Source organism: Tachypleus tridentatus, chromosome 13 (genome assembly GCF_004210375.1).
Source record: "Tachypleus tridentatus isolate NWPU-2018 chromosome 13, ASM421037v1, whole genome shotgun sequence".
NCBI lineage: Eukaryota > Metazoa > Arthropoda > Merostomata > Xiphosura > Limulidae > Tachypleus > Tachypleus tridentatus.
The window spans coordinates 98,300,527-98,877,242 of NC_134837.1; the positions used below are offsets into that span (position 1 = coordinate 98,300,527).

A 576,716-nucleotide genomic window follows, 5' to 3' on the forward strand; every position below is an offset into this window, starting at 1 on the left:
ATTCCTAGTTCTCCACCTTTTATGTTACACTTATAGCACAGAGGTCGAGTACTTTAAATTGAAATTATTTTGGAACTTCGCCACGTCATTGAAGACGTTCAGTCATGTTACAACTGACGTGTATGGGTACTGATAATAGCCCTGCAGCGTATTTTCCATCACAAATAGCCCTGTCGTAAGGCTTTCAGGTCCAGCACACATCTTTTCTACCTGTTAGATTCCATAATCCACCTAACGTACAAGGACAACGATTTCACGGTACACGTTTTAACAGTCCAATGGCGTATAAATTTTAGTCGCTGCGTACGACAGCTTAAAATAACATGCATACTTTCTCCATACCTACTTTAGGTATACGATAGGTTAACATATATGTCGTGAAAGTGACTTGTGTCACTTTAAAAGAAGGGGATACTTGTCTATACTGCTTGGACCCGTGAAATGATTTTGACGTTGACCTTTGTGTTCATAAATTCTCATCTGCTATAAGACGTCGCGGCCAGGCATGACCAGGTGGTTAAGGCACTCGACTCGCAATCTGAAGGTCGCGGGTTCGAATCCCCTTCACACCAAACATGCTTGCCCTTTCATCCGTAGGGCCGTTATAATGTGACTGTTACTCCCACTATTCGTGGGTGGTGATGAGTAGCTGCCTTCCCTCTAGTGTTATACTGCCAAATTAGGGATGGCTAGCACAGATAACTCTCGTGTAGCGAAAGTCAAAAAAACAATAAAATGTCTCACTTTGCTTACCAAAGGCCGTAGTGTTATTTATTATACATTTCTTTCTGAACAGTTATGGTGCCCTAGGTTGTACAGTTTTCCTTTGTTTTCCAATTTTTATTAAGAACAATGGATATTTTTGTCTTAGAAACCTAAATTTTCTGTCTAAACACATATTTATTGTATGAGTGTATAAATACTTTGCATGTAAAAGTGCTGTTGTCATATAGTTTTAAACACTAAACATAGGAATAGAAAAGTGTACACCAAATACATTATTAACTGAGAGACTTTGAAAGCTTTTATGGAGAATAATCGATTTTTTTTTTTTTTTTGCTTATAAAGTAAAATGTTTGTTGTACATAAACTACAATATAAATTCTCCAGTTTTATTCCATTACTTCCTCGTAAGAGTAAAGGTCATCGCTGTATATTTCCCAAAATAACAGCTTTTTTTATTAAAGAAAAGCAATTTCTCACAAATTGTAAACATAGGCCAAAAATCGTCTTAAAAATCAGACTTTTTCTTGAAAAACATTCAAAACCTTCTATTTCAATAACTAAGGCTACTAAAATATTGATAAAAGCAAAAACAATTCATTTTTCGATTTTTAGCTAAAATTCAAAGTTCATCCATTCACACAAGATCACAGAAAAAAATGGCTATGAATATTGTTTTCAAACCTGGACAGACTTGCTAAAATAATTCTGTGCAGATCATAAGACTATCTTTTGTATTGATTCTTGAACAAAAAGAAGATATTTTATCAGTTTTTCATCGCCACTGGTCAAGTATCTTTTCTAAGTCATTCTAAACACCGAACTCTAGAGCAAAATCGGCTAGGTATAGTGTGCCAAAATCTATGCACAACAAATTATGCAAAGGTTGTAAAGATATTTCTTTTTTCTGCCACTATAAGCTCTTCGATATCATTTAAGCAATGCAGCAATGTAGGAGTTATACTAGTCAGAAATGCTACGTTTTATATTAGTTCGAAATGCTTCGTTTTATTATAGTGAATAATGCCTATACCTATAACAGTAACTCCAGCCTCATTATCATTGATTATAGTTTTGCAAGCTGCTACATAGAAAACGGCTACGAATATTTTACTAAACACTGGTCAATGTTAACGAATGCAGAATTGAGTATGTCATAAGATAATTTTGTAATTAATTTTAGTGCCTTCGTTTTCTCAACCTGAATAATTTCTGTAAATCTCTCACTTTCTGCCATTAAAATAATCCAGAGTTTTCATAATGGGCATTATAATTTGTGCAACTTATAGTTCATTAGTTGAAACTGCGCGACTGAGGATTCATCATATTTGAGTCCTTCTACTGTACATTGTCATGGTTTTCTGTGGCTATTTCAGTGAATTTTCTAACAGTAGACGATGGTCATGGTAGATTCTATAGTCTTGTGGGTAGTGATTTATTCTATTGATTTTTATACTTCGCTAAAGTTGGGACAGCATATTTTAATATTATTCTTATTTTGTTTCACAAGCCTATAAAAAATTAGATGGGTATTTTACACCAAAACCTAGACAGATATATTATATACAACCTTACAAATGTTTAAAACCAATTTAAAATTTCTTTTTCATTTAAAGTTGATTTATCGGCTATAAATACATAATATATATATAATGTTGTTGAGAGCAGCTTCTTTTGTACTTGTTACATGTTAAACACATATTTACATGAAACCTCAGGCACAAAACCAACCGGCTCAATAAATAATAGTTGGGTGGGAATAAAGCCAATGCAGCAATAAACTGTTCAAAAACATGTAACATTCAATTTAATGCATGTGCATGTACGTAGGTTAAAATTTATTTTTCACAAATGGAAAAAGTAATTAAACATTGTTAATTTAAAAAAGAAGTAGGGATCGTCCAACAAGTACGGAAGCAAATTGAATCAAAAGCAAATATTATACTTTCAAGCTTACAACTGAGGGCTCTATTAAGTAAGCTAACTAGATTGGAAGTTGTTTGTACATTATTTTCTGAAGACAACAAATTCCCATATTGACTCCATATTTACAGTACTAACTTCATAGAGTCCCTAGATGTAGGCTTGAAAGTATAACATTTTTTACGATCCCCTTTTTAAGTTAAGAATTTTAATTTCATTGTAATAAAATAAAGTACAGAACCTAAAACATCTTCCCTTTATAGTTTGTTATAAACACTTACGCTATTAGTTAAACTGGGTTTAACTTTAGGTTTTCTAAAGAATTAAATTTTAGCAACATAAATACAAGAAAGTAGAGAAACTGTTGGTTTTAAATACATCTAATCCAATATTTTACATTACTGTTACTTGAAATACAAGTTTGAAAAACCATATTCAAAGGTTATTTTATTTTGTTGAAATATCCTGCTCCATCAATAAAGTAAGGCGTTCGACTCGTAATCCGAGGGTCGCGAGTTCGAATACCGCTCGCACCAAACATGCTTGCCCTTTCAGCCGTGGGGACGTTATAATGTGATGATCAATCCCACTATTCGTTGGTAAAAGAGTAGCCCAAGAGTTGGCGGTGGGTGGTGATGACTAGCTGCCTTCTCTCTAGTTTTACACTGCTAAATTAGGGACGGCTAGCGCAGATAGCCCTCGAGTAGCTTTGCGCGAAAATTCAAAACAAACACCCATCAATAAAGTGGAACTAGTTGTTTTATATATTTAGATTTTGCCAGCAGCTAATCCAGTTTTAGTTACCAAACTTTAAACCAATGTTTTATTGAGTTTAAAGCTTTAATATTAAAAACAAGAGTGTGCGAAAACTTTAAAGAATATTAACTGTTTAATATCACATAAGAAAGATCGAAACGTAAGAATTTTAAACATACAAACGTTCGTAGTCCTGGATGTATGTTCATGGCTCAAGTTAAGTCGATTACGTTTTCTTTTCTGCGAGATAATGATAAGTTTATCAGAAAAAAATCAATTTTATATATAGATGGGAAGGCGTATCAAATTAATTTATTAATACCATAAAATATAGGATTTTACAGATTATTTTAACTGTTACACTAGGGTTCAACTTTTTCAATGAAACCTTTTGTTTCTTCAGCCTAATTAGAAAACACTTTCATTACATGTATAAAAACTGTAGTAATTAAACACTTCACTCTCTTTAGTGACAACGTAAGAAAAGTAAATCCAATCTTATAATCTTATTAAAAATTAATGAAAATTATTCTGAGGAACTCCTTCCGACATGTGATACCTCGATGAAGATTATGCAATTAATATTTCACTACATTTCTTTTTTAGAATAAATTTAGCTATAAGCATTATTATGATTACAACATTAATATCTTTTTGTTATTAGATGAACAGTCAATTCTTTTGAAACGATTTTTAACGTATTAAGATCACAGAACATTTTTCTTGAAGGTTATTAAGCTCGCCTGTTTCTATGTAACGTAAAGAGTTTTACAATGCTTAAATCATTGGTTTTGACTATTAAGACCGTTAAAAAAATTTAAGGTGATCGAAAAACTTATTTATGGTGTGATTACTTTATACTATTAATTCAATTATATTTTAGTCTTTCTTCACGTTATTGTTACTTTTTCTGAATTATATTCTTAATCAAGAAAATGACTTAATTGTGCTTTAAGTTGAAAATTACATATATCGAGTGTTTTCATTTCGCAATAAAATCTGTAGCTAGTTAACAATAATATTTAGTTTTAAGAGGTGTTTCACTGTTCCAATATTTGTTAAAATGTCTTAATTTATCATCAAAATCACGTAAAAAATGCTCAAAAAGGAGTCTGATACCAATGTGTCTGAAACAAAGAAGTAAATACATTCACTGCTTATAAAATAGCTCCTTGTAACTTATAAGCTGATTTCATGGCATATACTACGTTCTGTACGACACTGCTAATCTTCTCTCATTTATTTTTTATCATAAAGTTCATTCTATTTTTAAATGAGAAAACTAAGACTGAGGTTCCATTTATCCTTTAACTTCCCGTCTAAGCCCATTAACAGATTGTCAGTAGAAATTTTCTGTCATCTCTAATGGTCAGACAAGACTGAACAGAAGATTTTGTTTTCTTCTTCACGCATCTTATGAACTCAGGCAGACTTAGAAGTATATAATGATTTTTTTTAAAGACAGACTTCAAAGAAACAGATAGACTGGATATAAAGTACAAAGATTATTTGCGATTAATTTGCTTCTTCATGCTTTTGTTGAAAAGTTACTTTTGTTTATATGTTCCTTACAACTGAATTCATATTTTGTTTTTGGTTACAACTAAATATTTTACAAAATGTGTGACACTTTAAAATTTATTTCTTGCCAGACAAAGCATTTGCATTACAATACCATGAAGAGTACATAATTACAGGCCCACAGTGGCATAACGGTATATCTGGAGACTCACACTCCAGAAACCCAGATAACGTATTGTGTAGCTTTCTGCTTAATTTCAAACAAACGTAACTACAGTTACACAATTTCACTTATATTCAACCAGACTAATGTCTTACTTGTTTCCTACAAAATTTGTAGCATTATGCAAGTTTCTGTTCAGAGGTAAAATTACGATTTATTGGTGACTTGTTAGCTAAAGATTAAATTTAAAAAATCAAGTCTTGGTCAAAACAAATTGGCTTCAATCAACTTGCAATCAAATTTTAATTCAAAACCAAAAACTCTTGCTAATTTCTCGTAAACTTGTAATTACACGACCCGTGATTTGAGCAGCAACTTAATTCGCAATGGAAACTATTTTCAAAAATTAGAAAGTATCCATTCTTAGTATATTATCCACTGCAATAAAAGAAATGAATATTTAAAACAATATAAATAACTAAATTAATAATAATTAATAAAGTAAAAAAAAATTAAACGTCTATATTTTGTTTTGTTTTTATACAATCCAAAAGTCTTTTTTATCATTATTGTTTGTTTGTTATTAAGCACAAAGCTACACAATGAGCTTTCTGTTCTCTGCCCACCACGGGTATCGAAATCCGGTTTCTCGTGTTGTAAGTCCATAGGCGTGCCACAGGGGGTTTATCAATGTAAATTGTTTGAATTTCGCGCAAAGCTACTCGAGGGCTATCTGCGCTAGCCGTCCCTAATTTAGCAGTGTAAGATTAGAGGGAAGGCAGCTAGTTATCACCACCCACCGCCAACTCTTGAGCTACTCTTTTACCAACCAATAGTGTGATTGAACAGCACATTATAACGTCCCCACGACTGAAAGGGCGAGCATGTTTGGTGCGAGGGGGATTCGAACCCGCAACCCTCAGATTATGAGTCGTACGCCTTAACCAAACTGGCCATGCCGGGCCATCAATGTTCATTACATACACTACTACTTGAGTTTGAAGTGTTCGAGCGAGCCTAAATAGTCTGATATAATATGTTTTTCTAAAAACATGAAAATCTTCATATGTATCGTCCAAAACAATGTTTTATAAAACATCAAATATTTCATATATAAATATATATTTTAACAATAATTTTTGTAAAATCATGAAAAATTTTGCATACGTACAGTTTAACACATTCTTCTTTTGTAAAACATGAAACTGATATATGAATAAATGTGTGTGTGTGTGTGTGAAATAACATTGAGTAAAACTACAGTAATTATTTAATATGGAATTATTCCGTTAGTAAATCTCTTTCGATCTAAATAAGCTCATATGGGAAAATTATTTAAAATTATTTGGATTACTTTATCTGCATTGAATTTCATTAATACTTCTTTTTTTATGTTAGATATGTCCGACTTTCGACAAGTATGGAATATATACTATTCTCTCATGTTGGCGAAATTTAAAACTTAAATTGGAAACCTCTATTCTAAGAGTTAATATAAGGTAATACATATGTTTTATTTTACGTTTTATAGAGTGCCTTGTCTTTGGAGAAAAATATCATCACATCGTAACTCAACTGCAAAAAGGCGAGTATTTGTAACCGTATATATTCATACAAGTTTATTTTTAAAGAAAAAGATAGTTTATGTTTAAGCAAAGAGATACGCTAGCCACATTTAAAAATATGCTTACATACAAAAGGTAATTGAGTGTATGTTGTAACGGATTTACTATTATGTATTTATTTTAATATTAAAGTTTGTTTTAGATAACAAATATTCAGAAATGCATGTAATTTATAGTGTTAAATGTGTGTTGCGAAATTTCCACCTGTTCTCTTAATTTGAAGAAGATTGTCGAATGTAAGAATCAAAAACATATGTTTTATATTGTTACCAACTGAAATTTCTAAAACATCGCCTTATCTTTTGTAAATCGACACGCGGAGAGACAGTTTTATATTGGTGGTTTACTACAGTCAGTGTACTATAAACCTCAGAAGCTATATTGATAATTAACGCTTCTCAATCGGAAAACTACAGATACGAACATTTATAGACTTCGCACGTTAGTATTTCTACGAAGACATTATACAACTTCAGCGGAAAAAATAAAAATCAGCTTACGCTTTAAGTGAACTGTATGTACAACTATTGTCCCCTGCTGGGACAGCGGAAAGTCTACGGATCTACAACAGGAATTCTATTCCCCTCGGTGGACACAGCAAATAACCCGATATGGCTTTGCTAAAAGAAAACACACATACACGTATACTGCTATCAACTTGAAATTAATTTACTCATCGATAACCTTTGTTAAAATATTCAGTACCAGATAGAAGACTCAACATTGTAAAGTCTGTACAACTTTTGTATATAAATCATTATTTGTAATACACGTTATCATAAACTGTATTGTTGTTTGTATACTAAAATATAATTGTGTTAAGAAAGAAAACTGTGTATATTAATCTTATTTGCAAATATCATAAATTTGATACATACCAACATTCAGTTAACTTCTAAATTAAAATTAAAATTTTAGACTATTTCAAATCATAATAAGTAACAATGTGAATTAAATTCTATATATTATTTTGAAGAAAAAAATAAGGGAATAATTTCGATTTACACCCAGAATGTAAAATCCTAGTTTTATTGCTTATTCGTATTAGCTAAAATATGGAGTTGAATTAAAATTATTATAATATTGTTTAAATCTTACTGTGAATCATGTACATTGAAAGTTAGGAGAATGTCTTTAACATGAGAAGAAAATAATAAGATCAAAATAAGTTAAAGCTTATCAATTCCTCTACTTTTATAAATTGTTTTTGTACTAAAAAATATTTTTGACTGTTCGTGATAAGAAACCTGAAAGATAACAGCAACGATCATCAAATTCGCGTCTCAAAAGTTTGGACCTGCAAAGCAGCTTATCAGTTTTCTTATCTGTCAGCAGATAATCCATTTCATTTTTAACTTTATTTGTTCTCCGCAAGTACAGCAGTAAGTCCACGGACTTACAACACGAAAATTAGGCGTTCGATTCCCCTCGGTAGACTCAACAGATAGCCTGATGTGGCTTTGCTATAAGAAAATACAAACACTTAACTTTGTAATATATTCAAGAAAATTAGATAAAAAAAAGAGAAACGCATTTACCAATAAAAAAACAGAACCCTAACGCTGTGGTATTATAAGGTATAAGATGTTCTAGTCTGTAATAGGCAAGTCGATTGTTAAGTTGTTGCATATTGTAATGTGCCTTTAAATATTTCATTCTCCATGATTCACGAATCTGTAAAGATCGTATCCGTAGTATGTAATTATAGTGTTCAACCAATTAGACAAAACGAGATATTATTTGAACGTTTTATAACCAATGTAAACATAAAGGAAAACGAAACTCGAGTCAATATGTTACACTAATAAACAAAAGTGTGTTTAACAAGTGAAAAAAAAGTACTAGGGTTTGAGTTCGACTAATATATATTTGTGTTGAATGAATGCGGTTAAAACTCAAAAGTTAGTCCAGCAAGTAAATAAATATAAAACATATAAAATGAGCTCTACCACTACAGAAAAAATTTAAAGTTAATTGGTCTAAATTAAGTTAGTACTACATTATGATTTTAGATAGTAAAATAATAACAATAAGTGGCTTCGGTACATTCAAATCTAATATAAATGTGAATACTATAATATGGCAGTAAATACTGATTGATATTTCTTCTGAAAATTAAACTTAAATAAATGTTTCATGAACATGTTTTCTTAAAATCGATTATGTTATAGTAACAATGCGTTTGTATAAAGAACGTATATCCTTTTTTTTTAGTATTTCATCAAAATAACAAACATTTTATATATATGTATTCAGCCTTCTCCAATAAGTTGTCCTCGATTAGACTTTTGACTGATGTATATTTAATGTTCTGTTCAAATATCCTTTATAAAGCCTTGTAGATTTAACCATGCGAAAGAACTAGTTATCGAGAAATATTCCTACATGGTTAAACATGTCACCCTGAGATTTGTTAACTGTGATGGTAAATGTAAAAAATTTCAGAGTGAAGGGAAAATACATGAAAGAATAATTTTTCACCGAAAATCCTTATGAAAGTTTTGACAAAATTTTTAAAACTCTCTTAAATGAATTATAGAACACCAACAGTATTGTACCGCAGAGACATCTACTGGGTTGAAAAGATGTTTAAATTGTATTTGACACAGACAGAAACTTTTGTTGTGTGAAATATTATGAGATCTCTGATTTAATATACAACGGTATTTGAATTTTTTACGAATATTCAAAGAGCTTGTTGTAAATATGGCAATAAATATTTAAAACAAATGAACATAAAAAACAACGTAAAATTCCAACTCAACTGTGATTTAAATGCGAAATATGCACATAATACTCGAGTGCTATAACTACTATAACACCCAGTTTTTATAATTTTAATATCAACAAATAATTCAAGTCCCTAATTTAAACTATGATGTTATTCTTATATGTTGGTTGTTGTTTTTCTAATATTGTATGATATTACTCTGAACATGATGAGTTGTTTTTGTTTTCAGTTATAAGGCTTCTTACTCGTCTGGGATTTGAACGTTACAAACGAAGTCAGTGTTATTTACAGAAGGTAAAGCATTTCCAACATATGTAGCGTTACGGACAGAGGGTGAAACATTACGAACAAAAGTAATGTTGTGAACAGAGAGCGGCTTTAAAATATACATAGTAAAATACTATTTACAAAAATACAACTGAAGAATATCTATAGTTGATATCTCGTGTCTTCTTGATTTCATATTGCTGAAATTGTTTTCATTGTTAGCCAGGTTCTTTTGGATCTGGCCCGGCATGGCCAGGTGGTTAGGGCGTTCGACTTGTAATCCCAGAGTCGCGGGCTCGTACCCTCATCACACCAAACATGCTCCTCCTTCAACCGTTGGGGCGTTATATGTTACGGTCAATCCCACTATTCGTTGGTAAAAGAGTAGTCCAAGAGTTGGCAGTAGGTGGTGATAACTAGCTGCCTTCCCTCTAGTCTTACACTTAAAGGTTTTTAAAAATAACTAAGTTTGACCCTTGTTGTATATAACTATCTAAATTATAAATCACGCATTAAGCTTAAACGGAGACACTCGTATATATCTAAGAAATAGCTAGCTCTTGAATTAAGTCATCACTTGGATGTATTAAAGAAAATTAGTCTAAAATAGTTTAAAATTACAAAATACAAAATTATTTTCAAACTAAAATAACAACAGTGGATAAGTTATGACTTTAATACAACGTTTCGACCCACAGTATCGACTCAACATCAAGTAAAACTTACATTCAAAATTGTGTACATTGCAGAGAAATTTTATGGATCGAAATAACTACTTTGGAAAAAATATTGACAAGTAACTCACAACGTTTTTTAAATGTACTGCTAAACGATGTTTAAACCTATTTCAGGTGTTTCTTGTTTTAGGGAAACGATAAGATCTTCTGTGTGACAACTTTATCTGTCTCATCACCTACGATTGGTTGAGTCAAATAGCTAATGACGTAGAGGTTTCTTTAAACGTAACTATGTTTACTAAAGTGCACATTCTGTAAGTAATTTGAACACTATTGATTCAAATAATTTCAGAAAATAGAGGTTTTAAATTACTATGTTACACATATTATCATGTACCACTCTTCCACACATATATAAATAACTATTTATTACAAAGTTACAATAATATGAGAATATGAAATGAGTTCGAAAGTAAAGAGTTATTTGTATACATATTCGACATGTAGTTTTCAGGAAAACTTCAAACAAACAATCGAATCTTATGTCATCCGTGTTGTAAGAACATGCAGCACATGTGTTGGTGACTAAAGTGTGCAAGTGATACATTTTATATAAGATTGCATTTTGCACACTAAATTCTAGTTCCATATTTCTTATATTGCGCACTTTAGTAGATAGCTAGGTAGACAGATGCTAGATCAGTCACAAAATAGACACAATATAGATATTTTAATACGTATATAATAAAATTCATATTTTTTTTATTGAACATGATGTACGCTTTATCAAAACTAGATTCTGCTACCATTTGAGAAGAAGGAAAGTACTTTATAAGAAGCAGTTTCTAATATCGTAGTCAAGATAAGCCGCCATAAAATGTTGTCTTTTGTGGCTTTTCTTATTCGTGTTTGTTTTTGTTGTTCATTCATCACCAAAAGAAAAAAACTGCGAAATTTAAAAATAAACACAAAATCAGAAACAGCCAGAAAGCGTTAGATCTCATTGTAGTTTTGAAAAAAAATTCTGATCATACAACAACCATTGGCCCAAACATACAATGTCACTTCTTACGTCACAAACACTTACTTGTAATATCAAAGTTAATACACCAGAAGTGCATGAAGAAAATGTCTGTTCTGGTGTGTGTTTATTCAATAACTGTTTCTACTTTCACTCAGTTAGTAAATCTAAAAGGAATCTCGAACAGTGTGTAATATTTCATTTTAATGAGTTGATGATAACCGTGATTTTGTTGTTTTTTTGTAATAAATTGAAATTCGCTAACCATTACAATCTTGACATCAGACCGGATTCTATATTTGCTCAAAATTTTACACAGCAGATGTATAATTATGGAAGACACTAACAATGACATATTCAGAACATGACGAATACAGCTGTCTATTAGAGTGTGTATAAAATGTTAATATAAATTTGAACCAAATGTAATCGTACCTAATTATACGAGGTTAGATTTTGCAAGGAGTATGATTCAAATCTATATATTGTCATCTTGTTGAAATTTACCAAGATTATTGGTTTTAGCAAAACATAAAATTGCAGAGCCGTATTATACGGTTAGTACTCAAAATCAGTGAAGAGATGAAACATTACACTTCAATGTTTCAAGATTAAATAAATAAGTTACTGGACTCAAATTACTATATTCTACCTAATGAATAAATTATTAGCCTGAAATACTGCATATTTTACACGTTAAATGATTTAAAGATGTTAATGTACTGAAAAGCATAACTTATTTTTGTAAATACTACAATAGAATAGTTGTTATTCAATAATGTGAAACGTTGAATTGTGTAAAGATAAAATGAGAAAATTGAACTTTTTGTAACGCACTCTGAATAACGCTAGAGTATCATATGTCACATTAAACAATAAACCCTGAATAATCTAAAATGTGTTTTTCTATTCTACTCCTATAAATTGATTCACGTCAGAAAAATGGGCTGAAATAGAAGATAGTTCAAACATTTCAACGACTGATTTTTCAGATGTTGGTAAATAGAACATGAAATCAAACTATAATACATAAATTAGCATTAGAAAGCTGCGGCAGAATGATAGAGCAACCCTATGAGCAAAATACCAACCACTCACAGCCTTTCTCTGTATGATGATAGTATATTATATGTTGTTTACTGAGTAAAAGTGGATAATGTGACTTATATTTTGAAACCATTTTGATAGAGAGACTTATAAAAAGGGGAATATAAGAAAATAGCAAAATAGTTTTGCTGACCATGAGGAGTAAATATATATTATAATACTTACAGCAACAAACCTGTGAAAATATATTTTACTCTATAGCCCAAATTCATAAATCATACTGTTTGCTGAATAAATTAATTAATTTAATTATGAATAATTTTATTGCTGATTATTATAACGGCGATATTTCAATCCTTCAGTACTTGGAAAGTAAGTTCTACATCTTATATACCATAGACTGCGTGTTATAAAAATACAAACTTGTTTTAAAAACTTATTGTTTAAAATGAATTTAATTTTAATATTAAGCTAAGTTTCAAGAACTTGATCAGCCACTTTTATTTTTTTAACTTAAACAAATGTGCAACAAACCTGTTTTAAAATTAAAATTAAAAAATTTTAAAATTAAGGCCAAAGCTTATTATGAAATTTTTATACCTCAATAAATATGATATAATTAGCTCATATCGTACGTACGTTTCAGGATACTGCATTAGGTCAGGGTTAACTTTGACTATAATCTACCTTTCAAAATTTAACACCAAATATTTCCCTTTCATCAATTTGAAACATTATTTTCCTATTAAATAATTATTTATTCACATGGCACCAAGAACAGTCATCTCCACAATAAATTGTTTTCATATTTATATTCAAAGACCTCGATATTGCATAGATTACAAATTATTTGGGCCCGGCATGGCCAGGTGGGTTAAGGCGTTCGGCTTGTAACCTGAGGGTCGTGGGTTCGAATCCCGGTCACACCAAACATGCCGTGGGGGCGTTATAATATGACGTTCAATCCCACTATTCGTCGGTAAAAGAGTAGCCAAAGAGTTGGCGGTGGGTGATGATGACTAGCTGCCTTCCCTTTAGTCTTACACTACTAAATTAGGAACAGCTAGCGCAGAACAGAACAGCTTGAGTAGCTTTGCGCGAAATTCGAAACAAACAAATAAACAAATTATTTGTATTCTTGGCAAATAAGTATTCTTCGCAGGAACTCACAGGATCAGTTGTGCTTCAGATGCATTTTTAATCAGTGCAGGAATAAGACGTAGTTTACTTTAGTATATCAATTGCATAGACGTTTCAATCGGTATACGTGAAAACTTTGTTTGGATGAAATTCGATTCGCCTCTGTTTGTTGAACAGATGCGTCTATCGTATGGCAGAAGTCTCAGTGTTCACTTCATTAGTAATAAAAAACAGGAGTTTAGTAGTGTTTATGACATATATAGATTGACTTTTAAAGTTAATATTACTTTATCGCTCACTGTTGTTGGTTGTACCGATTTTTAGCACTTTAACAATATACATGATAAGGTAGCACACCGCTCTATGAAAATAGAAATTTACCCAGCTAAAAAAATAAAAAAACCTTTAATTTTGCAAGATAGGATTTTAAAACAAATTATACATCAAATACATATATTCAATTTGTGTGAATTCCTTCAAATAAAATTCGTTTACGTATACATATATATATATATATATATAAAATATATATATGGTAAGTATAGTAAATGTGTTTTCATCATTTTCCATTATTTATCAGATCTAATAATTGTAAAGACTATAGTTGGAAAATATAATAAACGTATACATTGAAATGTAAAATCTAATTCTTGATATCTGGCACGAATGTTCGTTCTTTCTTTTAGATAAAGAAGTCTGGTGGCTATAACACTAAACACAATCTGTGGCTCGCACCAAACATTCTCGTCCTTTTAGGCGTTGGGCCTGGCATGGCCTAGCGCGTTAAGGCGTGCGCTTCGTAATGTGAGGGTCGCGAGTTCGCGCCCGAGTCGCGCTAAACATGCTCACCCTCCCAGCCGTGGGGGCGTTATAATGTGACGGTCAATCCCACTTTTCGTTAGTGAAAGAGTAGCCCAAGAGTTGGCGGTGGAAGGTGATGACTAGCTGCCTTCCCTCTAATCTTACAGTGCTAAATTAGGGACGGCTAGCACAGATAGCCCTCGAGTAGCTTTGTGCGAAATTCCAAAACAAACAAACAAACAAACCTTTTAGGTGTTAAAATATGACAGTCAATCTAACTGTTACGGTGGTAAAAAGTAGCCGAAGGAGTGACGGTAAGTGGTATTGACGAAGAGCCTTCCGTCTAGTCTATCTCTACTAAGTTAGAGAGAGCTAGCGCTGGTAGATCTTCTGTGCCTTTGCGCGTAATTCCAAAGAAACCAAACCTTTTGGATATGGAATGAACATTTTCAGGTGTGACGAAAAGGCTGAAACATTTGCGTTCAAACAATAAGGAAAACTGAAAATTTCGAGAATCCTAAAATTCATTTCAAGAAAACTGAGGGTCGCGGGTTCGAATCTTCGACACACCAAACATGCTCGCCCTTTCACCCGTGGAGGCGTTATAATATGACGGCACCCCAAGAATTAGCGGTTGGTGGTGATGACTAGCTGCCTTTCCTCTTGTCTTAAACTGCTAAATTAGGGACGGCTAGCACAGATAGCCCTCGTGTAGCTTTGTGCGAAATTCAAAACAAACAAGAAAACTACATTACCCATGTAAAATGTTTCATGAAATGTCATGTACATTACTACATAATTCACTTGACCTCATTTCTTTCACATGAAGCATTGGAAGCTATAATTGTAAATTAACTTTTGAGCTCAAACCAGAAAGCTCGACCATAAATCGTCTTTCAACGATTACGTTGTAAGGAACTTCATCTATCTTTACGTGAACATTTAAGTTGTTCTTTAAAAAAATCAATCAAAAACAACAAACTCTGAATTATTCTATTCGTTTTTCAGCTATTTTCTTCTCTTTTTTTCTTGTTTGATCTTTCAGATATTATACATTTAATCAGGATTTGTTTCTCGTGGGTAGTACTTACTTTCTTAATAGATTACCTTCCAATTTTCTATCTTACAAAGCATAAGGATTTCAGAAACTCCATGTAAGTTCCCCTGCTACACTCTTATTGTTAACTTTGACATTTCTGTTAAAATTAAACGTATCCATACTTGAAAAACAAACTCGAAACGAGAAGAATAAGATAAAATACAATTACTGACTTAATAAGATAAAATACAATTACTGACTTAATAAGATAAAATACAATTACTGACTTAATAAAATAAAATACAATTACTGACTTAATAAGATAAAATACAATTACTGACTTAATTACTTATATATTCCTTTTTTTGTGATCTCCATCCTAGTCTAAACTCAGCTTTCGTTACTTACAAAGAGTATGATGCACGAATCATGGCTTCAATTTTCGTAGTATAAATACAAATGTTACTTGAACTGTAAGGAAAAGATTGAATATTTTTCCGTCATCTATGAACGACACATGAACTTAAGCATGTAGATAACCTAATGTACATAAATATATTGTAATCTGTTTACTTGTTTCACTTTTTATGGCATAAAATCGATTCTGATATTCAGAATCTCGTCCATGTCGTTTTGTTAATCATTTTTGAAAGCGATGCTTTTTTATAAATACTGTTATTCGCCTTTAATTGACCTGAATCTCCATAATTACACAAGAGAACGCATATAATATCTAATGTAAGTGATACAGTACCAACTCTAAACCACGAATCGGAGACGACCCAGAGGATCCCGAGTCACTTTTGGATTTTTTTTGTTGCTACTGTTTTAGGTTTTAGAATGTATGTGGTTTATATCATATATATGTATATATACAAATAATAAAACTATCATATAAAACAAGTGTTAAATAAAAACTGCCCAATCAGGACACAGATTATAATGTAGGATATGAGATATGTCGTAGATTTTGTAGATGGCTACGAAGTAGGACCCACATTACGATGTAGATGCACTGTCTATCAGTCTCAACCTTTGTGGCGCAAACAACCTAGCTGTTTTGCGCCATAAAACGCCAAATAACAACAATAACTCGTTTAGTTCGCAAAGTATTGTACGTAAAGATAAAAGAACAAGATGTGAATGCTTAAGTCCACATTGTCCCACATCAATATCGCTCCTCACTGATGCTTAAGCCCACAATGTCCCACATCAATATCGCTCCTCACTGGCTGCAAAAAAGTGGGAATATAACTACTCTCGGAAGAAAAGAAGTGAAATAAAAAGAAAAATTAATGAGAAAGAAAAGGTCCTACCATTCAGGAAATCTCATCTCCTGCAGTTGACACTCTAGCCCCAGTTATAGGAGTAAAATCTTAAATTAATAAGGTATTTTTTAGCACAGCAGACTTTATGGATGAATAGGAATAGGTGTTATATTAATTAACATAACTAACATAACACCCATTCTTTACCCTTAGTGTCTGCTGTTTTGCAAACATTACATTTTAATATAAAATATCTACTGACTTATGTGAGTTGTTAGCCAATGTAACACCCATCCTTCTTCACCTGCCTTTTCTTTCTCATTTATTTTTTTATTTCATTTGTTTCTTCTGAGAGCAGTTATGTACCCATAGCTGTTTGCAGTTAGTGAATGGTGATATAGATGTGGAACGTTGCCATCTTGAGCACCCACATCTTTCTCACTTATTCTATTTCATTTCTCCCTATTTTGTTCCATCACTTCATTTTTCTTCTTTACATGTGAAACATTTTTAACGGAAGTTAAAACTGATAAGTTGTCTATCCCCAACCCTGGTGTCTTTGTTTAGTTATACAGTGTTTAAATTGTCTTATAAATATTATATTTTTCCTAAATCTGGCCTTACTGTTTATAACGTACTCCTTCCTTTTAATGCAAATATTAAAGTAACTGTTTAGATAATGCTTATGTTTAAATTATATATATATATGTGTGTGTGTGATCTAGCTCTTTCTTTTGAAATGTTTTAGATCAAAGCATCGCTGTTAAATGTTTCTGTAATGGAATAATTGTTCTTTAGTATTATCAGACGAGTTTCATTCCTGCTATGTCATTGACTTGTTTTCATGTATTTGAATTGATGTTGATGTCACAAATGCTACATAGAGAAATCTGTACTTAATTTTTGTTATTACTTTTCCTAATTTCACGATTGCTCTAGATTCAACTTCAGAGTATCTTTGACATAATGTCATTAGTGTTCTAATGGAAATCTGTTGTACAAGATTTTTATCATCACGAATCAGTATCAAAACAAGTTCAACACTTTACATGTGACTACTCTTTCATTCTGCATTCTCTCAGACACTTCATCTGTACGTTCACGTTTCCAATACCCTAGAAAATCTCCCCTAGGCAACACCTTCCACTACCCTTTTTATCTAAAGCTTCAAGATTGTTTTATACAGATTGTTTTATTTTATACGCCTTTTATTGCTAAGAAGAACTTTCTTTGTAATGGAATTCTCTCCATCCTTTGATAATTTGTATTTTGTTGAAGACGAGTTTTCATTGTATCGAACATATTACGATACAGGTCTCTCCAATGAAAGTACTTGACTGTTTCTGTTAGTTTCATGTTACTTGCAACAGTAGAACTCTAATAAGAAACGTATTAAATCACATTAGGGAAAAATGTCACAACTGTCTAAAGACAGAAGTTTTGAACTATACTAATTCTCATAGAACCAGCAACACTAAATGTAAAAAAGTGTTTTATATATTTGGCTGTAGAAGTATACCAGTTTCAAGTTGATACTTGTTGTGAAAGTTTTATTTATATACTTCTAAGATTTAAACTCAAGACGTTTGTGGGGTATGGAGTTTTATAGTAGATACGGACAGCACATTCTTGTGGATGGCGGCATAAAAAAGACAATCTGTCGAGCCATATTTTTTAACAAAGAGTTTTGCCTTTTTTTGATCTTGTAATTGATACTGTCGACTTAAAATCTCACATTAACTGCATGTTAAAACAAACAAATAAGTAAAGCACTAGGATATTTGTTTGATTGTTTCTACTTAATCACATAGCTACACAATGGGCTGGCTACCTGTGCTCTGCCCACCATAGATATCAAAACCTGGTTTATAGTATTGTAAGTCTGCAGATATTCCGCTATGCCACTGGGAGGCAGAATATTTGTTATTATCTTACTAGTGTATGGCCGCGGAAAGAGCTTGGGTGAAACACCAAGGATAAGGTTCACACGGCGTGTGTATTTTTCATTTTGCGTGCAACACTTGTTGCTGCTTTGATTAAAAGATAAAACCGTATATCTAACTGTTTACTTGTAATAATACTAATTAAGTACTGACTAAAAACTATGACATCAAAATAAACTGATAATTGCTACACAGGTAATAACGTCTAATATTACAGGCCTGCGAATTTAAACTTCATAAAAGTTCTTATGGTTTTAATAACGGATTTTCCATAACTCAGCTATGAAGATTTCGAAAACAATATTCTATCACGTAAGACGTTTTTACAAATCGGGCAAAAATTTGCTTAAATAAAATTATTGATTCGTTTACCACAATGAACATTTTTTTATTGTTATGTTTGTTAACACAAATATAAAGAAACTGAAAAAAATATAGAACTATATACTACAACACTGTTGCAAGTTTTGCATGTCGTCAATTCATGTCAAATATTGATCAGTAATATCGAAGTATGGAACTTTGTATTGTCATGGACCGTTGGTAGTTTGCATAATTTTCACTGAACTGAACTATCTAGTTATTTAAAATGATATGTGCTTGAGGAATAGTGTATCTACATTGGAATCAAATTGCGTCTATCTGTACTTTATACACCATGGGTATCTAGAACAGGGTTATAAGTCTTTAAACTTACCCCTGAGCCACCAAGGAGAACAAACTGAGAAATAACGAAGTGTGTTAAAATAATGTGAGGTCAATTTCGACCAACTAACACTTTCTACAGGCTTCCATGGTAAACGCAAAAGATACTATTATTAGTCTATTATTCCAAACAGGTTAATTTGAGGAAGATGTTATTGCAGATCGTTGTTATAACACCTGGTGTTAATATATTGACCTTCCTATAAAGTCCCTCGCTGGGACAGCAGTAAGTCTACGGATCTACAACTCTGAAATCAGGGGTTTGATTCCCTTTGATGAACACAGCAGATAGCCCGATGTGGCTTTGCTATAAAAAAAAACACAAAAACACAACCCTTCCTATAAAAAGGTACAGAAGCGCTCGTCCTTTAGTAACCTGAAATTTCCTTTAATCCTGACAAGAATGGTGGTCCTCCAATAATAAATATATATATATTCATAACAAAACTATAAAAACAATAGCTGATGTTTTAAAATAATCATATCATAGCTACAGTGTTGGTACTAAATAGAAGGGCTGAGTGCTGTCCAGTGATTATCAAATGGAACTGTTACCACATTGATAGTCAAATCTACTATTCTACTAGAGTATCCCAAGAGTTGGCTGTGGGTGGTGTTGACTTGCTACCTTCCCACTGCTGACTTCGTGTATTAAGCATCGATGTTCAAGTTTCCATTAAAGTAGAATTTAAAAGACAATATAAAACCAGTAAAAATGAAAATATATTTAAGGATACGTTTGAAAACACTTTAGGATTTGAAATTTTTAACCTGAACGGCGTGTGGCTGTCCTATAAGGAAAAACACACGCTCAGTATCTGCTGAGCCCAGCGAGAGGAATTGATCCCCTGATTTTAGTGTTGTAAATCCGTAGACTTACCGCTGTACTAGCGGGGAGCGCCTAAACGGCACTTTGAGCGCAGTGAAAATAATTAAGGTTCGGGCATATCTGTTTGTAATCTTAAAATTGCTACTTGTATAGCTCGTTCAAGTATGAAGTATGTTAAGCGGCTGCTCTTACGTCTCAGTTCCATACCTTCGATTCATAGTCTGACGTATAACCTTGTCCAGACCAAAATAATTTTATAATAATAGTTACCTCTAAACAAAACATCGTACTGTTCGAAAAATAAATGTTTTAAAAAGTATCTAACTGGGCAATGGATTAATGTTAGCGTGCTGTTGCTGAAAAAATTCGCATTTCGTTCTTCATGTCATGTTTACAATAGAAGAGTAACATTAAAATGTACCAGAAATGTGAACACTTCTACTTGAGCACCGTTTTCTAGTTTACATTTTTTGATTGTTTTTATCAATTCACCAAAGCACATATAAAACGAAATTTAAATAAATTCCTTTATATTGCTTCATAAATACTAAAGACTTATATGCACTCTTAGAATAATCGTATAGTATAATAGTTGCTACACTTTATGCTGAATTCAACGCCCCCCTTTATTTTAATTTTATATCAATCGGTTTTTTTAATTATCGGTCTCTCTTGTGATTCAAAATACAAACCTTTACCACTTAGCTTAAACTGTTTAATGGCTTTTCATACTTACATTTTATAATATTTCACTTTAATATGGATTGTGGGCACAACATACAGTAGGGAGCGCCTAGCACTGATATCATATAGTTAAAATCAGTTTCTTGTCGTGTATCGTTACAACTTGCACTCACGTGTCTCCCAACAGCAACTTTTCCATGTTTCATGGGATTAAACTGCAGTTCACCCTTGAAGTTCCAAGTGAAAGAGTGTGGTTTTCGTGCCTGACCGTGCCTCTATCCTCAGCAGGTCTCCATGGTGAACAGCCTCTAGTCGATACAACAATGTAGATAATTAGACAGTCAGATAGTCAAGGTACTTGTTGACCAGTTTAATACAGACGTTATCATCCATTAAGCCAAAGTCAAAGCCTACTACACTATCGTATGGCAGCACAGAGTGTAATTTTAGTGATAATTTTGTCTAACATATATCTCTAAGTACATCATTGTTTATTTTTGTCCACAGTATACCTCCACATTCATTACGATTGTGTATAAAAATGTAGATTGATCCTGTCCCAAATTCTCTCAAAATAAGAGCATATGGCAGTTATCAAACTGCCCAATGGAGCGCGACTCATAGGCAAAAATAAAATATTCCAGATATAACTCTTCCACTGAAATGATTACCTGTTCACGCTAGTGACAAGAAGATGCATCGGAGGTCCCTAGGTGAGTGAAAATCAAAGCATTTAGGCGTAGTTTTGAAATTATGCCAATACATGAGGGCTTCGTAATTGTCACGTAGTAGAACCAGAGGGCGTATTTCTAGGAGGCATAGTTCGATAAAGTGGCACCAGAGAGCGCATTGGAATGATCAGAGCTTAGATAGTTCAGGAACAAACTATCAGATGGCGGGTTGGTATTATGAGCGCGCAAAAACTTTACGAGCAAATTATCAGAGGGTGATATGGTTTGGTTTGAATTTCACGCAAAGTTACACGGTGGCTATTTGCGTTAGCCGTTTCTAATTTAGCAGTGTAAGACTAGAAGGAAGGCAGCTAGTCATCATCACCCACCGCCAGCTCTTGGGCTACTCTTTTACCAACAAATAGTGGAATTGACCTTAACATTATAACGCCCCCACGGCTGAAAGGGAGAGCATGTTTGGTGTGACGGTGATTCAAACCCGCGACCCTCGGGGGTGATAAGGATAAACATGTCTCAACTTAACAGTAATATTCAAAGTTTTAAAAATTAATATTTTATTTTACTTACAAAATGTTATTACAATCATGAGTACTGAAAAGTTTTTACCACGATTACAGTTTCTCTTTATAAGTACAACGTTAAATCTGCTATTTAAATCTTTAGTTCTTAACAACTTCATAGTTCTTGCTTAAATATTGTGTGTGTTTTACAAAGGAGTTGATATTTCGATAGACGGGTAGTGTTACTGTAATCTCATAGCATTGCAGACAGATTTAAACTCATTTCGACTTATTTTGATAGTTTTCCTTTATATACTTAACGATATTACATGTGTTTTACAAAGGCGGATTGTGTTACTAAGTTCTATAGGCAGGTGGTATTGCTTGCATATTTTATTTTTAAGGTTAGTGCTGCTAGAGTGGATGGTTCAATAGAAAGGTAACTCATCATAGGGTTCTCAACATGTTATTATGTCATCAATATTGTAGTCTAGATTTAAGTATATGTCTTGAAAAGTTACAAGTAAAACCAATGTTTTAACGATACAACTTTTATAACACTGTAACTTATGTTAGTTGATACACATACTATCTTAATTTATCCATTATTTGAACAAAGGAACTGTTATCGCGTAACCAACGATTTACTTAACATATTCTTACAATTATCTGTACTGAAAGGATATTATTATGCATTATGTATCGTTTATATACATATTGAACTGTACACATCTTGTAATGCACGCAGTAGCCGACGAAGCCTTTTTTTTCAGTACCAGAGCTTATTGGGTTACTTGGAAATACAACACTTAAAGTTAAATGATGTAGATAGTGTTTTAGCCAAGACTATGTTACATTTCCAACCCGACACAACGAGCTCTGCTAATGGGCAATAGGTATCATCAGTAGCAGGGTGTGACGCAAGATGTGTACAATCTAGATGCTATTACATTTCTCTTCGTTGAAAACACGTAGTAAAGGATCACTAAAGAAAGACTAGTAAAGAAATACAAGCAGCGTAATTTCCACGCATTTAGATGTTTCTGTAACCCAAGAAAATCTTCGTATGTTTAGTGCAGATTGAGTAAGATATTTGTAAGTCTACAACTTAAAGAGCTGTGTGCTTGACTACCTTACTGTACGATAGAAACTCCAATTATTGCTGTTGTACTCATCTACATTTTAAGAACCCTGTGTACACTAACAGACTCGGTATTCGACTACAAGGCTACCGTCAGACACGAGTCCCTGATTTTTTTCTCTTCACTGACGAAAATAGACACTGCAGCAGCAAGTTATACACCTATTTACGATCAAAAGGGCGTGATTGAAAAACAACTTCAAAAGTGGATAACATTCTCTCATCCCTACCAGACACCATAGGTTCATTTATTTAAAGATGTAACCAATGTAACAGCCTTTCATTTGTCCTATGACTCTACACTTGAGTGAAATATCCACGTGACTGCTTTGAAGTGTTCAAGTGGATTATATGCAACTTGGAGCAGTTTTATCTCTACTGTTCAGTTCAAAGTTACAAATGAGTAACCTATATTTTTAATTTCAGAATAAATGCCTAATTACGTAGGAATGAATCAATAGCGATTATTAACAATGTTATGTTACTGTTGTTTTTATTTATTATTCTTACAGATAAAACATTACAAGTTCCTAGTGTTATTCACTTCTTTTACACTTTGTATTTACGTTTCATGAAAAATATGGTCAGTCATAAATAGTAAATGTCTATTTTCCATTATTACAAAACCTCCAGACTTCTTAGGGTTCAGATCAAAATAACAAAATTAAAAGACATAAATATTGTGATTCTATACGAACATTGTATACAACATTTTAGAAATTGTTTTTTAAAGTGACAAGTATATAATTTGGTTCGAAAAGTTTCCAAAATATTTCACAATGCATTAGCAACAATATGAGTATTTCATATTGTAATATTTCTTTATAGATCACTGATTTGAAGAAATTTCCTAGTATTCATTAGTTTTCTTTGCATTACTTTCAAACTCTACTGTATTTATTTATCAATTTCTTTATGTTCTTTATGGACAAAAACTTTATTTCAGTTTCGAGGGTTTCATTATGTTTAGTAATGTATTGTTTCTAGAAACAGCTTAATGGTTTTTCCTAAACTATTTATATTTCCCGTAACGAACAATAAGCTAAAAATATAATTTTATTTTTGTTAGCGGTGTATCTATCATCCTTAACTTCATGTTAGAAATGTTTCCAAACTAAACCTAGAATTTTTAGCAAATTATTTTTAAGTCGTTTTTGTATTCCTTTTATTTAAATAACCTATGAATGACCAGGTGTTTGGAATTTGTTGTTGCTTCTTGAATGTTTTATTAATTATCAACCACAGATTACCTCATATTACGATTAAAGACCCAGTAACTGAAAAAATACTAACTTGTACCACAAAAAAAATACATACATTGGAAGAAACTCCCTAACTACCACATATCTGAATTATTTTCTCTGTCTTGTGTAATGAACATACCATTTTAATATTTGTTGAGCCCACAGTATATTTAGTTGATGAGCCATCGTCGATTGATTTTCACAAAACTTAAATCACGAACGATATCTCGTCACATTATAAATTCAGCGTGTGAAAAATGTATGAAGTTGTATAAATATTTTAAACGTTGTATAGTGTTTTCTATTGCTCTGTAACTTAAATGTGAAATATTATTATTGAATCGTTAAATCTATATCAAAGAATTAAAAAAAATAAACTGATCATCAAGGCGTTAATGAGACATGAGTAATTTGAAAAAGTACGTTTGTATGTTTACTCCAACAAACAGCTATTTTTGTGCATTTTCATCCATAAATTCGTGTTTACACTTCATAACTAAGTAAGAGTACACGACAACCTGTCTCTTTGAATTAAATCCGTAAAAAAATTCTTGGCATTCTTTTTACACTTGATTTTCTCAAAATTAAGAATAACTTGTTGGGTTAAAAGACACGACAATAAGATTAATCAAAAACAAAACTTTGTACTCCTAGGTAAAAAGAAAACTTTAAAAAGACTAAGTTATTAGTGCATTTAAATGTGAATTGTTTAAAAATAAACATTCTCCTGTATGTGTTAAAATCATTGTAAGAGTAAATTTTATAAACTAAGTCTCAATGCATTTTATGTGGACATTTTTTTTAGTTTATCGTTCTTAAAAAAATGTATTATTTAAAGAGATTCATCATTTTAAGAGTAAATCATAAATATAATTGGAATGGATAACCTTTTACGATTTATTTTATTTTATATCTTAAAATTACGATAAAACTGCATGTTTATATTTAAGAAAGTTGAAAATATTATATTGTAAATCCATAATAAAAAAAATATTAACCACTCAGAGTTGATGGTGAGTAACTATGTAAAAAAATTGAACACTTTAACTGCACAATTTTTATGCAGTAACTGAATTTCATGTTAAGAAAGTATCTTTTTACAAGTTCATTTAATAAAATTCGTTACATAAGTGACCTAATTTATAATTTCAAGATGTAACTAAACCTTTAATCCTTGACTTCTCCAAGGACTTGTTATTTATAGAACATTTCCCATAACATTCTCAAAAAAACTTCATTGAAACATCCTCTCAGTACCCGTATAATAAAAAAATAAAACTTTAAATGTTTAGGAAAAATAAACAGACCGTGGGACAAAATAAATACCTACTCTGCTATTGAGTAAAGATTAAACAAAAATAAAAGTCATTTTTGTGTTTTCTGTTAAACAAAAAGTTTCATAGTAGGCTAAGATCTGTGCTGTAAAATTGATATGTACTGAACTCTGACTTTTAGCGTCTTAAGTTCTCAAACTTACCATTGAAACATCGTTTCAAACAGCAGTTGGAACAACATAGAAAGTAGATGAAATTCACTTGAGGAATAAAATATATGACCGTATAAACACAGACAAATGTTGTTGTTTTTTATTTTGGTCTAAGTAGGTAGGTTCTTCAAATTGGAAGTTAATATTAGTGCAATTCTGCAAACGAGCAAGCTCAAAAATACGTCTTCTGTAATTTAATTTAGGTACCTCAGAACGTACAAAGTATTTGGATGTCAGTCGTAAATGAATCAAAATTATCTTATAACAATCAGCAAAAACACTTTAAAATATTATTCAACAGTCTCACACAATACATAAAAAGTTACTAACGGCGTAAAATTTAGAAGTTCCCAAAGGCAGGTAGTCTTCTCTCATTTCGATTTGGCCAGGTGGTTAAGGCACTCGACTCGTAATCGGAGAGTCGCGGGTTCGAATCCCCGTCACAACAAATATGCTCACTTTTTCAGCCGTGAGGGTGTTATAATGGTAGGTTAATCCCACTATTCGCTGGGAAAAGAGTAGCCCAAGAGTTGGCGGTGGGTGGTGATGACTTGCTACCTTCCCTCTACTCTTACATTGCTAAATTAGGGACAGCTAGCGCAGATAGCCCTCGAGTAGCTTTGCGCAAAATTCAAAACAAACTAACTAATAGTGTGTTTGTTGCTTTTATTATGTTGACTCACGATGCAGTGTCGCTGTTGATGTTACAGCACTAGCGTTGTTCTATTATTCAGTTGTATCCATTTGATTCTACTAGATTAAAAAAATGAATTATTTATAGTTAAACAGAAAGCTACGCAATGGACCATCTACGTTGTACCCGTTATGTATGTCGAAACTTGGTTTTAGACTTGCCGTTATGCCTCTGTGAGAAAGGTAGTGGTGTTTTTTAACTAAAATTAAAAATAACTTTTGAAAAGGTTGTTATATATTTTATCTGTAAACAATAATGTTTACGTTACAAGTTCTTCCATTAATTTAAATTGGCTTTACTCTTGGAGTTTTCGGAAGATTTATACCAACTAATTCAACTTACATCTAAACATCTACCTTTTTTCATAGTTAAACAAAATTTTAGCTTCTTTACTTTTGTTATACTAGTATATAATTCTCGGAGTATATAATTGGCACTTTAAGTCTGAAGATCAAGTTTTATTTTTTAAAATTTCAAAAAATCAATTTTTGTTCAAAAAACAAGCATAGACACGCTTTTGTTCAAAGATGCCGCAAGACAATAACTCAGGCCTAAATTTTTTTCCGTGAATTATCTGAGTTTAATTAACACTTTCCGAAGATTGTAAACTCCTCAGAGAGTTCATGCCCGAAGAGTACACAATTAATTGTCGATGTAAGAGCACGATCACTTGTTTAAATAATTACCTAAAAGCCTCTTTAAACCTATCCCTCTAGCCGATAATTATCTGCAAGTGAAACTAATTTTGAGTTAATGTTTCGACTTTGTGATTACTTCCGAGTAATTTCACAAAATAAAAATAAAATCAAGACTCGAATATTTGACTATAACATTTGAAAAGTAATCAAGACAATAGTTTATATGACAGTAACTCTCAAAATAAATCTCTTCCGAACGATTTTAAGTTATCGAAAGTGATTTTCCCTCACCTCCAAAATAATCTTCCTACCTAAAAAATATTCTAGAGTTTCTCCCAAAAAGTCACTGAACTTATTTATTGATCATGTGTGTTAATACCTAATTTAAAATCGGAAAAATTAAAAGTCGTACGATCTCTAAAAATATATAAAGGCATTGTTTTATTAAAATCAGATAAAGACATTTTTATAGTTGTCAGAGATCACTAGAAGCATCTCGAACTATTCAGCTCGTTTTGTGAAATCAGAATATAGAATTAATATCCAACCTAAAACGCAAATTAAATTCCTACCTACTACAGTTGGACAAATCTGACAAAGTTTCCCGTGGTTTTTGTTCATTTGCCTACCACTAATACGTAGCCTGTCAAAAATCGATAAACTGAATGCTTCTTCACCTCCTATAGTTTCTGTTTTAAAATCTTATGGCTAAAAGATCGAAAAATTCCTAGCTTGGGTGGTTGCCCTTTATATCAATAGAATATATTATTTTGTCAAAAGCTCTGAATCTTTCGCCTCAAAACTAAAAAGTTCCCACCAGAAACCTTGATGTTCAGCTTTGACGTAAAAAAAAGTGTGTTGAAAAACAATTCACTATGCTCTGATTTGTTGTTGTTTTTTTATTCCAATCCCAGGTATTTCTTATATTTTTCGTTTCAGTTTTACGTTTCTCTTACAAATTTTCTATTTTAGAATTTTCATTATGACAAGTTCGACGTTCTAAGCATGAAAGTCCTATTTCACCTGTTTTAAATAATTTATTCATAGTCAGTTTAGTTTAGTTTTTGAATTTTGCACAAAGCTACTCGAGGGCTATCTGTGCTAGCCGCCCCTAATTTAGCAGTGTAAGACTAGAGGAAAGGCAGCTAGTTATCACCACCAACCGCCAACTCTTGGGCTACTGTTTTATCAACGAATAGTGGGATTGGCCGTCACATTATAACACCCCCACGGCTGAAAGGGCGAGCACGCTTATGTGATTGATTGGATTTAATGACGTAAGGTAGCAGAGCTATCTCCGCTTATATGGTTAGTTGGGTTTAATAACGCAAAGCACCAGCGCTATCTGCGCTTATATTCATTGGAATTCTTTTCATGAACCTATGTCCCCTGTTAGTACAGCGGTAATTCTACTGATTTATAACCCTAAAATTAGGGGTTTCATTCTCCTCGGGGGGACTCAGCAGATAGCGCGATTTGACTTTGCTATAAGAAAACACACACCCATGAACCTATAGAAAAAGGAAAAAGAAGGGTCATCAAGATTTAAAAGAGTTAAAATATTTACTCGTCTTCTCGGGTTTTTTTTTGTAGAGACAAACGAGTTAAAATTACAGTTTAATCCTTTAACTGCTGCTGCTTTAAACACACTTGCGGAATGTTTCCGAACTAAACACTATATACAGTAAACTCCCATTTAATAGCAGGAGCCCGACAGCACCCTATAAGGCGAGCCAGCAGTCAGTTGGTTAAAGTTCAAAATAGGTATCCTCTCACAGTCATAAATAAATCTTCACCCTCAAAAAACAAGTGCCACGACCTGAAAATATAACCAACGATTTGAAAAGAAACGGTAACCTTTTTGTTATGCTGTTCAAAAAAATTGTTTTAAAACAGCTAAAGAACACAAAATGAATTTCGATATGAAATTTGTTGATAATGACAATTCAAGATTCTTGTACCAAAAACTGTAGTAATTCTTAAATTGCAAAAAACTGATGGGCAAATGTCTATAAGATCAAAGGAACATGTAAAGTACCTTTATTTGAGTTTAAGAGTATGGTTCAAAATAAACACTTTTTTATCGTTGTTTTTTTCTATGTTGAATTCATTGGCATAAAATATATATTTTTATATATAAACAGAAGAAACAACAAAGAGGTTTATTTTAATGCAAACAAAATCCTAGCATTAACAAGTGCTCATGTGTAAAATTATATCTATTTTATGAGTGATGACGAGAAACCCACTTCAAGTAAAAATGTATCTCAGGACGGCTGGTATTGATATTAACACTTCTACTAATAAAGCAGAGAACGTTTCGACCTTCTTAGGTAATCTTCATGTTAACCTGAAAGCGTAACTATTGTATAGGTAAAATTAAAATAGATATAAATTTATATCAGGACAGCTGGTATGGGTATTAATGTTGTTCTCTACTTTATTAGTAAAAGTGTTAACACTCATATCAGCCGTCTTGATATAGATTTACCCGAATGTCTGTTTTAATTTTACCTATACAACAGTTGCGTTTGGTTTGTTTTGAATTTCGCGCAAAACTACTCGAGGTCTATTTGCGCCAGCTGTCCCTAATTTAGTAGTGTAAGATAGAGGGAAGGCAGCTAGTCATCACCACCCACCGTCAACTCTTGGGCTACTCTTTTACCTGGGCCCGGCATGGCCTAGCGCGTAAGGCGTGCGACTCGTAATCCGAGGGTCGCGGGTTCGCGCCCGTGTCGCGCTAAACATGCTCGCCCTCCCAGCCGTGGGGTGTATAATGTTACGGTCAATCCCACTATTCGTTGGTAAAGAGTAGCCCAAGAGTTGGCGGTGGGTGGTAATGTCTTACACCTAAATTAGGGACGGCTAGCACAGATAGCCCTCGAGTAGCTTTGTGCGAAATTTCCAAACAAACAAACAAACAAATACTCTTTTACCAATGAATAGTGTGATTCACCATCAAATTATAATGCCCCAGGAAAGATATTTAATGTCCTCATAGAAATAATAACTTGCGAAATATTTCACTGAAATTGAATAGCTTTCATTGTTCGAAATCTATATAGTTGCTGGTCAAATACTGTCGTTTTCCTATTAATTGGCGTTAATCACAATTGTAGCTTCCTAGGCTTATAGCACAATAACTGAAGCTGACGAATAATAATAAAATTCCTTTGTCCCTGGGCCTGGCATGGCCTAGCGCGTTAAGGCGTGCGCTTCGTAATCTGAGGGTCGCGGGTTCGCGCCCGAGTCGCGCCAAACATGCTCGCCCTCCGAGCCGTCGGGACGTTATAATGTACGATCAATCCCACTATTCGTTGGTAAAAGAGTAGCCCAAGAGTTGGCGGTGGGTGGTGAGGACTAGCTGCCTTCCCTCTAGTCTTACACTGCTAAATTAGGGACGGCTAGCACAGATAGCCCTCGAGTAGCTTTGTGCGAAATTCTAAAAAAAACAACAACAAAAAACCTTTGTCCCTCGGCGCGTCGATTTTTATATATCAATCGCGCGAGACTATAAAACATTCACCAAAGTTCTACAAATTTCGAGAATAGGTGGGACTTGTGCAATACCCAATAAAGAATATACGTCAAATGCAAAAGAGAAAAAATGCAGAAACAAGTGTAGGTACTAAAGTAAACGTACAGCAGTAAATCCATTAGATATTCCTAAACATAATATAATTTTATTTGTAAATTTTCATGCTTGTACAAATTACTTATTGTAATATCATAATATTACAAGGATAATTAAGGTAAATTATCATTTTTCTAACTTCTGGTGTTATCAGCTCAAATTCAAACTAATGTTTTTCTATTTCAAGCAGCCAATGTGTTGCAAGTTAGAGAATTATGAGGAAGCGTAACGGTTACCTTTAGTTCGTAGATATAAGAAACAATAATCTAGCATTGATTGAATTTGTTTTATTGAGATGTTAGCTTCATGTGTAACACGTAGTTTTCTTCGCTACTAATTTTTGTTGTTCAACAGAGTGTTATAACATCATACTTAAGGTTTTTACATATTATGATTAAAAGTGAACTATAATGTAAAGTATATATTATTCTATTTTAAACTGTTGAATACGAACCGTGATCTGTGTCTGAAACGTTTTACTATTGATTTAATAGCCTCAATTTATTATTATATTTTACAAACGTAAGAATTCTGTAAGCTTTCTCCTTTGTTTTTATTTAGTATAAGCTATAAATAGAAATTTAAATTTTATTTTCACACTAAATGCTGTGAAATAACTATTATTAATGATACAGACTGACTTACAAATCTTGTGTTTATTTTCTATACATCTATAGCCAACATAACTTTTTTATTCATTGTTGTTGTTTTGTTGTTTTGAATTAAGCACAAAGCTACACAATGGGCTATCTGTGCTCTGCCCACCACGGGTATCGATTGATTCTTACGCTCGAGAATATTCTACAAATTTAGAGAACACGTGGTACTTTCGCAATACACATTTAATAAGTTGCATACATTTCTAAACATATATCAAACTGAAATAAGCATAGATATTAAAATAAATAAACAATAATAAATCCTTTATAAAAGTAATGACATTAGTTATCCTAAATATTATAACCAGTAAAACACAATTTGTAATGATATTAATGAGTCCCGGTGTAACGATTTCAAACTAACCCCTGTAAATGTTACCTCCTGGTAATTTGAATTCATTTTCATATTACCGGGAGGGTAAGACAAAATCGATTTCAGTTTACCCCCGGGGGTAGTCTGAAACTGATTTCATTTTACCCCCCTTGATTCCAAACTACCCCCTTCCCGATAGACTCGTTTAAACGGTTTGTTAAGATACTAGACGTTTTTATCGCACTCACTGTGTATAAATGAAATTAAGACATTAATAATAATGTAAAAATTCGAATATTTATCATATTTTATATCTCATACTGTCAATCACTCATTTTTATTTCAGTGCGTATAAAGAAATATAAAAAAATTAATATGTATAAATTACAATATGCTGAATGAAGACAATGTGTAGACCTTGTGCCTGGCAAGGACGGTCCCTTAAAATACCTTTTATTTTATATAAATCATCAATTTTAATAAAAGAAATAATAGGACTTTTGCCTATTATCATATACTTACATACGTACTCCACACGCACTACAAATTAAAAGCAATCATTATGTCTGTCATTTTGGCGTTAAAAGAGGGGGTAATTTGAAATCAAGAGAGATAATTTAAAATCGATTTCATGTTACTCCCTCGGTACTCTGAAAACGATTTCATATTACCAGAGGTAACTTGAAAACCGGAATAATTTGAAATTCTTACACCGGAATGCCTCAAAAATCTTACAAAGTACTCTGCATTCAGACGTTTATTTATTTGTTTGCTTTATTACATTCATATTTTACTAATAAAAATAAATATTTCTTTGTAATATAACTTTCTTACAATTTTTCCCCCTCTGGAATATATATTTTCTCAAGACAAGTCGTTATTGTTTCTTTAGTTTACTCGTCCAGTGTTCTGAATAACGATTTTAGTATTTCAGCAGCTATCATTAAGCCTTTTTCTTTAACGCAATAACTTGCTCCTTAGTGGATTTTATATGCTAGTCGTAAAATGATTTTCTTCGCCACCGGGAAACCCTTAGGTAGAAAAAAGTTTTAACAAGGTTCATATAAAGATTCTTCATTAAAATAGAAGTCTATAAATCGACCAGTCTTTCAATACGAATTACGATTTTCTATTATATTAAAAATAGCTAAAAAGAAAAACCTGCTCTGTATTCTATTCAAAGTTAGTAAAGTCAGCCAAGTAATAACCTTAGAACTTAATATAATAAGGCAACATCTGTAACTACACTACATCGTATAATCACACATGGTCAGAAGAAAAAAATATCATAAGATTATGTTACTAAAAGTTTCTATCAGTTGTATTTATACTTGCGCTCCTGGTTCCGAAGTCTCTAGTGCTCTTCAGTTTTGAAGTTTTCCTCTTAGTTTTCAACCACATTTTAATCAAAAATAAAATGTACGTTTCTCAAGTTGCCGAACGAAAAATATAAGTAATTGTATTCAACTTCGGACAATATTATTACTGCTAATGGTAATGAACAGCTTATAAGTAATTATACACACTGCATTTTTATCAAAAGGACTTACAGTGATAAATTCATTATAATTTTTTTCTTCACCTGAACGATACCTTAGGCACACAATGGTGTACTTTTGGAATTTGATATGTTTCCTTCAACTGGCTAAAGAACAATTAAACTTGTAGAATTAGAAGATGGAAGTGTGCACATTGCTTCCAGAACCTTCAAAATCAAACTTTTTACAAACTAAAAATGTACTTGTCATATGGGGTCAGATCATACCTTAACTACTTTCTAATTCACTAAAATACTAGAGGGACAGTAGCTAACTAACTACATCGTGAATTTGAATATAAAATCAAAATAAACTAAAGAATTAAAAATTCTATTATGTTATCATCGTTGGTCGAAGATTCATCAGGTTCTGTTGGTTGAAATTACACGAAAGTTTTGTTTTTTTTAATATTTTTAGACCGTGTAATATTTAAACATAATGTAGAAAAAATCGCTTTTAATTTGTTTTGCTTTTTCTCAAGTACGTCCTTGTTATTTATTGTTTGTGTCAATTTGGTAGTCTTCCTTTTCGTAGTATCTGCGGGTTTTTTCCTAATAAAACTACACAAATGGTAATGTGCACATACGTATGCCTAATTCACTAAAATACTAGAGGGACAGTAGCTAATTAACTACATCCACCACCAACTGTTTGATTACTTCTATTCAATCAAGTAATGATATTTTACAGTTGCTTGTGTAATCCACCAACTGCTCCAGAGTGCGAAATACGTTTTTTCAGCAACGATACGCAAACCACGAACCCTCGAATTTCCAGTCTAAGCTCGATTGTCACTAGATCACGCCCAACTCTAATAGCTGTAGAGAATATATACCTAAAATTAGAACACACTTATCTTGTTACAATGAATGTTGAAACAAAAGCGATCTATGATTGCTTATAAAAAGACGCCACCCGTAGCTCAGTGGCAAGTCTCCTAACTTATGAAGATATAAATTTGGGTTCGGTATTTGTGGGAGCGCATCACGAATCTCACATAAAGAAATTTTGCTTGGTTTAAAAAACTTCTTAACTATTACAGTCTTCACTATACCAGTCAAAATTGTTAGTTTAGTTAAGCCTCGACATAGCCAGGTGGTTAGGACGTTAGATTTATAATCTGAGGGTGGCGGGTTTGAACCCCCGTTACACCAAACATGTTCGCCTTTCAGCCGTGGAGGCGTGATAATAATTCGGTCAATCACACTATTCGTTGGTAAAAGAGTAACCAAAGAGTTGGCGGTGGGTGGTGGTGAGTAGCTGCCTTTCTTCTAGTTTTACACTACTAAATTAGGGGCGAAGTATCTCTAGATGGTAACAAATCTAAAGGGGCACGACCTTATAGTACGATGACTATCGAGACATAGATTCGTGTGATGTAAAACGTAAATAAATAATTTCAAAGGACAAATGATAATGTGAAATAGAATAAAACTATACAAATGAACCAGTATGTTTAAATTCTAAAAACTATGACACAACATTCAACTGACTAAAATACGTCTTGATTTAATTATAAAATCCGCTGTCAACCGATTCTTTATATTATTAATCGTCTAAAATGTCCCCCACTAGTACAGCGGTAAGTCTACGTATTTACAACGCTAAAATCAGCGGTTCGATTCCCCTCGGTGGACTCAGCAGGGGGCCTGGCATGGCCAAGCGCGTAAGGCGTGCGACTCGTAATCCGAGGGTCGCGGGTTCGCGCCCGCGTCGCGCTAAACATGCTCGCCCTCCCAGCCGTGGGGGCGTATAATGTGACGGTCAATCCCACTATTCGTTGGTAAAAGAGTAGCCCAAGAGTTGGCGGTGGGTGGTGATGACTAGCTGCCTTCCCTCTAGTCTTACACTGCTAAATTAGGGACGGCTAGCACAGATAGCCCTCGAGTAGCTTTGTGCAAAAAACAAACAAACAAACAAAGGACTCAGCAGATAGCCCGATGTAGCTTTGCTATAAGGAAACACACACTCGTTTAAAATTACGTAAAATCAAAACGATGTAGTTTGTATTTCTTAAATTAATGCGTAAAAAATAAAACTAAATATTGTATCTTTCATCGTTGTCTGTTCCAGTGAGACGTTTGAAATAAGTTACTCAACATCGTTTTTCGCTTAAACATACTGTAATATTTTCGTAATATCCTGTTATCTGTGTTCTCATGCAAGAAATATGACTTGCAATCTAGTTGAGAAACGGTTGTTTTTCTCGTTGGCAGATCGAATGATAGCTACGGGCGGCCACGCCCTTTCAAGCCATGCGCTACAAACTCACGAACCGTTCTCGCTCGGAGCAAATTTAGCTTCACATGGATTAAGTGTTTTCCTATATACAAGACCAGATCTGCCGCGAGAGCTTTAGATGTCTGCAGACTTCCAAGTTTTAAATATTAACAAACTTCTCATTTTAAACTTAAGCACGTTAGACTTTGCGTGTAACTAAACATAAGTAAGTTTTGACAGAATTTTTTTTTATTGCAGACAATGGAAAAATCGTATTAACATTCACCTTTAATGGACTACTCTAATGTAAATTTGTATTTTAATACAGACCTTGACCTCCGGAGTAGTAGGAATTCTTTGAACTCATGGTTTAAATACTGGTCTTATTTAACATGGAATTTTTATTAACATTCAAACTTAACTCGAATTTTTGCTGTCACTTTAACACTAGGATATATTTTAAAGTAACGTTAAAACATATACGTATTTTCACACCACGGCAGCAAAATAAAATACGATATAAAACTTCTTTGCCTCACGCTCAAGCATTTGATTTACAACTACTAAACTCATTAGTCATTAATCTGTTAATTTAAAGTACATAGAAGTTAAAAGCGTTAGTATAAACTAATCTGGAGCAAATTACTTTTGGTTCATCTTCTGCATATATGGTTTATTAATTAAGTTATAATTACAAGTTTAAATGCATTTGTATTTTCCTTTTAAAATAAAGATACTAAAGCTATCTACCAACTTCCATAATTCTGAATTACTGAAAAGAAGGAAAGTATCCAGCCAACAGTAACCTACCGACCAATATACGCACTAAGAAATTGACTGACTCTAATAACGTACTCACAGATTAAATTGCAGGGAGTATTTTGTGGTATCATAAACACAAGTTTCGCTTCAAAAGTATGACTTTTGATGGGAAAACGTCGCTATAAAACTGACATCTTTAGTAGCTTATGTGATAATAATTTTAGAACACTAGTAAGTTAACACGAAATTAATTCATTAGATTTTAAATTCTACGTAATATAAAAATATGCAGGTTTGTTGAATCGCATGTGTATTATGAGTGACTTATAAAGCTTGTGGAACTCTTACAAAATATAAATAATACTATACTATTGTATACACATGTGTGTTTCTCTTTCGTTCTTCTTTTCCTGCATAAAAATCGCATCGAAGACTAGTTAATAGATGTACTTCTTGAATCTCTCCTCGGTAGTATAGTGGTGAGTATCCACGCGGGAGACCGGGGTTTGATTCCGCGCCGGGGAGTATGTGTATTTTCTAGGCCCGGCATGGCCAAGCGTCCTCGTCGCCTGAACATGCTCGCCCTTTCAGCCGTGGGGGCGTTATAATGTGACGATCAATCCCACTATTCGTTGGTAAAGGAATAGCCCGAGAGTTGGCGGTGGGTGGTGATGACTAGATGCCTTCCCTCTAGTCTTACACTACTAAATTAGGGACGGCTAGCGCAGATAGCCCTCGAGTAGCTTTGCGCGAAATTCAAAAACAAACCTTGAATTTAGTATCATGTTTTAATATTTAAAATAAAACTAAAATATTTAAAGTCAATTCTTGCTATTTAAAAAATATATTGGAAAACTTCAAAACAGGCAACACTATATCGTGTGTTCAACTTTTATAGCTATCATCACATATATGTACCAGAGGATACAAGTCATCGAACGAAGAGTTGCCTGGTACGGTGTTTCTGTAAACGTAGTAGAAACTCACAGACTTTTACTCTGATAGGTATTCAAAGTCTTTTGGTATTAATATATGAATAGTAGGTTAATTCTCGGAAATGTTCGGTAATATCCTAAATTACTGTAAACAAAATAGGAACCGTTCCGTTCTGCATTGTTCTCAATCGACGTAGTAATACAAATGTAGCTTAGTAAGACGAGAGCACTCAAAGCTAATCGATTTTACTTACTCTTTTGTTTGGTCGTTTCAAATATTTGTGAAAATGTCCCCATAGGGACTACCTGTGTTAACTTCTTACTCAATTCTTAATTTCGAACTCGTGGACTAGAGAGAAGGGAAAACAACTAGTTTAACAGCATCCACTAGCAACGTTTTTTAGTTCCTAAGAACGTATAAAATGTCAGGGCCCGGCATGGCCAGGTGGGTTAAGGCGTTCGACTCGTAATCTGAGGGTCGCGTGTTCAAATCTCGGTCGCACCAAACATGCTCGCCTTTTCAGCGGTGGGGGCGTTATAATGTTACGATCAATCCCACTATTCGTTGGTAAAAGAGTACCCCAAGAGTTGGCGGTAGGTGGTGATGACTAGCTGCCTTCTCTCTAGTCTTATACTGGTAAATTAGGGATGGCTAGCGTAGATAGCCCTTGAGAAGCTTTGCACGAAATTTAAAAAAAAAAATGTCAGATTCTCCTCATTCTGACCAGCACTAGTTCAGGGTCGACATTCAGACTCTGCTGACATGGATTACGTTATAATCTAACGAACATCTGTGAAGACGTGTAAAAAATGTTTTCTTCAAATTACCTACACTATCTGCATTAGAAATGTGAAATATTATCTCCAAATTAATAAAGACGATATTTACCTTTTAAAGAATAATTGTGTGAAAAATTAAAACTTTTTTTATATCATACACTGTATATAGTTTTGTACTTTATTGTGACGAAACGTCTTTAGAGCCTTGTAAATAACTGTACATAATTTAAAGTAATTTTCTGAAATATTATGTTTGCAACTTAATAAAAATGTTTAGCTCGAAGTTCACTGAAACAAATAGTGCACTGAATGTATCATACAACTTTTCCTAGTTATTTTTTTTTACCATGCGTACTTCTTTATTGTAAAGGAAATTTTCGTTTCGACAATTGTCATGTGTGAAAATGAACACAGTTATTACTACTCCACGTGAAAGAAAAGAATGCTATTCTAAAAGCCATATAGGCTGGTAGTAAAGGATAATATATTCACTTAATTGTCCAAAGAACATGTCAAACGTCACGTTTTTCATTTACAGGCAAGATTTATCACACCAAAGAGTTGACATCTTTGACATATTAAAGAAGCTTCGTAACGACATCCCTTATAAATCGCGTGCTACTTGAGAAGATGGATGACATTGATCACGTACTGCCTTAGTATTGTAAAAGAACAGTGATCCATAAAAGATTAAATAAAAATCACACCACGAGAATTCCTAGACTCTTGAAACCTTCCTCGAAACCAATGGTAAAAAAACATTTTTGTAAATCAAGGCCGAGCTAAATACAAAACAAATAATTTTGTATAAACACATGCCCACATATAGAGCTAATATGAAATATTGCTTTTATACCTGGAAACACAAAAACGTGTGCCCAGAGGAAAATACAAGCCATTAATAGTTATTCTATTTCTATTCTAAGACACCCGTGTGTGGCTTAAAGATCTGTTCACAACAACTGTCCTAAACTGAAATATAACTTGTTATTTATCCATGATTATACACTGGTATTTACCTGATAATATCTTGCAAGTCATAGGGTAAAGAAACTGCAAATGACACTTTCTCTATATCTTTAATCTTTTCTGAAATATTTCTTTTTTTTATCTTTTTTGTCCCATCTAATCCTTTTATTAATAATACACATTGATAACCTGTATTGATGACCTTTATTTAATAGACATAAATGTATGTTGGATTTAACTTTTCACCCTGTTGAAGTGTCACCTTTATCACACTCTAAACTTCAGCCTGTTTAGAGGTATGTTGGATTTAATTTTCACCCTGTTGAAGTGTCACATTTATTACACTCTAAACTTCAGCCTGTTTAGAGGTATGTTGGATTTAACTTCTCGCCCTGTTGAAGTGTCACATTTATTACACTCTACACTTCAGCCTGTTTACAAGTATGTTGGATTTAACTTTTCACCCTGTTGAAGTGTCACTTTTATTACCCTGTACACTTCAGCCTGTTTAAAGGTATGTTGGATTTAACATTTCACCCTGTCGAAGTGTTACCTTGATTAAACTATGCACTTTAGCCTATTTACAGGTATGTTTGATTTGCGCTTACCGCGTATTCTGATAATCGGAGTCTTTTGAACTTAATTACTCTCTCTTTTTTCTTCACATAAATGTTTCGCTTAATTTTCTGAATGTTGGCATATCAGCAGTGACGTAATTATTTTCATACCAATATCTTTCAGTTTAATTTTCTATGAATGTGAATATTTAAACGGAAAAGAAAAAAACGAGTTCATTAACTTATAAGTTTCTTTATTTCTTGGCCCGGCATTGCCAGGTAGTTAAGAAATTCGACTCATGTTCTGAGGGTCGTGGGTTCGACAAACTTGCTCTCTCTTTCAGCCGTGGGGCGTTATAATGTGACAGTCAATCCTAATTCGTTGGTGAAAGAGTACCCCAAGAGTTGGCGATGGGTAGTGACGACTAGCTGTATTCCTTCTAGTCTTACACTGCTAAATTAAGGATGACTAGCGCAAATAGCCCTCGTGTAGATTTGCGCGAAACTCAAAACAAACAAACAAACTTAAAAATGGCAAGCATCATTTTAAAAGTTAGAGACACTAACATTCTCAACTAGAAATGAGTTGACAACAAAAGTATAAGTTCAAGACAGTCTCCGGATAAGTTTAAATTATACTGTGTGTTAAAACTCTATAATATGTATATTATAATTCCAAGAACTTAGAATTGAAAGTAAAGAAGAATGTATAACAATATGTCATCCATACAAATGCTGCTATAATTAGTACCAACGAGGCCTTTACCTTCTTATGAAGTTATGAAAAACATTTATTGAAGTTTAAAAAGAAGAAAGAGTAGCCAACGTTTGGTAAGTCCCTAATGAGTCGGGAAATTACAGTACTATAAGTCATTAGAAAATTATTGAAGCGAGAAGAACGGACACCTTTTTTTTATCTAACTCTCACTGAGACAACAAGACTCCAATGGTTACGATATGTTATGATCCAATACAGAAAACAGCTGCAACATTAAGAAGAAAGGGACCAGTTTATCGTGCGTTGGAGAAAATAATATGTAAATCAGAACTTTACGAAAAAAAAATACCAGAAGGTGTAATAGAGAACGAATGAACCGAGAGAGGCATAGGAACAGAATAATAGGCTTCCACAAAGAAACAAAACCTAGTTTTAAATCTATATGCTACTCACTGTAGTAATAAACAGCCATTTTTTTTCCTTACGTAAGAGCGAGTCAATTCCTGATGAGAGAGAAAGTACGACCTAAATAAAGCGTATAGATATAAGAAGAGAAAGCGAAGTGCTAACATAATACCATCGTAACAAAATGGTGTGAAAACAATTGCAATTTTGCCTGTTACTAAGGCACGTCAGACCGGCTTAGATACAATAAATATGGTTGAGGTTTAGAAGCTGTTTCTATCATCAAACTACATTAACACTAACCGTTGTAATATCTTTCACAATTTATCCCTAATGAAGAAAGTTCACCTTTCGAAAACACTTATTTATGTTTATCAGTGCTTGGATTGTTTCTGTAAATTGTGAATCGGGTGCCATGGAAGAAGTGCTTGAAAGCTAAAAAAAGAACTACTAGTGAAACCATATACGAAAGATTGTACCTGAATAATTGATTCTATGACTGTGCGAATGTAAACTGAGGGGAAGAAATATTCAGCACAGACTATCCGAGGTAGTTTTCTTCTAACATGTAAATAATGTATGAATGGGCACTTTTAGTCCTTTGGAGACTTCCATAAATTCATTATTTATGGATGACAATATAGGCGAGAAGGCAGATTTTCAATAAAAGCCTTAAATTACGAGTTAGTTGCACTCCCAGTACTGAGAAGCTTTGGTGTATTTTGTGTGTTTATTCATTTTTGATTAACTATAATAGCCTCTTGTAGATTACAAATATGTTATAAAAACCAAGATTGGAGTTCACATTTACGTATTTTTAGACATTTGTGCATGCCATTTGGCACACTTATTTCATATAGTTAGTTAGTTAGTTATCACAATTAGATTCCATCTAGGAACATAGGGCCGCAATCGCTTGCGGATTCTTCAACAAGTATTTAAGTGAGTAGGTTGTTAGCCCACTGCACCGAGCCGTGCCTAATTTAGTAGTGTAAGACTAGAGGGAAGGCACCCACCGCCAACTCTTCTTGGGCTACTCTTTTACCAACGAATAGTGGGATTGAGCGTCACATTATAACGCCCCCACGGCTGTGAGGGCAAGCATGTTTGGCGCGACGTGGGCGCGAATCTGCGACCCTCGGATTACGAGTCGCACGCCTTACGCGCTTGGCCATGCCAGGCCATACTTATTTCATATATACCACACAAAATATTTGGTGTGGGTTCATTCCGTGCATTTTACAGTTTTGTATTTCTTGTCAATGTGGACTGGCTGATTATATTATATTTTATCTATAAATTAATGTATACGCGTATACAATTAGACCATTAGATGTGACCTTAAATATAGTTTAACAAAAACCATTCATGTGTTCTCTGCTATTTTTTATTTTATAAAAAAGAAATTTAATATTAAGTGTCTTTCATAAATACAGGTTTGAGTTAGTTGATAATGATTATTATCTGTTTATGTCGCAAATTAAAATTATATTAAATGTGTATTCTTGTTTCTTACAGGCGTATAACATTTACAGATGATAAACCACCAGTTGTTGGCACAGTATGTTGAACATTGTTCCAAATGCTTAAATATTATTTCAGACTAAGATGGTCTGACTGATCCCAGAATAGTATCTAGTTAGATAGATTGTCCTATATGCTTGTAGAACTCATTAACAATGGACGAATTTGGTGATAGTATTAGTTCCCTCAAAGTTCTAAAGTCTAAAAAAGTTAAACTGGTGACAAACTGGACTCTAAGCCTCATTTAGCAAGTTAAAAGATCTGTAAATTGTCAAATGTAAGTCATCAAAGCATCTCTTCTATACTTTCGACGGCCCAAGCAAGACAAGATACGATTACTTATAGTCGCATACGTCATGGTGTGGTGTACCATTGATGAATGTCATCTAGATGCCAGCTATTTGAATGACTTGGAATCCACTATCCAGTGTAGATCAGAAAAAAATTACGTCTGCTATAATGATGCGATTGGGAAGAAATTGCTACAAACTAATCGAAAAAATTACAGATATTTGACCAGAAACGTTTATAAATTTCGAACAATATAAACCGTTAAAGTTCAGATAATTAACTTCGGAGGTTAGTATTTCTACCATGAAAAGTTAGCTTATAAACTGAGAGAGGCCAACAAAGAATAGAGATAGCTAGCTTTTCCGAACAAGGGAAGTGAACCTGTGTAGCAACATAAAATTAATTCGCTCTCCGTGAACCGTCAATAAAATATTCATTTCCAGATCAGACTCAGTATTGTTTGTAAGTTTGTAAAACTTTTATTTATAAATTATTACTTGTAATAACTGTTATTATAAATTGTATGTTGTTTGTATATTAAATAATAATTGTGTTAAGAAAGAAAATTGTGTGTATTGATCTTTTTATGAAATATCGTAAATTTAATACATATTGACATTCAATTAACTACTAAATTAAAATTAAAATTTCAGGCTATTTCAAATTGTAATATGTAACGTAATAAATCGGCGACTAGTCCAGGATAAATTATAATACGTAACACAAAGAAGATAAAAGTAACCAAAAACAGTCAAAAACTACTAGGCACACTTGAAACAATTTTTATTTCCCTAACATGAGTAAGGCCATTCTTGATGTCATGAAAACAGATGGAGCATCCCAGGAAGGATGGTACTCTCGAAACTTCCCATGACAACGAAAAATAATTTTGGTTTGGACAGTGACTGGTGATATTTTACCAGGCACTGGATTTTCAGAAAGTATTGACAAGATGCCACATAAAAAGCTTGTGAAAAAGTTTATTTCTAAAAGTAGAATAACTAATTGAATAGAAGAATGGTTGGGTGGGGGAAATGAAAGGATTGTTATAAAAGGAGTTCAGTCAAACTTGATTAATGTCACAAATTGGATGCTGCAGGGCACATTCTTAGGACCGTTGCTCTTTTTGATTTACATTAACGTAGGTGAAGGAATAGTCAACACGTTATCGAAATTTTCAACTAATATTAAGGTTTTGGGTGTTTCTGGGTGTGAAGACGAAAGATTTAGATTATTTACTGAGTTGGGAATTTGAATGGCATATGGGCTTTAATTATGATAAATCCAGATAATGCATGTGGGTTATCATAATTTAATTTATAAATACAGTCATAAATTTTGTGGAAATAACATTAACAATGCTATGAAGGAAAAAGAACTTTGCATAGTGGTTGATCAGTCTCTTACGCCATTCAGGCAGGATGCTGTTGGTAATAGTAGCACAAATACGATTTTAGTTTTATCTACAGAAATATTAAACGTGAGTCTAAATAAATTGTAGTTTCATTGCATAGGTTACTGGTTAGGCTACATCTGGAGTATTATGCTCAGTCTTGGGCTCTTTACCTAAGGAATAACATTGAAATGTTAAAAAGAGTTCAGATGAGGGTGACTGAAATGGTGCCTGGGAGGGAGGAATTGCCATACAAGGAGAAGATGAAATCTCTTGAATTATTTCTATTGAAATGAGAAGAAATAAAAGGGATCTAACTGAGGTGCTTAAGACTGAAAAGAAAATTGATAGTGTTAATATATCGTCTTTTTTCATACTTAATAGTGAATTATGGTAGGACTAAAGGACACAAATATAAATTTTGGCAGAGTAGGAGTCATCTTCAGCTAAGATAATTTTACTTTTCTAACAGTGTGGCTGGCTTTTGGAATAGGTTGCCTTCAGATGTTGTGGAAACAATAAACTGAAGTGAGTTTAAGAGAAAGTCTGATAGCTATAAGCATAATAAGGGCAGACTTTGAGGTTCTTATTAAATAGTCTTAGTTTAGAGGATGTTTTGTTTGTTTGTTTTGAATTTCGCACAAAGCTACTCGAGGGCTATCTGTGCTAGCCGTCCCTAATTTAGTAGTGTAAGACTAGAGAGAAGGCAGCTAGTCATCACCACCCACTGCCAACTCTTGAGCTACTCTTTTACCAATGAATAGTGAGATTGACTGTCACATTATAACACCCCAACAACTGAAAGGGTGAGCATGTTTGGCGCGACAGGGATGCGAACCCGCAACCCTCAGATTATGAGTCTCACGTCTTAACACACTTGGCCATACCAGGCCTTTAGAGGATGTAATAGACTTGTTGTTCCTAAACATTGTTATATAAAATTGCCAATTTTTTAGGCCTCTCACAAAATGCAAGATAAAATTGCAAACAATATTTCTCAGTAGTAAAGTTTCAGTTAAGTTGGATTGGCAAGAAAGGATTGGTGAGACATTATTCATCAACTAAGGATTTATTTCTGGAGGAAAAGTAGAATTAACTAATATTTGTACTAGCTTTATTTCAATTTGATTTATTCCTTTATAATATAAATTTCATAATGGTTTGGACTATTAATCAAAATCTGTATTTTTTTACCATATTTCAACAAATAGACCAGAAGAGTACAAATACTGTTTGTAATATTTTTAGATTGTCTTATTCAGCTTCAGAATTTTCATCAGATATTTTGCATTATACTATTATTTGGTACTATAAGTTGTGCTAGTAGTGTTTAAAATTATAGATAGTCTATATGAATGTTGCATCTATTTGTAATAAGATAGCATTCTAATTAAAGTTACTTAAGTTATGCTATTTATGTGTCACTTATCTACTTACATGAAGCATAAATTAATATCTTAAGTACTACTAACCATCTTTTGTTCTTTCTATAACATGAAATCATTTTGCTACTCAAACAGAGGAATAATCAGTATTTTTTATGATTTAATTTTGATTTGTTAGTTAATCATCATTTTATCTAGGAAGATGAAGAACCTTTAGAAGAAGATGAGTTACCAGAGCACTTGCGACCATCACCAAAAATTGACTTAAGCAACCTGGATACCTCAAACCCTGAAAATCTTTTTAAAATGTCCAAAAAGGGTCAGACTCTAATGATATTTGATTCTGTTTTAGGTAGGTTTTAATAAACAAAGCTTCCAATTTTTTACCATATTACTTTTTTATTCACAATGTCAACAGTTCTCATCTAACAGAAAAATTTTTGACAAATAATCCAAACACTCCATACATTTATTTGCTTTTGACAAATTAATGTGCTTACCATTAATTATATTTTACTTATTTATGTAACATAATGTATTACTAGATATGTGTGACATATTATAGACATACTTTATGTTAAACAGTAAAATAGGTAAATTAACTACATTACATGAACCTCAAACTGAAAACATTATGTAGGTGAAAATGTTTCACACACTCCCCTCTTTTGACATTGTTATTCTGTTTTATTTTCAAGTCAATATCAAGTATTGAACACCTTTCACAGATCAATATATATATATATAAGATAAAAGAATGGGAGAGTGCCCTAACACTCATGTTGAGATGGCATGGACACCAGTATTAAGGTGATACAACAGTCACCTGGATTTTCTTCTCTACTGGACATCAGAATCTATATATGAAGAACTACCTGGCATAGTTGCTTTATCTCTTAATTATATGCAACTTTTCAGCTATCCAGAGCATCCTAAGGTTAAATTTATGTTGTAGCTATTTGTCAATTTTCATTTTTATTCTTCATCTTTCATCAACTGACCTAGCATTTGATAGAGCAAAATGGTATTCAGGTCTTAGACTAACTAACTTTATTCTGTGCAAAAGTTATGAAGTAATAAATACACTTAGTATTCATAAAATGGTTTAATCTCAAAGTATAAGTTCAAGGGAGGTCTGGTCCAGTCTACACTTTGATTACCATTTGTTATTGGATTATACTACTCATCAGTAACCCTGAACACAACCAAAAAGATAAAAGCTGGACATATATCGTCATGAAAAGTAAGCAACATATTTATGAAATCTGCTGTGGGTGGTTATATAATTTGAAGAACTGACTAGTGACCAGTGGCATGTTTTCTTTATCTGTCAATTATATAGGTTTTCCTCATAGTGAATACAAAGCATATTTATACTAACAGCATGTTTAAAAGTTTATGAAGCTTTAAAATACATACTATATTGTGGTAATCCACATAGACTATCTTATTTAAAAAAAACTAATTAATTTAAGTATCAGGAGAAACATTTATTGATAGATTAAAAAAAAACAACTATGTAAGGCTTGCTACTGAACTTGATAAAAAGGAGCCACACATGACAGGGATGAAAGTGGACATATCACTTGATCAGCTAATGATCACATAGAAGATGCTTATTGCAACTTTACAATGAAAATCAAATCCCTACATTACTGACTTTGTATTTGCATGATGTTCCAATTGATTTAAATTGCATTTTTTGTTTTTTTGCATATTTTAAAACTAGATCCTACAATTATATTTGTAGTAGTTTTTATACATCTGTAGCATAAGGTACTTAATATAGTAATGTTTTTTTATATTATATAAATATCATAAGCAAACATAAAAATATGAAATAATGCCATTTAAAAAATTCTTTTTAATTAAGCCATTTAGTTATAAATGTAACAAACAAATCATTGACTGATATATTTACTTGTAGTTAGTGACACACAGATACATGCATTATTCAGTAGTATGTGTGTATAACATTAAAATGTTTGTCTTTTCTTTTTCTTTTTTAACAGCTACCACCATTTATTAACGTTTTTTTGTATGATATGTTACTTGCTATTTTTATTAGATTTGTTTTTCTTTTTGTCTGGTTATTGTAATTTATCTAATAACTTGGTTTAAGACTTTTAGTGCTGAAGTCATACTATTCTTATTATGTCAGTTTTAATTTAATAATGTTTATATGGAACACTGAGGGTTGAGACATTAATTTGGAATTTTGAATATGCAAATCAGCAAGTCATGTGATAGCTACAGCCAATATAAAATCATAGTGGAATGGCATACAGTGGAACTACATTTTGACTTATTTCCATTTCATAGGTTGTTTATGCAACCAAACATTGATCAATTTTGAGAATGTTATATAATGGCTCTTTTTGATACAATATATTCAGATCATTAAGATTTGTTGAAATTGGAGATTTATAATTTCCAAGAATGGGATATCTCTTGTATTCAATGGCTTTGGAGAACAAAGAAATATGAATTTACTTGGTGAACCAAGACCATCCAGAAATAAATTTGCAATAAGTCATACCTCAGCTACGGAAAAGTGCAGTATCTTATAACAGCTAACAATCCAGAAAGGAAAAATCAGTAGCAAAATCCATCCACATGTTCAAGGTAGCAGTATGCAGTATGATTATATAAGTTTGTCAACATTGTAAATTTATAATAGTTTTCTTTCTTACTCATTCAAGCCTTTGCCAAATGTTTAAAAAGAATCTCAACAAATGCAACACAAGTCATATGTATGTGATATTATCTGTTCATCATTGCCAACAAAGGTATACCTCTCAAGTTGCTGGGTCCATTTATGGTCCTTATAAATTAGATTATAGAAAGGTGCAGGAAAGAGTGGTATGTTTTGAACATGACTGCATTATGATGGAGCTTTTGCAATGGAAACTGCACTACAGTCATGATGCATGGTCATCAATTGCATCAGTAATGGAAACAGTGAGGCTTCAAAATTTGTTTTAAGATAATGTGCTTAACCTCTGTGTATTGTTCCATTATTTCAATATTGGATTTTTATATTAGTTTTTAGCACTTAATATGTTATACAACATTAAATATTCCAATGTAAATTTTGTATATTTCAATTTTATGTTGTTTGACAGAACTTGTTAGCATTAATGGTTGTTTTACATTTGTCATACTGTATTCAAAATATTTTCTTAGGTCATGTGGACATTTTGAATGGTGTCATAATTTAATATGTATTGGTTAGCTCTCAAAAAATAGAGAGAATGTGTGTTCCTGCATTAAATCTGCAATAAATAATTTTCTGTGTGGTTTACAATCCAATACTTGGTTAAATGTATTTCATTCATGAGTTGTAACTTCTGATGATATGTTTTGCTGTTGCCTTTTGCAAAAGTTTTCTTTGCACAATGCTATTTTTTCTTTTTTTAATGTCTTTCATTTAAAAATCCATCTAAAGAACATACCAGTTTTCTTCCAACTTTACATGTAATCAACAGTAACAGTCAGGCTATGACACAAAGAGATAATTTCATTTGTTACACTAAATAGCATGATCAGTGTGAAATATTTTTATTTCATATAAGTTATTCTATTTTTATATCTAAATGCATTTTTCAACAGGTTTTGCAAGACATCACAAATCAGAGAGACTGGAAATAAATTTCAGTAAGTTTTTTTTTTCTTTCTTTCAGAGCATAATGGAATTTAACATGTCTTTCTAGTCTTTGTGTAGTTAGTATTTCCAAACAATTCAAAAAAGATTTGACTACAGTGTTAAGTACTAACATTTTAGGTGGCAATACAATTTTATTCAGCTATTTTCCAACTTTTGTTCATTAATGTCAGTTGGGAGATAAGTTGGTTCATTTCATAGAAAGTGTTTGGATTGTTGGAGGAGCTGTTAAAAATGGAGTCCAGGCAAACTGTATTTATCACAGATGGGGTACCTCAGGCCTCAAGGTAGGATCTTTCTCTTTTGGATTTACATCATTGCCATAGATGAAGGAATAATCAATAAAACACTAACCTTTGCTGACAGTTTTACAGAGGAAGAAACTGCTGCTTTACAAGTGGATTTAGATTATTTGGAGAGTTGAGCAAACAAATAGCAGATGGATTTGAACTCTAATAAATGCAAGGTAAAGCATATGGATTATCATAATTTTAATTAAAAGTTTAATTTTGATAGAAATAACCCTGTTACGAAAGAAGGGGACTTTTTTCTGGTTGATCATATTTTATAAGCCATCCAAATGATATGCTGTTGCTAGTAGCAGAACAAATAAGGCTTTATCAACAGAACTATTGAATACAAGTCTAAAGAGCTTATAATTTCATTTGATAAAGCCAATGGTTAATCCACATTTAAAACACTGCCTTCAATCTTGAGGTTCTTACCTTAGGAAAGACATTGAATTCTCATAAAGAAGTTAGAGGAGAGGTAATGAAAAAACATCTAGAAAAGTTGTATGAGTACAGGAAAAGATTCCTGAAACTGTTTTCTCTTGACCAAAGAAGAGTTAATGGAACCTGATTGAAGTTTTTAAAGATTTGTAAATGAGTTGGTTGTATAAATGCATCTCTTTTATATTTAATAGCAAAAATAGTAGGAATATGGGATACATAAATTTTATAATGGAAGAAGTAATCTTCAGCTAAAACATTTATTTCTCTACCAGGGTAGTTGTCCTTTAGAATAGTTATCTTCAGATGTGGTGGATGCAATAAGTTTAAGAGAAAGCTAGATAAATATTTTAATGATAGAGTCTGACTTTGAGCATGTAAAGTTTAGTGAATAGGACAGCTTATATAAACCAATATGTCCATTGCTGTCCTTACATTTTATGGTATATGCATGTCTCTCAAAGTTCTTCCTGCAAGTAGCCTTTAGTATTTTTCTGGCTGCTTTCAGTCTTTCCTGTGTAGCCTGAGATATGTTATTGATCTAGAGGTCCTTTGACCATTAATTTTGGATGAATTGTAGGTCTAAGATGCTGTTTATCTGTTGCAATACAATTAAAATTGTTTTGATGTCTAACTTGATGGATATAAAGATGGCAAAACTTTTATGCATTTATATTAAGAGCTACAAGAGATATAAAAAAGCTGCAATCAGAAGTTATGAAGCATACTGTAAACTTATATTTTATTCATAATGGTGTAGTATTGCCTGCAAATAATACTTCAAGTAGGGTTTGGGATACTTTAAGTATTATTTAAGTGATAAAATCGGTTATTGAGCAAAACACTTTCTTGATAAAAATGTAAAATATTAACCTGAAGTTCTATAAATTGTTTTCAAGAGTTTGTAATGGCATGTAACTAATCAGAAATTAAGCATTTGTATCATTAAGTTACTGTTTCTACATACACAAGTTAGTTGCTGTAAGCACAGTATCAAAAGAACTTATTTAGCTTTGATCAACTTTTGAAGCACATGGCAGAGCCAACATAAGACAAAGTAGTATCTTGACGGCTATTATGCAATAGCTAACTGCAACAAAAAAAGAAATTGGACAAGAATCTGCACATGCAGGAATGAATAAGATTTACTTTAACATTTTTGTATTTTGTATTTTTTCTTTAATTGGATATTACTGTTTTGCTGTGAATGATACATTCACTTCCAAGGTAGACTGAAATATGTAGCTCATCATATAAATGCATAAAGTTATCTCCATCATCATACCCATCAAGTTAGATATTAAAGTAATTTTTAATTTTAGGAAATTTTCATACTGCAAAAAAATCTAACTTTAATAAGACTTAAGTTTCTATCATATATTATCACACTTTTTAAAAAGAAATGTATATAAATGTAATCAAAGAAATGTATTTATTTTATAATGAACCCAATTTTTTTATTACATAGTCCATTATTAACCAGGAAATAATGTATAAGTTGTGAACTGATCCCTGGATCTTCTCCATGTTTTATCTTTGACAGTTGTTTTAGTTTTTCCACCACTCATATTAAATAAATGCAGCACTGAATGAAAATTGATCACTTGGTAACTTAAAAGAACCTAAAAAGTCCTTTTACTGCATAAATGAAGAAATCAATACTTGTTTAACAGGATATTCTAGGCCTCAGGATCTTAACATTATCAGATTCATGAAGTATTAACCCTAAAGAAAATATTATTTCTCTGAGGTTTCTAACATTGCAATCAATAATAATAAATCTTAAATATGTTGTGTTAATTTTTAAAATGCCTATAGTATCTTATGCTTTCATTTTAACACACAAATAAATACAGAATAGTATAATGTTGTATTTACATAATTAATTACATAGTTAAAAAACACAAAGTATATATGACTGTTTATATTATTACTTGTAATATTTGTAATTGTAGGCAGTTTTGCCTCAGTTACCTGAGGTTTTAATCTCATATAGATGGTATTTTAGTTAAACAAAGCATTCTGATGACTAGACATCATTGATGTTTTACTTAAGAATGGCATAGTTATACACCTAAGCATTGTAAACAGTCATGGCTATATATTGTCCTAACTCATTGTACATCTATATTTCAAGTACTGTCACATCTTCCAACTTCAAGAATTAACATACCCATAGCACTGACTCTCATAATTGTTTTGTTCATGTTACCATCCACCATGGGTGTAGTGCTCACAAAGCCCTAGAGTTGCTGTAATGCCCTTGTTTGGTATTATAGTGTCCTCTCTTGGGGCTATAGTAAGTGTGTTCAGAGGGCATTGGATCAATATCTTTTTATTATGGATCTCTCTATACAAAACATAAAATAGTAAAAATTCAGCTTATTTGTAAATGACCAAGTCTTGAAGACTGATCAGCATTCTTTATCTCATCTTGATTCTGTAACTTGTTTCTTGGTTTTGCATTCCAGGTTAGAAAAACCTTTAGGACAGATATCTCCTTTTTTTATTCAGAAGAGATTCGAAGGGCTTGCTGGCTCTCCAAAGTTGGTGAAAATGCTATAGTCTGGGGATATCTTGGTGGATACATGTACATCAAAACACATTGAACTTCTCCCTTATTCAAAGGCCATGGGGGATATATCTATTGAGGTTATTCCTCATTCTACTTTAAATTGCTCATGAGAATTGTTGAGAGGGTTTTGTAAAACATACCTCAGTTAGAGATTCTTGTTAGTTTCACCTGTCAAGGAGTTTCTGCAATGCAGTGTATCTTCACTCATAAAGATGGGATTATGTTGGTTAACAAGGTTCTCATTTTGTTGTTTACATCTGCAGATTATCTTCATTGTAAGGTATTGCCATTTATTGCTAACCCTGATGGTTTCAGTGTCAGCAATTCAGTCATTCAAAAGCATCTTGTCTTGGTTCTGTGACATGTGCTCAATGTGGTGGCAAAGACCATGACTCCTAGAAATGTCAACTGAACCCACATTGTGTTAACTGTAATGTTTCCCATCCCTCTTTCTTTGTTTTTGTTATAAGTGAGTAGAAGAGAAAGAGATAAAACACTTAAACTGTCAATAATATTTTGTACCCCAAGGCTTAGAAGTTACTGTTCCCTGCTGTATCTCAGACACATGCTGTTGCACTATGTTCCACTGCTACAGTAGGTGTGCAGGTGGATCTTTTCATGCCTCCATCAGAGTCTTTTTTTCATACCACATGAAGAATATTTTTCTCTCTGTAGATAACTGTCCCAACTGTAACTTCCATTCATGGCCCAAGTCCATCTTCTTCAGCTGCAAGATGCAGAATGATTATTTGTTCACATCAACACTCACTAGAATCTACTTCAACTGATGGATGTCCGCCCACTAAGCTCAGGACAAAATCCATAGAGGTCAACAGACCTTCTAGTAAAGAAAGCTGGTATAGTCATAAACAGAAGAGTTCTTCACCTGTTCTCCACCTAACTAAATAGGCCTTTTTGATACAGTGATACTGTGTTCATTCATATTTAGATAACATTAAGGCCTTGGTTGATTCCTATTATCTCACGTGCTTTTCCTTACAGGAAATTTGCTGGTACTGTCTCCTTTCAGCTGTTTTCTTTATTTCAGAATGACAGGTCGTGTGATGGATAAATTCATTTTAAAGTTGCAATACAGTTTTTAATAGCTCATTTATTTGGCTTTTAAGAGTTTCAATGACCTGATTAGTAATGTTAGTGATATTCACAGTTTAGTTTTTATCTAAGTTTTGAAGTAGTGGATGTATATCAACATTAACAATATGAAACTTGTATACACATTTTTTAAGTATTTTATAACTTTCTGAAACTAATTACACAGTTTTACTTGTTTTTCTTACATATTCTGTTGTACTCACTACAATGTAGCTTTTTATATTTATTTTGATGTTTAGATATTTCTAAATTACATTACTTTTAGACTTATACCAACAATAATTGTTGTATTCTTGGTATAATCTAAATCTCCACTTGTATGTTTCATTATACTTTCTTTGCCACAGTATTCCAAAAAATGTATTATGTAATATTTCTACGAAAGTGTGTAAATGGTTATCAGCTTTGTTTTTGTGGTTTATGATAAATGTTTTAGTATAAATTTCGATAAAAAATAATAATTCTAAGTCCCCTTGTTCTTGTAATAGACATGTTTCTGTTTAAATATGTTTTACAAAACCTAACACACACAATTATTTGGTTTTACCACTATTAAAATAGAAGTTAAAATACAAGCTCAGTCCTTACTCACACCTTTAGAATGTTTAACAACAAAAACAAATTAATTTTTTACAGGTCAGTTGAATTTGTTAGTATTTGTTTCTCTGTGAAAAAAATTATAACATGATATAGAAGAATTTAAAATTTTCTGCTAGTTTTCAGTTTATAAATTTGTCTGATAATCATTTACAAGAAAGACAACTTAGTTCCCTATTACTCATATATTTTTTCTTTTATATATAAGGCAAAAGAAGAAACCAATAACAACTCGTCTGATGCTTCAAAATCATCAAAAGAATCCAACTTGCAAAAAAAGAGCAGCTCTATCAATGTAAAAAGTAATAAACCACATAGTAATGAACTTTGAATTTGCACGTGTTTGTTTACACTAAATATGTAAAGAAGAAGAACAAATTTCACTGCGTTTCTTTAAGATCATGAGCTAGTATGTACAGATTTACAAAGTACAGATACATGTACCTTCATTTTTCACTGTATTTAAAAATTTACATTTTGACCAGGAAATATAAAATTATTAGCAAACTTTCAGTTTACTGTTTTTATTTTTTAGTGGTCAAAAACAGATCTACAAGGAAAATTATTTTTAAAATATATTTTAAGTTACCATCATAGGTGTCTTTTTTTACCATAAATTTCTTCTGTAAACATTTAATAAACAAGTAAAAAATTGACTATATTTTAAATCAGCTTTAAGTATTTTATTAAAGCTATATTTGCATATAATTTCTTAATTTCCCAACATTTTATTGATCATATATTACACTATGTAACAAAATGTTTACTTTTTCTTTTTCCTGGGTGGAAAGTGTAATTTCCCAATTGCTTATGCCTAAAGTAAATGGAAAAGACCTATTTTTCTCTTCAAACTTTGCTTTTGTGACCTGGGTAATGAAATTTTCAAATTTACCCATTTTCCAAAACATTCTAGGTAGATTCAAATTTTTAGTGCTGAATAGCTGATAGGAAGTTTCTCGAACTTACAAGAATTTTCTAGAATGTTGTAGAACTTACGAAAATTCTATAGAACTTTCCACAATAGTATATATATATATATATATATATACAGGGGCTCACCACTTCAGTTCAGTTCTAGCTGCCTAAGTGAACACATAGACCTATCTGATTTTATCAGAGATGGCATCAAAAACTGCAAACATTCTGCTCTGGGTGTGGCCAATTTATCAAAACAAGAGCAAAAAAGTACTCTGTGACAGCATCTGCTAAAATGTGTGAAGCCTACAAGACATATTTTGGCATGCCTGTCAGGGATTAAGACAAATCCTGGGCACTTCATTTTACCTGCGAGCACTGCAAAAAAACTCTAGAGGGTAAGATGAACAATTTTTGCTTGCTTGAATAGTAAGATTTTATATTATACAAATTTTAGATCCTTTAAAATTTAAATATTTTTAATTATCAATAGTATTGAAAAATATCACCTATAAAATATTTTGCATAAACCTCTTACACATTAGCTATAGATGAAATAAATTTATTCTTCATAATAACAATTTTATTTTGCTCTTTTGCAGGATGGTACAGAGGGGAAAAGAGAGCCATGAAGTTTGCTATTCCAAGAAGATCCAGATTACAATTTCAGAGGTGCAGCTGGTGAGAGAAACCCATACTAGCCCAACAACAGAGACATCAATGACTTGATCAGAGTTCTTGGTCTAACAAAGTTGAATGCCAAACTTTTCACATCTAGGCTCAAAAAGTGTGATTTGTTAGATGAAAGTGTGCAAGTCGCAAGTTAGAGAAAGTGTCACTGACATTTTTTAAGCTTCTTTACTCATCAAGATGGGCTCTGCTCCTTCACAATGTATCTGGTCTGTGCGAGGTAATTGGAATTGCCTATAACCTGAAAGAGTGGCCCCTCTTCATTGATATCTCATCCAGAAGCTTCAAAGCTATGCTGCTCCATAATGGGAATAAGTATCCATCTCTTCCCCTGACTCATTCAATGGTGGCATTCCTGATTGGTCTCCAAGGAGGCTTCACCAAATTTTTCTATATTTGCCTTTGGGATAGCAGGAACACTGCAGTGCACTACAACAGGAAACACTAGCCACAACAGACTGAGTTCTTTGTGAGGATGCACAATGTCAAGTGTGAACCACTAGTGAACCTCCAGAAGGTGTTGTTCCCACCATTGCACATAAAATTGGGTCTTATGAAATAATTTATCACAACTCTTGACATAGAGTCTGCAACCTTCAAAGTACCTTCAAGACTTCTCACCTAAGCTGTCTGAGGCAAAGGTCAAAGCTGGTGTCTTCACTGGACCACAAATAAAGAAGATCCTGGAGTGCACAGAATTTCCCAAAAAGCTCAGTAAGAAGGAAAGAAAAGTTTGGGGCAGCTTTATCACAGTGGTTCAGGGCTTCTTGAGCAATCACAAGGCTGAAAATTATGTTGAACTAGTTGAGGCTCTGGTGAAGATCTATGGCAAAATGGGATGCAGGATGTCCCTGAAAATCTATATCATAGACACTTATCTTGATAAATTCAAGGATAACATGGGAGCATACTCAGAGGAGCAATGCGAGTGTTTCCACCAAGATATACTGGACTTTGAATACTGCTACCAGGGAGCATAAAACTAAAACATGATGGGAGACTATATTTGGGAGCTGATACGTGAAAGTGATTTACATTACAGTCACAAATCTCAAACAACTACTCATTTCTAAACATTTTTGTTCATTTTTGTATAACTTTAGTATAAATACATGTAAATCTTGATTCATATGTTTTATTCAGACCTTATAAAAATGAAAATGTGTAAATTTGCCTGTTTTTACATAGAAAAGAGGTTAATTTATAAATTTCCTTATCCAGGTCACAAAAGCAAAGGTAAAGTTTGAAGGGAATAATGACCATTTTCTATACTTTTACAACATAAGCAATTAAGAAATAACACATACTATCCAGGAACAAAATTTGTGTTACATAGTGTTATCTGTCAATGTCAAAGTTAATATTGGTAAAGCGAATGTATCTTTATGAATAAAGCAGTAGTTAAGCATATAGTATTTGTGGTTCTACAACTGCAAAATAATTTGATCAAAATTAGAAATTACAACTTTAAGTATAATTATGATAACTAAGAGAGCTTAAATGGAACTCATTTGATGAGTAAATTAACTTTTGTTAATGAAAATACAAAACTAAATAATATATGGTTAATATACGTGATACTTTTTTTTTCCTAAATAGCATAATTAGTGGCTAATCCAGGATTTTGAAAATCATGGATAGGAGCATTCAGGTGATTTTAAGGGCAAACTTTATATTTTAAACAGTTGAGGGGAGAGTCATGGAAGATAAAATATAATTATTTTTACTGCAGATTTTTCTCTGAATTTTATTATAGTAAACTCAAAATTAGAGATGTCTCATAATAATTAGGTGTCAAATCCTCTTGCTTCTTCTTCTAATTGGCTGCAGAGGTAACAGGCCTAACCAAAGATAAACTGATAATTTGTTGATTGGTGGTTTTTCTTATCTGCAGTTATCTGATGGTTAAATTTATGGTTAAATAAATAAATAAATAATTATTTATTGAGATTCATGCTTTTCTCTGATGTCACCAATAAGCACAATGTTGTCATTTGAAGCTCTCACCTTCAACAGAGTGTTAATGCCCTTTATTTGAATACGTTTTATGTGCGGGTGGTTTTCACATCATATCCAGTCTGTGCTGTTGTACATGACAGGTTTGAGGACTTGCATATTTCAAAATTTCACATTATTCAACATTGCAGTGCTGTCATTATTAGACTTTTAGCTTGGGAAAATATAAGCCTTTGTGAAGAAAAAGTCCTAACAGTTGATTAAATGAGGTAAAGTCAAAATGAAACCTTTCAAACAAGATAGCTATCAATGATTCTACCAAAGTGAAAGAAATTTTGAAGCAGAGAATTTAGGACAGAAATGGATTCCAAAACCACAACCCCTATTTCAATCCAGAGCAATGCTTTCATTAAGAAATATATAAGGTTGTGGTTAGAGAGGAGAAATCTTGAACTCAGTCATAATCATTTTTAAAGCTGGAAATTTTTATTTTATTTTATTTACTAAGTAACAAATTTGAATTTAATGAAGGCTTTCAAACTTTTATAGTCACAACTCGAAATCGACAGTTATTTCCATGAGAAAGATGACTGCAAAAACTAATTATGATCTCATTCGATCACATACCTTTTAAATATTCTTATACAGTACCAATATATTCTTGTCTTTGGTCTTCTTAAATGTTGCCTTGAAAGCAATTATTGGCACACTGTGGAAGAGTCTATGAAAATGTTTGAATTTGGCACCAGCACATAAAGAATTGCCTATAGTAAAAAGCAATTTGATGTTTATGCTATACATGATTAATTTAGAGGAGAAAAATTGTATTTTTACATAATTTTTACATATGTGTATCTAGTTTTAGGGCAATGTACATAAGTAGGTTTCATTTTACCATTCAGGTTACCTTACTTTCTACAGGGAGTATTGAACTTTACATAAGCCATGAACATTATAGAAATCCAGAACAAGTTGTAAAGGAATTTGGTTAAGATCCTTTGTTATATTCATATTTGTTGATCAGAGTTTAATGTTGTAAACATTTAACAAATCAAAATGTAAATATTGCACCAAATTTACAAATATTGTTAAATACATTTTAACAATAGGATATGAAAATTAGATAGAGATAGTATATTATCTGTGAGCTCCAAAGTCTGGAACAATTTCATGACACGAAATATGTTAAATATTTAGAACTTTTTCAATAAATTAGTTTTCAAACATAAAAGAGTTGATATTTTAGGAATGTTTCGTATTTCCGACATATGAATGTTCATAAAATGAAATTTAGAAAAGCAAGTAATAAAAATTTCAGTAAGACTAAAATTAGATTCTAAAACGTAATTTTCATTTGACCCACTCCCAAGTGGAACAGGGGTACATTTGAGGACGTATACCATATTTGTGCATGATAAGAAAAACATTTGATCTAGTTATGAATATGTGAGACTTCAGTTTAAGTTATTCTTTATTTAGTGATTAAATGATTTAGTTTTCATAAGTGTTAAAAGTTGATTATTTTAATAAAGCGATTGTTATGACAAATTTCATTACATAACTCTGAGTAGAATGTTGTGGATTCAGTTTAATTGTTATAGTAGGTTTTTGTAATACTGTTGACGCCATTTTACTCGAAGCTTGCAAGTTTTTCTTTACATGTTATTGCTAGAGGGTTGACTATTTCTATATTTTTGTCATGTGCTACAAATACGTACAAATACAAAGAAGAAGTAAGTAAATTAAAATGAAGTTAAACTGCATGATTTTCAATTTAACCTGAAAGGGATGATTTCTGAAATGAAGTAACGGAGATATAGAAGATTAATTTCTTATCAATTGAGTTCTAAGGTGGGTAATTGAACCATACTGTGTGAACTTTTGAGGTAAAAGATGATTATTTAAAGCTCTGGATAGAATTGTGGTGATCCACGGGGTAAAGTAAGTGAATTTATCACTGATTGTATTGTGATAAAAGAAGAGAGAAGAAATAATTTGTCTTGTTAGTCGGGTCCTGAAGTAACTGAACCAGTCTGTATGGACATCTGACGAAAAAGTGATATTTTTTAAAATTCTAGATTCAACTGTGTTAACCTATAGTGTTAATATGTTTTTAACATACATTTGATTTGTTTTGAATATATTATTTTTAAACAAGTGAATTTTGTGCTTCCTTATTGTTGAAATTTGTCGCCTACAAGTCACAGACGCCTACTGTAAAGACTTCAGCCTCTCTAGAATTGACATCCAAGATTGGCAGAAAGAAAACACATTTGTAACACAACTACATTATACTGCTATAACAGAATCTTTTCATCCGAAAGCAGAACTTATCTTAATTAACTGTCCCTTCCCAGTGGCACAGCAATATGTTTGCGGAGTTACAACGCTAGAAACTGGGTTTTGATATCCGTGGTGGAAAGAGCACGGATAGCTCATTGTGTAACTTGGCACTTAATTACAAACAACTTAATTAACTGATCATAATAAATAGGTTTCCAGTAAATTATTTTGTTTTGTCAAAAACAGCGTGGAAATATAAGCCAAAGATAACGGACAATAAACTAATTAATTAATGAAAGAACGGGAAAACTCGAAATGATCAAACCCTTAAATAAAATGTAGCTCTTAAATGTTTGTTCTGTTGAATTATCATAGAGAAATATGACTGTTCACATTCTTGAAACTTTTGAAAAAAAATATTCTTAACATTGAAGTAAAATAGTTTGTAAACTAAAACCTAGGATTAGTTGAGGCACAGGTTGGGTATAAAAATAATTTTATATATTATAAATGAGATTGAATATTTTTCTGTTTTAAAAACTAGAAATGACGTACCAATTGTTGCCAGCTTGAATTTAGAAATCAAATTTTTCCGTTTATTTTCATCGCAAATTTGGTAATCGGCAATTGCACTGCCTCACGTCATCGCTAATATCGAGTGCCCATTTCAATGTTTGTTATCGAGTGTGCGTTGTTTTGCATGCGCTTGCAAACATTTTTATTGTGCAACTTTCAAGAGTTTAAAATATATTCTAGCTCAAAAACAGAAATTTTCTGACGCTGAACTAGTGAAAGAAATATTGGTTGTGGATATTGAAACTCTGTTGGAGAATTATGATTCAACAGTAAAAGATGATATTCTTCAAAAGATAAATAATTTACAATTAAGTCGTAGAACAATTGTCTGCAGAATGCTAGAATTAACGAAAGACCTGGACTTTGCATTTTTCTTTAGCGCTAGATGAGTCAATGACACTGAACAGTTGATATTTTGAGTTCGATATATAACTTCAGATCTTCAAGTGAGGGAAGAAATGTTTGTTCTTTATGCATTACGAAATCGTACATGTGGAAAAACATCTTTGAAAAAATTTTTAAAATGTCAAAACAATTCAATCTGGATCTTAAAAATTGGTTTCTGTCACAACAGACAGTACAACCACCATAACTGGGAGGAAATTAGGATTTGTTTCTCTTTTGAAGCAGCATTTAATTGAAAATAATGCGAAGGCCACGCTATCATCTTTCCATTGCATTTTGCATCAGGAAAATTTATGTACTCAGATGTCTAAAAGTGATGAATTGAAAAGTTGATGTACATTATTCTATCAGGGAGATGTGGCTCACTATTCTGATAAATGACAGTCTTCCAAGTTTAAAGATAGTAATTTCAAAATTATTTTTCATGTTTGGATCCATATGGGTGTGTGAGTCAACATTTTCTACGCTAGATTTTCTAAAGTCTAGATACAGATCTCGGCTTACTAACATAAATTTAAGGGCAGAGTTAAGATGCTCATTGAGCACAGATATTAAGCCAAATTTCACGAAACTTGCTGATGAAACCCCCACCAATTTTCACATTGAAGGTTATTTGAAATGCAGTTATTTTGATTAAACTAACATATTTCTTTTTTGTTGTTTTTAATAGCATGGCCTATGTTGTTTTCATTAGCCACCGTTGTGGCCATTATGAAAAATAAGTGACCCATCCCTAGTTTAAACAAAGGTAGTAATACTACTGGTTGCCTTGGTTTTATCGTTACTACAGACATTAAGTTGGTTGATCTACCTTATCACGGCCCGGCATGACCAGGTGGTTAAGCCTTTCGACTCGTAATCTGAGGGTCGCGGGCACACCAAACATGCTTGCACTTCCAGCCGTGGGGGCATTATAATGTTATGGTCAATCCCACTATTTGTTGGTAAAAGAGTAGCCCAAGAGCTGGCGGTGGGTGATGATGACTAGCTGCCTTTCCTCTAGTGTAAACTGCTAAATTAGGGACGGCTAGCACAGATAGCCCTCGAGTAGCTTTGTGCGAAATTCAAAAACAAACTATAAAGCTGAAGAGATCTTTAGCGTTAGGCACTATTTTAATTAGACATTTATATGTGGATATAGACGCTTTATAATTTTCTTAACTTTACTTTTAATTGTGTATAGAATAATGCCTAAACAGAATATGACTAGAGTATCAGTTTTGTTTTTCTCGGAACGTAACACCCGATGGAGTATTTATATTTCGGATTTTTTTAGTTTATTTATTCTGTTAGAAACGAGAACTAAAAACAATTTGAGTACACTAGAATGAGCGGCAACTTCCTATTGTAGAAAAAATACAGGTGTAGAGGATGACGTTTCGAAAGACGTAGGACTTTCAAACGTCGACTTTACGCTTCTATAATTTATACAACAGGCAGTTGCAGACTATTCCAATATACCCATCATGGATATTCTGCCTAAACAATCTGACAAAAAATAAAACTAATTTCTTCTAATCATTAATTGTTTAATGTTTTTAGTTTGTGTTTCAAAAAGGTTTTAACAACACTTTTAAAAACTGAAAAATGGAACTTTCCAAGTGTAAATAAAGTCCAGTAAAAGTGCGTTCATGACAGACTTTAGTGGTAACTTTAGCTTTCAAATTTAAAATATGAACATCTAAAAACGAGAGTTTGTCATTTTGTTAAGTTTTCGACAGTTTATCATTTAAAAACTGGAGGTATTCGTCAACTCACTCAACGGTATTCCTTACAAACGTGTCATCAGTATATCTTGATGAATAAACAGGCTTTAAATGATCTAAATATGACTGTACCACACTTTTGCGTGGAAGCCGTAGATACAGATTAGCAAGGCCAGGAGCTGGAGCCCATGGCGAAAACACTGTCTGTTCATAGATTTTGTTACTAATAAAATGTGATTCTTTTTTCATGATTATTAAAAATACTTAGAAAATGTATTTAGTTTTGCCTTGTATGATTTAATTGCCTGCAAATAGAAGTGAGAATAAAAATCAATAGTTTCTTCCAGAGTTGTATTTGCAAACAATGACTCGATATCATAACTAGCACAATGAACACCAGCTAACAAATTCAAAAGTATTTTTAACAAGTGTCCATTCTGTAAAAAAAAAACTGCGTCAAAAATCTTGCTAAACATTTATTGTTTTCTGAATTTCGCACAAAGCTACATTAGAACTATTTGTGCTAGCCGTCCCTAATTTAGTAGCATAATTGTAGAGGATAGGAAACTAGTGATCATCACCCACCGCCAACTTTTGGGCTACTCTTTCACTAACAAAGAGTGGGATTGACTGTCATATTATAACACCTGCAGGGTTGAAAGGGCGAGCATGTTTGGTATGACGGGGATTTTAATCCGCGACCCTCAGATTACGAGTCGAGCGCCCTAACCACTTGGCCATGCTGCGCAATGTACTGATATTCAAAATAAAATTAAAATAAATGTGTTGTATGTGGACTGAAGTTGCCACCCATCGGCATGACCCGTGTCTGATATTTGAGCCAAATCGTTCAAATGTGTTGTTAAGTAAAATAATGGCTTGTATAAATGCATTGAGTGTAAAACAGTAGTAAATTTTATAATGAATCTTATTAAAAAAGCATTTAGTGAAACCTATGTAAATAATTAATTTAGCTGCGTTGTGAAATTATCTATCAACTGCAGAATCCAGTTCTTCACTGATTTCATGCAAGATTAGAATGATAAAGAAGTTGCTGAATTAAAACCAAATAATTCTTTAACTCCACAATCACGTTTTAAATAGTTTCGTAGCTGGAGCCACAGCAAAAGATTTATCTATTTTAATAAGTTAGTGTTTTAATAATCCAGAATATCTTGACAGTTCCATTATTGTTAATATTTGTATCTACACTAAATTCTTTTAAAATTTGATTAAGTTGTTTGGTAACGTTGCTTGCATTGGCTTTCACCTAAGTATAAGGAGAATTATAGGTTTCAATGTTGAAACCCAGTTCCTCGAAAAGTAATAATAATAATAATATAGATATTTTAGCTACTGCATAGCGACTCAAAGAATGCCTCTAAATATCTTTATTTAGTACAAATTTTTAGTTTACAGCTCCAATTCTTAAACAATTTTAGATCTAATTACAGTCGCAGCAAACGAGGATTTTCTCTTGTTTGCAAATAAAAATAAAAGTTATTAACTAAATGAAAGCTCGTGTGACCATCACCAAGTAACTTTCTCTATTTCATGAAATACTACACGAGCATTTTGTTCCAATTTAGAAAATATATAAGTTGACATTTGCGTTTTGGTTTAAATTATGTTTTAGTTTACAATTAATTAATGCTTAGTTTATTTTTATTTTGTCGATGTTGTTTTCATTGCAAAATATTTTAAAGTTATTAAAGTTACCTGAATGTTGATTTGTTATGCTGAGTTTGTAAATGTGTACTGGAAATTGTTATATTATTTTATCCCAATATTTTTCTTGCGTCCTATTTCGCCTACGTAACTACTATCGCATCAACCACATTCATACTTGTAAATGATGATTGTCATCGAAGATATCAGAAGAAACCTTTTTTTAAATGACCTCTGACTTTAATGCTTTGTTTTTTAATACAATAATTTTACTGTTTATCTTGTGTGTGTGTTCGTATTCAAAAGTTTAAGATGCTTTTGGTCACAAAGCCATGGTATGATAAAACAACTATTAGTGTGTCTGAATCTGTGCATTTTCTTTCTTCCATGAAGTTAACATTGTTTTTTCTTCCATTTTTTTATTTCTGTTACTGAGTTTGTTTTTATACCCGGCTCAGGTTTTAATGTCAGTGTGTTTAAGACAATAACATTTGTTTATAAATTTGTCAGATACTGATTCTAGTTCATGCTGCATGTTACTGTTACTACTTATGTTAAATGCTGTGTTGTAACTGCATGATAACGTGTCAGTTATTTTGTTGAGTTAGATGAGTCCTACTTTACATAGTAGTTATTATTACCAGGTTTTTGGATAATATCTGTGTTAAAACTGTTGAAGTTTCTTTCTACTAAGTTATTAGCTGCTTTATCTGGTGGTAGAGACGTGACATATTTTTAACGTAGTGATTTGGAAGATTTTTATTAGTTTATGGCAGGGTGTTATAAATATCTTTTGCTTTAATGTTTAGTGAGATTTACCTGATGATGATCCGATACTATGGGTTAAAACGTTGTAAACATTAAAATCAGAATTTGCCTACTCTAAAAACTGCTGTTGTTGTGGTTTGAATTTATTATTATTTTGTTTGTTTGTTTGTTTTAATGCAACACTACATATTGGTCTACCTGTCTTCTATTCCATGAGAAGTCTCCCCCCTGTGACACAGCGGAATGTGTACAGACTTACAACTCTAGAAACCGGATTTCGATCCCCTTGAAGAACAGAGCACAGATAGCCCATTGTGTAGCTATGTGCTAAACTTCACACATACAAATAAACATCCACGGAGAATCGAACTTCGGATTTCACATTGTAACTCATATAAACTTTTTCCTGATTAACTTAGGGGACATCCCCTCGAGATGGATTCCTATACGTAGTGAGAAGATATCTCAGAAAAGGCTCTGTACTTTCAGTTTACCTGATCTAAACGTCCACCCACGTATTTGCCATGCGCGGCGACCCTGGAAGGTGAGAAGAAGATCTGATGGCTGAGGGGTCAAACTACAACACACCACTTTGGCCTTACATTCCTGTAGACGGGCGGCCTTGGGGTGCCTCCCCACCATGATCAGTCGGCTGGTCCGCTTTGGTTAGGGTCAACCGAGTACCAGTGTTGGACATTCTCAACGGTAGTTGTGGACATTGTGTCTGATACTGGTGTTCGGGTATAATACTCAAGAAACCATGGCGTTACTGTAGTGTCCTTGTTTGGCATTGTTGTGCGTCCCCTTGTAGGGTTTTTTGGTGGGTGAGGTCAGTGTGCACCGAAATGTAGTATCTATATTTATGAGAAAATAAATAAAAATGAAAAAAATTGAAAAAACAAATTATAGGAAAATGACCCCGCATGGACAACTCTCCTGTACAGTCAACAACACAGTCAGATTTTGTACCTCGATTTCTAATTATCCATTTGTTATATGAGAAATCCTTAGGGCAGATATTCCCCTTTTTCTTTTTTATTCAAAAGGGATTAGAGGGGCTTGCTGGCTTGCAGTAAAGAGATTGTGCTCTGGAGACATTTTGATAGACATATCTTCACCACAACACATCAAACTCTTCTTGATATTGAAGGCCATTGGGGATATACCCATCGAGGTTACTCCACAAGCGTCTTTGAATTCTTCCAGATGAGTTATAGTTGAGAAGGATTTAAAAACACACTCCTAAGTCGGAGATCCTTGCTGGTTTCTTCAGCCAAGGTATTTCTGCGGTGCGCCGAATCTCCACTTGCAAAGACGGAATTATGTGTCTACAAATGTTCTGATACTGACGTTTATATCACCACATCTTCCTGCACAATCAAAGCAAGTCATCTGAGCTGTAAGGTACGGCCATACATTTCCAACCCTCTCAGATGTTTCCAGTGTCAACAGTGAGGTCACTCAAACACATTATGTCGTGGTTCTTTAACATGTGCTCGTTGTGGTGGCAAAGACCACGATACATACGAGCGCAAACTAGAACCATGCTGTATTAACCGTAGTAGTTCACACCCCTCTTACTCTATTTCTTGTCTTAAATAGGTGGAGAAGATTACAGGGGCGTAGATTTTTTACACCCGATGGGGAAGATGATTTTTGCAATCACTTATGTGGACTGTTCAATTTGCAAATTGGTAATCTTTGATTACGTGAACTTGAAAGCTGTAAACATGCAGTCACAGAGTAATCTTGTTGCCACGATACTTCAAGGTTTCCATGTAGGTTTGTATAAGTGAAATGCTGTGAACAGTTTTCAAAATGTTAATAGAATAAAGACAAATGTTTCACAAATTAACTGCCACATGAATTTATTCCTGCATACTACACAGTATAAAAGATGGCCATTATACTTGACAAGGTTACTAATAACTTTCATTGCATGAATTACGTTTTCAAATATTAATAAAATTAGTAATTACCCCTGATAAATTTATATATACTGAAAAACTGTTCATGTTTTTTGATAAAAATAATTAAAATGTCTTTGCGAACTCTTGAAAATCACACATCAATACAATGTAGCACATAATTATTCATACTTTTCATTGAAATAAGATTCATTTAGTCCTCTAGTCTACATGTTCCCAAACGTAGACCTCCTTTGTGATTATTCGTTTATGAATTCTTTCATAAGCTCTTCTATATTTATCTTGTTGACCTCTTCTTTGTGAGCGTGACAAACTGGCACATGGTTGAGGCGACACTAAGACATAGTTGACCTTAACCACGTCTTCAACCGTCTTAATGCAGAAAAGCTGCGTTCACATTTGCAGTTGGATAATGGACATACAAGCAAAAATTTCATGAGAAAAAAACACTTCACTAAACATCTGCTGGCTTGCTTCATGCATTTTACAGTAAGCAACCTTTGGATCTTTCAGAGATACTGCTTTTGTTGTTCCTTTGAACATGGGCAACTGAACCTCGAGCCGTTGTGCAGAAATTTCTAGATAGAAGGTTATAACCGAGTTGTCAATCTTGCCAGATGTGATCATGTTCTCAAGTGCCAAATATTGCCTCAAATCATTGTTGTCTGCATTGAATCTAGCGATCAGATGTTCTATGACTGTGTCCACAAATTGAAAATATTGGCTTCTGTAGTATTCTATAACTGTTGCAGAATGGTGTGCTGAGCCATCACCTGTGATCCTTCTGGGGGGTCTGCAAATGCATGGTAGTTCAATAGACACCAGATATAGGGAAGTTACCTCTTTCTCAGCTTCATCAAATATCTTGTACTTTTCCTCTGTTCGCAATACCCGCAATTGCTCAATTGTCATTGCAGATGCTTCAATCATGCCAGATACTGTCGCTGATTTTGCTTGGAATGCACGGTTTAGTTCCTCTAATGCAGCTAATGGATGCTGAGCCATCAACAATCCTAAAACTGTCTTTCCTTTGTCAAATCTGTCTAGCAGACCTCGTGCTTTCACTGCTACATCTGATTTTTCATTTGCTAATTCAGACAAAGAATCAACAATGTCACTGTAGTGATCATTAGCACATGTAATTGCAGATAGCCGACACAACCAGTGTGTTGGACATAGTGGGCAGATGTATTTAACTGGACCATTGTGGCTGTCTGACGATACAATATTTTCAAAGACTGTCTTGTATTTTCCTGACCTCTGAAGCAAGACACCAAGTTCATGTACCCACTGGATAGAATCTCGAACATATTCACAAGCTTCAACTGCATGTTGCGTTATTAAATTAGCCTTGTGTGCTCCGCAGTGAAAAAACAAAGCTAACGGTTGCTTCTCTTTTATTTTTACCTGGCATCCACTGTACGCACCACTCATGTTAGCGGCTCCATCATAAGTTTGTGCTCTTAATCCTGACAGTGGTAAATTGAGTCTAGTCAGTACATCAAGTATAGTCGAGGATATTGTTTCACCAGTTGTATTGGAAACACTGTACAAACCAAGAAATGTCTCATTGACGTCAAGGTTCTCATCTACGTATCGTACACATATTGCTTCCTCTTGGCACCTATAACATCTGACTTGTCCTAATGTCTTAGCCTGTTAATGCAAAGATTTTACTTTGCTGCACTTCTTGTGCTACGTTCTTCAGTATTTGATGGCTGAACATTTCCATTATTTCATTCTGAGCCTGGGGTGATGTGAATGTGGTTTTCTTTACCAAGTAGGCCGTCAACTCAGGATCTTCCTTTTCCAGGAGCTTCATTAACTGCAGAAAGTTCCCCTCCGTATCAGTATGTCCACGTAATGCTAAACCTTGACAAAGTAAGAAACGTAAGCTTCTGAATATTTTGGCTAGACTTCTTTTGCATTCTTCCTGCTGTTTCTTTTTTCCATCCTGTAGCTGGACAGTCACTGGAGTTACATCAAGTGAACCTTCTGAAGATATAGCGAATCTGTGCTGAGAGGAGGATTGGTGTTTGTTGAATTTCTGTTTTGCCTTTTTCCAGTTGCAAAAACTGGTGGATATGAAGCTATACTCCACTGGCCTCTCCAATTTCCCTGTAAAAAGGCCTCTATTTTCCGCCTTGGCACAATGAAAGCATATGTCTTTTTGAGTCTGATTGTCGAAGTGTAGCCATGGGAACTCATCAAACCACTTGCCCTGGAAGTTAATATTTTGAGATTTTGCTTTCTGTCGTGGAATTAATTGTGTCTGAATGAGTTGGCTTTCTACACTGTATCTGTGGAGTGTCAGATTTTTCATTACTGCACAAACGTGTTTCACAACTATCTGGTGGTTCATGATGTGCAATAGTTGCACAAGCATTTTCAGACTCGTCCTCTGATGAACATGGTATTTCCTCTGTATGGCAGTTTCTATTCCTTTACTTGAGGTTGTTGAATTATCTGCATCTGCATTGCCACTTGTAGTACTAATAACTGGCTTGCAGAACTATCTAACATCGGAAAGTTTCAGACGCTTGCCTGTCATAATTGAAATCTGTTTCCAAGATGACTCAACAGACTAAAATACAGTCTTTGTTGAAAAACTCTAACGTACAACGAAGGAAGATAGAACAGAATGGAAGTAGGACTGAACTGTATAATGTATTTAAGTTGAATGCGCGAACCTCACAGTGACTACCGAGCCGACTGACCGCCTGGGCATCGCTGAGACAATAATGTGTGCTAGTTAAAACACAAGTAATTGCAAGTTTCTCGAAAAATACTTAAACAATCACAAATATATTATATTCCTGTTAAAGCTCATCAAAAGGCAAACACGTTGTGATATAATGTATATTAGCACGTCTATTAAATAAAAACACCTAAACAAAAACTAGCAATACAATTCGAGTAGAGGCTTCAGGCCGTCGAAATCGCTCCTTTTTTGTTCTAATTATACAAGAAAATACAATAATTTTACTATCTATGATAAGAGAATATATTGTTCCTTTACCATAAAGCACCAGCACTTTATTAGAGGGCGGTGATAATCTGAAATTTCATGGATCAATGAGGGCTACAAACACAGGTCTAATGAGCCCTGTTGTAAAATCGAGGCTCAGACTAAAGGGAGAGGATGAGGGTGATGTAGGGCGAGTCTGGATCCGAGTAGCCCGAACCTGTCGTTAACTGTACACTAAATGTCACTATGGTCAATGGCTTCGGCAGCTAAGGAGAGTAAGGCGTTCGACAATAAAACTGGCTAGACATGCATAAGAACAAATGGCGTAGGAAAATCGCACAATATATACATAAGATTGATGCAGTTACAAGATACAAATGGCCTGCCAGATCTAGATCACAGGAGTTTACGCTTTGGAGTAATATTTTTGAATTTCATGCTGTGTTCAATCTGTTGTGATGAAAATTTTACTTAATCTTACACTACGTACAAGACGTAGGTAGATTCTGTAATGGTGCTTGCAAGCCTTGCATGTATACTTAGGCCTAATGACTGATACTTACGAACTATCACTTAGATCGAAAAGCTTAGAAGCACGCCTATATTAAAGATGTACATTTCGGCTATTGAAAAAGCCTATATCTAGGCCTAATCATGTAATTTGATTGGTAAGAACACAAGAATCACAAGAACAAACACACAATTTGTAGGCCTGTGATGCAATAAAACAATTTAACAGACCCAACTTAAGGGGGAGATGACTGTATGCACCATACCCCCACCTAAAATGAATGGGGGATGTATCCCCCATCCCCCCAGGATCTACGCCTCTGGAGGAGAACGAGGCGCAAAGCTTCAGGACTATAAATAATATATTCTACCCAGAGGCTCGGAAATTATTGTCTCTAACTCCATCTCGGATATATGTTGCTGCACCCCATTCCACTGCCACAGTAGGAGTGGAGACAGATCTCTCTGTGCCTTTAACAGAGTCATTTGCAAAACATCTGAAGAATCTTTTGCCATCCACGATTAAAAGATTTGACGAATCTACGTCTACTTCTATCTCTATATCTGCCACTCCTTCCAGTAACTGCCTTGTTCCACTTCCTTTGGCTTCGAATGTTTTCTTGGGTCCATCCTCTTCTGCACCCTCAAGAGGTAAAACGACCATTCGTTCACGCCCTCAATCGCTGGAATCTTTGTCTACAGACAGAGAGACCTGTCTACTTGACACAGGGCAGGATTCATGAAGGTTGCTAGACCTTTGTCCAATAATAAAAATGTGGTCGAAAATAGAAGGGCTCCCCGTCACGTTCTCCTCCATGTAAATAAAAATGGCCACTCGGATTCAGTGAAATTATCGGGGTTTTTGTTCAAATATAGATGGCATTAAGGATTTGATTGATTCTTACCATGCCATTACAGGAAATGTTTCTGAAATCTGTCAATACAGTCACCCCTTGGCAGTTTTCTTTGTACAGCAATGACAGGTTATGTGATGGACGAGTGCATGGTGGAATGACAGTGCTGACTGACCAACATATGCCCACCCTCTCTTTCCCACTTGATATACCTTTGGAGGCTGTAGCCATCAGTGCATCATTGGGTCATACCATCATTATTTGTTCTCTCTGCCTGGCTCCTGAAAAGACCTATGATCAGTCAGACCTTGATGCTTTCATTAAGCAGTTACTGTTTCCCTTTTTACTCCTGGGGGATTTTAATGAACATAATCCCCTCTGTTGATATTGATGGAAGGGGTCTTTCCATATAGTATATGCTCTTGGGTCACAACCTATCTCTCTTCAATACTAATTCTTATACTTATTTTCATTTGCTTTTGTATTTTACTGCTATTGATCCTTCTATCTACTCTCCTTCACTTTTCTCTTACTTTTCTTAAAAGGTTAAAAGTAACCCACAGGGCAGTGATCATTTTACTATCATTTTAAGAGAGACTGGCCATGGTCGAGGCCACCTGACCCGCATGTCTCGATGAAAGTAGGACCAGGACAACTGGCCCTCTTTCATTGTTCTCTCAGAACTTTATCCTGCTATCGTCTGTAAACCATCGATAAACGATTGCATGGTAACAGTGAGTGACTGTATTGACCATGCAGCTGCTCAGTGTATTCTTAAAACCTCGATACGTTTCCCACAGTATCCTCGGCCTTGGTAGAATCCTGCCTGCCACATTGCAAGGAAAGCTCACAAACAGACTTAAGATATCTTTCATAGGTTTCCCACACTTTTAAATTGCATTTCAGCAGACCCGTGCACATGCTCGGCAAGTCAGACGTCAAAGCCAGAAGGAATCTTGGATTAAATACATCTCTTTTATCAACAGTTCCAAAGTCATATGGGACAAGATTTAAAAAGTTAGTGAACAGTATACTTCTGCTCCTTTCAATCTTACTCTCTGATAGCCAGGACGTTGCTGATGCTCAGAGCATTGTCAATACTCTTGGCAAAAGCTTTCCTCGTACATCTAGCGCAACGCTTCTGCTTCGTTCCCCACCTTCCTCCATCAAGAAATGGGCAGAGTGATCACCTCTCTCCTTTGGGGCTGATCGTCTATATGATCATAATCGCTTCTTTACACTGATGGAATTCATTGATTTGGCATTATATATGTTGGACCCAATGATATTCCTTAAGAGATACTGTGCCATCTTTCTCCTGTCTCTCTTGCTATTATTCTGGTTGTATTTAACCATATCTGGCAGGAAAATGTTTTCCTGATGTTTGATGCCATGCTATTATACTCCCTTTTCCTAAGCTTGGGAAGAATCCCAAGATTTCTACAAACTACCGTCCAATTGCTTTGACGAGCTGTTTCTGTAAGATCTTAGAGAGGGTAGTTAATGCTCGTCTTGTTTTGTTCTTCAAATCAGTCTCTTCTCACCCACTCAGTGTGGGTTCCAATGACAGTGCTTCACCATGGACCACCTGATTCGACATGAAACGTCAATCAAGAACGCCTTTCTCAAGCAACAACATCTTCTTTCTGTATTTTTTACCTTGAGAAAGCTTATGATACATTAAACATTTTAATGAGCTGCCGATTCCAAGTCCGTGTGGGTTCGACAGTTTCCTGTTCTTTTCCAGAGGAACTTGGAGTCCCTCAGGGCTGTGTCTTAAGTGTTATACTTTTTATCATAAAGATTAATACCATCAGTAGACAACTCCCCATACAGTTGCAAACAGACTCTATATCGATGACTTCCACGTTTTCTGTAAGTCATGAGATTTATTGAAAGGTAGCTATATACTACGTTCAATCGCTTACTGAAGTAGACCACAGCAAATGGTTTTACCTTTTCTCAATCCAAAACTGTATCGGAGAAGTTGTTCTTCCCGTGGTTCCTGAGGCAAAGTTCTTGTGACTTATCTTTGACCATAAGCTGACCTTTATTCCACATATCAAGCAGCTACATGTCAAATATACAAGGACACTGAACATCCTCCGCGTCCTCTCTTCCACATCTTTGGGAGCAGATTGATGTTCTATGCTAAAAATCTATCGTGCTCTTATTTGATCAAAACTGGACTATGTGTCTCTGGTTTATGGCTCTGCCCAGGACCTCGACCTTGAAGATGTTGGAACCTATTCACCATCAGGGGCTGTTGACTCTGCAGAGGGGGCTTCTGCACTTATCCAGTCCAGAGTTGGTACAATGAGTCTCATGAATGTCCTATATACCTTCAGAATTTAAAACTGTCTTTACTGTAAGCTTCAAAATTTTTATCTTTATCAAAGCATTCCACCTGGGGTTGCGTTTTTCTTCTTCAGTATGCCAAGCTTTTTCAGAATAGATGGTCTCCCATTGTTCCTTTTCGCCTTCATGTCCAGTTTCAGTTGGATGAATGAGGTCTATCCTTGGATAACATAGCTATATCCATTGATCAGCCCATCCCACCATTGCTAATTACAATCGCCAAATGTAACCTTTCTTTAAGTCATCTGGAAAAGGTGGATACTCCCGATTGAAAGTATCGCCTTCTGATTGCCAAACATCTTTCAAAACATCCTTTAATTTCCATTTGTATGGATGGTTCGAAATCAGGTGACTTTGTGAGCTCTGCTATGGTTTGTTGTGATTCAGTTGTTGCACACAAAATTTCCTCTACAGTCTCTGTGTTCACTGCCGATATGTATGCCATTTCTCTTACCCTGGATTACATAGAAGCTATGCAGTACACGAACTGTACTATTTATACTGACTTGCTTAGCTCTCTCTTGGCCCTGGAATCGCTTCACCTTAGTTCTCACACCATTCTCATCGATATTCAAAACCGACTGGCCCATTTCTCTATCATCTACTGCTATCCTGTTTTTCTGAATACCAGGCGATATCGGTTTTCGCGGGAACGAACTTACTGACATCACAGCTAAGTCTGTCTCCTCTGGTACTATCACCGCTGTGCCTGTCTCATACACAGACTACGGTCTTGTATTCAAGGCCCAGTTCCGTGTCAGTCGGCAGTTGACTTGAAGTGAGCAACGTGATAACAAGCTTTTCCAGGCCAAATCTTCTATTGCATTTTGCCCGTCTTGCTTCCGTAAGAATCGGAAGGAGGAAGTTGTTCTGGCTAGGCTACACACTAGTCACAGTTTTTAACTCATTGCTTTCTTTTATCTGGTGCTGATGCACAAATAAGTCGTCTGTGTGACACTGAAGTCTCAATAACACACATTTTACTGTTCTGATAGATAGCGACAGAACCATTTTAAACATATTTTTACCATGGGTTCATCACTTCACGTTTGCCAGTGTCATTGGCGATAGTGACACTGTTCACCTCAGTTGTGTATTAAAATTTTTAAGGGCTATTACTATTTTAAACTCTATCTAAGATTTTAATTTGAAAATTGGATTATGTTTCGTTTTAGCATGATTCCTTTTTACATATTTTAGCGATTTTACTTGCTTACCTTTTTACCGATTGTCTGGCACCGTAGCCCAGCTGTTTTGTGCCAATAAACGTTAAACAACCAAGAGAGGGGACATATCTTTTTGATAGGATTTTAATAGAATAGTTATTGACACGAACTTTGTTCTGTCAATAACTAGTATTGTGAAAAAGAAATGTCAGGTGACAATGTGAGTTAATGTGTAAGTAAAGTTTACAGAAATTAGCTTAACCTATCTGAAATTAATGTTCGTGCAACATTATTAGATTTTCTTGCATTTGTTGAAACTAAAATAAACTTCTTAAGTTTGAATTATTAGTTTGTCAGTAACCCGTGTAATAAATAAAAAGAAAAATATACGCCTACGTGAATAGCACAACGTAACAGGTTGTACCTTAAGCTTAATCAGTTAGTGTGTTTCGTTATTGGCCAATAATAATAGAAACATTTCAGTTGTTTGGTGTTTATCTATCAGTGATATAGTTTGTAAGAATATTAGTCTTAGAATTGCATAACAACTAACAAGAAAAAAAATGTTAATCATAATTAATAATAATATGGTCTTATTAATAGTAATATTAAACTACACTATAAACGTTAGTGTTCTTTACTTTTATTCTCAAGTTCTTGTACTTTTAGTAGCAGGTTTCGCTGAATATTAAATAGCGAAAATGATTAGAAAAATTACATTTAGATTCAACAGTAAAAAATTAGTAGACTTACATTGCAATTTGAATTATTTAGTTAATAATAAACCAAAAAACAGTTAATAAATGTACCTGTAAAAATGACCTCTCACACCACATGAACTGCTTAATAGAGCTATGCAAATAAAGTTACTTTTCTGACAACCTAGGAGTAAGTTATTGCATGATTCTTATGACAAGATGAAATGTAACCCTAGAAAAATACTTCAGCTTAAAACCTATATGCATGGATTTATATTATATTAGTAACCCAAATTAAAATGGTCGTAACCAAATGTTAAAAATGAAGTATTAACTAGTATATTTACCTATTAAAGTAGGCCCAGCATAGCTAAGCATGTTAAGGCAAGCGACTCGTTATCTGAGGGTCACGGGTTTGCATCCCCGTCCCGCCAAACATGCTCGCCCTTTCAGCCATAGGGGCATTATAATGTGACGGCCAATCCCACTATTTGTTGGTAAAAGAGTAGCCCAAGAGTTGGCATTGGGTGGTGATGACTAGCTGCCTTCCCTCTAGTCTTACACTGCTAAATTAGGGATGGCTAGCACAGATAGCCCTCGAGTAGCTTTGTGCAAAATTCAAAAACAACAACAACAACCTATTAAAGTAAAAGAGATATTTTGTATTCACATTGATTTCATGACTGGCAGATGTGAGTCTGACAGCATGAAGAAAACTGTTGTTAAAGCAGTGTATCATCTGTGATGATGCATACCTCACTTGAAGTAAAAATGTATTCTAAAGATTGCTGGTATGGGTATTAGCAATTTAGTTAAAGTACAGAACATTGTTTCCATAACAAGAAAGCCACGAGTCAACATTTCAGAGTGAGCTAACAACAAACTCACACAACAGTTGAAAGGGGTCTTTCACAGTACAGGAGATGATCAACAGAATGCACTGTCAAGTGAAAGTTAATGGAACAGTCATGGTCTACCATGCCAGTCTGTTGAAAAGATATTTTGAGAAAAAAGAAGACCATATGGGTGCAGCTACTAACGTACAGATGGACATTGTAGGTGTGGTTGTCATGGAAACATACATTGGACAGAAGGTTTTAGTTGTTCTATTCACAGCCAACAATAAACTCACCAGCAGTGGAAAGGACATTTTACAGTACAGGAAGTGGTCCACAGAATGCACTGTAAAATGAAAGTTAATGGAACAATCATGGTTTACTGCAGCAGTTTGTTGAGAGATACTTTGAGATAGAAGAAGACCTTATAAGTGCAGCTGTTGATTTACAGATGGGCATTTCATATATGGTTGTCACAGAGCTTAATCTGAAGACAATGACTTTGTTATAGAAGATAAGAACCTACTAGGCCTAAGATTAGGAAGTACAGACCCCAGGCAACATGAGAACAAGATAAAGACAAAGTATCCTGTCGAGGTGAATCTCTGTTGAATGCCGTATGTGAGAAGATATTTACAAAGGAACTACAGATGTTTGTATAGACTGCATGAGAAGACTTAGTGTGTGAGCTAAAAACAGTCTGTGTATAGTGAACAAAATATTGCAAGTATTTCTCTTGAAGAGGGGCTTATTGTTATACAAATGGCTATTTAGTGTGGATAATATTATTAATTTATTTTGTGTTTGTAATTTATTGATGTCGAGGCTATTGAACATTGTATTTGCAACTTATTGACACCTACGTCAGAAGAATCTTTAGCTCAACACACCCATGTATTTACATTACTTTGTGTACTACTGAAGTGTAGTTTCTGACATACATAAAAACATAAATACCAGTTTTGTAACTTTCAGATCTCTTCAGTTTCTAAAGTAACACTCTTTCTTTCCAGACCTAGTCTACAATGTAAAATTTCACAAATTTTTTTACATTAAATATTTATGTGTTTTAAACCCTATGTTTACAAGACAAAAATAAAGATTTCTTAACAAACTTGAAAAACCTGCTAACTAATTTCCTATAAGAATTAAATGATCCATTATAAACTCTGAATAGAGGTAGAAAAGAAAATGAGCCGTGTTTCTAAAAGTACAATAAACTATAAGAAATGTTAAGCAACATAATGAAAATTATGAAAAATAATGTATATGTATATGGAAAGAGTATTGAAAATATATTTCAAGAAAACAGACAATACCTAAAGAAAAAGTTAAATAAAACTAATGTATTCAAGAAAACAGTAAGCAAATAAATTAAACAGACTCTTGATTGAAGGCCTCCAAGAAGAACCGAACCACCTATCATATCACATAAATTTAGCCATTGTATAAATATTTCTGTGTCTAAGTATAAGCAATATATTCCTCATTGTCTAGAAATAGAAACTACCAGAATTGAAAGAGAAATTCTGTAAGGATTAGCAGAGGACCAGTTAGATGCTTCAGATGCTCTCATCAGATTTGATTTTATTTGACATTTGGTGAGATAAGCTGATATACCTCATGGTGTCACAAAACCTTTTCCTTATAGTGTACAATTTGGGATACTCATACATACTTGAGTTTCTCACATTAATACGGTGTGTCCACACATCACCAAGCAAAAGTACAACTGTTGGGTACTAAAAAGGGTCAAATTCTAATTTTCATTTGTTACTTTTTAATTGACACTATTTTTGAGAACCCATCTATAATTTAATGACACAATCAAAGGATTAAACTTACAAAAATTAATTCTCCAGCAATAGTAATTTTTAAGACATTTAATAAACAACAACAATCTCTCTCTAATAAAATACTGAAGTGATTTTGTATCAAAGAAAAAACTTAGTGAGTAGATTTGGAAGAAAACAAAAGTTTGGTTTTATAAACAAATGGATTTGGGTCGACTATATCCAGAAAGAAGAAAAGTGTATAAATTCAAACAATCAGAAAAATCAAAGGAATTTGAAGAAGAAAACAAGGAATGAAATCAGTAAAAATGTAGAAGTATGAGAAAAAAATGTATTTTAACGATAAGAAAATATGAAAATAAAGAAGCTGGAAACTTAATATGAAAAAGGACATTAGATATAGAAATAAAAAGACAGATAAACAATGGAAACTTGAAGAATGAATAGAAAAATAATAGATAAACCAAAAAAAAAAAATCTATTTCCAAAACATACTTCTGCTGATGCTTGTATCTTTTGCTTGATTTCCAGGATTTCTTCAGTGATTTTATCACTTTTCCTCAACAAAATGTTACAGCTTGGATTTTTTTCAAGAAGTGCTGAGATAGTCAGAGTTCTCATTTGTGATTTTCACACCACCTAGTTAATTTTCATAGTTATATTTTAATTCTAAAAAATAAAAAAAATCCATTTTATTGTATGACAAACTGTTTTCAAGCTTGCATTTTCAGATTATTGTTTCCAGCATGGAGGCTAACCAAACTTCCCCATATTCTATCTGTTATCATCCATGATCTGATACATTGTGAGATTAAAATATATATTCTGCTAGGGAGGGATTTTGAGGCTTCTTTTGTCAATGATCCAGGACCCTGGAGAGAATTTGGACTTGTTTTTTCAAGTGCCTTCATTTGCTCAGTCAACTTTTCACAAGGCCAGTCTGGATCAGCTGACTCGCTTCAGGCTATGGAACAGGATGTTAGGCTCTTGCATCTCTTACTACACAGATGGTTTTCTCTCTCTCATTTGGGAATGTGAGCATCCCTTAAATCTCTAATTCCTTTGGGATGAGCATACATGCAACCCCTTAATGGTTGCTGAGTGATTAATTGATCATTAACTACAATCCACCAAATTATCCACTCTCCTTACTCAGGACCAATATATTGGATCTCAAGTGGTGGTTCAATTAGACCAATACTACCATCAGTGTTTCTATACTGCCCCCTTGTCCTAAAATTCATCTCTTCACAGGTGCTTCACTTTAGGGATGGAGTGCATTATCAAAACTCAGGAATTCCAGGATCTATGGATGGATGATGAAACTTCCTTCCACATCAATATTTTAGAACATCCTGTTGTCCAACAGGCAATAGTTTAAGGCCTAACTCTATTGAAGAGGAAATTCATCATACTTCATACCTAGACTTCCATGATGGTATCTTATGTTTTCTGACAAGGGAGCATGCATTCTCAGGATATTTGTTTTTGAATTTTTGATATTCTCTATTGGGCTTGGTCCCATCGTATCAGCTTCCTTGATTGCCATGATTTGTGGGGTGAAAAATTTAACAGATCATCTGTCTTGGCCCAACCAAATTCTTCTGACCAAATGGATATTTGGTTTTCTGGTGGATTTGGTCTCAGTTTGGGACTGATGATTGATGTATTTGCCACTAATTAGAATTCTCAACTACAAGTGAATTGGTTTCTAGTACTTCATCATTGAGCTTAGGTGATAGATACATTCAGTCAAGATTGATAGGATTGCACCTCTTTGCCTCTCCTCCTCCAGTTTATTTGTTATCCAGATTTCTGGCTATGATACAATTGACTCTTTTCTGTGTGCTGTTAGTAGCCCTGGATTGGCCAGTTAACCCATGATCTCCTCTATTACAGTATCTACAGTTGTGCCAATCTAGATCTGACGTTCTCGTCCCAGGCATTCTGAATCTCAAATTTTGTGCACAGAAGTCACACTGTCCTTTGCATAACATTGGGATTTAACTTTTGCAGTTGGCTCTTTATATGTTTCAGTCTCTCCATTGACAAACAATGGCCCTTAATTATTGCATATGCACAGGACTCTTTTATCACTCCACTTATGTCTTGCTATACCCTGATAGGTCATTCCTTCCTGAGACTCTGGCAGTCAGGGAAAAGGATAAATCCTTCATATCAATTCATGCCAGCTTTTTCTCACCTCTACAACTGGTTTGTCCCTGATATTTTTGTATGTTCTGTCGGGGCCCTGAAGTGCTATGTGACTTGTACTGACTCTTTTCGAGATGATAGAAATCCCCAATTGTCCTTACAAGGTGGCTTTGCAAATTGATTTGTATTGCTTATTTTAGACTATCTTTATAGGGAGGACACATTTGCAAATCACATCTTGCCACAGTTCTATGTTTTTAGCTGTCTGATTGAATTGCCTATATTAGAAATGTGTGAACTAGTATATGGACATCTCTCACTGCTTTTTGCTTACATTACTTATATAGTCTGAAGGTTTTTCACCTACTCTTGTACCTACTAGATTATAAAAAAGATGAATATGTTTTTAATTTGGTTCACGATCTTTGTTAACCCTTTCGTGTTGGATGAAAGGTCAAAGGCCATATCTCATTTGTCGAGTTACATTCAATATTTTATTGAACCACTATTTTATGAATTTATGTCAATAAATTTGAAATCAAATTGTAAATTTTAATTCAAACTTTAATATTATGTATGAGTTAATTTCTTAACTTAAAAGTAAATATTAAACACATCGAAATACAGATTTTAGTGAGTCGTGATATGTTGAATGCAGCACTGTTTAAAATTAGACGTTTATAATATCAAAATACTGACTCTGTAGTGTCATTTAAATTAGGAACTCAGACTACTAATATTATCAAGATAAAATCTAAAATAAGAACCTTGTATCTTTTTATTTTGTTGGAATATGGCTTATGTACTAAATCAAATGCAGTGGCCCTGTTCATCTCTACATTTTTTGAAATGGTTTTTTATATACATTTACTTCAATATATGATATGTGAATAACCAATCAACAGCTTAGAATGTCCACAGGGAGGTTTTCCATGCCATTTTAATCTTTGAAAAAGCTACAACATTCTTTTGATCCAAGATATCAGTGAGGTAAGTATAGTATTTAATCTGCTCAAAGTTTCATACTTTTTAAAATCTAAATAGATGCTAGTTACTAAGCTTAATAAATTATAGTGAAATTGTATGGTAGCAGTATAGTTATTTAGGATTTTTTGGTTATTCAACTTTATATATATAACCTAAAAAAATTGTTTTATATCCTCCACATGCAAAATTTTAAAAGAGTTAGCGACCAGATACAAAGGTCATAGCAAGAATAGATGATTGTTTGCTTTACTTCTTGATTTATTGTTCTATATTTAAAGAAATAATAAGTTTAATAATTTATTTCTAAACAGTAATCTATATACATATATACAGGGTGTTCAGAAAGTCACTGTGCACTTGGATATTTATTAACAGACATGTTTCAATATAGAATACAGGAGGTAAATATGAATGACAATTATAAACAATGTTGAAAGTGACCCCCATTAGCATCAATACAGGCCTGGACCCTTCTTATTTTGTTTCTAAACACTGCTATCAGTTGCTGGCTTGAAATAGACTGAATAAAATATGATTACAAAACTACACAGTGACTGCATGTTATAAAATACTCGTTTACTAAAACACAGTTGAGACAGGGAAGACTAGAGGTCAGTTTTATATTAGTAGATACATAACATTAGTACACTTGCACCACCTTAATGCAAGCTATATGATGTCAGCTAGGTACGACTGGAAGGTCAGTATAAGAAGTAATAAGTATATATGTAAATATATAGTGTTATGAAACTTAAGTTACTTAGACTGAACATTTGTGTTTAAATATGTAGTCATCCTAGCATGATAAAAGCATAATTTATATTTATTTCCTAATGTTTTTATAATATTTATGAGGTTGTTCAAATGACAAAGCCTACATAGTTTGAGTGTAGAAAATACATAAAATATAATGTCTTACTAGAAACAAACATTTGAAATGTATCTTGGAGGTTTTTAAGATTATCCAAATAATATTTGAGACTTTTGGGACAAAATATTTTTTTAATCACAATGTGAAATCACTTTGCACTCAGACCAGCAATGAAACAGACTGTTTTAACAAACATACCTTTCATTTAAATATTTCAATAAGAAATCAGATATTTGGTATACATTTTGTGAAGATACACGTGCTGTATAGTTATAGTGCAAATACTTAACGTGTGCAAGAGTGTAGATGAACTTGTGTATATTAAACCAATCCCATTGCAAAAAGTTTGAGAGAGGAAATTAAATTTCTTAACAGGGAATTTACCTTTGCTCTGGTTATCAAGCCAAAAGAATTTTAAATTAAAGATGTGCATGAACTGATTAGGGAATTAAGAGTAACAGAATTTCTAAAGAATTATAGCAGTAATGATGGATCTATGAAACAAAAAGTAATGTTGTACCTTAGAAACAAAAGAATCCAGGATCTGATATGATTTGTTTAGAAAGTGAGGTGCCTGTAGATGTGTAGTGTATATTTGATGTGCTATAAATTTGTTAGCAAAAAATTGAATTTGTTATAGGTGTTTCATTAGATACCAAAATTTCTGTTACATATGTGATTAAAGTTGCACAGTACTTTTAAAAAGGAATATATAATAATTTATATTCATGCCTTAAATAAGAAGTATGTTTTTTGTACAAAAGCTTGGATACTTGATAGAAAATTATCTTATTTTTACAATTTATGTTTCATTTTATTAATTAATAAATGATTTGTCATAGGTACCCAAAAAATTAAAATTAATTTTTTATTGTAATTATTTTTAAATTTTTCTTTCATAAGAATGTATTTCATATGTTGATAGAGTAAAGTAATATGTTATAATATCATCCAAAAAATAACCTGGTTATGGTGAAGTGTTTTTTTTTCATTTTTCAAGTACTGTAACTTTTGGTAAAGTCACTTGCAAAAATAATTTTTAGTGTGAGGTGAAACATAAATATATTATTCATTATTAAAATTGTTTATATTTTTATATCTTCCGAAGTATTTTCTGTTTCTGTTAAAAGGAACCAGGACAAGTAAAAACAAATGCCGTCCTAGGAACAAAGAATGATGTCTAAGATAAAAGCTTCCTTTTTACAAAGTTTGGGTGGCCATACAAGTGATGTCACTTGGTGTGATTTCTTTGGGCGCACTTTGGTAACAGGCTCAAATGACAAGACTGTAAGACTTTATGAACAAGATGGTCAGGGAAAATTTGTGGAGTGTTTACACTCTCCTTTAGTCAGTCATACATATGGTGTAAATTGTGTACGCTTTTCCCCTTCTGGAACATTGCTTGCATCCTGTTCTATAGATGGTACTGTTATACTGTGGAATGCACAGGTATGAAACAGATTTATGCTGGTATTCAGAATGTATATATATCTGATCTGGACGTCACAAGTAGTAATTTCACAGAATCTTCATTTTGGAATGTCAAATGTTTATTCTCTGTAACATAAAACTTTTACCTTATTAAAAAATAATACATGTAAAATCACAACTCTTATATATGCTAGTATTATTTTACCTGTTTGTATTTATGCATTTTCTTTGAGGTTTGGAATCAGTAACTTATAAAGTAATAATTTGCTATTTACTACTAAGTCATTAAAGAAAAACACACACTTAATGACCCAGAAAAATACAGCCACACTAAAGTTGATACCAAGAAGAATTTTTAATGTACCTTTAAAATGTGCAGTGAGTGTACAATGGATAAATTTACATTTTGAAATTAATAGCTCCTAATGGAACTATTGTAGCTAATAAGGTTACTTTCTAGAGATATAAGTTGTTATTTGATTGAAATTCATAAAAACAAATAAATGGAAAATAGATGCTGCTAAGAAACAAAAATTCAAAGTTGCAAAGGATACGAAGTTTACCAACAACATTAAAAAGAAATTGTAGAGCTGAGTGATAAACCAGAGTACACAAGTGTTAAACTGAAAGTAACAGTGTCAAGTGTACTGGTATGGATGCTTTGTTTTCCAAATGGTGGCTTAGTTATATGTACCACCCATTTTCTCAGTCCATGTTTGGATTTTGTTTTTGTTAACGAGTATAGATTGCATATATTTTCTCTCTTTAAAATCTTTGTTTTTCCTTTGTTTTCATTAATTAACATATTGTAATTTTCATTATTTTTATAATTCATATAAGTAATAATTATAAGTAATATATTTTTCCTTTATAGCTGTATAGTTATTATTGTAAGTATACTGTAATATCAGAACAATAATGAAACAATTATAATTTTATATATTGTCAGTTGCATGTTACATCATACTCAAGAAGTAAAACATTGGAAATAGTTTAAATTTAACAGATATTCTAATATCAAATGATTGTATCTACTAACTCTGATGAAGCTGAATAGGTAGAACATTTGTTAAAATAAATATTTTTGGAATATAAAGGTCGTTTTTTTCTAACCTTTTTATCAAAATGAGTTAGTGTATCTTTTTTAAGGATATGATATAGTAAAATATGTACCTGCTATTTTTCACCTTTTTTTCTTAAAGACAGGGGAACAAATAGCTCAGTTAAAGCACCCAGGAGGTAATGCAGCCATCCGAGTGTGCTGTTTCTCTCCGTCCTCTACCCTGCTAGCTAGTGGAGGTGACGATGATGTGGTTTTTTTGTGGGATATTGGCACTGGTTCCATTATCAGGTAAATGTGAATCTGTATGTACTCATTTTATACTTTCATAAGTATAATAAAACTAATTGAATGTGTTCTTGAAATTGTAACAAGGTTCTGTTTTTTGTATTCTTATTTTTTAATACATTTTATTAAATTTATCAAGTAGCCTAAGGAACTGTTACATGCTCTAAGCCTAATATAATGTTATATTACATGTTACACTACTATAATCTAAACTGAAAGCTTACATCTACTGTTTTAGTCCCCATTCTTGCCAATTCTTTGTGGTTGTATACTAACCAGTTTTATACAACTTGACTGAGTTTTAATTTTTTTAAATTGTATGACTTTGCAAACAAGTACAATGTAGCTGTCACAACATACATTTAATGGGAAATAATTATTGTTTCCGGTGATTTGAAGTTTTATAAACAATTAGCATATAAAATTTAAAAGATGTACCTAGTGTTAATTAATGTACGTAAGATGTTAAATGATACAAGAGATGATTGCTTATGTCTACTGGATAGCAGCAATAATTTAAATATTTGTTCATAATGAACATTGATAAAAAATAATAGATACATGATTTACATTTGCTGTTTTTTTTTTTATTTTCTAACATTAATCTTGTAATCTATACAGACAATTGGTGGGACATGAAGCCATGATCACTGCATGTGCCTTTACACCTGATAGTTCCTTTTTAATTTCTGGGTCAAGTGCTGGAGACCTGAAACTTTGGGATGCTTGCTTTGGCCATGGAAAATGCTTGAAAACTAGGCCTGAAGCACATGATCTAGGTGTTCTTGGATGTGATATTAGTCCAAACTACAAAACCAATGGTGTGTTGTTTTATAGGGTATACATAACACACAATTATGAGTCATTCAATTTATAGATAAAATATTTACATCTGGTGTTTTGACATATCTTTTGATTTAAAAAAAATGCTATGAAGTTTAGGAGATAAGCAATAAATATCTGTTAATTGGTGAAAATAATTTATGTTGAATCCTTAAACATGTTATATGCACAATAAATGTACAATACGGATTTTTGAGAAAAAATCTATTTGAATCAGTTATATATTTTTAAAAAGGTGAAATCTTCAAGTTCTATTATTGTGTAGCTTAACAACAAACAAACTGAAAGTTTGTTAATGTTACAAAAACATTTTTTCTTCTTTTGATTGTAATTTTTACTGATAATTGTTTTGTAACATTTTAGTAAATGTATACAACAAAACGTTTACTATGACTGAAAATTGTCATGTATTACTTGTGTTAAGCCGACTTAGTCAAAGTTTGTAAGCACAATTTTAAGGAAAATGATGAATTTTGTTTTTCTTTTATACTGATAGCTTGAAATATACAACATTAAATTTTAAAAAAGTATAGGCTTTATTTTTATTTATATTATTCTTGTAGAACTTCAGGTGTGTGTGTGTGTGTTTATATATATGTATATATATATGTAATATTAGCATGTATAGACTGTAAATAGTTTTTTGCACATAGGTTTTCATGTGTACTTACTTTGGACGTAAAACCTTCATGTATATATGTAAAAAACAAAAATTCTCAGTCCTTTTATATGTCATAGTTTATGAAAAACAACTAGAGGACTGATGTGAATTTTACAAGTTTAGTTGACTCACAATCCTTATTAATCCTTTCCTTGTTTAAAGATATTATACTTAAATTTATTGTAAAACTGTGTACATTGTCACATTTATAAATAATAGATTTTCAATAATATGAAAGCTGGCAATAAATAAAAGTACTTCCTTTTCTTAAACACAAAAAAGTATACATTAGTTACAATAGCAGAGACTACATGTAGCTACAACTTTTCCATTCATTCATGAGGATAATTTTAAATTAGATAATCTAAAAAGTACAATTTAAAAACTTCTAACTTGTATAAATATTTTTATTTTCTTCTGTGTTTGGCCATAACATGCAACTTAATGCAGCCCTTCTTTAAAACTGAACATTCTTGCAGTTGGCATTTTGTTTTACATGTTCAAAATAAAATGAATAATCTGAAGATAATAATTATTTTGTTGTTACTACTTGATTTTTATTAACTCTTAACTTTATTATAAGACCTTTCAATCACTTGTGCTGCCTGTAATCAATATTCATGTTTTAACAGTAACATTTGTGAAGCTTCATTTTATTTGAAATGTCTATGAAGAAAGTACGACATTGTAGGTCATAATTTGTTATTCTATATAAATTATGGAACATATGAATGTTCTATTGAAACAGGATATGTGTAGTTATAGTTGTTTTGCATGTGTATATTGAGACTGGGTAACAAAATATTAATATTAATTAAATCTGTGAAGTTTAAGCTTCAAAAGTGTATGTTTTCTTTTTTGACATAGCTGGAAGTGATTCTCTATGTAACATCTATGTTGTGGCAACATGTGGAAATGATGACCTAGTGAAGTTGTGGCATGTGAGAACAGGGATGCATTGTTCCATCACTCACTCTATGAAGCTGGAAGGGCATTCAGCTAATGTTATGTGTTGCCAGTTTTCAGTAGATGGAAACCTTCTGGCATCTGCGTAAGATCACCTAGTAGCATTTGCAAAAATATTACTATGAATTTGTATTAATCAATAATGAATAGAATTCCACATTTCTTTACATTTCGGAAAATGTAACACTTTCTAATAGTATTACTTTTATGAGCAGCTCTATCTGTGAAAGTGCCTCTGGAGATAAAGGAACTGTTTGTTCTAAATATTATCATCATAGCAATCCAAAAATTGACAGAGTTACCATAATCTTGGTTGGGCTTAAGCATTTATCAAAAATATTCCTTTCTTATATTAATACTAAAGAATATTTTAACAGGTTGTGTTATTAGTTATTAGTACAGGGAATCATTTGAATTTTTTGAAAGTGGTTAAGCTTAACGTACTAGTAGTTAAGGCAGTAATTTCTCTGTTGATCATGCATTGTATGCTTCTCAGTGTTTCTATGAGATCAGAAAACAACTGTGTTAGTGTTGACCTACTGTTCTTGTGTGACATCCTTAAACTGGTTAATGTCTTTGGCCTGTAACATAAAAATGTAGGCTTAGGAGTACAAAGACAGAAATTTTTATTGATTTATTGCTGCATGTTTGACATTGTCTTCCTCTCAAAGTGGGTTATTTTAAACTTCATTTGATTTGTTTAACCAGATTCTTTTTGTATTTATCAGTTATTTCATGTCACTCTATTTCAGAACTCAAGTTTAGTAAAATTTTTCTGTACATTGACTTCTTAAGTTAACCTTACCACTTTGGGGGTTACAACAGAGACAAGTATTTTTTGTGGCCCTAAGGTGTAGGTGACCCAATAATGAGTTTATCTTCTGTCGTGTTGGGAAGTTAAATGTTATCGAGTCCATCCTTTCTTCCTGGATTTTGCCATGACTCTTACAGAAACTTCTGAGCCATTGCTGGTTGACAAGGACTTTGTTTGTCTTTTTTGGACTCAAGAGATTGCCAGTTATTCCTGTTCCCAACCTGGAGATTCTCCTAGGCCTAATTGAGTCTCCTTGGATTTTCTGCTTCAGGTTTGTGTTGTTTTATTCCTGTCACTTATTTCTTTTTCACTTCATCCTCCATTACTACAAATGCTATTCTCCCACCGTTTGACTTCATCTCTCCCCTTATAATTATGTTATTGATGTTCCATTAACCTCACAATTTATTGAGGAGATTAGCTGGTCACATCTAAAGGAATTCTGATCACTTCACCCTTTCTTATCACAGGGGAGACTATACATTTTTTGATCAGCAGTTGTTTGGTTTCATTTAACCTCTTTTTGGGAGATGAATTTTGAATTAGCTGTTATTCTTAAACATACTATTCTCTGGTATCTTTCTTCCTTATCTCAACTCTCAGGGGATCTCCACAGTTATCCTGAAGGATTTATTCTTACACCCTTGACTTTCTCTCTTTTACTTTAGCCTGTAATTTGTCCTCAGCTCAGGCCTTATATGCATAGTTTCTTTGATGATAGGACTTTCTGTGTAGGGACTCAGTTTCGGCTTGAGTCATTTTATCCTCCCTATATCTCAAGGTCTTACATCTTGCTCATTTTCAGAATTTTTAGTTCTTTGATCCAGTCCTTGACAATACTGAGCCATTTTGTAGCCCATTTATCTAGCTGGAGCCTCATATACCACCTATTCTTCCCCAAACTTCCCCATTACTTCATTTCTGGGTACTTAGTTTTGTTGTTTTCCTCAATGGAATACCACATGTCATCACCAGTTCCAGTGTCTACCCTGACTGTTCAGATCCTGTGGGAGCAGAATGTTTCACTATCCAGTTTACTTCCCCTTCTCTCATTACCCATTTCCTTTCCTCCTCCTTGAGAACCCATGATACACCTGTGTTTGTCAGAGGTGGTTCAGGATTTACTTTGCTTTGAGCATTTGAACAAGTTAACCATCCCTCTTGGGGATTATCTTCCTGTCATTTGTTGTCCCCAAGACAACTAGGAATGGATGGTCAGTCATTGAGTTCTTGCCTCAACCACTTCATCACACACCACAAGTTCACCATGGTGTCTTTTTTCACCCTAAGATGAGCATTTTCACCTCTGTGGTAAGTGATGGTATAGATATTTCTATTACCTACGTCCATATCCCACTAACACTTCTATATCAGTCTCTTCAGTTTGTCCATCTTGGGGTGATTTACCTTCAGACTTATTGTGGCTTCGTAGGTGTTTTGTTTCATTGTATGAGCATTTGCTCATTGTTTTCAGGCTCTGGGGTTACATTTTCATTATTATATGGATGTATGGCTCCTTTTAGCTCCTTCCAGGCAGGAATTGACCACTCAAACTTGCCACCACCTTTCTATAGCAGCTCTAATTGGCTGTTTGGTTAAAGTAAAGGGGTCTTTCCTTTGACCCATGCTTTGCCTTTGAGGGTCTTCTTTTACACAAAATAAGTCACACTCCTTTGTATCTACATTCCATAGACATTTCAGTTTATTGTGCCCTCTCAACTTGGTCATTTATTACTCACAAGGTACTGTCACTTTTGGGGATGTAGTCTTTTTAGACCATTTTAGTCTGTCTCAGTCATGCCCATGTGATATCTCTACAGTGGACATTGCATACTATGGAACCTTGCATGGGATTCCCTTTTATCACCATTTACCTTTATCCTTCCCTGAGAGACAGTCTACAGTAGTGGCTGGATTAAGCTCATATATTACCAAGTGTGAAACTTCCTTCACTGGGCCTAATTAGACATCTACTCACTGATGCTACACTTCAGGATCTGAGGGTTTGGGACAGTCACCTTAATACTTTAAGCAGTTGGACTGCAGATATGACTGCCTTATGTATTTCTTTTCCTGACCTTCTCACAGTTCATCGGGCATTGCATTATTTTCTTTCTTTTGTCCATCACAGTGTGGTGGTAGCTCATTTACACAGCTGTATGATGGTGGCTCTTATCAACCACAAATGTGGGTACCCAGCCCAGAGATCTCTGTTTTTAGACCTTGGACTTTCTATACTGGGTCCATGCTCATTACATGTCGTGTGCCAGGTGTTTTTAATCCAGTCACAAGTTGTCTTTCACACCTGGCCAAATCTGTCTAATGAAGTAGTCATTCGATTCACTCATTTTCAGAGACCTTTTCCTTTGATGAAGTTTTAACCAATTTGATGCATTTACCATGGGCCTTGATACATGGTTGCCCCTCTTTTGGTTATTTCTGTCACATCCTCAGGCTTTGGCTGCTGATGCATTAAACAAGGATTGGTTTCACACATACCTTTATGTGTACCCTTCTATCTGATTGCTTCATCATGTGATTTCTCTGGTACACATTTCTCCTTGTTGGGTTTTTCTGACTGCTCCCCATTGGCTAGCACAACCTTGGTTTTTTTTTAGCTCCATTGTCCACTCCTTTCACCACCTATCTATCTTCTACTGTTTCTCTCCCTTCTTCATCAACCTCAGTTCCCTGCTTTATATCCCAAACTTCAGTCCTGTTTCTTCACACCTGGTTTTTTGCAGTCATTGGCAAGTAGATCTGGGTTCACATTTAAAGTCACCTCCCTGTTATCTTCTTGCTTTCATCTATCTTACATGGAAATGCACCAGTGCAGATGGAAGGTTTTTTGCTGTTGTTCAACTGATAGAAAATGTCCTGCTGACAAGCTTTCTGTGGCGTGAACCATGTGGTGCATCAATTTTGAGCTTTTGAAATAACTAGGGCATATTAATCATTATTAACACCTTTTGTTATACAGTAAGATGGGAGGCAAAATTAATCACATAACCAGTGTTATATTGATACAAGTGAAATTCTTTGGTGTCAAATTTTTAAAATTTATTATTATTATCAGTTGTCCTGCAGTGAGGCTGAAGTAAGTTTATGGATTTACAATGCTAAAAGCTGGGGTTCGATTCCCCATGATGGACACAGTGGACAGCACAGTGTGTCTTTGCTTTAAAACAAACAATAATTGTTATCAGTTTTCATTTTTTTTCACAAGTTTGTAACCATACAGCATCTCAAGTCAATGCAAAAGTTCAAGAGCTTTGGATTACTTTTTAGTATTTTTCAAATAACCCCCTCTGTGGATAAAACCCTTGAGCCTTACTTTTAAGAAAGCTGCGTGTAATTAGTTGCTGATAGAATACAAAATTACCTTGTTTGGTTAACACAATGTTTTATTGTTTGCATGTATTGGACACCATTATAAATATGTGTAAAACTGCATTCAATATTTATTCATATAACATCAGCTTGATTTTCAAGTCATACAGTTTTATTGTTAGTGTGAAAAACACTGTTCTCTAACTGAGGTTTACTTACTTTGAGCTCCTGAAGACATTTCCATTGCATGCACAGTTTCATCTCAATTTGTCAATTTGTTATATCTCTATGCAATAGGAAATTATACAAGTATTATATCCAGAATGCAGTTCCAGTTAAAAGTGATTAAATTATTATTTTTGATATTAAATGCTTTATATCTTAAACTCGACAGTTGATTGTTTTCCTTTTATTTAAACATATATATATATATACATATATATATTGATAACTGTAATTTTGTGTGTCTTTTCTTAGCTGTCAGGCTTGTATTCAGTTTAGTTGTAATATCTATTTGTTAAATGCATAACTTAGTATTAATTGTATTTTCTAAAAATGTGAGGATATGATGAAAAATGATTCTCACTACCTACCAGTAGTGTCATGTAACAAAAGCAGAACTTATACAGCAAAAGAACCTCTAACTAGTTTCTTAATATTTGATTTGAACATGTTTAACATTTAATAGATTAAGCAAAATTCAAAATGTTTGACACTTGAATAACCTTTAAACTCTGCTAACACTCCTGTTTTCTGATTTTATTTATTCAGCCAGTAATCAATAACTAAAAATTTCATTGTTGTCACACACTGTTCATGAGAAAAATAGACATCAGAATGTTGGGAAGTTCAGTAACTAATTTTAATTATGGTAAACAGGTTATCCATTATCTCAATATTAATTACTCAGTTCATCTGTTTATCACCAACAGCAATTCATTATTTTGATAACTTATAAATATTAAACTTGTGAGTTATATGATCTTGGTAAGTGTAAGGCCAAACAATTACATCATGAAGTAAAAAACAGAACAAACAACAAGGAATATGCTTGTATTAATTGAATAATATACTTTGCATTATGCAGTTTGTATTATTTTATATCTGGTTAGTGTTTGTACTATCTACATTTTTACTATTGATCATGATAGTGGCTTGTGTGAAATTAAATTGGGCTACATGCGAGCCAAAAAAGTGTTATTGGCACTTCTAGTATTATGTACTTGAAACCTGAATGCTGGTCTTTTGGTCTGTTTAAATGCTATGGAAAAGCCCTTTAATTTTTTGTCTTAATAAATGTATGAAGTCTAATTCCTCAGTTACAAAGTAATGATTTGTAAACATTTATTTTGATATGGTAGTTATCTCACAAGATTAGACATTCTCATCCTGTACTGTCCTCCATATGCAAATTTTTTTTTTACACATGCCACAAGCCTTCTGCTCCCCCTATTGGGATCAGATGATTCCAACATGTCTCTCATGCATCATTTCTCCACTAATAGGAGTATGACATAAGTGACACGTTCTACTAAACTATTACTTCTCATTTGGCAGTGTTTGTGTTTGGATGTGTTCCTTTGTTTCAAGTTTCATGTTCAGCTTTAGTGTACTTTTGTATCTCATCTTGCAGATTGTTCTGTTCTAGACAAATTGTTAGATTCTGCTTTACTTGTCTGGGGGTAGTCCTCAAATCTCCTGTAACTCTGACCCATGCCTAATTTTCATGTCTTTTTTCTTACTTTCATAACTTTTTATGGTATCTCTCTACCATCTGTTTCCTCTCTGAGGCTCTCCACCAAAATCCTGAAAGGTTTTCTGGTGGTATCCTCTCTTTTCTTTCCTCCATGTTGGTTTGTTTTTTATCCTCATCTGTGACCTTGAATATATTGTTGGGACATTAACTTGCATCCATTAACCAACATCTTATCTTCAGGATTTATGTATGGCCCCATTTTTGTGGCATTATGTATTTGACACCATCCCTTAATCTTCAGATTCTCGAATTGCATATGTACAACAAGAGTCTATCCTTTTCAATCTTATTGCCCATTTGTCAATGTCAGAGTCCGTTGTAGCACTTGTCCCAGTTTATTGTTCTTCCCCTTCCTAACCCTTATCTGTTTCTCCTTTTCAGGGCATCTTATATTGCTCTTTTCTTTAATAATGCATGTCATGCTGCCAACAGTATTGGTGACTCTCAGGTGGGAGCTCAACTTGCCAAATTTTTTAATCAATGTCATCCTTTCATTAAGGGTCATGAGAGTCTTTATGATCACATTTTTTTTCCCTACCTCTCATAACTACTATACCCATTTCCTTCCACCTTGGGATCCAAAGTCCAGCCAATTTTTGTCAAAGGTAATCCAGAATCTACTATTTCAGCAGGTTATCAGATCTGTTCTACATACTTCATCAGGTTTCTGTTTCACTCTCTTTGTTGTTCCCAAGAAAACCTGAGACTGAAGGTCTGTCATCATTTTCTCCCATCTCTATCAGTTCATTCAACTGCCCTGTTTTGCCATGAGTCATTTCCAACTCTTAGGTGGACACTTTCTCCAGGCTTATAGATGACCAAGATAGGTATTACTAATGCTTATCTACACATACCTATCTCCAGGAAGTCCCATCCCTCTCTTCAGTTCTTCCATCACAAGGTGGTTTAATAATTTTGTTCCCTACTTTTCAGACTTGTTTCTTCTTCCCCTTGTGCTTTTATGTTAGATGGTCAGAGCTTTTGTTTGCCATCTTCATGCTCTGAGGTTGTGATTTTTGCCATTACATTAGCAACTGGCTTCTTTTGACTCATTCCAAACTGGAGGTGGCCAGTTATGCTCACCAGCTCTTTTAAGTGGCTGCTTAGATGGGCTGGTTAATGAAAATGGAGAAGTTTTTTTTCTGTCTAACCCAGTATCTTGTCTGTTTAGACGTCTTCTTTGACACTTATCTCAGTTGTACCTAACCTTCTGCTCTACAACTTTGTTCCATGGAAGTATCAATTTGCCATGCCCTTACTTTCTGCTCACAAGGTTCTATCATTTTTGGAGATGTCTTCAATAACACCACTTGTCACCCTCGTCGTGCACCTCTGTGATTCCTGCAGTAAGCTCTTCATGATCAATGGAACCTTACTGGGGATCTGTTAGCAGCTCCCATGATCCTTCCTCATACCCTGATGGACAATTTGCTCTAGTGGTTGGAAAAGGCCTATATGTTGGCAGGTACCCCACTTTCTCCTTCTTATCCAAATTTACACCTGTTCACAGAAACATCCTTTCAGGACTCGATTACATTGGTCCTCTGGACTTCATAATGTGTTCTCACCTCCCTTTCCTTCAAGAGGAGTACAGAAGTCCTTACTACTTTCAAGTTCTAAACCACTGGAGTTGTTGACCATGGAGACATTGTCCAGAATGGGTTTTGCACAGAAATGGCTATAACCATTTGGTGCAGAGTGAGGCAGTGGTGTTCTCTGGGTGTAGATGATGTGATGCACTCCAATATGCATTATACAATCACAAAGAAGTGAGACATCAAATTGTAGTTCACCCTTCAATTGGGAGTCCTCATTCTACCCCCACATGGATGTCATTATCCTGCAACTGGGTTGGATCTAGAGTAGAACCGATTTACATAAGTCTTCACACATTTTTATGGTTGTCTGTATTCCTCCCTCAGTTATACTCGATCTGTGTTGTGGGTCACAGTGTAGTTAAGGGGAATTGTTCCAATTTTATCCCTTTCCTAAGATATCTTTATCTTATGTCAAGGATGTTATTACTTTTTTGGATGGTTCTGGTGAGTTTCACTGTTGGAGGAGTTGATTTTTCTTGCTCAGGCATCCTTTCAATACTGGATGTCAGGACCCTGGATCAATAGATCTAAGACATTGTATGTCATGCTCAGGAGTTGGAATGATTCTAGCTTCCCTCTGATCCCTGGAACTTGAGGTGAAGACTGTCTAATCTTCATCCTACCCCTGCATTGGTCCCCAATGATATTGGTTTTGAATACAGTTGACTTATTGAGTGCAATCACATAAGCCATTCTACATCTAGAGGAACATCCATTAATGTACCCACTTTTATACTATGTGGGATTGAGTTTTATGTCCATTTCTTGGTTGGGATCACTATCCTGCCATAGTTCTCTCCTGCATGAATGTGCTTCTGTCATTTTCCTCCCTTATCTTCTATACATTTCATGGATGGGTGAAGAGTATACCTAGTTCAGAAGTGGTGCTGTTCTCCTCATCAGATCTGTGGATCTTACTCTTTCTCATTGCTAGAGGTATTCTTTGGACACTTTCGTAGGTTATTTCTGTCATTTCATTACACCAGTCCTACCTCCTATTCAATGTGTGATTCTTGCTAATCTTGTGAGAGAAAGTGGGTACTGTATCAGAAATAATAATTTTCCTATACTGAAAATGCACGTCGACAGGGACTTAGCTTCACTCACACCACCCATCCTTCTTCCCCACTTTTCTCTGGTGCTTACATCTTCTGTCAAAATTCAAAATTTGGCAGAGGCATATAGAGTGAGTTACCTGCATCACATGTGTCACATTCTAATTAGTGGAGAAGTGGTACATGATGGTTTGTATGAGAAACATCTTAGAATTATTTGATTCTAATAGGAGAGAACAGAAGGCTTGTAGCATACGTAAAGAAAAAGATTTGCATACAGAGGGTAGCACTAGACACAAATAGCTAAATTTGTGAAAAGATAAATAACTGTGGGAAATACATTTTCAGTATAGGAAAATTATAATTTTACTGAAAGTTCAAAATTCAAATAGAAATATTATTATTTATGCCTTCTTGCAAACTTTGTACACTATTTTAGAGCTGTAAAATTAAATATTTTTATTTATATCAGCATAGTAATCTCAGTTTTGTTTTGCCAGTAAACGTATTATTCAGGTATTCATCTTAAATATGTTGTATTATGTGTAATATTTGAAATATATAGAATGTTAGTGTGTGTTGATAGTTGAATTTTTTAATTTTCTTCTAGATCAGGGGACAAAACAGTAATGTTATGGGAACCGGTAAGTTCTGCTATTTATTACTCTGTATTTGTAAAATAATTTGTTAATGGTCTTTACAATCCATTATAAAAATATTTACAATACACGGTACAATAATTGAATATGTTTCAGTTGAAAGTTATGTGGTATAGGTTGGCTGTAAAACAGATATTTATATAAAACTGCAAAGCAGAAAGAAAATACAGAATATAAACATGAATGGCATTATACACATTAACCTAGTCCAGATTAACCTGTCAGGTTAGTTAGTTAATTTCTTTAGGTTTCATTAACCCTTTCAGTGCTGAATAAAAAATTTTAATGTTTGGCATGGTGCTGAATATATATATTTTTGATACTTCAACTAATTACGGTATCAGTACTAAAAGCATAATATCTCGGCAATAATTCAACAAAAGTCCCTGAAATGTTCAGTGATTGTACCAAATACTATATATGTTAAATTCAATACATAAGAATAACAGGAATAAAGGAAGACACCCTGATACACAACGAAGAAGTGCCATGTAAAACACAATAATTTATTATAAATTGTATACAGTTTGTGCAGCAACCTGTCGATAGTCTTTGTGGTTGTGATATATCTCATGGCATGGTAAAAAGCACATGGAAAGATTGCACTGTTTGCAGAAATAATTAGTCTGCTTTCTTTTCCAACCAGCTGTGTATCTATCGCTGCAAACAGTACAGTCAGGTTAGTGTTTTTTGTCCTCATATTGTCCAATACTGTCTTTCCACCAAGTGCTGACCTTTATCAGTACTTGGTCCCCCTTTTCGTTTGGCTTTGCTGACATATCCCTTCAGCAAATTTTGAATAATCTGCTCTCTGAATAGCCTTGGAGATACCAGGTTTTCACCATTGCTTTTGCAGTCTGCACAATATATTATATATCTGTTAACAAGAACTAGCCTTGGTCAGCCAGTTTATGCAATAAGTTATATGACCTTAACTACACCATGTGCTTACCAAAGCGGTGGCAGATTCTAGGCCACAAATGTCTTCATTATCACTCTTGTCCATTACAAGTAAGCTTTCATTATCATCTGGCTCAAACTCTTAGTAACTCTCTTCATTGTTAAAAATAATATTGATTACTTCTTTAATTGTATAAGCTTTTCCTTTCGGCATTGTAACAAAGGCGCGAGTATCGACAGAATATGCAAGGAAGGCGTCTTCTAAAACAATGAACAATATGATCTACGCATGCTAGAAAACAAAGAAATCGCATGACCTCCAGTTTAAATACCTGTTGGGAATCCCAAGTAAACAATGAATACACGTGGTTCTAGCCTCAAGTGGGTCTACAGGCCTGTATGATTATGATAATTAGCCATGAGGGTATGTTGTTTACATCTTGTCGACGAAGATCGCCTGCCTCGCTAAGCCTTCAAGTCGACTGCAGTCGCCAACCACGCCGAAAGTGTTAAGATGTGGTCATATATAAAAAACATTTGATTGCTAATACAACTAAGAAGTATTTAAAAGCTAAAATAAATGTACTACAACCTAAAAGATAGTTTATTGTATTTTACCATATGCAGAAAACATGATTTTGAATTGAAGAAGAGGATTAAAATTGTTTTAAAATGCAAGATTTATCCTTAAATTTAACTTAGTATTATTTTTAAAGCCATTATTTTTTAAAGTAACTACTTTAAAGACAATGTTCTGAAAACAGAGTTCTTATACCTATAAATTTATATGTTCAGGGTATAACTGTTGTTATATGGCTCTCAGTTTTGTTATGTAAGATAAAAGGTGAAAGAGCATTCACTAAATACTTCATATAATCATTCAACTATTCTTCAACATAGTTTACAAGACTGACTTTTCTCCTATTGTCCAAAGTTTCAGCATTCTGAGAAGTACATCAAATTAAACAAATGATAAGTACGAAAGAAATGTTGTTGACATAGTTTCAAATTGCATCCAGAATTAAATATCAGTCATTCTGCTTCATCTTTACTACTGAATTTGTTGGAATTTTCTCTGTGCTGAGGGTGGTTAATGAATAACCAAAAGCTTGCTTAGATTATTATGAAAATTGCATGGATCACAAATGATGAAAATAGTTATTGACTTACATCATTTTGATGTTTATAGGAATGGGTTTTAAGTCTAGAAATGTTTTAATTGTATGTATATATACATAATATGTTGAAAGAGTTCTGGTGATAGTGTAATAATTTAACTACCAGGTGTTATCATGTATACTGAGGTTACAGTTTCATTGTATCATTAGCTCAAATTATTCAGAAAATACATAATGATGATGTGAAAATAAACTTAAAACTTTTGAAAGGCTATTCTTAAAACAACAGGAAATCAGCATGTTATTTGTTTAACTGAACTTGTACAATATAATTTGGTTCTTATTCTTTTCAAACCCTTAAATTTGTTAACTGTATGTCAAGATCAAATAAATACTGTAGGTCTTTGTAAAACAAGTTTTTAATATTAGAATTAAAATAAGAACTGAAAGTACAAAAAAGAAGATTTTTGGCCATAACACATCTCAGTTCTTTATTTAGTTTGTGTGAAAATTTAATACTTCAAAGATAAACATCACAACTGTAATTCATTAATGGGGAATTTCATTCTTAGTTTTTCTATATTTATAGATTTGATATTTTAAATATAAGAAGGGTGAGATCTGTTTACTGTGTCATGTTACATTATATGAACACTTAAGAACAAAAATTATAAATTATAAAAATGGTGGGAATATAACGCTACAAATACATTCAGCAAGTGCTGTAGAAGTAAAAATGGTTAAAATGTTATTATTAACTACTTGTGTTGTAATTTGTATGCATTTATAATACTGTGTAAAAGTTTTAGGACAAAGTCAACAGTTAGATTTCAGGCTACTTTCAAAGAATTGTGGAAGATAAATCACAGGTAAAACACCATAATTTTATTAATATTTATATTTAGTACAATAGAAACTCAATGGAAATGATTGAGCTCAGCAAACAGTTAATATTTTGTGTGTCTGCATTTTGCTTTAATATACCTCTAAAGTTAGTACAGTTTCACCTGAATATACTATAGAAAGCCCAGACTCAACAAAAGTGATATTAAATAACTCAGGGTATGCTGTTTATGTGATGCACAAAAATCATATTGAACAGTGACTTGGTGAGCATGTTACTTCCAGAAGATTGATATACATTAGCAAGAGTTTTCCTCCTTTGATATATGTTACTACTCAAAAAGCTGAAATGAGTATCAAACTTTCAAGCAGAATGAGCAGAGCTAGAGGATGTTTTTACAGATGGATCCAAACTCAATTTATATGACAACAGTCAGTGATAATTTGATTGATATGAGACTGAAGAATAATTACACGGTCAGTGTCCATTACCTTAAGTGAAGAATGGTTAAGGACCAGTGTAGGTGGGGGAGCATTCCATCCAGTGATGTTGAGCATCTGGACAAAATTGATGCCATGCTGTATGTTGATAGGTACAAACAGATTATTATCTATCTATCATCCTTTAGGATAAGATCTCTTGAGAACGAATTAATTTTCTCTCAAAACAGTGATACCAAGCATGCAGTAAATGTGATGAGATGATATGTGGAAAGAAAAAATAAGCAGCTGGAAACTTGTAGCATGGTTTGTAAAAATCCCATTATAAAATTATTGAGGCTGGATGGACTTACACAGAACCAAATGGAAAACCAACAACTTAGCAGAATTACTGGGAAGTAGTACACAACATTTGAATAACATTTTATAATCATATAAAACCTGTGGTAACATATAAACTGGTGAAAGCATTGTAGAACTTTATACTTTGGTGTTTTCTGCAGTATTTATTATACTAATTATGAATTGACCAGTTAATTGCAGCTACTCATTGTTTGTAATTTCTGTATACATATCACTTTGTGCATTTCTGTAATTTTTTCTGATGCTATATGTAGATACATATATAGATATATATGTTGTACACATATCACTTTGTGCATTTCTGTAATTTTTTCTGATGCTATATGTAGATATGTATATAGATATATATATGTTGAAATATTCTTTTGTACTAAACGTATGTAAATTATAGATTTTGAGTTTAATTCGCCTTTCATAATTCATCCATATCTGTGATGCAGCAAATATTTCTATTTCACAGTGTTAGTTTATACTCAATATTTTAACGTACTTTATATATACATGTTGTTATGAATGTATTTATGTATATTTATCTAACCTGCTTTTTTTTATTTTGTATATCTTCTCACTAAACTTTGTTGAAAATAATAAGTATGGTATTAAGTGTTCTTGTTGTTGACACAGTTTGCTGCAGTGATAATTGTTGTGAACAGTGTGGTTTTAATAGAGTAACATTGATGATATAATTTGTTAGTGATAACAAAATAAAAATAGTGTTTCTTTATAAGTCTAATACAAAACTGTGGTGCTTTCTGAGTTGTACCACTATTATTATATTTCATTACAGGTTTCTGGAAACTTGATACAGAAATTAGAAAAACATAGTAGGTACGTTTGCACTTTTATTTGAATCTTTAACTGTTCTGAGTCATGTTGGAAAATTTATATCTTCAATACCATCTGCATGTGTTTTCCCCTTATACCTTGTTAACTGCTGAATAAATTGTTACTGAACCTAGCACATACTTTGAAATCCCTTGTGTCTTCCCCATGTGCTGAATGAATATTCCAGTTATTATTTTATACTTTAACATTACTGTAAAGCATGTTTTCAGGTACAGTTGCTGTTTTTCAAGAATTTATTGAAAACAAATAGCCTTAAAACTGGCATAAATTAAGTTAAAAATCACTACAACTGTTATTATTATTAAATTGTCATTTTTACTGGAAAGTATATTACTTAAGTATTTTATACTAATATGATATTGGAGTCTCACCATATTCTTATATTCCATGTTGTCACATCTGTTCATGCTGTATTTGACAGCAGTACACCTTGAAAATACCCTTGTATGCTAGTTCTGTTACAAAAGGCTGCATTGTAAGGTTATCATATCTAAACCATACCTCCTCCATAAGCCATCTAATGTACAACAATGAAATTTTCCTAGTGCTTCGTTCAACAGCATGATCGCATGGAAATCTTTAAGATCTGTATCTGGGGATTTTACCACTATGTTTTAGCATGAATATCCATTTCATTCTCTGTCTGCTTGGTATATATGATGGTTGAACAACTATGTTGTGGAAGTAACTTGTGGACATGTGACTTGTAACACCTTTTCAAACAGATGATCCTTTTTTATTATGTTGCATACTGTTATCTGGCATACATGAAAGGATGGAAGACTTTTGCTACAGACCTTTATGTTTTTAGATCCTCATCTGTTACAAGAAGCTGCATTTTGTTTATCTTTCTAGATGGTTTTAGTTTCCCAAATTGATTCACATTCCTTTGTAAATAGCTAGAAATAAGTAGAAAGAAAATATGAGATCTTTATAATTTATTCATAATCTATTGTAAACAAAACAGGCATAATATTAATTCAAACAAGATATTGTGAAATTGTACTTGTGTGCTTACAACTAATTATTAGCTTTCTGTCTTATTACTTTTGTTTCATACAATGTAATGATGATAAGCATTTGGGTGTGTTAAGCTGTTTTCAAGTACTGGATACCAGTTTTCAAGACATCAGTAGTTCTTTTTCCAGTGAATAATTAGTTTCAGCTGTTAATATTTCATTTATGTAACTTATATTAATAATAAGGCATGGGCATCATTTTCAAAGAACCCAAATCAAAAATGGGGATCTTCCTTTGGAAAAATGCTAAAAATAAATGTAGAGTGAAATAATGAATTTCCAAGTATCTGGGCACAGTGTGCACAGAACAAAATAGTTTCTTTAATAAGACTTTCTTCTGAAACAGTTGGTGTTAAAATCAACTACAGTGTTTCCATTGGAGTCTGATAGGGGGAGTATACAAACCAATTTAAATTGTACATTTGTCCATTTAAAGTCAATACAAATGATTAACAGTTCCTCTTTATTATTTTAAAATAGCAGAAATAGTTTATCATTTCCTGCAGTTTGCATTTTACTCCAGGTTTCTTTTAAGCAGTGATTGATAACCTTTAACCTTCTGGTTTGAACTGAGACTGCATGTACTGTATTAAATCCCCAAACAAAGCAGTTATGTCAGTATTTAATCTGAAAATTAAATCTCAAAGAAATTTACTTAATGCTGTTTTCAGTAGTTTCAAGTCAAAAGTGTGCATCAATAACCAGAAAAGGTCTGGGTATAAAGAATTATTTCTCCAAGCTAATGGAATGTCCACCAGAATAGTCAGGTTATGGAACATTCCAATGTTTGGGGCATTAGATTATACCTGTATACCAATAAATAGAGCATAAAAACATAGTTAACAATCCATATTTTGAGAGTATATACATTTTATGTTCTTACTTTTATGTAACAGTTGTTAATACATTCATAGCATAATGTACTACAGCTTCAATAAGATACAAGTTCACCTCATATCTCCAAAGTCCTATACAAAAACATTTATTTTCTATGGACATCTATAATAAAGCCATATCTTCTGTCATGTACCACTGGTAGAGCTTGGATACTTTTTAATTTAAAGTAATATTTAGAGTCTAGCATTTAATTTACCATTGTGGATAACTGAAGCAAAAAACAAATGAATTGAGACTTCTTCCACAAATAAAAAACTTTCACCATTATTTAAATCATAGTGTGCACTGCCAGTGACACATAAGTTTAAATGAGTAAAGACAGGATGTTACGTACTACCAGTGGTGAATTCAAGAGAAAGCTGTCAGAGTAGTCATTCTGTCATAAAACAAAACTTAAAGCCATAAAATTAGCAGTAACAAAGACAGTTCACAATGAGGCCTTATTTTCCTTTGCATAATCAGAATAATCACTTGCAATGTAAACGTATAAAAAAAAATTCAATTTTTCCCTCGTGTGATAGTTGTGACATTTGCTTTTAGGGCATTCTCTCTTCTCTAATTTATTTACTATCTATACAAGAAGTACAAAATTGAACATAAATGCTTATTATAATATTGTCATTGCTCTGGTAAAGCATAATTTTTCCTAGCCTTTAATGTTATTTGGTTGCAAAGACATGAAATGTATAATCAGGTCCCTCTTGTCACATCCCTCTTTCAAAAGTTGCCAAAAGTTTTCTCTGATATTCAATACTATATTGTTTATAACAGAGAAAGCCAAGACTTTATCCTATCACATGACATCGTTGTTTCCTGGAAAGAGAAGTGTTAATTTTGCTTTCTGTTCAGACTTAATTCCCACAGGACATACTGATGAGATTGGATGAAATTTTTAACAGCTCTTGTTACATAACAAGAAAGCAAGAAAAATTGAGTTATAGGACATTGCACATTATTATTCTGTTCTCTGGTGCATTATTTGATTAAATAAAAATATGTTTATTACAGTATTACCATTAGTATAAAAAATAGGGTTAAGTGTCATCAACAGTCAGCAATAAAAAAAGAAAAGAAAACTGCCAAGTATGTTATTTCATGTTTTTCACATGTATTCACTATTTATTATAAAAGTAAATAAAGTGTGAAAATAGGAAACTTTTATATGAAGGTTAGAATAGAGGAAATTATTAAAGATAATATTAGTTTTTATGTGGTACACTCACAAGCAGCTAGCGAGCATATCTGAAAAATCATGTTATATGATAATGTAATGTGAGCTGCAACTTTGGCACGAGAATTACAACTTATAATGGTACAAATACTAGTTAGGGTTCAAAGGGCAATAACACAATAAAATTGAAGTATAAATGTACACTGCTATGAGTTTCAAGCTATTTCAGATAAACAAATGCAGTTTCATATTAAATTTGAAGTCATTCTAAAAAGAAGAAAAGGGTAATTTAGATTTATGTTGATTTTGTTTTTGTTTTTTTCATGATTATAAGGTTAGTCAAATTGTTTAACCTTGTATAAAGTTAGGGTTGAGAAAATAACATGAAAATATAAAGTGTTACTGAAAAAACATTTGAAACATATTTAGGAGGTTTTAGAGATTATGCAAATAAAATTAGATATATTCAGTGTGTATTCAGACTAAGGTACAGAAATACTACATGTATTCATGGACAGATATTTAGTAAAAAATACTTAATTAAAAATTCTGATTATTTCTATACAGAGATATAATACAGATATGACAAGATCTATGTAAGTTAACCCTGATTCATCTAAATTTTGTTACAGGTATGTGACATGCTGTGCCTTTTCACTGGACACCACCCTATTAGCTACAGGGTCCAATGATAAAACTGTGATCCTTTGGTCTATAGGAGAACAAGAACCAGAATCAGAATCAAAAACAGTGGCACTCAAGACACAAACAAAACCTTCGTGTTCAATACCTGACCAAAGTGTTAGGTCTGTGGTTCGTTGGTCAGTCAGTGAAGTCAGTAGCTGGCTAGAGCGTTTAGATTTGAAAGAGTATGTAGAGATATTTAAGAATAATAATATTGATGGCCAAGAGTTGCTTCATCTGACTCATGAAAGTCTTCAGATCTTCTTGAAAATAGGTAAGTTTATGTGTTATTTCTAAGAATTGAAAACTAGAGTACAGTTTTGTTTCATTATAATTGGGAGCCATGTGCACCTGAAAGCAATATAAAGGGAGGAACATTATAACAAACTAGTTAAGCCATTTAATAACATCATTTATAACCAGATAAATTGAATCCCTGCTTCTTCTAATGACAGGCAGTAGTTTCCTATGGCACCATGAATGCATTTGGCTAGAAAACTAACCATGTGACTTTACAAATACTATAATGAAGACACTTTATTGCTATTGACATTTGAGTCATATTTCCAAATTCTTTTCTTACCTTAATTCCCAATATCAAGTTCATATCTGCTTGAGACAGGTGTCACTTGGGCAAGATCACTTTACATGGCTACCATTGCATGTTACAATTTAGTACAACAAATTACTTGTTGCAGTGTGTGAATAATAGAAGTAATTCACAAATGGAGAATTTTTTTTCAATAACATTGGATGTATAAAATATCTTTTGTCTTGATGGCTCAGCAATAAGTATGAGGGCTCATAACACTAAAAAAAAGTCAGGCTTTGATACAGTGGGTACAGTACATATAGCCTGTTGTGCAAATCTTTGTTTAACAATAAACATAACTTTGTGAACGTTTTTATGATAAAAAAATTCACCCAACAAGCATTTGTTAAACATATAGAAACAGGCTTGTAGTTAATATTGGTGATGGCTGTAACCAAGTTGTGGTTTAATATCACTGGAACAGCAGATTACAAAGAAAGAAAGATTAATGACATTTCAGGTTTCTATGTTCTTTGTCACCCTTATATGTTTAGCAGTCCTTGAACTGGTTTTTCTTGTGTAAATTCATAACATTTTGCATTCATCATGAATAATACATATCTTGGAAATAACTAGAGAAGGACCAATATCTATTCTAAATATAAATTAATAATAAGGTAGAAACTAAATCTCGAATTTGCTTAAAATAAATATGGATTAAATCAAACTTGTCTAGCAGAATTCTTGAGACCTGCAATACATGTCTCTAATAGTGATGGTGTTATATTATGGTCATAGACTAATTATTATTAACTGTAATTTTGATTTAAGACTTTCAGCTTAAAATAAAATTTATATTATACAGAATTTTGCTTTCAAATCTGCCATTACCACTTGAAATTTATCAAAATTAGTGAAGAAATTTCAAACATCATGTATACTCATATAGCATATAATTGTTATTTTATTTGTGTGTGTGTGTGTCTATAGATATCTAAGAATACATTTTAAAATAAGCTTAACATCCAAAAACTACAGGTAATTCTACTTAAAGTAGAAGGCAATATTATTCTCTTTTACATCTCCACCTTTTAGTGTGTTGGAGTAAATCTATTGGTGCAGAGATTTTTAACATTTTGTAAACTGGCTTAAGTTATAATGTAATTTAACTGCTAGAGTTTTAGTTATTATAAATGGCAAATATATTTTTCATAGATTTTATTGTGATTAATGAAATAATGGCAGGGGTAGAAATATTCTAATTTTCAGCAGGACACATGTCCAGCTGGACAGTGAAACTTGCCGGACATTTGAAATTTTAGCAGGACACCTCAAAATTGTCACCGGACATTACCGAAAACAAGAAATCAAGTAGAGACAATTATTATATAAAACAGAATCATTTTATTTATGGCACTGAAACATTATTTCAAAGCAAGTGGCAACAAACCTTGTATCCATTAAAAATGACACATCAATCAAACTGGTAGATTTAGTCATCCAGCACTAAGACATCAGCTGATGTAGACTCAGTATCTCTATTGTCTCTACATGTGTGAGTTCCATGTGAACTTGCACAGTAATTCTGTACTTGCAAGATCACAGGTCTTATTCTTAGCTAATTTTATTGTCATCAAATCATTAAGAGAATCATTTATTAGTTTGGACTGCCAGTCATCCTTAATAACTGCCATCTGGGAAAATCCATCTTCTGGTTCAGCAGATGACACGGAAATTACCTGCATGAGGCATACCAAGGCTAACACTGTTAATCCAGGGAAAGGTTTACTGTCCTCAACAGTAATTTGACTTAACATGTGGGCCCACAATCCACTTGCACTACTAGCCAGGGACTCATCTGATATGGCAAATCTTGTGGCTTTGAGCAGTGTCTCATGTAAGTCAGCTTGGCAAATATCAGCTGCAATATTGAAACCATTAGCTTCTAGCAGAGCACCAAAGGGGTCCAATAGTGTCTGGAGTTCATTATGGCCATAAGATGACAATGCTTCCTTGCTTTTAGGCCAGTTGCTTGGTTCAAAAATTTGAAAAGCACCAATAAAATCCTTATCAAATTCTTCAAATCTCTCATTCAGATATGTGACAGTTTTACCTATGAAGATGGCAGTTTCTTCAGCCACGGATTGAACAACTGTCTCTTTTTGTGGCACCTTTTGAGCCTCTGGCCCTTGTCTGACCACTAATAGCAATCACCTTTCCTCTAAGTAACCACTTGCCAGTTTGTTCACATGTTGTGAGCTTCTTAACAATTTTCTGGGATCTCTCAACATGATTCAGATTGCCCAGCTTCTCTTTGCAAACAGCAAGTTTGTCAGAAACAATGTTCAAAGTAGCAGAATTGTCTTGCATTTTGAGACTAGGAGATGTCAAAACAGGCAGAACTTCTAAGAGTATGTCCATGTACAGGATGAATTTAAGGCTTATCAAAGTACTGTATAATCCTGCAGCTTTCTCTCCATGTTTCCCTTTGTCATGCAGCTTTACTTGATACAAATTCTCTGCTAAAGCTGGCCAGTTATGAGAAACTGACTCCAGAGCGTGCTCTTTGTAGGCCACCCACCAGGTTCCTGTCCCTTTTGTTGGCTTTCTAACAACAGTGTTGTTGGTTTACCAGTTTCTTTGAGGCTAGCCCAGTTCTGTGGCAAATTGTCATAAAACTTCCATAGGTTTTCTAAAAAGGTTTGGATACTATTAAAGTAAGGGATGTCCTTGATGGTCTTCTTAATTGCAAGTTCCAATCTGTGACTAACACAGTGGATCTCTATCAAATATAATTTTTGCACCTTCAGTGTGTTGACAAGTCCTTTATTCAGGCATACAATTGATTCAAGCCAGTCGGGAAACTTGTCATATATGGACAATGCTGCAAGTACAAACAATTAGTACCCAATATTAGTAACTTTCTGTAATAATAATAACAAAAGTAAATTTGTACTTTGGAAAATTCAATTGCTCTGTTATCTATTACGCTAGTTGTGCCAGGTTAAGCTCCAATTCTGTCAGTGGTAAATACATGGTTCTTCTTGGTTTAAATCAATTGAAAAATGCTTGAGTTTTCACTGATGTATATTAATAATGGAATGACTATGTAAACCTGATTTAAAACATAAATGTACATGAATATTGTCCATATTAATTTTTCTTAATCAGGAATTCAGGATAAATCCAGAAAATTCTCATCCCAGGTAATTAAGAAACCTTTACCTGAACTAAATGCCTGTAGTAAGTGTTCAGAATCAGCCTTCTCAACTGCCTGCAGACACAGGAAGTGGGATACTAGGTAACAATCACTGTCCAAGTATCTTACATAGATTATCCCCTGCTCAATGTTGGCAGTGTCTGTTGAGCCGTCAGTCATAATGCCAAAGAATAATGAGGTGTGCAGACGAGATCTGACATTAATTCTAATTGTTTCTGCAATATACTTCATCATTTGTTTGTCATTGGCATAATGTTCTGTTAAGTTCATACCAAAGTTGTGCTCCTGCAGCAACAGAAGCTCTTGAAAATTGCTGAATGGTTTGGCATTCAAAGCCATATATAAAGGGCAGTCCTGAACAGCACAAGCAAACGATCTTTCTCAGTCTGGTTAAGTTTGCTCAATTCTTTCATCATGGGAGTTAAATCAGATGTTTCTTTTGCTGTCTTAGCTTTACAACTTAGACTGTGGGTGCAACTGTTTTCATGCTCCTTAACAGCACTTGCTCTCAGGTTGGAAGGTCCTGTTATGAAGGTGTTATTCTGCCTTCCACAACTTTGGTCATATTCCTGACAAATTGAGCAAAACATCAGTCCGGTAGCATTATTATACTCCAGCCATGGTCGGTCTCTATTCCATTCATCCTGGAAACAACGAGTAGGCTTAGCGCCAGTACTAGCAGGAACAGTTTTTGCTTTAACACTTGGGCTTGGGTCAACAAGCTTGGGTTTTTTCACTCGGGATCCATAGTATTGTCTTCTGATTCATAAGTCTTGCCCGTGAAGCCAAACTGAAATAGATCGTGAGACTTTCCCATTTTTTACTATCAGACACCATGGTCAAGTTGTTGTGAATGTTTAGCAGTCACATGACTATCCAGGACAGCAGGGATAAGGCGACCCAAAAAGCGTATTTTGTAAGCATTTATGACCGTTTTTTAAAATTTGCTTTTTTTGTTTGTGGTAAATTAAATCTAAATTTTGCAAGTTATTTTTCATTCATTATAGAATATACGTTTAAGCAAAATCTTTGGGCTGTGCATACACAGCTTTTGCCTTGCTTATTTTTGAGGGAACAATGTATTTATGTCTGATATGTTAGGAATATGACCACCGGTCACGATGTCCAGTGATATATGGGAAAGTGCCGGTCAAACTTTAACGGACATGTCTGGCTTTAAGTAGAAAATTTCGATCCCTGAATGGTGTTTAAATAACTTGTAAAACGTATATAATTAAATGTTTAATACATGCATAGCACATTAAATATTCTCTTCTCTATGCTTGTAAATTAACTTACTTGATCTAGTGCTGCTCTTTTGAAAAATGCTTGAGTTTTCACTGATGCATATTAATAATGGAATGACTATGTAAACCTAGGCTTACATATATGTCAGATATGTGACAGTTTTACCTATGAAGATGGCAGTTTCTTCATAAACAGTTTTTTTTTAGCATTTTGTACGCTAGTCTTTCAAGCATAACTAGATGTAAAAACTTTTATATGTTTTCCTTTATTAAGTAAATTTTATTATTATTTACAGAATCCTTTGGCCACCGTCAAAAAATCTTGCGTGCCATAAGGGCTCTAAGAAACCCTCTTTGGCAGCATCAGCTTTCATGGCAAGAAAATGGTGATCTACCACAAGAATTCTTTTGTCCAATAACTCATGAACTGATGAGAGACCCTGTAGTTGTTGCAGGTGTGTTTTGGTAAATTGTCATTTAAACTAATATTTCTAAAGTAAAATTCCTGTAGCAAAAAAAATGTACACATTTGTGAATAATACATAATGCATACGTTTTATTTTTTTTTTATTTTAAGGCACATCAGTATAGTATATTCTTGTGTTTATTATCTAACAAAATAAAGCTACATGGAAAGTTTAAGTTAAGTGGGCACACCTCTTAGTACATCTCTCCAACCTTGTATTTGACAGAGGATGTGGAGAATGATTTCTTTATAGGCCTATATTGCTGTAAACATACACTGTATATTTTCTGCATAAATCTATGTTACTAGTATGTAGTTCAAATGCTTGAACATTCTCTGTAGAAGAGAACAAACACTTTCAACCTTTTATTTCTCATATTTTTTATAATGTTAAGTGTAATATTTTTTGTGATGTGCAACTCAGTACTTTGTTTGTTAGTTAAAAAAAAGCAAAAATAGAGTGATATGAGTAATAACAGAAGTGTTATTTAGGAATTTGTCTATTTAGATAGTCCCACAGATTTCAAGCCTACCACAAAAAAAAGTGGGCTTGTAATGTATACAATTTGTAAATTTGTTACAGACTATTATTGAGAAACTTTGCAGTAAAATTAAGACTCCAGCTCTTAATGAAGTCGTAATTATGGATGATTTTAATTTTCAGCGCATAGATCGGGAAATGCTAGTCTAACTCTAAGGAAGAAAGTTTTTTGGAAACTGTAAGATGGGTTTATTTACCAATTAGTCAAGGAATATAAAAAAACAGTACTATTTTAGAGTTAATGTTAACTTCAACCATGGAAATGATCAAGGGAGTAGAAATTTAGTAACATCTGGGTGCAAGTTATTGTTGTATTTGGTTCAATGTTTTACTCCACACAGGGATAAGGAATAATGATGTTTTTGTTACAAATTTAAAAAAAAAATAAAGTTTGAATGGATGCAACAAGAATTATTTGTTGTGAAGTGGGTAGCTGAGTTATTTGGAGACACTAATCAAAGGTGGGAAATATTTAAAGATAGGTTTGAAATATTCAAGGTATATATAAATATATTCCTTATAGAAAGAAAAGAGTGGATGTAAGTAAAAAAACAGATCCATTACTAATTTACTAATAGTATAAGATAAAATTAAAGAAAAGCATCATGAATTTAAGTTGATTAGTAGTGATGGGAAAGCTAGAAAGTTATAGAAAATCAAAGAAAGTTGGTGAAACAGGAAAGTAGAGCATCAAGAAGGTTATATGAGAAAAGATAAGCTGAAAATGTAAAAATAACATTAAGGATTTCTTTAAAAACATTAAGGGCAAACAATACATTAGAATGGGAGTAAGACCCTTGAGGGATAATATAGAAAGGCTCGTATCCAATGATTATGAGATGGCTGGGCTATTAAACTTAATAATTTAGTATAGTAATATCTGTTGAATTCTTTTTTTTTCTTGTCTATTGACAAAAATGTGCCAAATGGTCTGTAAAAATCGAATCTGTATGTCACCTCTTCACCTTAGTTTTGCTTCACTACACACAGCAAATTCAGCTGCCCAGTGTTTTTCTCTACTTTTAAATGCAGAAAAATAAAGTTCTTTGTGAGAGGAAACAGAGGCAAAACAGAAGAATCATGACCCTTATTGCAAATCTAAAAGGGCCCAGCATGGCCCAGGTAGGTTAAGGCGTTTGACTCGTAATCTGAGGGTCGTGGATTCGAATCCCCGTCACACCAAACATGCTTGCCCTTTCAGCCGTGGGGGCGTTATAATGTGGCGGTCAATCCCACTATTCATTGGTAAAAGTCTTACCTCTAGTCTTACACTGCTAAATTAGGGACAGCTAGTGCAGATAGCCCTCGAGTAGCTTTGTGCGAAATTCAAAAAAACAAAACAAACAAAGCAAGTCTAAAAGGATAAAAGTTTTGCAACGTTGGAGGTATCACATTGTGTACTAAAAAGTTTTTCCAATATCATACGTATAAGCAAGAGCTTCATTATTGTATGATTCCACATCTTGAGTCAATAAATCACATAAATTTGATGATGATATCAAGGTCTTGTGTGTTACTGGCAATGAAGATGATACTGTTACTTTACCAAAGGATTTAGATAATTTAATGAGTTGGACAAATAAAGGGCAGATGGGGTCTAATTCTAATAAATTCAAGATAAATGTATGTTTGTTTTCATAATTTGAATTATAAGTATAATTCTGATGGGAATAACCTAAATGGTGTTAAGAAAAAAAAGGATCTTGGTGTTCTGGTTGGTCAGTCTCTTAGGTCATCCAAATATTAAGGGAAATATGATTTCAGGTTGTATGTAAAGAATTATTGAATTTAAGCCTAAAATAGTTATCATTTTGGGTTCCTTATTGTAAGTAGGACATTGAATTGTTGGAAAGGGTTTAGAGGAGGGTTGCTAGAATGGTGTCTGGAATGGAGGAGTTGTCATACAAGGAGAATGTGAAATCTCTCAAATTGTTTTCTCTTGAAACAAAAATTAAAAGGGATCTGATTGAGCTGCTGAAGACTGTAAAGGAAATTAATAGTGTTGATGTATTGTATTTTTTCACACTTAATGGTGAATTATCGTAGGACTAGGGAACATGAATATAAATATTGACAGGATAAGAGTCATTTTCAGCTAAGACAGTTTTATTTTTCTACATAGTGGTTGCCTTTTGAATGAGTTGCCTTGGATGTTGTGAAGACAGTAAGAGTTTAAAGAAAAGCTTGATAAGCATCTGAGTAATAAAGACTGGTCTTAAGATTTTTTAAAAACTTATTAAAAGTTTATTTTAGAGGGTGGGACAGCTAAAATAGACCGTTAGGTATCATATTGTCCCAAAATGTTATGTTATAACATGAAAGCATAACAAACTTTCAAGATTAAACTTTGTAGAAAATATACCTTAAATACAGTGGAGTAAAATACATGCACTACTTTTATTAATCCCTTCTCTATAGATGTTGAATGTAGTCTAATGTTATTTTGTATAGCCGAAATGTAACTTGACTGTAGTAGTTTTTCACTAAACCAAGTAGACTGTTGAAAGAGTTCAAACTATTAAATTCCTGTACCTCATTTATATACATAGGTTTTAATTGACTAAAATTTTTCACTTGTTCACAGTAACAACATGTAACATATTAAATATCTATGCAAGTTTAATGATTAGTTTTAAAATATATTTTTTGTTAACATTACTTGTATATTTAAAATATTTTACCCCTGCCATTATTTTATTAATCACAGTAAAATATATTTCTGTTAAAAACTTTGCAAGAAAAAGTGATCATTATATGAAAGTTAACCTGTGATGATATTAACAGCTTCTAAATTACTGTTCACTGACATTTACTTGTAAACATATTTCAGATGGATATAGTTATGAAAGAGCAGCAATTATTGAGTGGCTGAATAGTGGAAAAGACACAAGTCCTATGTCCAACAAAAGATTAAGTCATACTCACTTAACACCCAACAGAGCATTGCGTCTTCTTATCCAGAAGCATTTAGTTTAAAATGCTATTTACATGGGTATCACTGCTTCAAATTTCAGCACTGAACATTACCAAAAAAAGATTTCTTATACACTTAAGTATAATATATAAAGCTGTGAAACTTTGTATTTCTCTATCTAAAAACATTTTCCATCTTTCTCAGACGTGAATAGTCATTAAAATTACTTACAAAATATGGAAGAAAAAACGATATTAGTTTCAAAATAAGTTTAAATAATATGCTGTTCAAGTAGTATATTCAGGTGGTGTATAAATATATATACTGGACATGTTCTTCACAATATCTTTGTGTGTAAACCTCAGTAACAGTGAGAACGTGCTTACTGAGTGAAAGTGAAGGAATTTTTGTTTCTTATTGGTAACAAAGTAAAACTATAGAATATAAAATTCAGTCATAATTAGACTTTTCACTAAAAGATCCATTCCATATGTTTGAAGTAATCTAATTAAATCAGTGTTTCAGTTTACAAGTTTGCTAAATTTCCAGTAATTTATTAACTAATGTAAATTAGAACATTACCTTTAGCCAATCTTTGTTGTGTTAGACCATAACGTTTGGAGATCTTGTAAATAAGTCATACTTGTGAAGCTAATTACAAATTACAAAGAAAAAAAATTTGTAGCACATTATCAGATTTCTAAACAAGTTACATAGACCTGAATATTTACTGGATTGCATGTATCATTTTTTTTCACTTTATTCTTAGAGTTTTACATTTATTATTAAGAAGCTTTAATATCTCATTTGGTGTCTCCATAAAGTGTATTGTATGTGCTTTCAGGGTTTTTTTTAATGGTCAAAGTTGATTACATACCCTTGTTTGAGATGCGAGCAAGAATGGGCATAGTGATTTATATAACTAGAACTAAGTATATAATGTTTTTAACATTAATACCAAAACAACATTAAACTAACATCTTGTTGTGCAATTAGGATTGAGGTGTAAATATACTGTTATAGTTTTTATACTAATGATACCTCTGTTTCTTTATGATGAGAACGTGTTGTGTTTTATAAATTACACAATATTGTGTGTGAAGAAATAAAATGATCTGTAAGCTTTCAAAGTTATGAAATTTTTTTATACTTGATTATACTTAAAAATGATTGAATATTATATGTAATATTAGGTACAATAACATTATAACATTGCTTAGATTACTTTACTGTTAATGTTCTCTTTTATATTGAAGGAAGCACAATGGTGCTGGTAGTATGTTCATTGAAACATGCTAGATTATCTTTATCTCATATTCTGGGCCTAACATAGCTAATAAATGGTCTACCTATTATGGACTTTTAGGATTAATCACTTATTTTAAAAAATATGGAATATTAAACAGTGCTGTAGGTGCTAATAAGAGGTGCTATTTAAAAAAAAACTTGAATCAGATCTTAAGAGTATATATATGTGTATTGTTAAGAGCTGCTACAAGTTCTGAGAGAACAATTAATAAAGTTTTGAGTACCTTTTGACTTTGTTATTCAAACTAAGAAAGAAAGTATATCAGCATTCCAGACACCAATCATTATTACAGTTTCTTGGAAGGATAAGAAAATATATAAATCATTAATCTTCTGCTTGTTTGTACCTGATTATCAAAACCTTTGAAAACTTAAAAGTTGAGTTTTTTTTTTTTTTTTTTAAGTCTCTTGGAAGGCATCAGAAGGGCTAGTTTTGAACATATGCAGACACCTTTATCTCCCTGTTGTTTTATGTATAGAGAAATACAAAGTTATAGAAGTATACATCATGTGATAAAATGTTTATAATACTTATATGGCAGCATTCACAACTAGTGTTTCCATGTATTGTGCTGGACTTTAATTAGTAGACAATTTTTAAATCTAGATATACTCATCAGAATAAAATATGCTAGAGATATGTGTACATTCATAAATTACATCGAAAGATGGTTTCTTACATACAATCTATAAATGAAAGTATCCCTTCTATATACCCATTTTTTGATTGGCCTGGTATGTTGTCATGTGTTTTCATATCAATTTCAGCTGCTCTGTTAAACAGAAAATTTAGATTTTTTATACATTTTATCTGTTGGGTTGTTCAACACTGCCACTGGAGAAAAGTTCAATAGCTTGCACATATACATGTTCTCATTAAATGTATGAATTAAGTATTGTAATGTTACAACAGTTATTAGAATTGCAGAATAATTTTTTCTGTTTAGTAATGGCAGAAAGGAACACTGTGTGATTTTTTTTTTTTTTGTGAACTTCAGTATTATACAATGAATTTATGTTAGTTGGGAAACAAAATTGATTTTGTTGAAGTTCAAGTCACTTAAAACTTTTTTGCAGTTGCAAACTTCAAAATAGGTGTGTAATTACAGATATTTAATGTGAAATGAAAATATACTTTATTAAATTGTATACAGTGTGACACATTCCAAAAAATAAACGTTCATATCATGTAAATTTTATAATTTTTCTACAATATGTTTTGTGTAGTTTTGGGCAGATAATTTTACATTTTGTTACTTTAACATCAAAACCATAACTATTTATCTGATCTTGAAGTGTAAGTTGGTACAGTAACTTAAACTGAAACATCAGGGTTTGAACTTTAAACCAGTTATATTTTACACTGTACTAGAAAGAAGATTTTAAATATTTAGCATTAACTGGAACTTTGTATATACCTGAAAATTTGTTTTCTAATAATGTTCAAATTCCTTAATACTTTTTACACAACATTTAAAAGAACAAAGATTTTTTTTGCTTTGAAATGTCAAGTTATTTTTTCTACAGAGTGACAGCTAAAATCAAATCTATATTAGTAATTGCTACACATTTATAATGTCCCCCAATATTCATTGTGAATATCCTAATGAATAGATACATAGATCAGCAATAATAACAATAAGTTATTTCAGTGTCACTTACATGAACTCCCTTTATACTGTTAAAAAACAAAATTAACTTGTCTTTTCTTAACAAACCAGATAATGTTTTGTATTTTAAATACTGAAGTTTTGTGTCATTGTTGAAATAACACATCAAATTTTTATGCAATTGACTTTATACATATATATAATTTTATGGCATAGTTTTTCTGTATTATCATCTTACATTGCTCAGAATAATGACTTTGGATGTACCTTGGCTGTAAGTGTACATTATTAAATAAAAAATAATTAAACTGAGGCATAACAATAAATCATTTGTATAAATCATTAGCCTTACTGCACTAAACAAAGTCTTTTGATTGTTATGCATTATATATTTTTGAAATGTCATGAATATTTTCTGTCCACCTTCAATATATTTTTAACTTTTATATCTGTTACACCTGATATATAAGAAAACATCAAGTGCACAATGTATGATTAAAATTGGCTGAATGAAACTTTAATTTACAAAGTGAGAACTTAACAGCTTTCTGAACTGCATAATTCTGCATATTAAGTTTCTTTTGATGATACACAGTCCAGTTGAGTGCCAGAAATTTCTATATTGATATTTTGATAAGTTACTTGTGATAAAAGAATTACTTTTAGTCATGTACTGATGTTTAACAGCCATATTATCTTTCAAATACAGTATCATTTTGATCTTTATCATTTCTTAACTTGTACTTTGTAATGTCAGCTCCCAATGAAAATGTCCTTCAGAAGCTCAGCATTAGGTCTGCAGGCTTACTATACTACAATTCAAGTTATGATATCTATGGTGAACAGAGCATAGAGATACACTATTGTGTAGCTTTGTGCTGAACAACCAAATACAATTAAAACCATTATATCTCAAAGCATAGGTTTTATGTATTAAAATACTCTTGGTTGAAGTAAATAGTAAACAACTCTAACAAAACATTGCCAATATTCAGTTGTTTTTCTAAATAGTATATTTAAGTGTATATTAATAACTGTTTAATTAACACTAGCATGCTATTTATATGCTGGGCTAGGCCTAACCTAGTAGTTCATGAATCCATATGTCCTGTTGCTGTAAGAGCATGTTTTGCTCCTTACATGCATTCTAAAAATCAGGCACTACTACCTTATTACAACAGTCAAATAATTTACAGCAAAAGTTGACTATTTTTATTAGCTGAAACTTTTGGACAGTTTATGCTAATATCAGAAACAAATGCAGAGTACAGAACTAAGTGACTTTTCTGTTAATTTTATATTATAGTTTCATAAAATGGTGTAATAGTACATGGAAAATATTCAAAATTAATAGTATTTCATTTCAGTGTGTAACAGATCTGAGTGTTGTTTTTAACCTTCAAAGTGATAAATTTCAAGTATCCTTCATGAAAGGATGAAGAGGGAATGATTTTCTCACAGATTTCCACCTCATTGGGTATATTATTGAAGACAAATGACATTGTTTTAATTTAATATTTTAGTTTTTAACAAGGTATAAGGAAACAATATAAGGTAGCACAGAAAAATATTCCTAAATAATGAATTGCCAAATAAGACAAACACCAAACTATTTGATTAGAATGTTTTCAAATTCTTAGTATTAAGACAGCAGTTGAGCTACATCATGTTTATTTGAAACAAAATGTTAAGACTTGAAATAATAGTAGGTTATTGCAATATATATATAGGTGTTACAGATTTCTTTTTCACCAAAGTATATCTGTGACACAGAGGCCTAATGTATTCCTTGATTGGCTGTACCTTTTGCTATGGACTGTAGTTTCTCTTATCTAAAGTTTATCAGCATAGCTTGGATCAGCAAACCAAAGAAATAAAGTTAGACTCCATAAACCCCATAGATATTATTTACACATTACCATTGTAAGATGCCTTGGATAAGTGAAACTGCAGTGCACAGCAGAGAATAAAATATATGATCTAATTCATAATGTAACTATAGACTATGTGCTAATCTCAGTAAATTTATCTCTGTTGTATCATGAAGTTAATTGGTTGAAATCGTGTATCTCGGTTTAAAACGGTCTATAAAAGACACATTTATGATGCTTATCATATTCAGAGAACAAGGCTATGTAAAAACTTTAAGATCATTTAAATTCTCAGCATAGAAATATACGTTCACTGTTAAGAAAAAAAAAAAATCTTTTATTTTTGGATCTAGATGTCATTCATTACGATGAATCTGCCTTTACAGTCTACTGTTATATTTACTGCCACAAATAAAATATAATCAGTATTTTAATTCATAATGCATATATAACTACTTTAAACAACCAATTTCATAAAGTAATAAACATTAACAAAAGTATTTAATTAAAAATGCCTTTCCATTGGCTTCTTTGAATAGAAGTACTTTTGAAAATCTTAAAGTTCATGCTCTTAAAATTCAAGAATTCAGTGTTTCTAAATTTCCTGCCCATTTGGTTTCATCTTTTACTGATTTTCCAAGCATTAAATTTAATAGTGGAAAAATCACTTTCAGAATGTTTAACATATATCTGTGTAACTTTCTATTCAAAGATAAACTGTCTCTAAAGAAGTCATTTTGTGACATACTAGCAAATTACCATTGTCCGCAGTTCACTTCTTTGCTGGTATTTTAACTGTGTGGGTGAGGTTGCTGCCCTTTTCCATCCTTCCTGATTATGTTTTATTGTATAGCTGGCAGTTGTTAATTTATTGAACTTTGATTTTGGGTGTTTCTTGTGACGCAACTCACTTTGCCCCTCTTCAGACATAAGCATACACATATTTTGCAGATTTTTCTGTCGTGTTGAATTTTGTACAAAGCTACTTGAGGGCTACCTGCAGTGGCTGTCTATTTTTGAAGTGACAGACTAAGAAAGAAGACAGTTGGCCAGTAGCACCCACCAATTCCTGAGATCACATACATTTTGAGCTGTATTACATGATAGTTTTGAAATCTGAAGTACTTTGGTTTTGGAATAAAATTGAATCTGTGGTATATTTTCCTATCATAGTATCAGGTTCTTGTTATTTGACTCATTTTTACCCAGTTTTTTTATTCCCCTTCCTTCTATATCATGCTGAATTTTCAGCTTAAATTTCCATCAGTTCTAGACAAAAATTATATAATATTAACATTATAAAATGCTACAATTCATCCTTTTGTTTGTTTTTGCTTACTTAACCCTAAAATATGGAATTGGTTATTCAAGTGGCTGTCTTGGTCATCACAACAATATACAAATGATAAACATGAAAGTTGCCTTTGAAGAATAACTTAAAGCTTTTGAACTGCAACTTCTGTACTTATTGATTTATTCTGCAGAGAAACCTCTATTTAAAAATGAGTCCTTCCTCAGGTTATGTCAAGATTTTGGTGAAAAGTCGTGTTTGTCTAAAATGTGAAAGTTGTGTATGTAGTCACAATGGAATTCCTGAAGTTAAAGTAATTCAAAAGAGAAGCCATCGAATAATATTTGAATTTAATCATGAAAGGACAAAAAAACTGCAAGGCAGAGTAGACAGAGCAAGATACTTTGTTCTTCACAAAATATATCAACTTTCATTTTATTTGATCTTTTAGTGATTGACAAAGACTCAGATGTGACTGTTCATACCTCAACCAGTGAAAGTTATCAGGAACTGTTGAAGAAGATTTGTTGATGGTAGTTTTACTTGATATGTGCACAGTATTCTATATGTCATGAGAACATGTTGAAAACTGTTCTTACATTGCAAATCCAGAACAAAATTGAATTCCTCTGACCAAAAGTAACCTTGCTTTGTGAAGACATTTCATCAACAAAACATTTTAGGAGATTCAGTGCATTTTTCAAAGCAAAAGGTCAAATCCTTAACTTACATGATAGGGTTAATAATCGTCATGAATCAGTGGCCATTTGTATATGATTGATTCATGATTTTAGGTTAAAAATGTGTAATTGCATATCTTATACTTCTAAAGAGAATTAAAATAATAACTGTAATTTATACATGCTATGGGCAAAACCATTAGTAATAAAATAATGTCAGTTACCCCTCATGGTTTACTGTTATGTAAGTGAAGTTCTGAGGATCAGCCATGTAATCAGAAATATATGACTTGTCATTCACTCTGTGTGCATGTTTTTCTTGTTATCTTCTCTCAGTTGTCATTTTGAAATGGCCCACATGTTCATTAACCTTAGCTAGACTTCTAAAGAATGCATCTGAATGCTATGATCAATGAAGTGCCATAGACAGATGAAAATCAGCAGAACTTGAATGCCTCACAAACCAATGGAGCAACTGCTTGAATATCTGTTAAGCAGGTCATCATTCAAAACAAGGAAACCAATGCTAAGTGTTGATTCCAGTTTAAGGTGCCTTTGCTAGAACTGAATCTGTGGATGCTGTCTCAATATAAAAATGACTAAAAACAGACTTCACCAGGCTGGCCAATATACCAGGTGCCTGTTAAGTTGCATTCTGCTCAAAGCAAGCACAAGAGAGCTCATTAGCAATGGTGTCAATAATATAAGCAACAGACCAGCATTCTTTTTGCAGATGAATTACCTTTACCCTGCAACTAGCTGAAAGGTTCATAAATGACTTTCAGAGGAGAGACCAAAGATACCTTAGGATCTCATCAACACTGTGATCTTACACATACTACATTAGTATCATGTTCTACTTTCTCCTGATGATTGCATTCCACACTGAAGTGATACATCACAAACTGCAAAAAATACAAAATAACCACTATTAAATACTTAGTTACAAGCATTAGTAACTAATGTCAGTAGTCATTTAGAGTTCACATCAACATCATATACTGCATAAGCAATAAACAATAATTTTGCAAAGATTAAGTATTATGTATGGATGGCAGTGTTAAAAAATACAGAAACAATATATGAATGAATACACACAAAATTATACAAATATCCCTTCATAAGTAGCCAGTAAGAACTGAGTCAATCTTACAAGCCAAAGGTTATTAGCCACTGTAAGACTGTATGGCAATGTTAAGTTTAAATGCTTTTATTCAAACATTTAGTTGAAGATAAAAAGTTATTCTTGGAAAGATCTGGCTACTTTTGTAATGATTTATGTATGGTTTGTGTATTCATCTCTACCCTTTTTCTGTACTTTTTGGTGCTGCCATCCCACCACGATACTTAATTTTTGCAACTTTATTTCTTTTCTTTTTTTAAAACAATTTAATTTGAGTAGGTTGATAAGTAAACATTTATTTTTATAAATCATTGGTAATATCTTATCAGTTTTGTCAGTTTCTGCACTTTACCTAGAAGAGATGTTAGCCTTGAGTGATACACTATAAAAGATTCTGGGTCGTGTGTTAACTGGAAATATTTCCCCCATTGTCTTTTTGTGCCAAATCTGATGGCCATGAACATGCATTATTACTATCCAATACTGCAGTTTTCACAATAACCAACTTCTACAAGGAATGGTAATTTCTATCTTAGATCCTACATCTTGACAAACTTTCAACAATCCTGCCTCCTCCCTACTGTAGACAACTATCAGTTTTAAAAACCACATGAAATGAGACTAAGAGTGTAAAAATATTACTGCTGTCACTGCAATACTTAACAGGTATGTACTGCTGTGTTTTGTTGAATTTTGTGCAAAACTGCTCAAAGATTATATGCACCAGTCATCCCTAATTCTGAAGTGATAGACTAGAAGGAAAATAAATCAATACCACCTTCCGCCAACTTTTGGGCTACTTTTTACCATTGAATAGTGGGATTGACTGAAACATTAAACATTCTCAGCCATGAGAGTGTTATAACAGAATTCAATCCCACAACATGCAGGTCTCAAATTAAGTGTCTTGACTGTTAGACCTAAAATTGTTAATCTAGTTTCCATTTGTAATTAAGCACAAGGATCTATCTATCTGTGTTCTGCCCACCACTCGTGTCCAAACCAAATTTCTAGCATTAAGTCTGCAAACATATCACTGTGCTATTGGGGGGGGGGATAACTATTGATTTAGTTATCTAAATCAATAACTCTTTAGCACTAGCTAATTCAAAAATAATTGATTAATCCAGTTATTAATCAAGCATAATACTGGAGTATGACAAAATCCAGCTTCTTTGGTCATCTTTCCCATGAAGAAAAGAAAGTGATTATCAATTTCTGATCTACTATTCAAATTCAATAAATATGTCTACTTTCACTGTGAAAATAAAACAGCAAAAGATTATTCACCAAAAAATATGAGATTGTACCAAGATGATATTTCAAGATCTACTTGAGTATAGTTGTGTACAAAAGTCATTTAAATATCCAATTGGAGAAAAAAAATCAACAAAATTACATTTTCATATATTAAGCAATACCTTTTATTTTTATGAGTGCATACCTACATAAGAAAATCTATAAAACACACCTCAGCCACAACTAAGTTCTAGAGCTCAATATTTATTACTGTACCAAAGAAAATACTAATTGTTTACAGTTAGAAGGCACTGGGAATATCACCTTATGATGTTGCAAAAACATACAATCAGAAGCAAAGTGTTTTAACAAAAAAGAAATTATAAAATAACATCTAGAAATTTCACTTTACAAAATGAACAAAAATGCAATTTTGAAACGTAAACGTCAGAGAACTCGACAGAAATAACTAACAAACTAGACTACATACAGAAAAATATGATCAGCATTCTACCAACAACAAAAAAATTGTTTATATTCTTTTAGGATTATAATATAATATCTAAAGAGTTCTACAAAGAAAACAACCTGTAGAAAGATATATGTACTTAATTCACATAAACATCAGGTATGAATGTTTTGTTAATCTATAAACTAACAAGCAAAAACATATTGGTAACAAAAAATAGCTAAATAATCTTCCACTTATCAGTGGAGAAAATACTTCTAACAGATTCAAACTTTCTACATCTGATTTTCATATCAGCACTTCATATAAAAATATGGAAACTGTGGTCACAATACAGGGCAATAAAACAGACAGTAACACAAAATACTGTTTAATGCTGAGGGCAGAAGGCTAATGATAGAAATGAACAGTTATGAGCTTTTATCTTCTTCCACCTAACCTATGTAAGAGTAGTTCCAAAAAGACACATGAAACTACATTAACATTTTCCTTAATGCTTTAAATGAAGAATGTTTTCTTCAGTCAAGCACCCAGTTTTTAGTTTCATTAACCAGTAGAAATTTGGTAAATTATGGACTTTCAGGTTTTTGGAAAACACAATCAAAAACAGAAAACTTATTAAATGGTACATCATATGGTTTATCAAATGCAAAACTATCCCAAGAAGCTTTACATTGCATGGTTACCTACCATGCTTTAAAACCTTTAAAATTCTACCACAGTGCAAAACTGTTTAGACAAAATTTTGTACTGGATTGTTATTTATCATTGTATTGTTTTTACTTCAACCTATTATAGCTCAAATTTTATCAAAAATGTTTCTTGTTACTTGATATTGAGAATTTTGAAAATTCAACTAGAATCAGGTAACAAGCTTTAACTTTTAAGGAATATTTAGTTCAATGAAGGTTTAATGTTTTTTATCATTATTATTAACTAAGGTTTCTTTTACAAAGACATTCTGTTCATTGTTGAAGCTTCATAGTATAATGAAATTATTTTCATCAATAACAATCAGTGTTCTTTTATATATTTGTAGATGTTTTAAGAATCATCAACACTAAGCTTAAGTTGGTAAAATCTAGTTTACAACCCTCAACTCTCCCAACTGTAAAGTTGTCTTGATGCCACTGAATTTCATACTCTTACTGTATGTTTCAGAAACTAACCACTTTGATACCTACAAATACTAAACTTCAAAAGGTGAATAAGAACAGTATTATACTGAAAAATAATAAATATACAATAAGACTTTCCTAAGTAAGAAACAAAGAAGCAAAAACCAGTTATTTTGCAAAAAGATTGCTACTTGTTTAAAATGTTTCCATACTGCTGAAAATGGCAACAGTTTATTCCATATCAAATTTGAAGTTTATTAAAGTTATAAGTGCACAATGGATTCAGTACATATAAACTGTTATTGAGATTCAGTTACTTGGATTAAATATCTTAAGTTATTTAATATTTGCTAAATTTGAATTTGCCCAATAATACAAATATAGGTGGAAACAAAAAATTACTCAAAACAGTAACTACAGTTAATAATTTTTTAATGTAAACAGGTAAAGACATGCTATTAAAAGATGAAGTTTAAAGCAGTTTTTTGTCTTTAGAAATCCATAAATTTGACAAATTGCATCTTTAAAAATTATCTCCAACTTCAGTACAATAACAAAAACAAGACAGTTATAACTGGTTTTATAAAACATTACCAAGTATCTAAAATTAATTAGTTTATAAATTTGAGTATAGTATGTGCTACATATGACAAAATCAAATTTCAACCATTTTAATACTTGCCATAAGAAACTGTAAATCATAATGGATTTTAATTAATAGTAAATGTATACAGACATCATTTATTAAGATTCATAATTTTTTACATAAAAGAATATGCAAAAATTATTTACAATTTCATTACAAGTGCATTGGAAAATCCTAAATTCATTTATTTTCAACATAATTTAAAATTCATAAAATCAAATTTCACATTATATTCACTAAAACTACCATAAAATAATTGTTATCTCAGAAATCCCTGATTAAATGATTTTTTTTTCTCTTGACCAAACACAAAGCTACATAATGGGCTACCCCTTGCATGCCCACCATGGATAACAAAACCAGATTTTTAAGCAATGATAAGCTCTCAGGCTAACTGCTGAGTCACTGGGGATGCTTACCAACTGATTCACTAAAACATGTAGATTTCACAACATATATTTTGTGATGTCAGCACAAAACGTTTAACTCTTACTGTACTACCAGATGAAACTAAAAATACAATTTTGTTTGTTAGAGAACTATTTACTGTATTTGTTATTGTACAACAAACATATTTAAAGTAATACTCAGATGATTACATAGGTAGAATCACATAAACATGAAATTTTATGTTCTCTTCTAAAAGCAGCACAAGTAAATCCTAAAAAAGGTTTATCTTATACCCCTTGTCTGATTCAAGAAAATAAGAGTTACTTGTTAATTCACATTAGAATATTAAATTATTTTTCTTTCATGGTCACATCTTATGTACATAAGATTGTGTGGTTTATTTTGAATTTCACATAAAGCTACTTGAGGGCTATCTGCACTAGCTGTCCCGAATTTAACAGTGTAAGACTAGAGGGAAGGCAGCTGGTTATCACCACCCACTGCCAACTTTTGGGCTACTCTTTTACCAATGAATAGTTGGATCGACTGTCACATTATAACATCCCCACGGCTGAAAGGGTAAGCATGTTTGGTGTGACAGGGATTCGAACCTGTGAACCTCAGGTTAACTCGAGTGCCTTAACCACCTGGCCATGGCAAGCCTACATACAAGAAAACTTGTTTACTAACCAGTTTTTGGTACCATTAGAAATATTTAAAAAATTTTAGCACCTTTTAATTAAATTCCCTAAAAAAATATTTAGATATATGATAATAAATATAATGCATTAATTAATTAAAGAATTTGAATATAATGTCAGGGGAGAAGGGGATAACAGATTCTTTATCATCCATTTCCCTTCTAATGCTCAATTTTCTCATCTGTATACCTTTCTTATTACCTTTCTATGGTACCTCTTCACATGTCAACAACAAATAAACTAGGTGAGAAGAGATGACCTCCTATCTCAAGTCAGTTTCCCTTCCACCTTTACCTAAGGCCTTGATTCTGCACTGTCTTAGTCCAGAAATATTTGGTGGGAGTCCCTAATTCCATGAAATCACAAACTGAAGCTTCCCACAACCACTTTTTCCTAACTTCTTCTAACACATATCTGACTTCTTTGCATTTCCCATCCTCCTATACATGCACGAAATAAGTTTTTCATGGGTGTACCCCTGCAGAGCTCCTACCATTTAATATCGCACTCCACAGTCTTTCTTTAGATGACTTCTGAATGGGACTCATCTAGGTAATCTTTTCAATGGTCCCTTCACCATCTCAATGTGAGATCCTACTTATACGTGTGAGAATGTGAGTATTTATTTCAGAAGTTAATATTTTCCTCAACTGAAAATGTATTTCTGACAGATACCTCTTCACATAGTTCCTCTCATCCTCCCCACTTTCCGATGCACATTTTCTTCATTACCTTTTCAAAGAATAAGAATTCATGAATGGGGAGTCACTGTGCATGGAGATTCATTGCACTCCTACTAGTGAAGAATTCTGCTGCAAAGACATTATCATGCAGTGGCACATTCACACACAAAATTAGTTGGAAGTTTTCACAAGGGGAATCTTTATGGCAATATGTATGAACACACGAAGAAATAAACAAATCTGTGTAATGAGGTATCATTGGAAATTCATTTTTGGATAAGGAAAATGTTAACTTTCACAATCAATGAAATTATATTATCATTTACACAATTAATGGATTACAGAACTTTGAGAAAACAATCTAAAATATTAAACAACATTGTTAGAACATCCATCTCAATAAATACATTATGCATCTATGAATTTTGTTACCCAAGATATTCACAAAATGAAAGCTAAAATTTTGGTATAAAATATAAATTCTCAGTTTAGTTTACTCAGTTTACTCTTTTAATAAACCCAATTATGTGAATCAACAGCACTAAAGTTTCTGAAGGCATATTAATTACTACAATCTACAGTTCTCTTTACTTCTGAAGGGTCCATTCTTCAAGAACTAACCTTTTGGCTAATTGGCATTTTGTTTCTAAGCAAAATTCTTTTGCTTAACTTTTAAAAAATTGGAATTAAAGACATCTAAAAAAGATGCATTAATTATCCAATGTAAAAGTTTCAATTTTTGAAATAAAACATATATAGTCCCACAGACTATTTTCTCCCAATCTGTTTAACCTTGTGTTTACTAACCTTAAAATCTTATGAAATGTTTATATAAAATAAAATAATTGGTAACTGTACTTCCCTAATGTATAGTCATTCATTCATTCCTGGTTTCCTATCAAATCTGCAGAAACAGGGTGTGATTAAAATTCAAATATTAAATTTTTGTAACATCAGGCTGTCTATAAATGACATAGTACACTTACAATACCAGGGTATGTCTGTAACTCAAAACCATATGTTACTATTATGCAATGCGTGGATAAAATTCAAATCAAATAATTCTGTAATAGAATAAAATAGTAGGTTACTATACTACAATAACACAACAGAAGAATAGCTAGATATATCCACATACAACTATGTTTAATATTGAAAACTAAACAAAAATGTTAATATAAAACCTTAAAATTGATTGTTTTCTCCCAACATAATTTAGAAAAACTGTCAGCGACAAAAATGTAAAAATTTACAATACTTTGTCACTTATGTGGTTAATTTTTAATGAATTTCTTTTTTGCACATAATTCATTATAAATTAACCACATAGGTGATGCTACCAATTAGTGCCTCTCTACCATAATGGGGCTGGAACACTAACTTCAAAAGTTTATCTAATTTATTTACCACAAATGGTAATACCATATTTTTATTTTCAATTAATTTTTACTTTTTCTTCTTTACTTTGGGTAATATAGATGTTGGACATTGTGGGCTAGAGCACCCACATTTTACTCTCCTAATTTCTATTATTTTAATTTATATTGCTATTGCTTTATTTTGTTATGCAAGACTGGTCAATGGAGGTTACGACTGACAGACTGTATATCCCCACTGCAATGTGGGTCCTACTTCCACAGTCACCTCTAAAACCTAGGGTACATTTTATATCTCACATTATAGCTTGTACCCAAGAATCCTTTCAATCAGTGCATTTTTATTTTTGTTTCTGCTTGGTTTTGGTTATAATATACATACATACATATATATCATACACAATTCTTTTTATATGGAATTTAAATTTTAACACAAAAGTATAATTACCTTTTATGTATATAAATTCATTGAACTTAACTGATATAAAATACTATGTTGAGGGTTTACATTTAAGAATTGATCAGCTTACTTGTTTGATTACAATCAGATTGTCTTGTAATCATTCTGAATCCTTTACTTATGATTATCTAAGATGTCTTTTTACATTAGTTTTTTTCATAGACCTTCTGCAAAACCAAGTTTTATCACATGCTTTGATATTTTGAAGAAAACTCTTAAAATATATAAATTTAGTTTTCTCTTGAATTGAAGAGAGATTGTTTTTGCTTTTCTTATAAATTAACCCTTTCTAGCCTAAGCATGAAGGGTATTACTACAAAAACATGTGCAACATCAAATTTCAGAAAATTATTTGACATATCTCCACAAATGTCCTCCATAACAAAATTACCTCTTAAATGTTAAAATTTAACACTCTTAATCTAAGTCTTACTAATTAATATTTGTTTTGGATGAAATAATTATAAAACATCAAAACTTTAGCCATTACTTTATTATTGGCCTCCTTTTCAGATAGTGAAAATAAATAGATTTCCCAAATACAAAGAACAATGATGCTCATTTGTAGCTAAAGAGAGTTTAAAGATAATGAATTTTTAAACCTGGTTATGTCAAGAACTGAAATTCAACTGTCCACATGTTTTTTTTGTTATAATTTCATTGTCTCTAAATGTCATCTGAAACCTGGAATTATTTTACTTCTTTTCATCATTTACTATAGAACTTTATTCCTTCCTAGGTCTACCAGAAATTAAAATTTGTTATAGCACTTCAAGTTGCTTGATCCCATGTCAGACGTTTTGTTGTTATTTAGTTACAGTATTCCATTACTTGTATAACATGGAAAGGTGAGTTATCTTCATGAGTTTTCTCTACATGTTTATTAATTTTACTAAAGTAACTGTCTTGTCAGTTCACTTTTTTAAACATAACTTTTGTTTTGTAACTCAAGCCTGAGGAAAGACCAACAAAGAATGCCAGGATCATACTTTACTGTCACTCAAAGGATAAGTATTGTTACATTTTTTGAATAGGTTAGATACATTATTATAAGTAGACTATAGATAATTTTTATGTACAAAATAAGATGAGATAAATAGTAATTACTTATATTAATTTTAACACTTCAAACTATTTATTGCACCATTTCGTTTAACAAAGTAGCCCACTTACAATATAAATATCAAGCTGTCGGTTTATCTATTATGCATGTATTGCATAATAGCTCCAGAAATTGCTATGTGACTCACTTTGTATTATAAGTCATAAGTTGACAAAAAAATAAAAATCAAATGTACGTTGGATAAAAAAGATTTTGTGTATTTGAAATATGTCTGTGTTTCAGATTGACAACATTTGTAAGTTAATAGTATTTACTAATTAAAAATTTAAACCCAGTGTAACATCATATCCCAGCAAGGAAAGATTTAAAAACAACATTATTCAGATATCTTATTTCTTCTTTATTTCCTGTTAAGGTTCCAAAACTGCGTTTAATGGTCTTCATATCCTGGTAATGGATACTGAGAAGCAAATTTCTCCACATCATTTTTTAATGCAGCAATATGTGCCTTTATACCTTCATCAGAAGCAATGAACTCTTTGAAATCTTTAACAGTTTTACCTGAAATAAAAAATTATTTCAATTTCTTGAAATTTCAACTTTAAAACTTAAAACTTCATTTTTTTACAGAAAAATATTTATTTCAATCACTAGGAAAATATATTATTGTCTGAATATTAAATTACTATTATACGTTTTCTACTCCTTATACAATAATTCATGAACAAGATAGATCCTCTTTAGAAGTACTTAAAACTTATGTTTTCCATTGGTTTGAAAAAAAAAAAATGAAAATGTTGTGAAAACTGATGACAAAAATGTTTTCACTGTTCACTTATGTGTATCATATTTGAGGGTAATAAAAACGAATCCCATATTCCTATTACACATACATAATAGACATACCTGATTTTCCTTTGGCTTCTAAAGCTATTTGAACTGCACGATCTATGAACTCAACAACTTTTTCAAACTCTTTCTCTTTGAACTGTCTAGATGTGAGAGCAGGTGCTCCTGAATACACAGAAGTGAAGTCAGAGTTTCACATACATTTTACACCTTATTATAGAGAAATAATTTTTAACTACTTCCTTACAACTACACAAGGGCTATCAGCACTAGCCATCCATAATTTAGCAGTGCAAGCTGGAGGGAAGGCAACTAGTCATTACCACCCACCACCAACTCTTGAGCTACTCTTTTACCAATGAATAGTAGGATTGACCGTCATATTATAATGCCCCACAGCTGAAAGGGCCAGCATCTTTGGTGTGATGGAGATTGAAACCATAAACCCTCAATTTATGAGTCAAGTGCCCTAACCACCTGACCATGCCAGGCCTAGAATTCAAAGTCTGCCAGCTTATGTACTTTACACATTATTGGTAAACAGGCTTTAGATGTAAATGCCAAACATATTTTTAAATATCTTTTCTTTAATGCACATAATGTACAATATATTCAACTACAAAACTGTTTTTAAAAATATATGCATTCTCAAAGTTCATGTATTTCTTGATCGGATCACAACTAAAAGTACAATTAGAAGTTATTTTTTTCCCTTTAATATTTATTGCAACACTTTATTGCTATAACTAATTTCACTTGCTGCTAAACTGGTAACAAGCATGTCCAAGAGTGTGCATTGTAAAGTACTTATAAATAAATTACCTTTTCAATAACAGAATTATTTTGATTGTTCTGTTACAAATAAGCAATGCAAGCACAGAAGGTAATTTCCTACATGTTTTTTCTTCACACCTTTATGAATATTATTTTTCATTTTAGGTTGAGAATAATAAAAAACATTCAGGTTTGTTTTTCCATTACAAATTTAATCCACACTAATATGGAGTCGGCCATTATTTTTGTAAGTTGAAAATCATTACATTCATGTGGCTAGCCTAGTTATTAATGATACAGGACCAGCATATTTAGTGATGGTGATTCAAATTCACAACCCTCAGGTTGTGAGACAAGCACCTTAACCACCAGGTTGTGCTGGACCTTAGTGATAAACAGTATTTTCCTATAAGAAAATGTAAAATACATAAGCTAAAATACCTTAAAAGCTCGTTATAAGTAAATGCAGTATTTTCGTATAATAATGAATAAAATGTTATCTGACAGAATTTATAAGCGTGGTACGAAGGTATATAAAATGTTATGATACAGATTTTTGGTTTTCAACATTCCATTAAATTTATTTGTTATGAACTCTCATTTTATACGTCTGTATAATGAAATTACAAAAATCATCTACTTTATAATGTGATATTGTAAGCGATTTGGTAAGTCCAAGATTTCTTCCGATACTGTTAAGTCAATAAACTGCCCCAATAAGTCATTTTTTCAAATGTTATTTCAACCAGTTGCATCTTAATTATGATATATCTGTATATACCCAACTAGTTTTCTCTGAATCTTTTCTTTTAAATTCTATCTGCACAGTTAGCAATATCATCTGATCAAAACAAGCTACCTACAATGACAAGAAATGGCATTAACTTATTAAATCGTGTAGCTTGGTTAATACTAGGTCTGCTTATCTCACAGTAGTTGATATGATACAAACCAAGATACTGATGCCATGATACAATATATATCTAGCAATGGAAATTTTTCCAACAGTTTGTTACAAAGAGTGAAGTCTTGTCTGTAGTTTATTATCTATATTACTAACACTGTCTTATTTGAATACTTCACACACTTCAGTTCTTTTTAAAATTCTCCAGTTTGTTCAACTGAATGGCAGCTGGCAAGAGAAGTAAAATAAAAAAGTTGATATCTGTATGGATTTTGTTTTATTAAGTTGTGATGCTACTATAATGTTTTTGGCAAAATAAATGAAGACAATGTGTAGTACTGAATATAATTTTCCTGTATTTTTGCTAAAAAATGATTCAATACATCATTAAAAATTCTGATTTTTTTTTTCTATACAAATTATAATGTTTACTGAAAGTTAACAATTTCGTGAAGATGCATAAATCGTATTATATCAGATGATGTATCAATACAGTCATATCATGGCTTCATAATATGATACTTATATTATATCATTGTATCACCAACCTTTATTTAATGGATCATTCTAACTATATGTACATTCTCTTACACACCTTGAGCTTATTAATATATTAAGCTAGCAGTACAAAACAGTCCTCTTAAGTGTAAAGAATAAATAATAGGTATAATAAATAAAATATGAATGTAGAATACATTGCAGTTTATTTTTTAATGAGAAATTGGTTGGCAAAAAAATGCTAAGAACAAAATTCAGTTAACAAGGATAAATTGTATTGATACAATCACTATATTGTACTAAATATTACTGTTTTCAGATTGTATCAATAACTTTTTACAAATGAAATCAACCAAATTTTAAGTCATGGTGTTCCTATAATAAGCACTTAAGTTTTATTTCAATTAACAAAAAAATAAGATTTATTTAGTTCATTAATTATATGAGTTTTTAACAACACTCAATCAATTCAAAATATTAGTCAAGTAGCATTACTTTTTATTTTTCCTTCTTAGTTCAAATCAAAATATGCAAGTTAATTAAAGCTAATAAAATAACTGAAAACTCCATTAACTCTGTCAATATGACTGACCACACAACCTCTTCGTACTTTAGTCTTTATAGATTTAATACTTCTAAACTTTCAATATAATGTGTACATCTTCACAAAATTTGGCAGTGTTTCAGTTAATATTACAAGTCTTTCGCATAAAAAAAAAAATAGAATAATTTTAAGCAAAATATTTTTAATAAAATAAAGATTTGTCCATGAATATAGAGTATTTATTTTGAATAGTCCATTTTAAGTGCAAATATATTTATTAGTAGAATTATAAATAATTCTCTCAAATTTCTTTTGTGTAATCTCTAAGACCCAAGAGCATTTCAAACAATCTTTTTCTCATTAAACATTTTAGAGTTTGTTATTTTCTCTACCCTATCTTAAAATGCAATTAATCAACTTGACCAACCTCATAACCACCAAAAAATCAAAATAAATCTAAAACTACCCTTTGTTTTCTTTCTATAAAGACGTTGTAATATGAAACTATGTTCATTTATCCTAGGAAACTACATTTATTACAGGATACATCTATTTATGATTAAATATTGCTTTATTACCTTTTAAACTGTACCTAACTACCATCTGTGCCATTATAAGTTGTAAATCACTCATGGCACATGCAGCTTACATTATGCTATTGAATTACATTACCCACATGCCACTAGAAGCTGGTTTTGCGTGTGTGTCATGAAACATTTTTATTATATTATAATTATTATTGATTTTACTTAATCTAATATTATCTACACTACAAAGATACCTATTTTTACATTATAGTTACTTTCATAAATACACAAAGACTAAACAAGAAAATATTTAACCAATTTTCCTGACTTGCTCTCAATTGTCAAAGAGAGTTAATCCTAATTTTTTTAAATTACTCATTGTATTGCACTTAATTTTTATTTAATTAAATAATGCAGCAAACAACATAGACTAGTAACATGCAAAAAAACAGACAAATTCCCTTACCTCTCAACATTTTTCTGGCTTTCTAATTGTGTGATAAAAGTCCTTAGAAATCCATTTAAGCTAGTTATTAACTTTCTCATGGAAATAATGTTGGTATTCTGAGTGAAACTAACATTTGATGAATGAAAACCTTGAGTTTCTATTGGTTATAAGTAATACATAATTAAACGTAAGAGAACTATTAAATTATAAAAGAGAGGATGTGATAAAAGGGGTCTCAATTTCTAGTTGATAGTACTGTAATGAAACAAAATTGAAGACCATAATAGATGTTTATCTGAGCAATGACAATTTTGTAGAGATTAATTTACTTTTAATTTCATACTTTAAGGGATTGTGGATAAAACAGAAATGATGATATGCTAAGAAAAAATGTGTCCTGTGTTACACTAGAAGAAATTCAGGATGTTTTGAAATATTGTCTTATAGAATTAATAACTTAAAGCCTATATGCTATTGAAATGTGGATTATTAGCTGAGATTTTATGCTATTCTAATTGCTCTAACAGAAACAAAAAGTAAAGAATACCTGAAGTGAGGGTTAATGTAAACAAATATAAATTACTAAAAACAATCCCCAGAAAACCATTTTTTCAATTTGAAAATCAAAACTATTAATACCAAAAGATATACATGATTTGGATTTTTAACAATTAAAATAATTCAGTTTACATACCCAATCTTAGCCCACCAGGCACAAGAGCTGATTTATCTCCAGGACAAGTGTTTTTATTAGCCGTGATATTTGATACATTCATAACGCTCTCAACCCGAGCTCCATCTAAGCCCTTTGGCCGCAGATCAACAAGTAACAGATGATTATCAGTGCCACCTATTAAAACAAAACAAGTTCTTGTCTGAAGAAATTTTGTATTTTATAGATTTAAAGTTATGTTTTTAATAAGTTTTGAATTATTCATACATTTAAAACACACTTTGATTACAATTCATTTAAACGAGATGACAAGACAAAAACTACTTATTTTCATTATAATTTCACACATGGGAGTTTTCTTGTTTTGTTTTGTTAGTATACAATTTGTAGAACCTGTTAAACACACGGAAATAAATTCTACAATTTGAAAATGCCTTGGGAGAAAAAATCACAAATAGATATAATAACCTACAGTTAGCTGAAAAGAACAGATTATGACATATGCTTCTCAAATTTGTTTAACTTTTTCAGTGCTGTAGATGAGATAACTCGACCAAGCCGATCAGTAACACATGTCACGGACGAGTTAATTCGTTCTCAATAATACATAACTTCAACGCTAGATGACAGCACTATACACGCATTTGACCTACATACAAATTGTTTTACTTTTAATCCAAAATGGCGTCACGAAAAAAGTCAAAAAACGAAGAAGCATAAGAGTTGTATTGTAGCAGCTGAAATACTTGGCAGTCAACAGCATTTCTAGGAAAAAAAAACCTTTCCTAAGATCTGAATTGTTTGTGTTAAGCTATCCATGCTACTTATCCCTAATTTAGTGATGTAAGACTAGAGGAAAGGCAGCTGGTCATCACCATCCACCTTCAACTCTTGTACTACTCTTTTCAACAAATAGTAGAACTGACTAACATAAAAATCCCCCTCCCATGGTTGAAAGGATGAGCATGTTTGGTGTGGCAGGAATTCAAATCCATGGCCCTCAAATTACAGGTTAAGTGTCCTAACCACCTGGCCATAACAGGCCCTTAAGTTCTGAATCAAGGTAACCTTACAAACTTTAAGACATAATGACAAATCAAGTTTTAAAAAGCTTGTAATGCAGTAATTTTCTGAACTCTATAATGCAATGTTTCTTTACATTTAAAATTAAGCATAAATACAGAATAAAACTAAGTGTTTACCTGAAACTAAAGTATAGCCACGATCAATTAGAGCCTTGGCCATAGTTTTGGCATTCTTCAGAACTTGTTGCTGGTACTCTTTAAAAGCTGGAGTAGTAGCCTGTTGGGTATATGTATGTATAAATGATTTGAACATAACAATATTGTAAGTTGTGAGTGTTATATACATGTAACCAAAAATCAATTTAAATATAGATTTCTTCTATCTATATTGCCTGAAAGTAAGTTGCACTTTCATAGTTTTCATACTGAACAATTAAACTATTCATTAGCATATCTTCTGCTACAAATTATACTAGGTAAAGCAAATACTTTTAGCAAAAAAAACAAAATAATGATGTTTCTCATGTGCCATTAAATGCCTTAAAACATATAAATTGGCATATACAGTTTGTAAATGTGATAATTTATAGTTCAATATTTTAAATACAGTCTGAAGTTACCAAAAAAATTGTAAGTAATTTGAATCCAACTTAATATTCTGTACCCAGTTAATCTGATTTCATCAATTAATGGGTTGTAAAAGAGAAACAATATAAAAACTGGTGTAAACTTGAAAAACAATTGAAAACTGTAAATCTTACAACTAACAGAAGCTTGTATTAATTCTTCCATTGTAATATTAATTGTACATTTAAAAAATTTATAACAATTACATTTAACCCTTGAGTTCTGTTGTACACTGAATCTTGTTTAGCACATTTAAAATTTTGTAGGTAACTTCAAACTGTTATGTATATTTTCTGTTTTTTAAATGTTTATTATAATACTTTTCAAAACTTTAAAACTTGTATATAAAGTCACTTTTAGAAGTATAACTCAGAAACAGAAAAGGATTTACCTTTCAACTAATAAATTTCTACCTTAAAAATGTAATTACCACAGAAGTAAGGTTTTGAAGTGTATCTTAGTACCACAAAAATAAACTTTATGTAACCATATATAACATGGTATTTTCAAAGCAAGCATTCATTTAGGATAAATTCACAAAAGCTAAGTAATACAAAAATAATGATGTTCAACATGACAAAAACTACATTGCTTATCTTTGTTACAAACTTAATACAGTTATAAACATTTTTCAAACATGATGTTAGTCACACATATTGATATAAACTGATGTTGTAAAGTCAACTATTAATCAAACTGAGAAACTTGATGCAAAAGTTGTTAACAGATATGTTTTGTTTTTTTTCAGAAAAGAAATTATATTTAACAATGTGTTAAAACAAAGAATTTGTTATGAACCAGTATGAAGTAGAGTTTCAGACAAACTTTTAACCTGTGAAAAATAGAAATGCAATTGTAGGTATCCACCATTTCTGCTACAAATTAGTAAGAAAACCTTTGTAGTAAGTTGCAGTAACAAAAATCACCTCTCTTCTGTAGATTATAATCTAGGATATCCCAGTGAACAAAAACAAAGAAAAATAGAGAAAAAAAAAGTAAATACTGTACCATCTCTACTGAAATAGCACACTCTGACAAACACATAACAGTAGCCAGTTTTATAATACTTTTAATGTTTGCAATATAAAATGCCCCACAATGTACAAATATTTATATTAAAATATACGGAAGAATAAATTCCCTTTTTAGTATAAACCTTATTTACGAGAAACATCTATTAATTATTTAATTATTATAAAATTTTCCTCTGTCATATTTCCATTATTCACCTGCTTCAATGCTACTGCCACAGCAGCAATAGCATGATTGTGGGGTCCTCCTTGTAAACTTGGGAATACTGCAAAATCAATTGGGTTTTCATAGTCATACATAATGTCTCTGCCTTTCTTGTCTTTACCTTTCACTCCTCGTCGATAGAAGATCAGACCTGACCTAAGATACAAAACAGACTGCATCATTAAATAAGCCACAAAGACGTAACGCAAAAAAAATTAACATTAAGTTCATTTTCCTGTAAACTTCATGTATAATAAAAATCTCAATAATACATAAAAAATTAACATTTTTATCAACATTCATCTCACTGTACAATAGCTAAATTAAGTAACACTTGAATATTTTCAGTATAGTATAAAATATATGCATCATAGCAATGTTTTCTGTTTAATTTCACACAGACCTATTCTACAGCTACCTGCACTAGCTATTTCTAATTTTGAAGTGATAGATTAAATGCAAAGCAGCTACTCAATACCACTCACCACCAGCTATAGGGTTATACTCAGACTGAGAAGTAGGATTTAATCATCATTCTTATAAAGCACTCATAGCCTTAAAACTAGAGTGCTTTTTTATTGTCATTAACATTGCAGGAATCAAGGAACCCAAGATCCACAGTCACATTTTTCATGTATTACAAGTAATTAGGTTATTTTTGTCTGAATTAGAGATGTAGAAGAAAATAAATACATAAAGGATTGAGCCTTTTTTCTTCTTTACCTAATTTGTTTCAAATCTAATAATTATAAGCTAACTTTCCAAAATATAGACTATTCCCCCCACCACCACTTCAACACCTACTCTCCAGCAATATATATATATATACAGCATTATTTCATGTCAGTAATGTTGTGTTCTTAGTCTGATACAGAATAACTGTCCTAACTAGGTCTACAATCTTAATCTTACACGTGTAATTTTGGATCAGCTGATTGACAAAAACTACTTTCCTTACAGGAAACTGTCAGACAAAAAAAAAAAAAAAAGTTCTCAGTTATGGAGTATTTATGGTTTGTCCTTTACAATCTACTTTACAAACTTTGATGAACACAAACGTCTAAATTTATTAGTGGTGTATTACTAACAGTAACTGTATAATTCAGTGAACAGTTCAGAATGATCTTGGCAATGATTATAAAGAACTAGCTGGAATATCACCCTTTGAGCGAGTGAAATAAAAACTCATTTGTAAAAACCATTGGTTTGTTTTATATTTTGCACAAAGCTACACAAGGGCTATCTGCACTAGCCACCTCTAATTTTGCAGTCATCACCACCCAATGCAAACTCTTGGGCTACTCTTTTACTAATGAATAGTGGGACTGCCCATCACATTACAATGCCCCTGCTGCTGAAAGGGTGAGCTTGTTTGGTGTGACAGGGATTCGAACCCGCAACCCTCAGATTACAAGCTGAATGCCTTAACCACCTGACCATACTGAACAATGCAACAAATAAGAAATTACATTTCTTTTTTTCTTTCTTAACATAATAAACATGAAGACACAAGTACTTAAAAGAAAGAGTGTTTAATAATTTTATCAACATGAAGTTGGATGGGGATGTCCCACCTCATGTCAGCTTGTGTTATTGTGTCAAGTTATGCTGATTTAGTGTTTGTTTTTCCCCCAAATTAGATAAGGTATGTCCAAAAAAGGCACAACAGTGTCACTCAAATGCAAAGACAATGTTGATCATGTTTTCTGATGTTCGAGGTACTGTTCATCATGAAATCGTACTTCATGGCCAGGCAATTAACAAGGTCTTTTAAAAAGAGGTCTTAATTCACGTGAGGGAGAAAGTTAGAAGAAACCACCACAAGCTGTGGGAGAACAGTTACTGGTTTCTTTATCATGACAATGCACCTTCACACACTGCTATATCTGTTCAAGAACTTCTGGCAAAAAACAAATTCCTGTGATACCACACACCCTTGTGTTCTCCCAATCTTGCACCATGTGATTATTTTTGTTCCAAAAAGTCACATTTAATTTGAAAGGAAAGAGATTTGATGACATTTCAACCATACATAATAATATGAAAGCAGAACGGTTGGACTTCCAGAATTGCTTCAGAAAATGGCAGGAACATTGGAACAAGTGTGTATCAGCTAGAAGAGATTACTTCGAAGGGGATAGCATATAATACTAATGTGTGTACATTATTTTCAAAATAAAAGTGAAGTCTTAGAACCTTTTGATCACACAAAAACGTACACCTAATACCAATTGGTTGTCACTAAGATTATGTAAGGCACAAGTAAAGAGCAATTACATAAAAATCTTACAGATCCAAAATGCATACTCCTAATAGAATCAAATTAGGCAGATCAAACAAATTTCAGTTACCAGAATTACCTGATAACTTAGTAAACAAAACTCTAGAATGTATTGGGTGTAAAACTGAAATTAGAAGAACCAAACCAAAATTGTTACACGAGTTTGGTTTAAAGAAGGTTGATTGATTGATTTAGTGTTTTATGGCACAAAGCAGTGAGGCTATCTGCACCAGATATTCGGTAAAAATGTAAAAAAAATAAATAAATGTAGTAATAGACATAAATGGAAATGAAGGTAAAACAAAAAAGTATAAAACCAATGTTGACACCTAGTCTACAATGTTAAGATAGAAAGCAGAGTATAAGAAGTTGTAAGGTATTTACTCTAGCAAAAAGGTAATGATCATAACCCACCAGGAAGACTAACAGGTAAGTTCAAGAACCACCGTCAGTCACCTGAAGTTGGTCTTTCCAGTCCTGGTTCCGGGTTATGTGTCATAGCAACCAGTATCAAAATGTAAAAGAATAGAAGTTTTAAAAGATACATAGCAAAATTGTAACAATGAGTAGCCAAATGTCCAGTAAAAAGATAAAGTCAAGTAAATGGAGTAGAATTTGTAAAAGTAAATGAAGGTAAAAACAAAATGGCAATTAAAACAGAAAATGGTGTAAAAACCAATGGTGACATCCAGTCTTCAAAGTTGTAAAATATTTACTCTAGCAAACTGGTAATGATCATAACCCGCCAGGAAGACTAACAGGTAAGTTCAAGAACCACCGTCAATCACCTGAAGTTGGCCTTTCCAGTACTGGTTCCGGATTATGTGTCGTAGCAGCTATTATCAAAATGTAAAAGAATAAAAGTTTTAAAAGACACTCTGCAAAATCATAATAATGAGTAGCCAAATGTCCAGTAAAAAGATAAAAGTCAAGTAAATGGAGTAAAATTTGTAAAAGTAATTGAAGATAAAAGCAAAATGGCAATTAAAACAGAAAATGGCGTAAAAACCAATGTTGACATCCAGTCAACAAAGTTGTAAAGGACTACCTGTAGCAGAATGGTAATGATCATAACCCACCAGGAAGGCAAACAGGTAAGTATAAAAACCACCGCCAGTCACCTGAAGTTGGTCTTTCCAGTCCTGGTTCGGGTTATGAGTCAATATGGCCAGTACTAAAAGTAAAGTAGTAAAAGTGTGAAATGATATGCAGTAAAAGTATAATAACAACTCGCCAGGACGACTAACGAGTAGTTCAAACGGATAGTTCAAACAGTAGCGTTAGTCACCTGAAGTTGGCCTTCCCAGTCCTGGTGTCAAGTTATTTAATGTTCTGGCCATTGTCCAATGTCAAATTGAATGAGAGAGATTAAAACTGTAAAAAAGGAACCACAATTAAAAAGGTGTAATGAATAAATATGCAACACTTAAATGAGATTAAAAGATTAATGGCCATTAAAAATTAAAACATTATCAAGGTGGACAGTCACCATCACCAATAACTCTGTCCAATGTTACAGATTGACCCTGGGAAAAAATATGTTTAAAATATTGCCGTCGTTGAGAATTGTAACGATGGCAAGAAAGTAAAACATGGCTGATAGTGATTTGAGTGTTACACAAACTACACATTGGTGCATCAGTTCCAGATAAAAGAAAATGATGAGTTAAAAAACTGTGACCAATGCGTAGCCTAGTGAGAACAACTTCCTCCTTCCGAACTTTACGGAAGCTAGATGGCCAAAGTCCAATTTTGGGTTTGATTTGAAAAGTTTGTTGTCGGTTGCTCACTCCAAGTGGACTGCCAGCTGGCACGGAGCCGAGCCTTGAAGACAACACCATAGTCCATGTATGGAATAGGCATAGGAGTGATGGTGCTGAAGCAGACATATTTAGCTGCCATGTCTGCAAGCTCGTTCCTCGCGAATACCAACATGGCCTGGTATCCAGAAAACTGGATTGAAGTAGCTGCTAATGAGAAATGGGCCAGTCGGTTTGAATATCAGCGAGAATAGGATGTGAGCTAACGTGTAGCGATTCCAAGGCAAGTATAGAACTAAGCGAATCAGTATAAATAGTGCAGTTGGAGTACTGCTCAGCTGCAATATGATCCAGGGCAAGAGATATGGCATACAGTTCAGCAGTGAACACAGAAGCTGTAGAAGGGATTCTGCTGCAACTACTGACCCATAGCAAACCATAGCAGAGCCCACTGAATTACCTGATTTTGAACCATCTGTATAAATGGGAACTGAATGATTGTTTGAAAGATATTCATTGAATAAAAGACTGTACTTACAATCTGGAGTATCTGCCTTTTTTAGGTGACTGAAAGAAAAGTCACATTTGGGGGATGTAATAAGCCATGGTGGGATGGGCCGACCTGTGGAATCTGCAATGTTATCCAAGGACAGACCCAATTCATCCAATTGCGCCCGCATGTGAAGGCCAAACGGAGCAATGACAGATTGTCTGTTCTGAAAAAGTACTGCCCACCGAGGAAGGAAAACACATTTCCAGGTGGGATGCTTTGGTAAGGAATGAAGTTTCGAAGTATATTGTAAAGATAGTTGCAAACGGCGAAGGTGTAGAGAAGGTTCATGAGATTCAATGTATATACTTTGAACTGGAGAGGTACGGAAAGCCCCAGTGCAGAGTCGAAGTCCTTGGTGATGAATGTGGTCCAGCATCTTTAAGGCCGAGGGTCTGGCAGAGCCATAGACCATTGATCCATAATCGAGTTTCGATCTAATAAGAGCACGATATACCTTTAACATTGAACAGCGATCTGCCCCCCAACTGGTAGAAGAGAGAACATGGAGGATGTTCAGTGCTCTTGTGCATTTGACCCGAAGCTGCTTTAAGTGTGGTAAAAGGTCAGTTTACGATCAAAGATAAGCCCCAAGAACTTGGTCTCCGGGACCACTGGCAGCAAAACTTCACCGATATGAAGTTCAGGATCAGGGTGAATACCCGTCGACAGCAAAGTGCATGCATACAGTTTTGGAGAGAGAGAAAATAAAGCCGTTCGCCAGAGTCCACTTCCATACACAATTGAGGGCGGTTTGTAGTTGCCGCTCAATATATCTCATGTTTGACGACTGACATGAGATGTGAAAGTCGTCGACATACAGCCCATTCGCAACAGTGAGAGGGAGTTGTTCAGTGATGGCATTTATCTATATACTGAAGAGTGTAACACTCAATACACAGCCTTGAGGGACTCCAAGTTCCTGTACAAAAGAACGGGAAAGTGTCGAACCTACATGAACTTGGAATCTCCTGTCCATTAAAAAATTTTTAATAAACATGGGTAGATGGCCATGTAACCCATATGTATGGAGGTCTCACAAAACGCCATACCTCCATGTTGTGTCGTAAGCCTTCTCTATGTCAAAGAATATTGATACAAGATGTTGGCAGTTGAGAAAGGCTTCTCTGATAGATGTTTCAAGACAAATTAGGTGGTCTGTGGTGGAGTGCTGTCAACGGAACCCACACTGGGTGGGCGAGAGGAGGTTGTTTGATTCAAGGAACCAAACAAGACGAGCATTAACCATCCTTTCTAATGTCTTACAGAGACAGCTTGTCAAAGCAATTGGACGGTAGTTTGAAGGAATCTTGGGATCTTTCCCTGGCTTAGAGAAAGGTAAAATAATAGCCTGGTGCCAGGCATCAGGAAAAACATTCTCCTGCCAGATCTGGTTGAAAACAATCAGAAGGACATCAAGAGAAGCAGGAGATAGATGGTGCAGCATATCATAATGAATATCATCAGGTCCAACAGACGTACTGGCAGACCGATGAAGGGCCATTTTTAGTTCCACCAGGGTAAAGGGACAATTATAGTCAAAGAAACAGTCAGTTCGAAAGGAAAGAGGTGATCGCTCTGCCCGAGTCTTGATGGCCAGGATGGTGGAGGAACAAGCAGAAGTGCTAGATACCCGGCAAAAGCTTTCACCTAGAGTGTTAGCGATGTTCCGAACATCAGTCACCTCCTGACCATCAGAAAGTAAGATCGAGAGGGGGACAGAATTGTAGTGCCCATTAACCTTTCAAATCCTGTCCCATGTGATCTTGGAACTGGTGGTACAAGATATGCTGGTTGTGAACTTAATCCAAGATTCCTTCTGGCTTTGACGTCTTACCCACCTAGCATGTGCACGGGCTCGTTGGAAAGCAACCCGGTTTGAAAGTGTGGGATATCTACAAAATGTATCCCAGGCCCGCTTTTGAGCCTTCCGTGCTAAGTGGCAAGCAGGATTCCACCACAGACGAGGATATCGTGGAAAACGTGTCAAGGTTTTAGGAATACACTGAGCAGCTGCATGTGTAATACAGTCAGTTACCGCTGCTACACAGTCGTCTATTGATGGCTGATTTACGATGGCAGGATCAAGTTCTGTGAGAGCAGTGAAAGTGGACCGGTCTGCCTGATCCAGCTTCCACCTGGGCACGCGGGTAGGGCGGCATCGACCACGGCCAGTCTCTCTCAAAAGGATCGGAAAATGATCACTGCCTAGTGGATTACTGTCAACCCTCCATGAAAAATGGGAGAATAATGAAGGGGAGCAAACTGAGAGATCAATAGCGGTAAAGGACTGACTAGGTGCATGAAAGTAAGTGGAAGAACCAGTACTGAAAATAGAAAGATTGTGATCAGAGAGCATCCGCTCTACAGATCGGGCCCCTCCCATCAATAATAGCACTTCCCCAGAGGGGATGATGTCCATTAAAATCCCCTAGGATTAGAAATGGAGATGGCAACTGTTCAACGAGAGCATCAAGATCTGATTGATCATATGTCTCTCCAGGGGCAGGTACAGAGAACAAACAGTGATGGTATGACCCAAGGAAACACGGATGGCTACAGCCTCCAAGGGTGTGTTGAGTGACAAAGACATGGTGGGCACGTGTTGATCAACCAACAGTGCCACCCCTCCATGTACTCGACCATCACACAACCTGTCATTTCTGTACAGAGAAAACTGCCAAATGGAGACAGTATCACCAGTTTTGAGAAATGTTTCTTGTAAAGAAAGACAAACAGGATGGTAGGAAGCAATCAGCATTTTGATATCAACCAGATTAGAACATAAACCTCGACAGTTCCATTGTATCAAGGTGGCCATTTTTAAGAATGGGTAGGTGAAGTGGCTGGAGAACACTTCGGTTTACGACCACGTCTTTTTTCTTTACTGTCTTTAGTCGGAGGAGGTCTATCAACCCCCATGGATCCTGCTCTGGGTCGGGTGGGCAGGTTTTTCTTATTGGAAGGGGAATCCAGTGACTGAGGACACGAACGAATAATTGTTTTGTCTCTTGTGGTGGGAGAAAAAGATGTATCAGAAGAAATGCCTGTATTTAAAACTGGAGGACGTGGATCTTGAGGTTTGTTGGAAGGTATGGGAGGAACAGAGATGGGTGTGGAAGTCGATTCATCAACCTTTTTTAACCACGGAGGTCAAAAGGCTTTTCATTTGTTTTGAAAACGATTCTCTTGGAGGCACAGAGAGATCTGTCTGCACTCCCACTGTAGTTATGGAATGAAGTGCAGCAGCATATGTCCGAGATTGAGTTGTGGACAGCAATTTCCAAGCGTCAGGATAACTAATGTTATGTGTCGTTTTCAAACGCTGCACCTCTTTTTCCTCCAACCATTTTGGGCAAGAATGAAAGTAAGAGGGGTGAGAACCATTGCAGTTTACGCAATGTGGGTTCATGTCACAGTCATAGGCATCGTGGTCCTTCCCTCCACAATGAGCACATGTCAGGGAACCACAACAAGATGTCTTTGAGTGGCCGAATCTCTGACATTGGAAACATCGAATGGAAATGAGATAACCTGCCTTGATGGTGGCAGGTGCACGTGGTGAAGTAAATGTTAAAATGAGGGTATTTGTTGGCAGTGTAACTCCATCTTTGCGAGTGGAGATGTACCTCACTGCAGAAACTCCTTGAGTGGAGAGACCAGCGAGAATCTCTGACTGGGAACGTTCTTCAAATCCCTTTCAACAATAACTCCTCGTGAAGAATTCAAGGTAGCATGGGGTGTAACCTCAATAGGTATATCCCCAATTGCCTTTGAATTCAAGAGGAGTTCACTGTGTTTGGATGTGGATGTTTCAACCAATATGTCACCAGATCGAAATTTCTTTACTGACTTTGGAGAGCCAGCAAGTCCCTCTAGTCCCTTTTAAATAAAAAAAAGGGGACATTTGCCCTAAAGGTCTTTCGAAGAGAATGTAATATAAGAAAATGAGGTACGTGTGTTACTGATGTTGAAGATTGCTGTTCTGAGTATTCAAGACGTGTTCGCTTACCCGTTGACTGTTTTTTTACAATTTTATTTAAATTTCTTGGAGGATCCATAGGAATAAGAAAAAATTTCGGTACCCACTGACCCCTACAAGGGGATGCACTACAAAGTCATGCAAGGACAATGCAGCAACCCCAGGGTTTCGTGAGCACTCTACCCAAACACCAGCATCAGGCACAATGTCCACAACACCCGTTGAGAACTTCCAACACTGGTACTTGGTTGACTCTAGCCCAAGTGGACCAGCCGATTGACACAAGGGGGGCCACCCAAAGGCCGCCCGTCTATGGGAATTCGAGGCCAAAGTGGTGTGTTAGGGTTGGACCCCTCAACCACCAGGATCCTCTCCTCCCCTTCACGGGTCGCCACGCACGGCAAACACGTGGGTGGATGTTTAGATCCCAGAGAAGGTAACCAGATAGAACAGAACCTTCCTTGGGAGGTCCCCTCACCACGTACAGGAATCCACACCGAGGGGTTTAAAGAAGGAGGAAATCCTTCCAACCAGGGGTTAGAAACCTTCTGTTCCCCTTCAACCCTGCTCATGAGTTTCTTTGGTCAATGTGGGTGAAGTGCAATGATTGATATTAGGAAGTCTTGCAATCCATTTTCTGTGGGAGCTGCAGAGATGGCTGAAGAAGAAGCAGAGAAGACCAAGGCTGTGGTGAAGCACTGAGTTCTTGACTTTACTTATGGCATGACCTATGGTTGATTGAATGAACAGTATATTGGATTCCAGGTACTGTAATTTTTAAATTGGAATGAAGTTTTAGATAATTATAATCATGGGTGGATTGCAGAGCCTTTTTAAGGGGACAAGAACCATAATTCTATGTGCCCAGAATCTGGAGTGGTGAGGGAAAAAAAAAAAAAAGAGTGCTGTTGAAAACCAGTTTTTGCAATCAGAGTGTCAAATGAAATACCGAGTGTGTTCAGAAGTTGCTGGAAGGAAAAATAAAGTTAGTAAAATACAAAATGAATTGTAAATGTCAAGAGAAGTATCCTAGTATAAAAGCAAGTTGAAAAGTTCACAAACAGGTGAATCAAAAATAGGTTTGAATGAATTATTTGTTCAGAAAAGGAGTGTCGTTGTCAGCTATGAAGTCATATTCGAACATTCTCCATGACAAACTTGGAGAAAGATGGCTGGGATTTTAGTTGCTCGTGAGATGACTGCAGGTATCAGCAATGGACATTATTTTGTTCTACTGTTGTCTGGAGTTTTTTGTTCTTTTTTTTCTATATGAGTTTGAGTCTGCTCGTAAATTGTTGGTTGATTGTCAATTGATGTCAATATTTGGGTAGTTGAGATCCGTGTGGTTTGTGTTCGGGTTGAAGTTAAAGTTGGCTTGAAGGTTGGTGGAGTCTGGATAAATTTGTATCAGAAGAGGGGTTCATTTTTTCATGATAACACCGTGTTGACATTAATACTACAATACAAAAATAAAATCTGCAGCATTCTATTAAAAATTTTAAAATCAAATCAGATCACATATTGAAGGTTAGGATATCATTTAGTGTATGTAAAAAATATGACTGGACTGAAAGAGTTGCAAAGAGAGTTCTCAGTCCATTTCTAAATCACTCCTTATGGGAATAGTATGCTTGTTCAATCCTCCTCTTGTACAAATCATATGCACCATAATACCTTTATACATGTATATCACTTACTCAGTAAGTGTCACTAAAGTCTGATTTCAGTAACACTGATGAAAAATGATATATAACTATATTCATACATCTAATAAATTTTATTCTTTTAACACTACTTTCAGACACTGAGAACCTGAATTCAGTTAGTCTCTTACTCTTTGAATTAACTGTTTTAAATCAAAAGAAGTTTGGAATAGCCAATAATCAAGCTACATTTGAACTTTTAGTCATTCCTTTAATAGGAATGTACACATCATCAACTTCTACTAAAAAATAACAAAAACATGCTTTACAATTATGTTAACCTCACTTATTTTGTTTACAGTGTAAATCATAAAATTAAACTGTGGCAATGTTGTTTTTTTCATGAAAAAACATCTGTTTGTAGAGCATGTTTAATTAAATCTGAATACCAAAATATTTTGATGAATTTCACAATAAAGTAGCAGCATCAAATCTAAAACTTATGATGAATAATAAACTTTCTCATTGTAAGGGGGGATTTTGACTCTTAAATACATTAAGCAACTTGAAATACATATTGTTTATTTTACTTAAAACACTAATGTCAAATTCTTTTCCCTTTCTGCTGCTAAAACATCTACTTCTTACCATTGTCAACAATAACCCTTCACTCTTTCACCAATCAAAACAGCAATTTTAAATTCTCACTGATCCTTGAACTATAGAAATATAGTTCAACATCTTTCTACACTTTTAGTGACGTAAATATGAAAGTAGTCCATAACCATGTACATTGCATTTCAACATGTATCTGGTGAAAATTTTGTTTGCTAAACAAATATAAAACTTGTGCTTATTTTTCATGCACAATAGCAGCAAGAGTATGGAACTAATGCTTACATAGAAATATAGTCTGGTACATCCTTCTATATTGTTATCAAAAGTTTCCTGACACACAACCCATCTTTTACCCGAAGATTGTAATTGTCATAACTTACATCCTTTTTAAAATTCTCATCAACAACAAATTATTGTTTCTGATTCTCTTAATTGTCTAAACAGACAGACATGTTCCTTTCCAACTCACCTGGCCCCACGGAGGGTTTTATGAGTCGTTGTTGTCACAACATCAGCATATTCAAAGGGTGAAGGTATGACTTGAGCTGCAACAAGTCCACTAATGTGTGACATATCAGCTAGTAATACAGCTTTAACATCATCACAAATCTACAATAAGAAATATATATACATAAAGTAAAATATACCTTATTTTAACCATATCATGTGTTGTTTATGGCTTCATATTTTGTCAATGCACAATAAAAACTGGGCATAACTTATCATAAAGGTTGTTTAATCAAGAGGTTCTACCAAACTCTTACAACGTTTTTCAGAGTAAAGTCAATTCATTAAACTGATATTGTCTTTGTATCCAAATAAATATCTAACTACTAAAATTCAATCAAGGCTTCACAAAAAATACATGTAACTACAGTTTTCGTGCTTGTTAAATATTTCATTTTAAAGAAGTTTTTTTGATTTCCTTTTTTACTTTATATTATGACTTTTATACATAACCATTACTCAAATTTACCATATACTTCAAAGGGTGTACTTATTGCACACAATATCATAAAGATGCAGTGGCGGCACCAGGATATTTTTGTTGGGGGAGGGGGGGGGCACTAAGGTAAACTGTGGATGGGCTTCCCAAAATGCCATCAATATAAAGTATAGATGGTAAGTTATAATAATGTAGATACCAAGGTACATTTCAGAAAGGTGTGCTATTTTGAACTGCATTTTCAATGCAGTTTTCATTGGGAAACTCATACTCTGATTAATAATTCATTATTACAAATTAGAAATAATCTGTTTATGAAAATATGTGTACATGTAAAAGAGAAAGCTCACCTAAATTCCACCCAAGGTAATACATAATAATAAAGAAAATCAAGATTAGCTTAGATTGAACATTTAATATACTATCAAGAGTAAAGCTACAAATCAAAAGAAATATAACATAAAGACATAGTTTACCTAGCAGAAACGAATTATCCCATGTGAAGTTAATACACTCTGAGGAAAAGTAAAGTCATCATCAGGCTATCTTTCATCACATGTTTATAGTCAGTATTACTTTAAAACAATGTGTCTGTTCTGGTGATTGGCAGCAAATGTGTCTATAACAGTATCAATATCGAGTTGTTTTGCCCTCCTGGAGTTTACTGATATGACAGCAAGGTTGCTGGTGCAGTTGTTACCACTGCTGTTGTGCAAGTATGTCTTGAGAAGCTTCTCTCATAGACAGCTGAAGTGACAGGCAGGGTCACAGCAATGCATTCGAGTTTGTGGAGATCCATGAAAGCATTCTTGAATGGCTCCAGCATGGTTGCAAGCTCCAATGGTGTGGATACTTCCTGCCCCTTGTCTTTCTCCCTGGCAATTGGCCAGTTCAACTGGTGGACCTCCACTGTGAGGTCATCCTCTGCTACACCATAGTTTGCTGCCATTCCTAAGAGTGCTTGTTTGGCCAAAAATGTGGAGTACTTGGGGTTCAATGCAGTTGCACCCATCTGAACATCCTGTCTATAATGACATATAAGGTGCATCTCCTGGCATCTGGTGTTGGTTTATCTCTTTGACTAGTACTAAATGTGATTATGAATTCGTCCAGGTGTCTGGGGACAGATCGTTGTCCACCTTGATGCACTGTCTCAGTGCATATTCCCACTTTCTTACATATATCCTCAGCAGACTCTTCCATGTCTTTTCATGCTTCAGTTCTCATTTCTGAGACCAGAGATAACAGATAGTATTAGGTCCTCTGCAGGGGCCAGCTGCAGGCCAGGTGACTGGAGGTGGTCTGATAGCTGTTTTGTCATCAGCAGTAGTTTTTCTATGGCCACTAGACTGGTTGCAAACTGCTGATCCAGGAGAATGCACAGGCCCTTTGATTCCGTGGCTCTGTGGACATTGTCCCCCTCCACAAGATGCTCTAGGGTTGTCACAATGGCAGGGAGGGTTCTTTTCACAGCCAGACAAGCAGCATGTTGGCAGGCCCATTTTGTGTCTGACAGTCACTTCAACTCTGTATGCTGGTTCATGGGTTCAAGCTCCTTCTGTAGCTTCAGAAATTCTTCATGCACAACCAATGTAGAGTAGAATTTGTACAGTTTCTGAATTTTCACAAAGAACTCTGCTGCAGCCTGAACGTTGTGCACACAATCAACTAGCACAACATCAGTGGCATACAGGAGAGGTTCAGGAGAGATGTCTCAGATTGTGTATGTCCACTGCTATGCACACAGGCATGACTGCAGCTCCGTCATAGCACTGGCCATTGCAGGCATTATGGTCAATACCACATTCAGCCAGTCTCCATGATTTTCTTGAGCAATGAATCTGTATCCAGACCCTCAGCAGCTGTGAAGTCCAGAAACTCCTCGTGAAGGCTCTGTTAGTGGAGATACCTTACCACAATGGACAGCTGTTCTTGTTTGCTTAGCAAAATGCTCAGCTTCCATGACCTCTTTGCTGATATCCTTCCTGATCATTCCAGCTATAATGTCAAGCAGTTCATTTTGGATATCATGGTGCACGTACTTGGCACTGCCAGGACCACTCAACTTCTTCATGGTTTCATCACACCTGGAAATCATGTCAAGAAGTTCCAGGAAATTGCCCCTGTTATCTGACTGATTACCTTTCCCTGTGACCTCTCTGGGCTTCATTCTAGCAGGATGTGTAGAGCAGTGCATCTATCACAGTTCTTATGTAATGTCAGTTTTCCTCCACAGTTTTAGCATGGCTTGCATTGAGAGCATATTGGATCCTTGCACCATTTGTTTTCTGCAATTTAAACTCTGCCCAAGCTTGCATGGCAAACTTGAGTCCTGCAGAGTTATCATGGGACTTCAGCGATGTGGTCGCCTTCTTCCAGTTGCGGAAGCCTTCATGGGTGAAGGACTTCTCAGAGTGTCTGACTGAAAAGACGACATGTGAAGCAGAATGCAGCATCTTGGGTCACAGAGTACTCCAACCACAAGTGCTGATCACGCCAATTCTTGTTGAAGGACCTTGACTGGCCACTGTATCCTGTGGCCAAATATCTCTTCAAGTCTGGACAGGTAGAACCACTCTCTGGAAGGGTAGTTTTTCAGCCTGGCTGTGAGTGGTGCCCTCTTGCTGCTAGGGTCCTGCACTAATCGTGTCTGCATTTTCACCATCATGATCACCACTGTCCTCCTCACTTGCACCATATGTGTTTGTAGGACCACCTACTCACTGCCTCTTCTTGGATAGCAGGTAGTGTTGCATAATCAATCCTATGTGTAGTATGACCGGTTTATGTTTTGGTGGGTGATGTCCGACTCTTGTCTTGTGTGTTGGTGTCCTTGTTTGAAAATAAGTCGCTGACTTTGATTTCCTTTTATTAATCCAAACTGAGTGTGTGTTCCAGTGTGAGGCTGAGTACCAGAGAGAGCGAGAGCTTCGTAAACAAACATAACTCCCTTTTATACAGAGCGTGCAAACATCAAAATGACCCCTGAGCCGGCTGACTGCTAGTACCACTTCTTACTTCCAAGTTGTGTTAGTTTATATGAAACAAATGGGAATATTTCTCCTTATCTTGCCATTAGGGCTTACAAAGGATATTCATTTGAAACATCGAAATCTAAGGAAAAAGATATAACATACATACTATTGGGTCATTTCATGAATAAGGAACAAATAACAACTAAACATAGTTCAACATTACGAACAACTGTTCTGAATTGAAATCACCAAATTATATTAATAGCACATGAAAATCCAGAACATATCCGTGAAATACTGTTAGAGAAAGTGTTTATTTCTAACCATATACCACAAGTACTTAATTAGAAGGTAGTGATAATGTAAAATTACACGGCTAATTAGGGAACACAAACACAGCTTTGATAGGGCATGTTGTAAAACTGTGGGCAGCTGGCATCTGGATCTTGATTGGGCTGAGCCGATTGTCAGCCGTATACAGAGTGTACACCATGGTCAGCAGCTTGGATCATACGCTTAAGTCGTTTCAGGTAGGAATCGCGAGCTCGAACAAAGCAAACCCATGGCCTGGATACTGAATGGTCATAGTAGCACCAAAACAAAATGTCTAAATTGCAGATGACCTTCATAAGTTCACATTATTCAAACAGACCAAACTGTGATTGTGATATTGTTCTTATTATCATAAGTGTGACAAGAACCTGTTACAATAACGTAACTACTACATTACATTATATTAGGCACTTCTAAATAGCCCAATGACAATTTCAAAATTCATTCTAGAATTGTTTAAAAATATTATTTGGTCAGTTAACATGTAAGGTTATTATCTAATCATAAGTATAACATTAATTGGATTGCAAGTCACAATTTTAAGTATATGCCACAATCATCAGTACAATTTTGGATGGCTGATACACATTGCAAAATGATCTCACAGAGGACACAACACTGGCTAAATGCTTCATAGTTTTGACCTATACACAATACACTTATAGATGCATGCTATGTTTTACTTTTCAATAAAAGATAAATGAACTTTATGGGTAAATACCTGTGAAACCTTTGGTTTATCAAGTAAAATCCCTGATGATCTGTTGTAACTTGAAATCAACATGGTCTAATCTTCATCAAAGCTCAAGATAGAATGGCATTACACAGGGAGCGGCAATACAGCGCATGGGTTTCAGTGCATTCAGTACGTTGCTATGGGACACATACTTCCGTCTAAATGAAGACGTTGAGTTCTACAGATCTGTCTCTTTGATGTTAATTGTTAAGCAACAACAACGAATGTGTTCCCCACCCCCCTGATGCCGCCACTGTAGAGATGTACTGTCCTACAGATGTATTTTTCTGTATGTATTAACACAAGAAACATACGAATATCAAGTTGTCAGACAGACCTTTGCTTTATGGTTTTATTCATTCAGAAACAGAAAATATTTTTGTTCTGTAAGGAATGAATACTGATTTGGAATGGCATTAACATTACATCAACTTAAGAAGAAAAAGGAATGATAACAGTTGTTGGTAAGAGATCACAAGGAGATGAATAAAACCAACTGATACAAACATTATTCATATTTTTCTGGTTAGCCTTTTACCAACCAGCACACTAACCGATGTAATAAGTAAACAATATGTTCAATTATTACACTAACAAAATGTAAATTAAATGAATTGACAGAAGTTTTCTTTTTTAACAAGTATACAAAAATATTTTTAATGTACCACAAAAACCTGAACATTAACCTCATCACTCCTTTAATTATTATCCAAAACAATCCAATTTTAATATACATACTGTATTCTTTACACTCTTTTTGCTTTCACTCCATTGTATTCCTTACACTGCTCTTCTGAAGTATGTGCTTTCAAGTTTACCTTCTTCAAATACCTTTCTAATTCTTAAAAAATCCTTAGTTTACAATAGGCCATTGAAAATACAACCCATTGAACTCTGTCAGCTGAGTTATTCAAGTGTAACAATGAAAAATATTTAAATAAAGATTATTGAATTTATCTTCCTTTAGTGTTTTAGCTAATTAATTAGAACCCTATCAAAATACAGTAGCTTTTGTTTGTCACATTTATTTCGAGAAGTTCTGCCTGAAAGAAACTGAAATATGTTTCAAACGTATTTGCCAAATTACAAAGGAATATATTTGAAATAGTTAATATAAAATTATACTCTTAATGTATTAAATATTTCATGCTGCTTTTAATGGTGATACCATATGTTTAAATATTACTACTAATACTCCAACTTTAGCCTATAAGTACATTAGACCCTCATAATCCTAGTCAGGTTTAAGTATACATTCATAAAAAACAGTCACAAAAACAAATCCTCAAAAGTATATATATTATAGACCCTGTTGTTTATATAAGATGCTTACAGCTACAAACTAAACAATAACAAACCTGTTACACTACATTTTGTTCTGGACTGCTAAATAAAATAAATGACTTACAGATCAGATCTTCCAGGTATCTTAGACCTCGGATCAAACAAGTCTCTGATCCAGACTCATACAAATGCAAATACAAAGTTTTTTTTTTACTTTGATGAAATTTTACTTAAAGGAATGAGAAATACTTCTAGGTCATAGTACTCATAAGTTTAAACATACCTGATGTAAGATTTAATTATAAAATATTAAATAACATTTGAATTTAACTTTTATATTATTTCTGATAATAAGCTGATGCTTATTACCAATACATTAGCTAAGTTGGTGAGATCTCATTACGTTTCAAACTGGTCTTGATACGGGTTGTGATATCCAATGAGCTTAATTGCTTCACATTACAAATCAATCAATTATCTGAGGAGTTAACATTAATATAGTTTTATTTATTTACTTTAAATAACTGATGCTTTAAATCTAAGTCTGTTGAATATACATTATGTTCTATCATTAGTACAGCATTATGAATATTTTCTGATAAAAATTAAAAATGCAATATATTGTAAATATATACAAATAAACTGAAAACCCACCAAAAAATTCAACATGAAATAGAAACAAACATGTTTTTTACCTCACGAAATCTTTTATAATCCAACAGACGAGAATAAGCAGTAGTTCCTGCTATAATTAATTTTGGACGAACAAGACGAGCTAGTTGACTTAACTTTTCATAGTCTATAAGTCCAGTTTCTGGCTAGAAAAAAAAGCAACACTTAATTTGATATTTTGAGAAATAAGTGAAAAATTCAATTTTTCAGGTACTGAAAAAGATATTTTATCATTACAGTAATTGCTTTACCATATGAAAATAGACCAAGACTTTATACATAAAAAAACGTTCTATGCAACCACCATACATCCATACAGCTCATTCAAAACTTTTATTGTTAAACAGTTACAAAAATAATAATAATGATGAAACCTATGATATTATTTTAAAAAAAAGTTTAAAAATATTCTGAAAAACAGTTAAGTAGTTTTTGTATTAATACATGTTAAGAGTTAAGAAATTTGGGATTAGAACATTCTCAAATTCTACTAGCTAGTCAGTCATATGAATAGTTATATCCATTTCAAATATATATCTGTCAGTTTACACATAAAATTATGACTTTAATATTAGTCTAAATGTTTTTCATATGAAAGAGAATAATTATATTCAAAATACAGTTACAATGATGTGTGCACTAGGTGTGCTCTAATTATTTAGATTTTAATATTTAAGCTGATTAATCATACTGCTCGTCTCCTTGAGAGATTTTTTTTCACAACAGAGAATGAAAATTACAAAAACTTACAACTCTGAACATTGCTTTTTCATATTAACAGTAGCTGTGCACTAAATTTTTTATTTAATAAAATAATGCAACAAAGAACACAAAATAACAACATGTAAAAAAGTAGACAATGTCCCAAAACTATCATAATTTTAGTGACCAATATAAATCATTGAAAACCTCGTCCATCTACACAATATTGTTCACGCAAGAAAAAAAAAAGTTTTCTTCAGAAGTGATCCATAAAATCTCGGTACAAAAGACAATATAATACATCATTTGATAGATAAATAAACCTTGCCTGTCTATTGGGTATAACTAACAGTCGTAAATGTTAGAGAACTACACACCAACAAATGCTGAAAGAGAATGTGACAGGTGAGCATGGAAGGAAGAAGCTGGCTTTTTCACCATACAAGATTGAAAGATAATGAAAATTTGATTTTTCCCAATGATGATGTTACAGTGAGTAGTTTAAACTTAGCAGTACCTAATTAAAGTACTTGTACATCATTCCCATGTAAGAAACAATGCCTTCAGTTACATATCTCCATATGTTAAAATGACAGTGTTTAGATCTGATTCACTTAGAGGTATGTTCTCAGTAATCCTTCCTGAGTACTAAACAGGATATTACTGTACAGTGAAATCTAGTGGGTGTATAAATAAAACTTCCCAAACACTGTAGTAAATGGAAATACAAAGCTCTCGATAACTTAATGTCTATTAATATGCACTACCTCATCTGCTGATTGTTATAGTCCTAACATAATAAATGCAACTTAACGTAAGAAACATAAAAGCTGTGTACGTGTCAAGGTTTTTCAAATACTTTCAGTAATTTTACTACAGTTGAAATTACTGCTTCATACTACATAAATATTCACTACCTTTCATTATATATGAAATGTTTCACTAAATTAGCTTATGATCAGCAGTACTTTCATGAAATGTTGTGAGCTAATCAAATAAACTGGTAAGTGTTCTTAAAATTTCCATTTCTTATTGTTGAAACTTTTTATAAGTCTATTATACTTACATTCAGTTTATATCCTATTGACTCAAAAAAAATAGATGTTGCTGAAACTCTCTTTTGATCACTCATATAGCCATGTGTAAGGCTGTGGAGGTAAACATAAATAAACTTCAAAAATACTTAAGGAATTTAATGGTTATATAAAAATAATGTAATTTGAATGAAACACTTAAAAATTACTGCATGTGGCTTTACTGATTAGGAGTACTGAAATCACATAAGAAAAATTTAATAAAATATTCGAAGGTTAGCTTAAATATTATTATTGTCAATAATTACTTTAATAATACTGAGTTACACACACAGATAAAGAAAAAATATACTTTGGTGACCACAATAGTTCTAAGCCACTAAAACTAAACCTTAACTTTTATTGTCTCTTTTTATAAGTACAACCTGGTAAAGATTTGTCTTTATAAGATTAAGTATTATATGTACAGCAGTCAAAAAAAAAATATTCAGCAAACCCTAGAAAAGTATTTTTTTTATTTCAAATATTACAAAAAACTGCAGTTTCATGTATCTTTTTCAGATCACTGACCAATTTAAAAGTAACTTGTGTGCTAGAGAACATGTGGGAGTATTGAACAAACTCTCAACTTGTTCAACCACTTTGACAGGCTCGTGACTGAAGTTTTAACTCAACAACTGATCAATAAAAAATTATATGATTATGCAAATACACTATCAATTGTTATTGATAATAATATATATATACAAAAACTGTAAGAACATGTTAACTGCTTCTTAATTACAAGACAATGCATTTAGATATTTGAATATCTATATAGAATATATACCTTTTATTCTCATTAAATTTCAATACTTACTGTCCTCCATCTGGTAGATCTAAACCCATGAGTCTGTCATGAGGCTTTAGAAGTCCAGTATATGCAGCAAAGTTAGCAGGAGAGCCTGAATATGGTTGGACATTAACACCCCACTTTTCTGGATCCAGATCAAATGCTTCTAGTGCTCTCTTCTGGCACAGTAACTCAATCTTGTCTATAACTTCAGTTCCACCATAGTACCTTGATCAAAAGCAATTTGATAATGTATTACCTCAGAAGCGCAACTACATTTTTATCATAATTATATCAGAATACATCATTAACTAACAATCCATATCTGCAATGGAAGAGTACTTTTATGTTTGACTGAGAATGGCTCAAACAAGACCAATTCTGAATAATCACTAGAAGAACTCGCTTTATGGAGGAAAGTACACAATGATGTTAAAAATGTCCATTTCATTTGGTAAAAAACATTTACAATTTATATGATACATAAAAGATGATAAAGTATGAACCTTATTTAGTAAATTAAGTAATATGTAAATCACAAAGTTTTTCTGTTGAGTTGAAATACTTTAAGAATTGTTTCTTTGTGAAAATTAAACAAGTTCCTTTTCTTACTTCAAACTACTCAGCAAAATCTAAAATAGACCTATGGTTTCTACTAGTTACCTTGAACAGTTGATGGCACCTTACACTGCTTGAAGTAATGCATTTTAATTTTTGATTTCTTAAATATTGTAAATCTTAGGTATTTATAGATGTATAAAAAGTTATGCTTAGACTGACTTTTGTTCTTAAACTGAAGAAAATATTAATTTTTAATAAATTACAATTAAGCTTTGTCTATTAATAGTTGTCTCTGTCAAATTTGTTTTAAGCCTAAATTAATAAATATTACAGAAATAAGTATAAAATCAAGGTATCAAAACAGAAGCAAGCCAGTGTTACAGATTAAAACTTTTATATACTATATAAAACAATTAAAAGGTAGTTAAAATCTAATACTATACCTATTACTAAGCAAAATCCAATGTCATAAAATAATATCAGTTGTGATCTTAAATGGTATATACAGTGTTCTAACACAGTCATCATTTTAAAATAAATCACCGAGTTTAAAATGACTCAAATTGTTCATGATTCAAAGATATCATTCAATGACAACATGAAAGTTTCATTCAACTGGAGAGTCAACAAATAACAGCTTATCATTACAGGCTATTGTTAACTGGCTACAGATATATGGAAGTATCATTACCAAAATGAGAAACAACTTTAAAGCCAATGGTGCAGTTACTTCAACAACTATAAAAGGTAGAATATCATTAACAAAATAACACAACTGTTATATATCACTTGCGATATGTTACGGCTGTAGGAACTTGCTTTAAGACTGATTTTAGATGTTCAAAGTCACAACTAGTCAACAAGACAAGTGTGTATTCCAGATGCACAATGAAGTACATTCTTCTCACAGTAAGATACACAACAGCTCATTCGTAACTTTACTATGTCCAGTGGACACAAGTCTCACTTTACCCTGCAGCCAGATAACAAGTGTACACTTGTTTGAAGAGCACATGAAACCAAACCCAACCCCTTTTGGCTATAAGAATGTGGTACATATAGCATAGGTAGAAGTAAAATGTTAAATGATGTATTAACCCCTATATATAGATAAAAGAGGGTCATTAATTCCACATTACTGTAACCAAATTCTATTGCAATAGGTCTTAACTTCAGCCTAATGGATGATATCATCAACCAACACTATACTAAACTGGTCAAAACATTTCTTAGGAGATAAAAAAATAGGAGAGGACAGAAGACACTAACAAAATGAAATTGCCTGCATGTTACCAGACTTTCATTTTATTATACACATACAGAATACTTTTGTCATGTGACACCAGCCAGTAATGATGACCCTTAAAACAGTTCTTTCAGAGAAATATGTCTCATGACCTTATCAACACTCTTGATTTTTATATACACAACATTAGTTCAAGGATGCTCTTACTACAAGTGGAGACCAAATTAAATTTTGAAATGAAATATTATCAACAATATAAGATATAAACCTAACCACCACCACCAATGTTCATTTATAAACACTCAAATAAACAATCAGTTGCATTTAAAAGTAATGCAAGTGTCATCAGGTGCCTGATTTGTATATAAAATGAACTGAGGAAAGATTTTTAATAATGTTTTTCCCTTCTAATCCCAAACATAAAGTATATATAATTTTCTTTAAATTGCAATTGTTTTCTACAGTATAAAACACACTGCACATGTTCTTTTAATAATTTCTCAGTCATTTAGAGTTCAAATTCTAAGAAAACAGCATTATCAGGTAAGTTTGTTCAAAATTATTTCATATAGTTACTACAACTGACAGCCCATACAAATTATTAATTAATTACTAGTTGATAACTAATGTATGCTATCCGATTGCTACAACATTATTATAAGCACTTTATTTTATAAATCAGTATATTCTACTTGCTAATATATACCTACAAAATATTAAGTTTAGTTCATTATATCGAGCTTGCTATAAATAATTATGTTTAGAAAAAAATAAAAGGTTACAGTAGGCAGCATTGATTTTATTTGCAACCCTTTAAGAAAACAAAATGATTAAAATTTGAATAACTTTTTTTCCCCCCATTACCTCTGTCCTGGGTACCCTTCCGAGTATTTGTTGTTAAGACAAGATCCTAATGCTTCTAGGCAGGCTCGGCTGGCAAAGTTCTTACAAAGAGAGAAGTCTCATCATTAATTCAGTAACTACTCCATGAATAGTTTATAAGACTGTATTTACTTACACACACACACATATTAACTACTTATTTACTACAAAATAATTAAATATGTAGGCACAGATTGTGATAAATAAAAGTACAAAAGAACTTGTCATAACATGAATGTACAGTCCATCAATATGTACATGATAGAGAAGGAAAAGTACTTTCCACAAAACTTTCATTTATTTTAATTGAGTTATAAAAGTAAAGTGAACAACTAGAAATTTCTATCAAGCGTTTTCTAACTGGTACATTATGTAGATAACAACTAACTTTTCCAACTGGGATAAGCAACAGAACAAACCTCAGAAGCTATTAATTCCAATCCATTTTTCTGTCGTCTCTTTTCTTCTTGTACAAGCTCCCATATTTCGGGGTCATCTTTTGACAGTAACTCATTACCAGACCACTCTTTATGCTGACACCATTTAGAAGAAGTGGCAAAACTGACAACAGGATATACTACTCTTGGTAATAATTTCTCTATAGTTTTGAATGTTGCCACCTATTGAATTTAATAATATGAAATCAATAGATGAAAAGTAATTTTATTAAAGCTAGAAAAAAAAATTATAAATTATATTGAACCTAGACATGATTCTCGGTAAGGATATCAGCAAAATATGAAATATTTTGTAAACAAACTAAAAATTACTGAAACCAATCAGATATCACAAATGTATTCTTTAGTCATGCAACACCAACCCCTAGTGATAGTTCTTAAAATGAGCTATTTCAGAGGAATGTCTCTACCTTATTAACACTCTTAATTTTAACATACAATATTAGTTCACGTATGTTCTTCACAAAGCCCAAAATTTAAATAACTCTGGGCAGCTTTTATAAATTATTACATGTACATCATTACCTTTGAGCTGTCAGTGTTGTAGTAGAGATCTCAGTAGCCAAGACAGTAAAAAATAAGGCAAGAATAAAAATCATGTGTGGCAAACAAACTTTATTGATAACTTAACCACAAGTCTTTTACAAGTTAACTACAACTTGGTCAAATCTCCTGTAATTTTGAGGATATATCTTATCACTTTTAAGAAAATCAATTTGACCTAAAACACTGCAAATTGACATCTTTAACCAACATGGCTGTATGTACAAACAGACAGACACACACACACACACGCACGCACAACACACGCGCACCACACACGCACGCACACACACATACACACACACACTCGCACCACACACGCACGCGCACACACATACACACACGCACGCACGCACACGCACACATAACACATACATACACGCACGCACGCACACATAACACACACACACACGCGCACGCACACACACGCGCGCACACACACATAACACACACACACATACACGCACGCACGCACACATAACACACACACACGCGCACACACACACACGCGCGCACACACACATACACACAACACATACACACACATACATACATACACACACACACACATACACACACACACACACACACACACATACATACACATACACATACATACACACACACATACACACACACATACATACACATACACACACATACATACACACACATAATAATAATACATACATACATACATATACATACACACACATATACACACATACATACATACACACATATATACATACACACACACATACACACATACATACATATACACACATACATACACACACACATAACACATACATACATATATATACACACACACACATACATACATAACACATACATATACACATATACACACACACAATACATACATACATATACATACATACATACACATACATACATACACATACATATATATACATATACACACACACACATAAACACATACATACATATACACACACACACACACTACACATACATACATATACACACACACACAACACATACATACATATACACACACACACACAACACATACATACATATACACACACACACAACACATACATACATATACACAATAATACACACACATACATACACACACACACACATACATACATACATACATACATATACACATACATACACACACACACATACACATACATACATACACACACACACACACACACACATAACACATACATACATATACACACACACACACACACACACATAACACATACATACATATACACACACACACACACACACATATAACACATACATACATATACACACACAATCCACATAGATAAGTGTAAAATAGAACAAAAACATTAAACTTAATTACTCTCGAAACAAACAAAATAAACACCATTAAATTACTGTTTAAATTTTAAAATGTTAAATTTAATGTAGATGAACATTTTTTAAAACACATATAGGTTTTGTTTTTTTATATAACATCATGGGTGAATTTTTGTATAAAAATTAAAACATTCAGTTTATTGTTTATTATACTGGTGTATTTACAAAAAGTGAAAAATCTTGATTTTTTTAGGATAAAAATTTATTTTACCTTAAAAAATAAGTCTAACATGAGAAAGGTAAGAGACAATTTCAGAATATTGTTTTATAAAACACACAATAAGTCACTGTTTTACACCCAGCAAAGCAGTATGTACTTAAATTTAAGTCATTCAGACATTTTGTATATAAATGTGCATGTATTCAAGTACACAGAAAGGTAATTTATCATGCATACCTGTATTTATGGAAAAATTAACACACATGTAAATGTAAATTTACAAATGCACACTCAAGTCTCAAGGTTATTCAGTTAAGGGACTACAAGTTTTTGTTAAAGTAATTTCCTATAACAGAACAAGTTCTATCCTCCATTATTTGTCTACCCTGATCTAGTTACTTTGTAATTGTAGGTCATTGTCCTGTTGCAAACTAAAGAAAACTGGTTTAGTCACATGCAAACAGTTTAACAAAGGAATTTGTATCTGTTTAATAGTATTTTATTGTTCTTTACCTAGACTTAGGCTTACTAAGCTTGTGTATATGTTGTTGATGTGGCACTTACATTGTTGAGTTGTTTACTTTACAAAAGTATATACATATACAATAATATGGTTTTTATTTAAGTATTGTGTATTTTCATAACTTACTGAAGGCAGTTACACAGTACAACAAGTAAAATAGAAATGAAAAAATTCATAAAAGTCAAAAACTGAATGAAAATTTAATGTTATATTTATCAAAAATTCTTAGACATTTCTGAAACAAACTTACAATTTCAAAGTGAAAATTAAAATATTTTTTCTCAACTTGCTAATAAATGTACTACATTATAATTAAGAACTTTCACTAAACTCAGCAAAAATTATACTAATTATGAACATATTTTGCATACCTGCATACATGTTAAAGTAACACTAGATTTTCTAAAAAAAAAGATTAATACAAAAACATACAAATTACCAACACTCAAAACTTTTTAGGTTTACTTTATCTCAACTCATATACTTTGTAATCTTATTTATATAATATTATGTGTGTGTGTGTGTGTGTGTGTGTGTGTGTAAGTAAGTAAGTCTATTGTTTAGCCAGTTCCACTAATCACTGAAAGGTTACAAATTATCAAAAATACACAGGAACAAATACTCTTGGCCATAACTGTATAGTAATTTTATTTGCATCATTACAGTGATGATTCAACTGTTTTATCAATTTTTTTTGTTAAGTTGCTGGCTAATATTTCATGTTATGCAATAACTATATGTTAATTTCCATTTCCATTCTTGGATATGTACATAAAGTTACAAACATTGATGAAATTATCTTTTCTTATTCTAATTCTAAAAAGTGTTTATACTGTAAATTACTTCACTGCAAGGTAATAAATTGTATTTCGTCAGATTATATACGTTTGTATATTATTTATATAATGTTTATTTTACAATTATTTTATGGCAGTTACTAGAACGGTATTGAACTATACATATCAGATATAAACTGAGGAATACCTAGCAGAACAAATTAATTTGAAATAACAGTATCATACATCAAGAGAACAGAAAACCAAAATCTATAATGTTTACCTTAAACTTAATTATTATTTGGATATCTCACTGTTATTAATGTTACTTGCTGTAATACCAATATTTCACCAACGTAGTCCTAAAACCATAAACTATGCCGCTCATGTTGCATACATTTAGATAATCTTCATTCAAAACATTATTTCAAACGTTGTAACTAATACAATTTTAGGAAAACAATGGTACCAAGTACGGTTTTTTTTCAAATAACTTTAAATTGAATAAAGACATTAGTTATTCAGATACATAAGCATTACGATATCATAAACTTTACCAATAAGCAATACACGAAATAATAAGTCATAAACATCCACAAATGGGTAATCGTGCACATACATAAAAAAACAAATGTAAAATACTATAGACAACTCTCCAAAGTATGTTCTAACCTCTATCACTAAATTAATGTTACACTTAAGATTTCTGTGAACTGTAAGCGTAAATCAGTAATGATAAAGAACGTAAAAAAAAACCAGTAATTTTTATCTACTATCTTCATACATTAATAATAAAAACATGAATATGAAGTCGATATGGTGTTGTTAATTTAATATTTACTCAATACATATTCCTTAACTTTTTCAGCTGCTAAACTGTCATAATTATAATATACAAAATATACTAACCTTTTTACTTAAAATCATATGAATTTGATGATGAATTACGTTAGAAAGTGCCATGTTTCAATTACCACCTGTCGTTTGAAGTTCGAAACGTTTCTCACTCGATATTATAGAGATAAGATTACTTTACGATCAACCGCCTGCCACACGATCTACGTATGAAAAGACCAAGAATACGAGATGTTAATATTTAAAGTTCACACAAACTTCATACAGAACTAGTTTGTTTTCGTCTATTAGTTCCACGATCACATGCTCTAAACTAAGGGACCGTTTTGTAATTGTGTTTATTTTTTGTGTGTGTGTAACAGCCTAAAATTTATATTTAAAAAACAATAATGACTATTAAACTAATTGAAACTTACAGCTTTAAGAAAGTACTTTTATTCTTATGGAAGACATCGAAATGGCATACTGGTACCTTTCAATGAATGAACAGCAAAAATAAATAAAACATTTCACAAAAATCGCTTCTTCTGTTAAGATCAAATGGTTTTATTTATGCAATTTAGGGTACAATTAGTACTCGTATCATAAAATGTGCTGCTGCCAACTGAGTTCTATTAAATAAATTAAACAATTTTCATTGCTATTTTATCGTTCGTTTTTTTACATCCAAATTTTTAAGTATCACAAGAGGGACTCTTTTCTCTTTTTGGATTGGAATGGTCATGGTGTGAGATGAAGTAATAGCGGGAAAATATTGTAGAAAATAAAGGATAGCTCTGGAACCTTTCCTCCATGAAGCAAAAAGCATTGCTTGAAAGTAATATAATTCCAACATTAAAAGCTGTAATGTATGAGTATCTGATATATCAGGTCATCCCATAAGTAATGTTAGAAAATTTAATACAGAAAGTGCAAACATCATTTCTATCTTTGTATATGTTTTAATGACTAAAATATGTAGTAGGACGTGTATGCAAATGTTCAGACAAATAAAAGAAACAAACCTCACTCCACTTTTTCAGATCATTAATAAAATAAACCCTTATGAAAATGGATTTGTCTGAGGAGCACATTAGGCATATAATGATTTATGAGTTTAAAAAACGCAATATTGCAGCAGAAACTACATGAAACATTCAAGGTGTTTATGGAGCGGAGTTTCCTCAATGAAAGAAAATGTTTTAGAAGTTCAGATCAGGTGACTGCAGCTTAAGTGATGCGCCACGTTCAGGTCGTCCTATTGAGTTAGATAATGACTTACTGCTGGCTGAACTTGATTAAGATTGTGCTGTAACTGTTGAAGAATAGACACAGAAGCTCAATTCAACCCATTCCAAAGTCCACTATTATCTGCAACAGTTTAGAAATGTATCAAAATTTGGAAAATGGGTCTCCCATGATTTGCCAGAAGTCAACCTTAGAGCAAGAGTAGACATTTGCACTTCTCTGCATTCTCGTAACTCACCTTTTTTAGACAGGTTAGCGACTAGAGATGAAAAATGGATATGTTATAAAAATGTTAAGCACTACAGACAATAGCTCAGTGCAGGTAAACTGGCTTAAACACAACCGAAAATGGACCCTCACCCCATGAAAGTCATGTTAAGCGTTTGGTGGGATATTGTTGATGTGATCCAATTTGAGTTGCTGTCACTTAATATAACGATTCATCATACTTCTATTATCAACAGTTACAGCGCTTAAATGTTGCACTAAAAGAAAAGAGACCTGATTTGATCAATCGCAAAGGTGTTGTGTTACACCAGAATAATGCACGGCTCATACAGCAAGGATCACATCTGCAAAGATTGAAGAGCTAGACTGGGAAAAACTTCCAGATCCTCTTTATTCTCAAGACCTTAATCCATCTGATTATCATCTATTCCAAAGCTTGCAGAACTGTTTTGATGGAAAATATCTTGGAACACGTGAAGATGTAAAAACTACTCTCTCTACATTCTTTTTGTCCAAACCCCAATAATTTTATAGAAGTGGCGTTCAGAAGCTTGTGAATCGTTGCCAGAAAGTAATTAATAATAATAAAACATACATTATTGATTAAATAACATTAAAAATGTTTGAAATTTTTTATGAACCTAAAATCTGACATTTCATGAGGGATAAATTGATAATTGTGTTCATTTTGATTTTCTAACTCATCTGTGTCTGGATTTGGAAGTTGTAAAATTCTATTCGTTTCTTCTATTCTTCGGTCTTTTCGTAGTGTTTAGAGAATACAGATGAAGTTCAGTAAACCAATATTTTATGTCAAATAAATAGTTTGTTTTTCTAATCAAAATTTAACACAAAACTGTACGATATGTTATATGCGCTTTGTTTTCTGCGCCAAATTGGTTCTAAGTTGTAAACGCCGTAGCGAAAATAAATGAGAAAGTAGAGTAACAACAAACTGTCTCCAAAAATAAAGCTCTAAATGGGGATTATTATATTTTACTGATGCAAAATTATAACATGATTACAAAAGAAAGAGTAGTTGGTCCCTAAATTTAATCTAAATAACTTTCTTTAAAACAGCAAAGAAAGCAACCATGATGGAAATGAATAGCAAGAAGGTAAGGGGACAGCCAATGGTCAGAAAATGGAAGCAAAGAGTAGTACAATAGCCCAGGTGCAGTTGAGAGGTAGTCTCAACAAGGAGATGTAGGAAACTGATTATATAAAAATAAATAATAAACGTATAAAACAAGAAAATACGGAACCTGGTCAAATAGAATATTATGACATATCCTGAATCACTTTGCACACACTGAGATTTTACTGACACACATTCTGAAAAAAAAATTATTGAAGAAGTATAAAAATAAAAATTAACGTTTTTTAAGCTTGTATTCTGTAATGTTTAATAGTTTTTATTCCACAGATTGTTTCTTTTGTTTTTTGAATTTCGCACAAAGCTACTCGAGGGCTATCTGTGCTAGCCGTCCCTAATTTAGCAGTGTAAGACTAGAGGGAAGGCAGCTAGTCATCACCACCCACTGCCAACACTTGGGCTACTCTTTTACCAACGAATAGTGGGATTGACACTAACATTATAATGCCCCCACGGCTGAAAGGGCGAATATGTTTGGCGTGACGTGGATGCGAACCCGCGACCCTCAGATTCGCATGCCTTAACACGCTTGGCCATGCTGGGGCTATTCCATAGCTATTCTATCAACTCGCGATTATAGGGATCTGTAATATCTTTATATAGTTTAATAAATTTTACATAAACATTAAAACGTTTTACGTTTATGTCTGAATAAAATTTTGTAAGATGATATGTAAGAAATATTTAGGAAAATCTGAATGAAGATTATTTTATCGCATCGGATATTAATGTTTTATAACTAAATAGTTAGTCTTGGTTTTTCTATTGTCTTCAACAAATATAAACTAAAATATACTTATAAACCTGATTTTATGTTTTCAACTAACATTTTATTTCATTATTTACTATCCTTTATCAGCAGGAATGATCCAGATGCTCAATATTTGCAAATAAACAGGCGCTATTATTGTTTATGTATTGATAGTCCAGATTGCTCATCGAACTGGTATTTTAAATATATCCTTAACAGGTCATCAGATCTTTATAGTACTATATAGTTTCACTTTTATAACAGGTCTGGTATGACCAGGTGATTAAGGTACTCCGAGAGTTGCTGGTTCGAATCCCCGACGCACCAAACAAGTTTGTCTTTTTACTCGTAGGGGCGTTATAATGTGGCGGTCAATCACATTATTCGTTAGTTTGTTTGTTTGTTTTGAATTTCGCGCAAAGCTACTCGAGGGCTATCTGCGCTAGCTGTCCCTAATTTAGCAGTGTAAGACTAGAGGGAAACCAGCTAGTCATCACCACCAACCGCCAGCTCTTGGGCTACTCATTTACCAACGAATAGTGGGATTGACCGTCACATTATAACGCCCCAAGGCTAAAAGGGCGAGCATGTTTGGCGCGACGGGGATGCAAGCCCGCGAACTTCGGATAACGAGTCGCACGCCTTAACCCACCTGGCCATGCTGGGCCCTATTCGTTAGTAAAAGAACAGCCCAAAAGTTGGCGACGGGTGGTGATGACTAGCGGCCTTCCTTTTAGTCTTATACCGCTAAATTAGGAACGGCTAGCGTAGATAACCCTCGAGTAACTTTAGGCGAAATTCAAACTCAACCTTTTATAATCTATATAATAAACGAGTTAAATTTTCTGGGAATGTCACAGCCAAACAGTGTGAATATCGTGTTTTTCATTCTACTGCTTCTTTTTTATTTTATTTCTTTGCACATGATAACTCAAAAACCAAAACAATGATATCAACTATTTTCACTAAGGTGACATTATTTCAAACGGAGTATCTGCGTTGATAAGTAGTATCTTGTACACAAATAAAATAGATGATGTGCTGTTTTGGCCTTATTATTAGTTTTGAGAGTAGAGAATAGTAAAATCGAATCGGAGATACGTGCGCCCCATGCTCGATAATGCAGGTGCACAAGAATATAGTAGAAGATCTTTTCTAAAAACGAAGTAAATATAGGTATGGTATTTGCAACAATCATACACAGCAGCACAGACAATAATTAACATACAGCACTTGTAAATAGAATGACAAACAGCTGTGACTCGTCTTATGAACCAGATAATCATCACAATAATTTGTTGTTGTTTTATAAAGACACTGTTAGAAAATAACCTATTAAACAGCATCGTTTCATATTGGTCTAAACATATAATTATGAATGTGTACAAAATTATATGAAAATACAAACTACTATATTATTTTTTATCCCTGTAATGATACCAGATAGAAGTGCAGAACACTGTGTACGTGAAAAGGTTCAAACACCATTATTGTAATTGACAGGCCCCGGCATGGCAAGGTAGCTTAAGACGTGCGACTCGTAATCCGAGGGTCGCGGGTTCGATTCCCCGTCGCATCAAATATGTTCTTCTTTTCAGACATGGGGGCGTTATAATGTTACGGTCAATCCTACTATTCGTTGGTAAAATGGTAGCTCAAGAGTTGACGGTGGGTGGTGATGACTAGCTGTCTTCTCTCTAGTCTTACACTGATGAATTATGGACAGCTAGCGTAGATATTCCTCGTGTAATTTTGTGCGAAATTCAAAAAACAAACAAACAAACATTTATACTTAGAAAGTCATCCAACTGCATAGAAGAGGACTAAGTGACAAATTGTCATCACAAAATATTGGGAAGATCAGTATTTCTTGGGCCCCAATTTAACTACTGGTGGGGCACAGGGCTCTTTCTCCAACCATTTGTTCCGACATTTATAGCTGGAAGAAAAGTAATACAATGAAAACATTGACCTGTGAGATCCCAGCTGTAGGGTATACAAAAGGGCATCGAGATATCGAGATCTTCAAAATAGTGAAACTCTGGTGCGAAAGGCAGAATAGAAATTACAAAAAGTCAGCTGAAGAGACAGTCCAGGATTGTGACCAAGAAGAAGAAAGCTGTCTATTCAGTAGGACGAGACAAGAACAAATGAATATATTAAAATGAAATCAACAAAATAAAAATGAGAAATAAATACGAGCAAAGGCGAAGGAAATCGATTCTTGAAGTTATGAGAGAAATCTAGAATACCTCTGCCCTTAAAAACATCAATTTGTTGAGCAGGTAATTAATTCGAGTATCCAAAAGACATGAGAATTAATTTTATGTTCCATCACTTTTTACAACATAAAAAAAACACAAAATTGTGTTCAAGAAGGAAGCACATATACATGGTTTGAAAATCGGAATTAAAATGAAACGTTACAAACTGCTTCAACAGATTCCTGTCTTCCAAATGTCATTAACACCATCAAATAAATTTAATATAAATTGCTCAGTCATAAGGTGAAAGTTCAAATGGCTAAAAGTGGAAAAACCCGAATATCCGAAGTTTTAGTAGGTCATGAAAATCCAAGAAAAGAACAAAACTCTGACATTATTCAAAGACATTACTAAGAATACAAGTTTCATGTTTCCTACTCATATTGATAACGTATATTCTATTTCTTGATATTTTTTTATATTCATAACGTCGTTGAACTAATTATGGCACACATATATATATATATACATTTGTTTGTTTGTTTGTTTGTTTTAAGCGAAAAATTACGCAATGAGTTGTCTGTTCTTTGCTCGCGGGTATAAAAACCAATTTTTTATACATTATAAACTGAGTCATACGAGTGAACACACACACACATATATATAACTGGTTTGTTAGTAATTAGGCACAAAGTTTGTTTGTTTGTTTTTTTAATTTAGCGCAAAGCTACACGAGGGCTATCTGCGCTAGCCATCTCCAATTTAGCAATATAAGATTAGAAGGAAGGCAACTAGTTATCACCAACCACCGCCAACTTTTGGGCTACTCTTTTGCTAACGAATAGTGATATTGACCGTCACATTATAACGCCTCCACGGCTGAAAGGGCGACTATGTTTGGGGCGACGTGGATTCGAACCCACGACCCTCAGATTACGAGTCGAACGCCTTAACTCACCTGGCCACACAATGGGAAATCTGTGGTATGCCCACTACGGGTATTAAAACCCGGTTTCTAGCGTTATAAGTCCGTAGATATACCACTGAAAACATCTATAACTAGACAAAGTGATATTCCTTGTCCTGTCCCTCTTACCTTCATTGTGGTTGGCGTACCCTTTTTTATTAAATAACTCTGTTTTCGGTGTAGTGTACCACAGAACTGTTGAATATAGTATGTTTATATTTTTATTTCTTCCATATAGATCCTTTTGCATGTATTTTTTATTTCACCAGTATTTTATATAAATAAGTACATTATATAATTGTTTTCACGAACATATTTTTATTATTATTTAAAAGTTGTGTTACTGTACTTTACAGAACAAACAAATACAATTTTCTTTTACAACGTAAAAATCCGAGGTTTTGTTTCCTGCGGTAAACACAACAGAGAGCCAAAAGTGGTTTTGCTCTTAAAATTTTTTACTATTAAAACTCTTTCGCTACATGGTCGGTCTAAAATTGAGACATACGTTGAGTGAAGCGAAGAATGTGAGCTAGTACTCTGATTTCCAAAACTTATTTTAATTGAGGCTCCAATACTGACGGATTTACGACAAGGCAGTGAGTTTCTATTGGACACTGAGCCAATTTTAATGGAATTGGGGCAGTGTTATCACAATCACGGAACTGAGCAGAATATTTAATTACATATGATAGTCATAAACTCATAGTTCCTGAATACAGATGCTTTATGACTAAAAACAATTTGTTTGGAGCTGTAGTCTTCATAAAGCACTATTTACACTACTTCTATGACAAGAGACTCACCATCTGGATAGACTATGCTTCACTGAAATATTTTATAAAATTTAGGAGAGATGACAAAACATGGTATAACAGCCTTGCAGGAATATGTCTTTGCTACAATATATCGTCCAGGCCTACAACACTGAAACTTGAACTGACTGCCACATTGTGAGATCCTATATGTTCATGGTTTGTTCTGATCCTGGAAGTTTTCTGCCAAAACAATGTTAGAAATTCCAACAGTGGATTAACACTTTGGGAGCTCTTGGAAGAGCAACTGAAGAACCCAGATCTAGCATGAACATTTCTATTTCTTAGTAAGACAAAACTCAACGAATACAAAGAGAGGAACTTAGCATAGATATACATAATTCAAGACATTTGTACAGTCAGTTATGAGTAGTGTGTAGTGCCGTTGTTGTCAGCCACCGAGCCATAGTTTTCAGATGTGATGCAGTCAATGTTCTCAAAGGTCTAAGGCTAAACATTATTCAGAATTTTATAACACCTTTGTAATAATATTTGTATTATTTTTCGGTGATGGTTAAATAGTTGCATTCGAGTGAGATAATCAGTGCTGATGTAAAAATTGCAGAGTTTGTGTCACTAAGAGAAAGAGTAAACTCCAACAGAGATCTGTTGGATTTCTTCTGCAGACAATAGCACTGTATATCACTATCCCACCCCTGAAGATTGAATGAAATCATCAGTACATACTCTTCACCATCAGTTACTTCATGAAGAAGGCTGAGGCTCTTGACACTATTACTGTTGTTGTGAAAGTGGAGTAAACGTCTGTGAAGAAGTGTCATGGACCTACTCCTGGAGTGTCCTGTTAGAGAGAGCAATGTTACAATACATAATTTGAGCTAGATGTGCACACACTTGTCATGGGAAAGTTATACCTCTAATGGAAAGAAAAACCTTTCCCTGGCTTGGGTACTCTCAAGAGTTGACCAGCTACAGGAGAGTTGAAGCAGGGTAGGTCTGGAAATGATACTTACTGAATTTGGAGTAGCGAATACTTTGATGGACTTCACCACTACCTTGACAACAAATGCCAAAATGATTCAGACGGGCTAGCAAGCTCAAGCTGTACTACTACCAAGGACATAATTCATCATTAATAAAGGTCTGTCGACACTCATGGTTGAAATGGCTTCCATCCATTCCAAAGAGACAATGTAAGTACCTCTACCTTAACATATTCTAATTCTTACACAAATAATTTAATTACGTACCGTGCGCTAAAACCAACTACTATTGATATATATATATATATACATATACCAGGTAACGACTGCCAATTGTTAATATAATAAAGAAAAGTACTGTGTTTCTAAACAATATGACGAGTTTTTATTTCTTTTTCATGTAATTAATAGGTATCAAGCTAAATTTTAAACATGCATACAGCTTGTGTAGTGATAGTACGCAATGGATATACATAAAAAATTTACACATTAGGTGACATTAAAATGGTAACACACTGTTATTATTTTCTTATTTTGAACCACAGTTAGATCTTTTACCAGAAAAATATGTATGAATAAAAAATATATCGAAGCTTGTTATAATTGACTTTGCACATTGAAAGCTAGTGATAGATAGGTACCCAGTAACTCTGTAGAGTCTTCGGTGATGTATTGTGAGTCCTATGCCATAAGTTTAAAGATCTTAAAAGCAAATGGACCGAATGCTCACCAAAGATAAATAATTATTAACGTGAGAAAAATCTAAGGTTTTTCATCTATAGATTTAAATAACAACAGGAACCTAAATGTATATTTCATTTTAAACAGTTTTAACAAGTTGGCTATTAATGAAAACGTCTTACAGTTAATGACAGAGATATTCCATTTGGCGAGAAAGATACATGTCAGAGATTTTTTCATGGAAAATATGGTTTAAATGAAAAACATATTTAATACTTAATATTGTTATTACTTTTCTCAAACTGATTGTGGCATTTGAATCATTCAAGTGTATTTTTCATTCATATATTTCCATTCAATTTCCTTTATCATTTAACACAATGGTATTCTCAGATAAAACTGAAATGTAATAACAGAAAGATTGAAATGACGTATTTTGCAAAGAATAAAATGAATACAGACAGCAAAGGGAATACTCAGATACAAGTGTCCGGACAATGAACTATCAATTTTTATTTCTCACACAAAATTGAATTAGCAAGGCGAGCTATTTTTATTGTAATAATGTGTGTCTTTTAAACTTCAAAGTAACTTATCTTGCTCTGGGGAAAACAAGTAGCTTTTATGAACTTCCTTTGGAGAATTACACGTGCTTTACACACCATTTGAATTCAACTAAATGTTCTGATGCTTTTCTCAATAATATATTCATGTAATCTATGTTTGGATAAGAAGTGGTTTGGGTTGTTTTGAATTTCGCGAAAAGCTACTCGAGGGCTATCTGCGCTAGCCGTCCTTGATTTAGCAGTGTAAGACAAGGGGGAAGGCAGCTAGTCACTACCACTCACCGCCAAATCTTGGGCTACTCTTTTACCAACGAATAGTGGAATTGACCGTCACATTATAACGCTCCCACAGCTGAAAAGGCGAGCATGTTTGGTGTGACGGGGGTTCGAACCTGCAACCCTCGGATTACCAGTGGAACACCTTAACTCACCAGACCATGCCTAGCCGATAAGAACTGTATTCCACCACTAGTAACCGTTACAAGCTATGTTCTTCCGAAACTTTATTCACCTGGTAAGTGCATGAATAACCGTGAGATGGCGATACTAAACTGACTATCGATTGCAAACAGTGTACGCAAAACCTCGGAAAACCTGTCATCCATATTTCACAATATGTGAGCCAATGATATTAATTGGAGCGAATTTATATATAATCGAATAAAAATATTACAAATACCAGAAACTCTAATGAAGACAAAGTTTCAAAGAATAAAAAAACAAGAAAATTAAAGTATTTCTTGGCATTTAGCATCAAAGTAATGATAAAAGAAACACATTTATTTCGGTAGATTCTGCGAACTATAAACATTTAGTTCTTGAGCATTGAATCAAATATTTACAATGTCATAATTGTGCAAAAACAAAAGAAACTATCATAATATATAAATATCTACATTTTGCTAAACATTTGTAATATTTTTATCTTTTACCCTCTCTAAACAATTCAGAAATATGAATAAATATTAGAAAATTGAAAATAAAAACAAGAATATATACGGTTGCACCGTTCTCTGTACACTTCAGGAAGACCTGTTACAAGCGGTAGAACAAAAATGGCATAATTACTTAGTAATATTCTGTAAACATTTCTAAAATTGTCAATTTTAATATTCAAATACAAAGTAATATTTTATAATGTATTCTTTACTGTTTAAGTACTGAGAAAAAATGTGTTATTTTTATATATGTTTACTAAGTTCATGACTATAGTTTAAAAACTATCAACATACACTGAAATCATTTTCCAGACTAACTATACCAAGACTTAACAGAATAAAATATTTCATGGCTTATTTCTTTTTTTCTATTAATAGTGTATTTTTTTATATATTTGAAGATAATATTTTAAATACATTTCAGGGACGGTAAGAGATACTAAAATTATCCTAAATCTCGTCATTTTGATCACACTCCTTGAAATAAATAAATGATATTCTTCCCAAATATTTTGAATAAACTATATTAAGTACTTGGAAACAAAATTGGGGTAAATATTGATAAGTGTTTTTTTTCTAAATATATAAATATTTTTTATTCAAACGCATTTCTAGAAATATTGCTCAAATATGCATATTTCTTTCAAAATGAATAACAAGTCTGAAAGTTTCGTTAAATTAGTTATTATTGGGAAAATTAGACGATGGCTTGAACTAGAAATCTTATAATTCTCCATAACAAAAGTAAAGGAATATTTTCTTCCGTCTTCAAGCACAGAATATATACTGAATCGCTTTTTAGTGTAAAAATGTAAAACTTTACTCTCTGGAAAACTAACACAACAGTTCTATCACGTTCTTTGTTCAATTTTGGCCATGATGATTTGTTTGCTTTTGAATTTCGCGCAAAGCTACACCAGAGCTATCTGCGCTAGCTATCCCTAATTTAGCAGTGTAAGACAAGAGAGAAGGCAGCTAGTCGTCACCACCTACCGCCAACTCTTGGGTTACTCTTTTACCAACGAATAGTGGGATTGACCGTAACATTATAACGCCCCCACGGCTAAAAGGGCGAGCATGTTTGGCGCGACGGGGATGCAAGCCCGCGACCCTCGGATTACGAGTCGAACGCCTTAACCCACCTGGCCATGCCAGGCCGCCTTGATGGTTGATAAAACAAAATACGGGGCCTGGATAACTAATAAATGAACGTTTGCTGTAAAATTATTATCAATGGTATAAGTGTAGCTATCATGTAGGTCACCGGTTTTATTTCATTCCTTTAAGTCACATGCTGAATTATTTATTTGCCGCACCTTTTTTCACACGTAAGGTGTTTTTGATCAGGTATCATAATTTTTGTCAATACACACCAACAAACCAAGCCAAATAAGAAAGTGACACTCGATAGTAACCAACATTAGCTTTAGGGTCATAACCAGTGGCGTATTTAGGGAGGGGTTAGAAGGGGCTCATCCCCAGGGCCCATGGTGTTGATGGGGACTCGTTAATAATTTTATTCTATGTAAAATTACATAGGATGTAGGGCCCACAAAAATTATTAGCCCTTGAGTCCACACAACCTTAAATCCGCCACTGGTCATAACAATATTATTCGGAATAGACGTGTATTGTACAAAACCAACCAGATTCTTTAAAATATGCGGTAGTTTTTCCTCTTTAAAACAGTGTTAATAGCTTCCTTTCCACGAAATTTAGATTAACAGTTTCTTGTCATCACGCCCATTCTATCGGTACAGCCGTATCAAAGTATCATTATTTATGCTAATTGCCTAAGCTAATATTACGTAGCGGTAAACGCTTTTTAATTAGGATAATTTCGCAACGTTCAGTAAATTTGTACTGAACATTTGGCAATGAATGCTAACCGTCTACCCATATGTTTATTTTGAAAACTTGAGCTACAAACTGCTATTCGAGTTTTCTTAGCCTAACCAATACTTGTGTATCTGGAAATCCTTTCACTCTATAGTTTGTTCCCCTGAATCAGCCGTCTTTCATCCGAACGACAAAAACTAAAAACGGTCCATTTTTAATCTTGTATGAAGCTGTAGTAAAAATATTAGACTATCGGTAACTCACGCGACCTTTTTTACATAGGCGAGAGCAAAAATATTTGTTACGTTTGAACGGTTTATGTTGAATGACTTTGCACATGAGGCTCATATTTACACCAAATTAAACTTCTAATTTCAGGTTATTAAGTTATCTACCAGTGTACCAAATTTGAAAAAAAAATCCATAAAAGTTAAGTTTGTTTTTCTATGAAATAAACGTCGATACTTTTGGTGGAAAGGGAAAAAAGAAGAACAAGAATCAGAATTATAAATCTTATTTCTTAATGAATTGCCTTGAAATTTGATATCTGAAGTAAGAAACCAGCAAAGTACATCCACTGAATGTATGCAATAGTTTGGATCACGAAAGTCCGACAAAGAAGGTGGAAAGCCCGGCATAGTCAGTTGGTTAAGGCACTCGACTCGCAATTTTAGGATTGCGGATTCGAATCCCCGTCACACCAAACATGCTATCCTTTTCAGCTGTTAGGGGTTTTAGTCAACCCTACTATTCATTGGTAAAAGAGTTGGCAGTGGGTGGTGATGACTAGCTGCCTTCTCTCTAGTCTTATACTGCTAAATTAGGGACGGCTAGCGCATATATATCTCTCGTATAGCTTTGCAAGAAATTGAAAAAATATATATACAGAAGGTAAAAAATTGCTAAACTATCCTTCCTGTTAATAATAACACACAGTGCAGGTTGTTTTCTCAGCAGCAAAACACACTACCGTTTTATGTATCACTAAAGTAGTAATTAACTTATTACCACGCCATCAAAGATTAATAAGCAATACACTGGCGATATGATCATCTTCCCTAAATTTCTAATAAATACACATCAATATGTAGTAGTGTTAATGATATTTAGGCGCCTTATTATTGAAGTATACAAAATGAAATTACCTTAGATCTCATGGAACATTAAACTACCTTTCATGATGTGTTAATTTGTTGATGCAATGGTTGTTCAGCGAGAGAAAAGTATCTTGGAATCAAAGTCTTGAGAATATGTTGACAAAACACACGTTAAGGGAGTTGGTTCATTACTATGTCAATCTTCAACTGAATTTGCTTAAAGTATCTAACTAATAAGTGGCTTTCTTTGTCACATCTTAGATTAAAACTTAAGTAAAAGAATGAACTCCTCAACATTAAGAACATAACTTCATATACGAATCATTATATCCAGAAACTCACTTCACATAAACTGTTTTACATAATAACAATACATAACGAAATGATGGAATAATTAAAGTAGCTCTTTCATACTCGTAAAATATGTTAAATATATATACATATTATGTATACACACCTTCTTGTGCACAAATCGACAAATGTATTTTTGTGTTCACTATGTTTCATTTAAAATATTTTAGTAAATGGCTTTCCAAGCTCATCCAGCTATAAGTTAAATATAACAGGTCTTTTTCAATTGGTTTATACAGAAATATGACGTAACTTGCAATTACTTGACGCTCTGATAGGGTTTGATTGTGGCGCCACGTTATAGGGAAGTTGGATAGCATGATTACTCTGCTAATGTCTTCTCAACAAGTACAATACCCAGCGAAACAGAAACAAATGAAGTGAAACAGTAGAATAAATAATGTAGAAGGCGTTTCTCAGAAAAACTTTACTGAGAATAAATGATTCATATTTGCCTTTAAAACAATATTCAAAGAGTTAAAAAGGCACGAGTGTGATTGGGAATAATATTCCGGTTTTAAATCACCCAGACATTTACAATTGTATAATATCCTCAACATCAGCTTACTTTTCAAAGACAGTAAATGCCTGTAAATACTTTATATCATATTTTGTGAACGATCCCAGTTAGCGTAGATTTGATACTCAAGGTGAAAGATATGTCATCATAAAATACAGACAAATCAAATCTTGCTGTAATATTCGTATAAGCTAGTGTATTTTAGTTTAAAACTTACCATCGCACACTATTGATATTTATTAGTATCAAAAACAGCAGCCAGCAAAAACTCTCATCACATGACACTTATTACAGAAAATATTCGTATTGTGTTTTGAATTTCGCGCAAAGCTACACGAGAGCTATTTGCGCCACCCGTCCATAATTTAGCAGTATAAGACTAGAGGGAAGGCAGCGGGTCATCACCACCCAACACCAACTATTGAGGTACTCTATTACCAAGGAATAGTAGGATTGACTGTAACATTATAACGCCCCCACGGCTGAAAGAGCGAGCATGTTTGATGTGACGGGGATTCGAACCCGCGGATTACGAGTCGAGTGCCTTAACCACCTGGCCATACCAGGCCTAATTGTATTGTGAATGTGTAATGTATTATACTCTCTCTGAGGAAAAGGAATTAATGAAAGTTAAATACATAGTTTCACAAAAGTAAAATAAAAATGTAAATTTTGTGATGTCTAACATTGATATTATTTGATAGTTTTATTCTGCAGTTTTAGCACTTTTACGACATGCGACACAATGTTTTCATGAAATCAGCTGCTTTTTTATATTTCATTCTTTCAGCTTGAATTTCTGAAGGATGTTTTACATGAAATATTTTATAACTATGACGCACATTTCTCGCAACTTTATACATTTTTCAAACAATGAATGAAAAGAATGTCACATGGAGAAAGTAAAGTTCGAAATAATTTTCTGAAGTACCTGTTATAGGAAAAATTAAACATGCTATAAATATATACAGTAATTTATTTTAAAGCTGGTGAATTAAGAGTAATATATAGTAAGTTTTCTTAAAGAATAAAAATAAATTCGTTATTATTTATAAAAATATATATCAGTTTGAAAATTTTCTTTACCTATTTAAAAAAGAAAACGATATATTTGCTTTACTGATTTGATGGATTATAACATGGAGAAGTACTCTGTGTGTAATAAAATGAATATAATATAAATGATAACTCAATGTTTAATTGTCTAACACAGAGATACAGCTGATATGCAAACGTTATGTGCTGATGAACAAACTTATAATTATTTTGATCTATAACTGCGACCCATTTATTACGTACCTGGGTGAACTGAGACTAAATCTGTTCTCTAACATGATAGATCAGGAGGTCCATCATCTATATTGTGGCATTTAAATGTACACTAGGAATTTACCATACTTTATTTAGGTTGCAAGTATTCTATGCAAGAACACCTCTAGTGATCCATCATCATGATTGTGGCAGTTATTCGCACAATTTTTTTTGTATTACTTTTATTCACGCTGTGAATGTCCTACAAAAAGACAGACCTAACGATCCTTCATCAATACTGTATCAGATAAATGCCCGATGAAAAATTTACTATCTTTTTTTTATCTTTCGAAAGAAGTCGATAATTGTTAATATCCTTTGCATGTGTTGGTTTTTTCTCTTTATCCAATATAGTATCACATTACCTTAAACGAATGTTTGACGTCGGGTGTGTAAGGCCAATAGTTGTAACGATTTCTATAGTCCTAATATTTGATATTACGAAATATACTGTAACATCTCTTCAATGTCGTTGCTTTCAAACATTGAGTTATTGTCTAATGCATTTCATCAAGAAAATTCTGTATAATTATGGTTCGTTGCATCGACAGTATCATATATTATTTTGCAGTATTTTTTCTGCAGTGTTTGTGCTGTTTTCTTTTATATCGCCCTAGAATTATAGGAATTTTAGTCATTTTCTTCAGTTATCTTGAGTTTATTGGCTTGAAATATTTTAATATTTCCCATCCCTCTCTTTGAGTAATGCCTGATTATTTGTGTTATTCTTAAAACATCAATTAAATATTTTAAATTTTGACAGGAATTCTCCTCTTGTAGCCATCAAAATGGTCAATCTCCTGACACTAAATAATATCTGAGCTTTCACCGAGTCATTTGATATTGACAGATTAATCAAATTACGTTCGAAACTATAAAACTAATTTGATGAACTACTTTTTTCTCTTCTGAAACGGTTACAATTCTGAGTACAGCTAAGCCTATTTTTGGGAGGGGAGTAGAAATATAGATTAAACCTCTTCCGCATAACTCACTGATATTAGAAGAGTCCGGCACCGCCAAGTAAGCTAAGGCGTTCGATTCATAATATGAGGGTCGCGGATTCGAATTCCCGTCGCACCAAACAGTTATCGAAACGTCGATAACTGAATGAGTTAACATGACAAGACTAGTAAGCTTGAACAAATGTAACAAAAGAAAACACCAAAAATTCGTTCAAATTATCGAGCTAGTTAAGAACTAGAAAATATCCCTTGAAACAGTTCAACAGTGATTTTCTTAATAACAGGTGACGAATAAATATGAAATGTATGATCAACTTAATTCCTTGAATCAGAGTGTATATATAATACCAATGTCTAGTGGCAAGTTAAATACAGTGTTTTGTCATTCCACGTGCTACTTTTATTTGTTTTTAAGCTAAGGAGAATGGTTACAATATGTTGTTGGCAGAAATGTTTGGATTACAATGCAACTGGTGCATCCAGTCAATAAAGCGCTCGCTTAGATTTGTTAAATAACCGCGGAGATGCCATTATTCCTTGACATTTCACTGAGCGAAAGAAAAGACAGCCACCGAAGTGAGCGCTTTTTCACAATCGTCTTTCCATAAGGTGTGCGAAAGAGAATATATTCAATTCAATTCAAATCAATTTATTCGACACGATAAAACAAAATCATACATATTCATAATATCGACATGAAAAAAATACATAAACCAAACAACAACAAATATATACTCAAACACGAACCTCTCCTTATTCGTTTTTCCGTCTATACTCCTATCTGTGAAATATTTATTTCAATCAGTCAATGGAGGAAGTTCCTTTTTTTTTTTTTTCTTGAGAAATTCCGTTACAGAAATAACCATATTTTTTCTTAGAAATTTTTTTTCTCAGACTAACCGTTGGCGGATTGTGTTGATATCGATATGAAATTTTACGAATTACAAATGGAAAGACTTTCCTGTAATATACTATTGAGAAGAAGCAATTTTATATAGATGTATATTTCTACGATTAACCGTTCAGAAGTACAGAACGTGACAGACAAACAGACATTTTGCTACATAGGTCCTCTGGATGTAGAGTGCAAATGTATCACAACAGAATACTACATATTTATTAAAATTGTCGAATTAGTAATGAATCCTCAAATATGCACGTTCAACTGTTACATTTGTTCATTTACTCTCGGTTCACCTGGAAATAATAACAACAACGAGTTGTAAGTACCGTATCAAAGGTATTTATTTCATTAATTTCATGTGAATGTCGGGACGGTGTGCGTGTTCATCATTTGCTGGCACTAAAGCAATAAGCAAGTGGGGAAACTGGATTGCTTTCAAACTTATAAAATTAGAAAATTAATAAAGTAAATTGTTTTAGAATACTCCTGCAACATACCCTAGAACCCCCTAAAGTTTCATGGTTATCAAATGTTTAGAAGTTGGAAAATTTTCGTCACAAAGAAATTGTCCCGTAAGCTACTTTATAGTACAGATATGAAATGCAACTATATTTACAAAAGTTACTAATTAAGGTTATTTTTTTAAACACTACCTAACTAAAGAAGAAAGTGAAACGTTTGTGTCTGTTTATTTGAAATACTAAACTGTGTACCTTGCACTGACACGAACTTCAACTGATACGTACCAGGAGAGGAGTGTCATTTGCTAATATAGTTAGGAAACAGGTAAATATTCCAACACGATGGCATGTTTTCATAAGGTTTCCGTGGGAGGGCATCTATTAATCATCTAGGAAAAGGAAAATAATTTGCAAATTAATTTCAAACCAATGTCACTTGTGTCGTAAAAGTACAGAAAGGATGCACATGGAGTATAACAGACTTTTGGATGCGCATTAGGAGATATTGTCACACTGTGTTAGTTGTATATGTACTGTTTTTCATAAACTACTTTACAAAACAAACTTAATAAGATAGGCCCCTTTGGTAAGTTAACAAAGTGTTCCTCACCTTTTTATTTAGCAATGTAGATAGTGAAAGAGAAAAATCTAAGAGAAAATTAATTTAGCTAAATGGTACCTTCATCCTTTTAAAATGTACCCTAAAACTCGTTTTTCTTGTGTATATAGTGGGATTAGATTAAATACCTGTAACAAGGAAAACTTGTATGTATAGATACATAGAGAAAAATACTTTGTTCTTTGGTAAAGTATTATACTGACAGGTCAGAAATCATATATAATATATTGATGTTACACTTTATGTTTTGGATCTCGTATTGTGTTGTCATTCAAAATGTGTGAATCGTATTAAAGACAAATTCAAATATTCTCACGTTTTATTAGGTATAAACATAACAAATAAAGTGATTGGTTCTCTTCACTTGACAATAGTTTCGTTATTTATTTTAAGCATCCTGATTGGTTCTTGGAAAAGCTTACCGAATATTCAACAGGGCTCTGCCATATTCTTCAGACGCCTGTTAGACTAGCACAGCTGTCTGTTGACAAAGCTAAGCCTACTTTTTAGCACTGCTATTCACTCGGCTGTCAGCGTGGAGTAGATGGTTACAAACAGGCGACAATGTCGTCAAAATCTCCGTTTTAAAAACTGTGATTCGGGAATAAGCACGCATTGATTATTTATTAGTAAATTACTGTCTACTTATGACTGTTTTGACTTTGAAAATGTTGAGATTATTTATGAAACATATACTTCGTCAACCTATCACTCTTTTACACAGAAAACAACGAAGAACGCGGTGGGAAACCCTAGCGAGTGGCCTGATTTTTACCGTACTCTCCACTGCAGTAGTAGGTAAGTTTCTTCGTTGCTTTGTACGAGACTTACTTGCCAAAGTTCTTGTTCGTGGGGTTAAAACTCAATATATATATATATATATATGTGTGTGTGTGTGTGTGTTATTATTTCATACTATACCAAATGAAAACTGAAGTATCCGCGGGACTATCATTAAAGCGTGTGTACGTTGAATATCGATTGAAAGATTTTCAGTGTTACTATTACATGAAATACGCTTGAGTTTATTTGCCACAGCCACAGTTTTACGTGTCTTAATAAGTTTAGGAATAACAACTAGCCAGTGGATAGTTTAAAATAATGTTAATTATTTAGCCTACAAATAAAGTATTCCTATTTAAACAAGGAAGGTTTCAGTCGAACTCAGAAATCAGTCCCGTTTGAAACAGTGACTTGAAGCTATTTTCCGCAAATGAAACCAGTTTCTCAAAAAAACAAAAAGCTATTCCGTATACATACGATTCTGATGTATTTCAAAAGAGCAGGAGAAGGTGAACTGAAAAATAATTATATATCACACACTGTGTACGTAAACAAAGAAGTGTTAACATTTTAGCTTTTTCTCGCGTTCGCCGAAGTTTAGTATTTATTATATTTTGTTTCTATTATTTCCAAAAAAAAAGTTCCTTATAAGTTATATTTTTCGCAAGGGATTTTTATTCTCTGCATTGCGCTATTTGATTAATAGCGAAGCTAAATCGAATCGTGGGTGATAAAATCTAACCATTAGGAATTATCTTCTCACATCATAGAGCAAGATAAACAAAGTATTAATGAGGACAATGTTATTTTAATTATTATATTAGACATAGAACGTAAACAAAATAGACGGACAAATGAGCATGTAAACTGCAGAAGCACTTTATGACTAGTGGTAATTGCATGACTGGTTTATTCAAGATTTTTCTTACACTTCCAGTATTTATGCGCCCACTTATTGTTCATTCAAGTATCATCTTGAAGTATCAAAAAAGTCATATCGACAGAGAAAGATTGTGTAATTTTACGGATTTGTAAGGCGTTTGACCTGAGAAAAATCGATAATTAAGTATTCTGAAGATACTTAATTTCAGTTTGTAGAGAAACATGAAATGTATATGAAAGTATAGAGAAAGCATGTTCTTGGATTTCAGAAAGATAGAACTGGGTATAACGTTAATGTGTACTCCAGAATGTCATTACGGTGCATAAGAGTGCTAAAAAAACACGCCTTGAGTAAATGTAGTCAGATTTGTTTATATTAAAACAATGCTGGATCATCTGAAAATTTATAAAGTAAATAGTCGTAATTCGTATATGACTGATTAACTTTTGAAATGTTGTATGTAGTTACGTTGTACACGTAAGACAAAAAAGATGCCAGTTGCTAGAGCGACTACAATCACCTTAACACATCCCCAAATTTGCGTAAACAACACAACTAAGTAAGGACTGTAATCACGCTAGGCGTGTGCTTACTCATACTGGTTATTAATAATAGGTAATTATTGGATTAGTTCGATATTGTGGCTGTCCACCAATCCCTCATTTTCGTTTTGTAATGTACATTTGAGTGATACATCTGTCTGTATGATCTATACATGCATTAAACCTTTTCTCTCCAAGTAAGATATACCTTATGTTTGTTGATTTAACCCTAATAAAATGTGTTTGTTTCTTTTGTTTACCATCACAAGAAAGAGGGTTACACCCACCAAGTGAGTCATCAACATTATACAGAAGGACAAAACTCTATACTTTTCACAATAGTATGTGTACTATGTGAGTTACACAAAAAAATAGTACTTTGCGTGCCAGTGAAAAGTTATATTCAGAAACATCATGGCTATGAAGTATTATGTTTTATTGATGAAATATTCCGAAAAACTCGTATTTATGTGACAACCAGTAGAGAGATATGTTAGGAGATTTTGGTGAACGAACTTTGAAATAATTTAATCAGTAATTCGTGTTAATAAGGAAGGTTTATAGAGGATTTCAACTTACAATAAAGATATAACTAGTAATTAAATATTTCAGCATGACTTTCTGATTTATATTTTCAGCTCTAAATGAAAATAGTTTTTTTATACTTTGCTATAAACTGAGAAAACAAAGAACATCACCACATTGATGTCTGTCTTCTTTTTATCTGTCACTTTTTCAATAAAGTGCGAAGCAAACTTACAACATTAAACGCCCCCCAGTGGCTCAGCACTATGTCTATGGACTTACAACGCTAGAAACCGGCTTTCGATACCCGTGGTGGGCAGAACACAGATAGTCCATTGTGCAGCTTTGTGCTTAATTCAAAAACAGAACAATTACAACGTTAAAAACATATGACAGCTGAAATACACCATGCATACATACATACATTATATATGTAAAGTATGAACAGTTATATATATATATATATATAGAGAGAGAGAGAGAGAGAGAGTTAACTAAACGTGAATATATCTGGGCTTAAAATTAATAGTACACCAATAATTAAATAGTTATTCTATATCATATTAGATTTTCCTATAGGTTCTAAATTCTTGAACATATTACAGATATATATATTACTTGGCTATCCAAGAGTACAGCGTGTCGCAAGCAACTATCCAACTTAGAATGTCTATTGGTGAAAACTGAGATGTTACACTGTTAGTGTTGGCTCTGTTGAGCTTGTTCAAAAGTACACGCAAGATCAAGTTAAAAACTTATTGTTTATGTTAAATTTGACGATAATGCGACACAAGCACAATGTGAATATAGCTTCCACTATCATATGATTACTTCGGCCGTATCTTTCACTGGTACAGAGCTGTCAGTAAACGTAAGTAGATCAGTTTAACCTCAACGACTGGATGGGGTATTAGAATTTGTGGAACATTTGGTTCATAAATCTTAATACTATTTGTGTATGTACACAGTTTAACTCACTATCATAGAGCTCTGCCAGATATTTAAAATTATCAAGCCTTGTAAAAGGTTGTGTAAATCTAAGTATGATAAGTTTCTATACTATTCGTAAAGTGTATCCTTCTATTTGATACACATTCGGTATAAAATAAATTGTCTGTGTGTCAGATTGTCTCGCTGTCAGTTTTTGATCGATTTCAGTTAAACTTAGCATGGGTACAAAAGGTTCCGTTGGGAATGGCATATGGGGTCGGTGTTCGGATCTGATCCCTATGTATTCCCACGTTATTATATTAGATTATTTCCAAACTGCGAAAGAGATCGCCGCACAGATTTGGCCCCTGTACATCACGATGTCTTCCTCGTGTATTGAAGGTACACCAGCTGATTATAAAATATAGTTGTTTAATAACAACTAAGTACCGATTTCATTTTTTAAACGTTAAATATCTTTTTAAAGTTTTATTAAAAAGAGGTAATATTGAGACTTTCGTGATATTAGGAGAGATTTCTTCGTTTTTGTAAATCTTTGGAATTCTAGCCCACCACGCCCAAAAAAAATTATAATTTTGGAGACATGCAGAAGTATACCTGCCTCTTTCATAAACGGATATAGCATGTATTTATATTTCAGTAATGAAGATATTTTTTGTATTTTTATGTCTTAAAATAGCTTTCTGCAAACTAATCCTGTTGAGTTTATCGTTACGTTTACCCCCTCCCAGCTGCATCATTATTATTTTAAAGCGATATTGAATTTTGCATTTTATTAGTTGTTTATTGTGCACAACAGAACGAATTTTTGAGACAAAATAGGTCTCGAGAGCAAGTTGTTTGACCCACACTAGCCTTCATTCTGATTTGCCCACCAATATGCAGTGTTAACTGTACACGAACTGTTCGTGGAAAATTGACCGAACGGAACATGGCAGTCACACTAACTGGCTATTAACTAAACTTCAGCGAACGTATATGGTCATTATCAGGGAAGTTTACGATCAGTATCTGACTTGGCTCAGGAGCGTATTATTAAGTATATATATATATATTTTTTTTTTACTAATACATCAGAAATAGTTACGGCTATATAATTAAAACAACACTGAGTTTTCAAGAAATATGTTTATATACGAAAACTGATAATGAAGTCATTAATTATCAGTGTATTAAGTTAACTGCCACATAGTGTTCACGGTTATTAAAAGGTTTGACTGTGTTATTTATGCTAACTTTGAAACGTCTGGTGAAAGAAGCTGAGGTACATTGCAGAAAACGTATCTACAGAAAAAGTAACTTACATAAATACTATATATATTTTGCAATTGTAATAAAGTTTTCTGTCTTTAACTGTGTATTAGTGTTATAATATATTGCCGGGTAATATTTAACGGAAACAGTTGCAGTCAGATAAATATATCTCATTGAACGTTAGCTTTTCAAAGTGAGATATCTGTCATATTCTGTGATAACTAAATTCACGCAGTGTGAGTTTACAGTTTAAAATATCTTTGTCAGAACCTTTTATCTTCGTATGTATGCCAGCATACTCACTGTCGTCGATAAGAACTATGTAAGGTATGCATGGCTATCTTATTTCCCTGTCGTCAAAAAGAACTGTGTAGTTACACATAACTGTTGTGATAAGAACTGTGTAGTTTTACATGACTGTCTAGTTTCAATTTATTAAATTTTGATTCATTGTCACGCACTACTGTCCGAACCAAATCACATGTCGGAAACATCTGGAGTGAGATGAATAATATTAGTGAAGAAGGTCCGTTACCATAGCGTATTCAGCGAATAAGAGTTGAAGTTCTTGAGCTATAGAAGATGTTTAGCAGCTATGTACCGTGAAGTTGTCCGTCGTGTCGTAGAGGGGTAAGTTATTTCATTATTTGAACATGCAAAGCTGCGACAGATTTAGATAAGTTGTAGTTTCTGAAAGTAATTCATTGAAACCTATCAGATTGTCCCATTAAGGAAAAGAAACCATCTCGATGGCAAATATTAGGGAAAACAACACACTTGGCTATCATCCTTACTTTGTATTTATCAGACCAAATGGTTTCTCATATTTAAATGGCATATAAGTAAATTAACTTAAGGAGTATCAGTATTATTGTACACATCTCGAGTTGACTCCAAGTCGCTTATGTAGTCTTTTAACGCACTGAACTTCGTACACGTGGTGTGTATTTTTCAGCAAAACGTTGTTTATTTGCTTTTTCATAAGACGTTTTGTAGCATGACCTCTTCAGCTTCTAAATGAAGTTTGGTTTTTATAAAAGCAAAGTTTGTTGCTTTCCTAGTAAAAGCTATGGGGAAAGAGGGAGGAGTAGACACTATTACAAGAGGTAGAGGTACTTTGGTATAAGGGTGGGGGCCAGATATATGTGGTGTTGCTGCCTTTTCGTGGCTTTGTTTGCCTGTGGCTCAGCCAAATAACTGACCAGCTGACTAGACAAGAGAAGCGAGGTCAGAATAAGGGGAGGTTACATGCTGTTTCCTTCTTGTTTAGACATAATCACGTGCTCTTCAAGGAGGTGCAGGCGGGAGCAGGCTAGAATGATATAAAGATGTGGAAGACACCACTGTTAAAGAGAAGGGTAGACAAATATAGGTAGCTGTGCGAATTTTTCTATACTTTAAAAGAGAAACCCTAATCACACATGTAACCTACATCTTAATGTTATTAGATAAGTAAAAACAGCTTAAAAGTAATGTTTGGATAAACTGAGAAACTGATTTATAGAAAACTTGGAATTTGTACAGTGGTTATGAGTCATCTTATTTTCTCTTATTATTTTTGCATTGTTATTGTTGTTACATATTACGACTTATTCCAGACGAGCCCTTAGTTTATTACGTTACGTACTATAATTTGTCTTGAACGAGCTTCGATTTACCATGTTACATGTTACGAATTCAAGCGGACTGAAATTTGAATTTGAATTTAGAAGTTAATTGAATGTCGATATGTATCAAATTTATGATATTTGCCAACAAGATTAATAATACACACGATCTTGTTTCTTAACACAGACATATTTTAATATACAAACAATGATATAATTTATAGTAACGATTATTAGAAATAGTTCCTGGTCAGATATCTGTAGTTTTATTATTAATAAGCGTTTATCATAATTATAGCTTCCGAGATTTATAGTAACTGTGGCAAACCAACAATATATATCTGTCTCTTCTCGTGTTGCGATTTATAAACTTTAAGGCGAGGTTCTTGAAAATTCAGTTGGCAACAATACTGGAAAACTCTAGTGTTTTACATACACACATAGTAAGTGGTTGATTCTTACGCTCGAGAATATTCTACAAATTTAGAGAATAGGCGGGAATTTCACAATACAAATTTAGCAATATAAGTTAGACACATTTCTAAATATATATTTAACTCACATAAACGTCGATTTTGAAATAAGTATATAATAATAAATCCGTTACACTGCTTATATATACTTGGTCATCATTAAATGCATGATCATTGATGTAATAATATCAATACTATATTGATATTAATACGATACATATTGTATACGTAAATAATGAAAAATAAATAACAGTCATAAATGTTATAAACAACACTGTTACCAAGTGTTTAACTTGTCAACGTAAACACTACACACATCCTAACAAAACGAAATGAAAAACTGAATATATTTTTGAAAAACTTTTAAATTTCGCTCTGATCTCTTTGCAGTCGACTGTTACTATTAAAGTAAGCGTTAGGAAATAATAGAACTAAAGTTGCTAATATTAGATCTGTATTAATGATCACGTTCCACATTTTTCTGCTTGGGTGTGTGTATGTTAACTTGGTTAATTATTTCTTTGTGTGTAAGTCTACATGTCACCTGGCAGAACATATTTGTTACCGCCCTTTTTTTCTTTTTGGTTTACACTCGATATTATAAATGAGTGCGTCAATTAATTGTCTAAGTTCAATTGTTCTTCTGACATTTGAATAAATACGTTCTCTGTTTGAACTAAACTAATACGTTAATGTTAAACGTTACGTAAGATGTATTGTATTTCAAAATGTGCCTGTTTCTAAACCATTCTATACGATTGTTTCAAACGCTGGTAACGTAAAACTTGCATGTCTTGAAGAAAAAAAACGTTTTGCAGTAAATGTGCTTTCAATGCAACATGGTGTTAAGTATTCTTTATCAAAACCAAGGATAAAAGTTTAAATGCTGTTATGTTTAAAAAATGTTTCTTAATAATATTCAGTAATTTATTTCGACGATGAGCACGTTATTTTATTTATGAATATGCAAGTTTTTGACTAAATTTATCTTAGCCTTGTGTATTAAAAACAACGACAAAAAACAACTAAAATAACTCGGTAATAATATAAATATATTACTTAATATAGCCATGAGTACTCATGTTATAAGTCTGAAAGAATAACGTAATCCATTAGGCACTTTCGAAAAGCACGCAAAAGAGAAGAAAAAAAAACACGTAAGAAGCAAATCTCGAACCCGCACCTGTATGTTTGATGAGTCTAAAAGTATCATCTACTAGGCCAATACTGCTTTTCTTGAAAATATGATGCATAACGATTACCGTTATGTCGTAGTTCAATAACATGTCAGTAGAACAACGATCATTGTCAGTTATTAGTAATACGTTTCTTGAAATGCGATTTATGTAATATTTATGTACCATATTTTTAAGAAATATCTTGCTCTTGGTGCGTCATTATATAATATGTGTGTGTGTTAGATATACACGACTGTTTTTTTAAAGTTAATATTAGGCGAGTTTTAAATTTAATATTTTAGGAGAAATATTAATCGCAGGTTTTATTACGTAACTGTTTACGAATCATTTGTTCCGTAGTACAGTTACTGTGAATTGGCGTCATGTTACCCAAACCTTTGGAATTTTCTGTTGCTTTAAGTGAATATTGTTACACCATAACCTGTTGTAGTTAATAGAAATATGAATATGGGCGAGTAGGCTAGTGCAAGAAAGTAAGTTAGTGAATGCCGAGTAAAAGTTGGACTCTAGACTGAGTATCAGTTCAGCCATTGCAGGCGATTTCTAAAGTGAGTATCACATCTTGTATGGTAATAACAGAGATGGAGGAGAATACATTGTCTTGTCAAAAAATCTTAAAAAAAATGAATCCGTTTGTGTGGTCTTTAACGAAAAAGAGACAATTATTTAAAGCTCAAGATACAACTATAGTACTTTTGTACATATGGTTACTTGTTTTAAATATATTATTTACAAACAAATGAATTGTGGTTGATCAAAAACAGGATTCCACCAAAGGTTGCAAAGAATCAATGGACAAAAGGAGAAGAGATGATATATTTAGTATAAAACAGGACAAATTGCAACTGAGTGCAAGTCTGTCATCAGCAAACAACAGCTGACATTTCAACATAAAGCAGCTGGAGCAAACTACAAACATTGTGTTAGCAAGAAACAAAAGAAGATTGACTGTCACCATGGATGATATTTTCAGTAGAGACAGAATATAAACAATACGTCAGATTTACCACGAAAGGAAGTGCTATCTTCATGATTAGGAAGTGTATGACTGAAAGTCAGCTCAAGTTAGCAAATAGATCATCATTGCCAGTAGTGATTTGAGCATGTAACAAACCTTGGTAGGTGTCAACAAATCGTAACATCCAAGTAGATTAAGGCTCTGATAGAGACAAGAAAGTGAAGGTCCTACAAAACACTGGGTGCAGTAGTAAGGACGTGTCAAGTATCTGATGACGAAATGACAGAGAAGGTACATCTTTGTATACTGATTGATAAGACAGTGAGAGTTTCCCATAGTGAGAATAAAGGCTGACACTTCGTACTTGATGCAATGTGTATGACGTCACCCATCTATGACTTGGTGATTGGAAATATACCAGGCAGTAGGAGTTTGGAGGAACCAGACAGAAAGAAAACTGATCAGCCATCTGCAGTCATCACAAGAACTCAAGAAAAGAAATACAACAAGACATGAAACACTGCAAGTTTCGAAAGACAACATCCCAAATGTACCTATGGAAACTGAAGGAAGTACATAAGAAAGATCCTTCACTTTAAAAACATTGGAACAGTGCCCAGGAGAAAGTCGAGAACAAGACAAAGGGGGAAAGGACTTACACAACAGATAACCATAAATACCAGACTCAAGTAATGAAGCTGGCTCATACGAGAATTATGGGAGGACACCTTGGAGTTAAGAAGATAACAGACAGAATGACCAGCAGCTTACATTGACCAGGGATCATTGGAAGTGTGACAAGCTTCTGTAGGTCATGTGACACTGTCAAAGGACAATAACTAGAGGGAAAGTAGCCAAGGCACCACTGGGTGAAATGCCTCTCATAGAAGAGTCATTCAGTAGAGTAGCTGTGGATTTGATCATACCACTATCATTATATTCTGACAAAGGCAACTGGTATTTGTTAACAGTAATCAACTATGCGACACATTATCCATAAGCCATACCATTGCCAAAGAGAGAGGGAGAGAGAGTGACAGAAGCCCTCCTGGAAGTGTTCCACAGAGTAAACTTTCCGAAAAAACAGTCTTGAGTTGCAGCAGCATCAGTACTAGGCACCTCTTTACCCCCTCATAAAAACCTAGATGTAATGGGCTTTTGAGACCGTCAGTGGAGTTTTAAAGAGCATGCTTAAGAAGATGTGACAAGAGAGACAACATTACAGATTTCTAAAGAGAGTTTCACAGCTTGTATTGTAAAAACAGAGATAGAAGAAATAATTTGTCTTGTCAAAGGGTGTTCTAAAGTGACTGAATTTCTCTGCATACGAAGTTTTGTACGTACATTTGTCTTTATTTTGAAAATATTTTAAAACAAATGAAGTGTGTGCTGTCTGTTTAATGTTCAAATTTATCGACAATGAATCACAGAGACCTATTGTAAAGTGTCCAACCCTTTACAAGACTAGATAATGTGTGTTTAGACATAAATGTTTTTAATGTATATACCCAGCTTCTTGTATCAATTTCGTAACTTAATGTCACCCAATGGCACAGAGCATTTCTCCGGACTTATACCCGTAGAAATCGGGTTTGGATACTTGTGGTGAGCAAAGCACAGATTGTCCTATGTATTGCTTTGTGTTTAACAATGAACAACAACAACAATCGTGACTTAATTATAACTCTTCATCAATTTGCAATTCCTGAGTAAAATTCACACTAGAAAGCGTTATTACAATAAAAATCCGATAAAGTAATATTATTTCCAACAAGTAAGTCGTAAAATATATTTAGCATATAAAAATTACAAAAGTTAATTTAAAAAATGCCCTAGTAGCATGAAATATTCAATATTTATTCATATACTCTCCAAAGCACAAGACAGTCATATCCCATTGAAGAATAAAGAGCTCTCTATATTCGAAATACGCTTATTCATACACACTGATAAAAAGTAATTAAAACAGATTATTAAAAATATTCTTTTAGAAATCCAAAGTACCCAGTTAGACATTTTGCTATTTTATGGCTAAGCCCAAAGCTATGCAATGGATTATCTATCTTGTGCCTACTACAGGTACTAAACCCTACTTTTAGTGATATGAACTCTATTACCTACCGCTGATTATTCAAGGCTCCAAGTCCCAAAAATGGAAGTTCATGTGAAATTACTAATTTTACATCAGGGGCTTCTGACGCAATGTTTGGATAAGCTCATCATCAAGTGAAATTTATTTGTCTCTTCAATCTAAATCTCATTACAACTAGTGAAAGGGAAATTTTGCGTTTTATTTTTTTATCATGGCATATCTGATTACTTTCAAGACTTCTTTATTAGGCCCTGGATGGTCAGATGGTTAAAGGCGCTTGACTCGCAATTTGAGAGTGGCGGACTCGAATCTACGTCCCACCAAACATGCTCACTATGGGATGGTTATATGTCACGATCAATCCCACTATTCGTTTGTAAAGGAGTAACCCAAGAGTTGACAGTTAGTAGTGATGACTAGCTGCTTTCTTTTGAGCCTTTCACTGTTAAATTACGGACGACTAGCGTAGATAGCTCTCGTGTAGTTTTATGAGAAATTCAAAACAAATAAATAAATTAATTAAAACGTTTGTACATTGAATGTATCATATTTTCCGTGGTTACCTTACGTGTCGTGTAATATATATATATATATTTAAATTTAACTTATTTGGTAACTTTTCGTCCGATTTATTTTCATACACTGAACTAGAAATAGCAGTCGATAAGCAAGCGATTTGGAATAATGGCCATCCTTATAAAAAAAGGATGCCGTATTATTCGTGAGATCGATATTTTAATCGTATTTTTATTTCAGTATGCTGCTTTAGTCCTAAACTTCACACAGTATTTTAACGAAATTTCGCCCTAGCCTTAACCACATTAATAGAAAGCACTTCCTTTTTTATTTTGAGTTCGTCAGCTGTTTTTACCAAGTAATTAGTCAATACATTGAACTAATCCGTTGTTAAAGACGTTCTAATCCTAATGATTTTAAAAATAGAGTTAACTGGCAAAAGCATGTAATTATTAAGAATGGATTCTCACAGTCTCATATCCAAATATCTCCACCCTATGAATAATAGTTAAATAACCACACTCAAGAATTATAAGTAAAGTATACATTAAAAGATTTAATGAGTTATCGATTTTTTCTGCTTTGTCAAGTTTAGAGTTTACTATTGTTGTTTTGTAAGGCAAAACTACATTATAGGCTTTCTGCACTCTCTCCACTACGGCGAGGCCAGGCATGGCCAGGTGATTAAGGCACTCGACTCGTAATCTGAGGATCGCGGGTTTGAATCCCAGTCACACTAAACATGCTCGCCTTTTCAGCCCTGGGGACGTTTTAATTTAATGGTCATTTCCACTATTCGTTGGTAAAAGAGTAGCCCAAGAGTTGGCGTTTGGTGGTGAGGTGATGATTAGCTGCCTTTACTCTAGTCTTACACTGCTAAATTAGGGACGGCTAGCGCAGATAGCTCTCGTGTAGCTTTACGCTACAACTACGGTGAATTAAATCCCGGATTTTAGCGTTATAAATCCGTAAACTTATTGCTGACCAACCGGGGAAATTACAATTTATTCATTCAATGAAATAAAACTAATTTGTATTAATATAAGAATACAAAACTGTTTTAAGCATTATTTTCTCATTTTCTTGTACGATGACTCCCAGCGGCTCAGCGGTAGGTTTGAGAGCTTATAACATTAACATTCATGGTTTGATACCTACAATGAATGCAGTGTATGTTGTTCTTTTTGTAGTTTCGCACTTAAACACAAGCGAATACATATTGTACAATTTGTATATTTCGAGCCAGTGAGCAATAAATAGTCTCCGATAACTAACATGGCTAATTCACTAAATGAAAGACTGACAAAATATTTGATGCTCACGTAAATAATAATTGGGATGATATTAGATGGTTTTTACATTGCTAGAATGTGGTCAATTACATATTTCCTAATATACCAATATTAATAATGTTTGTAGCATAGATATTAATGGTTTAAAACTTTCATCCTACTTATTTTAAACTATGCACCTGCTAGAGTGAGTGATTTATGGAAACTTATTGGTACTGCGGATAATGCCAAGTTCAGTTTTAGTACTCAAGTAATTTTACATGCACAGGCATGGGTCTAAGCGACAAGTCACAAACCAGTGAAGCAAGGATTAGAGGCGAGTCAAGTCAATATGATTCAATTGTTTAAGATGAAATGTTATTGTAGTGAATAACAAATGTCTTCGAGATATTCTTGATACTGTTCAAAGTCGTGTTTTTTATTTTCTCATCTGAAGAGAACTGACAGAAACAACTCCTAAAACATGAGTGATAAAGAACGTGAATATTATTTAACGTGAAACTTCGTGAAATTTTTGTTCTCCGTCTCCATTCATTCATTATTCTATTCATTGGATTACAAGGACATAAAATATCTACTAAAAACTTTAAATAGTATAAGTAACTAGACAAAATTCCAAAAATCCTTCTCTTTTCACACATCTTTCTTTTTGTTAGATCCCGTGGACAAATAACATCTTTTAAAAACTTTAAATAGTATAAGTAACTAGACAAACACCCCAAAAGGCTGTCGTAGAAAGGTTTTTACATTCATTTTATTTCCTTGCAGCTACAGAAACAAAGGTTTGTACAAGTTTTTAGTGATTCCTTACTGTTTGTTTAGAATAAAAAAATAATTATTAGCTTCTTGGAGTTTCTTGTAGCATCAGAACTTCGCGATCTGCTGAGACGAGATTCGAAACTACAATATTAGTTTACCTAACTTATTAGTTTACTTTTGTAATAGACAAGAACTTGTTATCCATGTGAGATATCAATATCAATAAATATATACACCTTGAAACTGATTTCTATAGAAGTTGTATTCTAATAAGCTTATTGCATACCGTGCCTTTAAACTGTGACTTGTTTATTAATTATAAAACACAGTTCTTCACAGTCCTTTGCAAGTCCATTATGTTTTTGCTCTATTAATACATGCACGCTGGTTACAGATGGGAACAGCTTGATAGAATGTAATAACTGGGCAACAGAATGATTGAAATGTTAAGAATAAACTGCTTAACTTAAAAGTAACTTACTCATGATTCTTCGATACGCTGTTGATTGGCTCTATTTAATTGGGCTCGAATTGTGAATTCGATAATTTTTTTATTCAAGACCCTTTCTCGTTAAAACGCGTCCCATACTTGGAAATGCGTTATAAGGAAAAGAGAATCAAATCCCATTATTTGTTAAGATTAAGAGTAGCCCAAGTGTTGGTAGTGGCTTTAGTTAACTACGTTTCTTCCTTATAGCAGCAAAACACCAGACCAAGACAGGAACAATAGGGCTTTTAAGAACAGGAACAATAAAAAATCGTGGACTGCTAACTTTATAGTGATTCATCGAAACTCTTCTGATTGTTCATATAAACTGTAGGTCTACAATATATTTTTAAATATCCTTCTGTGTAGTTTTAATTGCACATATTTCATAACTATACTGCACCCACTCACTACCTATGCTTACTGATTGTACTTATATGTTATTTGAATAAAACATTCTTCGTGTATTGAAATGAAAATAAAACTTTTAATTAATATATTATGAACTATAAAGAATTAGATTCCTTAGCACATCTCTCTCCGAGGTATATTTTCTTTGCATAAGAATTAAAATCAGTGAGAATTCCTGTAAAACCGTTTGTGTTTTTTTTCAATTTTTGTACTTCAAGAGCACTTTCTCTGAGGTGAAATGACATTTGAATATAGATTGATTGAAACCCTGTAGTTTTGAAAAGTTGATGAAATTACTTATCAGAGAGGACATCAACTTTCTTCACATTTCGAATTTGAATGTAAGTAAAAGAAAAATTGCTATGTGACATTGACGTTCAGAATATTCGTCTGTATTTTAGAAGATTAATCACGTCACTTTGATATTGTGTAATCGTTTATTTTCTTATTCGCGAGGCCCCTGTTTCACTTTTAAAAAAGACTCTGTGTTACTGTCAACCAGTACACCTAAAAATGGCAGTTTGTTTTTTAATTGATGTCCTATTTTAAATATTATAATTTATGTGTACTAGTTACTTAAATGATCAAAACGTTTTATACAAATTCTTTCTGTTTAAAAACAATAAATGTTTCGTCTACATATGGTTTATAATAAGCAGGTTTAATTTCTTCTAACACTCGCTCATGTATCCAACGTTTTTCCTAATAACTCGGGAACAGATTGGCCAGCACTGGTACTGACCTAGATTCCAAAACCACTGAACGTAAACTTATAGATAAAGTTATAAAGGATTATTTGAAAAAGCAAAATATGTCCTCGCATATAAAGTCAACAAAGAGAAGATGTTTCCGTAACCAACCTCATTATGGTATGTTGTATGTTTTTCTCTAGGTGCACTAATCATCACTGAATAGTTTTTGTTTTGTTAATGGTGTGAGCTCTAACTACTTTGAATTAGGCCTGCGTCTATGTAAGCTAAGAATTTTTACAATTGGTTGGCTAACCTAATCAGCAACCATATAGGAAGGACATGTTCGGTGAGAAAAATTCAAATTCGCGATCCTCAGATTACGAATGAAGCGCTTCTACCATCAAGACCTCTTAAGCTGAAGTTTCAAGTAATTGTGAACATCTCTCTAGGTTAGACTATAGTTTTTGTTTTACATGTTTAATTAACTTCATATGTACGTTAGCCTGAAAATTTTCCGATGTACATACATATATAAACAGTCATTTGTCTAGCTGCCGCAAGAGGTGTGGATAATCGTAACAAAGGAGACAAATGATTCTAGTGGTATTCGAAAATAATTATCGCAAGAGTTCGTTGGTAAATATATGATTGAATAAGCCTTTTTGGTTTTCTAAAGACAATGCAATCTTCTTTATTTTTGAATTCTAGAACATTTAAAATATCTGTATCTTACTAACTTCGATATGTTATTTCATTCTGTTTGCATAGTATCTCCGTTAAGCAACCAAATTTGTACGTTTTACAAAACACGGAACATATTTGGTTGTATTGAAGGTCGCTATTTCTTACATTGTCGTTTTTGTTTTTTCAATTTCGCTCAAAGGTATACGAGGGCTATCTGCACTAGCTGTCCCAAATTTAGCAGCGTAAGACTAAAGGGAAGGCAGCTAGTCATCACCACCCACCGCCAAAACGACGAAATAAAGAAACCTATGGTATGGACCAAAGTTGAAAATATTTTTGAAACACTTCGCTATACATGTCTGTAAACCAAGTTTGAAAAATAATTCAGGTAAATGGTAAAGAATTTACAAGCTAACATCTGGGATGCGAATCTCTGTGGTAGACAGGATGCAGATGTAACTTTGCTCTAAGAAAACAAGAATAATTTCAGAAAAGTTTTAGAAAAAAACCGCGTTATGCTCTAATTACCCTCTACCCTAATAGTGTGTGTGGGGGGCGAAGGCTTTATAGGAAAGTTCGTGTATCTGTTTCTCCGCCTGCGTACCTAGAAAATTAATAGACTGGCGTATAGGTTAGGTTTGGTTTGTTTGTTTTTGAATTTCGTGCAAAGCTACACGAGGGCTATCTGCGCTAGCCGTCCCTAATTTTGCAGTGTAAGACTGGAGGGAGGGCAGCTATTCATCACCACCCACCGCCAACTCTTGAGCTATTCTTTTACCAACGAAAAGTGGGATTAACTGTCACATGTTTGGTGTGACGGGGATTCGAACCCGCAACCCTCGAAATACGAGTCGAGTGCCTTAACCACCTGGCCATGCCGGGCGTGGTGTATAGGAAAAAGTTTATACAAGATGGAAGATCAGTATGGGACAGACGACCCTAAATGTGGCCCGGATCCTGATTCTGATATTGAATCGCTTTGAAGCATTTATATATATATGTATATATATATAATGGGGAGAGAGCATTTTGGTTGTTTGGAGTCGGGCCTGGCATGGCCTAGCGCGTTAAGGCGTGCGCTTCGTAATCTGAGGGTCGCGGGTTCGCGCCCGAGTCGCGCCAAAACATGCTCGCCCTCCCAGCCGTGTGGGCGTTATAATGGGACGGTCAATCCCACTATTCGTTGGTAAAAGAGTAGCCCAAGAGTTGGCGGTGGGTGGTGATGACTAGCTGCCTTCCCTCTAGTCTTACACTGCTAAATTAGGGACGGCTAGCACAGATAGCCCTCGAGTTGCTTTGTGCGAAATTCCAAAACAAAATTGTTTGGAGTTAATAACTCAGTAAAGTGTGGCCGGATTTGTACCAAATTTCAGGGTTGAGACTCCTTATTACACTAAAGAAAAATCTGGATCGTTGATCATTCTGGATCTGACAAGGATTTCCTGAATTTTCTCGAAAGTTAACTTTTACATTATGCAGTTATTATAAAGGCAGGAAATATCGAAAAGGAGCGGCGTGGCGAATGTATGCAATTTTTCTTATTGTTTTCGTTCGTTCAGTTTGTATCCAAACGTATCTGATGCCTTGTTATAACGTGAATGATATTTTTTGTCTTTAGACCACAATAGCAAGAAAAATGTAAGTGTCATGAAGTAAACATGATTCACAGATTCATATAATTTGAACTTATGTTTTTGGCGCCTTCCGGAAATACTTACTGACTGCAGTTTGTGTATGATGTAGGTTGACTCGTATAGTAGTTTCGAAAGTGTGCTAGCTACCTTGAATACTAGTACATAATAGCTTCCTCCATTCGGACGTTTCTTTTGTGAGCAAGGATCTAAAAGTTATTGTAGCAGTGGTGCATTCTGTGAATCTCTTAATGTTATTGCATTCTGGGAGTCAATTTATTCAAGTGTATTAAGTACTGCGAGTCAACTTATTAAAGGATATTACCTGCTGAGAGTCAGCTTATTAATATTTTGGTGCTATGTTGGTTCATATAAACAATGATGTTATCAACATTGTTAATTATATTACGGAAATAAAAATAAAATTACAAAAGGCTAAATGTTCAAATACAACTGTTTAATTAAGCATACATTGTGATCAACATCTAAACTGATCGAGATATTTCCTGCGACGCACACTTGTCAGGTTAGAGAAGTCTTTATGGAAGATAAATGAACGTCTATCAGAAGAAAGACAGCTGTGACAGTCACAAAATAATTAACTAATTCTTAACGTCAAGCTACGGGGCTGTCTGTCATTGAAGTATTCAATTAATCATGTAGTTTGAAACCGCTTATCATGTAGTTAGCGATAATTCCGACATGGTCGTAGTCATTTTAAAATACTTTACTCCTTTTAAACGTGTTAGGCTATTAATACAAAATTTTATCTTCGAGGGTAAATTTTCAGTTATTTAAGCATTGAGCTTATTTTTCTAAAGAGTTTATCAGGGAATAACTTAAACACCCATGGTGGAAATATTGCTAGTTAATAGACGGTTAGTTTTATATATATATATAACCTTACAGTGTAACATTTTAACAACTTACAATTATTTAGTTATTTATTAATGTTTTGTTATCACAATCAGGAAATATCATAACACATTTATTTGTTCGTTTCGGATATTTATGTAAAGTTAATTAATGGCTATATTCGCTCGCCATTGCTGATAACAGATAGACTAAAGGAAAGACAGTCAATAGTACCCACCGTCAACTCTTAGGCTACTCTGATCGTTTGTTTGTTTGTTTGTTTGGAAATTTCGCACAAAGCTACTCGAGGGCTATCTGTGCTAGCCGTCCCTAATTTAGCAGTGTAAGACTAGAGGGAAGGCAGCTAGTCATCACCACCCACCGCCAACTCTTGGGCTACTCTTTTACCAACGAATAGTGGGATTGACCGTCACATTATACACCCCCCACGGCTGGGAGGGCGAGCATGTTTAGCGCGATGCGGGCGCGAACCCGCGACCCTCGGATTACGAGTCGCACGCCTTACGCGCTAGGCCATGCCGGGCCATTTAAAAAAGTCATCATCACCCGGTATTCCCAGGTGGTCACCCTCCCAAGTACTACTCTGATCGAATAGTACAATTTGACCATCACTGTTGCAGCGCAATTACGGCCCCAAAGTGTGGCAAACCATCTACTCTCGGATTCACAAGCCTGCATACAATCCACTTGGCCACGCCAGCCCCCTTAAAGTATTATATTATGCTCTTAGCTTATTTTTATCTCCGGGCTAGTAATATATGTATTGCACTTATAATCATTTATGTTTATTAATTTTTGAACATCTCCCGTAAATCTAGATAAAATGACTTTAAGTTTTGCATGTAGGTTTTTCACTTTCACAAACTTACTTCTAAAGAAATGGAAAGTGTTCACAAAAGTGTTCATAGTGTTCTTACGTTCAACCAAACCGAGTTTCTAAAAAACTGAATTTAACGTGCAAGGAACTATTCAAAATAATCTGAATTAACGTTTTGAAGATTTTCAAACTTGTACATCTTTACGAAGACTAAATGAGTATAAGGGCTTACGTTTTTGTTACAAGAAAATCATACTTCACAACTGTTATTAACTTTATGTTGCTTACTGTTACAAGGAAGTAATTCACAGTTGTTATCAGCTTTACCTAGCCTGCTGTTACAAGAAAATCATACCTTATAGCTCTTCACTTCAGCGAGTTGGTCGTTACAAGGACACCATAGTTTGCAACTTCCAGTAATTTCATTTTGCTGGCTTTTATAGGAAATGTGTTCTTTACAGCCTCCACTAATGTTCCTTAACTTACTGTTACACGACAATCGTACTTCACATCTCCCATGTAAAAAATTTAGCTTGCTGTTAAAAGACAATCGAATTTCGCATCTACCATGTAACAGATTTAGCTTGCTGTTACAATAAAAGCATATTTTCCCAATGCGACCAGAAAACTTCGGTTGAGCTTCGTCCAAGCAAACATACTCTATGAATTATCCTTCGTCAATCCTTCGTTTTATGGGCAAAGCCCCTTGTTGCTGTTTCTTTTTTAAATGTACATTTTAATTGCTGATACATGGAGATAGTAATATACTTTTTTTTTCTGTGCAAATGTCTGTAAGTGAACACTTAGTGTCTAAGGGTTGTAGAATAAACCTTAAAGGTAAGCACTTCAAAGTGTTAGGAGGAGATGTACTGAAATTTAATTGAAATTACAGCAAACTATGTCATAAATATGTAAATTACCAATAAACATGTAAATGAAAAGAAACAAAATCACTGTTGATAAAAGATGCTTCACTACACGACGCTATAACCCTTGAATTTGCTTTTATATATTGACATGCAACAGCAAATGTAGAAAAGTAGTGATTATAAGAAATGATATAAAAATAATCCTCACTATTAGCTTTAAATATGTAATATGTCAGTCATACGTGGTAAAGCAATATATACCTTTAACCATATACATTTATTTTGTGTAGGATGTAAGTAGTTGACCATAAAATTACAGCAGATAAAAATTTCTATTTTACTTAATTAAATATAACGTTAGTTCAGCATTAAGTTAGATTTAGAAACCCGTGTATTGTAGAATCATTACTCCTTAAAAACGAGTTAAATTGAAACTAACATAATATCCAGCACGTGCACTAAATGTGAAAGGTATGTACCTAGAACCACCAGACTCTTTAAGTTCCCAAGCTTCAGTTTTCGTTTACTTATCTCAGTTTGGTCATACCAATTCGTCTTTACTAGTACAAACCTCATCCTACATAAGAATATAACTTTTATTGCCTAGAAAGAAGATAATGAGGTCTTTAGTTCCCTATTTCAAGCGGAAAATCGTTTTCCGATAAATGTATCCAAGAAGCCACTCGACTATCTCTTCTAAATCAAATAAAATCCTTATATCATGTCGTTGTGTAAGAGTCTTTTCAGCTATGTTCTTCTCAAACCCCTTGTAATAAGCTCTTAATTTCAATTCTGTCATAAAGCGTGAACATAATTCAGCAATCGAGCGATTTGATATTTGTTGTTCTGTCGTCCAAGGGTATCTTATTTGAAGTAACTTTCAAGGGATATTCGTTTTGAAATCATTATCTTCACAATCTTCAATGTAATAATATAAGATTATCTGAGATAAGAAGAAAGCTAGACCTCCTTAATATTCAGTCAAAGCCGATTCACATGTTATAAAGTAAATTCTTCGTTATCGATTAAACGAAAAATATTATTCACATGCGTCTGTCATACATTTGGATTTTAAACATAAAACACCACAGAGCGTGTGGTATATTCCACGAGATGCTTTTACGTATTACAATAATATTTCAACCTTATAACAAACCTTTTGACCTTTCAAAAATTTGGTACAGAGCTACTCGGGGATTATCTGCACTTAGCTGTCTGTAATTTAACAGTGATAGACTGGGGCAGTGGTTTCCAAACTTTTAACATTACCCCGAACCCTTTTCACGAAAATGCTGAATAAATATTTTCCAGGGATTTTCTCTGTTACCCGAGCATGAATAACAAAAATAGTGATCCTGGAAACATAATTAGTTTTCTTAAGTGTTTTATTAGATACTGTTATTACGTTATTATTTATTATCACACTATTAATTTTATTACATTATGAAAACAGCAACAGTAAGTTGTATCGCTTGGACTAACCCTAAACTTGTTCTTCACTTTAATTTTAAGTAAAAGCTCGACATGGCCAAGTGGTTAGGGTCTCGACTCGTAATCTGAGGATCGTCTGTTCGAATTGCAGTCACGCCAAACATGCTTGCCCTTTCAGCCGTGGGGGCTTTATAAGTTGACTATCAATCTCACTATCAGTTGGTAACAAAGTAGCTCAAGAGTTGGCGGTCGGTGGTGCTGACTAGCTGTCTTCGCTGTAGTTTTACACTGTTAAATTAGGGACCTCTAGCGTAGATAATTCTCGTGTAACTTTGCGCGAAATTCGAAACAAACAAACATGTTGTTTAACAATATATGTTTATTTAATAACCCCACAAAAACACTTATGCTTTTAACGTTACGGAATTTTTCTGAGACCCCTTCCCGCCAAAACATTTCGCGAACTCCCAAAAAGTTCGGGAAACACAGTTTGTGAAGCACTGAAATAGAGGGAGATTAACCGAACATTATAACGCCCTCACGGCTGAAAAAGTGAGCATGATAGGTGGTGGGGACATAAACTCACGATCCACAGATCGCTGACTGAGTGCCCTAATTATCAGGTCATGGCTAGCTGAACTGGTCTAGAAAAGTCTAACAAATCTAGAGATATATATTTTTGTTTGCTTTCTCAGAAGATAACAAAAGAATATTATTTGGGTATCATTTTAACCACCATCCTAATATAAATTTCAAGTACTTTTGGTACCAATTAATCAATAAAAATTAGTTCCACATTTTGCACCTTGCTACACCACACTAGCAAATGAAGGCACACCACGTAACCAACTGATTCCAGTCTACACCGTAACAGTTATCGACAAGCGATTTTCTGGTATGTATATATATATAGTTTATCAACCACTACCATGTCTGTGCTATCGCAGTCGATCAGGTCCGCATGGCCACGTGATCAGGGCGCTCGACTCGTAATCTATGGGGTGTGTGTTTGAATTCCCGTCACATCAACAATTCTCGCCCTTTCAGCTGTTGGGGCGTTATAAGTTACGGTCAGTCCCATTATTTTTTGGTAAAAGAGTAGCCCAAGAGGTTATGATGACTAGCTGCCTTTTCTCTAGTCTTACACTGTTAAATTAAGGACAGCTAGCGCAGATAACCCTTTTGTGTCTTTGCGCGAAATTAAAAAAACAAACAATCGCAGAGGATCTGGTATTGACGAAATGTTTGATTGGTATATTGCTATATACTTTTCTGTTGTTTCACTTACAATTTCTTATTAAAATTTTATTCAATTTGTTGAACACAACCTACAGTTATTGAGAGAGAGAAAAAGTGACTATAAAAAACTTTTGTGGACGATAAAAAATAAACTAAAATTTCTTTTAGAAAAATTGTCGTAGGGCAGCATTTCTTACCGACAGACGATGACTAATCAGCTTTGAGTGAATTGTGACAAAGTTATAAAGTATAGAAGGAGTAACTGCTGTCGTAATCTGTAATTTGTTCTTGTATAAAAAATATACATGGCTGTTTCCTATTTGCTAATTTTCGCTCTGTTTACAGATCTAGGATTTATTGACGGCGACGGGAACAGATAAGATCCAATATTTTGTGTAATGCGAGATCAAATGTATTAAAATAAAATATATAAGTTCATTAATTATGTTATCAGAATATCTGTGTTCGAAATAAAGTAGAAAACATTAATGTGTTTGTGTTTTCTTATAGCAAAGCGACATCGGTCTATCTGCTGAGCCCACCGAGGGGAATTGATCCCCTGATTTTAGCGTTGTAAATCTGTAGACTTACCGCTGTACTAGCCGAGGGCAGAAAACATTAATATAAATACCATTTTGAGATTGGAATTTTTAACCTGAACTGCATCTTATGGACAAAGTGACTAGGTCAGTGACTCATATAATTAGAATATAGCCCTTAATAATTTCGAACTGCTAACCATATAGTAGGCAGCCATCTAACAACGCCCGCCGCCACAAGGACTTTGCTTGGCTCATAAACTAAATAATAGGATAAACTGACGCTTTTATGACACAACACTCCTACAGAGAAAAGTGTGAGTGTGTTTAGCAGCACTTCCTTTTTACCTTCGTTCTGCAGCCTGACATGTTTAAACCTGACCCATTTTAATTATAAGACATATATTATTAAATTGTATACAACAAAACGCTGAATTCACTGATGTTGTACCAATAGTGTACACATGTAGTTGAACTTTCAGCTGAACAACTAATCTCATTCTGTTAAAATAGTTAACGTCAAAGTAAATAATGTGTGAAACTCTGCTTTATGTAGTACCAAATAATATATATTTATGTTATATGAAGTTAATCTCACCTGTAAATATAGCGTGGTCTGTTACACATCGGTTTATTTGTACACCTCGTAAAAGTCACGTGCCTTACTAATTTATTAATTACGTATTATACACATAAGTTTTACTCCTCGTATAATACATTTTCAAAATATTGTCATTTTTCTTACGAGAAACATTTTGCCGATTTTAAGGTTTCTGATTAAGATTTATTGTTTAGGTTGAAGTACATTTACGTTGAACTAAGTTAATGAATCTCAGATGTTCGCTAACTTGTGTACTGCTACTACATAAATATTGTTAACTGTTTTTTTCAGTAATGCAAGTAGAGACGGGTTTTATTAAAATAATATTTTCATCTTTTAGATGTCACAAGTTTATGCGCCTGTAATCGTATTTGTGTATAGGGGAATATATCAGTTTCTTTCATTTTTAGCTTAAGTTAAAACACTTAGTGATGTTTTTTAGTTGTTTGTACTGTTTTTATACAAAAGTTTTCTAAATCATGGTCTTAAGAGTTCTAATGCTTTAACGTTATCGCTTTCTGTTAGACCCGGCATGGCCACGTGGTTAAGGAACTCGACTCGTAATCTAAGGGTCGTGGGTTCGAATCCCTGTTACACTAAACATGTTCGTCCTTTCAGCCGTGGAAACATTACAATGTGACGGTTAATACCGCCATTTCTTGGTAAAAGAGTAACCGCCAACTCGGCGGTGGGTGGTAATGACTAGCTGTCTTACACTGCAAAATTAGGGACAGCTAGCGCAGATAGCCCTCGTGTAGCTTTGCGCGAAATTAAAATCAAACCAGTTTTCTTCTTTGAGTTCCTGATTGCATAACCCTCAAGAGGGTTGCATATTTGTATCTATGATGACCCGTAGGCTTAAGTCGACTCATTATTGCTAGTTTGGTAAACTATGATTTTATTTAAAGCTTTTCCTTAGGTTCTTATTTTCTCCCTTTTAGTATCCGTGGACGGACGAAAAGTAAAAACTTGTCATTGGTTTTTTTTTAATATCGCGCAAAGCTGCACGAGGGCTCTGTGCGATAGCCGTCCCTAATTTAGTAAAGACATTATAACGCCCCCCACAGCTTAAAGAGCGAGCATGTTTGGTGCAACGGGGATTTGAACACGCAATCCTCAGATTGTGAGTCGAGCGCCCTATCCACCCGGGATGTTAAATATGTCTTCATTTATTTTATGTGTGGACAGAAATAGCAATATAGTTACAGTTCATTCTGTACTTAATCAGAGATGCTTTAAATAGTTTAAATTCACGAAAATAAACTAGAATTTTATGAAAAAATAAACTATTTTTACCGAGGGTTTGTTAAATAAATCAAGTTGAATTCTACCGATGACAGAGGGTGATACTCGAGAAAACCAATAAACATCTGAAAATGAAAATAAAGTCTAGAAGGACGTGTTGTTTTTTCCTTTTCTTTTTTTTTAACTGTATAAGTTTACTTTGTTGTGGCACTTTTTAACCAGTATAGGATGTTGTAGAAAACTATAGAATTAGACCATACAGAAAACACACTAAATTACTATGTATTTTAGTAATCTTGTGATGCTTTAACTAATTTTGCAAGCTACGTTAAAATAACCATTTGTACTTCAAAAACCGAAACATATTGGAAGATACAATAGAATTAAATCGACAAAAATATAAACGTACGAACTTTATACTAGTATGATTTTTTTCACACTGAAACATAACTTTGCCTTCGATATCTAAGACTTATGTGCTTGAATACCATATTATAGCGTTGTAAGTCAGTAAGCTTGCCGTAATCTCACCGGTGGACGTTGTAGTATTTTGTATTGTTAAGTAAACCTCTCTTGAAGACTGTCTATAAAACCACAGTATGATCCAGCAATGATATAAACTATTGTGGTTTGATCTAAATTAGAATCACTAGAACACCTTGGGAAGTTAGACATTTTCTTTCTCCCTCTTTTTGTTTTCTTTTTTTACAAATTCCAGGCTATACTTCCACCACAACCAGACGTTTGCGCTTCATATTTATTCTTTTGTAAACTTGTTATGAAATTCTGATTCAGAGCTTTTGGTACTGACTTTGCTGGATTATGAAGAAATTCACTGAAAATAACATTTTATATATCGATTTGATAATGTTTTTAAAGCGTGTAAAATAAATGTATATCAACGTGTAATGTTTGAGTCGTTACATCCTACCCTGGTAGCTTTGTACGAAACTATAAAATCAGCGGTTTCAAACTTTATTGTTTACGGACCATTTGCGCATTTTTTTGTCTTATCTCGGTGTACCACAATGGCGTCTATACACTACCATGTCCCCTAGTTTCAATAATTGTACAACCTTTCGACCTGAAAAGATCCTGCACAACAAATATTGAGAACCTTTAATTTAGGATGCGTTATGATGCTTATACTTAATGTTTCTTAACTGTTTTTCATAATAAAATATTATTGATGAGAAAAAATAATGCTAAAGCTATTTTAATCAAAACAAAACCGAATACATTTCTCTATTTTTTGCGTGAGTTTTGCATGACATTTTAAGTTTCCAAAACAAAATTCCCTACATTTTGAAGTATTGATTTCTGATGTGTGGTCAAGCGTCATTTGCAACAGATTCTGATTCTACTTATTATCTTCTCGTTGCAACAAAACGTAAATAAAAATTGCCGACACCAAACGTTTTTGTAAAGTCGTCGTATAATTGATTCTTGCGAGTATGCGCAATCAAAACAAAAGATATGGCTGAATCAAGTGTATTTAGTTAAAGAAATGTGCGTGAGTGTTCTAGAGAAAGCACAATCCTTATTCAATTAAGGAGAATTAGAGAGTAGGTATATATGTGTAAAATAAAAAGAAACGGAGGGGAAGAGCACAGGTGAAAGCTACATGAAATTTTAAAATTGTTTTAATAAATAATTGATAATGGATAGAATGATTATGAGAAGTCCTCACACAGAAAAAATACTTAAATAAAAGCACTTTTGATCGCGCATTACGAAAAAAATTGGGCCTTTAAATATGTTTGCCAAAAATTGCCATATTAATTACTTTGGCCTCAACTTGCTGCATCAAAACGTCCTCTGAAGCCAGGATCACGTAGCCCATGTTACCTCCTGCACAAAGTTGTATGTGTAGCTCCAATTTGGAGTTTGTAGCTTTAAAGCTGTGGCTTTGAGTAAGTAACAGAATCACAGAGAAAGAGAGAAATTTGCGCTTATATATATATATACACACATATATAGATTTATCTGCTCAAAGTTTCACATAAGTATCGAACATAAAAAATGATAAACAGATGTCAGTTAGTCAAAGAGAAAAACTTTAAATTTTTTCATATTCAAAAAGAAAATATATATAAGTATAATGTGTAACACGTGTACAATAAGATAAAGGAGCCCATCTTGGAAATTTAAGAATTAAAAAGTGTGTTATTACATTGTTGTAACTTTCTTTCCAATTTTACGGCCCTCTGATAAATTATTTTTAATTGGTTGTTTAATTAACTTTGAGTTGATGCTACAGACGAACTGCTTGGTGCTCAAATCTTGATATTTATTTATATCATGATGCTGCAGTTGAAAATAAAAAAAATATTTGTTTGTACTTTGACCCCAAAGCTACACAATGGGCCATCTATGCTCTGCCAACCACGGGTATCGAAACCTGGTGTCTAGCGTTATAAGTCCATAGACATACGGCTATACTGAGGGGCGAAAACAGAAAGAGATTGTATAAACGAAAGCTGGTCTAAGCATTCTAAAAGTTAAGAAAGTTAGCCTTAAGTTTGACTCTTTCAATCAGAACGAAGCTGTAGTGAAGAGGTAGTTTTATGTCTTTAAAACGTCAGTAATTAATTGATAAAACTTAAACTTAATGGTAGTCAAAGGGTTGAACTATAAACAGTTACTGGAAAATTGATTACTGTCGAATATATAATATTATTAGATTAATTTTTTATTTTAGCTATACTATAAAAAGTAACCGTAATATTTAGAATGAGTAATAAGTGAAGTGTTAATATATAGTGATATTGTATTTAATAGAAGATGTATATTTTTTTACAAAAATTAACAATGCACAATACATACAAAAATAGTTTTAATCAATACTTCTTAACGCGCTCTATACTTCAGTAGTTAGTTGTGCTATCAGTCTGGTCTGGTTTTTACTCTTTTGAACTGTATACCTTGTGCATATTAAAGGTACAGAAGGTACTGTAATGATTTATAGGCCTTATAAGAAGAGAAAGCTTTAGAAAATTCATTACAAATTTAATGCTGATGACGTCACAATAAAATATGGTCGTTCCTTTCAAACTTCTTTAGTCTCGGTTTTGTTATCTGAAGCATATAGGTTGAGGGTTTCTCACAGACCAAGATGTTGGCCAGGAAATGCAAAATTTCCCGAGGTAAAAAAACCGGTCTGGTAGCCATAGTTGTGAAGATTGCTTTTATAAGCCACAATGGTTTGCGAGTGATGATAGGGAGTATACATTCTAGGTCTCTTGTCACCTTTCAACAAGATTTAAAAAAAAAGAAATTCTGGTAATGCCTGAGGCATACATTTTGAGGTTTGCAGTTAGCTGCATAACACACAGATATCATGACTGTTTAGTTATTAAGTAATGCCTAAAATATGTAATAAATAAAATATGCTTAATTTCTTGTTTTTTATGTAAAGTTGAGGAGCAGCTAAGGTTCAGATTTCGATTTACACACTTAAAATGTGATTCATCGTGTTCAATATGATAACATAGACAACACTGCTCTTCAAAACAGTTTGCATATCATCTTACCAATGCAATTTCCCAACTGATATTCTAGGTCAGTGCTTTCAACATTTTCCAATATCATTCACCTCTATAACCTTTTTACCTCAGTTAAAAAAACAACAACAAAAAGTACTAGATTAAAACTCAGAATTCTTTATTATGACTTAAATATACATCAAAATACAGGTAGGATAAATACAACATAAAATCGCCAAAAATAAATGTATTTATCAAACTACAACTAGAATAAATAATAACAACTAATGACTTTTTTGTTCTTGATTTTTTTATATAATTAATAATATCATTCGTTCTGCCATTCACTTTGATTCAGGTCTCGGTAACTCCTGAGTGAACCATTCACCCAAGGGAGAAGCACTGTTCTAGGTGATAAAACTCGAACGTCACTTTGTTTTTGGTGGTTCTAGAAACACGTATGGGATCTCATGAATAGAATAAAAAACGTTTCAGAAGATTAGATAAGTTCCATCTTCACTCTGTGTTTCCTGTTGTCACGATTATCTTTGACGTGTGTTTTGTTTAATGCTACAAATGCTGTTGTTTTGAAATAACTACAGCTGATTTTAGAAGTTATATTTATTAATGGTGCAAAACATCAAAGTCGGAAATAGAAAATAAAAACAAACAAGCCGTACAATACATACATATATTGTATATAACGATTTCGCTTTACACAGAACATTTTCATACTGCCATACAGTTCATCAACGTATTGTTCTGGATTTTGTTCTACATATCTTGGATTACTTTCCACAACTCAGCCAACTTCTGTGGTCACCTTTTAACTTCTTAATTTTGATATAAATTTATACAGTCTCAACACTGATTTTATCGTGACTGGGTGTATACCAAGCCACAGTTATAAGCAGAAGTGGCCCTAGTTACTGAATAGTTTCGCAGTTTGGATCCAAGAAGCAGTTACTATTCAAACCAATTAAAGCGTAATTGCAATATATTAAATCATAGTTAATGTGAAGTAAAATAAAGTGTGATTCTGGAATTATTTCTTATTTGAGTAATTATGTGTAAAAAAAAAAGAGACAATTATCTGAAACTTAGCACTCTGACGCTTGCGTACAAAATCAACGACGTTGTTAGTAGTTACGCGCAAGAGTTAACAAACTTGTCAAACCTTTAAAAAAACGAAGTACCTTAACGCGTGCCGCTGTCACGCTTACTGACAGGGATTTGGGGTTGCACTGAAAAAAAAAGTGAAATACTGTAATACTTTTAGGCTGAAAATAAGATTTCAATGGTTGCTCCAATCAACTATGCACTGTCTTTACAGTTTGTGTAATCCAAATGGTTATTTAAAATATATATGAAATAAAATAAATTTATTTTGTAAAATATTTTTATTAGCGTTCATTCTTCAAGACAATTGTTATAAGACACGGGAAATGGATCGGAAGTGAAGAGATGGAGCAGTTGAGAAACTTGATAGAAATGGCAAAGCAGTTGCTTCACTTCATGTTAAAAGCAACCTATTTCACAGTAGAGCTGTTGTCAAGATTTTTATGCTCTGAACTTGTTACATTTAATGCTATAAATTGAAAAATAATCTCGAACTTTGTTTCTGAGGGCAAATATATTCTACATAGAGAAGTAAGAAATATTCTTAAAAATATTTCAATTTTGAATTAATTTTCTCCAATTCAGGCTTAAACGCTTATTCTGTCCCTAGTATAAGCCGGTGGTCAAATAGTGTAAATCAGATCAGCAATGGTAAACTTAAACATCAGCAATATCTCTATTCTCCGCATTGTAAAACAATATTAAGGAACTGGTAACTAATGGTATCAGGTTCCGGTACCGGAAGTTTGAAATCAAAGAAACAAAAACGCCGGCCACGGTTAATATATAATATTATAATTTCCATGCAAGTAGCTACCATGTTATGTTGGATGTTAAGGTACCCACCTCATAAGTAACTGTACAAAGGAAAATCGTACATGTACATCTTTGAATTGTAATTGTAACCAACACCACATGGTGAACTATAAAGGTTTCCTAAAAATTTCAACAGATATGATAACACTACACAACAAACCACACAAAGAACACAGCCACAACAACAAACTAAAAACACCACTTCTTACATCAGTCATACAAAAAATCAACCACTACGCTAATGTAGTTAAACAACAATCACAACAGAAAGCCACAAGTAACACAAAACAAGTTAACACACAACAAACAGAACAACAACAAGTAATAATAAATAAAAGTCAATGAAACAACAATACAAGAGTATAAAATATCAAACAACCATAAGATCAAAAGATAATAGCCCAATAATAGAGGTTATTAAAAACATTTTAAAATATTTCATTGCACAATACCAAAACCTAGAAAATAAACAAGACTGTATCACTATCATTATAAACATAGTACAAATTCACGTTACTTTAATAATACCCTTTATTGTACAACAATTCATGGGCGCATTCTTAACATAAACATTTGTTTGTTTTGTTTGTTTTTGAATTTCGCACAAAGCTACTCGAGAGCTATCTGTGCTAGCCGTCCCTGATTTAGCAGTGTAAGACAAAGAGGAAAGCAGCTAGTCACCACCGCTCACCGCCAACTCTTGGGCTACTCTTTTACCAACGAATAGTGGGATTGATCGTCACATTATTACGCCCCACGGCTGAAAGGGCGAGCATGTTTGGTGTGACGGGGATGCGAACCCGCGACCCTCAGATTACGAGTCGCACGCCTTAACACGCTTGGCCATGCCGGGCCTGTAAACATTTGTAATCGAACACATTAACATCCAAGGTGATCTTGCTTCCAACACTCCCGAGATCGAATATCTTATAATACAAATTAATCCAGATATCCTGCAGAAATTATTCGTTATAAACAAAATTTACTTAAATTTTCAGGACATATTACCTTAACAATAGATAGAATAAGTAAAAAATGACGCACAGTACTATTGTATTAATCTACTCTTTCTATTACTCAAATAGACATTTACAATACTAACGAAAATGTTACCATAGCTGTTAATCTAACAGATAACAATATAAGAACAATAGCTAGAATTTACTGCTCTTCATCCAAAAATATTGGATACCTATTTTCTTTATAAATTAACAGAACACAATAAACAATCAGTAATAATATGTGATCTAAATAGTAAACACAAATCTTTTGGTTGTAATACAATAGCACCGAATGGAAATAAGGATCCTGAACATTTTAAACGATTCTGGTTGTGTTGTTTGACAACATTCCTACCCATATTAGTGACGGATACGACACAAGTAACATACTGGATATATATGTTAGTACAATAGACTAACAAACAAATATTCAAATTTCTATGTTTAAAATGGCGTAGCAAATGATCACCTACCAATAACCCGTGTCTTCAATTTCGCAACTCATCATAATCAACCAATAATAAAACTTTAAGTTTATTATCAGAAAGCTAACTGGTTTAAATATGTAAATGAATTAGATAAATTACAACCACATTTAATAGCTGAAATTGCATAAGAACCATCAGATACTGTTGCACACTGTCAAACAATCTCTGAGAGTCTGATAAGTACTACTAAAAGAAACAATACCAAAACAATAATCATACAATTCTTACGCAAAATGGAAACCACACGCATATACAATATACATGATCAAAATATTACTCAGAAGACAATACTTAGATACAGAAGATCCAAATATTAAAAACATATTAATTTCATAAGAAATGAAATTAAACAAGTTAAATATTGCTGTTCCAAGCTAAATGAATGTACTGACTCTAAGAAATTTTGAACACGTTTAAAAGGATTCACAATCAATCAAAAGATTCGCAAGTATCGGACACTACACTACAATAACAAAATAATCTACACAAATAAACAGAAAGCAAAACGTTTTAAAAACAAATTAAACATAACTTTTAAAACACATCAAGAATTAGACATGAATAACCATTTCTACAATAAAGTAAATGAAAATGTTCACAGAAATCAAGACATATAACATGTCTGACCATTGTAACAATCTACCAAAATAATAATCACGATCCAGCGCAAGAAAATCATAAACCCAGTAACTAAACCTAAAGTTATACTATCCATGAAACAAACAGAACTAAAGCACCACGAAAAGATCATACACGAACAATACTGTTAAAGAAAGTTACTCAGGGATTATTTGATCACTTAACAGCTTTATTTAATCTAACCCTAAAAATTTACATTCCTACCTCTTGGAAGTCAGCAAATGTATTTATGTTCTTGAAGGAAGGGAAAGCAGCGAATAAGCCGGAAAATTACAGACCGATCAGTTTAACTATTTCTTTAGGCAAAGTTTTAGAAAGAATAACCAGCAACAGGATTTCATATTTTCTAGAGATTACATCAAAATTACCTGAAGTTCAAAATGATTTCAGAAAATTTCGACAAACAACTGATCATTTAGTTAGACTCACCGAAACCATAATAGATAGCTTTAATCAAAAGAAATCCACTGTCGCTTGCTTTCTCAATATCGAGAAAGCATCTGACACTATGGCATAATGGTTTAAGATTAAAATTAAAAGAAATGGAATTACTAACTGAAGTTATTCGCTGGTTATCCAACTTCCTTGGCGATACAAAATGTAGAGTCAATATTGAAGGCGTACTTTACTCCAGGGGTAGTTAGTCCTATTCTGTACAACACGTACGTAAGTGACATGCCATTAAATGACATTTTGCTGATGATGTGGCTATTTGGAAAAATTAAAAAACATCCTCAATAGCATCAAATATATTAAACAGTTTTAAAACAAAGTGTTGAGGCCCCGGTATAGCCAGCTGGTTAATGCGCTCGACTTCTAACCTGAGGTTCGAATCGTCGTCGCACCAACCATGCTCACCCGTTTCAGTTGTGGGGGCGTTATAATGTTACGGTCAATCCCACTAGTCGTTGGTAAAAGAGTAGCCCGAGAGTTGGCGGTGGGTGGTGATGACTGGCTGCCTTCCCTCTAGTCTTACTACTACTAAATTAGGGACGGTAAGCGCAGAGAGCCCTCGTGTAACTTTGCGCGAAATTAAAAAAACAAACAAACAAATTGTTGAGTACTGTCAGCTTTTATTAGAATACTAAAAACTACCGACACAACATTTGTACATTATTACGCAAGCTCCTTTCCACTAAAAGATAGATTGATATATTACAATATCTTAATAAAAATAATCTGTTGGTAGAAATAGATTGCTATTCATACATGATGTTGATAGGACTGAATGCCTAGAATAAGACCATCTACACTAGAGATTAAAATTAATTTATCAATAGTTATATATCATCATGGAATTTTAAAATGAATATTTTATGTACAAATACGCGCTGGTCAGTTTATCTCTTGTGAACAAGCGTAATTTGATTTTGGAACTATTTGTGATTTTACACAACCAAACAAAGTGAAATACTACAATACGAACTGTTTGTTAGTATTTGTGACCAAATAAAGAGAGGAATTTGAAATCACACTAACTGCAACTACGATTATATTTAAGGACTCGGCCCTGAAAGGGCGAACAAGTTAGATTAGTGTTTTGTATTTAAACACTATGAGCAGCATTTGACAGTTCTTGAATCATTAGTACAGGAGATCGAATGCACCTGATCCTTCCAGGTCTTTAACGACCTAAAAACTCGGTACCGAACGCGAAGAGAAAGCAGGTCCACACTGTTTGGATTGTTTTGAATTTCGCGCAAAGCTACACGAGGGCAATCTGCGCTAGCCATCCTTAATTTATCAGTGTAAGACTAGAGGGAAGGTAACTAGTCATCACCACCCACCGCCAATTCTTGGGCTATTCTTTTACCAACGAATAGTGGGATTGACCGTCACATTATAACGCCCCCACAGCTGAAAGAGCAAGCATGTTTGGTGTGACGGGGATTCGAACTCGCGACCCTTAGATTACGAGTCGAGTGCCTTGATCGACAATGTACCTAAATATTTTGTTACTGTGTATTTTGGTTATGATTGGAAACAAACCAGAATGATTACCGTTATACTTACAATCCATGACTTTTAGATTTTTTGTTGTGGTGTGACTTTTGTTCTAACTCAACTATTGACAACAGCCACCGCAGTAACGATATAGTGGTTGTTATATAAAATATTTTTTATTTTTAATATCTAGAAATGTTTAATAACAGTTCGTTTGCTTTTGAACTACTAAGTTAGCATGCCAAATTTTGTCTGGATTGGTCACATTAGGAAGAGAGGCGTCGACAGACAAACAGACGTAACTACACAGTTTCAAGCAGACGTTATGTCTGTTTGTCTGTCGACGCCTCTCTTCCTAATGTGACCAATGTTCATACTCTTATATGTGAAGAGCGTTTGTATCCTAAGTTTCATACTCGGCTCTGCCTCGCTAAGCACCTTCGGGCTGAATTATTACACAAAGAATAGGATAATGTTGACGTCTTCAGTAGTTCGCATCATCAACTTCATAACTTTCAGCTTCAGGACAACAAAACATACCTGATCTCTGTTAAAATAACTGCTGAAATGCTCTTTCCCTGCTAACCTCAGCACGCCTTCTTATAACACAAGTAAATCATTAAAAATAAGTTATTACAACCATTGATTTAGTGATTAGTAATTCAGTGGGAAAAGTCTTTCCCTACCTCCGTGGTATGAATTGTCTTCGATATTCGATTAAAATAGGGAATGAAATAGTACCATACTCACTTAACTATGTTGAATTATAGTTTTAGTTTGTTGTTTGTTTTTTTTGTGATCCTTAAATCAGATTTGGGGCACTGTAATATACATTCGGGTCACGAATCCTTTGGGCAAGCGCCATTCAACGCTTCTGGTTGTGAGTATCCCATCGCTCTATATTTGCTTTCATTATATCATTCTACCAAATTTGCTGTGTTCCGGATAAATATCTTGCTGGAAAATGAATCACTACTCGTTTCTTCATGAGAGAATGGCAAAATGGATCAAAATTTGCTTATACTTGTAAACAGTCCGGGTGTCATCACTATCTTGTAGGTCACTGACACCGTTAGATGCAGCCTTAAATTTGTGCTGATTCTAAACTTTTAGGCTTACCTATAGATGTTACCAATGAAACCTTTCTGCTGTCTTCTGTGAAACAAACTAATTGTTCATACACAATTCAAACTTGCATTCATCTGTAATAGCACACGTCTCCAGCTGTTTGTGGTCAAGTGTTCCTTTCAATCTTTTTGTCTAGTTACCTCTTCTCAACAGCAGTATCTGAATAGCTACATGTTCGGTGACATCACGTGCACGCTTACAACGTATACCTTACTGTTCTTGAGATAACGTTTGCAGCTACACTTACAGCAAGGTCGTTGCCAAGATATATTCACGACCGTTATCTATCTGTAAAAACATAAGATTCTTAACATCACTTTTTCAGAGTTTTGGGTTTCTATCTCGTTCACTTGTATTATTAACAGATCTAGTTTCACGTATCCATTTCAGAATCTTGCGTATAGCTCCTATTTAAACATGGAATGTTACTACATATGTTCCCATGAAGTATCCTTGATGAGCCAAAATTTTAATTTATAAAACTTGTCATGCGGTATTTGAGTCCTGGAAACTATGATTGTATGCATACAACTACTACTACTGCTACGTGGCATAGTATGACTGCTTATACTTTTATAGAATTTATACCAATATAACACATTTTGATTGGATGGAAAACAACCAATCGCAATGTATACTATCAGTATATAATTGTACTCTGATGCACCTCGTTTTCCCACGTTCAAGGGGGCAGCATTCATTTGTTTTTACCCTTTGTGTAATTGTTTCTGATACTGGATACTTGTACATATATATTACTAAAAGCTTTGGAAGAGCACTTTTCTAGTTAATAATGAAGCCGAATACAACAAATCTTTGGTTGAGTACTATGGTGAACTAATTGTCTTGTAGAATGTTTCAAAGTAAAAACACACATATAACTCGACATATAACTGAATATATAAAATTGGCTCTCACGGTGCTTTACGAATCATAATTCGGTTGAAGAACAACGGAAAACTTTAAGGTCGAGTAACGGATCATATTAAATATTTGTGCCAGATTGACGTGTCTGGATGTGGTAACAGAAATGTTGCAGCGTAAGAGAAGTATTTATCTATTTTATTGAGCGTTTACCAACACGTGTGTAACTAGCTCAGTCCAGGTTGTGACTCATTCCTCATAAAACTGGAGTTCTATTCTTAATATGTACTGTTTTATTATGATTGAATTATTACATTGGGGAACACTCATTTTGTTGCATTTAAAAAAAGACCTTTCTATAGTCAATTTAAGTGTGTTGATTTCAAATCTGAAATCGGTTTTTGTCTGCAAGCTACAGATTTTATGCAATTTGACATTTTTATTTGAAAGACCTAAATCCCGCACTAAATCATTCAGTTCAGCCTGGGGAAGAGGCTTGGGGACGGGGAAAGGTTCAGTGTCTGAAGAACAGTTCTCCGATTGTGTACACTTTTCTGACAATTCACTGTCACAACTGTCTTGTTCGTTTGTATCATGTCCAATGTCTTTATCGTCCAATGAAGGCAAGCCTTTGAAAACTGGAACAGGAACTTCTTCAGAGTGCGGAGCAGGCCGAATAGCTGAGGGAATGTTCGGATACGTAACCTTATGTCGGTTTTTCTTCCCAACACCCGTTGTGTTTACCATGCAGAAATAACAGTCAGTTACATGGTTGGTGGGTTCGGGCCAAATCATTGGAACACCAAAAGGCAGACCATTGCGTTTTCCTTTGGTCCAGTCTCGAAGCATTTCCTCACAATTGTGGCACACAACATGAGGAGCCCATTGCTTGTCTTGATCACCAAGATGAACTTCAAAATATGCCTTGTAGGCACGCTTGACGAACGAGGATATGTTACGTCTCTGACGATTGAGTGTGTAGCATCCACATATGTAGCAGAAGGCATCAGGCTTGTTTCTGCAATTATATCTATTTTTGGAAGCCATGTTTGATCTGAAACAAAAGAAGAATGATCAAAATATTAGAAGCTATCTATATATATGGACGTGAAAATGCTTATACATGGTTTACGCAAGTTCACATTTGTACAATTTCATTAACCTCAAATTGCATACAAACAAGAGCTTGTAGAGAAAAACTAATTTCAGATTTGAAATCAGCGCCTAAAACTCCTTCAGAATCAGTTACAATATCCAATGCAACTCAAAGTTACTGACAAAGTGTTCCCCAGTGTTATATTGTAACGTGTAAACTAAAGAATATAAAGTTTCGATTAATTATAGTTTGTTTCTTTGTTTGTCGAATTTCGCGCAAAGCTACTCGAAATCTGTCTGCGATAGCGATCCCTACTTTTGGAATGATAGACTAGAAGGAAAACAGCAAGTCAGCACTAGACACCGCCAACTCTTGGGCTACTTTTTATCTCCCTCTTTGACTGATGATAGAACGAGCATATGCTCTGACGAAATTCGATCCCGTGTCTCGCAACTTGCTGGGAGTCAAGTTCCTTACCCACCAGGACATGCCATGTCAGTAACTATAGAAACAAAGTAAACTGTTTCGTTTACTTAGTTTTACGAAATTCTTATCGCTGAGTTATATCCATATTTTTGGGTTTTAAACAGTCAACTACATTGTGCTGGCGCGTTGACATACGTGCGATATGCAGATTTAAATCAAACCATCTTGTAATGTATAATATACGAATATATCCTCATTCATACAGTTTTCTAAAATTGTTTTTTTAAAGGTTTCTAAACTTAATTACCAATTCAAGACAAACAATATGTTTGTAGGAACAAATATACACATTTGTATACGTGGTTTCTTACTGAATAATTCGTTAACTTGTTCTTAACAAAATTAACGATAATATGAATGATGTTCTAGGAAGTCATATGGGTTTATAAATGTAATGTAATTCTAAGCAAAGTTAATTCTATCTCAGCTTTTGCCCTTCATAACCTTCGTTGAGTAAATCTGTCAGCTCATTGTCCGATAGTCATGTACACATAAAAATCAACTTCAGGACGTAAGTATTGAACTTGACGTATTTCACGTGTCTGTTTTATCTGCTTAATAAAATATTTTTGCCGGTTTTTTTTTTCATTTTAAGTTATGTTAAACTTATTTACACCTCGCATTTCAAATCTTTGAATGAACTGATTAATGTTTTTAATAACTTACTTAATGGGTCCATTTCATTAGAAAATACAACAGGTATATATTTGTAAATAAGCAGTAACAAACTTCTGAATATCGTTTGTTTAAATTTCGAAAACAAATAAAAATATATTAAAAAATAGGCCTAATAATACCATATATCATGTGAATGTAATCTCAAGAAAACAGAAGACAAAACTTATCGTACACGGTACAAGAATCCAGGAAAAAATTCACAATACACACTCGAACACCATATTATTCAAACAAACCATTATTTATTATTAAAAATACGTTTTTTAATGTTCCATCTTTTTGCACACTGGTGTATGTGTAATGCCATCACACATAATTTGTGCTGTTAATATGAAGAAGTCATGTATTGTCAGTTAATAGCTGATTTCAGTTTTTTTTTGTTTCATTATTTTAATTATTTATGGTATTTTCCCAGTCAAAATTGTGACTTTATTTCGTTTCACCCGGTACACAACTATGATCTATATATCGTAAACTATTTTTCTTGATAAAAGGTACATATATAATTATGTCTATGTGGTAATGTTTCTCGAGGCATTCACTGAAATACATTCTTACACATTACCTCAGAAGTTATCATAACTTTGAGACAATATATTATGAAGTTACCTAAAATGGGATACATTCATTGTTCCATTCTTACATTAAACAACTTTCAACAGTGAGTGGAAAGCGGGTTTTAAACTAGCCAACCATTTCGAGCTTCACATTGTTCTGTCATATTTTAACACGTGTTTATATACTAATTTCCTTTCCCACCACCTGAACTTACATGGCGATACTTCCAAGATATTTTATTAAACATGAATTAGGAAGAGATAGTTGTGTGGTAGAAAATCAAATACAACGACCCCTCGTGTATAAATTGTACGTGGTGAACACAAGCCTTTACCTTGTTGATTTGTCTGCGGTTGCGATGGCTGGAAAACGATATAAGTCGAAAGATTTCTCATGGTTGCTAGAAAGTTTCACTTTAGTAGTTTACCAATTGCAAAGCTGGAGGCGTTTAGTGTCACTGCAATTTGAGATAAATTATCACTTCTGCCGAAACATCGTATATATATTTGTTTTCCACTTCAGCTTCCTATGTTAGCAAAAAGAATAAGACTGACAAATTTTAGTGAAATACAAACCGTATTTCCGTGTAAGTTAAGTTGTCAAAAACTGCAACGTATAAGCACCCAAACAATCCTTACACGATCAACGGATAAGTATAATTTTCGTTTTGCATTTTTATATGTGTGATTATGTTTATTAAAGTACAATTTAATATAACGTTTCTTCAGTTCTACGGAAGTTTTTAGAGAAACTGAGCAAACGTTTAACAGGTGTGTCATAAAATTATTCAAAGAGCTCTCAATTATTCCAGGTGAAAAATAAACACTACAAACGTAAGACACGTCTTTGTTTGTCTATAATTTCTAGGAGCGATATATCTGAAAGTTGTAAATAATTGTTGGAAAACAATATCACGCACGTACGCAGGAGGGGGGGGGTCGCTCAAACTCCTGTTTTTGTGAGGCAAAACATTATGATTGTAAAATTATAAAGCACCCGCTTGTGGTATTTAACGTTTTTGTATAGTCTACATTCTTCTGATGAAGCATAAGCGTTTTTTGGCTTGAAACAGTAGCGTGCAATGGCTTATGTTGACACTTTGTAATTGGAAGTCCGAAACCGTGTTGCCACTGTCAAATTTTGTAGTCCATATTCTCTACAGTAGTGACTTGTTAGTGATAATTTTTAACAAAAAACAAACAGAGTTGTTGCAGTTAGTAGTATAATTTAACATTTAATAACTACTCTGCATGTGAATAGTAGAGTACCTTACTGTAATAAGACATACATATTTATGTTAAGTCTAGCTCCATGTGCAGTGTTAAAACAGAATGATGACTTGTTAACTCTTCTTTACATATTTGTGGATTTTATTTGAACGGCCATGCAAAATTGTTTCCAGATTTAAACATCTGATTTTTCATATTTTCTGGATGACACCCACTAGAATTAACATGTTTTTTGTTTTTTTTTTGCTGATTGTGCTTTTCACAATGTGTGTTGGCCTTTGGTCCCTCCCACAAATTAGAACCCCCTTTCAAACATTCTACCTATTGGCTGAATACAAAGCAGTATAACTTGGAACTGCAAAAATATATTCAAATCCGCTGAGAATTATATGATTACAAGGAGAGAGAATCTATAAAAATCAAACAACATAAATAGGAATAAAATAGTAACTGGCTGTTGTTTTACACTGCAAAATTACTCTGATATTATGGGTTTTTTATTATCTTTGTTTCACATGATTTTTGTAGTTTTTGTACGTGTTTGTAGATATTATTTTGAAATAATATTCTTTCTTCTGCAGTTCCCACAAATGAATTATTTTATTTTCAAATATATTTCATTATTTTTAGAAGGGTTACCAAATGATATAGCGATTGACGAAAAGCTATTAAGTACAACTACAGCAACAAGCTGATATATATGTATGTATAAGAGCGACACACTTCAGTCGACACTGCAAATTTAGAAGTTGTAACACTAAATCATGGAGTTCAAATTTCTTCCTGTTTGCGTGTGTGTCGGCGATAAAACGTGTAGGATTACTTAAACTGTATATAGTCTCGTTTCAACGTGTCTGCTGTCAACGAGAAATGAAATTGACATTTAAACACGCACTGGGAAACTTTTTAACGTGTCAGCACGACAGAAAGTTTATGCTAGGTGCCAGGTTTCAATTCAAGTTCAGTTTTCAGTCAACGTCAACTTTTTTATATTAATGTTTTATTAATGTTGTCGCTGTTTCACATTGACTAATAATTTCTGTTTTTCAATGCTTTATATGGTATATGGCTATTCTGACAAAGTTTACAAGTGTTGTTCTTTCACGTATGCCTTCCGGTGGGACAGAGGTAACTCTACGGAATACAACGCTAAAATCTAGGGGTTCGATTCCCTACGGAGGATACAGCAGATAACCAAATGCGCTTTGCTCTTAAAACAAACACACTTTCATGTATATTAAGCCTCAGATACTTGAATGTGCTGACAGTTGCTACAGATTCCGCTTTGGACACAACAGGTAATCTAATGTGGCTCTGCTCTAAAAACAAATCAAACGTTTTTCTTACTTTTACTTTTTAACTGTGGAGCTCAACCTCTTGTTGTGGAAACTATGAACCCATCATTGTTTATTTTAAATTGTATTAAAATAAAATAGTGTGCAGTATAATAAATCACCTTATTGTGGGCACAATGAACCTACCATTGTTTGTTTTAAATATGATGAAAATAAAATAGTGTGCAGTATAATAAATCACCTTATTGTGGGCACAATGAACCTACCATTGTTTGTTTTAAATATGATGAAAATAAAATACTGTGAAGTATAATACATCGTCTTCTTGTGGAAACAATGAACCTACCATTGTTTGTTTTAAATATGATGAAAATAAAATACTGTGAAGCATAATACATCGTCTTCTTGTGGAAACAATGAACCTACCATTAGTTGGTAGCTACTCTTTCACCAACAAATAGTCGGAATGACCGTCACATTATAACGCCCCCACACCTGAAATGGCGAGCATGTTTGGTGTGACGGGGCTTCGAACCTGCGACCTTTAGATTACGAGTCAAGCGCCTTAACCACCTGGCCATGCTGGGCCTGTTGTGGTGTTGAAATTGGTTTATAGTCTTATAGAGTTAATGTTACTACAATGCTTCCCTTGCTTAAAGTAGTGTCCTTTCTGACGTCATTGTAAACACCAACATTTTCAAAGTGTTTTTTTATTCTTCATACTTTTAAATACTTTTTATAATATTTGTTTGAACACCAGCTAACTGGTATCGAAAGTTAACAAACAGAAATGGAAAACACTTACAGCAAAAGTGGTTTCCTCCAAGACGCTTCATTGTAGTTTTTAACCCAAACACTTGCGTAGCCGTTTAAACTAACTGCACGAAGTCTCCAACCTTCTTGTAAAAAACTAAGCGTGTGGTGTAATATTTAATCTTGAAGCTTTGTGAAAACACATAAAGCTAAGACACAATGATGAATGATTACTTGATTTATTTAGCAAAGAAACCAAATTCTTAAACAAACTTTTTCAGGACTGAGGTAATGTTGAACGACTAGTGGCAATAAATCAACAAATTCGGAGACAAACTCACATTCCTATCTTATCTCTAGTGAGCCGCAGTGAAAAAACAATCAAAAGGACTATAATCACACTCCAATGTGAGATACCTTAGAGCAATTATCTTGCTATTATCTTTTTAACTTGCGTATTGCATATACTATTGAAACAAAATGAGTTACTTTTTCTCGGTGCTTGTTGCAAAAATGCTTCCTCTGAGACTGTTTGGAGGATTTGTACAAGAAATGAAAGTGTTTTAAAGACATAATAGAGACATTGCTAAAATATGAATATTTACTGATGAAGCGATAACGTGTATAGTTAGATTCACCAGTAGTAGTCCTTGTGTAAAGAAACATGGGTTGTGATGATTAATTGCCGAAGTATTTTCTTGATTAATGTATTAATAAAAGGACTTAATAGCACTGAATGTATGTATGAAACACTTCCTTCACAGATTAACTCAAATTTTCATTAGGTATTGTTATTGAGCTTGTGTCAGGTATGTAAACAACAACACAGGCCTTTTAAAAATTTAATAAAAATTGTTTTGGTGTTAATAACGGATTTTCCATAATTCAGCTACGCAGATTTCTAAAATGATATTCAATTTTTATCGCATAAGAATTTGTTACAAATCGGCAAGAAAAACTGTTACTTAGATCAAATTATTATTATGTTTATGTTTGCGTTTCAGAACGATCGATTGGAATCTCACATCGCGATTGGTCTAGAGAAATAAATCTATAGCCAGTGGTTATCAACATTTTAAGCATAACAAAATGTGACTCGGTTTCAATGAAAACGATACATTTATGTCAAAGTACAAATGACGTTTTATGAGAAATCTGTAAGTGATGGAGGAAAATATATATCATTTTCGCATTCACCATACAGGAATTACTGTAGAACATGTAAAAATTTCAAGACGATAAACCATTACAGGTCTATGTAATCAGATATCTGACAGTAAAGAGAACAAATTTTATTGACATAACTAGGCGACTTCATAACTATATTTTATACATACATAGAGAGTATAAAGGTCGTTTTTCTAAAAGTTTTATCACAATGTGTAAATCCCTCCAATACGCACTACAAATTTTGAATCATATCTGTTTGTAACGTTTTTCTGTGTCAGTAACTGGTTACAATTGTAATCATATACCACAGTTTATCTCCACAGACACTTGAAGCAATTACTGTTAAATCATTTTGGCGAAATAATGTAGAAATATGGCACTTACACCACTGTTTTTAAAAGTAACACAAATAGCGAATACACTGGTTTACAAAAAAATATTTTTTGTCTGAGGCAAGAATGTGAATAGGTGTTTTTTACTAATTTGGGTGTGCTGAATTCAAATTTATAAACAGTTTTGCTCTATCACCTCTAGTTTTCTGGCTTTTAAATAGTCTCATTTTAATATATACAGAGTATATACGTGCTTATTTCAACAGTTGCAGCAGCTTATTACAGATAAAACAGGATAGATAAAGAACATTGACGGAATAAATATACTTGGATGACACAATGTACACAATTCATAGTACCGCAGACAGTTAGAAGTGTGTTTTCTTAGATGATCTGGTGTATTTTGCCTCCGGGATGTCACGCAAGAGCATCCAGCAGAAGTCTCCCATCATGCTGGGGTTCCACTTGCCTTGGTAGTTGCTCTCCATCTTCGTAATGTCTTGGTGGAATCTTTCTCCGTGCTCATCACTCACTGCTCCAAGGTTTGGAGGGAAGAAGTTGAGGTGGGAATGGAGAAAATGAATTTTGAGTGACATTCGGCATCCCATATCCTCATAAGTCTTTAGCAACTTCTCAATACAGGCTTGGTAATTTGGTACGCGTGTGTTACCAAGGAAGCCACTACAGACTGACTTAAATGCTTCCCATGCTCTCAGTTCCTTTAAGGTAAGAAGCTCTTCAAAATCAGTATCCTTCAGCACTTCTCGGATTTGAGGTCCGACAAAGATGCCCTCTTTAAGCTTAGCAGCACTGAGACCTGGAAACACAGTAGACAAGTGTTGGAAGGCAGCACCATTTTTGTCCATGGCCTTCACGAAATTCTTCATCAAACCAAGCTTGATGTGAAGAGGAGGAAGAAGCACCTTCTTCATGTCAACCAGAGGATTCTCCTTGACGCTGTGTTCGCCAGGAACAAAAGTGCTTCTAGACCCCAGTCTTTCTGCTTGTAATGCTGGGATACAGCTCGACTATCCCAGAGACAGAAAAAGCAACAGTACTTTGTGAAGCCCGCTTGCATACCCATAAGAAGACCAATGACCTTGAGGTCCCCACACAGACTCCACTGGTACTGGTTGTACTTAACAGCTTCTAAAAGAAGCTCTATATTGTCATAGGACTCCTTTAGATGGACAGAGTGTGCAGTGGGAATGCTGGGATATTTATTCCCGTTGTGCAGAAGCACAGCCTTGAGACTTCGCTTGGAAGAGTCTATGAAAAGACGCCAGTCTGAAGGATTATGTGGCAAACCAAGGAAAGTGAACAAGCCAGGTACATTTGTGCAGTAGCACAACTTGTTTTCCATGTCGAAAAATGAAGCAAGGTCTTTGTTCCGATTCCTGAAACTGGTGATCCTTACATCTTCCTGGACTAGGTTCCACTGTTTAAGCCGAGAAGCCAAGAGCTCTGACTGCTGTTTTGACAGATACAAATTACGAGCAAGGTCATTCAGGCCTTCTTGCGTGATCCAGTGTGGCTCGTTGCCACTTGTTCCTGAATAAGAAGAGTCAATATCTTCGGAAGAGATTGACTTGGCAGAATCTTTCCTTGGAGGCATTTCTTCATCTGATGAGGTAAGAAGATCCTTATTTACTGGAGGTGTTGGGACAGGAAGATCATCTGAATGGGGAACGGGTCTCATAGCAGATGGAAGGTTGGGATATTTGATCTTTTTTCTAGAAGATGCATTAAAACCAGTTATATTTGTTAGACAAAAATAACAATCATCTGCATGGCTTCGTGGCTCTCTCCAAACCATCGGAACTGCAAAGTTGAAAGCCGCTTTCTTGCCATTAAACCAAGCAGTTAGTCCATTGTAGCAGGGTTTACAACAGATGTGTGGAGCCCAAGATTTGTCCTGATCACCAATTTTACAGTCAAAATAATGAAAGTAGGCAGTTCTGAGGAGGGAAGTGATGGTTCGACGCTGTGCAACTGTCGTGAAGTCCCCACACACGTAGCAGAAAGAATTGGCCTTGTTGAGGCATCCTCGGTGTTTTGACGAGCTTGAAGCCATTGGAGAATCTGAAAAAAAACAAAGTAAAATTAAATCATATGTAAGGCAATAATAATTATGTGCGTCGTTGGAAATTGTAATACAAATATATACCCAAAAGATTGTGTAACACAATTGTCGAGGGACACCAACCTCCTGCGCTGACTGCCAGTGCACTACTGGCTGTTGATTGAGACGTGTTGGCTACGCTAAACTGCCAAAATCCGTCTTGATATATAGCTATATATATATATATATATAATGTAATGCTATCACTTACATTTATTGCATAATAACTAAAAAAGAAGACATAAGTCACACAATATTAGAAATTAACCCTGAATGCATATACGCCTTTATGTACAGTATGTGTGCAAAATGTACAGTATGCATATCTAAAAAACTAGAGGTGATGAGTAAAAACGGATTTCAAATTTGAATTCAGCACCCCCAAATTAGGTTAAAACAGCTATTTTTGTGCTTGCCTCAATTTCTTTGTAAACCAGTGATATTAGCCAGTTAGTTCATTCGATAAAAAACAACAATAATCTTAACTGATAATGTACGAATGTGCTGATTCAGGTGCTTTTTTTTTCTGTATGGACTAACTCTGACCTAATCTTACTGTAAAAACTTGGTTGTAAAAACTTGTAATTTTTGGTTCTAGGAATTCGAACCAATTATTTCACAATATGTTCCCTTCTGTGTTTCTTAAGCTGTAGCAGCACAGTTGTAAAATATTTATGGAAACGCCCAGTTAATACACATACAGGGTTCCATGCATTGCTATTGACTGATCAGTGTGTCATTGGTGCAATGCCATGTTAGAGAAGGTACCAAAGAAGAACTAATAAGAAATTGTACAATAAACTAGTATTTTATGTTTACTTTAAACGGAGCACTAAGCCTTGTTTTTATATTATTATAACTTTACCAAAGTGTAATTATATAATATTGAACCAAAAGTCATGTATTATCCTCTAAAATTCCGGCATCTGGTTGTGGTTATGTTTGAGCTTCTCAGCTATCAGATCTTTGTGTAGACCAAGCCATGGTTTCAAATATTTAGTCCACCTTTTTTTAGTTTTTTTCGCTCCGGTCTCGTTTTACTGTAATTTCTACATTCGTAGGACCGCAGTCTTGCTGTTCGTGAGAAAATGACGTGATGGATTAAAATCTACTTGTACCTTTCAGTGAAAGAGTCATCAATTTTCAATAGACTTCTAATATCACAGGCTGAGATGCAGCATACTTGTATTTGGTATCTAATATATCTTGTTGTAGATGTATGTTAACAGTGGTATCGCTTTCTTCTTTTTATCGAATAAACTATCGTTTATGATGCCATGTTTAAGTTCATCTGTGAAGAGAATCATCCTCCACCTTTTCTAATTCCCAAATTTTGGTATATAATTCCAGTTTTAACTTTTCTGTTTGGTTATCTCTCCTAAGCAATGGTTTTTGAGCAGCTACATATCATTTGGAACCACTTCGTGTTGATATATATCTTACTGATCTGGAGGTAACATTAAAACATGCTTACCGTTACATCATTGACAAGATATTTACTAGACTGATTGTCGTGTATCACATAAAAACATGCCCTGAGTTACTTAATATCACTGTGGAAACGTTCGATGTCTTCTTCCTGCACCGTTTTTTATTATCAACAACACTAGTTTAAAGTATACTCTTCAGAATTTCCATACAATTATTACCGAAAGGTGATATTTCGCATCAGATTTTAATTTCTAGACTTTTATGTTTTGGGAGCCGTGAATTGAATCAACGTACTACTGCTAGGAAGAGTGTGACTACTTATATTTTTGTAAATGTTATGCTGGTGTGGAACTATTTGATTAGATGAATGGTTGCCAATCACAATGTAAACTATCAATACTTAAAGTCCGGTGTTTTTGATTTTCATAAAGTAGAAGGGAGAGCAAGCCAATAATTTTTTGTATTTCATACCCATTGTATTTATTATTTCTTCAATTATTTAAAATCCTATATACTTAAAGAATTTTTACGAAAAATTACAATATGTTTTTTGTTTTTTTTGGAATTTCGCACAAAGCTACTCGAGGGCTATCTGTGCTAGCCATCCCTAATTTAGCAGTGTAAGACTAGAGGGAAGGCAGCTAGTCATCACCACCCACCGCCAACTCTTGGGCTACTCTTTTACCAACGAAAAGTGGTATTGACCGTCACATTATAACGCCCCCACGGCTGGGAGGGCGAGCATGTTTGGCGCGACTCGGACGCGAACCCGATACCCTCAGATTACGAAGCGCACGCCTTAACGCGCTAGGTCATGCCATACAATATGGAATGCATGTCTAGTTTTCAATAAAATACTTTCACTGTAGTTACATATTGTTCACAAATTTCTAAGATGACAAAGTCAGATACCGCAACGTTCTTCAGTGATTATTCGATTTTGTCCCTCAGTAAAATATACATATTAGTCAAGTAAAATATTCTGGTTCATGCATTTGGTAAGACTATGTGTCTCGAACGTTCAAAATACTGACATGTGGGGTGCTCCAAACCTTAGTAAGTTTAATAATACTTACATGTAGACCAATCTAATCTACAAGTTGTGAAGGTAATCTTATCACGTGTGATAATAACTCCTTTTATCAAACACTTAGAGAGTTTTCCAAGATAATTTTGTTTTCCATTTCTACAGGTTGTTTACTTCCAATGTTAGCAAACATTCGATTCATATACATTACATCATACTGATATTCGAGATCGTTTCTGAACCCTTTCTCTGCAATGGACACATTTATACTTCTTCTGAGTTTTAACATGGACACATGTATGTCTCCTTTTAAGAATTACCATGGACACATGAATGTCTCCTTTTAAGAATTACCATGGACACATGTATGTCTCCTCTTAACACTCCTACGAAAAGACGTTTCTAGTCCTGATTTCTCCAAGCCCGTTCCCCTGGCTGTGGTTTCGCTAGATAGTAGATAGGGACAGTGGGAATCTCGTTAATCCATTCATTAATGGATTTAAATGGCAATTTCATTTAAATACAAAATTATTAGCCTAATATTAATAACCTTTCAAGTTGCTCTGGGGCCTATTAGGCCCCACTTTTCGTAGGAGTGTTAAGAATTACCATGTACACGTATGTCTCCTCTCATTGTGTATAAACAAACCTGGGACACGCTATATGTACGAATTTTGTTCAAATAAGTAACGAAATGTTACAATATATGTATTTAGTTATCTGTTACGCATCTAAAGACAAACCTGGTATTGGGAGATTTGTTTATCGATAAACGTGACTGTAAAACATCACATGAAAAATACAGCTGTGTACACGTTTATGTAAAAATAATAATATGGATGAGCAGCTGGAGAAAGTTAGAAATAATGTGTAGGAAAACGTTACATTATAAACGTTAGACATTTTTAGTGATTATTTTTTACTTTATCACGTAAGCCTAAACATTTATATGTAAGGTGTTCATTAAGAGTTTTCAGCTGTAATAAAACTAGTTTGATATATTTATGTTACGTTTTTGTTATTATTCTTTGTTCGCTGTTTGTCAGTTGCACATGTATTTAACCAAGAAAGAGAATAAAGCGATCACATGATGATAACTGCAAATAACATAATATGTTTTCCAGATAGAGCTATAAATCATTTATTAAAGGAAACTTTCTGTCACGTGTTTGACACGCATAACATTATCACTTGCTCACAAATAAAAGATAAGAAACGGTTGGTTAATAGATCGTTTACAACGAAGTGAATCATGTTGTAAGTTCATGTTGAAAATAACAACTGTCATGTTCATTTCTGAAAAAAAAATCAAGGCTTAACTTCATTGTTATGATCTACATAAACATTATCATGATACACAAAAACACTGTTTTTGTATGAACGCCTTTTCTAAGCTGGGAAAGTATGGTTACAATTAATTACATTTTTCTATAAGATATTACTGTTATGTTTATTTTGTTATATAACAGCACATTATTTATTCCGTCTCTTAGAGTTTTTCAAGAAGAAAAGTTTATAGTGGTATTTCAACCACATCATAACAACTGCTGTTTAAAAGTTCACATAAATGTTGTTCACTGATGTGTTTATTGTGTCCCAGACGGCCAGCTCTGTATTAAGCGAAAAGCATCGTAAGCAGTAGATATGATGGACATAGTGCGATTGAAATACTATTATACATTTTTCGTTTTTTTCAAACCCCTAAAACTGACTAAAGAATGCAGTATTAAAAATAGGCCTAATAGTTCTGTTTGTGATGCATGTAATTAATTATTGTTATGGTACATAAAAAACATTATAATGACTTACATTGCTCAATGATTTCTCTTTTTGTATACATTTATGATCGCTAGAACTGCAAGTACAGAAAGAACTAGTGTTATTTATTAGTTTTTGATCGAATTTCGGCCTGCCATGGCCAGGTGGTTAGCGTGTTCTACTCGTAAACCGAAGGTCGCGGGTTCGAATCCCCGTCACACCAAACATGCTCGCCCTTTCAGCCGTGGCGGCTTTATAATGTTACGGTGAATCCCACTATTCGTTGATAAAAAAGTAACCCAATAGTTGGCTGTGGGTGGTAATGACTAGCTGCCTTCCTTCTAGTCTTACACTGCCAAATTAGGGACGGCTATCGCATATAGCCCTCGTGTAGCTTTGCGCGAAATTCAAAACAAACAAACAAACAAACAATCATTGAATGTGCGTTCATACGGTAACGCCGCACAATCAGCGTTGATCGACTTCGTTCAGAATGTCGAAAGCTGAAATAAATAAACTTAGTTTGTATAATAACGTATTCTGTGACACGGAGTTTGTCTCTTATCTGTGTTTAATTTTCCAAACCAAAGTTAACCGTTTCTATTAGAGTCTAGAAACCTTTTCTTACAACAGCATGAAAATGTAAACAGTGTTTTTTTAATTTATTTGAATAAGAAAGTCAAGGGTATACACACACACACCGTACCAACAAACATAGTCGTCCTTTCAACGTTATGAAGTTATGATCAATCCCACTGTTCGTTGGTAAAAGAGTAGGCCAAGAGTTGGCGTTGGGTGGTGATGACAAGCTGCCTTTTTACGAGTCTGTCACTAGCGTAAATAACCCTTGTATAGATTTTTGCGAAATTTAAAAAACATTTCATGTTAAGACATTCTTACAATTACAACTAAACCTATGTTAAAAACAAAACAATTTCTGAGACAGACCTAGAGAATTGACTCTTTGATAAATAAATCAAACTAAATTTCTTTCAAACTTGTAATTATTTTGATACATATCAAGACGTACGATAAATAAATATTGCTACAGAATGACGGACAATGGAAATAGAAATGTTAAAATCGTTGTAAAGATAGAAACTATGTTCAAAATACCTTCACCGGTTACGTGCTGACATACCAGCTACACAGTACGATGAACGTTTTTTTTTCGTTGTTACTGATGTAGCTACTTTCTGTCGAAGGACAAACTGACTCTATCCTAGACTTATATAGTTTTATACATCGACGATTAGTTTCCTGGATTGACATTCTCATATGTAAACTAATAGTTTGAAATAATCAAGATTGTTTCTTCCGTCTCTCCAAGTTTATTTATTTATTTTTTAACTTAAACAGTGCTATTGCTCAGTGCGAATATAATTCCACACACACGCACACATATATATCAATTTTTCAAATTGACAGTGTTGTTACTTTAATGTATTTTAATAGCGACTGAGTAGAAGCTGTAGTATTAAGTGCATTTTCATGGTTGTAACTTAATAAAGTGTTCGTTCTAAGATTGATTTATTTACCTTCTATTTAAGCATAGAGTTACACAAAAGACTATCTGTATGTTGCCCACTACTAGTATCGAAACTCGGTTTCTAGCAGTATAAGTTCGCAGACATGTCACTGGGAGGTGAGATTGATTTGAACCTATAGTGTGTGTGTGTATATATATATATGTATACTTTACACCAGCCTCGGTATTTGTGTTAATAAAGTTGATAGAACATCCAGACTGCTCTCTTTTTTACCGTAAAACACAAACAAGGAAATATGTATCGAGACCGTCCACACATAATAGATAGATTTTCAGTCAAGTATATTTCGCTATATGAGTTGAACTGTTAATTCAACAAAGATCATACGATACCATAGATGTCATCCATATTCTTTCCTGGGTTTCTGGAGTTTACATCGTACTAGAAGGAATCTATATGCAAATAAAAAAAGCTTACGAAAAGAAACAGACAAGTTATAAAAACGACCTGCAATACTAACTGTTATTGCTCAGAATTTGATAAACTTCAATATAATCCAGTAAACAAGTTGTTGCCTGTCTACCTTAAGTTAACTGTCTTAGAGAATACTTGTGTACCACAACAGTAATTATAAAAACATTAAAACTTAAAGACGTTGATCAAGAAAGCGTCTCATTGGTATTTAATCTAATTTAATTACGAGTATAGTCCTCTTATTTTGTAGACGTGTGTCCTTGTTGTAGCTCTGTGTTAGAATTTCAACGTAACTTAACGGGAAGCGTCTAGTGAGCATTTCAAATTAAAATGATACAGTTTTATCTTGTCACTCAAAACTCTCCATCTGCTGCTGTGGTTTCCTTCTACTAACAGTCATGTGATGCTACTAGCTTCTGCTCATTGGATTACAGTGTTGAATCTCCTACAACACTATTTCGATGGATGATTGTAGGAATGCAGGCTACTGTTGGTTGTTAGAGTACAAGAAATAGTTGGGTGACGTAATTACTTTAGGAAGTCAACTATCAGTGTCAAGTATCCATTAAGCGGCAGCTAACCTTTGATCCTCCAGGAAGTGAACCGTTAACACCGCTTCCTTAAGTGGACGCTTTTTATGTGTTTCACTGCACCGTGTACAAAGCACCCTGTGGTGCTTCCCTTTATAAAGAATCTTTTTGCGTCATGCACACTGTTATATAGGTATCGAGAACCTACATTTTCCTCTAGGTTATATGTTCGTGGTACAGTTATCTTTCCTAAACATATATATATATATAAACGTGATCTTGAGTCTTCAAACAACTAAATCGTACATTTGAACATAATCCGCAAACTTTGAATCTATACACGTTTGTTGTTGTTACAGATGTTTCTTATATGTTTCAATGAATAAAAAGAACCGTTCTGTAATAAAATTAACACGTTTGTAAAATACTGCACTCGCCGTTTTAACAGAAGTGTTTAAAATGATCAGACCAGAATACACCAGTGGTAGAGTAGCATGTCTGCGGACTTATACCACTAGAAACTGGGTTTCGATACCGATAGCAAATCACAGATAGCTCTTCATGATTGATAACAAACAAGAACATTTGCTGTAAGGTTGAATTATACGAATATTTTGATCAAATGAACTTTCAGAGTGCGAAACGTTTTTTTCTGAATGATTGGTTTCGTTTGTTTTGAATTTCACGGAAAGCTACACGAGGGCTATCTGCACTAGCCGTACCTAATTTAGCAGTGTTGGACTAGAGCAGTGGTTCCCAACCTTTTTTATGCCCCGCACTCCAAAAAAGATTTAATATGTTCACGCACCCTTTACAGTAATTATATATTTAAGAATAAAGCTGAAGGTGGCCAAAACAAATTTTTATAATTAGTTTTTAATGATATATAAACAAAAACGAAACATTTGGAAAAGAACAAATATTACAACAAACTAAAAGTTGCATAAACCCTACATGGCCTAAAAAAAATAAATTTTCATCCATGCATGAAATGAACTTTCTTTGAATTTGAAATGTTCAAATGTTCATAAGCCAACTTTATATTTAATGACTCTTTTGTTCCTGTTTATTTCTTACGAGTTTTTCAAAGCGTGGCACTTTGTTGTTGATAGCAATCCGCAAGTCTGCTGTGCAATCAAACGATTTCTAGATTTTGTCTTGATTAACAAAAGGGCACTAAATCCAAACTCGCATAAGTATGTCGTCGCGAATGGGATGAGCACATTTAGTGCTTTTTCACAAAGTCTTGGAAACATGTTCCATTGCCGAAAACCAATGTTGTTCCAATGTTTTGCTTTCAAACTGCATTTCAAGAACTCGATTTGTGCGCAGTTCAATAAGATCTTCCTTCAGTTCTTCATCATCCGACATATTATCCAAATTGAAGGAGTATGGATTCATAATCCATTCTTCAGAAGTTTCCAGTTCTCCTCCAAAATATCCATTAAATGACTTTGATAGTATTTCCAAATGATCCACAATTTCTTCACACACACATGGAATTAGGTAAAAAGCTACGTCTGTAACAAGAAAAATAAGAAATAAAAATCGAACATAATTTTTGAATATATAGGACAGTGACCTTAATATAAAGAAAAAAAACTGAAATGTTATTTCGCACCCCCAAGGGGTGTGAGCACCCCTGGTTGGAAACCACTGGAATAGAGGGAAGGCATCTAGTCAACACCACCCATCACCAACTCTTGGGCTCATTTATCAACGAATAGTTGGATTGAACGTCACATTATAACACCTCCAGGGCTGAAAGGGCGAGCATGTTTCGGTGTGACGGGGTTTTCTGATTGAAATCTGTAAAATATTTCTGGAAGCAGTTGTTTATATACAGTATTTAAAATCAGTTGGATTCGAAATCGTAATTGACGAAAGGCTCGGTATCACTGAAACTTAACACTACATATAAAACCTATTCTTCGGAAAGTGTTTAAGATTTGGTCATGTGTGCCAGTACTTCCAAAACTAAACTGCTGTTGAACAGGTATACGTTCCTTTTAGTCACAAGTTTAGTCTAATGACATAAACAAAGCACTTTTGAGTATTCTCTGATATTCTCAGGCGAAACTGATAACTCATACAAAGGGCGCTGATGATGATACTTCTGAACTGGTTGTGACTGTATCCTGTATAGACACAAATTCTCTGATTTGCTTCTAAATGAAAACAGTTGCTCCACAATAAAACATTAATTTAAATGTCATCAAATAAACTTTTGTTAATACAGTATGAGTCATTCAGTGTGACTGACGTTTTAGTAAATGGCGTTAAATAACAGTTCGTAACGTGAATAATCTGAGATTGTATAAAAGACTTCAGGTTTGGTGACAAAATGGGACATTTTAACCTGTTCCACACAATAAGATACTCACGGATAAAAATTAAGTTTAGATTACACACTTAACTGTTATGAAATTATATCCAGCCTGATTATACAAAAACGTGTTTTAAATAGTTAATCTTCATAACAGAGAGATCGATTGATCATACAAATTCTTACAACGTTTCACCATATCTCATACGTTAAGAATGATTGACAATTAAATCTCTTTCCAGTGATATCATTATCATATGACATGATTATGAAATTTTAAAAATCATTCTTATTTAATCAGTCTTTATGGCGGGTATAGCTTAGTAGTTAGTGTGTTGGACTACAGATCGATAGGTCTAAATTTGAAATCACAAAATGTCGCAAAGTACTTTTAGCTGTCTGCATGCTATAAAAGTGACAGTCAGTCCAGCTATTCGGTTGAGAGTAGCCATATGGATGATTGGTACCACTGACAAATTGTACTCTTTCTATCAGAATTCCTAATAATGACGGCTATGCCTAAACCATAGAGGTCTCTCTCGTAACCGTCAACTCTAACCCATTTGTCACATAAGGTGTCGTTCAGGTTGAAAAATACCAAATGCCATACAAATCAAATATATTTATTAGACCTGAAGAAATGTTTTAGTGACTAAGTACAAATTTAAAATCTACAGTTACGGAAAGTTCCCTTTTCCTTAAGGTCAAATCACGCATTGCTTGCTTCAATGCCAATTTCTTCGCAGATTTAAGTTCGATCGAAATTACTTTCAGTCTATTTTGTGTTATGTTTGTTTTCGAAGAGACTTTCATAATGGGCAAAACTAGTATATATTCATATTCTGAGAAAAGTGTATTTAATACACCTCTCAGAGTCATTTTAGTCACATTCGTGTTGCAGTAACATCAGCTACTTTGTTATCTTGCAAACTAATTTGATGACTCATGACATGTGTCAATAACTCCCTTTGGCTCATTTTCGACAACCTTCCAAGTCAGTTCATGACATTGGATAATGAGATCTGTTTCTGCAGTTGCTGAAACATCTGTTTTTAAAGAAGTTGATCTTAATGTTTTGATGTGGGTGTAGAAGTTTTCACAATTTAAGTATGAAAAATGTTTTTTTTTTCATAGGATAATCTTCTGTTCTTGCTTCTTTGCACCTAATAATTTCTTTTCAAGGCTTTTATCAATCCTCTGCTGATGAAAATGTTGCTTTTTGCGGTTGCATAATAGTTGGAGGCATGATGAGTTAATTATTTTGCAACTGCTTGCTGGCAAAGTTCATCTCACACACAAAATCGTGCCATGTCACAAAGCTCACGCTTAACAGTTTGGTAATTATTGTTTTTGCTTCAGAATACGTGTTTGTTACAGTAGCTGCTTTGAGGGTGTTGCCCTTTATAATAAAGAACACAGTGTTGAATACCTCTCCCAGTAGATATAATGGAATATCTACATCGCCAAAGTGTGCCATTCAGTGACTTAACAATCAACTTGAAAACCTGTTGCAGCACTATTCCACAAGGATGAATTGAAATAAAAATGTAGGCGTATACATCTTTAATTAATCAAGTCAAAGAATAGCAACAATTAATCTGAGCGTCGCGGGTTCGAATCACCATCACACCAGACATGCTCATCTTTTCGGCCATATGAATGTTATAACGCCACGGTAAATCCCACTATTCATTGGTAAAAGAGTAGCCCAAGAGTTAGCAGTGGGTGGTGATGACTAGCTACCTTCCCTCTAGTCTTATACTGCTAAATTAGGGACGGCTAGCGCAGATAGCCCTCGTGTAGCTTTACGCCAAATTCATAAAAACAAACAAACAGATTAGTGATCTGTTATAAATGTAAAAATAGTGTTTTTCAGTGCTCTGTCTCTAGTCTAGGTGCACATTCTCCATATCGATTGTTTAGCTCATTTACAGTCAATATTTTAATTTTTATCACATGAAATACCTTCAGATGATCTGCTGAATTTTCTTCGGCTTAAAACTGCTGACAAAATATTCCAAACCTTTGTTCCATTTGATGACAGTAGAAAATGAGCCGTATCAAAGAACTTACAGCAAACATAAACCACTTAGCTTCGTGTGATTAAATACTGAAACAATCGTCTCAATAATTCTCCTCCATTGACACGCTGTTGAATGTATCAGTTTGACGAGGATTTCCTTCCTTTGTTGTCTTTGAGAGAGTTGCATGTCTGCACGGTTACTAAAACCATTTTTACCGACAACTTTCAGTTGATTTGAACATTCAGCTGAACCACCCAAATCAAACACACGTGTACTTTTATTTGTCTTTCTCGTAAAAAGTTGCAGTTTCTTCAGTTTCTGAAACAGCTCAGGAGGAACTTTGATCTTTCCACTACTTTTAGCAGCAATAGTTTCTTGACTGTTTGTAATGACATTCTTTTTCACTTTCTTTTAATTAACGTCGCTCGTTGCAAGAACTTGAAACGTGCTTTTTTTTTCCTTTTACGTTTCTACTTCTTTTCTTTTACCACCAAAAAGATAGCATCTTTCACCAGCTACGTTTTTGTTACGTTCACTGTTTAGCCATTTTTGAGTCATCACTTTTTGATTGTCACTTTTTAAGTTATCTAGCACTTTTTTATTTTTCAAACTTAAAATAACTTACAAGAACATCTTATTTTTCACTTTGAGGACTTCCTGAAGAGTAAAAAAAGTAGTTTGTCGACTTTACTCATCACATTGCTGACGTACACCAGTTTCCGGAAATTTTGAAAAATTTGTAATTAGAATATTTTCATTTTGTACATTTCTAAAGAAAATAGGATATTTCTTCTGTATGTTTGTGTGTGTGTGTGTGTGTGTGTACATAAATAAAAATTAAACACGCTGTCCAAGCTTTGTCCTCAGTGCACGTTACAGACCAGAGTTAATACAACAAGACTTAGCAACTGAATTTATCAGCAAACAATTTTATTTTGGAAGCATGTTTTAGTCTATTTGACAATGCTGCACTCCAATAAACAACATAAACCTAGTAAATCTTTATTATTCCTAACTTCCGCATTGATAAACTGAGACTATTATTATCCTTCAAAATTCACAGTGATGGTCTTTGAGCTAAATAAGATAAACTTGTTTATAAAAATACACATTTTGTTTTAAAATGTTTGTATAGAAATAATTATTACAGAACCTGACGAGCATAATGTCGTTCTAAGGATCTTTATAATTGTTTCATATCTTGCATTCACGCTTCTTTAAAAAAATTTATTTAGTTTTTCGTACTATTCACCACATTTCATAAAATATTACTAATTTTATTAATACTAAGGAGGAAAGGAAGTTGAAGATCTATCAAATTAGTACTAACGTGGGTAGGAAGTTGTAGATATATCAAATTAGTACTAACGCGGATAGGTAGTTGTAGATCTATCAAATTAGTAATAACGAGAATAGGAAGTTGTAGATATATAAAATTAGTAATAAAGTGGATAGGAAGTTGTAGATATATCAAATTAGTACTAACGTGGATAGCTAGTTGTAGCTATATCAAATCAGTACTAAAGTGGATAGGAAGTTGTAGATCTATCAAATTAGTACTAACGTGGATAAGTAGTTGTAGATCTATCAAATTAGTACTAACGAGAATAGGAAGTTGTAGATATATCAAATTAGTACTAACGTAGATAGGAAGTTGTAGATATATCAAATTAGTACTAACGAGAATAGGAAGTTGTAGATATATCAAGTTAGTATTAACGTGGATAGGTATTTGTCGATCTATCAAATTAGTGCTAACGAGAATAGGTAGTTGTAGATCTATCAAATTGGTACTAACGTGGATTGGAAGTTGTTGACCTATCAACTCAGTACTAACTAGGAAAGGAAGTTTCAGATGTATTATTCTTTGGTGGAACCTTTAGAGCACCTTTGTGGAATCACGGGACGAACAATATCATATTGGTTGGTCTTAAAAAAACGTTAACTTCCAAGATAAAGATACTTGGTGGTTCAACAGTAAGCTTGTGAGCTCGCAAAGCTAAAATTCCAAGTTCAATATTTGCACAGATAGCCTATTATTAAATTTTGTGTTTAATAGTAAAATAAACAAACCCTAAACAAATATCTTGTCGTACTTACTATGTAATGCTGAAAAAATAATTCTTAGAAGTTTATGTGCTGTGTGTAATAAAGGCTAGCGGTTAGGGCGCTCGCTTCGAAATGTGTTAGTCACGAGATCGGAACCTGTTGTAGAATGTGCTCATCCCTTTCAGTCGTGAAAGTGTTATGATGCGATAGTAAATTTCACTATTCGTTAATAAAGGAGTAGCCCAAGAGCTGGCAGTAGGTAGTGTTCACTATCTGCTTTCACACAAGCCTATCACTTCAAAAATACTACTCGTGGGCTGGAACAGTTTGTGTAAAATTTAACAAACAGATAGTTGCTATGTTATGTACTGTGTGTGTGTTTGTGTGTATTGTTTATCCGTTACACAAAAAAATTGTCGTTTAACAAACAGAATTTAAATTCATATGAATATTCTATTCAAACAGAAATGAAGTGAGTTGAAACTGAATTTTTGATGAAGGTAAACAGGTTAGAACTGTCGGATATTGGCGCCATGCTATCTAACTGGCTTGATTAAAAAATAATTAGACATTTCACTTCAGTCATGAGCTGCACGTATAGACGTTTCAAGTGTAACTTTTTTCTGAACAGAAAAAACAAACACTATTAAGTTTTATCTGAACACATACAAATATTCATAAAAACGCAATGAAAAACAGTGTACATTAACTAGATTGATAAAATATTTTGTGACACAAATTATATATGTGAATCACTGTAAAAAATTTGATTTTATATAGTCTTTTAATGTGTTGTGAGTAATTTATCAGTGATCTCTGTATCTGAAAGAATTTTTTTATAATTAACAACAAGAAAGAGGGAATAACGTTATAAACTACTTTTTCATGCCTGAGGTTAATTTGTTCTTTTCTACTTGACAAAATATTTTATACTGCTGCAGGTGTTTTTAAAGAAAGAATTAAGAGGAATAATACAATAGATTGTATAAAAAATATTTTAGGAATAGTTTAAATGCATTACTTATAAACCATTTTCTCCTCGAGCTTTGTATCTGGACCACCCATCGCGTTCATGGCAGAGAGAGAGAAAGAATTACGAATTCGATTTATGCTCTGGTTTACGTCAAGACATTTTTTTTACATTTGAAAGAAAAAGCATTGGGGTAGTCCTGACGTCTTTTTTATGTTGTCTTTCTCGGAAAACTGACTTTGTCTTAATTATATTTTTATTAGAGGAACATTATTCTTTCTACCTACATCCATCACCCAGATGTCGCTACTTGTACGTGCTTTAGACAGATGATGGTTGGGTGAAACTACAAAAATGTTTTCAAGAATGTCTATATCAACTCGACCTCATTAAGATTTTAAATGTATATAGTTTATGTTTATTACATTACTTGTTAGACATAATAAATATTTCACACTGATTATGAAAGTTTATAAAAATATGTTGACCAAAAAGTGTTGTAACTGTCACATCCACTCTACAATACACACACAAGTATTTACAACTTCTTATTGTAAATGAAACTCAGATCCTGCCGTACTAACACTTACAATGCACTTGCTTAAACATATTCATACCATAAGAGTTTTTATTCAAGAAAACTGTTAACATGTATAGCGTTTAGATCACTATTATCTGTTGTATCCCAACTGGGCTATTTGACGAAAGGCCTCCTGGTCATTGCAAAGGTTAGCACCTTTAGTGTGGTTGACATATTTATAATATTTTTACTCAGTGGTTCTTAAACGTACTCACGTAAGCTTCATGATCTGTCAGGTGAACTATAAAGCTAATTAAAAATCACATAAGGATGAAGACAGATAAATAATTACGATGAACTAAATAATGTTTGTTATGATTTCTTAACCTAGAAATCTGATTCGTAAATGACATAAATACAATTGATAAAAATTCCCTTGCTTAAGCTGTTTCACTCCATAAGTGTTTGTTCATAAAAACTGCTTATGTGTATACATGCACACACACACACATCTATATATATACATAGCGCCTACATGACCACAACTGTGTCTGTGATATCCAGCCGGCCTCGTGAGCCGTTATTGTATTTGTAACTTTACACTAATCAGGCAGTAACAACGGATCGAATAAATGTTAATTTTAATGAAACCAAACTAATCTTAAAATTTGCTAAATTATAGTTTAATATATTTTTTTCTATAGATGAATACGTACATGGTAGCATTTAGGTGAAGTAAGGTATAATAGGATGTTATATACATGTATATGGTACATACAGGGGATACAGCCCAAAGGCATAAATATTTCATAACCGTATGCGCACTGTTACTCGTTAAGGCCGAAGATACTCTCGTGACATATCATGAAACAATATGCAGCATAGTTTTAATGTTTACTTTTGGAAGGGCTTATGTGCAGGTGGGTCAAGCATGCTGTCTGCCTATCTTCTGAACTATTCATGCAAAAAGCGAAACATAAGGTACATAAATAATAAAGAGGACTGTTTCCGTTAAAAACATGTTATTTTACCATTTTAATAAATAAAAGCTTTTAGACTGATTTCACCATTTTCCACAGTCCTTATTCAACTTAAAATTGAAAGACAATTATTGGAAAACATCTTTGAATAAAAACAAGTCACAGACTCAAGGTACGTTCTTATGAAATATATAAATAGTATATTCAGACAAGATCATAAGCATTCTTTACGAGATTAGCGAACTGTAAGATTCTGTGTTTATATTTTTCAGTGCATGTAATTGAAACCGAAACTAAAGTTTGTCAACAAGTAATAAACCCAAATTATTTTGGCTTATAAAAAACAACGAAAAACGCACGTGTACGTTCGTTATTCTTGCAAAGACATATAAGCTTGCCTGGTTTAGGCTGCCAACTTTTGTGAGTGATGATTGTAATTAAAGTTAACCCCCTTTCTTTCCTCTTGTTGTCGGCGCTTAAGAATAGCTTTTACGTAATTGGATTAAATTCTAATTACAAGCGTGCATGTGAAGATGGAGAGAAATGTATTGTTAATTCGTTCCTTCTGGATCATAATGCTTTTGTTTTTTTATTAACGTCAGTGTAGCTTCGCACGGGGTAGAAATCGCGTGAAAGGCTATATTGAACTTATATAATATTCTAACTAACCCCTCAAGAATTGTATCTACACACACATATAGTAGCGTGATACTCATTCATCTAACTTAAACTGGTATTTTGAAATTTTCGTTTAGCAAAGTATTCTATAGTCTATACGTCAGTGTAGACAGTTCTAAAGAACTTTCTAAACATACAATATCTGAGCCATGTATTTTTAATTATACAACACACTCACTTCTTTCAGCGTAAACAATTCTTCATATATAAGCCGGGTTTTGTAATTATACAACACACTTCCTTCAGTGTAGACAGTTCTTAACATATAAGCCATGTTTTTGTTTTTTTAATTATACAAAACCCTTTCAAGGTAGACAATTCTTAACATCTGAGCCAGAATATTTAATGATAGCATACTTCCTTCCGCGTAGCCAATTCTTAATGTCTGAGTCAAGTTACTGTGTAAACAATTCCTAATATATGATTCGGGTTGATTAATGATATAACACAGTTCCAATCGTATTAGTATACGAAGCACTAACACACTTAAAAAAACGCCTTAATTAAAATTTAGCACACGTTTTAAATGCTTCTAAATAATACAGGTAGTTATGTAAGAAGTGAGTAATCAAAATAGTCTGTGCATGGTCGAGGTAAATTTATGTTCAAATTAAACCAGGTTTATATACACACAGTTTCCAACTTTACAGATATATGAAATATCCATAAAATTTAAAATATGCTCTTTTATTTTACTCATTAATTAAATATAATTACAATCAAGCAAGTTCAAGTGATACGACTCTTACCGGATAAAACTAAATATTTAAGTTACAGATATTTTATCTTTAAAACTTATGATTCTCAATGCTCCAAGATAACATTATTTGTTTTTTTTTAATTTTGCACAAAGTTTTTTGAGGGCTGTTCGCGTTAGACGTTCCTAATTTTGAAGTAATAGACAAGAGAGAAGGCAGCTAGGCAACAGTAACACTCAGTCTTTAGCTATTCTTTACGAAAGGATTTACTAGTAAGAAACCGTCACATTATAATGCTCCAACGGTTGAAAGGGCGCGCATGTTCTGAGATGGAATTCGAACTCACGACTTACAGAGTTTAAATGCAGTTCTCTAACCACCAGACCTTCCACTATAGTTCAGGAACAAATTCGGTTGTGGAAAACTGTAAATATGAATTAAAATGTTCCAAAGGAGACCAATAAATGTTAGATGTCGGGATCTATAAACATTAGCAGAGTGTCACATACTTTCAAGAAAACGAAACCAGTGAAGTGCTGTAAATATCAGTCAAAGTGTTCCATGGTAGCTTAAGGAAAGCACAGGAAATTTAATCATGAATCAGTGTTTAAAAGTAGTTGAAGGAACTGTTAGACATGAAGGACTGAAACTGCTTCTAATTCTTTTGTCTTTGAGGTGGTGACTTAATTAGTAAGTGTTTGTAGTCAAAGTTGTGACAATATCAACTGTAAGTGAATGGGCACCATTACCATTAGTATGTGTGTGTGTTTTCGTATAGTAAAGACACATGGGGTTATCTGCTGATCCCATCGAGGGGAATCGAACCCCTTTATTTAGCGTTGTGAATCCGTAGACTTACCGCTGTAACAGCGAGGGCATCTTTAGTAAGTGTTTGTAGTCAGAGTTGTGACAATATGAACTGTAAGTGAATGGGCACTATCGTCATTAGTTTGTTTGTTTGTTTTTTGAATTTCGCGCAAAGCTACTCAAGGGCTATCTGCGTTAGCCGTTCCTAATTTAACAGTGTAAGACTAGAGTGAAAGCAGCTAGTCATCACCACCCACCGCCAAGTCTTGGGCTACTCTTTTACCAACGAATAATGGGATTCACCGACACATTATAACGTCCTCATGGCTGAAGGGGCGAGCATATTTGGTGCAACGGGGATTCGAACCCGCAACCCTCAGATTACGAGTCGAACGCCTTAACCCACCTGGCCATGCCGGATCTTGTCATTAGTAAGTGTTTGTAGTCAGAGTTGTGACAATATGAACTGTAAGTGAATGGGCACTGTCATCATTTTATTATTAACTGAAATGTAAAATAGCCTTTTCATCAAAGTATTAGATAACCGTTAAAAGAAGAAAGGAAAACAAATCTTGTTGAGCATTTAAATCAAGTTGTCTCAGAATTTGTGTCCCGATTCCCGCTTCACATACAACGCTACTACACCATTGTGTAGCTTTGTCCTGAAAAGTGAACTTCATAAAGTCCTAATGAGTTTTTCACAGTGTTTTATTATTTTGTTAAGCTGTTTTTTATTTTAGTTTTAATAACACTTTAGTTGTCTTATAGTGATTGTTCGTTTAAAAACAAACTCATTACATTTTTAAGTACACAAAACACCTATAGTACGGAAAATTTAAATTTTTTAAAATGATTATTTTAAAAGATTTGACTTCAAAATCCTGTTTGTAAAATGTAACATCATTATGTAGCTTATATCTTTAGAATGCCCTAGTAATACATTTTTCTATAAAGTTTTATCAATAACTTAGTGTTATGTTATTTTTAAAATGGACTTGAAATATAAATAATAAGTTTGAATGGACGAAAATCTCAATAATCGATTTATTTATTTGCGGTTAGTATCAAAATTTCCAAAAGATTGGAAGCGTTATTTAATTACAGTACAACAGTACAATGTGAATTATTTTTTTAGGGTCATTCTATCCCAACAACTTAAGTATTTTAAGGAATATTAGTATCGGTATACATCTAATCGAGCTTGCGAAAAATCTTAGTCTCACGTGTAGCATTTAATTTGTTCTAAACGTAAGTATGAAAAAGGTATTTCAGTTTAGTACACGTGACTGTTTTTCCTTTTCTTCCGCGTTATGTTTCATGGAATGTGTTTCAATAATATATTCACTGATTCAAGGAAATAACTTTTGTTATGTTTCTGGCTTGCGTGTTTAAAACAAGAAAGCGGAAGCTGTGACTATTGTTGACGCCTTCACGTTGCTTTACCTGCAATACTGTGTTGTTGAAAAGAAAAACCTCGTCTATAGATACATGAAATCTAAGTCAACAACCTCGAAGAAAGAAGAATGTAATTTACCTATGTCTATTTTTTTTCAATAATTTGAAGTGCCTTATGGATTTATGAGTGTAAAATATACATACGGAGAGAACTGTATTTTATTTTGATTTTTATGTCACTTTTATCTGTTCTGTAATTTTTCAAACATTAAAAAATTCTATGAGAATACTTTTATAATTCTTGTAAAATATTCTTGAAAATTTGTAAAATACTTCTTTAATTCTTCAGAATACTTTTAAATATCTGGTAAAATAGTCCTGTAACTCATGTACAGTACGTCCACGATGTTTTAAATTACTTTTATATTTTTTGTAAGATACTTCTATAACTCATGTAGAATACATAAATCTGTTAATGACTTTATATTTACATCAAAATAGTATACTGTAGCTTCGCGGTAAGTTAGCCAGTATAAAACCCGTAGACATTTTAATCATTTTATGAAGATATTGTAATAGAATTTCTGCCTTTTATCCTTCTTTTACTTCTAGTAGATATGTTATATGATACAGCATATATACTTGTGATGTTTGTACTGAGTGTCTTATTCACGGGCTTACTAGCAGACTAAAGTATCACAGTAAGAACTATTATAGACAAATTCTAAGATTAAGAATTAACGTTGATGTAAACGCTAAGCATTGAAATTGTGAAATCACTTTTCTAAGAATAAGTAACAAAACATTGCTATAATTCTCCATATAGGGTGCTAGTGTTTGTTATTTTTAACCTGATCGGTTCGTAATGTTTAATCTAGACTATTTCAAGTACATGGACGATTATAGCTGTATTTAGTTTTGCGTCGATCAAAAGTTATTCACCCTTAGAATTACAAATAGAATCCGTACACAGTGGACTTTTTATATACTTTTTCATAAACTAATTCTGCACCAAATTACTTTTGGGTCCGTGACTTTATTGATTGCAGGGCCTTTAATAACACGTGACACCCCCAAAAAATAGCAGAAATACTATCAGTATTGCAGTTCATTCGACTAATTACCGAGGGGTCAGCGGTAAGTTTACGGATTTACAACGCTAAAATCTAAGGTTCGATTTCCTGCGTTAGACACAGTAGATAGCCGAATGTGGCTTTTATCTAAAACAAACATATAAACAATCAAATGTATTCTACATACAAAACACGTAATTACCCCTACTATTTAATACACAATTCTAGAATAGTTTCCAGTCTCAAAAGTACAATCAAATATCTTAACTTACTATACAGTATTAAAATCAATAAAACCCAGAGACTGTAAAACATTCACTTTACATGTTTCAACGTATATCACTGCGTCATCTTCAGGAGTGCAATGTTGTTCCCAATATAACCCAATATTTATACAATTACCAGAGGATAAATTTGGATATTAAAGTATTTCATGCCATATACTAACAATATTTCCATCCGGTCCATCACCATTATTTAAATAATAAGTTAAGTTTGTTTTTTATATTTAATTATCTCAATAGATTCTCGTATATTCATTCATACAATTTCCATATTGTATTAATATAAGTTTTTTTTTTCCCCATTGAATTGTATGTTTATTTCCACTGATGTGTTCTGCTAATGGTGAAATAGTAATATTATTGTTTTAGTATTGCTTTTGTGTTCCTGAATTCTGAATTTTAAATTTCTTCTAGTTTGTCCTGTGTAAGCTTGTTTACATTCATATGATATTCTATATATACCAAATTTTTCCATTAAGTCGATTTTATCTTTAACTGTAATAAGAACTTGGCTAACTTTGTTTATCGGTTTATATATCGGAAAAGTATTCATTTGTTTTTCTTTAATTTTTTTATTACTTGACAGGATAAGCCTGATATAAATGATAGTACCAAACATTCTTTTCTACTTTTTCAGCAGATGGTTTTATCTTAATATTTTTATCCCTGATTCTTAGTTTTAACAGCTCTGTCAACAACAGCAGAATTAAAACCACTTTCTACAGCTATATGCTTAATTAATAATATAACTCATTGTTAATACCGTTCTGTTTACAACGTAATTTTTAAAACATTGAATATTAACACAAGTGCTAAGGAATTTTTTTTTAATTACCCCCTACTCACGGTCTGAAAACGAATTGTTTATTTCGTTATTAACAATTTGATTTTTGTTTTGTTTGTAGTTTTGAGGCACATTAACTGAGTTCTTTTCTTTAATTGTGTTGAATAATACACCTTTATTGTTTGATGTAAAAAATACATAAAACGTAAGTAAATGAAGCCAGTTAGTATCTCATACAAATAATATTTGGATTTGTATGCATTACCAATACATAAAAATAAAAAACAAATTTAAATCCGTTATAGCTTAATTTATTAATATTTAGAGTGGATCATATGCCGAAAATGTATCAAACATAGTCAAAACGAATGTGGCGTTACTTCAGAACAGTTGGTCTGCATGTGTATCTCAATACATGCAGAAAGAAACCTATATTTGTGAATGCATGCGCATATATAATAGATACACATGTCATAAAACTTAATATGAGCTGGAATAGCCTAATGAAACTTCATGAAATTGACGTGCTTATATATATATATAATTTGAGGAACGTTTATACACTTAAGTCTAATAAAGTAATAAAACGGGTGTCGATACACCAAGGAAGACGCTCAAATGCCTATATAGTTCAGAATATGTTAGTTAACACTTTAGAAGTTGTTGGATCTGTTTAGTGTTGCTAGGTTCATGACGATGTTATAACGTTTTAGGCTCAGTTAATTTTCAAATATGATTAGTAAGTTTGAAAATTAGTATGAAGGGTCGTTTTGATGGATTAGTTATCACTTAACTAATTATTTTTCTCTCGGTATGAGTATATGTCTGCATAAACGTTACGTTTAAAATTCCTGTAGCACATTAACTTCAAATCACACAATCTACGTATTCAATAATATTAGTTGTTTGTTTTTTAAATACATATCTTTCAAACATTGTACACGTCTGATTTGTTCTTCACTTTAACCCCTATATTTTTCTCAATCTTTTGCATATTTGAACATAAGAAATACTCGAAAAGAATCAAATTACGCCTTGAAATATGAAATCGTTGTATTTTATTTATTAATGGTTTGTAATAAATATAGATAAATGTGCAGAACTCCAGAAATAAGTGAAATGAGTTTTTACTTTTAAAAATGTATTTAACTTCACGGTACTATGTGTGTGTGTAAACTTTTAAAAGTATTGTTTTAACAAATCGGTACAAAGTAATGTGTCTTGTGAAGATGAGACACACTCATTAACCACTATACGTCTTACTATATGGTAAAATCGTCTTTACTTGTTAACATCCAGTTACACGAGTTTTTTTCAAACCATATTCCAAATATTTTTAAAAGCTGTAACAACAAACATTCCTAAATATTCGTTGTTTTAAGTTTGAGTTTGAGTGATTTGTTTTTCAAGTTTAACGTTTAGTTTACATGGAATAATCTGTTTTTTCCAGTTTAAGATTTAGTTTACAACGAATGACCTATTTATTACGTTCAGTTTTTGTTTTGCATGAAATATTTATTTTTTTAAGTTCAAGGTTTATTTTAATATAGCGATCTATTTCTTGTGTTAAAGGTTTAGTTTACATGAAGTAATAATTTCTGAAGTTCAAGATTTAGTTTTCATAAATTAATTGTTTCTCTAATTTAATGGTTTAATTTGCATGGAGTGTTTTTTTTAATATACTTACAACTTCACATCATTTTGCTTCCATAAGCCTATGCTTTATAATATTCGCATTGCCCAGGAAAGAGAATTAGCTGGTACTCGCCCTTATTGTATTCAATTCGTTAACGCATTAACTTACCATATTACCGCACAAGTATGCACATTGGCTCGGAAACCCAGCAGATGGTCATCGGATTGACAAAAGGGAACAGTGAACAGCTGTCTAGTCTGAGTAATCGATGACATTTAGAATCCCATAAGCAACGGCGTGAATCATCAGTCATTCAGTAACACTTTAAAAAAGAATTACAAAATCCTGATCCTATTGTATGGAACAGGACTTAAGCCTGACCTGAATGTCATCACACAACTGCTGAACAATTTTTGCATGTTTTTTTTTTTTTTTTTTTCACGTACACAGACTCACTACTATAAAATGCACCGTCAAGACGAATATCTTAGTCACCTTTTAAAATATCTGTCATTTGATCGGTTTCCGATCCAACAAAACAATGGAAATTTTTCTTTCAACTGAACGATATTAATACACTCTGTTTCTTGTTTTTTTACTTCTTTTATGAATGTAAATAATTCTAAGCCTAAAGCTCGACTTTCTTTTGTTACATAATGCACTTTGCACTTAAACTGCTGGCTTCATTATGATTATCATTACAAGTTCTCGTTTTAAACACATTTTTATGATCAAAATCTATGAATATTTTTCATTGAAAAGGATTATTACGTACCTTTCCTAAATTTTTGGTGACATCACACTACTTACGAACACTAAAAAACTCAAAATTTAGTTCATATACATTCCATTTCACCGCGACTTTTTGTCAGCTGTAGTTATCACGTGATTTGCTGATTTGATCATTAATAATGATTTAAATTTAACATACCCAACCGTCTGTTCTTGTGACTGATTTATGGAAACGTAACGAAATTAAAAACAGAATCATTTGCCTACGTAGTATGAAAGACGAGGAGAGTCAGTGTTTGTTTGTTTGTTTGTTTTAATTTCGCACAAAGCTACTCGAGGGCTATCTGTGCTAACCGTCCCTAATTTAGCAGTGTAAGACTAGAGGGAAGGCAGCTAGTCATCACCACCCACCGCCAACTCTTGGGTTACTCTTTTACCAACGAATAGTGAGATTGACCGTCACATTATAACGCCCCCACAGCTGAAAGGGCGAGCATGTTTGGCGCGACAGGGATGCGAACCCGCGACCCTCAGATTACGAGTCGCACGCCTTAACACGCTTGGCCATGCCGAGCCAGGAGGGTCAGTGAATAACATTATTCTGTTTTAGTCGTTCTGTATATTAATAGTCTATATGATAATTATTAATTAGTTCCTAATTTATAATAGCAATTAAAATTATTGATTAGCAATTACACTTTGCTGATCGTATAGGCTTGTAACCATAACAATGATTGATACTTAACCGGCACAACTTTATTGTTACTACATATTTAAATTGCATTAAGATATATTACAGTTATGTGGTATATCAATGTCATTGAATTCAGCTCTGTTCAAAGAAATCATATGCAATCGTACAAGTTTCCGAATTATAGACATTTTACCATTTTGTTCTCTCTCCTGTAATCAACTGATTAATATTAAAATTAAGTTTAATGACAGTGTTTTTGTCGTATTTAGTGTAAAGTAACTATATATACACATAATGGACTCTAATTACACAAACTAGCCATTTCTGGAGTGATATTTCTGGATTTTAGTGCATTTTAACAAATATCGACACACAATATACAGATTGGAAATAATTATGGAAACGATGAGTAAAAAGGGTATTAAAAGCAAATGGTGCAGGAGTGTTACCCCTTTATCATATGAAAGTAACTGAAGCATAGAACAATCGTATGCTGATCTGATAGTTAACACTGATTGGTTATTATCAAATCAGTCAGAAAGAGCCGCACCACTTTGATTCTTTGTTATCAAATAGGTCACAAAGTCACACACTTACGAGATATAATATTAATTGATGTTTTTGTTTTGTTGTTTGTTTGTTTTTTTCGGGTGGCATGAATAAAAAATCTCATATGCGGGGTGAATACTATCCCCGGTTATATCTGTTCCTAAGCACTGGGAACAGAGATATTTAAACCGAAATACCAGTCAGGTTTTTCTTCTTCATTAGTAGTAGTAGATGTAGTACCCTGCATAGGTCATGGATATCGCAACAAATTTCAGCAATTCCCTATGTTTCAGAAGGTCTTGTATCCAAAAACTGAGGAGTATACATAGAATTAGCATTGTTAATAATAGAAGGTCAAGGTAGAAAATCAAATATCTCAAAAAGTGATATTGAGTATCACAAGGTACAAGACTGACGAATGTTTGGTCAAATTTTACCAACAGCCTCAGTCTCACCTATATAACAATAAAAAATACATTATCTCCAGCTTGTCTCAGTGGACTTAACTATCTGCTCGAAAACTTGTGGTGAGAAGAGAAGTTACCACAAAAGATTCATAAGGAACAAAGCGAAATGAACAAGTCGGAAAGTGTGCTCTTTACAAGTGAATACAAGTTTGGATTTTTCGGCAACAGCCCATGATGTTTCGTTCGATGGCGTGGAAGAGAATAGTATAGAATATTATCATCTGTGGTGTGACATGTTAGGGATCAGTAAAAATTTGAATCTGCTTTTCGGGTAACGGTGTCAGTAATGTACACAAAACTAATGCTACTCTGACTGTTAACAACTAGACTTATCCACCATGTCATTCCATTAAGAACATAGCTCATTGGATGGTACACAATGATCCCAAGCAGGTTACAAATGTGGTGAGACGAAACCTTGACTGAAAAGAGCCAATGGAATACTCACAATCATAGCATGGCCTGCACAAAGTTAACATTCCAGAGGCAAAATGTATTGTGGAGAATAATAAGGCACTTTTGGAACGATTTTACACAATCACAATGTGTCATTATCTGTTTAAGTTAAATGGTTCGCATACATCTAGTGCACTATACAACTTATTCGATTTTATTTTGCATTTTCCTGTGAGAATATAATGTATCTTTAATAAATTCACTATATAGTCGTTATTACTTGTTTACTGTAACTCCTGTATGTATAGTGTTTGTGTGTTTTTATGTTATTTCCATTACTATGTGTCATTATCTGTTTAAGTTAAATGGTTCGCATACATCTAGTGCACTATACAACTTATTCGATTTTATTTTGCATTTTCCTGTGATAATATAATGTATCTTTAATAAATTCACTATATAGTCGTTATTACTTGTTTACTGTAACTCCTGTATGTATAGTGTTTGTGTGTTTTTATGTTATTTCCATTACTTTTCGTATATATCTTTATTTACCATTCTCAACACTTACTGTGGCTGACACAAATATTTGAAAAGCAAAATAGCAAATTACAGTGAATAGAAATAACTTACAGTTGCAAGAGTAACTTAATAAACATATTGCAATCAGCAATTCTTGTTAAAATTTGATACGTACATGAATCATAACTAAAACTTGATATCTCCATGGAAATACGAGCATAATGAAGTCGTTTTTCATTCGATAAAAAGTGTTTAACACTCCTACGAAAAGTGGGGCCTAATAGGCCCCAGAGCAACTTGAAAGGTTATTAATATTAGGCTAATAATTTTGTATTTAAATGAAATTGCCATTTAAATCCATTAATGAATGGATTAACGAGATTCCCACTGTCCCGATCTACTATCTTGCGAAACCACAGCCAGGGGAACGGGCTTGGAGAAATCAGGACTAGAAACGTCTTTTCGTAGGAGTGTTAAATATTAGCAAGATGATTAATGAATTTACAAGGTATAATAAAATTGTCTTTTGTAAATACAAATAAAAATATCATTGAAATGAAAAAGGTAAATTTTAAAAACACAGTCAAGCCTATTTATTACACTGGAACCTTGTGATGCTGAAATGATTGTTCAACATTTATACGTTAGGCACTTTTATTCTACTGTCACAAAATATTCTTAAATAACAGTAATTCTAAATGCACTATCAAGCGTGGGGCTTATAATATTACATAGTTCGAACTGATAAGGAATGGACATCCGTGGTTTAAAAGTCATCAAAAACTAGAAAACATGTGACATATGATATAATAACTAGAGTTTCCTCAAACCCAGTCCTATTGAAGATGTAATTACAGATATGAAATCTGACCTCTGCTCGACAGCGCACAGGAACTTTTCTTTTTTGGAAGAGGATTTTTTTACAGCTGTTATCTACAGCAATGTTCTTTTCTCGTAGAGAAACCACACCATTTATTGTTACTAAATAAGGGTTTTAGAAGAATATGTTGTTATTTGTTACGTTTTCGTAATGAAACATTTTTATATTGCATAAAATAACATATTTGTTGAAATTTAAAAGATGTATTTAGATTTTGTATATATTTAAAACTGAAATAACAACAACCATGATCTTTACGTTAGATGAAGAGATTAATAAAATGTTTTATCAAAATGCATGTTTACTACTTTCATGTTTGATTAGTAACAATGAAGGGATATATCAAGTGAATTGTGCTAATAGAATGATAATTAATACCAAATAGAAAACAAATGTTTGCTTTGTTTGTTTTTTGAATTTCGCACAAAGCTACTCGAGGGCTATCTGTGTTAACCGTCCCTAATTTAGCAGTGTAAGACTAGAGGGAAGGCAGCTAATCATTACCACCCACCGCCAACTCTTGGGTTACTCTTTTACCAACGAATAGTGAGATTGACCGTCACATTATAAAGCCCCCCCGGCTGAAAGGACGAGCATGTTTATGCGACCGGGATTTGAACCCGCGAAGAAAGCAAATGGTAACATTAGAAAGAAGTGTAAATAATTTGTGTGTTAAATTAATAAAACTTCGATGTTGAAATATTATACATTTGGCAAAGGACTGGTGAGAATAGCAAACTTTCTGTAGCTTATTTCACATAAGTAAAAATAGACATAAAATTATATACAATAATACAAGATTTACGTTTCTAAACACTGGTTAACTGCATTTTTTTTTCTTTTGTTAGGGACCCTCGGTGAACTAATAGTATATTTATGGACTTACATTGCTAAGATCCGGGTTGGATTCCTTGTGGTACAGAGCGTATATCGTGCACTTTTGCGCTAAAACAACATTAACAGCATCCTGTTGTTAGGATTTTAGAATATATCATCTGTCGATTAATTTGGAATTTCATGAATATAGTTTTACCGTTCTTCTTTTGATACCAATACAGTGAAGTAAGTACTACAAAGTCATCCTGCTAGAATCTGATGCATGTGTGTATGTTTTTTTAGGAGTTTAATTTTTGGAAAAAAATATAAATATTTTTTATTTGGGTTGTGTTCACTGCAAAATAATTTTTTGTTTGTTTGAATTTCGCCCAAAGTTACACGAAGGCTATCTGCGCTGCCGTCCCTAATTTAGCTGTATAAGACTAGAAGGAAGGCAACTAGTCACCACTACCCACCGCCAACTCCTGGGCTACTCTTTTACCAACAAATAGTGAGATAGACCGTCACTTTATAACGTTCCCTCGACTGAAAGGGTGAGCATATTTGGTGTGAAGAGGAATCGAAACCCACAACCTTCAAATGACGAGTCGAGTGCCCTAACTGCCTGCTCATGCTGGACCATACAAAATATAAATTCAGACTGTTTATTTTTATTTTTTCATTCCGCAACGCATATGAAAAAAATTGCTGAGAAAAACTTTTTTTTTTCATTCACACTCTCTTTGTTTACTTACATCTGATAAATATAATCGAATATTTAGCATAAAAGGACTGTAAATCCGAGAATTCGTGGCTCGCCACCAATTGTGGCAGAAATGCGCTCCACACTTTGAAGCTGTGGGTGCGCTGTAAGAATGGCGATCATATCCCACTATTCGATCAGACAGCAGTGGGTGATCTTGATAACAGTATTTGCTATAGTATGTCAGAATGACTCTACATAGATAATCCCTGAGTATCTGTACCGAAATTCTGAAACAACCAAGGAAAAATCACTTGTAAACTAACAGTTACGACGAACAGTAAACTGTTTGAGCTTCTCACTAATTAAAAAAATTCTCAATATACTAAATATATAACGTTTGAATCATAATTCATGATAATATTTCGTCAGCATTTGTGGTTAGTGTAATATGTAGTCCAGAAACGTAACATCTTTATATACTAACATGTAACTTTATTACTGAAAGCATAAGAACGTATAAATGTATTACACAATAATTTTTAATCTGAAGCCATCTTGTCAAAATATTGCTGTGATATTCTCTTACATCAAACAGTCCCTCAAGCGAAACAGCGGTATGTCTGCGAACTTACAAAGCTGGAATCTAGGTTTCGATACCCGTGGTGTAACTTTGTGCACTTTTAAAACAACATCAAACATAATGTTTGGTAAACAAACAACCTATACCATTTATTAGGAAAATAAATATGTTATTTTTCAGCTCGTAAACTTATTTGTTTCTTTCGTTTTAACAAAAACAAAATCATACACGTATTCATTATGAGATATGTTTTTATATAATTTCGATTCCCCTCGGTGGACTCAGCAGATAGCCCAATGTGGCTTTGCTATAAGAAAAACTCACGCACATAGTAATAGTCCTTCTAGGAGTTTTCAATATAAATAATAATTACACAAGCCTGTAATGGTTTTATTGTCTTGCTATTTTTACATGTTCTACAGTAATTCCTGTACGCTGAATCTGAAATGATATCTATTTTTCTCTATTTCGTACAGATTTTTCACAAAACAGCATATGTACTTTTACATGAGTCAATCATTTTCATTGAAGGCTGGTAACATTTTGTTATGTGTAAAATGTTGGCAACCACTGGCTATAGATGTCTGTAAACCAATTGTCATGTGAAATTTTTATCCATCGTTCTTGAACCCACGAGTAACACACCACTAGTATATGAACAGTTAACAAGCCGTGTGACTTGTTATTACTGGATACCATTTGTTTGTGCTTGCACTTTGATATTTGTTTTTCTTTTCAACATTAGTTATTCGTGTCTATGGTAACAAGAGGGTGTGTAAATGACCCAAACATGTTCTGTTATACTTGTAGTAAATTTGTTATCAAGAAATAAAGGCAAAACATTACAGAATTTGTCAAAAACAAAAGCGTATTGCGCGTATTTCGGAATATAACATGGGTGCCAAAACAAATCATGGACTCCACACCAACTTTGCACTGTTTATGTTAAAGAATTGAGACAATAGAATAAAAGTAGAAAAAGTCATTGCCCTTTGGAATTCCATTAGTGTGGCGTGAGTCTAGAAACCACGGAGATTACAGCTAATTTTGCACAAGTAACGTGCAAGGCTGCAACACTTAAAATAAAAAGGAAATTCTTAACTGAACCTTCAATCTTCTATAAGACCTGTTGCTTATAGACCTGATGTACCTGTACCTACTCCACTGGAGACTTTTGATGTAGCTTCATCTGATTATGAATCTCATGTCAATAGAAATGATGATAGAGATTGTTTTCAACCTGAAATGTCCGGTGAGCCACAATTTTTCACAAAAGGTGACCATAATGATTTGATAAGAAATTTGGCCCTTTCAAAGGATTCCTCAGAGATTTGGGGGTCCACTTAATTTGCCAGGGACATAATTTTACATGTACAGAAATCGTGAGAAGGTTCACTGGTTTGTTGCAACAATATTGGTAAAAGGTAGGAGCTGCAGTCTGTAAACCAAGTGTGTGGCTATTTTTCTCTTTTTTTTTTCAAAAGAAGTCTAAAAATGGTACAATAGAAACATATATACATCTATTCCTATTCCTCATTCATTTCACTTGAAACAAACGTACGAAAATCTTGAACTCTCCTTAATAAGGTAAAATACAAAGTATATGGTTGGCTACTAGATGGAGACTTAAATGTTCTTTATGTATTGTTAGGCAACAGTTCAGTTTCCTTGTTTTTATGTGAATGGGACAGCAGAGCACGAAATTGCATAAAGAAGCAATGGTCATGCAGAGTCAGCTAAATACCAGGATCGAAAATCATTGAACGTGAAAGTTTGGTTGACACAAAGAATGTCCTGTTACCTTCACTTCACATATAACTAGGCATGATGAAGCAGCTTGAAAGGCCTTAGATAAAGACAGCAGCTGTTTCAAGTATTAATGTGGTCAATTCCCAGCACTTCCAGAAGTGAAACTTAAAGAAGGGATTTTTGTTGGACCTTAGATTAGGAAATTGACTTCGGATGAACAGTTCGAAAAGACACCGTGAAATGTTGAAAAATAACCGTAAATTACCATAAAGATACTATTTATAAATTTGTAGGGAACAACAAGAACCCAACTTAAGAAAATCTTATTAATAACATGATTGATAAATTCAAAGAATTAGTTTGTAGTATGAACTTGAAAGTTAATTTCTTACACTCACATATTGACTATTTCCCTAAAAATCTCGGAGCTGTCAACGAAGAACAAGGGGAAAGGTTTCATTAAGATATCAGTGAAATGGAAAGGAGGTATCACGAAAGGTCAAACGTACACATGATGGCTAATTACTGCTGGTTGTTGAAACAACATTCTCTAGATACAACACATAGAGCAAAGACCATAACACGTAGTTTTGAAACTAAAGAATATATATTTCACACACAGAAATCAGGATGAATGAGGATGCATATTAGTTTGATATCAATGTTCTTCTCTTTTCTTCAGTTTGTTTATATTTTTGTTCACAATAATAAAACATATTAATTGTGGTTAACAAAATAATAATTTGACCCAATTAAGAGTTTATTTTTTCTTCCAGGCTTATAAAATCTTTACATTTTGTTAACTTTAAATTTTCATGATTGTGCTTTCAATTCGAAAGCGAGCTAATTTTCATATCGCAAGCATATAAGTAAGTTATTCAAAGGCTGTAATGAAGTCAAAAGCGATTACATCAAATATATAAAATATTTTAATTTTATTCAGTATAAACTATTACCTATTATCTTTCATTTTAAAAATAAGCTTGAAGCAATATATATAAAACGAAAATCAATAAACATTTAATGCTGTGAAAACTGAAAAAATACTTCTATATTTATAATTTGAGAGAATACATGCTTAACACAATTAATATATTTGTATACATACCAGTATAAAAATCTCTAAATTTGACAAAGTGTGCTGAGTTGCAGTATTTGTTTGTTTTCTTTAATTTCGCTCAAAGCTACTCAAGCGCTATCTGCGCTAGCCGTCCCTAATTTACCAGTCTAAGACAAGAGGGAAAGCAGTTAGTCATCACCACCCACCGCCAACTCATGGGCTACTCTTTTACCAACGAAAAGTGGGATTGACCGTCACATTATAAAGCCCTCACGGTGAAAGGGCGAGCATGTTTGGTGTGATGGGGTTTCGAACCCGCGCCCCTCAGATTACGAGTCGAACGCCTCAACGCCTTGGAATATTTCACTCAATTTGAATACTTGTCTAGCCATACCAAATCGAATATTTGACTAATAAGATATTATCTGGGCCCGGCATGGCCTAGCGCGTTAAGGCGTGCGCTTCGTAATCTGAGGGTCGCGGGTTCGCGCCCGAGTCGCGCCAAACATGCTCGCCCTCCCAGCCGTGGGGGCGTTATAATGTTACGATCAATCCAACTATTCGTTGGTAAAAGAGTAGCTCTGAGAATTCTGTTAACACGCACGAAAACACAAATGATTAATTCAAACTTTTGAAGTATAGGTGTTGTGAAGTTGTTCTGTTGTTAGCAGGTGCTTAAAAATGTTGACTACTTAAAAACCTTCAAAGGTAAGGCGGATACTTAAGCAAAAACATCGCCAAAACGTGTCTTTAGTTTTTAATTGCACTTTTATATAGATAATATCTTGTTTGTTTGTTTGTTTTGGAATTTCGCACAAAGCTACTCAAGCGCTATCTGCGCTAGCCGTCCCTAATTTACCAGTCTAAGACAAGAGGGAAAGCAGTTAGTCATCACCACCCACCGCCAACTCATGGGCTACTCTTTTACCAACGAAAAGTGGGATTGACCGTCACATTATAAAGCCCTCACGGTGAAAGGGCGAGCATGTTTGGTGTGATGGGGTTTCGAACCCGCGCCCCTCAGATTACGAGTCGAACGCCTCAACGCCTTGGAATATTTCACTCAATTTGAATACTTGTCTAGCCATACCAAATCGAATATTTGACTAATAAGATATTATCTGGGCCCGGCATGGCCTAGCGCGTTAAGGCGTGCGCTTCGTAATCTGAGGGTCGCGGGTTCGCGCCCGAGTCGCGCCAAACATGCTCGCCCTCCCAGACGTGGGGGCGTTATAATGTTACGATCAATCCAACTATTCGTTGGTAAAAGAGTAGCTCTGAGAATTCTGTTAACACGCACGAAAACACAAATGATTAATTCAAACTTTTGAAGTATAGGTGTTGTGAAGTTGTTCTGTTGTTAGCAGGTGCTTAAAAATGTTGACTACTTAAAAACCTTCAAAGGTAAGGCGGATACTTAAGCAAAAACATCGCCAAAACGTGTCTTTAGTTTTTAATTGCACTTTTATATAGATAATATCTTGTTTGTTTGTTTGTTTTGGAATTTCGCACAAAGCTACTCGAGGGCTATCTGTGTTAGCCGTCCCTAATTTAGCAGTGTAAGACTAGAGGGAAGGCAGCTAGTCATCACAACCCACCGCCAACTCTTGGACTACTCTTTTACTAACGAATAGTGGGATTGACTGCACATTATAACGCCCCAAGGGTTGAAAGGGCGAGCATGTTTAGCGCCACGGGGATGCGAACCCGTGACCCTCACATTACGAGTCGCACACCTTAACCCACCTGGCCATGCTGGGCCACACTGGTATGGGTTTTGGTTTAGTTTGTTTTGAATTTCGCGCAAAGCTACACGAGGGGTATCTGCGCTAGCCGCCCCTAATTTAGCAGTGTAAGCTATTCATCACCACCCATCGCCAACTCTTGGGCTACTCTTTTACCACAGAACAGTGGGATTGACAATCACATTATAACACCCCCACGGCTGAAAGGGTGAGCATATACGAAGTGACGTGGATTCGAACTCGTGACCCTCGGAGGCTGGTATGAGTGTTGACGCTTTTACTAATAAAACAATGTTTCAACCTTCTTAGATCGTCTTCAGGTTAACAAAAGGTAATACCCATACTACCTCTCCTGAAATACATTTTTACTTCAAGTGAATTTCTCATTAACACGAAAAATTCAACATAATAAGAAACCAAATAAACGCAGCCACAAAACTATGATTATCCAATAAATTTTATGATGAAATCAACAAAAGAAGACGACACTTCATCAAGATCAACAAATTTCCTTCACAAAGCGTTGAAAAAAAATGTACACACACAGCTACACCAATAACATAGTCAACAACAAATAAAGTTTTAGTTTTTAATTTCGTACAAAGCTACACGAGGGTTAACTGCGCTAGCCGTCCCTAAGTTAGCAGTGTAAGACTAGAGAGAAGGCAGCTAGTCATCACCACCCACGGCCAACTCTTGAGCTACTCTTTTACCAACGAATAGTGGGATTGACCGTCACATTATAATGCCCCCAAGGCTGAAAGGCCGAACATGTTTGGTGTGACGGGGATTCGCACCCGCGATCCTCAGATTACAAATCGAGTGCCTTAACCACCTGGCAAAGAAATAAAGAATAATAAATTTAAAAAAACAACAAACTATAAAACATTACACTGCTGCATACCATATATTTCCGATATTAGCGACAAAATTTGGAAAAAATTTACAAAAAACATTCCAGTAAGTATTAAATTTATTCAGAAACCGGTACAAAACTGAAGTCTATACTATGTAAAAACTGCAATGACAAACACAACACCACACCAACATAATTTATAAAATCCATTGCAACAACTGTCACAACTTCCGTATTGGAGAAACAAGCAGAAAAATGGAAACTTGATTCAAAGAACACAAAAAACACCTTCACACGTTTTTGCACACTGCAAATCAAATAAACATAAGATAACCACAGAAAATACCCCGATACTAAGTAGGGAAACAAACATAAATGAACCCAAAATCAGAGAAGCCCTACTTATACAACACCAAAAACAAAATTAAACAAATATAAAGGAACACCTTTATACCTATACTAATTGGTAATCTACATCTACAATGACCTGTGCAGTCTTGTATCCGGTCACACACTCGTCACAAAGACATGCGCCCAGCAACGGTCATTTGCAAACTCTCTTTTTTAACCTGAAGATGACCTAACAAGGTCGAAACGTTGATATATACTTTGTTTTAATTAAATTTTTAATACCCATACTCGCCGTCTAGGATGCATTTTTACTTCAGTTGGGTTTCTCGTTATCATGAGAGTGATATATATATCTTTATTAATAACGTGTAACACTGAAATGACAGTAAAATTTAACAGAGAGAATGAAAACAATAATTACAGGAAATTAGTATTTACCGTTATAAATGAATCAGATTATTACAATATCACCTTGTAAAATATGTGACATGAACAGATGTATCTTATATAAGTATAATAGCAATAATATTAGATATAAATATAAACAACTCATCAAAATGTTTTATGGTAAAATATTTTTTTATGTCTTGCGAAAACAAAAACCGATATCATGTCAGACATCATGCTAAACTGAAAACTATGTACGTTTACATGAAAGCATTTTTGAGTATGCTAATAGTACAAAAGTAGACAATAATAGAAACCAATTCATTCTTTAATATGTAGTTTACATTCAAGCGTTTATTAGAGTGCTAATAGTAGAAAAATATACACGTTTAGGAAGTAAAACATTTTTTTTTAATTGTATGTGCTCCAGTTGGTCAGCTGTAAGTTTACGGACTCACAGAGCTGAAATTCGAGATTCCAGTCCCGTTAGTAAACAGCGCAGGTAACCACTGTGTAGCTTTGCACTAAAACAGAACATACAAAATGATGCTTAACTTATGATTGAATGTATGTGTAGTTTCATATGTTAATAACAGTGTTTTCACAATTTTCGTTCACTGCAACTGTCGAGAAATCGACTTGAGCGAGTTACCAGGTGAGACAGTGGTAAATTACGATCTTACTGGGTTCCGATTCTCCGTGATGGACATAGCAGATAAACCAACGTTACTTTACAAACAAACTTTAGCGGTGAACGGAACGTACCGCTGACTGGAAGCCTACGATGTCGTGCCAGCATTGTGAAACTCTATTGTTTATAGCTTAACATACTTGTTCAAAGTATCACCAAAATATGACTGACCACGAGATAAGTCACTGACTGAATGTTTATTCGTTCTTTTTTTATTGATAAACCTGAAAAAACGTGTTTTTTACATGTTTGTAGGCCAGAATTAATCCTCCAAATATCTATTTCTACCATTATGTTTGATATATGTAATTGATCTCTGTATATGATGTTACAAATAGAACTTAATGCAAGATTGAAGACCAGTTTGCATTTAATAATCGTAGTAATACCATATACACTCAGCCTTTCACTTCTTCCATGATTACTTTGTACGACGGGTGCACAGTTTGTGAGAAGAAAATACTACCTTCTAGAAAATCTCGAGTTTCTCGTTTTTGATTTATCAGTATCCTATTTTATTTTGAAATTAGTAATGTGAAGTTATTTTTTGTAGTAAGTCTTAAGAACACTTCAATAAATGTTTTTTTTTTGTTGTTTTGGGATTTTACGAGTTAAAGGAGCACCATATTTCTCATCAACAAGTCAGCTTAATATCGACCTACGAATCAAGGCTTCAAAGATTACAGGTTATCCGTCAGTTACAACACTCTGTCCTGCAACCGCTTGTTATTGATTTGGTTTTTTTACGCAGTACACGGGAATGTTTTACGAGAAAGCGATAACGAGCACCCTGCGTCCGATACTGTATACTACATGTTGTTAGCAATATGTCTTCCTCGGTTTCATTCCAGCTGTCAGTTAGTTTCTAGAAAATACACCAGGCTGGCTGCTGTTAAGAGAGTGGGAAGGTAACTTATAACGCTTGTTTATAACCAACCCACTTGTTCTTAACTTACAAGCGCAAAGAGACATGACCTTCCATAATGTCCAGTCAAAAACACTTAATGCAGGTGTTTGTTTTCAGGGCATGCGCATCATGTTAATAAATTACATCACACAGCCTCTGAGCCCTCGGCATTTAATGCCTTCACAATGAAAACCTGTTTTCCTTTTAAGTTTTTCTGTTTGTTTGTTTTCTGTTGTTGTTTGTTTTTTTCGCATTTCAAATGAACTATATAAACATTTAACCCTGTAAGTTTCTGTCAAATGCATTTATAGACCGTATAATCATATTTTGTTTTTGTTGGGTTTTTTTATTTCAGCTTTTGCCCCTTTCATAAGCTATTTATACATTTGGCCCAGCATGGCCAGGTGGGTTAAGGCGTTCGTTAAGGGTCACGGGTTCGAATTCCCGTCGTACCAAACATGCTCGCCCTTTGAGCCGTGGGGGCGTTATTATGTGATAGTCAATCCCACTATTCGTTGGTAGAAGAGTAGCCCACGATTTGGCGGCGATGGGTGGTGATGACTAGCTTCCTTCCCTCTAGTCGTACACTGCTAAATTAGGGACGGCTTGCGTAGGTAACTCTTGAGTAGCTTTGCGCGAAATTCGAAACCGACAAACGAATTTATACATTTAAATTTAAATGAATGTATTGAGTATTATGCAAATAGACTAAGCTTAGTATAGTTAAATACATAAATTTGAGATCGAAGAAAACTACGTTACAGGATTAAACCCACACGGCTGACTGTTGTTGTGCATCTCAGACTTGAGGATACTCTCTGTAGATGTCCATAAACAAAATAGCCCAATCACACTTATTAAACTCATAAATTTGAGACCAAAGAAAACTACGTTACAGAACTGAACCTATACAGATGATTGTTTGTTGTTTGTACAAACCAACTGTGGATACTCTTTGTACGAATACGTAAATAAGATAACTAAAACGCTTGAAAAAGTGGTCCTTTGTTTATCAGGAGCTTATTCATAGCTGTTATCTTGTTTGTTACATAGATGTCACTTCTGTCTTTTCTCATATGTGGTGGGTAGCGGTGATTGTTTGCTTAGAATTTCGCGCAAAGATACACGAGGGCTATCTGCGCTATCCGTCCCTAATTTACCAGCGTAAGACTAGAGGAAAGCTAGTCATTACCACATACTGCCAACTCTTGGGATATGTATTAGCTTTAACACCTATATAAATCTTAGAAAACTGTCGTTGTGTGTCAGCTTGATTGTTGTTGTTGTTTTGATCACACTTGTATGTATATATTTTCATGACTACACTCAACATTCAATTTCCGTTAAAATTCAACAAATTTTAACTTGGTACTCTTAACAGTTATCATTTTAACTCCTCAATTATTTGATCACTCTATTTTTAAATATATATTTATTTATTATTGTCTATAGATATTGAATCAAAGGTAAACATCAATTCCAACTGGGAAGTATAACAAATAGCGTTAAATTGTATAATTTTAAATAAACATCGTCGTTTGCTAACCAGAATTATAAGAACAAAGTTGAGTATTTGCCCTACTTTTGTTTAGGTTTCAGTAAATGTAGGTGTACGTGTTACCGTTTTCTAATAAATCGTCATTATGCTGAAAATTAGCCCCAACATTGTATATGAATAGGAAGTACATGCTTTAGAAATATGAGATGTTTCGAACTATCCTGCAATTTGAACATTTGAACACCACGAGTTTTTAGGTACATCGTTTAACATTAACTTCTAACTAGAAAGGAAGAACACAATTTTTACCTCAATTCCTCGTTTTGTGTCACGTAGATCAGTGGTTCCCAACCCTTTTTATGCCCCGCGCCCCTAAAATATTTTAATATGTTCTCGCACCCCTCACAGTAATTATTTATTTAAGAATAAAGGTGAAGGTGGCCAAAACAAATGTTATCTCGCATTCCCTGGAACGCAATCTCGCACCCTCAAGGGGTGCGAGCAACCCTGGTTGGGAACCACTGACGTAGATGAATCACGTGAAACAGTGGTATTCTGGGTAGACGTTTTACTTCATACACCTGAGACAAACCAAATATATACGCAGAACACGCAAGCGAATAAAAAGGCACGAAGCAAATAATCGTACTTATAGCGCTTATAGCATTGCCTGTATAGAATTGTACAGAATATACAAATGCGTGCATTACTGGGTATTGCACTGGATACATAAGAGTGTGCGCCTTGATGGCAATTACAGAAGAGCTTTTTACTTCAGTATAATAAGTACGATGCGGCCTGGCATGGCCAAGCGCGTAAGGCGCGCGACTCGTAATCCGAGGGTCGCGCTAAACATGCTCGCCCTCCCAGCCGTGGGGGTGTATAATGTGACGCTCAATCCCACTATTCGTTGGTAAAAGAGTAGCCCAAGAGTTGGCGGTGGGTGATGATGACTAGCTGCCTTCCCTCTAGTCTTACACTGCTAAATTAGGGACGGCTAGCACAGATAGGCCTCGAGTAGCTTTGTGCGAAATTCCAAACCAAACAAACAATAAGTACAGTTAATAATATACTAACAGTTCTTTGCTTCACTCGTTGTTTTATCTATCAACTTCCATAAGGCACGTTTACACTTTATATACCATTAATAATAAATATAGGCATCTTATTTTTTACGTTTTGTTATGTTGAATTACACATGTAGAATATTTTACTGCTAATGAATGAAAAAGTAAAAACAAAAAATAAATTATACTTAATTACAAATGGTCATTACTCTTTCAATTCATGTTATTAAACTTGGAATGAATGATTATTAAAAATACATATGTGGAAACCTCATTTATGAATAACTAGAAATTAAAGTAAAATTATCATATATAATAACCGTTCCTCGCATAATTTGAATATTCTATTATTTTATATTGCTACATAAGAATTTTTTTTCTCCCGTTTATGAATTGGCAATTACATTTGTCTTTGTTCACCGATGAAATAAATTATTGTATCACGTTCTTCACTTTGCTTTATTTCTTATGTAAAATCTAGTTGTTATAAATATTACATCCAGCTAATTAACATTCGGTTATCTAGAACTGGATGAAATATGAAAAGATCGGCTAGTCTTTCACACCAGTTCACAGATCTATAGATAAAGTATCATAATTACTGTGTGGGCAATACCTAATTTCTGACAATGAATAATTGTGTTATTTTAAAGTTGGCGCCCGAAAATTTTAATATAACATTTTATCTTTCATAATACCAAAACCGTCATTTTTGTTTTTTAATACACACAACTTTTCCTTTCTTAAATAAATATTTGCATACTGAAAACGTTCATCGATTACAGACCGAAAATCTAATAATTCCTGATAATGCAACAGACGTGCTAGAATTTTCGATACGTAGACAATGAATAAGCTATTCTCTTGGTATTTCTCATTATTTTCAAGAAATATCAAGCTGACACGTTTTGTAGTTGCGTGTAAATAATTGAAGACTGTGGTTTCTTTATTTTTTAGCACATCTGGAGACAAAGATTCTTGTCTTAAACTTCTGAATCGCGATTTCTTAAAGCCGTACATTTGTTTTCTTGAGTGAATTTGAAAGGTTAAAGTTCAAATTTTACAAACTTATACCTTACATTATTCATTAAATAATTTATCCCGTTAGACCAAAATACTTACACATTCTGTTATGTCTACTTCTGATGTGGAAGAAATAGTTGTGTTATTTAAAGTGGATCGAACATCTTTTGTCCCAGCTAGACGAGTTGTAAATATATTAAATAAAATACATGCGTATATACTTTCCCCATTAAGATGAAAAGTAAAAACACGCTATAGTACACAGTTTTGACATAATGGAATGGATTATTGTTGTGTTTCTTTTAAACGAAAGAATTCTGCGCTGAAAACATCACCAAAAGCTAATGACTTTCTGAATCAGCGGTGTCAGAACCAGGAGTGCTACAGCACCCCCACTTTTACATATTTGACTCATATAACAACTGTAAATTATGATATTATATTAAGTTTCTTGGGGTCGCGACCCAAACAGCTCTAGAATAAGCTGTCTTTTGCAGTGCGGGAGCTACTAAAAGCAACTTATACTTTCAATCTGTCATTGTAAAATCTGGATATCTGGCCGAGCGCCTCCGCTTTGTAACTCCTTCCTACACCATTGCTCTGAATACTGTACAACTTTATTTCAGACTATCTACCTTCTTGCATATTGAACCTATAAAATTGTAAGGATGAATTATGAATAATTATTCTCTTCAAATCGTTTATAAATGTGCTTCTTTTCCTTTCATGTTTCTTCTTTCCCACCCCTCTTTCCAAACATATTTTAAACATTCTTTTTGCTTATAGAGAAAGGAATGTTTACAAGTCTTTTCACCTGAGTTTTATTATGTTAACGTTTCACTGCATGACCGCTGTGAATACTTAGATATTTTGGTACACCAAACACGAGAACTTAAAACTATCCATATATTATGAACCCTCTACACATCTATAAAATACTGATCTTATTGCATAAAAAGTGGCCCCCCAGTGGCTCAGCGGTATGTCTGCGGACTTACAACGCTAAAAACCGGGTTTTGATACCCGTGGTGGGCAGAGCACAGATAGCCCATTGAGTAGCTTTGTGCTTAATTCTAACAACAACAACAAAAACAACAGCATAAAAAGTGATCTTACAGTTTTTTAAGATACCTGTATATAGGAACAACATGTACTTTCTTTTGTTAATTCTCCCGGTGGGTTACTGGTCGTTTCACTTACTTACAGCGAATATAGCTTATTCTACAGCTTTGTGTTAAAAAAGAAAAATCTTTAGTGAATGTGGTTTTACTTTCTACCCTAAATTATGGATGTGAATGGCTTATAATACTTGAGTGACAATGGCTTGAAAATGATTTTTAGAATCTGTCAAATACTTCATTTCAATACGATATATATTTAGATGAATTTTAGGGTAGTATAAAAAGATAAAGGAGATATATGTAAAAGCAAAAAAATAAATAAAGGTTATTCTTGTTTTTCTTAAGGTGAATTCATAATATATATATATATCATAATCATTTGGATTGTTGTCAACTGTTAGTATTTGAGGTCAAAATTATTTTTCGAGAACATTTCAGACGAATCCTGTTATTTCTTAACATAGTTTCCACAGCGGTATGTCCGCGGACTTATGACGCTAGAATCCAGGTTTTGATACCCGTCGTGGGCAGAGAACAGATAGCCCATTGTGTAGTTTTGTGCATGATTACAAACAAACGAAACCAAAACTTTTATGAGGGTATAACCTTCAATGTTACATGTTTAGGAAAGTATGGTGAATTGAACGGTACATTTCAGAGAGGGGCTTGGCCTAGTGATTGTCATGCGAAAACTGTGAATCCAAGGATTTATGGTTCACCACTCGTTGTTGCACAAACGTATTCTGTAGATTGCTATATGAATTATGCTATATGCTATAAGAATTACGGTAAAATACATTATTGCAGCAGTAAAGAGTAGCCAAAGAGTTGGCGGTGGGTGCTGTTGACTGGCTACTTTTCTTTTAATTTACCAGTTCAAAAAATATGGATGGTTGTGCACGGTAACTTTTATGTTCCTTTATTCAAATCTCTGAAACAAAACAAAAAATACCTGATTTATAAGTTTTTTGTGTAAGTATATACCATTTTCTTATTAATGAAACCGAAAATAGAATATAAATTTGCATTGTATTTCATCTTTTTTCATATATATATATATTACTAACAAATTAGTCTATTTATTTTGTTAGTAAGCGAAGTTGCTCAATGAGCTATCTGAACTGTGCTTACCGCAAGGATCGAATTCCGAATTTTAGCATCATAAGTCGTCCAGTACAGCTGAATAAATGGTAATATTTCATAGTACGAAATAACGAAGTTTCAACTTGTACTATATATCTTAAAACTGCTTTAAAGGTAACAACGAAATTAATGCTTTACCATCAACTTCTTACCTCTGGATTCATACCAAAACTCTATTCCATACAAACCAAGGTATTTCAAAATATTTGGTAAAGCGTTAGTAATCTGTTTCTATTGTCAAGTTACGTTTAGCGTCGCCTGATGTGCTACTTCGATTGGTCTACAACTTGTCCTGTGATTATTGGCCTGGCATGGCCAGGTGGTTAGGGTGTTCTACTCGTAATCTGAGGGTCGCGGGCTCGAATGCCCGTCACACCAAACATGTTTGCCCTTTCAACCCTGGGGGCGTTATAATGTTACAGCCAATCACACTAATCATCAGTGTAAGAGTAGCCAAATAGTTGGCGGTGGGTTGTGATGACTAGCTACCTTCCCTCTAGTCTTGCACTGCCAAATTAGGGACAGCTAACACAGATAGCCCTCATGTATCTTTGCACAAAATTCAAAAACAAATCAAAATAGTTCTATCGCCGATCACGTAGCCGTATGCAGTGGTAATTTAAGGATTTGTCATCACGTTATTGAACCTTTAAACACCTCGTGCAAGGCATACACTGTGTTGCTTGTAAAGCAGGGTAAGTTTGAGAAAATGTGGTGTGACTATGTAGGCATGTTATCTTGTAAATACTATAGCATACCAGTACTCCAGTGGCAAGGTCCGGAAGTCACACTTAATCTTCAAGAGGACGTCGGGGTTCTGAGACGTTCCAACGAGATCCATTATCTCACTACTCCATCAGAGTTGTGGTGGAAAAAACAGTGGGGAACGGAAATGTGGTTCTAAAAGCAAACTTTCATATATTCAGTGTACTACGCTTCCAATACATTGAGATAAATCTTAAAGTATTGATACATGCATCATAATCTGCATTCATATGTCATATATTGACATTATGAGTGTGCGTGAAATTGTTTTTTGCAATACAGTTCTATCATATATATATATACAGATACATACACACAAACAATGTAAACATAAAGGTTATCTAAGAAATGACTGCATTACAAAAAAACAACAGTACCAAAACCCATGATGAAACAAAACATATTTATAATTAAAAGTAAGCCTTAACCAAAACGCTGCACAACAAAACAGTGTAACAGACCACATATACGTGTGGTTAGTGTCATTGTTTCTGGATGTAATTACGGAAGTAGGACCTACATAACGGTGGAAATACACAGCCTATCGGTAATAAACACCGTTCGTAAGTCCTCACGGGTAAATGAGAAAAGTTAAATAAATAATAAATCTATGGAAAAAAAAAGATAAGTAATCATATCTTCTCACAGCTGTATGAAGATATCTACTCTCAGAAACGTGTCAGGATAACATATGTACATAACAACATCGCATTTTCTCACTTCACGGTTTTTTCAAGAAACATGCCTTACATGAGGTTTCAAGATTCAGAGATTACCATTGCATATGGACATTATTTGTATATATTTTTTCTTATTTCACTCTCTTGTTATTTTTCTTTATAAATGAGCCTTTTTTCGAACTGAAGTTAAGACTGATAGACTGTGTAACCTCATCGCTATTTCTGTCCTACTTCTGCAGTCGACTTCAAACTCTCCTCATTATTTATAGCTTGTGTCCTGATGACTTGTTGTTGTGCAGCGTTTTTATTAATGCTTATTTTGTATTATATATATTTAAAGAAAACATATAGATAATTATCAACTGTATATTATTCATTTCATAAAGTTATTGCATGAATGTACTACATAGAAAATAAATGTCTGACAATTCGATTCTTCGATAAATTGGTCTAGCGGTAGGGGCCCTCGACTCGCATTTCGTGGATCATGGGATCGTAACCTAGCATCGGAACATGCTCGCCCTTCTAACTATAGCGGCGTTATAATGAGACATTCAGTCCCACTATTCATCGGTAAAGACCAGCTCAAGAGTTGGCGGTGGATGCCGCCAGTCGGCTGCCTTCCCTTGTGGTTGGCAGCTCAAAAATTACAGATGGCGGTAGATACGGCCGTAGTAGATTTGACATAAAACGAACAAAAGTCGTTAAGAAGATGTAAAAAAAAAATCGTAAATTTTTTCTAAAACGAGTAATGTTCCCTAAGAACCCAGTTTCGAAGGTCGGTCACTGCATTTGATAATAACTACGTTTTTTTCCTCATGCGAGAGTAAGAGTTAAATGAATTAATGGTGATTTATGATCGAAGAAAGGGGGCGTCCGGTAATTATCGTTTGGAGCTTTCTCCCTCATAACTCAGCGCAAGTTTCAGAAGGGAAAACTGTGAAATACTGAAAAGGGAAACCATTTGTAGATATAACTGACTTTTTAAAAGAAAGAAATAACAATTAAAATATTTCTCGAATGGGAAGACAAGTGTGCCCATAAATAGTCCAGAAAGCTGGCAGTTTGTATATTATACAAAAGAACCCATTTTGTTTTCACCATTATCATTTTCAGTGTTTCCATGTGCAGCAACTGAAATCTCTAGCTCTCGAAGTGAACGCTCATTTATTATTTATTAAATTCAGAAGAAAAATATATTAATTATATCAAAATAATAAAATTTCAATTAGTTCATTGAAATCTTTCTTGGTATTCCTTCGAAAAATAGTGAAACCGTCAAGATATTTTTTTCTGTGACAGAAAAAAAAAAGTAATAATACTTCATAAATTCAGTATCTCAATTAAAAGATTTAAAACAAGTACAAGTTCGTAAAATTTAATATTAGGCTAATTATCGGGGTCTAATTTAAGGACATTTTACCAGACCATCAAATGAACTAGAGATCTGCTAAGCCAGATTTTTAGTGGTGTTATAAACAACCATTAATTACTAAATTCTAAAAACAAGCCCACTTACCGAATTCACAGCATCAATCTAACTTCGGAAAATGCTGAATGAACTAAACAATTTCGGTAAATTTAGTGGAGTTTAGTTGAACCATTAAATACGTTGCGAAAAATACTGATATCTTACTTAACCTATGAATCCCACGGTAGCTCAGCGGTACGTTAGAAAGCTCATAACGCTAAAAGTCGGATTCTATACTCGCAGTGGCACAGCATAGATAACCCATTGTGTAAGTCGTTTTATGCAAAACAAACAAAATATCCTGTTTCACTATTTTAGCATCATGAACCGTTCATAATCGATTTGTGTTTCTGTTTCAGTGAATAATATAACTTGTTTTAGTCTATAAAAGTGTAAATCATATTTACAGCACATATTTTTTCCAAAAGTACCATTTACTAGAATTAATAGAACTATTGTAAAGATTTCTATCTATATTGATTTTCATACACTATTTCAAAAACAATGTTTATGTACGATTTAATTGTATAGTTCTAATCGTTAATATTACAAAAAATATCTAAATTACGATTCTCATCTCAACGGTAACTCAACGACAAGTTTGAGGGCTTATAACACTCAAAACTGGAATTTACGCGCAGAGCACAGATACGCGCATTGTGTCGTTTCGTGTTTTAAAACAAATAAAATACAACTTTCAAGTATAGTTCGTATACCACTGGTAAGACTAGAGGGAGGGCAGCTGGTCATCATCATTCACCACCACCTCTTTTACCAACGAATAGCGGGATTGAGCGTAACATTATCACGCCCCACGGCTGAAAGGGCGAGCATGTTTGGTGTAATGGAGATTCGAACCCGCGACTCTCAGATTACGAGTTGAGCACCCTAACCACCTAGCCATTCCGAACAATTATATGAAAATGTAGTGGATTTCAATAGATGCATATTTAGCTAATATCCTTATATATTTTTTGAAAACTCGTCCAAAACCATATATGTTTTCTCCATTTAATCAACCCACACCCCAGTGACTCATGGCAATAACGCTAAAAAAAATTGGCTTTCGATATCCGCACTGGGAGTAACATAGATAGACCATTGTGTGACCTTTTGTTTAACAACAAACAATCATTTGAGCATTTTTATGTGTATAATTTTGTTATTAAGAAAGTGATCAGTATGTTAAGACGATAAAGTATTCATTACTGTAGCTAAAAACAGTGTTTTGTTTTGTTTTCAAAGTAAGATTCAATTGGCCAAACTAAAAGTAACATATTTATTATGTAATATCGTGAAAAAACAACAACCTCATTTCATTCGTTAAGACAAAATAAATTTACTAAATCTCTGAAGAGGTACAACTATTGTACCTGTTTCTAAAAAATGTTTTGACAGCAGTGGCTATAAAAGATTAATTTGTGTCCAACTTCTATTTCTTAGAGAACAGGCACTTCGTTGTCATGCAAAATAAGTAAAGATAATTACTTATATAGCGGTAACAGAATTTTTTCAAATGAAAAAAAAAAAAAGTTGAGGACAAAATTTATCATACAGATAAGATTCAAGGTTTGAGAAAATTGATTTTTCTCTTCCCTTCCAGAAGCATATATATATATATATATATATATATATATATATATATATATATATATATATATATACATACATGGTACTAATACATTAGAATATTTAAAATTCATGATACGCCCCTAGTTTAAGAAAATTGTTCTTCTGTTCTTTTATCTTTAGAATATATTATAACCACTCCTTCAAGATGCCTATTTTAATTAAATCTCTAACGTTCAACATCACAAGCCCATTAGCTCATGTACCATAGTTCCTAATTAGGTGAATTTGATTAATGCAGACAGAAAATACTGGTACTTTCGGTAAACGACTTCGTTAATAGTATAGTCTACGTTTTAAATCGTCATTACGTATAAACCTGCACAAATACAATGATCTTTTTTTCTTCCAAAATTCCATTTCTTTTCTTCGAATTGGTGTGGAATTATAGTTTCAATGACAGCCGTCAGGAGGTTTTTATCCCATTCAGAATCATTGTGACGTAGATGAGATGATCATACTTAACGAGTGTAACATCTGTTCAGTTCTGGTGATGTCACACCAAGTTATTTATGAACTGCAATACCTCCAGCTGTACCACTCAGCTCCACCCAATCATTTTTGTTTTACTATTTTTTCCTTTTTTTTTTTTTCAAACATAAAACTACTGCAAATATCAATAACAATATGTGTTATATGTTAAAAAAGCAGTGTAGTTTAGATAAAAGGGTGAATCGATATAATCTACTGAATCGATTTACCCACTCCTAAGTTATCCATATATCTTCACAGCATTTGAATCTATTGATTAATACTTAATATTACAGACTTGTTAGGAACTTTCTGCAACACTAATACAACGCAAAGGCTAAGAAAACTGAATTATTTGTAAGCTTGAATTTCAGTGACTACTTCGCCTGCTTTAGATTATTAAAATATAAGGGAGAATAAATGTATGTTTGTGTGTATCGTACAGAATTTAAACTGACTTCCATGTGTATTTATATGTTTACATGTTATTGTCCATAATAAACGAACGAGCATTGACAATATCGAATAAAAAGGTATATTTTTCTTTTCGGTATAAAACACGAGCATAGTAGTTTATAATGCTCTAAAAATCTGTTTGCGCAGATAACCCTCGAGCAGCTTTGCGCGAAATTCAAAAAAAAAAATAAATTTGTTGTACTTACGAAGTGTAACATCGAATCTAACCATTATGCAATTTTTTTCTCCCAGGTTCAGTAAAAGAACGGTGAAATTATTCAAGTGTATAAGTCTAACTATCCAATCATCCTTCACCGTGAACGACTACAAAAATAAATTATCTTTGTTTTACTTCATTTACAAATGGTGTTAGAAGAGGAAATATTTTTAAAACTTACATTTCTTCATAATTAAAAAAACACGTTTTACGAATATTTCAAAAACAGCTACACCATTACAAACATGTAAAATGCGTAGAAATGCATGTATCAAATAATAGGTATTAAACTTACTATTATCTAAGGAACTCCTTAAACTGTTAGGGAAATTAAGAACGTTTAGATTTTTACAGTAACTGTAAAGAATTTAGAAAGCATATAGAAGTTACTTTATGTCGTTAAATTAACAAAGGCACAGCGTATACATTTATTTTTTTGCAACACACATTGTGAAAAAAGAAAACAATTAATAATAGTATTATGGAAACTTTAAAAGAATGGGCTGCCTTAGTGGTAAATTACATTATTTATTCTACAGCAGTAACTGTGTTATCTAATGCTGTATTTAATGTATATAAACACACTTTTCCCCTGAAACTGTGATGTTGAATCTGTGAACGCATAATTGAAGGATGTACTTCATTATTTGTAGAAGTACTGAAGATATATTTTTGAATGAAATATTTATATATGTGTTACTGAGTGAGTGGGAGCTACTAGATTTCGGCCACTTTTTGAGTTTAATAACAATGGTAGGAAATTATTTGTTGTCGTTGGTTTATTTGTTAAGCACAAAGCTATGTAACATACATCTGTGCAGTGTTCATTACGGGTATCGAACCCCTTTATTTGCCTAACTAATAGCCTTCAAACTTACCGCTGAGTCACTGGAGGGCTGTGGTTACTAAAATAATTGGGGGGGGGGCGTTTGAACCGGTCAGATTGGAAAAAGAAACTCCACATCAAATCCAGATGGTAGTCAGATTGTGTTAGATTTTATCGAAGATTCCAAAACATATCAGAGTGCACACAGTTTGTTGAAGATAAAAAGTAACTTATTTAATTCTTATCTTTAACAAATTTTCAGTTTTAAAATATTTTTCACAAGTAGCCAAATGTAGAATCTTAAGTGTGCAGATATACTTTAATAGTTGCCATAACAGGATTTAGACAATAAAAACTTTAAACAAACAGATTAATTATTTTACTTCCTTCAAAAACCACTTTTATCTCATTTATGGGAAAAGTCCTTTTTAAAGAGGATCATGTGGTCCATGTTTTGTTTAACTGTCTTAGGTGTTAATTCAGAATACAAATATCCTGGTAAATTGTTAAACGTGGAAATGATTCCGAATCCTAAGTCTGTGCCATCTTGATGTAAATTCTATAGTTCATATAAATTAAAACTCTTGAATCTAGAAATTTAAATGTATTATTGTTTATAATTAGTCATAGTCAATGATTCTGATAAACTGGAAAGCGAAGTGCTTAATTTTGATACCACGCAGACTCGTAACACAGGTTGTGAAGTTAAACTTAATAAAACTTGTTTTGGTTTTAATAACGGATTTTCCACAAGTCAGCTGCGCAGATTTCACAAATATTATTTATTTTATCTATCACGTGAGGAGTTTCTGTTGTTGTTTTTTTACAAATCAGGAAGAAAACGAAACTCTTACTTAGATCAAATTATTGATTCGTTTACCACAATGAGCATTTTTTATTTAAAAACTCAATGACAAATTTACTCATTTGATCAGAACTGGAAAATCCATAGAATAACAATATATTTGTTAAGAGTGGGTTAACTTATCAAATTAAAGTATTTATTAAGTGAATTGATTTTCACTAAGTATTTTTAGATTCTCTGAACTGTAGATATCATAATTTGATTCTTCTCTCTCTGTCTTCACGTTTATTACAAAAGAACAAGATAAAATATTTTGAAATTGATCTGGTGTGATTGATACTTTATCACGTTCAGTACTCGATAGTTTTAGTGTTTGTTTGAACCTCGCGCAAAGCTACACGAGAGCTATCTGCGTTAGCTGTCCCTAATTTAATAATGTAAGATTAGAGGGAAGGCAGCAAGTCATAACTACCCACCGCCAACTCTTGAGCTACTATTTTATCAACAAATAGTTGGATTGAACGTAACACTATAACGCCCGCACGGCTGAAAGGGCGAACATATTTGGTGTGACGGGAAGTCGAACCTGCGACTCTCAGATTACGAGTCGAGCGCCCTAACCAGATGGCCATGTTGGGCTAGTTTTAGTAACATCGAACCTATACCTTTACCAAAGAAAATGTTTTTAGTGCACATTTTACACGCAGTAAAAATAATTGTTACGATATTTCTATGTTTTTTTATACTTAAAGTATCACCGTTGGTTTGCTTTTTATTCTAATTAAAAAATAAGTTTTGTTTGTACGAGTAGCGTATAAAGTAACGATGTTATCTGTCGGGGAGCCAGGCGTAGCTTGTGTACGTGAAGGTTCGTATAAAGTAACGATGTTATCTGTCGGGGAGCCAAGCGTAGCTTGTGTACGTGAAGGTTCGTGTAAAGTAACGATGTTATCTGTCGGGGAGCCAAGCGTAGCCTGTGTACGTGAAGGTTCGTATAAAGTAACGATGTTATCTGTCGGGGAGCCAAGCGTAGCTTGTGTACGTGAAGGTTCGTGTAAAGTAACGATGTTATCTGTCGGGGAGCCAAGCGTAGCCTGTGTACGTGAAGGTTCGTATAAAGTAACGATGTTATCTGTCGGGGAGCCAAGCGTAGCCTGTGTACGTGAAGGTTCGTATAAAGTAACGATGTTATCTGTCGGGGAGCCAAGCGTAGCTTGTGTACGTGAAGGTTCGTGTAAAGTAACGATGTTATCTGTCGGGGAGCCAGGCGTAGCCTGTGTACGTGAAGGTTCGTATAAAGTAACGATGTTATCTGTCGGGGAGCCAAGCGTAGCTTGTGTACGTGAAGGTTCGTATAAAGTAACGATGTTATCTGTCGGGGAGCCAGGCGTAGCTTGTGTACGTGAAGGTTCGTATAAAGTAACGATGTTATCTGTCGGGGAGCCAAGCGTAGCTTGTGTACGTGAAGGTTCGTGTAAAGTAACGATGTTATCTGTCGGGGAGCCAAGCGTAGCCTGTGTACGTGAAGGTTCGTATAAAGTAACGATGTTATCTGTCGGGGAGCCAAGCGTAGCTTGTGTACGTGAAGGTTCGTATAAAGTAACGATGTTATCTGTCGGGGAGCCAGGCGTAGCTTGTGTACGTGAAGGTTCGTATAAAGTAACGATGTTATCTGTCGGGGAGCCAGGCGTAGCTTGTGTACGTGAAGGTTCGTATAAAGTAACGATGTTATCTGTCGGGGAGCCAGGCGTAGCCTGTGTACGTGAAGGTTCGTATAAAGTAACGATGTTATCTGTCGGGGAGCCAAGCGTAGCTTGTGTACGTGAAGGTTCGTGTAAAGTAACGATGTTATCTGTCGGGGAGCCAAGCGTAGCCTGTGTACGTGAAGGTTCGTATAAAGTAACGATGTTATCTGTCGGGGAGCCAAGCGTAGCTTGTGTACGTGAAGGTTCGTATAAAGTAACGATGTTATCTGTCGGGGAGCCAGGCGTAGCTTGTGTACGTGAAGGTTCGTATAAAGTAACGATGTTATCTGTCGGGGAGCCAGGCGTAGCTTGTGTACGTGAAGGTTCGTATAAAGTAACGATGTTATCTGTCGGGGAGCCAGGCGTAGCCTGTGTACGTGAAGGTTCGTGTAAAGTAACGATGTTATCTGTCGGGGAGCCAGGCGTAGCCTGTGTACGTGAAGGTTCGTGTAAAGTAACGATGTTATCTGTCGGGGAGCCAGGCGTAGCCTGTGTACGTGAAGGTTCGTGTAAAGTAACGATGTTATCTGTCGGGGAGCCAGGCGTAGCCTGTGTACGTGAAGGTTCGTGTAAAGTAACGATGTTATCTGTCGGGGAGCCAGGCGTAGCCTGTGTACGTGAAGGTTCGTGTAAAGTAACGATGTTATCTGTCGGGGAGCCAGGCGTAGCCTGTGTACGTGAAGGTTCGTATAAAGTAACGATGTTATCTGTCGGGGAGCCAGGCGTAGCTTGTGTACGTGAAGGTTCGTATAAAGTAACGATGTTATCTGTCGGGGAGCCAAGCGTAGCTTGTGTACGTGAAGGTTCGTATAAAGTAACGATGTTATCTGTCGGGGAGCCAGGCGTAGCCTGTGTACGTGAAGGTTCGTGTAAAGTAACGATGTTATCTGTCGGGGAGCCAGGCGTAGCCTGTGTACGTGAAGGTTCGTGTTTTGCGTCCTGTTGCGGGAAAAACGAATTCGGCACTTGGGGCCGTTGGTGAGCTGTAATAGTAACAATCAAATTCCCCCTATCCGGTGGCCCAGCATGGCCAGGTGGTTAAGGCGTTCGACTCGTAATCCGAGGGTCGCGGGTTCGAATCCCCATCATACTAAACATGCTCGCCCTTTCAGGCGTGGGGGCGTCATTATGTGACAGCCAATCTCATTGTTCCTTGGTAAAAATAGTAGCCCAAGAGTTGGCGGTGGTTGGTTATGACTAGCTGCCTTCCCTCTAGTCTTACACTGGTAAATTAAAAATGTGTAGCGTTGCTCAAAATCCAAAAACCAAACTAAATCCACTATTCGGTGAGAAAAGAATAGCTCAAGAGTTAGCTGTAAGTACTGTTACTGCCTTCTTTCTAATGTATCATTTCGAAATTAAGGACAGATAGCCGTTTGAAATAGACAAACTATTTGATGTCGATGTCAAGATCTTCTCACCAGGAGGATCCTATTCACTATTTCTTTAGTATGAGGATTCACAAACACCCTCTCAAATAGTACTTCGTCTCTTTCGTAAAGTTGAAATTTGTATTTTTAACATCCATTGAGCCTAACTTACAAGGAAACATTTAATAATTCGATATGCATTTTACAATTTCCAAAATAGGTTTTGGTAAATTGCTTGCGCAATGATTATAAAATTTCAGATTTTACACGTGATTGATGAAGAACAAACGTGTTTGCGTTTTGATTTTGATATTGATATTATATATAGTACTGTGCAAAGGAGTTAGGACCAAATGTTTGGCATTCTTTTCATTTTATGGGGCTACTTCTTCCATGCCATTACAGAATGTAAACTTCAGCACTATAGTAATGTGTCACTAATTCCTGTTGACAGTTGAATGAGCCAGGGTGAGAATACCGATATTCTTTAGTATATCCGTATACTTGTACCAAGAACGTGTCATAAAAGTTCTGCTTGAATGTAAATACTGATAAAATTTAGGGTCTGAGAAAACTGTCATACTACCTGTGCAGTGTATTAACTATATAGAAAGAAACTAACATATGGTACCGGTATATTCTAGAATAATTAATTTAATAGCACTCCAAAAATAATTTTATTAAAATCAGTGTTTAATACTATATATAATAAGTTTTACTGGCATGCTACGGCCTAAAAAAGCATGAAGAATTGACATTACAGCAGAGAATTCGCATGAAAATATACGTGATGCTGCTTGGACGAAATGCTGTGTACTTAAAATGAGGCCGAGAGAGACAAATTTTACAACAGGTAAATTCAGCCACACTATTTAACTGTATATAGTGAGGTCTCAGGCTTGATCCTTTAGGATATCGTTGAACACACTTCCTACTTTCAGCTGTAACCGCACTATAAAAGTGACAGCCAATCCTGCATGTCTTGCATAAAGTACTGTTGAGGTTGAAGAGAAATATCAAATATTTATCACACTATACAAGACACCCTTATACATAAATATTAACGTTTTTTGCTGTTTTGTTTTCGGTTATCATTGAGATAATCTCAGGGCAATAATAATCGAATTTTCTGCAACTTTTTTTTTTTAATTTCGCGCAAAGCTTCACAAGGGCTATCTGCCTCTAATTTAGCAGTGTAAGACTAGAGGGAAGGCAGCTAGTCATCACCACCTACCGCCAACTTTAGGGCTACTCTTTTACCAACGAATAGTAAGATTGACCGTCACATTATAACACCCCACGGCTAAAAGGGAGAGCATGTTTGGTGTAACGGGGATTCGAACCAGCGACCCTTAGATTTGGAGTCAAGCACCCTAACCACCTTGCCATGCCTTTCTTCAAACTAGTAGTATTGCTTTCTGTAGACATAATTTTATTTGATGTATTTTGTTTAATATATGGTTTTGAATGTTTAATTATTTATGCTTATCTTGGATGTTTAATAAAACATTTCTGACGCATTCTAAAATGTAAAGGTTCATTGTATCTCAGAACGGTTGATATGGGTATTAACACTTTTACTGATAAGGAAATAACAACGTTTCGACCTTCCTAGGTCATCTTCAGGTTAAGAAAGAGAGCGTGTTTACAACTGACTGTTACTGGACACGTCTTAGGAACAAGAGTAAAAACGGGCACAGGATTGTAGGGGGCGTTGCAGTTTTATGTGAGATTATTAATTAGTATAGGTATAAAGGTGTTCCTTTATATTAGTTTAATTTTGGTTTTATTTATTTTATAATAATACTACAAGTGAAAAAAACAACAACACAATCTCAGAAAACCTTTATTTTTCCTACGAAGGACCGACTCGCGCACGCCACGACTATAAGGCACCCCCAAACCTCACAAACCCAATTGTCCACTATGACTCATAATGTTGACCTATGGATCATTCAACTACAACATTGGTAAACACATAGCGTGGACATTTTCTAAATATGTAACATCAGCTGGCTTCTCTTTCAAAGACTCTTTTAACTTTAAATGTATTCTTGATCAATTAAACCATAAAACCAGTTTTGATGTAATCTCCCTCTTCACAGAAGTTTTAACTACCAAAGCCTACAAGATAGCTTTAGAACTTTATATCAAAGACCCAAACCCATTAATACACATCCTCAGGAACAATTAGCAACCCTTACAGAATTCACTAGCACTAAATCAACTTTATGTTCATTAGCCAAAACTGCCTACAAATAAATGGCCTAAGTATGGAGAATCCCATGTCACCAGTTCTAGCCAACATTTTTATGACACACATTGAATCTCAAGTGATTAATTCAACCTTACACCCACCACTGTACTGGTAGAGATATATTAATTATACAATTGCTGGATTCACATCTACAGAACACACACTTAGTTTTTTCAACCACGTTAACTCTGTACACCCTAACATTAAGTTCACCTGTGAACAAGAAAAACTAACTAAATAGCATTTCTGAACTTCAAGATCACAAGAATCAATACACAATTGAAAACAGAAATCCACAGAAAAATCACCCCTACTGGACTGTACATTCCCTAGGACTCAGCACATGAAACAAAATAAAAACTGAACATATTAAGAAACCAAATAAAACACAGCCACAAAACTATGCTCATCAGATAAAATAAATAATGATATCAACAAAATAAAACCACTTCATCAACATCAACAAATTTCTTCCAAAAACAGTTGAAAAAAATTATATGCACACACCTAAATCAACAAAACACAAACGATAATAAATCCTAAGATAAAACAAACTACAAAACCTTACACTGTTGCTTAAGATATGTTCCCAAAATCAATAAAAAAATAACAAAAAATTTGGAAAAGACTTATAACAAAACACAACATTTCAGGAAACACCAAATTTATTCAAAAACCAGGTACAAAACTAAAGTCCATACAATATAAAACTGCAATGACAAACACAACACCACACCAACATAATTTATAAAATCCATTGCAACAACTGTCACAACTTCTGTATTGGAGAAACAAGCAGAAAAATGGAAACTCGATTCAAAGAACACAAAAAACACCTTCACACGTTTTTGAACACTGCAAATCATATAAACACAACATAACCATAGAAAACACTTAGATATTAAATAAGGAAACATATATAAATAAACGCAAAATCAAAGAAGCCCTACTTATACAGCAACTCAAATCAACGTTAAACCAATACAAAGGAACACCTTTATACATATACTAATTAATAATTTAACGTATACTGAAACGCCCCCTACAATCCGGTAACCGTTTATACTCTTATCCCTAAAGCATGTGTTCATCACATTCAAACACTCCCTCTTTCTTAATTTGGAGATGACCTAGAAAGGTCAAGACGTTGTTCTCTCCTTATCAGTAAAAGTGTTAATACTCATACCAGCCGTTCTGAGATACATTTTTATTTCAAATAAGTTTCTCGTCATCAAGAAGTAAAGGATCATTGTTTAAATTCTAAAAAAAAGCATATATTTATGAAGTATTAACAAGTAGGTAGCAATGTTTGTCTTCACCCATAAATGTTTTTGAAATCAACTGAAAATTCAGGTTCGCGCTTCTCATTTTATCATTTTCATCTACAGTGATACACTTTATAGATTAATGATGATTGATGGTGATATCGCTTATGTAAATAAAGCTTTTTTACATATATAACTGAAATAACATATAATAGATTATGGAACTTTGACAAAGTGACATCTATGATATATTACTGTAACGATGTTGATTACCATAAAATTCGCATAAACGACAAATCATTGCATTCAGAGAAGAAGCGCACGTCATTTCATAAAATTCTGAACATGTTGGAATTGAAAATGTTCATCAAAAATAAAAATGAAATAAAATTATCATTTCAACATGAGAGGCAGAGCTTAAGTATGAATCAATATTTCAGCACGTCCTGTGTTTTAGTACGAGTGAGTTATGGGCTTTAAGCATACAATTTTAAACATTTAAAATACAGTCTGTAACAATCAAATTTACTTCTCAATCATCATATTTTGTTAAGTTGGGCCCAGTTTTTGTACTTGACATATATTCGCTTTACGTTATATCATTTATTAATTTAATTACATCGAAAATACATACGGTACTTTAAATTCCTCCCCCCAAAAAACCATTAAATTTTAAAAATGCCTTGAAAAATTACTTTCAATAATTGTGAAAAAAAACCTTTTGACGTCGCTAAAGAATTTTAAAGATTGTACTATACATTCTATAAAAAGTTTAGAAATACTAAGTTATTTAAAGTTGAGGGAAATAGTATTGCTTATATTTATATTTAAACGCTTCGATGAAAACGATGTACTGTTTTAATTACATGAATCGTCGAATGATAATTTTTGTTCCGTTCTGGAGCCTTGTTAATGGACAAAACAATTCTTTGTTTAATTTGGCACAAAAATATTTGAAGACTATCTGCTCTTGCTGCAGCTAATTTAAAAGTGAGAGACTAGAAAGAAGTCAGCTAATCAACACCACCTGCCAACAACTCCTGGGTTACTCTGTTACTAATGGATAGTAATATGGAACAGCAAGCATGTTTAGTGACAGGTTTTGATCCCGCGACCTGGAAATTGCGCCATCGAACGCCTTAACCACCAGGTTACGTAAGACCTGAACAAGAACGATTTTTAGGAATTTAACCTTTGGTGTTAATTTTGTCTAAATATATACCAAATTGTTTTCTTTGTGTAAAGACGTTTGGATATTTACGTATCTGCAGCATCGATCTCTAATGGCTAGTTAAAGTTTTTAAAGATTGAAACTGTACTTCTTGTTTGCTTGTTTTGCATTTTACGCAATGCTACACAAGGGCTATCTGCGCTAGCCGTCCCTAATTTAGTACTGTAAGTCTAGAGGGAATACAGCTAGTCATCACCACCCACCACCAACTCTTGGGCTACTATTTTATCAACGAATAGTGGGATTGACCGTTACTTTATAACGCCCTTACGGCTAAAAGGGCGAGAATACCTGGTTTGACGGAGATTCAAACCCGCTACCCTCAGATTACGGCTCAAGCGTCCTAACCACCTGGCTATTTCGGGGCGTCACAATGCATCTTTGAACGTGGTTGAGTATGTTTCGCCTTTCAATTCACACATATTTTAATTTTTGAAAAGTCGTTTTATAGCCTGGATTATCTTGCAGTTGTATTTTTACTCATAGCTTTCAAATAAATAGATAATCAAGTATTTTTACCTAATTTTAAATGTTTTATGCTGTGTAAATATACAATGCTAACACTTATCCACTTCCGTTCTTTTTTTTACTATACCACAAATTAAACTTTTTTTTTTCCCAGGAAGAGATTATTAATGTTTGTGTTTAGTTAAGCGCTAATTTTTATTATAAGCTATCTTCCGTTCTTTTTTTTACTATACCACAAATTAAACTTTTTTTTTCCCAGGAAGAGATTATTAATGTTTGTGTTTAGTTAAGCGCTAATTTTTATTATAAGCTATCTTCACAATGATCGCCACAAGGAAACTTCAAATTTTAACGTTAAAAGCCAATTGTTGGGGGAAGCGAAATTATTAAGAAGTTTTTGTGGTTTCTTTTTTTTTTTTAGCGTAGTTTAAAATAAATATCCCATTTCGTACACCGATATAAAATGAACAGTAGAATGGATACACTGTTTTTCTATAAAAAATATTTCTCGTCTGGCTTCAAGTTATAAGAAGCGGTGCATTAAAATATGCTTTAGGGTTAAAGCCTTGTTGTTCAACAGGTTTTCGATCGCGCAATGCAATTCATATCCTTATTATTTAAATTTTAAAGTATCTAATTATCTATTAATAACCGATTTCCCAATTTTTAAATTAAAATTGGCGGTGCATTAAAATATGCTTTAGGGTTAAAGCCTTGTTGTTCAACAGGTTTTCGATCGCGCAATGCAATTCATATCCTTATTATTTAAATTTTAAAGTATCTAATTATCTATTAATAACCGATTTCCCAATTTTTCCATTCGTCCATCCGCACTATTCTTTTGTCATTTTAGCTATGTAACGAGCATCAGCTCTCTCACATCTAAAACTTTCACTCTGTGCGTATTGGTGACAAAAAAAAATGGTGTTCCTTTGTTACTGGTTGATTAGCTCACATTTATAAATCCGTTCTCAAGCACAGATTTTCATTTCTTGCATACTTCCATTCAACTTCATTCTCGTTTATATTCAATTGATTTCTAGTAACTTTACACATAAAAATTGATTTTTTTTGTTATTTTATTAACGCAAAGTTACACAATGGGCTTCCTGCTTTCTGTCCACCGTGATAAATCGAATTCCAAATTGTAGCATTGTAAATTACTGTTCTGTCCAACTTTCTTCATTTTACGATTTTAAGTCGTGAACATAATGTTTTGTAAGTTGTCCACAAACTCGGAGAAAATAAAATTTATATCCAAATAAAAGGTCGATTTGTAGGTACTCACATATATAGATTAAAGATATGATAATAACTTGTGTTACCGTTTCATAAATTGTTTTGTTTTGCTGTTCCTTTCATTCTGTGAGAATTTTAGTCAGCAAAAGTTAATTCTTCTCTAGAGGCTGAATCATAGGATTATCTATTGTTTAATCATGATTAGTGAATAATCATAAAATACCCAACTCTTCCTTTCTGATAGGCTACTTGAGTAACGAAACAATGGGCAATGGAGTCCTCTTTCCACAAGAAACCTCCCGGTAGTCATTGAACTGGCTGTTATCGAGGAATGCTTTCAATCTTTTGTATCATCATCTGTTTAAGCTCTTATTATTCGTCCACGAAAATGCTGTATCAGCTGGGTAAAGTTTTGCTCCATGCATCGATACGCTATGAGGGATGAACTTTCTAGGTTAAATTTTACCTCTTTCTGCGAAACCCTATAAAAGGCATATACTTACTCGGTTGTATTCTGCTTCACGCTTCAAAATGCTATTAGGAATGTACTTTCTCAGTCATATTTATTTCACGTTACACATCCACGAGTCCCTCGTTGGCACAGTGGTAAGTCTACGGATTTACAACACTAAAATCAGGGAGTTCGATTCCCCTCGCTAGACTCAGCAGATAACCTAATGTGGCTTTGCTATAAAAAAACGCACACACATTTACGGTACGTTATGAAGTTTGTATTACCTACAATTATACATTTTTTTCTTGTATGATAATTCTTTAAAAAATCATTGTATCCCTAACTACTGTTTTAGAAATTAATTAAATTTCAACATACAACTAGGAAGTTGCTTTTAAAGGGATTTTAAACCACACACAAAAAAGACGCCACTTTCCGTTTTGAAGTGTTTGACCTAATATATGTTTTCTTGTATAAACGGCTGTAGCTTAATTGATTTTTGTATATAAGAACTTTATCAGTAAACTTCGAAACAAATTTAAAATTTACCGTATTTTATTTATTTATTTAGCACACCATGAAATATTATGACAATTGTGTAAATCCGAGTCAATCACTGCAAATAATTGAATTTCTCCTGTCATATACACGAGAAATGTGTATATGAGTAACACCATATACACTGGTTGCCCAGTTCATTCATAAGAAGACTAAAAGTAATCCATAAATGTGTGTGTGAAATTAGAAAGTGGACTTACAATAAACCAAACTTATCTTTTTACCTGAAACTGTCAACTTGTCTTTTGAATTTATAAGTTCGGTTCTATCAGTCATCATTTGAAAGCCAAAAATACTGATTTTAATCTTCCTGTGGATAATAATACTTCCTATTTTGCACTTGTCAGCCAGATGTTCTTGTAATGCATTTTAAAGAATCTAATTTTCTGTAAGGGAATTACTTTTGGATGCCATAATCCCAAATTTAGCGCTCGGAAATCGCATTTAAAATTTATACTTTCGTACAAACTTAGTAGTCTTTGGAATACGTTCATATCTCCTTATGATAATACTAAACAATAACGATTGTTGTTGTTTTGAATTAACCACAAAGCTACACAATGAGCTATCTGTACTCTGCCCATCACGGGTATCGAAACCCGGTTTTTAGCGTTGTAAGTCTGCAGACAGACCGCTGAGCTACTGGGGGGCAACCAATAAAGATCTATCAGAAAGAATATACAAATCCTCTAAGCTGGACTGCATTTTTTTTAATGTATATGTTATGTTAATACACTAAAAATAATTGTCTTTTGGTATTTTACAAGATGAATGCTCTCTATTTATTTTACAAAAATGTAGAAAAATATATAACTTGTTTTAAACTTTGAACAAAACTATATGCATTGAAAGGTTGGTTTGAATTTCGCGTGAAGATACACGGGGGATATCTGCGCTAGCTGTCTCTAATTTAGCAGTGTAAGACTAGAGAGAAAACAACTAGTCATCACCACCCACCGCCAACTCTTAGGCTACACTTTTACCAACGAATAGTGGGATTGACCATAATATTATAACGCTCTCACAAGTATGGTTGGTGTGGCGAGGATTCGAATCCGCGACCCTCAAATTACGACTCGAGTGCCTTAACCACCTGCCCATGCCGACATTTAAAGAAAATAAACATTAAAAAATCAAAACATATTTTCTATATATGTGTGCATAAAATACGCCAAACTGTTGTCAGAACATTTTAAAATTGGTTTAGACTTCAGGATTCGTCAATACATTAACTGTTTAGATGTTTAAATTACAGAACCTACGTTTCTCAAACCAGAACATTAGCGAATTAATCAGTTCATTTATTTTTCGATAATATGGTTTTTAAAAAATAGGAATAGTAATAAATATACATGTATTTTTTTCTTCTCACTTTCTTTTAGAATACTATGGTTTATGATATTTTTTCTCCCTTTTTGGAGATTCAAAACTAAGATATGTTTTAATATTTCATCACGCCTCTCGTATGAAATTTTCATCATTGACACTGTTTCAAACGTAATGCTTATAATAATAATATCATTAACTGTCTACCCATAGAATATTAGTGTATCTGACTTTAATTCTCAGTTTCTGAACATTATAGAAACTGATGAAAAGAGAAATTGTGTTTTACAGTTTATATGTTGTTTGCTTATCACACTGGGCCACAATAATTTGAGTAATGGCTGTTATGAAGGCTCTCACATTTACCAAGACACAACTTGATCAACGTCACTGTTCATATCAATTGTTTCAACTTGGATCAATAATGCTTTTCCAGATTCAGCGGGTGAGTCATCGCTTTCCTTCCTCGTATGCTCTCCTCGTGCACACCAATTATGAGATAAGCAATTAGGGGGTATTCTTAGAACTGCGGACAGAAAATAAGGAACATAAGTAAATCTTGGAACAGAGGGTTCATTGTACAGGAAATAGAACAAAATAACCAGCTTTCTTGAAATTAACATCTAGAAATTGTTGTTCCCTGTATTTGGGTTGCTCTGCTACTTTGTTGGTTCATACACTCTATCATTTTTATCTTCAATAGCATCACATTTTACAACATATATTAACAAACTGAAACCAGTTGCTGATATTTTGATCAAACAAGAATGAGATATTCGCAACAACTGGATAGATCTCTTTAAGCTTCTTTAAAAAATGCAAAATACGTTAAATTTATTATGTAAGAAAAAAGAATAGAATTAGATTTATTTTACCATTTTAACTTTTTTCTTAAAAACTAATTTCACAGTGATATAAAAAAACGAAAAAAAAAGAAAGTTTCCACTTTAATAAGGTTTGAAATTACTTCCGAGAGAAGAAATATTAGTAAGTCTATAACAATGGTTCTCAACCAGGGGTACGAAATAACATTTGTTTTGGCCACCTTCACCTTTATTCTTAAATAAATAATTACTGTGAGGGGTGCGATAACATATTACAATTTTTTAGGGGTGCGGGGCATATGAAAGGTTTGGAACCACTGGTTTATAATATGTAGGTTAATACAGTTAAAAAGGACCTCAGTTCCTCGGCAGATCGCCTGTAAGTTTCAAACCTTACAATAATAAATTTCAACCCAATTATCAGTGCGTCGATATCCTCTTGTGAAACTTTGCGTTAAACTAAAAAATGTTTAAAGTATTTTAGCTGTTTACGTTTGCTGTAAAAACAACAACAACACAGATATTTACTACACTAATCTTTTACAGATGTGGAAGGATAGATTACACCAGTAAAACTTTGTTGACAATTATGCATTTTATTAAAGAACCTACTTTTTAGAAATAAGTCTAATTTTTGTTCGGGTATTTTGAATATTTAATACATTGTTGGGTATATCTGATATTAACTGTTTTGACTTTTAAAGACGCTCTTGGTTTAAATTTATAAAAAGTTGTAAGAGACAAATTATATTAAAACACTAAATGTATGTTTCTGCTACTTTTAAGTTCGCCATGGCCAGGTGGTTTGTTTGTTTTTTGAATTTCGCGCAAAGATACTCGAGGGCTATCTGCGCTAGCCGTCCCTAATTTAGCAGTATAAGACTAGAGGGAATGCAACTAGTCATCACCACCCACCTCCAATTCTTGGGATACTCTTTTACCAATGAATAATGGGATTGACCGTCACATTATAACGCCCCCACACCTGAAAGGGCAAGCATGTTTGGTGTGACCGGGATTCGAACCCGCGACCCTCGGATTACGAGTCGAACGCTTTAATCCACATGGCCATGACGAGCCCTGCTAGGTAGTTAGAGCGCTCGACTCGTAATCTGAAGGTCACAGGTTCGAATCCTCGTCATACCAAAGATGCTCGCCCTTTCAACCGTGAGGGCGTTATGAATGTGATGGTCAATCCCACTATTCGTTGATAAAAGAGTAGCCCAAGAGTGGCGGCGGGTGGTGATGACTAGTTGCCTTCCCTCTAGTCTTATACTGCTAAATTAGGGATGGCTAGCATAAGTAGCCCTCTTGTAGCTTTCCGCGAAATTCGAACCAACCCAAGTACCAAGCTACACAATGGACTATCTGCAATGTGGGCGTTTTCTTATAGCAAAGCCACATCAAGCTATCTGCTTAGTCCAACGAGGGGAATCGCTTTCCTGATTTTAGCGTTATAAATCCGTAGACTTATGCACTGTACTGGCGGGGAACTCCGCGATGTGTCAGCTACTGGAAATGAACTCTTAAATTATAATAGCAAAACCTGATGTTTACCAGAGGGAATCGTAGAACTTTATTAGGTACAACAAATAAGTTCTGTTCGCTAATATATGGCCCAGCATGGTCAGGTCGTTGAGGCACTCGACTCGTAATCCGAGAGGTCGCGGGTTCGAATCCTCGTCACACCAAACATGCTCGCCCTTTCAGCAGTGGGAGCGTTATAAGTGACGGTCAATCCCACTATTCGTTGGTAAAAGAGTAGCCCAAGAGTTGGCTAGTGTAGATAACCCTCGTATCGCTTTGCGCGAAATACAAAACAAACCAAACCTATTTAAAAAGAGAAGACTTTAGAAAGCTAAACTTTGGTAATATTGTGGATTTTTAATTGTTATTTGGTTGTATAATTTTTATATTTAAAAGTTGGAGCTAAATAACAAAAGCCAAATTTAGTAAGAGTGAGGGTTAAAGTAGCAGATATAAACTTTTAATTTCAATTTTAGTAGGGCCTGGTGGGTTAAGGCGTGCGACTCGTAATCTGAGGGTTGCGGGTTCACATCCCTATCGTACCAAACATGCTCGTAGGGGGCGTTATAAAGTGACGGTCAATCCCACTATTCGTTGGTAAAAGAGTAGCCCAAGAGTTGGCGGTGAGTGGTGGTGACTAGCTGCCTTCCCCTTTGTCGTACACTGCTAAATTAGGGATGGCTAGCGCAGATAGCCCTCGAGTAGCTTCAAAAACAAACAAACAATTTTAGTAGTGTAACGTAGAGTATGATGTTAGATTAGGCATTGCACGTGTAACGGTTCTTTAAGATTAGTTATAATTCAACTTGCAGTGAGAATGTAAGATAAATAAAATACAGTCTCTAAAAACTAGTTAATTGCCAAGCACAGACATAACAATGTTTAATTCTACAAATAATACTTTTGTTTGTTTGTTTTGGAATTTCGCACAAAGCTACTCGAGGGCTATCTGTGCCAGCCGTCCCTAATTTAGCAGTGTAAGACTAGAGGGAAGGCAGCTAGTCATCACCACCCACCGCCAACTCTTGGGCTACTCTTTAACAACGAATAGTGGGATTGACCGTCACATTATACACCCCCACGGCTGAGAGGGCGAGCATATTTAGCACGACGCGGGCGCGAACCCGCGACCCTCGGATTACGAGTCGCACGCCTTACGCGCTTGGCCATGCCAGGCCTACAAATAATACAACGGTTAAGAGTAGTTCGGGGGTTAAGCGTTTTCAGTTTGTTAGGGACGATAGGTGCAACGAATGGGTTTTATTTGGGAACTCTAGTTTGCTATGCACTTTAAAGGAAGCGAGTAGTGAGGATGTTCAACTTACATGTAGAATTTACAGGTTGGAGGAGAAGTTGGAAGCTATACTAACTAAAGTTGAGGAAATAAATAAATAAAGAGAAGTATGAGCTGTGGGAAATGACAGCAGAACTTTAAGAGAATCTTAAGCTTGTTCAAGGGAGGCATCAGCTACGATAACAGTGACATTCAAAAAAAAAGTTGAAAAAGATAGTATTAGGGTTAAAAGTAGTGAATTTAATTGTAAAGACTATTATATTGAGTAGCATATTTTAGTTCTTGACGTATGTAGACAAGAAACTATTGGAGGGAGGGAAAACAAAAAGAATAGAGAAGGATACCGATTATGAACTTAAAAGGTTATAGGTGAAATTGATTTTTTGACACATAATAGTCTATGTCGTAAATAGGGAGAAGGAGTTAAATTATGTCACCCTAGGGAACAGGTGGAAAACATAACTGACAGAACAAGAGATATAATGAAGGGGACTGGCAATGATGCAGCCTTTGTTGTGAACATTGGGGCTAACAATATAAGGAAGAGTAAGTCAGAGGAGCTAATTAGTAAGTACATGAGATTGATAAAAACATTGAAATATAAAGGCCATAAATTAATTGTGTCAGGGATACTGCCAAGAATTAATTGTGGAGATGACATTTTGAGTGGTTCACTAAGGTTGTATGCAAGGCTGATACTAATATGTAAGGATGAGCAGGTTAGCTAGTTAGACTTGTGGGATCAGTTCAATTGGAGGAGGGAATATTTTGTTGGAATGGATAATTTATACTTAAGCATGTTTACAATGGCTATTAACTCAACTGTAAGGGAAGGTTTAAACCAGGACTAGATGGTGGTGAGGAAAAAGATAAACTAAATAAAACAGCTGAAATCTAGATGAAAGTTTATAATAGTAAATCAACATAAAAAAAGTTATAAGAATAGGCTTAATTGTTACTACTGTAAAACTAGAAGTATAAGAAATAAAATAGATGACTTTAGGGCACTGTTAGGAATAGAAGATTTTTGATGTAATTGGATTAACTGAAACACTGTTAAATGTAGATAATTTTTATGATAGAAAATTATTTGAAACACATTGTTGTAGGTTATTTAATAGGGACAGAGTAGTAAATAGAGGGAAGAAGTAGTTCCATATGTAAAGTGAGAGTTACAACCTGTTGAAATTGACATTATTAAGGATAAAAGGAAGGATATTGAATCCATTTGGGTTTCTGTTAGTCAGTATCAAGGGAAAAACTCTTAGTAGGAATTTGTTACAGACCACCAGATAAAACTGATAAAATTAGGGAGAAACTTTACAGTGAAATTAAGATTTCAGCAATTAATGAAATCACAATTATGGGTTAATTTAATTTCAAACCTATTGATTGAGAAATGGTAGAGTCAAACTATGAGGGAAAAACAGTTTCTGGTAAATGTTCAAGATATATTTCTTCACCAATTGGTCAAGGAATCTACTAGAAATAATGCTATTTCAGATTTATTGTTAAATTCTAGTATAGAAATGGTTGAAAGGATGGGAATTGGGGAACACCTAGGAACAAATGATCATTGCTGTATTAGATTTGATGTTTTACTGCATGTGTAAATCAGGAATAATGATATTTTGATTTCTAAATTTCAAAAACCTAAATTTTAAAGAGAGGCAACAGGAATTATGTGTTGTGAATTGGGCAGCTGAGTTATTTAAATACACTGAGCAAATGTGGAATTTAAAAAACAACATATTTTTTAATATTCAAAACAAATATATATTCCTTAGAGAAAAAAAGGGTAGCTGGAAATAAAAACACCAGGTTGGCTTACAAATGATATGAAAAATAAATAAATTTAAATTGACTAGTATTATAGAAAATTATAAAAGATCAAGAAAGTTGATCACACAGAAAGTTAGGACATCCTTTTGGACAAAAACTAACAGTATGTATTTTTTAAAAGTATATTAAAGTAAACAAAATGTTAGGATGGGGCCCTTCAATGTTGACAAAGGAAGGCTTGTATCTGATGACTATGAAATGGCTAGGTTATTAAATTTTTTTTTTTTTTCAGTTTTTACTAACAAAGACTCAAGAAGTATTCCTCATCTTGAACAAATGATAGTTGCAAGCAAAGTTGAATAAGACAAATGCATAAATTCTGAGTTTGTTAAGATAAAATTGGGAAGTTTAAAGAATGATAGGGCTCCTAGGCAATACGATATTTCCCCAAGGAGTTTAGAGAATGTCAAGGATTGGATATTTGAGTCACTTGCTACAGTTTTTAAATTGGAAAACAGATTGGAAAATATCTAATGTCACTCCTCCCTTCAAAATAGTTGTCTATTAGTCTTACTATAATTGTGGGAAAAGTTTTGGAAAAATATCACTGAAACTTTTGGAAAGTCTTATGAAAGATATTTTACAAAGTTACTTAAAGTTTAAAATTTTGTCAGATAGACAACATAGTTTCACTAAGAAAAAAATCTTGCTTTAAAAATCTTTTGACATGCTTGGAAATATTACAGCATGTGTAGATGAGGGTAATAGTGTAGATTTGGTGTATCTGTATTTTCAGAAAGCATTTGACAAAGTTCCACATAAAAGGCTTGTAAAGAAGCTGTTCTTTATAGGTGGTGTTGACATGAGTTAACTAATTAGATAGAAGAATAGCTTGATGGAAGAAAGCAGTGTTCTTTTTGATTTACATTAATGATATAAATGAAGTATTGGTCAATAAATTACATAAATTTGATGATGATATTGAGATCTTGGGTGTTGCTGGCTGTGAAGAGGGCACTGCTACTTTATAAGAGGATTTACATCATTTAATGAGTTGGACAAATAAATGGCAGGTGAGTTTAAATTATGATAAGTGCAAGATATTGCAAGTCAAGTATCATACTTTGAATTGTAAATATGATTTAAATGGGAATAACCTTAACATTCATGAAAGAAAAGGATCTTGATGTAATGGTTTATCAGTCTCTAAGGCCATCCTAGCAGAGTGCTGTTGCTAGTGGCAGAGGTAGGAAAATAGGAGTTTAGATTGTATCTACAGAAATATTGAATACAAGTCTAAAGAGGTTGTAATTTCTTTGTTTAAGCCACTATTTAGGCTACATTTAGAGTATTATGTTCACTCTTGGTGTCCATACCTTAGGAAAGGCATTTAATTGTTGGAAAGAGTTGAAAGTAAGACTACTAAAATGTACCTGGGATAGAGAGGTTGTCATACAAGGAGAGATTAAGATTTTCAAAATTGTTTTTTCTGGAAAAAAGAAGAGATAGAGGGGATAAGACTGAAGTGTTTATGATTATAAAATAAATTGATAATGTTGATACATAAACTTTTTTCTTACTTAACCACAAGAATTACAGAACTAGGAAACTCAAATATAGATTTAAGCAAGGTAGAAGCCATCTTCAGATAATAAAATGTTGTTTATCAAATAGGGAGGTTGACCTATGGAATGGGTTGCCTTCAGATGTTGTGGAGGCAGTAAATTTGAATAAATTTAAAAGAAAGCTTGATAGATATTTGAATGATAAGGCCTAGCTGTATTTATTTATTTTTTTAGTAGATATAGTTTGGCATAAAGGATAGGACAGCTAAAATGGGCCAGCAGGCCCCTTCTTGTTGCTAAACATTATATTATGTTTGTTTGTTTTCTAAATTGGTGAACTTTACCATAGTTGAAATCATAACTGTAATATTTCACATACTTACTTTATGTTAAACTAATAACAAATTTCAGTACAAGGTAAAATATTTATTTCAACAAATTTATTAACAGTGATTAATATTTTATTATAATTTATTCATATGCCAAGTGCCATTTTTCCATTGTAATAAATTGAATCATTATTCTCTGTTTCTATTAAAATTGTTAAGCCAAATGCCAGAAACCATAATTAGTGAACCATTCCACAAAAATTATAACTCTAACAAAAAATAAATAAATGTTTCTAAGCTTCTAAAGCTCAACATTATTTCACTTTATTTTTAAACTGTTCATTTTACCACTGAAAATTTTGAAAGCTTTTTGAAAATCTAAATACATGAAGTCCACACTTTTTCATTCATCCCTGCAACAAACAGGAAAGGGAAAGAAGGGCCATGTTGCCTCCCAAGTTTAATGGAGTTTTGTTAAGATATTTCTGGTCAGGTTGTATTTGCACATACATAGCATATGGCTTTCAGCTGAATGGAGGAGGGGGCATGTGTGGTCAACTTTCTTTGCCCTCTCCCTCAAGCCTTTTGTGATAGATACTCCTGATAACAAATACCATTCTGTAAAAATGTTAAGGGACATAAGAAGATTTCCCTTTGGTGAATCCATATTGGATTTTTTTTGTTATGCCATATTTCTCTTAATGATTTTGCAAAGCTTATTTTAACAGACTCTCTGGAATTATTCCTACTCAAATTACTTTGGAAGAAAAAAAAAACTGGTGTTGTTAATTTATCATATTATTTGAGGAGCTTTTCCAACCATTTGATAGGCAATAAATATTAGGTAAAAATACATTTTTTTTTACATTGAATGAATATGAATATCATCTTTCTCTTGAATTTTAAGAGATTTGAGAAGTTACTTCCTGTATACATAACTTGTTAGGAAGTTACCAGTTTGATATATTTGTCTAATTTAGTCCATAAAGTAAAATATCTTTATATATGTATTCTAAAATGTTAAGCCAGAGCTTTACAACCATGTATTTTTGACTTTTTGTTATGTATATCACTGACATCTTGAGTAACAATGTCTGTAAGTTGTTGATTTAGCCTTTATTGAATTGATGTTGTGGAAAATAATGTTTTTAAACAGAATAAACGGTTGGTTTAGAACTGTGAAGCTTTTATGATAACTGGAACTTGTGGAGAGGAGTATCTGTAATTTAAAGGGATTTAAGTAAGTTCATGAAGTTGATTAATACTCAGCAAATATTTTTACAGATATTGAAATTTTTTAAATTTTGTATTCTGGATACAGAAATTTTGGGTTTTGAGGACTTGTTTGTTTCTTTGTAATTAAACACAATACTTAACAATAAGCTATCTGTGCTTTGCTCACCACAGGTATTTAAACCTAGTTTCTAGCATTGTAAGTCTGCAGATATACTACTGTGCCACAAGGGGATAGGTTTTGTGGTAGGAGAAGTCTTTTGTGTGCCATGTGTATGAAAAAATCAGGTTCCTTAAAGAAGTAGAGCAGATGGATAGAAATTAATTTATGACTGGAAGTGTTATTATGACTTTGGTTCAAACTGTTTTTAAATATTACATAATGTGTTGATATAATACCAAATATTGAAGAAAATTAGATCATGCCAACTTCTTTTTCTGCTTAACTGTTTTTTTGTTTTGCCACACATCCATATATCCATTAAATTATTGTAGAAAGCCTTTGAATTCATGCTTTTTACCATATTAGCCTCTAAATGGTTACATTTAAAACATAGAGAATGTGTAAGCACATTTGGAGTTTGTATGGCATTAACCAATTGCTATTTGTGTTTAATAAATAGAACCAGTTGCTATCTCCCATAAGTATTTTTGCTTAATAAATAAAACCAATTGCTATCTCTCATAAGTACTTTTATTCAATAAATAGAATGTTTTGATGGCATAGTTGTAATCAATTTCTTACATCCTCATAAATCCTTGTTGTTCAACATACTTAAAATTAATCAATCCTGAGAAGATAGTAAAAAATCCTCAGTTCTAAAAAACATAGTAACAGGCTTAAGTTCTTCAGTTGTATCAGTGTTTAATATTTTTTTGGTACTCACAAGCACACTTTGAAATAACTTTTTTTTTCTTTTAGGAGATTTCACAACTTTTCACTTCACTGTGGAACCAGCTGACTTGGTTGTTGTGAAAGATAGTCCTGCAATTCTAAATTGTCAAGTGGAAGGACCACCTACTCCTAAAATTGAATGGAAAAGAGAAGGAACAATATTACAATTTATTGGAGACAAAAGACGGTATTCAGATATTTCCATATCTTATATGTTATCAAGCTTTGTGTATACAAACTGCTGTGTGTCTTGCAATTTATTTAAGTTGCCAGTATTTTTGTGTTTAGAAAAAACATCTCTTTGATTCTCACTTAAAATTATAGTGCATTAGTTAAAGAATAAGGTAAAAAATTCAAACAAATATTGAATCAAGTAACATAACCTGAAAGAAAATGGACAATTCAAACTACCTGCATCAAGGTGATGTTTTGTTTTTTGTGGTTTTTTATTGTTTATTTTTTTGTATTTTGCATATGCTCATTATAACACAAACAGCTATTTTCTGGTAGAATTTGCACATCATATGAACATAAGACCATTCAGCCTATTAAAGTCAACCTTTTATCCATCAAACATAACTGTAAGTTTACATATTTGTATGTCTATCAAACATGTATAAAAGAATTTCAAATATATGTACATACTATATTTTTATGCAAAATATTTCAGGAACTAAGAACTTTAGATTTCTTTTCAAGTTCACTTTCCAGTTTCATTAAAAAATTTTTTGAAAAATTATTCCAATAACCACCCTTTTTTTAAGCAATATCAGTGTTTCTTTTATACAAGAAGAAAGTTCTATCAGAATATATCTTTTAACACATTTTTTATGCAATGTTTTGTGCATTGTGACTCAATCATTAAGATGAATTCAAATCCTCCTGATAAATGACCAAGTCCTTCTATTTTACATGATTCTGCCTCCAAACCTTATTTAATTTTTTCCCCATCCCCTGATACTGAAATTCATGCTGAGCATTTTTCCTCCCAGTTGCATTCTTGGAGTATTGCCTACCATCTGTGGCTATACTTCAGACTTCAGTGCAGCTATGGCACTAGGTATAACTTTATTAACTCTTTATTTTCTTTCAGGGATCCTTGCTGCAAATTTTGTTTCTTGGATCTTGCTCTATGATGAGTGATGCCTGACCAGGTATTCTTTCTTCTACATAAATTTGCACTGTATGCCATGTTCACTTGTGCATTATTTCCATGACACCCCACACTAACGTTTGAGATAGTGTGTTTCACAAGGTCACTGAAGGGTCAAAACCCTTATGATATGTGCTTGATAAATGTGCCCATCCAGGACTATACCACCTATAAGTAGCATGGATAAAGCAGAATGCCTCGATTGAATAAACTGGTATGGTTTGCTTTTGAGAGTGGAGTTTCATGATCACCCATTGAACTTTCTCGGGTGAAATACTTCCTTTGGTTTATCCAATGATTTTTCATTCTCCCCTTTTGACCAGTGGAGTATGGGAACCTTTAACATTTTCCAGTTCCAAACTACTGGAGTGGTTGATCATGGAGATATCCTGTTGGTTGGGTTTCACATAGATGGCTATAACTATTTAGTTCAGAATAAAACAGGTTTTCTGCCACTATAGAAGGCATACCAACCTTGATGACACGTACGACAGAGTGAGATGTCTTAATGCAGTTCACCCCTTTGACTGGGTGCTCTCATGTGTGTGTTGGTACCCTGTGTGCTAGTTTTGAATATCAAGTGAAGCAATCAACATAAGTTTTCAGATAAGTTTGGGGTTGTCCATCTTCCTTGATTTTTCCCTCTATGTCATGGGTCATGGAGGGTATACATGGGTTGTTGATTTCTTCTGTCTTTGTCCTGGGGATTTCCTGGTTTTCTCAGGGATATTATTGACCTTTAGACATTTTAGACCAAGCTCGTGGTCACAGGAGAAGACTGAATGCAGTGTTATTCTCTCAGATATTGGATGCCACATTTTCGAATCCCTGACTCAGTGCCACTCCTGTATCATGCCTTTGAATCAGTTAGTTCCTCACATCCACAATTTTAGGGCTTAAGGTTTGAATGGTATGATCCTCATCCTACCTCATAATGATGTCAATACTCAGCAAGGTTTTGGATGTAGTTGACTTACCAAATACAGTCTACTGTGCTCTAGTTATTCTATGCCATGGAATGCAGCCTTCTTTATCCACTCTCCTTCTGTGGAACTGAGTTATTTATTTATCTGATTGAAATTACTTTCCTGACTTATCCTCTTCCACTGGGATATGCTCTCTTCCTTTTCTGCCATGTTTTTTCATAACTGTTAATTTCAAGAAGATACCTGTTTCAGAAGTGGTGCAGTGTCCCTACTCAGATCATCTGATGTGGTTCTTTCTTATACAGAGGTATTTTTCTGTTGCTTTTCAGTGTGGTATCAGAAGTTATAATTTTCCTAAAATGAAAATGTAATTTTGATAGGTAGTTCCCTTTTCTCCACAACCTTCTGGTACTTAAGTCTTCTGTTAAAATTTGAAGTAATTATTCAGTAGTTGGCACATGGAAGGAGTTACATGTGTCACCTTAGGGTAGTGCTTTCCTGCTGGTAGAGACATTATGCTTGGGGATTTGCATGAGAAAGCCTTTTTATTTCAATAAGGAGTTACAGTGAGCTTGTGACATGCATTATAAAAAGTTCACATATGTAGAACAATGTAAAACAGGAAAAGCTAATCTTGTGAGGGAATGGAAGTACCTATCAGAAATATGGTTTCAATTAAGGAATATTATATTCTTTGAAAGTTAAGGTGATTGAGATTGCATTTATTTTACAAAAGCACATGAAGGGGCAAAAAAAAGGACATCTAAACCCATAGTAAGCAATGTTTTCAAAAATATTTTTTAAGTTACTTTGACAATAGATTAATCAAGTAGGTCTATAATTTCCATGTCTTTCTCTTAACTATTTATTTTTAAAATAGGAATCACATCATCAGTTTTCCTATTACAAGTGTGTTTTCAGTCTCGAATAGCGTTTGAAAGACATACGATTTTCATGGACCAAAAATAGGAGTTCAGAAAAATTCATACTCATCTTTAAAGAAGTAGATCAGGTTTATTTGCAATGATGACTAATACTTACATTGTTTTCAGAATTTAAAAAGTAATATAGGTTTGAAAATTCCAGGTTTGGTTATTTTCAGGTAAATGTTTTCAGAATAGATATTTTTTTCCTGATATTGCAGTAACATTTGGGAAAGAATGTTTCTGTAAATAAATTATAAAATATTCATTAAATACACTTGTTTTTATAAAGAAAATGTTTTTCAATGTTGTTGAAAAATGTTGAAATAATTCAATGAATTTGTTTAAGCTATTAAAAATATTAGAAGAGATAACTGTTATGTTTAAATAAGATTAAACCATTTTCATTGTTTTTCATTAATAATTAAATCTTGATTAAAAGTTTAAAATCCCGTTTATCCACTTTTTTTCCCTAGGTCAATTTTACAAAATGGTTCTTTATACTTCAGTAATATTTATCATACTAGAACAGAAAGGCCAGATGAAGGTGTATACCAATGTATGGCAACAATTGATAATTTGGGAACAATTGTTAGCCATTCAGCAAAACTGCAAGTTGCATGTAAGTATTTCAAAGTAATGGTTTAAAGCAAATCTATTAGGATAATTGCAATATTTGTAGAATTATATCTATATTTCATTTGTTTGCATGTGTACAAGGAACAGAAATTTGTTAAAGTGTATAAACTATTCATGAACTCAAGCTGGATTTAATACTAAGTAACAATATTATGGGTTGTGCTGACATGCATTGACCTTTCATGTAGAGACATGTTGTTACTCAGGAGGTAAAATATAGTCCCTTTATTGATGTTACTAGTGGCCTTCTGACTGTATACCATCCTACTGATTCTCCACACAGCACTTTGTTTTATAGAAGTCTTTTTCCTTCAGAATGTTGATGAATACCTTCCATGGTTGCTGCTTTCACTTTATTAGTGCAGAGGTGGATAATATTCCAGTAAACATGTGTGAAATTTGATAGAGGAGCCTCTCTTGCATAGTTGTCAATTTCTTTCCTTTGTTTATGGTCTGACACATACATCCAGGTAATGCTTGTGTCATACAGTTGCTTTTTCTTTCTGCCATCCAACTGGATATCACCAATTCTGAATTTTACATAATACTGCCTGCAGTTAACTTGCAAATATTAAGTTTCTATCACTGTCTTTTTGTAACTTAATGCTTTCAGCAAACCAGAGGAGAGCTTATTCTATGGCTTCCAGCTCCATCCTTAAGCTACTTTTGGGAAGCTTAAATACTCCACCAGCCTTATGCAAGGTAAGGGGATGAATTCCCAACTATCTCTCACACTCTATTTAGCTTTGAATTATGTGGCTATGATGGCAGGTGACTGTCTAACATGGCCTTTAAATAGGTACTGAGAAGTTTTTTTTTGTTTTTTTGTGGTTTTTTTGCTTTGCTCTCAGTCTAACCTTTACATCATATGTCTGAGGTGACATCCTCAGATTCAAATGGTGCTGGATGTTTATTTAACAGGGGAGCATCTGAGATCTAGTGGTAACAGATTTTCTGTGTGATGGCTAGATAGCAAATGTTCACCCATGATTGTCTCGTGAATCATATTTTAGTTAGTCTCATACTTTATTGGTTCCTAGCAGGGTTAATTTTGACCTGGAATGAGCTTGAGCATGGAATGCATGGTCTTTACATTGTAAATCCCAAGTGAAGAATCTTACTTGCAAGCACTATTGGTTCTCCAAAATGCTGCCTAGGCTCATGAGATATAATAATGCTTTGATAAGGATAGCTGAAGTATATTCTGTGACCAGTCTGAATCAGGTATCTTACATCTTCTCAATCTTGGCCAGCTGTGTAACACTCAGTGATGCATTACTCAGGATAGAGTGGATGAGACTTAGGTAAAGCATAAGCAGGTAACATTGTTCAGCTATATTTTCTGCTGCTACTTTCAGTGCATTGATGGCCTTGATTGCTCCATTTATCATGGTATTAAATGGCTGGAAGTGGGTTTGCCTGTCAAAGATTATCCCCCACTGGTACTTCAGAATTTCTTTCAAAGGAATAACAGTGCCTACAAAGAATGGTGATAATTTGTCCTTATCATGTTTGGTGTTGTGTATTTACACAGCACATCCATGATTTTGGCATGATTCATGACCATTCCAGCATAATTTCACCATTTCTCATTTTAATTTAAAGTAGATTTGTACACACATTTATATCTTTGTCAAAGAAATTGGATCAAAAAGTTATGGCATTGTTTTTTTTAGTGTACAATTATTACACTATGTAACTGGTATGAGTTTTATAAATAATTATCTCTACATTTTTATATGTTTGATTTCAGCTGTAGTAGATTCTCTGCTGTATGCCATAATGTTGTCAACAATGGTTAGTACAGAACATCTGGTTGGACTACCAGAAGAGGCTATATGTATAGTGTAAATGTTGAAAAGGACTTGTGAGAATGATGATACTTCAGGCAGAGCAGTATTAATGGTGATCCAATCTGATTACTAGATTCTATGCTTCATAATGCATGTTATGGTAGGTAGTGTAGCTATGGCCTATCTTATACATGCTACACTGATAGTTATTTTGAACACTTTTTCCAACAAGAAGTAGAAAATGGACTCTATTGTAGTCACTTTCAAAATCTAAAGTTACTGCAAATTTGTTCTGACTAGCATCACACCCTTCCCATATATCAGTTGTGAATTCAGTAGCATTGATTCTGGTTTCTTTTCCACTGATATAAGCACTAATAATGAGAGTAGTAATGGTTCAATCTGGTAGGTAAACTTTCATGCTACAACTTTCCCTTGGATATTTCCAGTAATGTTTTGTAGAATGATGAATCAATGTCTTTTATGGTAAGAGTAATCCATGGATACAGGTAAGGATTTGATTAAAAAAAAAATTGAAAGCATCAGTTCATTCTTCAGGGATGCTACCCATTGCATAGTTGCATTGATACTTCAGCGGTAACTTCAACAGATAGGTTTTAATAAGCTTCTTAAGGGTAGAGATTCTTACATTATCCAAACCTAGAATTCCATCCTTAGATGTATTATTGGCTCTGTGTGTCTCATCCAAGTTAAAGATGGCTTACATATCCATATGTTGTTGTAGATCACAAGGGATTGTTACAGCTTGGGCCTTTCCTACATGTCCCCATGGTCACATTGGCACATGAAGGTCTTACATTTATTTATCTGTATGGACTGAGGTACTGTCATCAATGCCTGACACTGCCATATTTTTGGTTCCTGTGCCAGTCATAAACTTACATAAGCATTAGAATGAAGTGCTTATGAGAATAGTCCTGCTGCATGGATCATTGCATTTAATGGCTCATACTTTAGAAGCTGCACATTGATAGTGAGAACAGGCTCTATTTAGAGCTTGAAACGTTTCTACTGTTATGTTAAATAAGAAAACATGTGAAAATAAAAAAAAACTTTGTCCTTTGATATTTATTCTCCCAAATATTTCAATACAAGATGCATATTCTAATTTCACTTTGTTAATACTGTGTTATTTAGGTTTTATACATGGTTTGTTTTGAATATCATATTGTTAAATAGGTGGTTTGTTAATTGTTTGATATTAAGTAATTTTTTACAAAAAAAAACAAAAAATAGATTTGATTCAGATCTTGAAAAGTAGATCTGTCTTATATAAGGAATTAAACATGTATGTACCAGATCTGAAAGCTTCATAAAAAGTACTTAAATGTAGTTGTATCTGCGTAACCTGAATCACATAAAGACTGATTAGCTCTGGCCAGATCTGAAAAGTATCTTTCAGATTTAAAATAAACCAAGTCATACTTGTGATAAATTTGGAATTAATAGGTTTGATTTGGGGTAAATGTTGCCAGACATGGAATGGAAATAGCCAGATCTGGAAAAGTTAATTCACATCTAGAATAAATGTTACAGTACCTTGTCTAAACATGAATAGTTATAAAAGACTTAGTTCTCTACTGGAGTAAATGTTGCCAGTCCTTGGTTAAGAGGACAGTTCTATCAAATATAGCTCAGATTTGTTTTGTTTTTTTGTTGTGTGTGTGTGTGTTTGTTTTTTGTTAAAAGAAGCTCTTAAAATGATAAGGTACTGTTTATAGCAATATGGAAAATTTGTCAAAGTTTAATTTTCCTTGGATACTGTTATATAACAAATTTGAAATAATTTGTTTTGGAACGTTTGTTAACGACATGTAGTATATGTTTTTGTTAAAAACAATAATGTTCTTAACAACATTCTTAATTTGCTGAAGATAATAATAGGTTGAATTCAGAGATATAGGAAATAGTATGCATAGAACAATAACATATTTGGAACTGAATTTACTTTGAGTATGCTTATGGTATATTAAAGTCAGGTTTTTGTGCATATATAAAATAAGATAAAAATAAATAAATTTACTTATTGCATTGAAAACTTTTCTGTCACTTTAAGATTTAATTAATAGTTTTTGTTTGTTGTGAAAGCTGATGTAACATTAGAATCATATATAAACATTAATAATTTTCTGAGTGGCCTATGTAAAGGAAAACAGAACACCTTACAAGCCTTTTATTGCATTCTGTAAAATAATCCATTAAAATTTTATTATAATGTCACCAGTATTTATTTTTAAAATAAATTATATCTCAAACTGCCTGACCTACCCATTACATTATTTTGTATTAATAGTATTAATACATTTCCCCTGCATTTTTCCAAAAGCTTATAACTGCTCTAAAGATGAGGGAAAATTCTAATAATTTTCATAACTTTAACAAGTATTCTGTTAATTGTGGACTGTAACAGAAAGAGAGATACAGACAAGCAAGATATCTGTCCATAAATTTTAAATGTAATAAAGTGGCTTATACCATTGTTGAGCATCACAATATTGTTAATTTTTTTAGTCTTCTTTGTATAGAAGGGGAGTGTCTTAACTTAACAAACAGAGTGAAAATGATGACAACCAGAATGAACAATATTTTGGATCTTGGCTAGCAATGATTTGGCTAGTTTAGTTTGGAGGATGTGACAGCATAAGTGGATCAGAAAGGTCCCTTGTTGTTCCTAAACATTATATGATGTTGAATAAGTTAATATTAGTTTGTTTAGATTAACATGTTTGTAAGCTTTTATGAAATTAATAATAACAACCTTGGAATGCAGTTCATTCAGAAGGAAAAGTTAAATTGTTGAATTTCAGAATTTAAAATTTTAATTTTGTCATTGCTATTTCTGGGAAAGTTAGCTTCTTTATAAGACTATCATTCACCTCATACATGAACTGGCATGAAAAAGAATCTCTTTCTAAAATATTGATAATGAAAATATTTTAATATCACAAACTGCATATATATTTATTGAGCTCTCTGACTATATAATGTATAACTGTGTTTTAGCCTTACTTAGGTTTGAAGAAGAACCACGGGATGTGACTGTATTTCCAGGTCAGACTGCATACTTTCCTTGTACTATTCAGGGAGTTCCACCACCTGACATAATATGGCTCAAAGATGAACAGCCTTTAATATTAGACTTCACACGAATGGTAGTTCTCCCTAGTGGTGCTTTAGAAATTGACCTTGTGCAAATTTCAGATTCAGGCACTTACAAATGCAATGTATCCAACATTGATAAGTTTCGAATCAGTTCAGGAGGAATATTAACATTGAGCCTGAATTATGGTGAGTAAGAAAGAAGTTAATGATGCATGAATATTCATGTTGTAAGACGAATTAACATTTTGTAATTTATAAAGATACTCTTCAAAGTTTAAATTTAAACTCACTTATGAAAATACATAAACTGGAAGATTTCTGCTTCAGGTCAATATTACTATTATAAGAAACAAAAGAATCGGTTACAAAATTCTAAGCCTTACAATCTGACATAATTAGTAATGAAGTATGCATAATAATAATCTTAGATTTTAAGTGATTTTCATTTTATTTTTTGTAAAATGATATGAAATTAGAATTACATTAATGAAAAAAGTACCTACTATATTACCTAATTTAAATTTTATTTTAAAACTATCACAAAGTAGAAGTGATCTTTGGCTTATATAATTCCATATTATGAATAACTTGTAAACCTATAAAAGCCAGTTTACTGAATTCACAAGATGGATAAGAATTTTCATAGTGTACAGTTGGACTTGTACCCAGCTTCCTAAAAATAGGTTGGATGTAGTCAGTTAGTTTGTAAGATTTATTTTTGTTACTTTTTTCATATTCATCATTATTTTTATGATGATACTTTTGAGATTAAATGGCACCTTTAATTTTTATTCAAACATTTGAGATGCTTCTGTGCCTCATGAAGAATAGTCCAGCATCTTCTGGCTTTCATCCATATTAATTGCTTTCTGGTTCATTATCATATTAATGTATAATTTTGCTATTTTATCTGAATAAGAATATAAGGTTTATTTATTTATTGATTCCCAAAATTCACTGTAATTTAAGAGACAATGATGAATCAGATAAATATCCATCTTCAAACTTTTGATTTCCACTTACTAAGATGGTGTTGATTACTAATATTTCAACTTCTTAGCTAATTATTAAAGCTGTTTACCTTTATCATAATAATTTATTTCCATCACTTTCCTTTAGTGGTGGAATCAAAAACATCAGTAGTTGCTATATTGAGTCATGATTGAATATGGTACTGTTATAAATATCCATTCAAAGTTTTGTTTGAGTGTCAGATGCTTTTTAAAAATAAGAAAGTGTTTTTTATTTAGGTGGTCTTGGTAGTATAATCTCTAGTTGTTACTTCTTGTGGCTTTTTACATTTTCTAATTTTTTTTATCAAAAGTGTTGAAAAAACTTATACTAAAACTGCTGCATTTTAGTATTTGGACTGTACAGAGCTACCTTGAAACTAGAAAGATAGATGTCTTTCTTCACTCTTCCTCTGTGTAATGTTAAATCCAGTAATACAATTCTTCACTTAAGCACTCTGAATTTTTTACTTGATCCATGAAATTAATCACTAGTATTTTCTCAAAGCTGATTCTGTCTGTTTTTCTGAACCTCTTGGTATTGATAGTGCCTGTAAAAAGGAAATATAAATAAGCTGAATACAATTAATTACCATTTAAAATGTTGTATATGTAGTAAAGAATCTTATGGAACACACATTATTTTTAAAGGTTACTTGTTTTATAAATAAGGTCCTACAAACCTGCAAAAGTAAAATCTAGAAAGCTGCCATTTGTGAAACAGACTTCAGTCTTATGGAACAGTGCTTGATAGACGTGGTATTAGGTACTTAATCAGATAGAATCAAGGCATCAGTCCTGTGTGCCACTGCCTGGTGATAACCTCTGATACTTAGATACATTTGAAGTGGAAGTAATAAAGTAATAAGCAGCACGTATGTGATTCTTCTGTAGAGCAGTCAGTGCATAGTTAGTTTTTGTTTTCTCATTATTTATTACTGTTATTCAGCCATGTTGAATGTTATTATGTATGTGGTCCTTAAATGCACAAATAATTGTTGTGGGATGAAAAAAAAGAAGGCACAATTTTGGTTGTGTAACATGAAAAAGAAAATTTTTATTAGTGTGCAAAGATGTTTCTTTTGAAAATTAATACAGAGAAGGAATAAGAAACAAAGATAAAATTATTGCAGTATTGCTTGCTTTCTTATTCCCAAAAGCAAGAAGAGGTTTGAAAAGTAAAATAAGTGTTATTACTCATCAAGAATATATCATATGAGCTTGTAGGATAACTATAAGTCTGCAATACCACTACAATACTTTTCAAATATGTCATTTATATATATATATATATATATATATATATATATATATAAACTGTAAGGGATGTTAATTGGGGATAATAATTACTGTTTTTATTAAAGAACAATAAATAGTATTAATACAGAGATATAGGTTTAATTTTATCAGTTACAAACAGTCATGGTATTATTATCATGGACCTAACTACATTGATACTATGATTGTCCAGAATACATCTGGATGAAGACAAAGGACCACAAGAAACTGAAGCTTTGTAGTATACATTATACTTTCAGGTATTTTATTAGTGATTTCATAGTTAATGTAATTAATTTATTTATAACATAAGTTTTGTTTCTGTGTGCATGATTTCTTGTTGGCAAAACTGGCACTAGGCAGTACTTTGTGTTCTTTAATCTTGTATTGATTTTAGGAGTTTCTCTTAGTTTTCCAAACTAACACTAGAATTATTGAAACTGATGTAAATTTAAATGCATCAAGATTGTCTGTAAGAGTGTGTGTGTTTTCTTATAGCAAAGCTACATCGGGCTGAGTTCATTGAGGGGAATTGAACCCCTGATTTTAGCATTGTAAATCCTTAGACTTACTATTGTATCAGCATGGGACTTGTCTATAAGAAAACAACATATTAAAACCAACAATGCTATGTTGGGATAAAAAAAATCAAAGTTCATAACACATTGTGTCCAGAAAAAATAAAAACACAGCATAGTGTGAAAAATGTTACAGCAATGGCAACTTCCTAATGTTCACTTTCATGGTGTGTTTAAGAAACAGACAACATTATGAGAATAATAACATATGCATTCAGACTATCAAGTATCTTAGAAACCTTCTAGAGGGGAGGAAATTACCTGATATGTTTCTTCTCCTTTGATGATGTTTTAAGATCTATGCTGGGTTCTTTATGTTTCAATAAGTAACCGTTATGGCTTATAATATTTAGGTTACAGTTCTCTTAATTCTAGATTTCTTTACAATTCATCAACAGTTATATGGTTTTGTCTAAGGCAGTCATCTAAGGTTCCTATTTAAGACCACAATTACCTTTTTTTTTCCTTATTGTTATTACATTCATGGATATAATGCTCTTTCTCACCAAAAGAACTACAATTTTGACACAATTTCTTAAATAAAGTTGACATCTTTAGTGAAATACTGCTTTTTCTTTTCTTTTCTATGTTTCTACTCTAGGAACAATTTTAAATTTTGAAATAATGTATAGAACTTCTAGTAATTTTTCTGGCAACTATGACTTTAGTTCCAAAAAAAAATTGATCAGTTTCCAAATATAACTAATTCTTTTCTTCACTATAGTGCACATAGTTTAATTTTTGAAGCTATTGATCTTAAGAAACATAATCAGTTGTTCTTCATGGAACTCATAAGAATGTTTGCTAAAGAATTTTTTTCTTTTAATGCTGCTGCTCACTTTCTTTTGGTAAGTCAATCTGAAGTAATGTAATAGAGCAACCATAAATGCCTTGTAATTATTCCAACATACAGTAGTTTCTTTGTATTATTTGAAGACTGTTTCTTCAGATGAGTAATAAGAATTGATCATTTCACTTAGAAAATAACATCAAAGTAAACCTGACATATTCATTCCAGTCATAACATCTGAAGATTTACTTCCTAAGAAGCTGTCTGTTCTCTAAAAAAGTCATTTGTCACATTCCACCTTTGTATGACACAAAATCCAGTTATAAACCCCCATAGTTTGAGTCAGTTTGAAGTCTTTTTTGTGATTAAAGTGAATATACATTAATGCAAGCAGGAAGCAGAACTTGTTTTTGTTTCTATTGCATTTGTTTTATGTCAGCTGTATAGCTACTGAAAGTGTTTTGTTCTCACTTTATTCATTTATGTATCAAACAGTTTCATCTCTATCATCTATGTGCCCTATTTGGCTAATGTGCTAAACAATGCAGTTTATTTTAACATTATATTGCACTGTTTATTCCATTGCATAAAAATATTCCAGTAATTCAGTGGTTATTTTTATAAGCCAATACTTGTGTTCAGAGAACATTTTTGAAACAGTTATTAGTACTTTTCTTAGTGATGGACTTTTCACAATCAACTTTTTGTAAAGTCTGAAATATGTTTTTTGTGGATATTGTTTAAAACAATGCACAATTATATTTTAAATATTTTATCCACATTATCAAATAAATTCTAAAATGAACTTTCTCTTATAAAAGTGTCTTGTATCAATTGGTAATTAATTTTGGTACAGCTATGATAATTTATAAAGTCCAATGATGTCATTTTCATCTTATTAACATTTTAAACATTTTAATGTCTGATATATTGTTTTACCTTTGACCCTTGGAGATGAGACCCTGACAGATTATACAAATGTAAAAATTATAGTTGTTGTTTTTAGAAAAGCATTAAATCAGTAGTCAGCCATGAAAACAGGGTTTTTCTGTTAGTTCTTTAATTGTATCCTGATCCTTTGGGAAGACTGCTAGTGTGTGATGCTGTTCTGTATGTAAATCATAACATTTGTTTCATTCTTGACCATTGGAGCATAGTGAAATAGGATTTATATCACAATAAACGTTTCAAAGGAAATTCCGTATTCAGGGCTCACCCAGCTGCTGTCTTCACATCATTAAAATATCAAAGAGGAAAAGATTCACTTAAGCTTAAAGAAGAATGGGGTGCAGTATGTTTTATTCAGTACACTGTGAATGCACTTTTTATTCTCAATGTTCTGCAGGAAATGTTGAATAATATTTAGATCCTTGTGCTAGATAATGTTTTATATACAGAGAAAGTAACTGCTGTATTAGAAGCCTTAAACTGTGGTATTAAACACTTCTTTATTAAACTTTAAAATTTTTAGAATTATGATAAATTTCAAAAACTACTTGCCTGTAGAGGTTTACTATTTCATTTTATAATATGAATTTTTTTATATACAAAATTCAAAACAAGCAGCCTTCTGAAATACAAAAGCAAAACTCTTTGCTGAGTTGCTTTCATACATCAAGAAAGATAGAACTAAAATTCTGAATGCTTTTAACACAATGCAGAGCATGCAACTACTTATTCATAGTTCTCCACTCTTTCACTTTCAATCAGAAGGATGTATATTGAGCTCTAGTTTTCCACCATAATCCAGATTTGTTAGTTCCAGTTGTGATAGAAACCACTTATCTCTCAGCTCTGGGGAGATAGGTGTGAATGTATTTCAGAGGTAAATACTTGTTTGAAATTAATTTTAATTCTAAAAATGTAAAATTCAAAATAGGCAGACTTACCTCTGAAATATGAAAAGCCAAAATACCTACACTGAGATGAAAGAAGAAACTGAAGAGAGTTATTAGGACCTCTTGGTGATAAAAATACAGACCCTTCAGTAGTGGGTGTGTAAGAAAGAAGAGTATGATATTGAGATAACGAGGTTTGCACATTCATAGGAGATGGCTTACGTTTTCCTTGGGGTGTTTTGATCCAAAATTTTGTATCTACAAAACACTGTATTGGAACTAAATGGGATTTGATTTTATGGATGATCCACTAAAGAGATGTGACCAGATGGGTTGTCAAACGAATATTTATAAGAAACTGAGTTAAAGAAGGAGTCAATTTTAGCCAATTATCCATGAGAGGGCCATAGAATGTTTTGACTAGTTAACAAGAAATATGTGGTATTGAGCCAAACCAAAGAGAAGAACAGTGAGCTGATAAACCACCTTCAATGGCAAAAATAAAGAAAATCAACTTATAGCAAATTAATAAGGATATGAAGACAAACACCATATATATTCACCATTGTCATCCACATGTTTTCCATTTGAAATGAGGTGCATCTAGTTGAGATATATTTATAATAAATTTTCAACCACCATTTTCTTCAAACTACCAAAAATGACAGTAAAAAGCTATAGAAGCATGATAAATAATTTATACTATTCTTTTCTGAAGGAGATTTAAGACTTCCTGATCCAAACATTGTAAACAGAATCTGAAAAAGAGAAAAATAAAACAGTAGTTTCACTGAAATTGGAAAGAAGGATGAAAGTAAAAGTAATTTCAGATACACTTCATTGTTTCTGATTAAATTTACTGCAAGAGTTATGACTTAGATAGTTTATTACAGGTTTACTTACATAACTATTGATAAATCATACATTGTGTAGTTTAATACTTAAGAATTTGTAATTGTTATATTATTGGTTAATGTTAAAAGAACTCTGAGTTTTTCTCATTGTTTCAATTGAGTATTATTACATCATAGTATCTAGTATTGCATGGAATGTTTTAGATCTTTGTTGGAGTATAAATACATGTCAAAAAATGTAGTTTGAGAGATAAATGTCGAGTGCATGATTGTGAGTTTAGCCAGAAAGAGCATATGATGGCAATTTTTATAGTGAAATGATCACATATTGTATTTTAACAACAGAGTAGAGAAGAATAATTTGTCTTGTCAATTGTGTTGTAAAGTAATTCAACCAGTTGTTGTGGACTTTGTTAAAAAACAAAAAGAGAGAGACCATTATTTAAAGCTTTGAATCCAATTTTGATAACCAACAACTATAGTGGTGATTTTTCAGTTGAATTATCATTTACTGTATTCTAATAACAGAGTAAGAAGAAGAATTTGTCTTGTCAAACTGTGTTTTAAAGTAACTGAAACAGTCTCTGTGGATTTTGATGAAAAAGAAAGAATTATGTAAAGTTCTGGATACAAATGTGATAATCAACAGTGTAATGAAAAATTTGTATATAAATTTGACTTGTTTTAATATGTAATTTGATATATATATATATAGACTGTGTGCTGTTTATTATTGTTGAAATTTATCACCAACAAGTTACAGACATATACTGTAAAGAATTTGGCCTATACATAAAACGTGACAAGCAAATAGCAGACTAGATGACCTGTGAGACCCAAGGATCTTGAAGTTAAATGTCTCACAGATGACAACTAACCCAAGATTCCAGGACAAAAGAGAGTCAATAAGCAGGTCATAAAGACCCTCCTTCCCTTCTTGGATCTTAGACCACATGAAAGAATAAAAAAGTACAAGTAAATGTAATAAGGATAAAGTGAGAAGTGGGCAGTAAAAGTAAGACAGGGGGATTGACATTACTCGCAGTTCATCTTGAAGAGGGATGAGCATCAGAACTCCTGCTGATAGGTCTATTGAATTGAAACAAATGTGGGTGAAATAATTGGAACGACAAAATGATGCAAGAAAGAAGCTCTTTCAAAATCAGCTGAAATGTTGCATGAAGGATGAATACCTTGTAACATTGAATTACAGAATCAGAGTCTGTGAGGACTATGAAGGTTATTAATATTTTTCTAGTCTCTAAAAGCATAAGTAACAACCAGACAGGGAAGAGAAGTTGTAATAGATAAAGATTCAAGTAGAGAGTCATCTAACATGACACTTTTCCCCTCAAGTGCAACTTGAAGATCTTCACAGTCATGAAATCCTCCAAAGACACCAACAAACAATTTCAATTATTGACCTGAATATATTGATCAATAAAGGAAGACAATGCAGCCATGAGAATACACTACCAGAGAGATGTTTCCCAAGAAATAGAGGTTCCAATGTTGTTGGAACTATTTGCACCTGCATTAATGTGACTTACAACTTCATTGTTGCAAAGTTAACAGCATGACTGTATATGATAAAATCTGGGTTATGGCAGAAAACTATAAGAGCTTATATACATCCTCCTGGTGAAAGTACAATAAATCATACGGCAAGTAGGAAAGTGAAGACTTGAAAACTATGGGTAAGTTCAATCGTGTTCTTCTTTGTGTTAAATCATTCAGAATTTTATTCCCATTTTGTTTTACAGCAATTCAATGATAGAAAATGTTTTATATTTAAGAAATCTCATTTGAATTTTTTGTGGGAAAAATATTTAAATCATAAAATAAAATGGTAAACCTCCACTTAAATGTTATTTGCTTTAGAGCAAAGCCACATTGGGCTATCTGGTGAGCCCACTGCAGGGAATGAAATCTATATTTTAGCACTGTGGGTCCATAAACTACTTATTGTTCCACTGGGAGACTCCACTTAAAGGAAAATCTTTTTTTGAAGAAGGTTCAGAAAAATGGTTTAAAATTTTGATCTTTTTTGTTAAATAATTTTACAAAGCAGTAAATTTTTCATTATTAAAATGTTATGAAAAAATAATACTGCACTTATTTTGATAAAATAGGATTTTGTAGTTCATCATTTAAGAATAACTACATCACCTGCTTTTCAGAGGAAGAACTGAAGATTTTAGCTCTTGCTAAATACTGGCACAGAAAATATTTCTCTTCAATTACATTTAATAAATGTTATAGTTTGAAAATTACTAACATATTTTATCAATATTTTAGGTAAAGCCAACACAATAACATCTCCTCAGTTTATTGCAATTCCAAAGAGTGTTGTAGCCACAGAAGGTAGTAATATAACATTAGACTGTGGAGCCAATGGAAACCCCAGACCACAACTAACTTGGTTGAAAAATGGTGCCACTATTGACCTAGCGTAAGTTTAATGCTTGTAAATTTTTCTTCTAAGATTTTTCATAATTTCAATTCCACTTTGTCACATCACTAGTTGATAATAGCAAATTGTCTAAAATTATTAATGTTTGGCATTTTTGGCATTGATATGTTGTAAGAAAGTGAACTGAAAAACTAAGTTGAGCAAATTTTGCATCATTACTGTCATGTTCTTATTTAGATGATATATTTGAATTAAAATACATCTATCATTTTTCTGTTGCAAAGTTATGCCTCTATTAATATAGTACTTCTTGTAAGGATATATATTCAAATGATCATAATTTAGTGTTATTGTTTAGAATACTTTGGGTTGTGTTAATTGAAAATGCATTATATTTGGTTGCAGTTGATATCTATGCCTGATAGGTTCTATGCTAGCAAATTATGATGGAATACTTCATAGATCAGAAGTTAGCTATTTTTAGCTTTATTTTTTATACAGTGACATATAAATGTATCTAGTAAATTTTCTGATGTTGGGTATTTATATATCTTTTGTTTCTAAAATAACTTTTATACTTAGACTTCTGGACAGCCGTTTTCATACTATTGGTGTTGGGAGCCTTCAGATTGAGAACATTGATGAAGAGGATGCAGGTACTTATATGTGTCGTGCTGAGAATCATGCTGACTCAGAGGATGCAAGTGCAACTGTTGAAATACAAGGTGCATTTTCCAAATAGAAAAAATTATAGTTACATGTAAAATATATTTTAAAAACTACCACCTTATGCCCATTTCTTGAATTAAAGAAGCTGGTCAGGGTTTAAATTCATGATTGTGTTAAGTTTTTTCTTTTATATGACTACAGAAAAAATATTGATTTAATTTAACATTTATTATTTTTTAATGCAATTACAGTTCACAGGAGTTATTTGGCTGTAGTTCTGACATTGTTATAAAGTAAAACCGCAATTTAAGAACAGTAACAAATTGTGCAATTTACCATTCATAAAGGAGCTGAAAGGTTCAAACAAAGTCTCTGTTCTCATGTAGTTCAATCTTCGTTTTTATTATAGTTTTTTGTACAAGTTTCCTGGTGGATCAGTTGCAAGTTTAAACTTACAATACTAAAATCTAGGGCTCAATTATCTGCAGGTAGCCTATTGTGTGGCTTGGTGACAAAACAAACAAACAGTTCTTCTATATTTTTTCTTCTGTTACTAAATATTTTGTTGTTTTTTTTAGTATCAGTAACACAAACTTTAAAACAATATATACTCTAGCACATTTTTATACAGGTACACATTAAAGCGAAACTGTAGAGACTGGCAACATGGAAGTTGAAAAAAGCCAATTATTTGCTGTTGCTGGCCTTAACTCTGTGTGATGTTTTAATAAACATCTGTCTTTCTGTTCCATACATTTAATAAAACAGTAATCAAAACAAAGTTTCTGAAAAGCAAACCAAAACACTCTTCATTAATTGAAAAATTCATCACATCAAGTTTAACTATTTTCAGTTATGTCAGAATTGTTTGTTTTCAGACTACTTAAGGATAAACAGTATTATGTGTTCGGAGTTAGTGATTTTTAGTTTTTTAGCAAACTAAAATGTAGACTCTCAGTCAATAAAGTAATTTTATTTAAATGTGACACATATTTAGTTTGAAGTAAAGAACTTTCCAAACTGCAGTGTTTAGGGATATTAATATCTCCCTTTGCCCCCTCATTATGATTGTTTTTACTTGGAATGGACTTTTTGAAAGTGTTTTAGCAAGGTGGTTTCAAATTAATAGCTCCTGAATTTATTTCTTTATTGTTTTTGTTTTTTAAGCTTGGAGAGATTTTAACTTGTGATCACATAGCACTTTTTCTATCTAGTAGCGCCCCCCAGTGGCACAGTGGTATGTCTGTGGAGTTGAACTCTAGAAATTGGGTTTTAATACCAGTGGTGAGCAAACAACAGATAGCCCATCATTTAACTTAGTGCTTGAACTACAAACAATCAAATCTATCTAATATTTGCCATAAAGCACTTTACACTTATAAATATTACAATGTTAGTTACAGAATGAAATTTGTTTTGAAGAGCAGTGCTGTAAAACTTATCTTCTATAATTGTTACAATAGACTAAACCTGTATTTGAAAAGTTATATTAGCAAAACATTTATGGTAGTTGATATCAGTACCTAATCTAATGCTCTTCATGAAGAAATTTATTTTACAAAAACAAGAACTATTAATTCAATGTTATTTTGAGACACAAGTTTCAAATAATTGATCAGTGTAAGAATTGGATAAGTTCTAAAGCTACAAATTACATACATCATTAACTGTTTAATGGAACTGTTGTATAGAACAATTATTTCAGCCACTAATTAAAACTCTTTGTTGTTTGTATAGCCTACGTACCTGTAGCAGTTCAAGTGTCCATTGATTGTATAATGTATTTTCATAAGATTGCTATCAATGAAAATTTAAAGTTATACAATTATGTAGATATAACTTTAGTCTAACAAAAACACACAATAAGCACCATACACATAAACAATTAAAACCAGGAGCTAATCTTCATCTGGAAAAATTAAAATGTGTCTTTTGTAAAGAAGTGTCTATAAATATAGGTAGTATTAAATAAGTAGGAATATGAAGTCTTTCAGTTAACTCCTGTTTATTAATTTAAATAATTACTAACTGGCTTATGACTTACCCAGACTGCAGGAAAATACACACAAAACTCCATTCACTTACAACCAGCCTCAGGAAACATGGGTAGGAAATGAAAAAGAATCATGAATGGTTGAATAAGTTATTAAAGACTGATCACTGCCAACAGATGTAAGACTTAGGTAAACTTAAATAAACTGAAATTTATTTGAAATTACAAAAACACTTTTTTGATTTCATGTTACAGTTAGCATACTTCTGATGTATTTATTAATAGCTTATATCTTTATCTATGTATATCCATATATATTTATTACTTTTTTGTTACAAGTGCCACCTCACTTTGTAAAACGACCACAGAACAAATATGCTTATGAAAAAGAAGATATTGAATTTGAATGTGAAATTTATGGAAAACCAGAACCCAATCTTCAATGGATAAAAAATGGTGATGTCATTATTCAGAGCGAATACTTCCAAATTGTAAATGGACATAATCTCCGTATACTGGGACTAGTGCAGTCAGACATGGGGATTTATCAATGCATTGGTACAAATCCTGCTGGAAATATCCAGGCATCTGCCCAACTTATCATTTTAAACCTAGGTAAAAACTTTTGACTACTTTATGTATCATAAGACAATATATTTTTGTTTGCATGTATATTATTCAGCACAAATAACATTTACCAGTATAATCACAGATTATAATAATTTATTATTGTAATAACTAAAAGAAGTGTCTTCTACCTAAATGTTTATTTTCTCAGTTCTAGATAAATGAAATATAATTTTTTTTGTTATTTCAAACCACTCACAAAGCTATAAATGAGCATAAATTTTAAGACTTTAATTTCATACATCAATAATATTTTCTGAAGAATAATGGTTACTATGATATTATTTATAACAACAAAGATTAAAGGAAAAATGAAAAGTTATAGAACAGTTTAGTTTATATTGTGTGTTGTGATTGTGTAAAATGTTTTTATCATTTTTGCAGCTAAAAAACATTACCTTACTGAGCACTTCTGAAAGTTTCCATTTAAAGGTATACTGATAAGTACAAGTAACAGTTTGTATGCTGAACTGAGTTGAATTATTTCTGTCTCTGCTTATGAATGAAAAGGCTTTCTTTTATTAGAAGGTTTATTTTGTATTTGCTCTTGCTAAAATAATAAAATAATCAGAATGGACAACCACATCACTCACCTATGGTATGCTCTAATGCACTTGATTTCTTTAATGTTCTTAAATTTGCATGTTCTTTCACTTAAGTCAGTAGAATTTGTGTAATGAAAATGGCTTAATCTTGCTAACAACAAGGATAAACAATTTGTGTGGTGTTTTATCATGTAAGATTGATTTACTTTAAGTATGACAAAACAGGTCTGCTTAATAACAGGAGAATTAATAAGATATTTACTGTGAAATAATTCAATACTGTCTGACTATGGAAGTCATGATAAATTTATAAAAACTAATCACAAGTGTACAGTTAAAATAAATAATTTTTATTTAAGAGAAACAAAGTAAAAATGTTACTTGTTGTAACAAATAGTTGCCTTTACTAGAGACTGAGTTCTATACTAATTTCATGATCTGCAACTGTATCTCTCTAGATAACATTTAAGGCTTGAATAACTCTCACATTAGCTACTTTAGATAATAATGTTAGGTTTATTCTCAGCAGCCATTGCTATACACATGAAAAAAAGGTTGTTTCCTCAAGAGATCACTTGACATCTGATGGAAAGAATACTTGTATAATTTTACATTTAGTGTGTGACTTTATAGTTGTCTTTCCTGTAAGAAGACAAGAGGTGCTATTCTAGGTGAATTACTTAGAATAATAGGTAGCTGTAGCAAAAGGAATTTAATAATCTTTTGAAAGCTGCACACCTGCATAAATAAATTTTCAAAATGTGCATACTAATACAAATGAAGAAAACTAAAGAAAACATTTATTATGCTTATATACTACACCTGCTAGAATGAATTTGAAATACTCAGTGAAGAAATATATAAACTTTATGTCTGAAAAAATACTGCAAGTAACATCCTGACTTAGAATTACATCACAGTGGTACTTGATGATACACTTTACAACTAGGATGTATATCTATTTTTTCACAAATGCAGAATGTTAACAAATATCACTTTGGAACTCCATACATTGACAGTTTTGTGGAGTTTCATTCATCCAAGTTCTTGCAGATTATTCTGTCAAAATAAATAGTTGGGAAATCACTTTTGCATAAGAAATTCTTACTGTTACCCAACTATTTATGCAGAAATTGGTAACTTATCTGCAGTGTTTCTTCAGATATAACAATTATTTTCTTTATTGGAAACATCAGATGTAGCTTATAAATTTACTAATCCTTGTTTCACTACAAGAAGACTGCTAACATAAGTGGTAGAATATGGCAAGCTTAAGAACAGTGAATAAATCAAGTTTATGCCTTAGTGCTTGGTATAGTCACCTATTCATATTATTTTTAAAATTTTAACAATAGCATATCAATGTATAAAAGAATGTGTTCATTCTAAGCTGAGTCCACAAATTAATCACATCAGTTTGGCATATAAATTGCTACTTATAACTGAAATTATGAAAGTAATCTACTTATCAGTTATGATTATAAATAGTTATGCTCACAATTGATAAGTATGTTATTTGCATAATGAAAGGGTATGACTTATGTGGATTGTTACAGTAACTTGCTTATGCTTTGGGCTTTTCAAATTTTCTGGATTTGATTTTTTTTTATCTTTTATACATATAATACTTGTAAAACTGAATATGTTGTTTCAACAGTACCTTAGGTAGCATAGACATAGTACAGTTTTGACTGTTATAGACAACCTGGCTCACCAAACTACAGTATGTAGAAGTTTATACTGAATACACATTTAATAACAATAAGTTACTTAAGCTTAAGAGTTACAATAAGCATTTGTCCATAAAGCATAGATGAATAAAATTGCTTGTAATTTTTATACATACTTATTTTAAGTTTAGAAGTTGTCACTCATGGTTTATTCTTTTTTTCCTGATTTTCTTCAATCCACACTTGTGTGACTATTTATGCTAATCTGTTCTACTTTCTGATTCATGTCTTACCTCATGCTCAATAAACTATTACTCTGCTTGGATATCAATTTTAATGCATGTGAATAAAAATTTTTTTCATGATTATAAAATGTGTGGAATTACTAATTGCTCAAAATATATTTTCTCATATACATATATGCATCTTGCTACTTTTACTTTCTGTTCTCTTTCATGGGACTGTGTTAATTGAAATGTAATTAACATTATCTTGTCAATGGGGTCTTATAAAATCTATTAACAAAACTAACATGTAGCATCTCCTACTACCCATCCTTCTGTTGCTATCTCTCATTCAAACAACAACTTAGGAGGCCTTCCAAAGAATAAAGATGTACCCTCTGCACCACGCCAGTTGTCAGCAGTTATTGTGTCTACCCGTTTCATCACTCTTTCTTGGCAGGAGCCAGTGAAGACAAATGGTGCCATTTTTGCCTATTCTGTGTACTATAAAGAGGGGTCATCTGCAAGGTAAAAAAAATTACAAATTCAGTAAATATTAGACATAATAAAGTGTCTTTTGTTGTCTAATGATATTTTCTTAATTATATGTTATATTCAGCAGTTTGACAATACAAGATATTTGTGTCACTGTGATGGAAAGAAGTTCATTGTGGACTTTTAAATGGATTCTAGTAATAAATATCAGTGTGAAAACTTCCCCCTTCCCCAGTGGCACAGCAGCAGGTCTTTGAATTTACAATGCTAGCAACCAGGTTCAAACACCAGTGGTGGACAGAGTGCTGCATGTAACTATGTTATTAATTACAAATAACAGTGTAAAAATAGTTAAATAATTATTAACTATATTTTAAGGCAACAGATGCATTGTGAAACTCTGAACAAGTTAAGAAAGTAAAAACAGTCTTTAATGTATTTCAATCTTTTATTTATTACAATAGAGAACATAAAAGAAAACTACAACCCTCCTTGACAGCTTTAAAGTTTTTTGTAACATCAGGCATGTTCTTGAAAATTTTGTTTTAATGCATTTATCACCTTTCCTTCCCATTTTAACTTTCTTCTCAAAATTTTTATTTCAGTGAGATTTTTATAACAATTTTCATGAAAAAGTTTTGTTTCATCTCAGAAAGAACAAATTTTGTAATGGTTTGAAGGAGATTTATTATCAAATCATGTACTATTATACTTCATCATTATCTAATTGAACAAAGTATGAAATTGTGAATTACAAGAAAAAGAAAGATCATTTTAATTATTGTTGTAGCTGTAATGTTATTATAATGCAGTATCCATCTTTGTTACGTAACAACAGAACTGTGAATGTCTAATAGGTTTGAAATATTTTGCACAACTGTTTATTCCAGAATATGCTTAGATTTAATTCACCTGAGGTTACTTATTCCTTTGGAAAGTTAAAATATTCAAAAATGTGGGATTAAAGAAGGTCTCTATTTGTATTGATGAGCTATGCTCCATAATTTAATTACTAATCATTTAGTATGACTTTCTTTGCTTCTGAAAGGATTACATTTATAATTGTGATTCCAAATAATATCCAAATTAATGAATAGAGAGAGAGTTCTGAATACTACATGGCCAAGACTAGAGGATATAAGTGTACAAGGACTTCAACCTTCAACACACTACATTATACGAGTTGTGGCTTATAACCAACACGGGCCTGGTGAAAGCTCAGAAGAAATAACAGTACAGACACATCCAGAAGGTGAGGTATAGCAGTAATATATCTACTGGTGATGTCTAATTTGCAAAAAAATAAAACAAAATTTTACCAACCTCAGTCTAGTTCATTATGTATCTTACCAGTGCACTTTATAGCAATAATGATAAATTATTTAACAAACTTATAGAAGAGGGAATTACCATTGATGGTAATTGGATATTCACTGTGCAATATGTGCAATGTTATTTGAAAAAATAAACTATATTTAGTTAGGTCAACACTGATACATTGACAGATCTGAACCCTTTAATAAACCTATAGATTTCTAAAGTTAAGTTATGTGAGCAATCAGCCAAATCAAATGAAGTATTTTGTTTTTTTAACTATCATTCACATAATTTGTGGATCTGGATTTATTATACTTATCAGGGCTGGATTAAGGATGTGCGAGACCTGGACAAATTTTATAGTGGTGTCCCTCATAACTGAACTTCATAAATAAGTCAAATGAAATTCAGTTCTACTTATTAACTATTAATTTTGTGCAGTATACAAACACGAGCATGCACAATACTAATTCTAATATTTATAATAACTTTAATGAAAATAAATTTCTGTAATGAATGTAGAGCAATAATAGTGAATGTTTTTTGTTGAATGGCTGAGCAAGTATTTATGAAACAACAAGCTGTAATAACAAGTTAATGAAAAATTACAGAATACATTTATATGAAATGACCAAAAGTACTTTTTCATAGTGTCACAGCTGAAAACACGTCATTCAATGAGACTTTCAGGTTTTTATTAATTTTTCTTTTTGATCTATGAAATCTAGAATAATTACACCCATTTTCCCCCTTAATTTGGCCCTGATGCTTATAATTAAGTTTTTACTACTTTTTCATGTATGTGTTCATTATTGTAATTTTAATTTGTATCTCTGTATACTGTATTTGTTCTTTTATCATTATCTGTCAATAAAGTTCATATTTAAAGAAGTGAATTGTGATACAAAAAATTAAAGCTTACAAACTGAGTAAGTAATCTAGTAAAAGACTCCAGATCTAGTGGCATTTTCAAAACCTGGATATTTGGGGCAAATTTTAAAATTCAGTGACATCGCTTCCAGTTCCCTACTCAACTGATACTGGTACTCTTAAGTGTCTTCAAACAAATGAACAGCTTCACACATAAACACTAAGACTGGCTCTGAGGGATGACAAGCACATTCCCCAAATATCTTTTCTTTTGCAATGAATACTATTACATACATCTACTGTCCCTTGTGCATATAGTGACATCAACCTGACTTTCCTACTCTTACTTTTACTTTTACATAGTTTAACACTTTAACACTTTAGCTCCCATACAACCCACCTTTGGGTTATGATAGTCCTCCAATAAGACCCACATGATCCAATAGTGAGTCGTGCTCTATTTTATTTTTAAAGGGCTACTTATTGGTTGGGATGCAACAGCTACATATACACATTTCCTAAAAAAAGTAATTGTAAAGTAACTAGTGGTGTCATGGAAAATATTGGCAAAATAGACTTGGGAGCCAATGTGTTAATGAAATGTGAAAAGCTTCCCAGGAATGCAGGCATGTTTAGTCTACTATCTTATATCTTTACACTCATGAAGCATAATTCAAAATACATAATTTTTTGTAATATTGTTAAAATTAAAATTACCTCTTCACAATTTTTAATTTTTACAAATATTACAACACACAAAATAACATACACTTTTTAAAATAACGTTGGCATTTCATATTTTCATAAATTATACGATAATAATTACCAACATTTCCAAGCTCATATATAATTGAATAATTTTAAGCAAGCATTAAATACAAGGGCTTTCACTTTAAGTTACCAAATAGTATAATTTCTCCATAGAAAAACATTTGATGAATTACACTGAATCATTCCTTCAAAACTTAGAAAGTTTTTTGCAGTTGTGTAAGTGAGATAGGGGAAGCATTATTGAAACAAAAACTTAGAGTTTAAAATTTTCAGCCTCTTCAAATGTAATGTTTTGCTTTACACAAGATAACATTCTTTATGCTTAATTAAAAATGTCACATACTATTTTGAATTCATCTGTAGATGAAACTTAGATATGTATTTAAACAAAATTTTTAGATTTAAACGTATATGCTTCAATTTTAAAAATGGTCATGTGGTTAGGGCACTCGACTCTGAGGGTTGCAGGTTCGAATTTTCATCACATCAAACTTGCCCTTTCAGCTGAGGGGGCATTATAATGTAATGGTCAGTTCCACTATTCATTGGTAGAAGAGTAGCTCAAGAGTTGGTGGTTGGTGGTGATGACTAGCTACCTTCTTTCTAGTTTTACTCTGTTAAATTAGGGACAACTAGTGCAGATAGCCATTGTGTAGCACAGTGCAAAATTCAAAAACAAAAAACAAACAATTTTAAAATGTTGCACCTGCAGTTTAGAGCATTTATGTTGTATAAAAACTTGCATATTCTTGAGTTACCAAGGTGTATGTTACTGTCCACTACATTGAATAACTTGGCTACATGCATAAATTTTAAGCAAGTATGCAGTTCCAGTTAATTCTAGTATTGTGAGTTAAGCTTTTAATAAAATGCAATTAAGGATAGAACGAAGTGTTGAAATGGCTATTCTGGATTTATCTTTAAATCATCTCCATACAGCACACCTTTGAAGCGAGTACACTCATTTGATTTTAGCAAGTAGTGTTAGTGTACTTTTTAATTTCTATAACTAATGTGAAATCCAGCATTGCTTCTCACAGTTTTCAGATTGATGAGATACAGATTTTTATCATTTTTCCTTTCTAGGATGTTGTTTTGTACACAATGAAACTTTGGATTATATAATCCAGAATTTTATTTGTAGAAGTTAGTGAATATTTTTAAGATTCTAATATAAGATAATCAGCAAATATACCAGGTCTGTGACCTTTCTTATTATTAAAATGATTGTACATTCCATATTAAAAACTTGTTTTTGCTATGAGTAAATATAAAGAAAAAATATTGTACATATAATTAACAGTTGTAATTTTTCACACAAATTATTGAATGTAGGTGTGAAACATTTCTTCCATATTTTGTGTAGTCCATGTTCCAAGCCCAGCACGTGATCTTCAGGCTTTTCCACAATCACCAACATCTATTTTAGTTCAGTGGGTATCTCCAGACAAGCTCAATGGTCCAATTGAAAAATATCAGCTATATTACATGAAAGTAGGGACATCTGTAGAGCATGAAATTACCACACAAAAAACCAGTTATCTGTTACAGTCACTTGATAAATATACAGAGTATAGTTTCCGGGTTGTGGCATTTAATCAAAATGGGCCAGGAGTCAGCACTGAAGAACTAACAGCAAGGACCTACTCAGATAGTAAGTATTTTTCCACTTTACACATCATGAGAGAAAAAATTATGTAAAGTGGATGATCACCTATTAAAGTGTGGCAAATCTTATTTGTTAATATAGTATATTTGTAAGTGAAAAAATATAACATTAGCATACTAAAAAAATACTATTTAAGCAAAGATTTCAACAAGATTTTGAAAAATTAAAATGATTATTCAAAAACAATGAAAATAATAATTGATGATTGGACAGTACATAGGAACTTTTGGTTCAAGAATTCTCATCTTTAGTAAGATATGAAAATTAATTCTATTCATAACCCTTTTATATCAGAGCCAGCATAATTTCTCTAATTGAATAAATATAGTAAAAATAACTAAGAGTGAATGCCCTGTGAAATGTTGTTCTAATTCCAAACACTTCAAATATAAAGTAACTTATAAACTGTTTGAAACATTACCAACCATCAGTGAAACATGATAGTAACCAGTGTATAAATGAACTTAAATTTATTTGTGACAAAACCAGCCATTGGTGGTACATTAATTCAAGTACCCAACATGCAATTTGTGTTTCCATTTATTTCCTAGACTTAATTAAAATGTAGCAGATGTAAGGAAATTCTACTATTCTTGTATTCAGGATGTGTTTATTTTAATATTTTAAACACAGTATGTGCACTGTAATACATAAAGCATGAAGCCAATAAGTACACTGTGATAAATGAGACATCGTGTTTTGTTGCTTGACACTTGAGTTCCATCTTAATAGAGAGTGGAATTACTGTCACTAACACTTGAACCTAACTAAATGATACACTTTCAGAACAGATCACCACTCTTTGAAAGCATATGCAAGTGTAGCAATATTTTGTTGTACCCCTCGGTGTGGATTCCTGTACATGGTAAGGGGACCTCCCAAGGAAGTTTCTGTTCTTTCAGTTTACATCGTCTGGGATATAAACATCCACCCACATGTTTGCCATGCATGGTGACTGGTGAAGAGGAGGAGAGGATCCTGGTGGTTGAAGGGTTCAACCCTAACACACCACTTTGGCCTTAAATTCCTATAGACAGGCAGTCTTGGGGTGGCCTCCCTGAGGTCAATCAGCTGGTCCACTAGGACTAGGGTCACCCAGTACCAGTGTTGGATGTTTGGGTATAGTACTCACAAAACCCTGGCGTTGCTGCAGTATCAGTGTTTGACATTGTAGTGCGTCCCCTCGTAGGGCTCCTAGGTGGGTGGGGTCAGTGGGCACTGAAATATTCTTTTTTTCCTATGGATCCCTCAAATAAAAACTTAAATAAAATAGTGAAAAATCAGGTAAATTACCACGTCTTGAAGATTCTGAACAGCAATCTTCAACATCTGTAACTCCTGTTGTACCTCATTTTCTTATCCTACATTCTTTTCAGACAAACCTTTAGGGCAGATGTCTCCCTTTCTCATTCAGAAGGGACTAGAGGGACTTGCTGGCTCTCAAAAGTCAGTAAAGAAGCTTTGATCTGGCAACATATTGGTGGAAACATCCACACTTCAACACAGTGAACTCCTCTTGAATTCAAAGGCGATTGGGGATACATCGATTGAGGTTATACCTCATGCGACTTTGAATTCTTCATGAGGAGTTATTGTTGAGAGGGATTTGAAGAACATCCCTGGGTCAGAGATTCTCACTGTTTCTCCACTCAAGGAGTTTCTGCAGTGAGGCGTATCTCCACTTGCAAAGATGGAATTATGATGCCCGCCAGTATCCTCATTCTGACATTTACATCACCACATCCACCTGCCACCATCAAGGCAGGTTATCTTAATTGCAGGGTATGGCCATACTTTCCAAACCCTTTCCGGTGTTTCCTATGTCAGCAGTTTGGTAACTTAAAGACATCATGTTGTGGTTCCTTGACGTGTGCTTGTTGCTGTGGCAAGGACCATGATGCCTATGAGTGTGAAATGGACCCTCATTGCATCAATTGCAATGGTTCTCACCTGTCCTATTTTTGTTCTTACCCTAAATGGTTGGAAGAAAAAGAGGTGCAGCATTTGAAAATGATTAAAAACATTACTTATTCTGAGGCTCAACAGTTGCTCTCCAACACTTTATCTTGGATGTACGCTACTGCACTTCATTCCACTACTACAGTGGGAGTGCAGACAGATCTCTCTGTGCCTCCAAAAGAATTGCTTTGGTTCTGGAGTATGAGCATTTCCTCAGATGCATCTTCTTCTCCCACATCAAGATGCAAAACAATCATTCATTCACATCCTCAGTCACTGAAATTCTCTTCTAACAGCAAAGACCTGCCCAATCGACCCAGGGCAGGATCCATGAAGGTTGATAGACCCCCTCGAATAAAGAAAATAAAGAAAAAGGCATGGTCATAAACAGAAAGGTTTTCCACCCAGTTTGCCTACACATAAATAAAAATGGCCACCTTGATACAATGGAACTGTTGGGGTTTACGTTCTAATCTGGATAACATCAAAACACTGATTGTTTCCTACCATTCTGTATGTCTTTCCTTACAGGAAACATTTCTGAAACCTGCCTATACATTTACCTTTTGGCAGTTTTCTTTGTACAGAAATGACAAGCTGTGATGGACAAGTGCATGGAGGGGTGGCACTATTGGTTGAACAGCATGTGCCCACCTTGTCTTTACCACTTGACACGCCCTTGGAGGCTATAGCCATCTGTGTTTCCTTGAGTCATAACATCACTGTTTGTTCTCTCTACCTGTTGCCTGGAGAGACATGTGATCATTCAAACCTTAATGATCTCATTGAACAGTTGCCATCTCCCCTTTTAATCCTGGGGGCTTTAATGGACATCATATCCTCTGGGGAAGTGCTGATATTGATAGGCGAGGTTGCTCTGTAGAGCATATACTCTCTGATCACAACCTTTCTCTTTTCAGTGCTGGTTCTTCAACTTATTTTCATGCACCTAGTCAGTCCTTTACTACTATTGATCTCTCAATTTGCTCCCCTTCACTCTTCTCCCATTTCTCATGGAGGATTGACAATAATCTACCAAGCAGTGATCATTTATCTATAATTTAGAGAGAGACTGCCCATGATTGATGCCACCTTATCCACATGCCCTGATGGAAGCTGAATCATGCAAACTGGCCCTCTTTCACTTCTCTCACAAAACTTGATCCTGCCATCATCTGTAAGTCATCAATAGATGACTGTGTGGCAGAAGTAACTGACTGTATTATACAAGGAGCTGCTCAATGTATTCCTAAAACCTCAACATATTTTCCCTAATATTTTCGTCTGTGTTGGAATCCTGCCTGCCACATGGTATGGAAGGCTCAAAAACGGGCCTGGGGTAATTTCCATAGATATCCCAGTCTTGAACCACATCACTTTCCAGAAGGTCTGTGCACACACTCAGTGAGTAAGACATCAAAGCCAGAATGACTCTTGGATTACGTTTACAACCAGTATATCTTCTACCACCAGTTACAAAGTCATATGGGACAAGATTCAAAAGGTTAGTGGGTAATATAATTCTGTCCCCCTCTCGATCTTGCTCTCTGATGGCCAGGAAGTAGCTGATACCTGGAACATTGCCAATACTGTGGGTGAAAGCTTTTGCTGGGTATCTAACACTTCTACTTCTTTCTCCACCTTCTTAGCCATCAAGACTCGGGCAGAGCGATCACCTCTTTCCTTTTGAGCTGATTGTCTCTATGACTATAATCATCCCTTTACACTGGTGGAACTCAAACTGGCCCTTCATCAGTCTGGCAGTACATCAGTTGGACCTGATGATGTACATTATGAACTGGTGTGCCATCTATCTCCTGCTTCTCCTGCTATTATTCTGATTGTTTTTAACTGGATCTGGCAGGATGTTTTTCCTAATATCTGGTGCTAGGCTATTTCTACCTTTCTCTAAGCATGGGAAAGATCCCAAGATTCCTTCAAACTGCTGTCCAATTGCTTTGACGAGCTGTCTCTGTGAGACCTTAGAGAGGATGGTTAATGCTTGTCTTGTTTGGTTCCTCAAATCAAACAGTATCCAATGTGGGTTCCCGTGACAGCGCTCCACCGTGGACCACCTGATTCAACTTGAAACGTCAATCAAAGAAGTTTTTCTCAAACAACAACATCTTGTATCAATATCCTTTGATATTGAGAAAGCTTATGATACAACATGGAAGTATGACATTTTGTGAGACCTCCATATATATGGGTTGCATGACCATTTGCCCATTTTTATTAAAAAATTTTTAATGGACAGGAGATTCCATGTTCATGTAGGTTTGACACTTTCCCATTCAGTCGTCGAACATGAGATATATTGAACGGCAACTACAAACTGCCCTCGATCGTGTACTGAAGTGGACTATGGCAAATGTCTTTAACTCCTCTCTCTCTGAAACCATTTGCATGCGCTTTTGTTGCCAACGGGGTATTCACCTTGATCCTGAACTCCATATCGGTGAAGTTGTGCTGCATGTGGTCCCTGAGCCAAAGGTCTTAGGGCTTATCTTTTACTGTAAGCTGACCTTTATACAACCCATCAAGCAGCTACAGGTCAAATGTACAAGGGCACATCCTCCATATCCTCTTTTCCACCACTTGGGAAGCCGATCAATGTTCTATGCTAAAGATATATAGTGCTCTTATTTGATCAAAACTTGAATATGGATCACTGATCTTGGCCTTAAAATTGCTGGACCCCATTCATCATCAAGGACTTTACCAGTTCAGAGCTTATACAAAGAGTCTCATGAACTTTCTTTGCACCTCTGCCATTTACAACTGTCTTTACTGTATGCTTTGAAACTTTATTCCTTACAAAAGCATCCCACCTGGAGTTGTGTTTTCCTTCCTTGGTGGGCCATACTTTTTCAGAACAGACGATCTGTTGCTGCCATTGCTCCTTTTGGCCTTCGTATCCAGGCACAGTGGGATGAATTGGGTTTGTCCTTGGATAACATTGCTGTATCCACTGGTCAACCCATCCCACCATGGCTTCTTATGATCCCCAAATGTGACCTGCTTTAAGTCATCTGAGAAAAGCAGACACTCCCAATTGGAAATACTGTCTGTTATTTAATGAACACCTTTTGAACCATCCTTTTATTCCTATTTATACAAATGGTTCAAAATTAGGTGCTGTGTGGGCTCAGCCATGGTTTGTTGTGGTTTGGTGGTTGCACACAGAATCCCCTCTACAGCTTCTGTGTTCACTGCTGAGCTGTATGCCATTTCTCTTGCCCTGGATCACATAGAAGCTAAGCAGTACTCAAACTGCACTATTTATTCTGACTTGCTTAGTTTTCTACTAGCCCTGGAATCGCTTCATGTTAGTTCACACCCTGTTCTTTCCAATATTCAAACTCGACTGGCCCATTTCTCTTTAACATCTATTTTTATCCAGTTTTTCTGGATACTGGGCCACATTGGTATTTGTGAGAATGAGCTCACTGACACCGCAGCTAAATCTATCTGCTCTGGCACTGTCACCTCTCTGCCTGTTCCATACATGGACTATGGTCCTGTATTCAAGGCTCATCTCCTTGCCAGCTGGCAGTCGACTTCGAGTGAGCAACACAAAAACAAGCTCTTCCAAATAAAGCCATATATTGTACTTTGGCCATCTTGCTTCCATAAGGATCGGAAAGAGAAAATTGTGTTAACTAGACTACACATTGGTTGCAGTGTTTTTTGACTCAATGTTTTCTTTTTTCTGGAACTGATGCACCAATATGTAGTCTGCGTAACACTCAGGTCACCATAAGTGACATTTTACTTTCTTGCCGTAGTTATGACTCTCAATGACGGCACCACTTTAAACATATTCTGTTCCAAGGTTTGTCCATAACGTTAGACATTGTTATGGGTAATGGTGACACTGTCCACCTTGGAAATTTTTTAGTTCTTTAAAGGCTATTAATCTTTTTAATGCCATTGAAGTTTTTTAATTTATACATTAGACCTTTTTTAATGTGATTCCCTTTTAAGAATCACAGTCCATCTAGTTTGATTTGAAATTGGAAAATAGCCATAACATCAAATAACTCAAAACCAGGACTGGAAAAGCCAACTTAAGTGACTAATGCTGCTGTTTGAACTACCTGTTAGTCATCCTGGTGAGTTATTATCAAAATTTTGCTAGAAGTCTTTTGAAACTTTTATTACTTTTTGAAAATAGCCATTACATCAAATAACTGGGAACCAGAACTGGAAAAACCAGCTTCAGGTGAATGACAGTGGTTTTTGTACTTATCTGTTCTTCCTGGCGAGTTATGATAATTATAATTATGCTACAGAAAGTCCTTTACAACTTGTATTACTGTAGTTTTTCTCTTAATGTTGTAGACTAGATGTAAACATTGGTTTTATACTATTTATGTTTTTAAAACTTTGTTTTGTTTTACTTTAATTTCATTTTATGAATTCTACTAAATTTACTTTAATTTTAACTTTTTACTTGATATTTGGCACAGATAGTTGAACTGCTTTGTGCCATAAAACACCAAATCAACCAACCAACTGTTTTGTGGTACATCACTTTGATCCATTTTGGCCGCATTCCAAAATATCTTAGGTCAGTTTAACTTGTTTCACTTTTGGATTATCAGATGCAAAAGCAGATATGAGACATTATATTTTGAATCACTGTGAAAAGTACAGTGAATTGTTACTGTATAATTTCATTAGTGTAGGTTGTGCAGCAATGCCCAGTATGTTAAAGCATGACAAGGAATACAAAATTTCATGAAACTATTGCCAGAAAACTGAGTTCAAACCAACTAAATTAAATCCACACTATGGTGCTGTCCCTTAACTTATATGATTGGGATGAATTAACCATATCAAAAGAATTCTCTAAGGTATCACCAAAACCCAGACCCGTTTATCTGAAGCAAACAGTAAATAACATTACTCCTAATCATATGATGGTTTTTTCAGTATTAGTTTTTGAAGTTTAAATACTCAGAGCATTATCAAAAGAACCAATCTATGGAACCTATGGCTGTAATAACTGGCTTATGAGCTGCTCCATCCATGAAATTCAGCAGCAAGAAATCCCCTATGGGCAGCTGTTTTGCATTCCCATCAAAGTCCTGGTTGATTAATTCAACTCCAGGTATGCAGTTAAATTTCACAAGTTTGTATAGACAAAGTAGTAATTGATTTGGGCATCTGAGCTGATACTCCAGATAAGCAAAATCAATGATCTTTCAGTTCTTTAATTTATTACCTTCAGTAGATTGGAACATTAGTAGGGGAACTGATGAATACTCATTTATTGGTAATTATTCTAACAGTTGTACAAAAAATCTCATAATTTGTTATTCTTTATATTGTAAATGTTAATACATGCTTATAAGAATTTAATCTCCTTATTAACACAGTGGATAGTAAATTACTAAAATAAAATGTGGATAAGGAAAAGACGTAAGTAATATTTCTAGTCTTTATTTTTAGTCCCAGTCATCTGTATGTTTGTGTGCAGTTAGTGAATGAATGCCTTACTAATTCTATAGTTCAGTTATATTTGCTTTATTTCAATCTATATTGGATTATTTTCTATTCTTACATGGATTTTATCTTGTGCAATTTGTAATGCATAGGTTGAAATGTGTAAAACATTTTTAATGATCAGTGACAGTGATACAAGTATGAGTGCTTAGTCCTTAAAACCTATTCATGCACTGCTGTTGATGTTTTCTGGGATGGTCCTGGTTATAGTTTTTTGCAGTGCACTGAGGTCAGTGTTATCCCTTCTCCACCATACATAATTTTCAGAGACCATCAACATGTACAATAGATATTTTCTCATAATATGGAGGTATCATTCCATTTGACTGATTGAATACAAAAATTACCATGACTTTCCAACCTTTTAATGTGGCATTATATATGTTACTCTCAACCACCATAATTTACATAGAAAAGTTTTCATGATATAGTCTGTAATGTAATGGAAATGTTGCATCACCAATATGATAGTAATAAATGGCCTGCATCTTTGCAGACACATAAGTAGACGTATATTAAAACTAATGTCATAACATATATCATTTGTCATAGGTTAGATTCCACATATAGAGCTTTCAGTGCTTGGTCTTCCTTTTTGTTTGTGTGCATTCTGGGGAAATTGTTGTGAGCCCTTGTGTTACTTTTATAGATTTAACCAATATGAATTACCTTGTTTGCAGTCTCAAGGGAGGCTTCTACTTTCGTAGGAATGGACTGCTGTATTTACCCATTTAACTTTTTTCACCATCTCCAGGTTATGAGCAATAACTGTTTGTGGAGTAGTCTGTTTTTTTCCTGTTGGAATCACACATATCCTTCCATTATTGACTTGGGTTAACACTATAAATATCCCTTTCTTTAAAATGTTAAAATTTCATGCCTTGTTTAGTTTTATGATACAGAAAAGGAGAACTTTACTCCAGGTAGCCCTGTAATACAAAACTTAAAATTAAGAGATGAATTTAAGTGTCAACTGCACTTGCAAATCACCAAACATCAACTAAATTGTAATAAGTATTTAAGGCTTTTGACCTATAGTCACAGGCCATGGAAATGGTTTGAGACAAGGTGGCTGATTGTGCAAGCTGTTACTATAACTGGTGAGTAACCTTCTCTGTTTTAGTTTATTTTAAATCTATAATAAATTGTCTTATAATAATGTTTCAGTCTATTAAATGTTCATGATCAAACATATCTTTGTTTGGCATTTGTGTCAGATGTTTTTGAAAATTATGTAAAAATGATATTTCTGGCAAGTTGTAAAATGTTAAACAATATTTTCATTATCTTATTGCACCATTATTTACTTGTAAGTATAATATGAATGAATTGCTGTCAAACTCGTTATTTGCAGGGAAATTTATCTAAATACATTTCATTGATCTTCTCTTCATATAAAAACAAGATATTCTACTGAAACTGTTTGTTTGTACAGCTCCAGATGAAACACCACAAAATGTGACTGTTGAAGCTGCAAGCTCAACTGTGAGTACTAATTGTGTATATAGTATATGTATATGTAGATACAGCTGTATGTTGAACTTTATGAAATACATGTCTCATATCCTGATATATCTATTCACTGTCTTACAAACCACTGTTTTAATAAAATTGTTTAGATATTTGGTAACACTAATCTCAAGCCATTTCATTTATTATATTTCATTGCAAAATGATAGTAATGATGTAGTGATTCATTATCTTTCAAATGCTTTTTCTACTATACTTTATCTGAAATAAAAATGAATTGGTAGTAACACATGTATATGTATCCTTGTTTTATTAGTTTGTCATCAGAATTCATCTGTACTACCTAATCTATTTTACTTTTTATTATTTTATACAAACTTTTGCTTTTACAATAGACCATGGGAAATATCTTTAGTGATATATTTTGTTATTGTATGATATTAAACTGCAGTTAAGATTTTTAAATGTAATGGTGTCATTATTTGTTACCTTTTTTACAAACTTCCTATTTCTGAAGAAAATAATTTTTGAAAACCAAACCACAGTATAAAAGATTTTAAAATCTTGGTAAACTTCCCACAGAGCATCATTGTTCGATGGCAGCCTCCTCCTAAAGAATCACAGAATGCCATTATCACTGGCTACAAGATCCGATATAAGTTAAAGGGCAGTCGTAGAGGAGACACCGTTACCACTGATGGTAATAGAAGATTGTATGCTTTAACTGGTATGTTTTGATTAATTTATTTGTTACAAGAGGGTTATTCCTTCTGTAAAGTAAATACTTGAATTATAAACAAGGAAGATTTTCTGAAATCTTTATTTTTATAATTATGAAATGGTCATACATTGAAAGTTGTTACATAACAGGATGCAAAGTAACTACCTAAAGTTAAAACAGTATTTCAATGTTTGCTAAAAAGACAAAAACACCACTGCATAATTAATATGATTCCATAATACAGACATCAGAAATCATACCCCTAAAGCTTTGCTACAGATCACATACTCTTGTTCTGTTTTTATTGTATGTTAACAAAGATTCAGTATTAGACACTATTAAAGTGTGCTTTCTTTCCTTGGATATCTAATGAAACACAAAGTGCTCATTTATATAATCACAAAAATTAAGAATTGCTCCTCCAGTCACCTCTATTTTTAGTTTCAAAATATACATTTTATTATACAAGTTTTGGAGAGTTTTGTGAGAGTCTGTTTAATATGTAGATGTATTTTTGTGGCATACTTAGCAAATAACAACAACATTAAAAATAGAGAATCTGTGGGTTTTTTATCACAGGAAAATATAGGAATGAATATTCAAAGATAAGAAATAAAAACTGCTATTTTATGAGGTAGAAATCTCTTGAAGAATTTATATATAACAACGTAAGAGTGAAGCAAACCGTATTTATCATGATATTAATATTATTGGATGATGTTGAGATGAACCCAGGAAAAAAAATAAATTGATCTCATATATCAGGAATGGTTGAAAATAGAATCTTGAATACAATTTAAGGATGCATAGGTTGTAATTGAAGATATATTTGGGGAAAGTAATAATTAAACTAATATTAAGGAAATAATATAAGAAATAAAGTAGTTGAAAGTAGTACATATGAGATGAAATATGGAATGACTTATTATGGAAGAGGATTTGATTGTTATAAGATCATAGTAATCATTCATATGTAATATTCTATGATATTTAAGAAGAGAAGTAAACAGAAATAATCTGGAGTAAAGTTGAAGAAAATCCTGAAAAATTAACTTGCAATGGAATATTGTCAAAATGTTTATTTTTAAAGAGAACATAGAATTTTCAGATAAAAGGGTAGATTATTCAAACTGTTATAGTAGAATTTACACTTTTCAAGGACTGCAATCATATTTCATTCAAGGGCCAGGCATAGTCTAGTAGTGGTTAGTGTGTCTGATTCACAATCTGCAAAAGATCATTGGATTATGACCCACAACCAACATGTGGCAGTCAGTTATATTGCTCATTGATTAAGAGTTGATCCTACCAGCCAATTGTCTTCCCTACGATCAGCAGTTTAAAATTAAGTACAATCTCAGCTGCCTTAATAGCTTTGTCATAAAGTAAACAAACTAAAATCATTCAAGAAGGTTTTTTTGTTATTTAATGTCAGATAGATCTGATCCAAGTTAAAACTATACTTAATAAAAGTTTTCATGAAATATACTAAATTAATCACTGAAAGTAAAGTATGTGTTTGTTAAGTACCAGAAGGTCTAAAAACAGATAACAAAAATGGCAGAATTGTCTTAAAGCATCAGTAAAACGTGACAGAAATAGTAATGTCTGTCACAGTTATGAAGAGTAATTGAGGAATGGTGTCACTAGGAATGTGATGTGCCAGAAATAAAGAAATTTATAACTCAAAAATGGATTTCTTTTAACATAATGGTTTTAAAGAAAAAATCAATTTTTAGTTTTGTATAAAATAATTTAATTTCGTATTTTTTGGGGAATAGTGAGAAAAATTAAAATTTTGGTTTGTTTTTGAGAGTTTTGCAACTTTTCATAAAGTTACTCAAGTACACTTGAATCTTCTTTCTAGTGTAATTAGATGGGCCCACTAAATAACAAGATCAGACAAGATACATTACATGGCTAAAAGTGTGGACACCCCTTCTATTTAGGGAGGGTGGGGGTGGCTATTTCAACCACATCCATTGCCAACAGGTGCATAAAATCAAGCATACAGCCATGCAATCTCCATAGACAAACATTAGCAGTGACTTTCAACATGGCACTGTCCTAGGATGCCACCTTTCTAACAAGTCAGTTTGTTAAATTTATGCCCTGTAAGAGATGCTCCAGTCAACTGTAAATGCTGTTATTATGAAGTGGAAATGTCTAGGAGCAACAACAGCTTAGCCACGAAGTGGTAGACCATACAAACTCACAGAACAGGATTGCTGAGTGCTGAAGCACTTAGCACTTAAAAATAATCTGTCCACAGTTGCAACACTCACTACCAAGTTTCAATTGCCACCGGAAGCAATGTCAGCACAAAAACTGTACGTCAGGAGCTTAATGAGATAGGTTTCCATGGTCAAGCAACCACACACACAAGCCTAAGATCACCATTCACAATGCCAAGCATTGGCTAGAGTGGTGTAAAGCACACTGCCAATGGACTCTGGAGCAGTGGAAACGTGTTATCTGTAGCGATTAATCATGCTTCATTAACTGGCAGTTTGACAGACAAATCTAGGTTTGGCAGATGCCAGGAGAATGCATAGTGCCAACTGTAAAGTGTTGTGGAGGAGGAATAATGGTCTGGGGCTGTTTTTAATGGCTTGGGCTAAGCTCTTTAGTTCAAGTGAAAGGAAATCTTAATGCTACAGCATAGAATAACGTTCTAGAAAGTTGTGTGCTTCCAGCTTTGTGGCAACAGTTTGGGGAAGGCCCGTTTTTGTTTCAGCTTGACAGTTTCCTTGTGCACAAAGTGAGGTCCATGGAGACAAGGTTTGCCAAGGTTGGTGTGGAAGAACTTGACTGACCTGCACAGAGCTCTGACCTCAACCTTATCAAACACCTTTGGTATGAATTGGAACAATGACTGCAAGCCAGGCCTTCTTGCCCGACATCAGTGCCCAACATCACTAATGCTCTTGTGGCTGAATAGGAGCAAATCCCTGCAGCCATGTTCCAAAATCTAGTGAAAAGCCTTCCCAGAAGAGTGAAGACTATTGTAGCAGCAAAGGTAGGACCAACTCCATATTAATGCCCATTGTTTTGGAATGAGATGATCAACAAGCATATATGGGTGTGATGGTTGGGTGCCATGTAGTGTATCTTCTACAGAGCAACAACATGTTTCTCTGAATACTTGAGTTGGTTTGAAGGAAATGAGGAGACTGTACACAATGTAATGCATAGTAAAAATCACAACCTTCATTGCAGCATGAGACAAATATGATTAACTGCCACTTGTACTGAATCTGAACTGTTCTTTCAAACCAATCAGGCCAAAATCATCTATCAGACTGTTTTAAGTTTATTTTTCCTTATTTCACAAGTAATATTGGATTTACTCAGAATTTACTAAGACTTTACACATGACTAGTCACTGTCAAATATAGAGAAGGCTGTTACCTCAAGATAAAACCCAAATTACCATTGAAGGACACTGCTGTCTGCATTCTTGTACCACAATGCAACAATTAAAATCATGCTCCTCATGCAGAACACGTGTGACCTTATCAGAATAACAAATGAGCAAAGGCATCTAGAACAAAATCAGTTACTTTCTGCCCTAATGTTATTTAGAAATTGCATGTACTCAGAACAACACATAAATTTAGAATAATGCAATATTAATACAGGAAGGTATGAAATGCATGGTACATTTAAACACCACACTTTCCCTGTCTCCCTTTTTTCCAGCTTGTTGTCAAGCTAATAGTTAATTTCAACTGTGCACACACACCAACACACCCTAGCCAAGGAGTACAGTAATCTTATCTTGTTCATTTAGACAATTATATGCAAAAAAGGCAACACAAGAATACAACAGCTATATAAAGAAAGTAACTCTTTTAAAAATTATGAAATAATATAATATTGGTTATGAATAATGAAATAATAATAATAAAATACCTTTCAACAAAGATCAGTAATTTACATCTGATCTTACAAGAATTCCCTTTAACATTAATTAATTCAAACACACCTTATCAATCAGAAACATTACAGTTGAAATATTTTCATTGTGTAAAATATGAAACATCAGGATATACTTAGCAGAACACTCCTGAATACACAATTAAGATATCAACAATATACAAGACATCAAAATGAAGTTCCCATTCATTGAAAAGGATAGATTAACTAAGAAAGACCTATATAGAAGAGATCAGAGAATGAAATAAATAGCAAAAACCCAATTAAAATTGTGAGGTCAGAAATTGCAATTAGCCGTAATATCATCCAAATGACTAGGTTGTAAAGAAAGTCGGTATCTTGGTTACAACAATTAGCCGTAATATCATCCAAATGACTAGGTTGTAAAGAAAGTCAGTATCTTGGTTACAACAATTAGCCGTAATATCATCCAAATGACTAGGTTGTAAAGAAAGTCAGTATCTTGGTTACAACAATTAGCCGTAATATCATCCAAATGACTAGGTTGTAAAGAAAGTCAGTATCTTGGTTACAACAACAATACTTTCTTTACAACCTACCATTAGAGACAGAACTTAACAAATTACCTTCTGGATCAAGAAACATTTTTACATACTTCATGTATGCTCATGCTATATCCACCCACAGAAGATGTATCTCTAATGTCTGTGGATTTCTCAGTCCCCAGGTTTAATTGGGTTTCACTTGATCAGTGCTGGTAACTTTGATACCTCTATTGTTGTTCCTGTGACATCATCCAACACAGCTTACTCTTCAACCCAGAAACACTACATTAATTACCATCTGGCAACTAAGTGAACAACATACAGTTTCATTAGGAAAGGAATAGAGTTAAAAACTATAACTAGTTTCTACCTACATGAGTAAGTTTAGGTTTGGTTGGGTGCAGTTTTTCAAAGTTTCTTATCATGGGTTACTTTGTTCTAGTATTCTAGTACTCTTACTACTTGCTTTTTTATGTGTCTTTAACTGCACCTTGAATGTAACAGTGTTTGGAAAATATTGATAAAACTATGTGGATATATTATATTTCAATTTACCTGATTGAAAATATTGCATTACAACCCAATAAAACATTAGATACACTAAATTTATATTTGTTATAATATCTAAACTATTGTTTGATAATTTCATTTACAACTGAAATTGTCATTCACATATGAATAAATGAGAAGTATATTGCACTACTCGTACCAAAAAACATCAGGTAAAATTATGTTTCCTTTCAGACATAGTGGATATATTATATTTCAATTTACCTGATTGAAAATATTGCATTACAACCCAATAAAACATTAGATACACTAAATTTATATTTGTTATAATATCTAAACTATTGTTTGATAATTTCATTTACAACTGAAATTGTCATTCACATATGAATAAATGAGAAGTATATTGCACTACTCGTACCAAAAAACATCAGGTAAAATTATGTTTCCTTTCAGACATAGTGTGAGTCTCATATTTACGATTATCTCATTCTTCCATGAAAAATTCATTACTTGTAAAATATTTCAATGTTAAAAGTGAAATATATTCACAATAATATTCATGAAAATAACAGGTGTAATATATCCTTAATTAATATCTCAGAGATGAGTAATCACAGTTAACCTCATATTACAAGGTCATAACATTCAGATCCAATTCCTTTGTTTCCATTTACATGCTGTTTAATAGTTGTGTTCTTTGTGTAATTTATTAATTCACATTATACAACACTTACAAACGTTTCACATAATTTCCATACATGCATGTAAACACCACCCACATTTCCTTATCTATACAAGTATATATTGCCATATAGTATTATTATGGATTGTAACATACTCTAGTAACGAAAAAAAAGACTCCTATGCAAATAATTTTGTAACTTTTAAGGTTGCATCATGCAGGCTAGATTTTGACAAACATGGTACAATAATGTATTGTTACCTAGGAACTATCAAATGCTACACATTTTTCTTTTCAAGCATTCCAAAGTATATAAGTTTCAACAAAATTCAGCTAAACTAAGATTTTTCAGTTACAGTTTTCATAATTCAGGATTGATATTTCTGCTGGCTCTACAATATATATCAAAGTATATTTTGAGGGAACGCATTGTTTGCTGCAAGTGGAGAAGTTATACACTCACCAGAGAGAGTGAGAAAGATATAGCAAGGACCATGCCATTCACTTTTTAGAGAGCTTATTATCCACTTATATAAAGGAAGTGGTTCTAGAAAAGTGCAGGCAACAATTCACCAGAGGAAATATCTCTGTAGCTTAAAACATAAAGGTCAGGACACTTTTTCAACTGAGTTTTGGAACTTACAGCTTTTTTATTCATTTTTAAAACTTTTTATATCCTAAACATTACATCTCTGGCATGAACCATTCTAAGCTGTATTAATCCTGTGATTAATATCCTGTGAATAACTGTTATAGTGAAACACTGCCTAATAGCTTGGTATGCAAGGGTTCCAAAGACCTTTTGGTCCAACTAATATTAAGATTAACAAACTGCTCTAACTATAGATAATTGATTGGTAACTATACAATATAGTGCATACATTGTACCTTCAAATACCACTTAATAGCTTGGGAAGAAAGGATTGCCACTTCCTTTCAGTTAAGGGCTGAAAACACTACTAACAGTCAGGTCACATCATTTATGGCCAAAGGCAGAGTGATCATAGAGGCTTTTGTGATTTACCTTTCACTGATAATTACGATTAATTATCATTAATTGTAATTTTTGTTAAAAAATTTTACCAGCTTTATTCAAATAAAGAGTGTATGTATTTGCTTGACACAACATACAGCCATTTTTACTGGATTTAAACTTCTCTCCATATTACCTTTTTCCAGACTAACTGAGCTTCACATTTCAATTGTTTCAGGTTTACCTTGAGCATTTAGCACTATCTACATGATTAGTCATTCTCATTAGAATATCAATTCCCATTAAAATATCCATTGACCTACCACTGAAGGAAACTGTTGTCTACTTTCATACACAAGATGCAACTTTCCATCTATTTCCCCTGTAGACAGACCAGATGTTACATCAAGGGAATGATTTTTTATTTGTAGTTGAACACAAAACTGTACAATAAGTGATCTGTACTCTTCTCACCATGGTTATCAAAACCTGGTTCTTAAGATTACAAGTCCACAGACAGAATGAGGGGCCTTAAGGGAATGACACGAAATAAAAGGTTACTAGAGTAAAAATAACTTAATGATTTTCTTCACCATGCACTGTGTGAAAAATGCCCCCACACACACACACCTGAGAAAAGTGATAAATTAAAAAACAACTATATTAAAACATTAAAGTAGAAATTAGCACAATATTCTGAATGCCACATTAATAAAATTATTGAAGGAAATAAAATAAATTTTTGTCAAATCAAAACCCTGTAGGTTACCAGAAATTAATGATATTTTACCAAAGTTTTTGTGAATATAAAAAAAATATTTTTATACTTAGTATTCAAATTTTTTCAGTTGGGTTTTGAAAAAAAGATTATATATATATATGTTTTGTAGAAATTTCTAAGCATTTGAGTTAATAGGTAGAGAAATAGTAGGAAAACACTGTAGAACTTAGGAATTAATAAAATAGTACTGAGGGTATTAAAAGCAATCTCTAAGCAAATCAGGATTTGGTGAAAGGGGATAAAAAGGCTTATTTGATATTTTGAACGAACAAAACAGTGTAAGCAATGTTATGTTTTGTTTTTCACATTTTCTACATATATGATGCTTTACCACAATCAGTATTACCTGGTAACCATGCTCCATGTATATTTTAAATGTAAAAAGTTTGGAAAATTTCCTAAGTAATACTGTAGCTTTTTTCTTACTTTTGTCTTACATACACTGTATAAATTAAAATATAATCTACAATCAAAATTTTTCTTATTTACTTTTTGTATATGCATTTACACTTGCATCAGAGAGTTCTGATAAACTACTATATATATGTTTTTATTGAAGGTCAATACATCATAAAGTCATCATGGTTGTAGTTTCTTTTTAACACCAGTGTCACATATACAATTTTTTTGAAAGATTTGTTGGCAGGATAATAGGTTTAATATTGCAAGAACATGATAAATATGTATTTTTCAGTGCCAAGCACTAACCTTTTAGTAAGTTACTTGTTTTACATGCTTTCAAAGTTTTTATAAGTCATCTTTATTACTATTTTCTAGGCTTGGAACGAGGTGCACGATACAGTATTAAGATTGCAGCTTTATCCATAAATGGTAGTGGTCCAAGTACTGATTGGTTCTCAACAGAAACTTTTGAAAATGATTTAAATGGTGAATATATGGGAATTTTTTAAATGCTTTCATTAAAATCAATATTGAAGTAAAAATCAAACTGTAGTAAAAAAATTCAGTTAACTAACATTTAGAAAACAAACAGGACTTGTATGAAATGAGCTATGATCACATAAACATATTTAGAAAATCTTGTGTAACATAGTTGAAATATAAAGCATCTGCAAGTCTTAAAGAACAGTCATTGTAAAAATATATTAACCATATTATAAAGGGGTGAGTAGTTAGAACTAAAAGCTAAAAAATAGAGCATTTTTATATTATAATGATATTAATTTACTACATAAACCTACAATATTTTGATAAATTCCAAAAGATATATGTTTTAACAGTATAGTGATTTACATTTTTTGACTTGACTATACTAACCTGATGTATTATAATAAATTTTATGCTGATATAATAAAATAAAGACAAATACATACATTTGAAATTTTTGCTACAAGATTAGTTTTGTGTTGTAATTGTGTTTGAAATATTTTAATACATCAATCATACCATTACAAATAGACTTTATTTATAAAACATAGATAAAATGTTCTATGTTCCTGACATATATTGTAATTCAATTAAATTATGACTATGTCATTGGATAATTTATACAAATAGACCATAAGGTATCTTTTGACTCACTTTAAGATAAACTAGACAAAACATGATATAATATTAAAGTATTATTACTACCTACAATAAAATCTGGGAAAATAAACCATGGACTAGAATGAAACAAAAGAAATCATTTAAGTGTTAATTAAAGAACTACTGTAAAAACAGATATTGTTTGTTAAAATATGATTTAATGTTAAGACAAAGCTAAAACATTTATTTTATGTGTACTTTTTGTGAAAATATGTTGCAAAACATGTAGTTTTTACTTAATACATTACATATTTTTTTATCATAATGAGCAATTTTCGTTTTCTTACTGTAGGGGAACAAGGGAAAGTTACGTTTGACATTATTACATTTAAAAAATAACAAATGAGAATTTTAATATCTAGTACCATAAAAAAACCTATTATTTAAAAAAAGTTTAGTTTTGTTAAAGATTAATTTGATACTTAGTATTAACCTTTAATTGTAATTAAACACAATAAACAAGTATGAATGTCATTAAGTTATATTAATAACTATTTGTCTAATTGTTTAATAATGCAAAAGAATTATGTGATTTGTGTATGGAATAATTAACAGTTTATATTATATTGTTTATAAGAATTGGTAGTTCCCGATCGTCCACAAAGTGTTCGTGCACGACCCACTACTAATTCCATTTTTGTGAGTTGGACACCACCAAGAAACCAAAATATCATGATTAGAGGCTATACCATTGGATGGGGAGTTGGTTTTCCAGATGTATATTCTAAAGTTCTTGATGGCAAGCAACGATACTACACTATTGAAGACCTTCGTAAGCCATTTTGTTTCATTCAAAAAAAGAAAAAGGAAAAAATTGTATTTAAGATTACAGTCAGTTTTTATCTGTATCAAAGTAGTGTGAGTATTAAATATCAAAATGTAATAACTAAAAACTACATTATATAAATACATTTATGAACTTTTGTTGCTGATAGTTATTTGAAACTATAATTTGAATATCACATTTTCTTCTTAAGTAAATATGAATCTTGTTTCAAGTAATTTCAAGACAACTTTTAACCTTATATAATGATGTAGAGAGTATGTTATGAGAAACAAACTAGATATTCTGTGGTAGTTACAGTGCATAAATTATATGAAGTTTACTATGTAGAAATTTAATTATTTTATGCATCTGTTTGTTTTTTTAGAACCTTCTTCAGAGTATGTTATAAGTTTAAGAGCATTTAATCAAGTTGGAGATGGTCGACCAATATATGATACAGTACGAACTTTGATTGAAAGCAGTAAGTATATTCTTTTTTTTGTTTGTAGTGATTTTTCTTTAACACTACATTTAATCATTTTTCAAGTAAGTTTTGAAATAATTCAGTTAGGTATTTGATCTATTAGCTAGAAGTAAATATTTTGTGCTTTGTGTAATATGGTAATTATAATTTGGATTAATTAGATTGAGCATGTTTCTGATAAATGTTTAAATGCATGTGTAGTATGAGCTTGCAAGAAATGCATAGTTTGTAATGTTTATTTTGTCTTGTTCCATGTAGCTCCAGAACCTTTGACTCCAATGCTTCCACCTGTGGGATTGAAAGCAATTGTTCTGTCATCTTCTACCGTTGTTCTTTATTGGACTGATACCACACTTCCCAGAAATCAGCTGATTACAGATAATAGGTTTTATACTGTACGCTATGCTCCATATGATTATTCTGGTCACATGCATTACAGACTCTATAATTCTACTGATCTCAACTGCATGATTGACAACCTAATACCTAACACACAGTATGAATTTTCTGTGAAAGTTGTTCTTGGCCACCAGGAGAGTACATGGAGTATGAGTGTCCTCAACACCACGCAGGAAGCTGGTAGCTAGATGATTTAGTTTAATTTCATTAACCTAAGAATCTGATTGAAGTGTTTAAGAATGTAAAAAGAATTAATAATGTGGATGATAAGAACTGGCTTTAAATTTAAGTTTGGCTTTGAGGATGAGACAAATGAGATGGATCAATGGGTCCCTAAACAATGTTTTGTTAATAGTTATTTCCTAAGGACAGCATACACAGAAATAGGCAAATTCTATTTTAAAGTTTGGATGTACAAAAGTTAAAATTGTGGTATCCTTTATGTCAGTACAAGTATTTACATTTTTATATTTCCAAGTATATTTTTTTGGTAATTAATTTAATTAATGCTGATATCAGGAACACTGATTATTTACTTTATTTAATTAATTTATTTAAATTAATAAGTTTAATACTTCCAGGATGTATATTCTGTGGTAGAAAAGTATATAATGGGATTGTTTTAATGTAGTATAAATACTGGAATGAAGAACTCATCTTACCAGTAAAAATAGTTAATATTCCAAACAACTCTTCATTTAACTGATATTTTGACTAACACTAAATTTAAGGTAAGCTTCAATAGTAACTACCACACTACAGGTACTGACTTGTGCTAGTTATTAAAAGAAGTAACTTTTCCATGGATAACACTTTAACAAAGAGGATACATATGGTAGTAAACCTTGATAAAGTCTGTGAAGTTAACTTATTTTATTTTCTTCATATGAATAATTATATATATATGATGTGTATGTATGACTATCATTTCTCAGCTATAAATAATTTATAATTGACAAAGAGTAATGTCTGATCTACAAATAACATACATTTCATGAACAACACTTTGTAAAATACAAGGTTTCAAATTGGTTAGTCTTTGTAGCCTTTGCACATATTGATGTGCAGTTTCAGTGTTTTGGTGGGTAAAGCATTTTGTATTTCTATCAGAAAAATGTCACTGTTTAAATGAAAATGTAATAGAATAAGGGTGTGTAATTAATGTAATATTTCATTATATGGATTTAGCTTTCTTATACAGCTTTTTTCTTTGTGTTTTAATCTTACATCCTTCAGTGCACTTTGAATGTGTCATACAGAAGATGTCTAGTTTTGAATGTATATATTTCAATGAACATACATAACAGTCAAGTTCATATACCACATTTCTATTGGCACAGTTGCTAATATAATGACATTTTGTGGTTGTACACTGAGTGTATTTACATTTATCTGGTTGTTATTTATATAATGAGGTGAGAGTTCTTTGGTTTTTTTTTAGTTTCTTCTTTGGTTTATGTACTAGTTGAACTTATGGTTCAGATTTTTCTGTTTTTGTTTTCAAAAATCAACAGTACCTTTTAAATGAAAAAAAATGACTGTTATAATCTATGTAGTAATTTCCCAAACAACTAAGAAAATTGCAGTGTAAATGAATTACAAGTGGAATGTTATACTTATGTTGTTAAGGGAAGCAGTTGAGAATCATTGTCCATTGAATAACTGTTCTAACTTCTAGTACTTGTCAGTAATGAAACATAAATATTTTTTTTCTATTGGTTTAGCCTTATTATTAATAATATATCTAATATTTTGAGACTTTTTTAATATTATCATAGCTCCTGCATCTCCACCTCAAGACCTTACTGTAGTTCCTTTGGATGATGATTCATCAGTCATTAATCTTCATTGGCAACCACCAAAAGAACCAAATGGAATTATTACAGGTATTTGCATGTAAACCATGTGTTTAGTTTCTGAGGTTGTTGGTACATAACCATAATTTTTTAATTAAATTAGATACCAAGAGGATAAGTATTAAATTTATGTCAGCATTCAGCCAGCACATTCAAGTTCAGATATTTGTGTAACTTGGCAAAGAAGGAACAAAGCAAAAGACAATTTACATATAAATAACTATGAGTTTGTATATTTTGTATGCATTCAGATTTGTGAAGACATGATACAATGTATGAATTTAACATGTACACAAAATAAGTTCTTTGTACATAAAAATAAATTTGTACTATAATTTCGTTCAAATTAATGTTTGTTTTAATCCAAGAGTTTGAAAAAGATTTACTTCTAACTGAACTGAAATTAAATGCGCCCTAAAATGTACAAACCTGTGTTTTTCAGGCTATGTAATTTTCTATACCACTGACAACACCCAGAAGGATATAGACTGGGTGGTTGAAGGAGTAGTTGGAGATAAAATGACTACTTCTCTTAGAGGATTAACACCAGATACTACTTACTATTTTAAGATACAAGCTCGTAATAACAAAGGGTATGGTCCTTTGTCATCCGAGGTTATTTTTGTGACTGGATCAAGTAAGCATGTGACTTTTAGTGTGTCATTTTAGTAAAAAGATAAAACTAGTCTTCTCATTTTATAAATATAAAGAGGCAATATAAGAAAATTTTTTCATATAATCTCCTCACTTTAAAAAAAAAAGACCTAGGTAATTTTTCACGTGTGAATTAATGCATAACATGTTTTAAGTATAGCTACTTTATACATTTATGAAACTTTGTAAGATATACAGAGGAATTAATCAAACTGTTTAGATGATCTGTATATACAAGTACAAACTGAAGTATTGCATCATATGTGAGATTTAGTGCCAAAACACTCTCTTTTAACAAGTCCTGAGTAGCATTATTATCTGCAAGGGGAAGGCTATAGTGAATACGAAGGCAAACCCTCTAACTCAAAAAACTACAATATTTGAAAAACAACTCCATCACACCAAACTTGCTTGTTCTTTCAGCCATGGGAGCATTATAACATGATGGTAAATCTCACTATTCCTTGGTAAAAGAGTAGCTCAAAAGTTGGCAGTGGGTGGCAATAACTAGCTGCCTTCCGTCTAGTCTTACACTGCTGAATTAGGGATGGCTATAGCAGATAGCCTTCGAGTAGCTTTGCACGATATTCAAAAACAAACAAATAAACAATTTGAAAAGCAAATATGAAGTTGTCAAAAGCATTTTTACAATGAACGTTGTTGTTGTGTAATAGCTCTTAACATTAACATTAACATTGAGAATGTGTATTATGAAGAAAGAAGTTCCATAGGCAGTGTATGACTTTGAACATTGTTTTTATAAAGTGCAATTGGAATAAGTGTCAAACTTTATATTTTCATAAGGCTTAATTTTGTTTTGTTTTTAAGTTAATGATTATTATGAAATTAAAACTTTGTGTAAATACTTTCTATTTATATCTGTATTTTCTCATCCCTTATCTTCAGTATGTTAGCTTGTACATTTTAATTTGTATGCAGTTGATCCATTTCTATAAGTCATTTCTACTTAAAATATCATTTCATTTTTAGTTTTTGTTTTCAAGTTTAGTATGTTTCTTCATACCCTGATTGTTTTCTTCTTCTTCTGTTATTTTTCTGACAAAAATATTTTTTTTCTTTTGCATGTGTTTGGCTCATTTTAAAAGTATTTATTTTGTTATGGAAACAGGTTTTACTAGGACAGCAGGAGCAACTTACTATGGTAAGGATATTAAGTCATGAGCACTGCTGGTTTTTCTGCCACTTTTTTAAGCAGTACTGCTTTATCACACAGCTAGTATCTATTTTGTTATATTCTCACTTTTTTCCTATTGTAATTGTTTTCACAGGTATAATGAAATACTGATTTTTCTGGAGTGCTCATTATCTTCAACTATAATAAACTTATAGATATGCACTGGCTATTCATACCATTGTATTTTTAAAACATTATTTGCATTCATGCACTTTTAATGAAGCTTTTATTTCATTCTGATTATAGATTTTTTATATATTTATAAAAATAATATGCATGCATTTGTTTATCCAGAACATTTCTTGCAAATTTCTTGATCATATGCTACAAATATCAAATAATGAGAATGGCCTTTGTCTGAAGGGTCAAGATTTCATGTTGGCTTTTCCATTCAGTATCATCTTACCTGTTTTTTGCTAAGTTAAATTTCTTAATACAATGAATGCCACACAATTATACAATGTCATCATCATCATGTGATGACTGACTACAATTTCAACTTCAGATCTTTTATTTGCAAAGTATTTCACACAAAAAAGCACTCAACCCATGTGTAATTTCCTAAAAAATTAAAATTACAATAAATACAATTTCTATATGCTTTCTTTACTTATTTTGATTTAAAATACATATGCCCTATTTGTTCAAAACCATATGCTTATCATTTTGTGATCATGCATTCAGACGTTTCTACATAATCATCTATGTTTGCCTTAACTACAACTTAACATTTACTTTACAATAACTTAGCTTCAGTTCATTTCATAGACTGCTGTAAACATCTTTTAGCTACATTTGTTTCCATAGTATGGGTTTTTCATGAGTTTCTTTGTTTAGACTTGTAAACCGTGTCGTAAATTGAACCCTCATAACTGATTCATGCTCTCAACACTACTATAAATATCATTACTTTACATTATTGTTTACTTTATGTGATGTTTTATTAAATAAACTTTCATCTATGTGAGTTTGTTTGTGTGACAGCATAAATATTCTTCAAACAGATCAGGATTTACAATCTCAACATGTAATGCATTCAAGAAAGTGTAGCTTAAATGCCATGCATGAAAATGATAGTTTAAAAAATGCAAACTAACACATTTTTGTGGGTCATGGCTAGTTATTATATGCATATTTTCCTTGAAACACACACATTATTTTCTCTGTTGTTTTTTATGTTAGCATCTGATAAATTTATATTTTTCTTACTAAATTTAAAGCATTTATTATCACAATAATTGAAAAAGAGATTTTAAATCAAGTAGATTTACCTTTGAAATATTAGAAGCATTTTCTTATTGAATTGCTTTCATTCTGTCAACAACCTTGTGACTTCACATTCTGAATATCCTTAATGTCATGCAAAGTATACATCAACTTACCCAGAATCCTCCACTCTCATGTGACTTACCATAAACCAGATTTCCTTCTTGACAGTTGTGTTTTTATGCTGTTTCTTTCACTCAGTGTGTATTCTCAAGTCAATATTAACTGCTGTTGCTAATGTAACACCATTCAGAATTTTACAACTTCTTAAAAAACTTTTCTACATAATATGTCTCTAGTATGCAGGAAAATTGCATGGCTGTATTGTTAGCTCTTTTTTTTTTTTTTTTTATAAACCAGGGTTTTGGGTGATTATTTCCATTTTTGTGTACTAGTGTCACATAGGAAATTTCACACTCATGCAGATGTTTAGTTGTGAAACATCCACCCATTATTCTGCCTATGGATGCTGAAAGTCCATCTTTGAAGACTATTTTTCTTTTTGCCTGCCCTCATCTATGCTTTCTTCCTTGAATGTTCACCAAGGTCAGTTACATAAAATGGCATGTTCTCTTCATCACTTCACATTGCCAACTCAGTCATGGTTTCTCCTGCTACATTAAATTTCTCTTAGAAAGCCAATAATCATAGGCAGTCTAACCTATTGGACAAACTGGACAATTTCCTAAGGCTCTACACAAGATAGGGCTCTTTTAATATACTTCTAGTTTTCTTATTAAGGATCCCCATTTACTGAATTCTCCCCAGGGCTCCAGAATGACTAAGACTGCCCGAGCCAGTAATATTACCATCTTTGGAAAATCTTTTTTGATAACCTCAAACATCTATTTTTCACACTGTTGTTAGACATCAAAGAAGCTGAATTTTATTCTAGAGTGGTTCAGTTGTTAACTTACTTTTACCATTGCCCTTCCTCCCTTGGTATAATAAAAATCACATCAGGTTACTTTGCAGAGTTTGTGACATGGTATTTTCTTGTAGATTTCCAACTCCTCAATAAATTGGTTATTTTTTCATATTTTTGTGACATGACCATGGCCTATCAGCTTCTTCCATATTAAGTTACAGAGCTACATTATATCCCACTTTCAGATACCATGGAAGGTATCAGTCTCTTTCCTCATTGTTTGAAGACTTCTTCCAAGAATTTTGTCCTCAAAAACCTCAGGTTTCTAGATGAGACTTGGGCTTAGCATTCCTACATTTCTTGACTTCCTTCTCGTTTGACACTTTCACGACTTGTTTACTGTAGTATTTATCACTCACAACACATTTTATTTTATTGCTTGTATTATGCAAAGGATTTCCAGTATTTTTGGTTTTGGTACATGTTTCATATACCTTATTTTCTTGAAAGACTTTATACTTTTATCCAGTTTATGCTTTTCTACCTAAACTTGGGCTGCAAGAGAAAGTAAACACCATTTTAAACCTGATGTTTTACCTACCTTGCCTTATCTTGAATCTTCTTTTGATGAAAGAGCTTGTTATGTCCAGTCAGAACTATTCAATGTCGTTTTTGCATATAATGAATGTTTAAGGAAGGGTGAGAAATATTTAATACCATATGATGAATCACATTTCTTAGATCTTTCATTGGCCATTTTGACAAATTGGCTTGTGCAATTGATTTATCTTGTTTACCATGATGTTCCCAAATACCTTAGAAATGAAGTTTTGGTTAACACTCACCAAAATTTGCCATTTGATGATGCTATTGGCATTCCAGTCAAAGTCCCTTTAGAAGTTATCTTGTAGATCAGCATGTAGGTGAATCTTAATATATTATTGAAATTTTAATTACATTCTCAGCTTCATGGTTATGTTCACTTCTGGTTGTGAATCTACAAAGTAGGTGGAAAACATCATCAGCAGAACAGTGAATTTATTTTCTATTCCCTGTTCCTTTGTCTCTAGGGTTCATATCTATGTTGTGTATTGCAACTCATATTTTCTGTACGACCCAACACATCTTTTCACACTAATCAATGTATCTAAAATTGATAAAATATTTCATTGTAGAATAACAAGAAGAATAAGAACAAAAACCATCATAGTCTCCCCTTATAATGTATAGATATTTCCAGTGAAAACTCTCAAATGTCACAAATAACTGTGCATTGGACCTAGACAAAATCCAGCCTCTATGCTGTAGCTCAATGCCAGAGCAATTTCCTCTAGAAGTGTACAGTGGATGATATCTTGTGACTGATTATACCTCAGTGGGACCTTCTCACCTCCAAATGCCTTTCCTTGCTGAGCATTTTCAGAGATTGGAGATAAGTTACTCATTTCTTCTAATGTTGTCTCTTACTTCCAATGGGATCTAGATCACCTTATATTTTGATTGTTTTACCTTTAACCTAACTAAGATTCCCAAAACATTGTCCTAAAGCCATTGGCCCCATCCTTGGGTCCACTTTGGTGTTTTTAATTATCCACAGGAGCCCACTGACTAGACTGGTTTCAGGACTCAGCCAGCCTTTACAAAGTTGAATGAAGAGAACCATAATGTCAAGTCTTTACTGATTTCCTCTTCTGAGAAGCTTTCACTACAGTTACAGAACAATGCTTTGCTCTCTGATGCTGCTTATCTGCTAAGCCACCAACTGTGATCACATAAGAAAATGTGAAATATATACAGGAGGCACCCTGTGAGAAAAATACCTCTCTAAGTATCATTTTTTGTTGGTCCAGTCTCCTTATAGCTAGTCTATTCAACTCGATCCTTCCATGAATCCATTTCATTGACCTTTCCCCTGGTTCTGAATTCTACTCGAATTCTGCTTGATCATCACTTAACATGTTTGTTGTGATATGATGCTATTGGCATTCCAGTCAAAGTCCCTTTTAAAGCTATCTTGTAGATCAGCATGTAGGTGAATCTTAATATATTATTGAAATTTTAATGACATTCTCAGCTTCATGGTTATGTTCACTTCTGGTTGTCAATCTTCAAACCAGATGGAATACATCATCAACAGAACAGTAAATTTCTTTTCTATTCCCTGTTCCTTTACCAATGCTACTTAATTATAGCACACTTTGTTTCCCTCCTCCAATTCATTGAGAGTAATTTTAGCTCATGGTATTTCAGAGATAAATCTATGTGATTTGAATTTAAGATTTTTAGAAATGAAATGAATATCAAGCAGTTAATTATATACATTTTCATCCATATTCCCAAAACCATCTGGAGTATATCATCATGACAATAAACAAAGAAATCTGCCTTGTGTATATACACCTAATGCATGTATAATACATTATGTGGTAGATGAGGAAGTGGAGATTTCAGTGTGAGTTAACATATTTTTGCCTTACATCAAAATCATTCAGAATTTGAAGTCACATGGTTGTTAATAGTATGAAATCAACTGAACAAGAAAAAGCTTTTAGTATTATTTTAAAACATTCTACAAGTCTTTAAAAAAATTGTTTTATTGTTGCATGAGTAAAATTTTAAGCATAAACAGCAAAACACAGTAAATAATAATTTGTTTTTTAACTTATTTTTCTTTGTCATAAGTTAAATTTAAAACATTAAAAAAGTCACTTAACTATGGGTTTCAATGTTTTTCACATATTTTTTTTTAGATGGAGGTGGACTTGCCAACAACATGTTGTACATTATCATAGCTTGTGTATCAAGCATTACTTTACTTGTTATAACTATAGTTAGTGCTTTTGTCTGTCGAAGACGCCAGGTGCACCTTGAACAAGGACAAAATAAAAGGTATTGTCAATGATATAACTTTTCCATCAGTTTATCTGACATAGAAGTCCTTTATTTCTTTGCTTTGTCTTGTTAAACATAAAATAAATGTGTTTTTTTTCTTGTGTCCATTATCGTAAATGAAATATCTTTATAAGTTTTTGTTTTAGACCCAGACAAAAAGTCGTTTTTTTTCATTTAAGCACATTGTTTTTTATTACAGTTGATATATAATTAAGAGAAATTCCAGATTCTCTTCAAGAGTAAAGGTATATTATCTGTTGATCTTTTTATAATAATTTAAATATAAAATATACTTCTTCAATATATTATAGTAAGGAAATATCTATAAACAGACAAGTAAAAATAACTAAGTTAAATACAAACATTATAATTTTTATAAGCCACAAAGTGAAATTGCTCAAGTGTGATATATACACTTATATATATATATATGTGTGTGTGATAAGGAATTAAAATTTAGTTAATGACTAGTATTTATATTCTGTATCTTGACAATAAAATAAGAAAACATTACATGTGCTCTACTGACAATAATAAAGCTTTTTACTTTCGTCAGCATTTTTCCATAACATCTTCATCTAGACTAGCAGTATAAGAACTCAAGTTATCACCAAACACTATTTGTGTAAACTGAAATTGACTGGAGAGCACAAAATATGTGAGATATATTTTTAATCTACAAATCCACCCATAAACTCAGAAATGAAAGTAAGGGTTACAAATCACTTTCAGTTTACAAATGTTTATGAATTCCTAGCTATCATCTCCTTCCACATAAAATGTTGATGCTTTAGTCATCAGATCTAACATGAGCTGTCCAAACTATTGAAGACTATTGAAGTTCAATATGTACGTATTGTGTATTAAATCTGCGTCTCTTCTCTCAATATTCAGAAACTAAGAGCTACACAACCCATGTGACCGTGACTTCTCAATCAGTTGACCATTATAACTGTAGAGGGCTATCTCACTCTTTCTTCCAGCTAAAATGACTAGAATGGTGATGTCACCAGTGCTTGGAATTACAACCTCTTGATTTGATTATTGGTAAATAGCCAGGGAAGGTTAAATGTTGTTCTTCTCTTCTTTTTCCACTGAATATGAGAAGTACTTACAAGAGTGCTTATATAATTGTCTACTTCCTTGTAAAATCAGTGCTTTAGGAACTTTGTGGTAATATGAGACACATTCTACACATGTTTGAGTGCTGAATAAATGCTGAATCTCACAGTTTGATAAATTAAATTACCCCAGAACAAAATAAGTATATGTATAAATGGCTGAAAACCAACTATATTATAATGCTTAGCTGAGAAAGTTTTAGACTTCTTTCTTTTTTGTGTGTGGAAATGTAGACTAATCTACCACTGCTTTGATTTTAGCAGGATTCATAGACACTATGCTTTCTAACCATGCAGCTAATAACTATTTATGTATTTTTTTCATGAATGAACATTTCTCTGACCTCAGTTTCAGATTTGTTTGTCACAAACATTGATAATTGTATCTAGGTTTTCAACTGTAGCCTGTATTTTCCAACCAAACGTTCAAGTTTTATGAATGTAACTTAGATGCTGTTCCAACTGGAAACAATACAATGAAATTCATACAAACCTTCTTGAGCACTGCATTCTTGGCTTTTCTGCTGTCTTCAGCTCAGTTTGTTAGAGGCCAGAGGCAAAATCAAATGAGTTAAACAACCAGGATCTTTTCAAAGCATCAAGACATTCATGGTAACAGAAATGTCTTGATATGTATAATCACTTTTACCCATCTATAGTTTTCACAGAATCCCAGTATGCCTCCTTTTGTTATTTTGTTCACTGTTGGTGAAAACTACACACTCTTATAGTAGAATGAATCTTATGTTTAGCATTCAGTCTCTCTCAACAACAGCTGTGTCCCTTGTATTCCAGCGAAGCCTGTTTGGTGGTTGCTTTATAAGGAACATGTCTCTGATATACATTAGATGCTGTGTGAGTTTTTTTTTTCCCTAGCTGACATCTGTTCCAAAAGGAACATTGGCAAATTCCGTCAGTAACCTTCCAGAGATTTTTTGCTTATCTGTTGAAACAGTCTTCAATCAGTGATACCAGAAGTACTAACAACTATGTATTTGTTAATTGGCATGGTGCAGCCTAAGCGACAGTAAATCACTAGTTTTATTTACTTTATCTTCATGACTTTGCCAACTATTGTTCAGATTGTCACCTTTATTGCTTGTTTTCTGTAGTTAAAAACCATAACTAGAATGTATCTTGATTCTGGAGATGGAATTGTTTGGGCAAGTATGACTTGGTTTTTGCAAGAAAATAGTGTTTTAATTAGGGTTGAAATCCTTCAGAAACTCTGTTAGCATATAGGATCCTATGATCAGGATTTCCAGAATCACAATCCTTAGTTCTGGGGATCACTTCATCTACAGCATTAGCTAGCAGTGCAGTCTAAGAACTGTAGTTCACTAGTGTACAGAATATACTAGATAACTGTAAGATGGCTAAAACAAAGATACTAATATTTAAACCAATATATGCTCACAACAGTGATATGGAGTCAAATTTCTGTATTCGTTTTTAATCAGTCACCATTTGTGAGGAAAACTTTGCATCCACTGGTCAGTATGGTAATTTAAATTATAGTACTTGTTGCATTATAAGATTGAATATAGTTTTTAGTAGTACATGTATTGTCTAAAATTTTCACTTTTCATCTATGTAGTTTTACAGGACATGCTAATCCATGTTCAGTTTTATAGACATCATTCCAACAACCACACCTTAAGTAACAAGCAGATGATTGTTTTATCCAGAATAGTATCCAAATGTGGGCCTCTCTTTTAAATTAATGTATCTGATTACATTAATAGCATATATCCTCCCCTGAACCTGTTGCTGATGCTTTGATATATCCATCAGATGTGAAAGCTCCTTTTAAGGTGTAGAGAAAAGACACTGCCACTATCTGTAGCCAATATATTCACAATTGCAATAGGTTTTTATCCTATTTTAACCATGGATCAGGATACCTTTTCATCTGCATCATCATCATCAAAACTGATATGACATGTTTTGTGTACTTCTGCCAATGAGCTGGCAGCCATTTTCACTGAACCATGTTACCATGTGGCATCTGAAAATGTTGTGGCATCTATTTTAGCTTCTTATGATGTTGGTTTTACATGCATGAATACCATGTTTCTGACAAATCTACTGCATGTTTGTTTTACTCCAGTAATATGGTCAACATTGTGATCTCCTTGCTATGGATGCAGCCTCAGTCAAAGATATCCTAGATGTCAGAATTAAGTCACATGGACATGCTGGGGAGTCCCTCCACAAACTTCTCAATCCTGATGGCTTCTTCCTCAGGTTCTCCAAAGCTGGGGTATGTTTTGTAATGCAAAGCATTACAGCTCATTAGCACATGCAACTAAATTTTCTTGGACATCGTATTTACAAGCCTTAAAGTATGTCAGATAGATGATTCAGTTTTTTATCAAATCAAATCACTGTTGTAACTCTGTGATAATGCTTACCAGTTAAAGGTTTAATCAGTTTCCAAGTATTCTACTGTATCTAGTCCTGAACCATCCAAGCTAAGCAGTAGTTGCTGTGTCACATATTCTTGAATTTAGGAATTCTATACAATAATCTGCCAAAATCAATTAACAAACTGATCTAAGTCTTCCTTTGTTGAACCCCAAATAATGTTGATATGATTTTTTTCCTTTGTTATTTCCTACTGGTTGCAGCAAGAGCAAAAAACCTTTCATATGTATGAATTACTGTAGAACTGCTGTCAACATAGGCATTTTCTCCATTCCAGTAGATGGAATTCTTACTTTCTGCTGAATATGGAACTCCTAGTCATGCTCACTTGACCTCATTGTCCTTTCTTCCTGAAACTGCACAAACATGAGGTTCTAGTGAGTGCAAAACATGAACACTCTTCTTAATGCAGTAGAATTCCTGGCTTATCCATCACATACATGTCATAAGGATGACTATTCCTTGGAAAGTGGGTGGAATTGGCAAACATTTTATTTCTGAAGAGCTATTCAGCCTAGGTTTTTAGATTACTCTATTTCAACCTACATCAATCTCTGTACTTACTTCCACAAGAGGTCCTAATGTAATTACGGTTACTAGTCTTTGTGTGTTTTTTCATTCTCTGTCCTTAAGCTCAACTGATCTGGTCATAAACAACCATTATTATTTGTGGTTCCTTCCTAACCAGGCTACAGTTTATTCATCTTGGTGAGAAGATGAAGTTTGAAGTTTTCTAATTCCTGTCATAGTGTTAGAGAGAATTCAACATTTAGTAGAGAGCTTCTCTGAATAAGTCAGTGGCCCTCTTTTCTCGCCCTCAGATCATTTTGGCATTCTAACTGTCTGTTAAAGTTCTTGCCAGAATGAAGAGATTTCTCTTGGATATTTTCTGTTTAAGAGCACAAGAGAGAAAAGTAACTTAAAAGTGCAAATCAGCTGCTATTTCCACAATTAAATACTGGTAACAGTAACAAAATTTCTTTTATTGAGGCAATCTATGGAAATTTAAAGTTTAACATAGCACACAGTTACTTGATCTGCTACACAGCTATAGATCTGATGATTGGTGTAGTGATTTGTTTTGATAGAATTTTTGGTAAGAAATAAGGCAGTGTTGAGATCAAAAGTAAAAATAAAGTACTGAATAGATGACACTTAACCAGCAAGTCTTAGTTCTTCCAAGTCAAAAAAATACTGTCTTTGAAATGCCAAACTGCAGTTATATTGCAAAATTTCAAACTATATCTCTGTGCAGCTGACCAATCAGAAAATTAAATCTTCAAAATCTGAAACTATTTCTGTTTTATGTAACAGTTATAGAAATGTCCTATATACACAAGATAAAGTAAAACACCACACAACTGTCCCTTGAACTAACAGATGAATTGAATGCATGACCTTGACCAGATTTATGATGTTCCATCTTAGAGCTTAGTAAACTTAAAATTGTATAAGGTAAAGAACAGACACACAATACAAGAGTAAGGTATGTAGTATTCACATACCATGTAGAGAAGTTTAAGATACAGCTCTACGTATTACCTGTACATAACACTACTGTATCTTTTGTTGGTACAGATGATAATTATCCTTTTCTCTTTGAGATGTTTATTTACTACAACCAAACCTAAAAGTCAAAATGCAGTAGAAACTAGAACTTCTATTTGGTATCTAAATATTGAAATAAACTAAATCATCTTTGCTGATTGATGTGACAGTATCTTTACCAATCAAATTACCTCTTTCTTGTTTTAAGCTGGTTACATTTTCAACTCATTATGTACCTTGAAAGTAATGACAAGAATAATGTACATAAATTTCTCAACAGTACCAAAACAGTAGTCAAAGGTATGGGAGTAAATAAAGATCTCATGCCACCAGACTTGTGGATTCATCATGATCAAATGGAACTGAAATCTTTAGATAAAGGGCATAGTACTGCAACAGCTATGACTGTTACACCCATTCCACGTAACTCACAAGAGCTAAATAGTGGACCTATGATTAGTACTCTGGAAAGAAATACTGGATCTTCATATAGAGGTACTGAAGCTTTATTACAGTTAAATAACCTGGTTATTTTATTTATTTAGTTATTTATTATAAATCTAGAATTTCAGTTGAAAACTCAAAAGCTTGGAGACGAGAAAAAGAAAGGAAATAATCAAGAAATAGTAAACACCTTCTGTTCTTCATGAAAATAGTTTTTAGTGTTGAATGAAAATAGCCACTGCTAGTTCCTCATGTTAAATGTATGAATACTAAATAACCATTGTTGTTTACAGTGTTTCTCACATAATGTTGAACACATACAACTTCTGTAGTTTCAGTGTTCTACTTGTTTTAATTTTCAACTGAAAATAAAAAATATGTTAATGAAGGAAACGTTGTGAATTTTATAAAAATTTGAGTTACACAAACTGGGATTTCAGAAGTTTAACAGAAAAATATACTTTTGCTATTCATTAATTTTTAATACTTATTTGTTTAATAATATGTGTGAGGTGACTACACTTTGGATTAGGATGTTATACAATAGTATGTACTTTTAAGAAATCAAAGTTAATATTAGATTATTTTTCAATTAATTTTTCTTTCTAATAAAATTAGTGTACCAATAATTAACGTATGTTATTCTGGTATAATTGTGAATTTTTGTTTTATACCTGTATTATTCTTTATTTAAAACTTTTGTTGAACTTTCTTTATTGTTTTAATTTTCTTTTAGTGTTTATTTTTTTTTCTTTTACCCTTCTAAACTGTCAGACCCTTCCCTTGAGGATGATACTAAAACCATAGACAAATCCTCCCTGTCCTTGAAGGCTGTAAGAGCCAAACCCATAATGATTCCTGTTGATTCTCAAAAGCCACACCCAAAAGAGCGTGAGTATACAAAACGTGAAGTAAGAACAATAATTTAATTTTAATACAACTTACAAAAACAATACAACTACCACAAAAATTTTAGATTGTATGATAAAAAAACATTTTATATTTTTCCTTTAAAATTCAGATCATCTGGATATTAATCACAAAAACTACGACTGATTATAAAAGAGATTTTAATGAATTTTTATTTTCTCAAATGCCGTGACCTATTTTTTAATTAAACACATCTTTTAAAGAAACATTCTGTGCATGAAATGGTAACTAAATCAAAACAATAAACATGTTAGATTACTTACTCAAATGAATTGTTTTATTATAATCAGTTCTTTTAAAGATAAAATTAGGAATTACATAGTGTGTTTCAAAGCAATTAAAAGCTCTGATTTTGGTTGAGAACCTTAAAGTACATTATATTAGTGTCAATCTTGTTTATAAACTAGTATGTAAAATATCTGTAATTAGTAACTTAATCAGTTTTTCTTAACAGTTATTTTCATGTGACTATATCAGTGATTTTTTTGCATGGATTTAATCAAGCTCATTACTTTCTATCAGTCACAAAATGGTCACTATCAGCAATTGAAAATTTGTCTAGTAATGTAATGGAGAAATAAGAGCTAAGTAATTTCCAAGGAATAAGTAAGAAATTCATAATCAAATACATTTTTAATTTATAAATTTTATAAAATGTAACCAAATACCTTTTCTTTATGAACAACTATGAATCAATACTAGTTGAGAATAGTAACTTTTATAAAAATCCTTTAACTTGAGAAGAGCCTTTTGTTCACACTATTTTTAAAATCATTGTTTTTTAACTGCTTGTTTTAAATCTTTTCATTATTTAAATGTGCTCTCAAACTATTGAAATCTAATCTACAATTATATTAACTATATTTTCTAGTTGAGCATTATCAAAAAATTTCTCTTTTCATCACAAGTTTGAAATCATTTAAATTTTATAATATATTTTTAAGTGCTATATTAACTACCATGGTAAAATTTTACTTAACCTCAAAATATTAAAAAAATAGAATTTTGGATTCAGCAAAGAGAAAAAAGTTTTAATAATTTTAACATTTTTCTAAAATATCACTTTTTTCTATTATTCTTTTTTCATTTTGTTTGTTTTAACCATAAAGCTATATAATAGGCTTCTTCTCTATGCCAACTGATGGATAAAATCCCAATCTTGATGACAAGAAACCCACTTGAAGTAAATATGCGTTTCAGAACACCTGGTATGGGTATTAACACTTTTACTAATAAAACAAAGAATGTTTTGACCTACCTAGGTCATCTTCAGGTTAACAAAGAGAGAGTTTGGAACTGACTGTTACTGGACACGTCTTAGGAACAAGAGTATAAACGGGCACAGGACTGTAGAGGGGGTTTCAGTTAGATGTTAGGTTATTAATTAGTATAGGTATAAAGGTGTTTCTTTATATTGGTTTAATTTTGGTTTTGGTTGTTTTATAATACTACTACAAATGAAAAAAACCAACATAATCTCAGAAAACCTTTATTCTTACCTACGTAGGACTGACTCATGCACACCACAACTATAAGGCACCCCCAAACCTCACAAACCCAATTGTCCACTATGACTCATAATGTTGACCTATGGATCATTCAACTACAACATTGGTAAACACATAGCGTGGACATTTTCTAAATATGTAACATCAGCTGGCTTCTCTTTCAAAGACTCTTTTAACTTTAAATGTATTCTTGATCAATTAAACCATAAAACCAGTTTTGATGTAATCTCCCTCTTCACAGAAGTTCCAACTACCAAAGCCTGCAAGGTAGCTTTAAAACTTTATATCAAAGACCCAAACCCATTAATACACATCCTCAGGAACAATTAGCAACCCTTATAGAATTCACTAGCACCAAACCAACTTTATGTTCATTAGCCAAAACTGCCTACAGATAAATGGTCTAAGTATGGAGAATCCCATGTCACCAGTTCTAGCCAACATTTTTATGACACACATTGAATCTCAAGTGATCAATTCAACCTTACACCCACCACTACACTGGTACAGGTATGCTAATGATACAATTGCTGGATACACATCTACAGAACACACACTTAGTTTTTCAACCACGTTAACTCTATACACCCTAACATTAAGTTCACCTGTGAACAAGAAAAACTAACTAAATAGCATTTCTCAACCTCAAGATCACAAGAATCAATACACAATTGAAAACAGAAATCCACAGAAAACTCACCCCTACTGGACTGTACATTCCCTAGGACTCAGCACATGAAACAAAATAAAAACTAAACATATTAAGAAACCAAATAAAACACAGCCACAAAACTTTGCTCATCAGATAAAATTAATGATGATATCAACAAAATAAAACCACTTCATCAACATCAACAAATTTCCTCCAAAAACAGTTGAAAAAATTATATGCACACACCTAAATCAACAAAACACAAACGATAATAAATCCTAAGATAAAACAAACTACAAAACCTTACACTGTTGCTTAAGATATATTCCCAAAATCAATAAAAAAAATAACAAAAAATTTGGAAAAGACTTATAACAAAACACATTTCAGGAAACACCAAATTTATTCAAAAACCAGGTACAAAACTAAAGTCCATACAATGTAAAACTGCAATGACAAACACAACACCACACCAACATAATTTATAAAATCTATTTCAACAACTGTCACAACTTCTGTATTGGAGAAACAAGCAAAAAAATGGAAACTCGATTCAAAGAACACAAAAAACACCTTCACACGTTTTTGAACACTGCAAATCATATAAACACAACATAACCATAGAAAACACTTAGGTATTAAATAGGGAAGCATGTATAAACAAATGCAAAATCAAAGAAGCCGTACTTATACAGCAACTCAAATCCAAGTTAAACCAATACAAAGGAACATCTTTATACATATACTAATTAATAACCTAACATCTAACCACAAAAACGCCCCATACAATCCTGTGCTCGTTTATACTCTCATCCCTAAGATATGTATCTGGTAACAGTCAGTTGCAAACTCTCTCTTTGTTAACCTTAAGATTCGAAGATTAAGGTCGAAACATTCTCTGTTTTATTAGTAAAGGTGTTAATACCCATACCAGCTGTTCTGAGATACATTTTTGACTGATTATTTAGGCTGTATGGGTCCATGATGAGAGGGTATTTGTTTAAACAGTCCTGGATGTACTAAATGCTTTAGATAAGAGAGCTGTGGGAATTTATTGCTTCCAAGATTGTTAAGTTTCATAATCAACCTCCATTTATCAGAGATCCTATTTGTAATTAATTTATAGTGCATTTAGATTTATTCCTCAATTAGATATAGTATGTAGGTTGGAATAAAATGTGTATTTAAATTGCTAGCTTGGTATTTTCTATTTAAAACTCTTAAATTTGTAAATTATGTAAAATGAAAAGATTGTATATTATATACTTGTACTATATTCACTCATTTCATTATTAGTAGGCAGTAAAAGCAAAACAGAATTCACAAGTCATTATTTCCCTGTTAGTTCACCACGTCAGTTGACGTATCCTTATATACCTGCAAACTATACATAATGTGTTTTGGGTTTAGTGTGTAAAAAAATTTTATATAAATGATCAGTTCAGTTCAGTTTGCTACTAATCAGTACTAGAAGAAAACGTATAATGAAGTTTTTATATGTTTTATGTAATTGCACTTACAGTGAAACTATTTAAATGATGTTAAATAGCATCAGTAATATCTTACTTTCATTAGTTTTAGTAAATATGCTTTGTTGCACATCAAAGTAATTTAAATATATATTTTCTACCAACAGAGATGCTAAAATTCTACAGTAATAATTACAATTAATTATAAATTGGGTTCTGATGCTTAAGTAGATATTCCCATTCCTGTTTTTCCATCTTTTAAAAATGCTTTCTATAGATGACATTCCTATTTTAGAGATCAAGTTTTTAAGGTTTGTCCACTGATTTTAAAATAGTTTTTCCTTTATTGTTATTTACATAATAAAAATATGCCATTGGGATCAAAAAATATTTTCTATTCTGAAAATGTTAATTTTAATATATAAATTCTTACTATATTATCACTATCCTCTCTTTTCTCAACATTTACTTCTTTCCTAGTCTTTCATGATGGATAATGACAAATCATTATTTTTTCTTATCCAACAAGTTTAATGACATTGCCAAAACTTAGATAATGAATATTTGTTTATACATTCCCATTTATCAGGATTAGCAAGACTTCTTTTTTTATAATTATTGAATGTGCTTCATCTTTTGACCTTTTCTTTCACATTTTGTCTGTAACTAACTAATCACAACTTGCATTGCAATAGTCCAGAAGTATCACTGATCCACTTAAATAGCTGTAAAACAGCCTTGCACTTAAGGTGATGTTTGGATATAATACAAATATGAAAATAAATAGAACAACTTATCCTTCTCTGGCTTATGTAAAATCTGAGACTGAACTAGTACATGACCTTGTCTGGATGCAAGACATTCTGAATTCCAGCTCTTGAAAAGTTTTAAAATTGTGTTAACTAATTTTTAATTTATCCTATAGAAATGTTAGATATATTGTATCTGTGTGGTACAGATTCATCCACTTGACACTGAATTCCATTTCTGTGTGGATAATTGACTACTGACTGCATTTCTCATAAAGTTTCAGAAAAACTATTTATTTAGAATCAGCTCTAAGAAAAAACAACTTATTTAGTCATCCAGCTAAATGTTTTGATCACCACAGCCATATGTCAGATCTAGATACATTTCAAAATGGAATTTATAAAGATAGGAATCCCTTCTTTATAACTTGGTCCATTTTCTACCAGATATTATTCTGGACTTTTCACTTCAAATAAATGACTTGTAATAGTCATTCTCATTAAGAGAATTGTCCTCATTACACTGAGATCACCTCTGTATTCATATACTATACTACAAATTATATTTTGCAAGAGCTGTTTCCATTATGTAACCTTCCTTATTACACTTAGAACTACCTCTGTATTCATATTCTTTAAAATAACATCTGTTTCATACATTAACTTCTAGGATTTAGCATTCTAAAATAAAATCTAGAAGTTAGGAATGATAACACTTTCTTATGGTTTGGTATATAGTGTGTGTAACAAACATAGTTGTCATTTGTGTTTAAATATAAAAGTTTTCAGGAAAAAGTATTTTTTCATAATCATTTATAATGGCTCCTTCAATAAGTTAAGGATTTTTTTTAATTTACACTTTTGAAGGAAATAAAACTGTTAAATTCTGTTGATTGGTTGTGCTTTAGACAATTATCAAACTCCCTCAAGTTGGTAATTGGGTTGCTCATCATCATCTCAACACACAATGATAAAATTCTCACTGGTAATACATATATCAAGTTCTAAGATGCAATACTTGTTGAATTCTAAACTTTTCCATAAGTATGTTAATTTATACAGATTAAAATTCACCTAGTAGTAGAGCCAATGTATTCATATGAACATAACTGAAATACACGTTTATAATGATAAATGACTTCTTAATTTTATGTATTGGCTTTTTAAAGAAGAAAACGTTTTTTTTTATTCTAACAATACACTTGAAAGTGCATTTAATTTCAGTACATGGTGTGGATAAACTCTGCCTGATGTTAGAACTAATTTCATTTATATGTATATATATATTTAACTGTTCCTAATTACAGTAACACTATTACAACTACTAGATATTTTTTTAAAATTTGTAACACCTACAAATAAGGAGTCATTTGTTAACTACAGATCAGTATCTCCATGTGTAGAAGAATACCTAGGCTCTTTCACTGTGTCTATAACAGAGGATATTCGTAGGAAAGTTTGGTTTTATCAAGTATTTTAAAACATAATATATATATCATCAGTGAAAATTTTACCATGGTGTATTGAGCTGATGATGAGGAGCAGTTTGGTTGTTTTTAGTGTGAAGCCTAGAACAAATTAAGAGAATTCAGCAGCATCACTCCAGTCAAAAGTGTAAGTTTTAGAGTCAAGGATTATTGACGGTTGTATTTCACATTTAACACAGACCCTTGATCCCTTTCTACTGTTAAAATATTATAATTAACTGAATTTGCAAAAGTAGTACATCTGTACCAAAATAAAAACTTTCATACGAAAATAATTCTTAAACAAATAAAGGAACAAAGCAAAGCTTACCATACCAAGCAGCTTCTGGAGTTTGAAGAGAACCCTAATAAGCTTATCAATAACATATAAAGGCAAAAATCATGTCAAAAATACATTCATAAAAAATCAGCATACAGAAGTGTTTTAGTGTTTTTACATATGCTGTGATATTTACTTTTTTAGAGTTTTACAGTGAGTATTAAGTATTAAAAAGTGTTTTGAATATGAACATCAGCAAATCACATAACAACCACAAATGATGTAATGTTGTTATATGATGGCATTTATCAGAACTACATTAGTATCTTGTTTGGTGTTCATAGGTGGTATGATGCCACTGAATAATGATCACTTTTGGCAAGGTTGTGTAACAGCCCTTTCCAACAAAAAATATTGATTCATTCAGATCATAAAAATGTCTTTATATTGGGGATTTAAAACTTCCAAGATAGGGTTATCCTTAATACTTAATGGCATTAGAAAGCAAAGAAAAATGGATCAGCAACAAACTGTACCATAACCATGATACGCAAAGTGTATTGTGTTGTAACAGGTAAAAATACATGTACAGAAAGAACAGTGGCAAAATCCATTTACATATCCAAGTAATGGTACACAACATAACCAAGAAAAATCTGTTTCAAAATGAGGCCAGCAGAATTTGGTTTATCAAGATAAGGCTTCCTTGCAGTCATACTTCCTGTTCAATAATCACATACCTTAAGCAGCTGGAAAATAAAATGGACATTCTTGCTAATCCATATGGAGACAAATCTGTCAAGACAGCAGATGCAGTGCCTATGAATTTCTGTAAAATTTGATGGTTAAAATGGGTAATGGAAAGTCACCATCCTTGTACACAAAATATATTGTGGGGAACTGGGAAGAGTGGTATGTTTTGGACATGACAACCTTATGGGGAACCTTTTGCAATGAAGACTATTTTACAGACTATTGTCAGTATGCACAATTGTAAAATAGACCATGACAGGACATGGTAACAGACTGTAATGACATAGTAGGACTCCAAAATTGTTTCAATATAATGTATTCAACCTCTCTATATACATTTTAAATCTTATGTGACATTTTTTGTATTGTATTAGTAACCATTTTCAAGTGTAAATACTTATTTCACACATAATTTATATTCTGGTTTTGATGTTACAAAGATCAGATGTTTGTTGTTTAACCTGTTTATTTTTCTTCCTGCCTTTTTATAGAAGTATATGGTGAAAATGGTTTATTTCTTTTTTATGGCTTTTTTTCAAAAGACATTTTAATGGTTTCTTTATATATATTATATATTGTCATACTAATAGGCTTTATATATGCATATGTATAAATGTGCACATTCTTTTTTTTATTAATTGGCCCATTTGGCTCCAATTTCCAGGTTATGTATACACATAGCATTTGCAGTGGTGTAATTGGTGATGATGTGTTACAGCGTTTTTCATAGCTTCATGTGCTTTTTGAAATTATCAGAGATATTTTATACATGCAACAAATGTTGTCATCAGTGTAACATGAGTATATTTTTAGGCTTATTTTTTATTTATTCAAGTCTTTAATAAGGAAAACATATTTTATATTTTTAATGGTTCAAATGCCTTCTCCTTAATTCAGTTTGAGCATATTCTAATTTATTTTCAAAAAAATATGGCTTGTGAAAGATGTTTACAGAACATTAACTTAACACTTTTGTGTTATTTCCACAATAATAACTTTTATCACGTGTGCAGCTACTCCTGTACCTAATGGAAATATCAAACAACATTATGACGGAACATCAAGCCTGAAGAGGACTGTTTATCCACGAACCCAGTACAATATACCTCGAGCTCATGTTACCATTGACTCAGTTCATGCAGGTAGAAAATCTTAATATATAAATTTTATAACATTAAATAAATATATACATTAATATGACCAGTTAGGAAGAAGTTGACATTAAAATTAACCAATCAATTACAAGAAGTCATTTTCAGAATCCTTTCTTGGTACAAAGATTAGTAGCCTGAAGTTTTTGTTGGTTCAATCTAATGGATAAGAAAAGATAAAAATTTGAATCTTTGGGGTGAATAAACTAGTAAATGTTTATCTGTTATATACACATGAGAAGAAGCAATAGAGATTATGTGAATAAATTGTCTCTAAATGGCAGAATTTTAATTTTGTGTAGATAAATCTAAGAATGGTGTGTGAATAGGAATTTAACTAGTAGAAAATAATAGTAAACTTGTAAACTAAGGTTGAATTAAATGCTTACCACAGAGACCTTTATATGGCCAAAGAGGTTTTTGATTAGAAGAAAGTGTGTACATTAAAATGAGTTTTACATTTTATGAATTTTCAATAATGTTTAAAACCATTTATATATTCAAAAATAGAAGCAAGTTGTTGTTTTTTAACATTTTCTTTACTGGAAACATTTTTGTGCATTATTAAAGCATATACATAAAACTAACTTAAAATTTATTGAATTAAAATGTGATTTTGTTTCACTTTAATACTAAACTTTCCTGTTTTAGTTTTATTACCTTTATATTTGAAGTGTTTCTATCCACATTACCTTCCTTGCTAACAGACTCAGCTGGCATGACCTCACCTACTTCAACACATTCTTCAATTACTTATGAACAAGTTCCTTCTTCTCCACCAGTAACAATTACTATGGGCACTGGACAGTACTCAACATATACCAGTCCTCATCACCCCAACATAGGTGGAGAGAATACCACAGGAAAACGCCCTGTTGAACACCCCCTTAAGAGTTTCAGTGTGCCTGCACCTCCACCAGAAAGTGCACCATCAACTCCACAATCAAAACATATTGGTAAATGTATACTATTAAGACATAAGAATCGTGTATATAAAACTTAAGTACTTGTTAAATTTCAAGAGCTAGGTTGATCACCTTTCCTATGTGTAAAAGACTATTTATTTCCAGTTTCAGTATTTCCACTTTGTCAAACTGTTTACATTGTCACTGATTTATGATATTTGTAGGATCAAAAATATAAAAAAAATGTTTTTGCTTGCTAGGGAAAAAGGCTTACACCTTTTAGCTTTATCTATTTCACTTTATTACACATGCAATAAAGTGGAGAATAAGCAACAGCTTATGTTTGGTTGCCTGTGAAAAAGAAACTCAGTTTGTTTGGTAAATAGACACTTAGAAAAAGAATTATGAATTTACAATTTATTTGCTTGTATTTATGTTTATTTCTTTTCTTTTTTCTTTGAATTCAAAAATATTGTCTGCAGTACCTTTCTTGTATCTATGTTGTACATATATTTTTGTACTTAATTGTGGTTGTTAAGGAACTAGAGTACCACAGATTTTAAAAAGTAACATTTTGATGCTGTGACCAGGTTTTGTTATTGTACAGTTCATTTTGAATGTGCTTCTTTTCCTGTATCATTTAATAATTGTAACCATGGTAGGGCAGTCTCTTAGACCAAGTAGAAGTTAAGGCAGATTGGAAGAAGCTCTAGTTTAAGTAAGAACACGATCATGAAAATGTTGCAAGGAATAGTAGAGAAACTCCTTTAGACCCAGAGCTATTGCTAGCAATAGTGTGAGATATGTCCTTGTTCTCACTTCATCATTGCAATTGAGGGAGTTGATGGGTAGGTAGGGAACATCCAACTACTGTTATACAACCTATAATGGTTATATATTTCCCATATTCTGTAGCTTAAAATCATAAAGAAAGTTTACAATGCTGTTGAACTGGTTGAACATTGTGAGATTTAGTGGGTTGGTCTGTGTGATACACCTAGTTACTCATTAACAAGTCTAGGCTTCACAAGGCAGTGGTTTGAGTCACTCATGATGAGATGCATGCATAGGATGAAGTTTGACAAGAAACACCTTGATACAATTAGGTGGAGGACAGTTTTTTGCCATAGTCCAATGGATTTGGAGTCAGTCACGAGCTTTCCTTGCTGATGGGATGCATTGATGATACCCTGAAACAGTATCTGATGGCTGAAATGAAAAAGGAACGTGACAGCCACGTATATCCCTATGTATCATTCAATTACAATGATGCTCAATTAAATGCATTGGGTAATTCTGCACAAGACATCACCCAAGGTTGCAGACATCTCTGGACACTTGGAAGAAGGTAAAAGTTTTACTGAGTTCATACAGCCTTTCAGTTGCACAGCTGTAAAGAAGTTGACAGTAAGTACCCAGCTAAATTACCATTTAAGTATGAGGTGATGTGGAACAGGTAAAGAATAATAAAGATGGAGTAAAACAGTTAGGATGGCATTTGGTTGATGTCTATGGTATAATGTATGCTTTATGTTGTATGGTTGATTATTATTTTGTGGTTAAGTAGTCACTTGACCAAAGGATACATGATTAAAAAAGGAAGTGATGTTCTTTGCTTTCCAAGTTACCAAGTGGTGTATTTAATAATATACTCTTCAAAAAAAGAAACACAAAAGGGATATTTTTGTTATTTTAAAGAGAAATATATGTAATAACGTTACAAGCTCAGAGTATGTGATGTTACACGTGTTAAGGCACTGATTGTCAGACCAAAATGACAATAAAAGTTGTGCACTTTGAAAATGAAGGAAAACATCAGATTTTTCGCCAAAATGCATTCGTGTCCAATAAATTTGTTTGAGAGATCTGCATGTTCTGCAAGTGCAACATGTGCAAAATCCCTATAAAAGTGATGGGTTCTCGGTTTCCATAGCTCAGTGTTAAGCCACTGACACGCAATACAGTTATGCCAAGACTGACTGAAGCACAACGCAACAACGCCATTGGTCGTTGGAAGCAGGCAAATCTCGATCAGATGTTGCCAGAGCTGTGAATGTCCACCCAAGCACCATCACAAGGCTATGGAATCGTCACCAACAACATGGATCAACGTCACCTTCGGGATAGGACCACCACTGCGACGTCTACTGCCTCAACCATACCAGGGCTGCATGGGATTTCTGATCAAACTGTACGCAACCGTCGACGAGATTCTTAGGCCCCATGTGCAACCCATCATGGTGAACGTCAACGACGTTTTTCAACATGACGACGCCTGTCCTCACACAGCCCGACTCACCACTGCCTTCTTGAGACACCACAACATCAACGTTCTTCCCTGGCCCTCCAGATCACTAGATTTAAACTCCATCGAACATCTTTGGGACGAGTTGGACCGGCGTCTGCGACAGCGACATCCTCAACCGCAGACTCTACCTCAGTTTGCAGCAGCTTTGCAGGCTGAGCGGACAGCCATTTCACATGATGTGATTCGTCATCTCATCACTTCCATGGGCAGGAGATGCCAAGCAGTTATTGATGCTCACGGGGGGCATACTCGTTATTGACATTGAGTGACGTTAAACTTCACCTAGTGAGCGTGGACTTCGCCTTTGCAGACTTTGGATGTTCAGCAGTGAATGTGCAAAGTTTCACACATGTCATACAGAACTTCCCAGAATAAACTTGTTAACAATATATCTCAAATTTTGCCTTTTGCATTTCTTTTTTTTTTGAAGAGTATAGGATATATGTGCAATAGGCCTTGCAATAGTCACATGATTATTTTGCAGTTTGGATAGTTGGTTGAAAAATCAACAGAAACAGTGCTGCAACCCTCACTTTCTAAGCTATTGAGTGATAGTTAATAACAAGACAGTCTGACGTTTAATGATAATTGCTTGACCTATATTGTAAGATATTGTAGAATTCCTGAGAAGCAGAATTTGCAATATTTGCTCAATACTTAGGTGGGAGTGCTAAAGTTGGTAGATAAACCCCTAGGGTAATTGATGGTTGGAGGTAATTATTTATAATGGCTGTAAATTCTGATAAACAAAAATGCTGAAAGGACTTTACAATCCTTGCTTTCTGTGCATTTGCATTTAGTTTTCATGTACATGTTGGTGGATACATGAAAGGCATTTCTTGGATTGCTTCTGTCTAGAAAGTTGTGGATGAAGTTTTGAGCTGCTAGCTAGCACAGATCTTTATCAAATGGATAATTCCCTGACAAAACATGTAATCTTGCATATAAGATAATACTATTTTGTGTTATGTCAATATGTGAGGTTCCATCTGATAATCTGATTGGTATTCACCAGTCTTCCTGAAGTGTAGTAATGTAGTTGTGCTCTAACACAGCATAAAATATTAACATGAAATGTATAAATGAAGTGAAATGTGTAACGTGTTATTAATCCTTGTCCTAATTCAGACTTGTAAATTATAAAAGTTTATAATAATTACAATTCATTTACTTAATGTAATTCACAACATAAATGTTGTTGTTCATGAAATTTAATCTCAACCACTTCCATGTTTGTTGTATCCCATCCAGATTAATTAGATGGATGGCCTTGTCAGTGCTGGATATGGCACGTGTAGTGTGGATGAAATATTATTATATATTATTCTTTGCTTCTACTTAGGATCTTACTAGATTTTCTCTGAATTATTTTTCACATTTCTTTGATAAAGAGGGTTTTTCACTGTCTGTGGGTAGGATTGTTGCCGGGATAATCATGATGATTTGGGCTGATTGCTATGTTTGTGTGTTGTAGCATAGGACAGTTATAACTATTTTGTTTGAATATTACTTTTGATTTTGTGACATCGTTAAAGTTAGAGTATTTTTAGATCTTGAATGGTATGTTTGGTAGCTTTAACATCTGCTTTGATGCACAAAAAGTGTAAATGAAATTCAAGTCAGTTTCTGTGGAAACCAGGCAAACTACTGAATGCTTACATCAATTATTACAAGTGCATATTAGATAATTAATGTGTTATGATGGATTCATAAGTGCAACAACATGTACATGTCTTCCGACACATATCTAAACCAGTTTATGGATATCTAATTATGTATGTAAATGTAATATACATATGAAAGTACAGTATTTGAGAATAATAAAAATTTGTAGCTTGAAATATTAAGTTATAATACATGTGGTGTAAAGCTATAGTGATTAGCTGAAACTACATTGAGAATTAAAACACTATTATCTTAGTGCATGAAAGAGTATTTACTGTTTTGCCACAAACTGAAATATTTGTTTTTGATTTATCACTAAAAAAAACACAAGAAGTTACTCTAAAATGTACACCATACTGTGTAAAATATGTGGGCTTATTCTTTTTACTGTTGTTTTTCACTTTTGATAAGTAAAATATTCATAGTAGTAGGTTGTGTGATTTATACTTCATAGGGGTAAATCATGGTACAGTCATTGTTCATTTGAAATTAAGGGAAACATAGCAAATCTGTTGTTTTGATTTAGAAATATGTTTGATTTGTAGGATCAAACAATTTCTGAACTAGGCAATTGTAGCAAATAATCTTTGTCTTAACCACATTTAGTTGCAGCAAAACAACATAAGTTTGATGTTAACTCCATGAATATAATTCTTGATTTATGATATTAGATGTGATTTTAAATATTTATTCAAAATAAATATATTTTGAGGTTTTAAAAAATTCTGATACTGTGAGTTATATTCTTAAAAAAAAATTTCAGTTGGATGCATTCCTTAAGAGTTCTATTACTTTGAATTCTGCTAACAAAGTATTTTCAGAGTGTTGAGAGGTGGTACATTAATGAAGAAGTTGGATATAACCCAAAATTTGTTGATATATGTATGTGTAATATAGCCATATGCTGCAGATAAGAATGGATAAGTCATTAACTATCTAAACAGACAACATCCCATGATATAAAATACAATGAAAAAACAAAAAAGAAAATATTAACAAGCTTCCATTCCTTGACATGATGGTTATCATCACATATAACTCATATACCAATATATATATATATATTATACACACCTATACCATTACCAGAAACCTGCAAATATTGGTACAAATGACCCAAACAAGTATCATAGACTGCCTAGTTTTAAGAATGAACACAATTTGTAATACTAAAGAAGGAGAAAAAAAAACATATCACTAGAAACCTCCTTAGCAATGGATGTCCCAAACACTGACAACAGAATGACAACAACAGACTTAAAGCCCTATATATCAGAGATTTTTCTAAAAAGGTACAGAGAATGTGTAAACAAGATAAAATCAGAAGTATAGTTGAAATCAACAATACAGTTTGTATGATCACAACAGGTACACACCAAACAACCTGTAAAGACCCAGTGGAAATGAAAGCACCAATTATACAACACCTTCTGTGAACATAGATACTAGTACATTAAGGAAATAAAAAGACCAACAAAAGTTTGAAGTCAGAAGCATAATATTAGACTCACCAATACCAATCTCTCAGCAATATCTCCTCATCATTCTAGAGAATAAGACTATACAATTAATTTGAATATCACTGAATTAATAACATATGAATCACATATACATGAGAAGATCAAGATAAAAGATGACTTATGTATCCGTCTACCTAATAACACATTTGACCAACCTCACTAAAAAAGTTGGCAAAACCTGAATATCTTTCTTTAAAATACTGAAATAGTTAGTAGACTCAAATTCTAATAGGGGAGACCTCACTTGAGTTTATAACACACCAGACATCCATCGAAAAAAACTCAAAATTGAATCCCAGCCACTAACAACACAAAACATAGCCTGTCAGGACTTCCCTGAAGATGGTAGCAGATTAGTAGCCAAAATATAGGGCAAAAACTAGTTAGCAGTTAATATTTAATTATAAATAAAGAAAATATTACTAATTAATTATTAGACTTAATTGATCTTATAGACTTCTACCAATGAAAACAGTTAGTATCTGACTGCTAAAATCTTACCATAAGTACTCTTGTTTTAAGTTAAAATTTTTGAATGAAAATAGGCAAATGATGTAAGTTTGAAAAACACAACCTTCAAGCAAATTCTGTAATATTCATATTTTGTTATTTTTTATCCTTTATATTAGTTTCATAATCTACTTATATCTTGGTATTATTATTAACTTTGTTTTTTGCTGTAGCTGTTTGTCCACAAGGAGTTGCCAGCCCTCTCAAAAAGACCAGATATGTTGGAGACACAAATGTGTCCAGCTTGACTAGGAGTACCTCCCCACATCCTATACCAGTGAGCACTCATCCTGTAGTTACTGCCACACCCAACCTACCAGATCTCACCTCCAGATCTGAGAAAGAAGATGAAATAGCTGTAAGAACAAAATATATGTCTTTGAATAAAAATGTACTTTTATTGTAGCTAACTATGAACATTCTTAGTGAGGGTTTTTATGTTTGCAAGTAAAATAATTTAATCATTTGTAGGTACTCTTCTACAAAGTTCCCTCTGCTGTAATGAACAAGATCATTCTAGACTAAGTTTAATTTTAATACTGATACAGTTACGACAGAAAGTGTTCGTACCCCTGCATTGTGAGTAGTTTTTGCCTCATAACTTAAAAAGTATCACGATTAGGATAATGAAGGTATAGTGTATTATAAATATTATACTAACACACATCTACATAAAGTTTTATGTATATTAACGACAAATAAACTGTTTATAAACAAATAACCAAAAATAGGATGAGCAGAAAGTGTTTGTACATTTCAGAACATGTGAAAAAACTGATATTTCTGTAAAATTTTGTTTAGTTTGGCGAATAAACTACATTATATCATTCCAGAACTAGACACTGGGTTCATAATTATTGGAATTTAGCCAGTAAAACATTTGCTTTCAGCAATTTAGCACCATCTCCATTATTATCTGCTTGGTCATCATGGCAAACAGGAAACAACTGTCCAGTGATTTAAAAAACCGAATTATTGTAAAATACAAGTCTCGTGTCTCTTTCCGGTATTGCTACATACCTTAATGTGCCGAAATCTACTGTTCAAAGCATAATTGCCAATTTTAAGCTTACAGGATCAACTGCTAACCTCCCTTGTTCCAGACACCTCACCAAAATTCCAGAGAGAACCAAAAGGAAGGTTCTCAGAGAAGTTGGTAGGAACCCTCGTTTAATACGTAATAACATACAGAAACTGGTAAGGGAAACTGGGGTGGAAGTAAGCACCTCTACAGTTATGCTCTTCTGGGTTCAAAGCATGCCATCCTCCTAGAACTTCTTTTCTGTTTAAAAAGAGAATTATATCATAACATTATATTAATTTTTTGAAACATCCATTTATTGCCGAAAAAGTTTTGTTTGATTTTTCTTTGAAATATGTCAAAATAAAAAGTCATACATTATTTTGGTTTGACATAATATTTATTGATGTATTAAATGTACAATGACACAACTTGCAGTAAATATGTATGATGTATCAGCTTGAATAATTAGAATTAATATTTTTCTTTTTCATTTGTTTTGGAAACACCAATTAGTAATAAATTAAATAGAATTAGAGAACATATTTGGTTTTGTGCAACTTATATAGTAACAAAAAAATAACATCAATAAAATATTCTTAATAGTGAAATTTTCATTTCAGTGATATTTTTATTTGCTGTTATAAAATAGTTCATCTATTCCATGATACTCAAATGAATTGGAGACGTCTTAATTTTGTAATTAATTTTCTGAATTATACATCCCAATTTTCAGTCCTTTTAGATCCAACAGTTGCAGTTTAAAAAATATGAAAAACATTCTGTTGTTGAATTTAAACTAACTACATTATGGAACTTTAATATTTTGTAAGAAAAAATGCATATTGTTTTTATAACATGATTTACTCATTTTATCAGATTTTATTTATTGTTAACTTGGAAGTTTGATTTCTTTTTTACTCCTTAGTCAACCTGTAGTACGGAGGAGCTCAATCAAGAAATGGCAAACTTGGAAGGTCTGATGAAGGATCTAAATGCCATAACTGCATCAGAGTTTGAATGCTGAAGATTTTCATATTCCAAAAGAAATATTTGTTGTATTATAAGGTTATTAACATTTAACTACTTACAGAGATACCATTATAAATCAGTCAGATTCTGAAGACTTCATGCTCAAAACTCATGACAGAGAAAGATGACACTTCTATTATTTCTTGAATTATAACACAGAAATTCTTCTAAAAACCTGAACTTTTTTAAATAACAGATTATGGACCAAAAGAATTTTGTGATTATAGGTAAAAGAATTTGAAAATAGATATGGAGCCGTGTTAGTTATTTAATGAAGTGATTCTCTATATTTTTTGTGGGAAGCTTTTATTCATCCAAAGACTTGCAAACATTTTCAAGCCACTTCTCTCTAGTGAGATTATATCCTGGGGTCACAGTGCATCATGATAATGAAATACTTTGTGTCGAGAATTTAAGTAAGCTCATTTACCTAGAACATTCACAGTTCAACTTGTGAATCCTAATAAACACCTTGTGAAAGGTATAGAACTTAGAAGTTTGATCTTTCAAGTTTACCTTATCAGTATGTACCTTGTAAAGGAAAAAAAAACCTTTTGTATGTAAGTCCTTATAATTTGTGTTCAAGATTTTTTTGATTTTTTTTTGTTATACAGAATTTATTAGTAAATCCTCATATCACATTAGTGAAGGTAGTTCTAAAGTGACCTTCCACTGGATAATATTAATGCACTTATTACAGTGATTAGCTTAACAGTTTTAGTTTCCTGTTGTACTATAAATAATGATAGTTATTATTGATATTCAAATCTAAGTGGAAATGGCTCCTGAAACACCAAACTCAGTATGTACCTGAAATAGACACAACTGGTGTTGTTTTTGTTAACAAAATACATTCAATAAGTAACTGATTATCTTATTTTTTTTGTCTGTGTTGCTGAAGAGTTTCCATTTAGGAAAATTCTCTAAAGTGTATCAAACCTAGTTTCACTGTAATTCTTTGGAAAGTAATTGTGTTTTTACTTATAGTATATTCTTGCTTCTAAATTAAGGTTATTCACTTAAATTCTTTTTTCAACTTTGTAAAGAATAATTTTTTTCTTACTAATTATCAAGTGCCATTTATGTGTATATATTTTATATAATCGCACATAAATTAGTTGCTAGGTGATGCACAGTTGTGTTATATACATGATATTTCTTTCACTAAAACTATTGCATAAAGACATTTCCATAAACACTCATTAAAGTCACCAGAACATTTTATAATTTTTCATATTTGAGATTGTGCTTTATTTGTGATTTCTATTTGTTGAACCAGTCTTGTCATAAATATCAGTAAGTCTTCATGTGAGAATACTTTTAAAAATGTAGTTACAGTTTATACTGTTTTTCACCGTACAAGTAGTTGATTTTTTTTATGTCCCTTTCAGTTTAGAAACTGTAGAAAGATCTGTTTCTTTTATTAATTTTTATTGTAAAGGTAATTTTATTTATGTAATTTTCTGTGCTTGAGTTATTTTGGAATGTGTATCAAAACTGAAAGAGAATAAATGTATTGTCATTTTACTTAAACAAGTGTGAGATACAATTCTGAATACTGGAATATTAAAAGAACATAAATTCATTTATTTTATAAAGAGATAAGTTAATGATTAACATGAGTGGTATAAATAATTAATCAAGTCTGCCCAAACTAGTGTTCATGTTCATTTGTACATTTATTTCTTTTGATAAGACTGAAATTACTTCTTATATTTAATTACAGTAAAGCCAGTTTAATAAGATGATAATAAACCATTTTAATATCTAAAACTTGTAATGTATTAGGAACAGAATTATGCACTTAATAAAGAAATATATAATTTTTCTCAAATAGACAAAGTAACAAGTTAAAGGGAGAAGACAGACTGTGAATGCAGTTGTGTCTACTAAATTAAACCAACAAGTCCTGCTTTAGTTCTCTCAAATGATATGGAAGAAAACAGACATCTGCCTGTTTCTTTGTGTTATGATTAGAGGGACATCTTCAGAACTAAGTATGGTTTAGTATGTGACTGTGAAACTACATGCATGTATGTTACTGTTTTTAATAAAATACTACCCCAACTGTGTTAAATACAAACTGTTTCCTTGTAAATGGAGAAGCTCAAGTCCAGATCGTTGTTGGTGTTATCATCATGCTATGATAGCAGATCTTGGCTTCAGCACTGGCATTTTAGGCATATGTGTTCTACCCACGATATTTGTTGGAATAGTCAGTATATTAAGTGAACTGCAGCTCTATAGTGAAACCATAAAAATGTTAACCAAAATCTGTGTGTTTCTGGATACTCCAGCAGCAGATAAAGTGCTCAGATCTGGCAGGACCAAATCTTTTTCTATGGTGACTTAATCCCTTGAACTACAAACTTTAGTGTTTGCATGCTGTGTTAAACCATTTAGAACATATCAGTTACCTAAAGCCGTATGTTACTAAATAGTTTTTCAGCAATAGCTTTATGAAAAAGCAAAGAATGAACAAGTCAAAGCATAGATGATGATAAGAGTCCAGTTGAGTATTCTTCCCTTCTACAATGGAAGAGAAAAGCAACATTGAAACTTCCTTCCTACTGGAACCAGGCATTGTTTATATGTAAAACAAATAGTAAAAAGAAGAAGAAAGTTGGATCAAAGAGTATGAAGTATGTTCTACTTAGCTGGCAGGGACAATAAATGTCAGCATGACTACAAGTAGTTGGCCATTTAGACAAACAGAAGTTCTGAAGATACATATTCAATGGACAATATATGTAAGTGCATATGAAGCCAATAAAAATATTGTTTCACTAATGCCTGACATCAAAGTTCATGATAGTAGTTACATGTTACAACCCCTTTTAACCAATGCACTTGGATGAGTTTCGGACCAATTAAAATTTGCCTTTGTATTTAAATCTGGACTTTCAATATTTAAGGTTGAGTTTTAGACACAATTAATATTTTTATACAAACTACCAGTGGTTATCCTGCTTGTACCTCTTCATTGCTGTGATTATCCTTGATTTGAAACCATTTTCTGCTATTACAGACTTCTTCAACTATGAAGCCAGCAACTATCTCTGGAATACCCAGAACTTCCTACTTAGTAATGGAATTAATGAAGTTGTTGAACCTGAAACTCCTAGTGCTGGTCTGACATTTGCCATTGCTGAGCCCATGGATGAAGATTGTTGCTTACCAATGCATCGGGTATGGGAAAGCTCAATCATTAAGTTGTCCTGAGATTCTCAAGGGATAGCTCTCTTCAGCAATGGATAATTTCATCTTTAAAGGCACAGTACTAACCATTTTGTTTATTCCAGAGATGCCCATCCTGCAAATATTCAAAAAACTCTTCATATTTCCACTATTGATGCTATTAAAAGAACAGCCAGCAGTAGAGAAGAAAAAACATGGCTATCCAATCAAGTGTTCCAATGTTACTGCAAAATGTGTTCACACCTTTGATGTGTGCATTATATCCCTAAGCCCAAGAACATCTTTTCAAAGTAGGAATCTCCTCAAGAGTGGATCAAGTCTCAAGAAGGCAGAAGGGAGACTGGTTCCCAGATGACACTTGGCATAATGGATGTAATGGTCACCTGGTTCAGTGTCTCCACTGTTGCTATTACTATTGATCCTGTAGAAGAGACAGCTAGCTCATGGGCAATTTTCTCTGCCACTTACCTCATATGAATTTTTAAATGGACAAGAGAGTGTCCACTTAAAAGCCAGGACAGATTTTCATGCATATTTTTCTTTATGTTCATTGGCCTTAAGATTTTGGCCAGCAGTGTATATGTGCATATGTATGTCTTCTGTAAAAAATGAAATGCTCCATTTCCTTGTGGTAGTAATTTTTTCATGAAAATATTTTATTTTTCTTGCTTTAACTTCTTTTTACTCTGAGCAAAGGATTTCATTTCTATTTACCTATACACGTATATATTCTTAAACATTTATTCCATCTCATTACACTATGCATCTCCAACATTATTTTAAGAAATTTTAATAATGCATCAATTTTAAAGTCTATGAAGCTGCTTCCTCTTAAAGAGCAGTTGATTTTTTTTAGGGGTTGGATTTCATCCAACGATAACCAAGTGATAAACGTCACTCACAGATAAAACTGAACAATCACTCACTTTTCAAATCTTCTCATATTTACAACTCAAAACTTGCTGATTAACAGACTAACTACATGTTTTACAATCTTACTGTAGCGTTCTTATACAATGATTATTTTGAAAAACTCCCGAAAGTATAGATAACCAGGAAGTTTCTAGGTATTACATGCCATTACTAGAAAACGTTTAAATTAGAATATTAAAAATGTTGCCAACAATGATGTACTACATCCTATTTTGCATTGTACTAACATAGTCTTCATTTTTATTTTAAACCATTAGGTTTAGTAAATTGTATTCTCTTACATTCAGCATTTAGAAGTGAAAAGCCTCAATAATTTATTTTTTTTAAAAACTAGTTTTGCAATCAGTGATGTCGAGAAAACCCACTTGTAGAGAAATATGTATGCAAAAACGGCTCGTTTGGGTTGAGAAAATATTTTACGTAGAAGAGCGAACAACGTTTCGACCTTCTTCGGTCATCGTCAGGTTCACTAAGAAAGAAAGAGGTAACTGACCGGAAGCTGACTACATGTTTGGAAGGGGTTGTGTAACTGAGTGTCGGAATGTAGAGGGCGGTGTTAGATGTTTGAATATATAATTTTATTTTATTATATTTAATATAGGTATAAAGGCGTTCCTTCATATTGGTTTATTTTGGGTTTAAGTTGTTGTATAAGTAAGGCTTCTTTAATTTTGCGTTTGTTTCTTTATTTAGTATTTGAGTGTTTTCTATGGTTATGTTGTGTTTATTTGACTTGCAGTGTTCGAAAACGTGTGAAGGTGACTTTTTATGTTCTTTGAAACTGGTTTCCATTTTTCTACTTGTTTCTCCAACATAGAAGTCGTGGCAGTTATCACATTGTATTTTATAAATAATGTTGGTGTGGTGTTTGTCAGTGTAGTTTTTTTATAGTGTAGACCTCAGTTTTGTGCCTGGTTTTTGAATAAATTTGGTATTAACTGGAAATTCATATTTTGTTACTAGTTTTTGCCAAATGTTGGTTATTTGTCTCCTGATGTCGGGAATATACGGTATGCAGCAGTATATGGTTTCGTGATTTTTTGATTCATGAGATATATTTACTTTTGTTGGTTGATTTTGCTTTCTGTCTAGGTGTGTGCGTATAATATTTTCTACGGTTTGTGGAGGAAACTTATTGAAGTTGATGAAGTATTGTTTTATTTTGTCTAATTCATCGTTAATTTTATCTGGTGAGCATAGTTTTATGGCTGTGTTTATTTGGTTTCTTAGTATGTTGAGTTTTTGTTTTGTTTCATGTGCTGAGTCCCAAGGAATGTATAGTCCAGTATGGGTGATTTTTCGGTGGATTTCTGTTTTGAATGATGTGTCGGTTCTTGTAATTTTGAGGTTAAGAAATGATATTTGATTGCTTTCTTCCTGTTCACATGTGAAGTTAATGTTGGGATGTATAGAGTTAACGTGATTGAAAAAATTAAGTGTGTGTTCTGTAGATCTGAATCCCGCAACCGTGTCATCTACATATCTGTACCAGTATAGTGGTGGATGTAATGCTGTGTTAATTGCTTGTGTTTCAACTTGTATCATAAAAATATTGGCTAGAACTGGTGATACTGGGTTGCCCATGCTTAGGCCATTTGTTTGTATATAGTTGTTGAACATGAAGTTTGTTTTTATCGTGGTGAATTCTATGAGGGTTGCTAATTGATTGCTGGGAACGTCTATAGTTGGGTTAGGATCTCGGATATAGAGTTCTAAGGCTATCTTGCAGGCTTTAGTGGTTGGAACTTCTGTAAAGAGGGAAAAAACATCAGAACTGGCCATTAAGGCTTTATGATTAAATTGATTTAGATTAGACTTGAAATTAAAAGAGTCTTTGATGAATGAGCTGGCTGATGTTACATATTTGGAGAATGCCCATGCTATGTATTTACCAAGATTGTAATTAAGCGAACGATTCATATGTGGACATTATTGGTCGTAACAGACAATCTGGTTTATGAGGTTTCGGGATGTCGTATATTTGTGGTGTGCGTGAGTCGGTTTTACGTAGGTAGGAATAAAGTGTTTGTGAAATTCTGTTGCTTTTTTTCATTTTTTAGAAGAAATTTGTTTAGTTGCGTCTCGTGTGTCTTTGTTGGATATTTGTGTATTGGTTTAAATTTGTTCGTCTCTGATAGGATGTTCTTCTTTTTTTGGATGTATTCATTCGTGTTCATTATGACTGTAGCGTTACCTTTATCTGCTTTTAGAATTTTTATGTTTTTGTCTTGTTTTAGGTTTTTAATGGAATTAATGTCTTTTTTTGTAAGATTGTTTCTTAGCCTTCTGTTTTGTGAAATTATGTTGATGGTTTTGTGAGAAAATTCTTTGAAAAAATCGTTTAAGATGTTGTTTTTAGGTGTTTCTGGAAAATATAAATTTTTAATTTTACCTGGGAAGTTTGGCTGTTGGATGTCAATAAAATTATCTAAGTTGTCTTCTTTCTGTTGGTTGTTTTCTTGTTTTTGTTTTCTGTAGAAAGTATCACAAGTCTCCTGGCTAGATCTTCTAAACATGTTTTGATTTATATGGTTGGAATGTACCGAGGTGCTATTGCAAAGTTGAGTCCTTTGTTAAGTAGATGTATCTCGTCTGTGTTTAATTGTCGGTCGGACCTATTAATTATGAGATTAGTCAACGATTTGTCGTGTTTGTGCCTTTTCTGTTGTTTGCGTCTTAGTTTTTCTAGTTTTTTGTTGTGGCACATCTTTTTGTCTTTGTCGTTCTTAGTATTGATTTGGTTTATGTTTCGTTGTATAAGTCCGTAAATCTCTGATTTAATGCAGCATGCCAGTTGATGGTCTAGGTTCATTTTTTGTTTTTGTAAGTCATGTAGTTCTTTGTATTTTGTGTTCAACATGGCTTTAAGTAGTTTTTTTTCTGTAGACAAAATAAAACAATACTTCATCAACATCAATAAGTTTCCTCCACAAACCATAGAAAACGTTACACGCACACACCTAAACAGAAAGCAAAATCAACCAACAAAAGTAAATATATCTCACGAATCAAAAAATCACGAAACCATATACTGCTGCATACCATATATTCCCGACATCAGCGGACAAATGACCAACATTTGGCAAAAACTAGTAACAAAATATGACATTCCAGTTAATACCAAATTTATTCAAAAACCAGGCACAAAACTGAGGTCTATACTATATAAAAACTACACTGACAAACACCACCAACATTATTTATAAAATACAATGTGATAACTGCCACGACTTCTATGTTGGAGAAACAAGTAGAAAAATGGAAACCAGATTCAAAGAACATAAAAAGTCACCTTCACACGTTTTCGAACACTGCAAGTCAAATAAACACAACATAACCATAGAAAACACTCAAATACTAAATAAAGAAACAAACGCAAAATTAAAGAAGCCTTACTTATACAACAACTTAAACCCAAAATAAACCAATATAAAGGAACGCCTTTATACCTATATTAAATATAATAAAATAAAATTATATATTCAAACATCTAACACCGCCCTCTACATTCCGACACTCAGTTACACAACCCCTTCCAAACATGTAGTCAGCTTCCGGTCAGCTACCTCTTTCTTTCTTTGTGAACCTGACGATGACCGAAGAAGGTCGAAACGTTGTTCGCTCTTCTACGTAAAATATTTTCTCAACCCAAACGAGCCGTTTTTACATACATAGTTTTGCAAGGTTATTCCTAAAGTCAATGCTAAAGACGTTTTGACATGCAATAATGTTATAAATTATGGGCTAAACGATCAAGTCAGAGACCTAGGATTCGGAAGTATAGCAGTGTGGTATTCGGACAAATATAAAACCAAAGTGCGAACTCAGGACTATAAGTGAATAATAATTTAACACAAACAAAAATAAAGAAACACAAATGTGATTTTACACACAAAACCCCTTAGTTAGCAAACTCAATGTTCTTTTACCGAAACTGAACGTTCTTCTTTCTATCGGTATGAAAAGCAGAAGAATAAAATAGAAAAAAATCAAGAGACAGAACTCTAGTAATATAATGGCGAAACAAAGAAAGTCAAGTGTCACACAAATCAAGAGATTACGTGGTTCAACTTACAGCGTACATGCAATATTACGACGACCCAGTTGTATACGTTTCTGTATTACTCGTATAAATAGGCTACCTTTCAAGAAATGTATAGATGAACCCTACTGTAACAGAAACAAGCTGAGTAGGTTCGGCTTAGCCGTTGGAGCTTCCTCTAATATTTCTTTTTACATTGTTATTTATTTTAACTGAGGAATGCGGTAGACGAATGGAGCACACAAGTACTAACTAACTCGAGAGTTTACAATCAAAGCAAAGAATTAACTCTGAGACCAAGATTCCAAGAACAAGCATTTTTAATAAGCTTTCCATATATTAGGATTTACACTTAAAATTTCATAACTACTCTAGTACGATAGAAACTCTTTTAAGCAATTACTTACATACATCAGTGGCGGCGCCAAGGGGGGCTTGAGGCAAGCCCCCTCAGCCCCCAAATATTGTTACCTACATATATTCATAAAATATGGAAAACACAATCGTCGTTGTTACTTAACAATTAACATCAGAGACATAGATCTGTAGAACTCAATGTCTTCATTAAGATGGAAGTATATGTCATGTGTCCCATAGCAACGTACTGAATGCACTGAAACTCATGTGCTGTATTGCCGCTCCCTGTGTAAAGCCATTCTATCTTGAGCTTTGACGAAAATTAGACAACCACGTTGATTTCAAGTTACAACAGATCATCAAGGATTTTACTTGATAAACCAAAGGTTTCACAGGTATTTACTCATAAATTTCATTTATCGTTTATTGAAAAGTAAAACATAGCATGCATGTATAAGTGTATTGTGTATAGGGCAAAACTATGAAGCATTTAGCCAGTGTTGTGTCCTCTGTGAGATCATTTTGCATTGTGTATCAGCCATCCAAAATTGTACTGATGATTGTGGCATACACTTAAAATTGTGACTTACAATCCAATTAATGTTATACTTATGATTAGATAATAACCTTATATGTTAACTGACCAAATAATATTTCTAAACAATTCTAGAATGAATTTTGAAATTGTCATTGGGCTATTTAGAAGTACCTAATATAATGTAATGTAGTAGTTACATTATTGTAACAGGTTCTTGCCACACTTATGATAATAAGAACAATATCACAATCACAGTTTGGCCTGTATGAATAATGTGAACTTATGAAGAAACCAGCCTTTCTGTGAAGGTCAACTACAATTTAGACATTTTGTTTTGGTGCTACTATGACCATTCAATATCCAGGCCGCGAGTTTGCTTTGTTCGAGTGCGCGATTCCCGCCTCGAACGCCTTAAGCATATGATCACCGAGCCGTTGACCATGGTGTAGGCTCTGCTTACGGCTAACGATCGGCTCAGCCCGATCGAGATCCAGATGCCAGCTGCACGCTCCCCCCCCCCCGCTCACTCCCATTAGCTGCCCACAGTTTTACAACATGCCCTATCAAAGCTGCGTTTGTGTTCCCTAATTAGCCCTGTAATTTTACATTATCACTACCCTTTAATTGAGTGCTTGTGCTATATGGTTAAAGATAAACACTTTCTCTAACAGTATTTCACGGATATGTTCTGGATTTTCATGTGCTACTGATATAATTTGGTGATTTCAATGTCGCAGAGCAGTTGTTCGTAATGTTGAACTGTGTTTAGTTGTTATTTGTTCCTTATTCATGAAATGACCCAATAGTATGTATGTTATATCTTTTTCCTTAGATTTCGATGCTTAAAATGAATATCCTTTGTAAGCCCTAATGCCAATATAAGGAGAGAAATTCCCATTTGTTTCATATAAACTAACACAACTTGGAAGTAAGAAGTGGTACTAGCAGTCAGCCCCTCCACAGTTTACCTCAGCCCCCCCCCCCCAACGAAAATATCCTGGCGCCGCCACTTACACACATCAACTCTATGGCAGTTTACTATGCTAAATGGTGTTAAGAATAATGGCAATAAGTTACAAAGAGTTTAGACATAAAACAGTTGGGATGTTCATCACTTCCGTAGCCATGATTGGTTTGAGACGTGACGTTTTCACTACTGTCTTCTTGGTGCAGGAGAACTCATTTTCCGCTCGAGGTTTTATTCAATTTTTCTATAGTATTTTCATGATGTACCAGATAGTATACACAACTACCTGTATGTACTTCAGATATTTAATTGATCAATTATTCTGCAATCGTGTGCAACATCTAAGAACAAAAACAAAACTGCTTATCCATTTGCTGCAGATAGAGCCTGTAAATCAGCAACCTGTTTTCTTTTTTACCAATATTTCTTCAAAGATCCGAGTTGCTTCCTTTTTTGTCAGTTTTATGCATCGTAACCATTAATTACTCACCCACACTATGGCGTTCCCAACCTGTCAGGGAATATTTTCTGTTCAGTCTTGTTAATGAAGCGTCCATAGCTTTCATAACCCTTAACTGGCCTTGATAGCATCAGTTTGTTACAATATAAACTTGCAGGTGGAAAGTTTCTCAACATATTTCTCTCTTAAGTAATCGGCATTAAATAAGCATTTCTAATACTTCTGTGCCTACGTTTCACTGCATTACACTTCTCCTTATTACGCACAGAATTCAATATTCGAAGCATATGAAATACCCAACAATGCTTCACTACATTTAGACTTAAGAACAAAGGCTACAGTGCGTAATATTTACTTGAGTAAGCGTATTAGCACATATTTATGACCTCGATACTTCCACTTAAAATATTGTCATGATTACATGTAGAAATTGCATGGACATTTATAAAAAAAATATATTTTGTAAATATACCTCTATAAAATTATATTCTATACTTATTATAAAACGGTGAAATTGATAGATACTTCAGCCATTACAATCATCCATAGTTTTGAACTACTAATCAGAATCTTTTTTTCATATGTTTTGTTGTGCATCGACTTTCAGCTTTATAAGCTTCTGGAATTTCCATTGAGCCACAAAACAGCAACCAGAAATAGATATATCTAGTCAGGAGGATTAAATATCATTCTCTCACAGGGACTTTTTCTGGCTTTTTGAGCTCGTCAGTGAGATTGACTGTCATGTTCATAACTGAAAACACAAACCATATTTAACACTTTAATACTTTAATAAGTCAATCTCATTACCTAGTAGTGATACTAATTAGCTGATTTTTCTCTAATTTATCATTTCAAGATTACGGATGACTAGTGCAGATAAACATCTGGTAGCATTTAATGAGATTCAAGAAGCAAACAAATCCAAATTCTGGAGCTAGCAGTATGAAACTTGACAGGTAAACTCAGAATGGCCCAGGATACGTCCATATCTCTATGACATGGCCCTTCTCCAAATAAAGGTGAAAAATGACCTCGAAAGGTTACCCACATATAATAGAGATAGCTATTCATGGTTGCTTTACCCAGTCTGACACTACTCTGTGTCACAGAATGCGCTTTGGAACCAAGTAATGCCATGCTTGTAACCATATTCAATCCACTTTCCCAAGATGGAGGGACCAAACATGACATACGGGTGTTTAAACGGTTTTTTTGGGGATTACGGACTTCACTGGGGTAGCTATTACTGCTAATGTTGGAAGTGCTTAATGGTATACTGAGATTTCTATAAACCATGAGGAGGAGTATTTCACGCTAGTTTATAGTACAAAGTAATATAATTTTAATAGATATTACAGATTATACAAATATTTAAATAAAGGCCCAGCATGGCTAGGTGGGTTAAGGCGTTCGACTCATAACCTGATGGTCGCGGGTTCGAATCCCCATCGCACCTAACATGATCGCCCTTTCAACCATGGGGGCGTTATAGTGTGACAGTCAATCCCACTATTCGTTGGTAAAAAAGTAGCCCAAGAATTGGCAGTGGGTGGTGATGATTAGCTGCCTTCTCTCTAGTCTTACACTGCTAAATTAGGGACGGCTAGCGCAAATAGCCCTCGAGTACCTTTGCGCAAAGTTCTAAAAACAAACAAAATTTAAATAAAATAAATTTGAAATAACGTTAATTTTGGAAAATTTAATTTAGTTTCATATTTCTATTTGATTATTTCATACATCGTTAAGTGAATTTATTTTGTTTATATACTTAACACTCCTACGAAAAGACGTTTTTAGTCCTGATTTCTTCAAGCCCGTTCCCCTAGCTGTGGTTTCGCTAGATAGTAGATAGGGACAATGGGAATCTCGTTAATCCATTCATTAATGGATTTAAATGGCAATTTCATTTAAATACAAAATTATTAGCCTAATATTAATAACCTTTCAAGTTGCTCTGGGGCCTATTAGGCCCCACTTTTCGTAGGAGTGTTAATTTAAAAGATAATCAAATGTATAATAGACTGTCAAATACGAGGGCTACCTGCGCTAGCAGCCACAATTTAGCAGTGCAAGACTAAAGGGAAGGCAGCTAGTCACCATCACCAACTTTTGAGCTCCGTTTTTACCAACGAATAGGGGAATTCGCACGTAACATTATCACGCCTTCACGGCTAAAAGAGTGAACATGTTTGATGTGATGGGGATTCAAACCCAAGACTCTCAGATTACGAATCAAGCGCCCTAACCACCTGTCCATACCGGACCACTATATGAAGATGTAGTAGATCTCATTTGATGCATGTTTAGCTAATATCCTTTTATATTATGTGAAAACTCCCCCAAAATATGTATGTTTGTTTCATTTAAACAACCCACACCACAGTGACTCAGTAGTAATAACGCAAGAAAAAACTGTCTTTCGATATCCGCATTGGGGTAGCTCAGATAGATCATTGTGTGACTTTTTCTTTAGCAATAAATAATCATTTGAACATTTTTATTTGTATAATTTTGTTATTACGAAAATGATTATTAATTATAACGTCCCAACGACTGAAAGGGTGAGTGTGTTTGATGTGACGGGGATTCGTACCGCGACTCTCAGTGTACGAGTTGAGCACCCGTATCACCTGGCCATATCGAGCCAGTTTTAGTAATATCAATCCTATACATCTGCCGTGCGGGGCTCCATACTTTAAAAATGTCACTGCTTAGGTAGATGAGGGTATGCGTGTAGGTTTGGTGTACGTGGATTTTCAGAAAGCATTTGACAATTTGTCATATAAAACGCCCATAAAGAAACTAGAGGTATGGGAGATAAATTAATTAATTGGATAGAAAAGTGGTTTAATGAAAGAAAGTAGAGGGATGTTATAAATGGAGTTTGGTCAATCTGGATTAATGTTGTAAATGACGTGCCTCAGGGGTTAGTCTTAGGACCATTGCAGTTTTTGATTTACATTAATGACATAGGTGAAGGAATGGGCAATAAATTACTTATATTTCCTGACGATATTAAAGTATTGGGTGTTGCTGGTTGTTAAGAGGATGCTGCTGCTTTAGAAAGGAATTTAGTGAGTTGGGCAAATAAATAATATATGAATTTTAATTATGATAAATGCAAGATATACATGTCGGTTATAATAATTTGAGTTATAAGTATAATTTTGATGAGAATAACCTAAAAAGTGTCATGAAAGTCTTGGTGCAATGGTTGATCAATTCCTTGAAACATCCAAACAGTGTGCTGTTGTTGATGGTAAAGTAAATATGATTTTGGGTTTAATCTACAGAAATATTGAATACAAGTCTAAAGAGGTTATACTTTCATTATATGGGTCAAATTTGGAGTATTGCATTCAGTTTCAGACTTTTTACGTTAGGAAAGACATTGAATTGTTCGAAAGGATTCAAGGAATGGTTAGTAAAATGGTTCCTGGGATGAAGGAGTAGTCATATAAGGAGAGACTAAAACCCTTATAATTGTTTTCTCTTGAACAAAGAAGAGTTAGAGAAGAGCTTTTTGAAATATTTAATATTGTAAAACAAACTGATAATGTTGATGCACCAATGCTTTTCATACTTAACAGTGAGAATTTTAGAACTAGAATACACAAATACAGATTTAGGCAAGGTTAAAGCCGTTTTCAGATAATAAAATGCTATTTTTCAAATAGGGTGATTGACCTGTGGAGTGGGTTGCCTTTGGATGTTGTAGAAGCAGTAATTTTGAATGAATTTAAAGAAAGCTTGAGAGATATATAAATATTAAGGGCTGGCTTTATTTTTATTTAATAGTGTGTGTGTTTTTCTTTTAGCAAAGCCACAAAGGCTATCTGCTCAGCCCACCGAGGGGAATCGAACCCCTGATTTTAGCGTTGTAAATCCGGAATCATACTGCTGTACTAGCAGGGGGCTATTTAATAGTTTTAGTTTGGCTTAGGCGCATAAACCAACAACTCCCGGGCTGTTACTTTATGTTATGAAACGCAAAACGTTTTGTATTCTCATACTTTAAGTAGCGGTTTCAAGTAGCGTTTTGTAGTTGAGAGTGTGAATAACATTTTTAAGCCTAATCGTTTGGTGTATGCAGTGGTTGAATTGTGCTAAATAAGTAGTCCTGTTTTGTTTTCGAGGATTGTAATCTAAATTAAGGTATTGTAGGCTAGGTTTAAGGATTTTTTTTTAAAAGAAAAAGTATTCTAACTTTGTTTCGTAATTTTAGTTAGGAATATCAATTGTTAATTTGTAAAAAAAGTAAAATTGTCTGATTGAATTTATAAAGTACACCACAGTACAGTGCTATTAATTAGTAGTTAAATAGTAGTTGTATTGCAGAAATTGTGTTAATATTTTAAAACGGTTACATTGTAAATTGTAATTAACTTCGGTACTGGAGTCGTAGCTTGCATGATACTTGTACTGTTAATGGCCTAAATTAAGTATTGCAATCTCTCAGTCTGATCGTGAAGATGAAAGTTTCTTAATGATATTATTGATAGACAGTTTTGTTATTTTTGTTGTTGTTAATGCTTATTTTAAAATTTATGGACCAATGGAAACTAAAAATTAAAAGCTTTAACAAAAACTTTGAAATTAGCATCTTTCGAGGATATAAACTCAATTTTAACTTTTTTTTTGTAATCGTTAACATGCCTTCATACACTGTAAATCTTACATCCTAGCTTCCAGTTTAAATTCTTAAACGTATGTTACTTACCTTTGATTTTCTTTCTTATTTCTCTTGTGAGCTAAATAGGTTCAGTCTTGTCATTCTTTTCCATATTTTAGAAATATGCATGTTGAATTAAAATCATTTAAAAATATATTTTAAATGTGAACCACATAACCTTTTTTTCTTATTTTGTTCAATTTACTACTGATGAATTTTATTTCATGACCTCAATATAAACTTTATGAAAACTAAAAACTAAAAGTTCATTTTTATCTCAATATATTTTCCCAAATGTTCTGTCTCTTGGGAGGATGGTAAATATAATTTTATTGATAATATAATCAATGGAAAACAGTCTTGCAGAAGTGAAGCAAAGTGAAGCAACATTACTTGGTGAACTAAGAAACACTTATGTAGTTGTTGTCTTCTGTTTTCATAAATGATCTCCCAGAAATAGAATTCTCAAACTTATACACACAATAGATTTGGAAATATAAAAACATAATTTAAAGTTGTATGTTTTTGTTTTTTTTATTAGATGGCACTGTCAAGAAGAGATCTTGAAGAATTAAAACCATGGATTGACAAAACTGTACAAAAGTTCCTTGGATTTAGTGAACCAACACTGGTAACAGCAGCAATAAATTGTCTCTCAAGTGGATATGACAAAAGAAAAACTACAGGTAAATCTTCTAAAACTGTCACTAAGTGTTAAGTACTTCCTGAATATTATTAAACTGTTGCAACAATTATACATGTTTAAATAATATTTTTGCAGCTTACATTAGTTATTAGGAAATTTCACTTAATAATCCTTAAATTATGTAAGAGTCTTAAGAATTATCCTGAAATATATATTAGTCCTTCATGGACCCTTGAGTTTCTCCTTTTTACAATATAAATACAAATTGCATGAACTCTAGAACAAATGTGCTAAACAGTGTCAACAATGAAATTTCCAAAATTGTGTGGTGAGACACTTTCTTAAAAAAAAAAAAAACATTAAATATACTGTGTTCAGTAAAAGTTTTTTTTTTTTTCCCCATTATTGATGAGGAGGTACCATTTTATATAACCAGTCTGTTTTGACTCGATTTATTTTATTTAATGAATTACATCTGATACTTTATTTGATTAATTGTAGTAATTACCATTTCTGCTTATAAATCATAAAAATCCTGCATGTTTTGACAGAAAATGATCAGTGACTGAGGATCTGAACTTTCAAAATGACATTAGGTCAAGATAGGTAACAGTATTTCTGTTGACAGTATTCTTGGTCTGTATTTGTTAAGTTATGTAATACATTTACTTTTGTTTTCATTAATAACAAGCTATACTTATTTACGTGATTTGTTTGAGTATGGCATATTCAGCAAAATTGTTCTTCACTAAACGAGGGTTGAGTTCTTGGAAAATATTTTTGCATCACATACTGTACTTGCTAAGCCTAATTAAGCTTACTTGATGTCTTGACACAGTAAAGATTTCTGTATCTTTCAATTAAACAAGTATAATTTAATAACAGAATATCTATAAAAACCTAGGTCATTGGTTTATGTCTAAGTTTTGTATACATTTTTCATTATATTTTGTTGTTCCTTGCAGTAATTATTGTGCCATGTTCACATGAAGCAATACATTACTTCTCACACAATGTTTTCACTTCACCCTAACATGCTATCTAATGGTATTTAAACTTTGCTTATAACTCTTTACAGTGTTGAGCTTCACTGATTGTTGTGTAGTGTAATATAGTAAAAGGAATAAAAACATAGAAACATAACATTTAATTGCAAAAGGCCTGATGATCCATTTTAAAAGAACATTTATGTTCAACCCTGATCATTTAGATATTTGTCAAGCTTAAAGCTGAGTGATTAATGGAATTTTTAATTAGTAAATGGTCATGTTCATTAAAATCAAATATTCAACTAAGAGATACATGAGACTAACATTATTTTGTTTTAGTTTGTTTGGATTTTGTAGACATTTTTGAACATTTCATTTTTTAAATCTCAAACTGTTGTACATGAAACTGCATTATACATGTAATGTCAAGTTAAACATATGATTAATACTGTCTATTGGTTTCTTACAAATTTTCAGAGGAGTACTTTGCTAAAACTACTGAGTGTTTTTATTAATGAAAATAAACATTATGTTATTGATTATATATCAGTGACTTGTGTTATTACTATTAGATACAGGTTAGCATAAGTTACTTTAATTACTTCTTATTTTTGGGGATTTAGTTTACAATTTTATACAAAACTCTGTATAGGTGATCAAGCACATGAGTATATAAGTGTATCATCACAACTTTGGGTGTGTGTATGTGTATTTCTTTAGCAGAGCCACATCAGGCTATCTGCTCTGTCCACTGAGGGGAATTGAACTCCTGATTTTAGTGTTATAAATCCATAAACTTACAGCTGTCTCAGCAGAGGACTGTACTTTGAGGCAGCAAACTTAACTGCATGTGTCACTTCACTTGTCAGAGGTGGAAGAAAATATTATCATTGGTACACAGTTTGTCGTTATTTTGTACACAACAATATTTTAATGCAAAATAAGTATTATTTTGAATTGGTAAAATGCTAATTTGACACATCTCCATATTTATTATATTTTTATTTATCATTTTACATTATGTGTAATACATGAAGAAAATAAATAACTTCATTTTTTTTTATTTATATTCATCTGCAAAGAGTTTTGCTGTAAGAAAACAAACTTATTATTACTTGCTGTGGTGCATATTGGCGTATAAGACATTTTAATATTAGAAATAATGATCTTACAACATTAAATTTGCTTTTATTTGAATGTATACTCAACATTTTGCTTTACAGTTTCTTCAAACAATAACTGATAGTACAAATCTTCAAAAAAAAAAAATCTATCCCAAGTTACAAAAGATGAAACCATAAGGTAATGATAATTATAAACTCCGTCCTTTATCTCTATTAATCTGAGGTCGCAATTGTTTCATGAGAAGAACTTTTTAAGCATTCTGTTAGTGTACTTGATGGCTTTGGTAAGGATTTGTACAAATAATAGTAGTTTCATGTTAGTTGTTATTTGTCCATGGTTAGTTTAAAAAATTATCTGCAACTGCACTTTATAAATGCTGTTATATAAAAAGAGAGCCAGTATGTTTTATCCTTGTGTGTAGGGTTCTTCAGGTTTCCACAATGTATGTACAATGGCAAGTGTTACGTAGAAGCTGGTAAAACAACGGAGATATGATACAAGTTTTTAGTTTGTAAACATGTTTTTTGTAAGACAGTTGGCTTTATTACATTGTAAGGTAGTGTACTGAGATTTTCAAAGTTGATTTTTGAGGATTAGACCTTGAAGTTCAGATTTCCTGGTTATAGCTTTTATTTTCTTTTAGATATTTTCATTAGTTAGATACCATAAAAATAATCATTTTTCTTATCTTTAGAATATTCTTTTCTTGTTTGCAGGTGTATTTTCATAATGAGTTATGATGCCAATTTTTGTGTATCATTCTCCTTGAAAATTTGTTTTAAAGAAGTGGATATTTGTTACTCAAAAAAAGTGATTTTAGTTCAGCACAAATAGTTTTGTTTTTTACTACAGTCGTAATAATTTCTTTTTAATTCTCATGTGATTATACTTTTCTTGGAAGCTCTGGAATAATGGGAGTTGAAGTTAAGGAAAAGAGGTTTTATAATTAGTTTGTGAAACAAGGTAGATTGTATATTTTTGTCATTGTTGATCCTTAAAGTAAAACCAAGAAAATCTGTATTCCTCTTGTCAAATGAAAGATGTAGGGTGAAATGAATGTTGGAGTCTGTGGAGTTTAGAAAATCAAAAAATTTGATTAACAGAGTAAAACCATGGTTCCACAGTCTAAACATGTCACTGACATATCTGAGCCAGAGATCAGAGCCAGTGTTGGTATTTTGATGTTACGCATGAAGTGCTGCTGTTTAAGAAATGTCCATAAATACACTGCTGGCCAAAATCTTAAGGCCAATGAACGTAAAGAAAAAATATGCATTTTGCATTTTTAGACTCAACCATTTATTTGAATAGAGCTTCAAAAGATGAAAATAAGAAAAGGAAAAATAAAAATAAACTTTTTTAGCATTTAATAGGGAAAATATGAACACTATGAAATTAGCCTAAATACTAGCTAAATCAAAAGTTTAATATTTATATATATAATTTAAAACAAATTTTGTTTCATATCTTTCATGTGCAACATTTTAAAAGGTTTAGCAACCTACAAGCAGCAACTCAGTACAAAGGTTGTAGCTAGAAGAGACAATTGTCTGCCTTTTTTATTTATTTTTCTATATTTTAAGAAAAATAAGTTTAATAACTTATTTGTAAATAGTAATAATCAGAAAATATGTATATTAATGTGAGTATATATTACAAAATACTAGTCCACTAAAGCCCAGCCAAGAGAAGGTCACTTAGTAAAGTCAGTTTTATATTATTGGATATGGTAGCACAAGTGCACTTGTCTTTCAAACTTCTGTACTGTTAGTTAGGCATGGCTGAAAAATGAATATAATAAAAATAAATATATATAAATGTATAATGTTATGAGATCTAAGCTGTTTAGTATAAACATTTTTGTGTTTGTGCTATAATTTGTAATGATTCTAGAACAAACAAGGCATAATTTTTTATGATGATTATAAAATTGATCAAATCTTCCAAACCCAGATTTGACTCTAAAATTTGAAAATTTTTGTATGTGTAAAAGTGTTTTAAACTGAAAATTACTTTGCATGTTGGATAGGCAACATGCAAAAAGAAAAGTATGAAAAAACCATTACAAACCTTAAAACCTGGCTCATTCATTACAGGCTTGGTATAATATACACAAGTTCATATTCACATTTGCATACATTAAGTGTTTGGGGATTTTTGCATGTTTTTAAAATAAATATAATGGAAATGTATCAAGCAAACATCTCACCTTAGTCTATCTTGAGTTGCAACAAATTGATTTTTACACCATGGTCTAAAGTTCTTAATATTGTAGTAATATTTTCTGAACACAAACTTGTTAATACTTTTAAAATTTGTTTATATTAACTGTAACTGTATATTTTAAAAGTCTCATAGATATTTAATCTATCCTATCTTGTTAAAATTCTTTACAGAGATGTGATTTTTAAATATTAGGGTAATAAAAAATAAGTTGGCTTGTTAAAGTAATAGTTAATGAAACAGTGATGATATACTTCTGATAAAGTACTTCCCATCTTCAACCCTTGCAAATCATCATGCATCATCTCTCGCAACAGGCTATTGAACCTGCTTCCCAAGGTTTTGGGAGTTTTACTCTTGCTTGTTTATAGTACCCAAAGTAACAGGAAACTGAAAACCAGTAATTGATCTGTCCCATCTCAGTTGATATGTTCACTCCTTTCTTCACCATGGAGTTTTACCTTACTCTTTGGTGGACTTTTTTTCTGGGTCTTAGAATGACGAAGATTGACATCTCCAATGCTCGTTTGCATATTTCCATATTGGAGCATTCTTATCTCTATCTTTGGTTTGTTCATCAAGGGGTGGTGTATCAATTTTGTGCCCTACCCTTCTGGCTGGCTGTGGTGCCATACATCTTCTTTTGGGTAGTACAAACCTTCACATCACATCTTTGTGCCCTGGGGTTGTGCTTTCACTTTTCTATAGATGACTGGCTTCCTATCACTCATTCCAAATGGGAGTCAGTCTGTCATACTTGACAGCTCCTTCTTGAAGCTGCTTGGATGAGCTGGTTGATTAAATTGGAGAAGTCTTTCCTTTATTCTACCTAGTACGTTGTTCATCTGGGTGTTTTCTCTTAACACTCATCTCAGTTATATCTAATTTTATCCTCTCCAGCTCTGTGCTGTGGAAATGGCTTTTCAGAACTCCCTGCCTGATACTCTTTTTCTGCTTGTAAGGTTTTATTGCTTTTGGGAATGTAATCTTCTATCATTTCTTTCATACCCCTCAGCTGGGATTGTATGCAATCCCTTCAGTGGGTCCTCATCAAATGGAACCTTGCTTGGTATCCCTTGGATGCTACTTTCACCCTTCCTCCCTACATTGTGGATGATCTCTGATTGCAGTTAGACAAGGCTTGTACATTGGCAGGTGTCCTGCTTCCTCCTCTGCAGTGATATTTACACCTGTTTACAGATGTAACCCTTCAGAGCTGGAGTTTGTGGGTTGATTGCCTGGAGGCTTTGTGTCATTGGTTTGTGGGAGAACATTTTTGTATCAACATCCTTGAACTTCTTGCTCTTTGTTGGACTTTTGTTCAGTTTCTTCCAATCTCCAGTAATCATCTGGTCATGATAATTCACCAGTGAAGGGTAGGGCTTATATCAATCACCAAGAGATCTGTGTGTTTTCTACATTGGATCTTCTCCTCTGAGCCTATTTTAGAACATACAAGAAACAAACCACTGGTATATAAATTATTAACTGGCTGCATGGTTCATTTTTGGATAGCATTTGTTTGTGTATGCAATCTTACATTATTTTTTTCTTTTCAATATTATCTGTTCATTGTTATGGCAACAAAGGCATGTAAATGATCAAAACACATTTGCAATATTTGGGGTAAATTTGTTGTAAAAAATACAAAGACAAAACATTACAAAATGTGTCCAAAAAGCATGTTATGTGTATCTTGTAAATGTATGAGAATCTTGCTTCTTAATGAGATAAAATAGAAAACAAAAAGTTGATTACTTTGTGTAGACTTAAAAGCCCTTTGTATGTTCTTGGATCAACAATCCAGTTATACAAAGTTCCCATGTTTTTGTGTAAGTAGGACACCAGAGCATGGAAGCAGCACTGGATAAATAAGCAGTGGCCACAGAGATTCAGCCTGATACCACGATTGAAAAACAACAAATGTGAAAGATTTGACACAGAGTCCTATTGCCTTCACTTTAAATAAAACTGGATTTGATGAAGCAGTGTGTGAAGGTGATAGATAAAGATTGGAACTGTCTCAAGCATCTATGTTGGTAATTCCCAGCTCTTTCAAAAGTAAAAGTTAAAGAAGGGATTTTTGTTGGGCCTCTGATAAGGAAATTGACTTTGGATAAACAATTCAAAAGAACAATGAGGAAAGTTTAAAAAGGAGCACTGAATGCCTTTAAAGATGTTGTAGAAAAAATGTTAGGAAACAACAAGAACTCAAATTTCAAAAAATATTGTCAATAACGTGCTTGATAAATTCACAGTTAGCTTGTAGTATGAGCTTGAAAGCTCATTTCTCACATTCACGTGTTGACCATTTCTCTGAAATTTTTTGAGCAGTCAGCAAAGAACAAGAGGAAAGGTTTCATTAAGACATTGGGGAAATGGAGAAGAAGTATCTGAGAAGGTGGAACATTAGCATGATGACTGATTTCTGCTGATTGTTGAAATGAGATGCTCCAGAACAAATACATAAAAGAAAGACCACAATATCTTGTTTAGAGACTAAAAGACATAGATTTCACACACACAAAATTAAGACCAGTGAGGATGCGTATTAGTTTGACATCGATGCTATTCCCTTTTCTTCAGTTTGTTTTTATTTTTGTTCACAATAATAAAAACAATGTTCATTGTGGTTAACAAAATAATTTGTTTTTTCTTCACTATTTGTAAAAATTATATACATGATAGAAAAAATAGGATATTATTTTTGAAATATGTATGGCTGAATTATGGTAAATTAGTTATTAAAACCAAAACAACTTGTGTTATTTTATCTGAAACTATTTATAATTGTTTAATCAAGTTAATTGGTCAGCTTTACTTTACTATATAATATAAATTTAAGTTATTACTAATATTTAATAAAGGTTGTGTCCCATGGGTATGTGACTAAGAAAATGCTGTAATAAGATTTGTTGTTATTATTATATATTATTTTTTAACATATTCATAGTTTTAACTGAGAATATAAAACATTTATATCACTTAGACAAGCTTTCCTCACTATTGGATGAGTCGAAAGCTGGGAAACTTGCTGAAAAGCTTTTTGAAACTCTGGATGATTTGAAGGTGAAAACCAAGAGCAGAAAAAGACACAAGGTAAAATAAATAAATACTGATACCACAGTTAATTTTTAGTGATAAATGTTTTAGTTACAGAAACAGAATTCCTTCTAATCATATCTTTATGGCCTTTTTAGAATCACTTGTATAGTTTTAAAATTGAGATGAGTAACATAGTTTTGTAAACTAGTGCTTTTTGTTTGACACAGATTGAAAAACAATATGGTTGATAAATTACTTTGAAAATTAATTGAGCATTATGGCAAATAATTTAATTTTCACAAACAAAAGGCTAATTCAGTACTATCAAATGATTATTACACTCCTTGAAAGATTTTTTATTACCTGTTGAAAAGGTAGTTAATGTTGTTGTTGTTTTTTTAAATTAGGATATAAAGGCCTTTGACAAAAGCATTCATATTTAGTACTTGTGATCTATGAAACCAAAGAATCTTTTGGAAACAAACTGAATATTTCCACCAGATGGCTTTGTGTGGGTCTCCACAAGAATTATTAGTGCATTACTATAGATAATTCACTAATTGGTTAATTAAAATTGTAAAGATACAGTTTCAATTTCTATTCAGTTCTGTTGTTGTGGAGACGAACAGTTCATCATCTGTAATGGATGTTTTTAAGCATCCAACATTGATTTAATATGTAGTGCATGTATCCAAACTATTTCAAAAACAGTGTAGAATTGTAGTGATATTTCACTAAATTTTAACTTATTTTCAAATTCCAATTGCAATATGATTTTACATTTACAAAACTTTATTGTTCATATTATTTCTAGAGATATTAGTATCAGTATTGTTATTTACTTTAATTCTTGCTTTAACATCAAATCTTCTGTGGTTAAATTTACAGCCTCTCAAATTGATAAAATGTTTAAGAACTTTTTATGTGAGATTACAACATTGGTCTGTTATGTACCAGTGCTTGGTATTTGTTAGTTTGATACTCAACTATAAAAAAGTTAAAAAATGAAGGACAATGAAAGATTTCTACTGTTTTAAGTTAATGCTAAGGTTATAAAATTTATGGAATGTAAAAAATAAAACCATTATATAAATATTCCTTCCATTTTGCACTGAATACTTCCCCTGTTTTATTTCTTATTCTTGGTTATTAATGGTACTTTTTTTACTTTAACTGTTTGACACATTTTACTACTATCGTGAATGGTTGCATCCAGTTCTTGTATTCTCTTGTGTACATCTTAACTTCTTTTGTTTATGTGAGTTTACACCCTGTGTAGTGTGTTTTCTGGGCAATTAACAGAGAAAAGAAGTGCTTGAACTTTTTATCAGTGAAGTTTTACATGGTGTAGATTTCTTTGTCATACAATCACACCTAACATACACAATTATAATCAAGTGAAATAAAAGATCTTGGAAAAGTGTTACTATGGAAAAGACTGAAATATGCTGTAATATATGAAAATATATACAATCTTAAGGCTATTTTGTCCACCTGAAATGTAAACCTGAAACATTGATTAATTTGATGCCATCACAAAAGCTTGAGAGTTCTATGATGAACAGTCTTTTTTTAAGTGTTGAAAATATATTTTTTTCTTTGTTGATAAGTTTCGGAAAATTTATTCATGAGAGAAAATGTACATAAATGAGATGCTAATCCAAAATAGATAGCCCATAAAGTTTTTAAATTTTGTCTGTCTAGATACAGTTATTTACATTATTTTCTCATAAAGTTACTGTATTTCAAATGAACTTGAATAAAACCTAGGAATTCCACATGCACAAAGAATAATGTTTGATGTACCACTATTTATAGTAGTCAAGTATTTATTTCAAAATAAAGAAGTTTGTTTTATTCAGTCATGTTAAGAGTTAAATTGCTAACTTCATAAATTGATATACTCAAATTTTCAGGTTTTTGTTAGAAATTTATATATTTCTAAAAAATAAATGTAATTGAATGGAAATCATGAACTCAACAAAATTACACACATTATACAGTAAAATGTTTCATCAGGTTTTGAGACATTGACTTTTTACATTTTTAAAACTCTTTATGTATAAATTTGAATATTAATTGCTCATTTGCAAGCCAACCTAATTGTAAGCATTACAATATGTACTTTTAATTGTTATTTAGGATGAAATTGAGTCTGCTGATCCAAAAAAGGTCAAAATTAAAGAAGAAGAAACTCCAATTCCTGCACCTGGCCAGCCAAGCCCAGGACAGCTAACAGCAATTCAGGTAAACCTATTAAGATATATTACTTAATGATTTGTATGTGCATATCAAGAAGAATATTTGGTTTTAAAAATTTGTTTATTATTGTATGAATTTAAATTTAACACCATCTATATCATAACTTAAATGTTTTTGACTTTTAATTCTATTAATATTAACAAGTAAAATATTTCAAATTGTATTTAAAAATAGCAACAAATATAATATTTTGTTGCAAAGTTTAAGAATAAAAAATATTTTATGCAAGTTTTAAGTTTCATTTTAATTATGGAAAAAAATGTACTCAACATTTTTTATTTATTTAGTGCAGGTTTATAAGCCCATTTTTAACTTTTTCTATCTCTCTGGAACTGAATTGTTTATTGAATTTCACAGAAAGTGAATTAATTCTGTGTTGATACACAGACACACTTTTCTTGATGGCTTGGTAGTTTAATGTACTTTTAAGTTTTTCACTGATGACAATATCTAATGTCCTCTTAGAAATATCAACATTTATAGGGAAACAGTTTGTAATGTTTGAAATCTGTAAACATTCCTGGTGAGATATTTGTAGTTTCCAATTAGTAAGTGTTTGTCATAGTTATAGCTTCTAAGACTTATAGTATGCTGACTATAGCAGACCAACAATATTCTTAAACTGTGTCTTGGCATGTTGATTTATGATCTTTAGGCAAAGTTCTAGAAATTTCAGTAGGCAATGTGAAACATATTGTTGATTCTTATACTCAAGAATCTTCTACAAATTTAGAGAATAGGTGGGACTTTTGCAATACACAAAAGCATGTTACAAACATTTCTAAATATATACTAAACTGAAATAAACATTGATATTAATATAAATATACATTAGTGAATTCATCACCTGTTACACTAATTTACAATCACACTGCTGTTACATGTTAGATAATACCCTGTACATTTTACTGTAATGTATATATTGCTATTAAACCTGTTTCATATCTAGAAAAATAGCTCAAGAATGAGCTTGAAAGCTTGCATTAAATTAATATGATATGAAGTTATCAAGAAAGTTCAAATGTGTTAAGATATATTTTGTCATTTATTAAAAATAAATATTAATACTTTAGATACTTTGTACTGAAGAAGCTAAACGTAGGATTAACAGTTTTATGGAGGTTAATATATGTGTACTTGTAATACAGTTTCATTATTTAACTTCTACAAAAGTTAATCTATTGAAACAAAACTTGTTGAAGGTGGAAAAAGTTTTAAAAAAACTTCTTAAAATGCAAGTTAAAAACACTAAATAATAGCAGTTTTAACATAATGAGAGCAGTTTTGATGGACTTATCTAACTTCTACAAAAGTTAATCTATTGAAACAAAACTTGTTGAAGGTGAAAAAAGTTTAAAAAAAACTTCTTAAAATGCAAGTTAAAAACAGTAAATAATAGCAGTTTTAACATAATGAGAGCAGTTTTAATGGACTTAACTGAAATTAGCTTTATATTATATATCTGTTATGCTGCTATGGTTCTGTCTCTCTGGGTGAGATACTAACCACTCACAATGAAAGATACCAATAAGGACTGTCTTCTGGTACAGTGTATTTGTGTACAGTAGAGAGGGAGTAATCCTGGGATGTTTGTATTGTTTATGCCAAGTTTATTCCAAGTTTTCTTAATTATTTCCAATACTGTACACTAATTTTACTTATTTTATTGCTTTGTCTAATGTGGTAGTAATTTTTACAAATGTTCACTACTGTCAGCAAATAATTTGTCCTTATTGAGCTTTTATGTTTTGTCATTGCTGAGTAGATTTGATGAAGTATGGCTAGACCAACAGCTGAGAATATATACTATTTTTGCAGTTAAATTTTTTTGTGTGCGAGTGTGAGAAATATGGTTGATGCTAAAGTGAATAAAGTTTGTATGTTATTGGTTAAAACTATTCCAAAGAAAAGCTATCCCAAAACAGGTTTAATTCCAGTATGACTAAGACAGTACAAACCTAATCTTATAATTCCTTTCAGTTATAAGGCATGCAAATGTCACATAAGAATAATGACTGTTTCAGATCAAAGAGATGATGGCTAATGCACAGAGAATGATTGAAGAGAGAAAGAAAGCACTCAGTGTAAGTAGCATTAAACATACATATCTAAGTAAATTAGTCATACTTGTCATAAGACATCAGTATTGGGCCTATTACATTTTTAACACTATATTCTGTGTTCATTCCCTTTTGACTTATTGAAGAAGAGTATATACTATTTCAACCACTTTTTGTCCACAGTGGATTGTAGTTTTGTTTACTATAGTAAACCTGATACTAATATTTTATAATAAGCATAATTCAATATAACCATACTTTACCAGCTTAGAACAGACATTCACTTCGTAACTATGTATCTAAATTGATAATTAGATATTGCCAGGTAGTATAATTTAAAGAAAAGTATAATTTAAGTTACTTGTCTTTAAGAATTTTGTTTTTGTCAAATGTCAAAACTTGTCTTTGTACTTCACACTGACCTTTTATTGTATATATATAATGTACTGTCATTATAATCATGTTTATATGTTGCATAATATATGTGGGCCAAAGGTTAATATTTAAACTGAAACTAACTGAGTAATTGCATTGATAGTGTGAAAATAACCACATTTGGTATTAGTTTTATAATTCAGTGTTTGAAGTATTTCTTCTGGCAGAACTCTTAAAAACTTTGTGGTGATGATGTGGTTCTAAAAGAAAGAATAATACCTCAAATATGCTTATGCACCATTGTCATGGAGTGTAATTACAATGTTAAATTGAAATGAAATATTCCAGTCTTGGAGTCATTTAACGAGAGAAGTGTCATGAATCATAAAAATTCTACAATATACAAGTTTTTTTTTCTTTTTCTGTTCACTTTTACCTCTTTGTAAGTAACAAAGACTGAAATATACAAAATAATAAATAAAATAGTCTAGCAATAATTTGGATTGTGTTATAAATAATAATGATTTGGCTGAAAACAAAATGTCTAAATCTATTTGGCCATTGCTAGAACTGGTCAGAAGCCTTTTTTTCAATAAGTATAATTAATGGTAAAACTTAAAATTGTTGAAGCTAAAATCCACTAACTAAATACAGGTCATACCAAAATGGTTGTTCTTCAAATATTTAATGATATTAGCTGTGTCTCAATCACTAATATGTCTGCTATATCCCAACTGGTCTGATGAGTTCTAGTATTGGGTGGAAGACCTTGTTAACATTGGATATAGTAGGTATAGTGTGGTTGATATATTATTACATTCTTCTTTACTTTTGTTCATAAGTTGTTATTATTATTATTCCAATGAAATTTTGTATGTTTCAAAAAACAACCTGGTATTTTCATAGCACCTGAAATTACAAGATGCTATTGCCAAAGTAAATGCTCAAGTGTCACCCATACCTGGAACTGAGCAGTCAGAACTGATACCACCTGAAGCTTTAAAAATACCTTTGGTGGCTCTCAAGCAACACGTACCAAGTTTTGAGCCAGATAACAAGACAAAAATAGCAGATCTGACAGCTAGAATTCAAAATCGACTTGCCAACCAACCAAATCTGCTTAATTTAGCAATTGGGGATAGGTAATATTTTTCATTTCTTTGAAGATTAGGGCTAGTATCAAAGTTAAATACATGGTACATTATTCATTTTTGTATCTTTTTATGGTAATTTTATCAGTGTTTTAAATGAATATAATACAATTAGTCAGAACTGTGTTTTACATTCTGACTGAGTAATTGTGTATTATTGCCAGTTTTTAGATATCCATACATCTCATAATTTTATTTGTAGTTGGAACTCCATTTAATGTTACTTTCTTTGTTTGTTTTATATATTTACTAAAATTAATATAGAGATGAAATATTTCTCTTCTTTTAAATAACTGTTTACCCTTTCAGTACATGTTTTATATTTATATTCAGAATCTAATTAAATAACTTTATTATAAATGTAGTCAATAAACCTTCATTAACAGATAGCATTAACAATTTTTTCACCTGTCTGGAGTTATAAAATCAGTTAAATTATAGATATTTCTCAACTTATCTGTTTTAGTGAGTGATGTATTACTAGTGCTCTAAAATACGTTTGAAAGGTACACAAATTTTTCTTTTTTTTCAACAATAGAGAAAACTATGTATATTTAAATAAGTATTTGAGAGCATAATTTCACACTGCACAGTACACTAGTGTACTAAAATCTGCTAATCTGTTCCAACTATGGTGTTTTACTTTTCAGAGATAAACAACTGCATACATCTTATAAACCAGTCAATAAAATCATAATATGAAAGTGAAATAGATGTGGAAAGATAAATTTTAGAAATTCTGAATAAAAGAAAATTGAAGCTTGCCTAAAAGGTTACATTCAAAGAAGAAGAAGGAAATGTATTTATTTTATTACATACTTTTCAAAATGTTATTTTACTGTACGGTGATCATTCAGCCACTGTTAGAGTAGATAAAATGTAAAGTTTTACCTATAGAACTGTTTATAACTGACCATTTGGATTGTGTTATGAATAATAATGGTTTGGCTGAAAACAAAATGTCTAAATCTATTTGACCATTGCTAGAACTGGTCAGAAGCCTTTTTTTCAATAAGTATAATTTTATTATTATTAAAAGAACTCATTGAGAAGGTTCTAGATAGTATGCAAATTAAATATGACACTTAGATGTAAAGATGTATTTTTATTCTTAACATAAGTTATCTTGTGCTCAGATTGACTCATTTATTGTTTTGAAAATTTACAGACAAATCTTTAGTACAAATGCTTTTAAAAAATTTTAAATTTTTTTTTAATATTCATCAGACTTGTAATGTTTACTTAAAGCTTGCCAAATTTCATAAAGATAAACTTAGTTAATCCGTTATGCCACAAGGTATAGCTTCACAGTTTATTCAAGGTCAATCTGATTGCTGATCTATACATATAGGATTAGTTCTACATACTGGTTTGGTCATTTTGAATGACTGTGTATCCATCATGTAGTCATAAAGCTATACATACTATAAATTTGAATATATTAATTTGACAAGCATTTATTAAACATAAAGTCTGTTGTACACAACAGTTCAGGTTATTTTAATAAAATACTTTTACTAAATATTTTGCTGTGAATTTACAAAGTTTTTACTGAATCAATCCTAATGAAAGGTAATTTTCATGCATAAAAATACTTCTCATCTTAAAGATTTCATATTTTATTTGCATAACTTCTATAGCCTCCTGAATAAATATTAAAAGTTTTTTGGTAAAAACTTTATATTTTATCTTCCTGTAGTAAAATCATCTGCAATGAAAACTGAAAAGTATAAAGTAAAATCAGAATTACTTTTTTCTATAATGACTGCTGGTTGCACCAGACAATTACAATTATACAGGATGTTCGGAAAGTCACTGTGCACTTATATATTTATTAACAGACATGTTTCAATATAGAATACAGGAGGTAAATATGAATGACAATTATAAACAATGTTGAAAGTGACCCCTGTTGGCATCAATACAGGCCTGGATCCTTATTTTGTTTCTAAACACTGCTATCAGTTGCTGGCTTGAAATAGACTGAATAAAATATGATTACAAAACTACACAGTGACTTTCTGAACACTGTATATCCTAAACAGCTTTGGGATCCTAACAGTTTAACATCTACTTTCAATTAATTTTGTTGTTCTTTTACTTTATGAACCATAACTAACTGATCTAACAAAGCAGTAAATCACCTGAAGATAGCTTAGGGTAAAGAAAATTTCGAGTTACATCAGGAAACACAGCTCTGTTTTGTTTTTTCACTATGCTGGTTGTTCAAAAAGAATTTGTGTAACTTTCAAGTGTGTGTTTTAGAACAAAAAAGCATATCAGGAACAAGAATTTACTGTTTTAAAATTAATTTATCTGGCTTTCTAAATAACTTATGAATAGGTTAAAAATTTCCATTACTATTCAAAGCAATAATTAGTCTAAACACATTATGCTCTTCTTATGAACTATTGGCTTTAAATACTGAAAAAAACAGGCAATTGTCTGATTTGTATAGTTTACAATACACTCTTTTTTTTTTTTATTGGTTATAAATATGTCTAGTAGCAATGCCAGAAAAAATTATAGACATTTCTTAACAGATGAGATATGGGAGGAATACAGTAATGTAGGTTGGACAAATAAATTATCTCAGTGAAACAAGAAGATAATAGATTGAAATTTTATAATCTGCCTTGTAAATATCCATAGTATGTGTTTCTAATTGGCTAAACAATCTTAATTTCTTATAAGTGAAGTGAAACTTATAAATGAGATGTCACAGCACTGCCCCATTATGTAACTCAGTGAGGTGTAGTCTGATAATTTATTTAAATATGTCCTCTTTTTATTGAGAAATTAAAACTTAGATAGTATAAAAATTTAACTTATCAGCTATGTTTTGATGTAATGATAATAAAGTAATTTAATTAGATTTCTAATGTAATTCTGTAAAGAGATAGTGGCATGTTCACTTTGATTCATCTATATCCAGAAAGTAATAAATTAGATTTTAAAAATAAAATTGGCTTGGATTCTAGTGAATATATTACTCTATGCATTGTATTCTAACATGACAATTTCAGGCATTGAGTAAAATTTTACTGATTAAATTATCATAAAATATGGATATATAATAGTTTTTTTTTTAAGTTAAATAGCCTATTATGTTTAGATACTGTTTGTACTCTGTCTAATTTTATCTATAAATCCAAACTGACAATGAAAGATAATAGTTTGTGATTTTAAAATCCTTAATGAAATGTTATATTCAATTACTTAAAAGATAAAGCCATGCATATTCTTGATAAAAACTAAGCAATTTTGTTTTTATGTATAATTGATTTTGTTATAGGCCTACACCTCTTATTTTGAATGATGAAGGGAGAACAGTTGATATTACGGGAAAGGAAGTACAGCTAGTTCATCGCATGCCAACTCTAAAGGTTAGTTGTCAGTAGTTGTTTGTGAACTTTACACTGGATTATAAATTCTGTGAAAATGGTTCTGTACTTGCAGATTTTTCTCATTGCCAGCTCAGTTTCAGTTACTGTTAACTTCTAAAAACTAAAAAACCTTTTGTAAACTTCAGAAACTTGCTTAGAAACTTGTAATTAGTTGCTGAAAACACAAATTAACCCTTAAACAGCAGCTATAATCAATTGATGCTGCTACCTAGAACATTCCCACTGTTTAAGAATTAAAACAAGTACTTGTATTATATGGATATCTTATTTGCTACTTGATGTAGAGTTTGATAAATTCCATGTTAGGCTAACATCAGAGCTCAGAAAAGAGAACAGTTCAAGTTAAGTCAAGAAAAGGTCACTGAAGATATTACTGAACAGAATTTTTTTGACCCAAGAGTAAGGTATGTGTGTAAATTACATATGCATGTGTATGTAACTGAATTAATGTTCATTATTTTTATTTACAAATTTCCTTTTGGATCAGTTATAATTAATAATATGTATTACTCAACTTATTTCATAATTTCTGAAATCTTTTCAGTTAAAGCCTTAGAACCACAAAGATAACACTTGCTAAAAACTTAAATAATTTTAATAAATCATTATAAATTAAGTATTTTACTTTTTAATAGCAGAAATTGAATGTGGGTCGTGTGTTTACATTAGAATATAACCTATAACAAGCAGTAAATGCCTAGGTGCTATTGTATGCATGCTGGAGACCACACCTATAGATCTGTCTACTCATTGAATGGTAGTGGCATTTTTGCAAAGGGCATGTATTACATTGCATATTAAGCCTAGTATACATTTTATATTCTGTGACAGAGTTGTTTGGTATGTGAAAAAAAAAAACACATGACTTAGGTTATGAGGCCAGTAGGTAAAATTGAAGATGTTAGCTAATCAACACTAAACATATATCACTTTTTTGTTGAAATTTAGAATATATTAAATTTTAAATCATATATACAACAGAGCAGACATGATGTTTATATAAGCATTTTCAGCTGGTGGTGGTTTAGCAGTAAGTTTGAGGGCTTATAACACCAGAAAGTCAAATTTTGATACAGGTGATGGACAGAGTACATTGTGAAGTGTTGTGCTTAAACCCCTTCATATAAGAATGTTGCATTTCACCAAATACACCTTTAACTGCAGTAAACAGAGAAATCTTTCATTTGTATATGAGTCACATAGATTGTGTGATGAATTTTTGTTGTTTTTATTAAAATAAGTATAAATAATAATTTGTTTTAAAGTTGACCTTTCATCCTTTTTTGAATGAAAAATTGAGTATCATGCATTATTTAAACAGTTTCATCTTGATCATAATTATTATATTTTCTCGAATTTTAATTCTGTAATTCTGGATCTGATTGAGGTCATGCAGCCTGAGGTGTTACTTTGTTTAATTTAACCAGTCAAAGAATTTATTTGACTTAGCAGTAAATCTGAAGGCTTGTCATGCTACAAACTGGATTTCAATACCATTGGTGGGCAAAGCACAGGTATCTCATTGTGTGGTTTTGTAGTTACAAACAGATACTCAAATCTTGGGATAGTTGTACTGTATTCTATTTGATATGTGTGGAGGATACCATGTGGCTGTCACATGAAGCATATATATCTCAACATTTCAGTACTTCTTTTTCTGACCAGTCTGTTGCAGAGAGAATGTACATTTTACATGCGGTTTTTGTCTCATTGTAAGAATTAATCCCAACTTCTAAGAAAAGTGGATATTTTTTTAATTTGAAAAGCCTTGTTATTTTAATTTTATTTCATTTTCATCTTCTCAACCTGGAAGACAGAGTATAAATGTATGTAAAATAAATGGTGCATAACGTGTTGATCTCTTTCTTTCTCTCTCTCTCTTTTTTGTCATTTGCACTTGTTCTCACATTAACATTCCATCCAGCTAAGTCTTCAAACCTCTTATACAGGGTTAATTTATCTGTGTGCCAATATTCCTGTAAACGAAGAATGTCACACATGTACGTTCTCCAAAAAGGAAATAGTTCCTGCTGTAATGAAACAAGCTGATACTAATTATATCACAATTTTAAAATTTGTTTTCAGTTTGTAAGATTTAAATATTTATATAAGGTTTATTACATGTTTCTGATCATTTATACTTTAAATTTGTGTCTGAAAACAGTTATTCACATTTGAACTGGTTTTCCAAAATTTACAAATAGAATGCAGTGAATAAATGGACTAGTGTCACATCATAGCTAAAGGTTTTGAAATGACAGTATATATTTTTTTTCTCTCTCTCTGTTTTGTGTGTGGATATGTGTTCATGAAAATGATAAATTGTAGAAGTTTGAAGGTAAATGACTTTTTGTAATGTTTAAATTGATTTTTCAGAGTGTTAAATTTAAGTTAGCTGTAATTACACTGTTGTGTTTCTTGTGCTTTCCTAGCATTAAAAGTTCTCATCGACCTAAACGGGGATTTAAGTTTCATGAAAAAGGCAAATTTGAACATCTTGCTCAAAGATTAAGAACTAAGGTGAGTGAGAAAGATTTGTATTCTACATATATGTATATTTATTTTTTAAACTAGAAATAAAAGCATCTGTTATAAAGTATAATAAACAACTAATAAACATTTATGGTTTTGTTTAAATTCAAAATCTAAAATCTTCTGTAAGCTACTTGAGATGTACTTGCTGCACCAGCTACCCTTAATTTTGAAGTAAGAGACTAAAAGAAAAGCAACAGATCAGCATCATTTTCTGAAAATTTCTGAGATAGTAGAATAAACCATCACATTATAGTGACTCCACAGCTAAAATGGCAAGCAACTATCTTGTAACTGTGCAAATTGCAAGTTGAAATCCCTAACCACTAGGCCATACCAGGCCATATTGTTATTATGTTATAAGTATATGTTTGTTTTAATGTGTGAAATAAAATTATGTAATTGTTTTTGTAATCTACATTTAGTTTTAGAAAATTGTTTTAATCCTCACATTGTAAGTTAAAAACCATGTCATTCCTTTTGTCTGTTTACATTCAAAGTTTTATTGAATGACGGCTTCAGGAATTTATGTAAATAGATTTGATATCATATTGTAGATTCTAATTCAAATTTTAGTATTAATCATTAATAATTTCTTGACTTAAAATTGAATTAAATATTGAAATTTGTGAGTCACATGGTATGTTGAATGCAACACTGATTCAAATAAGATATTTGTGGTATTCAGATACAAAGTCTATACTTTTGTACAAATTAGAAACTCAGATTACTGTTATTGACAAGCTGGAGTGTAAAATATGAACATTCCATCTTTCCTATTTGCTGAGATATCACTATGCTCAGTAAATCAAACATAGTGACCTTCTTTGCCTCTTTCCATTTTTGTAAACACTTTTATTCTTTGATTTACATCTTGTTTTGAAATGTAAATTATAGTGTGATTAAATCCTAACAATGCAGTGTAGAATATCCTGCTTATGGAATAAAATTCAGCATCAACATTATTCATGCCTGTTTTCTGGTAATTTCAAAATGTTGAGCTTTCTCTGCTTGGGTGGAGCTTTTAAAATGGGAGATAGTGTTAATGCTTAGACAGACACCATGGTTTACAATATATGTAAGATGCTTGTTTTTTCCTGTGATTTTTATTTTCTTCTGCAAATTATTTTAACACTTTCTTATTATTGTTATACAAAACAAGAAGTAATTTGTTTAACTTTGAAGTATTGAATGAACAGAGGCAGATTTTATAGAATAATAGGATCTTACAGCATCAACCTTTAAAAGTTTTTTCTTAAACGTTTCAATGCCACAAGTTGTGTTAGATGACCCTGGATAAGTGCATGATAAGAAGAAAAATTTTGTACAATTAAAATTGAGTTTTGTACATCCTTATTTATCTGTGTACACATGTGATACATCATGAAACTGTAAAGGTTGCAAGTTACAATCAGTTCCATTTAAATATATTAGGAGATTTTTCTACAAACATTTTAGTATTGGGAATTTTAGAGCACATTTTTAGTGTTTAATTAACTTACATAATACCATTACTAATGCTAAGTAAAATTTAAGAAACCATTTGTGTAATCATGAGCTTGTGACAGGGTAAACTTAAAATACATTAAAGAGAGCTGCACTTGTGGTATTAGTATATTAGTTTAAATAATTTGAAAGTAAAAAAAAACTTCTGAATATTTTATATTGTATTGCAACTAAATTGAGATGTTATGTAGTGAAATAATAAATAACACAAAAATGTGTTGAAATTAAATCTTTTGTAATTTTACTCAAAAAGTAATTTAAATATTGTTGAAAGTATTCAAAGAAGTTTGAAATTTTATTTTTGTTGTGGCTAATATATATATATATTTGAATTTTATTACTTAACTTTGAAATGGGTTTAATAACTGAAGTCAGACATAGACAGATCCGTTCTTAAACATGGCTATTTCAAAACAAAAACTTAAAGCTTGTCTTCTTAATTTCTAAATTTTACAGTGTTCATTTAATAGGATACCACTTACTGTTCCTTTATCTGTTGGTGGAGCTAATGCAATTTTTTTTCAAATCATTCAGTCACAGTTGGAAAAACTTCAAACAGAAATAGCCCATGCAGCCAAGAAAACTGGTATTTCTTCAGCAACAAAGTTGGCGTTAATTACTCCAAAGAAAGAAATTGTAAGTACTTTTTTCTTTTGTGAGACTATGGTGGTAGCTTTTGATTCTTTTTTGTTTTAAAATCTCAATTTATTGTAAAATCTTATTAAATTATACATTATAATTGGCATAAAATACTTTTTTTTTCTTTTGTCTACAGATGATTAAGCCCTTGGTTCTTTATACTATTTTCAAAAGTCCATGAAATTTTATTTTGATTATTCATAACCAAAAATGTGTACTTTTTTTTTAAAAACAAAATCTTGCTCATAGCAGGACATTTCCTACTTTTACTTTTTGTATTTTACAGCGGGGTTATGTCATCATTCCATCAGGGACAGTTGCTAAGGCTTTTAGCAGGTACTATCATTTACAGCTGTTCCTGAATTAGGTTCTTAAACTAAATGTGACAGTTTTAATTAAATAGTTGCATTTATACTTTTCTAAGTAATTTTAATCGTATATCTATTATGTGGAGTCTTGAAAAAATATACAGTAGAATTCAAGGGTTTTTTTTTTGTGTGTGTTTTATTTAACAATATTTGTTAATTTACACAACAGCTCTTATTATCTTTGTAAGTTATATATGAAATATTAGCCTCTCCATATGAAATTAACAGAAATCATTTCACACCATAGGGAAGACTTTAAAGGAAAAAAGTCATTTTTATGCCAGTATTAAAAAGATTGCTTTAGTGACATGGCATTTTTTAAAACATACTTACTATTACCTGGTACTATTGCTATTCTCATTATTTGCCCATCTAAGCCTTGAGAATGTTTGCTCCAGTATTTTATACCTCGCTTAAATGCCTTAGGAAATTCTAATTTGCAAATTTCTCCACCAACTTTGATGTGCCCTTTCAGATGAAGTACAATGTTGGTTTAGTTTATTATTCATGGAAGGTGGTCCACTATCATAATTTTGAACATGAAGTGATTCCATCCTAGATCCTTGGTTGAGCACAGTTTCCACATGCTCTCGGAATACTCTTTATCCACTTTGTTGGGGAGTGAAGATGAATGTTCATAATTTCAGACCTGATGAATTCTGTTCCTTTGTTTGAGTACGGCATGTATGATACTATCGTTCTAAGCATGTGATGTTACCTTTTGGACTTCTTCTTCAAGTGGAGGAGGAGGTTTGTCCACTTAGGTGTTGCTTATTTTATTCTTATGATACCAGTGGTGTGAAATGCATCACTCTAATGCCTACAGATTGAGATCCAATCAGAGTGTATATACCTATAATATTGTGTTCCAATAACCTTAACCACCAACATGGGATATAGGTACCATGACCCCTTAATTTCAAACCCGAATTGTGAAACTTTGAATATCTAATTGGGGCTGGCCTATACTGATTATTACTCATATTTTATTCCAGTTTTGATATAGGAACTAAATTCCATGTGAATAGCATACCTGTTTTGGATAATGTGCTTTTCCCCGACTTTTGTACCATTTTTCCTTTTGGTACACTTCTATTCGATATAGAGACTTTCTATATGGATTGTGCCTGCACCAACCCCTCCACAAGTTATAGTCTCAGCAGATGGTGAGTATGTTTTGGAAGTTAACATTTTCCTAAAGTGAGAGTACTGTCAATAATACTTACCTTTGTTGGCACTCTCCTGCCCCACTAAAACCCAGCTTATGTCTCAAATAAGTGATTACATTATCAAAATGAGGTAATTGTGTATAGTAGGTAGATAGAAAGCACATTGAAGTTGATGGAGAAATTTGCAAATTAGAATTTGCCTAAGGCATTAAAGTGGGGGTATAAAACACTGGAGCAAGTGTTATCAATGCTTATATGGGCAAAGAGTGAAAACCCTAGAAATAGCTATAGTGTCAGTAGAAGTAAGAATTATTGGAAACATGTTTCCAATTTATGACAGTGTGAACTCTTGTACACTTATTATTAAAAGAAATTTGCTCTTAGTTACTCCAAAAATTTCACTCATGATTCTTTATTAGTTTCCTTTGCATGTATCTTCTGTTCCATGAAAACACTTGTATACAGTGTAAATAGTCGGGAAGCATTAGTGTGTAGACTCTTAAAGGAAGAGTTTTCATGTTTTTGTTCAATAATGTAAATTACTTTTATTCATAAGAATGTACCAACAAGCACTTGATATTTAATAGAAAAAAAATCTTGCATTTAGGTAAAAAATAAAAAAATCACATTTTTTTCTAAGACATTGCTACTATATATATACATGACTCCTATATTATAACAAGTTATCCATTCTTGTATTGTAGCATACTGTACTGTCCCACTTTTTTTATGAACAAACTGGTCTTGCTAATGAATTTCATCAGTTTTAAAATTACCTGTGTACAGATTTGTCCTCCATTACTAGTAAAATGTTCTTTCCTACCATATTTACTTATCAGTAATTAACTCTTGTGCCAGCCAATGTTTATAATAATTTTTTGAATTTATTATTGGAAAACAAACTTTTTTCTTGCATATTTTATCACTCAACAACCATTATTGCTGGTGATTATTTCTTAACAATTCACTAATAATAGCAGTGACAAATTGATTATGTTAACATAATGTGCATTCATATACAAATATTTCAGTAATAATTCTCACTTGTTTAATTTTGACACATTTCTAGGATGGACTTTTCTAAACATTACAGTTTTGACCTAAGGAGGTCAGACCCTTTTGGTTGATGTATTTGACCATGCCCAAGGGTGTCATAGATTAATTTATTATAATCCTGCTTGAAAACAAATTTGAATTTGAGGGTTGGATGGTAGAGATCCTGATGAGTAATAAAACTGAATCAGGTACATGTGTACCTCATGATTGTTTTTTTTTATTAGCTTCATTTTTGTCTGCCAGCAATACCAGTCACACAGATTAATTTACTCTAATCATGCCTTAAAGAATTTCAAGTGCTGTGGCTATTGAGGATTCTCTTTTGTTTTATTGCTGCAGCCCTTCAGTCTTAACAATTGCTGATAAAACCCAGCTTGGAAAATGGCTGTAGGGAATGTGTTATTACAGCTTACATCAGTGTAGAATAAATAAAGTAGTTTGAGAAGTAATGTGTGATTTTTCAAGCCACTAACTAACTGTAGCACCTTTAGGAATAAACAGGTGAATCTAATGGGAGATGTGGAAGACATTCTTTGTTTTTTTCAATATGTTTTTGTATCTGTTTGAAAACTTCAAAAATTTTATTATTTGACAATACATCTTTATTTAGTGAATAATATTGTTAATTTTATTTTCAAACAATGCACACAAAATAACTTATTTTTTATTGAGAAGCAATTGTTTATTCCATACATACATACATACATATTACAAACAATATTGCTAACAAAATTCCAAGTACCTTTACTGACAAAAGCAGTGATAAAACCATCTTGAAAGGTGTGGTCCTAGGCTGCTGACAAATCTTTGCCATGTTTTTATTTTGTGGATGGAAGTTGTGACCACTTCATATGGCAAAATATAGTATTAAAAGATACATTTTAATGCATTTGATCAAATTGAAACTGGAGATCTAAAATGAAACTCTCTAGTTAACAATATAAAAATTTAAATTGTAAAATAAAAGGAAATATTTTTAATGTTTTTCAAAGCTGTGTATCATATTGTTTTGATATCACTTCACTCCTGAAAGATAAGCTAAAGTTAATATCCAATAAATTTTAAACAATCCTTCAAGACAAAATATTCTCTTTCAAATAATAAACAGTTTCTGTTCCATAATTAGTCAGTAACTTTGAATACAAATCTCTGTATCTCATTCAGGATATGTAATCTAACTTGCTGTTATATTTGGATGGGATAATGTTCTACTATCCATAACATGTTGGCTCCCAGATGACCCACCAGTGAGCTGTGCTCTATTTTCTTTTAAAAGGGTCACCTATTGGCTGAGACACAATGGCCACATAAACAATCTTTCTAAAAGAAAGTAATAGTGAAATGACTAGTGGGATCCTGGAAAGTATCAGTAAAATAGGCTTGGGAGCCAATGTTAAACAACCAAATTTCCTTTAAAAATATATGTTTCTTTCACAAAGTATGGCATTTTGCAAACAGAATTTTTAATTTGTATTCTTGTTTTGTGATGGCCATACACATTTTCAGTAAATGTATAATTAATTGAGTTGTAATTATTAAAGTAAAATGCTACCTCCACATTAATGTAACTTCTCTGAACTTAGAAGAGTGCAAAAATGTTTTCTCCTTTTCCTTTGCTCAGCAGTAAGTCTGCTGCTTTATGGTGTTAAACAATCAGATTTCATTACCTATGATGGACAGAGCACATATAATCTGTTATGGAGATTTAAGGTGCTTAACAAAACCAAACCTTTTCTTTCTCTTCTGAAAAAAAAAAGTAAACTGGTAAAGTAAAATATTAAATAAAATATTTTTCTCTAATGTTAATATTTATATTTAATATTATCTTATATCCAGAACAATCCTAAACAAGGATGTTGTTATTAAATAAATTTATGTCTCAATCATAAAAAGAAAACTGGTTTAAAGAAATACTCTGGTTTTCTCATGAAATATGTTAATATCTTAATGGTAATTTATTGTAATCATTATTGGGTATGATGATATAAAAAGATAAATATTTGTCTTGTTCAAGAACATAAAAACACTTATTTCTAACTAACTGCATCTTGAATATTACATAAATATAATATCCAGTGGTTTCTGTTTGTTAGATCTTGCATATTTTGTAAGATATTTACAGTTGAGAATGTTCTAATCACCTTGTAGTTACAGATTACATTATAGAATAGAACTAAGTAGAGGAGATTTAACTCCAGCTAAAGCTCAGTATTTGGGATATAGATGGAAGGCTTTATACTTGTTATTAAAGTGTGTAAAAGTTGAAATACACTTAGTGAACTGTAATTAACAAAGAATTTGGAATTTGTTAGTGCTATGTTCAGTAGTGTGAAACCATTTAAAATGACATCCATGATATCTTTCAGCAACATTGCTGTAATATATATAACCCATACCATTTTTCATTATCTTAAACAGGTAATGTCAGTATTATATAAGCTCATAACCTGTTTAATAAATAAACTGGGTTGTTTTACACAGTTCACTTGCCCTTTTCAAATCATTTTAATAGATATAAATTAAAAGAAGTTCTAGTATTATGACTTTACGCACTATTCGCCAGTTATAACCGGATGAGTTTGGCTAAGATTTCCTCAGAGTGGGTGTAATAGGTACATCTTCTTTCTACACAGAAAGAGGGGGAAATTCCAGACCTAGAATGGTGGGACAGGTACATCATCAAAGGCGAGAGGTAAGGTCTTTCTTTATTAGTATTTTTATGAATCAGAAGAGACCACTTGGCTGATAGTCTGGGCTTTGAAATTGGAAAAGCTATGTTGAAGGAAACTTGACACTGATCCAAAGATTTCAAGATTTATAACTGCCAAGGTATAAATAAAGATCAGTATGCAAACACAAGACTACTTCAGAAGTAACTTGCAACTCACTCATTTTGCTTTCAATTAAAGCTTGCATTTGCATCTTAGATAACTTTTATATAATTCATTACAATTGTTTTTTAATCCCTCATTTTATATCATGAATATGAAACTTTCTATTCAGTCCATATTTCAATTAGTATTCTAACCAACAGATTTTTGTTAACTTGAAACTTTATCATTAGACTTTTGGACAGAGAAAAAAACAACTCAAATTACTGTTGCTTTATATGACAGTTTTTTTTAGGTTATTATTGATTAGTATAGAAAAAATATATCACTTTCTTCCCTTGTACTTGATTTGTACTGAACTTTTAGCCATTGGCTGATCTTTACACATGAAAAAATAAACAGTTATATTATAGAAGCATATTACCGTGTTCCAAGAGCAAAACTTGAACATGTTAGGGACCAAGTTGATCTGTGAAGCAATTCCAGAAATATTTTCTTATTGGGTTGAGGAATAATTCGTGAGCATTTTTCAAGTTAAACAAATATATTCATAAATGAAACGCTTTCGCAAAATATTTCATATCATTTGGTAGATAATTTTTTGCTCTAATAGATGGTGTGTTTGATTTTCATTTGTCTTAAATTGTTGCTTTAATTTTCAGCTCATTAAATGGAATGTCAAGTGGACAAAATCGAGCATTTTCGACACCATCTGCTTTTCGCATTTAATTTCTTGCAATTTCGTTTAATACAATGCATACTATATACCTAGGTATTACATGAAATAAAGTATCATAATAAATGTTTTGGGTGTAATGTGTTCATGCATTGAAGTATTGTATAGTCTTGCATGTAATGCTTGAATGAAATTATTTAAAAACGCTCGCGAATTATTCCTCAACCTAATACATTAATACAATAGTATAAAATCTTAAAACAGTTTAGTACAGGTTGTTAATTGTAACTAGAAACTATTAGTTGGAATGACCAAATTGTATTTTGTATTACTGTCATTAATTGAAAAATATAAAATTGTTTAAGATGATGTCAAATCCATTTTCTACAACTTAAATAATGAATTAGAATAAATTATATTATAGATTTGTCTTACAAGAGGAATTATTATATTAAGATGAGGAAAGTTTACATGAGAAATAAACAATGTAGTTGCATATGCTTACACAAAATGAAAAATACAATCCTTTACAAAAAGGTTTGTGACACAGTGAATGTTTACAAAAACTTATACATAGTCTTATAGAATTGTGGTGATGGTAATAAACCAGTCAGTTACTCTCTAGATTACCTTACCACTCACTGTTTAGCTAAGTGAAATATGTTGTTGAGAGTAAGCACAAAAATACTAGACTGTTTTTTAACTAAAGGAGATATAATCATGAACAAATAATTTTTTTTACCTATGTTTGTACATAAAACATATAGCATGGAACTTCATAGATGTTCTGTAAGGATTTTAAGTTGAAACTTGAAAGGCACACCAACTATTTCAGTACATGTAATTCATGTTTGTATTACTAACAGTTCATGGTGATATTGCACTGATATTTTACCTGCAGCTTTGGCAGTAAGAATACAAATTAAAATAATGTTGCTAAAGGATAATAAAATAATTTTTTCCAACATTTAATTTATTTTTGGATCAAACTAAATGCATTTATCATTAAATTCTAATTGTTAAGCTTTACTTGATCCTTTGCACTTCAGGAGTTTCCAGTTTACACAGAATCTCAGAAGTTATATATGTTAGACATTTTGTTACAGTTGAGAAGCATTTATCTCGCAACTCTGAGATAGTAGAATATACATTTTGTGGTCTTGATAACTGCAAAGCTGACAAACTTATCCACAATACATTTTTTATTATTGTATGGACCTCTGTACTTTGAATAATTGGAGCAGCCAAGTACTTGCCGACTGTGTGCATTTGAAATAACGTAGATAGCTGAATTAAAATTATATATTCTGTTTAATATTATTTATATTTTGTATTTTCAATGTAAACCATCAAATTGAAACTATAAAACAGTGTATTACAAGTAAGGTTCATCTGCCAGCTATATAATGATTAATTATTGCTTTGGCATTAAAGAATCTTGCTTGTAGCTTAATTCCACCTGATACTGAAATAGCTCTTACCTTAAAACTGTGGAAAAACAGTGGTGTAAGTGCAGTTATACATTCATTTCCACAAATTAACTATCAGTTCAGTCTGCTAATAAAAGGAAATGAATTAACCCTTTTTAGTATAAATAGACTGATGCTTTCTAACTTTAATATTTTTTTTTCTTTTCTCATTTCATCCTGTCATGTTATCATCAGGTTGCCCTGAATTTATAGGTTGTAAAACTTCATTTTCAAAAACAATGAGCTGTAACTTTGAATTTCAAGTGATAAAGTCGGAAGAATGAGATCTTGTTTCAGTATAAAGGTTGGAATTAATTAAAAGAATATCAGTGGTGTTTTGTAGTTGGTAAGAAAGCTAACAACACTTACCTCATCCTTTGAGCCGTTTGTTGTTTTCCAGTTATGAAAGTATTGAGAGGAGTGAGAAGCTGAGTGATGAGATTTTTGAAGGAATTACAAATTTTGTGGAACATCCAACTCAGATGAAGGCTCCAAGTAAGTACTATATTTTTAGTGCATCAGAACTGCCTGAAGATAAATTAGTTTGTTTGTAGCAGATTTCCAGTCTCTTGAAGCTATTTATATACAATAATTTGTTTTAAATAAGCTACACCAGTGTTTTATGAAGTATTTTATGATAAGGATTTCATTGGTAAATATTGTAAAGAGTAATAGAAACACTACAGAAAGTAGTCTTGGACTTTGGGGAAATCTGTATATTATCAGTAATTTAGAATTTTAAAAAAATCATCAGAACTTAAAGTATGTAGTTATGGTGTAGGCTATTGTTACAGCTAGGTTTTAAGGTTAGTTAACTCTGTTTTTGTTGCAAACTTTTAAATAATTAGACATTTACTGTCAAAAATAGACATAGTTGGAATCTTGATTGTTTTGAAGTAACTGATCTCTTCTAAAACTTCAACTTGAATTGTGAAACTTTGTGCAGTTACGTGCAATTTAGTTATTTGTATATCTCCAAAAAGTGGATACGTAGTCTAAGCTAAAATATTAAAAACAAATCCATATTTCTAAATGATTTTCAGTTTGACATTCATATGTGAAGTAGTTTTGTTGAAATCAACATTAACTGTAAATCATATGTACTAAGGATAACAATAGTTATCTCATACTTTTAGGACTAACACAGTGATACCAGTTATACATTTTAGTTCTTAGAACATTTTTCTTTTCATAAGATAGTAACATGAATATGGCAAGTTGAGTACATCATATTAAAACAATTTTGGATCCTCACCACATTTTTACTGTCTACCTTGCCACATCTATTTTTCTCCATCTGATGACTGTGCATCATTAAAATAACACATTGCAGCATAGTTTTCATTTCAGATGGTTTTCTTGTAAGATTTTCATGTCCAAAACACACCAAATCTACATGTATAGTTTGCATAGCTCATCTAGTTTATGACAATAACAGTTTCTTGATCAGAATATCTTTGTATGGAATACCATAAAACTTGCCAAAGTTTCCAGGTATGCATACTCTGTTAACTTTTTATCCAAATAGAGATCCTTCTTAGTTATGCTGTTTGGTGTGTGAGGACAGTCTTTGTCCCTGACCTTTATATTTATGTATTTTCATCTTTTAAAATACACTGAACTTTACTTGTCACTCCTCAGTTATTACTTGTTGCAAGTCTCTCTGGATGGCCCTGGTGCCATAAGTTAATCCATATTTCTTTGTTCTCCAATGCTATTAAAATAGCACAGTACTAAACCTGAAGGTTAACACTACTAAATCTGAATCACAATACTTGTGGCAAGCACAGCACAGGTAGTCTATTGTAGCTTTGCATTTAACAACAAAAAACAAAAACCATTAAGTGCAAGTGATATCCACTCATTGAAAATTCTAAATCCATTAGGTGGACACATTTTTATGATCTGAGTGTATGAATATTTTCAGTCAGAAAGGGAGTGTTGCATATTCTTTCCAATTACTTTTTGGTGGCTTCAAACAGCCTCCAAAATACCAGACAATGTCAGAATGTAGTTCTTATTCAAGCTGTCCCACAGTGATTGTATACACTATGGTTGTCATGTGACATGCTGATCTGCATATTTAAAAATGTTTTTAATGTAATTTACCTAGTCCTTTAGAAATGACTCTTTGTGGTCAAATATCCTTGTTATGGTACAAATCTGTTTTTTGTTTGTTTTTTGCATTAAAAATTTTTGTACTTACCATTCATCGTACATAAATAGTAATTTTACATGTCAAATTTCTTAAAATAATAATCGTAGAAGTAAATCTAATGGTTAACCAGATTTCTTAATAAAAAGAGCAGAGCATATTTTCATGTGGTAGATACAGTTTGTGACTCAAAAATAAAATTGTGTGGTACAAGTGATGGAAACAATTAAAATACATATAGCCTGTTGAAAACATTTCATTAATGTTAGTGAAATATAAGTGTTACATTGTGTACCCAAAGCTACTAGTTCACCTGAATTCATCTACCTTTTCAAAAGAAGAAATTGCTTAAATGATGCAGGTTGTCAAGAATTTTATAGCAGCCTAAAATGCAGATTAGGTTGCACATAAATGCAAACTACAGACAAGTCTGTGTTTTTTAATGAAATCAGCTTATATTGAATTGAAAACTCGTGATTGAGATATTTCTTACATTTTTTTTTATTGTATGTGTGATGTTTGTGTTTTCTTAACATGTCTAGTAATTGATACTATGTCTTAAATGAACATTTCTTATGAAGATTTGTTTGTCTATCATGACTGAATTTGGAAAAAAAATTTAACTTTTTTTTTCTTGTTTCTTTAATTGTTTACAAAATTTTACTTAAACATATTAATACAATTTGGATTTTTAATGTTGTAAAATAAAGTATTTTTACACATTATGAAAAACATAAAGTATATCATAATGCTGGTTAAATGTTTTGAAAATTTTTGTAATATCTGAATAATTATAGTCCTGGTCCAAAAAATATCAAGTAGGTGGTATTAAGCAAAAAACAAAAATAAATTAATAACAAAATTGCACCAGAGACATGTTGCTTGTTACAAATTTTATTCATACAAGTTTGTACATGGTGCAGGATGTTTGATAAGCTTTCCATGATTTATAGATAGCATAGCATGCCTATCCATATATTTAACTAAAACAGGCTTCATCTCTTCCAAACAGTGTTCAATAATCCTTACAGTTTCCTGTGCAGTGATACATTTTATTGAAATCAACAATATTATATTGTTTAAAGAGATAGAAAATGCAGAAAAGCAGTACTGCAGTTTTCTATGTTCTCCCTATATTGTACTGTATTAAATTATTTTTCATATCACAGCTATTCTTATGAGTAAGCTACCCTTCACAAGCACGCACATACATACAATAAAACCCGTCTAAGCTGGAAACTGCATAAGGTGGATACATGTACAAGCTTAAAATATCAAAATTTTGCAGCATTATGTCAAGATTTCTATTATAAAAGGCCCTCTATATGGCGGAACCTGCATAACACAGATGGAAAACTATCTTTCACCTACCTCATCTATCAACAAGTAGGATTAGAACCTAAGTAAGGTGGAAAAAATGTTCTTGATTAAATATTAATTTCTTATTTAAGTAATAATTTCTTTAAATATTAATAAATTCTTGGACATTTTCTTACAGTAAATATTGGTTAAATATATTGTTCTTTTTTGTGCCATCATTGTTTTTGCAGTTCAATTAAACAAAAGAATTGAACAAAAAATAAGAATATTCTACTTTTCCTAGATAATGCACCTTGTCACCCAAATATTCGTTTAGTCTTTCCACCTCCATGTACAACATAAGTTCTACAGCCCCAAGATAATTGAATTATACAGTGTATAAAATTGAAATACAGAAAATTGATGCTTCAGCATATTATTGCAAACATGGACAACTGTAAGAGAGCATCTAAAATCACCATGAAAACTGACGTGTTAGATGCAGTTGCATTTTGAAGTCATTCAGTCAAATGCGTAATAAAGTGTTTCGAAACTGTAGATTTATTCTCGATAATGGTGGAGATTGTGGAGAAGTTGTTTGTTTTGACGATTCTAGTGAAATCCAAACTCTGATTGAGAAGATTGATGCAGATGATTTTGTGAACATTGACAAGAATGTTTTAACAGAAACTGATGAAATTAATATAAAATCTATAATAGAATTGCAAGATGGTAACAGTGTGAGAGATTCAGAAGATGAACAAAATAGAAAAGATAGTGAGGAAATAGAAATTCCTACTTCATCGCAAGTGTTAAGTTATCTTAACGCTATCAAATTGTATGCAAAAATGAAGGGGGAAATAAACTTCATGAAAAGGCTGTAGGATTGTCATTTTTTTTAATCACTTGAGAAAGCTCATTAAAAAAACAAAACAGTTGAAATTGGACAGTTTCTTCAAATAAATTTGATTATGATTTTATGTACTTATGTATATTTCGAATGTCTATTTTGTTCTTATTCTAATAAATATAACATAGATTGTATAATGACTATTCACAAACATCTTACTTCCCTTGAGTCAAGTAAGTATAACCTTCTGCTCAAAAATTATATATAATTAAGGAAATGTATGTTCATTGTCTAAACCAGAAATCGGTCCCCTGCGATTCTGACTTAGGTTTTACTGTGTATATGTGTATATACACAATACTGAAGAAATTTTATGATTGTTTAAATATACCTTGAAGCACTACTTATGCAAAGTAACCAATATGAATATCCTTGATTTATTAGGAACTGAGGTTAGTAATGCAAATTGAAAGATTCACTGAAGTTTCCAGAGTTTGGTTAGAATAGTTAATTAATATTAGAAAAATTATTATGTAGAGGACACATGGTATTTGCACCATTTTTTTTCATTGATACTGTTCTGTTGCATGACTGTTCATCAGTAGATTGGCATCACCTGTTGCATATCATGGGAAAATTCAGCTTTTATTAAAATAGTGTTTTGGATACATTTCTAAGTAATAGAAAATTATTTTAATATATTTGGTAAGTAGCTATGACAATAGAAAACAAACTATTATATCCTAACAGCCAGTGAATAAATATAAGCTATATGTTATGATTATTGTTAATATTGTGAAATATAAAATTTATATAAATGTGCAGATAATGCAGCTGTTATATAGAGAATTGTTTGAAAATTAACCACACAATTTAATATGAAAATCTAACAGTTAGTGTATATTTTTATCATGAGTCTAATTGAATTTCAGATACATGAAAATTAGGAAATTAATATAATTTGTATGTTTTTTTTTTACATACTATGATAATTTCATTCTGAAACAAAAAACCTAAAAAGACATTAGATGGAAAGTTATGAAAATATTTCATTTTTAATATGAAGTCAGTAACTGTGTTTTTATTGTGAATTTAGTTGAATGGTAGGTATTTGAAAAATGGTAAAAAAACTGTGAATTTTCTAAGATACATCAGTATGATTAGTGGTGTTTTGCAATAATTTCTCTATAATATAATTTTTAAACACTATGCAAGGAATATCATTGTAATAAGTAAAACATGTTGGAAATGCATAATAACAGTTTCTGCCTTTTAGTGTGGAATACTGTTTGTGGTGAGGAGATTCCCAACAATGGTTATGCTTACACAGTTTACTTTCAGGATTCAATGTCCTTCAACATATTTGCCATGATCATACATGATGGCTTGTAAAGGGGAGAAGAGGATCGTGGTCGTTGAGTGCTGCAGGAGGCACTACAACATACTATAAATGTCTGTAGATGAGGTGGTTTGGTATAACTCTTACCATTAATTGGAATTCAGTTACAAAATTAAGATTTGAGAACCTGTTGATTGTAATTTTATAATTTCAAAATAGTGAACTGCTCTTGAGGTCTAGATTCTTTGAGGATGTACCTGTTGATGTAACCTCATGTTATTTTTAAATTCTACATGGAAATTTATTGTCAAGAAGACTCAACATTTCTGTGTGAGAGATTCTCACTAGTCTCTTCAGGCAATAAGTATTAGCAGTTAGGCAAATCTCCATTCAAAAGATTGGAATAAATTTAATATATCTGCTGATTAGGATTTTCATTTAAAATTTCCAACACAACATTTACCTACCATTATTGAGGTGGGATATCCAAAATGCAAAGTCAATCCTTGTATCTATAACCATCTCATTTGTTTTAAACATCAATGATTTGAACACTTAAAACAGTTTTGCCTTATTAATTTCACTTGTACTTAGTGTTGCTAAAAGCCTTAACTGAATGCAAGTTAAGAGTTGTACATTTTCAACTGCTCAAATTCCCACTCCTAAATGGGTTGACAAGGAAGAGATACACTGAGTTGAGACCTTGAACAAGATGTTGTCTGAAAAAAAAAAAAAAAAAAACTTTTTTTTTCCCAGACTATAATTGATCATGTACATTGACAAAACATGAAACTTCTCCACATCAATCATTCAGTACATCAGATAGACCAGATGACATCCATTATGAGTTGCTGCACTATTTATATCCTGTTCATCTCAGTCTTCTTCTGGTTACTTTTAGGAATTAGAATTTTTATGTTTATGGTGTTGGGCTATTGTCAACCACTTTTTTTAAACTAGGGAAGGATCCTTAGATTTCTTCAAATTATAGACCTACTGTTTTGATTAGCTGTCCACATGCACTTGTAAAGAATATGGTTAATACTTACATTGTTTGGTACCTCTGTTCAAGCAGTATTCAAACAGAGTCCACCATGAGTCTATCACTGTTATATTAATGATGGCTAGTGCAGATAGCCCTCTTGTAAGTTTGCACAGAATTCTAAACAAAGTAAAGTAATCCTCAAGAGAGAGCTTCTTGTTTCTATACTTTTTGATTTTGAGAAGACTTGTATACCACATAGAAGTTTGTCATTTTATACGACCTTCATTCATACAGGCTACTTAAGTGATCTTGCATATCTACTTTTTTTAGCCGAGAGGTAATTCTTAGTCTATGTGGGATCAAAATTATTTGAGTTTTTAATATAGGAATTTGATTACTTTAGGATTGCATCTTGAATGTTACAATTGTTAGCACCAAAATAATTTTCATCAGGAGTTGAAATTTTCAAAAAAAAAAAGTAGAGGTATTCAGCTGGATGAAGTGGACCTATTTTTGAAAAAAACAACAAATATGTGTAAAGATTAAAAACAACAACAAATATGTATAAACAACAAAGCAGCTCAAATAAGTCCTGTACTAATACTGCCTTAAAAAGTAAGTTCTGATACAATATTTTATCTTGGTGCTTGCCAGTAGCATTGCACCTTTTGCTTCTGCATATCCACACGTGAATGATTATGCAGCATCTCTCCACCAGTAGGGTGCGACACAACCCCTATCATAACTAGTGCTTTCTTTACATTTGCACTCATTAATCACTTTTTGATTGGCAATAGTACTGTACAGGCGTGTTTGTTTTAATTACAAATTTGTCAACATTTTAATTGTACCATAGACTTGGTTTTTTGTTTTTACTATGTTTTTGTTACTTATTTCTTTACAAGAGACTTTATACATAGGTATTGTGAAGCCCACTCTGTAGCAAGTGGTGTCTGACTAGGTGTTGTTTTATTATTTTCTTTTGAAAATCCACACTGTCCATCTTGTGACTGTGCTCAATGCCAATTACACTGCAGTTCTTCCTACCACAGACCTTGTGTATGGTTCCAGGTGCTGGTTGTGTATCTATGTTCAATTGTTGTATATGTAGAAACAATTAAGTTGCAAAGTTGTGCTGTGTATGGCATAGAAATGGGGTGTTCCATAGGGCCAGTAGTAGTTCTTTTTTGCTTCATAAATGTTATTTTTGTACTGTACATCCATGGACACATATGAATAAAGCAGACTGGGATTGTTGTCCATTTCTTTTGCTCCATGACATTGAGACTCTTCCTTCCATTAACCTGATGTATCAATACAAATGCCACCTGGTGTTGGTTTATTGACTCTATCAAGATGGTAGCTCTGCTTTTCAAAGTAAGGTATTGATATTGTGATCATGCATAGCACTGTCTATGTATGTGTTTTTTCCTCATTTCTTCTAGTGGAGTGTTGGAGACTTTGCCATTTACCAGTTCCTAGCTGCTGGGAAGGTGGACAATGGAGGACAGTCCTCCTGAGTGATGCATCATACCACTCAGTTGGGAGTATGGCAGTGGCAACATAGATGTCAGTAGCATGTAGCACTTCTCACAGTGGACCTGATGTGTACAATTCTAAATACCACTTAAGTTTTGATTGTAGCACTATACTGTATTAAAGTGTGTATATATATATATAAAACACTTTGCTTTTTCCCACTGTCATTATTTCATCATGCCATCATTCAAATGTACATTTCTAGTGGATCTGGTGTTTGTTGGGGATGGCTTAGTCTCCATTAGAATCATGTATTAATGTCATGCTACCCTTCCTACTGCAGGCCTATTGTACAATTCCACGTACTGCCAGGTTTTGGTTGAATCACTCTGCCATGCCACACACACACATGTATATATTTTATAGTTTCTCTATTATACTGAGGATTCCTTTTACATACCCTCCTGATGTGGTTCCCAGGGAATCAGGTGTTGGATAGAGATAGTCCATCTAAGTTCTCATGTGTTCTGGCTGGTATCTATCCTCACTGGAGGGAAAATGCCAATGTTACCAGGTTTGTGGTCCCTCCTCCTTCCATCTGTTGGTTGTAGCTGGGGATAGTATATACCAGGTATTGGACCAGAGACATCATCCCACCAAGGCTTTCCTCCTTCCTGCCATCTGTTGGATGTCACAATTCATGGTGGATAATGGGTTGGTTGGGTTGGGAATGCACACAAGTTGAGATAGATTTTGGTACAGTAGTTTGTCTACCCTATAAATTTGCATTTCAAGGTGCAAATGTTGATGGTCCTCTGCTTACCATGGAACATTATAATTCCAGATTTTGACTGGTGTTCAATGAGGTCGAACTACCGCTACATTCTGTTGCACGTTAGCTGCTGGACATGCATGAGTACCATCAATCAGTTATACATATTTTGGAATTCCTTTATGTTTTTTCACCTTTTTTTGTTTGCAACATAGTCATAAAAGAGCAAAGAATATACTGGATCAGATGTGGTGTGGTATCCTGCTGAGGTGGGATATTTTCTTTTTTGGTTCCACACATTTTGGTCTCTTTTTGTATGCTTTCTAAAGTGGGATATTTTTTTACTGGCCCTCCACCAGTTTAATGCAGGATTCATTTCCCACCCAGCCTCCCACTTCTGGTGATATATATTGTTGGTGTTCTGACCAGTCTCAAAGAGATTAATGATTGCAAGTGTAAAAAGATTATTGGTTACAGTAAAGGTTATGTCGCACTCTTATTAGTGAAGAGATGCTGCATAATCATTTACATGTGGATATGCAGGAATTGGAGGTGGAGAGTGTTGAAACTTTTCACTTATAGAGAGCAGAACAAACTGAGAAAAGCTATTTTGTGAAATTGCAAACAGCATTTATTTTACTGACTTTAAGATGTCCTGTAAGTCTTCAAATATGAGGTACATTGACCAGTGGCATCAAACTTCTCTTATTAAATTCAGTTTCAAAATTTCATCAGTTAAAACTAGTTGCATGCATTTTTCCTGCTTACAGGGTTTGCACCATGATACTGAATTCTGTGAGGTGTATAAATTTCTGTTATGTCTGTGACAAAGTTTTTAGGACTTCTCTTTGACAATAGCTGACTCTTACTCCATACGTTAAATGACTTGAACTCAAATATACATTGGGTACTGAACATTTTCCACTCCTTAGGGAATAGATGGGTGTTCTATGCTGAAGATCTGTTGTGCCCTAATTCAATATAAACTGATGTATAGGTCTCTGGTCTACACTTCATGGATTCTGTATTGAAAAGGTTGGACACTGTGCATCATCAGAGGTTTCAGATCTTCACAGGCTTTCATTTTTGGACAAAAGTTGATTGAAGTGGCTCTAACATTTGAAGATGTTGCTGAAACTAATATTTAATGCCCCTCCCCACACACCCTATGGCTAATTATCATCCCTTGCTGTAATATTTTTGTTGAGTCATGTAAAGAAGTCAAATTCTCTTGACATGAAGCATCAATTTTTCTATAACAAATACATTTATGCCATGCTTCTGTTCCCATTTGTACAGATACTTGAAATCAGATAACTCTTTGAGCTTAGCCTTGGTTTTCTACACTTTGTAGTTGCTTACACGACTCCCTTATAGGTGTCATGTTCACTGCTCACTTGTATGCAACATCAGTTGTTTTATATTATTCACAAGTGGAACACTAATTGTACCATTAATACTGACTATTTATCTCTTTGAAGACTGTGGAATTATTTCATGCAAGTTATAATCGTGATCTCTTGGATATACAGAGAATACTGGACCATTTCTCCCTTTCATCAGTTTTTCTGTGTTCCTGACTGTATTGGTATCCAAAGGAAAGAGTTACTGATGCCACAGCCAAATTTACCTTCAGTTGGCAGATGATTTGGGGTTAGCAACAATGTACAAACTTGTTTCGGTATAGCCTACTGTTACTGTTTGGCTGTCTAATTTGCATAGGAGTTGGAGAGACGAGGTTGTCCTTGCAAGACTCTGCAGTGGCCATAGTTTTCATGCACATTATTTTCTTTACAAGGAACTGATCACCTGTTGTGTGAGCAATGTGCACAGTAGCCAACATTTAATTTTAAACTGTCATTAGAGTTATAAACAGTAGTTAGTCAGATTTTCAACATTGGACAGTGTTATAGACAATGATGACACTATCCAAGTTGATTATGTTTTTACGTTTTCTTGGGAAAAGAGACATTGGCATTTTGATCGTATGTATTTTTTTTAGTCTTCTAGACGTGTGTGTGTGTGTGTGTGTGTGTCTCATGTTTTAATCATTCCAGTAATTTAATCATTTCATATTTGTTTATGTAACAAAGAAATATTTGGTGCAGAGAGCCCTACTGCTTTATGCCACAAAGAACCAGTCAAACAATATTAGTTTTTTATGTGGGCTTAAAGCTTGAAAGTTTTTACAATGAATAGATATTGGTTGATCCAGCTTTATACTAATAACTTGTGTTTATCAGAACATGTAAAATTCAGAGAATACTTTTCATACCTGTGAGCTCACATTTGTGTATTATATTTATATCTTTATCTAATAGTTATAAACATAATGGAAATGCCATTGAAAATGTAGTGTTTTTACTTGCATCAGTATTCAACAAATTCTGTATACATTCACATGCAACATAGTCATATGAAAAGTTTTCTGTTATTTATAGCTGATCCCATGAAACCCACTCATTTGCCCGTATATCTTACTAAGAAAGAGAGGAAGAAGCTAAGGAGACAGAATAGGAGAGAAGCTTGGAAGGAAAAACAGGAGAAAATACGTATTGGGTTAGAACCTCCACCAGAACCAAAAGGTTAAATAACTATGGTTTGATGTTATGAAAAAATATACATAAAACTCTAAAAACATTCATTTATTCATAAGCTTTATATTTCTTAATTAACTCTTTGTTTTTTTCAGGTATCCTTTTCCTGCACATGACACGAGATTTTAGTGTCTTATATTCAACATTTTATTAAATTACTTTATGTTATACTAATTAATATAGTGTGAAATCTTAACTAACAGTCCATATTTTAATAGTATATAAGGTTTAAATTCCTTATTCTAGAAGGAAGCATAAATAAATATAAAGGAAATATGGCAACTAGACTGTAAGAAAGAAAATCTTATCTGTTTTATCCACCAATTATTCAAACTTTTTGAACTTAAACATAAGTGAATCACTATAAATCATTATTTATCTGAAAAAAATTTTTTTAGTCTTTAATTTTGTTTGGTGACAAAGCTATCAGTAGCAAATCAGATGCTTTCTGCCACACCAACCTGTCACATCCTATCTTTCAGGAAGTGTTAATAGTTCTCTGTTACGTTTAATTATATATTACATATAACTGAGAGAAAATTGAATTATGTATTGCATAATACTGTGTTGTGAACCAATAATAGTTGGATACACTCGGAGTGCAAGCAACGTTCCAGTGAGAAACTTAACAACTAGCTTGGATGAGTTTGTAAAGGCTTTTTTTGCATTGTTGGAAAGCCAGAAAAATTGTGAGAGATAGGGGATATTGTCTACGTTTTGCATGTTATTAGTCTGTTTTTTGGTGCATTATTTAGTTAAATAAAAAATTTAGTGCATTACTGCTATAAAAAAGTAAGCTTAAATGTCTTCTACAATCAATGAGCAGAGGAAAAGAAGATTGGTTAAGCAAATTATTTTTTGTTTTCATATTTATTCTTTACTTATTGTTAAAAAAGTACCTAAAATTAAAAATAAATTTATTTTTAGGTTGGTAAAAATCAGTTTAAGTAAAAGAAATAGTAATATATTAAATATGTTTCAAAAGGCTAGAGGTAAGCATGGGAGCAGCACATGAGTAATGTGAGCTGCACATGCCCCAAGTAATTTACAACCTTTTACAACTTATAATGGTGTGAATAGTAGTTAGACATGGTTCAAAAGACAACTAAAATTTAATTATAAATTGATGTATACTGTTATAAGTTTAAACTTACTTAGGATAAACATATGTAGTTTCATGTTACTATCTGAAGTCATCCTAGAAAGGGAAAAAGGATAATTTAGACTTATCTCATTTTTTATAGTTTTACTGACCCCATTTTGAGTTAGGGTAATGAAAATAACAGATAAAATATAAAATTTTATGGGAAAAGCACATTCAAAATGTGTGTTGGAGGTTTTAAGGATTACATGAAGGAAATTTGAGATTTTTCAAAATGCTTCAGTGAAGTTTTTGTAGTAAAGACTAAGTTTTGTGAAAATGTGCACACTATATTGAAAGCTAAAAGTATTAGATTTGTAAAGACTTTAACCTTCATCAGCATATGTTAAAATATCCACCTTTCAGAACCCCATATATTTAATGATCATAATGTTGAAGCTATGATTTAGGTGTTGAAAAGCTAGCCTACTGGCTTCTCATAGCATTGTGCAGATAAAGTTTAAGAAAGACTGAGTACCATAAGTATATAATATGTGATTTATTAGTGCAAAATATGAAATTTACTTACATCCATTTTCTCATATTTAGACAAAAAATTGTTGTCATTGACATATTTTGTAATATAGGGCCACTTCTCTAATTGACATCTCACAATTAAAACTAATGAAATAGTGAATGAAGAAACAGAATTCTCAAATGTGTAACAAAATACACCAAATTGTACAAAAATGTGTTTGGGGTATGAACGGACTCAAGGGGGTCAAACTATGTGAAACTGTTTTAGAGCTAAACTAATGCCAAATTTTGGACACCATGTAAGCAAAACTTATTCTGAGTGAACATAAAGTGTTTCTCATATCTTTTACCAGTCATTTTACAAACACTTATCACACCGTACACTGGGTGTGGAGTGATCAGTGCAGACATAGTTTCCACACGCTGTACAGATTTGACAGACTTTCTTGTCCATGATTCTCGGGCAAGGATGACATCGTTTTTTTGTTGCTGGAATACCTTGACCAGCATGCTGTCTTGTGTCAAGCAATCCCAGATATACAAAGGCAGATTTGATGCCTTTCTGCATTGCATGGGGATTTGGGAGACATCTCTGAAGTAGGTTGTGTGGGCTGTGTGCATTACTTCATTTAAGGAGAGATCTAAATATGTTGTCACTGTTTAACATAATGTATAACCTCTGTGAGACCATACACACAATTCCTGATGAAGACACAGAGCTCCAAGTCTGTATATTACTTGGGTTCTGGACCCCATGCAACTTTTTAGTCACAAGAATCATTCAACTGCAAGACATAGAAAGTTTTACTTTTTTTTGTGTCAGAGGATCATAATATATCAATTACATAAAAAGGGTCACATGGTTTGCCAAATTTATTGAGCCAGTTTGAGGGTTAATAGCATTAATTTTATTTGATAGAAACTAGTTTCTTATATAAACTAAAATTATTTTTATAGTCATTACTTATATATAGTTTAGAAGAATAAAAATGAAAGTAATGGTTTAGGCAATGCATAGTGTACAAGAATCTTGTTTTTGGACTAAAAATATTTTTATGCTATTATTAAGAGTAAAAAAAATTTTTATTTGCCCAATAAGTATATATTCGAAGAAAAATCAAACACAAGATTTGTTTTATTTACTTGCCACCCAATTTTCTGTTTACATTGTGGTTCAACTAATGCAAGTTATGAAAGAATATTTAATATGTTGTTTAGAAGAACTTACTTTTGTCCCAGTCTTTTTTTTAACAAGTTTCTCTTATTAAATTATTAATAAAATATTTATAGATTGTATATTAGTATACGTGCTTAATATGATAAAACCCTTGTAAACTGTTCAAATACTGAAGTATTTGGAGCACTCTTAAACTCTTTATTACACTATATACTCAGTAAAAGCTATATATATTTCAATTTTATTTATAATTCTATATCTGTTGCTGTTCTTTATTTCTCATGTGAGACTGGTGACTGGAGGTTAAGACTGATAGACAGTGTATCCCCACCGCTGTGTAGGTTCTACTTCTTCATCACCTCCTAAACCTAAAGTACATTTTATAATTCCACGTTGTAGCTTGCACCCTGGGATTTGTTTAGTTAATGCAGTGTTTTTTGTTTAATTTATTTGTGTTTCTGCTTGTTTTTGAGTTAAATTGTTTAAAGTGGGAAGTTGTGGAATTTCCAAATAAATATATGCTTTATATTGTGGTAGATAATACAAGTTTTAATTTTGTTTTAATTTTATAGTAAGATTATCAAATTTGATGAGAGTTTTGGGAACACAAGCAGTTCAGGACCCCACAAAGATTGAACAGCACGTGAGAGAACAAATGGCTAAACGGCAAAAGTGAGTTTTTGACATTTTTGTTCTCTTGGTGATAAGTTTGAATATGAAAGTGGTGGCATACTTCAGAGGAATTTCTTACACTTACTTTATGTATAAGTGAATGTTTCAATTGTTAATGTGGTAAAACACTGCTGGCTTTGTAAGTAGCTAACATAAGCAATGCAAACAACCAAGACAACATATTGTAGAAGATGTACAGTATGATTAATAACATCACTAACAGGTATATTGTAAGTTCTATAGAATACAGAACTTTAGAGGTTGTCATCCTGTTGGACATTATTACATCTTTATATTACTTTGAATATTGTCAAATAAAGCTTGTTGGTTTTAGTGTTATTTGATGTTTTTTACTTAAAAGTCCAGTATTTAAGACAACTGATTTTGTTACTTGTTTATAAATTGTACATTTATGTACAATTATTCAATTTATTTTGAAGAGCAAAAATAAAGTCTGCAGCAGCAACTGTATTAAGTGACTTAAGTAGGTATTGTACATCAGTTCACATTCAATGAAATAAACTGTAAATGTTTATGCTTATAACTAAATGTACAGTAAGTCGTCATTTCATCTGCTCATTCAGATTATACATATATTTGTTTTCAAAAATCATTTATAAATTGTTGTCTTCCAATATATGTGACTTCAAGGCTAACTAAAAATTCTTACTGTAGATCAGTTAGCTTCATATTAAAAACAATTACAGGACAAAAAGTTACAAGTTGTAGTTAATACTTATTTTGACTATTACAAAAGTCAGTCTGTAGTTATATTGTTTACAGTATCCAATACTAAAATATTATTATTATTGTATATATTGTAATTAGTTGATTCAAAAAATATTTTCAAAATTTCAAAAAAGTTGGCACATTACAGTTTCTGCAGTTGTTTTTAATGTAGAGCCCATGAAGAAGCAAATGCAGCCAGAAAATTAACTGTGGAACAGCGAAGAGAAAAAAAAGTAAAAAAACTGAAAGAAGATACCAGCCTTGGAAATCATGTTACTGTCTATAGGTCAGCATTTCTTGTTAGTCTGTACACATTAACATTCTTTACAATTTAAGCAGTAGTCTAGCATTTAACCTATTCAGTCTAAAACACTAGTTTACTGCTTAGAACAGATAAAATAACAAACACTATCATATTGCATTGTTTAAGTTTTATTCTTATTGAGCATTGTTAATTTAATCACTAATGTTATCTACTTTTTGTTTCCAGTGGACACAACACACATAGACTGTTGTGTACCTTTGTTCTTAATAATCAGCAAACTTCTTGGTTCTAACTACATTTTTAAGAACTTTGGCAGATACCATCATATTCTATAGTCTGTCATTACTATAGACAAACTGTCAAAAAGAGAACAAATAATAACAGTTTTGAATATATAACCAGGTAAAGGTAATATGAGATATTCTAGATATTCAACATAATGTGATACCAAAAATGTTCTTTACGTGATGTTTTTGTAATTTTGAAATATCGGGGCCAGGCTTTCTGAAGTGTCCAACTTGATGTTGCCAGTGTTCTACTGCTAATTTTTCTAAGTATGTACCTTGCACAAACATAATAATTTCTAAATGATAGACAATGGACAGAACATTTTAAACAGATATGTTGAATTTGTGTTAAGTTTTTCCAGCAAACTAAGGAAATAAACAGTGATGGGTGTTAAAAGTAGCATGTTGCCAACATGAAAATTTAATTTTCCAGCAGTAAAACAAATACAAATATTCCGAATCTGACTTAAGCCTTTATTGTGGTTAGTTAATGAGCACTTATTTGTTATTAGATGATTGTCCCATTATTATTTCGCATATAAAAATGTTTAAAACAACTTCACCATAATTGAGAGTTCTCCTGTATAGTTATTTATTTTCAAGATAATAATCACAGTATTGTGCAAAAGTGTTAGGGCAAGAGAATATGTTGCCATTCTTTCCATTTTATGAGGCTACTTTTTTCATGGCATTGCAGAATGTAAATGTCAACACTATAGTAATGCTTCTTTAATCCCTGTTGACAATTCAATGAGACAGGATAAGAATACTTCTCACTTCAGAATTTCAATATACTTGTACCAAGGACATGTAATTATGGTTCTACTTGAATGAACATACTGGTCAAACTTTGGGTCTGAAATAACTGTCATGCTATCCGTGTAGTGTCTTAACTATATACAAAGAAACTAACATATGGTACTGGTATATTCTAGAAGAAATCAATTTAATAGCACTCCAAAAATAAATCTTATTAAAACGAGTGTTTAATACTATATATATATATATATAGAGAGAGAGAGAGAGTACTATTGTCATGTTATGCTACAAAAATTGTCAATATAACAGAGTTTGTATAAAAGCCTTACGTGATGCTGGTAAGACTGACAAATTGCTACAGTTTTGAAATATTCTTCAAACTGTAAAGTACAGCATAGATCATGAGACCAAGAAAGGTAAATTTGAAAATTAAAAAGGAAAAGAAGAGGCATAATACTTAAATCCTGACAGTCATGTTAAAGATTTTTATTTAAGCAGTCTTCAGATCAGAAGAAAGACTCATTGATCTCATGAATGAGATAAATGATCATTTATCAAATGACAGAAAAGTTGTCAAATCTATAGTATCAAGAAGATTCAATGAAAATGGAATATTTGGTTATGTAGCAGTTTAAAAACATTTACTTTGATATCCAAGTATTGTCAAGTGACTGAACTTTGATAAAAATTACAAAACTGGACTGTTGATGATTGGAAAGAGATGTTGTGGATAAATGAGTCCAAGTGTGAAATATTTGGTTCAAAGCACAGATGAAACATCTAGCATAAGAAAAGTGAAAGATACTTACCTCAGTGCATAGTCCCTACCATGAAGCATAGGGGAAGTAGTATAATGGCCTGGGGGTGTTTTTCTGTTGAAGAGACAAGAAATATTTATAAAATGGGGTGGAATAATGGACCAATATATCTACTCTCAGATACTGATCTATCATGATATGAATGCTTTGTGTTCTCCTTGACTTTAGTTTTGCTTTGCATGGGAATATATAGAGTGGGTAATGCTTTTCCTGCCATAATTTAGTTTCCACCAAGTGCTGATGATTAGTTAAGGTGGAATTGAAATGTATTAGTCATAAATCAACTCACTTTCCTACAAGAAAAGACCTTGAAAGTAGGATTACATCACAGGTGTGTATCTCTTTAACTGTATAACAAACATTCAGATGGTGTGAGTTGTGTTAGTTTTAGGCTTAAATGACTGATAAATTACAAAGTTAAATCTGTGAGTGATAACAAGGAATCTGTTGATAAGAACAGATGATTGGGGAACACAGTGAGGTGCATATAAAGATCATTTTAATTCAACTCCTTATGTATGCTTTGTATTTCTTATTATAATACCAGATTATAATAAAATCTGATGTTCATGATCTGTGATAGTAGTCTGATACTAAATAACTATTTTTCTCAACCCACTATAGGTGGATTTGTTGTAGAAATATGAAGGAGATCACGTTAATTTTTTATATCTTTCTTAATGTACGGATGTATATACTTTAGTGATGTGGTTTCATATTTTTATTTTTAGAATGGATGATAAACCGAAGTCGGCTGGTGAAATATTGTCACAGAAAAAAAAAACAGTAGAAGGGAAAACCTTTTCAAAATTTATTTGTTTCGTGTCTTTTCATTTTAGGTACAATATAATCTGGTAAAAGATAACACGTGAAAAACGGAAGTCATCTTCGTGAAGGTGACAAAATATGACAGAATGTAGCCTAAGTGCTAGATTTTTGACAAGGTTTTACAGTAGTAATATTTTCAAGAGCTGTATAAATAATACTTATAGTAGAAGATTTTTCAGCATTTGAAAAGTAGATGCATAAGAAAGCTTGGCCCATAAATGTTACAAAATATCTCTTTAAAAACTTGGTCAATAAAACAAAATATGTATTTTTTTAATTTTTAAGCATTGCTTAAGATAAAACAGAATAAATAAATAAATAAAGTTTTGTGATTGGACTAACAGTGAGTTAATAGAAAAATGTTTACATGCTGGAACAAGAGAAATTACATAACTGGTAGAATTGATGATCAAAATATATCAGTTGAAGGAATACGATTCTGTAAAAAAGTGTATCAAGCGATCAGACTACCTGTGGCATTTATGCATTTTGCTTTTACTTTTTACCACAGTTTCTGTTCCACTTAGATATTTTGTGTTTGTGAATGTGAAGTATTTTTGCCATCAGTGCTATTTTAAAATTTCGTTTTGGTTTTAATGTTATTTTGTGAGTCATTGGTGAGCTTGAATTTTCTGGAAAGTGGAAATAAAATGCTTTCAGATAGTACATGGAGAAATATCATAGGTTTAAAATAAAAAATAATTACATTAAGGCCTAAAATATGTTCCCTTTTTATTTCTTTTAATAAGCTGAATGTATTTGCACTAGATATAATTTTGTTTTACTTGTTTCTTGTCTTTACTAGGATTTTAAACCTAACCAACCCAGCCAAGAAATTCAAAGTGGAAATGAATTCCAAGCAGTTGTTCATGACAGGCTGTGTAGTTTTGTATAGAAATGTTAATGTTGTTGTAGTAGAAGGAGGTAAGAAGAAATACTGTATTTTAAAGTTAAGCATGCATATAAATTGTACCATAGAACATGTCTGTGTAACACAGGGGAAACCTATAATATTTTTCTCCATTATATACTCATCTTTTTGAAGACTCCTTGTGATACCCTAAAATATAATTAGGATTGTTTATATTTCCAAAATTTTTATTAATATTATATTGAACTTTAACTTATTTACTTTTATACAAAATTGTTTTGTAACTTAGTGATTTTTATTTAATAAAAGCAAAATTATTTAAGATACAAATGTTCTTTGCTTATTTGTAGTTTTAAATTTTGATATCAATTTGATTGCTTAGTGTTAGTTATTCTTTCATAAAACTTCAGAACTTATTGAATTTTATTGTCTGTATAGTAAAAACGAATACTGTGGAGTTGGAAGACTACATCAAAGGAGATCTACAGTTGTAGAAGTTAAAGAAATTATATATATTTGTGTGTGTGTGTGTGTGAGTTTTTTATGTTTTTCAAATGAAATGTACTCATGTCATAAAAGTATGATTGTATTTGATGCTTTAACCTTCTCTCTATGAAAATACTTTTCTGTACATATTAGAATGTCTTAGTGAGTTACATTCCAAATGTAATTAACCTACTTTCTTTTTTGTGGTATACCAATAAGCATAGCATAAAAAAGTAACTAATAATCCATATTTTAATAGAAAACAAGTTTTAAGTTTGTACTTTTGTAAGGCAATGCTACAAAATCCTTAATTTCTCCTAGTGGGATAATTGTGACATTTTATCTCTTGACATATCTCTTCTCTGTTTGTTCACTACATTTTCAAGAAGCACAAAATTTAATGTAAAGTACTTATTGTAATATTATCATTGCTCAGGCAAAGCATAATTTGTATAGCCTTCAATCTTGTATACAGTACTGTATAAAATTGTTAGGACAAGAGAATATTTGCCATTTTTTTTACATTTCCTGGGGCTATTTCTACATTGCCATTATAGAATGTAAATTTCAACATTGCGATAATATTTCACTGACCCCTATTGACAGCTGAATGAGCCAGAGTGAGAATGCTTATCATTCTATAGAACTTCAGTATACTTATAACAAGGGCAGTTCAAGGTTTCTGCTTGAATGAACATACTGATTAAATTTAAGGTCTGAAATAACTTATGGTACCACTATGCAATGTGTTTACTAAATAGAAAGAAGCTACTGAGGAGCTAGAATATTGTACTGGTATATGGTAGAAGAAATTTGTGTAATAGCACTCAACAGATAAACCTTGATGAAAATGGTATTTAATACTATATATTAAGTTTTGTTGTCATGCTCTAGCCCAAAAAGCATAGAGAATTATCAAGTGGAGCAGAGAGTTTGCATGAAAGTTGTATGTGATGCTGGTTGAACTCTCCAACAGCAATTAAACTCAATGAAACTCACAGCAAGTATCTTTCTTTATGCAGCCTTCAGGACAGAAAGAAGACTGCCATTGAATTAAAGCACAAGATAAACAACCATGTACTGAATGGTTGAAAAATGTCCATATCTGCACTATCAAGAAGACTTAACAAGAATGGAATATTTGGTCATGTAACAGTTAAAAAAAAATGTTTACTTCAATCTCTGAATATTGTCAAGAAACTGAAATTTACTAAAAAGTTCATAAACTGGACTGTTGATGATTGGAAAGGGGTTTTGTGGATGGTCGAGTCCAAGAGTGAAATATTTGGTTCAAACTGCGTGTTGTACATCTGGCAAAAGAAAGGTAAAAGATACTTACCTCAATGCATAGCTCCTATCATGAAGCCTAGGGAAGGGAATATATGATGGTATGAGGGTGTTGTCTGCTGAGGCAAGAGGGAATATTTGCAAAATAGATGGAATAACTGACTAGTCTAAGTACCATCTGATACTGATCTATCATCATATACCCAGTGATTGGAGTATTATTGGTAAAGGACTCTACTGTTAAGATGATAATGACCCTAAACACTCATTCAGCCTATACAAAAATTACTTAGCTACACAAGAAGCTGCTGGGGTGATTCAAATAATGTAATGAATGTCTACCCCCCAGGACCCTGATTTCAACCAAATTGAGCAAATTTGAGATTTGATAGATCAAAAACTTGAAAAATCAAAAGTGACTTCCAAAGAAACTTTATGGGAATGTATTAGAGACATAAAAAAAAATTTGAGTAAAATCTCAAAGGACATGGGGGGTTACAAAGTCACTGAAATGGACTGACCTCATATACAATTGGGGGTGTAAAAATAATAGTTAACTGAAATATGTTACTCAAAAACACATTTGAAATCTATTGAGAAGGTTTAAGAGATTATGCAAATGAAGTTTTAGATGTTTGATATGAGGAAAAGTATTTTTAATCTCAACATAGAAATCACTTTGTATTTTGAACTGGTAAAAAAATGCTATATTTATTCATGGACAAATCTTTAGCAAAATACTTCATTAAAAAATTGATACAAAAGACTTGTAATATTTACTGAAATTCTGTTAAATTTTGCAGTGATATACTTACTGTATTAAAAGTTGTAGTATGGAAATAGTAATGAGTGCAACATTATTATGAGGTCAGTTGAATCAGCTGACCTCAAAGCATGAAAGTTAATATTGAAATAAAAAAACATCTTTTAAGTGAAGTATTTAGGCTAGTGAGCTTCATGCACTGTTTATTATTTCCTTGCTTTTGAGCAGTTAAAAACTGTGTGCAAAAAAAATCATTGATAAGTTTAGTATAGCGTAAATCAATTAATAGATGATGTATCCAAATTTTTATTGTGTTATACTATCTTCCTTGTAATCATAATGAGAAATTTCATTTATTTACACAAAAAGGGAACTTTTGTTATAAATTACTGAAGTAAGGTTGAAGATTATAATTGATAGATTCAAAAAATTTGACATTTTAAGCCATATTACTAGCTCCAATGTTGCCATGTTGAGTCTACGTCTTAAATTTTTATGAATGTTTCAGTGTAAGCACAATTATTGTTTGCATTTTTAATATTTAATGTGTACTTCATTTACATGTATTTTTAGGACCTAAACAACAGAAAAAGTTCAAACAATTGATGATGCATAGGATAAAGTGGAATGAAGAACAAGCAACAAAAGATGGAAGTAAGGAGATTTAGAGAATCAAAAATTCTGTAGTAGTTTACATGTAGAAACTAATGACCTTTTAGTTGACAGGTGTTTGTGTGGTAAGATTCAGTGTCACATAACTCCTCCTAAACTGCTAGTTGTGCCAACTTCTAAGTGGTACCAAACAAATTGCCTCCTCAGTTCTAAGGTTTACACAGATATAAACTTCTTTTTCACCCTACCTCTAGTGGAACCTAGGGATTTCCTAAAAACCCTTCTCCTAAACTTTTGGACTCACTAACTTTTATGTGGTGCCAAACAAATTGTCTCAACCCAGAGATTCCCACAAACAAACCCAGGTATTGTGCAAAATCACTTTTGTGTGAATTTCCCTTAAGTGAACTCCAAGTTTGACATTGTTTAACATTAAAGTAAATAAATGTAGTAGTTCAGACATTAAATTTGCATTACAACAGCCCCATAAGTTTGAGCCATATGCCCATGAGTTCACTAAATGGTGCCAAATGAATTATCTTGGCCCAGAGGTTTGTCTAAAGGTAAAACTTTTCATTCAACCATTTAGTAGTTCAGGCATTAAACTTGCATTATAATAACCCTGTAAATATGGTGCATAGGTTTGCTATTGGTGTCACTTAGTGAACCTTAAAGTATTATAAGTATTGTATTTCGAGCGTTAAGTTTGCATTATAGTGGCTTTGTAAATTTGGGCTATGAGCCCAAAGCTCATTAAATGATTTCAAATAAATCTTCTCAGCTCCAAGGTTTGCACAAAGGTAAAACCTTTTACCCAATCACTTAGTAGCTCAGTAAATATGCATTATAATAGCCCTGTAAATGTGGACCTTAGGCCACAGGTTTGCTAAATAGTACTGAATGAATTGTCTTGGCATCAAGGTTTCCACGAAGCTAAATCTTCACCCAGCCTCTTAGGGAAGTGAGGTATTCTGGAAAAACACGTTTACATTGATTCCCTGAAAACAGAACCAAAATATAACATTGATGTATATTAGAGCATGTAAATGTGGTTTATAGGCACACAGGCTTGCTGGTTTATTATTGTTATGTACATTAACTACATATAAGAGAATCAAAGTGCCTGTCACAACTTTTTTTTTTGCAAAGTTACATTCAAAATTTAATGAAAAATTTTATTGTTAATGTTTATCAAGCTTGGTATTGAAATGTAGTTTTAAATTCAAACTTTTATATTACCTATGTTTTAATATTAAAAGTAAATATATAAATAAATTCTAAGTCTTCATTTTTATGTGCCACATGATATGTTTGCACTCTAAATTACATGTTTTAGATTTTATTTTTACATTTCTATAAATTTGGAACCTTCAAGCTTCTTGCTGTACTAAGGTATCAAAAATATAAAGCTCATTTTACATGTTTCTCTGGCATTATTACTGGATAACCAACAGAAAGAGTAAATTTTTTTACAACATTCCTTATGTTGTAATTGTTATTAGATCATTTATAATTAGTACAAGAGTAACTTTGTTTACAATATATTTACACCATTATTTCCTTTTGCTGAAGTTCCATTGTTTGTGACCATGTTTTCAGCTCCAAACAGGTAATGGAACTTTTTACATCTGTTTGTAAATTAGTAGGTCATTTAAATTAGTGGTTTTGGAACATCATATTCTAGAGCCTGACGTAAGTTTGTATTCTTAAGTGAGCATTTAAAGAAATAATGATTTTGTAAGGAACTAACAGTGTGAAAAATTTAAGTGTTAAGGAAACTCACTCTTACATATAATTTATTGTGATAGGTTTTAACTAATCTAAAGCCAAAATATCTTGTTTTTCATTTATTTTTGTATTATTTTATATAAATAACTAATATGTACAAATTAAAAACTTGTTAGGTTAGATAACATAAAGTAAATGGGGAAAAATATAGTAAAATTTCATAAGACGGGTTCACGTTAACTGTATAACAATTTTAACCTGATCAGTTGTTTACATTAAATTATCTCACTGTGACTGATTCCCTGTCATATACTTAGATAGATCATTGTTCTATAGCCCAGAGGTTTACACAAAGGTAAAACTTCATTCAACCATTTAGTAGTTCAAGCCTTAAACTTGCATTATAATACCCGTGTAAATATGGTGCTTAGGTTTGCTAAGTGGCATCAATAGCATTGATATATATTACAGCATATAAATATAGTATTTCAAGCATTAAATTAGCATTATAGTGGTCCTGTAAATGTGGGCTCAAAGGCTCGTTAAGGTACATAATATTATATACATTAAATATAAACTTGGCCCACCAACATTTATCAATAGTAGATATCAGTGATACTTGTCTGGTTTGGAAAGGGTTAAATAATAAGGTTACCAAGCTCAACAACTGAACAATTTTGGCAATATTGAAAAATGCTTTAATGTTTTAGATAAAACAAAAAATTACTTATTTTGAAGTACAAGACTGAATATCTTGAATAAATTTCTACATTATCAGTGATACAGTTTGATAATAAATGTGCTGTATTTGAAAGTGATATTTTACTACAGTCAGTATTAGTTATGGAAAATAAAAGAAAAAATATAAAGTATGAAATAAAAACTTGAAATATTCACTAAGGAAGCTCTAGAGGTTATACAAATAAAATATGAGAACTGTAAGATGAAAAAGTTTTTTTATTTATAACAAAAAAAATTGCCATTCAGTATTATTAACTCAATAAAATATTTGTAAGTTCACATACAAATTGTTAGTAAAAAGTACAGTATTAGGAATTCTGATTTTTTTTGTACAATGAGCTTGTAATGTTTATTAAATGTTCATGAAGATATACAATAGTACATTCAGAGTTGTAGTGTGTCAAGTCTATACAATGGTTACAAAGTTGGTCAAAATAACCAAGGATATGCAGAGAGTTAACAGACAAGGACAATTTTTCAAATCATAGTAAGCACTATTGTAAAATAATTGAACTGTAATGGTGTTATTAATTAACTGTAATCACTAAGCATTATAACATAACACTATAATATTTAAGGAACTTGAAATACCAAAAGACAGGTATAAAACGTCAATCCAAATAACCTATGACAACACTAGGAATTTAAGCAGGGGGTTTCAGTTAAAATAAACTTATGTAAACCATGTATATAGAGCAAGTTTAATTTGCTGTATTGGATGAAGCATCTACAACAGGATGAGATTAAAATGCTTCAGAAAATGCTTTAATATTTTAGGTAAAAAACAAAGAATTACTTATTTTGAAGTACAAGACTTGTCATTATCCATGCTTGATCTTGCCCATTTTTTAATTTTCCCAAATAATGTTTTTTACAACAATGTTTGTGCAATTTTAATTCTGCCAAAAATATTATTATTATTATAAGTTATTAATATTTTCTGAAGTTCTTATAAATATTCATCTTCTTTGTTTAAGTGATACTTTTCTCTCCTGCTTTGTTCTTAATATCATCTTATCATATCACATTCTGTGCTTAAATTATGTAAAAGCATTTATACGTACTCAAGAAATTCAGCTAGTAAATCTGCCATGACCATTGTGTACACTTTGGATAGCAAGTACATATATCCATATCAAATTTAAAAACTTAAACCTCTTTATATTTCAACAATTTTTGCACTGAAGAAAATGTTAATATTTAATATTTGTTAAATATATTTTACAAAGAATAGTTAAACAAATTTTCCAACTTTTATATCTGCAAACAATGCATTTATCAGTTATTTTCTAAGGATTGTGATTCATAGCTTATTATGTCATTTCTTTCTTTGTCATTAATCTTTTGTTATTATTACAAATGTAAATGTGTGTATGTGGGAGGTTTCCTAAATCTTTGAATACTTAGGAAAAACAACTGTAGGTCTAGAAACTTTTATAGTCTATTTTCACATTCTTTTTATTCCTGATCACTTTTTGCATTACGTTTTATCTGTATGAAAGCTAGTTATATTTTTACTTCAGGCATCGGGTAAAATAATGTAGGTTTAGCAAGTACAATAAACTAACTTACAAGAACAAAATATTTGGATGACAATGATAATTATTTATTAAATATAATTTTAATCTATTCTAATAAAACAACACACAAGTTCTTGTTTGTTGAATACAAATTACAAATTATATATACATATATATTGATTTTGACCAAATTAATTTTGAACTTACAAAAGATGAGCTCATGGTTCATCTGTAAATATTGTTATAGTAATACTATTTATATACAGTTTATTACTGGGAAGTCATTTGCTTCACTCAGTAAAATTAAGTATCAAAATAAATCATAAGTACTGAAAAAGTTTAAATTGTTTGGCTATATATTAATATAGAACTCTAAAAGAATAAAAGCAACAATAAAGTAAATGTGTCAGAAGTATATTTTTAATGTTTTCTCAGAATATGTTTTCAACAGATTTGGAATATTTTGCAACCAAAAGTGATACAAATATTAAATAAAACTATGACTTTTCTTACACAGAAACTAGACATTATTTAGAAATTTGCATCATATTTCATGCAGTTTTAGTAATAGTTTCACTATAATAATAAAAAGAATAGTAGATGTCATTGATACTCATCTGGCTTGGAAAGGGTTAATTGATGAGGTTACCAAACTTAACAATTGAACAATATCTTTAAAAGAATCTTTAAAATAACTCTGAGTAGCCCAGAACATGCTTATGAAAACCCACAGGTGCAAACTGGCTTTTATGTTAAATATTCCGGTTGCTACTTCAGTGTTAATACATTTTAAATAATCATTGTAAGGGACACTTGAACTTCTTATAATAAAGCACTTGTGCTAAAATATTTATATTTTGTTATGTGGTAATAAACAAGAATCATTTTAATTCATATCAACATACTTATTGTGATATATAGTCCACACTCAAGGGACAATCACTTTTGTAACATTACTATAAAAAATTACAAGCACTCCTGGAACATGTCATGAATTCACATTTTTAAAAAAATCATAGTTTTTGTATTGTTAGACTTTTTTTTCTATTTTTGAATATCTTGAATAAATTTCTTCATTATCAGTGATACAGTTTGATAATAAATGTGCTGCCTTTTTCAATTTTTGAGTGGCTTATAAAACATGCTTTTCCTGCTAATGCAAATAAAATAACTACACATATCTCCAGTAAGTATCTTTATTTGTGCAATATTTTGCTATTATAGCTTTCATTTAAGAAGTATTACTAACTTATAATTTTGCTAATTTAGTTTAAAATGGAACATCATCTCCAGTTGATTGAGTGTAGGTAGATGTGTTTAAAAGATTGTCATATGAATTATATTATCAAAACAATTTTGAATTGATAGTGTCATATTGAGCTAATATAGATAAATGCCAATATTTAACTTTCATTGATTAAAATGTTTATATACTAAACTCTAGTTTGCATTAAACAAAGTTATGAATGAAAGTTGGTCTTTTGTTTGGTGTATACTTTTTGGTATCTTAATTTAACGTTTATGTGTATTTACTTAACAATCAGTTAAAATTCTGCCTTAAAAATAAAGATTAGTTATTTAATATTATTTTTTATATTAAGTTGACTTTTACTTGTAGATATTTTGAGTAAAACACTAAGAGCTAACATATTAACTTTTAGAATTTGGTGTTCTTTTATCCACTTACCATCACATCCACGTATATTCACAAAAACCCTAGAAGAATCAAGCATTAATTATCTCTATAACAGTTTGTCATTATTAATCTAGACATAACTGAGTAGAGACCCACATTTTTACTCAAATTTTACTTTAGTGTAATGAAGTTTACATCACTTTGCAGTTTTTAAGCTTTATTGGCTCATCTGTTTTGCTGTAAATTACATAACAGTCCTGATTGATTTGATCTTTGGTTGCAGCTGATAAAGGAGAGAAGATTGACAATCGATGTTTGCTTGTATGGGAAGTGAGTACCAGCTGGTTTTCTATTTCATGGATAATAGTTTTGTTCTTCCAATTACCATATCACTGGTCTGGAGAGTTCTATTTTAACACTCATTTTTGTTTGGTAGAATTTTAAATAAACTAGTAAATTTTTTAAATGCAGATTTAACAGTTGAAATATGCATTCTTGAAAATTATTGTTTCACCCTCCTTTATCTAGTAAATATTCCTCGGATATGTTGTATTAAGACTTTTTTTAAACTTTTGTACAGTGACAAAATGCATGTTTGAGAAAGCCTTTTGGCCTCAGTATGAAAGTTTAACACTATTGTTACTTTTTTTAAACTTTTTTTTACAGGGTACCGTTAAAAACCGTAGTTTTGGAGAAATGAAGTTCAAGGTTTGTCCAACAGAAAGCTTTGCACGTGAGCACTTTAAAAAACATGGAGTTGAACATTACTGGGACCTTGCTTACAGTATTTCAATACTTGAGGCATCAGAAGATAACTAAACTTTAAAATGTTTACTAGAAACCAAGTAAAAAGCAAAGTGTAAATTTACAGATAAGCTTCCTAAACTTTCTCCTCAGTTTTGTCTTGTTGATATTATTATCAAAATTGAAAGGTCTCTCATCCACTACAAAACTTCTGATAGAAGCTTTTTATTCTCATTTACTTGTCCAAATTTTTTTTTCTTTTAAATGAATAAAATAAAATGTTTTGTTTTCTTCGTGAAACAAAGTACAACATCAGATTGTGCATGTGTTTTTTTTTTGTTTTTTAATGGCAATACACATTTGATATTATACTTTCTGTAATAAAGCCTTAGATTCATTAATGGCATTATTAAAACTTTTTTACAGCTCCAAAACATATCAAAAAACTTAGTTTGGTTTATTTTTTAGCTTTTCTAAATTTTAGTAAACAAATTACATAGTTAACAACAGTTTCCTGACACTAAAGTAAATGTTAATTTTTTTTCTAGTTCGTATACCAGTGTTTCTTTGTTCATTCTGTGGTAATATAAATTTATTGTGGGTTGAATGTTGTTTGATAGAAAAGTAGATGATTTAAAATAGGTGTGGTAATTGTATTACTTAACCTTACATAACCGTTAGTTTTATGTAAAGTTCAAACACTAAATATCAGAGTTATAGGAAATCATTAACTCTGTTTCTATCAAATCTCAATCTGCTTACAATAGTTATATTGTTACTCTAACAGAAAAAAAAAGTGAGAATTAAGCTCTAAGAAACTGGCTGTACAAATTAAACATGACCCTAGTTTTAAATAACTGCAAGGAAGCTTTTGTTACTATCTTAGTGATATTTGTTCATCTTCTGTTTGTTTGTTGTTTTCTATTCCAGATAAAAAAAATTATACTTTAACATCTAATGTGTAACAGTGGTATCTTCACACTCAGTTTTGTACATGAAAAGAAATTACAGTAATTTACAGTCTTAATAAAATATGGGTGGCTGTAGTTTAGATCATAGTTGAAATATGAATTGAGGGGAGGAGGGAAGAATTTGGATTTCATGTAAACAGTTTAATGTTGTGAATGTATTTGTTTGAATTTTTGTGCAAAATAAAAAGTTGTGAACATGGTTTTCATACTGCTTAGTAAATGAATATGATACAGACTTTCATGTGGAGTTGTGAGGACTGCAATAATTTGGAATATTGTTTTTAAAAAATTAAGTATTTCAGATAACTACTAAAGAGTACTATATGTTGAGTATATTCAGAAGGTTTATTTACTTCATGTTGATAATGTGTGTCTAAAACTTGTGCTACATATTCCATTGGCTGTAGTTTAACAAATTTAAATTTTTTTAATGTAGTTTTAGCAGTTGGAAATGTGTCTTATTAAAAGTTATTTCTATATCCTCTTTAACTCTAGTGAATATTCCAAGGATTATATGTACTTTTCTTTTTTATTAGTAAGATACAATTAATCAGATTAAAACTGGTTCATTAAGCTTTTCATAAACAAGATTATTTCTGTAGTAAGTTTATGCAGTAATAACATGTAATATATGTTCTTTAAAAAGACACCTGTCTGAGTATGCATTGGATAGAAATCATTTTCAGAAGGTTGAAAAAGTAAGATAAATATTTTTAGGTACATAATGATGGAAGACAAATTGCTCTTTACCAGTAACTTTGGTTTTGTAGTTTAAATACATAAAGGGGGCTAAAGGAAAATATGTATGTACTCTACGTTTTAAAATAAGTTTTGTTTAAATTAAATAAAGTAGAAGTTTGTTGGTTTTTTTTTTTTGCTGGCATCGAGGAATTTTTCGGTATCATTATGTGTCGTCATTACATCATTCATGATGTAAACTGTTCAGTCAAACTTGACTTCTTTTTCTGCTAAAGTTCCTGAGTGGTCAATGCTTGGGCTGTTGATTTTTGTTATTTACATAAATGATATAAGCATAGGAGAAGTAAATTAAAGAATGCTGATAACATTAACTTACTGCTGTAATGAGGGTAATTATTGGGTATTTCTAGCTGTGTTAAGATATTACACAATGCTTTGGATCAACTGGACAAATATTTGCCAAATGACCTTTGATTACAGTAAGTGCATTGTAATACTTTTAGGTTATAATTTGAAACACATTTAATATAGGGAGAAATCTATTGTATGAGGCTGAAACTGAATGTTGATATGGTGGATCAGAAGGTTAATCTGACAGGATTAGTTTAATATTTATTTTAAAAGGAAAGGTAAGAGGTAATTTTATTGAAGTTTTCAAAGTTAGTAGAGAGATCGATAATGTTCATATTCAGTTCATTCCCTCGTAATAGTTTTCCAGATACTCACACACTTCTCTTGCTCTCTTTTTAAATTAGTCTAGAATGTAGGTGCCCTTTTTTATTTTAGCACTAGTTTTTTATTATTATTATATATATATCTGTATGTATGTATGTATAGTTATTATTTTTTTTAACTTCATTTTACCTTAAAGATCTAATGTACAAGTTTAACGGGAAGAGGTGTTTGGGTCTCTCTTCATCATATATGCAATATCTGTCTAGTTTGAGTATTTGTGCATGAACTTTGGGGAAGTGGTTTTAGGTACTTTATATGTTGCTGTAATTAATGTATTCTCTAATGTTTGGAGTTTGGTTTGCAAGTGATTTTCACTTAGGTTAATCCATGCAGGAGCTGCATCGACTATTACTGGTCTAATATATGTTTTGTATATTTTAATGATGTTTTCAGGTGTTGTTCCATAATTTTTACCAGTTAGACTCCTAACAGTGTATTCTTCGCAAAATTTTAATATTTATGTTATTTACATGTTTTATCCAGGTAAGTTTAGAATCATATGTTAGTCCTAAAAATTTTGCAGATGTAGCAGTCTGGAGAAGCTCTCCGTTCATGTAAATCTGTGATTGTACTTTTTGATATTTCGTTGATTTTCAAAATATCACTAATTGTGTCTTCGCTGTGTTTATTTTAATTCTATGTTTTTGGCAGTATTCACTTATTCTGTTTAGTTAAGGTTGTTAAGTTAGTGGTGGCTATTTCTGGTGTAGGGTCACTTTTCCAAATTGCTACATCATCAGCGAACTGTAACGTGTATCCATGATTTGGGTCTTTAAGTGGCATATTATTCACATACATGATGAAGAGAATAGGACTAACCACCCCTCCTTGAGGGACACCAGCTTCTGGAGTGAAGAACTCCAAGAAAGTTCCCTCTGGAACCAGGCGACAGTGCATTCTTTTTTATTAAAGCTATTTACTATCGTTTCAGTTAATCTAATTAAACGATCTGTTGTTTGTTTAAATTTTCTAAATCCGTTTTGTTCCTCTGGTATTTTCGAAGTAATCTCCAAAAATGTGGAAAGTCTATTACATATTATTCTTTCAAGAATTTTGCCTACACAGCTTGTTGTCAGGCTGATCGGTCGATAACTATTTGGCTTATTAGCTGGTTTTCCTTCTTTGTGGAACATTAATATATTAGCTTGCTTCCAAGAAACTGGGGTGTATCCAGAGTATAGTGCGCCTTGGATGTTGATGCTTAGAACTGTGAATTCAAGATTTTACCATGTATCCTGTGATTGTTGTGATTAGTTGCGGTATGTGTGGTGTTATGAAGAGGTCTATACTATGTTTAGATTGGGTCGTTTTTTTTAAATTCTGTAATGAACTCTGTAAGAATGTTTTTAATTAAGTTTACTATTAGACTTGTTTCATCGTTTGTGTTTTCTCTTACTGTAAGATTGTTATTTTCTTGGATGTTTGTTGTATCTGTGTTTTTGTTAGGTTTTTGTAGATTTCTTACTGTTTTGGTTGAATTTTGTTGTTCATTTTGGTTGTGTAATATTTTCTTTCAGCTTTTGTGCATACGTAATTGGTCCTGTAGTTGTGTGTGTTTGTTGTATTATTGTGTTAGGTGTATTATCTTGTATTGATTTTATTGTTTTTATTTCGTAAATGCGTTGTTTTATCTTTTTTATATTTGTCGCATCCTTTATAATTTGCTGTATGTGTTTCACCACAGTTGTAGCATTTTGGTGTAGCTTGTTCTTTTTACATGCAGGTATGTGGTGTTCACCGCAACACCTCGGTGTTGCTAGACATGCTCAGTGCACCTGAATACCACAAGAGTAACATTTAAAAAGGAAGATAATTTTTTTCTGGAGGTCTGATGGTTAGGGAACTCAACTCGCAATCCGTGGAACACGGGTTCGAATCCCATCACCGAACATGCTCGCCCTTTCAGTTGTGAAGATATAAAGTATCATTTTTTTTTTCTAAAATCGTGGGCAGATTTAGCCTAAAGTTTAGTGTTTTCGAAATATGAATCGGAGGATTTGTGATTGTTTTGGCACCATAAGTGATTGCCAAGTCCCAATATTCGTTCAGACAAGAGTAGTCCAAAAGATATTACCCTTGACTTGCTACCTAACCCTTCATCTATAATTTCAGATTTAGGAATGGCTTGTTTAACTTAACGAAATCCTAAAAATACAAAATATTTGAGATAGGAAGATTGGCCTATCAAAAAAAAAAAAAAAAAAAGATACCCATGTCAATAGACATATTCTATTAAGTCATCTGCATGCTGTATAACTGAAGATAATCAAGACATGAAAATCTATATCCGAGGAAATGTAAGGTGCCATGTACTCTGAAACTGAATTTAAAATCTAGAATGAGTCCTCTTTGGAAGTAATAACTGAGGAAGTGTTCCAACTAGTGTTGAATCCAGGAGAAGATTAAACTTCAAAATCGACAAAATTGGAAATACGTTAAAATGCTTGCCTCCATAAATTTATAACATGTTTAATCATCATAGGTTATGGTATTTAAATACAATTTTTACCGATTTTCAAGGAAAAAGAAATACCGGAAGTATGTTCGGACAGTTCACTGTAGCTACTCTTGAAGAAAACGAACGCGTCTTGGTTGTTTTTTGCCATGCACGTAAGTCGATAACTCTTGACGATGAGATGTACATTAGACTAACCTTCTCACAGTTTTGAAGCGGGTCTTATGGTTCATGCAGCTAAATGAATGCTCAACTACAGCAATCGAAAGCGGCACCGAAATCAGGAATTCTGTTAAGTTTTTAAGATTGTCGTAATTGACGTTTACTTTCCACAACTTATGCACCATATTTATTATCTTGATCTTCCTGCTCACTTGCAACGTATTTGTAGGATCTCAAGTCATCCCACATGGCACCAGGATCCAGGCCATCAATGAAGCTACATCCTCTCTTCACATTATCACATGTCAAATTGCACATTGGTGAGAAAGACTGCTTGATCATTAAGTCAGTGCCACTTGTTTAATCATAGTACAACATTATTAATATTATTAAAAGTTTGACTCTCCAGCTCATTTTCAATAATCGGCCACACAGCAGAAGCCTTTGTGTTGAGATCTACGACAGCTACAGCAATAGAGTTTTCTTTATGTAAATAGGCATAGTGAATCTGTATCTCTCAAATGTGTTATCGTCGACACTACAAGCTTTGGAACTAACGACAAGTTTAGGTTTCGTTTTGCAAATTTTGCTGAGATTAAATAGTGTACATAAATTCTCATCCAAAACTGTAAGAGTAACGATAAAACTAGATATCTCCATTTTCTGCTAAATTTGTACCTTCTTTGGGTAGGAGCTCACAAACTACCATAGTTGAACAGTAACAAGTTAAGAGGATATGAACAGATTTGTAATTATTGAGCCAGTACACTTCAACTGATTCTGAAATTTGTAGTTCAGGTTCTTCCAATGACCTCCGAAGCTCAAGCAACATGCATCCACACTGATTATTTGTGGAAAAGTGAATACATGTCTTTGATGGCATAAAGAACCTTCTTCAAGTACACATTCTTATTTCTATGCTGATTAAGGGTAAAGATAAAAAATGGTTGATTATTTGATTGAGTATTTGGAATTAAGCACAAAGCTACACAGTGACTACCTATACTTTGCCCACCACTGGTATCGAAACCCGGTTTCTAACAGTGTGAGATTGCAGATGTACCGATGTGCCACTGATGGCGATATAAAAATGGACCCCACAATATCCATAAGGAACTTTCCTTCCTGCTTTCTCTGAAAATAGTTTATACACAACACTTACTTTCCTGAAAAATTGGTGGTATCATCGAAAGTGCAAACAAATTATTTTCTTGTCATAAAAGTTCTTTTTTCATCAAGTACTCTTTGTCAAGTAAACTTATAATGCTTCCTAGATTATAATTTTTCTTTTACTTCACTGTGGTCAATCATATAGTGAATCAAAACTGATAACTGTATATGTAAAAACGGCTGGTTTGCGTTGAGAATTTTTTTTCATATATATTTTTTTCTACAAGTGGGTTTTCTCGTCATCACTGATTAAAACTGACAACTGGTTCACCTTTTTTATATATTTGACGATTTGTAAGTCATTATTCAGTAATATTTGTTATTCCGTTACCAGGCATTACAGTAATCTAGAAGTTCAGCAGTGTAGGCCAGTAGATCGCAAGCTGTAACTTTGCTCACATATGTTGAACGAACGCTCTGATTTTCCACCCATCGCTTCAGAGAGTCGTCTTGTAACATAAGATGAGAAATCAAATTTTCATGCAAATAAAGAGATTTCTTCTTTTGCTAGGAAACGAATGTTTCTCATAAACGCAGCCATCGTTTCCTTGTTGCGACTACATTTCTGAGTCGACGACTTATCAAGAGAAATATGAAACAGTCTTCGCGAAGACTTGAGCATGAGCATGTTTCTCGAATTTATAATGTTTGTAAAGCCAATATTCCCTGTTGCTTTTAAAACATTGGTAACCGGAGTTATTATGAAAATACCACTTGTTCTATGTTGTGTATCTAAATCATTTTTCCAAAAGTATCGGCGGTATTTAAAAATGTTTCTCAAATGGATGTAATAGAAAACAGCTATTCATACTTTTCATTTCTTGTGGTATTTAACTGAAGTCGGTAAAAAGGGTAAGGACGTTGCAACAGCAGGAGTTAACAAATTTCATCCCTAGTTTCAAGACCTGGCTGCTTAACTTCACTTTGATCCCCGTCACACCAAACATGTCCCCCCTCTCAGCCGTGGGGGCATTATAATGTTACGGTCAATCTCACTATTCGTTGGTAAAAGAGTAGCCCAAAAGTTGGTGGTGGGTGGTGATGACTAGTTGCTTTTCTTCTAGTCTTACACAACTAAATTAGGGACGGATAGCGCAGATAGCCCTCGAGTAGCTTTGCACGAAATTAAAAAACAATAAACAAACAATACTTTGAGTAAAAGACTTATCATCGCCTGTAGTTTAGGTTTCTTTGTAACAAACTGTCGAGTTGATTTCTGCGGCATACTTCGCCACAAAAAAGTTCAAGTTACAAAGTTTAATCATTGCGTTAAAAAAAGCACAAAACAACCAAATAACGTGGAAATACTATACAAATAATTTCCATATGGGCTTATAAAACATGATCCGCTTTTCTTGAAACGTACACACGTCTAATAGTGTCTACACGCTTTAAGAAATTTAAAGAATGTCCGGAAATTAATTGAGGAGGGAGTTATTGTACGTAATATCAAAAGTGATTTTTTTATGTACAAGGTTGGTAAGAGTTGCTATACGGTTAGCACCAAAGAAGTTGTTGTTAAGGTAATTGAAATTAATATAACTAGTGTTTGTTTCAAAGTAATAGTGAGAAATTAAACTACTTTTTAAGTGAAATAATTGAATTGCCACTTTTACTCGACCTTGGATATTACATCATTAGTTCGTTGAAGATGACAAAGTGCAAACATGGATAAAAATATAAAACGTTGGAAAATGCCGTACATACAAAAAAAAAAATCTCTGCCACTGTGGTACAAACTACTGAAGATCCAACTGGTTAGTACCAATCCAAAGTACATGTGTTATATTCCGATATGGCTTTAGTGATACTGCTGGATTTTTAATACCGGTGATATTATCACAATGATAGCTATACTATACCTATTCAACTTGGCAAGATTCAGAGTTTATAAGGTGTATACCTATGGATCAAGGTTCCATTTGAAAGTAAGAATTGATAAGTCACCACATTTTGTTGGAGTAGGTTCTCTAATACTTTCGCCAATCAGAGTGAATTTTCTGACAAGGAATAACAGCAGAAGTTAATTCACCTGAAAGTGGACCACTCACCCCATTACTTGTTCAATATAAATGGTACAATATCAAAATGAATATGATTTTCGGAATAATCAATGAAAGTGTTGTTTAGATAATACCGATGCCTTGATCTTCATAATTTATTCAAATAATCAGAACTTATTCGAAGATTAAAGTGCAAAACGTTTTTAATGAGATGATAAATTTGATAATTTTAGGTAAACATATGAAAGTGTGTACTGTTGACATGTAATTCAGATTATGAATGTTTCTGAAAAACTTATAAAAGTTGGTTTTTTACGTGAAAATATTTGAAGAAGTTTGTAAAGTTTAAGTAAAAAGATTCGTTCTTTACATCAAAGATTTTATGAGAATGAAACTTATTTCATAATTAAAAAGTTACTATCGTCAAATATAGCAACTAAAAAAAAAAAAAGAAAGTAAAAGTTTTCGACAGTATTTAATTATTTTAATAAAGTATTAGCATAATACTTCATTCATCGAGTATAAGATTTTACAAACCTGACGAAAAATTGTCGAAATTTGAAGAATGAAACATATCCATTGAAACCCTAACGTAGAAAAGTATTATGAAGTTTCACCTGGGCTAGAAGTAAATTGATTCTCTGTGGAAGAATTATCCGATGTTGGTCTGATTGAACAAAAGAATAAATGACTGCAGGAGTGAATGTAGTAAAGTAAATAACAGTACTTGAATATAAACAAATGGTGCAATAAAACCTGTATATTGAGAAACTTACATGTGTTGAGTATATATCTTCTATGGTGAATAGGGCATAAATTGATGAAACTCACGGAAATGTCACTTGACCAAATTAACTGTTTATTACTTTTCTCTGAAAACAATTCAGACCAAACAATTATTATCTTTTACAATATACACATCTGCTGACCTTCTGAGCAATTGAAATTCAGCTGAACTACGTTTCAAGTCTGGATTTTAGCTAGTTAATGTTTCATTTTTTTATCCTTTTGGCGCTCTTCAACTATCCACTGGTGTTTCTCATTCGCGTTTGTTTATGTATCAAAATATTTATTATGCCAAACAATGGAAAAACAACTATGATGAAAACCAATATAGTCAGAATTTTCTTTACAGTGAGGCACTTTTCACTAATAATTCAAGAACTCTTGAAGCAAACTGATTTTTAACCTGATGGAGTCCATGGATTAAGATGCATTGCTAGCTGATGCATTGAATGAAAATGGCCTGGCTTGGTTGATTGTTTTGTTGGCTTTGAAGCCTCCCAAGGATGGGTAGTCCCAGACAGGGTAGTTATATTCAGAGAACTCAAGCCTTTACTATACAAAGTGCCAAGCAGGCGTTGAGGCAGATATCAAGTTATTGGGAACCTTTCCTGAGGTATTCAATGATATCATATGTGCACCCGCCTCTACAAGACTACTATATTCTGAATACCCCCAAAATATTTTCGAAGCCAAAGTACTCTCAGTGGGTAAAAGAGACATAGAATGCTTCTTTATAACTCGACCAGTACCACCAGTGATGGTGGGAAAAGCTTTCATTGCCTTATCTACTACTGGTAGATGGATCACCAAAAGAAGGAGTGAGCATGTTGATGTCTGGACCCGTTCACATTGTTACCATCATATAGGGTGAGGATCTTAAAGGAAATGGACTTCCTCCTAAGTAACCACCAAAACATCAGTCACGGATCCTCACACCATTACCAATGTGACGTCTTCGACTATACTATGTAAACCCGTAATATTACTATCAAGGGCATGTACTGATATTTTCACATTTTCTTTATTAGTAAGGGTTTATCTTGTGTTTTAATTTTATTGCATATTGATCTCATAAAGGGTTTTTATGATTTTATTATGTATTGGTATTTGATCTTTTATTTGTATTATATTAGCTTGATTGTTATCTACGTTAAAGTTAATTTGATAGTTAGTATGCGGTCTTTATTGAAAGAGAATTGTTATGTTACTATCAATTTGTATTCTACGCTAAAGAGTTTACATTGTGATATTGTGTTGCGAAGTAAAACTTGATTTTATATCATATAAATTATGATCAGGATGTTTATCAATGTTAAAGTGTATCTTTGAATTATGACTGTATAGATTGTCTTTGTTAAAGGAACGTATTTCCTGTATGAATGTGAATGTTTACACGAGCAAAAGAAAATTACATCACACCCTGACATATAAAAGTGTATGTATTGGTTTATAGTTTAAAATTAATTTTCAGCTTCAGGACAATCTTGAATTAAAAGGTAGGAAGGGAAATGTGGTATATGAGAATATCACGTGTATTCTAGTATATGCAGTTTTTGTATAACACATGGTATAGAAAGCCATGTTTTTGTCACTTTATTAAGGTAGAATTTGATCTGCCTATCAAGGATGTTGACATCAGTGTTTTTCACTGCTACAACCTTCCTTAAGTTTGAATGAAAATGACTAATCTCAGAGGCCTAGCATGGCCAGCTGATTAAGACACTCGACTTGTAATTCGAGAGTTACGGGTTCGAATCCCCATCCCTCCAAACGTTTTCGCCCTTTCAGCCGTGGTGGCGTTATAATGTGACGGTGAATCTCACTATTTGTTGATAAAAGAGTAGCCCAAGAGTTGGTGGAGGTTGATCATGACAATCTGCTTTTCCTCTAGTCTTACACTGTAAAATTAGGGACGGCTAGCTCAGATAGCCTTCGTGTAGCTTTGCGCGAAATTTTAAAACCAAACTAATCAAATTGGTATCAATAGTTGCTCTGGTAAGAAAAAATATTAGGTTCAAACAGTCTGGCAAATGATCTTGAATGTGTAAATTTGATTGAAGTTATCTCTTATCCAATCAAAGTAACCATCTGTCATCAGGCAAGCAAGTACACACAGTGTGTTGATGTAAATAATAAAAATTATTTATTTATGCTATGCATTGTGTCTTGTCGCTATGTTTTGTCCTCATGACCTTAGTTATTCAAAGAAATTTAAAACTACTGTAATAGATATCTTGTTAAATATCCTCTTATTCATTGGATTTATGCCATCACTCTTAGGGAAATGAGTGTGATCTGAAAACACCACATCTCAAATGTCGTCATGGCAAAGACCACAGTATCTACTATTCAAATGAGTAAGGCGGTGGGCAAACCATACCCCACTATGAAGGGAGTTTGCCTGAATGAAAGGTCATCAGTAAAGTTGTTAAATTATTTTCATTATAGTTGTTTATAGTTCTATGCCATTTACTGGAGGTAATATATCGTCTACTTATGAAATGGTAACTGTAAAGTTGCACTTAATGTGTGAAAGCACATTCAATTTTTCTTCTCTGATTGATCAGGTGACCTCTCAAAGTTACATAATCCTTCATTTTCTAATGGAAATAACAAGTCGTTTAGGTTGTTATAGTTGCTCAGCAAAAGTATCATCTTATAATTTCAAGTATATAACATAATGCTTTCCTAAACTTAAACAGAATAACAAAATTAAGGATACACAGATTTACAGAGACTACAGAACCGCTCTCTGATATACACATTGTTGTTTTAAGTTGAAACCAAAGAATTTTTGCATTGTATGTTCATATTTGTATACTATTTCTTTTTTTCACAAGGCCTGGCATGGGCATGTGGATGAGGCACTCAGCTTGTAATTCGAGGGTCGCGGGTTCCAATCCCCATCACACTAAACATGCTCGCCCTTTCAGCCGTGGGGGTGTTATAATGTTACGGTCAATTCTTTGGTAAAAGAGTAGCCCTAAACTTGGCGGTGGGTGGTGATGACTAGCTGCCTTCTCTCTGGTCTTACACTACTAAATTAGGGACGGCTAGCACAGATAGCCCTCGAGTAGCTTTGTGCGAAATTCAAAACAATTCTTTTCACAAACGCAGTTTTATAGAAATTCAAAATAATTTCACATTATTTCGTGATCAAATCTCCCATTTAACATACTAATATGATACTTGTGAAAACAAAATACAAAATCGCTATGACTTACAAATAAAACATTTATATTCACTGTTTTCATAATCAGATATAAAAACACTTCTTACTGACAACAGGCTCAAATTTACGTAAAATTCACTGTTTTCACAATCGGATATAAAAACAGCTCTCATTGACAACTAACCCAAATTTACGCTCTATCCATTCAACCTTTATGTTAATAATTTCATTATTTTATATGTAGATGATTTTTAGCCCGGCATGGCCAAGCGTGTTAAGGCATGCGACTCGTAATATGAGTGTTGCAGGTTTGCATCTCCTTCGCGCCAAACATGCTCGCCCTCCCAGCCGTGGGGGCGTCATAATGTGACGGTCTATCCCATTATTCGTTGGTAAAAGAGTAGCCCAAGAGTTGGCGGTGGGTGGTGATGACTCGCTGCCTTCCCTCTAGTCTTACACTGCTAAATTAGGGACGGCTAGCACAGATAGCCCTCGAGTAGCTTTGTGCGAAATTCAAAAACAAAACAACTAGATGATTTTTCTTAATGTAAGATATTTTCTTACAACCAGCAGCGAGTATACTTAACTAAGGAATAAACGCATGTCATTATTATCACTTTAATTTAATATAATGCATACTCCTAACTGGAACGGTGTTTGAAATTAACTAAATTGTTTACTGGACTGCTATTTAGAAATAAAAATACTACCATTACAATTTCGACCATTATGACGTAATTGTTACAAAATCCTCAAATTATTGTATTCTCAAGACGGCTGGTACGGGAATTAGCATTTTAATTAAAATAAAGTACAAAACAACGTTCTTAGGTCATCTTAAGAAGGTCATAATATTGTTCGGTACTTGAAAATACATTTTTACTTCAAGTAGGTTTCTCGTCTTTACAAATCCTCAAATTCTGTCCCCCAGTGGCACAGCAGTATGTCTTCAGGCTTACAACGCTAGAAACCGGGTTTCCATACCCGTGGTGTACATAGCAGAGGCAGCTCAGTGAGTATCTTTAAGTTTAATTCAAAGGAACCTCAAACGAATAATTTTTTGGTAGTAATGTTTTAGTCGTTCTTATATATATATGGTGCGCCCTCTATATTCATGTATTTATCTATAGCTGTTCTATTGTGTTCGATGTTAGAGGACGCATGTATATCGTTTTTGTGTGAGGTCAGACGATTTAAGCCAATCAGAAAGATTTATAGCGTATATTTCGCGTCCATTTTTCTTGTACTGTGAAGAGAAAACTAAATCGAAAGGAAGTGAATTTTGGCTATATTATCGTTACAGTTTTCTACTAAGTAGAAAATGCCTCCTATAGCAGAAGTACAACGTGAAACTGAGGATGCCGTTGTTCAGGAGCAAAAAGATGTAGCTCCTTCTAAGCCGACCATTGGGATTATCTACCCGCCTCCAGAACTAAGGAGTATCCTTTTCTGAAATTAGGCTTAGCAAACTTTTGTAACTATGTGAATCATACTATTAAATATTAAACTTTAAGTAATAAATGCCCATTCTGCTGGTAGTGGTACCATTATATAGTGGTAGAACCAATATACGTTAAACTTAATGAATAATAATGTTAATAAAATAATGAATTATTATAATTATTATGTTTTATGATTTCCAGTCATTTACTGATTAAAGTGATTTAGGTAGTGGCTGATGATTTATATGACGATTGTATAACAAAGAGAAAATATTCTGGAATATTGAGCACATAATGAATTAATTTGTACACTACATCAGTTTTTTTGCTATTTTATATTTAGGATATTTTCTGCATGAAATTATTGCAGTATAAAATAAACTGATAAAATCTATGGCTTATCCCACTTCTTTCAATTTTGAAATACTTGTTTTTCATATGAATCTAAATTTGATGTGTTATTGATGACAGTTAAAATGTTTTACTTTATTTCATTGTGATTAATTGATTTTGGTATGATACTGCTTAAAACAAGGTTAGCTGTTTTATGGTTTTGTCCATTTTCATCACATATTTTTCTAAAAGCATCTGCTAAGAAAGCTTAAATTTTATTTTAAATCTGTGAGTAAAAGTAAACTTGTGCAAATATTTTAGACCTAGTAATGATAATATTAAAGTAAACTAAACTACTGTGTATCAGTTACTATAGGCCAGTTATTTCTCACAGTCTTTATCATCTTTAGTGAGAACCTGAACAAGATAGAAATGATGCTACTGTTTTTCAGAAGTATTTGTTTTATGTATTATTACACAGATACTATAAAATGAAAGTATTATAGTATTTACTTACATAAACTTGTTTGCCATTCTGGTATCAATTCAAAAAAGCATCTTGTAATAGTGAATGTTGGATTTTTTGGAATAATATATGCAGGGGATGGGCAAAAAATGGTGGATACCCATGAAAATGTTATTAATTTATATCTTTCATTAAATAACAGAAAAACATGTAAAACTGTATGTTTCTGTAACACAATGAGATCTGTTCAAAAATTATATCAACTCCTAATTTTAACACTGGCTTTCATAGATAGTTGATCAAACAAGTTTCTCTGTAATAATCAACCTTAAAATATTTGAAATATTTTAAAGAAGGAAGAGGTAGAGAAGTTTGCTTTAGTTATGAAGTTTCCAAGTTAAGATTTTTCTGCCTCAAACAGGGCTTACCCTGGACTAAATTTTTCTGTAGCCAGGCTATTAGCCAAATTATTTTTTTGGTAGCCAATTTTAGCCAGTGTTTTAGCTAGATATGTTTGATCCGTATCCAACCCTCCAGCCAGTCACATACGATAAGATAGTCAAAGAATAAATGACAACTAAGTTCTTATCATACATTTTATTTCAATGAATTTATCATTTATCAAATTGCATGCATCGTGCATCACAACATCTTTTTAATGTAATAACACTGCAAAAGTATTAGGAAATAAATTGACATGGGCATATTTTTTTATTATGTTTAATAATTTTATAAGTTTAACTATCCAAATAAGTCTCAACATTTACTCAGTCAATAAATACCTTTTGTTTTCTGATGCTTGGTTAGGTTGTCTTTTTTCATCATTGCACAACCAGTGGTGAAAGTGTTTTGAGTTCTGTACTTTAATGCACAACGTGCAAAACATTTGTTTTATAGAGGCTTCATATTTGAGCCAGTTAAATTCATTCAACCATTTTTCTTGGAATGATCATGAACTGTCAGTTTCAGATTTGTATTTTTTTTTTATGGAGGCAATAGACAACTTTCACTGTCTAAGGGGCATTTGGCCTGTGAAGAAGCCATTCTGAGATCTGATGAATTCGCTGCATATTGGCTCAATTTATAGAGAATCTTTCCACTAATTAACATTTAGTTTTTTACAAGTACGTGTTTATTATGGTACTAATCCAGTAACCGCTTTTAATTAAACTTACCGGCCAAGCCATGCACCATTAGATAATGTAATTACACATGTGAAAGCCATCACAATCTTTGTGGTCGTCCTTTAATTATAGCACAGCTAATCAACCACATGTAAATGAGTTATTCGTGTCAAGCCGTTAGGTCGCTGTTGATTGAACAATTTTTCACAAGTTTGTCGATCATGACCTTGCATGAATGCGGATGGGTTATTGATTTTTATCTGCTTACCGCATACTTGCATTAAAAAAATGTTGATGTAGTGAACAAGTCTAGCATTTTGTAAACAAACAGTGTTTCGCTGGTATCTTTGCCAAAAAACAAAAATAATAGCCATTGGCAAATATGGCGAGCAACAGTGTGATCCCTGCTCAAATAATGTTTTGACAGTTTTGAACCCTGAATTGGTAATTGGTACTTTATCAAAAGCTTTTTAAACTTTGAGTACACTAGATCCATACCCTTTCCTTTGTCCATGTAAGTAACATTCTCAGAAAAATAAAAATAGGTTAGAAAGTCAATATTTCCCTTCACTCTAACAATTACGAGACTTCACGATTGAGGAGTTATTTAAATGGTAAGAGAATTCAAAAGCTTTTTAACCTTAAAAGTTAGAATTTTTTTTATAACCCAATGGCATTTTATGGACAGTTTTCAGTGAGAAACATAAACTGCACCAAAAGTGATGAAGTATAAATGAAACTTAAAAATTATTTTAATGTGGCTAAATGTTGTAGGATAGATTTTCAGTGAAAGTTTAGTGAAAGGTTCCTTTTAATTAAAAAAAAATATGTAATGTTTAAATTCAAGTTCTCCTGTAAATTTATTGAAATTAGGTAGTGAATTTTCAATGAGTTCAAATTTTTGTATATGCGCAAACTATAGATTTGTCATACTTAGGTATGTGTCACGTTAAATTTCTCTGTATAGTATTTAATTCTAAATTTTTTCTTGTTATTTCTTCATTGTTTTTATTTTGTTTACATGTTTAAGGTCTTTTAACAGCACAGTATAGTTGATTTGGAAATTAAGATGTTTCTAGCTTTACTCAACAAGTTGTAGATTGAACTTCTTTTCACGTATTTAATTTTGGTATTTTTTGTAATTTTTAATTACTATATTAACTAAATGTTTTTATTTTTTAATGGTTGTGATTTTTTCTAATTTTCTACTGTTCTTAAAATTTTCTATCACACAAATTGGTAATTTGTTCCACCCTAGTGGAGAAATGAAACTGCTTAACTAGAAATGTTGTTCCTTTTCAGATCTTGTATATATATATATATTACCTCTTGTCCATTCTACTGCCATCTAATTCAAGAAAAAAAAATCTGATATGTTATTCTTGGTAATTTCCTTTAAAATTGTGAACATTTGAATAAGATAATCTTACTTGTTTCTTTTCTAAAGAGAATAAGGTAATAGATGATAGCCTGCTCAACTTTAAGGTCTTCTTAGTAGCCTTTTCCTGCATCTTCTCAAATAATTCATTGTTCTCTGTAGGGTAGAGTGTCACATAGCTCATAATACTTCAAATATGCATAATAAATGATGTATATAACAAAACTATGGCTTATGTTTAATCATAGTTACCCCCCACACACACACACAACATAAAGTTCTTTATGCATTATTATATGCAGCAGAAAATTTTTTAGTTCTCTGAACAGACACTCCAAGATCCTTTTCATCATCTACATAATAAAGAGGATTCTCGTCTGATATAACTTAAAATTTAAGAATAACAAGGGATCTGTTGGTCCATCTTGGCCTTCCCATCCACTAAAGTAAACTTTACAGCTGGCTTTAAGTGCTTTATTTTTACATATTAGTTATATGTATGATTTATGTAATTATATAACTCACATTTATAACCTTATACTAATCATTCTTAAATTTGTTTGTTAAGCCAATCAACTGATACAAGCCTGTAGATTAATAGTATCCTTGTGACAGTCTGACAACATATTTAACTTTCACATATCCTTGAGGTGTAATATACCACTTAATATTTGTTCAGTTAGACTGATCTGTAGTAATAAAAAAACATTTTCTTTTTGTCCATCTAGCAACCCTTTAATCTATTGAGATATCTTACCTTCCACTCTGATTGAAGCTTTTTTTTTTATTTAATACCAGTCATTTATGTACAGTCCCTTACTGTACAGTGGTAAGTCTGTGGTTTTACAGTGCTTGAATTGGGCATTTGATTCCCCTCAGTGGACTCGGCAAATAGTTCAATGTGGCTTTGCTATAAGAAAAACGTGCATCCACACGCATGTGCTCACACACACACACACTCTCTCTCTCTCTCTTTTATGTAGCACCTTACATAACCTTTATGAAAGTCCAAATAAATCAAATCTACTTCTTTACCCGAATGTAGGTAAGATACAAAAATATTAATAGGTTAATAAGACAGGATTTCTATATTAGCTCTTTTACATTACTTCACTAAGTCATATAGATAGGAAAGGCAGAATCTTTCATTTGTGAAGCCATGTTGACTGTAAAAGTTTTGAATTTCATCAAATGATCCTGCAAAACTACCTTTTATCACATTTTAAAAGCCTTTCCTTACCAAGTAATGCTAGCCAGCCTAAACATCTATGGACAGTTCTTATCTTCTCCCATCCCAATCCCCTTAAAACATAAGCCACTCTTATAATTCTCCATCATGTGCCCCTTGTCTAGTGACCTAAGAGGAATGAAAGCAAGAGGCTTTTACATCTTTCCTTTAACCTCTTTTGTAATTCTTGGATGAATGTAAGACCCTAGAGTATTATCTAATTTCAAACTGTCCTAGGTTTTTTCTAAACTGCAGATTAGTATCCATTATCATACTCCCAAAACATTTCTTACAAATCAGCTTTGCATCAGAGATCCAGTTAACATCTTTCTTGTTGAAAAAAAAAAGCATTTTAAAGCTCAACTAGCTTAGTCATCACAGGAGAAATTACCATTTTTCAAAGTATGATTACTGATAGACTAAAACAATAATTATGAATTGAGATAAAAGATTTATTCATTAAGTTATTGATAATTTTCAGAATTTTCCTCAGCATTGAAAATCAGATATTGTTGACAAGACTGCCAGTTTTGTTGCTAGAAATGGTAAGTATAGAGGGATTTACAGTTTTTAAAGTCTGATTTGTGTTTTGTTTTTTTGATTATATGTACCTAACAATTTCAGTGCACTAGATACTGGTGTGGAGGGTAGTTTTCACAGAAGTGATTTTGTCATTTTTAAAAAAGTGCATTGATAGTGTGTTTAAATAATTATGAAAACTATGGGTAATTGTATTTGTACAAGATTTTCTCTAGTTTTCAACTAAAAGGTATGTCACAATAGTACTAAACTACAGAAAAATTAATTATATCATTAAAAATTATTGGGCTTTGTATTTTAAAAGTAGAAACACTTTTATTAATAATATTCAAGCTTTAAAATTTGTTTTGGAACCTTTTTAGAGCAAACACTCGTATATAGATGTTTGGATAAGAATTTTTGTATGAACCACTTAAGAAAATATGGGCAAGTTGGATGTAATCACATAGCTTTTATTTTTTGTATATAATGTATAAAATTGTGAAGATATTTTTATTATATTACTTACTATTTGTGTCCTTTTAATAAATATTTACAATTTCTTTTTTTAATTCATGATTAAATAATTTTTGTATATGGGATTTGGTACATTTTATTATTAACATATTTAATATATGTACACACACACAAATCTGTAAAATTATTTTAATATTTAATAGATATTTTATAAGATTGATATTTTCACTTATTTGTTTTTCTTTCTTTACCAGGTCCTGAGTTTGAAGCTCGTATTCGTCAGAATGAAATCAACAATCAAAAGTTCAATTTTTTAAATCCTGGAGATCCATACCATGCTTATTACCAACATAAAGTAAAGGAATTTAAAGAGGGGAAAGGAGGTGTGTATTGAAATAATGATATATTTTTTACACTAATTTTTTTCAACAAAACTATTAAATTGCCTTTTATTAAAGGTGTGATATTTTCATATATTGGCATCCTATTCTGTGTATATCAAAACTTGCATTAAATTCATTAAAAATCATAAGAATTGTATTTTTTTCTTGTTTTTTAAGCACAATTTCATATTTAATGACTAATAGGTTTATGAATCTACTGTAATCCCAAAAATTCAAGGGTTGTTTTTTTTCACATTTGATCTTACTGGAATAATTCTCATTTTTAGAGTCCTTATTTCAAGGACAAATGAAGAATGGCTGAGTAAGATTGTTGACATTTTTTTCCTCGTGCAAAACTGTTGTAGCCATCAAGATCTGAAATGCCATTAGATGGTTTTTTAACCTCCATTTACATCAGACAGCTGCCATGTGTTCTAAAAAAGACTGAAGCATGTCAAAAAAGGAGTTCCATGTGTTTCATTAAATCTTGTTTTGGTTTGTGCATAAGAAGCTCAACAAGGTTTGGTTTTCTTTGAGTTTATTTCCAGCTGAAGTACATCTAGGGAAGAAAGATGCAATTTCCTCAATTTTCTTAAAGTTTTGAAATGAGACTTTCTATGTATGAGCAAGATGGTGAATGTGAGAGCAAGCATTAAACTTAGGAAAGAGTTTATAGTTATTTAAATTCTGTTCTTCTGTGACATTGTTCAGTACTTCTATAGTGTTTTCTGCTGTGTGACTTTCTTGCACTAGTCTTGTTTGCAAAACATAAAACTTTAATTTCCATGAGTTATAAGTTATATGGTCCTGTGGCTTCACTAGTCCCAAGAGTCTGTAGTTAAAGCAACTGTCGTGGCTGCTGTTATGTTTTCCAGCATATATACTTTAACATTGCAGAAATGTAGAATCCCTTTCAGTGTAAAGTGATTCCTGGCAGACATTTTGCACTTATGAGTGCATTTCTTTTATTACAGCTTTAAATTGTTCACTTTCCACAAGTGAGTACGACTTCAAGTCTTTAGCTATAAATCTTTTAAAAGTATTTATATTTATATTCCTCATTGAAGTTGCCCATGGTGTGTGGAAAATTGTAATTTTTGCTTGAGTGTCCCCAGTCTTTGGGCTAGAGATAACAGTGGTAGAGCTTGTGCTTGAAGTTAATTTAGATGCCTTTGATGTTCCAGCATTCTGAAACTTAGGATGATTGGCACTGTGATGGTCCAGTCAGTTGAAGCTGTGTGTTTGTAGTATTTGTACTATATACAGTCACTTTAAGGTGTGTTTTACAGACTTTTTTATTGTGCCCTTTCAGAAATTCAAAGTATTTCCAGACATTTTTTATTTTTTTTGGCAGCTTGATAGTTTCAAATTTTTTCTTGTTCAGCTATATCTTCTTTATGCACCTCTGTTACATGGCAACAATCATATGAAATATTCAGTCTTTGAGTTACAGAATCAGTGTGGACTTTTTACTACGATAATTTTTGTTAGCTTCTGATAAATTTACTGTATTCAATCTTTACAAAATGTGATTAGGCTTTGTATTTTTTTACAAAATGGCAATACATGCATCAGTGAAAGATTCAGCCTTCATTTAAATCATGTCGTAAGTTACAAATGTGCAATTTGAAAGTATACAATAAGCCTTAGTACACAGAAAAAAGATAAGTGCAGAAGTATTTCAGTATTCTCATTTTTTATTAAATAAGGGAAGGAACTTTGATAAAAATAAATAAAAATAACCAGTGTTTAAAATAAAATGAAAAAATAAAGTTGTCAGTACTCCTCACCATAAAAATCTCATTTGTATAATGACTTCTCTGCCTTCACTCTTTAAGTTCTTAGAAGTATCCATATTTGTTTACATGTCAAACATGGTTCTTCTTATTTTTGTCTTCTATTAGCACCAGAGCCTGTACCAGCAACTCCATTGAAGGTATGTTTGAATTGTCTAGAGTTTTGAAATAGAAAACAGTTACTAAGTCTGTAATTTATTATGACTGAAAATACAAATGTTTGTGTTAAACAATGAAAATATTAACTGTTTTCTTAACTATAAGTATTTGGTAATGCTTTAAAAGTTGTGTCTCATTAGTCATTACCCAGTTACTCAGTTTACAACTTGGGGAATGTTATTCTGTTGTATGTTGAATGATACTGTGAAAGGTTTAGTTGTTAAATGCCAAAGTAAATATAACAGAGGACAAAGAAAAGTTTTAATGTATTCTAAAGACAACTGGTGTGGTTGCTGGTCAGTTGCAAACTGTCTTTGTTAAGCTGTAGATGACCTAAGAAGGTCAAAACATTGTTCTGTACTTTATTTTAATTAAAGTTTTTTAATACCCATACAAGTAGTCTTGAGAATACATTTTTACTTTGAGTGGGTTTCTCGTCATTATGAAAGAAGAGTTTTTGCTTTTATATATATTCGTTTTGGTATTTTGTATCTTTGCTGTAATGGAAACTGGCATTTTTATAATGTTATTGAACGCATAGAGGCAAGATGAAAATAAGATTTCTCACTTGTTATTTTACTTAGAATTTCATTCATAAAAATACTTCACTGTAAAGAATAAGTAGAATTTTATTAGCCTTTAACCATAATAAGTCATTAACTATTGTATTGGACACTTAAGGTATTTGAAATGTTTTTTCCTTCCTGAAATGGTAAAAGTTTTCTGATAATTAATTTCAGTTAATTTTACAAATTAATGTTATTTTCAACATTAGTAAGTATGAACATACTTTTGGGTTTTTGGTGTTTTATTTTTAGCCTACCCCAGCTACTCCAGCTCCAAAACCTGAAGCTGTCAAAGCCCCTGAGCAAGCTGTTGTTCCAAAGGAACCTCCTCCAGAATATGAATTTTGGGCAGATCCACCATCTATTTCAGCCTTTGACCTGTAAAGATACCTTCATAATTTTTGTTTTCTATTGAGCATGTGTATGATTTATGTATAACATAAATTGCTGTACCTCGAAACTTTCCAAACAGGTGGCAGTAATTTTTGCATTTGCATGCATAAAAATTAATAATAAATATGAGCGCATCTGATAATGAGACTTCAAAAGTAAAACATAGTTGTTAAACAAATGTAAACGTAGATTTAATTTTGTTAGTAAACGTGATTTATAATGAAATAAGAACTGCTACATGCAGAGATGCCAACCATTACAATTTGAGCGTAATCATTACGATTTTGGTGTATACGTTACGACTATATGCTCATACAGACAAATATTACGACTTGTTGTAACTCCCAAATTATTATATATTATATAGCCCTATAAAATAAAGTGATAAATTGTTCCCCCAGGGCTTGAAAGGGGTGAAAAGAAACTTTCTAGTGAGATACAAATAAATTTTGATAATAAATAGAAGACATAGTCCAAATGGCTACTTGCGATAATCATGTTTGTGCTTGAAACAATAAAAAATATTTGTATCTCCGATGTCTACCAATAGTTTGAGTGCGGTGCTTCTCCATACTGGGTACGTGGGGGAATCCATAGTTACATCATCAGTGCTTCTCAGCCAATCAGTGCTTGCGTAGATGGGTATTTCTCGTTTTCTAAGCAGCATAGAAACACCAATGCGATAGTTCACAAGATGGAAAAAAACAGGCCTCGTTCACCAGATTGTCTTGTTTCTGGCAAATCTAAAAGGACCAAAACTGTGAAAGGGCTGTGCCTATAATTATTATGCTCAGTCATTTGAAATAGTTGGCATCTCTATACATGATACAACAATATACTATGTCATTATTACAATAATTTATTATATGACTGTAACTGTTAACTTGAAAACCATGTTTCATACAATTTATTTATAGACTGCAAATATTTTGTGATTCAAAGTTCATCAGGATTTCTTTCTTGTTCATTTATTTTCTTATTTGTTTCACAAAATAAGTGATTTTTCCATAAAGAAGCTTATAATCAACATCTGCAATATATGTTATATCTTAACTTTCTGTTATGTTTATTATCTATTTTATTCCAACAAATAAACAATTTTCAAACAGCATCACATAAAATCTCAGGCACTATTCCACTGTTGAAAACGTTTTGCAATATACATGTCATTAATACAGGTAATATTTATTGTATATTGTTATGAAACTTATCTTTCTGTTCCTTTTAAAAGTTATGTTCAACTGTTTCATGAACCTTTATTAAACTCTGATCTCATGCCAGGGTGAAATCTGTTGTAAGACTGTTATTAATTACAAAGAAGATATTGCAGTGAAAAAAATAAACATACCAAAAAATTGCATTTTCTAAAATATACTTCCTTTCACATGACAGCTTTTACTTGACTGCCAGGGTTTACTTTACCAGTCTAAGCAATGGTTTAATTTTTTTCTTGCTTGCTCCAGTCTTTTATACCCCACTTAGTTGCAATATTTGTCTTGTGATAATCTCCATCTATGTCAGTATGCTATTCTGGTACTGTATGTAAGCACCTCTTGTAGATAATTTAATCAACTTTTCTTAAGAAAGCATTCACTAATGGGTTTATGTGTATTATGATTATTAGGAGATACTTTGGGTGCTTTTCATGTTACCTGATCGTTTTAAAAAAAAAAACAAGAAATTTGCATTTGATAAGCTGATATATGGCATGAATTTCTGGATTATCCTTTCAGGGACAGAGACAAATCTGGTTTCTCTTGTACCACTCTGGATATCTAGGGTCACTTGACAATTAGGAGGATGTCATTCCTAGAGTAATTGAGCTTGTTGTTGTGAGATTGAGACATACATTCAGTTTTGTTGTGTTTCTGTGAGGTGCTCTGAGGCTGGAATTGAGGGCAATCCTGGACAGTATGGCTTTTTCCTATTTTCCTGCTCCTCCTTTTATTCTGTTGGTTTCTTAGGAGGCCACTTTAGGATAAGCTACCTCAGGATTTTTTTTTTTCAGTTAGTTCATCAAGTGTGTGATGTTTTGTGTTTTTTCCCTTTTATTTTGTTGGCTTCTTAGGGAAGCTACCACTTTAGTGTGTGATGTTTTGGGTTTTTTTCCTTCTTTTATTCTGTTGGCTTCTTAGGAGGCCACTTTAGGGTAAGCTACTTCAGGATTTTTTTTTTTTTTTTCAGTTAGTTTATCAAGTGTGTGATGTTTTGGGTTTTTTTCCTTCTTTTATTCTGTTGGCTTCTTAGGAGACCACTTTGGGATAAGCTACCTCAGGATTTTTTTTTTTTTTTCAGTTAGTTCATCATTTGTGTGATGTTTTGTGTTTTTTCCCTTTTATTCTGTTGGCTTCTTAGGAGGCCACTTTAGAATAAACTACCTCAGGCTTTTCTTCTTTTTTTTCTTTTCCAGTTTGTTAAATGTGTGATGTTTTAGGGTTTTTTTCCCTGTAGCTTTTTGAGTCTGCACTTTACTGGATGGCTGAAAAGTGTGGGAATGAGTATTTAGTTTTCTCTCCATCCACTGACATTGTGGTTTATGCAATGAGGTTTACTTCTCCGTTATAAGAAGGGACAGCTATGCTTTATCTGGCACAATTGTTGGAACTACATGTGATTTAGCCTACTCTACCCCCAGGTGGAAGCATATTCTGACTCTTAAAGAATAATTCTGCTCCTTAATTAAAGGTTTTAGAGTGGACTTTATAGTTAGCCTGGATAGATCAATGCCTCCTTGTGGGATGGTTGTAACTCTACTGACTTACAACTCTACTAATGTACAATGTGTTGTTTTTTGTTTTTTTTCCTCAAACTACACTTTGTTGGAAGGTTCTCAGAATCACCAAGTCCATTGATGATGAGCTGGACCCATTATTAGCATACACATTGATTTGATTGTTGGCTTCTACATTCATTTCTGTTGTGTTTCAGCTTTCATTGGTTCCTACAGGAAGTCAGAGTTCTGCCCCTATAAAAGGGTCCTGGCATCAGCTTTTTAGTGTATTGGTACCCAGAATAGATTTTGTCTGTCTCCAAGAATTTTTCTGCTTGGTTGGAATGGTACCAGTGGCATTGGTAATTATTGTATGCCTTTAAGAACAGTGGGAATGCTGCTCCAAGAATTTCTGGATGTGAAGTAAACCTTTATCACAGATTCATGGGCACTGCAAGTCCTTGTCAAGATTAGTCATTCAGTTCATGTCTTCACCATCATTATCCACTCAGACTCTAGGGTTTCTGTCTTGCAGATCTTCAGATTTTAGAACATAGTTTTAGGGTAATCAGAATTTTGTTCTTCTGCTATATTATACAGAGGGTTGATTATTTTCATTGTTATACTTGTCTCTTCACTTTTCAGGGTCACTGACTTCATTATAAGAGAATCCCACTTTGTGGTAAGTGTTGTCTAGGCAAGTATGTTTTTATCAAACTAATTCCCCTTAGCAGCTACTAATTCAATGTACTTAATCTAGATTGCTTTGTAGAAGTGAGATGTTCCATAAGACTACCTGAAGAAAAGCTGACCAGTGTGGTATTACTGTACTATACTGGTCCACCACTCATGGACAGTCACAAATAAAACATAAGGGGGCCCTGTCCATCCATGCTGATTGTTTGAATTGGATAAATCGTGGTTTTTTTGCTTTTAAAAATTTAAGGAATTTTGTTTACTTATTGCACTGTTCCTTGGGGCATTCGAGAGTGCATTACCCCACCTCTCAGGTTCTACTATTGGAGCTAGGGGGTCCTTACCACCTCTGGTTTTCCAGTTGCTGGGTGATAGATAGAGGTTTTTCATCTAAAGTGTTAGAATGAATTTTCTACACTGTTGGAGAAGAGGGTGAATTTGGGGCTCTACTACTTAGGTCCCTTGATATTTTTTCTTAGATGTTGGTAGGAGAGGCACCAGTCTACTTGTAGTACAGGTTCAGATTTGATGCTTAGCTGTCTGGTTGGGTTGAGCATGGCCCTTTTTGATCAATATTAGTTCAGTATACTGTTCATGGAAGAGAGTTCATAGTCTTGTAATTCTGAATGCAGAGTGAGCCAATCCTGGGTCCATGGTTGAGTAAAGTTGGTTCCACATCCTTCCCTTAATTCCGGGGGCATGTGAAGTTTTCATTGCCCACGTGTTTGGGGAGTGAGGATGAGTGCTCTTAATTCTAGACTGGGGCAGTTTTCTTTCTCCTTAGGTTGAGTAAGGCATATGAGATCCCATTGCTCTAAGCCTGACGTGTTGCCTTTAGGACTTCTTCAGGTTGAAGAGATGGTTTGTACACTTTGGTGTTACTTACCTTCTTGTCATAATTCTTTTGTCCTGAAATGCATCACTTTATGGCTTAAGGTAGGGATACACTAATAAGTGTGTATGTGTGGATTGTGATTCATTTATCATCCCTGAACAGAGGAACCTTGACTATGTGGTTGGGATATGGCCAGTATTTGATAAATCATTTAAAGTTCCTTCCACAGTACATGAATTAAGTTCTATGTGAAAAGCATATCTGTTCTCATGTAGTGCGATTCCTCCCACTAGGGTGCCAATCTTCTATTGCCATATCTAACCCATGATCTGACAGCTGATATTAGACTGTAGATAGAGCCAGTTTCTTAAAAATAACGTCTGAATGAGGTGCTTATATACAGTGCTGGGTTAGAGGGCACAATGATGTAGGTGGAGAGTGTCACAAGACATATATCACCAAGGGCAATTAAATAGAGTATAAAAGATTGGAGCAAGAGAAATAGAACCAATATTTAGATGGGAAAAGGAAGAAACACTGACAGTCAAGTAATAACTTTAGTGTAAAGGTACATAAATATTATTAGAAATACATTTTTGATTCAGAAAAATGTTAATCTTTGAAGGCTTTTGACATAGTAACTAAAAGTTATGTAATTTATTATCTATATAAAGAACAAGTTTTTATGATAACTGGAATGTAAGAAAGAAAATATTTTTTTTATTTTATTTACAAATCCTTTGAAAAGTACAAAATTAAACATAAATAACTTGCTATAAAATTGCCTTCAATTTTGTTTGGTTACAGAGATATTGAATAGAAAATCAGACCTCTCCTCTCTTGTTATCTCTTACATTTAATTATATATTACATATAACTAATAGAAAGTCAAGGTTTTCATCTATAAAGTGACATTGTATAAATTGGGTTCTAAATGTAAAATTGCCAGCTTCACTCAGAGTGTAAACTTCATTTCTGTGAAAAACTTAACAGCTGGCTTGGATAAATTTGTAATAGCTCTTTGTATAGTTAGAAAGCCAGATAATTTTTGAGAGCAAAGTACATTTGTCTACTTTTTGTGTGGTATTTGTCTATGTTCTTTGGCACTTTATTTATTTAAATACAAATTTAATACATTACTACTGTTAGTATTTAAAAAAAAAAGTAGGCTTAACTGTCCTTATAACTGATTGGGTAAGTAAAGTATTGTTTTTCATTATTCATTATTATAAAAGTAACTAAAATGTGTTTATCGGTTTGTTGAGATTAGGTTAATAAATAATAAATATGTTTCATGAGGCATGTAATGGTATTAGTAGTAGTGATTCTAGAAAGAAAACGTAACTTAAATTTATTTCAGTTTTTTTTATGGTTACAAAGTTGATCACATTGGCCAATCCTGTTTTGAGATTGGGTAGAGTAAATAACATAAAAAGTTTTACTGAGAAACAAATGTTTGAAATGTATGTAGGAGGTTTTAGGGATTACGCAAAGGAAATTTGAAGTTTTTGAGATGATGAAAAATATTTTTAATCTTAACATGAAAATTACTTTGTACACAGATTATTTAAAACAACTACTTAATATATTCATGGATAAATCTTGATTGTTTTGTATGTGAAAGACTTAAAATGCTAACTGAAAGACTGCCAAAAATGTTGTGAAAATGTGCACACACGATTGAAAGTTAGAAGTATTAAATCTATAAAGACTTTACAAAGAGGTCATATGGTTAGTCAAATTGTCCAAGCTCATGTTAACACATACTGTTAAAACTTTCATTCATTTTTTTAGTAATAGTATACTATTCTTTCCAGTTAACATAAAATTTAAATAATGGTAATTTTGATACTGAATGAATATGAAGAAGCAGATTTATATGTTGAAGTTCTTTGTTTATTGATATTTTCACAAATGGTAATAAACATGATAATGAATTCAACAAACAAAATTCAGGTGTTATGAATACAATAAAGTAAAATCTCTATTACAATCACAGTCATAAATAGTGACAGATTTCTAATATTACTTTATTATACAAAGTTTCATGTTGAAAACAGATAATTTTCTTTTAACTGTTTATGGATGAAAAGTAAAAAGCTGTACTCATAATATTGCTTTGCAAACTGTGATTATTGCATGAGTAATTTGAGCACGACAGGTACTATCATGCAGTAGAATGTATTAAAAGGAATTTATAGATAATGTGTGGAATTTAATTTTAATATATCTACAAATAATATGTCAAATTCCAATAACTTTTTGAACATTTTGATAACAGGATGAGATGCCTTAAAACTTTTCTGTGGGTGTGAGTGGTCCAATCTATTCGTGGACTGACATACATTGAGTTACTTACTGTGTATGCATGATGTGCCTGTATTTTATTTATGGTCGGAAGAATAATTCAAATATCATACAAATAAAGTTTAATCACCACAATAATTTTGTCTTTTAGAGATGTTGTCAAACTAACAGCACAGTTTGTGGCAAGAAATGGACGGCAGTTTTTGACTAACTTGATGAACAGAGAACAAAGAAATTATCAGTTTGATTTCTTGCGTCCTCAGCATAGCCTGTTTAATTATTTCACAAAGCTGCTAGAACAATACACAAAGGTAAAATAAAAGTATTATCAACCCAGTATTATTTGATGAAGGTTAAAACTTTGATTATTTTTTGTAATAGAATTTTTAATTTCATCAGTGTAAAATGAGGCATGAAAGTACATGTATAATATATTGGAATGAACAATTTATACTAATTATTGTATATTTTGTTTCATTTTGGTATGATATTTGAGAAATAAGAAATGTAATGAACAAATATATATAATTTGTATTTACTCATAGTGGCTTCTGTGAAACTAAAATCACTTTAATATATGGGGGTATGAGTGTATATTTCTTGTGCTTAAACTAAAAGATTTTAAGAGACATTTTTACCTTAATACTTTTAATAGACTTAGACTTTAAATAACTCACTAATGATTGTTTTTAATATTCAAATAATATTTAATGAAAAAAATGTGATAGAAATAAATTTTTCAAGTATTTGATATTTGAATATTTTATAAAATAAAATGAACCTAAATTTTATTAAACACACAGATTTCTTCCCATGTTTGTATTTCAATCATACTACATTTATTGGTTCATAGTTTATTACACTGCTTTTCACTTTAAATTGTTTGAAAAATAAATGCCCACTTTAAAGTTGAAAAATATAATAAATTTCTTTGACTAAACACACTACAGAAGTATAAGAAATTGTAATTAGTACAGTTAATCTTGTTTTTTCAAATTAATTTTGTGCTTTCAATATTCCCGTATAAGAAATTTACATATTGATACATATTTCATTTTATTAGTTTTTAAGAAATTGCTTTTTTGTTTTACAGTTTTATAAAAATTTGTAGAAATTGTTTATATTATTTCAAACAAAATTATTATATTATATAGAAATGGCTCTTGCACCAATTATATATTTGAATTGTTAAAATGATTTAACTTTTTATGGAGTGTCTTTATTACTCTCAAGTCTGATTATTTTATTCAGAAAAAGGTTTAATTCAAATCCTTAACTATATCATGTTGAAACTATGCATTAATGATTTATCATATTTTTTTTGTCACCTTGATCTTTATGATGGTATATATACTTTGTGTTGAATATTTGTTGATTTAGTTATAGATTTTAAATAATTTAGCTGTGCATTATAATTATATTTTATCAGTTGAAACACTATACAAGTTGGTGAGAAAAAATAAATTAAGTCACTATAATAATATGTTTTTACAGATTTTAATCCCACACAAATCTTTGATGGCAAAGCTAAAGAATGAAGCAGAATCACCAAAATCTGTAAGTGAATGGTTTATGTACAGGAAATAAACTGTTTGTTTGTATAAACTAAGAGCTGTAACAATTTTAATATGAGAGTGTTTTGTTAATTAATAGTTTATAATACATTCAAGTAACAATTTGAAAAAACAATAAAAATTGGGAACTGATTATTTGATATTTACTGTCCATTTCTTATCAGAGAAGAGGGTTTTTTTGGTACTTAAGGATAAATTGTAACTACTAAATATAAAATGATGTTTTTATGTATGGAGTGCTCTTTTAAGAATTATTAAGCTCTAATGAGAAAAATATAAAATATTTCACAGTTAAATTGAGAAAAAATAAGATTCACTACAACAAACACAGTTATCTGTGATAAAAACTGCATTGTTATTATTAGAAATAATTATCTTAACATCTCATAACTCAGTGCAACTTTTGAGGTTTTTTTTTTAACAAATTATTCAAGGGTTTCACCTCATAGTAATAGTAACAAGCAGATAGCACTTAGGGTAAGCCAGAATAAACTGTATTCATTAGTTATGCTTGTATCAATAGTAATGTATACAGATTTCAGAAACTTAAGTTTTTGAAATTATGGTATTTTAAAAATGAAAATGTTTTACCCTTTATATCCTGGTATTCATGGGTTCTAGAATACTTTGGAACATGGAAGAGTAAGGGTATTATGAAGGACCTGATTTTATTCTTTTGGCTCCATTTACAATTTGTGTGTGTGTGTGTGTGTGTGTGTGAAATTTAGGCAAAACAAAAGAACTTAATATAGTTTAATCTGAATTTTATGTGAATTTTTCTGTTTAACCTTACAATGTAAAGTACTATTAATATTTTAATCTAAGCTCTGTTCATAGTTTTTCCAGAGCATAAAATATTTAGATGGATCTACATTCTTGACTGATCAGACTGTTTTCCACTTAATGTTGTGCAGCTTTAATATATCTAAAGATCTCAGGTCATGGAGTTTCCTGGAAAATGTTAGGTGTCCATTCTTCTCAGTTCATTGCTTATTGTTAAGCTGTCACACTGTCACAGACTATATAGCTCTTACATGACTGACTTTTTAGAAACCACATAAATAACCATATTATGGTCAGCATTGAAAAGTAAACATGAATTGGGCAGAATATATTTGTTAACTGAAAGTGTGGTTGACACAAGAAGAAAATGAGTATAATGATTACTTAATTTTAACTGATTAAAAATATTTATATGCTACTTACATATGTATGTGAATGTTTTTGTGGTTGGTATAAATTTTACTTTCATGATTAATGCTTGAATTTGTTTTTATTTTATACAGTGCAGCACTTAGTCCTTTGGGATTTATAATTCTTCTACAACTGTTTCACAACTTTGTATTTAATTTAATTTATAAAATTTAGCTGTTGAAGTGCAGTAGTATTTTATGTATTAATGTGCACTGGCTTAGTTCTTTAAACTGCCCCTGTATGTGAGAAGGAATATTGACTGTAATTCCAAATTTACTACATGTGTTTACACAAAATGCTGATAAACACACAAAAAATCAAATGAGTTACAAAGGTATTTGTACTCTAAATATGCTCTGGAAATCACAATGCCAGACTGACTCAGACTCTGGTAAGATGAAATGACCTTTTTATTAAGAATAAAAATACTTGTTCATCATGCAGTGTGAATATTAGATTTCGATGACCTGTAGAATATCCAAAATGCATATTTACAGACTTTTTTCAGTGTTGTTGTTGTTGTTTTTGTTTTTTTACACACACACACACACACACACACACACACACACACACACACACACACACACACTGTATCTGGTATTTACTCTCTATACCAAGTACTGTTGGTAAATCAATAGTGTAGGGCAAAATTAATAGTTGATAATCCTGACATCAAATACAGATTACAGTACTGAATGTCACTGTAAAAGATCACGTCTTCAGCACTTTGATCTCACCATTTCTCTTTGTGGTAAAAGCTATAGATACTTTTGGTTGTTGTTTTATAATTTTATATGTATTACTACAGTGTTTGTTAATAGAAGTATACATGAAGTATAGTATATCACTTCTCAGTCACAGCTCCTCCTTTTCTATCTATCTTTTTCCAGATCTTGGAGCAAGTAAGATACAGGGTAGAGTGGACTAAGCATCAAGAAGAGCAGAAACGAAGAGAAGAAGAGGAGGCAGAAAGAGAACGAGGTAAGATAACTATTTCAGAAAGGCTCATATACCCATTGTTTTTAACAGGTTGTGAATTTACAAATATGTGGGATGCATGCTGTGATAAATTTGATACTATTTACTAACAACATAACATTATTACAGTATTCTTTATTGTCTTACCAAAAGTTTTTTACAAACTTTAAAAACTATGTATACAAACTTAAAATGTGGTGTGCTTTGTGTGATGGTCAGGGTGACTTTATAGGAAGAGGTAGTGGCCACAGTAGTGGTGAAAAGAGTGCTTTCTAGAAAGTTGCCCACTTTCAACATTCAGCTGTTAATGACCATCCACAATGTTTCACATGATTATTTGATATCAGATTTTTGTTTTCATTTAATATCACAGAAACAAATGAACTTGTAAAGGATTTATAGATAAATATTAATATTATTGCACTGGCTCATCAGTGCTGGGTTTTCACTTTCCATACGTATTATGAGCACTTCATGGCTGTTACTTTAAGTTATTATGTTTCATGAATTTAAGTTGTTTAAAATTGTGGTGATTATAAAGGGTTACTTTGTACATGTATTCAGTATGTTTGTTCATAACATACTAGCTTACACCTATGGATCACTTTTCTGCTTTAGTTATAACTGCTAATACTTCAGAATTGGGAAAGTATGAGTTATTCATTCAAACCTTTGCCAGAATTTTTTTATGTATATATCAAGAAATTTTCAAACAGTCATACATGAAGTGAGTGAGTCCATTCTGTGCTTATAATCCCAGACAACAGCTATAGAATATAATATGTAATTTTAATCATGTAGGTCATATTTGAGATTGACATAAAATTTGTATTCCTTTTGTAAATGAACAAAATGTGAATAACAGATATGATGTGTTTTAAAATTGTTGTGAATACATATTGACCTATGGATCACTTTTCTGCTTTAGTTATAACTGCTAATACTTCAGAATTGGGAAAGTATGAGTTATTCATTCAAACCTTTGCCAGAATTTTTTTATGTATATATCAAGAAATTTTCAAACAGTCATACATGAAGTGAGTGAGTCCATTCTGTGCTTATAATCCCAGACAACAGCTATAGAATATAATATGTAATTTTAATCATGTAGGTCATATTTGAGATTGACATAAAATTTGTATTCCTTTTGTAAATGAACAAAATGTGAATAACAGATATGATGTGTTTTAAAATTGTTGTGAATACATATTGACCGTGTGCTTTCTCTGAAAATGTTTTCATACATGACTTTCAGCATTTAAAACAGAAACTTATATTTGAATGATCCAAATATCTTCATAAAGGAATATGTAAATGTTGATAATATAGATTTGCATGAAGTAATGTCATCAGGTAGTCATAAATACTTAAGTATTCTAGCATGGAAAATGAATAGAAAATGTGACTTTCATATTATAAGTAAATATTTGTTGGTACAAAGTTTTTAAATGCAGATTAATTCTTATGTTTTATTTCTTTTTGTAGTTCAGTATGCTCAAATAGACTGGCATGATTTTGTTGTAGTAGAGACAGTAGATTATCAACCTAATGAGCAGGGTAAGTTTTTGTTCTTTTCATTGCTTTTGATATGTATACCATATTTTTAAAGAGAAACTGGTGACTGTCATGTGAAAAGGTATAAAAATTAGATTAAAATGTGTAAATTTTCTAGAACACTGTTTATGCTAGGAGATCAGTATTTGCAGATTTTGCAAACATAATCTGTATAGTTCCTACTTGGCAAATTGGTAATGTTGAGATGATCATATTGTTATATTGCTTCTTATTATAGACAGCTATCTATAAAGATGTTAAACACAAAAGAAAAAATTCAAAGAATTCCAATATTTTTAGAGAAGCCATAGCATTTTTCTTGTTGTCATTAAGTATTTCAAAATTATCCTCTCCATACACAATAATTTCACACATGTGAAATGAAAATTGATGTTATAAATAGAATCTTTCCTAAACTTCAGTATTCTCAACCCAGTGTATAATACACACATTGTGTAGTGGAAGACCTGAAGCTGTTCCATGTTGGATACCTTATTGATAGATTGTCTTTAATAGTTCTCTACTTGTAGGTGAGGATTTAATCTTTAACTTGATTGATACAATTTCATATTGGGAGAACTGAACATGAATTTATAGTAGCAAAACTGAGTGACCTTTGCAATGAGTGTATAAGGCCTTGATTCGTATATTTCATATTTGTTTTTGGACACCAGATCTTTTGGACACCAATCAGTCTCATGTAAGAATGTGATTATGTTCAGTAAGATATTTTGAAAATCTAGCTTATATGTCATATACTGTGCAGTTTCACAAGCTAGTCAGTTGTATAGTGGGTAATTATAAAAAATAAAAACTTACAAAAATTTGTAAATCTCAAACCAACAATCACTTTATAGTCTCTATTTCTATGAAACCATAAACATTGTTTGTACTCAAAACCATGTGTAACTGTTAGATGTACATTACTACTTCAGTTTTAGTTTATACAGTGCAGGTATAACATTAAGTTATTTATAGAAGTGAGAATTCCTGGCAAGCTTCTAAACAAACTTATTTATGAGTCATAAGTGATATAGTGTGTATATTCAGTTATTCTAAATTGGTGATTTGGTATATCGTTGCATTATGTTGCTAGAACTTTTTCAATCCTTTTTATTGTTTTAATTGGGTATTATTGCATTAGGGTATCTAGTATTGTGTGGAATGTTCTAGACTTTTGTCAGATTATAAATATATGTCGAAAGATTTTTATTTACATGTAAGCTGTGTGATTTTGAATTTAATGATAAAATTCCTATAGTGGCATTTTTGACGTGAAATTAAAACAGACTATTGTAATAATAGAGTTAAATGATTTGTCTTGTTAATTGTGTTCTAAAGTAATTGAAACAGCCTGTATAGACTTTGACAAAAAAGGAGAATCATTTAAAGTTGTGGATTTAACTGTGATAATCAACAGTGTAAGGAACATTTGCATGTACATTTGAGTTGTTTAAATACGTGGACGGTGTTGCTGTTTGTTGTTTATTGAAATTTACTGCCACCAAGTCAGAGGCACCTAATGTAAAGAATTTGTCTTACAAAACCTGACAGCAGTAATTACAAAGTATCAACAGAATCAATTGCATGCTACTTTTTGAAACCAAAAAAATATGATGATGCACCATCAAAAGAATATAGACTATGTAGGAAATCTTAAATACCATAAACAGCTGCTCTACAACCATAGAAGCATAATTGTTTTACCTCACAAAAATAGGGGATCTGCTGACCCACTGCCACCACCCCTGTTTACATGCATGAGTAAAGGTTTGAGTCTTCAGAATATTTTGTCATTGCCCAATATACTTGCTAAATATAAGCTTATATGATGTCTTCTTATTCAATAACATTTCTGTAGCTTTCAAACAGATATATTTTAAAATGCAAAGTATTTTGTGGTAAAAAATAATGTAAATGAACTGAAAAAATTTCTAACTGGTTTTGCATTGAATGTATTTCATGAATGCTAACACCTTTCTCACAAAACTGGTAGTTAATGCTCAAACATCTTTATGTATTATGATGTAAAAGTCTAATTGTTCCTCTATCCAGTCATATTTAAACCTCCTTTTTAGCTGGTTTCAAAGCTGTACTTTATCATGTTATTAGTGTGTTCATTCTGAAACCATTTTAGTGTAAAAGTATAGCTACACACTTTTGTTACTAGGCAACATGACATAAAAGCTATTACTGGAATACATTGTTACTAAAACACATTGGCTTTTCTGTATATTAGAAATTGTTATATAAGGAACCACTTCCTTTCTGTGTGAAGACTTGTTAGTTTGTCTCATAAAAAGATGAGCAAACATAAAAAAAAAACTAGTTAGAAGATGCCATGTCCTTGTTGATAAGAAAAAAATATTTTCTTATCTTCATACATTATTATATTCCCTGTTGTTATACCCTTTCAAAAATTCACAGAAACATTCCCCACAGACCTATAGTATCAAGCATAGGCTTATCACTAGAAAACATCACTGAATACTTAGTTAAAAAATTAAACTGTCTTCTTGAAACCAACCAACATTTTCTCAATAACTTTGTAGACTATGTCAATAGAGTCAAACTTCAAACTTAACTAAGAAGATACCTTAGAATCTTTCAGTGTAAAATTTCTACTTCCATATTTGCAGAACAAGCTTTACACTGCCTGAAACAAAACATCTAATCATCCTTACAGAATGCTGTTTAAACAACACCTATTTTACATACCATCTCTACAAACAAAACATCTAATCATCCTTACAAAATGCTGTTTAAACAATACCTATTTTACCATCTCTACAAACAAAACAGTGGACTAGGAATTGGATCCCCACCCTTCTCCATTATGTTGTGGCCTCTAAATGCACAAGTTAGAAGAACTGTTTGGAAACAAATTCACATATAGAAACAAGAAATCTGGCTAAGATGTAAACAGTATATTCAGTATGTGGTGATATGGAAAAGATACACAACTTACTTTCCTCAAATTCCTTAACACATTCACACCCAATATCATAACTTTCACACATGAAATAGAATCCAACAGCTGGCACACATTTTTGGATGTTAATATAAGACGACAAACAAGTGATTACTAGTGTATACTGGAAACCTCATTTCATCAACCTTCCACCACACAAGATCTAATCACCACCTTTGACGAAAAATATCCTCATACTACACTATCAGTCATGCCAAAGAACTAAATACACACAAAGAAGACCTGCTAAAGGGATTGAACTACATGAAAAAATGTACTATCTTAGAAGTTTTAACAACAACATTATAGACAGGGCATTCATTAAACTTAAAAACACAAAAAAATATCACATTAATTCCAACTTTTCACCTATCTGTGACAAAAAATGCATTAACTTTGTTTAATTACCTTTTATGACAGAAATTGCAAATGAAATTGCTTGATTTTTAATAATTTGAGCATTAATGTAAAAACTAGGTACAGACCTTCACATAACATGAATACCTTGCTACCTAATGCAAAAGAATCTTTACCAAAAGAACAAAAACATGGTGTCTGTAGTATCTTTTGCAGATTTGGCAAGAAATACATAAAACAGACATAATGCTTTTTAGAAATAAGACTTTAAGAATACCAAGGTCTTATGCATAGAGGTGAATTTCAGACATCTGGCCTAACATATCAGTATAAAACAGGTCACAAAATACTATGGAATGAAATTCACCAACCCAAATTAAAAAAAAGAAAAGAGGATATTTAGAAACCATAAAAATTGTCAAAGCTAATGATTTCTCATTAAACCATGATAGTGGACCACGGAACATAAACTGTACTTGGCAAGCTCTATTCACTGCCCACACAGTTGACCAGACTTGACCTTTAACTATATCCAGTCATTTGCTGATATTATTTACATATTACTTAATCCTTTTGTCTTCATAATATTATATAAACTGTGCATAGCTTAGTATTGGTCATTCCTGAAAAAGACAGATCAATTTTCTTTCAAAGCATGGAGTATGTTTTACCATGAATTAAAAATAAAAATTCCTTATGCTTATAAATTGTTGTGTACCGACTTATTGATGTGAAAACAGATTTTTTATTATTTTCATGAAATTTGATATGTAGGTGCACCTGGTCTGGTTAAAGTAAAATGTGGAACTTGAAACTAACTTGTTTAGTCATTGCAGCTTTTAAGATTTTTTTCAATTAGTAGTGGAAAACATTTAGTTGGTAAAGATGATGGTGACAATGTGTGAAAAGCCTGAATAATAAATAATGTACTAATAACTGTAAATTTTATGAGAGGATATTATGATAAAAATAATGATTAGGATGTAGGAATTTTATTGTAACTTATAGTGCGAGTTAGTAATTGTTGGGAAATTATATATTTAGTGTTTTAACATTAGGTCTTTTTCCACCACCTACCACTCCTGATGAAGTTGGTAAACGAGTGCTGGCTCAAGAACGAGGGGAAGAAGGGGTAATTTTTGTTTCCCTTTTGGCTGTAAATATAAAATGAAATTGGTGAAATGTGTATTATAAATATGATTTTTAACTTATTTTGCAGCTATCTGGATATCATTTTGATGGCACCTAAGTTGAAGTAATGTAATTCAATGTTTCTTGAAAAGAAATTTTATGGTGATAACGCTCTTAAGATCAAAATAAAACTCTTAACTGTAGTTAGTAATATAGAATAAAAATAGCATAACCTAACTATGTTTCAGTGTTAAATTTTCTTTAGGTAATAACCCTTTGAATTTTAATTAAAAAATATTAATACCATTAAAAAAGAACTCCTTGCAACATGGATATAATCACTGACCCTAAATTGACCTATGTTGCTACTTAATTTCACAATTGTCATTTTTGTGAAGACGATGCATTCTAGATTTTGTGATAGGTATAAAGGACATTCCAAACAGTTTTAGACACAATACAAATTGTGTAAGACTTAGAGTAAACTGTTAAAATCATTTAAAACTAGATTGTATCTGTTACTTTTGAATGTTGCATTCATAACAAATTAATGTTTTAGTATTCATAAACATCATTATAAACTTCCTTTAGAATATTTTTGGAAATAAAAGCAAGTATAGTACATGGGATGCTGATCACAGGCATGTATATGTTATCACTAGGGAATTGATTTCCATGTTTATGGAAAGAGTATTCATCCACAGGGACAGGTGTTTAAGTATTTATTTAGTAAAGGTTACAAAATGTACAAGAATGGTTTTTGTACATAAATATTGAGCATATATATATATATATATATAGTGTTTTAAGTTTCAAAACGTATTTTATACTAATAAGCAATTCCATTTGTATTTTAACAATGTTTACACCATAATTGCTGTTCATGACAAATGATCTTATATATATATTGCCTAGAGTACTGCTACATTTGTTATATTGTAAATATTCTGAAGAGCCCTAGTATTGTCAACACTGGATGTAGCAAATGTATTGTGGCTGTCATATAAAACATTCTACTTTGCTTTTATTCTTGGGTTCTTAAAAATGATTGGAAGTATATGTATATGTCAGCTTTAAGAATTACTGCATATTAAAGCCAGTATTTTCCATTTAAATACAAGCTGTTATAGAGGTGTCCTGAAGCTAACTTACTGTGACCAGTGACAAATGAATATTCTGAGTTACAAGGTAAAAAAATCGGTTTTTAGGTAAAATGTGGGAAGAAACTATGGGATGTATGTCTGTATTTGATTCTATAGGACTTAGCCAAATATAATGTAGCACCATGGCAATAAGATTTCACTAAAAGTAGCTGTAATTTAGTCAGTTTCAGTCTGTAATTGTCAGATTTAGCTCTCTCTCTTGTGGAGTTGTGTAAATAATACCTTCATTAAAAGTATTTTCAGTTATGTTACTAGTTTGAAACTATTCAGAGCAAAAATTGAAGTGTAGGTTCTTAGTAAATAGTTTATCTGTACATCAAGTTATGTTTGGCTTCTAAAAACTGTGTTACTTATTTTAGGAAGAAGTAGAAATGGAAGTTGAGTCAGAAGATGAAGATGAAGGTGGAGAAAAGAAAAGTGAAAGAGAAAAAGAAACTCCAACTGTTACATCCAAGCCTGGGATTGATAACACTCAGGCAAGATTTTAGTGATAGTATTTCAAGGCTAATACTTAATCACTTTCAGACCAGAAGCACAGAAGTGATTGCTAGCTATGTGCTTATTATTAAACTGAAATATTGTACATTTGTTTGTGATTGATGTGCAGTAACTTTTGTGATACATTATGATAATCAGTGAACCTGTATCATGTTCTTTTATATATATATTTAAAGATGTGTGCATTAATGGTATGAGTAGATTCATATTGTTATGTGGCTACACTCTCTGACTGTAGTCAACCATCATGGTGGATGCTTACAGCTGAGAGCTTGTGATGCTGAGGAAAAGTGTTCTTGTATCGGAAACCAAAATTTAAATTCAGTTTGCTGTAAGAGTAATAAATTGGAGTCCTTATATCCTACTAGACTGAAGAGAAAGTATTCAAACAATATCAGCTAGAGAGGAAGAAATATTATATTGTTGATTTCATTGAGATATGATAAGATCCTATTGACAGTGATTTTAGTAAAAAAGACTGACATATACATACAGAAAATAGATTGTTGAATAGCAAGTAAACAGGTGAATAAGATAATATTAAGTTTATTTAAACTTGGAAATTTGGGGTTCAGGCACAAAATACATAGTTTCATTGTTTCTTTAAATATTCATTTCATTTTTAGATATTGTGGCTAGCAAATAATAATAATAATAATAACAAGCAGTAGTATTAAGATAAGTGGCAATTAACTGTTCTGATCAACAATCTTTGTTTTATTGACTGAAATTATCTAAATTTAGAATTTCTTATTTTTGGTAATAAATTGTTTCATAAGGTTAGGAACTTTACCAGTTAAAATACTTTGTTAGAATTATTTAATATCATATGAGAAAACTGAAAATGATCATAAATTCAGTCATGATTTGTATCAAGAATATTCTTTTTACTGAGATATTAAACTCCTTGTACAGAATATTTTCAAAATTCTTTACTTCAAGTGCATAATAATAATAAAAAGCATTCCAATACAATTCTTTAGAAATGTTTGAGTACAAAATAATGTGGTTTAATATTCAGTTGAAACTGTTTTTGAAAGCATATGTGCACACACACACACACACACACACACACATTTATATTTCAATTTTGACACACTACTTATTTTGAGTTTGGGTATTTGATTGTGCTCATTAAAATAATGGATATGTGTGTGAGAATCTTGAATTTTATGTTTGTATCATATCCTAGTCTGGCTAGGAATAAAGTTTATTGTTTATCAGAAGTTGCTGAATGAATATTTCAGCATTAGTTTCAAAAGTTATAGGTGACTTGCTACTTAAGCTTTATTTTGGGTGAGAGTTTGAAACAAGGTACTGATGTGTCAACTTTTATCCTGGTTGATCATCTTTTTCAGTAAGTATTTCGTGATGTAATATTACACATCCATAGATGGAGAGCTTAATCTCTGTTTGCATGCTTTGAACATCTTGTTTGTTGACCTGGTTCATGTGGAATATTTATCTACGTTTTTATTTTTTGCTGCAAAGAATATTGGCTGTGGTTGAATTGCCCATGAAAACATTTGTTTCCATAGTGAAATGCCTAGTTGAATTTTGTTTGCTTTGTGAACAGACATCATGTTTTAACAACAATGATATTTCTGTGCATCTTTGTTTTGCAGCAAAATGGTTCAACAGAAGTCACTCTGATAACCTCTGAATATCTGTTATAATTTATATATACATACCTGTTGTGAAGTTTGCTCTCAGGAAAACTGCTCTGAACTGTTATCCACTGTTATTGTATGTGTTTTGTGTTCAGTAGTCATTTCCTTGTTTCCTGTTGTGATCAACCTCTTCCTGATTCTTGTGGAGTCATATGGATTTCTGAATTATGCTTCTTTGAAAATATTTATTGTTTATAATAAATAGCTTTTCAGATTCAGAATACAAATATACAGTTTGTAGATTAAATTTCCTAGTGTTAAGGTTTGTCTACATGAAAAATCACCCAGACTGTGAGTAATCCACTAAAAATTAACAGTGTAAATAAAGCAAGAAACCAAGTGTTTCAGTGCATTGGTTCTGTTTAACTTTTTCATTCTTGATTACTCTTACATACATATTTACAGTTCACTTTTCTGTATAGTATTTAATTTCTCTTGATATATAGGTTCAAGATATGGAAGAAGAGTCATCATCAGAAGATGAATCTGAAGACCGTCCCCAAAAACCTCCGAGCCCTCCTCCTCAACCCCCAAAAGAAGCACCACCTCTTCCCCCTCCTCTTCCTCCTCAACCTGGACATGTGGTGGTTAGAAAAGATTATGACCCAAAAAGTAAGATTTGAAATGTTAATGTGGTAACACACAGTTTTTTTAGTATATTTTAATGCTGTCTGTTGAGCAATTTGTCCATTCATTCTTTCTTTTAAATACATGGTAGTGTTACTGTTAGTATGGAATAGTTGTAGAAATTTTTGATTTGTGACTGCTGATGTGTGAATTAGCAAGCTAGGTTTTAAACTGCTGGTAGTTGACATATAAAATATTACTATTACATGTAAAATAAACTTTTTGTAAATGCTATCTATATAAAAGATTATGCTTTTAATGAAGAGGTTTAGTCTAGTGTTTCTGCACACTTTTTTTATTTGCATATATTTAAGATAATTTCTGTCTTTCATTGCCAAGAAAATAGTGTGTACTAGATAATACATTCAAACAGGAATACAACATTATGAACTCTTTGTGTTCATTTTATCTAAATAAAACCCAACGGGAAGAGTATAACTAGGCTTTGTAAACAAATGCTACTTTGAAATAGGTACAGCATTCATATATGTAGGGTTGCATTTCTACGTTTGTGTTTTACTAATAAATAAATCTTGCCTAAACTAATTTCTGAAATCAAGTTTACTTTGAAATATTAATATTAAGTGTTATGAGTTGTTTTAATGAACTATGGTTACGTGCACAGTTTGGTTAGTTTGACAGTGTATTGGGAAAGAGATAATTTGGACCTATTTAATTTGAAAACCTAGACATGTATGTGTACTTTATTTACATATTTCTATTTTCTTGTTACCTGTGTTATCATGTCTTCAAGTCCTCCAAGACAGATGAAATAATAAAATGTAAGTGATGTGATTTCGTAATATTATAGACCTAATAAGTTTGAAATTTCTCTTAACATAGGTGCAAAAGCCCAAAAGGCAGCAAGTGATCAGTATCTTATTTCTCCCATCACTGGTGAAAAAATTCCTGCTGATAAACTGCAGGATCATGTAAGAATCGGTAAGTGATTTGTTTCTAATCGCTAAAAATTTAAAGAAAAATTCACTGATTTAAATATTGTAACTACTATTTAATTTGGTAGGTTAGAATCTTCAATTCCAACAATCTGTTATAATTCAATGTGTATCTAAAATAAGTGTGTTAACATTAAGATTAATAATCACATGTTTGAAGTAAATATAAACAGCATACTTTCATAAATAGAAAATACTTAAGGGAAAAATGAACTAACATAAAAGCGTAAAACAAAGTACAAATAATAATTATAATAAAATATCTGTCATAGTTTATTAAGTGGGGTGTTATTTAGACAACTGAAAACTTGTGTTGAACTTTGTTTTATTTTGCAGTCATACATCTGACTTTTTTTTATAGTATATATTGTTTAATATTCATATCCAGAAGTAGTGTTAGATAACTGGGATATTATGGTAACTTTATACTGTTGCTTTGATTGTGAAGATGTTCTCATGCTTGCATGTATAATTTTGGCTAGGTTTGTTGGATCCACGTTGGGTGGAACAACGAGATCGCTCTGTGCAAGAAAAGTTGCAACAGGAAGAAGTGTATGCAGCAGGTAAAACTTAACACTTGTTATTTATAGTAATACTACTCCAAATTTGGTAGAATTAAGTTTCCTTATGTATGACTTATCAAAAGAACATTTAATAAAATTGTATTTATTAAGATGAAGTAATAGGTGAAATATTAATCCAAATGAAAATCTGTTATATGATTTTGTCCTTTCACCACCGTCTCTGTTGATGTTCATGATATATGAAATTGTTTTGATTATATTACCTTTAACAGTTTAAAATGTTGAGTGCAATAATATAATGGTCAAGGAGATTTAAAACTAGAAACTATCCTTGGTAGTTTTAAATGAAATTTATAATGTTCATGCTTTCAAATTTTAGTAGTTTATACTACTTAATCATATCTTTGGTTTCCTTGGTAAGACTTGTAATTTTTATTTAATGGTTATGATGTTTATATGAACATTAATAGTTCAGTATTACACTAAAATTGATAAATAGCAAGATAGTGTGTCTTGTTTACATTTCCTCTTTTCTTGGCATAAGAAAAACTACAAGTTATTAATGTCAAAATATGAAACTTAATTTATGTGCAAGTATGATAAATCATAGCTTTTTTAATTGTTTGATAACACTTTTAAAACTTAAATATGTTATAAATTTATGCAAATAACTTACCCTTGTCCAATTTTTTCCTGTTATTTAGGTGTTTTTTTAGAATTTTTTTAAGTTTATCATCTCCACACAGCTTAAAAATTATTTTCACTATTGTGATTGATGTTTTAAAGTTGTAATATAAAAGTAACTACTTAAAGCTATCTAATCTAAAATTATACTTTTTTTTAACCTTCTTGCTACAGACATTTTCTGTGCATGTCACAATTGTTTAGTTAGATACATTCATAATTAAATAAACTACTTTCTTATTGTGATATATGAATAAACTTGGCACAGAAACATAGCCAGTAACCCAAGTTTTAATACAAAAATTTTAAGTCCCTAATTTTATAAGGCAATATTTTAAAAAATCCTGAAATTCCTGTTGTATGAAAATTGTTACATTTGCTCTGTAGGTATTCCCTCTTTAATTTATTTACCACCCCTTCAAAAAATATAAAAGTTAATGTAGGTTGCTTATCAGAATATTAATCAGGCAAAGCACAGTTTTTATCGCCTTCAATCTTATTTGGTTAACAGTCATAAGAAAATCGGACCCTGCTCTGCCATACCTGTCTTTCACATCCTCTCTTTCAGAGATGCCAATAGTTCTCTGTTATTTAATACTACATTATTTATAACCTATAAAAAGCTAAAGAATTAATCTATCAAATGATGTATTACATTGTTCACTGTACAGAGAATTATCTATTTTTCTTCCAGTTCAAATTTTATTCCTACAGGAAACACATCACCAAGCATAGTTAAATGTTTAATGGCTCTTTTCACATAATTGTAAAGACAGAATTGTGGTAATTGTAAGGCATTGTTTGCTTTTTGCATATTGTTATTCTGTGTTGTTTGGTGCATTATTTAAGTAAGTAAATAAATTTAGTGCAGTATTACCATTAGTGTAAAAAAAAAAGTTAAATTTCATCGACAGTGGTCAACATAAAAAAGAAGGACCTAGATAAGTACTATATTTCTTGTTTTTCATATGTTTATTTATTTATAGTTATGAAAGTAACTAAAATTAAAAGTTAGAATTTTTTTAGGTTCAATTAGGTAAAGTAAATAATATTTTGTACAAAATATTCTCTCAAGAACCCCTGCATTATGTAATTTAGTAGGGTAGTGTGAGCTGCACATTTCCCAAGTGATTTACAAAGGAATACAAGTCAGACATGTTTCAGCAAATAGCAATAAACCAATAAAATTCAAATATAAATATATGTATGCTGTTTAATGTTTAAAGCTATGTAGGATAAACAAAGACAGTTTCACGTTATAATTTGAAGTCATTTTAGAAAGAAAAAGTAATTTACATAAATTAACGTTATATTGTGTTAAGGTATAGAAGATAACAGATATAATATTGCTTTACTGTTTAAGTGAAATACTCCATTAAAAATTCTGATTTATTTGCCAACAAGTTACTTATTGCTTACTGAAGGCTTGCAAAATTGTATAAATACAGTAAACATATTAGTTATAATATTGGAAACTAATGGTTAATTTGGGGTCTGTTTTTAGGTTTAATCAACCAGACTTGTAGTAACAGAGTTAATATACAAATGTATTACTTGATGATGATAAGATATGGTGGTATTTAGTTTTCTTAGATTCACCTTTTTGTAATGTGCTTGGTATCATATTCACGAGTTTGTTTACACATTTGCACACATTAAGTATTTGCACTATAAATTTTGATAGGCAACGTGTATCTTCACAAAATTTGGTAGACTTTTAGTAAAGAATAAATTTTTTTTGTACAGAGAATATCTGATTTTTTAATGAAATATTTTTACTAAACATTTGTTTGTGAAATATTGGCTATTTCATTACTAGTCTGAGTGCAAAGTGATTTCATGTTATGATTAAAAAACTATTCTTTGTCACAAAAATCTTGAATATTATTTGCGTAGTCTCTAAAACCTCCTAAATACATTTCAAATGTTTTGTTTTTCCCATAATACTTTATACTTTATTTTCTATACCATTATTATTTGAGGTCTGTCAATTGACTAACCTTATGACCATTATAAATACATAAATTATGCTTTTTTCGTGCTAAAATGACGACATATTATAACATGAAAATACATGTTTAGTCTAAGTAGCTTAAGTTTCATAATATGATATATTTATTATTTTTTATTGTTTAGACCTTCCAGCCATGCTAGCTAATATTACATAACTTGCTTTGATGTGGTGCATGTGCACTCTTGTTATGTATGCAGTAATATAATAACTGACCTTTAGTCTTCCATGTCTTGCTTGGACATAGCTTGCTAAAATTTTGCACATAAGGAGTATCAAACAAAAGTTTTTTAAGTTTTATATTTACAATTGAATTACCAAAAAATCATAAATAACTATACTGAAACCAAAGAATTCCATTATAATTTATTAAGCTTAGTAACTAAGATGCATTTAGGTTTTAAAATATATGAAACTTCAAGCAAACTTTAGACACAACCTACCTTCTTGAAATCTTGGTTTAAAAGAACAGGGTAGCTTTTTTTTAGTATAAAATGTACAAAACCCCTTGGAGGATGTTCTGAGCTGTTTGGTTATTCACGTGTCATGTTTTGAAGTAAGTTTGTATAAGGGACAGTTTTCAAAAATGGAATGAGGTGAATGGCCCTCTGTGTTTGATTCAGTACATACGCCAAATCTCAGGAAAATAAATATATGAGGTTCTTGTTTTATATTATAGATTGTTAATATTAGTAATTTGAGTTCCTAATTTGTACAGAACTTATAGGCTTAGTATTTGGACATCACAAACATCTAATTATAAACAGTGTTGCATTCAACATACCACATGACTCACTAAAATCTTTATTTATTTGGGTTCTTTTAATATTTACTTTTATGTTAAGAAATTAACTTGCATGTAATATTGAAGTTTGAATTAAAATCTACAATTTGATTGCAAACTTATTGACAGAAATTCATAAAATAGTAGTTCAATAAAATGCAAGTCAACAAACACAATAACATGTTGCAAAAGGGCTAAAATTGTATATGGTAGGATGATGAATCTTTGAAAATAAGCATAGCAGAATTTCTATTAATTATTTACTTTTTTACATGACTATTGGAAAGTGGAACAACAGATTCTAGCCAAAAACTTGATAATCACTTTTGCTGTAGCAATGCTGAAATTTCAAGTTCATATACTTCTTTACAACAGTACTATTTCAATATCAGTAATGCTCAGATAGCCTAAATGATATATAGAGCACTTCAAGATTAAAATGAAAAAGAGATCAGCCATTGGCCATCTTTAACCACCAAGTTATTTTTTTAAAAACTAGTTTTAGCAGGAGTGTTTTGAACAGTTAGTAACTAACTACAGAATCTGTGTATATTTTTTCATGTATCTATTGGAAGATAAAATTAATACATTATTTTTTGAGATCTTTATTTTTCTGTAAAATTTAGGTTCAGCCATTGAAAGCAGTTTGAAACAGTTTGCTGAGAGACGAACAGATATCTTTGGTGTTGGAGTTGAGGAAACTGCTATTGGTAAAAAGGTAAAGATTTGGGTATTTTCTTGATATGCTGATTTGTATTTGTTAATAGCACAAAATTTTTGTTTTTTTTACCATTGATTTGAGAGAGGAATCTTCATTGAAAATCAAGAATTTCAGGAGAAATGATTGACGTTCTTGAGTTGCTTATTATGGCTGTCAGACCCAGTATTTTTCTGTCATGTTAGGTTCTGAATAATTGGGTCAGTTTCATCAGTTGTGGTTACTTCTAACACTTTAAAAGAACATTTGCAACAGCATGATATTGCTTTTAAGCAGTAAGATTGAAGGGTATTTAGCATTTCCTATATTTTTTCATTTTAAGAAGAAATTTGCTTCAGAATAGAAATTCATTTGGCCTAAACACTCATCACTAACTTCTGTTTAATTTTGTGAAAACTGATTTTTTTCTTCCTGTTTTAGTAGTTTAAATCACGTCTGTATATTTTCAGAAGTTATAATACTTTAGGTACATTTCGATTGTTATATATACTTAACTGAGACTGTTTAGTTTACTCTTTTTTTGTTATTTTTAAATTACCCTTCATTGTAATTTTCTTAACTTTCCATCTTTAATATTCATTTACATTTTTATTCTCAGTTCACATAAAGATTTGATCTCTTAAAAACAAAACAAAAAAGCTAAACGTAATATTTACATTTAGTTCATCAGTTCTTGCCAGAAATATAAATCCATTCTGTAAGAAAATAAATTTAAATTCAAGTATAATGGTTGTTTTTTGTTTTGCAATAAGAAAATGTGGATGCTGATTTCTGTTTCTGAAATTTCGTTTTTTACTCATTAAAAAAAATCGCATATGTTGTAGTTTATGGTAGTTTTCATAAGGTATTATATGTGTACCCCCTTTCCAAATTTTACTGTAGCATAATTAAAGTTTAAGAATATTTAGAAATATTTTTTATGTCAACTTATTGGTGAAATGTATAGCAGTTAAAAACTGAAGTGTAATATTTTGATATTTGAATTTTCAAGAATTCTAGGCCTTATTCTAGTGCAAGTTAATAATTTACTGGCAACTTCCAGTTTCATTTTAAATTTCTATGCATTCATTACTTTGAAATTGTTTCACAGTTGTACAAAATGTATGTTCTTTGATAGTTGAGAAGACATCATTATGGCCTTTAAGCTTTTACTATGCCTGAATGTTCCTAAACAAAATACATATATAAACAAAAGTATAATGATTTATTATATAATGTTAATATCTAAAATATTAACTTCCTAAATAATTGATACGAACACTTATTTCTTACAGAGCTATTCCTTGATGTAATAATAAGCTGTCAAAAGATCAAGTTGTTTATTATTAACATTTATTTATTACTGTATTGAGATAATCTATATTTACTTTTTAATTAATATCCAAAAGTTGTTGTATTAAAACTACAAAATTCTAATATACTTTATAAAAATGTTTTACAAAATTAAAATGTAATAAACTTAGTTATAACTTGATTTACTTTGGCAAAAAATTAAAGAATTAATGAAATGCAAAAGATAATGAATTAAACATGTTTTTTCATATTTGACAACAAAATGCTACTAATGATTAAAAAGCATACTTTTTTAAATTACTGTCAAGTAGAATATAGTAAGTCTTATTAACTAGCTACATTCATTATCAGTTAGTAATAATAACATGATGTCTATTTATAGAACATGTAAGGAACTTCAAAGTTTTTAATTCTCTGAAAAAAGAAAAGAAAGAGCACTGCAGCATATATAATTAATCACCTTAATCAGTGATCAGCTTATTTAACTTGAGATAATTTGTGAAAACAGTAAATTACTGTGTGTAAAGTTAGGAACTTGCAGATTAAAATATGTGTACGTAATACAAAAAAGTGCTGTTAAACAGAATTAATTTCACCAAACATGCTTCTGTAAAGCATCACACATTTCTGATGTGACTGCCACATTTATTTTTATGATGTGGGTTTACTGAGGTGTGAAAGACATCATGTAATTTGAACTTTTAATTAAAAGTCCTAGTAAATTAATTAGAATTATATATGAGTATGCTTTTGATATAAAATTATTACAAAAGTTTGAGATCAGTTCACTAAATTGTATTACTTACCACCAACTTTAGTGTAATTTTTACTGTATGTTTATATTGTGAATAACATTGCTTTAATATATCACTCTCTTAAGGAGTAGATTTTTTTAAATAGTCGTAGAGAGACATTTTGGTTTAATAGTAAATAGACCCTTTTTGTTTGAAAAAATTCCAAAAAATATTGATATACTTAACAGTGTGGTAACAGTATGATGATAAGCAATTTTCATTAGATTGGTGAAGAAGAACAGAAAAAACCAGAGAAGGTAACTTGGGATGGTCACACAGCTAGTATGGAGGCTGCTACTAGAGCTGCTCGAGCCAACATCACCATTGAGGAACAAATTCAGCAAATTCATAAGATTAAAGGATTATTGTAAGTTAACATTTTTATAAATTTTGTTACATTTTGTGCATATTGTAGTTTAAAATTGTAATTTTTCTGCTGAACCATTGTTTTATTGTTGGATATTTATTGAAGAAACAAAATAATACTATTAGGTATTTTTAAATAAAATATGAGAAAGACAGCAGCACATGTCAGTTTATGCCTCTTTAAACAATAATAATTGTAGAGCTCTTCTGTTTTTTGAAGCAGATTTTGATCTATTAGACTAGTTAATGACTGATATATTATTGTCTTATTTACAGACCTGATGAAGAAAAAGAGAAAATTGGGCCATCTAAACCTCAGGATAATGCACCACCTCTGCCTCCACTTCCGCCAAACCCCCCTGTTTCCTCTGTGTCTTTATCTTCTCAAGCTTCAACCATAAAACCACCTCCCCCTCCAACTTCTGTTTCTCCATCTGCACCTAAACCTGTAGCTCCTGTTAACCAACCCCCATCAACATCCTCTGATAATCCTCCCATGACTATGAACACTCCAAGACCTCCCATGCCACACATGCCCCTACCCCCTCAACCTGGAGGACCAATGATGATGCATCCTCCACAGCCCATGATGGGTCCACCACCTCAAGGTCTCTTAATGACTCCAATTGGAGGGCCCCCACCACATCACTTGGGTCCACCACCAATGATGGGTAAATTTCATGTATTGTTTTAAAGGATGTTTCATATTTTATTTGTATTACAAATCTAAAATTAGTTTTTCTTCATATTTTAATCTTTAAAAACAAATGTGTATGTGTTTTAATTCTTTCTTAGTTTTTATTAATCCACCTTATTACCCTTAAATCATTGTTTAATGTACTTATTTAAGTTGTATTTTTTTCCTTTGCAGCTGATATATATGTACTTGCACATGTAGTATTAACATGTTCTTAAACATGGTATAGAACAGAGAAACTATTTTAAAGTGGATAAACATAAGGAAATATGAAAAGGCATTGAAATTATTATTTTGTTCTGTTAAAGTATTTAATAGTTATTCGTTATTTCAATATTCTTTTTATGCTTACACAAGTGTTGATTAAGTGACTAGGTATAAAAAACATTAAGAGAATATTTGTAATATCCTTGGCTATATTGGAAAAAATACTGTTTGTTACCCTGTAACTTTTTGAAGTAAATTTATTCTTCGTATAAACTAACTTAGAAGTTGAAAAATATCCATATTTGTTTTAATAATAAGGGTTTGTATATACTTCAAGACATTAGTTTCAATAATAATTACAAATTTGTTATATTTTTTCTTTTTTTTCTTCATTAAAAATATATATTTTTTGAGTCAGAACTATCCTGAATTTAAATGTATTGTCAGTACCTTGGTTTTTACACCATCTCCTTTGGAAGTAAGTTGTACAATGGTAACAGGATTGCTTTACTCTTTTAGCTATACATCAACAGCATTCTCTTGGTCCTGGTGGGCCTTTTGGACCTCCAGTGGGAATGCCCCAACCTCCACCACCAGATATGTCTATGCAGAACTCCACTATGAAACCCCCCTCACAGATGAATGAAGATGAAGAACCTCCTACTAAGAAACAAAAGACAGAAGAATCACTTATACCAGAGGAAGAATTCCTTCAGAAAAATAAGGTGTGTATGTGAGAGAGACTTCTGAAGTATGGAATTTTAGATTTAAAGCTATCAGTAAGTTAGGCTTATGTATCATTTAAAAGAATATTTGGATAAACATGAAAGTGTAATCGATTACTTTATTCAAAAATACTTGTTAGGTTAAAACTAAAGATAAAATTACAGTTTGATTTCTTTTAGATTATAAATTTATAACATTGTAAATCTGCCTTGTTTATTTTATCATAGTAACCTTATTTTGTCTCAAGAGTAATTTTTGTTAAACAAGTTTAATGTGAAATTTTCTTCCCACAGAGTCCAGTTTCTTTCAGAGTTCAACTTCCCAACATTTCTGACAAGGCAGAATGGAAGTTGAATGGACAGATTGTGACATTGACATTGCCTTTAACTGATATGGTAAGTTAATTTTGTCCTTAACTTGAGTGGTGGAAACTACACTTACACAATATTAACATTTGTTTTCAATTTTAAAAAGTATGTAATTACTAGTGAATTTATAATTATTAGCCATTTGAGTACTAACTTATTTAATCCAAATAATAATTGGATACTTTTTTCCTGCACAAATTAGGCATAATATTTTACAAGGTGAAATCTAAAGCAATTTTAAGACTACATTGTTGACATTTCTTGAGTGACAGAATGGTTACATGCAAGTTTAACATTTTATATTTCAGTCAAGGAAGAAGATTGGAAGTTCTAAATATGTAATCTGGTTTTAGAATATTTATAGCAATGAGTATATAATTAATTAAAAATTAAAACCCGTAAAAGATTAGAAGGAAAATCTAAAATTTGAGCACAAGGACAATCATTCAGACACACTAGACACATTAAGGTTAAAAGTATTTAAGTATTTTATTTTGAAATTAAGAAATTAAAATTTAGATAATATGTAAATTTGAATTATAAACAACATTTTGTTGCTAAGCTTATTGACGTACATTAATAATAAAGTTTTTTAAATTTTGAATATAACTTTATGAAATGTCATGACATGCACACTTTGCTTTTGCAGAAAACATAGGGCTAATAAGTGTGACATTTTCCTCTGTATAAAACTTCTGGATCAAGAAAAGTTCAGACACACTCCTCAGATTTAGCTGATTCTATATTGAAGATATAATAAATATTATTTGTATACTGAAACTGTTAGTAGTGTATTAATGTTCTAGCGTTAAAGATTTCTAGGTGTATATATTTTCTACTTTCTTTTAATTGTTTGAAAAACCTGCCTTATCCCATACCTTAAGCACAAGTTTTTAAAAAGATAAATATTTTTATTTCTTCTTTTTGTGTAGGTTTCTGTTATTAAGGCTAAAATCCATGATGAAACTGGTATGCCACCTGGAAAACAAAAACTTCAGTATGATGTAAGTAACAAAAGTTGAACATATTTTTTTACTTTTCCTGTAGAGAGTAGTAAGGATACACATAAAACCACAATTTTATAAGAATGTTTTTAGACATCCAGTAAAACATTGTATTTGGAATGACATTAAAACATGTCAGAAAACATTAACAGTGTTATTCAAAATATCTTTTAAGATGTTTATTGATACACGTGTTTGATATATACAGTAATATATGCACTGGTAAAAATATGAAGTGAAAATATTTTAAGGCATCATTAAATTGTAAAACATTGTTAGAAATTTGTAGTAATTATAGAAATGTTGAATTAATTTTAAGTTATTTCTTAATACTTAAGAATACAACTTTAATGATTTTGAGCCTGGAGGTGGTTATATTGCCACAACTGACTGTGAATTAATAACTTATAAAAGTCACCATATATGAAAAAAACTCTTCAAACCCACAACACACAAAGAGCCTTTTGGAAATAAATTTTTCATAAGTTTGATTTATAATAGAATAAAACAAAATCACATACTCTGCTATTACACATGGTTCACATAACTGCTAACCTGAAAGCCAGTTTTAATATGTAGACAATAGTAAGCATCATTATGCTTACTGTTGTCTACATATGAAACAGGAACAGTGTGCAATAGAAAATTGTGAAAGAACTAGATAGCCTTTACCTTACTGTTTAATACATAAAATTTAGCAGTTTTTCATGTATGTATGCTGAAAAACTACATTTCTTTAGCTTTACTCATTGACAATGCTTGCCTTGGGTTCTTGTTAACAAAACATTAACTACTAAGACAATTACTTCCATAAATTATAAATATACATGGAAGGAAACTCAATACATTCATTTATTATCTTGCTGTGGTATATAAACAGTAGAAAACTATTACTAACATTCAAGACAAAAACTGTTCTTAACCTCAGTATATGTAGTGAAATGCATACGTACTCTGTTACATTTTGAAAGAAATATCATGTTATAAATTATGACATCTGATTGGGGATGAGCCGCTTCTCATGATTTTTTATGTACATGTAACATTAGGGTATCAGCTTAGCCTGATTAGTTTAACATAATAAAAAAACTTTGTAGGTTCTTGGTAACTGCTTATTTAAACATTATATGTAACATAAGACCAGTCGTATAGACTGGACAAAAAACATACCTGGTGAGTGGTAAGAACAATGTTTTATTGTTCTACATTATAAAGAACGACACCTGTAAAATACATGGTGCAATCCATATACTAGTTTGACTTGTGTTATTGGTTAGGTTTTTAAAGAGATAACTAGTAAGTGGTTATGTGATTTTGTTAAAATATATATGATAGTGATTGTAAGTGCTATGTATAGATTATTTTCTAACAGCTTCCCAGATGTGAAAATCCTAACATTCAGTTTGTTTGTTACACAGTGTGGACATGTGTATGATAAACTAACTGTAAGCTTTCCAAATATTTAAAATTTCTGACAGTCAGTTTGTTTAAAGTGTGTGTATGTTTTTGTCTTTTTTTTTAAGCTTCCAAATAAAAACAACAAATAATCCTTAATAGCATGCATTATTAAAAGTATTAATAACTTTCCTGGGCATGGTATAGTGGTTGATGTATTGGGCTAGAAATTGAAAGATTCAGAGTTCATGCTGCAATGCCACTAAATATGCTCCACATTTCCAACTTTGGGTATCATATTATTTGGACAAAAGAGTCTGGTTCATGAATAATTCTTTATTTTGGCAGTTTAAGGTAATGTAATTTAATTAAATTATTCAAGCTTCTGCAATAAAATTATAAGTTGGTGTTTTAAAAATTTGATTATTATTTTTTCTTTAGGGCATGTTCATCAAGGATTCCAATACTTTGGCATATTATAATGTGTTACCTGGAGGAACTGTTCTACTGCAGGTGAAGGAAAGAGGTGGAAGGAAGAAGTAAACATGAAGTAAGGAGAATCAGCTGGAACCTTCTATATGTTCAAAATCTAATATTAGTATGAATTACCGATTGAAAACAAATTACTGTGGATGTTGCTTTACAAAGCAGCATTTCTCTAGTTTTAAACACATTTTTCCCCACAAAAGTTTTGTCTTTAAAAATGTATGAATTTTTCTTTTTTTGTAGTACACATACACCAAATGTGAAATGTCTTGCTACTTTTTTAAAGTAACTAGAATTAAAATACTGTTATAAATGTTATGTTAGTTATTGTGCAAGGTAGTGAGTAATGTGGATTATACTCTAATTGCTTTGTTGAACTAAAGAATCCCAGTTATGTATGTGTTAATATGGTTATAATAGTGTTGCAAAAACATACTTATTCTTATATGTTAAACTGGGAAAACGTTTTGGGTATAAAGTATGTTATTTTTTCTTTAATGGCAAAAAAAAAAAAACATGTTTGAGAGTGGTTATGATGTTAATAAATAATGTGATGAGAGAGAAGAACAGTTTATCATATCAGGATTTTTAAATTTAACTAGCTATATCCCAGCCTACTAAAGTCCACATTTATTTATCCACTGACCTTATCACATATTCTGTTTTCTACCATACTTACCTTTTAAAGATTATGTTATGCCTTTTACCTTTGTTGATGTATTATAAACTGGTAACCACTGGAGTATGTAATCAATACTTTGAGGGTGAAAATTAAGTATGAGAAATTATCTTTTATTAAAATCAATTGGATGTATGAATGAGTGATAGCATGTGTTTTAAATTATAGTCATTACTACTAAAAATTGGTTCATATTAAACTGTTAGTTTAAATTTTCTTCAAAATGCATTTTGCATTGTAATAGAACTGGAATCCCAAATTTACTTTAAGGTATATTAGATTATACTGTACTTAGAACCAAAAATTCAGCATATTCCAATTACCTGAACTTTAGTGTACTGTTTTAAAGTATTTAGAAACAAAAATATATTTGTATATGACATTTAGAACAATTACTTGTATTTGCATAATGTATTAAAATCCTGAATTTCCTTGCAGCTTATGCTGTACTTGAAAATGGCCAATATACTGTGTAGTTTGACTGTAACTATCACATTTTTATTTGCATGTAAATTTTATAATAAATAAATAATATAGTGTTGTAAAATCATTACTTAATGCAGTTCATGTCATAAAACAATTACTTTCAAAAAATTTTCTAAATAGCATCTTGGCCATATAGCAACCTGTCTTGAAGAGCCCTGGTATGAAACAGAAGGCCTTCTTAGTAATTATTATAGCATATATGATGTGAATGATATATTACTATTATTCAGAAGTTAATATAGTTATTACATTGAATATATGGTTAATTTTAAGATTGTATTAAGTTACTGTTTCTACACAAGGTTTTGGAATACACAGCTTTACAGGTTAAGTTGTGGTATGTATTTACAGTTACCAGCTTGGCAATGATGAAATGTTACCATACAAATAATAAGCTGTCTCTTTCTTTTTTTCTTTTCTTTTTTTTTCTTATGTGTGTTATTGATTTTTTTGAAAATTAATTCTGTATTGTGATTTGAAAAAATAAAATAGAATATGATATTCTGAAACAGTTCTCTGTTATTGTTTGTGGGCATAGTTCTTTACCTGTATGATGGAAGTGGTGTTTTGACTACACAGTATTATGTAACATTTTTTATATAAGCTTCTGGAACTAACTGAAGCTTTTGAGATTTGGTGTACAAGTGAATTTGCTACAAATGTATCTATACGATATATATATGTTAATCTGTTTTTTTATTAACTGAGATTGCTGAGCATACATTTAAAAACTACTACAGCTTTTATAACCCTACTTAATATTTATTTGGTAATTTGAAGATTTAACCTTGTATATAGTTATTTGAAATCCTAGTATGTTGAAGGATAGGTGTAGTGATTTGTTGCAAGTATATTAAGAGGATGTGTTGAACTCAAAATAAGATTGAGACTGTTTTCAGGAGACAAGATATTGAAGGTCTCTTATAGCCACTGAAGATTATCATGCCATGTTGAAGACAATTAAATATTAACAAATAAACTGAAGACAAATCTAAAATGAAATGGTCAGTAGGTATGGAAGTACTGAAACATTGGTCACATTTATTTGACAAGTATTGCTTTCAAGTTCAAAACGAATTTCATTTGAAAATTCTAAACTACCTTTACATTACACTTTTTTTGCTGACCAGTCAAATACCTGGATCATAAGTATTCTCGTAATAGTGTAGTATTTTCAGGTGAGACTGATTTCTCCTAAAAGTGAAAAGTATTCTAAATAATGGGGATATTTATAAAGATAACTACTGTGATATAATTTATATTTTCTGACTGAGTTTACTAGAAATGTGAACTAAACGAATATACAGTTAAAATAATCTCTAAAGCAAATGTGAGGAAAATATCTACTTGCTACAATAGACAGTTGCCTGTAATGGAGAATTCTGAGGTTGCACTTCTTTTGAGCTCTTTTAAGCTTATTGGGTTGTTCTATGCTAGACTGAATAAGTCGTGTCATCTGCAAGAGCGACAAGGATCACCTGTTTGACTGGTCATTTCCAATGAAATGCCAGAGGCCACCTATCTGCCAATAGCAAATTTAATGTTTTTAATTTCACATGCTACAAGGCCCTTAAGTGTTTCTCTCGTTGAAGACAAAAACTGCTACTCTAGGTTAGTGACGAAACAGCAGATAACTGGGGTGAATCCTCTTGACCAATATGGTAATGCAAAACTGCATAAAAATGTTTCTATATTAACATATGAAACTAAAATAAAACAAAAAACCTGATATGCTTATATAATATAACAGTTGCAAGGTAGTGATGTAGAATGTATTGCATCTCTCCCATAGCACAGTATATAACTTCCTTGATTAGACTGACTATAGAAATTAACACCTTAGACTGAATTTAGCACTTGACTTTAACCAGTTTTAGGATCTTCCAGATTATAACTTGGAGAAATTAAAATTATTTGTAAGTATGTAATATGTAGTATGGAAGAATGACGTTTGTAGTATTAACATACTATACTTAGTAACTTACTACGTAGAAGATACAGTGAAGAATTGTGACTTTGAATGAAAAGTTCCCCATCCATCACAGTTGTAGCTGGAGGGTCCTGAATACATAATTATTTTACTGAGAGGGGAAGTAGCCTAAAAAGCGTAACCATCTCGATAAATGGATTATACTAATTCAGATTTGAGGTGATTTAACATGTTCAGATTGGGTCGTGTTCAAAGATTGCGAGATTAAAAATAGATAAGTTGTCAGGAACAAAACAATGCTTTCTGGGGCCTTTAAAGATCAAACACCCATTAATGTTTTTCTTAAGATGATATCTGTTGTGGAGCGATTAGATTTTCATAAAGCATTTGCTAAGGTATCACACGAAATGTTAGCCAAAAAATCACGATAGCTGGGGCTTGAAAAAGAAATTAAATATACTCAACCTACTTTAGCTGGATTGAGGACGTTGAGATACTTAGAGTGTCTTGAATCAGTTGGAATGTTGGACGTAAAATAATTCCCAAATAAATTGTAATTATAGTGCAAAGTAAGATATTTGTTTTATACATTCAATACTGATGGGAACCGACTAAACAACGTAAATGAAGAAAATCATTGACATAGTAGTAGAAAAGTCACTCAAGTTACTGAGTCAGTGCTTTTGGCTAAGAATAAGGATAATAGAATTTTAAAAGTTATTTCTAGACATTGATTGCTAATTAAAAAGAGAATTATCTCTATACAAATCACGAAGTGAGGCCTCACTTGGAATTTCGTGTACAGCTTGTTCTTATCTAAGAAAAAAGTATTCACTTGTTGGAAAAGATTCAAGATGATGCACATGACAAAATGATTATTTTATGGGTAAGATTAAGATCACTTACTTTCTCTTGAGAACAAAGGAGTAGCAAGAGGTCATATTGAAGTTTATAAGATTATTTGATGGATCGACAGTTAAAAGATATCTTGTTTCGTTATGTTGAGTCTTTACGACGAGAGAATATAAGAGTTAAATATTTGGAAAAGACCGTAAAGGTTTCAGCTTTATCTTTGTTCGAGGTAATTAATTTATGAAATGCATTTCCATGTAGTGGTGGCCAGCAGTTTACAAGTGATTAAGAGATGAATCAATATTTTCTGGAAGAAAAAAATGGTAGGTGTAATTTTTACGTTACTTTCTTGTGCTGGGAGTACAACAAACTTTTTAAGTATCAAATTATCGCTCGTTGGGTGAACGTTATGTAACCATGAAGCAAACGCTTATCAATTAACATTGGTAAGAGTACCATCGAGTACCTAGGATTTCAGACAATCTAAGATATGTGTAATGATTGGTTCAACCCGTTTCGTTTTTAGTTGACCAATCATTGTTAGAGGTTTTCTGACATTATTACTGGCCAACCAGCAAACAGTAATGAGATATAAACATAGTTCTCCTCTCTTCTTTTTCGCTATTACACCATTGGACTTTAACCCCTGAAATCCATAGTCACATTACCGATAGACGCAACAAACATCTTAAAACATTAATCAATCAATCAAATAATACCATTAAACGACTAATAAAAGAACAACAAATAATTAAGTGGGAAAACTTCTGCGCCTCAACAGACAATTTCCGCAACCACCCTGAAGAATTCTGGAAGAAATTTAAATTTGTTTGTAAAACATCACTAAACCTTAACTCTCATAATTTAGTATATAATAACCAAATGCCCCCGCTAGTACAGCGGTAAGTCTACGGATTTACAACGTTAAAATCAGGGGTTCGCTTCCCCTCGGTGGGCTCAGCAGATAGCCTGATGTGGCTTTGCTATAAGAAAAACACACATAACAACCAAACGGCCTCTGCTGATAAAGATAAATGCACCATTTTCGCTGAAGTCCTCCAGAAATCCTTCACTACACCTAACCTTCACACTATTGATAGTACTCACCTTCTTAAAATAAATATCCCAACATCACGAATTATTAATTCCCAACTTTAGTTTACACCTTCCCATCCATTACTCACCAAACCGCTCATGTTAGCCGAACTCAAAATTTCTTTTAAATGACTCAAAAACAATAGCTCCCCTGGAGAAGATGGCATAAATATCCGCGCCATTAAACACCTACCCTTAAACTTTCTAACTCATCTACTTTCTATTTACAATTACTCCTTTTTACATGGCTACTATCCTAATTAGTGGAAAACAGCCACTATAACTGTCATCCCCAAGTCTTCAACTAACTTGTCCGATACTTCTTATTACAGACCTATTAGCCATATTAACACCCTAGGCAAACTACTACAGAATATCGTTACTAATACACTTATTTTCTTCGCTGAGACTAATAATCTCCTATAAAATATTCAGAACGCCTCCCGGCGAAAACGTCAAACTGCTGACCACCTCTTTAGACTTATTGAATCTCTATTTCAAGCTTTTAACCGGAACCTGGTACCGTGGGCGTATTTCTTGATGTCAGGCGAGCTTTTGATTCAGTGTGGCATAACGCTCTCCTCTATAAGCTATTCTCCATGAACATTCCGTATACCTTTATCCGTTGGATAGCTAGCTTTTTAAATAACCGTTTCTTCAGAGTTAAAGTTAACAATGAACTCTCTCACTCGTTCCCCTTATTAGCGGAAGTCCCCCAAGGCTCCGTGCTCTGCTCTTTGTTATACATTCTCTTTGTGAATGACGTTCCTTTCCTCGCCATTACTCACAATACGCCGATGGCATAGCTGTTTGGAGTACGTCTACTAACCCGGCTACAGCCGCTTATCGTGTGCAGACTACCATCACGCAATGGTGCAACAAAAGGCAGATAGCACGTAATCCTCACAAATCTCAAGCCATTTTATTTTATAGATGCTTTAAAAAGAACACCCAAGGTACAAATTAAAATTCATGATACTGTGATCCCCTTCTCAAAATATGTTAAATTTCTAGGTGTCCATTTTAATTATAAACTTACCTGTTCAGCCAATATTAACATAATTGCATCACGTATCAGTCAACGCATCTCCTTCCTTCGAAGGATTAGCGATATAAACGAAGGATGTACCCCTTAAACTATTATGTTTATATACAAAGTATACATTAGACCCCTGGTTGAGTATGGTTGCATGCTACTCTGTAACATGCCCGACTCTCTCACCAAAAAAATTACAAGCATTACAATACACGGCTATCAGGACTGTCTTCCGTTTACCATACTACACTTCCCATTGCTACCTAGATAAAATATACGACGTACCTCCTATTAAAACACGTTTACTCCAACTAGCCACTAAATTTTATAAAAAAGCAGTAAACCGTAACTCGCTTAACAGCCCATTTCACCGACTTATCAGCTAACCCCTCCTCTTGGCAAACTCACATTTCACACATTAATACACTGAACTCTGTGATGTCGAGAAACCCACTTGTAGAGAAATATATATGCAAAAACGGCTCGTTTGGGTTGAGAAAATATTTTACATAGAAGAGCGGATAACGTTTCGACCTTCTTCGGTCACCGTCAGGTTCACGAACTCTATTTACTAATGTCTTTTATCTCAATTTAGTTATGATTATTTTGTCTAATTATCTTTTTTGTTTACAGTTCAGGCACTAACTAGATATATTTTTTCGGCATCTGGTTAGTGAAAGTGGGTTTTTCTTAGGGTACACCCGTTTTCCTCCCACAGCCGGCCAGGAATGGCCAAGCGTGTTAAGGCGTGCGACTCGTAATCTAAGGGTCGCGGGTTCGCATCCCCGTCGCGCCAAACATGCTCGCCCTTTCAGCCATGGGGGCGTTATAATATAACGATCAATCCCACTGTTCGTTGGTAAAAGAGTTGGCGGTGGGTGGTGATGACTAGCTGCCTTCCTTCTAGTCTTACACTACTAAATTAGGGACGGCTAGCACAGATAGCCCTCGAGTAGCTTTGTGCGAAATTCAAAAACAAACCTCCCACAGTTAAATTACGCGGTATTAGGATTTACAGATTCCTACCCTCGTGTATTTGTTTTTATGGAGTCAGTGTTTAGCCTATCGCGAAACACCAACGGACCTTTGCCATCAGTTGACTGCATAATCTCGTTAACTTTAAATTTTGTAGGTATAATCACCAGCCCAGGTAAATCTAACTTCGCGTGTAGGGCGAAGAGAAGGTCTCTTCTGAGCGCCTTCGATTGCTTTGCATCTTTTCTTGAGATGCAAAGTGTTAAATCGAAATACCTTCCACGAATTTTATTTTATTTATTTTCTTTCTCGCTCTCTAGCTCCAAAGGATGCTTATGTAAATAAAAAGGTGTCAAACAAGTTACACTTACCCTACTAGACGCCTGTGACTTGCCTAAAAACCTAAAATTCTAGAGATTCTTTTTTAATTACTATTTGTCTCTTTCTACCTTACTATTATTTCCCACCTTTCTTGATTATACAAGTACCGTTATTGTTGTAGAGGATACAGTCATAATATAGGTTTATACTTTGTTTTTAACTATAGTTACTGCACAGCATTCCCAATGGGATAGCACACTTTCCAGCCATCTTGTTTTTACTAGTAATACTACCATACTATGTTGCAAATAGGACAACAATTACATTGTGTAATGATAATTGAATGTTTTGATTTTCTTTCATTTTACTACAGTACTAGAAAAATATTAACAGTGACAGAATGCTTAGAAGTTAGAAGTTGGGTTAGTTATTATAATAATAAAAACCAGTGAAAGAGAAGTAAAAACATGTGGGAAACAAGACAAATAAAATCTGTGTTTTTACACAGACAAACATACTGATTAGTACGTCGTTTTATTTTGTGGCTAGTCTATTTCTTTCAATCTTACTAATTCCGTTGTTCATATAGTCACTATTATTCCTTGATAAATACAGTAAAACCTGTCTAAGGTGGAGAAACTTTTGCAGCATTATCTTATAAAAGGCACACTAGAGGGCGGAACGTGGGCAATGCGGACAGAAAACTATCTTTCATCTTTCCATAAGTAGGATTATAACCTGAGTAAGGCGGTTATTTGTTATTTTGAATCAAGCACGAAGCTATTCGATGGGCTATCTGTGCTCTGCCCATCACGGGTATCGAAACCCGGTTTTTAGCGTTGTAAGTTCGCAGACATACCGCTGAGCCACTGGGGGGCGAGTGAGGCGGAAAAATTGTTTTTGATCAAATATTAATTTCTTATTTAATTAATGATTTGTTTAAATATTAATAAGTTCTCGGACATTTTGTTACAGTAAGTATTGGTTAAATATATTCTGTTCTTTTTCTGCCGTCATTATTTTCCAGTTAAATTAGATTCATGATTGTAGAAATATATTTGTCTTTTAAGTGCAATATTCTGCTCTTCAAATAATTCTTACGAAAAAATAAATTTCTGTCTTCCCTAATTTTAAAATTTAGGGACAATTTATCATGAGTAATAGGTAAAAGTGAAAATCTGCGCTGTTTCAGAAATTTAAGGAAGACAAGTTCTATATTTGAGTAATGTTTGAACAAGTTAAACAAAAGAATGGAACAAGAAAATAGGAATATTTTACTTTTTCTATATAATGCAACTTGTCACCCAAAAGTTTAACTTTCAAATGTTCGTTTGGTCTTTCCACCTCCATATACAACATCAGTTCTACAGCCACTAGATAATGGAATTATACAGTGTATAAAATTGAAATACAGAAAATTGATGCTTCAGCATATTATTGCAAACATGGACGACTGGAAGGGAGCATCTAAAATCACCATGAAAACTGACGTGTTAGATGCAATTGCATTTTGAAGTCATTCAGTCAAATGCGTAATAAAGTGTTTCGAAACTGTAGATTTATTCTCGATAATGGTGGAGATTGTGGAGAAGTTGTTTGTTTTGACGGTTCTAGTGAAATCCAAACTCTGATTGAGAAGATCGATGCAGATGATTTTGTGAAGGTTGAAAAGCTTTGTGAACATTGACAAGAATCTTTTAACAGAAACTGATGAAATTAATATAAAATCTATAGTAGTATTGCAAGATGATTACAGTGTGAGAAATTCAGAAGATGAGCAAAATAGAAAAGATAGTGAGGAAATAGAAACTCCTACTTCATCGCAAGTGTCAAGTTATATTAACGCTATCAAACTGTATGTAAAAATGAAGGGGGGAAATAAACTTCATGAAAAGGTTGTAGAATTGGCATTTTCTTTTAACCACATGAGAAAGCTCATTAAAAAACAAAACAATTGAAATTGGACATTTTCTTCAAATAAATTTGATTAAGATTTTGTGTACTTACGTATATTATGAATGTCTATTTTGGTTCTTATTCTAATAAATGTAGCATAAACAGTATAATAACTTTATTCACAAACGTCTTACTTCCTTTGAGTCAAGCGAGTATAACGTTCCGCTCAAAAATTATATATAATTAAGGAAACGCATGTTCACTGTCTAAACCGGAAATTTTACTCGGTCCCGTGTGATTCTGACTTAGACTGTTTTACTGTGTTTTGTTAAACATCTTATTTTTAATTGAATCTATCACGCTGTTTTAAGGTCAACTCAGTTTCAGCTGAATATACCACAGAAGTATGATATATAATAATAGCATGGGCCCGGCATGGTCAGGTGGGTTAAGGCGTTCGACTCGTAATCTGATGGTTGCAGGTTCGAATCTCTGTCGCACCAAACATGCTTGCCCTATCAGCCATGAGGGCGTTATAATGTGACGGTCAATCCCACTATTCGTTGGTAAAAGAGCAACCCAAGAGTTGACGGTGGGTGGTGATAAGTAGCTGCCTTTCCTCTAGTCTTACACAGCTAAATTAGGGACGGCTAGCGCAGATAGCCCTCGTGTAGCTTTGCGCGAAATAAAAAAACCAAAAAAAATTATAGCATGATAAAACTACAAAATTTGGATTGTGGGTCACCAATTAACTAAAAGCTACACCAATACCAGGTTAAATGTTTAGAAACTAAGCTCGTAAATGCAAGGATCCGACGAGTCACATTTCTCTATGCATTTTTTTTCATGAATTCCAATCTCAAACAACATTAACTATGTTATATGAAATAGAAGGACTCTTCTAGCCTATACCTGTTACTGCAGGATCTTCCTGGACTGCCGTAATACTACTTCACTAAGTTATGGAATTTAGCAGGCTAATTTAACAGCATCGCACAAACAAAAAATCAACATACTACAAAAAAAAAGATATCACTGGAGACGTATCAGGCTTATTTTGAAATAAATTCTACGATTAATAGACGACGAAGTGAACAGCATGTTATTCTTTCTTTTGTGGACTTAAAAAGACTAGCTTTAACAACATTAATCAGATTTCTCACAGACAGCTGTTAGAATTATGAGGCACTCGTCGATGCCTTACAAACATATTTGAAACCAATAATTTGTTTTAGTTTTTGGACATTTTCATAAATAAAGCAGAAATAGGACCTATCCTTTATATATATATATCAGGTTTAGAGAAATGCAAAAAAAAAGTTCAAAGTTGTTTGTGAATGTGTTAACGGCCCGGCATGACCAGGTGGGTTAAAGCGTTCGACTCGTAATCTGAGGGTCGCGGGTTTGAATCCCCGTCACACCAAACATGCTCGCTCTTTCAGCCGTGTGGGCGTTATAATGTGACGGTCAATCCCACTATTCATTGGTAAGAGAGTTGGCAATGGGTGGTAGTGATTACCTGTCTTCCCTCTAGTCTTACACTGCTAAATTAGGGACGGCTAGCGAAGATAGTCCTCGAGTAGCTTTGCGCGAAATTCAAACCTTACAAAAAGCTTTATTAATTTTTCTATAACACAACATACACAAAGTATGGGGTAGAGCACACAAACGCTAGTACTCTTTACAAAGGATTGCAGTGAAAAATGATCGCTACTAGCCCATTATGTAAATGATACATAAACTCAAATGAATTTTCTACATCATTAGCCATTATAAGTTCATTATGTTATTACCTTTACTTTGTAGTTCCCCTTATGTTTTAGACCTATTCTGATCATACTCTTGGTTTAAGCCTTAATCAATATAACTAACATAAGTATCCACCAAAAGAATCTTCTTAGTGTAATCTTTTAATGAGTTATAACAAAACTGTGGACTAAGTGTACACTTGGTTGAGTACAATAAATTAAAACAATTTTGAAAACGAAAATCAACAAGTCATGTGACAATCATAATCGATATAAAGTCTTGCTGGAATGACACGTACCGAAGCTGAATTTGATGTTGTTTAGCATTCTTTATGTAATATATACAACTTCTGGTAAGATTATGTAACAATCGTTTCCGATGATAAATTTTCATACAGTCAAGTCTTAATTACATCGGAAAACAAAGGTATGTGGTTTAGTTTGGAAAACGAGGGCCACCAAAAATAATACCTTCAAGAAGTTGTACTAATGATAAGCAAAGCATGTTATTAAGTAACAAGTAAAAATTCACAAACATAAACGTCAATGACAAAAACTATCTACGTGCTATAGGAAACAACAAGTAACATAATTAAAAATAGCCTCTTTCTGGAAAAGCGGCTTAAGTCGTGTACACACAAATTGCTTTCATGACAACAATCACACGCCTAAAAGCAGTTGGAGAATGAAATGAGTGTTCATGCTACTCTTTAAAAGAACATACAGACCAAGTTACTGATTAAGGTACTTGTGGATTTCTTTACAATATAACTGTTAAAATAGATGCAGTGAAAAGTTGACCTCTTACACCAGATAGATTATGGAAGGGTACTGGAAGGAAGGGATTTATGCTTTGGACATAACAGCTTTACAATGAAACCTATTGCAATAGAAACTACACTGCAAATTTTGTTTGTTTTGCTTTGAATTTCGTGCAAAGCTACTCAAAGGTTATACTGCAATAGCCATTCCTAATTCAGCAGTGATAAGTCTAGAAGTAAGACAGTTAGTTAGTAACACCCGTTGCCAAATCTTTGGCTGCTTTTTTTATTATTATCAATGAATAAGTGGATTGATTTTTACGTTATAATATCGTCACCGCTAAAAGGGCGAGCATGTTTGATGACAGGACTCGAACTCGCTACCTCATGTGGAATTCAGCTGTTTCACACAAAATAAAAGAAAGTTCATTATTGGTGTTATCAGTGGCTTTCTTGTTGTTATTTGCCATACACATTCCACATATTTTCATTTTTTTAGATATACCGTACGGTACTTTGTTTTCCAGAAATCTCATTCACTGATAATGTTAATTAAGACCTTCCATGGTTGCTACTTATAACCTACTGGTATAGAAGATATCGGTATTTTGCCACTAGAGTTGTGCTAGATTTAGCAAATGGGCTTCTTGCGCAAGCTTCTTAACTTCTAACTTAGCTTTACTCCTATGTGGCCTGGCATATGATGGTCTTGCTCTGCAGTTGCTTTGCTTTCTGCCATCCATCTGGGGACCAACAACTCTGAATTTTATTCAGCACTACCTGCAAGCCAGTGGCAATCTTGTGTTGGTGTACTCTCAGTATGTGGTTCATAGCATTCGTGAACCCCAAGAGAGTTTGCTTCATGGCTTCCACATCATTCTTGTGCTGCTTTTGGAACACTTGTATGCGCCATCATCCTTATGCAAAATGTTGTGGCTCCAAAAGACAAAAATGGTTAACCAGTTCTCTCATAAATTTTAATGTAAGAAACATCTGTGGCTATGAAGACAGACGATTATACAGCATGGTCTTTAAGCAGGTCACTTCTATCTTTTGAGGCTTTGGCTATAATAAAAAGTGATGGCACATGAAAACTAAATAAGACAATCATTTAATTAGCCTCAACGAAAAATGAAATGTAATTTGAATATTTAATTTATATATAATGTATATGTTGCAGCTCTAAGCTTAGAGTCTGTATCACATTTTAGCCTGATTGCGAGGCACATAAAAACAAATCGCGAAACTTAAAACACGCAAAAAATAGCAAGTGTCTAAACTTGAGTCTCTCTTTGAGTTTAAGGTTCGGACCAAAAGGCCCTCTTGAAACCTTCTATAACTGACCCTAAATGTAAGGGAAAAATAATACCTGCTTCAAAGATTTGGTGCAAATACTTCTTCAGCACTCTTCAGAAACCAGAGAATATATTTAACGAATATATGTGTGAAATACATATTGTATTTTAAAACTTTACTCTGAAAATAGTATTAAAACACTAACACATCAGAAACGTTCTACTAGATAACAGTGGATTTTATCAAGATAACTATTACACCTGTGGTAGGAAAAGTTTTTGAAAGTTTTACAAACGATGATTTGCAATGTCATTTAACAAAGCTTAAAATTATGTTCTATAGTCAGTATAGTTTCATCAGGAGATAATCTTTGCCTTGATAATCATTTTAGCATTATTTGAATAAGATGACACTGCTTGTTAGATGGAATCGAGAATGTAAATTTGACTTATCTGGTTTTTCAGAAAGCAAAACGACAAACAAAAAACTTGTTTAAAAATGATTTTTGAGGGAACCGATAGATCAAGCCAAAATATTATGTTAATATTCACTTTCACGAGTTAAAACACAAACAAATTGCTAAACATTATGTATTATTTTAATATAAGCAAATATGCATACCACATTTACACAACCGGAAAGTAAAAACATCTTAAAAATATTAGTTACGAATTCATCATCATCATCATCAATCACCATTAGATTTCATCAAGGAACATAGGGCCGCAATCGTTTGCGGATTCTTCAACAGGTATTTAAGTGAGTGGGTTGTTAACCCACTGCACCGAGCCGTCCCTAATTTAGTAGTGTAAGACTAGAGGGAAGGCAGCTAGTCATCACCACCCACCGCCAACTCTTGGGCTACTCTTTTACCAACGAATAGTGGGATTGACCGTGACATTATAACGCCCCCACAGCTGGGAGGGCGAGCATGTTTGGCGCGACGCGGGCGCGAACCCGCGGATTACGAGTCGCACGCCTTACGTGCTTGGCCATGCCGGGCCGTAGTTACGAATTGCAAGCAAACTATTGTGATTTCAAATGAAAACTTTTTCAAAGATTGTGAAAGTCTTGAAACTTCTTTACTGAAACCTGTTCACTCTAGCGGAGTGAGATGAAACTAATCTAAACGTCATATGATGTTTGTTGTTGTTTTAAATATATAGGCCGCGTTCAAATTCTCTGTATGTAGTTCAAATATGACGACGGAAGATAAGTTTCGTGCTGCTGTAAAAGTTGTTCGAGGACTGCCGAAAACTGGTAGGATATGACCCTTCGTGTTCAAACTTAAACTGTTAAAGTAATAGTATGTAATGTAGGCAAAATTGGACGAAATAATTTATTATACACACCAAGAATATATGTATTAATATTACTTGTGAGAGTTACTTTAATGGTCCAAATGGCCTTCTGTCATGTTGCTCTTATAATTCCTTTTTTATTATTATATCATGTATGAGATAAAACAAAAGCCTTCCGTAATTTCTTAAAAAAAGGACAGCTTCAGTATTATCGTGTAGTTTGGATCTGATTGATACACTTAAAAAAAGTTATGTGGAATATTTGATCTTGAATAAACTTTGTTTTTAAATCTTACTGCGTACTGAATTACGCGCTTGGTTCTTTTGTTTTACTGTCCCATTTTATACTTGTTATTATTTATGATGAATTAACTGATTATTATTACATATTATTATTACGGTGTATAAAAGTAAGAAGCTTGATTATTGCTAAGATATTTTTACCATATGAATGTGAATATTTCAAATGTTTGAATAACTATATTATAAATAAATATATTTGAGTTAATGTGCTTCAGAACGGAACATAGTTTTTGTCATTAAATGTTCCAAATTTCTACTATTCATGTTCGTCAGTAAATAAACTTTCAGGTGCACTGAGTAACTTATAAACTGTACATTTAAGATTAGGATTTTTTTAAAGCATAATGAAAATATAATAATATCTCAGTTGTCTAATTATGATTTTAATTAAGTTAAATCTAGAAAGGTACGTATGTAATTAATTTACAAACAACTTACTTTTCGAACGAGTTTTTTTTTTTTTTTCGTGCTACATACATAAAACATTTAATGTTTATAATTATAAGGTCAATAACTCCTCCCACGGATACAGATACATGAGGCTTGTTTGTTTAAATCGGTTAGGCGTTTAAGAATATGATGTGACATATAATTTCCTGTTTGTATTGGAGTAGTTTAGATACGATTAGATAAAATTGACATTTTTAAATATGATACTTTAAATAAATAGAATATTTTAGTTCATAAATTATTGTGAACTACAACAATTTTTATCAGTGGGACAGACAATTTATGTTCTTTTCTTTATATTATATTCTCCAGAATTTAGTTGATATCTTTCATGAGAGTGGAAGTATCAATGCCTGTCATGTAGTAATGAAAACACTAGTTTTATACAATTATTATCTTTTGTGATATATATATATATATTAGAAAATTATTCCATTAGAATTACACAGTATGTGTTATATTTTTATAAGATGCTCTAACAGTTACTTTTGAAACTGAATAAAAATAATTAGAAATGAAAAAAATTGCTTTTAGTTTTATGGGTTGTTATATGTAAAATAAAACAAAACCTTCACTATAAGATAGTTTATCAGAATTTTTGTAGATTTTATTTTGTATCATTTTGCTGTGCACCATATATACAGTTATTTTATTGTATCAGATATCACATTAGTATGACATGATGTGTTTAACATGTAGGCTTCCATGATAAAATGCATATGTGGAATTGCTGCAGGTTTAGTAATTACTATTTGTAACTTTAAAAAATGTTGAAAATACAGTGCAGAAACTGTTAATAAAACATGTTACAATAAAGTTACTAAATTGTGAGGATGATGGAAATTAATTTTTTTATTGTCAATAAATAAAAATAACTAATTGTGAAGAATATAATTTATCAGTAAACTATTTCATAATCAGATGTTTTATTTGTATCAGATATTTTAGAAGTGAAAGAAGGTTACTGCAAGAACTTTGTTTATAATTTCTAATTAACTATTGATCTTGCAAATTATCAAGTTAAAAAAATTAGTCTACGACTTACCATGTACATATTTATTTTTACATTATCAAAATGATAATAAATTATTATATAATATTTTTTACTGCCTGGATGGTTCCTTTTATCTGTTTCTACATGTTTACCTTCAGTGCAGCTAAGCAACTGACATACTTAATGTACATGTATACACACAGGTGTAGAAGCCACTCTTCTGGGTAAATGACCCATTAATTTATTTGTTTGATTTCTTAAATTCAGAACTAATTCTTAGTGTCCCATATAAGGTTGTGCAACACAGTTTAGAAAGGAAAGGTCTTTTACTGCAGACTTGTGTAATAATGTACACATGCATTACTGTATTTAGGCTATGTGATATACATAATTTGCTACTACATGTACATGTAGAAAAGATGGTGGAATGACAAGATTATACCCCCCCCCTCCTAACAACATATACTTTTTTTTCTGTGAAAACTTGTTAGTGTAATTCTGTACAGCATATTTTACATTTTATTTTTGGTGCTTATTTTATGCTAGGTAGTTTTTTTTTGTTGTGATAACAAGTAGTTAGTTTCCTCATCAGAACTTGTTCCCTTGAAAAATATGTTACTTCTGTCCTTGAAAACAGGCAGTATCTTCAAGCATACATAAATGTCCTTAATTCTCAATTTGTATATGACCAGTAATGTTTAAACTATACTGTTTCTGTTTGATATTAATGTATATAATTTTTAATGTTTATCTGAGATTTAATGTTGTAACTTTTATGTAGAGTTAATACACTAATGCCCATTTTATATAAAACATTTAATGGGTGAGATATAGTCAAATTTATCAGTATAGTACTACATTTGCTTGCCTGTAGACAACAACTTGAGGAAAACATACATTAAAAATACAAGGAAAATCAGGACTTTAATTGTGAAGTGTACAGGTTGGCCTGTAGGATAAGGTTAGCCTGCCCTCTGTGTAAAGTGTTGAGATAAATTTATAAATTGAGAAACTTATGCACTGGTGTTAACTTCTGTATGGCCTGTATAACTTTTAGGTTACGTTTTTACCTACTGATTAACTGATGTGGTTTGAGGAAACTTTAAAAAATAATTAATGCCTGAAATGATAATGCTTCTAACTAATAACTTGCAGTTGTTCGCTCTGTTTTTCCTCTTAAGTAATTGTGTTGTATAACTGATAGTTGTTAGACATAAACTGTTAATTATTCTTTACAATTTTATAGTACTACATTATAAGTGAAAAATTATTACCTAGAAGAAAATCTTAAGTACAATATAATATGTGTATATATATACCATATGTTAAAATTACATATGTTTTTACCCTTAGCATGGCAAATATGTGATTCAAAAGATGTGAATAGGCCATACATATATTTTCAAGTTATGTACATGTTTTATCATCAGAAAAGTAATTGCTTAGGAGTGTAAACAAATGATTTTTCTCTTTATATGGAATGTAATAAGGCTGACTGTACTGTAGTTTGTAAGGTCTGATTAATTACATCTATATTATATTTTTGACTGCTTACACGTTTCTCAGTCAAATGCAGTACAGTGTGATAAAAACTGAAAGTACAGAGAAATGACTGAAAGTCACTTCAAAGGAAAGATAATTATGTGATTGACATGTTGGCCAAATTATCTTTTTGGAGATGTGATGAAGGTTCTTCAAAATGTGATCAACATGATTTTGTTTAATAGTTTCTTTGAATATTGCAAGTTATCAAACTTTGTATATAATCTTTTTTTCATATGATGTTTTGCCACTTCCATTTCATACTCTCTTCAGATTTGTAGAAGGGTTACTTAATCCAGTATCCTGCCAAATATACTTCACTTAATTAGCTTTGTTCAAGTTCCTGAAAGGATGATTTAATATCCTTTCCATCTTACTCATTCTATAAGCTTTCTTCAGGCCTCTAAAAGGCTAATGTGATATACTGCCAATCTGTTTCAATTTGTGAGCTTTATTTATGCCCATGGACTTGTGTTGTACACTGCCATATCCTTTCTCTAAGCTTTCTTCAGGCTTTTTAGAAGGCTTGTATGATTACTTTCCAACCTACCTTCATTTAGTGAGCTACCTTCAAGGTCTTTAGAAGGCTCATGTAGTATCGTACAGACTTTACCCTCTGAACTTTCTTCAGCTAATTAGAAGTTTTGCATAACGTATAATATGTTGCAAACTCTACATTACTAGATGAACTTTAAGAAGATTCATGCACATGATTGAATCCTGCTGACTGTGCTTCATAACCAAAAATGTAGAGTAATATCTAAATGTGAGTTACTGAGTTTGTGTAAAGAAAGATTTTTATATAGGTTATTGGTTGACCTTATAATAAAATGAAAGAATAATTTTGGTGAAAAGCATTCTGTTTGCCTTTTTCTTTTTAAATGAACATTTGGGACCATAATGTTAATTATATGTTTCTCTTTGAGAATATATATAATTGTGAAGTAATTGTAAGATATAAGACTTACCTGGATCATGTTGTCTTGTACTGTGCATTATAAATGGAAATTTTAGGAAATTTAGCAGAAAATGTTTATAAAACTTCATGAATGATTTATTGACATATAATGTTTGTTCATTAAATGGATAGATGATTGAAACAAAAAATATTCGGTAGTTAAAATTAATGAATCATTACAGTTCCTGATGTGTATTTACTGTTAGAATCTTACGATGGTAATTTTGATTGGAAGGAAAGTTTACAAATTATTATTTAACTTTTTGATGAGTGCTGCCATATCTTATACTTGATTTTTGTTTTAATTTACACTTTACATTTACATCATTTTCAGGACCTTTTCAACCTTCAAATGAATTAAAACTTAAATTTTACTCGCACTTTAAACAAGCAACTGAAGGACCTTGTACTCAACCAAAACCTGCATTTTGGGATGTCATCAACAAAGCTAAATGGTATATATGTGTGTATATATATTTTTTTTATATTAATCAAACTGTATCTTCTAGATGTGTGTTTGTTTTGTTTCTTACTCACACATGTATGTCATCACTAAACTCTCAGTTTACAAGACTGGTATACAGATTTGTGTGTATAATGTAGCTGTTAGTTTCCTTTTAAAATGTTTTATATTTGTGTATTTCCAAGTTTAAAACTTTATCAGTTATAAAAACCAAAAGGATGATAATAATAGCAAAGAAATATTAGTTAATTGATTTTGATGTACATACTTTCTAGCTACATTATTCTGTAAGTAAACAAGAAACTAACAACTTTCTAAAAACATACCTACAACAACACAGAGTAGCAAAAAGGAATATGAGAATTAGACTAGATTATGGAAGTAAGACAGATTAACTTGGAACATTGACTGTAAATTGTTAAGGATAGGAGTGTTTTGTTTGATTAAAAAACAAATTGCAGTGAAAGTTCATTTATAGTTTTTGTACAAGTAATTATAACTTCAAGTTGAATCTATTTGTACAAAACTTGTATACTTCATGTACAGTTATAAGAATTATTCCTTAGTTGTCAGATTTTGCACATTTCTATTGTCAAGTTTGCCCACTTGTCCAGTTTGTTCTAGGCTGATGTGAAAAAGATAAAGGGATGGGGATGCAGACAAACTAGTAGTGTGGTGAGCTGAAAGTAGGAATGATATCTGTTTTGACACTTGTGATAAACTGAAGTTGATTTATGAGGCATTCAAAGAAAAGGGCTGTAATAATTAAATTCTGTCAGGTATACTGATAAGACTTAATTGTTGGGATAAAATTTTAGGTAGGTCATTAGGGCTGAATGCTAGGCTTAGATTAATATTTCAGGAAGGGCAGGTGAGCTGGTTTATTTAATGGTAAGTTTATCTGTTATTGTTATTTTAGAAGTATAAGAAAAAAGTGAATTATTCTAGAGCATGCTTGATACAGAGAATGTTGACATAATTGGAGTAACCAAAACCTAGCTGAATGTAGACAGTTTTGATGACAACTTTCTTTGAAATACAAGGTTATAGATTGTTTAATTGGGAAAGAGTGCTAAAAAGTGGATGATGTGGTTTTATATGAAAAATGTGAATTACATCTTGTTCAAGTTGATGTCAAAGCTAAAAGCAATGAGGTTGAATCTGTTTGGATCTCTGTTAGTGGTTAGAAAGGGAAAAGGGCTTTTAATTAAATTTGTTATGGAACACAAGACAAAATTAATGAGAAACTACACTGAGACAAAATTCAATTGTTAATGAGGTTATAATTATGGGAGATTTTAATTTTAGGCATATGGATTAGGAAATATTAGTTAAATAATGGGGGAGACTGGTTTATCAAAACTGTTTAGAATGATTTTACTCCACAGTTAGCTTACCAGGAACAATACTATTACAGATCTGTTATTATCTTCTAATAAAGAAATTGTTGTTAGGGTAGAGACTGGGGAACATCTCTCTGTAAGCAATCTTTTTCAGGTCTGAAGTTGAAACATAGAAATGGTTGAGATTGTGGAAATTGGGGAAAATATGGGTGCAAGTTATCATTGCTCTAATAGTTTTGATATTATTTTGCACATGAAGAAAAAGAATAATAATAATTAGTTAAAAACTTTAAAAAACAAATTTTGAAGAGATGAGATGAGAATTATGTGCTGTGAATTGGACATTGGGCAGCTGAATTAGTTGTAGATCCTTGTAAAATGTGGACAGATTTTAAAATTAAAATTTTAAATGTTCAAAATAGGAATATTCTTTATAGACATAAAAGGGTGCTGCAAGTAAAAAAAAACGTGTTATCTCATAAATGGTGTAAAGAATGTTATTAAAGAAAAGCATTATAAATATAAGAAGTTTAAATTACCTACAGTGGTGGTAGATTTGAATAAAGGTTGACTGAAAATGTAAAACTTAATAGTAAAAAGGTTTTTTCAAATATGATAAGGGTGAGCAAAATGTTAGGATGGGATCAGTGCACTTGAGGGATGGTATAGGAAGGCTAGTATCTGATAATTATGGGATGGCTAGATTATTGAATTCTGTCTTGTTAGTTTCTACTAATGAGATTTTAAGCAATATTTCTTATACTAAATAACTGCTAGATGGAAGCAAAATGATTACATTAATTCTGAACCTTTTAAGAAAAATGGAGACGTTTATAGAATGATGAAGTTCCTGGGCCAGATAATATTTATTAAGGGTTTTGCTAGGGGTTAAGGATTGGATATGTGATCTACTTTCTACTGTTGTTTTAACTAATGAATAGTAGGCAGGTGCCAGAAAAACAGAAGTTGGATAATTTTATTTCTCTTTTTCAAGGCCAATTATAGTTACATCACTGGTGGTAAAAGTCATTTAACAAAGTTTAAAAGTTTTGTTGTAATGTCAGCATAGCTCCACTGGGGAGAAATCCTTGCTTTACAAATCCTTCAACATTTTTTAAAGAGGTTATTGCTTCTGTAGATTATATTACAGGAGTGAACTTGGTGTATCTGTAGTTTCAGAAAGCATTTGATGAGGTTCCACAAAAAAGGCTTTTTAAAAAAAATTGTATCTATGGGTTGGAGGATAGGTTAGCAAATTGGATGGAAGAGTGGCTGGATGGAAGAAAGCAGAGAGTTGTTATAACTGGAGTTTAGTCAGACTGGATAAATGTCATGAGTGTGGTACCTCAGAACTGAGTTATGGCCTTTACTTTATTTATATCAGTAACATAGATGAAGGAATGATTAGTCAATTATTTAAATTTACTGATGATATTAAGGTTTTGGCATATTTATGGCTGTGAAGAGGACATTGCTGCTTTATAAATGAATATGAAATATTTGGTGAGTTGGATGAAGAAATGGCAGATGGCTTTTAACTATAGTAAATGCAGTGTAGTTCATGTGGGATATCATAATTTGAATTGTGAGTATAATATTGTTGGTAATAACATTGATAGTGTTGTGGAAGAAAAGGATACTAATGTTCTAATTGATCAGTCTCTTAAGTCATCCAAGCACTGTGTTATTGCAAGAGATGATTTTATAGAGTATCTAAACTGATATTGAATACAAGTCTAAAGAGGTTATAATATCATTGTATAGGTCATTGAATATTGTTCTTCAAGTATGGCCTAATCAGTTTTGGGCTTCTTATTTTATGCAGGACATTGAACTGTTGGAAATAGTTCAGAGGGGGCTATTAGTATTATAATTAAGATTGATTGGTTTTCATATGAGGAAAAGTTAAGATCTCTGAACATGTTTTTTTCTTTAAAAAGAAGATCTAGAAAGGATATGATTAAGGTGCTTAAGATTGTTTGGGGAATTTATAGTGGTAATACATCATCATTATAATTTTTTGTATTTAATGGTAAGACTAGGGGATACAAATATGCATTTTGGCAGGGTAGGAGTTATATTCACCTAGGGTAGCTTTACTTTTCTTAGATTGTAAATTGGCCTTTGGAATGTTTTTCCTTCAGGTATGGTGGATACAGTTAATTTATGAGAGTTTTTAATAGAAAACTTGATAGATATTTGAATGATAAGGTCTGGCTTTAAGTGTTTTAGTATTCAGTTTAATTCAGTGGATAGGATGACCTCAATGTACCTAAAGGTCCCATTTTGTTAACTTGTGTTGTTAACTGACTAACGGACATTTGTCCATTCACAAATGTCTTTTGAAGTTAAAGTTCACAAACTCCTTATGCTTCAATGATGGATGATCAAAAAGAGGACAGCATAGAAGTAGGCTTTAAGTAATTCAGTTTGTTAGTGGTGTGTACTTTCCTCCATTTGTTTAGAATCCAATATAATAGTATCTTTTCTTTTTCAGACACTTTTTTCTCATGTTCAAAATCATTAATATTGAGCCAAGATTGTACATGATCCAACGAAAATTGAGGAGAGCATGTATATGACAAAATAATCACAATTGTTTTCAGAGACTTAGAATTTCTTTTTTACAAACAAAAAATATTAGTCATCTTACATGTCTTATATTCCAAATTTATTTTCAGTCTCATAAAGTGTTATTTCTATCATTGATAGTTTTGTCTTTGATTGTCTTCTATGATATTTTGTTAGTGAAAATATTTTTAGGTGCTATACTGAGTCCTTCTTCAACAATGGAACTTTTTGAGTTCCATGAACATAAAAAGGTTCCTGACAAAAGATGGAAAGATACTTTAAAATTTTGTAAGAAATTATAATCTGAAGATTTCAAACAACAGTGAAGTAGTAGATGCAGACATCTACAATAATAAAGTACTTAGAGTGGTTAAAAAGACCTCGTATTAAACTATATGTATAGAATGGAGTCATAACCTTTTACAAGTGCCATTCGATATGGTGTTATGTATTTGATGTCAGAGTCATCAACTATTCATTTTACCTTAAATTACTGATTTAGTGACAATTAATGATAGAGGAGAGTAAGTGCTGTATACAAAGATACTGAAAAACAATTAGATATGCATTTCAGGTGTCCTGTAGGTTACACTATATACAAACTATATGATGGACAAAAGTATTTTAATTTTTTCACATGAACATCATCTTATGCTCTGACTTGCTGGAGGTTGAATAAGATTGATGTTAACACTTCACAGAAGTATCTTATATATAACACATTTGATTTTTGTTGTGTTTTACATGCCCATACAGTTGACTAAAGCTTGCCATATTTTACAGACACACGTAGGAAATTCAGAGTTATAGACTTCTTATCCAGTACAGGGTCAGACAAATAATTATATCTTTAAAACAGTGGTTCTTAATCTGGGTTCAGTCGAACCACAGGGGTTCGGAGGCAGTCAAGACACACACGCTCTGTGTGTGTGTGTGTCTGTTCCGTTCACCCCACTCGTATGATTCATGATGTCATGCTCCACTTGGCCATCATTGGCTGCAGCTGATCATGTCACATCACCTGGCCTTAATATCTGTGCTCTAGGGAACTTTGTGTGCTTAGCAGTCGACTTGTGACTGTAGTAATTGTGTAATTTGTGATTTTTTTTCTCTAATCTTTCAATCCCTTTATACTAACTATGTCGAGCAAAAACAGAAAGTGGTCAGACAAATACATACAACATGGATTCACATGTATAACGGAACATGATGGGAGTCAGCATCCTCAATGCATGATTTGCAATACCAAGTTGAGCAATTCTAGTCTAGCACCAGCAAAACTAAGAGAACACTCACTAAAGCTGCATGGAGATGGGAAATACAAGAACACAATGCTTGTTGAATTCAAGGTAAAGAGAGCCAGGTTCAATGAAAAGGCTACTTTGCTTGTTCTCGGTTTTGTACCCATCAACAAACCGATCCTCACAGCATCATACGAAGTTGCATACTTGATTGAAAAACAGGGCAAACCACACACTATTGGTGAAGCACTCATAAAACCAGCTGCATTAAAGATGGGGAATATCATGCTGGGAAAAGCTGCTGAAAATAAGTTATCCCAAATTCCTCTTTCAAATCACACCATCAACAGCAGAATAGATGACATGAGCAATGACATCTGGCTTAAGTAGTTGCAGATCTGATTTCAAACCCAGCAAAATTCAGCCTTCAACTCGATGAGACCACTGACATTTTCAATCGAAGCCAGCTAGTTGTATTTGTGTGCTATGTGAAGAACGACGAGATAAAAGAAGATTTTTTTATTTTGTAAGCCTCTTACAACAACAACAACAACAACAACTAAGACAGCCAACGTGAAGAAACTTGTGGATGACTTCTTCAGAGACAATGATCTTTCATGGGATATGGTTCCTGCTGTTTGTTCGGATGGAGCTCCAGCCATGCTGGGACAAAACTCTGGTTTTGGTGCACTGGTTAAAGCCGATGCACCACACATCATTGTAACACCCTGTGTTCTGCACAGGTGTGCATTGGCAACAAAAACCTTGTCTTCAAAACTGGCAGAAGTATTAAAAATTGTTGTGGAATGTGTGAACTTTGTGTGAAATAGTGCCCTGAAGCACCGCATCTTCAAAGAGCTATGTAATGAAATGGGCTCTGAATTCGAGGTACTTCTGTACCATTATACCGTTCGGTGGTTATCCTGGTGAAAGGTGATGAATCGTGTTTTTGCCATGCATGTGGAATTAGCCCTGTTTTTCTGAGAGCACCAACATTGTCATGCAGATTGCTTTGAAAAATATGAGTTCATTCTCATTTTGGCATACATGGCTGACATCTTCAATGCTCTCCATCTCAATCAACAGATGCAGGGCAGTGGAGTCAACATCATCGAAGCAGAAGAAAACCTGAAGGCTTTTCAAAAAAAAGCTACCATTATGGAAACAACGAACAGAGAATGATAACTTCACAAACTTTCCCCTGCTGAACGACTGTGTAAGTAAGATTGAAGATGTGTCTGAAATCGGAGACATTTCTGTACCCCGAGAACTGAAGCAAGCAATTGCCATGCACTTAGATGAGCTCGCAAAGTCTCTCGATGGATACTTCCCCACCAGAGAGTCATATCCAGAATGGGTGGGATAGCCATTCATGTTTAGTGTTGTGACAGCAGATGTCAATGATGAATACCTCGACGAAATTATTGAACTTCAGGAGATCCAGGTTCAACAGCAACTTTTCAGAACAACAACGCTTTCAATGTTTTCGTGTCACCAAATCATAGCGTACCCTCTTATTGCTAAGATAGCCCTTGAGATACTCATTCTGTTTGTTATAACGTATCTTTACGAGCAATCTTTTTTGAGGATAGTAGACATAGAAACGAAGAAAAGAAACAGACTTTGTTTTGAAAATGATATAAGAGTGGCACTTGCCAAGGTGAAGCTGCACATTTCTGAACTTGTCTCTGAAAGGCAACAGCAAAAGTCACATTGATTTGCAGAAAATATTCATTGAGTTATGTTTTTGTTTTTGTGTGAAATTCATGTTTTGTTGGTTTTGTTCTTTGAACACAGTGATATTGTGTGCAACTGATGCATGGTTCATTTTGTGCACTAATAAAATATCTACTTAAGTTTTGAATTTGAAAGAATCATATTTTATTTTTCCAATTACAAAAGGTTCAGTGAATGCAAGTACGAAACTTCCGGGGTTCAGTACCTCCAACAAGGTTAAGAACCACTGTCTTAAAAGCTAGTTGCTCTAGGAGGAATGAGAAATAAATTTAATTAAAGGCATATTGCATCTGCAGCAGAAAAAAAAGCAAAGAACATTACACCACCAGTGTGTCCACTCAGGTGTAACATAGTTAATGTACTCAGGGCATTCCTGTAAATGAAGCATTATAAATATTTTTTCATAAGTTGGACAGTGAAAAAATGTGTAAGATAACACATCTTGCTTTTAGTAAATTCAGTTAACAATTTCATCTGACACTCTTTCGTAATATACCATTTGTAATCTGAAGAGACTTGTTATCTTGCATGTCATAGGTTATCTGTACAGTTAAAATGTTGCAAGTGGAAAAACTATGAAGAATATAAATTAGTTTCATTATCACAATCCAATACTTTTCTACAACATCACAATTCTTGGATCCAAATATTCAATGTACTTTACAAATTAAACAATTCCAAACTTATTATGACCTGATATTTAGGGCACTTATCTCTCAATCTGCAAGTTGCAGGATTTGAAAGCCATTATCAAACACGTTTGCTTTTTCTGCTGTTGGAACATTATAATATTACAGTTAATCCTGTTTTTCGTTGCTAGAGAATGACCTGCTCAAGAGTTGGTTGTGAGTGGTGTTGAAGGCTACAGATAGTTTTCGAATAACTTTGCTTGTTCTTTAACAGAGGAATTAATTTTTATTTAAACTTGTATTTTGTAGAAATGAACAGTTATAGTACCAAAGCTTACAAAAACCTTACCTCACATCTTATTACATTTTACGATGTGGTTATAATCAACAAACTAATGTAGTACTCTCAAAAACCCTTTTCGAACAGAAAAAATGTGTAATACCCAGTATTCAAGACATCTCACTACAGACACACATTTTCACCATCTCATCATACACAACATTGTTAAAATCCAGGAATATAAAGAATTGTAATGCTTACTGTCTTAATTATCTTGCTTCTCTAGGAATGTAACCAACAAACTGCAAGTATAATCAGACTGAGCTGCAGGTCCAAAGCTCCAATTCTTGTAGGCTGCTTCAAACTTTCAACTGTAAAAGAGTCTAACTGAGAGCTGGCTGAGAGTAGTTACATAGTTAGTAGGTACTCGTGAATGGTTCCTCATTCTTTGGTCTGTAACATGGGTGTCACAGTTTAAAATTTTTCTTATTATTTGTCATACTGGAACAGACTTGTAACCAGTTAAATATTTCTTTTGCATTCTAGAGCTTTCACAGATCATCTGATTAATTAAATCCATATCATACTTTTGATATTTGATTATTCACTCATGCATTAAAAAGGTAATAGAATATTAAATCGGCCTGCTGTTTTAGAACAAAAGGCATGAAATAATTCAGATGGGCTCATATGAAGATATTATTGTCGTGGCTCATAAGTTTAAGAAATTATACAGAAGATAATTCCTTGTACATACTTTGTGTAATTCCTTGTGTTCTATAAAGCATATGAGGTACTGAACTTCCATATTTAGTATTTACCACATCTATAGCTAGTTTCTAGTAATTGCAACATCCTTAGTCAGCAGTCCTAACTATGCCTGAATTTTGGGAATCTCACTTGTGCGTGCCATGCTGTTTGGCTCAAATACTAAAAACCTACATGTAAAATCATGCAAACTCTCTACAAAAGAGAAAAAGAAACCTTTTAACACCCATACCTTAAACATTTTGATGCATTAAAGTAATACTCTGTGAAATGTACCATCAACAATACCACTTCTTAAAGAGCAGAGAAAAAAACATTTACAACAGATACTTTAATCATCTTAAGAAATACAATCTCCAAGCTATCAAATGTAGTATTGTCAAACTTTATTAACTAGTTAAGAAAAGCAAGAACACAACTGACCACTCCTCCACTCTCATAAGGAAGATTCTTGTGAAAGTAAGAGGTTGAAAAAACAATTAACAAACTAAAACATAACTTTTGTAAATTTGGAGAAAATTATATTGCCTGAACCTAAAAAAGTATGTCCATTAAACAGTGGATTAAATTTTGCTGTCGCTTTACTTGTTGCTATAGTGTATCCATAATATCAGCTACTGTAATCCAAAAACGAATGAGGCAGGAAAGGTTCTTAGATAATATTCTTGGCCACCTGAAATATGCACAATCTATATGCACAGTAAAACTGTCATTGAGTGAAGTCTGCATGATTACTGACACATAATATGAACTGTTTAGGGATGCCTGGAATGCTTTGGGAGAAATGCCTAGAGAGGAGGCAATGGAGAACTATGTGGGAGAGCTGAAAAAGGTAAACCTCCTTCGACTTATCTTTATAAATTTGATATTATGTTTATAACCTGTTTCTTTATACAGTGTTTGTAAGTTTTAGATTTTGTAAAATGTTTTCTTTGCTGCTATATTTATGGATATACAACTCTCCCAGTACCAGGTGTATTTCAGATACATGATAAAAATCAAATAGACATGTTGTAGTCATTCATTAATTGTATGTTACAGAAAACTTTAGGGTTGTACAGAATTCCTTGAAAAGCTGCACTCTAGGGGGGTACATATTCTAATGGCAGTAAAAAAAGGAGATTAAAAATATCTTATATAAAGTGTAATTTAATAAATTGTATTTTAAATTTACATATGAATAAAGTGTTATTTTTGATGTTCTACTACAGTGTATTTTACTAAACATATCAGAAAATTGTCCTTTGTTCTGTTACTAAATTTAAATTTTAGTTCTGTGTGAAAATGTACCTGTGTACCAGTAGTTTGCATAAAACTCAACATAGATTTTTGTAAGAATATATTTTACAGGTGCTTAGTAAAGTTAAAAAGATTTTTTCCACAGTTATCTTGCCTCCTCTCACCTAAAGCTACCTCAATCTTGGACTGCCTGGTAAGCATTACTAAACGTTTTGTCACTAACAGGTGCACTAGTCTTTTATATCTCAAGGTTTGCACCATTTCAGAACATGTGCTGGTCATGTAACAATCCTCCACTAATCATACTGAGCTGATTTTCCTAGCACAGCTAGCTCCTTCTACTATTTTAGAACAATCCTTGCTTTCTCAATTTTTAATCTAGTAGGTAGATATGTGCTTTAACTTCCTTCTTGGTGATTACAAATTTTTTATTCTCATTCACACACCTTGGTGTGGATTTCTGTACGTAGTGAGGGGATCTCCCAGGAAAGGTTCTGTTCTTTCTGGTTACCTCCTCTGGGATCTAAACATCCACCCACGTGATTGTCGTGTGTGGCGACCTGTGAAGGGGAGGAGAGGATCCTGGTGGTTGAGGGTCCAACCTTAACACACCACTCTGGCCTTGAATTCTTGTAGATGGTCAGCCTTTGGGTGGCCCCCCTTGGGTAAGTCGGCTGGTCCACTTGGGCTAGAGTCAACCAAGTACCAGTGTTGGAAGTTCTCAATGGGTGTTGTGGACATTGTGTCTGATGCTGGTGTTTGGGTATAGTGCTCACTAAACCGTGGCGTTGCTGCAATATCCTTGCATGACATTGTAGTGCGTCCCCTCATCGGGCACCTTGGTGGGTGGGGTCAGTGGGTACTGAAATTTTCTTTTTTTCCTATGGATCCTCCTACGAAAAATTTAAATAAAATAGTGAAAAAACAGTTAATAGGTAAACGACCACATCTTGAAGACTCTGAGCAGCAATCTTCAACATCTGTAACACACTTATCTCATTTTCTTATATTACATTCTCTTTCAGAAAAACATTACATTCTGTACAGAAATGTCAGGCTGTGTGATGGACGAGTTCATAGAGGGGTGGCACTATTGGTTGATCAGCATGTGCCCACCCTGTCTTTGTCACTCAACACACCCTTGGAAGCCGTATCTGTCCGTGTTTCCTTGGGTCATACCATCACTGTTTGTTCTCTCTACCTGTTGCCTGGAGAGACCTATGATCAATCAGACCTTGACGCTCTCATTGAATAGTTGCCATCTCCCCTTTTAATCCTGGGGGACTTTAATGGACCTCATATACTCTGGGGAAGTGATGATATTGATAGGAGAGGTTGCTTTCCTTTACCACTATTGATCTCTCGGTTATTATTCTCCTCCATTATTCTCCCATTCTTCATGGAGGGTTGACAATAATCCATTAGGCAGTGATCATTTTCTTATAATTTTGTGAGAGACCGGCCGTGGTCGATGCCACCCTACCCATGTGCCCCAGTGGAAGCTGGATCAGGCAGACTGGTCCACTTTCACTGCTCTCGCAGAACTTGATCCTGCCATTGTCAGTCAGCCATCAATAGACTACTGTGTGGCAGCGGTAACTGACTGTATTATACAAGCAGCTGCTCAGTGTATTCCTAAAACCTCGACACGTTTTCCACGATATCCTCGTCCGTGGTGGAATCCTGTCTGCCACATGGCACGGAAGGCTCAAAAACGGGCCTGGGATACTTTCTGTAGATATCCCATACTTTCAAACCGAATCGTTTTCCAACGGGCCCGTGCACATGCTAGGTAGGTAAGCCAGAAGGAATCTTGGATTAAGTTCACAACTAGCATATCTTCTACCACCAGTTTCAAGGTCATATGGGACAGGATTAGAAAGGTCTGTGGGCACTACAATTCTGTACCCCTCTCGATCTTACTCTCTGATGGCTAAGAGGTAGCTGATGTCTGGAGCATCGCCAATACTCTTGGTGAAATCTTTTGCCGGGTATCTAGCACTTCTGCTTGTTCCGCCACCTTCTTGGCCATCAAGACTCGGGCAGAGCGTTCACCTCTTTCCTTTCAAACTGACTGTCTCTTTGACTATAATTGTCCCTTTACGCTGAAAATGGCCCTTCATCGGTCTGGCAGTACATTTGTTGGACCTGATGATGTACACGATGACATGCTGCACTGACTCTCTCCTGCTTCTCTTGATATTCTTCTAATTGTTTTTAACCAGATCTGGCAGGAGAATGTTTTTCCTGATGCCTGGCGCTAGGCTATTATCTTACCTTTCTCTAAGCCTGGGAAAGATCCCAAGATTCCTTCAAACTACTGTCCAATTGCTTTGAAGAGCTGTCTCTGTAAGACCTTAGAGAAGATGGTTAATGCACATCTTGTTTGTTTTCTCAAATCAAACAACCTCCTCTCGCCCACCCAGTGTGGATTCCAACGACAGCACTCCACCACGGCCCACCTAATTCGACTTGAAACATCAATCAGAGAAGCCTTTCTCAAATGACAAAATCTTGTATCAATATTCTTTGACATTGAGAAGGCTTATGACACAACATGGAGGTATGGGATTTTGCAAGAACTCCATATATATGGGTTACATGGCCATTTACCTATGTTTATTAAAAATTTTTTAATTGACAGGAGATTCCAAGTTCATGTGGGTTCGACACTTTTCAACAGGAACTTGGGGTCTCTCAGGGCTGTGTTCTGTGTGTCACACTTTTCAGTATAAAGATTAATGCCATCACTGAACAACTCCCTCTCACTGTTGAAAAAGGGCTCTATGTTGACGACTTTTACATCTCGTGTCAGTCGTCGAGCATGAGATACATTGAGCAGCAACTACAAACTGCCTTCAGTTGTGTACTGAAGTGGACCACTGCGAACGGCTTTGATGTCTCTCTCTCTAAAACAGTTTGCATGCACTTTTGCTGCCAACGGGGTATTTACTCTGATCCTGAACTCCGTATTGGTGAAGTTTCACTGCCAGTGGTCCCTGAGACCAAGTTCTTGGGGCTTATCTTTTACCGTAATGTTCTATGTTAAAGATATATCAAGCTCTTATTTGATTGAAACTCAACTATGGATCAATGGTCTATGGCTCTGCCAGACCTTCGGCCTTAAAGAAGCTGGACACCATTCATCACCAAGGACTTCGACTCTGCACTGGGGTTTCCGCACCTCCTCAGTTCAAAGCTTGTACATGGAATCTCATGAATCTCCTCTGCATCTTTGCCGTTTGTAACTGTTTTTACTATATTCTTCGAAACTTCGTTCCTTACCAAAGCATCCCACCTGGGGATGTGTTTTCCTTCCTCACTGGGCCATACTTTTTCAGAACAGATAATCTGCCATTGCTCCTTTTGGCCTTCGCATCCAGATGCAATTGGATGAATTGGGTCTGTCCTTGGATAATATTGCAGAATCCACTGGTCAGCCCATCTCACCATGGCTTATTACAGTCCCCAAATGTGACCTTTCTTTAAGTCATCTGAGAAAGGCAGATACTTCCGATTGGAAATACTGTCTTTTATTTATTGAACATCTTTTGAACAATCTTTCCATTACAATTTATACGGATGGTTCCAAATCAGGTAAGTCTGTGGGCTCTGCCATGTATTGTTGCAGTTTGGTGGTTGCACACAGAATCCTCTCTACAGTTTCTGTGTTCACTGCTGAACTGTATGCCATATCTCTTGCCCTGGATCATATGGAAGCTAAGCAGTACTCCAACTGCACTATTTATACTGACTCGCTTAGTTCTCTACTGGCCCTAGAATCACTTCACATTGGCTCACACCCAGTTCTTGCTAATATTCATAACCGATTGGTCCATTTCTCATTGACATCTACTTCTATCCAATTTTTCTGGATACCAGGATGGTTCCAAATCAGGTAAGTCTGTGGGCTCTGCCATGTATTGTTGCGGTTTGGTTGCACACAGAATCCTCTCTACAGTTTCTGTGTTCGCTGCTGAACTGTATGCCATATCTCTTGCCCTGGATCATATGGAAGCTAAGCAGTACTCCAACTGCACTATTTATACTGACTCGCTTAGTTCTCTACTGGCCCTAGAATCACTTCACATTGGCTCACACCCAGTTCTTGCTAATATTCATAACCGATTGGTCCATTTCTCATTGACATCTATTTCTATCCAATTTTTCTGGATACCAGGATGGTTCCAAATCAGGTAAGTCTGTGGGCTCTGCCATGTATTGTTGCGGTTTGGTAGTTGCACACAGAATCCTCTCTACAGTTTCTGTGTTCACTGCTGAACTGTATGCCATATCTCTTGCCCTGGATCATATGGAAGCTAAGCAGTACTCCAACTGCACTATTTATACTGTCTCGCTTAGTTCTCTACTGGCCCTAGAATCACTTCACATTGGCTCACACCCAGTTCTTGCTAATATTCATAACCGATTGGTCCATTTCTCATTGACATCTACTTCTATCCAATTTTTCTGGATACCAGGATGGTTCCAAATCAGGTAAGTCTGTGGGCTCTGCCATGTATTGTTGCGGTTTGGTTGCACACAGAATCCTCTCTACAGTTTCTGTGTTCACTGCTGAACTGTATGCCATATCTCTTGCCCTGGATCATATGGAAGCTAAGCAGTACTCCAACTGCACTATTTATACTGACTCGCTTAGTTCTCTACTGGCCCTAGAATCACTTCACATTGGCTCACACCCAGTTCTTGCTAATATTCATAACCGATTGGTCCATCTCTCATTGACATCTACTTCTATCCAATTTTTCTGGATACCAGGCCACGTTGGTATTTGTGGGAACGAGCTTGCAGACAAGGAAGCTAAATCTATCTGCTCCGGCACTGTCACCACTGTTCCTGTTCCATACATGGACTATGGTCTTGTATTCAAGGCTCGGCTCCATGCCAGCTGGCAGTCCACTTGGAGTGAGCAATGTGACAACAAGCTTTTTCAAATAAAATCCTATATTGGGCTATGGCCTTCTAGCTTCCGTAAGGTTCGGAAGGAGGAAGTTGTTCTAACTAGACTACGCATTGGTCAGTTTTCTAACTCATCGTTTTCTTTTATCTGGAACTGATGCACCAGTGTGTAGTCTATGTAACACTCAAATTTCTATAAGCCACATTTAACTTTCTTGCCATTGTTACAACTCTCAATGACGGCATTATTTTAAACGTGTTCTGTCCCAAGGTTTGTCCGTAATATTAGACAGTGTTATTAGTGATGGTGACACTGTCCAGCTTGATAAAGTTTTTAGTTTTTTAATGTCATTTAAGTGTTTGATATTTATTCATTACACCTTTTTATTTGTGGTTCCCTTTAAGAGTCTCAGTCTCTCTAGTTTGATTTGAAATTTGGAAAATGGCCATAACATTAAATAACTTGACATCAGAACTGGAAAGGCCAACTTCAGGTGACTAATGCTGCTGTTTGAACTATCTATTTGAACTACCCATTAGTCATCCTGGCGAGTTGTTGTTATTACATTTTGCTGCATGTCTTTTAATACTTTTATTACTTTACCTTTTGGTACTGGCCATAATGACACATAACCCGGAAACAGTACTGGAAAGGCCAACTTTAGGTGACTGGTGGTGGTTCTTGTACTTACCTCTTAGTCTTCCTGGCAGGTTATGATCATTACCATTATTCTAAAGAAAGTCCTTTATAACTTTGTAAACTGGATGTCAACATTGGTTTTATGCCATTTATGTTTTTAATTGCTGTTTTGTTTTTACATTCATTTCCTTTTATGAATTTTACTACATTTACTTTACTTTTACCTTTTTACTGGACATTTGGCTATTATTATTATGATTTTGCTACATGTCTTTAAACGTTTTTATTACTTTACCTTTTGATAATGGCTGTTGTGACACATAACCCAGAACCAGGACTGGAAAGGCCAACTACAGGTGACTAAAGGTGGTTCTTGTACTTTACCTGTTAGTCTTCCTGGTGGGTTATGATCATTACCATTATGCTAGAGAAAGTCCTTTACAACTTCTCTTACTCTGCTTTCTCTCTTAACATTGTAGATAGATGACAACATTGGTTTTATGCTCTTTCTGTTTTTCAATGCTGTTTTGTTTTTCCTTCATTTCCTTTTATGTATTTTACTACATTTAATTTATATTTACATTTTTACTGGATGTTTGGTGCAGATAGCCTAGCTGCTTTGTGCTGTAAAACACTAAATCAACCAACCAATGTTATTCACAAATTTATATCAGTTTCAACTTCAGGTTTAGACTTCTTGTATTTGATTTTCATTGTTTCTACTTGTTTGTTTTCAAAATATATAATTTTCTGAATTCCAGTTTGTTCATAGGAATTCAAGATTTATTATGGTGGATGATGAAATTTTCCACAACAGTCCCCATTGGTTTTGATGTAAGTCTCCAGGCTTAAATGTCCATGATTTCTTCCTTTCATATTACTATTTTTTTTGGATATAAGCACTGAGTGGAATTTATTTCTACTGTACCTTCCATTTGTTACTGTCCCTCCATATGAGATCTGTGGTAAGTTTTTTAATGTGTATTCCTCACTCCCAATAGGCATAATTTAGTGATTTTATTTAAGCTTTTGTGGATTGACTCAATATATTAGGTGATAATTTCAATCTGTCATGTCTTCACTGCTCAGTATTTGGGTAGTTAGATTTTTATAATTCTTTTACCATGTAAGTTACTTTAGTTTAAATATGCATTTAGTTTGTTTACTACTTTGATTTTGTTTAATTTTTGGGAATATGTATGGGTTTTGCATGATAGTTACTGCTTGGGTAGTTGTAACTTCAACAAATTTTGTGGGTATGTTGGTTTATTTATGCTTCTTTTCACTGTTCATGTTAGTCTGTCAGTTCCTTTTTCTTTACTACCAGTTAACTCTAATTGGGGATTACATTTGAGTCAAGTTTTGTTGTTGTTAACTGGTTGACTTTTCACACATGGTTTTCAGGGTAAGTTTTACTTTCTTGTCCTTTGCCTTATTGGTTCTTTGAACAGTTTTAAGTTCAAGATTTATCTTTTATCTTCTCGGTTTCTTTAGTGGTTTTTGTACTTTAGGTGTTGCTTTTTTTGTTTTTTGTTTTAGGTCAAATTTCCTAGTTTTGCAAGGTTGTTATTTTTATGTACTTTGTAGACTCTACAAATTCCTTGGTTTTGTTTGTTTATCAGTAAACAATATTTTGTCTAAGTATGTTTAGTTTATGCATCTTTTTAGATACACTACATTGCATTTCTCTGGGTTCTGTCTGAAGGTTTCTGATTTCAGTTCCTTCCCACCTCATCCAGTTCCCAAAACTACTTCCCTCATCCTTGAAGTCAGTTGTCTTGCCTAGTCTATTCAATACCTACTACATCTAGAGGCTGTCAAACTGGTGATACTCACTCAAGCAGGGTTTTATTCCCGTTTAATTCTTTCCCTTGAATGGTTGGAGCTTTGAGACCTGTCTCAATTGAATTCTTATCTGAAGTCACCTCACTTCTCCATGGATTCCTACCTCTCAGTTTAGGTTTTTACCCCTGGTATTCTAAATAACCAAACTGTTGTGATGAAGGTCATGTCTTCTGATTTTGGGCACTGCCATTCATTCTTTTTTTTGTCTTCTTATGTTTTGTTGAGTGGTGCACTTTTTTGCTTTTCAGTTTCACTCATTAGGTTTTTGGATTCTCATTTCTTTGACAACTGACTTCTACCTGCCTTTTCCCATTCCATATTTGGTAGGGAAGTCCATTCTTAACCACATTCAATATCTTATCACATTGAGGTTTTTTTTCCTTCAATTCCCCGTCTTTTGTAAGATCCAGTCTTTTCTGCTGTCACTCAGGGATATGGAGTAGGCAGTCTCAATGGCCCTATCCTCTCCTTTTTACAGTGTGGAAAGGTTCCTTCTCTTTTGGGGATGTAGGATTGTCTGGATGCTCTCATCCCCTTGGGTGAAGCTCACATTTGCTCCCTTTACTGGATACTTCTTGACCAGTGGAATTTCTATCATTATTTCTTGGTCCATTTTATTACCCTTTCCTCCTTGGATCAGGGCCAACCTTGCTTGGTGGCTTGAGAATACGTTTGGTATGGCTTTGTCATTTATTTCTTTTCTTTCCATTTCCTGCCCATACTCCTGTTCAGTTTCAGCCAGTCTTCTTTCTCTGGTTTTTTCCCTGAGGTTTTATGTTGCTCTTACTGTTTCCTTTAACATTATCATTGTGGTTTATTTTTTTCAAGGATTCCCTCTGGGCTACCTGATCTATCCCCTGTTGGGCTCATGGATTGAGTTTGTCAACTCGTATGTTTCATATGTTTTTTCACATCCACTTTGTCATCTAACTGTGTCTTTTAGCTGCTCTCTTTTGCCAACCTTTGGAGGAGATTGTTCAATTTGGGATGTGGACAACTCTCACTAAATTTATTCCTCAGCATTTGCACAACCTGGTTCTGTATTTCTTGGTCAGATAACATCTTCATGTTACATGGAGATCTATATGTGTTTATTCACCTTTTGACTGGGGTAAGTCAAAATACTACTTTTTCTATATATTTTTAGTTTGATACATGCATTTTGAGATACACCTGTTGGCAGATGTTGCCTGGTTAGATATGTTTCACAGTTTTCATGTTTGTTAGTGCTGTGTTGTTTCAAGTCATGGTTATACAGCACTTTTCTACTGATTCAGTCTTTTCTGAATGCATAGCTGCCTGTCAATTCAGTACTACCTTCTTTTTTGTTCCTGTTTAATTACTGGGCAAACAAAGAGTATATCTGTTCCAGAAGCTGTGCTACACCTTCCAAGTGTACTTTCTTTTCATATTTGTGCACACTTGTTCTGTTCAGTGCATTTGCTTTCCATTTGACTGGATGTTGAAGCATCCTTACCAGCCCATCCACTTTAGCACTGAAAATATATTTCTAATAAATATCTTCCTACCCACTGATATGCTAGTATTTCTGGTTTTTACCTGCCAATTGTCAGAAGTAAGTATTGTTCTAGAATAGATGACATTGTATGGTTGGTGGAAGGTAGTTACATGATCAACATGGATTGAAATGGATCAAAACTGATGGAGTATAAATGATGGGTGTACTATTAGTGAAACATTTGTTACAATGCTTAGGGGGCAGTTCAGTCTCAAGATAGGTTTAGGGTAAAATGAATGAAGTATCTATTAAAAAAACATTTTTAATGTGAGAAAATGTTAAGTTTTATCTTGTGTAATACTATTTAATAATGTGATTTTACTTCCATACACACAGTTTTATTTACAGTATACTATAGTGTATTTTGCTAAAATGGCCAAATGAAAATGTGATCTTAATTATGAATATGTCATTCCTTGACTGCATTGCTTGGACATTTCATCTTAAAACAGTTCATATCTTTATATGCCAACCAGTTATTCTAAAGCTTGTCACAGTGTTAAGTCATATTCTTTTGTGTAATTAAGCAGAATGCATATTTATGTTTGAGTTGGCAATGTTGATCTTCAGATCTTTAAATTAAAATCACAATTTGTTTGTCTGATAAGGAAAATTAAGTAGGTCTAATGCACTGAGTTTTTTTTTTATTATACAGAAAACCAATATCTTCATATTATTTTTCTATTAATAAGTTGGTATGGTTTCTTATTTTGTTTAGATCATAGAAACAATGTCATTCTCTGACAGTGTTGCAGAGTTTATGGACCTAATAGGACCTGTGTGTGAGAGTGTTCCACTAAAGAAGTCAAACTCAATTCCTCATCTTAATGGTGACAAAGATTCAGAGAATGAACTGGAAATAAATAGTTCTTCAAGTAATTTTCCTCTTTTTTTCCCATGCTAGTTAATGTGTCCTTAACATTCAACTTCTTACCTAACATTTAACATGACCACATTTCACTGCTGCAACTACATTAGTTGCATACCTCATATAAATTGTTCACTTAAGGAAGTTTAGCAAGTGACCCTACAGTGATGTGTAAGAATAATAGTTATTATAAACTGACTTTCGTTCTTTGTAAGTTTTATTGTTTGGAAAATTAATTGGAAATTAAAGTTGATTTTTTAAAATTTACAATATTTTTGTAAATTAATTGATTTTAGTTTTGTTTTTTGATAAAAACCATAAGTTTAGTAAAATTAAAGCCACATTTAAAATTTTAAAAAAGGCACACCATACATCTAAGATAATGAACTTACAATGCATAGTTATTTTAAATATTGTGGGTAATTCTGTCTAATGTAATTTCATCAAAGAGTCTAGGAATTATATACAGGGTGATCAGGAAGTGTTAACTGAGCGTGCTCAGTCAGTGCAGTGAGGTGAGATAGGTTTAGTTCTTTATTTTGTTTTTATTTATTTATTTATAATCTATCATTTAGAAAAATGTACAACTCTAAAATATGAATTTTATTTTCTTACAACACTGGTTTTGCTAGATATTAAACAACTGGATTAGTAGCAGATAGAACTTGGCAAGTTAACTTGATAAATCAATATAATATTATTACCTATGAGTATCAGTTATTTAGTAGTATAGTATAAAATAATTGAAATTTTGATTACATTATAATGTATTAAAATAATTGAAATTAATGTTTGCAGTTATTACTGTTTTTGAATCATTAATCCAGCTATCTAAGTCTTATGAGAATAATTTAGTAATGAACCTGACAATTAATTAACTTTTTAAATTACAATAACTGACCAATATGAATAAAGTAAATAAAGTGCTAATTTTTGTAAATGATGAAAAACAAACATACTAGCATACATTTATATAGAAGAAAAGTGGCAAAAAGTATTGTACCTAAAATTAATGACTATATGATTTTATATTATGAGATGATAATGCATTTTAAACTTCTACTTATTTCCTGTTTTGTTTAACCTTTCTGTATAAACTGTTATTTCTTTAAACACAAGCTTAACCTGAAATATGTTTTTTATGAAGCTTCTTGTTAACGTATATTGTAACTGTATGTAGTTTTTATTTTATGTTAAAATTAGCAAGTCCAGTGAGAAATGCTGCCCATTTGTTGAAGCGTATACAAGAAAAAGGCATGCCCAAACTTGATGCTGATATATCACCTAAACATCTTCTTGATGGTGAGTTATCAGTGTTAAACTAAATACAAAGTTTTTGTTCTCCTGTTATCAGGGATCATTACAAGGACTTTTTGTTCAGAAAAAAAAAAAAAATACAGGGAGAGCCAAAATTCCAGATTTTTTTCTAGTGTTATGAATAAGGTATGGAATATCAAACGTGCTGATATGAAATGTGAAGGCATATTGAAGACAATTTTTTACCCGATATAGTATTCACTGTTGCCTCCCTCAATGTAAAAGTGCACTTCATTTCATCAGTCTATATAATTTCTCTTAGCCTATATTATACATCCATTTCAAACACTTTGAAAATGTTAAGTTAGCTTAATCCCTCTGTAATTTTCACAGTTTAATATGTTTTTTGTTTATCTATATATAAGAAACAGTGAGTTTTTCCACATTTCATGGTATTTTCTCTTTCTATATTTCCTGCAGAAGTTGCCATACCCATCTAGTGCATTTATCACTTCCACTACCACACGTTTTTTCAAGTTTAATTTTGTCAATAACTCTCTTCACTTCTAATCTTCTGAATTCTTCCACTGGACCTTCTTTGATTGCTATTTCTTCCAAAATCCCTTTGTCAAATTCTACATTTATCAGTTTTTTTGTAATACTCTTTCTATCTTTTCTTAATATCCTTTTCATCAACTTGAATACAACCTTGTTTATTCTTTTATATTTCGAGTTCGCGCCCGAGTCGCACCAAACATGCTCGCCCTCCCAGCCGTGGGGGCGTTATAATGTGACGGTCAATCCCACTATTCGTTGATTAAAGAGTAGCCCAAGAGTTGGCGGTGGGTGGTGATGACTAGCTGCCTTCCCTCTAGTCTTACACTGCTAAATTAGGGGCGGCTAACACAGATAGCCCTCGAGTAGCTTTGTGCGAAATTCCAAAAACAAACAAACTTTTATATTTATTTCATGCTATATATTGCTTCCCCCTCTTTGTGGTGTTCCTAGATTTTCATATCACTTTTCAAGCTTTGATCTTTATTTTGGTAACTACTTTTCCATGCTTTTGTTTTGCATTTTGCACATCTTGTTTTTGCATATTCACTATCTTTACTTGTTATTACTTTAAGGAGCATTCTCTCGTTTTATTGCCTGTTGCACTTATTCATTCCACCATCATGGCTCTCCCAGTTGAGGCTTTCATGACACCACAAACTTTAGTTGCTGCTTTCACCAGTATTGCTTTTATCTTGCACCATTTCTTATTTACTTTTTCCCATTAAGCTCTTCCCAGATCTATTGTCTCTCCACTGTATATGCCCTGTTAGTTTTGCTACTTCATTTTTGTATTTGGAAAACTTGTTTCTTCCCTGTTCTCATGTCTGCACCCAACAGTCTAAGTTGGGTCACTGCTTTTCTGGAATCACTTTGCAGTCCATAACAGTTTTCCTATCTGTCTTTCTTACTAGCATGTAATTAATTTGAGTTTTATATTGTCCCCTTTTGTGAAACTTGTGTCAGCAACATACATTTGTGCTCTATATTATTTGAAGTTATTGCTTCAAATACAGTAAATTGTTCATGAAACTAGATTTATTTCATAGGTGTTTCTTTCTGTATCATCAGTAAATGTGTATTTAGCTTCATTATTCAATGTTTCATGGATTATAATGTCCAGTTTTTATTACTGTTCCACATGATATTATGTTCTTGTATTGTTTATGTGTAAAAATTAAATCTGTATGATATTAACTAGGTACAGGTTTTTGGGAAATAATTTTGCAGCTGTTAACTAACATTTAACATCTTGTTTTCCTGCAACTAAATATTTTTTGTATAGTTATCTAAGTTAACACAGCTAGTCAGAGTAAAAAATGTTACTGCTGTAATATAATAGACTGAAAAGTTTTATTTGTGTTGACATAAACTAATTAAATTTTGGTTGAGTGAAAGAAGTGAATGAGGGTTTAAAGTTATATTAATGCACCTAAACTGTAATAACTATGAAGTGTTTAGAAATTTAAAAGTAATGTTTTAAAATAAGTATGAAACAGTGAAAAAAAAATTAATTTAGCTCAGGTAAGTTGGGCATTATATATGTACACTGATTTCTCAAAAATGAAATGTGTACTCATCAATTAAATTTAATTTGTCCACAAATCAGTGAGAAATTGTGAATGTTTTATGATCTCCATCAGGTTTCTGAGTTAGCCAACATTAAGGATTTTTATTTTGGTTACATATCATGGTCTCTCATGTCTTACTGATTTCAGTCTGTCCAATTTATTTCCAGGTCGTATATGCAACTTTTTTTTTCTTTGGACATACCTTATTTTTTGAGGTTAACATACCTAAAAGTTAGTTAAACATGAGCTAAAGGAAACGAAAAAGAAAGCTATGAAAGGATCAGTTGGGCTGCCCCTTTGAATAGCAGAATTTAAACCTTGGTAAATTCTTCAAATATGAGTTATGAATTTTAATTTATATAGAAATTTGACTTCTTATTATCTCTGTGCAGTTTCATTTGAATTTTAAAATTATAAAAAATTGACTTAATTCCTGTATTAGAGGAAACAGAAGCATGAGTGTAATAATTGGGTATAACTTGTTTTGGTGTATATTGACAGAGTTTATAGTAATGAATTAGCTATATACCTTTAAATGCTAGAAATAGAATTATTGTGAATTAATGTTAAAAAAAAAACACTATGAAATACTTTGACAGAACTGTTCATTAGCCAAAAGAAATAGAAAAGTGTATACACAAAACTTTAATTATACATTATATGCTGTCCAATTGCAAGTTTAAAATTAAAAATGGGTTTTTAGGTATTGTTACAGCATACTAGGAAAAGTTCAGATAAAATTATATAAAAGAAAAGATAAGTGAGTTCTAAATTTTAGTAATTTCAAATGAGTATGTGTGTAATTGATTTTAGTATTATGAGGACAAAGTGGCTAACCCTTAATGAAAATGCAGGTATAGTATTTTTTTGTTAATGTGACCAGAATGTGAAATCACTTTATGAAGTATTAAGTTACACTTTGGTAGGTAATCCTTTTCTGCTTAGTGTGTAGTCAGAGTGTTATTACTTGTTGATATTGAAAGAGTTGGTTCTAGCCTTTCATGCTACAGTTTCAAGGTTTCAGGATATAAAAGAAGTAAATTTTATTAATTTATTGCTCTGAATGTCATCTTTAGTTCTTGCTTGAATTCAGTACAAAATAATAAGGAAACGAGACAGTATTTTTATAAATACTTTTGCCTTTCTTTGTAATGATGTATTTATTTTTGAGATACATTCTGTGTTAAGATGCTTTTTACATGTTCAAATTGGTCATTGAATCCATTTATTAAGGAAGATGCTAAGAGTATACTTTTTATTTCTTTAAGAATTAAGAATCATGACAGTGTTTTGAGTTTGAAAACTTTCAGATCTTAGTGGCAAAGGAGTTTGTTTTTAAGGGCAACGTTTGTATGTATGTTAAGTTGACATACGACCACTATACATGTTTATATGCAAGTTCAGCTAATATATAACAATACTTTAAAATTTCATGAGAACTTACTTCATTAAACATTTTGTTTTTGAAGGCAGGTGTGACTTGCACACTGGTACCAACATATTTTTTACTTTTTCACAAGAGTTATTTAATGTCAGCTGTTTTTGGTTGTAGAGTTTAGTCAAGGCAGTATTAGTCATGTTTTATTTAATTTTAAACCCAGAACAAGGAATCAGTGGACCAGAAAATATTAATGGATTGAGTGAGAGTGATGCTTCTGACAGTGAAGTGGATGAATTCTCTGATACTTACGGCCAAGTGCAAGAGGTAATTTTAATATCAGGTTAAGTTTCCTCTACATCTTCCTTTGAAACACCTATGTTTTAATGTATATTTTCATACAGTTTAACATTTTTTGTTTTAAAAACTGAACTATATGGATGTATTTGTTTAGTGCATCATTAGAACTGAACTTGTTTCTGTTGGTGTAATATGTTGTTAAACATGTAAAATAGAAATTAATTTGAAGATATATAATATCTAGTATAATTCAGTGAGGAACTTTTATGAATAAAGGATAGTCTTGGAAGTAAATATAACCTGCATCACAACTTTTTTAATAAATTATTTTTTTTGTATGCTTTAATTGCCACATATATACATTACTATTATAATTATTATGTGACAATTTGAATTGTTAACCACAACTTCATAAACACCCAGTAATTTGAATAACTGTTAGTAGATTCATTCACTCATTAATGGCAACTTGTGATTGTTTACAAGTCTTAATTTTATTCTGTTATGTATCTGATGGCAATAGGTTGGATGAAGTTAAAAAATGTTGGTATCCTTAGCATTGTTCCATTATTTACCTATTATTTAAAGTTTGGTTACAGTAGTTAAGATACTACAAAAACTAACTTTTGTGTATCACAATCTGATTTTGAAGTGTGGATGCATGACTGAGATGTTCATTTATAGGATGAGATGCAACATTTTTCTTTATGTACACCTTAATACTGCTCCAATACTTTATGAAATGCCCTTGAAATTAATGTGTTGTGTTTTGATTTGAAAGTTATGTATGACATTTTGAGGGTTACATAAACTACAAACAATTTTAAAGTTTTGTATGAAATACAGTAAGTAACATAGTTTCACTAAAAAACACTAACTTCTCAACAGTAAGTTTCTAATGTTTCCAAAACATGTGAAATTTAATTTAAATTCTTTTTCAAATAATTTTTTCTTTCAATTTTTTAAAAATTTATCATACAAATATTTAAGCCAACTGTTGTCTGAAGCATTATTATTATCTGTAAAAGCAAATGTATAAACCTGCAATATGTTGACTATTCAATGATCAAACTAAGAGTGCTTTCTGATATCTTACCACTCCTCACAAAATAGCTTTTCATGATTAGTGCTGCCCTATATTGGCCCAAATATTCAACTCTCACCACTAGCCTTCCACCTCTGACTTCCACATATTCACGTGTAATTAATTATTTAGCAGCTCTCCACAAATAAGGGCCATGGCACTACCCCTATCATAAACAGTGCCCTCTGCACATTTGCACTTGATAATCACTTCTCATTTGGTATTAACACTATACAGATATGCTTGTTTTTGCTTGCAAATTGATGTTTTTCTTTATACTACAAACTTAGTTTATCTCTATTTCTTTAATTCTTTGTGTTTTTTGAATTGTGAAAAGATGCTTTTCTAGCTTTTTTTTCAATTTCTTTTTCTTCAAGTTTGGAATTGTCACTATGCACTTACAGTTACAGGTAATTACAACTACCAAAGCTGTTTCTGCTGCCAAACCACTATTACCAAGTTCAGTCCTTAATTATCGTTGAAGATGTGACTGCAATTATTCTATGCAAAATGGCCACACTTGTAAAATCACATGAGGAAATTCCTGTCATACCTTCTCCTGGGATACATGATAGGAAGGATGAGAATTTTGACAGCCTTTTCCCTCCCTCTCTGAATATACTTCCTAGTCATGTGTGATATTGGGGATTTTACTCAGATCTCCATCACCTTTTGTGGAATCAATTAATCAGGTGTGTGCTGTCTTACTCTTATCTCCTGTTTCCTGTGATTCCAAACCTTCTCTCCTTAGTGAAGAATCTATGGGCCAATATTAAGTGTTCCATCCCTCACCTAATGGTGGGGTTCATGCCCAACAGTTTTGAGGATCAACTTTGGTCTGGGGTTAGTCTGCCTCATACATCTAAAAATTGTGTTTATGCTTTTCATGTATCTTCTTTTCCTTCTCCTCATTTCAAACAGTTGGAATCTCTTGTTACATTGTGGGGTTTAACCCTAAAGTATCAGTGCCCCTTTTCACAACCTCAATTGTCCTGTATCAGATTTATGTTCTTCATAATACTATGTACAGAATCAACTATGCACTTATTGGTTCAGGCAAATCAGTTTTATCCTGAGTGGTTTTCAGATAGTGTAAAGAAGTGTTTGGGTATTTTCCTGAGTCATGATATCAGAAATGAATCCACTCATTTGAATAATTCATTATGCTTATTAGTTTCCTGTTTATCCTTACCTTTTCCCACTGTTTCCAACCTGTAGTTGGTTTGTCAAGGATTATGGCACCTGTGACTCAGTCCCACTTTGACCATATCTGGACACTGTGTCCTACATTTTTTTTTCAGAGTGTCTGGCTCTTCACTTTCATTTCTCTTCCTCATTGCTTTCCACCCAGTTATTACAGGAAGCAGTTTGGAATTTACTTCAGAAATAAGCCATGGAACTTGGAGTACCTTCGTACCTGGGGTATTACTCCTATCTGTTCATAATACTAAAAAAGACAGGAGATTGGAGGATGGTTTTAGATTTTAAGATCCCTGAACTGTTTTCTGATCATGCCCAAATTCCTGATGGAGTCTTACTTAATCCTTCATTTGGTTTGTCACTCCTAACTTGTTGATGACAAAGGTTAACATGTCGGTTGCCTATCTATGCATTCCCTTATGCATCCTAACATTTCTTCTGTTTTCTTTACCAGGGTCATGTTTATGAGTTTTGAGCTCTACCACTTGGCCTGGCCTTGGCTTCTTGTCCTTTCTTCTGAATAGTCAGGTCTCCCAGTAGGACAATGATAAATTTTTGGCCTTAAAATCTCAAAATCAGGAGTGTTTGATTCCCCACAGGGGACACAGCAGATAGACAAATATAGCTTAGATGTAAGAAAAATCCACAAATATAAGAAGTTGGGTCATTTGTTCAACTGCTTTATGTTAGATGCCTTAATTTGTACCAAGATGACTTGTTACTTTTGGTTTCCTCTCCAGTCAAATCTGCTCCTCATACTCAATCATTAATCTCATTTATTTTCCTTAGATTCTCCTATTATCCTGCCTCCTCATTTATAAGTTCACTTTGCTTGGTGGTTGGATCATATCAGTACTGCCATTGTAGTTCCTCTCCCACTTGTTCAACCTGATTGTCGTCTTTTTCACATTCTTCCCTTTTAGGGCTGTTGTACACACACACACGCACGCACATACATTCAAGAGATTTCAGGTTGTTAGACACTGGTCAAAATGTTTCAACATATTAATGTTTTGGACGTAGCGACAATTCATTGTGCTCTGTCGTATCTCTTGCAAGAATATGGTTTGTTGCATTCAGTGATGATCGTACAATGTTATAGTAGTGTGTTATATTACCAGGTATTAAGGTACCTTAATATCAGTTATCTTAACAAGATTCTCCCAACAGATGTGGATACTTTTGCAACACATATTGATGCATAAATTTTCAACCTTTGGTCTTCTGTTTCTCATTCTTAGGCAGAAGCTGTAGAGGTTTTTTATTCAAAAGTGAAATGAACATTACCTGTACATGTATTCTTCTAATTGTCTCCTTCCCAGGGTTCTTTGCTTGATTCAGACCACTCCTTGTCATGTGTTCCTTGTGGCTCCATTTTGACTTGCTTAAACATGGTTTCCACTGCCACTCAAGCTTTTAGTGTTATCTTCACTTCCTTTGTCATTGTAATCCATACTTTTTCATCAGTCTCAGTTGGCCATGAGCCTTCTGTTCATTTCTGCCCTCCAGCTTTACTCGTGGCTTTTTTTATCTTCCCTTTCACATTCTTTCTGCCATGTGTCTCTTCCAGATTAGAAACTGTTGTCCTTAACTCTCTCACACTTGCTTTGTTTGAACTTTTTATTTTCATGTTCTCTGTATCACCTTTGATTAAAATGACTATTTCTTATATTATTGGCTTGTGGTTAGCAGCAATCTGAGATCTTTGTGATTGATGCTCATCATGTGCAGTTCCACAGTTCATATGTTCTTTTCCCTAACATTTTGGCCCATTATCCTCCATTTCACTTGCACTGCTCCTTGCTATGGTTCCTAAAACCATTTGTTTATTCCATCAAATCCTTCTATGTCTTGGGATCTCTTTCTCATTACCCTTACAAGTTGGATTTGCCAGCTAGTTAGGCCAGTTTTATTGCAGACCTAATGTGCAATTTTAGATGCAACCAGGGTTTGGTTGAAACACTCTACTATGTTATGTTTTGGTCTGTAGATACACCCTAAATTTGTGGTTCCTCTTTCTGTTGTCTGTTGATTCTTTGCAGATTTGGCATTAGTTGTATCTTGATGTAACGCTTGCATTCCTATTTGATTACAGTCGGTTATCCTCCTCCTACCATGTTTTGGACTTGACATTCCATCACATCAGAGCTTTCCAGTTTCCCATCATATGTTGAATGTGGGTTCATGGTAGATCAGGTGTTGGTTGGGTTGAAAATGCATGCAAATGGAGATGGATTTTGGCATGGAAGTTTGTCTTCCCTTCCAATTCTTGCTTAGAGATGAAGAGATAGGTGAGTTTATCTACTGCTGAAATTGGTAGTATGTAGTATGGGATTCCTTCATGTTTTTCTGCCTTTTATGTTCATGACAGTATACATGGGTCATATGTGGTGTTTCTTCCTGCTGAGTTGTGATACTATTATTTTTATGGTTCCACACCTCCTGGTCTCTTTTTGGGGATCACTTTTCCTTGGCACTCCACTAGTTTATTTTATGTGAGGAATTAAGATATCTGGAGTTAACTTTTTTTTAAAAATTAAATATGTATTTTTGATAAGTACTTACCTTTCTCACATTTCACACCCATCCTCTCCACTTCTAAAAGTGATTATTTTGTGTTTCTATTGGTGGAGATCTGCTGCATAATCATTTACATGTGGATATGCAGAAATTAAAGGTGGAAGGCTAGAGGCAAGCATTCCAAATATTGTATCAGAAAACACTATTACTATGATTACTAAATAGTCTGCATAGTGCAGGTTTATAAATTCTCCCTTATGAATAATATTGCCAGGCAGTTAAGGTGCTTGACTTGCAATCTAAGTGAGAGTAGTGGGTTTGAATCCTCATCCCACCAAACATGTTTGCCCTTTCAGCCGTGGGGAGGTTATAATGTGACGTTCAACTCCATTATTTATTGGTAAAAGAGTAGCCCAAGAGTTGGCAGTGAGTGGTGATGACTAGCTGTCTTCCCTCTAGTCTTTCACTACTAAATTAGGTATTGCTAGTTCAGATAGCCCTAATAGCTTTGCATGAAATTGAAAATAAACCAAACTAATCTTATAAATAATGATGCTTTGAACAGCAGTTGAATCTTAAATGTTTATATGAGAAATTAAAGACTAGTTAAAAAAAACTGACTTATTTTTAATCAGAATACAATAGTTAACAAAACATTGACTTACAAGTGAGAATATCCACTGTTTGCAAGGAACCTTCATTCTGCTGGACTTAAAGAGTTGTCACACAGAGTTATGACTTTTATCTTTTGCATTGAAAAAATACACTTCACAAAAGAATTCAAACTTTGTAAACATCTCCTCATCCACAAGTATGTGCATTCCAACTTGGCTGGTGCCTTACTGTCTCATAATTTGAAAATTGATAAGTATATTCTCATGGTGTCTTTAGAATACAGCTCGAGTTAAAAAGAAGTAGAGAACTGTCAAACAAAAGGAGAGAAATTCTGCTACTGTTTTTCACATCAGATTAATAGATCAATTTTTAACATCAAAGACTGGAGACCTTTTTGGATGAGATCATGTCATCCAACTTTGAATAGTAATGAAGTTGTAGCATCTCAGTGTGAGTGTGTTTTAATCTGGTTTAGTGATAATAGTGGAGTTTTGATAGTTAATGAACAATAATTTTCCAGGAGGAAAATATTCTTTGTTTTTCCCCTGTATTACTTAATGTACAGTTAATACAGTTGTTAATTTTGATTTTGTTCTTCACCAAAGATTCTCCAACTTGTTTGATTATATTTGGATTTAACTAAAAAGGTAAAATTTCTCAAGTTAAGTGAAATCTAAATTAAGAAATCTTGAGCCCTTCTTTCCTCCATCTGTAATTAAATGATGTTTTTGAGATTTTCTTGTCTTTCTAGACTTAACAACTAAGAAAAAAATATATAGTTGAAGTTCCTGAACTGTTTTTATTGAGTATTTAGATTGAAGTTATAATATTTCATAATCATACATTGTATGCATATCAGTGGTATTTTCAGTTTTTCATTACATTACATGGTATTTATTTGCTTTAAGTCATTTCATTTCAAAATAAGACACCATAGAAAGTTTTGGAACAAATAAGTCTGTATATTTTTTAATTACTAAATGTTTTTTGTGTAACAGAAATTTTAAGATTTAATTTAATTCATGTGATTGTAGGATGAGGAAGAACTGCAGCTTCTTGCCAGTAAGAATGTTAATAGTGACAGTGGTGTGGATGTCCAGAGTGAATCAATGGTTATTATAAACAGTGATCCCCAGACTTGGTCACTATATTCTGAGACAACCACAAGTATGTGTGAAGTCTCTGGGAGTAGTAGTGATTCTCAAAAATTCAATGCTTCTGATCTTGGTGCCTCTCAAAGCATAGATCAAAATGGAGATTTCATAGCAAAAACACGAGGTGGGGGTGATCGCGTCTCAGGAAAAAGAGTGTCCAATCCTTTACAAGCTAATCCATCTGGCCATGCTTCAGGTCACCACACAAGAGGTGATTTAATGTTTCTAAATCTTTACTGCATTTTGTAATTTTATTCTTTTATGAAAGTCTTTTTCTGCCTCTAATATGATAAAGTTCACATTTGAAACCAAGTTTAAAATATTTTCTTTAACATTAATAATAAATCATTTAAGTTATGTATTTTAGTTGAATCTTTTGCAAATCTGAAATTTAAAAAGACAACTTTTGTCAGCAAAGAAAATTGTTGTATACAAAGTAAAACAAATTATAATATTTAAAAAAAGTGCTTCTTTTAATTTTGATTTTCCAGAACAAATTTTATTGAATTACTTGAACTTTAATTGGCTTTCTTTTTTAGCAGGTGAATTATAATTTAAATTTTATTTATTGGAGAAAATGTTACCATATATTTCAAGATGTACTACTGCTAATACCTTAAAAAAATTTGCTGTGGCTTTCCTGAATGAATTATAAAATTGTTGGGTGTATTTTGACCTAATTGTATAGTTATTTTCATCATGAAAATAATATTAAAAAAGACAAATCTCAAAAGTTGTCTAGTGATATTAATAGTTCTTAAATTCCTAAAATCTGTGGATAAATACAAAAATTTAAAATGTAAAATTTAGCAATAATCCTAGCCTAGTTAGCATTTTATCTTTTGACATAAATTTTATTTCTCAGCTTACTTTTTGTGGATCATTTAATTGGAAATTCTGGATTTTCTTCCACTTCCTTTTGTATATCCTAATTTAGCAGCTTTAATATATTTATTCAATAATTATGTATCTCTTTTGTAAAACTAATAATTCACCCACCCACCATGTTGTTGTTTTTGACTGTTGGTATTCCTAATGATACACCCACATTTACTTCTGTAAATACTTTTGACTGTTAATAATGTAACAGTTATATAGTTATTAAAAATAAATCTTTTTTGTGAACTCAAACTATGTGCTATCTATTTGTTTTATCATGCACATTAGTTATCAGAGAAACTGAAAAAAAAAAGCTTATTGCTATAGAAAGACAAGATAGGTTAATGTGGACAGCATTAATTATTTTAACAATGGTTATATGTATTTTTGAAATATATTAATTGACTAAATATTTATATCTGTAGTTTAATTGTAACTAAAAGTAAACTTTATCAGAACCAGGGACTGGTAGCCATAGAGGTCAACTCTTGCACCTTAATAGTGGTTCTGGAAGCAGTGGGCAAGATGGAGCTGGTAGATCTCATCCAAGAGAAACTACACCAGATACTACAGAGCAACTGGCTCTTGCTATTTTACGGCTCCAGCATAAGTTGGATGAGGTCATCAGAAGGCTAGACACATTAGAAGCTTTACTAAATCAGCAAGAAAGACACAGGGTAAGTTTTTTACTTTAGTCTGAATTTTTGTTATTTTTCAGTGATATAATCTATAATAATTATTTTTCCAGTTTGTTTACAGTGCAAGTTTTTACTTACTGAAAATTGTCAGAATATATATTTTATACAATATTTGAAAGTTACTGAAAAAATTTGTACTCAGGCTAAATTTTCACTTTATCTGAAAATTTCCCTGCATCTTATTTGAATGTATAAAATGTAAATTGAGTTTTAACTTTTTCATTTTTTGTGGCTTCAGGCTTTTGAAATTATAAGTAAGTTTTCAGTATTATTAATCTATATATATGTGTTATGTATCTCATTTTTTTGTCACTTGTTAACACTCATGAGCAGGGATGATTACATGTAATGTGGATACAAAAAATTGTTAAAATTTGAACACAGAATTTAATTGTTGGCATTCAACATGATATCACTGATTTATCAGGAAGTGTTGAACTGAGTACTATGTTAAAATTATCTAACTAAACAAGTCATATCTATATGAGTATTTTGAGCACTGCATCGCCAAACATAAAAACTAGTACAATTAGAAGCTATGCTGAATATTAAAAGCATTTTTTGTTATAAAATCACTGTATTTCCATGTTAGGAGTGCTTATTGTGTAAGTAAAGGGAATTACAAATGTGCAAGTGGAATCTGAAACAATTCCTTTTTTAAGTTAAAAACACCAGTTTATCAAACCATGTTATCAAGTTAATATTGTGATTTAATTCTGATGATATAACTGCAGTTACAAGTAATCCAACTGATGATTAAGAAGTAAAATGTGAAAGCTCAAACACTTTGAAATATGACAGTGAAATTTTGGAAGCAATGCTGGAAGTCCTCAACTGTTATGCAACTAAGTTCTACTTTCACTTTATTATGGATGGTTGGAATGCCATCAAATCTCTTTCTTTTCATTTCATTTTGATTTTTGGGAACAGAAGTAAATTACATGGGGTAAGATTGGAAGAATACAGGGGTGTGTGGTATCCCAGGAATGTTTTTTTTTTCTCTGACAAAATTTCTTGCACAGGCATAGCAGTGTGTGAAGGTTGTCATGATGAAGAAACCAGTGACCATTCTCCCACAGCTCGCAGTAGTTTCTTCTAACTTTCTCCCTCAAGTAAATTAAGACCTCTTTATAAAATGCCTGGTTAATTGTTGATCACTTTGATTTTTTTTTCTTTCACTCTAGTGACCGTATCATTAATGGACGATGTTGATGGTCGCCCAGAACGTGGGTCATCTTTGACCAATTCCTGGCCATGTTGGAAGTGTTTTATCCACTGAGAAACAGCTGTACTTAAGCAGTCATTATCAAAGGCAGTTCTTAACATTTTGAGGATTTCTGTTCCTCCTTTACCATTTATCACACAAAACTTAATGCAAACACATTGCTCTTCTTTTCTGTCCATTTTTATTGCAACAGGGGCAAGAGATACGTCTGTCTTTGAACACTTTTTTCACAACACGGGTATAAGGTCTGGAGAAATGGCTTGTTCATGGGGTAGATCACTATTTCTACTTTGTACACACCTCAGTGAAGCTCACTGCCTCTGTACTGGCACCTGTAACAGAAGAAATCTTAGAACTTTTTGATCAGACCTTGTATATGACAGGGACAATAAGGTCAAACAGATGCCCTCCAAAAGAAATATGTGCCTAAAAAAAAAACTGCCCAAATTCACAAGTGTATTGCATGATAATGCTTTAATTGTGCTATTGGTTGACAGAAAGGATGTTCTGGTAATTACAACAATGCTGAAAAGAATAAAACTTATTATGAAGGAGCATCCTGATTCTTTTGTAAATTCTATAATATCGAGAAATATAATAATTACATGGGCTCTGTTGACAAAACTGACCAGTATCTAGAATTTTATGACCAATGCTAAAAATCCCTGGCATGAGTAAGGAAAGAAAATAATAAGGGCCTAATGTCATAAATGCCCAGAAAAGCAAGACCTATGTTCCACTGAACACTTCAACATCTGGCATTCCAAAATGTAGGTTTAAGAGTCTTTCATAACCTAAAAATGACTTTTTGTATGTAAAAGACTTAAAATGTTAACTGAAAGACTGCTACATTTTGTGAAGATATACACACTGTGTTGAATGTTAGAAGTATTAAATCTATAAAAACTCTAAACAAATACAAAAGTCACATGATTGATCAAATTGATTGAACCCTTGTCGAGAAAGTTAAGCTGAACCAACTGAAAACCGTAAACGGCATATGTGAGGAGAAAGTTTATGTTGTATTCCTCAAACAAATCAGTGATGTAAGTGTGAAACAACTTGTATTGCAATAACATATAATGAGGACCCTCCCATGCTAAAAAAGAAAATATAAGTGTTGAATTACTCAAATTAACTCTTTTTGGTATTTTAGTCCATATCATAGAGAGGTTTCGAAGTATTTTTAAATACTTAAGTGCTGGGTGAAGGTAGATGACTACTAGGACTAAATGGCTGGTAATTGCCCTGAAAGTAGCATGGGGGAAAAAAGAGTCTATAGCAGTGTCTTGGACAACAATTTGCATTCCCTCACCCCAGTAATCCAGGTAAAAATTAAAGCAGCATCAGTCAATTTTATTGTGACACATTATTTTAATACACTTTTCAAATGCTGTACTTACATTATGATTGACCAGAAATGGTTGTTCAGGTTTATCTCTTCTTTTGTTTGTGAACCAAAAGCATGCACATTTGACTTTGACAGCTCATCACTTTCACTTTAAAATACATTTCTCCATTGTTTCTAATATTTCATGCCCTAAATCTACCTGTCTTTTGTATGTTTTTCTATGAAATGCTGAATGTTTGTAGCATTATGATCTATATGAACAGATTGGCAAATCCAGTATATTTAACATAATAAAATTGGCTAATTTCTGGCACTTCATGCTGTATGAATTAGTCAAATAATGTGAAATACCAGGTGTACAATCTCTACCTCAAGGTTCCTTGTGGATAGCTTACAAGTGAGCTTTGTTAATTGGTTCTCGGACATGGCACTTCAACCACATCTGAACTTTCTGTCTCAGATGTTAATGAAACAAGTAGCACACTTTTAATGAAGTTACATTAATTTCATATTTAGTATATTTAGTTGTCTCGCACTTGGCATACATTGGACAAATATTAATTAAAGAACATTATATAGCTCTAATGTGCAATAGCTTTCTAAAATAAGATTAGTCAGTGAGTATCACAGTAGTAACTTAATCTTGAAAGAACTAATCTTATCCTTAGTCAATCAGAAAAATTAAAGTATTGCTTTTGTTTAACATTATTGTTACACTTAAATATAACATTATATTTCTACTTGATATCGATTATTACAACTTCCAAATAATGTAGTAGAATAATTTATTATGAATATTGTTGAAATGTTTGGCCTGTTTTCCATGTGTATTTATTTTATTGTTGAACCTAACTATCAGAAAGTTGAGTTTTCACAGTGGTTGAAAAAAATTAATTTCAGTATTTTAAACATACTTTCTATTTTAATAGAAAAACACAGAGATGTCTACTTGGTGGCCTTTTGGAAACCTTCCAATGCATGCTGTTGTGATAATTGCTTTATGGCCATTTTTGACACAGTGGATTCTGATAGTGCTTCAAAGAAAACATCGTAAATAATTTAAGTTTTAAACAAAACCACATTGGGCCTGTTTATATCATAAAGAAAATTTATCTTGTTTGCAGCCAATCTGAGTTGATGAATGTCATTTTGTCAGACTTTCTTTCCAACAAATCTTGTAATGTTTCATTAAAAGCATAATTTTGATTCTGTTTGGTAATACAGGTTCAGTTTAAATTGTGAATGAACTATTCATATGATTAAGATGTTTTCAGAATATTTAGTGGTTCAGTGTTATGAAGTTTGAGTTGGCATTGCTAGATTATTTTGGCTACAAATTGCACAAAAGTGGATGTGAACAATAACGTTACTTATCAAGTTATTTTATAAGCTATATAAAATACTCATGTACACATAGATTTCTCAACTGGTTGTGGGAATGTATACATGTACATATATATAACTGTTTGTGTCATTTATAGGATATATTTTTTTAAATAAACTTGCATATTTGTCAAAAAGTGAATATTTTAAATGACATGATTTGTTTTTACAGTGAAATGCCATTAAAAAATGACAGCCTATTTTAAACAGGAAACTAATACTTGGTATCTTATTGAGATTAAATGGCATGTTTTCATTTAATAGTTTATTAAAAATAAAGTTGGCTAAGTCTAGAATAACGTGACTATTTCAAGATTCAACCATCGGTTTCTAAGTTAACATGGTTGATACTACCACTGGCTAAATCAAAGGTGTGTGTGTGTGTGTGTGTACACTCTTTAAATCTCATATTTCCAGCTAACAGTTTAAGATTAAGGTTTCTAATTAATACAGTTATGACAAGAAAAACTTTCAGTATTTAGTTAATATGGTTGGTGTTATTATTAACTGTTGTATAATGTGTTTAATTAGAATGATTGATTGATTCTCTTATTGACTGTGCTAAAGGTTTTCAGTTAATATGATCAGTATTATTATTATTTTCTAAGTCTGGGATCTGTAGGTAATATTGGGGATTTTAGTTTTATTATTATGAGTTAAGACTTTGATCTGTAGCAAATGATTCATTTTGTCATAAAGTACAGAATCTCGTTTAATGGTTGACTTTATTGTTAGCTAAATCTATGGTCTCTGTTTATAATGGTTGGTTTTATTTGTACTGTAGTTAAAATGATTGGTTATATACCATGAGCTAACTTTAGAGATTTTAGAATATTTTATTTGTTATTATTTAATTAAATATCTGACCATGAGTACCTTAATTCCCTAAAGTGATAATTAAATATTCATTATTAGTGATTATATGCAATACTCGAGGCTTAGCATGGCCTGGTGGTTAGGGAATTTGACTCACAATCTGCTTCTTAGAAGTTCAAGATCCTGTACTAAATATCTCCCTCTCAGCTGTGGAGATGTTATAATTTTATGGTCTATCCCACTTTTCATTGGTACAAGAACTGGAGGTGGGTGGGTATTGTCTAGTTACCTTCTTTATAGTCTATCACTTCTAAATTAGGGATGGCTATTGTAGGTAGCCTTCTAATAATTTTATGCAAAATTCAACAAACAAACAAGCAAGCAGGTAACATTCAACATGAGGAGTTGTTTTGCACAATACTGTTATAGATAACTTTAGTCATAAACATAAAGTGACTGTTTGAAGTTTTATGCCTTTTAATGGCCTTGCACTACTCAGTTAAAAATAAATTAATGTTTGTTCACTCTTATTGTTACCTCTCTTAAAATGTAATAAAATATATTACATTTATGAGTAAAGTAAAAATTAGTCACATAATTTTGAAAATGTATTATTAGACTGTATGATCCACTCACAGTGCTTCTTGAGGCCTTGCACTTGTTCAGGCCACAATTGAATACTGTCCAACTGAAAAATATCAACAAATAAATTGTTTCATTAATATTTCATCTGAAATACAGTGAACAGATTTATTAAATTTACAGTTGTTATTAACTTACACATGTTTTTTGAGATGCTATTTTCTTTGAGAAAATTGAAAAACCTAATTTCAAAGTTTGAAAAGCTAAATCGTTGAAGTGAACAGTACTACAGAGACAATCACAGTTGATTACTAAGATGATTTCTGTAACTTACAAATTTTACAGCTTGTATGTACGTATACACAAACACATTATATATACATATAGAGTTTATTAACATCAGAGCTATAATGTAATAACTAGAAAACAAAAGACCAAAACACTGATATAAATATATTAATATGCAACTAGCTTGTGTAACTTAAAAGAAAGGATTTTAGATGGTAAATGAAATATTTTTCTGTAGGTACAGTTAATTTCTTTAAAAAATGTGTGTAAGAGCAAATATAATGTTCATATAAGCTTGTATATTGAAAAAAGCATCTTTTGTAATAAATGAAGAAATGACTTGTATGCTTTTAAGAGGTGTTGGGAATCTTAAGTTATTCACAGTATTTCTAATACACCTTGAAGATATTTCAATTTTATACTGTAGTCAAACATTACTCTTTCTTAGGGTCATCAATGGGTAAAACATTTTTTTCATCTATGTTGTTATTGTAGTTATTTATTCACAAACTAAATGAGAATTAAAACAGAAATTACTTTAGTTAGCCTTATTTTTATACTTTTTTATTCAGTGTGTGGTGATCAAATGAGCTTATTAATATAATATGATAATGAAGTGCTATGCATTAAAAGGACAAAAGCGCTAGTTGTTATGGGGATAAAATTAAGAAAATTATTTATAATTTACATCAAAGTAAAAATAAAAATATGGGGTTTTAACAAATGCATAATTTTGGGTTAAGTATTTGATCACTCTAAAATAAAGTTTTTATATTGCCTTTATCATACTTAAATAATTTATAAATAATATCAATATGTTGTTATTCTAAACAAATCCTGTAGAATCAAATACTGTGAATAATCGTATGGATTGGTTTGTTTTGCTACACTGTTAAAACTTTTTGAAAAGTAGAATACATATAGTAGATAGTTAATAAACCTTTCCAATGTAATTTTAAATGTATATTTTAAATATCTGTAACATTCTTATTGATCTAGTACATTCTTAATTCACAGAAAACTGAGTTTTGATGTACTTACAAAAACGAAAAGGGTCCTTACATTCCAGACTGTATAATGTTTTAAATATCATGCTTAAGCAATGCGTGAAATATTAAAATGTATTGCAGTTGTTTTGATCTACACATTTGTAATGTTTTGAAATAGATATATGTATATAGACAGATTACTTGATTATCATAAGTAAAAGGTTTTGTGTGCTTTTTTATCAATACAGATGTAATAACACAATTACATTTTATATTGTTATTTTGTGCTCAATAAAGTTTAACTTTTTGAATAAAAAATAAAATTTGTTAAATTCCTGGAGTGTATAGTGCATACATCCCCAACATTCTAGTCGTGCCACTGTATGAATCTTTGAAACTGCCTTATTACAAGAAATGGAGGGTGTAACAGTATGCAAAAACCTCAGGCAGTGGTTACAACCACAGAAAGATAAAAGATTTATAGCTTGAAACTAGCTGTCTTCATTGGCCTTACAACAATTTAAAATTAAAAACATCCAATTTTGGGCATTATCTTTCACATCTAGTTTTGCTAATGACTAGTTATATGTAAAAAAATAACACTCAGTGTTTCTTGCAAATACACTGATTATCTGTATTAATACTGTGTCTGAAGGCTCAGACAAAAATATCTTGAGATTGTGAATGAGTATTCCATGTTAGGATTCCTAGGGAATCATATTTTACCACAGTATCTTTATTCCAAATGTAATATAACACCAGATTTATGTGTAAACGTGTTAATTAAATACTTGACCATGTGAAACTAGTTTTCAAATATTTTTCATTAATTTATTCTAAAATAGCATTTGTTTTCTCCGATTAAAATTACTGATATCCGACAAATAAGATGAATAGTACCCATAAGAATGCAACATCTGTGAATGTACTATAGGAATTAATTTTGAGCACAACAAAGGAAACAAAGGTAACTGAAACAAAACTTTGTGCTCTAAACTCTTACTTAAATTGGCTACTAGGGTAAAGAAGTAAAATCAGAACGAAGGTATGTAATTTACCATGCTAACTTTAGACAAAAAAAAGTTCAAATGTGGCATACCAGAATCCAACACAACATATATAACAAACTACTTTGTATTACGCCTGGAACAAATAAAAAAGCCATATTTCACATTAATTTGTATAATCACTTATGTCTCAGCCAAAGATAGGCTCATTCTTCTGTAGGAGGGGCAGACATGGCCAAAGTGATATGAATTTCTAGCCATTGGTTTATTTAGTCTTTACTACAGTAAAATAATTGTTTGTTTGCATCTTTCTGCTGTTTGATTAACAAGAATGCAATATTACATGATGAACGCCTGTATGGAAAATTTAGAAAAAATATCTAAATATATCTTGCTAAAGATAAATTTCTGCACTGTAGGGGAAGGATAAGATTAATAGTTGTTTCACGTATGTTATTGTCAACTACAGTAGTGATCACTTTTGTACAGGGACAAACAAAGAAAAATAAGTTTTTTAAAGAAATATAGTAAAAAGTATCAACCATTTCGTAGGGTTTTTACATACACGTTATGTTATCTTGCTTTGGCAAAAGGAGAAAGGATGCTTTTGTTTTCCTTCTTTAACACAAGTGTGTAAATCTTGAATTTTAGATTTCGCATTCAGAGTTAATAAAAACGCTGCTCTACAGCTGGCTGCTTATGACAGTAGTTACTAATTATACTATTCATACCTCATTGAAAAAAAATTTAGACAAAAGTGAACATTTTGTAAAAACAGATTTTCTGAAAAGTACTGCACGAGACAAATGTTTGGGTTGTGATGATATAAACGATAATGTGTTTATATATTGAAAGTGACACCATTTATTTAAAAAAGAACAGTGTTGGCATAAAAATATATGAATTTTCTATGTTATGAAAGACTTGTAACTACAGTATTTGCATACTATAACCTCGCTACTATCTGCCAACACATCGCGGTGAAATTGTAACTGTCTAATCATATTACACGCTAAATTCTCATTAAAAGTATTGAAAAAGCAGGATTTCTAATTCTGACTCGTAAAACATAAATGATGAAAAACGTCTTGGTAATATCTACACTAAAATAAAATCCTAGGTTATCACAACATTCCTGATGAATAGAAAGATGGGTCAGCAACTTACAGCAAAACCTTTCTTTGAAGATACATTTCTGAACCTGACGATGACCGAAGAAGGTCGAAACGTTGTTCGCTCTTCTACGTAAAATATTTTCTCAACCCAAACGAGCCGTTTTTGCATATAAATTTCTCAACATCACTGAAATAATATATTTGAATGTTTCACGTTGCACTGTAGTTTGGGTCAGTAAAGATTGAAAGTCAGGTTTCTATAGTCAGTCATTGAAAATCAGTTAACTCTGTCCAGATCAGCGAGCACCTTTTTCGATGGAGACCTGGTGCTTATGACAGTGGACTCACAAGCTGTATGCCATGAGCTTAAAGTACCATCATGATTATGTTTATCATTTCAGCCGTTGGGGCACTGTAACGTGATAATCAATCCCACTATTCATTGGTAAAAGAGTAGCCCAAGATTTGGCAGTTTATAAAATTGACTAATTGTTTTCTCTCCCAAGTCTATCGCTGTTAAATTAAGGATGACTAGTGCCGATAGTCCTTGTGTAGCTTTGCAAGAAATTCAAAACAAAACATACCTTTTGGACATCACGGCTGTATTTTTTATAAACAGATGCTTAATGAACAATTAGTGTATTCCAATCTCATTTGCAGCTAGAACATAGAAAAACAATATTGTTTAATTCAGTGATCCTCTGCATCTAAATTGGTATGAAATGAAGAGAAAAAGAAAACATTTTTAAAAAGTACATATTAATTAAGGCGTTAGCTAACTTGCAGTACTTGTTTATTTTACAAGATTGTTTTTTACAAGCCACAATATTTTTATTCTTGCAATGTATCAATTATTACCATGTAAGCCACCGTTCTGGACAGTAAGGGAGAAGCTTAACTCTGCGTCACTGTTGTTTCAGTCACTAAACTTGCAGGAGTAATTATTATAAAATATATTTTGAGTATTAGCATTTTGGATGGGCTACAGAAGTTATTTGTTTAGCATGTTTCAAGTAAACTACGGCTCTGAAGTGAAAACAAAAAAATATTATGTAAAATGCACTAAAACAATTGAATATAACCAATAGCATTACAGTTACATATAATACACAAGTGATATTTATAATGTTTTGTGAACACAATAACACCACTAGCTGTAAATGAATTGGTTGATGGGGAAATTCAAAGTTATATTGTTTTATTTTGAAAAATGAAGCCACACTTTTAATTTCTACAAGAGCAAAGTACTTTCTGGTTCTGATTGCAATTATAAAGAACGTATAATAAAATTATTTTCTGGGATGGTGGTGCAATGCATGAAGGAGAATTATCCAAAACTAGCATGCATTTAGGGTTGTTTCACCCAAATCACGTTAAGATACAAATAGACAGCTGCCAACATATCTGGCATCACTATGAAAAGATTGTGCAGATAATTTCAGTTTAGACCAACAGCCAGAACTCGAAAAGTTACAATTTTACAAAGTATTTTTTTCAAAAATATACTGTAGAAATTATTCTGCCCAGATGGATGTTGTAACTTCACGCATACACTGTTTCGAAATATATTATTGACAACAATGTCCTTTACTAGTCAAATTCATGACATTTAGAAGTTACACTTTTTTTTCACTGTACATGAATGACCAGTCACAGGATAATGCATGTTGCTTTTGAGTAGATTTGTTATATTAGTTTAGCATGGAACGTTTGTTTTAAGCATAATAGGTGTGTATCCGTTTCCACATGGTTCGAGAAGTTAATTGATCAACGGAAAAATATATTGCGACATAATAACTGTTGTTTGATTCACTTATCCAGTAGGAGAGCAACAGTTCCGCATTCATGCAGTTACGCACGCTGTATTTTTATTCATTTGTTTTGCATAGATTGAGGATTGTGTTTAACTTTTAAAAAATGTGTCCAGTCTGATTATTTCTCAAATAAAGAGTCTGCAAGGTTCAAGAGCGATTCAATTTCTTTTGGTTTGAATTTTGAGCAAAGTTACTCGAGGGCTATATGCGCCAGCTGTCCCTAATTTAGTAGTGTAAGACTAGAGGGAAGGCAGCTAGTTATCACCACTACTGCCAACTCTTGGGCTACTTTTTTACCAACAAATAGTTGAATTGACCACGGCTGAAAGGATGAGCATGTTCGGTGTGACGGGAATTCGAACCTGCGACTCTCGGATTACGAGTTGAGTGCCTTAACCACATGGCCATGCCGGGCCTAAGAGTTCGAAAAGGTGATGAATGTCTCAGTACTTTGAGAGAATCCTATTGGTTTAAACTGTGTTAGGTCTGAGTACACCAGTTCGGTACATCTGTTTTATTATTTATTTCATTGCATTGAATTAAATAGTCTGAAATTTCAGAAGAACTTAAGTAGCTTCTAACTGCAAGTAAAACACCTTATTTTTAAGTGTGATGCTAGTATAAAATTGCAGCTTTGAAAAGTCAAAAGTATTTTATTGTGATATTTTTTAAGAAAAGAAAAAAATGCTCACATTTATTTATGGTCCGGCATGACCAGGTGGGTTAAGGCGTTCAACTCGTAATCTGAGGGTTGCGGGTTTGAATCCCCGTCGCACCAAACATGTTCGCCCTTTCAGCCGTGGAGGCGTAATAATGTGACGGTCAATCCCACTATTCGTTGGTAAAAGAATAGCTCAAGAGTTGGTCGTGAATGGTGACGACTAACTGCCTTCCTTCTAATCTTACACTGCTAAATTAGGGATGGCTAGCGCAGATAGTCTTCATGTAGCTTTGCGCAAAATTCAAAACAAACAAACAAACAAACCCCACGTTGTTTAGTTAAAAACAGCTTTAAATATCCTGAATTGTTTTAATTACATCAACCATATTAATCGCAATTTTTTTGTACAAAAAATCAGTATGATTTCTTTACCTAACTTAATATTTTGATTAACACCATTAAGAAAAAAGAACAAGGGATGGTATGAACGGTAGACGGACATAAATTTCCAGCAAAGGAAAAGGAAAAGTTGAAAGTGCCCTTATTATAAATATTTTCTTTACACTTCATGATGTGTGGACAATTGACACTGAAAAAAAGTATATATTGAAAACTGACTTACTGTTGAAACATGTTGTTGTTTTGAATAAAGCACAAAACTACATAATAGGCTATCTGGGCTCTGCCCACCACGGGTATCGAAACCCGGTTTTTAAAGTTGTAAGTTCGCAGACATGCCGCTGAGCCACTGGGGGCTTTGAAACATGAATGCAAAGTTAATTTAACTTTAAATAGTTTCACAAATTATGATCAGTAAATTGCTTTGAACTACATTATAGTTATTGCAGCAGAAGTTGTACTTCCCGTGACAACAAGTAGAGCAGTCATTATACAAACAAAAAATGAAATTCTCACACAATGACTTAAATGGTAACTGGATTGCAGTAGAACCAAACACTTCAACATGTCCTAATGGAATACTTGTTTTAAACTTTCGCGTATCTGAAGAATAAAGATGTCATGATTAGGGCCATAAACACAACAAACCATGAAATTTGAACCAAATCTTGATGAAACATTACAAGATGCGAGTCTACATATCAAAGAATATAAGAAGGGGTTATCTTCAGGAAGCGATGTAAGGAGTCAGTAGCCAAATTCTTAAATATGGACATCTTACCAACTCACTTACAAGGCCTATATCACCAGAGCTGTAGAGCTGTCTGTGGTGTAGGAAATGGATTGTGACAGCGTATT

General features: G+C 32.7%; 7 protein-coding genes across 20 annotated transcripts; 6 read left to right on the forward strand and 1 right to left on the reverse strand.

The window, feature by feature from the left end:
* Window positions 1-43,598: 43,598 nt before the first annotated feature.
* LOC143240274 (LDLR chaperone boca-like) lies at window positions 43,599-54,510 on the forward strand. Of its 2 annotated transcripts, none has more exons than XM_076482457.1 (5): window positions 43,599-43,704; window positions 45,540-45,693; window positions 48,954-48,998; window positions 49,372-49,471; window positions 54,230-54,510. In XM_076482457.1, the coding sequence occupies exons 1-4, from the start codon at window positions 43,654-43,656 to the stop codon at window positions 49,410-49,412; spliced, it is 291 nt and encodes a 96-aa protein (XP_076338572.1). In that variant the 5' UTR covers window positions 43,599-43,653; the 3' UTR covers window positions 49,413-49,471; window positions 54,230-54,510. The 2 variants fall into 2 exon arrangements, with proteins under 2 accessions (XP_076338572.1, XP_076338571.1); XM_076482456.1 differs by lacking the exon at window positions 43,599-43,704 and adding an exon at window positions 43,720-44,043.
* Window positions 54,511-74,880: 20,370 nt separating this feature from the next.
* LOC143237303 (WD repeat, SAM and U-box domain-containing protein 1-like) lies at window positions 74,881-117,018 on the forward strand. 7 transcript variants are annotated; one of them, XM_076476391.1, is made up of 11 exons: window positions 75,171-75,189; window positions 81,159-81,243; window positions 83,242-83,560; window positions 84,745-84,893; window positions 85,512-85,711; window positions 87,262-87,445; window positions 96,524-96,557; window positions 101,025-101,065; window positions 104,803-105,128; window positions 110,150-110,308; window positions 113,691-117,018. In XM_076476391.1, the coding sequence occupies exons 3-11, from the start codon at window positions 83,285-83,287 to the stop codon at window positions 113,834-113,836; spliced, it is 1,515 nt and encodes a 504-aa protein (XP_076332506.1). In that variant the 5' UTR covers window positions 75,171-75,189; window positions 81,159-81,243; window positions 83,242-83,284; the 3' UTR covers window positions 113,837-117,018. The 7 variants fall into 7 exon arrangements, with proteins under 7 accessions (XP_076332505.1, XP_076332510.1, XP_076332508.1 ...); XM_076476390.1 differs by lacking the exons at window positions 75,171-75,189; window positions 81,159-81,243 and adding an exon at window positions 74,881-75,004; XM_076476395.1 differs by lacking the exons at window positions 75,171-75,189; window positions 81,159-81,243 and adding an exon at window positions 74,958-75,004 and having other exon boundaries at window positions 110,150-110,318.
* A 6,039-nt stretch (window positions 117,019-123,057) lies between these two features.
* LOC143237304 (serine hydroxymethyltransferase, mitochondrial-like) lies at window positions 123,058-165,988 on the reverse strand. Its single transcript, XM_076476398.1, has 12 exons — window positions 165,709-165,988; window positions 161,364-161,564; window positions 160,927-161,006; window positions 158,283-158,483; window positions 157,456-157,537; window positions 155,711-155,833; window positions 149,211-149,350; window positions 137,901-138,063; window positions 136,222-136,321; window positions 135,041-135,196; window positions 130,709-130,816; window positions 123,058-130,363 (listed from the first exon to the last, which is right to left on the reverse strand). The coding sequence occupies exons 1-12, from the start codon at window positions 165,760-165,762 to the stop codon at window positions 130,233-130,235; spliced, it is 1,539 nt and encodes a 512-aa protein (XP_076332513.1). The 5' UTR covers window positions 165,763-165,988; the 3' UTR covers window positions 123,058-130,232.
* Window positions 165,989-184,673: 18,685 nt separating this feature from the next.
* Window positions 184,674-384,453, forward strand: LOC143237305 (neogenin-like). Of its 6 annotated transcripts, none has more exons than XM_076476399.1 (26): window positions 184,674-184,996; window positions 302,341-302,500; window positions 305,792-305,937; window positions 310,772-311,056; window positions 319,517-319,670; window positions 320,214-320,356; window positions 322,633-322,908; window positions 325,674-325,887; window positions 326,952-327,106; window positions 330,179-330,466; window positions 339,387-339,436; window positions 340,004-340,148; window positions 348,311-348,421; window positions 349,659-349,853; window positions 350,233-350,328; window positions 350,590-350,910; window positions 352,509-352,616; window positions 353,029-353,223; window positions 354,370-354,402; window positions 359,320-359,458; window positions 364,838-365,052; window positions 365,776-365,892; window positions 373,822-373,950; window positions 374,667-374,915; window positions 381,041-381,225; window positions 382,817-384,453. In XM_076476399.1, exons 1-26 carry the CDS (start codon window positions 184,846-184,848, stop codon window positions 382,913-382,915), a joined length of 4,359 nt encoding a protein of 1,452 aa, XP_076332514.1. In that variant the 5' UTR covers window positions 184,674-184,845; the 3' UTR covers window positions 382,916-384,453. The 6 variants fall into 6 exon arrangements, with proteins under 6 accessions (XP_076332514.1, XP_076332516.1, XP_076332519.1 ...); XM_076476401.1 differs by having other exon boundaries at window positions 325,728-325,887; XM_076476403.1 differs by lacking the exon at window positions 184,674-184,996 and adding an exon at window positions 296,181-297,076.
* A 13,028-nt stretch (window positions 384,454-397,481) lies between these two features.
* Window positions 397,482-457,811, forward strand: Prp3 (pre-mRNA processing factor 3). Its single transcript, XM_076482882.1, has 19 exons — window positions 397,482-397,573; window positions 398,632-398,776; window positions 406,063-406,172; window positions 408,261-408,365; window positions 410,405-410,464; window positions 411,722-411,957; window positions 415,262-415,352; window positions 415,680-415,777; window positions 417,806-417,893; window positions 419,946-420,047; window positions 425,277-425,335; window positions 428,020-428,114; window positions 438,940-439,083; window positions 442,463-442,562; window positions 443,464-443,577; window positions 447,054-447,172; window positions 450,229-450,309; window positions 456,176-456,222; window positions 456,559-457,811. Exons 2-19 carry the CDS (start codon window positions 398,632-398,634, stop codon window positions 456,709-456,711), a joined length of 1,947 nt encoding a protein of 648 aa, XP_076338997.1. The 5' UTR covers window positions 397,482-397,573; the 3' UTR covers window positions 456,712-457,811.
* Window positions 457,812-469,942: 12,131 nt separating this feature from the next.
* Window positions 469,943-514,005, forward strand: Sf3a1 (splicing factor 3a subunit 1). Its single transcript, XM_076479924.1, has 21 exons — window positions 469,943-470,228; window positions 475,267-475,305; window positions 476,011-476,139; window positions 478,044-478,075; window positions 478,913-479,040; window positions 485,753-485,912; window positions 487,096-487,158; window positions 489,260-489,350; window positions 490,833-490,904; window positions 495,288-495,361; window positions 496,883-496,999; window positions 499,138-499,303; window positions 500,162-500,260; window positions 500,757-500,837; window positions 504,904-504,995; window positions 507,307-507,449; window positions 507,725-508,119; window positions 508,872-509,077; window positions 509,372-509,473; window positions 510,379-510,450; window positions 512,287-514,005. Exons 1-21 carry the CDS (start codon window positions 470,111-470,113, stop codon window positions 512,386-512,388), a joined length of 2,481 nt encoding a protein of 826 aa, XP_076336039.1. The 5' UTR covers window positions 469,943-470,110; the 3' UTR covers window positions 512,389-514,005.
* A 12,507-nt stretch (window positions 514,006-526,512) lies between these two features.
* LOC143236760 (acyl-CoA-binding domain-containing protein 5-like) lies at window positions 526,513-571,185 on the forward strand. Of its 2 annotated transcripts, XM_076475267.1 has the most exons (10): window positions 526,513-526,666; window positions 531,289-531,409; window positions 540,746-540,818; window positions 541,371-541,418; window positions 550,868-551,024; window positions 552,221-552,319; window positions 556,002-556,105; window positions 562,532-562,862; window positions 563,987-564,207; window positions 567,734-571,185. In XM_076475267.1, exons 1-10 carry the CDS (start codon window positions 526,606-526,608, stop codon window positions 567,860-567,862), a joined length of 1,344 nt encoding a protein of 447 aa, XP_076331382.1. In that variant the 5' UTR covers window positions 526,513-526,605; the 3' UTR covers window positions 567,863-571,185. The 2 variants fall into 2 exon arrangements, with proteins under 2 accessions (XP_076331382.1, XP_076331383.1); XM_076475268.1 differs by lacking the exon at window positions 541,371-541,418.
* Window positions 571,186-576,716: the final 5,531 nt, after the last annotated feature.

Bases quoted from the DNA above. Each gene is read 5' to 3' on its own strand.
- LOC143236760 (XM_076475267.1), top strand. From the start codon at position 526,606: ATGACGACGGAAGATAAGTTTCGTGCTGCTGTAAAAGTTGTTCGAGGA. The intron at 552,320-556,001 runs GTGAGTTATCAG...TTTTAAACCCAG, and splicing joins ACCTAAACATCTTCTTGATG to AACAAGGAATCAGTGGACCA. The intron at 556,106-562,531 runs GTAATTTTAATA...ATGTGATTGTAG, and splicing joins CTTACGGCCAAGTGCAAGAG to GATGAGGAAGAACTGCAGCT.
- LOC143237305 (XM_076476399.1), top strand. From the start codon at position 184,846: ATGACTGTTTTGACTTTGAAAATGTTGAGATTATTTATGAAACATATA. The intron at 340,149-348,310 runs GTATGTTTTGAT...ACTATTTTCTAG, and splicing joins AAGATTGTATGCTTTAACTG to GCTTGGAACGAGGTGCACGA. The intron at 359,459-364,837 runs GTATTGTCAATG...ATTTCTCAACAG, and splicing joins GAACAAGGACAAAATAAAAG to TACCAAAACAGTAGTCAAAG.
- Sf3a1 (XM_076479924.1), top strand. From the start codon at position 470,111: ATGCCTCCTATAGCAGAAGTACAACGTGAAACTGAGGATGCCGTTGTT. The intron at 500,261-500,756 runs GTAAGTGATTTG...AATTTTGGCTAG, and splicing joins GCAGGATCATGTAAGAATCG to GTTTGTTGGATCCACGTTGG. The intron at 504,996-507,306 runs GTAAAGATTTGG...AATTTTCATTAG, and splicing joins AAACTGCTATTGGTAAAAAG to ATTGGTGAAGAAGAACAGAA.
- LOC143240274 (XM_076482456.1), top strand. From the start codon at position 43,855: ATGCATGTGGGTTATCATAATTTAATTTATAAATACAGTCATAAATTT. The intron at 45,694-48,953 runs GTAGGTTTTAAT...ATTTTTCAACAG, and splicing joins GATATTTGATTCTGTTTTAG to GTTTTGCAAGACATCACAAA. The intron at 48,999-49,371 runs GTAAGTTTTTTT...CTTTGCTGACAG, and splicing joins GAGACTGGAAATAAATTTCA to TTTTACAGAGGAAGAAACTG.
- LOC143237303 (XM_076476390.1), top strand. From the start codon at position 83,285: ATGATGTCTAAGATAAAAGCTTCCTTTTTACAAAGTTTGGGTGGCCAT. The intron at 85,712-87,261 runs GTGTGTTGTTTT...TTTTTGACATAG, and splicing joins TCCAAACTACAAAACCAATG to CTGGAAGTGATTCTCTATGT. The intron at 101,066-104,802 runs GTACGTTTGCAC...ATTTTGTTACAG, and splicing joins AAATTAGAAAAACATAGTAG to GTATGTGACATGCTGTGCCT.
- LOC143237304 (XM_076476398.1), bottom strand. From the start codon at position 165,762: ATGGCACTTTCTAACGTAATTCATCATCAAATTCATATGATTTTAAGT. The intron at 155,834-157,455 runs GTAAGTATAATA...TTTTTTTTCTAG, and splicing joins CAATAGGATATAAACTGAAT to CCAGAAACTGGACTTATAGA. The intron at 130,364-130,708 runs GTATGTCTATTA...TTTTTATTTCAG, and splicing joins AGAAGCCAAAGGAAAATCAG to GTAAAACTGTTAAAGATTTC.
- Prp3 (XM_076482882.1), top strand. From the start codon at position 398,632: ATGGCACTGTCAAGAAGAGATCTTGAAGAATTAAAACCATGGATTGAC. The intron at 415,778-417,805 runs GTATGTGTGTAA...GTGCTTTCCTAG, and splicing joins TTTTTTGACCCAAGAGTAAG to CATTAAAAGTTCTCATCGAC. The intron at 439,084-442,462 runs GTTAAATAACTA...TTAATTTTATAG, and splicing joins ACCTCCACCAGAACCAAAAG to TAAGATTATCAAATTTGATG.